The 530,340-nt window shown below is 57.5% G+C and overlaps 8 protein-coding genes and 1 long non-coding RNA gene across 24 annotated transcripts; 6 read left to right on the top strand and 3 right to left on the bottom strand.

Moving 5' to 3' along the window:
* Positions 1-43,083: 43,083 nt before the first annotated feature.
* On the top strand, positions 43,084-99,795 carry LOC133063203 (uncharacterized). The gene is made up of 3 exons (XR_009694375.1): positions 43,084-43,216; positions 79,692-79,843; positions 99,684-99,795. It is a non-coding gene; the product is annotated as an uncharacterized LOC133063203 (long non-coding RNA).
* A 100-nt stretch (positions 99,796-99,895) lies between these two features.
* Positions 99,896-102,953, top strand: ELFN1 (extracellular leucine rich repeat and fibronectin type III domain containing 1). The gene has a single exon (XM_061152328.1). The coding sequence runs from the start codon at positions 99,896-99,898 to the stop codon at positions 102,320-102,322; it is 2,427 nt and encodes an 808-aa protein (XP_061008311.1). The 3' UTR covers positions 102,323-102,953.
* Positions 102,954-133,851: 30,898 nt separating this feature from the next.
* On the bottom strand, positions 133,852-371,571 carry MAD1L1 (mitotic arrest deficient 1 like 1). Of its 3 annotated transcripts, XM_061153797.1 has the most exons (18): positions 370,989-371,551; positions 368,273-368,435; positions 364,994-365,134; positions 362,737-362,916; positions 360,157-360,281; positions 359,120-359,201; positions 357,896-358,026; positions 357,228-357,342; positions 354,882-354,943; positions 321,352-321,438; positions 267,017-267,161; positions 234,556-234,696; positions 224,436-224,492; positions 211,055-211,143; positions 195,019-195,109; positions 180,545-180,752; positions 161,280-161,470; positions 133,861-138,481 (listed from the first exon to the last, which is right to left on the bottom strand). In XM_061153797.1, the coding sequence occupies exons 2-18, from the start codon at positions 368,420-368,422 to the stop codon at positions 138,323-138,325; spliced, it is 2,154 nt and encodes a 717-aa protein (XP_061009780.1). In that variant the 5' UTR covers positions 368,423-368,435; positions 370,989-371,551; the 3' UTR covers positions 133,861-138,322. The 3 variants fall into 3 exon arrangements, with proteins under 3 accessions (XP_061009782.1, XP_061009781.1, XP_061009780.1); XM_061153798.1 differs by lacking the exon at positions 234,556-234,696 and having other exon boundaries at positions 133,858-138,481; positions 370,989-371,571; XM_061153799.1 differs by lacking the exons at positions 321,352-321,438; positions 354,882-354,943; positions 357,228-357,342; ... (5 more) ...; positions 368,273-368,435; positions 370,989-371,551 and adding an exon at positions 288,662-289,215 and having other exon boundaries at positions 133,852-138,481.
* A 744-nt stretch (positions 371,572-372,315) lies between these two features.
* On the bottom strand, positions 372,316-378,445 carry MRM2 (mitochondrial rRNA methyltransferase 2). Its single transcript, XM_061153809.1, has 3 exons — positions 378,395-378,445; positions 376,082-376,371; positions 372,316-373,742 (listed from the first exon to the last, which is right to left on the bottom strand). The coding sequence occupies exons 1-3, from the start codon at positions 378,400-378,402 to the stop codon at positions 373,309-373,311; spliced, it is 732 nt and encodes a 243-aa protein (XP_061009792.1). The 5' UTR covers positions 378,403-378,445; the 3' UTR covers positions 372,316-373,308.
* On the top strand, positions 377,835-384,359 carry NUDT1 (nudix hydrolase 1). 8 transcript variants are annotated; one of them, XR_009694539.1, is made up of 4 exons: positions 377,835-378,242; positions 379,920-380,085; positions 380,683-380,797; positions 383,430-383,549. XR_009694539.1 is itself a non-coding variant. In XM_061153806.1 (4 exons), the coding sequence occupies exons 1-3, from the start codon at positions 377,984-377,986 to the stop codon at positions 380,757-380,759; spliced, it is 543 nt and encodes a 180-aa protein (XP_061009789.1). In that variant the 5' UTR covers positions 377,835-377,983; the 3' UTR covers positions 380,760-380,797; positions 383,430-383,549. The 8 variants fall into 8 exon arrangements, 4 of the variants coding, with proteins under 4 accessions (XP_061009789.1, XP_061009790.1, XP_061009788.1 ...); XR_009694537.1 differs by having other exon boundaries at positions 380,642-382,623; positions 383,384-383,514; XR_009694540.1 differs by having other exon boundaries at positions 383,384-383,473.
* A 64-nt stretch (positions 384,360-384,423) lies between these two features.
* Positions 384,424-425,275, bottom strand: SNX8 (sorting nexin 8). 4 transcript variants are annotated; one of them, XM_061153803.1, is made up of 11 exons: positions 425,257-425,275; positions 398,808-398,998; positions 395,760-395,877; positions 394,014-394,135; positions 392,361-392,441; positions 391,345-391,505; positions 390,641-390,773; positions 388,667-388,735; positions 387,827-387,976; positions 387,464-387,613; positions 384,424-386,330 (listed from the first exon to the last, which is right to left on the bottom strand). In XM_061153803.1, the coding sequence occupies exons 1-11, from the start codon at positions 425,258-425,260 to the stop codon at positions 386,220-386,222; spliced, it is 1,290 nt and encodes a 429-aa protein (XP_061009786.1). In that variant the 5' UTR covers positions 425,261-425,275; the 3' UTR covers positions 384,424-386,219. The 4 variants fall into 4 exon arrangements, with proteins under 4 accessions (XP_061009786.1, XP_061009784.1, XP_061009787.1 ...); XM_061153801.1 differs by lacking the exon at positions 425,257-425,275 and adding an exon at positions 424,777-424,904; XM_061153804.1 differs by lacking the exon at positions 425,257-425,275 and adding an exon at positions 424,191-424,334.
* A 24,200-nt stretch (positions 425,276-449,475) lies between these two features.
* On the top strand, positions 449,476-468,110 carry EIF3B (eukaryotic translation initiation factor 3 subunit B). Its single transcript, XM_061153796.1, has 19 exons — positions 449,476-450,011; positions 453,581-453,773; positions 455,270-455,389; positions 455,683-455,740; positions 455,933-456,061; positions 456,462-456,619; positions 457,351-457,482; positions 457,564-457,630; positions 457,974-458,020; positions 459,060-459,270; positions 460,485-460,557; positions 461,311-461,433; positions 462,289-462,367; positions 463,040-463,178; positions 464,519-464,644; positions 465,169-465,246; positions 465,571-465,679; positions 466,107-466,225; positions 466,818-468,110. The coding sequence occupies exons 1-18, from the start codon at positions 449,591-449,593 to the stop codon at positions 466,208-466,210; spliced, it is 2,367 nt and encodes a 788-aa protein (XP_061009779.1). The 5' UTR covers positions 449,476-449,590; the 3' UTR covers positions 466,211-466,225; positions 466,818-468,110.
* Positions 468,111-469,294: 1,184 nt separating this feature from the next.
* Positions 469,295-497,628, top strand: LOC133063256 (kinesin-like protein KIF19). Its single transcript, XM_061152373.1, is given in 20 exon segments — positions 469,295-469,330; positions 470,350-470,430; positions 472,662-472,772; positions 474,148-474,235; positions 475,144-475,280; positions 475,498-475,623; positions 476,680-476,874; positions 478,658-478,810; positions 479,426-479,548; positions 480,803-480,953; positions 481,494-481,525; positions 483,226-483,377; positions 484,406-484,589; positions 489,125-489,395; positions 490,365-490,486; positions 491,526-491,650; positions 492,227-492,371; positions 493,007-493,396; positions 496,999-497,047; positions 497,480-497,628. Coding segments are annotated over 20 exon segments (2,820 nt in total).
* A 14,057-nt stretch (positions 497,629-511,685) lies between these two features.
* On the top strand, positions 511,686-529,743 carry CHST12 (carbohydrate sulfotransferase 12). 4 transcript variants are annotated; one of them, XM_061153792.1, is made up of 2 exons: positions 511,686-511,755; positions 526,194-529,743. In XM_061153792.1, exon 2 carries the CDS (start codon positions 526,267-526,269, stop codon positions 527,524-527,526), a length of 1,260 nt encoding a protein of 419 aa, XP_061009775.1. In that variant the 5' UTR covers positions 511,686-511,755; positions 526,194-526,266; the 3' UTR covers positions 527,527-529,743. The 4 variants fall into 4 exon arrangements, with proteins under 4 accessions (XP_061009775.1, XP_061009777.1, XP_061009776.1 ...); XM_061153794.1 differs by having other exon boundaries at positions 511,700-511,791; XM_061153793.1 differs by having other exon boundaries at positions 511,725-511,796.
* The last annotated feature ends 597 nt before the right edge of the window (positions 529,744-530,340 follow it).

Below are 530,340 nucleotides of genomic sequence, written 5' to 3'. Positions count from 1 at the left end.
GTGGAGGGCCAGAGCACAGGTTGGGGCTGGGCCGTCCTGGGCAGCCTGTCCGAGCCCCGAGCCCCGAGCCCCGGTCTGGCGGTGGGGGCGGCTCTGCTCGCTGGCACTGTCTGCGGGGAATCTCTGTCGGCCCCTGCTGGGGGGCGAAGGCAGAGCCCCGCCGGCAGCTCCTCATCCAGGATGCCCGCCCCCGAGCAGGCCCGAGTCCTGGGGGGTGGACGCAAAGACACGGACGTGCCTCTGTCCCTCAACAGGAAGCAGCTCCCGCTTCCCGCACACCCTGAGGGGCTGGGTGGTGTGTTTTTAGCCCATTACACGGATTATTATTCCATTAGTGAAGTCACACAGTGGGGACTGCAGGACTCATCTCCAAAAGGCCTTGAGAGCATTGATCACTAAAAATTAATTAAAGCATTCTAATCTCTAAGTGCCTCTAGGCTGCAATATTCCCTTCCTGTGTCAGCTGAGAGAAACACAGCCCTGGTTACGGGAAGCTCCTGGCGGCTGTGTGGGGGGCGGGGACCGTGCAAAGGCAGCCGGGCAGAAACCAGACTCCGAGAAGGGGGAGCTGGGGGCGGCCGTTCCCCTGCCGCCTGTGCGGGGGTGGGGCCGCCTCCTGGGCTGAGGTCCCCGGCCCTCCTGCGAGGAGGCCACTTGCCGACCTTGAGGGCGTCCCTCTGCTTCCAGTGAGTCCCTGGGGGGATGTGAGGAGGAGCAGGCATGACTCTCAATGATCCCCCACCCCAAGCCCCATCTTCTCATCGGTTTCTCAGTCTCCGATACCCCTTCCCACCCTGACTCCCCCAGATCCGAGAGAAGCTTCCGGCACTCTGTGGCCTTGCCAGGCTGGCTCTCGGGTGTAAACGTCACACCAGCCAGAAGGTTGAACTAATAATGAAGGTTCTCCGGGTTCATTATGTTCCCGGCTTTCTCTCCCTGCGGAAGCCCTGGATGTCAGATGAGACAGTTTGGGAAGCAGAGCGGTCTGGCCGAGGGCTGTCCTCGGGGTGGGCCGCGGCGGGCTCAGCGGGCGTCAGATGCAAAGGGCAGGTGTGCTGGGGGGACCCGGGCGCCTTCGGCCTGGGCACTGCGTGCCCAGAGTGTGGACCTGTGTGCGCACGGCGTGTGTGGCCTCCACAGCCCCGACTTCAGAAAGCCAGGGCTGTCCAGGCTCCCAGGGCCTCGGGGGTGCCCAGGGATGGGCATGCCTGGCTGCATGTCCAGGACGTGAGGGTAAATCCAGCTTCCTCGTTAACTTACCGGGGGTGGTCATGCCTGGTCTTGGGACTGCTGGGAGGACGTCGATGAGGCGGGGGTTTGCCGGCCCCCGGGTCGAAGGGCACGGTCCGGGTTAACGCTGACTTAGCAGAGTGTGGGCGTCAGGGTCCCCTCAGCCAGGCCTCCGGCTGGTCCAGCAGCTGGACTGGTGGCAGGGCTGGAGCGGACGTCTGGTGAGCAGGAGGCCAGGGCTGAGGGTCTCCCACGGGAGGCAGGGCGGGCGGTGCTGGCTCAGGGCTGCAGAGAGGGCTCTGAGGAGGGCAGCACCGCTCTGGCGGTCACTGGTGGCCGCTTGTGTCTGGCTAGTGGGCGAGGGGGTAGGAATCCGGGGAGTCGCGATCGGGAAGGAGGCTCTGGACGATGCTGGAAAGGCCACGAGACCAGAGCCCAGTCAGGAGCCGGGGACCAGGGCCTCGGGTAATGCGCCTCAGCGCTGCGTTGGGAGGGAGTCATCCAGCCTCCAGTCCTGGCCTGGCCTCCAGGAGCTGGGCAGCCTCGGGCCAGCCAGTCTCTGAAGGCGGTGTCCTTGCAGGCGCGCTCTGAACTCTGCACTGCTCCAGAGTCGGCAGTTACGGGGGTCGAGCCCCAGCCCGGCCGCCTGGCCCAGTGGGAGCATAGTGCGTCCAGGTCCTTAGTGTCTCTGTTTTTTAGAGAGAGCTTGAAAGTGAAAGAGTTAGCTGCTCAGTTGTGTCTGACTCTTTAGACTATAGCCCGCCAGGCTCCTCTGTTCTTGGGATTCTCCAGGCAAGAATAATGGAGTAGGCAGCCTTTCCCTCCTCCAGGGGATCTTCCCGGCCCAAGGATCAAACCCAGGTCTCCTGCTTTGCAGGCAGATTCTTTACCATCTGAGCCACCAGGGAAGTCCAAAACGAGAGTTTATTTTTATTTATTTATTTGGCTGCACTGAGTCTTGATTATGTGCGGCATGCAAACCCTCTAGTTGCGGAACGTGGGATCTAGTCCCCCGCTGAGGGGTCGAACCCGAGCCGCCTGCATTGGAAGCGTGGAGCCTTAGCCACTGGATCACCAGGGTAGTCTTGGGATAGTTAGTGTCTGACCATTGACCGGCTTAAGGAGTGAGGCTTCTTCCAGGGCGGGGGAGTGTGGGTGGGCAGGGCTGTCTTCAAGGAGCTTGCCTCTTCGCTGCAGGAACAGACGCTCAACAAGCAAGCCCCAGTCTCAGGCGCTCAGGGCTGTGATGGGGAGAGAGGCCCCCAGATTGGGGGCGGGGTTCTCAGGCAAAGTTCTGTGAGGGGCTCTCCCAGCCTCTCACGGTGAAGGGGGGCAGAGCCCTGGGAGGAGGGGCCAGCACTCGCGCAGACCTGGGAGCGGGTGCGCTCAGAGCGGGAGCCGATGGTGCCGGTGAGCGTGATGCTGCTGATGCCGAGCGTGAGGATGCTGGCGGCGATGGTGACCAGCGTAGCAGGGACAGGGAGCGGCCTGATGACGGAGGCGGAGATGGAGGCCCCTGGTGATGCTCCTGGTGGAGCCGGTGACGCTGACGGTGACGTTCATGGCGACGATGACTCAACCGTCGCAGAGCCTCCTCCACCCCGGCCAGGGGTCCGGCTCAGCTGACAGGACTGGAACAGGAGTGCTGGCTCGTCAGGAACCGGCTGACTTTTCTTAAGTCTGAGCTTTGCTCTCTGAGCCCCCTGCCTTTCCCGCGGCCCCATGCAGACTGCAGGCCCTGGGATCCTCCCGTCTGCCTCCACACAGGGCTTTGGTCTGTGCCGTGTCCCATCCAGGGGAAGGACCATCCAGGCTTTGCTGCCCCTTGGCCGCACCCCAGGTCCTCCGCAGACGGCCTCTCCCAGTCTGGATGGCTGGGGGAGCTGAGGTTCCATCTTGGAAGGGCTGGCCACCTCTCGCTGAGTAGCCCTTATTGTGAGGTGACAGCTGGCAGCTGCCAGACCACTGTCTCCAAGGCTGGAGGCTGTCTTATCAGGCAGGACTGACCCCCCTCCCCCCAGCTCCCCCCAACCGTCCTCTTGGACCAGCCGCATCTTCCTTAAGAGCAAGTGATTGTGATTTGAAACTGAGATCACTTCGGAGGTTCTAGAAATCCAGAGAACCTCCCTCCAGGCGGTCCCTGTAGGGACGGCAGGCAGCCACGGCGCGGTTTTATTAGAAGTGAACCAATCTGTGAGCATCTGCCCCTAGCTGGCCCCCAGCCCGAGCGGACACCGATCGCAGAGGCTGAGGAGCGGGCTGACAGCACGGGACAAAGCCTCCTTCTCGGGGCTGCGGCCCATGCTGCTCCTGCTGCCTGGCCTTCTCCAGGCCCTCCAGATTGTCCCTGTCCTGCCCTGGCCCCCTCCCTCACATCCTGCCGGGCACTCAGCGGGTACCAGCGGGTCTCCAACCTCTCCAGCTTTTGAGCCCAGATGCTTAGCGGGGGCCCAGCCCCCTCCCCACCCCTGAGTTCCAGCCGCGCGAGCTCCCCTCAGTCCTGCTCACACTCCAAACAATCTTATCTCCACACTCCCCAGACATCTCCTGTCTCTGGGATTGAGCCCCGAGCCTCGAGGTCCAAGGAGGGGCAGAGGGAGGATCCCCCCCAACCCCGAACAGACAGGGGAGGCGCTGTCCCAGGGCGTGGAGCCAGCTCTCGGCAGGGGGGGGGAGGTTGGGAGGACCAGGCCTGTGAGCGAGAGCATTCTCTCGGTTCTCTGGATGCCCAGCAGGCATTTCTAGGGCCAGGTGGGGCAGTGATGTCCTTGGGTCCTGCCGGGGTGTGGGGGCGAGAGGACCCGGGTGGGGGACACTATGGGGATTGCTGGTCCTGGTGATGGCAGAGAGGCAGGGAGCTGGGGAGGGGGCCGGGGGTAGCCAGGGCCTGCGGTGTCCGAGGGGCTTAGGTGGCATCGGTCTGGGCGTGGGGACGCGTGAGAGCTTGGGGTGGCTGGGGGCTGCCACCCTGGCGCCACGTGGGGAGACCGAGGCCCTTCTGCTGTGTCCTGCCCGCTTCCCAGGACACAGACGGGGAGCAGCCAGCAAGAGGGGCTGCACAGGGTCCTGGCCCCCCGAGCCCTGCATGGGCGTCCCCAGAGGCGGGGTGGAGGGGCCGCAGCCTGCAGGGTGTCGTGACCGGGGCGAACGGCCTTGAGAGAGGACGGTGAAGAGCCGCCCGCGTGACCGCGGCAGCAGCCGCGTGGACGCCAGCCCTCCCCGAGGACGTGCCCGCACAACCCGCGACACTCACGAGCTTGGCAAGCGGCTCCCAGCTTTTAATTTGTGGGGAAGCGACCTTTTATATTTCAGATCACATGAAGTTAATTTGCACTCCAAGTTCAAGAGAGCTTCTGAGAAGGTACAAATGTGATTTCTTAACAGCTGTTCCTGTAGGACTCAACATGACAGAGATGATGAGAAGTGAGGATTCATCTTTAGAGACAGAAAGAGACGCTCCCTCCCCAGGCCGGCCCCGGAGGGCGGCCACCAGGAGTGAGAAGCCCGTGGGAGTGTGGGAGCCAACTGCTCAGCTCGCGTGATGCCCTGACCCACAGCTGTCCTGCTGCGGCTCGAATACCACCGGCAACGGGGAGCTCGCTGTCCCTAGGGCAGCCGCGTCTGACGCTGCCCAGCTTGGCTGTGGGAAGGTCTTGCAAGTGTTGGGTCAAACCTGCTTCTGCTGATGGTGCTCTGCCCTCTGAAGATGCACAGATAACCTCCCTTCCTCCTCCTCCTGCCCTTCTGGTGTCTGAAGGCGGTCAGCTCATCCTGCCCTTCTGCTGACCACCTCCAATTCCTTAACAGCGTGTCCTCAGCTGGCATCTGGGTCTGCCCACACTGTCCCTGAGGATGTTCCGATCCACCCAAGTCCCTACAATCAGGCACTCAGAACCAAACAGAACATGCCTTTTTCTGACCAACCGGCCGAAGTCGCTATCACCTTCCTGCCTCGGAACACCACACCTCCAGCCGGACGGCTGAGGGTCACACTGGGCATGACCTTCAAGGCGCTGCTGGCCCGCCCGGTCAGTATCCAGGGAGAAGCTGCACGGGGCAATTCCACGCCAGTCACCGTGGGCGGTCAGGCAGGGAGGCAGCCGCAGGGGCGGCGGGTCTAGTCTGAGGGCCGAGCTGACGCTGATGGGGGCTGTGGCTTTAGGGTGAACCTGGCCGTCACGCTGTCATCCCTGCTGTCCTCCCAGGCCCACCTGGGCCCTGATGACTGGCCCCGGGCTGGTCACCTGACTTAAGCTAGACCAATCGGACTGGGAGTCGGGATAGTGGGTCAGTCCCTGCAGCTAGCCATGGGGGAGCTCTGTTCCCACGGGGTCTGGGAAATCTGATGTCTGTCTGCAGAGACGGGCTGGAGGGGGGGGCCATGTGGACAGAGGAGTAAAACGGGACACAGATACAGAGAGGTGGGCGCACGTGTCACCTGCCCCCCCCCCCCCCATCCACGTAGACCCAGAAGGTCCCAAGGGAAGGGCTGGTGCTGGGTATCCGGCCCTGGGACTCGGCTCCAGTTCTGACCTGAGCCCCTCCTGGAGGCAGGATTCTCCGACGTCCTCTGCCTTGTGGGAAGGCACCAGCCTCTCAGGCCCACCCTCTTTGCTGCCGGGTGGTTGGGGGGGCGGGGGCGGGCCAGCAGCCCGTTGCCCGAGGTCCCTGGTGGCTGCGTGGTTTTGCTCCTTTTGTGATTTGCTCCTGCCACCCTTGGGGACAGTTCCTGGCTTCTGGTTCTGTACCTGCCCAGGTGTGGAGCCCGCTGCCATTCGGGGCCGGGTGAGGCCTGGAATCAGGGAGAGAGTCCAGGCTGAGCAGATGCTTCTCTGCTTGGCCAAGAGTGGTTGAGACCAGCCTGGGCTCAGTCTTGCTGGGCCCTGCTTGAGCCAGAGCCTCTGGTCTCCCCCTGCAGAATGGGGGACAGTTACGTCCCCCACCTCCTCCCAGGCCAGCTGTGACGGCTCTAGGTAGGACGCTGGCATGGAGTCTGTCCTGGGGAAGGCTGCCTGCAAGGTGGTGCCTTGGGGTGCGGGGCGCAGGGGTGCTGGCAGAGGGCCTCCGGATGGGCCTCCCCACTCCCAGCTGCTCCCTGCCCGCCCCCACCCCCCAGCCTCGTCCTCAGCGTGTGTTAGAGTGGAATTGTGTCCCCTCCAAACTCGTGGAGTCCGGAGTCCTAGCAGCTCAGGCTGCAACTGTGGTGGAGATGGGTCTTTAAAGGGTGAAGTAAGGTAAAATGCGGTCACGTGTGTGGCTCCTAATCCAGTCTGACAGGTGTCCTAATAAGAAGGAGATTAGGACACAGAGGCGCAGAGGGACGACCACGTGGGGCCTGGGAGAAGACGGCCATCTGCACACCCAGCAGAGAGGCCTGGGGAAGCGCGGCCCGGCCCACGCCCAGCTCTGCGGCTCCCAGAGCTGACGGGAAATAGGCGTCTGCCGCTTGCCCCGCCCGGGCGGACGTCTGCAGCTGCGCCGGCCCCTGAGGCCGTCAGAGCCTGTCCAGGCGGAAGGAGGGGTCACAGCTGACCCCACCCCTTGATGGGGGAAGGTTCTGGAAGAGCAGGTGGCCCTGGAATGTCATTGGTGGGGAAGTCCATGTGCTCCAATGACGCTCGAGGGCAGTCCAGGATGGGGTTCAGGCAGGAAGCGCCGGAGGGGCGGGCCGCGAGGGGGCCGACCGCATAGACGCGGCAAGGCGGCGGCGTGGAGCAGGGCGTGGGGGAGCGAACAGTGATGGTTAAGGAGTGGCCCAGCCAGGGCCCAGCGCGCAGACCTGGGGAACACAGCCCTGCGGCCCGGGAGGCAGGAGGTGCCCCGAGACAGCCGGGAGACCCAGAACGGCCCAGCGTCCCGGCCCCGCCCACCCTCCTAGGTCTGCGGGCATCACGATTTGTGGGCCGAGCTGGGCTGCGTCTCAGTGGGTTTTACTCCTCTCATTATTCTGTTTAACAGGCTGTTACAGCCTCTCAGACAGCGCGGGGACGTGTCGTCATGGGAGAGGCTGGAAGACAGTGACTTCGGCCAAGGCAGGGCTCCAAGGAGGTCCGGGGTGGGCGGGGTCTCCTCCAGGGCCCACCCGAGCGCAGGTGGGCTTGACCAGCCTGAGCCAAGCCTGGCCTCAGGACTGCAAAACCAAGACTTCTCCCCTCATTTCTCTGTTCCCTCTTCTCCCCGGCCCCCTTGGGTCACCTCGTTTCATTCATTCGTTCACTCACTCATCCATGAAAAGTCCCGCTGGTGCCAGCAGACACAGTAATGAATGGGTCCCCAGCCACCCCTAGACACAGCACAGCGCCTACCCTCAAGGCCCACTCTTGTTTCCTAGCTTTCATCCTCAGAATCGCTTCCTTTTCAGGGAGTCCAGCTGTTCCGATGGTTAAACACAAAATTAGCCTGTGACCCCGCAATTCCACTCCTTGGTATTCGCCCACGAGAAAGGGAAGCATGTTCCCAGGAAAATCGGCACAAAATGTTCACAGCAGCATATTAACAACAGCCGAAAGGTGAAAAGAACCCCAGTGTCCATCAGCTGATGAATAGATGATGAGATGTGGTCTATTCACACGGGGGAATATTATTATTCATGAGGGGGAATATTATTCAGCCAAAAAAAAAAAAAGACAGGCTTCTCATATGTGCTTCTGCCTGGGTGTATCTGAAAACAGGATGCTCAGTGAAAAACACTTGTCACACCAAAGCCCCAGAGTGTGTGATTCCATTTACGTGAAACCCAGCAGGGCTGGGAAAAGGGGAATGGGGCGATGGCTGAGGGGTGCGGTGTTGTTTTCTGAGGTGAAGACAATGTTCTAAAATTGACCTTTTGTGGTGGGTGCAGACTTCTGTGCAGGTACTGAAGCCTCTAGCTCATGCCTCTGAGTGGGTGATCTGCCTGTGAGTCTTGTCTCAGCAACGCTGTGGAGCATCACCGTGCCTCTCTTCACAGGGGTGACCAGGGGGGGTCACGGTTTTCTGTGAAATAGTTAAAATAGTGCCTGACACATGCTAAATGCTCAATAAATGTGAGCTATTTAAAAATCATACATCCCTTTTAAGGTCTTGAAGTTGCATGTCGCCCCAAAAGCCTGCTTGGCCTGGATAGGCCCACGCCAGCCCCCCACGTCCATGACACTCACCCCTTGATTTTTTTTTCTCTTTTGATTGATTTATTTTTGACGGCACTGGGTCTTCGGGGCTGTGTACGGGTTTTCTCTGGCTGCGGGGCGTGGGTTTGTCACTGCAGTGGCTTCTGGTTGCGGACCGCGGGCTCCAGGGCGAGTGGGCTTCAGGAGTCACGGCGCACGGGCTTAGCTGCTCCGCGGCTTGTGGAATCTCCCCAGACCAGGGCTTGAACTCGTGTCCCTGTGCTGGCAGGTGGGTTCTTATCCAGTGTATGCCACTAGGGGGGTCCCCTTGTATTTCTTTTAACATCCGGGCTTCACAGCCAGCTCTTCGGTCTGTGGTTTCAGCATCACCTTGCAGGGGCCCGGCGTGGCCTCCTCCCACCCTCCCCAGCGCCCCACAGCACCCACACTCTCGGGCCACGTGGCCTGTGTGGCGTTGGCCCCTCCCTGCCCTCACCCACTCACTGGCCTCAGACGCCAGCACCCCTGATATTCTCAAGTGGATGCGGCCAGCAGCCGGCCCCAAAGGCACGCACACGCTTTGGGCTCTCCCCAGGTCGTGCCTGGTCCCTGAGAGGTAGTTTGGGCAGACAGGTGCCCTCGACACTGGCGCTGTGTCCCGCTTCTGGGACCCCGGCTGGAGGCAGCCTCCAGGAAGCTCGTGGATTTCTGACCCAGAGGACAGGCTGGCAAATCCATGGGGGTGAACATTTGCAGATATCATTAAACTGACAGAATGGCTAATAATTTAGATGATATTAAAACCATCCAACTTTGTCTGAGTAAATTAGAAGAATAAAATGAGATTTATTAAGGGCAAAGCCAGAGCAATCCAGCAAGAGAAAGAGTCAGAAATAGAAAAGGCAGGGTTTGGAGCAGTGTTACATGAAGGACCAGGGGGTGGTGTCTGATGAGAAATGACAAGTTAATCACAGTAATGAGCCCCCTGACCCTCCCCCGTCTCCCCGGGGGGCCCAGAGCTGCCGGGCTTTGGCTGAGTCACCTACCCAGCTCTGAGGGCAGAGGGGGCAGCATCTGGGTCTAGTCTGGCAGCTACCCAGGGCCCAGCCCTGGGGCTGGGGCCTCTCCCGGGAACAGGAGTTCCAGGGAACAGGAGACCCAGCCAGATGAGCAGCCCCTTGGGGTGTTGCATTTATTGAGCACCTACTGTGTGCCAGGCAGGGCTGAAAGACTCTAGAAATACAGTGTTGAGCACTCAGGTGTGCCGGGCGCCTTCCAGACAGGGTTCAGTACGTGCTGCAACAATCCTCTAAGTCAGGTGTGGTCCCTCCTACTTTATGGGTGAATAGCCAGGCTCAGAGAGGATCAGCAACTTGCCCAAGGTCACACAGCCAGCAGGGGGCAGAGCCTGGATTCTGGATGCCACGGTCCTCCCAGCTGTCTCACAAGCGTGTGGAACACCTGCTGCACACGATTGGAGGGTGTGGGGTGGGCCAGGGGAAGAGAAGCGTGGGCCAAAGAGAGACCCTGGCCAGACGGCCGTGTAGGGGTCACCCATGGCGGGGAGGTTTTGGGGGGCTCTCTCATGGGAGAGGGCAGGGCTGGGGAGAAGTCTTGAGAAGCTCCACCTTCTGCTGGGCAGGTCGGTGATGGCCTGGGGCCCAGAGCCAAGGGGAGGGAGGGCGTCTACATAGAGAAGGTGGTCGACCAGCTGTCCCGTGTGCCATGTTCTTGCTCAGATGGGGCATGCCTGCCCACTCACCTCCTATCTCAGGATGAGGGCCTCTGGGAGGACAGGGGAGCCTGCTGTGAGTGGGCAGCAGGCCAGCCGAACCGCCTGAGTTCTGAGCAAGCTCACCGGGTGGCTCAGGGGGCCCCAGGCTGAGTCTCCCCAGCGTGGTGGTGGCCCACCCTGGCTCCCAGGGCACAGCCCTGTTCTGCAGGCCTGGTCCCAGCACGCAGACGTGGCTCCGGGCTTCCTCACGGACTCTGCATGCCGGGCTGTCCTGATTGGTCGTCCAGAGCCAGCTGGGCACGTGCGGCCAGCCTGGACACCCCAAGGTGAGGGATGGGAAGCCTAGACCCCTCACACACTCCTGGGCCTTCCACAGGCCTGGCCCTGCGGTGAGTGTGGCCCACCGCCAGCTGGGGGAGAGGCTGGGCCCGCAGCGACGTTATGCCTGTGTGCCTTTGTGGAAAGGGAGGCTCAGACCAGGGTAGGGAGCTGTGTGTGCGCCGAGGATGCCAGGGGAAGCGTCGGCCCCGTGGGTGGGGCCCGGCGGTGCGCTGGTTGGTTTTCCCCACACACTTCACAAGGTCCCGTCAGACTGGCTGAGGCTGGCCCAGAGAGCGGAGAGGCAGTGCTGCTGCTGAGGGAGAGCAGAGACCCCCCAGCACCCCAGGATTCGCCCAGCCTCCCAGGGTGGGGATCTGTGTGGGAACAGGCCTGGGCTTCCCCTGGGAGCCACAGGGAACAGCCGTCTGGGGCCCGGCTGTCAGAGGCCAGGGAGCCGGGGTGGGGTCTGCGGGGCCGTGGCTCCGGGAGGGGCGGGTTGGGGACGGGCCGTGGCGCAGAGCTGCCTGAGGCGCTCTAATGATGCCTCGTGTCAGAGCCGGGCCTCGGCGCTCAGCGTCCTTGGCAGCCCCACGCCAATTAAGGGTGAGCTGAGTGTATCGTTAGTTCCCAAGTCGTCAGGATTCCAATTAGGGGCGTCTTAGATCCGCTCGGGCGGTTCTACCACTCGTGCGGGCTGGAGAAGCTGGGCTGGGTGAGGGGGTGCTCCTGCACGCTGACAAGCTGGAACGGGGCTTTGCCCGGCAGGGGGCTGGCTTAGGTTAAATCGGCACAGAGAGGCCTGAGTGCCAGGGCCTTGGTTTCCTGACCGGTCAGTGTGAGTGTCCTTCTCATGGAGGCGGGGAGTGGGCCAGACAGATTGGATGTCCACTGGGAGACAGTTCAAATGTCACGTTTCCAGCAGACCTTGCCCTGAGGCCATCTGGTCTACCCCTTCACTGACAACAGGAGAAACGGCTGCTAGAGGTGGACCTGATCCAGACTCTGAGGCGGCTGCAAACCCCTCCATCATCCCAGCCGAGTCGCCATGCGTTGGGCCCCTCTTATGATGACGAGACCACTCCTGCTCCCATCAGGGCCTATTTCCTGTGTCCACTGAGGTTCTTCTTGTTTCTTTGCTGCACCGTCTTCATTGCGGCATGTTGGATCGAGTTCCCTGACCAGGAACTGAACCCCAGCCTCCTGCGCTGGAAGCACCAAGTCTTAGCCACTGGACCACCAGGGAAGTCCCTCCACTGGGGTTCTTCATTTGGAAGGAGGAGATTTCAGCTTGAATGGCCAGAGCAGCCTTGTGAAGGCCATGTACACGTCTGGAGGAAGAGCTTCCCAGGCAGAAGAAATCGCAAGTGCAAAGGCCCCGGGGTGGATCAGAAACACAGCCCGTGTGCCCACTGGACCACAAGGAGCCCCCTGGCCAAGGGGGAAGGGACGTGAGAGGCTGTGGGTGAGGGGGGCTGAGCGGCTGGGGGGGCGGGGTTGGACGAGATCTGTGCTGTTGGTGGGAGGGATGTGAGGAGCTTCTGTGAGGAGCTAAGCCGGGGGGTGTGATCTGTGCTCTGAAGGATGGAGCTGCCTCCTTGCTGGGGAGCGAAAGTGGGGAACACCTGGGGATTCTGGGTGTGGCGTCTGGCTGGAGGTGGGGGGATGGGGCTCTTGAACTTGCTCCTGGCCTCAGCAGGGGTAGTGCTGGGAAGTGGGTACGATCAAAAGTTTTGGCCTGAGCCCCTGCAGAGAAGGAGGCGTCTGTTAGGACATGTCCCGTTTGAGCAGGTGGCTTCCCTGGCGGCTCAGAGGGTAAAGCCTCTGCCCGCAACGCGGGAGACCCGGGTTCCATCCCTGGGTCGGGAAGCTCCCCTGGAGAAGGGAATGGCAACCCACTCCAGTACTCTTGCCTGGATAGTCCCATCGACAGAGGAGCCTGGTGGGCTACAGTCCATGGGCTCGCAAAGAGTCGGACACGACTGAGCAACTTCACTTCACTTCACTTAGGGCAAGGGCTGGGAGAGGCTGGGCTGGAGCTGAGGGGCGGCAGAGCCCTGACTGCGAGCAGGAGATCCAGCCCGGGGGGCGGGGGCAGTGGTGGGCCCTGGGTTTGGACCCAGGCTCTGCTCCTCCCGTGCCCTGAATGGGCCTCGTGGGGGCCCCATGTTCTCCCGGAGCCTCAGTTTTCTCACCTGTGAAATGGGCGCACTCTGCAGGCCACCCTGGCCTGCCCACTGGATGTCCCCCTCTCGTTGGGTGTGGCTCCCTCCCTGGTCAGCTCCTCCTGCCCGTGGGTGGCTTCCGCAAGGCAGGTGCCAGAGACCCTTCTTTGCTGGGCATGTGGGTGCTGCCCCAGTTCCCCCTCCTCCTGCTGTTTCTGTCTCCCCAGTTCAGACGAGCCCGGTGGAAGGGCTTCAGAGCCCACGCTGATATCTGACCTCCGGGGTCACTCCCCTGGGACCACCTCTCGTTTGACTTGCTCTGGTTGAGGACGTGTCTCAGGGCCTGTGACCTGTGACTCCTCTCCTGGGTCCCACCCTCACCAGACCTTGGGCGGCTTGAGGTTGCTGCTACTCTGCTGCTTCCAGGGTCAGGAGGGTCTCGATTAAGTAGGGGTGTTGCTGGCCCTGGGGAGGCCAGGTAGTGAGCATGATGGAAAACCAGGTCGGGTGTAGACGGTCCTGAAGGGGGGACGGGGGCATGGTCCGAGGTGAGAAGCCCTCTCCTCACTGTGGGGCTGGAGCAGAGACGGCGTGCCGCTGACCTGAGAGTGAAGGTCAGGCCGCTCTCAGAACGATTAGGAACATTCTCTGCTGGCCGAGAGGCACAGGCGCCTCTGAACCAGCACCCGGGCTGAGCAGCCATGACGTTCCGATACACGCCCTTTTCTCGGACCTTTCTTCGCTCGGCTCGGTCCCACCGTGTCTCCGTGTATTTACTACGCGTGCTTACATCCATGCAGCCCACAGGGTCAGTGTTTGAACCTGATATAAATAGTACCCGGAGTCCCTGACACTCAGCATCACTCTTCCGCTCTGTCTGACCCTCCCGAGGCTCATGTGAGTCAGTCCACTTCTGGGTCACGATTGCCTGTTTATGTTAGCTGTGGTCCAGGGCTCCTGTGTGAATGTCATTCACTCATGCCCCTCTGGGCACACACGGTGCTCTTCCCACGCTTTCCTGTCACACGCCGGTCCCGCACACGCCGGCGCGGAGCTTAGCCGTGCGGCCAGGAGTTCAGCGGCTGGGGCCTGGGCAGGCGCGAGCAGCTCCAGCAGGGTCCCGGACGGCTCCTGAGATGCCGGCACCCTCTGCCCTGCCCTCGCTGGGTGGGTCTCCTGTGCTCCAGAGCCTCACCAACGCTCCCGTCTGTGGAACCTGAATTTCTGCCCACCTGGTGGTTCTGAAGTGGGGTCTCGCTGAGGCTTTATCCTGCGTGTCCTGATGATGGTGGTGCCCGTGGGGGAGTCGGCCGCCAGACTCCGTCTCCTGGGGCCCCTGCTCCCGCCCCCGCCAGCTCCCCGGTTGGCCTTCTCTCTTCACTGTTGTGCAGGAGTGCAGGGGTCCTCCATGTAGCCTGGGTGTTAATCCCCCGCTGGTGACGCGGGCTGTAAACGTCGCCTCTGCGTCTGGTGGCCTTACTGCGGTGTTAATGGTGTGCTCTGTCACACGGAGTTTTCTCATTCTGCTCTGGGTGGATTCATCCGTCTTTCTCTTGGTGATTGGTGCCTTTCGCTTGTTTAAGGAACCTTTCTCCGCCCGAGGATGGTAAAAGAACGTTAGCCCTGCACACTCGGGTCTGTGACCTTCGGGGATGCACCTCATGCTGACATGAGGCAGGGCCGCACCGGGCGGTGTCCACCCAGGGGACCGACTCCCCAGGTCCCCGCACTGCTCGACCATCTGCCCCTCTGCCCCGTGTGACGGCCCTTCCTCGTGATCCATGGGCTGGTCTGTGTTCCTGGAAGCCCCGAGGGAGGGAACAGTGGATGGGAGACAGGGAAGGAGGGCTTGGGGGAGCAAGGAGGCCGCCTGCGAAGGAGGCAGCTGGGATGGACGCTGTGGGAGGTGGGGGGTTCCTGGGGGGGCTCTGGGGAGGCCGGATGGTTAAGTGGGACCAGAGGCCACAGGGCCTAGGGTGGCTTGGCGGCCCTGTGAGGACGGGGCCGCTCCCGAAGGTCAGGGGGCAATGCCTGGGGGCAGCTGGCCTTGAGGGCAGGTGCTCCCGCCCCCCGCCCACCCACACCCATACCCCCACACATGGAAGAACTTAGGCCCTGGTCTGCGGGGGAGGAGGAGGGAGCCCACGTTCCCGCTGCAGGGAGCAGCGCCTCAAGGCCGACCTTCAGCTGAGTTACAGACGCTCGTAAATCTCCTTTGCTCACACCTCAGCTTGGGGCCAGCGTCTGCATCTCATCCCCTCTCCCGGGGGCCACGTGCTCTCCCAGAGCCTGGGATTAAGTACCGAGAAAGATGGGGGACCCCTGGACCAGCTGGAGGGGGTGGGGCCCCAGACTGCCTGTCTCCCCGCTGCCGTCCTGGGCCTGAAGTTGGATCTAGAGCCGGAGAGCTTCGGCTGGGAGCTGGGGAGCAGGCAGGGGAGATGATGGGACCCCAGGTCTCGGACTCTGGGCTAAGCTGTGGCTGGGGAGAGGCAAACGGCAGCCCCAGCGGCTGGCGGAGACCAGGCGGGCACAGAGCGCAGAGGGCCCCCTGTGCGGCCCTCAAGGCCACCTCCAGGCCCTGGTCCCTCCTGCCCATTGCCAGGGAGATTAGGTGTGAGGCGGCCCGACTGCCCTCTGAGGCCGCTGAGCCCCTGGCATTAGGCGTCTCCTTCTGACCTTGGGAGGATTTGGCGCGGCGTCTGGGCTGGCCAGGTGGGAGAGGGTGGGCCAGCACTGGGTCAACCCCCGAGTCACTGCTCCACACGCCCTTTCAGCACAGGCCCCAGACAAGGGCTTCCTCTGAAAAGTGCAGTAGTTAAACAGATAATCACAATCAGCCGCCAAGATTTAAACTGGAGAGGTTTTACATTCAAATCTGATTTCTAGCTTTTTTTTTAGGAAACATAAACTGAAGGCCAGGTAACTCTGGGCTCTGCTGGGGCTCCGCTCAGACCCTCCAGGTCCCAGCCCCCTCGAGGGAGAAACTGCCAAAGCCCCGCTCCCCTGCCCCCAGACCCCCGGCCCTGCTCACACTTCCCGCCCCCGGCCCCCAGACCCCCGGCCCTGCTCACACGTTCCCCCCCCCCCCCGCCCCCAGACCCCCGGCCCTGCTCACACTTCCCGCCCCCAACCCTGGGCCATGGCCCTGCCTCTCCCGCAGTTCCTTCTGCTTCAGCCACGTGGCCCCGCCCCTCCAGCTTCCAGGCAGGCTGCTGCCCCAGGGCCTTTGCACTTGCCGCTGCTCCTACCTTCCTCCCCACCTGCTCACACCCACCTCACTGGGGTCTTCACTGTCACGTCATCCCCTTCCCCTCTATTTGGGATTGCTGTCCCCCACTCCTGTCTCCCTCCCCTCTGCTCCCTCACCCACTGATACGTGGGGTTGAGGGCTGACTGGTGGCTTCTCTGCGGGGTCTGGGCTTTCTTGCAGTGCGGGTGCCGGGCAGCATCTGGAGAGAGTGCCGGGGGCAAGCGGTGTCCTGCTCATGGCCTAGCCCAGGATACGTGCATATGGGCTTCTCCTCTGCACATTCTGGGCTGGTGGAGTCATGGGTCCCTGTCCAGACCCAAGAGGAGGGAGCTCAGAGTCCTGACCACCACCTAGGACCAGGCCCATGACCAGTTTCAGTAAATGCAGTCGAGCGTGTCTTAGACCCGTGGTGCTCAGTGACATATTGACCCGCCTGCTGGGGCCCCTCAGGCCAGAGCTCCCTCTTGCTGTGACCTGCCAGATGCTTGAGCTACCGCGCCCAACTTTAGGGACCCCCCCCAGTCCTTCCCCACTTCTCAGGCCCTCCGCATGCCAGGGCCCTCCTGTCGTCTCTTTGCAGTCAGCCCCCCAGCTTTCCCACTTCTCAGCACCCCCTTTGTTTTTGAGTTTCTTGTTTGTTTGTTTACGTGTGGATATCCAAATGTTCCAATATCATTGGGTGAAATGATTGTCCTTTCTCTTCTAAGTTGCTTTTGTCAAAAATTAGTTGTTTATGTCTGTTTCTGGATTCTATTCTGTGTCTGTTTGTCCACATTATACCAATACCTCACTGTCTTAATCACAGTAGTTTTATAATCCGTCTTGAAATCAGGTCATGTTAGTGCTCCAACTTTGTGCTTTTTCAATCACTTTGCCTCTTCTAGGTCTTTTGCATTCCACATGAATCTTACAAGTAGCCTGTCAATTTCTCAGGACAAAACCAAACCAGACCCGGTGCGGACTTGGGCCTGTGGTCGCTGGCAGTGGTTAAGGCTCATGCTGCCTCCCCGCTGCAGGCCGACCCGGGGCTCCTCCTGCCTCCCCTGGTGTGGTCCCTCCGCACTGCGTCCACTCCCTGAACCTGCTTGCTCACGTTTCTTGACCCCCACACAGAGACCCCAGCCCTCTTGCATCACCCGTGGTGTTTCCTGGTGGGGGAATCATCACATTCTCCACCATCCACAGAGTCTATTGGAGTTGGGTACATGGAAGAGTTTTTCCTAAGGTTTTGATATTTCCAGACAAGTTCATTATTTTATGTACTAAAATAATTAGGATGCTAGTGGGGTGAGTGCCTAATGCTGTGAGTTCCCGTCCACCCACTCATCCGTCTGCCCACCCATTTTTCACCTCCATTGATCCATCCCCCATCTTTTATCTACTTACGTATTCATCCACTTATTTTTCATCCTTTACTCATATATCCTTCCCACCCATCTTTGCATCTGTCCATCTACCCCCCCATTCTTCATCTGTTCACCCATCCTCCTTCCCATCCATCCATCCATGTATCCACACCCCATCTTTGTCTGTTTACATATTCATCCACTCTTATTTATCCTTAACCCATCCATCCTCCCCACCCATCCTCCCATGCATCCATCCTCCCACCCACCCCTCACCCACATCCTTCCCTCTCCCACCCACCTTCATGTTCCCCCAGCCCTCCCTCCCTGATCACACACTCTGCTGGACACTGAGGCTCAGACCTAGTGTCCAGGACCTAAGTTTCTCTCTCTTTAAACAAGCAGGTTGAGTGAACTGATTTTCCGGGGCCCTCCATACTCTATTTTTCTTTGATTCCTATATAAGGATAGCCAAAACTGGAAGCTGAAAGGTTTGCATTATTCCCACAAGAAGGGTGAGGAGCTGGGCCAAGTGAGGGAGGGGGTTTCATGCCCACTGTCTCAGGGACAGTCACAGATGGACGCTCGCCCCGTTTGAGCTGAGACCCCAGGAACGCAGGTCGCCATCCCAGGGCAGGCACAGTGGGTGTGCCTCAGACGGCCGCTCTTGGCTGCAGGTGGCATTACCTGGGCATCCAGGGGTGCCCCACACTGTGTCCGGTGGGAGCCTCCAGGTGCCCTGAGGAGGCAGTGGCTGAGCAGAAAGGACCCGAGAGGCATGCAGAGGGGGCTGCTCGGGCCTGAGGGGCAGGGCAGGGGTCTGGGGAAGCCTCAGGTTTATATTTTTAAATAATTTTACGTGTGTATTTGTGGCTGTGCTGGGACTTCACTGCCGTGCATGGGCTTTCTCTAGTTGCGGCAAGCAGGGGCTACGTTCTAGAGGCGGTGTGAGGGCTGCTCATTGCAGTGGCTCCTCTTGCTGCCGAGCAGGGGCTCTGGGGCACGCAGGCTCAGTACTTGTGGCCTGTGGGCTCAGTAGTTGCTGGTCCTAGGTTCTAGAGCGCAGGCTCAGTACTTGTGGCCCGTGGGCTCAGTAGTTGTGGGTCCCGGGCCCTAGAGCGCAGGCTCAGTACTTGTGGCCCGTGGGCTCAGTAGTTGCTGGTCCTAGGTTCTAGAGCGCAGGCTCAGTACTTGTGGCCCGTGGGCTCAGTAGTTGCTGGTCCTAGGTTCTAGAGCACAGGCTCAGTACTTGTGGCCCGTGGGCTCAGTAGTTGCTGGTCCTAGGTTCTAGAGCGCAGGCTCAGTACTTGTGGCCTGTGGGCTCAGTAGTTGCTGGTCCTAGGTTCTAGAGCGCAGGCTCAGTACTTGTGGCCCGTGGGCTCAGTAGTTGCGGGTCCCGGGCTCTAGAGCGCAGGCTCAGTACTTGTGGCCTGTGGGCTCAGTAGTTGCGGCTCCTGGGCCCTAGAGCACAGGCTCAGTACTTGTGGCCTGTGGGCTCAGTAGTTGCGGCTCCTGGGCCCTAGAGCACAGGCTCAGTACTTGTGGCCTGTGGGCTCAGTAGTTGTAGCTCCCAGGCCCTAGAGTGCAGGCTCAGTACTTGTGGCCTGTGGGCTCAGTAGTTGTAGCTCCCGGCTCCTGGGCCCTAGAGCGCAGGCTCAGTACTTGTGGCCTGTGGGCTCAGTAGTTGTAGCTCCCAGGCCCTAGAGTGCAGGCTCAGTACTTGTGGCCCGTGGGCTCAGTAGTTGCGGCTCCCGGGCCCTAGAGCGCAGGCTCAGTACTTGTGGCCCGTGGGCTCAGTAGTTGCAGGTCCCGGGCCCTAGAGCGCAGGCTCAGTACTTGTGGCCCGTGGGCTCAGTAGCTGCGGCTCCCGGGCCCTAGAGCGCAGGCTCAGTACTTGTGGCCCGTGGGCTCAGTAGTTGTGGGTCCCGGGCCCTAGAGCGCAGGCTCAGTACTTGTGGCCTGTGGGCTCAGTAGTTGTGGGTCCAGGGCCCTAGAGCGCAGGCTCAGTACTTGTGGCCCGTGGGCTCAGTAGTTGCGGGTCCCGGGCCCTAGAGCGCAGGCTCAGTACTTGTGGCCCGTGGGCTCAGTTGCTCCACTGCACGTGAGATCCTCCTGGACCAGGGATCGAACCTGTGTCTCCTGCACTAGCAGGTGGATCCTTTACCACTGAGCAACGAAGCCTCAGGTTTATTTCATCCCGGGGTGGGGTCAAGGCCCGTGGGCCTAAAGCTTCGGTGCTGACGTCACCAGTGACCGGAAGCCCTGTTCTGCCACCGCGCCCTCTGCCTCTGCCCGTGCACGCCCAGGGATGTTTGCACTGGCCCAGGTCTCCCTGGCCAGGTGGGGGGAGGGCTCCCAGCTGGAGGAAACGCTAGGGCCAGGGGCCAGGGGGAGGTAGCTGACCCCCATCCCGTCCACCGTGGCTCCACCTGCCCCCCAGCAGCCTGGGCCCACTTGTGACACCATACACTCTGGAGTTAATAACAGAGGCTTTTTATCTTTTCCGCAGTTTTCTTGTTGCTCTGTGGCCTCTGCCCGTTGAATTGGGGCCCCGGCTGCCTCAGAGGGGAGGCAGACACAACCAAGAACAAGGAAATCAATTGACTTTCTGGATGAATTTTTAAAAACGCACAGCAGAGGCAATATTCTGAAAGCGCAGAGGATTTCTTTTGCAAGAGCAGGGCTTTTCGAGAAAGGAAGCGTTTTTGAGTGAGAACACAGACTTTATTGCATAAGCCACAGATGGGGGAAACTGTGTGAGGGCTTTTTCCTGCTGAAAGGGGCAATAACTGGACAGGGGAAGGCAGAGAAGGGAGACCCGAGCCCCCCTCCCGGCCCCTGCCTGGGTGAAGCCGCGTGGAGGCGGCTGGTGGGAAATTGGGCGAGTCTGGGGACTCTCAGGGCGTGAGGCCTGTGCTTGCTTGCGCCTTCATGGGGAAGCTCCTGCCTGACACCGTCACCAGGGGCTCCCAGGCTGGGGGAGGTCCCGTCCACTACTTGGGCAAAGATGTGTATCGTTATTGCTGTCATTATTTTTGGTTCACAAAACAAATGTGTTGTGTATTTGCTATCTCTTGCTGCATAACAAATCTGCTGCATAACAAATCTGCCCCAGATTTAGTGAACACATGTCACCTCCATAATTTCAGGAGTGAGTCATCTGGGGGTCACTCAGCTGGGTGGGTCCAGCTCAGGGCCTCTCCCGGGGCTGCATCTGGAGGCTTGACCGGGGCCGGAGCACCCATCCATGTGGCTCAGGGTCGGTGCTGGCTGGTGGCTGGGGCTTCGGGTCCTCCATGCGGCCCCTGCACTGGCTGTTGTGTGTCCTCACGGGCCAGCGGCTTGCCTCCTAAAGCCGGTGACCCGGGAGGGTGAGGAGGGAAGTCTAACACCTCCTGGTCCATTCAGCGCAGGAAGAGACAGCAGCGGGTGTGGGTACCGGGAGGGGCGCGTCCTCCAAGGCTGCGGCGAGCGAAGACCTCCTGGATTCCAAAGCGCTCCGCACACACGCACAGTAGCTCGTAGCCCCTCCCTGAGATGTTCCGGTTTTCCTGCGAAGGGACTGGGTGGGGGGCGGCCTTGAGAGTCGATCTGGTCTTACTGGGCCCCGAGCTGGGTCTCCAGAGTTCATGGGGCCAAGGAAGCCATCTTGGAGGAGCGGTCCAACCCCAACCCCGAAGAGCAAGGCCGCAGGTCGGAAGGAGGGGTCGGGTGTGGGTCAGCGAGGAGCAGAGGGCAGAGCACTGAGAAGGGGCAGGGCCATGCAGAGGGTCTGGGACATCCGGCGGAGCTGTCGGCCAGCAGGAGCCTCGGGCCCCCGCGTCCCCGCCTCGGCATCCTCAGGCCCAGCCCAGGGCCTGGCCCCAGAAGGTCCGTGGGTTCGGGGGCACCCCAGGTTTTGCAGTGGGGGCAGGAGCGCTGCTGGGTAGCCAGCTCCTGTGGGGGAGGCCTGGAGGCAGGGAGGCCCGGTGGAGGCTGAGAAGCCCGCTGGCCTGGCGGGTAACCCTGGTGCTGGGCCTGCCTCGCCGTGGTCACCTGTGTGATTCGGGGTCCCCTCCGCTCCTGAGCCATCCGTGAACCACAGTAGATGCCTTCTGGAGGTCTGACCAGCCTGGGGGATCCGTGTTCCAGTCTGACCTTGGGGCCGAGGCAGGGCCTGTGAGGCGAGGGGCTTGGTGGCCGCGAGGAGCCTGTGCTCAGCGCCCCGGGCCCCCCGGCTGGCCCCCAGATGTGCCAGGCTCCTTGTTCCCGGGCAGGGCTCCTCTCCCAAGGCCACCTCCTGCTGCTCCGCGGACTCTGCCAGCCTCTGCTTCCCAGCTTTCCTGGGACTCCTCGCTCCCAAACGCTGCATCCACAGGGCTCACTCTTGCTCTCCCGAGCAGCAGAGCCTCCCCTGGGGCCAGACCCCCGGCCGCAAGATGGGCGCCACCACTCAGCGGCGGGGGTACCCCCCTGGGCCAGCGCTGCGCCCCCACCCCAGCCACCAGCAGGGGCCAGATGCCACCTTGGCTGAGATTCTGAGGCCAGAGAGCTGAGCCGGCAGCCTGTCACCCCGACCCCTCCTCCCTCCCCCTCGCCACGCCCCACCCCGGACTCACCCGGCGGGAAATGGAAATGCGAGATGCTTCAAGCCTCACTCTCCTCACCTTTAACATGGGCACCATCCGGTAACTGCTGATCAAGTCCACTTATTCTACAGTCTGTGCCTTTTCTGTCACGTTTGAGAAATCTCTGCCAAACCCAAGGTCCCTACGATTTTCCCCCATGAAAAGGCAGATGGCAGACCTGGAGGAAATGCTTGTGTTCAGAATGTCTCAAGATCTTTCATAACCCAGTGACAAGAAGACTCTGAGCCCACATTTTGTTTTTTTTTGGCCATGCTGGGTCTTGTCTGCTGCGCGTGGACTTTCTCTAGCTGTGGCAAGCAGGGGCTGCTCCCCAGTTGCAGAGCGGGGGCTGCTCCTTGCAGTGACTTCTCTCGTTGCGGAGCGCAGACTCTAGGGTGCGCGGGCTCAGTAGTCATGGCGTGTGGGCTTAGTTGCCTCGTGGCAGGTGGGATCTTCCTGGACCAGACGTCAAACCCGTGTGCCCTGCATTGGCAGGTGGATTCTTAACCACTGGGCCTCCTGGGAAGCCTGAGCTCACTTTTTAATCGCAGCACGCCAGGCCTCCCGGTCCTTCACCATTTCCCACAGTTTGCTCCAACTCATGTCTGTCGAGTCGGTGATGCCATCCAACCATCTCATCTTCTGCCACTCTCTTCTCCTTCTGCCTTCAATCTTTCCCAGCATCAGGGTCTTTTCCAATGAGTCAGCTCTTTGCATCAGGTGGCCAAAGTATTGGAGCTTCAGCTTCAGCATCAGTCCTTCCAATGGGTATTCAGGGTTCATTTCCTTTAAGATTGACTGGTTTGATCGCCTTGCTGTCCGAGGGACTCTCAAGATTCCTCTCCAACACCACAGTTCGAAGGCATCAATTCTTCAGCACTCAGCTTTTTTTAGGGTCCAGCTCTCACATCCATACATGACTACTGGAAAAACCATAGGTTTGACTGTGTGAACCTTTCTCAGCAAAGGGATGTCTCTGCTTTTTAACGTGCTGTCTAGGTTGTCATAGCTTTCCTTCCAAGGAGCAAGCGTCTCTCAATTTCATGGCTGCAGTCACCATCTGCAGTGATTTTGGTGGTTAGGAAAATGCAAATGAGAACCACAGTGCAATACTTTCTCATGCCTCCTAGAAAGGCAAAGTTGAAAAGACCAACCGCGGCAGGCGCGGGTGAGGACACGGAGCAGCGGACGTGGGGTGGGCGGCACTTTGGGAAGTCTGGCGGTTTCTTAAGGAGTTCAATGCACACCTGCTCTAAAGACCCGGCTGCTCCGCTCCTAGGTTCTCACACACGCCGTCCCAGAAAGGCAGTGCAGGGATGTTCCCAGCAGCTCCTGTGACCGGCAGACCGAGTGCCCTTCCCTGGGCCGTTGGGAGGATTGACTCTGCTGCTGGACGCTGTTACCCGGGGGGCTGCCCAGGTGGTGCTAGTGGTGAAGAACCCGCCTGCCAATGCAGGGGACGTAACAGACACGAGTTCGATCCCTGGGTCGGGACGATCCCCTGGAGGAGGACACAGAGACCTTCTCCAGTACCCTTGCCTGGAGAATCCCAGGCACAGAGGAGCCTGGCGGGCTGCAGTCCCTGGGGTCAGAAGGTCAGACAGGACTGAGCGCACACGCTGACTTGGGCCTGCACCTGGGAAGCCCTGAATCTGTCTCCTTGTTTTGTCTCATCTCGTCCGACTGAGAGTGCAGGTGGGGAAGCTGAGCCCTGGAGAGGGCGGGGTGCTGGCTGGGATCAGCCGATGGCCAACGCCAATGCCAGAGCCGGCAGCCAGGCCTCTTACTGTGGCCAGTGGACGCCCGGCTCCGCTTCTGCCTCCGTCTTGGTGGGGCCTCCATGTCATGGGCACACGAGTGTCTCCAAGCTTCCTCTCGGCTGGACGGCAGCAGCCCGGCCCATGCAGACAGAGCAAGGACCCATCCCTGACCCGCCCAGCTAATAAGCTCCCCATTAAGCCCTAACGGGCAGCACCCGCCCGAGAGCCCTTGCCGATCCGGGCTAAATTAATCCAAAAAGAGCCTCATCTGATGTGAGGCCAGCTCTTCCGGGCAGCCTTGACAGAGGCAGAGGAGAGGGAAGCGGACGGAGGCAGAGCTGTGAGCGTCAGCTTTGAAAATCAGTCCTCAGTCCCGAGTGAGGACAGGAGGGAGGAGAGGCAGCCCAGAGCCGCTGGGCCTGGGGTGAGGGTGGGACATGGGGCCGAGCCGGGCGCTGGGCGCAGCTTGGAGACCCCGAGCCCCATCCGGCTCCCATCCAGAGGTTCTGTCTCCGTGTCACGGAGCGCCCTGGGTGGGGCTGAAGTGCAGTCATTTCTTCTGCTTAGTCAGGGCCCCGTGCGGGCTGCATGCTGGGCTCTGCTGCCCGAGGCGCTGGGGGGGCAGCACCCACCGCCCAGAGGAAGGGACCTCATTTGAGAAGGTGCCATCGGGGGGCAGTCTGTGGGCAGGACAGGGTGTCTGTGCCCCCAGGACAGACCTGGGGGCCATCGCGTTGCTGTTTGTGACCGGCGTCACTCCCTCAGGCTGCCCGCGGGGGCCGTCCAGACACCACCCCTCAGCAGGGGAGCCGAGGGGCCGCCAGGGCCATGGGGCGGGAAGGAAGGGAGGTGACCGTCCTCAGAGCTGCACCTGCGTGGACCCCCACGCTGCAGACTCACCCCGCCCAGAGCTCCCAGGATGCCAGCTCTGCCGACGTCCTGCCCGTGGCCTCTGAGGGCGAATCGGGTTGAGAACCCGGCTTCAGCTCTCCACGCCTGCAAAGGCCAGGGGCTTGCTGACCTGGAGAGCCTGAGGAAGGGGGCCCAGCAGCCCAGGGGACCTGGGCTGGAGGGGGCTCTGCTCAGCTGACCGAGGAGAACCTTTACCTCTAAGGTCTGACTGCCCTTGCGTTAACAGGCCCTCTGCCGCCCCCATTCACCTGGTCCTCAAGTGGGGGGCCTGGGCTGGGCGATGCCGGGAAGCAGAGCAACATGCCCAAGCACTTGTGCTCCCAGCTCCGAGTCACGAGTGTCGTGTGCTATCCCCACACCTGCCCTGGGGCCTCCCCAAAACATCAGGGCCCCCAGGACCCGGCTTCTCCCCGAGGCTCGCTACGGGCAGCGGACGGGCCCATCACAGACACCTCCCGGCCGTACAGCTGGCCCGCACCGGTCGCCCGGCTGTCACCATCCTCGGAGGGACAGGTCCTGGCCTGGGTGGGGCTAGAGCTGCCAGCAGGGGGCTCCTTGGCCGTCGGGGCAGGGGACGCACAGCCTGGCAAAGTGTGGGCTCTGCAGGCGTGCGGACTGGCTGCAGTCCTGAGTACCCGGGGAGAGTCCTGAGTACCCGTCAGGGCCTGGGGCATCTGACGGCCACGACCCAACCCTAGCCTCCACCCGGAGGTCACCCCAGGACTGGAGCCCTGCTGTGGGGGCGCCTCCCCTGGGCCCCAGGCACGTGGCGGCTCCCCTTTCCCCTACCTCCCTCCCCTATAGGGAGGGCCTGCCACCACAAGGCCCCGGGGAGTAAGATGACGACAGCCCCCCACAAGTTCCGGGGAGCCCCAAGTGATGCGTGTTGGTGGGGACCCCAGACTCCCTCCCGGGGAGAAGAGGAGCCCAGGGTCCCTCAGCTGAGCCCCTCTGTACCAGGCCGACGTGGGCCCATCAAAGTCTCCAAGTTAACAAGTTCAGGCCTGATGATTATTAACTAGATTCACAAAGTTGATGAAAAAAATCGGGATATAAATAAATATTCCTGGAGATATTCCACCCCCTGCAGGCATGAACTTTGAATAATTGGAGAGAATTATGCTGAGGACTAATCAGAACTTTTTTTTTTCTTTTGCTAATTACCTCTGGGTTTCATCAGTGTCAGAGTCTAATCAACTCCAGACATCTTAATCGACCCTTGGGAAACGTTAGGGCGGGGAGGGCTTGGTGTCACAGGGAGGGGGAAGGGGCGCTGGGCGTGCGGGGGTCCTGGCTGCAGAGCTGCCCGGCTGGGCGGGGGGCGGGGCGGGAGTGCGGGCGGCTCCCTGCGTTTCTGGGTCAGGTGCACGCTGCCCAGCATGGGGGCCGCCCCGGGGGGCCCCCAGTCCTGGGGGGAGGTGGGTGGGTCATGGTGAGGCCTGGGGGCAGCTCAGGATTCTGGCCGTCTCTGGCTGGAAGGAAGATTTGCTCCCCTTGACCCCCCAAAAGAAGACCATTTGCGTCTGTTGAAAAATTGCTCCAGCACCTGGGAGCAGAGGCCTGGGCCCCCAGTGGCTGACAGCCTGATCACAGTTCTCATCCTGAACGCAGGGACTCCGGAGCTGTGGCAGCCGGGCCTGCGCGGCCGCTCAGCCCCTGAGGGGATGCCCACCCCTCAGCCTCTCAGCCCCGGAGCAGGGCGCCCACCCCACCCCCAGCCTCTCTCTGTCGCTGGGACTGCTTCTGGCCCCTTCCTCATGTCCTCGCTCCCCAAACCCAGGAGCCTTTAACCAGTTTCAGAGGGAAAACTCATCCAAATGGAAATTCAGCTCAACATGGGGACCTTCTCCAGGGTCCTGTCTGGAGAGTCCCGTGGACAGAGGAGCCTGGCGGGTCACACAGAGTCGGGCACGCCATGCGTCCTCAGGAAACCAGAGCCCCCCGAAACCCCCAGGCACTCACGCCCCCTTCCTGTTCCCTCCCTTGCCAGGCTCCTGGGAGACGCCCCCATCAGGTCAGGTCAAGTCAGGTCGGGGTCCTTAGGCCCATGCTGCCGCAGGGAGCAGGCTGGATGGACCGCCCCCGCCCGTCCCTGCAGCCAAAGCCCTCAGACCCCACAGGCCAGCAGGGGGATGGCCCCTCGGAGCTGGGTCCCTGGAGATGACCGCCATGGGAGTCCCCGACCCCGCAAGGGCCCTGGACTCAGGGTCCTGCACCCTCAGCAGGGGGCCGTCGTAGACCCAGGATGACTGAGGGGGTGTGTCTGTCGGCCCCTCTCCTCTTCGGGACCCGCGAGGGTCATGGCTCCCCCAGCAGGCAGGTCCTGGCCTTGGTGATGGGTGGACATTTTGTCCTGTTCTCACAGCCCCAGAGCGGTTGGCTTTGCCCGCATTTCCTGGAGGTGCCCCGGGCTGTGGCTCCAGGGAAGCCCACCCCTCACCCCGTGTCGGCCTGGACCCGGCCCCTGATCCCGACCGTCCCTCTGGCAGCTGACAGGGGGCACTGAGGGTGGGAGCCGGCCCGGGAGCATCACAGCTGGGGCCACTCCCTCCCCTGCAGGCCCAGGGGCACGGCCTCTCCCCGCTCTGACCCGGGGGCTCCAAAGCGGGCTCGCTCCTTTTCCTCCCGAACTTTCCTAAATGGGGGCTGGGGGCTGGGGCACAGGGGCTTTGCAGGGAAAGCACCCTGGGGACCCTGGCTTTGCAGATGGGCACGCGGGGAGGATGCGCTGAGTGGTGTCTGGGAGGCCCCGGGGTTGGGGGAGGACGGCGGTACCTGGGGGCGCCGGGAGGGCAGGGTCCCGGGGGTGGGGTCTGAGCGGGGTCCTCGGTCTCCACCTCTGGCTCGTTCCTGGCCTCTCCAGGCCTGGCCGCCGCCTCCTGTCTTCCCGTCTCTCCCACCGACCTCGCAGGGCTCCCAGCTGTGCCGGTGGCCCAGGGCCCCTGTGGGCACAGGGCGGGGCTGGCTGGGCCCCCCCACTGCCTGTCCCTCCTGGTGCCGCCCAAGCAGCTGCCCCCGCAGCCCCTCCCCACCCCCGTCAGGAGGCTGGTGGTCCGACCGCTGCCTCCCTCTCCTGGGGTCCCGAGGATTAGACACACACAGACACCCCTGAGTCTGAGCCCTGGCCACCCCCATCCTTCCTGCCTCCCTGCCTCCTCAGCCAGACCTTGCAAGTTGATCATTTCCTTTTCTTTCTTCCTTTTTTAAAAATATTTATCTGGCTGTGCCTGGTCTTAGCTGACCTTCCTGGCGCCACGCGGGATCTCTCGTGGCTGCGCCTGGCCCTCTCGTGTGGCCCTCGGGCTCGGGAGCACGGGGGCTCGGTAGTTGCGGCCGCTGAGAACTCAGTTGCTCCGTGGCAGGTGGGATCTTACTTCCCCGACCAGGATCGAACCTGCGTCGCTGGCGTTGCAAGGTGGGGTCTTAACCACCGCACCCCCAGGGAGGTTCCCACACGGGATCTTTGATTTTTGTCGGCATCTTCGGTTGTGCTGCATGCTCTTCACTTGGGCCTGTGGGCTCTAGTTCCCTGACCTGGGATCAGATCCAGGCCCCTGCTTTGGGAACGAAGAGTCTTAGCCTCTGAGCCACCAGGGAAGTCCCGCAAGTGGATTATTTCTGATCCTGCCAAAGACAGGGTAGATGACCACTGACCTGAGAGATTCCTTTCTTGTCTTTAGACAAGTCAGGGGTTGGCACCCCAGTGACACGGGAGACGGGCCCAAGGAAAGCCGCCTGGTGGACAGGGCACCAGACGCTCCAGGGCTAGTCGTGGACGAACAGGGGACCCCGCCCTGGCTCTGGCACTACGCACAGCCCACTATGCACGTCCAGGAGGGACTTGTGTGCTGGGGAACTCTCCCCGGGGGAGTGGTTGACACAGGATTCAAACCCAGATTGGATCCCCAGCCCGCACTCCCGGGGAGGGGCAGAGGCGGGCTGGGGGGTGTTCTGTGGCCCGGCTGCTCGGCCAGAGGTGGTGGGAGACAGAACGGCCTCCCTGACTCCTCCACGGGGGAGCCTGGATCTGGGGGTCTGGGCACTGGTCCCCACGCCCCCGTCCGGATCCTGGATTCCTGTGTGGCTCTGGGACCAGCCTGCTGTCTCTGGGCCTGTTTCCCGTCTCCCATCCAGACTGGGTTCCACACGCCCCAGGCCCAGACACCATGTAACGGGTTGGGCAGGGCCACCAGAGGCCAACCCCGCCCTCGAAGGGACCCTGGCTCCCACTGGGCCCGCAGCAGGCCTGGCCTCCCTGTCCAAGCGGGACCATCCATCACGGCTCCGTGATGGATTGTCTGTCCCTCCTCCTGCCGCCGTGCCTGCTATTTCGGCTGCAGAATAATGTTTATCACTTCACACTACATGACACCCTCCCTCCCCTCCTTCCTTCCCTGCAGCCGCCAGCAGATATCGGAAGATTTTCTTGGGCTATTTTCATGATTTTAATTTTCCATCCCCCTTCTCCTCTCTTCCCCCTTATTACATTTTGGGCTCTTTTTGGGCTTCTGGAATGAGCCTACATTTTCCTGGTGATATTTTTTAATAAAAACCATCATTTATGATTATTTTTCTTCCCCACGAACTGTCAGCCTCCTCCCTGGATTTCCTAACAACACGGCATCCTGCCTTCTCAGTCACCACGCAGATGGGTGTGTGCACCCACCCTCACAGGTCCGGGGTTTGCTCCAGAGGCCCCCACCTTGGCCTGGGGGCCCTCCCGTCCCCCTGCCCTGCCCCACCTCAACCCAGCCCTGGTCTCCCGAGTCTTATCGTTTCCCGAAGTGAGTATCACCCGCAGCTTTCTCAGACCCAACTGTCAGGAGGGACTGAGGTCAGAGAGGAGGTGGGGCTGCCTCCCGGCTCCTGACAGCTCAGGACGACCAAGGACGCTGGTCCTCCACTGAGATTCCCATCTGACCGCAGGCTGTGCCTGGTGAGACGCAGGCTGGTCCGTGACACCCTCCAGCACGGCCTGGGACGGGGCCCTTCCTCTGAGACTCGGTTTCTCCCCTTTAACATACAGAGACATTCATTCAACAACTACGAATTGAAGGCCTACTGTGTGCGGGAAGAACCACGTGCCTGTCCTGGCGTAGGAACCAGCCCAGATGGCATCTTCCTGGTTGCCAGACCCCGCACCCACAGAACAGAGCCCTGGGCTGTCCCAGGTTTCGCTGTGTGACCTCTGGCAAGGTGTTGCCACTCTCTGGGCTGCCCTCGCTTTCCTTCCCTGGACTCCCTCTGCCCCTGACGTGGATTCTGACCTCATCAGCCCCCAGGGGGTCCTGTTTCCAGCAGCTGTAGCCTCCTCCCAGCTCCTCCTGGCTGCTGGCCAGTTACCCAGACCAGCCAGACCAGCCTGAGGCTCCTGGCTGCTCTGCCCTCACCAGCTGCGCCCAGGAGCCCACGTCCACGGCAGGGAGTGGCCACATGGCCCTCCCATCCTGGCCAGGCCCTCGCTAGCCCTGGCTCCTTGGTGACCTTTGCAGAGGGGCTCTGTTGGGTCCTGTGGCAGATGGGCTCAAAGCCCAAGACCGCTGTCTGGGTTCTGGGCAAGCGAGTGGTGGGTTCTTCCTCCCAGCCCCGTGTCTCCCTTATCAGTGGTAGAGATGTTTTATGAATATTCATGGAACTCATGAATATTCACGCTGGTAATGCTGCACTCCCCCACACCCCTCGCCCTTGGGCCCCTCCACAGCTTTCCAGGCTCCTGCACCCTCTCCTCCCCTCAACCTCTGCCTGCGGGCGGCCTCACCTTCATAGCAGGGAGGCCTGGACCCCTCGTCCTGGAAACCTGGGTGGGGAAGAGCCCTGACCTGGCGCCCAGGGGTCCACACTCCCGCCTCCACTCTGACCCCACTCCCCACAAAAGGGCTGGCCTCCCCAGGCCTCAGTTTCCATTCTGACCTCCAGGGGCCCTGAGGGTCGGCTGGGCTGAGGGCACCAGAACAAACATGCCGTCTCTGGTTCCACTCTCCGGGCAAGCGCTCCATTGTGTGGGGACAAAGCTGGGGGCTCGGGTTCTCCGGGGCCAAGCCAGGGGGCCTCAGGTTACCCAGGCAGTAACCAGAGCGGCCTGGGGTTCGGTGTTGTGGGCCAACGGCCAGAGCCTGCTCACCTGGCTGTCCCTCGGGACGGGCGAGGCACAGGTGGGTGCTCACTTTCTGGGGTTGGGGGGGCTGGCTGACGGGACAGCAAGTTCTGGAGGGTGAAGAGCTGCTGAGGCGACTCCGATCCTCCAGCCGAGTTCAGTCCCCAGGTCCACGGGCGGATCCGAGAGTTCACCCCCAAGATGAGGTCTACCTCGGAAGCTTCACTGTCCCAGTGCCATCCAGACACAGAGGGAAACAGGGCAAGAGTGTTAGAGATACCGCCGAGAACTCAGCTCTGGAAGCCAGGGAGGGCGGAGGGACAGGGGCAGGGTGAGCCCGGACCCCCCGACCCGGCTCTCTGGCTGGGGGACTGGCCGCAGGGAGTCGGGCTCCCGGGTCGCCGCGTGCCCTCGGGCAGCAGCACCCCAGGGTCCATCTCTGCCTCTCCTGCTGCGTTCAAGGCCGAGCTGCCCTTGCCCGCTGTGGGACAGCCCCACTCTGAGGGCATTTGGCCATTTGTCCCAGCAGGACCCACTGTGGGGAGCCATGACACGCATGACCCACCACAGAGCCGAACTCCTCGGGCTTCCGAGAGGCCAAACGCTGCCTCAGTGCCCTGCCCACGGCCCCAGGGTACTCAGGGTGAGCTGCCCGCCCACACCAGCCCTCCAGGGGCTCCTCTCTGGGCAGTGTCATGCGTGCCGACCCTAATCCTAACCCTGACCCGTCTTGCTGAGGCTCCCTCTTTGCCGGTCTGACTCTCGCTGGGCTGCAGGCCCTGGGCATCTGAGGTTCCCAGCCCTGTCTCCTGCTGATGGGCCTGCCCCCCAGACAAGAGGTAAGCCTCAGCCTGCAGGCCGTTTCCAGGGGTGAGGGGTCTCCAGCAGGAGCAGAAGAGCAGCCAGAATTGTCAAGAAGAATAAACCCTGACCAGCACTTCTGGAGAATTCCAAGACCCTAGGCCCCCTCGGTCTGTTGGTCACCAACCAGACTCCATGGACGGCGGCCTCCTTTGCACTTGAGCGAGCTGAAGGCTCTGGGGACCCTGTGCTCTCAGCGCACAGTGACCACTGTCCTGGGGCCCTGCCCTGCTCCCTGCGACAGCGTGGAGGCGGAGGCCCGGGGCCGTAGGGTGCCTGCCCAAGGTCACACCGAACGCACGTGGGGCCAGGTGGATGATGGGCACTGGGCGCTGGCCCTGGGGGTCTCGCTCAGGCCGGCCCGCGTGAGCACCGCGGCTGAGACCCAGCCCACTTCATGCTGTTTGCCTAAATTTGTCTGACTCTGTCTTCCCACGGGAGCCACCCCGCCACCGCGACATCTGTGGGGACGCGGCCGAGGAATGCCTAATGAGGGCCCGCGTGGCCGCGCCGCGGAGCGCAGGCCGCACAGATGGCCCATCATCGCCCGTTTTTATTAATTACTGCCTCCGCGTGATATGATTGGCTCGCGTGCCCCGGGCTCCTTGGACGCGCCATGGGCCCAGCTATTCTGGAAGAAGAAACGGGCCTTCATTTACATCAATGCCATTGCCTCCCTGCTTGCTTTGAGCCCCAGACACTGCTGGCTCCGCTCAGCCCCTGGGGTGCTGGGCTGGGCGAGGAGCAGTGGGCGTGCAGCTGCCACCCGCCCAAGGGGCTGGGGGGATCTGGGGGGGGCTTGGAGGGGGTCTGTGCGGGGCAGGCCCAGAGGGCCTGGGGGACCCCAGCATGGGGTGTGGGCGGGCAAGGAGACGCCAGGACCCCAGGGGCCCAGCCCAGGGCTGAGGCCTCCTGGAAGGCCCTCCCTGCTGGCCTCAAGCCTGCAGGCCCGACGGGGCTTGGAAGGAGAGTGTCTTTCATCCCCACCCTCAGACGTGGGCACCTGGCCTTGTGAGGGCCTTGGGGCCCGCGGACCCCTGGCACCGTGAGAAGCCGCGGGTGTTTGAATGCAGCTCCACAGCCTCCCTCCCGTGTGCAGAGGCTCCAGACCCCAGCTGGGGGCTCCCTCAGGCTCGGGGGGTACCACAGCCCAGCACGGCCTCTGGCTGGCAGGGGTGTCGGCTAAGACCCCCGTCCCTGGGCCTCACAGACTCGCCTGCGAGGCGGGGGCACGTCCTCCTGGAGGGCGGGGGGCAGAGGGCGGCCTGCAGCTCTGCTGACGCTGCCGGTCCACCTCCGCCCTGGGCAGGTCCCTCGTTGCCCGCAGCCTCCGCGAGCAGCGATCGTGTCCTGCGGGACCCCCAAGAGAAAGGAAAGAAAGTGCACGGGGGCAGGGACCCCCCCATGCCAGACAGTCCTGCGAAGGGGCTGCTGACGCTGGACAACAACCGTGGCCCCGGGCTCCGTGGGTCATCTCCCCGTGGCCAGGACACCGCATCCCCTCGGGCTGTGTGTGCGGCCTGTTAGCTCGGGAGACAATGGAACGTGAAGCACAAGGTCTCCCGTCAATGAAAAGATGCCACAGAGGCTTTTTGTATCTTGTTTCTGTCGCGCCGGGCCGGAGCCTTTGCTGCCCCCTTGACAGTCACTCATAAAGCTGGGTCCCTGCCCCGCTGGCGTCCATCACAGCCTGTCCAGGGTTGCTCCCCGTAAACCCGCCGAGCCCAGACCCTCGAGAGGTCAGCCCCAGGGGGCGCCGGTGGCTGCAGTCAGGAGAGCTGGGGCCACCTTTGCAGAGATGTGGGGGAGGCGAGGATATTGGGGTGCAGGTCACGTCAGAGGGGGCAGGCAGGGCTGGGCCGTGGGCTGAGCAGAGGCCAGGAGGACTTGGAGGTGGGCCCACCACAGGCTGCCCTGAGACGGCTCGAGGGGCAGGACGGGGTGCTCAGCCCTTGTCAAGACAGAGCCGGGTGGGACTGTAGGTAAATAGAAAGCCAGCAGCTGCCAGGGCTGTGTGGTAGTGAGCTCCCCGACACCGGGGGAAATCAAGCACATCCTGGGTCAGGAAGCTTGAGTGGGAGAAGAAAGGCCAGTATCACCAGGGTGGGGGGTGTCCTTATCAAAAGTAATTGAGGGGAGCCGTGTCCTGGAAAGAAGCAGGGGAGGAACTATCTCCCACACCAGTCAGCGCCTTGATGGTGGCCCAGGGGCTGGGCAGCCTGGTGGGCTCCTGGGGGCAGTTGTGGACTCCAGCTGTGGACTCACCCCGCAGAGTCATCGCCACTGACCCAGAGGCAAGGGCAGAGGAGGGCGGCTGTGAGGGGCCCTGGACGCTCGCTGGCACGCCTATGACCCGCGGAGCAGGCCAGAGGGAGGGCGGCTGGCCAGGAGGAGGCCCTGGCCTCCTTCCCGGGGAAACGCGATCGATCGCTCCTGCGGCAGAGCGCCTCCTGCCCAAGCCTCCCGCTTGGGCCTGGACTGCCGTCCCCGCGGGGCTCAGAGTGCGGCCTGGCCGTGCGGGGCCTCTGGGGGAGGAGGGCAGCCGACACCGCAGAGGGGACGGGTCGGTCGTGCGTGGATACTGTGGGGGGCGGGGTGGGCTCTGTGCCCTGGGCCCTCCTGCCTCCCCCTCCCCTGGGGTCCCACCCCCCAGCCCCAGCCCACCAGGTCAGTTCAAAGCCCTTGAGGGGCACGGGGCTCAGGGGCCCCCTCAACGTGCTCCGTATCCAGAAGCCAGGGCCTCCAGACCAGGTGGCCAGCAGTCACAGGCACCGAACCCGCCCAGGACACCCAGCCGGGCTTGAAGGACAGAGGGCCGGACAGGCCAGCCAGGGTGTGGGAGGGCAGGCCAGGCAGAGGCACCGGTGAGGCCAGGCCTTGAGGGGAGGGGGACCAGCACGCGCCCCCCACCCCCGGGCCCGCCCTCCCGGGATTCTGAGCACGTATGCCCCTGGGCTGGGCCACAGCAGGTCCCTGGGGAGAAGGGTGAGGAGGGGTCCCTCAGCCCTGAAGCACTGCCTGCGTGCGACCGGGTCAGGCTGGTCCTGACCCCGGGGGTCACGTGGGAAGAGGGGGCGGGCCGGCGCTGCGGCCTCTTCCGTCACGTGTTTGGAGGCCACAGGCCCATGTCTGCCTGTGGCCTCTGAGCGCCTTGTCTCGGGGTCTCCGGGGGGAGCCGGGGGGACCCCACGGGCTGTGAGGCCGAAAGCCTCTACCAGTCTTGACACCCTGGGTCTCTCCTTCCAGGAAGGAAATCCTGGTGGCTGATACCATTTTTAAGAAATCAGATACCTCTCAATCCACTTCGACGCTTCTGCATGTCACCTTTGCTATTTTCTGGCCGAGTCCTTCAACAAGCAGGATGAACCTGGGAGGGTCAAGTGGCCGGGGCTGGCGCTGTGGTCCCGGCCTCTCATGATGCAGGAAGGGGTGCGGGGCCCTTGGGGACAGTGAGGGGCGGTTCTCCCAGCCCCACCTCTGAGGCCCCGGGAAAGGTGGCCCCTTAGTTCCCGGCTCCTGGGCCTGACACAGGTGTGGGGCCTGCTCTGCCCGTCTGTCCTTCTGTCCCTCCTGCCGGCATCCAGGCTGCAAACGTCGGTTGGTCATGGATGGTGGCCCCGTGCTGGGTCTGGCAGGGACACAGACCTGACATCTCAGTGTCTCTGAGGGCAGGCTGCCTTGGAGGGGCCCGAGCCCCACTGTCTCTCCTGCACCCCCACCCATCACAATCCACATCCCTAACCGTCAAGAGGGACGATTCTGGGGGGAAAGAAACCACCATCGTTCTGCCAGCTCTTTCTTCTAAGCACATGTACATTTTTGCTTTGCAAAACTGGATTGAATTTATTACTATGCGATTTATAATCTGTTGATTTCTTCACCTAACAGCACATCATGTGATTTAGCCCAGACTCAAGACGCCAGCAAAGACATGTGTTTCTGCAACCTCTGGCTTCCGAGGGGGCAGCATCACTCTCCTTTCCTCTGATCGGCGTGCATCTGGAAGACGGCCCTGAGGATCAGGTGGGGAACGCAGGTGCAAGCAGCGGTCACACCGGTGAGCAGGTGAGAGGCCAGAGCGGAGGCGGTGGGGGGGCAGCGTGGGTGTACGACTCAGCACCGCTCCGCAAAACACAGCAAGCCATGGACACGCACGCCTTGTGCAGAGCGGAAGGGACCAGACACAGACAGGACACTCTCTGTGACCCCATGGACCACAGCACGCGGTCCTTCACTGCAGCAGGGCCTCCCTGTCCTTCACCAGCTCCCGGAGCCTGCTCAAACTCATGTCCACAGAGTCAGTGACGCCATCCAACCATCTCATCCTCTGTCCTGCCCTTGTCCTCCCGCCCTCAGTCTTTCCAGCATCAGGGTCTTTTCCAGAGAGTCAGCTCTTGGCGTCAGCTGGCCAGAAGTATTGGAGCTTCAGCTTCAGCATTAGTCCTTCCAATGAGTATTCAGGGTTGATTTCCTTTAGGATCGACTGGTTTGATGTCTGGGACACAGTGGGAAAAGTCAGAACCAGGGTGGTGTGTGTATGGGGGGTGCTGGGCATGTGGGAACTTTTTTAGTGGATGTTGTGTCTCTCAGCAGGGCTTTGGGCTGCAGAGAGTGCCCACAAGGGCATTCATGGTCCCTCGATAGGTCTCCATTTCATCATGTATCAGTTTTCCTCCAAAGAATTCAAAACTCCGTAACAAACATCGAACTCTAGTTGGTGCTGCATGCGCTGCCTATCTCGGGGTGCCCCGTGCTGGCATCTGCAACCGATCTGGGAAGCAGTTGGTTCCCGCAGGGCTGGGGAGGAAGGTGACAAAGCAAGTGGAGCCGGACGCCGGCTGCGGGCGTCTGGGCGTCACGTAACGCTGTTTCAGCTTTTCTGTATGTCTGAAAACTTTCAAGGTTCCGTGTGAAAAACAATGAGAGTCTGGGCGCTGTAGACAAGCAGCTGATCACTGACCGTGTGTGTGACCTTGGACGAGTCCCCCAGGCTCCTGGTGCCTCAGCGTCGCCGTGGCCTGAAGGAATTAGCGAACATCAAGAGCTTACACGCGGTAGGTGCCGGCATACCGCAGGTGCTTAGAACGTGTGCACTTGGTCAGCTGCATTTCTTTCTTGGTCATCTTGGGTCGTTGGTGCTCCTACATGTGCTGCAGGGGCTCGGGGAGCCTGAGGGACAGCCGAGGCTTTGCACTGAGTTCAAGTGTGTGTGCACGCTCAGCGGCTCAGTTGTGTCTGACTCTTTGTGAGCCCATGGACTGTAAGCCCGCCAGGCTCCTTTGTCCATGGGATTCTCCAGGCAAGAAGACTGGAGTGGGTTGCCATTTCCTCTTCCAGGGGATCTTCCCAACCCAGGGATCAAACTCACATCTCCTGCATCTCCTGCATTGACAGGCAGAGTCTGTACTCCTGGGCCAACAGGGAAGCCTTGAGTTCCAGAGTAAGGAGCCCCAAAGAGCCAAAACGGTCTTGCAAAAGAGGGACAAAGCCAAAGGCTCATAGGTCCTGCTCTCAAGCTTCACACGGTGATCAGACAGAGTGGTCTGGCAGAAGGATAGAGACACACCCACCGATGGGGTAGAGGTGGGGGTGTGGAAATAAATCCTTTCTTGATGGTGACTCTATTTTTGACAAGCGGGTCAAGGCGATTCAGTGAAAAAAGAACAGACTTTGCAACAAATGGTGCTGGGACAACAGCACATGCAAGAGGATGAAACTGGAGCCCTATTTCACACCGTCTGAAAAATAACCCGGCGGATCAAAGAGCTGAAACTGTAAAACTCTTAGAAGAAAATACAGGGGTAAATCTTCACCTTAGGCAAAGGCTTCTCAGACACGACATCAAAAGCATGAGCAACAAAAAGAAAAATTAGACTTCATCAAAATTAAAACCTTTTGTGCTGCCAACAATTCCAACAAGAAAGTGAAGAAAACAACCCATAGAAAGGGAGAAAATATTTTGCAAATTATAAATCTAATTAGGAACTTGTGTCTAGACTATGGAAACAGCTCTTGAAAGTGTAAGTCACTCAGTCGTGTCCGAGTCTTTGCGACCCCATGGTCTGTAGCCCACCAGGCTCCTCTGTCCATGGGATTCTCCAGGCAAGAATCCTGGAGTAAGAAGCCTTTCCCTTCTCCAGGGGATCTTCCCAACCCAGGGGTTTAATCCAGGTCTCCTGCTTAACTCTTACAACTCAATAATAAAAAGATAAATAGCCCAGTGGCCATGTGTAAGGATACAAGGGCCAAGAAGTTTATGAAAAGATGCTCAACGTCATTAGCCATTGGGAAATGCAAATCAAAACCACAGGGAGATACCCTTTCACACCTACCAGGTTGGCTGGAATCAAAGAAATAAAAACAAGTGTCGGTGAGGGTGCAGAGAAATTGAAACACACACACACACTGCTGGTGGGACACAGCTTGGGAATTCTTCAAAACGTTAAACACGGAGCTACCACGCAGCCAGCAATTCTCCTGCCTGGTGTATCTCCAAGAGAAATGAAAGCGCGTGTTCACATGAAAACTATATCAATGTTCACAGCAGCGTATCTGTAATATCCCTAAAGTGGAAACAGCTCGTGTCCATCGACTGATGAATGGATAATAAACGGTGGTCCAGCTCTCCAGTGGAGTAGTATCGGGCAATCAGGATGAAGCAGTGATACATGGTACAACATGTGCGAACCTTGGGCTTCCCTACTGGCTCAGTCAGTACAGAATCAGCCTGCAACGCAAGAGGCCCAGGTTCAATTCCTGGGTTGGGAAGATCCCCTAGAGAAGGAAATGGCAACCCACTCCAGGATTCTTGCCTGGAGAACCCCGTGGACAGAGGAGCCTGGTGGGCTACAGTCCATGGGGTCGCAGAGTCAGACGTGACTTAGCGACTAAACCACCATGAATCTCAGAAACAGATCAGAAAGTGAATGCAGCCGGTCACAGAGGACCACTGAGCAGGTAATTGCTTTGATTTGAAACATCCAGAATCGTCAAAACTCAGAGACAGAAAGCAGGTTGGCGACAAGGTCCTCCTGTCACCGACCTGCTGAGTGTTTCGTGGCAGGCTGGACGGGAAGGGGGTTTGGGAGAGAATGGGTGCATGTGTGTGCGGCTGAGCCTTTGCTGGAACCCAGAAACTGTCACAGGCTAATTCAATGTTATAGTTTATAGTTGTAATTTAAGCAGTTAATTAGCTATATACTCCAGTGAGAAATAAAAAGTTAAAAGACCGAGGGGTAGATGTCATGGTGGAGGGTGGGGGTGACTACTCACGGATACTGGGGTTTCCTTTGGGGGTAAAAAAGTGCTCAAAAAGTTAGATGGTTGCACAACTCTGTGAATATACTAAAAACCATTGACTAGCACACTTGAAACAGTGAACTGAGTAGTTATGTAAATCAACCCTCAATGAGGCTGCTAAAATCAGAGAGAGCCTAGGGTTCCAGTTCTGCCTTGGCTCTCCAGGGCAAGTCTCTGTTCTTCCGCGAAGCTCAGTCTGATCTGTTAAACGGGACTGGGAAGAGTCGCCTTCCCAGGATATTGCAGGGACGAGATGACAGATATGAAACCATCTTTCATTTTAACTTCTGTATTTAAATTTATTACAAAAGAAATGTATGCGCATTGTACAAAATTCAAACAGCAGATGTGGGTACACAGTGGAAAGCCTCATTTTCTGGTGCGCTGGAAATTTCAATATCTTGATTGGGGTGGCGATACAGATGTATACATTTGTCGAAACTCTCGTGGAACTGTATACTCTTAAGAAGGGTGAAATTCACTGTCAACAAGTAATACGTGAAAAATATCTTTAAGTAAAAGTTTCCTCCCCTCCTTCCCTGTCTCCTGGCGCTCCAGTTTTGCCACTGTTTTGCACACACAGGCAAATAAAATGTTACTGTGTTATATCCTTCTTGTAGGAGTCAATAAAAGTCCTACACACACAGTTCCACTCCTCGTTGTGTTCCCCTAAAGGCCGCTCTGGGAGATGGACTCGGATTAGGGCGTGCCTCCCCAGCTGTGCATGCACCTGTGTGGACGCGTCCCTGCGCTCCACCGTCGGCCGGCATTTCAGACGCTTCCAGTCTGCTGCTGTCACAGAGCGTGCGCCGGTGAATGACCTTGCGTGCAGTAATACATCATTTTTCACATTTGTGAGCACTCTCTGGAGGACAGATTCCTAGAAGTAGATGCTGGGCCAAAGGGTGTAAGTGTTTGGAACTTGGACCTTGTTTCAGAGGATCTAAAGTGCCCGCTTCCCACATCATTGCAACACAGTGCATCATTAAACCTTACTCTTTGCCCACTGGATGAATAAATCATCTCTCAGAGTAGTTTTAATTTGCCTTTCTGTTGTTAGGAGTGAGACAGGGCCCTTTTTGTATATATAAGCATTATTTTTATTTCCTTTTCTGTTCATAATCTCTGCCCATTTTTTCCTGCTTTGGGGGTCTTTTTATTATTGATTTGTAAGAGCTTTTTACATGTGGGGGAATAGGCTCTTTGCTTGGATATAAGATGGCCACATTGCTTTTTGTACGGCTCTTGGTTTTTTGGTGTTTGTTGTCATTGCTATGAGGTTCTGGGCACAGGAAGGGACAGTCTCCATCTCCCTCTAGGTACCGTCTCCCAGGATGGGCTTGGGGAGGGCTCTTTTCCACATCCACCCCCGCCACGGTGTCCCTCTGCTCCTTTCCCGTACACCCTCAATGGTCTGACTGACGTGCCTGGGTCAGTTCCTCCCGGCCAGGCCATCCTTAGAGGAGAGAGGAGCCACAATAGGGTGCAGACACGCGAGAGCCCTCCTCTGTCGTGAAACCACACCTGGTCACCCCTCCTGTGCTGGTTGGGCGTTCAGAGGTGAGTCAGACGGTCCTTCTTTGCAGAGTTCACAGTCTGGTGCAGAATCCAGTGTGGTGAGTACTGGGGCAGGGGATCTCAGAGAGGCACAGAGGCGGCCTCTAGCAGCTGGGGAAGGTGGGGGTCCCAGAACCCTGGGCCCAAGGCCCCTCACTGCCTAGCTTGCCTCTCCCCAGGGCACTGGGGTGAGTTTGGATTTAGTGGTTGGTTTGCAGGGGTGAAAACCAGGATCTGCTGACCCAGTTCCTGGAGAGTTCAACCCCGGCCTCCCTGTGAAGTGGGAGATGTTGACAGTGCTCATTTCTAGGTGGCCGTGAGCATGAACTGAATTGATGCAAGCCGCAACCACATGCTTGATGCATGGAGGTGAGTTTAATCATTGCATTCGGGCGAGCGAGCCTGCCCGTGTTAGGTGTGGACTGGGGTGCGTTTGACCTGGGGGTGTTTGTAGCTGGCTGCAGGCTGTACCACCGACAACTCAAGCTGGGCATCTGTGAGGATGGGAAGAGTATCCTGTGTTCCCGCCCAGATAACGCCTGGCAGGGAGATGGGCTGGTGGGTACCACTGGGGCTGTGTGTAGACACGCAGTGTGTGGGCGGAGTGTGTGTGTCTACAAGGCAGGCTGCGTGGGGGTTTGCAGGAGGAGATGAGTGTCTGAGAGGAAAGCGGGAGAGCAAGCGAGCTAGATCTCACAGCAGTGAGACCAGTGAGAGAGCACTTGGGCTTTATTTAGCCCAGAGAAAGAGGGGCCCCTCCTGCCTCCTCCCTCCAGGGCTGTGCTGGGGTCTCCTGTTCTCAGCGTGAGGGGTGTCTGGCCTTTCCAGGGGGCAGCAGCTAGGCTCTGCTTTCAGAGCAAACAAGGGCATATTTCAGCATCTCAAGATGCTAGAGTGTGAAAGTATCCAGCAGGCGCGCTCCCTCAGGCAGAAGAGCCGCTCCTGGCAACCAGGTCACGGCGGACTTGCAAGGCCCTGGCCAATTATGGGGAAGTGGGAACCGGGGGCTGCAGCGGGCCTGGGCTAACAAGCGTCTCCATTAGGGACCTTGGACAAGAGAGACTCCCAAGGCCAGCCTCTGCCCCCACCTCCCGGTCCAGGGGGTCTGAGTGCCCCTCAAGGACAGGACAGCTTGAAGACAGTGGCTCCGACCTTGACCGTCATCCTCCGGGTCCCAGGGTCCACGGGAAAGGCGGTGGGCTCTCCTCCACTCTGGCCCCCTTTGGGGTCTCGGCTCTGCCTCAGGGACATCCAGTCTGGAGGAGATGCGAGTGCGGTTGGGAGGAGCTGGAGGGCGGCAGCTGGCGCCGCAGGCTGGACCCGACCCGACCCAGAACCCCGCGCGCCCTTCCTGGGCCAGGCCGGCCTCTGGCGGCGTGGCTCGCAGCCTCACCCGCCACTGCCACGCCGGTCCCGGTGCCTCCTCCAGAGGGGCGCCCCTCACCCTCCATCAGACCCCTCCTCTTTGCGTGCGCGCCCCCTGGCGCGCAGGTCGACCTCGCTGCCTTTGTCTCCCCTCCCAGTCCCGGGCAGCACGCGGGGCAGGGGCGCCGCGCAGGCGGCGGCGTCCGGAGGGTCGCGCCCCGAGCCCGAGCCCGAGCCGGGCCGGGTCTCTGCTCCGCGGCTCGGACTCAACGGCTCGGGGCGCGGCGCGCACGCTGTGCCGCGCGGGTGCGCCCTTGAGCCTGGTTTGCAGTTCTCGCCCAACGCGCAAGCCGCAGGCTGGGCAGCGGCCGTGGGGAGTGGGAGCCGCCCGGCGAGGCGGGGTGGACGCCGTGCGCGGCGCGGGGCCACCGAGAGGCTGCGGATGTAGAACCCAGCCTATAGGCCGGCCGAGCGGTTGCCGCCCCCCGGGGATTCGGGAGGCGAACGAAGAGAAAGGGATCCGTGGGAGGAAAATCCTCTAAACCGAACCTTCCGGGAGCCTGGCTGGTCCCACATCCCTCGCCGGCCCTGCCCCCCCTCCCCCCCGCCGAAAGTGGGGAGGGCGGCGCTGAGCCCCGGGAGGGTTAGTGGGGGTCAGCGATCTAGGGGAGAGCAAGTCCCTCGGGGGCGACCACCCTCTCGCCCCCACCCCCACCAAGTGCAGCGCCCTCCCCATCTCGGGAACGCGCGCCCCAGTGGGCAGAGCAATTGCACTCGCGGACGCGCGCGCCCACACAGGGTCTGACTTCGGGTCAACTTTCACGCGGTTCCCGGCGTGTGTGCTCACGGCAGTGCCCGCACGCGCGCTCTCGTTTCCGCCCAGGTGCCCACCTCCCATCGCCACCCGGCGTCCCGACTCCTAGACCTTCGGGGGCCTCTATTCTAACGGTGCCCTGGGGCGAGGGCAGGGGCGCGCAGGGCGAGCCAGAAGGAGGGAGGCGAAGACGCCTCGGGGTTGCCCACGCCGCCCCGCAGCCTGCTCGACTCCCCGCCCGCGTCACCCTTCGGACACCCCCCGTCCATCGACGTGCTGGAGCTACACCGCCGCCCGCCCCTCCGGCCGCCCCCGCCCGCGTCCCCCGCCCCTCCTCCAGCCCTCCCCGCTCCGGCTCCTACACGAAATCTTCGATCACGCTCAGAAAGAATGTGCTACAACCTCGGCGCGGCCGCGGCCGCCACCACCGCGCCCGCGCCGGAGCCGGAGGAGCCGGAGCCGGAGCCGCCGCTGCCCCGCCTGTCCGGCCGGCCCCGGGCTCGCCGCGCGCTGTCTCCGCCGTCGCCGCCCCGCGCTCGCCCAGCGCTTGACGCAGTGAGCGCCGCAGCCCGGCTCCCGCCGGCTCCGCTCCGCTCCCCGTCGCAGGCCGAGCCCAGCCCGGCGGGCTCCGGGAGGGGCAGGCAGGGCGCTAGGGGGAGGAGAGCTGTCTGGAGCCAGCGAGGCCGGCGGAGGAAGAGCTGGAGGAAGGAGGGGAAGCCGCCGCCGCCGCCGCCGCGCTCCGGGGACCTGGGCGCGCGCGCTGCGCTCTCCTGTGACGGTGCCTCCAGCCCCGGGCCCACAACCGAGAGCAGGTAGGAAGGGGATGGTGGGGGCGGGGGCTGCGCGGGGCTGCGCTTCGGGGGTCCTTTCTCCCGCGGCTGCAGGGCCAGCAGCTCCCCGCCCCTGGGGGAGGCGGGGAAGAGGCTCTCCCGGGCGGCAGTGGGGGAGTGCGCGGGGTCCCCAGAGGCTCTCGCCGCCCGGGCCGCCCCAGTCCCGGCGCCCTGCCCTGAGCGTCGTCGCCGGGGCCGAGTCTCCCGCCAGCGGGGCTTGGTTATGGAGCGTTGTTTCCGCCGGTCCTCGCCGCCTCGCTCTCGGGTGCCGAGGCGGTCGCACCCGAAGTTAGCAGTCGCCGGGCCCCGGCCGGACAAACTTCCCTCCCCGACGCCGCGACCCGAAGGCCCGGGACTCCGGACCCCTCGGGCTGGGAGGCGCCGCGGGGACCCGAAACTTTCCTGAGCATTGTAAGCAGGAAGGGAGGGATAGGCAGGGATGGGGTAACAGGGTGGTCTTGCTTGCGAGGGAGCAGTGGTATCCGCGGCGCCCCAAGTTCATGCGGAGACCGCCCCCCATCAGGAACCGCCAGGAACCCCATCTAGTAGTCGAGGGCGGGCAGGGAGCGGACCGAGGGTGCCCAGCCCTCTCACGGCCGGCGTGGGGGGAGCCTTGCTCGGAGCGGGCGTTGCAGGACCCCCACCCCCACCTCGCCCCACCGGGTCTCCTGGCTCCGCCGGCCGCGGCCGCTCTCCCGCGAGGGACCCAGCTCCAGGCGATTCCCAGGCGCCTCTGCCCCAGCCTCTCCGCCGGGAAGCCGGCGGCCGGGGTGTGGCGGGACCCCAGCGCGCGCTCTCAGCCAGCTCACCCCGCCGCTCCTGCCTCCACGCCCCCTGCTCGTCCCTCCTTCTTGACGCTCTGGTCTCTGGGTGTCGCCCCCAACTTTCTTCCCAAACTGCACCGTGTGGCCTGTGGCCGCCCAGACCGGCGCGATGCTAGCACCGTCCTCAACGGAGCCCTCCTGGCTGGCGGGGCGTGGGGTCCCCGGGCCCGACTGTCGCCGCTGAGCGGGAATTCCCTCCCGACCCACTGACGCGGGCCCATCCTCCCGCCCCATCTGAGCGGCGGGGGGCGTGCGGTGGTCGCGGCGAGCCGCCGGCTGGACTGTGGAGAGTAAAGGGGACCCGCGAAGCTTCCGAGAGGGTTTTGGGGTGTAGCCACAGCCTCGCGTGCGGGGAAGAGGCGACGCCCCGGTGGGCCCCCCTGCAGCGTCGCCTGCACGCACCCCCAAGGCCCAGGAGGGTTCTGTCCTCCCCCCCACTCCACCCACCCCAACACTCAGGTCCCAGCTTGAGTGGATTTGGGGGACGGAGGACACGGGGTACTTGCTTTTTCTCCCCGTCTGCCGCATCCAGCCCCCAGGCAGCCTGGGGGTCTTTGTCCCCAGGGCGGGCCTCGGGCCCCGCCCCCTCCGTCAACTCGGGGACCCCGACGCCCTCCAGCGCTTCTGCGCCGCGCTCCAGCGGTCTCCCAGCCTCGGTGAGCGAGGAGCCGCATCCGTGTCCACCCCTCACCCGCTCTGGGGCTGGGGGTGGGTCAGGGGGCGTGGAGCGCGGTGTGGGGTCGTTGACAGAAGTCCTCGCCGCGGAGCCGGCGCCTCTGGAACAGAATTAATGACTTACACGCAGGCGGCCATCGGCGCGACCACGGGGGAGGGGCGACCGAGCTGACGCGAGCGGAGAGATCGTAGCCCTAAGGGGCGGCCTCCGCCGGGGCGGGGGGGGGGGGGGGGGGAGGGCGTCAGTGGCCGGGACCTCAAGCTTCCTTTCAGGTCCCACCTGCAATCCCCTGCGCCCGCAACTCTGGGGTTCGCTCTCTGCGCAGCTGGCTCGGGGACCTCCCCCTGTGCGGAGCCTGGACCCTCCCGGCCCCTCCGCAGAGCCCTGACCCTGGGCGGAGTATACTCGCCTGGCAGTGGGGCAGGGCTGGGGCGGGTGCTCTGGCCTCGGCTTGCTCGCCTAAGAAATGGGCTCATAGCCCCCAGGCCTGGGGAGCAGCAAGAGGCTGCTCTGTAGCTCTGACTGGCCCTGGCTCGGTCCCTGGCATTCCGGGGCGGCCCCTCCCAAGCCAGCCCCATCCTTGCTGAGCCACAGCTGCTTGCTGGGCTGGGGGGACCGGCCAGAAACAGGCATCAGTCGCCTCCGGGCCGGGGCTGGCCTGGGGGAGGACATGCTGGAGCCCCGCTCCCATGCATTCACTGCCCAGGACTGGTGAGGCCAGAGGCTGGGAGGCCGATTTCTCAGACCTTCCAGGAGTGACCGGTGTCCCCGGGGAGGCTCTCCCCAGCCCCAGCTGCAGCTGGAGTGGGGGCGGCTCTGAGGCAGGAGGGGAGCCCTCTCCCCAGCCGGCCTGCTCTCTTGTTCCCCAGCTCTGGCTGAGCACATCTGAGGCTTGCTGTGTCTACCGGGAGAGCCCGGAGCCTGGCCTTGGCCTGGGGCCTGCGGGGCGAGGGTCCAGGCAGGGGCTGCCGAAGGAGAAGGGATGCAGCTCAGATGCCCCCGCGGCCCAGCAGCCTCCTTCCGTGGGCCTCACCCTGATCCTCGGGGCTGTGACAGGTTTCTGGACACAGAGCTCCCCAGGGCTCAGTCTCCACCACCGGCCACGCTGGCTTCGCTCTAGCAGCCCCTCTCTAGCCTGGCAGAGCCCGGCCGTGCAGGCAGGAGGGGCCCGCAAAGCACTGCCTCCCTAAGTGCCCACTGGCAGGGGAGGCAGCTTGGCGCCCACTCCGCAGGTCCTGGCTGACCTTCTGCGCCCCAGCGGTGCTGGGGGAGGGGGTCTGTCAGCCCCTATCGGAGTCGCCTGTGCCGTGGGCGTTCATTCACATCCCCTCTCCGGTCCGCACACACTATAGGATTTATCTTGATTTGCTGCCTTTGAATTGAGTCAACTCTTTTGTATGCTCGGTGAATTGCCCAGCTGCTGGCGGGGAGCGGAGAGCGTGCCGGGGGTACTGAGGCCGGGAATCAGAGGCGGGCGGGGGACAGGAAGCGGGGAGGGGGCTGCGGGCGCCTGCGGGGACGGGCCGGGCGGCGTGGGGACACGAGCGGGCCGGGCTGCGGGATGGGCAGCCCCCCGGGCAGTCGAGAGCACCGCCGAGGCCTGCCTGGCCACAACGAGGAGTCCCCGAGGGGCCAGGAGGCTCAGTCCTGGGGGCAAAGCTGACCCTCGGGTTCTGCTTCGGACCGGCTGTGTGGCGGGGGGCATGCCCCCCGGCCTCTCTGGGCCGTTTCCTTGCCTGTAACTTGCGAAAAGGGGGCTTCTGCACGCGCAGGTGTCAGGGGTCAAACTAAGAGGAGAGCTTGCTCAGAGACCTCCCCACCCCGCGTCTCCCCCCCACCCGAATCTCCCCAGAGGCTGGGGGAGTGAGGGAAGGAAGGGGACCGGGGCTGGGAGACGGTGCCGGCCCTCCCCGCCCCTCCCCCAGCTCTCTGCCCCCGGACCCCTGCCTTCTCCCAGGTGGGCCGGGTCGACGGGCCGACCCGAGTCCTGAGAACGCCCGGGCTTTGCTTAAAAGGGAGGGGGTCGTGGGCAGCCCTTCCCAGCCACAGCTGCTGCGCGCTCCGTCACCGGAGGGCGGACGTGGGTGGGAGGCCGGCCAGGGGCCGAGAGGAAACCCTCCTGCGCTTTCTAGTACCTCCCCCTCCCGCTCCCTCCCCCGCGCCCCCACCCCCGGCTCGGCGGCGGGAGAGAACGAGCTAGGCAGCGAGGAGGCCGGGCGGGCGGGGAGAAGGGGGGGCGCGAGACTCCGCGCCGGACTCGGAGGAAGAGGGGGCGGGGGCGCGCAGAGGCGGGGGGGGGGGGGGGGCGCAGGGGCGGCGCGCGGGCTCCGGCGCCCCTGCCCGCGCGCGAGGGGCGGGGCGGCGCGCGGATCGATGGGCGAAGCTGGGGAGGAATTTCAATCCCCGGAGCGAAGTTAGAGCTTGAAGGACGGCGGCGGCGGCGGCGGGCACAGCCCCGGAACGGCGGCCGGGCGAGCAGGTAAGCGCGGAGCCGGCGCGTCCCGAGTCCGCGCGGGGCCGGGGCCGAGCCTGGGGGCGCGGCAGTCCGGCCGCTCGCGGGGGTGGCGCGGCGGGCCCCGCACCCCGCGCCCCCGGCCCCTCGTGCGCCCCGGCCCCGCGCGCCCTCCGAGCGGAGCGGGCAAAGTTGGAAGAACTTGGCGGCGGCGGCGGAGCGGGCGCTCGGCTCAGCGGGGCAGAGGGGGTCCTGGTCGGGGCTCCGCGGCCGCCCCCGGAGCGCCCCTGCCCAGCACCCCTCTCCCCTCGTCGGCCCTCATCCCACCCCTACTCAGAGCTGCTGCTTCCCGTGGTCGACCCAACGCGGCCCTTGCCCTTCCCCGGAACCTCCTCGGCCCGGGGTCCCTGAGCCCCGTCGGTGCGGGCGGGTATCACCCTTCTCGGTCTGCTCGCGCTCCCGACGTTTCGCGCCGTCCAGCCAGGCCCTGGGGAGGGGCGGCAGTCCGCGAAAGGGGAGCCAAACCCTCGGCGTGGGGGCGGGGGCCTTTGCTCAGAACCTGGTGGAAGTTCTCCACCCCTCCCCCCACCTTGGACACGTTCTCTTCGTCATCCTTCGGGGGAGGGGTGCTGAGCCTTCTTACCCTAGCGTGCCTCTAAGGCAGGGGTCCCCTTCCATTCTGTAGAAGCTGCAGGTCACCTGCTTGCTGCTCACGGGGGCTCCCTGCAGGGGTTCCCCCTCCAAAACAGACCGGCAGCCTCGGGCATCAAAACCGGGCTCTTCTCGACAAGAGCTGTGTGACCTTGGGGCAGGTAAGCCTCTCAGAGCCTCAGTTCCCAAATCTGTGAAATGGGGCACAAGGTTAGCCTGTGCGCCATGGAAGGAATACCCCAGGGAAGGGTCAGCACTGGCAGGGCCCCTGGAGGCCTCTCCTCCAGGCTTGGGAGCCTCCAGCCAGGCTTGCAGCCCCAGCGGAGCCTCAGGTGTGAGCCATCCTCTCCTGGCCCTGCGTGTGCCTTGCGGAGCGCTTGCTTGGGTGCAGCTGCGTCTGCCTGGCTCCCTCGCTGTTGGGCTGGGGGCTGGCAAGAAGGCGTTAACAAGATCTAAGGTCTCGTGGGCCCTGCGGGGCAGGGGCTTTCAAGGCTGGGGAGTGAGGGTGGGGAATAGGAAGGTAGGCTCCTCTCCGGCAGCCGTCTCCAGTGGGGCCCCAGCCCCAGAGGAAAGGAGCACGTTGGCCCGTGTTGCCTTGCAGCCGCGAGTACTGCCCTGCTTCCTGCCCGACCAGCCCCCTGGCCTCCTGTGCCCTGGGTCCTTGCAGCTGCCACCTTTTAGCTGAGCCAGCCCTGGGGGACGCTGTCCCAAACCCCACCCCAGGTTTGCATCCCGCTTCATCAGAAAGGGAGACACCCCGAGATGGAGGCACGGATGCCGGGTGGCTGTGTGTCAGAGGGGAAGGCCCCTTGCTCTCTGGGTTCAGGGGTGGCGTCAGTGCCTCACTTTCCTGGGGTCGTGGAGGGCTGCCCCCTCCCCCAGCCCCGCAGGCTCTCCGGGTTTGGAAGGTTGGGAGGCACGCAGTCAGATCCTCTCGGACCCCCTCCCGCAGGCTGGCCGCCCGGGTCTCACTCCGGGTGACACAGCAGCTGGGAGCTGGCGGTCCTGATGGAGGCGGGGTGGGTGTCTTACCTGGCCTGGCAGACGTGAGGGGGTTGGCACAGGGTGTGGCGGTCACCCATACCAGGGCCTGGGGACAAGAAGGACCGAGGTCCCCTCCCCACTGCCCCCCAATTCCCTCTGGACAGCTCAGAGGTTGTTCACAGTGCCTTTGGAAGCTAGCACCCCCCCCCCACCCAAGCTGGGGAGAGGCTGTTGCTCCCCTAATTCCCTACCCCCCAAAAAAACAGGTGATGGGGCCCCCAGGAGAGACGGGGACCCAGCAGCCCCTGTCTCAGACCCTGGGAGTTTGAATCTAAAAGTCTCCTTGTCAGCGTCATCTGCTCCAGGAGAGGAAAAATTAGTGGGGTCTAAATTATGGCAGGGTCTCAGCACAGCAACAGGGGAGTGTCTGCCCAAGTCCCACATCTGTGTCTCTTAGGCGCACACGCACGCACGCACACACACACCCCCCGGGTCCCACTGAAACCAGCTATAGGTTTCAGTGGGGTTTTCTAGGCACTCAGATCGCCTGGGTCAGAGCCCCACCCCTGAGAGGCCCAGGCTGTGAGCCCAGAACCCTCTTTCTGAGGGTGTTCAACAGCAGAAGAAATTTACGAGCAGAGGTGCTAGGACTGGGGTGTCCATATATCTCTGCAGGAAACAGACAGCCCTGGGCGGGTGGTGGAGAATACAGGCCTAGTGGGGGTGCGGTGGGCGCCTTGGGTGAAAGAAGCTAGTGAGTGACAGGCAGGAGATGGATCTCAGGGCCGGGGGACGGGGCCGTAAATCTCCAGGCGTGAACCTGGAGCAGATGGTGGCATTGCCGCGGACACTGGATACATTTGTCATCTCTCCAGCACCCCCATCCCCCCCACACCGCCCTTCCCTCTTTGTCTCCCGACATGGATTCCGATTTCTTCCTGCAGAAGCTCGGGCGTCACCTGGCCCCGGGCAGGTCTTGGCGGGTGGGGGAGCAGGCTGATGGTGGAGCCCATGCAGGGGCTGGTCCCCAGATACATGAAGGACTTTGGTATCATCTGTCCCAGCACCCACTGCACAGATGCGGAGACTGAGGCCGGAGTGGGGCAGGGTGCGGTCTGGGGACGCACGCTGAGTGGGCTGGCTGGTGGCGGGGCTGCCGCGTCCCTGCTGTGTGGGTTCAGGTCTGGTCGCCTGAGCAGGGCAGGCGGCCTCAGCTGCTGGGGGCACCTGCTCCCTGGCCGTCCCCACCCCCGCTGGGTACCCTGTGTCTGTGTGCACCCACGCGGTGAGTGGGAGGGGGTGGCGGGTGTGGACACGGCTGCTCCGTCTGGCCCCAATGCCCGTCACTCACCCTCCCCGCGTGTGTCCAGTTGATTCCCAGCTTTGCCGAGCTCTCCCCGGAGGAGAGGGCGTGGAGAGACCTGGGGCCTCAGCAGCCACGTGGGGGCAGGAGCCGTGGCTTCTGGCCCTCTGAGCTGGAGGGTCCTGATGGTTATTCCCAGGCGGGTTGAGGGTCCACGCGTGTTCTGCTGGAGCCCGAGCGTGTTGAGGCCCCGGCGACTGGGGGGCTTGTGTCCCGGGTGGGGAGACAGCTGGTACATAGCACACAGGCGCGGGCACCCAGGCCTTCCAGGTGATGGGGCCCCCAGGAGACATGGGGACCCAGCAGCCCCTGTCTTAGACCCTGGGAGTTTGAACCTAAAAGTCTCCTTGTCAGCATCATCTGCTCCAGGAGAGGAAAAATTAGTGGGGTCTAAATTACGGCAGGATCTCAGAACGGCAACAGGGGAGTGTCTGCCCAAGTCCCACATCTGTGTGTCTCTTAGGCACACACGCACGCACGCACACACACTTCTCAGGTCCCAAGTCTATGTGTGTCTCTAAGACACACACACACTCCCCCCCCACCCCCGGGTCCCGCATCTGTGTGTGTCTCTGAGATACAGAAGCACACACACACCCCAGGTCCCACATCAGCCCATCTGGCCCCGCCTTTCAGAAGGGTCCAGTATCGCCCACGGTCACACGCAAGCCCGCTGCCAGGCCAAGGCTGGGGTCCTGCTGGGAGCCGGGTCTGGGTCGGCCTCGGAGTTGCAGAAGGAGCTGGAACAGAGGCTGAGGGCAGCGGGGACACCAGGAGGGCCGGACAGCCTCCCTGGGGCCCCCTTGGGGTCAGTAGGGGCTGTGCCTTGCCTCTCTGCTCTGCCCCAGGGGCTGGGGCGGCGCTGTGGGGAAACTGAGTCACGGGCCACCTACACTCGGGCTTTTCGTGACAGCTGTCCCCACACCCAGCGCCGGGGCTCCTGGAGGTTCCATACTGGGTGACCCTGAGCCTCTGCCTCAGCCCCACTGGGCCCTCCCTTCCAGGCCTGACGGGGAGCCTCAGTCCCTGGGAACCTGTGGCCCCCAGGAGGGAGGCCCACTCCTCCTTGGGGGCTGCTGTGCCCCAGGCCTGGGGGCTCCCAGAGGAAGAGTTCGGTGGGCCCTTCAGCATTTAGATTCACTGGACGTGAGCTTGGGCAAACTCTGGGAGACGGTGAGGGACGGGCAGGCCTGGCGTGCTGCGGTCCAGGGGGTCATGGAGTTGGACGTGACCGAGCCACCAACAGCAGTGTAAGCCTCTGGGTGGTCCGGCAGGAGGAGGCTGCCTGAGGGCGGGGCGCAGGGGTGCGGAGGGCAGGGGTCGCCTGGCATCCAGCCCCTCCTGGCCGGCAGCGCAGGGCCTCTGACTCAAGCCCTCCATTAACAGATGGGGAGACTGAGGCCCTGATGTTGCAGCGCCAGCAAGCCAAGCCAAGCCCTCCAGGCTCAGCCCCACCCTGCCCTGGAGAGAGCAGAGGGTCTTTTCAGACCGCCTTGCCTAGCAGCCGGGCCTCAGCTGCACCCCTGCTGCCTCGGGGCCCACGTTGGCCCCCCTCTTTAACAGCGCCACCCCCAAGCACAACTCTGCTGTCCGTCCCCCCACCCCCCCACCGGCTGTGCTGAGCGCTGACCCCAGCCTGGAGATGTGGACGGTGTGACGAACGCCGGGTCTGCCCCCTGGAGTGGCCGGCATGCCCCCTCCCCTGCCGCGGGAAGCCTGGGGTCCTGTCGGAGTCCTCCCGTGGGCTGGAACCCCAGGCTCCCTCGTGTTTGCCGACAGATCCTGGTTTATTTTCGGCAGGACCAGCTCTCCCTCCGCGGCTCACAGACCAGGAGCCTCCCCGCACGTGGGGATGGGGCCGGGCCAGGCTGGCCTTGGGGGACTGAGAGCCCAGTGTGGGAGGGGCTTTCTAGATCCTTCCTGCACACAGCAGGTGCCACAGAGAGATGGCTTGTGACCGCGCAGTGAGGAGGTGCTCCCGCCACTGGCTGTCAGCAGAGAGGTCCAGGGCCCCCACAGGACCCCCACAGAACCTCCCCAGGTTCCGGGAGGAGCAACGTGCGCCCTGCCCTCTCCACGCCCCCACAGGCTCCCACGCGGCCCTGGAGTCCTGTGGGCCGGGGGCTCCCGGTGCTTCTGGAGCCTGCTTCCTGCCCCCTCCCCCGCCACCCCCCATCTCCACGGAGGGGTCGTCTTTACCTCCGGTCGCCCTGTGGAAGTTTCCGGAAGGGCCCAGCAGCTGGTCAGGGGTGACCCAGTGTCTGCTCTGGCCACGCAAGCTGGGACCGGGCCGCCTCTCTGCCTCGCTGCTTCCATCTGTCGAATGGGTTGAGAGCTTGGCCCTCCCCACGTGCTGGGCTGGGGGCAGGGCCCAGGGGCCGGGTCACAGTCTCCGGTCACCCCTCTGAGCCTGTTTTTTGATCGGCAGGGGCAGGGCTGAGGTTGATGGCCAGCCTGATGGTGAGTCTGAACGGGTGACCCGAGTTCTGTGGAAGACAGAGCTGCCCCTGGCGCTCCTGCGGGCCCTGCTCAGCCCCGAGCCCCGCCTCCCCGGAGGCCCAGCCTGGCTCCGTGTCCCCTCGTGCTGTGCTGTGGAAATGGGGGGCTGGGAGAAGGGCTGCCCCCGCAGGGGCCTGAGCTGGCGTCAGGCTTGGCGCGCTGGAAGGGCCGGGCCAGAGGTGCAGGGTCGGTGGGGACAGGGCCCCCCGCGCAGGCTGAGAGGGCCGGGACTTCTGGGGAAGACGTGGATCTCGTTCTCTTTGCCTTGGGACGCTCTTGGGGACTTTGAGACGGTGAGGGGCGCAGTTGGCTTCCTTATCTAGAGGTCCCTGTGGCTGGAGGGGAGGAGGGGTGTCCTGGGGGCCTGTGTGGGCAGGGGTGGCCACCCATGTCTGGTGAGATGGGGCCACCCGTCGGGGCTGACGGCGCCGGTGAGGGAGAGCCCGGAGCATGTTTTGACGTTGCTTTAAAGATTGGAGCCGCGCTCCTGTAGAGAGCTGTTCTGTAAAGCTACCCCACATTCCCATCTGTGTCCATTACCGAGTGAGGAGTGTGTGTGTGTGTAGAGGATAAGATGGTATAAAGCGAACCCTGCTCTCCTCCGACACTCAGCACCAGCTCAGCTACGTGTCTCTAAGGGGAGCGGGGCTGTGCCCCCCGCCGGAGGACGCAGGGTGGCGTGAGAGCCGGTGACTGGCGCCCACCGCGGTGCTCGGTGGGAGTGTGCGGGCCCTTGCTCAGCCGGCGGCAGGTGCTTCCTTTCGAGACACACGTCTCAAGTGTGGGTGTGTGTGTGCTCACACGCGTGTGCTGGTGCACGCCTCCCGGGAGCCGGAGCAGACAGCAGGCACGGCCCCGTGACCGACGCTGCCTGGTGGACGGTGCGTTCCTGTCTCGGGCTCCTGTCTGAGGGTTGAGGTTCTGCAGGACCAGTTTCCCGTCTGTCTGCTTTTGTGGGGCCTCCAGCAGAGTGGACTGCGGTTGCAGAGGGCAGATCTGTGCAGAGCCCCCAGGGGCCCCTGGTGGCGCCCTCGTGGGCGGGGAGCTGGCCAGCGCCGGGTCCTGGGGGACAGGCCGGGGCAGGGAGGAGGCTCCGGCCTCCAAGGGGTCTGCCGTCTGACGGACATTGGGCTTATTTTGGCCTCACCATCGGGGTGTCCCCAGAGAGCAGGAGCATGCCAGGTCTGGAGGACGGGAGTCTCAGGAGATGGCTTTTTAGAAAAACCGCTTCGCAGAAACCCAGGGGTGCCCCCGGCCTCGTCCACACACGTCAGGGCCGAGATGTCCCAGCCGGGCAGCTGCCCCGAGAGCTCTGAGGATGCGCGGCCACGATCCCCACGTCCTGACAGGCACACGCGTGTGCACGCACACGCATGTGTGACCGCGGGGTTCAGTGTACATGCAGCCCCCTCTGGAGGCACAGGAGCGGCCTCTGACACGCCCGTGCACACGCAGAGCGCACGTCACACACGGCAGTCTCTCGTCTGTCAGTGAGCGTCCAGACACCGGGCCCAGGTGTCCCCGCCCCTCCACGGTCCTCTGCCCTGCACGCCCGCGTGCCCTGGCTGGCACCGTGTCCCGCGTGTTCCCTGCACACGGAGGCACAGGGCGGCCGTGATGCTGTTTCTCTCAGGGGTCTGGAGTTGGGAGGCATGCTCCTGGGGGCCATGTGAGTGGCTGGACATCCTTCCCAGAGCCCAGCCCAGCATCCCTCCCAGCTGGCTCGGGGGGCCTGCTCCGTCGTGAGCTCACCCTCGCTGTGCCAGCCCTGCACAGAGCTGGGTGGGGCCCGGGGGCCCAGGTAATGCTCTGCCTGTCCCTGGGGGTCCTTGGGAAGCCAAGCGCCTGGGGGAGCGGGTAAGGTGGGTGGTGGTGGCCGTCGGGGAGGGCAGGTCTGCAGGCCGTGCAGGGCTGTCTGGTTGGTGTAGGTGGTGGAAGGCCGCCGCCCTGGCCGGGACTGGGCTCACACCCCACTGCGGGACACCTGGGTTGTCTGGTGCTTCCCTCAGCGGAAGGTGACGGACCGCGGGGACGCCTGGCTCCTCAATGACATCCGTGCCTCCCGGAGCTGCACGGCCAGAGGGCAGTGGGAGCCAAATTCAGGTCCTTTCGGCCAGAACCCCTTCCATTTCCCTCTGCCCCCTTCCCCTTTGGGGGAAGATGTCTCGAAATTCTAAACTCCAGTAGAAAAGCCCCATCTCTGGGGGCTGGGCGATGGGGCTGTGGGTCCTGGGCAGGAAGGGTGAAGCCAGGTGACGTTCCACACCCAGAGCTCTAGGGCCGTTCCAGCACCCTCTTCCGAAAGGGGAAGCAGGGGCTGGGGGGGCAGGGCCTGGCCCCTGGGCGCGTGGCCTGCTTGCGGCTGTCTGAGCTCATAGGGAAGATGCCCAAGCCTTGTGGAGCTCAGCCCTTCCGCAGACTGGCCTCCTGGCTCCTGTCTCACCTGCCACCATCCTGGCCTCTGAGACTCCTTGACGCGCAGGGCTTAGCGTGCACCTGGGTGTGGTGGTCCAGACCCTGCCGGCCCTGCGCCCGCTGTGGGCGCCCAGCGCACCGGGGAGCCTCTTGCGGCTGAGAGGGAGGGGGCTGGGCCCGGCTCGTATCACGGGCTCCAGAACCCAGACCCACCTGTCTCTGACACCCCTTGCCCCACCCTGCCCCAGCAGCCCCTCTGCCCATTTTATGCTGGGAGAGCTGAATCTCAGGGCAGGAGGCAGAGCTGGGAGCTGGGCCCTCAACTGTAGGGAAGCAGGGGTTGCCCCCAGCAGGCGCCGAGGCGGGAGCCCCCTGGCCGGCTGCAGGCGAGTGGCCCTCAGGTTCCAGGCTGCCCGGGCTCGCCACGTCCCATCCCGTCCCGTCCCGCTCGGGGTTCTGTGTGTGCGGGGCGCTCCTGTTTGAGTGAAATCTCGGACGGGCACAGAGGCTGACGGCCTTGGGGGACGCTCGGTCATCCTGCAGGGGACTCTGGCCTTTAGAATAAAGCTGGTCTCCTGTGAGGCTGGCATCCCGTGGAGGCTGGGGTGTGTGTCTGATCTCGCCAGCCTGCCTGTTTGTCCCCGCTCCCTGCTTTCTGGAGGCTCCTGACAGTGTGACCATGCTTCTGTGCCCTTGGGACAGGACTGCGCAGTGGCGTCCGCACGTTGACAGAGGTGCTCGGCCTCCACCTCGGGTGAGTCTCAGACCCTCCCCGTCACCCTGGAGGGCTCCCTGCCTCCTGGCCAGTCGTGGGTGGTCTCCACTCCCGCAGGCTCAGATCGCCACCTGTCTCTGTAGGCTTCTTGTCAGGCTTCGCAGGAGGGTTGCAGCCCCTCACGTCCCTGCAACACCTGGCAATGTTGGTCTTTTTTATTACAGATGTGCTGGGCGGGGGTCGGGGGCTTGGTTTGAATTAGCATTTTCCTAGTGACCAGTGAAGTTGGACATTTCCTCGTGTGTTTATTGGCGCTCATATTTTGTTTCTGATAAGATGCCTAAATCTTTTGCGCATTTTAATGTGTTTATTTGTCTTACTGAGTTTCAGCATTATTCAAAATTGTTGTGAGAGTTCTTTATATGTTCTGAATACGAGTCCTTTATCTGAAGTATGATTTGCAAATATCTTATCCTGCCTGGTCTGTATCTTGTCTTTAATATTTTTCATGGTGTCTTTTGGAGCACAGAAGTTTTTATGTGTGATGAAGTTTGCTTTATCAATTTTTCTCTTTTATGAATCCTGTTATTAGTGTTACACGTGAGAATTCTGTGCCTCATCCAAGGTCACAGATATTTCTTCTGTGTTTTCTCCTAGGAGTTTACATTCTAATTTTAGCTCTTGGATTTAGGTTTATTGACCATTTTAAGTTAATGTTTGTGAATGCTGTATATGGCTCTTCATTCATTTTTTTTTTGGGTACATGGGTATCTAATTGCCCCAGCATCATTTTTAAAATAAAAATATTTTTAACTGAAAGATGATTGCCTTACAGGATTGAGTTGGTATCTGTCAGACCTCAGCGTGACTCAGCTGTAGGTGCACGTGTGTCCCCATCCCGAGCCTCCCTCCCACCGCCAGCTTTGAGAGCCCTGCTTTCGGCTCCCGCTGGCTGGCCTTTCGCCTTTGTGGCCGTGCTCCCCTCTGCGCCCTCTGCCCTCTGCCTCCTCCCCGCCGTGTCCCCAGGTCTCTTCTCTCCTGTGTGTCCGTGGCCGCCCTGCACATGGCGGCCTCACTGCCCTCGTCTGAGTCCAGCCGTCTTTCCTGTTGAGTTTTCCTGGGACCGCGGGTGGAGGTTTGCTTCTGGACCCTCAGTTCTCCCTCACGGGTGCGTGTCTGATCCTCTGCCAGCACCACGCTCGCTTGGTCACTGTAGGTTTGGGGCCCATTTGGAAAGTGGGTAGTGTAAGTCCTCTAAATTTGTTTCTGTTCAAAATATTTTCTGCTATTCTTAGTCCTTTAGATTTCTGTGCAAATTTTAAGATCACCTTGTTAATTAAAGAAGTGCTTGCTGGCATTTTCATGGGCTTCTGTCTAATGCATAGATCAACTTGGAAATATTAAGTCTTCCTGTCCATGAACATGGACTGTGTGTCTCTGCGAATTAGACCTTTATTTTCTCTGAGCAATTTTTTGGGGTCATTTTCAGTGTGCAAGTCTTGCAAATTAAATTTCTGTTGTTAAATTTATTCCTAAGTGTTTTTTGATGCTATTGTGAATGGAATTATTTTCTTAATTTCATTTTCAGATTGTTTGTTGCTAGTACGTAGGAGTAAAGCTGAGTTTTGTATGTTGATATTTTATCCTGTGACCTTGCTGAATTTAATTATTGGCTCGTTCCACTAGACTTTTGTGGATTCCTTAGGATTTTCTGCATGTCCTCTGCAAATAAGGGGAGTCTTACATCTTCTTTTTCAAACAGTCTGTCTTTCATTAGGATTATTTTTCTTGCCTTATTGCGCTGACCAGAACCTCCAGAGTAATGCTGAACGGCACTGGTGCGTCATGCCTGATCACAGGGGAAAGCATTCAGCCTCTCACCATGAAGTATGTCAGCTGTGACTTTCCTGGATGGTCTTTATCGGTTGAGAAGTTCCCTCGTAGCCCTGGTGTTTGAGTGTCTCCATGGAGAATGTGTGTTGGATTTGGTTATACGCATCTACTAAAATGGTCGTTTGGCTTTTGTCCTTTCACTAGTATGACTTCAGTTGATTTTCAGAGGTTAAACCAGCCTAGCATTGCCGGGTAAATGCCACCTCTACAATCCTTTTTCTTTATTGCTGGGTTTGGTTTGCTACTGTTTTAGGAAGAATTTTTGCACCAGTGTTCATGTGATGTGTGGGTCTGTTATTTCCTTATGATGTCTTTGTCTGGTTTTGGTAGCAGGGAAAATACTGGTCTCATAGAATGAGTGAGGAAGTTTTTTCTCTTTTTTTCCCTGAGTTTGTCTAGATTCAGTATGATTTTTAAAAAATATTTGACAGAATTTGCAATTTAAGCCACCTGGGTTTGGACTTTTCTTTGTGGGAGTGTTTTAAATTAGTCATTCATTTTTGGATAAATGATTATAAGTTGATTCAGGCTTCCTATTTTTGAATCAGTTTTGTTAATTTGTGTCTTTCTGTGAATTTGCCCACTCATCTTCTAAGTTGTGTAGTTTGTTGGTATAAAGTTGTTCACAATATTACTTTTATTACTTTTACATTCCCCTTGATATCTGTAGGGTTGGTAGTGATGTTTTCTTTTTAATAATAACTGATTTTGGTAATTTCTGTTTTTTTTTTTTCTTGGTCAGTCTGGCAAAAGGTTTTGTCAATTTTGTTAATCTTTTCAAATGGATGATTTTTGGTTTTTGTTGATTTATTTTTCTATTTTTTCATCAGCCTTAGTTCTGATTTATTATTTCCTTTATTCTACTTGCTTTGGCTTTTTCTAGTTTCTTAAGGTAGATGCTTCGGTTGTTGAGATTTTTCTTCTTTTCTGATGCACATTGAAAGCTATAAATTTCCATCTAAACCCTGCTTTAACTGCATCTCATAGACTTCGATATGTTCTGTTTTCATTTAATTAAAGACGTTATCTAATGTGCTTTGTGATTTATTTGACTCATGGCTATTTTTAAAATTGTTGTTTACTTTCCAAATATTTGAGGATTTCTCAGATTTATTTCTTTTGTTGATTTTTAATTCTATTCCATTGTGGTTGGTGAACATACTTTCTATGGTTACATTTTAAATTTACGGAAGTTTGTCTTTTGGCCTAAAATATTGTCCATCCTGAAGAGTGTACCTCATGTGTTTGAAAAGAACGTGCATTCTGCAGGGCAGGATGTTCTGCAAATGTCAGTTAGGTCAGGTTGGTGATGGTGTCGTTCAGATTGTATCTTTGCTGATTTCTTCTGTCTAGTTTTCTCAGTTATTGAAAGTGGAATATTAGAATCTTCAACTATTATTGGTGTTATTATCTGTTTGATATTGTCTGCTATTGGTATTATTATCTGTTTCTCCTTTCAATTTTGATTATTTTTGCTTACTGTATTTTGGAGCTCTTATGGGCATATTCGTTTATATTTGTCATCTCTTTCTGAGGTATCAACCTGAATATGATTATGAAATGTGTCTCTTTGCCTCTAGTATGTTTCTTGAAGTCTCTTTTGCCTAATGTTAACTTACCTATTCTGGCTTTTATGTGGTTCCTGTTTTCATGTATTTTTCTGTCCTTTTACTTTCATCACAGTTGTATATTTGAACCTAAAGTGTAAAATTTTGGGGCAACATATATTTGGATCTTGCTCTTTTAGTCCAGTCTGACAACTTCTGCCTTTTAATTGAGCCATTTAGTCTGCTCACATGGAATGCAGTTTTTGATTTGACATGGTTGCCATTTTCTGTGTTATTTTCTGCACGTCTTGTCTTTCTCCTGGTCTGTTTCTCTTTTGATGTCAGGTACATGCTTGCAGTGTGCTGTTCTAGTTCCTTTTTAGTTTCTTAAACTTTATTTCTTTGCATTGTGTTCTTAGTAGTTGCTTGGGGGATTACAGTATGCATCTTAACACAAATGATTTCAGATTAACACTGATTTTTGTCGTTGTTCAGTCATCTCCCACAGCTTGCTCAAACTCCGGTCCATCGAGTCAGTGATGCCGTCCAACCATCTCATCCTCTGTCATCCCTGTCTCCTCCTGCCCTCAATCTTTCCCAGCATCAGGGTCTTTTCCAGTGAGTCAGTTCTTCGCATCAAGTGGCCGAAGTATTGAAGTTTCAGCTTTGGCATCAGTCCTTCCAATGGATATGCAGGACTGATTTCCTTTAGGATGGACTGGTTGGATCTCCTTGCAGTCCAAGGGCCTCTCAAGAGTCTTCTCCAACACCACAGTTCAAGAGCATCAATTCTTGGGTGCTCAGCCTTTTTTATGGTCCAACTCTCACATCCATACATGACTACTAGAAAAGACCATAGTTTTGACTAGACAGACCTTTGTTGGCAAAGTGATGCCTCTGCTTTTTAATACGCGGTCTAGATTTGTCACAGCTGTTAATACAGACTTAACTGTGGTAAAGTGCGGAAGCTTTACTCCAGTATAGCTCCATTTCCCCTCCCTCTTTTGTGCTAAATTGTCTTATAAAGTACATCAGTATATGCTAGTCATAACAGCAATGTAGTGTTATAATTGATGCTGTATGTACTCTTACATTTTTAAAAGAAGTTAAGGGAATGGAAGAGAAGACAATGCATTTATAGAATCTTTTATATTCGTCTGGCACTCATCTCTTTCTGTGGATTTGAATTACCCTGGACGTGACTGCCTTTCAGCCCAAAGTTCTTCCTGTAGTAAATTTCTTCTGAATCAGGGGCTACTGGCACCAAATTCTCTCGGTCTTTGTCTACGCGTGTCTTTAGTTTGCCTTCATCTCTGAAGGACAGTTTCATGGGGTATGGAATTCTCGGTCGACATTCTTTCAGCAAGCTGAGCATGCCTTTCCAGTGCCTTCTCCCCTCCATAGTCGACATTATTTCAGCAAGCTGAGCATGCCTTTCCAGTGCCTTCTCCCCTCCATAGTCTTGGATGGGAAGTCAGCCGTTGACCATGTTGGCTGTGATGGATCGCTTTTCTCCATCATCTCTGTCTCTCAGCACTTCGATTATGATGTATGTAGGTGTGGGTTTTTTTGTTTTCATCCTTGTTGGGGTTTGTTGATCTTGCATCTGCTAGATGAATATTTTTCATCAAATTTGGGGAGTTTTAAGCTCTTATTTCTTGAAATATTTTCTTACCTCTTTCTCTTCTCTTCTCCTAGGACTTCTGTCACATATATGTTGGTACCAAGCCCTTGATGTTGTCGCCCACAGATGTCTTAGGCTCACTTTATTTTCCTTATCTATTTCCTAAAAAAAGATTTATTTATTTGGATGCACCAATAAATATTTATTTATTTAAACATGAGATCTTAGTTGCAACATGCGAGATCTTTATTGCGGCACGCGGGAACTTTAGTTGCGGCACATGGGATCTTGTTCCCTGACCAAGGATCAAACCTGGTCTCCTGCATTGAGAGTGCAGAGTCTTAGCCCCTGGGCCACCAGGGAAGTCCTCCTCTACTTTTTCTCTCTGTTCTTTAGATTGGATACTTTATTTTGATCTATCTTCAGGTTCACTGATTCTTTCTTCTGCCATCTCAGATTGACTGTTGAGCCCTTCATGAGTTTTCCACTTCAGTTATTACACTTTTAAATTCCAAAATTCTGCTGAATAATTCCTCTCTCTTCATTTAGGTTCTCTGTTTTTTGAGTCCATGTCATAATATTTTCCTTTCATCTTTAAACATGATTGTCTTTTGCCCTTTTTAAAAACAGATTTATGATTGCTGCTTTGAAGTCTTTGCTGTACACCACAACATCTTGTGACATTGTGACAGTTTTTATTGACTGCCTTTTATTTGAGTATGAGTTACCTTTTCCTGCTCCTTGGCATATCTTGTAATTTTGTGTTGAAAATGGGCATTTTGGACAACATCCTGTAGCACCTCTGGATTCTGATTCCCACCCCCCACCCCCATTTGCTAGGTTTTTTTGTTTGTTTATTGGGTAATTTGCCTGGACTAAAACTTTGAAATCCATGTCCACTGATGTGTGATGATTGATGCCTTTGCTTAGTCTGTCTTAAAAAACAAACAAACTCCTGGTTTTCTTTTAAATTTTGGCTTCCTAGGGATCCTCTCGGTGTCTGCTTAGCTTAGTGGCCAGTCAGTGATCAGTCAGAGGTTGTGTCAGGCTTTTGCTGTCTGCTGATGGATCTGCATGTGGGTTTAGGGGCACCTTCAAGGACCAGGCGGCTTCGAGTCTGTTCTGCCTTGTACTCTCTGCCAGACTCTCTTGCGTCCCCTCTGCGTGTGTCCCCAGGCTCTTGGTGGGCCAGGGACGTGTGAGTTTCTTGGGCTCCGTCTGCTGTCCCCCAGGCGTGCTGCCCATCAGTCGGGTTTATGTGGAGAGTTTATCGAGCACGTCTACAGCGGTCACATCTCGTGTCTTTCTCGGCCAGATTTCCAGCCAGTCCCCTGGCCTGTGGCCGCCCAAGCCGGGATCGCAGCCTCGGCCTGGCGTCACAGTTGGCTTTCCTCACTCACTCGCCACTGAGGTTGCTGCTCACTATTGACATCTCTGCTGCTGAGCCCGAGTCTTGTGCCTTCTGCTCTAAATCAAATCAGCCTCTGGCAGTGACGCTTCTGGTTTCCGTGGCCTGCACACTGCTGTCCTGTTCACGCGATGTCCCAGCCGAGCCTGGAGTGGGGAGATGGAAGCAGTTCCAGGTAAGAATATCACAGATTTTCCCTGACTTACTCAACGTTTTAATCGTGTTTCCTGGATAAATGCCTTTTGGTCAATTTTGAGGATACTGAAATGGTTATTTTTGATCATTTTTTACTATTTTTACAGTTTGGGGGAAAGGATTTGGCAACCCTCTCCCTCCAGTGTGCTGGAAGACCCATCTTGTGGTGCCACCTTCTAAAAACACAACTTTAAAAAACCGGCAGCTCCGTGAATTGCTGCAAAGGGAAATTCGTTTCAGAACCAACTAGTTCAAGAAGTAAGACATGACTTGCCTCCCAGGATGTCTTCGTGTTCTCATGTGATTGTTACCCCCTCTTTTCTCCTTAAAGGGAAACACTTTTCTGATTTTTAATCCTATAGTTTTTCCTGTTTTTATGCTTTATATGAATGTGTGTGTGTGAGTGTGTGAGAGTCACTCAGTCATGTCTTACTCTTTGCGACCCCGTGGACTGTATCTCGCCTGGCTCCTCTGTCCATGGGATTCTCCAGGCAAGAATACTGGAGTGGGTTGCCATGCCCTCCTCCAGGGGATCTTCCCAGCCCAGGGATTGAAGTCAGGTCTGCATTACGGGCGGATTCTTCACCATCTGAGCCATGAGCTACACAATATGTATTCTTGTGAGGCCAGCTTGTTTTGCTCAGCACATTCTTGTGGGATCCATAATGTCGGTGTTGTACTTGTCGTCTGTGTTGCCTGGTACTCCTTTTCCTTTGGTCTTCCCTACTGCTGACGGACGTTTGGGTTTCCCAGTCTCCAGCGGCTGTGGCCAGTACTGTGATGAGCATTCTTGCACTTGCCTTTTGGTGGGCATGTGCACCATTTCTGTCGGACAGATACTTAGCAGTGGGGTTACGCATGGTGTGTGCTCAGTTTGAGTAGATGTTGCCAAACAGTTTTCAGAAGTGCTTGTTGCAGTTCCTGCTCTCCTGAGGCCTCCCCATCTGTCAGCCCCAGTTCAGTACTGGTTGTTCTGCATCCTTGTCAACATTGGATACTGTCCTTTTCATTTTACCCCTACTAAAAGATGAGCACCTTTTCCTGTGTTTATTGACCAAATATTGTTCAAAACTTTTACCCATTTCTTTCTGTTGAGATTCCTGCCTTCATCTTATACACCTGTAGGAATTCTTTATACTCTTTTCCAATCTTGATTATGTAGGTTTTAAGTATCTCCCCCTACCCTATGTCTTGACATTTCCCTCTTCCATTCATGTCTTTTAATGAGAAGTTCTTCATTTTGATGTAGTCCACGTTTTCCTTCAGAGTTGGTGCTTTTTGTTAGCTTAAAGTAAAATCTTTTTTCACTTCAAGTTTCTGAGGAGGTTCCTCTAGATGGTTTATTGTTTTGCATTTGACCTTGAGACTTTCAGTCCATCTGGAATTAATTTTTATTCTATGGTGTGAGGTAGGGATTCAGTTTCATTTCTTTTCACATAAATCCAGTTGATCTTACACCTTTTATTAAAAACACCCATTTTCAATGCATTATTTCATCCATTTTAACATTTTTATTTTGCGATCTGTTGTAGATCCCATGCATTCATGATAAATAATTCAGAGAGATCCCTGGTACCTTTTATCCATTTCTCCCCAGGAGTAACATCTTGCAAAACTATATGGCAACTGGGATGTTGACAGTGATACAGTCCAGATACAGAACATTTCCATCAATCCAGAAATCCTTATCGCTTTTTTATAGCCACATAGCCACATTCAGCTCCCTCCCCCAAACCTCATCTGTGACCCCTGGAAAACACTAGTCTGTTCTCCATTTCTATGAGTTTTGTCTTTTCAAGTATACTGTATGCATGGAATCACATGGTATGTAACTTCTGGGGCTTGGATTTGTTTTCACTTAGCAAAATTTCCTGGAGGTTCATCCAAGTTTTGTTTATCAAAAGCCCATTGTTTTTTGTAGCTGAGTAATGACATTGTTTCTTAGCCTGGCCTCTCTACAGGGCACCCTGTGTGTGTTCATCATGCACGCGAACGTGCTTGCCAGTGTGTGAGCACAGTTTCAAGGCTGTCCAGGGCCTTGGTCTCTGTTCCGTTGATATAATGTGTCTGGGGTCTGACGGTACAAATGGGCAAGCAAGGGAACTGTAGGATCAAGGGACGCATGGGGAAGAAGACCAGTTCCCAGCGTGGACCCCACAGGTGTGGGCTGCTAAGGGATCACGCATGTGTTTCTGGGTGTTTGGCATAATGTGGGGGTTTCAGATGGTCCTGCTTGCCTGGGGTCTGCCGAGGGCTCCTCTGGGTAGGTTTAGTCCACCTCAGCTGGAACCCCTGGGAAGCTGTGGAATCGGTGGCGAGGGCAGAACGTGTCTTGTCGCTTTATTTTCCCTCATTTTGGTGCACCCTCCCACCACGTTGTCCGTTTACCACCGCTTGTCTCGGTGTGGCCCAGAGTGAAGCCTCTGCAGTCGTGTGTCTGTCGCAGATGGGGGTCTGAGCTTCTTGACCAAGTTCACATGGTCCCTGAAGCAGGGCCAGTGCTGGGGGCTTCTTGGGTCCCTTGGCTATTGGTTGTCTCCAAGAACCCTCAAGTGGAGATGGGAGCCCTTCCCCAAGCTGACAGGGAGCAGAGCCAATGCCAGTGACAGAATGGGGACTCCTGGAGCTGTTTGCGTAGCGAGCATCCTGGAGAGGACACTGGGTCAGGATTCAGGGACTGGGCTCTAGCTCTGGCCCAGACTGTCTGACTTACTCTTCATAAGTGGATGGATAGATGGCTGAGGTGGTGGGTTTGTAGATAGATATGAATGGATGATGAATAAAATGGATGGAGGATAATTGGAAGGGTGGATGGATGACGAGATGGATGGATGGATGGATGATGGATGGACAAACTGCATGGATGATGGGATGGATGGATGAGTGGATGGATGGTGGATGAACAAACTGGATGGATGATGAGATGGATGATGGATGGATGGATGGATAAACTGGATGGATGATGGATGAATCAACTGGATGGTGAGATGCATGGTGGATGAGTGGACAGATGGGTGAGGAATGAAGGAAGGAAGGATGGATGATTGATGAACAGGTGAATGGATGGCTGAAAGATGAGTGAGTGGAGGATGGATGCGTTGCTGATGGTGGGTGAATGGATGACGGGTAGAGGCACCTACAGGGACTAAAGACAGTGTCAGCATGGACAGAGGTTTGGAAGACATGTGAGTGCAGACGGCCCCTGGCTCAGAGACAAATGGCCCCAGAGGGCAGGTGGAGGTCCTGAGGGCCAGGGAGGTGGCTGGGGCGAGCTCACAGCGGTGGGTGCTTACAGAGCTGAGGCTTGAGCCCCAACCTGCAGAGGCCACTTTCAGGCCTCCTGCCAGCCCGTCCCCCTAGCGAGGCAGGGGCTAACCGAGGAGTCCAGCCACCTCATAGAGAGGCTAGCAGTGGTCCTGGCTGACAGGGGTCAGCTGGAGCCCTCCTGGATACACCTGGGGTGTGCCGGGGGTCTGGGGTCTCCACCCACGGCTGCCCCTTGAATGGCCCTGCAGGTCCTTGGCCCTTCCCCCGAGGTGGGTGAGACCTCGAGGCTGCTTCTGGGGGACTCGAGGCCCCTCCGCCAGTCTCCCCTCTGTGAGGTGGGGCAGGGTCAGGGTTCCCCGCGTGAAGTCTGTGCTGGGCTGAGGGCCCGCTGCCCAGCCTTGTCCGCGCCACCTCAGTGCCCCTCGGGCTGGCCGCTGGGGTGGTTTTCCGTGGACCCCAGGGGGGCAGTGAGAGCCAGGGTGCTGTGGAGTCCCCGTGGGCGCTGGCCTCCCTGAGCAGCTGTCTTGGCCCCACACCCAGGATGTCACTAGGCTGCGTCTGGAGGCTGGGCCAGGGAGCCCGGGAAATGTTTAACTTTGAAAAATGGACCTTCACAGCTCATTAGGCGTCCATCGCGTGGCCGGGTGCCTCAGGCGGCTGGGGAGGAGGAGGACGTCGTGGCGTGAAATCACTGGGGTATTTAAAGGCCGCTCTGCATCCCTGACCAGCCTCTAGCTGCCCAGCCCAGCAGTGCCTGGCCGGCCAGGCGTTTGGGATGACTGTGTGACTGGCAGGGTGGCGTCCAGGCTGTGTGTGCAGCGACCTGATCCCGGCCAGACCCTCCTGGCGGCTTCTGTCTCCTGGCAGCCACTTCTGACGCGGGGTCTCAGTTTCTCCCCCTGCCCGGTGACTGGTGGGCTGAGCGGAAGGCAGGGTGGCTGGGAGGATGGTTAGGAGCTGCCATGAGGCCTGGGGGAGGGGCTGCTGGCACCCACGTCCCCCAACTCCCGCCCAGGTGCTGCAGCCAAACCCCACCCCCCAGGGCTGCTCACTGGGGCCGGGACGGCTCTGTCCAGCCTTCCTGCCTGCGGCTGGGCCGTCAGAGGACCCTCATGGGCCCGTCAGAGGCTGCAGGCCAGGCCGGGCTGCTCGGTTTGTGGGGCAGAGGCCCCCTCCTGCCTGGGGGAGGGGCTTGTCTCTCCTCGGCCTGGCCAAGCGGACCTGAGGCCAGCAGGGGCAGCCAGGAGGGGTCCATGCCGTCAGCAGAGGCCGGGCTGCCACGCAATGCTCTCAGTGTGGAGATCTGCTCTCCTGCACCCCGCTGTCTGCGGGAGATGTGGGGTCATAGATGGGAGGCACCAGGTTGGACTGCAGCGGGGTGGGGGGGGTTGGCGGGGGAGAGGCAGGGCTGGGACCTCCCCGCACAACCTCCCGGACTGCCCGAGGGCTCTGTGACCTTGGACGAGCTCCTCCTGTCTCTGGGCCTTGTTTCTAGTCGGAAGTTGAGGGAAGCTTCCCGAATCCCCACCTTGAGAGTTGAATGAAAGGAGACAGTAAAAGAAGGTGCCTGCTTCCCCCCGACCACGTGCTGGGCCATGGGGGTCAGGGGTCAAGGTCCAGGGGAGGCCAAGTTGGGCCGCCCGTGCCCCTGGATAGGCACATGCCATGCACAGCCTGTATCTACCCCGAATGCAGTCCCACCTCTAGGTTAGAACACGCAGGTGTGTGTGCAAGCGTGCACACACGTGTGGGCATGGCGTGGGCACACCTGCAGACCTGCCTGTGTGCCCGGCTTCTGCGGAACCTCGGGGGTGCCCAGGGCCCCACCTGAACACGCTGCCTGCCCCGGCTCGTCCCCATGGCAACCCCAGGCATGGAGCAGGTGTCTGGGAGACCTGGATCGGTGCTGACAGGTGGGTGCATGTGGTGGGGTCCCCAGGGGCGGCTAGAGAGCCAAGAGCATCAGAGCCCCGGGATGGGGGCTCCTGGAAGATGGGGCAGTGCTCCCCTCTGCCCAGGAAATGCCCCCCAGAGCAGGAGCAGGTGGGGGCTCCCGGAAGATAGGGAAGTGCTCCCCTCTGCCCAGGAAACGCCCCCCAGAGCAGGAGCAGGTGGGGGCTCCCGGAAGATGGGGCAGTGCTCCCCTCTGCCCAGGAAATGCCCCCCAGAGCAGGAGCAGGTGGGAAGCTTCCGGAAGCCCCCATCTGGCTGTGATTCACGCAGGATGTGCCAGGGCCTTCACCGCTGAACAGCGCCCTGCCCCCACGGGTGCCTGACGCAGCGGGGAGTCCTCTGAAAGTGCTGGGCTCCTGGACTTGCTCCTGCCTTCTGAGAGGGAAACCGAGGCTGCGGACAGCCTCAGCCACGGCCTGCCCGCCTCCCTGGGCAGACGTGGCCCCGCCGCCCTCTATCGAAGGAGTCGGCCAGGGCAGGTGGCTCCCCTGTGTCCTGTGCTGTGTGGCCGGTCACCCGAGCGCGGCCTTTGCTGCAAGACCAGGCAGGCCCAGCCCCGCTTCTCCCGTCTGCCCGCCCGTGAAGTCATCTGCTCAGCTGGCAGCGTTCCCATGGCAACAGCAGTGATGTCACAAAGGGCCTGGGAGGATGGGGGGGTGAGGACAGAGAAGGGGACTTCTGGCTTCTCAGTCACCCACAGGCATTGCTGCGGGGATGAAAGGGGGCCGGAGTGTCCCCCACCGCCTAGAGAAAGGAAACCCCCTCCCTCAAGGGGGTGACCCCCCAACCCGCTGCCCAGGTGTGGAGATTCTAGCAGGAGTGAGGGCAGAGACACAGGCTCAGAAGGCATCACGGTCGCCGCGTCTGGGCGGCCGGGCTCTGCCGGACTGGCCCTGAGGTCCTCCAGCCGCACACCTTGCCTGGGGCCTGTCTGGCCCCTGAGACCACAGGCAGCTGACCCTGCATGGTGGGGGTGGGAACCAGACTAGAGTTTCTGGGTCTCATAGGAACTAGCCCGAGATGCACTGCAGAAGAAAACAAACGCTTCCTGTGAAAGGGCGGTGGGCGCCCTGGGAGGCCCTGTCCTGACCACCCAGCTGCCCATCAACACGGGGCGAGGCTGCTGCCTGCTGCCTGGCCGCAGGTGTGGGGGCATCCTGCCTACGGGGGCCAGATGCAGCCTCCTGTTCCACCTGGGGCCGTTGGGGGCCCCTCGCCCGCCTTCCTGCCTCTGTGCCCCTCGCCGCTCATGTGGCATCATGAATGACGCAGGGCACACCGCTGCTCAGCTCTGCAGTCCTGCGCTCACTCGGTGCTGGCGGAGGAACCGACCCCCCGACCTGGAACCTGCTCCACCCCCAGCCAGGCCAGGACTGTGACGCCTGCCTCCCCTTGTGACGTCCACTCAATGCTCCTGCTGGCCCGGATGCTGGACACCTTCGTCCCCTCAACACCTGAGAACCAGCCTCAGTCCAGAGTGACAGGGACCCGACTCCCAGTGCCAGCCTGTGCCCTCCCCCTTGCGCCAGCCGTGGGGCCAGGCAGGTGGAGGCAGGAGACCACCGGAGGCAGAGGAGTGGGCACAGCCCCGCCCCGCCCGCACTCTGAAAGCCTGGCTGGTTGAAGGCATCCCTGATTCCCGTTCACTGGTTCAAGGTTCACTCAGTGAGCCTCGTGGGCCCCCCGGCCCCGCACCAGGCCTAGGGGTGGGAGGCCAGTCCTTGTCCTTGTCAGTGAGCCCCTGTGGAGCGCGTCTGCGTGCTTGGCCTGAGCTGGTGTGGCCGCCAGGAAGCGACGCGGGCCCTGCCCACGTGGAGTTGACGTCAGTGGGGGTGGCGTGCAGACGCAGAAGTGAGCGCGGTGCTGGAGGACAGGGCCCAGCGGACGTGGCCTGGGGCGGTCTGCAGGCTCCCTCCATGTCGGCAGGCTGGGGAGGCTTTCTGGAGGAGGCGGCGTTGAGCGCTGGTCCAGGCTGGGGCCCAAGTCCCCCCACTATCTGCCTTGAGATCTGGGAGAAGCCCCTACCCTCTCTGGCTGGGGCTTCCCGGCAGGCGTGTGGACGTCCGGGGAGATGGGGTGTCAGAGGGTTTGCTGTGAGGGGGGTGGGGTCAGAGGACGGGGTGCTGGTGGTCCTGGGGAGGAGGAGCCCCCACCCTCTGGCAGAAGAGATGCTGCTCAGGCCCCGGAGGGAGCTGCCGGCAGGGTCTCCTGCCCGTGTCCACTCATAGAGGTGCAGATGAGAGCCTGGGGCTTCAGCCTGGTGAGGACGACAGCCCCTTCTGCCCATCCGCCCTGCTGGGGGTGTCTGGGTGGTGGGGGGCGGTGCACAGACCAGGAGGCTGTCCCTGGCCTCAGCGAGCCCCCGCTGCCTGTCTCTGCTGGCGCTAAACGTCGGGTCCATGGCCCACGCAGAGGCGAGGCTCTGGCGGGAGTGTTTGGGGTCAGGTTCCTGCCCAACTCCTGCTCACTGGCCGTGGGGCCCCGAGACTATGGTCTCATCTGTCAGAAGAGCTCCCAGCGGGAGGAGGACAGCTCACCGTGGGCACATTTATTTCCCCTTTGATTTCCAGCCCTTTCAAGAATCTGCCCGCCCCCCACCATATTCTTCTGGGAATGTGTCTTTTTTCTGCTTTTATCAGTGTTGCCGTCGTGAACGGGGAAGGTGTGTGTCATCGTCGGCAGATGGGCCTGAGCAGGTGTCGGCCGGGCTGGAGCGCACGGGCCTCCCTGCCGGGGCCCTCGGGGAGGGCGGCACCTGCCCCAGGCTGCCCGGCAGCGGGGATAAAGGGGAATCCTGGTAGGGTGCGCTCAGCCTCGGTGCTCACCTGCCGCCTGGGTCCCCAACCGGGGCCACCTGCCCGGGTCGAGTGAAGAGAGAATGGCCTGGAACACAGCACCCGTGGGTGCTCGCTGTGCCAGCTCAGAGCTCAGCTGGCCGGGTGGACTGGGGGCTGGGGTCCTGGATCGCCTTGAGGAAGGAGCCAGTCACTGGACTGATGGTGGAGGGTGTGGGGGTCCTGCCGCTTTTCTGGCCCGTTTCTAAGGAGGGTTTTCTGGAGCCCCCAGGACAGTGACAGGCTCTTCTGGGGATCTCACTTCTGTCTAAATGTATTTTTTTTTTTTTAACTTTGCACCTACAGTGGAACAGCTTACCACGTTTAGCCAGTGAGAGTCCGAGGGCACCTCAGCCATCATTTCAGGCAGACAGGCACATTTGAAGCCTCATTCTCATATTTCTAATAAGCACTTATCAAATTTACAGCTCTTGCATAGGACTCATCAGGCTCCTGCCTCCCCAGCGTTCCCGCCTCCCCTTCGCTGCGGTTGTCTCTCCTGCTTCGCACCCTCCAAGCTGGCTCTGCCTTTGCTCAGCAGATTAGCACGTCAGCTCCTGTCGGCCGAGGGGTGACGGGGCTGCAGCCGCAGAAGGTGGGGTGAGGGTCCCAGGCACGTTAGCATCAGCCCTGAGTTCTCCCAACATCGAAGAATCAGGCCATCCTGGATTGCAAAATGTTAATTAGCACCAGCACTTTTTTTTTTTTTTTTGCCTGGTATTTTAATATATGTAATAAGTATTATTTCCCAATTATTTTTTTATTTCCAAAGAGAACTATTTCTTCTCTAAAGCAAATTAGGAAAATGCTCAAAGGGGAAATGAACTGTGGTCCCACCTGGAGAATGGCCGCCTGGGCTTTTCTTCATTTGAGGTTAGGGTTTGTTACAGTGTTGGTATCAATCACCCTTAAAAAAAAAACCACACAACAAACTGAAACATAACTTACCTACAGAGACACACACAGACCCCCAAGGTACTGTTTACTGAATTTTTCATCAAGTGTAACCAGCACCTCCGTCAAGAGGCAGAACCCACCAGCTCCTGGAAGTCACCTCTTGGCCTTTTGGGGTCATGTACCGCCCATGGGTGACCACAGTTTTGGCTTCTAGCGGCATCGTTTTGATGGACTTTCCTGCTGGCTCAGTGGTAAAGAACCCGCCTGCCGATGCAGGAGAGGTGGATTTGACCCCTGGGTCAGGAAGATCCCCCGGAGCAGGAAGTGGCAACACACTCCAGTGTTCTTGCCTGGGAAGTCTATGGATAGCAGGGCCTGGCACGCTACAGTCCATGGGGTCACAGAGTCAGACACAACTTGGTGACTCAACAACAACAAGCATAGTTTTGTCTTCTCACGTTGTGTAAACGGAATCACAGATCACACACTCTTCATGTCTGGCTGCTTTTGTCGCACGTTTCACTCGTGAGAATCACATTCCTCTGTTGGACGTGATGGCCCCTCCATCTTCATTGCTGTGTAATATTCCCAGGCGTGTAGACGTCCCCGTCTGTCGGTCCCTTCTGGCACTGAGGAGCTGTTTCCAGCGTGGGCTGCCCTGAATGGTGTTGCTAAGAACACCCTTGCACGTGTGGTTTGCGGGAGTATGTTCCTGTTTCTGTCCATCTGGGAGTGAACTGCTGGCTCTGATCATTCACAGATCTTGAGCAGTTTCCAAGATGCAAAATTTTCATCAGCATTATTAAAATGATGGTGCAGTATTTAGAGAGGGTGTCCTGTAACAGATTCACAGTCCTTCTCCTCATATCAAACACTTAGGTGATTTCCAATTTTTTTCTCTTCTATATTAAGAGGCAGTGGAAGTCTCTGGCCCAGCTCCTCTCTGGGATTATTTCTTTATGATAGGTTCTTGGGAGGAAGACAGTTGGCCCAAGGGCTGAACTTTCCTCCCCCAGTCCCGGGACTTTTTCAAATTGTCAGATGGGCTTTCCAGGTGGCTCATTGGTATAGGGCTTCCCTGGAGCTCAGATGGTAAAGAATCTGCCTGCAGTGTGGGAGACCCAGGTTCGATCCCTGGGTTGGGAAGATCCCCAGGAGAAGGGAATGGCAACCCACTCCAGTATTCTTGCCTGGAGAATCCCATGGACGGAGGAACCTGGTGGGTTACAGTCCATGGGGTCGCAGAGTTGGATACAGCTAAGTGACTGTCTTGGTAAAAGAGTCTGTCTGCTAATGCAGGAGATGGCGGTCCGATCCCTGGGTCAGGAAGATCCCCTTGAGGAGGTCATGGCAACCCACTCCAGTGTGCTTGCGTGGAGAATCCCATGGACAGAGTAGCCTGGCGAGCTACAGTGCATGGGGTTGCAGAGTTGGACAGGCCTGAGTAACTGAGTGTGCACACATACTTGCAGTGAGTAGTATGTACAGAAGAGTGCTGAAATCATGTATGAATGTGGAAAGGATGATCATCGTGTGGACACTGCACAGCCACAGTCAAGGTTGAGAGACTGCGATGGAACTTCGCCAGCCCCTGGGAGCCCTTCCAAGAGCTTTTCTGTGATACAGCCATCTTGTCATTCCCACACACAGCAACCGGCGTCCCCAGATGATACATTCTGGGATGGCCGTGTCTGTACTTTACATAAATGTAACCCCTGCATCCATAGTCTTTTTGACCGTGTTCTTTTGGTCAGCGGTACTTGGGGACGATTTATCCGTTCATCATGGGTGGATTTTCATTGCTGCAGAGCATCCCTATCTAGGCCTGGATCAGAGTGGTTCCCGCTTTGGGGCTGTGATAAGCCTCTGTGTGTGAGTGCCGTAGTCTGAGCTTTCCACCTGGGGTGGGGTCTCTGCGCTCAGAATGTACAGGCGTGCGTCAGTCTCCTCCTCGGCGTGGGGGTGAAGCGGCCCCCGGAGCAGAGGATGTCTTCCTGCCTCTCCACATCCCCGACACAACACTCCTGAGACTTCTGAAGCTTTCCTGTCTCCATAAATAATGAAGTTGAGCATCTTTTATGGTTTGATGTTCTGGAGCCATTTGGATGTCCTCATTTGGGAAATGCCTTTTCAAGACCTCTCTCTATTTTCTGTATTGCTGAGGTGCCTGTATTTTCCCCTTGAATCTGTAGGAGTTGTCCATGGATTCGGGATGGACAACGCAGAGTAGATTGTTGTCCTTGTTGTTCAGTTGCTAAGTCGTGTGTGACTCTTTGCGACCCCGTGGACTGCAGCCCACCAGGCTTCCCTGTCCTTCACTATCTCCCGGAGTTTGCTCAGGTTCATGTCCATTGAGTGGGTGATGCTATCCCACCATGTCATTGTTAGAGTAGATAGAAGGCTGTGTTTGAATATCTGTGGCTTGTGTTTTTATTATGTTATTTTTCAAGAGCAAGAATTCTTCACTTGTTAAATTTCTTCTTGTGGTGAAAACTGTTTTAAGATCTGTTCTTATAGCAACTTTCAAGTATGCATTATGCATGTGTGTGCACTCAGTTGCAGCTCTCTGTGACTTCATGGACTGTAGCCCACCAGGCTCCTCTGTCCATGGGGCTTCCCAGGCAAGAATACTGGAGTGGGTTGCCATGCCCTCCTCCAGGGGATCTTCCTGACCCAGGGGTCAAACCCACATCTCCTGCATTGGCAGGTAGATTCTTTACCACTGAGACACCAGGGAAGCCCCGGGAATTCTTCACTTTTATGGAGTAGAGTTGATCATGTTCTTGTGCGGGTCCAAGGGAAGGAGACCTTCCTTGCTTCCGGGTTGTCCATGTATTTTTCTGCTATCTCCTTAGGTATATGGTTCTTTTCTCATTGAGGTCTGTAATCAGCCTGGAATTGATCTTTCATGCAGTGTGAGGTAGGGGTCTGGTTTCGTTTTCCTCCCGGATGTCTGACTTCCTGAGTTACTGGCCTCCTTGATCATCACAGGGGCTGGGTCCCAGCTTGGTGGGGAGCCTCCGGTTTGATCCGTGGGCTTGTTTTCTGATCTCGTACTGCGAGCAACTGCTTCAGCGCCTTTAGTTGTGTAATAAACGATCTGATGAGTAATTCTGCCGCCCCCCCCCCCCCCCGCCCCTACTCCACCTTGTTCTTATTTAGGACCATTCTAGGCCCTTGGCTCTTCCCTATAAATTTCAGAGTCAGCTCGTCAGGTTCCACAGAAAGAAAAAATTTCCAGGATTTTGATTGTGATTGCGTAGAATCTGTGGATCAATTTGCAGTGTTGAATTTTAATAAGCGTTCATGTTCTGCTTACTACAGATGTAGAGAGATTCACTTGACATTTGAATATGGATTTTATATCTAATGCTCTAAGTTCCGTCATCCATCACTGCATTTATACATTCCTTGGGACTTTTTTTTTATGTAACACCTGTGAATAACTAGAGTTGTTTCTCCCTTTCTGAGTCATATCATTTTAATTTCTTTTTCTGGCCTTATTGCAATGGCTGAGCCCACTAGTACAGTTTTGAGTAGAAGTGGTGGTAGCAGGCATCCGTGTGCTGTCCTTGGTCTCAAAGGGAAAGTTTTAGCTTCCCCATTAAGCCTCTTGTCTGCTATAAGCTGTGCACACTTTAGAAGCTTTTTATCTGTATTGCCAAATGACTTTCCAAAAAAATTGTGCCAGTTTCGCCATAACCTTCGCAGCACTTATCTTTAGTTGCCTTTTTTTTTGGTGGTGGTTTTTAGATCACTGTTTATTTGATGAGCCTATATGGTGTCTCAGTGTAATTTTAAAATTTGCATTTCCCTAATTATGCAAGAAGTTGAACACTGTCTCATATATTTGTTAACCAACTGTGTTTTCTCCTTTGTGTCTGTTTCTCCCATTTGTTTATACGTTGTTAGTGGTTCCCTAATCAATTTGAATTCTTTACATAATGAAGTTATCATTTCTGTCACACTTGCTATAAATAGTTTTCCCTGTATGTTGTACATCTTATTTTTTTTTTTTTTTATGTTCTTTTACCTTATTTTTATATGGTCAGATCTGTCTCTCTCTTGTACAATTTATCCTATCCCTCCAGAGCTTGGAAAGCCTGTCTCCCTCCTGAGGACTGCTAAGTATTGAATTCTGTTTTCATCCAGTTTTTTTTTTTATGGTGTAATATTTCATATTTAACTGTTTACTCCATCTGGAATTTGTGGGGCTGTGGGGTGTGAAGTGAGGAGTTAATTGCCGCTTGCAGTTAAAGGGGGAAGGGGCCTCATTTGCACTTCCAAGCCTGGGGCCCCGGCTTCCCTCCGCGGGGCTGAGTGGGAAGAGATTAAAGGGAGGGGGGGAGGTGGTGTGTCTGCAGCCAGCCTGGGAGCTGTAATTACCTCGTCCCTTGCTGCCGCTGCCTGACTTTAAGTCAGAAGCAAAGAGCTGTCAGGCCGGCTGAGGAGCGTCCTGGGTGATCACAGGCCGCTCTCTCCTGCGTCTGGGACTGAGTCTCCTGTCTGCAGAGGGGTGGCACTGCCCTGTCCTGCAGAAAGCGGGGTGGGGGGAGGGGTGGGGAGGGGGCCAGGCCTGCCGGGCACGGGTCCCGGCCCCGTGTGTGGAGTGACTCCTCTGAGCCTCGGTTTCTCTGGAGACCAGGGTGATAAGACTGAGGTGCCCGCCTGGCGGGGCGGGGTGGGGGCTGCCTGGTCGTGTCTCCGCTGTCGTGGTCACTATTCAGGGGTCCCAGCTCTGATGGGCCGGGGACATCCCATCCCCTTCGTCAGCGCCCCAGACTGAGCTGGGTGTCTGCTTCCTGACCCAGGGAGCGGGCCTGGGGAACGCTGCCGGCAGGGTTCCGCTGCCCCTCGGCCTGTCCTCCTTGCAGGCCTCAGGTGCTACTGGGACCCCTCCCACCCCACTCCCTCCTGACTTCCCTCCACTGGAAACCAGACACTCCACACCGCGGACCCGACAGAGCAGGGAGAAGCCACCTGGTTCCCTTCACGGGTCCCCAGCCTGGGATGAGCCCAGGGACCCCACCCTGAAGGGCCGTATGAGGAGCCTTGAGGCAGGGCGAGGGGGAGTCTGCCGTCTGTCCAGTTCTGCGGGCAGTGGAGGGAGGTGGGGGTGCTGAGGAAGGGAGCGCTCCCCGGAGCCCCCCAGAGGCAGGAGGGAGCTGAGATCGTGTGGGGCACCCCTGCTCTCTGGACGCCCCAGGAGGGCACCGCCCACAGCAGCTGCCAGGGAGAGGCCTGGGCGCTCAGTCCCCGCCCTCCCCCGCCAGTCCCATCCCCCAGCCCACGAGTCCCCTCTGAGTGGGGGGTCCCCGCCCTCTCTGTGGGGTCGGCACCAGGGTGGGGCCTGGGCTGGCAGCGTCCCACGGCTGAGTCTGCTGCGTGCCAGGCCCGGCGAGGCGGAGAGGGTGGCCGGCTGGTGTGGGGCAGTGGGGTCAGGTCGGGGCGGAGGCCTTTGTGAGGGGGAGCGCGCACGCCGGGGGCGGAGAGGCCGTGGAGCGTCTGAGTGAGGAGCCGAGCCTGAGCTCGGCGGGTCGGGGGTGCACCCCGGGTCCCACTTCACAGGCGGGGTCTGGCTCCGGACCCGTGAGGCAGGCCCAGGTGGAGCGGGACGTTTCCTGCCGCCCGGAGTCCCCGCGCCCGCCCCGTGGGGGGTGCGGGGCGGAGGAGAGGGCCTGGGGGGGGCGGCGCAGCTGCGGAGGCGGGCTGCTGGCATCAGCAGGGGCCCCTCCTCCCCTCCCCAACAATCACGGTAGAAAATATGCAAATGGTATAATTACTGGTATTTGTTTTGCTGATATAAGTGCTTGAAATGCAAATGTCAAGTTTGGGCCTTTCCTCTGTCCCACCCTCACCCGGACTGACGTCTTCGGGGGACGCGTTGCTCCCTCCATGGAGGAGGGTTGGGGACCCCCACCCCCACCGCCCACCTCTGCTGCCGGAGGGGCGTCCGGACGCGGTGGGCTGCTGAGCCCCTTCCCGACCGTGTCCACGGCGCTGCTCAGAAGGGAGGCCTCGGGTGTCCCCACCGTGTGGCCTGGGGCCTGTCGGTCGGCCCCCAGCCCCAGGTCACCTGTCCGAGGGGTGGGCCACAGCCGCGAGGCCCCCGGGGCAGCTGAGGGAGGTTTGGGGCCCGCGCTCCCACCTGAGAAGCCCGGCACAGGTCAGTCTCGGTAAATCGGAGACTCAGAGTCCCCGGGAGGCCTTTGGGGTCCCTGGTGAACCCCCAGCATCATGTGCGTGTGCCCGCCTGCCCGGGAGGGGCGGGGATTGTCACCGTCAACCCCTCCAACGCAGGGGGCCTCTGGGGCTTCTGGGGCCGAGCCCTGTGGGTTCAGACCGGCCTGGGCGGTGGCCAGCGAGGGGTGGTCACCGTCATCCCCGTAGTTTGGAGGGGGAGCTGAGGCTTGCCGAGGTCACACGGGTCGGACGCCGGGTTCCCTCTCTAACCGTCTCCGCACCCTGGGTCTCCCGCCCAGGCCACGCCCCCCGAGCCCGCACCCTCAGTCACTGGCTTCACCCGAGCTCCTCCGCGAGGCCAGCATCTCTGGGCTGTTCAGGCCTGTGATTTCCGGTAGCAGCACAAGCGCTGTCTTAAACTGGGATAGGCTCAGCCCCAGAGAGGCTCCCGCTGGGCCCCAGGGTGGTGCTCCGGGCCGCTGGGAGAGGCTGAGTGTGGTCAGAGGCAGGCGGGGTGGTCCACCTCCTCTGGGGTCCGCGTGGTGGGACGCTGGCTGGGGCTGAGTTTCAGTGAAGCGAAGTGAGTGTGTGGGTACACACAGGCCCTGCGCGTGCACCCGTGTGATCCGTGGGTCTGCAAGCGATGCCGGCGGGGCAGTGTGAGCGCAGGACCGGGTGCTGGCCTGCTCCTCCTCCGCCTGCGAGCCGGCCCACTCGGCCCCGGCGCCGCCCGGCGCCGCCCAGGCGGCAGGGTGCGGGGTCCCCGGCCTTCCAAGTCTGCAGTCAGGACTGGGTATAGAGCAGGCAGTCAGCACGCGCGCCTTCCCGTTTCTCCTCTGGGGCCTGGTGGGCGAGGCAGCCCTTCTGCCTGCTCTGGGCCAACCTGGCATAGTCAGGGTCCCCAGGACCTGGGAGAGGAGAGCGGAGGCTGCCCTGGGTGGGCAGAGGCTGTGGGTGGGAGCGGCTTTGGCCTCCCGCCCCTGGTCCCCCAGCTTCCGGCTAGGCCAGGAAGTCTCTTGGGAGCTTCTGAGCCCCCCCCCGCCCCCCCCCCCCGCCCCCCGCGTTCTATTTTTATTCCAATTACCTTTTCCTAGGCAGGTTCGGCCTCATTAGCATATTCAAATGCATTCATTATTATTTCAATTAGCTGTTAAGTAATTAAGTCTAATTGATGAGCATTCCCCCCACTTCCCCACATATTTTTTGGTTATTTACATCCGCTTCTAACCAACAATTTTAGGTAATTACACGCCACTCACTCATCTATTTGCACACACTCTAGCACCACAGGCGCCCTCCCCCCAGCCCCGGAGCCTGGGGGGCTTCCAGTGGGGGTGGGGGCTTCAGGCTGGCAGCCTGGGGACCCCCTCAGGCCCTCCTGAGCGTCACTGCCAGGCTTCCAGGGGCTAAAGGTGTCCCAGGGCCCCCCTTACTCCCAGAAACCACTTGTCCCAAAGACAGCACCTCCTCTGGGCAGGCCCCTAGCCCCCCAGCCAGGTGGGATACACAGGCCTGCAGTCAGAAAGGCTGAGAGCGAGGGGCCCGGCTTCTCACTGTGTCTCTGCTGTGTACCCCCCTCCCTGCAAGAGGCGCCCCCTGCCTCAGTTTCCCTGCCTGCAAAGAGGGATCCAGTGACTGCGGAGTGAGGGCTCACGAGGCTGGGAGGGCGCTCAGGGTCTGCTGCGGTCGGTCTAGGAAGTGATGGATGACGGGTCACAGCTGGTGGGCAGGTGCGGGGGCTCCGGCTGTAAACTTCCTAAGCATCGGCCAGAGCCTGGCGTGGGTCTAGGGCTTCTGTCTGGGGGCCCCTGCACAGCATCTGGGCCACCACACGGTGGAGCGGGCCGGAGCCCCAGCAGCGACCACAGGCCCAGCCAGCCTGAACGCTGAGGTTCTGTGATCTCTGTTTCTGCGTCGGCCCTGCCCTCTGCCCTCCTCGAGTACCGGAAGCCCCGGCCTTTCTCTTCCAACCCATGTGCAGGCGCGCCCAGGGCGGAGGCTTCTGTGTGCCTGGCCGGCGGGGTCTTCCAAATGCCCCCACGTCCTCCTTACCTCCACTCGCTCTATCTCCACACAGCAGGAGCTGCCGGAGACCCTGTGTCCTGCCTGGACCCCCGTCTCCCTGCGTGTCCTGGAATGAGGAGGTGATGCCCGCGACCCCCACAGGGAGGAATCCACCCACCTGGGTTCTGCAGACAGGCCAGCTCACCGGCGGGCCCTGAGCTGAAGGTAAGGGCCACCTCGCCTTGCGGGCCGTCGGGACGAGGCAGGCAGGGCTGCTGGGTCGTGGGTGGGCCTGCAGGCCTCCGTGAGACCCGCTGTCCTACAGAAACGGACGGCCTTCAGCGTCCAGCTCTCATGCAGCGGCGATGCCCACCCCAGGGAGGAGAGATGGCCAAGGCTTCAGGGCCCCCTCAGGCCCGACAGGAGGAGCTCAGGGCTTTAGGAGACCTGGGAATGGTCTCAGTTGGGGCGGCTGTGCTCCGGCCTGTCGGCCTCCTCCCCGATGGGGCACCAGTGCTCTGTGGGTTAAAGGAGGTTTCGTCTTCTCCGCTTTGTGGGAACAGATGCAGCGTCGGGTTGCAGCGTACACCGCCGTGCCCACCGTGAGGCCCGTGCGTGTTGACATGCCTCGTGTCTGCTTGCAGACAGGCTCTTTATCCTGAAGACGGACGCTGGACTGAACGCCCCAGTGAGTGAGGGGGTCGGAGCGGCCCTGCAGTGGCCGGGGGTTTGGTGACCAGCGGTGCCGTGTTTGCTGGCGCCTTGCTCCAGCTGGAGAGTGGCCGGATGGGCTGTCTCCCGTCAGCCCAGAAGTCGCGGACGCGCCCTCTTCGGTTGGTGTCTCGGTTTCCTGGGCCACGGGCACTTCCCGGGCCTCTGACTCGGCAGCTCTGAGTGGGCTCCTGAGCCTGTGCTGTGGGGCATCTGGGCCGACAGCTGGGCTGTCGTCTCACTGAACCGGCAAGGGTGCTGTTGGTCAGCCACGCGGTGCGCTGACCACTGACCGCGGACTTCAGGTTTGGGGTGTCTCTCATAGACCGCTGCCTGCTGTAGAGAGAATTCTGTAAGCTGAGTTTAAAGTGACCGTGACCTTACGCTCTGCTGACGAGGCATTGGGGAGTTCGCGAGGCTTCCTCCTCCATCACACACTCCCCAGGCTTCTCTGTGGCTTTAGACGGAGGCCTCTAGGGGGTGGCTCTGGAGGGGCGCAGACAATGGGGACAACCCACCGCCATAACCGAGGCAGCGGGGATCTGAGCAGGCCTGGCCTGGGTGGGGATCAGCGCGCAGGCGCGGGGGCTGGGCAGAGAGCTGGGCTGGGACCGGATCGTGGGGTTCAGCCACCTGGCCACTGCTCCGTCCCTCATTCTTCAGACGACCATCGAGAGCCTGCTGTTGGCCAGAGCCTGGTCATGCTGGTGGGTGGCGACCCCGCCCCCAGTCCAGGGGGAGGGTGAGTGTGAGGACGCACAGGTGGTGCTGGGCAAGGCCTCGCTGCTTTAGCTGATACCGCCATGGAGGTCGGGTGGGGGGACTGGGCTCTGACCGTCATGGCCACCAGCTGCGTGTGACAGTGGTCAGCACCTGCTCCTCAGGTCCCATCTGAAACGGGATGGGGTCCCCAAGAGCCCTTTGCATCGACTTGTTGAGAAGTCGAGAAGACAGGACCATCTGGGGAGGGGGTCCGCTCTGACCACCTAGGAGCCTAAGACCCGCTGTGGGCGTCCAGACTGACACACGGCACTGGCGCTGTCCACACAGGTGGTGGAGCGTGGACTCCTCGGGCCCGGCGGGGCGCACTCGGGGTGCTGACCCCAGGCCACTGGCACGGCGCCGGGGGGTGCCGAGGCTCCGGCGTCGGCTCAGTCCTTCCTCACCCTGAGCCTCTGCCCTCGGTGGTTCCATCTCCCCAAGGTCCCTGAGTCTCTGGCGCGATCTTGGTGTCGGGCAAAACCCACTCTGCCGAGTTGTGGATGTAAAACGCTGGAAAGGTCGCTCACCACCTCTGATGTCCCATTTTAAAATAAATTCATTGGAGTATATTTGATTTACAATGTATTAGTTTCTGCTGGACAGAAAAGTGATTCAATTACATGTGTGTGTGTGCGCGCGCGCTTTCCCGCTGGGGTTCATCACAGGATATTGAATACACTTCCCCGTGCCGTACGGTAGGACCTTGCTGCCTGTCCATCCTGTGTGCCCTAGTTTGCGTCTGCTAACCGCAAGTTCCCAATCCTTGCCCACCCCTACTCCTTGGCTGCACGAGTCTGCCCTCCATCTGAGTCTGTTTCATAGGTGAATTCATTTGTGGCACATTTTAGATGCCACATACATGGCCTCATACGGCAACTGTCCTCTTTCTGACTTACTTCACTTTTATGACCTCCCGTTTCTTAAACCTGTGAAGTGGCGATAATATCCTTCTCCTCCCACATAAGGAGAGCCTCAGTGGGGACATGTCAACTGCCCCACGTCCGGCAGGCACTCAGGAAACAGAGGTGGGCACCCCCTCCCCTCCCGGCCCCCAGCCCACCCCAAGCATGAAACAGGAGCGTCTCTGGTCCATCACGTTCCATGAACCTAGCTCTTCCCTTCCCCGCAGGCGCCTGCCCGTCCCAGCTCATGGCAGGCTGTTCAGGTTTGGGCTCGCCCGAGCTGGTCTGGGCCTCCCTCTGGCTCTGGCCCTGAGCCCTCCGCTCGCCCAGGCTGCGTGTTCCAGTGAGCCTGGCGGGAGGCAGACCTGAATGAGTGTCTGTGGGATGAATGGATGGGTGTTTCCCAGCCCCGCCCCACCTGGGAAGGCAGGTGGCAAAGCAGATGGCGGGCCCCTGCGGGCCTGGCAGAGGAGCGGGCGCCCTGCCCTCATCTGCTCCTGGAATCTGGGGGTTGGGCGGTTGTTCCCAGATCCCTTCCAGAGAGAACATTTTGTCCTTTAGTGACTTGAACTTTCTCAGTCTATTCTTGCCTCCTTCCTCCTCCGTTTCCGGGTCCAAAGGCCTTGTCCCTAGAAGTTGCTTTTATTGAAGCAGTGACTAAGAGTCCAGGAGGGACCTTCTGAGCGTTCTGATGACCCCAGGTGACCCGTGGGGCAGGGCCCACTCTGGGCTGGCCCCGTGTTCAGCACCAAGGACAGAGCCTCCATGGGCCCCTCTGGGCTGCAGCGGCGGTCTGGGAGCCTGCAGAGCTGGAGCCTGGTGCCCCCCTGTAAGACCCTTCCCCTCTCCAGGCCTTGGTTTTCTTGAGAAATGGGGGTGATGCTCTCCCCAGCAGAGCCAGCATGACATAGGGGTGACTTGCCACCCAGGACGCGCCCCCCTCCTACACGTCCCTGCCCCTCCCCCAGCCAGGCCCCCCCGCGCCCCCGCCCTGCACCTCTCCAAGGAGCAGCTATTTATCTGCCGGAAGGTGACAGGCGGCAGTGGCTGGGGTTGGAGCTGCTGTCCAGAGATCAGTTGGCGGCTGCAGAGCAAACAGCCCGAGCTAATTAGCAAAAGGTCACGCCCGCTCCTGGAGGCCCCGCTTTTGAAGTCAGAGCCTCACACAGACAGGCTGGAAGGAGCTGAGGCTTTGAGTTAGTGGCTTGGTTACCAGAATGGCTTCAAAACCCTGCCCACAGCTCATCACTTGACCACCCAGCCCACAGCGCTGAGCTTCACCTTTTAGAAATTCCCGGCGCCGGGGGTCCAGACACCCACTCCCGGCCCAGGCTGGACGAGCAACGGAGACCAGTCCCCAGTGTGCGTCCAGGGCTGGCCTCAACCCCTGCACCCCCTGGGCATCCAGCCCAGAGCCCAGGGGTGGACCATCCAGAGACCATCCGCAGCAGCCACCCACGTACCGCCCCCCGCCCCCGCCTTCCCGCTGACTGCATGCTTACTGTTTTTCCTCTTAAGTAAATTTACTTTTTAAAAACTTAAATACATTTATTTAAAAGGGAAGTTTTATGGCACTACTACGAATGGAAAACAAGCCTTCTTTTCCATAAATAGAATTGATAATCATAAAAATAAATTCACTGGAAACAAAACAATGTTATTAAATTCTAGTTGGATGCTGGGGCTCAGGGGAGGCTCAGAGCCCAAGGCCTTCTATCGCTTTATTAAAAAGGGAAAACAGCAAGTGTGCAGAGGTGTTCAAGACGTGCTAGCCCTGACCTGAGACTTTCTCTTGATGTAATCAGAAGCGCTGAAAAGAATTAAACTGAGAGTAACTTTCTAATGAAATTGTTCAGCAGTATTTTATGCTGTGTCAGCTCGGGATTGAATTTGGCTGCACAAGACAGAAGCCTGACACTTGTGTGGCTGAACCCCATGAATGCGTTCCTTTTTCTCTCGCGTAACGAGTGCGGGTTGTGCAGAGTCTAAGGAGACCGTCAGCAGGTCAGGTTTCTTGTAGCTTCCCCCTTGGCCAGTCCCAGCATCTGTCCTCATGGCCTCCCAAAGGCTGCTGTGCCTCCAGTCATCATGTCTGCATCTCAGGCGGGAAAAGCAGGAGAGGTGAAGGGAAGGGAGCATGCTGGCCAAGTCTGTTCCTTGTTGCGGGGCAACAACTTGAGCCCATTCTCTTTGCCCGCTGTGGTCCACGATCGCCTGCCTCTGTGGTGTTTGCAAGGCCACGTGCAAGGCACTTGTGAGCTGAGTCACGGAGGGCATCCTTTCCCCGCTCCGCCCACGCCTGGCCCTGCCGCTCACAGGGGGCTCAGCTTAAGGATGGTTCCCCCCCCCCCCCCAGTACCGTTTCCCCTCGCCCAGGGCACCCTTGCCACCTGCAGCGGTGTCCAGGTTCAAGGGGCCAGTCAGCCTGTACAGCGCTGCCAGGGGGGCGGGGCCTGGGTCCCCACCCCCTCCTGCCTCTGGCAAAGCCCCCTTTGGCTTTTGTGTCCCTCCAGCCCGGGGCTGGGCCAGGCCACCGGGGGCCACGTCTCTGCTCCCACACCTTACCCTTTCTTTTCCTCCTGGGAAGCGCCCCTTGTGGCTTCTGAGCTGAACCAGCAGAAGGAGGGTCGGGCTCAGGCAGAGCTGGCCCCGGGGACCCCTTCTCCTGCAGGTCAGGGCTCCGGGGGTCCTGCCTGCTGCTCCTGTGTCCACCCTGCCCCAGGCTTGGTCCTTCGGCCTGAGCTCCTTCTCACCCCTCCCTCTTAGACCCGACCTCTGCCCCTGACCCCTCTCCTTGGTACCAGTGTGGGGACCCCAGGGGGACCCCAGGCCCCAGGTTTGAATATGGGTCGCAGTGCTGGGCAGCCATGCAATCAAGGGTGAGTCGCTTAACCTCTCTGCTCTTCATCTATATGACAGGGTGATGGCGGCTGCTTGGGGTTCTTTGAAGTGAATGAGTCCCCGAGGGGCACCCACCTGTGCCTCCCCGTCCTCCCCTCCCTGGGGATGTCCACATTCTGTACACGTGGGCACACACCACTCTGTGCGGATATGTTCCCCTGATGTGGGGCCTGCGGCCCGCCCTCCCCCCCCCTCCCCAGCTCCGCCTGCTGAGCTGGGACTCCAGCAGATGCCGTGGACCCAGGGCTAGGGCTGCAGGAGGGAAGGGTCCAGGAACCGGAGGCTGCTGCCCAGGCTGGGGTGACGGCAGCTGTGGGGGTGATGGGAGAGAAGGGGAGTCGGGAAGGAGTGGGGTTTGGGGCCGGGGGAGCTTGGGCAGGGCAGCCAGTGTTTTCTCGTGGGGATTTGACAGGGAGGGACGTGGCCCAGAGCTCAGGAGATGTGTCTCTACCAGTCGGATGTGTGGGCAAGAGGACAGGAGCGGGGGATGCGTTCGCTGAGCGCTGACTGTGTGCGGGTCCTCTCTGCACCTGAGGTCAGTTCCCACGGCCCCTGAGTGACCCCCCCAGGGAAAGGCGTGTGGAGAGTGGTTGACAGTCCTGAAAATATGGCGGTTCAAATGAGGTAGAAGTTTGTTTATTGTTCCAACCCAGAGGTCCGTGGCCCAGGGCTGGTTGGGCAGCTCTATAACCTGTGGCTTCTGTGTCTGGAACCAAAGTGGCTGCTCCAGTTCCCACCATCCCATCTGTATCCCGACTGGGCAAGGTGCATGCCCATTCCTTGTAAGGGAGTGATTCAGCAGCGGTGCACTTCAGCCCCACTCACAGCCTACTGGCTAGACCTTAGGCCATGCCTAGCTGCAAGGGAGACTGGCAACCACAGTCTTCACTGGATCCAGTAGCAAAGGAAGAGAAAGATAGAAACTGGTGACCACAGAGAGCGTGGTCACACATTCCTCTTGGCCGTCCTGTGGCCTGTGGAGAGGCTCACCGGCCTGGCTGGTGAGCGGGGGAGGGGCTGGCACGTGACGGATTCACTCCAGGGCCGCACTGGCCTGGGCGGGAAGCTTGCCGTTACTGAAAGTTACGGGTCAAGAGGAGGTCTTGCACATTTTAAATACGGTGGCCGAGGCTGGCACCCCTGCCACCCTAGCGAGAGGGTGACTCTGTAATGTAGCGTCTAGTCGAGAAACACTTCTGAGAGTGAAAAGACGACATTAATAATTACATGGAAACCTGGGTGTGTGGTCACCCTGTGTAGAGACAGATCAACTTGCCTGTTTCCTGTGCAGGGACAGTGAGGCCCCAGCCCTGGGTTGGTGGCAGAGGGTCTCGGCCACGCCCTCGTTTCTGCCCCGCCCCAGGACATCAGCCTCTCTAAGCCTTAGCCCGGGGACGTTGGTCTGACCTCTCCTGTGCCCTTTTGTCTCGCTCTGGACTCTCGCTGGAGCGTGACACACACACAGGAAAGCTCCATAAACTTTTACGAACGAGGCACACTCGTGTCCCCAGGACCCAGATCAAGGGCATCACTGCCCCCTGAGGCGCGCCTCACGTCCCTTCCAGTCACCACCCCGAGGGCGGCCATTCACCGTCTGCGTTCGTAATTCTGGGAATGGCTCCCTGTGCAGCCGCGTGTGGGGACACGCGTCACGCCGTCGGGTCCTCGGGGCCTGCCTGCCCTGGCGCCGTGTTCTCGTCGCTGGGCCCCGGGCGGCGTCCAGTCAGTGCTGCTGTGAGCGTCTGCGTCCCTCTGTACCTGCGGGTGCGCGTTTTTTCGGGGCTCATCTGCGTCTTGTCTGTCTGTTTCCAGAGCCACGCCCTCCCTCTTTCCGTGACTGTTGCAGCTTCCTCTCTGTTCCCTGCACCCACTGTTCCCAGCAGTAGTTCCTTCTCCATCCGCAGCCAGAGTGGTCCTGCCTCCTCCCTTCTGACCCTTCCTTGGCTCCCCAGTGCCCCGGTCTGATCACAGCTCCCAGCAGGTCTGTCCCAATGGGTCCTCTCACCGTACGCCACCCCCTTCCTGGTTTCAGCCTCCTGGCCCCCGCATGTCCTCACAGGCCCTGCCCCTCTCTCCCTTCCACCCACCCAGGACTCTGCAGGAGCAGACTGTCTCCTCAACCTCTGAGGCCCCTGACCAAGACCTGGACCCGGGACTGACCCTCTGCAGTGGGCTCCCCACAGCGCTCTGTCCTGTCTTGCTCAGGCCGGTCAGAGTTCTGTCTTCCCCGCCTCAGTCTGCATCCCAGTTGGCCCAGCATCTGGCCTGTAGAGGGGCGGGGGGCTCACTCGCCCTTTGTCTGGAGGTGGGCGGGCAGGGTGGGAGCAACGGGCCCCATCGAGGGGCAGGGGCCCAGTTGGCTAGGCGCATGCTGAGTGCAGCAGAGCCCGGAGCCCTGCCGTCAACCTGAAAACGGAAGGCACCGCAGGGCCCCGAGGATGCTTCTTAAATGGGGGAGGCGATAAGCAGTGAGATGGGGATGGAGCAGACCCCGGGGTCAGGCGGCACCTGCACCCTCACCCCAGAGGCCTGTTCACCCCGCTCTCCTTCCCAGCACCCCTGTCCCGGCCTGGAGCTGTCCCAGGAGACGTCACTTGTCTCCTTCCTGGTTCCCCTCGTCATGAGGAAGCCCTCACTGGGACGTGGCCTGGGACCACCACGCACCCTCTGCTGGGAGCAGAAGGTGGGGACCAGCCAGGGTTCCAAGTCTCCAGCCTGTACCCACTTTAACTCCTCCAGCTCCCCTTGAGGCCCGCCCAGCCTCGGGAGAGGGGCAGCCAGCCAGACCACCGACCAGCCTCAGGTGCAGAGAGTGCCCTGAGGTCATGGGCGGGGGCGGGCTGGGCAGCCATGCGCTGGGACCCTGCCGGGCCCCTTGGGGCAGCTGGGGACCAGACCGCCCTCTGCCTGGCCTCATGAGCTAGCAGTGTGCCCAGCATGGGTCCGGAGACCCCTGCAGCCCCTCCTGCTCAGCATTGCGGGCCGTGAGACCGCCTCTCCCTTCCTGAGCTGGGTCCGCTCCCCTGCGGGCCCACTCCCCATCTCAGTACTTGGGCCTCCTCTCTCAGAACCAGCTGTCAGGATTTCTGTGTGTTTAGTGAACTGGGGCATCCTTGCATTATTATCTGAAGGACGGACGACTGGATGCTGACACTTGGCTTGGACTTGGGCCCCGCGCGCCCAGACGGTCCAGTGGGCAGCCCACGCCGTCCGCCGGGTCCAGCTCCCAGCCCGGCCGCCTGCTCTTGTGGTGCTTCAGTTTCCTCTTCTCAGAATGAGGCCCGTCATTGCGCTGCTGCGTTTAAGAGCGCTTACATGAACGGGTGTCAGCGCTTGTGATGCCAGACGCCGGGAGCAGTGAGGTGCGGGACTGTAACTGGTTCTCCCAGCCCTGGGGGGCAGCTGCTGGCTTTCTGACACGGAAGCAGTGACGCAGAGATTCCACGGCTTGCCCAGAGCCCTTGTCTGGCGAGCGGCAGCTTGTCTGCAGAGCCCGAGCGCTCAGCCCTTCTGCTCACCCCATTCGGCCAGGAGGTGCAGGCAGAAGGGAACCAGCTCCACGACTGACCCCTCTCTCAACTTCGGCCTGGACTCCCGGCCCTGGGGCTGTGACAGGGCCTGACGTTCGGGGTGGGGGCCCAGAGGAGCCCCCGGGAGAGGGTCAGGACGGCCAGGCCCTTTTCCCGCTTCTGCCGTGACCTTGCCGTGTGACCCGGGGAAAATTCCTCGCCCTCTCTGAGCCTCAGAGAGCAGAGGCCAGAGCAGGGAGGCTCTCTCGGAGAGAATCCTCAGGCTGGCTGGGAGGGCACCTCGCTGGACGGCTCACCCGTGCGCCCCGCCTCCCTGCAGACTGCCTGGCGCGTAGTAGGGGCTTCGCTCTGTCGACCGGGCGGGAGAGGCTGGGGTGTCAGTGCCATCGCCGTGAGGCGAGGACGCGGCCTCTCCCGGGAGCCGCCGCCGGGAGCGTTACGCACCTGTCCACGCGGTCGAGTGTAACCAGCACACGTTAACCAGCGCCTGGTGAGGCCGGGCCTGGCCGGAGAGACCCCCGGGTGGACGCGGGCCTCCGAGAGGCGCGTGCCCCTGCGTCCTCAGGCAGCAGGGTGGCTCCATCCGCCGGGGGTCGTGACGCCTGTGACGCCGGCAGCCCCGGATGGACGGCGGGGACGTTTGGGCTCCAGCCGGCCCTGCGGCCTCGCCTCCCCGTGGTCCTGAGCCCCGACCCTGGGCGGGGGGAGCCCTTGCGTCACACATCGACGGCGTGACGTCAGGACTGACGGCGTGGCGTCACGCATCGACGGTGTGACGTCAGGACTGACGGCGACGTCAGGCGTCGACGGCCTCGCCTGAACTCCAGGGATCAAGCTCAGGGCTGGTGCATCACCCTTGGCTCAACGACCGTGAAGCCGACAGCCTTGTCCTGACTTGAGACTGGCCTGGTCCTTGGGGCCTGGAAACAACGCGCGGAGCAGAGCGAGCCCCCGTGAAGCCAGGAGGCCCTCGGAACAAATACAGACCCTGGGGCCTCGCGCGACTTCCTGAGTGGGGATCAGAGCCCGGCCCTGGGGCGGGGGCGGTGGTCTGCGTGGTTGAAGCTCACCAGTGGCTCCGCCGGGTTTCCCGGTCTGGAGACCGTCGCTCCAGCCGCCCCCTCCAGCCCGAGTGCCCGCGCCGACGCCCGCCTGTCCGAGCACTCCTCAGGTGACGGGGAGCTCAATCTCACACAGCGGTCCATTCCTTTTCAAAACACTTTAAAATCTGTTGTAAAATATTTAAGCTGTCTCAAATATTTAAGAAATCTCTAATAAATATTTCACTAATTATAAAATATTTAACGCCACCCGAGGTATGAAGAATGATAGCGTGAGTGCCTGAAAGGGCTCCTGTCCAGGGTGAAAGTAACCCGGTCCCCTGCCGCGTCCGGGGACACCCTGGAGGGGACAGAGGGCATTCCGGTGCCCCGCCACCCCCACCCCCGAGGCCACAGCCCCCGTGCAGCCCTCTCGGACCCTGCCCCCGTCCGGCTTTCTTCCTGAGGCTCTGGTGGTGGTAGAACACGCAGAACGTGAAGTCACCGTCGCAGCGTGCAGGCCGGGGGCCCTGAGCGTGTTCGTGCCGCGCGCTGTCACCCGCGGACACCCGCCGTCACCCCCAGGACCCATCCTGCCCGCCTCCATCTGAAGCTAAGTCCTTCTCCATGTTCTGTGCTGACAGGCATTTGCTTGCGCTCTTTATGAGCCCCTCGTGACACACGGGGGGTTTTGGAGCCTCAGGTCTGCATCCCCTGTTGTGGGCGACTGCGCCCCACCTCTGGGTCTTGTGTGAGTGGCGTCCTGCGTGTGTGCGGCTGGGCGTGGGCGCACAGAGCACCGAGTGATGGGATCGGGGTGTGAGGTCAGCTCAGGGCTGAGCCATCCTGTGGTCTGCGTCGTTCTCGCAGACTCTGACCCGAGCACAGCTGCTGTGTCCTGCGCCTGTGAAGTACTGAGTGAGCGCCTTGTGCTCGGTAAGTACTGAGTGAGCCAGCGAGTAACTGCGGAAGAGGTCTGTCCCCGCGACGGAGCGGGGAGTCTCCAGGGCTGCCCGCCAGGGTGTCCCCTCCACCTCAGTGGCCGAGGCGTGCAGCCGTGGTCTTCCTCCCTGCAGTAGTGGGGATGACGGAGACAAGGCCTTTTAACCTGGTGGGGGGATCTCCTTAGGCTCAAGGCCAGGTAACTGGGGCTGAGTCTTCCCTACGCCTCTTGCGACCTTCCAGCAGTGACCAAAGGCCTCAGGGCGGCCGTGGGCTGCCCTGGCTCCTCCTGGCGGGAGGCTCTGGCCGTGTCCACGTGCCCTGCCTCTAGCCCCTGGACTTGAGAGGGCCGTGGGTGACCTCTCCCCCTGTCTGTGGGGTCTGCGCTCAGTCCTCCCCACGCTTGGCCGTCGGCAGGAAGCAGCACCCCTCTGCCTGGTCCTCCTCTGGACCACGAGCTGGAGGGCGGGGCAGACTCAGGTGCCAGGCGCCCTGGCCTCCGCCATCTGCACGCCCAGCCCCACGCAGAGGGACAGGCTCACCTCCGGGCACAAACGTGGGTGGCAACGGGAGACCCCGTGCCTGCCTGAGCATCTCTGTGAGCAGCAGTGTCTCCCAGTCCCGGTCTTGGCCCTGCAGCTGTAGGGATGTTTGCTGTGTTAGGGGTTGACGTTTTCATAGATAGCCGAGAACTGACAGAGCCGGCCGGGGGCAGAGGGGCAGCTCTGTCTGCCGCGGACCCTCACACCAGACGCCACCCCCCTCGATCCCTAGCTTCTCCACATGTGCCAGGAGCCGCTGTCAGCTGGCGGCTCCTCCCAGACCAGGCGCGTCCCTGGCGGCCTGGCTGAGGGCCGTGCCCGGGAAGAACACGGCTTCCTTCCACAGGTGCTGTCGCCAGAGCGGAGTCGGGCCCCCTGCTTCAAGGGGTGCGGAGAGACCCCCTGGGGCTGGGGGGCGGTCAGCTCCCAGGGCAGGGAGGTCTGGGGACACTGTCTGCTGCAAGGGCCGCGGCCTCGCCTCCCCCATGAATCGCGATTTCCCCTCAGTCACGGGGCGGGCCGAGAGGGCTTGTGCCTTCCTCTTGCTGGTGTCTCTGGGCCCATGTGACATCCATCTGTCCTCACAGATGGCGCAGAGGCCCGCTAGGGTGTGATCCTGACCTCACCGAGGGGCTGGGTCTCCCAGGCCCCTGCGCAGCCCTCCCCGCACCGCCCTGGGCCCCTGGAGGCCAGGGCAGGACTTCCCCGAGCGAGGCGCCAGTCCTGAACTTTCTCAGCTGAGGTCTCCCGGGCTGCTCACCTGTGCTGAGCAGACCTGACTCCTGCAAACCCGGAATGCACAGAAGACAGGTCAGGTGACGCTTCCCGTGACGAGACGGCCGTGCACCCTGCAAACGGGTCTGTGGGACTTCTCTGCGCGGCTCTCCGGGGCAGCTGGGCTCACAAAACCGGGAGGCTGGAGTGAGATGGGCCCCAGACCGCAAACTGTGAAGATGGCCCCGGAGAGAAGCCCCACAGGGATGTCACCCATGAACAGTAGATCAATAATCCTCGGTAAGTCACAGGCAAATTCAATTCCACAGAATATCAGGCAAAGACTCTGCCATGATTATGTAGGATTTATCGAAAGAATTCAAAGATGGCTTAATAGTAGAGAGAGCTATTAATGTGATACATAGTGCTAGCAGGTAAGTCATAATGCCGTGGGAATAAATGACAAGAGGCCTGTGATAAAACCCAGCACCAGTATTTTAAAGTAACTGCTAAAAATGGAGCCAGAGAGAGAATTTCTTACCACAGTGAAGCGTCTGTGTCTCAGTTCAACAGCCAGTGTCATCCAGGTGATTGAGATTCTTGATTCCAACTCAAAAGCTTTTATTAAAAAATACCCAGCAGTGTGCCCTTTATCATTGTCCAGATATTCTTGATGTAGCAATAAGACATGAAACAGAATTAAATGGGATATGAGAAAGAATTGAAATTATTTGCAGACAATGTGATTTGAGAGCTTAGAAACCCAAGAGAACCAAGTGAAAAAATATGAGAACTTGGCGGAGGTGCTGGGCTGAGCAGAACACAGACGTACACGGATCAATCATTTTCTTCTGTACCAGCGGCACCTGGTTGGGTAACATAACGAAGTAAACAGTTCCCAGTCACAGTGGCAACAAAGAAACCCTCCCCGAATCCCTAGGAACGCGTTTACAAGAAAAAAGTAGGATTATTAGGAAGAACTCTAAAAGTTTTCCTGAGAGATGCCGGGGGAAACTGCAGTAGTGTCGTGAGCCACGCTGGAACACCATCAACCTGGAGGCTCTGCCAGAATCAATTTACGGGTTCCGTGCAGCCCCGTCCGGACCTTGGTGGCGTGTTCTGAAGGGTGGGATGAGATGGTTCTAAAAGATTTACCTCGAAGAGTGTGCACAGGATTCTTCCCCCTGCATGCGGAAGCTGCTGACAGAGGCAGAGTGATTTATGTTGTTTTTCGCTGAAGCCTGGCTGACACGTGCCGTGTTGTGTGGGTCTTTGCCGCAGAGCAGCGATTCACGTACCTGAGTGTGTGCATCTGTGTCTTCCTTTCCGCCGTGGTTTATCACACGGTGTGGGCGCGTCCCAGGTGGCACAGGAGGACCTTGCATTTGCCCGTCCTGTGGATCGGGTGACCGGCCCGAGGCTGCCCGCTAGGAGCTGGCCACGCAGCAGGGGCTGGGCACACGAGCCCACGGAGCTTCATCTGCCGCTCGCATTGCTGCCTGAACCATCACCACCACCCCGCCCCGCCCGTGGAAAACTGTCTGCCCACGAAGCCGGTCACTGTGCCACAGTTTGTGGACCGCCGTGCGCTGCGTGTAGCTTGCGTCCGCTCCCCCAACTCCTGCTCCAGGCCCCCCTGCCAGCCCGCCTCGGCAGCCACTCGCATGTCTGTCCGCTGAGTCTGTTTCACGAACGCTCAGCTGCGTCGCGGGCTCGCGAGCACAGGTGAGGGCTGTCACGCGGTGTTCGTCCTCCCGTCGGGCTGAGCCGCCCGTGTCGCTGCAGACGGCGTTCCCTCCCCCTCCTGTGGTTGAGCAGGACTGCGTTGTGCACGTGTACCCTGTCTTTATCCTCTCCTCTGACGGACGTTTAGGCTGTCCCCACGTCTTGCCTGTTGTGAACACTGGTGCAGTGAACACTGGGGTCTCTGTCTGAACTAGTTTTTCTCTGCATACACCCCCAGGAGCGGGATCGCACGGTAGTTCCGGGTTTCGTTTTTTGAAGAACCTCCAGACTGTTCTCCATAGTGAATGCACCCCGTTTGCATCCTCACCAACCGTGTAGGAGGGGTCCCTTCCCTCCACACCTGTCACTTGTAGACTTTGATGATGGCCGTTCTGACCAGTGGAGAAAGTGATTTAAAGTGTGTTCACGTGTGGGAACAGGAGTCCCCAGAGGCCACCTCAGAGAGTGACCTCGGGACAGCTCACTGCGCAAACAGGGGTAATCTGTAAGTGAAAGGGGCCCCAGAAGAACTCCTCCGGGAGAGAGGAGAGTGGGGGGCGTCCCGGGGCGAGTGGCATGTCCTCTGGTGATGGGGGCTCTCATGGGCTCAGAGCATCGCCCGCTCTGCGCCGGGCAGACACCGGGACCCGGCCCTGCTGGCCACGGGCTTTCTGCCTGGGATCTGACAGGTGGGGAGACGGGGGATCTGGTCCTGGCGGTGTGGGGTCATGGTGGGGCAAGCCCCAGCAACTTTGGGCATTACCCAGGGGAGACCCCAGCCCCAGCCCGGAGTCTGAATGGAGGACGCTTGGCTGCGGAGGGTTGGGGTGGGCGGAGGGGTGTTCCAGGCAGAGGAGACAATGTCTTGGGGAAAGTGTGAGAGATGAGTTGGTCACTGCCTCGTAAGTCACAGGAAGGGTGCAGGGGGCAGGCAGGGCCTGATCGGCTGTGGGGGAGGGGGACGGGCTTGAGCAGCCCCCCGGGATGGGGGCTGAGTCCTGACGCCCCCACTGTGCCTGCAGTGGGGGAAGGGCGGGTGAGGTTTGACCCTTCTGTGTGCCCGAGTCCTTCTCTGCTGCAGGCAAGTTGCATGGACGGATGCAGAGGTAGGGATGCTCAGACAGGTGGGTGTCCGGTCCCAGGAGGGCCCGCGGTCCCCACGGGCGGAGCAGCCCAGCAAGAGCCGTGCCGTGTCTGTGGTGACGCACGCACGCACGTGAGCACAGGTGTCTGTGGTAACACACGCATGTGAGCAGAGTGTGTCTGATGATGCACGCACGTGAGCCGATGACGCATGCACATGACCACTAGTGGGGACACGCACATGAACGTGTGACGCACGAGTGTGTGCACTGGCCCAGGCCCGGCTGTGGGTGGCGTCCCCTCTGGAAGCTGCGGCCACGGGTGCGATGAGACCAGGCAGCTTCCAGGTTTGTTTTCTAAGCTCAGACCTGGCGGGGCTGGTAGCCCCTCAGAGCGGGGCTGGAGCACGGGCCTGATGTGTCTGGGGGGTTTCTTGGCGTGTGCGGGGCAGCTGATGGCGGAAGCCTCCTGGAAGGACACGGCCTCTGGGGAGTCAGTGGCGCAGGTTGCAGGGAAACGCGTCCTCAGATGCCCGTCCGCCTGCTCCCTGGGAGCAGCCTGGGTTGCCGGGCGGTGTGAACAGCTCTTGCGATTCTCACATGGACCCCCCGCTGCCGAGCGCCGTGCGGACCTGTGCCGGCTGCCGAGACCAGCCTGGGCTCTGCAGACGTGTCCTGATTGTGACGCTGCACATGCTCTTAGACCGACTTTATTTCCCATACTAATTTAGCATTTGAGGGCTAATTGTTCACTTATAACCTCTGCTCCAAAACCGTGCCCCAAATCTTTAACACCATTAATCGTGGCCAGGAAGGATGCTCTGATGAATAATCACAGCCCGGCAAAGTGAGGCAGGGCCCGCGTGTGCAGAGGTGTGACTGCATGAACAGGGTCCTGGGGCCGCGGAGCACAGGGGGCCCTGGGCCCTCCCCACGGCTTGAGTGGCAGCCCTGCCCCCTGCCAGGCTGGGCTCAGGGCTCAGGGCATTGGAAGGGCCCTGGTTCAGGGTCCACCAGCAGGAGCAGAAGAGACGATCTCGGCGTCCAGGCTCGGACCGGCCAGCCCTCAGAACGAGAGATTCGGGTCCGACTGAAGACAGAACTTCCTGGCGCCAGGGCCCTGGGGCTGCGAGCGGAAGAGGGCCTGGCGGGCACCCCCACCCTTCCCTGGAGAGGGTCTTGCATCAGCCCCCCCTCCGGAGGCCATCCAGCTACCATCGCCTACGTCCTGCCAGCACCAAGCAGGAAACCATTGCAAAGTGATTTCTCCCTCCAACGATGCCGTACATCATGTTTTTTAATTTAAAAAGATGCCCAGTGGAAGCATAACAGACCATGAAATGTTTGGGTCCCTAATTAACTCCTGAGCCTCCTGAGCGGGGGCCTGGCGGGGCGGGGGGTGATGGAGCGGGCGAGGGGGAGTGGGCAGGACTCCAGCCCCCAGCCTCCTGCTCAGGCACCTCCCCCGTCCCCTGGAGCTGCCGCCCGCCCTGGGCCCCGGGGACCCTGACACAGTGGCCGAGCGCACTGTGCTCCCGCCCCCGCTCTGGGAGGGCCCGCGCCCCTGCGTCCAGTTGTGTGACGCTGACACCTGCCTCCCGCAGACGGGAGAAGCGGGCTGGTACACAGTAGGCACTTGGTGCGTGCAGGGTCCTGGAGGAAGGCCTGCACATGTGCTGGGCGCCACAGCCTCCGCGCGGGCAGGGTGAGGCCTGAGGGCGCCTGGCCCGCCCCGGCTCCATCCCTGAGGGTGGAGGGCAGCCGAGGTCAGGGGCTCACGGGCCCAACCTGTGGCCAGCTCCTGAGGTGCCAGCGCCACTGGGCCACCCGCGCCAGTCTCCGTGGGCACCCAGGGGGCAGGGGGCGGGCGGCTCGCTGACGCGCTGCCCAGGGCTCCTCCCTGTCCGCAGGCGGGCAGCTGCGGGGACACCAGGGCGTAGAGAGCACCCCACGCGGGACACCTCCGGTCACACACAGAGGAGCCAGCAGGCTCAGCGAGGCCGGGTGACCGCCTGGGGTCACCGCCGGAGCGCGGCGCGGCCAGTGTGCCAGTCCCAGCCTGGGGACCTGCGGTCGCTGCTGGCTCCGCGCCCTTTCTCGCGGGCAGGCCCCACGGCTGGTCTGGCTGGTCCGGGTCACGCCGTCTGCCTCGTGCCCCCCACGACCCGTCTCTCTGCGGCAGCGCCAGGCTGCGGAGACTGGCAGACGTCAGCTGTAAACGTGATCTGTCGGCAGAGCCCGGGCACGGCAGGTGGCCGTGGGTGCGTGACTCCCGCGCCTGGCCCTCAGCCTGCGCGGCCCTCCGGCGGCGTCGAGTCCTCGCCTCCTGGGCGCATGCGGCCCGGAGGGGGGACCTGAGGACAGAACTTGGTTCCTGCACAAGGAGCACGGGGCAGGATGCTCCCCATCGGGAGTCTGAGCTCAAGGAGGAGCAGCTGCGTCTGAGTCTGGGGCCCAGGGCAGGGAGGGCAGCAGGTCAGGTACACACAGGTCACAGCACTGTGACTCCTGGGGGGAGAGAGCACCAGAGGGGCTGGGGGACACGCAGGGACAGTGAGGGGTCAGGGCGGGGGGCGGGGCCACTGGGGCTGCCTCCTGCAAGGACAGGGAGGCGCCCCTCTGAGCAGCAGGTGGCCTGGGAGGTGGGGGCCGGATGCTGCCTGGAGGGTTGGGGAGGGATGGAACCGCTGACAGCCCTGGGAAGGAAGGCAGGGGAGGGGGCGCGGGCTGAGGCTGTCCAGTCCTGCTGTCTCCCTGAGGAAGGTCCTAGAACGTGTCCAACAGCATCACTGCCCTGCCGCGTTGCTAGCACCCCGCCCCACCTGAGACCGTGGCCATCTTGTCGGGCGAGGCGCGGGTAGCCCTCTGCCCTGGTGTGGTCGGCGGGCGCTGCGAGGGGCCGCGGTGGGAGGTGGGGGGCCCACGTCAGAGGTGCAGGGGACATGGGGACCCCGGAGAGGCTGAGGGCCGGCCGGGTAGGGTGAGGGTCCTGAGTCAAGGGTGCAGGGCGGGACAGGCCTCTTGGACCCTTGGGCCCGGGGCATGCGCAGAGACATGGGGCGCCCAGGGGGCAGGGGGTGAGCGGGCGGGGGGCTTGGTGGAACTTTCTGAACCTTCCCAGGTGGACGACCAGCTGTTTCCCGAGGGCCCCCGTCCGCAGGGCTCCCAGGCCCTGGGGATGGGGTCCGCCCCCCGCCCGCTGAGGTTCAGGACGACGATGCACACGGTGCCCAAGGGCCCCCGGGGACGAGGCACCGCTGTCCGCTGCTCACAGGCGACCTTGGCCGCAGCCCTCTGCCCCCGGCCCGCCCATGTGCGCGGGCAGCGCTCTGGGGTCCCTCGGAGGCCGCAGTCACGGGGCAGAGGCAGCGCTTGCATGCGGCGGGGGCACGGCCTGCAGGTGACGCCCGCACTCTCACCGAGGCGCCGCCTCCCCAGCCTGGCTCCCGCGCAGCCGAGGCTCTGGGGGCGGGGGGCCCGGGGGCTCAGGGTGGCTGGGCCAGTCACGCCTCCTCGTCACACCTGCCCGCGTGATGGGCGGCCTCCGGGCAGGGGCGCCCGCGGGGCGAGCCTGGCCCCCAGCACAGTCCTTAGACTCTCGCAGCCAGGGCAGGAGGCAGTGCGCCCGCCCGGCTGGATCCCAGCTGCAGGCGTGCCCTCGAGTGCTGGGGTGAGGCTGAGTCCACCTCCAGGCACGCAGGTCCCAGCGTGTGTGTGCGTGCACACACGCACGGCCACCGCACGCCCAGGTGTGCCGAGCATGCGGGTGGCACAGGCTGGGCAGCCCTGAGATAAGGGTTCTTTAGGCCTGTAATCCTCCTTAACTTGACTTTGGGTTATTTTGAGCAAGAGATTAAAAGTGATTATGATCAGGCCACACCTCCTAGCTGGGCCCGGGGAGCCTGGCGCTCCCGCCCACACCTGCTGCCCGGGCACAGACCCTGCTGCCTGGCCCACTCTGGGCCTCTGGCCACCAGTGCAGCCCCCATCTCAGCATCGGGACGATGGGGCAGGTGCGTGGGGGTGGGTTCCAGGTGGCAGCGACGGCCCCGGGATGCCCCATGGGGTATAGATTTCACATCACGGGACGACCACATGGGGACCTGGGGCTGCTCCCTGAGGGAGGGGGACCCAGCCACCCCCAGGCCGCCCCTCTCCCAGATGTTTCTGGTCGGGCCCAGAGAGGCCCCGAACTTTCCTGGGGGTCGCATGGCAGCGCTGGGCCATGCCAGGACCTTCTCCCGTCCCCACCCCTGCTGACCCTTCCCCTCGCTTTAAATCAGAAAGGCTCTTCTGCAGGAGCAAGCTCAGAACTGTTCTTGATGAAGTTTCTGAAGGGAGAGAAACCATTATTTTTTTCTCCTGATTTAAACCCACCTCAGTGCGGACTAGTTGCAAACGTCAATATCAGTGAAATACAGTCAGCTGGCTGCCTGCCAGGCCACAGAGCGGTTACAGAGGCCACTGTAAATCCAAACAGTAACAAGCAAACACACCCCCATCCTTCGGTCCTGAGGGAGAAATACGAGGGGCAGAGGGGAGTCCCGGGTAGCAGGACCAACCCAGCGGCTGTCCGCCCACATCTCCCTGCACACGCGGGCTCTGTGGGGTGGGGGTGAGCGTGCAGTTGGGAGGGCCTGCTCTAGAGCAGCTCAGGGGTTGGGGGAGCAGACAGCAAGGTGTTCACAGCCGAGACCCAGGGCTGGGGGGCGCAGGCGGGAGGCGTCAGGGCCACAGCGGTGTCTTCAGCTGAGCCGGGGGGCACTCTCCTCCCAGTTCTTACTGCTGGGACCCGACTCGGTGGCGACAGCCTCGGGGTCCGTGGTTTGTTGGAGGAAGCAGGCCCAGAGTGCAGCGTCTGCACCTCCCCTGACAGAAGCTCAGGATCCAGGGCGGGGCTCAGAGCCACCCCCCGGGCACCTGTCACCCCCGTCACCCCTGGCTGAGTGACGGCAGCCTCGCTCCTGGCGTGCCCACCTGTCCAGCTTGGCGCTGGATTCTCACGTGTCAAGGTGTCTGCAGAGGAAGGGGTGGGAGGCGGCGGTGGACGCCTGCCCCGGGTCAGGGAACAGCCCCGCTGAGCCCCCCGGGGCCCCTTCCTCATCACTGACACCCTGGACGCGCCTCCACGTCCCGTGGGCTGGGTGCAGGCCTGCACCTGACCTGTGCCCATGGAGAGGCCTGCTGACCCGTCCCCCCTTTCGTCTCCCGCAGGACCGGCTGGACCGATGGGGAAGCAGGCCGGACACGGGTGGACCGAGCGAGGCAGCTGGCCGTGAGGGAGGCGCTCCCCTCGCAGTGCGGGGCCATGCGCCCGGGACGCCGCTGAGCAGGCGGGCGCCCTCCCCTCCCGCGCACCCCGCCTCCCAGGCCCCCACCCCGCGCCCCAGGCAGGCTGAGCGGGCGGCCCCCGCGGGCGGGTCCCGATGGCCGCGTGCGGGCGGGGGGCACCGTGGGTGTGGGCCTGCGTGGCGGCCGCCCTGCTACAGGTGGGCGGGCTGGTGCGCGGCGACTGCTGGCTCATCGAGGGCGACAAGGGCTTCGTGTGGCTGGCCATCTGCAGCCAGAACCAGCCGCCCTACGAGGCCATCCCGCAGCAGATCAACAGCACCATCGTGGACCTGCGGCTCAACGAGAACCGCATCCGCAGCGTGCAGTACGCGGCGCTCAGCCGCTTCGGCAACCTCACGTACCTCAACCTCACCAAGAACGAGATCGGCTACATCGAGGACGGCGCCTTCTCGGGCCAGTTCAACCTGCAGGTGCTGCAGCTTGGCTACAACCGGCTGCGCAACCTGACGGAGGGCGTGCTGCGCGGCCTGGGCAAGCTGGAGTACCTGTACCTGCAGGCCAACCTCATTGAGGCGGTGGCGCCCGGCGCCTTCTGGGAGTGCCCCAACATCGTCAACGTGGACCTGTCCATGAACCGCATCCAGCGCCTGCACAGCGCCACCTTCGCGGGGCTGGCGCGGCTCTCCGTGTGCGAGCTCTACAGCAACCCCTTCTACTGCTCCTGCGAGCTGCTGGGCTTCCTGCGCTGGCTGGCGGCCTTCGCCAACGCCACGCAGGCTCACGACCGCGTGCAGTGCGAGTCCCCGCCCCTCTACTCCGGCTACTTCCTGCTGGGCCAGGGCCGCCACGGCCAGCGCAGCATCCTGGGCAAGCTGCAGTCCGTGTGCACCGACAGCCCGTACGCGGCGGAGACGCGCCCTGTGCCCGGCCGCCCCCCGCCCGGCCGCTCCCCCCCACCGCCCCCGGCGCCGCCCGCGGAGCCCAGCGAGGCCCCCTGCGCCGACGACGAGTGCTTCTCCGGCGACGGCACCACGCCGCTGGTGGCCCTGCCCACGCTGGGCCCGCAGGCCGAGGCCCGCCCCCTCATCAAGGTCAAGCAGCTGACCCAGAACTCGGCCACCATCACGGTGCAGCTGCCCAGCCCGTTCACCCGCATGTACACGCTGGAGCACTTCAACAACAGCAAGTCGTCCACCGTGTCCAGGCTGACGCGGGCCCAGGAGGAGATCCGCCTGACCAACCTGTACGCGCTCACCAACTACACCTACTGCGTGGTGTCCAGCAGCTCGGGCCTGCACCACAACCACACCTGCCTCACCATCTGCCTGCCGCAGCCGCCCAGCCCGCCGGGGCCCGTGCCCAGCCCCTCCACGGCCACCCACTACATCATGACCGTCCTGGGCTGCCTCTTCGGCATGGTGCTGGTGCTGGGCGCCGTTTACTACTGCCTGAGGCGGCGGCGGCGGCGGGAGGGCCAGCAGAAGCAGGCGGCCGCGGCGGCCGGGAGCCTCAAGAAGACCATCATCGAGCTCAAGTACGGGCCCGAGCTGGAGGCGCCCGGCCTGGCGCCGCTGTCCCAGGGCCCGCTGCTGGGCCCCGAGGCGGTGACCCGCATCCCGTACCTGCCCGCTGGCCCCGGCGAGGTGGAGCAGTACCAGCTGGCGGAGGGTGGCGGGACGCCCAAGGGCAGCAAGGGCGGCTACATGGAGGTGCGCGCGGCGGAGCAGGTGGAGCGCAGGGACGGGGAGCCAGGCCGGCCGGGCCCCGACAGCCAGAGCTCGGTGGCTGAGATCTCCACCATCGCCAAGGAGGTGGACAAGGTCAACCAGATCATCAACAACTGCATCGATGCCCTCAAGGCCGAGTCCACCTCCTTCCAGGGCAGCAAGCCGGGGGCCGTGTCCACGGCCGAGCCGCTGGCCAGCAAGCGTGGCTTCCTGGCGCCCACCTACCAGGACACCTGCGGCCTGCAGCGGCACCACAGCCTGGAGGCCGCCCCGGGGGCCCCACGGGCCAGCTCCTCCTCCAGTGGCTCCGCCCGCAGCCCGCGGCCCTACCGCGCCGAGCCCACCGCGCTGCACGAGGCCAAGTACATCGAGAAGGGCTCGCCCGCGGCCGAGGCCATCCTCACCGTGACGCCTGCAGCCGCCGTGCTGCGGGCCGAGCCCGAGAAGGGCCGGCAGTACGGGGAGCACCGGCACTCGTACCCCGGGCCCCACCCCGCCGAGCCCCCCGCGCCGCCCGCGCCCCCTGAGAGCCTGGGCGGCCGCAAGGCCTCCATCCTGGAGCCGCTAACGCGGCCGCGACCCCGCGACCTGGCCTACGCGCCGCTGTCGCCGCAGTACCACCACCTGAGCTACGCCTCCAGCCCCGAGTACGCCTGCCGCGCCTCCCGCAGCCTCTGGGGCCGCTTCAGACTGAGCCGCCGGCGGCACCGGGACGCCGGGGAGTGCGTGGCGGCCGGCCACGCGCTGCGGAGGAAGGTGCAGTTCGCCAAGGACGAGGACCTGCACGACATCCTGGACTACTGGAAGGGCGTGTCGGCGCAGCACAAGTCCTGAGCCGGCCCGCGCGGGCGCGCCCGGGCCGCAGAGCGCAGGAGGCCACCGCAGCGTCCGTAACCCAGAGACTCACGGCGCACGCACGCGCGCACAGAGACCGCAACGGCTGAAGCCCCGGGCTTTGGGGCCAAGTGGGGAGGGGCGCCGGCAGGCCGAACGGGAGGGGCGCGTGGCTGAGCGCGTGCACCTGCCCTGAGACGTTTCCACCGGTGGGAGGGGCCCGTCCACACACACACACACGCGCGCGCGCGCCTACGCGCGCACACACTGTGCACACACACAAGGGACTTCCGAAAACTGTGTCTTAGGGATGGGGGGCGGGGGGGATTTTTTTCATTATCTTTTGATTCTTCTCTGCCTTCTTTCTCTCTCCCTCTCTTTTTTTTTTTAAAGTTCTCTTTAAAAGACGTAAAACGCTCGACGTGGAGGGGTATGGCCGCCTGGCCCTGCGTGACTCCTCTGTCCGTGGCTTTCTGCGGACTCTGTTTAGTCCGTCTCTTTTGTCGCCGCCACCGGCCGGGGCGCCGGGGCAGAGCGAACGCAGGCGGCCTCCGGCATGGTCCCGGAGCCCCGCGGGACTCGGGGGCGGGAGGGCTGTGCCTGCAGATGGCGGGGGCCCCCACTATACACTGTCCTCCTGTTGTATAGAGAAATATTTCTATATTTGCAATGTTTGCTGTAAAATGAGAAAGGAAAAAAAAAAAGACTATGTCTACTAAAAAAAAAAAAATTCTGCAAAGGAAAAAAATTCCAACACTTGTTTGCAGTGGTTTTTCCTCTGGGACTTGGGGCAAGGTGTGCAGTGTGAGTGACCTCTGTTTAGGGGCGGGTGAGGCCCTTGGGAGACGGGGCAGCCAGCCCTGGTCTGGGGTGTGGCTTTGAGAGGCGGTGTGGACGAGGCAGAAGGGGTTGAGGGCGCCGGGCACGGGTGGGTAGGTGTGTGTCCGACCCTGCATGTGGCTGGCAGGGTTCGGTGGGAGTGGGGTGAGCTGAAGAGGGCTGGGGCCCCTCCAGCCGCTGGAGACACAGCTGCAGGGCGGGAGCCCCGAGATCTGGCTGCTGCAGGCCCCTGGAGCCCCTAGCCCCGAAGACCTGCCTCGGCCCCGAATCTGGCAGGAGAGGTGTAAGTGTGTTTATGAACACCAGACTCAAAAGCCTCCACGGAAGCCTGGACCCCAACCTCTAGCTGGCACCAGGTCCGTCCAGGTGGCCAGCTGCCTGCTGCCAAGGTCACAGGTGCCCCCGGGAGCCAGAGCAAGGCTTGGAGGATGAGACACCATCTGGGAGCCCTGTGCACCGCTGGCCGTGTGGGGGGCCCTGCGCCCACCCCATCCTCGGCCCACGGTGGGGGTGGAGCCCCCAGGGACAGCGGACCCCGCTGCGGGACGCGTCAAGCCTTCCAACCTCGCTCTGCCTGCAGGGGCCCGGGCCTCGCCCTCTTCCTAGGCCCGTCCCGCCCCTGCCACCCAGGGCGGACCCACTCGCTCTGCTTCTGACAAAGACGCCCCAAGCACGGAGGCGGTGGGAGCCTCGGAGACACCAGGCGAGGAGGGGAAAGGCAGGGCGGAGTGGTGGGGCTGGGAGCAGTCTGGGTCAGCCGCGCTCCTTGCACGCCCCGAGGACAGGCCGCTCAGTCCCCTCCTCCGTGACTGCCTCACTCAGGGCACCCTGCAGGGCCCAACACTGGGACAGGGCTGGTCTGTCCGTCCTGGCCTCTGCACCCAGGTCCCCACAAGGTCCTGCACGCGGGGCCTCCTAACCGCCCCCTCGAAAAGCCCCCCCAGACTGACCCCCCTCTGAGGACGCCGCCCCACACTGCTTGAGTAGACAGCCCCGGGCTCCCTGGCTCTGGGCAGCTCCTCGCCCTGTCATGGGGCCTGGAGGACAAAGCAAAGAACCCAGAGACGTGAGTGGGCTGGAGACCACGAGGCTGTGCCCAGAGAGGCTGGGCAGGGAGGGGGGCAGGCCCCCGGCTGGCGGTGTGGGGGGTACCTCGCCCAAGGTCACATAGTGAGGGGTCCCCATCCTGGTCAGATGCAGGGCTAGGCCTCTCAGCCTGCTGTTCCCTGCTGCTGCGGAGGGCATCAGACAACAGCGGTCGCCACAGAGCTGCCTGCCCTGGGGAGAGGGCAGCTGACCGCACGGGTCAGGCTGGGGGGGGGGGACACGTCGGCCCCGGGAGCACCCCCCTGAGCAGGGATCCCTGGGAAGGGGAGAGGACCTAGAGACAGACACGGCGGGGGGAGGGGGGTGTGCATCCCGAACAGGACGCCTGTCTCAGAGCGCAGGCCCTCCTGCGAACGCCACGGGCTGGACGGACGTGGCTCTAGCTGCCCGGCCCTGGGCCGGTCCCAGGACACAAACCCGTGCCTCACTGTGCCCCTGCTCGAAGGCGGCCACACGCGGCACACGCACCTACTGGGCGTCGCCTGTGGGCTCTGTGCAGAGCCCTACAAGAGTCCTGCAGGGGTCTGACCCTGCATCCCCACTGCCCGCCCAGGGAAGCTCACCGAAAGCTGGCAGGTGACCGGCTCTGGGTGGCACAGGGTCCAGGGCCCAGGGGAGGGGGAACACTCTTGCCTGTGAAGAGTCTGGAAGGCTTCCTGGAAGAGGTGGTGTCTGGAAAAAGGAGGCCATGCTGAGGAACGAGGGTGGAGGCTACAGGGTGGACAGAGGTCAGCAGCCTGCAGGCTCGGGGCACAGAGCGAGGGTCCGCCCGAGGAGGTCCTACCCTGGTTGGGCTGGCGCCGGGTGCCCGAGGGCAGTTGGCCTGTGAGACGGGGCCGTGCTGCTTGTGACCAGAGACCCAGAAAGCCTGCACTCCCGGCGTGTGGGGGGCTGCCCCGCCGCTCCTCACCGCACTCGCCCCCGGTGCCTTAGATGCAGAGGATACGACCGTCGCCTGCCGGCCCGACCATGCCCTGTAACCAGCCACCACCACACACACAGCTGCTCAGCGACGGGCTGATGTGGGTCAGCCTGGCCCCGTGACTGGGGATGCTGGTGGGGATGATGGGGGGTTCCAGGGGGACTGAGCTCTGCTCTGCACGGCTCTCATCCTCCACAAGCCAGCCCCGGCAACGGCCAAGACAGGAAGCCTCCAGCTCGCAGAGTAAGTCACGTGGCCAGACTCAGAGTCAAGGTGCAGACAGGCAGCCCGTCCACAGGGGCAGAGCGCCGGGAGAACCAGAACCATCTGAGAACAGAGGCCAAGCCCAGCGTGCCCTCCCTCCAGGGGCCACAGCACAGAGAACGGAAAGTCCAAGACCACGGTCCTGGCTCATTCCGTGTGCAGTTACAGAGCCCCGACTCTGTACCAGACATCCCAGAGACACCCACACACCTGTCCCCCCACCAATACCAGTCACCGTCCCAGCAGGGAAGAGGTGATGTCCCATCGGAACAATGTAAGGGGGTCTGCTTGAAAGGGCCACGTCCAGAGAGCGTGGAGGGGCCCAGGGGACAGCGACAGCCGGCTGGCCGCAGGGCTCGGCCCTCGGGGCGTGGGGAGAAGCCGGTGGAGAGGTTGTGCAAAGGAGCCACTAGGGCCCTGGAGGGGGGCTGGCAGTGGGGGACCGCCAGCCCGAGGACCGCCCCCCACCCCCACCCGATGTCCCTGCACCCATCTCCTGGGGGCTGAATGGCTAGGGAAGCAGGAGGCGGAGAGCCCGGCGGCGGAGTTCGTGTCAGGACATGGGGGTAGGGGCCGCGGGCAGACGCGGGCGCTGACCTGATGCCCGGAGGGCGCTGACCAGGCGCGGGGCAGGGCTGGGACGTCCCTCGAGGAGAGCAGGAGGCCCTCGGGGAGGCTGATCTTCAGATCCTGACAGACAAACGGGTCAGCATGCTGGACAGGGTGCGAACAGGGCAGGGCCTGCCTCCCAGAAGGACCCCCGGGGACCAAGGCCGCCCCCCACGCCCAAGGAGCAGGAAGGTGCCCCTGGAGGTCAGCTGGGGCCTGGGGCGGGGCGGGGCTGGGCCCGCTTTGCAAGCGTAAAGGAATTAAGAGTTAGGCTCTGGGTCGTGGGGGCATGGAGGGAATTTTATAGAATAATAACTTGTATTGATTTTCGCCTTATCTCAGAGCAGCCCTTTTATTACAGGAACTTTAGAAAACAGCTAAACATAGAGAAGAAAACACAAGTCGCTGCCTGTGCCACCACGTAACGACGTAACCGGATCGCCCAGCCCCTCTCCGGAGGCGCCCCTCCCCGCACTGACGGCGTGGAGGGTGCGGGGAGACAGGAGAGCGGCAGGATGCTGGTGAGATCTGGGAGGGAAGACGGCACGGCTGGCGCTTGAGAGAGGGAGGAAGGGCCAGAATATGAGCGAGAAGGGCTGAGGTTTACCGGCCCGAGTGGCCGTCGGTAAAATGTCTACCCATATCAGGGGATTCCCGGTGGCTCAGTGGTGAAGGACCTGCCTGCCAGCTGGGAGACACAGGTCCCATCTCTGCTCCAGAGGACCCCACAGGCCCCAGAGCAGCGAAGCCCATGGGCCACAACCACTGGAGGTTGTGCTCTGCAACAGGAGAAGCCCGCACCACATCACTGCAGAGCGGACCCCTCTCTCTGCAACTGGAGGAAAGCCCGCGGGCAGCAACACGGACTCAGCATGGCCAAAAAAAGCCCACAGACAAACGCCGGCGAGAGTGTGGGGGACAGGAACCCGCTCCCACACGGTGGTGGGAAGGTAAGCTGGTGCAGCCGCTGTGCGGAACAGGATGGAGGCTGCTCAGAAAACCACAGACGGAGACCACACGGCCCAGCGGTCCCACTCCCGGGCACAGACCCAGACAGAACTGTGACTCGAAAAGATATACACGTGCACCCCTGTGCTCACAGCAGCAGGGTTTACACCAACCAAGACACGGAAACGACGTGAATGTCCGCTCACAGATGAATGCATAAAGAAGATGTAGCATACGGATGCAAAGGAGTGTTACTCAGCCACAAAAAGGAGTGAGAACGCCATTGTATAGCAACATGAATGGCCTTGGACTGTCACACTAAGCCCGTCAGAAAGACAAACACCGTATGACCTCACATCCATGTGGAATCTAAAATACGACACAGATGAACGTAATCTATGAAACAAGGACTCAGAGAGAACAGGCTGCCGAGGGGGAGGGGAGTGGGGAGGCTGGAGTGAGCGGATGCAAACCATCCCGTAGAGAATGGATGAACAAGGCCCTACCGTACGGCACGGGACCTGTATTCAACGTCCCATGACAGGCCATAGTAGAAAAAACATGGAAAAGAGTGTATGTGTAACTGGGTCACTTTCTGTATGGGAGACACTAACCACACTGTAAAACAACGATACTTCAATAAAAACGTATGTAAAGGACGGACGAGGTTGGCTGCTTGACGGGAAGCGCGGTCTGGGAGAGCACCACGGACGGCTCACCCCCGTGGAGAGCGGACCTACAGGGACCCGAGGCTGGGGCCGCCGGGGCCAGGAGGGGCCTCCTCCGCCCACTGCGGACTCCGCGTCTTTTCCCGCTCCACCGCACTGCCTTCCTGTCCTACTGCCTGGGAGATGTTCAGGGTTTTTTTTCATGTGAAACAATCATACAGCCACACGGAAGTCATAGAAACAGCATACACTCACCCGTCCACGCCAGCGGCACCGTCTCACACACCTGGATTGCGCTCAGTCACTCAGTTGTGTCTGATTCTTTGTGACCCCATGGATTGTAGCCCAGCAAGCCCTCTGTCCATGGGGATTCTCCAGGCCTAGAATACTGGAGTGGGTAGCCTATCCCTTCTCCGAGGGACCTTCCCAGCCTTGGAATTGAACCAGGGTCTCCTGCACTGCAGGTGGGTTCTTCACCAGCTGAGCCACAGGGAAGCCCCATATCCTGGGGGTGCAGCACCGAACCCAGGAAGGCATTTGTCCACCAGTGTGGCCATGTGAACTGCACTACAGGTCACATTGACACGCTACCGCGCTCACCGAGGCCCACCAGCTTTCACAAGCACCTGTGTGTGTGAGGTCTCTGCAGATACACCCTGTGTGCACAGACCTGCGTAACCACCACCCTGATCAAGATACACAGCCAGCCCGCCAGCAGGAAGACCACCGAGTGTCGCCCTGCACGGCCACCCCCACTTCCAGGACCGCCCCTGTCCTTCTGAGAACCTTGTGTAAATGAAGTCACATACTCTGCAACCTTCTGATACTGGCTTTTTTTCCACTCAGCATAATTTCCTTGAGATCCATCCAAGTCGTTACTGTATCAACTGTCTGCCACCCACCTGTTGAAGGACATCTGGGTTGTTTCCAGCTTGGGGTTTTTACAAATGAAGCTGCTATGAAAATCCTCATACAGGCTTTTCATGTGAACTTAAGTTTTCAGTTCTCTGGGATAAATGCTCAGGAGTGCAATTGCTGGACTGGATGGTAAGTATGAGGTTAGGGCTGGATTTTCAGAGCTCCTGCACCTCTTCACATTCCCACCAGCAATGGACGGGAGGTCCAGCGGCTCCACACCCTCACCAGTGTTTGGTGTTGCTGCTGTTTTGAATTCTGGTGTTGGGATGGTGTGTACTGATACTTCTCCACTGTCTAATGTTCAGCCTCTTTTCCCGTGCTGACCTGCCATCAGCCTCTCTTCTCTGAGAGTCCTCATCTTCCACCTGTGTTCTGAACACTTCGTTTTTACCACCAAGTTTTAAGAGTTCTTCACATTTTCTAGATACAAGACCTTTGTCAGGTGTCTGGTTTACAAACATCAAACCTTTTTTTCTAGTCTGTAGCCAGCACAAAGACATAAGTAAAATGAAGAAACAGAAAAACACGTTCCAAATGAAACAAGATAAAACCTCAGAAAAAGACCTTAATGAAGCAGAGAGAAATTATTTACCTAAAAAAGAGTTCAAAGTAAGAGTCACAGAGATGCTCACTAAGCTCAGGAGAGGAATGGATGAACAAAGTGAAAATTTCAGCGGAGAGAGAGGACATAAAAGAAAATACCAAAGAGAGGTCACAGAACCGAAGCAATAATTAAACTGGAAGAGTAGAGAGGTGCAACAACAGACTAGACAAAGCAGAAGGAAGGATCAATGAACCTGAAGACAGAGCAATGAGAAAACGCCGCCAGAGCAGCAAAGAGGGAAACAGAACATGGGGTCCCTGGTGGTCCCCGCGCTCTCAGGCAGCGGCCTGTATGCGATCCCTGGTCAGGGAACTGGACCCCACATGCTGCAACTGAAAGGTCCTGCCTGCTGCAACTGAGACCCAGAACAGCCAAGTAAATGAATATTTTTAACAAGAATAAAAAGAGTGAAGACAGCTTAAGGGACTAATGGGAACCATCAAGCAGACCAGCATCCGATTCCTGGGGTCCCAGAAGGGAGAGGGAGACAGAGAAGCAGAAAACCTACTTGAAGAAATAATACCACAAATTTAATAACCTGGAGCAAGGAACCAGAATCCAAAGCCAGGAATCCCAAAAAGTTCCAAATAAGATGAACCCAAAGAGACCCACACCAAGACACATCATAATTAAAATGTCAAAAGTGAAGGAAGAGAATCTTGAAAACAGCAAGAGAAAAACAGCTTGCGCTGATGATAGTCATATGCCCGTGAGCAGATTTCCTGGCAGAAACTTTGCGGGCAGGAGAGAGCGGCAGGGGACACTCAACGTGCTGAGAGAAAGAATTCTCCAAGGATGCTCCACCTGGAGAAGCTGTCATTCAGAACTGAAGGAGAGAGAGAAAAGCTGAAAACGATGACCACTTCTAGACCAGTCTTCTAAGAAATGTTAAAGGGGCGCTTTGAGCAGAAACAAAAGGGCAGTAATTAGTTAAGAGGAAAACAACTCTCACTGGTAACACTAAATACATGGTTAAATTCAGAATAATACGGCAAAGTCGCAAAGAGTTAGTTGCTCAGTCCTGTCTGACTCTGCGACCCCATAGCCTGCCAGGTTCCTCTGTCCATGAAATTCCCCAGGCAAGAATACTGCAGTGAGTAGCCATTCTCTTCATCAGGGGAGCTTCCCTACCTATCAAACCCACATCTCCTGCACGGCAGGCAGATTCTTTACCATCCGAGTCACTGGGAAGCCCCAGTATTGTTAAAGGTGGTGGGTTAGTCACTTATAAAGCTAGTATGAAGGCTAAAATACAGAAGTCATAAAGAGTTATTAACTACAATAATTTGTTAAGGGATCAGTTCAGTCGTTCAGTCGTGTCTGACTCTTTGCGACCCCGTGAATCGCAGCACGCCAGGCCTCCCTGTCCATCATCAACTCCCAGAGCTTGCTCAAACTCATGTCCATTGAGTCGGTGATGCCATCCAGCCATCTCATCCTCTGTTGTCCCCTTCTACTCCTGTCCCCAATCCCTCCCAGCATCAGGGTCTTTTCAAATGAGTCAACTCTTTGCATGAGGTGGCCACAAGTATTGGAGTTTCAGCTCCAGCATCAGTCCTTCCAATGAACACTCAGGACTGATTTCCTTTAGGATGGACTGGTTGGATCTCCTTGCAGTCCAAGGGACTCTCAAGAGTCTTCTCCAATACCACAGTTCAAAAGCATCATTTTTTCAGTGCTCAGCTTTCTTCACAGTCCAACTCTTGCATCCATACATGACCACTGGAAAAACCATACCCTTGACTAGACGGACCTTTGTTGGCAAAGTAATGTCTCTGCTTTTTAATATGCTATCTAGGTTAGTCATAATTTTCCTGCCAAGGAGTAAGTGTCTTTTAATTTCATGGCTGCAGTCACCATCTGCAGCGATTTTGGAGCCCAAAAAAATAGTCTCTCACTGTTTCCATTGTTTCCCCATCTATTTGCCATGAAGTGATGGGACCAGATGCCATGATCTTAGTTTTCTGAATGTTGAGCTTGAAGCCAAGTTTTTCACTCTCCTCTTTCACTTTCATCAAGAGGCTCTTTAGTTCTTCTTCGCTTTCTGCCGTAAGGGTGGTGTCACCTGCATGTCTGAGGTTAGATGTTGCTATTGTTCAGGGATACACAGGACTAAAGATGTAAACTGTAACATCAAAACTGGAAAGCACAGGACTTCCCTGGTGGTCCAGTGGCTAAGACCAAATGCCCCCAGTGCAGAGGCCTGGGTTCCAGCCCTGCTCAGGGATCTAGAGCCCTTATGCCACAGCTAAGACCTGGCACAGCCACCTCAGCCAACAAATAAGTATTAAAACAAAACAAAATCCCTGCAAATATAAAGCATACTGGTGGGGGGGGGGGAGTAAACATGGAGAGCTTAAGAATGCATCCAAACTTAAGTTGTTATCAACTTAAAATAGGCCATTATAAATGTAAGTTGTCTTATGTAAGCCTCATGGTAACCACAAGCAAAAACCTATAGAGTAGGTAAAGAATGGTGGCTCAGTGGTAAAGGACCCGCCTGCCAATGCAGGAGACACGGGTTCAACCCCGGATCTGCGAGCATCCCACATGCTCTGGAGCAACGAAGCCTGTGTGCACACTGCTGGGCCGATGCTCCATAGCCCGGGAGCCGCACGGGGAGAAGCCGCCGCGACGAGAGGCCCACACGCCATGGAGGGCAGCCCTCACGCCCCGCAACTAGGAAAAGCCCGCGTGCACTCGTGAAGACCCAGCACAGCCAAAGAGAAAGAAACAAAGGCCTACAGCAGATGCACAAGAGGGAAGCCAAAGCCACCTAAGGATGCTCGGCCAGAAGATAAACCCCAGGGAGGCCGAGAGAAGACGCGAGGACAGAGGAGCCGGAGAACAATTAAGGTGTAGTCAGCACAAGCCAATGGACGCTCGCTTCAAATGCAAACAGGCCAGCCGAAGGCCACAGCGGCGGAACAGACAGAAAGTAAGACGCAGCCACATGCTGCCGACAGGACACTCATCTCAGATGTCAGTGCACACACTGAAGGTGAAGGAACGGAAGACGGTATTTCAAAATGGAAATCAAGAGAAGTCTGGAATAGCTCTACTTACAGCAGACAGTAAACTTTGACAAAGGTTGTGCATGAGAAACAGAAAGGGTCGTTACATGATGACAGAAGGGGCAACTCAGCACCTTGACATCTGTGAGTGTTTATGCACCAGGACAGGAGCGCCGAAGTGCACACATCAGTGCTAACAGGCCTAAAGGGGGAAACAGGCACCAGTAAAGGATGTGCAGATGTTAACAACTCACTTTCACCCATGGACAGATTATCCAGACAGAAAATCAGTAAGGAGAACACTGGCCATAAATAACACATTAGACCAGACAGACTTAACAGACAATACGCTGAAAATTCCATCCCAAAGCAATAAAATATATATACTCAAGTGTGCATGGAATGTTCTTCTGGGTAAACTGTATGTTAGACCACAAAACAAGTCTTACTACATTTAAGACAAGAGACTGAATCACATCTAGCATCTTTTCAACCACGATGCTATAAGACGAGAAATCAGTTACAAGAAGAAAACTGGAAAAGTCACAAATACGTGGATCTCAAGTTACTGAACAACCAATGGTTCAAAGAATAATAGTAAAAAATGTAAACATCTTGAAACAAATGAAAATGGAAACACAACATATCAAAACATACTGGGGATATACCAAAAGCAGTTCTGGGAAGGAGTTCATAGAGATAAATGTTTACATCAAGAAACAAGCTATTTCAGCTGCTTAAAACTCAACATTCAAAAAAAGAATATCATGGCATTCTGGTCCCTTCGCTTCATGGCAAATAGATGGGGAAAAAGTGGAAACAGTGACAGATTTTCTTGGGCTCCAAAATCACTGCAGACGGTGACTACAGCCATTAAATTAAGATGCCTGCTCTTTGGAAGAAAAGCAGTGACAAACCTAGACAGCGTATAAAAAAGCAGAGACGTCACTTTGCCAACAAAGGTCCGTATAGTCAAAGCTACAGTTTTTCTAGTAGTCATGTATGGATGTTAGCAGGACCATTAAGAAGGCTGAGCACCCAAGAAATTGATGTTTCCGAACTGTGGGACTGGAGCAGACTCTTGAGAGTCCCTTGGACTGCAAGGAGATCAAATGAGTCAATCCTAAAGGAAATTAACCCTGAATACTCATTGGAAGGACTGATGCTGAAGCTGAAGCTCCGATACGTTGACCACTTGGTGCAAAGAGCCAACTCACTGGAAAAGACCCTGATGCTGGGAAAGGCTGAGGGGTGACAGAAGATTAGATGGTTGGATGGCATCACTGACTCAATGGACATGAGTTTTAGCAAACTCCGGGAGATGGTGAAGAACAGGGAAGCCTGGCGTTCTGCAGTCCACGGCATCACAAAGAGTCAGACACAACTTAGTGACTGAACAACAAATAAACCACCTACCTTTACCCTTCAAGGAACCAGAAAAGAACAAACCAAGCCCAAAGTAAGGAAATAACAGAAATTAGAGCAGAAATAGAGACAACAAAAAAGATCAGTGAAACGAAGAGCTGAACTTCACTGGCAAACTGCTCTCCAGATTCACCGAGAGAGAGAGAGGACTCAAATACAACCAGAAATGAAAAAAGAAAGTTACAGCTGGTGTCACAGGAGCACAAAGGACTGTAAATAACTACGCAAACAGTCATAATGCCAAGCTGGACAACTTACAAAATGGATAAACTCCTAAAAACACACAACCCACAAAGATTGAATCATGAAAAAACAGAATCTGAATGAACTAACATAAGAGGCTGAATCAGTCACCAAAACCTCCCAACAAAAATCCAGCACCAGATGACTTCACTGGTGCATTTTTACTAAATGTTCAAAAAAGATTTAACATTATTCTCAAACTTTCAAAAAACTGAAGATGAGGGAACACTACGACACTCATTTTACAAGACCAAAATTACTCTGATACCAAAACTAGACAAGGATGCCACAAGAAAACTGCAGGCAATATTTCTGATGAAATAGATGCAAACGTCCTCAACAAAATATTAGCAAGCTGGAGTCAACAGCGCATTAAAATGATCCTATGCCACAGTCGAGTGGGATTTATTCCAGGGATGCAAGGATGGTTCATATCTTCAAGTCAATCAACGTAGTACACATTAACAAAATGATGAATAAAAGGCATATGATTATCTCAGCAGATGCATAAGACACACGTGACAAAACTCAACATCCGTTTATGATCAAAGCTCTCAACACAGTGGGTAGAGAAGGAACACATGTCAACAAACCAACGACCATGGATGGCAAGCCCACAACTAACATCACACAACGGTAACAAGCTGAAAGCTTTTCCTTTAGGGTCAGGAGGAAGACAAAGATGCCCACTCCGGCTTCTTTTATTCAACAAGGCATTCAAAGTCCTCCTCAGAGCAATTAGGCAATAAAAAGAAGAAAAGGCACACAGATTGGAAAGGAAGGAGTAAAATTGTCATTGTTTGCGGATGACAGTTTGTACGTACATAAACCCTAGAGACGCCATGAAAGACTGTTAGCACTAATACACAAACTGAGTAAAGCTGCAAGATACAAAAATATACTGTGTCTATACACTAATAACAGAAAAAATTCTATGTATAATTACGTCAAGGAGAATAGAATACCTAAGAATAAATTTATCCAAGGACATAAAAGATGTATACTGAAAGCTTTAAGACACTGATGAAAGAAATGGAAAATAATAAATAAATGGAAAAATATTTCACACTCATGGACTGCAAGAACTAACATTGCAAAAATGTCCATACTAGCCAATCTACAGGTTCAGTGGAATCCCTCTCAGAATTTTAATGGTAGTATTCATAGAAATATAATGAACAATCCAAAATTTGTATGGAACCACAAAAAGACCCCAAACAGCCAAAGCAATCTTAAAAAAGAGGAGCAAAGCTAGAAGCACCACACTTCATGATTTCAAACTATATTACAAAGCTACAGTAATCAAAACAGCATGGTACTGACATAAAGACAGACACACAGATCAACTGAACAGAACCCAGAGCCAAGAAATAAACCCACACACATATGGTCAATTTGTGACAAAAGAGTCAAGAATATACAATGGGGGAAGGATGGTCTCTTCAATAAACAGTGGAAAAACCAAATAACCTTATGCAGAAAATAAAAAGCCAAACCACTGACCGGCACCACGAAGGCCAGCGCAGAGCAGAGGAAAGGCTCGCGTCTAGGACGTGCGGCCGCAGAACGCCTGGAAGAAAGCACAGCACTAAGCTCCTCAACACTTACTGGTGATGAGCTTTTCAGTCTGACACCCAAAGCAAAGGCAATGAAAGAAAAAAAATAAATGCAACTACATCAAACTAAAAAGCTTCTGCACATGTAAGGGAACCATCAACAAAATGAACAGGCAACCTACCAAATGGGAAAAAATACTGCACATCATATCTGATAGGGGGTCAACATTCCCTTATGTACATAAAGAACTCATTTAAAAAATTTAAAAAAAAAAGATTTTTAAGTGGGCAGAGGATATGAATAGATATTTTTCCAAACAAGACACAGATGTCCAAGACGTTCCACATCACTAACCATCAGGGAAACGCAAACCAAGCCCAGAAGCAGCCGCCACCTCACGCCTGTCAGGACGGCTCTAGCAGGGACGGGGATGTGCTGAGATGTGGGTACGAGGGGGCCCGTGCACACTGCTGGTAACATGCAACTGGGGGCGGCCACTGTGGAAAGCAGTATGGTGACAAAAGGACCACCAGGTGACCCAGCAACTCACTTCTGGGCATAAACCCAGATAAAAGGAAAACACTAGAAGGTTCACCCATCAAGGTCGCTGCAGCATTATTTACAGTAGTCAAGATGCGAAAGCAACCCGAGTGTCCACTGATAGATGAATGAATTTAAAAAATTATATATACACACACACACACACAGGAATATTACTCAGCCATTAACAAGAGGGACATCTTGTCATGTGCAACAAAATGGGTGGATCTTGACGTCACTGTGCTAAGTGAGTCCGAGAGAGACAGACACTGCGTGATCTTACACGTGGAATCTGCACAATGAGGCAGACAGCACACACGTGACCTCAGAGACAGAACGGACTGAGGGGGCTGGGAGCGCACAGGGGAGGCGGGCAAAGGGGCTCAGACGGGACAGACTTCCAGGCGCAAACTGCGTGAGTCCTGGGCTGTGACGCGCAGCCCGTGACCGCTGGGACTAGGCCCGCACTGCCCATCTGAAAGCTGCTGAGGGCATCCTCAAGGTTCCCGTCACAAGAGAAATGCCCGTAACTGCGTGGTGCTGGACTTCAGGTGTGATTACTCTGCTATGTATTTAAGTATTGAATCACTATGTTGTACACCTGAAACTAACATAATGCCAATTATATCTTAATAAAAAATATTTTTCAGCCCACACTCTTGTTCTCAGACTCTGCTAACACAAATATTAGATCTTTCTTTATTGTTCCACAGATTCCCAACAGTCAGGATAATTTATTTCCAGCCTGCTACCTCTCTGTTGTTCAGATTGAGTAATTTCATAACAAGTCTTTAAGTTTACTGGTTCTTTTTTTTTTCCCTGTCATTTCCAATCTACTACTCCACTTGTCCAGTGAATTTTAGCTTTTGCTCCTGTATTTTCAGTTCTCTAATTTCTATAACTTGATTCTCTTTCATATCATCTGTGTCTTAGCCGAGACCTTCTTGTCCACTTGTCCCAACGTGTTGCTCTGAAACATCTGTGAGACAATTCCGATGCCTGGGGGGAGCTGCCTGCGTGGGGTCCGAGCTGTGGCGAGGCCTCCTGCTCACACTGCGTGGATCTCAGGCCCCGTCTTCTGCTTGTGGGGAGGACAGTCCCACACGGCTGCCAGAGTGGGAGCCGGACGCGGCTGCGTTAGAAGCCCCTCGATGCTTGCAGCGGAGCCCCCCGACCGCGCCGCGCCGCGCCGGCCCTGTGGCTTCTGTCTGCAGACCTGGTCACCACGCCCGTGCCCGTCCTGCGCCCAGTGAATGCCCACCTCTTCCCCGCGCACCCCGGGCAGCGTCCTGGAGGCCAGCCCTCCTCCTGCGCCCGGGCCAGGCCCACGTCATCTGCCCGGGGTGAGCCAGCTGCAGGACCACGTCTTTCACGTCTGCAGGCCCACCTCCGGATGACAGGTGTTAGACTGGTTTTCTAGAAGCACAGCCTGAAAGGGGAATTCTTGGCAAGGAATCACGGGTGTTCCCAGTAGAAAGAAGTCTGGGGGCGGCAGTGTGGGCAGTGGAGGCAGGATGTGGCTCTCCCGAGGGGTGGCCCGGTCTGGCCCGCGGGGGCCTGGAAGCAAAAACGGTGCTGGAGGCTCCGCCCCGCCCGGGACACGGAGCAGGGAGGCTGAGGCGGCACATGCAGCCGTTACAGGGCCGTGCACTCATTTACTGAGACTCAAGGAAGCTCTGAACACTCACTTGGCAAAAATACATCCATCTTTTCTTCTTTACACATCCTAGTGTTTTTACAAGAACATTCACAACAGCCCAAAGTGGAAACACCCCAAAGGTCCATCGACAGAAGAAGGGATGAGCTGAGGTCAGCGGAGAAGCAGACACGCTCCTTGTGACGCCGGGCCGCGGTTCCGGTCCCGGGACAGTGTGAATGGGCCTGCGGTGCCGCACCGCCAGGAGGAGCGCTGTTTCTACGGAGCTGTGAATCCCAGCCCCGCCAGAACGAAGAACAACCCCGTGTTTCCTTTTAGCTTTTGTTGTCTCTTTTCATCTTAAATATTTAATACTCTGGGGTGTACTTTGGTCTGCCACATAAAGCAGGATCTCAGAAAGTGTCTTCCAAGTGGGTGACCAGCTGTCCCACACTATTATTGACTAATCCATCCGGGGGCTGTGACTGCCCACATGTCTGGTTCAAACCCGGGTCCTTGCCCATCGGTCGGTCTCTGTCCCCTCTGAGTCTCGGGGAGTCAATCAGTGGGGAATGCCGGGTGGGGGGTACTGACAGGCAGCCCCTGCTGATCCCTTCGTGTTTCCACGTTCTTCTTGGCTGTCTTCACACACATTCTCATCCAGACGAACTTGGGAACCGCTATATCATATTCCAGAAGTCGTGCTGGGCTTTTGTATGGAATTGCTTTAAATTTATAGACTATCTTAGAGGAAAATTATATCCTCACAGTGTCAGGTCTTCTAATGCTGCAACACCATAATTCTCTCCTTTAATTCAGGCTTCTTCACACCCTGGTGTCAGAGCCACGTGCACGGACGGGAGCCCGGGGAAGGGGGAGTCTACCTGCGGCCACTCCCACCCCCTCTGGCCTGACGCCCCCCTCCTGAGCGAGACTCAGGGGCGCATCCCCACCAAAGGGGCGGATGCTGTGAGCCAACCTGGCCAGGCAGAGCCCCCCGCTGCAGTGATGGGGCCGCCGGGTCACATGCTGTCCCGGGTCTGCCGAGGAGCGGCTCCTGTGAGGAGCCCTGGGCAACGGACAGGGGCGAAGCCAGGCATTTAGTGACGGGCTGACGAGCCAGGCCGACCTCCTGAGGAGCAGGCACCAGCCTGGCCAGCTCAAGGGCGCAGGGCGTCCACTCAGCTGCTCTGGCCTGCTTGGCGGGGCTGGAATTTCCTCCCGCCTCCGGAGGTCGGGGGGCAGAGGGACGGACTTTAGGGGGGCCAGCTTGAGGATGGCGACGAGCCTGAGGCCACCCAGAGCACGTCGTCCTCACTCTGGGGCGTGGCCATCACTGCTGGGACCCTCAGTGTCCCCTGGCTCCGGGGGGCGGGGGGCTTGCTGTGCAGGGAGGACCCCGCCGAGGCCTGCACCCCCCCAAGCTGCACCCCTGGAGTGAAGACGCGGCGGGCCCCCAGCCAAGGAACTCGGGAGCCTCTAGGAGATCAAAGGCCGGGAAACGGGTTCTCCTGCAGCCTCTGGGGACACAGCCGGGCCCCGTGAGACCCGGTCCAGGAGGACTCCCCGTGGCCCCGGGAGGTGTCTGTCATGTCGAGCCACTGATTTGTGCTGTATGCTGCAGCAGCAATGCCCCGCGCAGCCTCTGTGCTCCCAGGGCTCAGCGCGAACCTGCTGTTTAAAGCCCGCGGGGGAGGAAGTGAACTGTGCCCCACTGTGGACTCGGGGTCTGGGCTCCCAGGAGGGGTTCCCCGAATCCACTTCGGGCAGAAGATGAAGGCAGGAAGCAGAGCAGGGGACCTGCGGGCTGAAGCCGCAGACTCCTTTCTCCACCTGGAGAAACGGCAGAGGAAGCCCCGCCCCGGCCCGCCCATCCCAGCGCAGGTGTCTGCAGCGGGGGTCCCCCCAGGCCGTGAGGGGGTCTGCTCCGGGGCTCCCCTCGTGCTGCTGGGCCGCTGTGACCTGAGGGCTCCCGGGTGGAGGCGCACCCCCCACTCCTGCCCCCATCTTCCCACGGCCCTCTCCCCACACCCTAAGGTCCCCCCGCTGCAGGGACCCCGGTCAGGTTACTTGTGACATCACAGAGAGCCTCATTCTCGACCCCGCACACTCACAGGCAGTGGAGGCAGGACTGCGACCTCCCTGCGGGAAACGGCTCAACCCGCGACACCCTCGCGGTGTTCAGACAGCCGTGGAGGCAGAGACTGTGGAGAACTGAGACCCAGAGTGAGCCCAGCCCCGGGGGCGGAGAGGCTGTCAGGGGTGCTGCTGAAGCGGCCAGGGCCCGGCGGCCACGAAGGCAGACGGACCCTAATCAGCTCTGCTGTCCCCCTGAATTCCTCCGCAGAGCACACGCCGCCCGCCCCGCCGCACCTGGTGCCCGGGTTCCCTGTGCAAGATGGACGCGTGGACCCGCCAGTGCTCCCATGAGGGCTGCCTGCTGCCAGGCGAGGTCGGGGAGAGGGGAGGCCTCCTGGGATGGACCTTGGTGCCGGCCGTGTCCTCCCCGGTGCCGAGGCCGCTCAGCGTGCGGACGCATCCGGCCTGCTCACCTCTTCACCTGCTGACGGTACGGTGCGGCTTTCTGCTTTGTGCGGTTAAGAATGAAGCCTCCCAACAGAGGAACGGATAAAGCAGATGGGGCGCACACAGCGGACTAGTACACAGCCATCAAAAAGGGTGAAAGAGAGCCATCTGCAACAACATGGATGCAACCAGAGATTATCATACTGAGTCAGTCAGGAAGACAAGCATGGTATGACACCACCCATATTTGGGATCTAAAGCAAGACCCAAATGAACCGGTCTACAGAACAGAAAGGGACTCATGGAAACAACAGACTGGTGGTTGCCCAGCAGGGGAAAGGGAGTGGGGGAAGGGCTGGGGGTCTGGGGTCTGCAGAGGCAAACTGCTATACATGTATGGATGCACAGTAAGGTCCTACTGTGTGAACGGGGCAGTATGTTCAATACCCTGTGATAAACCACAATGGAAAAGAATGTGAAAAAGAGGATATGTATGCGTGACGGAGCCACTCCGCTCTACAACAGAAGCTGACACAGCTTTTTAAGTCAACTACGTTCCGATAAGATTAGAAAGAATGACGCCTACCATCTCAGCCTACCGTATCGGTACCCCTGAGACTCTTCGCAGATCTCAGACGGCTGCGTTTCATACACTCTTGGCAATTTTTCATTGCAACTGATGTGAGAGATAAACTGTAGCTGGATCAACAGTTACGGTGACTATTTACTCCACGGTTGGGATTCTGGCACCAGAACTCAGGACACACACTGTTTAACCAGCTACCTTACTGGGGCCTTATGAATTCCCGTATCTTTTCCTTTTTCCTCTAAGACTGACACACACACAACATGTAAGGCATGTGTATCATGTCTGCTAACAGAACACACACCTGGCCACCTGCGACGCCCTGGCATCCACCCCTCCTCCTGTCCTCCGGCCCCCAGGGTGGCCACAGTCTGAGCTAATCTTTATTTTAATCACAATTTCTCTCCTTGGGGTTGTGCTACTTTCGTGTGTACCCTCAGGACAGTATTTAAAATTATTTTTAGACATAAAATGATGTCACAGTACGTCGATTCTTTGACAACTTGCTTTTTTATTCCGCTTTTAAGACGCGCCCATTGGCGTGTGTGGCTGAGTTTCATTTACCCTGACTCCCGTGTTGTGGTCCTCGGCACAGATACACATCAACAAGCCTTCTCACTCTTCTCGCCACCCCCTTCTCCCCAGGACTGCCTGGCTCCTCTCGCCCCATAACTTTCACACAAATTCTGGAACCGGTCTCTCAAGTTCGATGGAAACCCCAGGTGTACCTCTAACGAGCTGCCACTATTAGTGCTGCCAAGGTTTTGGGTGAAGGAAACTCTGTGTTTCTAGGGATTTTGTCATGGATGGCTGTTCCTTTCTGTCTCAAATGCCTTCCCTTCACCTGCTGAGGTGGGCAAAGATTCTTCTCTTTCAGCATCAAGGAGAAAGGCAGAGACCACCTTCCAGGGTCAAAGCTCCCTCTCACTGCAGGGATAAACCAGACTTGGTGATAATGTGCAACAGATTTTTAAAGTTGAGAGTATATTAGAGAGCGTCTTTGGGTTTCCTGTCCCTCACCGTCCTATCCACTTGGGCATAAAGGTTCTCCAGCCTCACACATCTAGCCAGGGAGTGACTGCTTTTCCTCTCTGGTCCCAGAGACCTGGAATCAAGGACTGGAATCATCTGTGCCTTGAAGGTTTTGCTAGAACTTGCCCATAAAAAGAGGCTGAGTCTTGTTCTTATTTTATGGGAAGACTTCTGAAATACTGATTCAATTTTCGTTGTTATTCTAACACAGTTCAGGTGGCAGCTTTTGGATCTGTTTTGGTAATACGCATTTTCCTGGAAACTTGTCATTTCATCTATATTTTAAAATTTATTTGCAGAAAGATATTCATAATGTTCCCTTATTAACTTTTAAATCTCTCCTGTCTTCTGCAGTAATATCCCTTTCCCAAGTCTAATAGTTTTATTGGCGTTTTTCATCTTTTTGAAAGTTGATCAGTCTCATAAGCAGTTATCAGCTGTATTAGTCTTTAAAAAAACAACTTCATCTTTGTCATTTCTGCCCCTTCCATTTTAATTTTCTAGTTCATTAAATTATTTAAAAAAAAAAAAAAATTCCCTTCCATTCTCTTTGGATTTACTTTGTTGTTATTTTCTAACTTTTTTTTTTGGCCATGTCACGCCACTTATGGGATGTTAGTTCCCAGGACTGGCAGTCAAAGTGTGGAGTCGTAACTACTGAAGTGCCAGGGAGTCACCAGTTTGCTAACTTTTCAAGTCAGACACTTAATTCATTAATTTTCAGATTTTTTCTTCCAACATATGCATTTATGACCATAAATCACATTCTAAGCAGCACACAGTACCACATTCATTACCGTCTTGTTTTTTTTTTTATTATTTAGCCCTAAGCATTTTAAAATTTCCATTATGAGACTTTCTTTTTAACCCATGTGCCATTAGAAGTATGCTTTTTAAATTTCCAGATGATTTTCAGGAATGAAAGCCCCCTAATCTTCACTGGTCTCCTGCCTACTTACGCTGTGACCAGAGGACACACTTTCTGCGGTTCACTCCTTCTGTCTGCTGAGACTGGATTTATGACCTAATGCAGCCAATTTTATAATGTTCCTTGTGCACTTAAAAAGAAAGTATATTCTCCAATTACTGCATGCAGAGTTCTATAAAAATCTCGTAGATCAAATTTGTTCCTTTTGTTGTTCACATCTTCTAAATCCTCACTGATGTTTATCTGCTTGTTCTGTCTATTATGCTGGTGGGTTTGTCAATTACGCCATGTGGCTCTGCAACTTGTTTTCTTGATATTAATAAAATAAGTCCTGCTAATAGTACATTCAAGTTCAGAATCTCTGTGTACTTCCAAAACCGAGTTCCCAAACTGCATTCCTCTGCCAAATTTACGATTAACCTCTCCATCCAAAACGTTATCCCCTTCTTGCTCCACACCTGTTCCCTCAGGAATGAGGATTACGAGGGGAAAGGCGGGGCTGGAACCAAGCAGGACGCGATGGGCCCTCCCGGGCCAGCCCCCGGCCCTGTCCTCCGCCTGCCTCTTGCTGGTAGGACAGCTGTGGTCTCCCAGGCCTGCCCAGGCCTCAGACGGCTGGCTGGACAGGAAATGACTGGGGGCTGTACAGATGCAGAAACAAGGCCGGGCTGCTGGGCCCGGAGCCGGCGACAGCTGAGATGAGAAACCAGCCCGAGTCACCTAACCGCCAGTTCCCTGAGAGGTACGGGGAGAAGTCGGACACGTCCCTGAGTTGTCTTTGTAGGAAGCAGACCCGGCCCCCCGCGCGGAAACTGCTGTCCACGAGCACAGAGACCCCAGACCACGTGAGGCTAGAAGCCGGGTGGACGCCAAGCAACCCGAGACTCGTGCGGGAGGCGCCCTCGGGCCGCGGCCCCTGCACCGCGGTCTGGAAACCTGTCCGCTGCCCTCGGACAGCAGGCCTCCGTCTTGTCTTCCCAGGTCACCAGCCTCCGGAAAAAGGCAACGTGTCCCTTCCACCAACACTTGTGTCTTTACGGACCAAGTTCTGTTTGTTATCTGGGGTTTTCCTTTCTTGGATGCTTAGTGACTTTAAAGATCCACACGGTCACCTGCATGTTATATGAACACTCGAACAAGCACACGCTTGGCACCGAGCGTGGAGGTTCTCCGCGGCCTGCCGTGGGGGTGCTCAGGGGGCGTGTTTGCTTCAGGCGGGTCCCCGGGGCTCTACGGGGCCGCTTCAGACCCCACCTGGCACTTTGTCATCTGGGGTCCCGCAGCACGTACCACTCAGGTCCAACGCCACGGCGGAGCCAGCTCCCGGGCCGCTCCCAGGCCTGAGGCTCGGGAGAGGGCAGCCCCGGCGGCATCCTGACCAACCCCACCCGCGTCCCGGGCTCGGTGCCCTGCCCCTCTGGGCCCAGGACAGCCGTGTCCGAGCCTCTCGGCCGCGGGGCCTGCACCCCTCCAGCCCCGCTCCCGTGTCTCCCAGGTCCAGAGCCCGGGTTCTGGACAGGAGTCAGCTCGGGTCTCAAGCAGCACCTCCGGGAGGCTCTCTCCGTCAGAGCCCCAGCGCGGAGCCCGACTCAGAGTGTCCACCATGGGGCCCGAGAGCCCGCAATCCATTTCCACCAGGGCCTCGGCTGAGACCCGCAGCTCCCGCACGGACCCCACCTTGACTGCGGCCCTCCTGGCGGCCCCGGGCCCCGAGACACAGCTCACACCTGCGGGGACGGCAGGGCCCCCGCCGGCGGCTTCCAGCCAGGCCGACGTGCCCACCCCGACGGATGGCAGCGCAGAGACCTGCAGGCCTCGCACGGGCACAGACGCCTGGAGCCCGTCAGAGGCCGGACACCGCCTCCGTGCGGCAGCCTGGGTTCCCAGGACCGGCTTCAGGGTCTACACGTGTCACTAATGATCTTTTTAATATAACATGCTTTCCATTTATTCTTGTTTTTTTAGGCATGTTTTGGTGTCTTTCCAAGTTCTTGGCTTTCATTATTTTTTGTTCAACAATGGAATCCTTTAACCCTATAATGTTTTCTCCCCTCACAGTCTTAGCTGAATCTCACAATTAAACATCTGACATTCCCTTCATCATTATAGAATTTAAGTGCAGTTCTTTATTTCCTTTTTGACTCAAAACTTCTTTAAGAGAATATTTCAAAAGTCTAATTATAAAATGCTTATTAAACAGAAGTTATACTGCATTGCATTTTGAGAATACAGTCGAGATACAAAGACTGATTTTTTTTGTGTGTTTCAACAGACTGTCAATCTTTCTAAATGCTACACAGGACTGAAGGATTCTATTCTCTGCCTGAACGAAAAGTGACAAGAACACACTTGTCTCCTCAGTAAACCCCAGTCATCACAGCATCTCCTAGACTGATCCCCGAGCCCCCAGCTTTCTGCCTCGAGAGGGGGTCCAGCCCGTGACGCTGGGCGGCTGGCCGGTCAGAGTGGGGAAGCGCAGACGCCAAGGGCCCCCGCTGCTCCCGGCTCCCCAGGGCCTGCGCGGCAGCCCAGACCGTCCCCGAGGGGGCAGGCCTGCCCGGCTGCCCACTGCCCAGAAAAACCAGCAAACTCTCCTCCCCCCGTGGGGAACCCCACCTTCCTCAGGGGAGCCTGAGCCCCCAAGTCTGTCCCACTCCCCTGAGCCCTCGGGCCCCTCGAGTTCTTCCCCCACCTTGACGGAGCCTCCCCGACCCACTCTTTACCTTCTCTATGTCACACTTCCCCTGCTTAGACTACGGCGTGGTTTTTGTTTGGTTGGATCCACATCAGAACTTGAAAAATAAAAGCAAATTAACCCCAGAACAGGCAGCAGGAAGCAAAAAAAATTTTTTAAAAGAGCCAAAATGAGCGAACATGAGCAGAGAAAAACAACAGAGAAAAATCAATGGAATGAAGACCTGGTTCTTTGAAAAGGTCAATAAAATGAACAAATCTTCAGCCTAAGGAGGAGGAGAAACAGGAGCAGGAGGAATAATAAACTGCCAACATCACAAAGGAAGGAAGGGACGTCGTCACAGCCCTGCAGACTTCTAAGGGGACACTGCACACGACTTTAGCCTCAGAAATCCCGTAACCGAGACTACCGTGCTTCTCGAGAGATACAAGCCACCAAAGCTCATTCTAGGGAAAATAAACTGGACAGCCCTGTATCTGTTAAAGAAACGCGATTCACACTAAAAGACATGGCAGAAGTGAGACTCCAGGCCTAGATGGCTTCCCTGGTGAATTTCACCAAACATTCAAGGGGGAAATAACCCCAGTCTACAGGCTCGGGTAACGAATCCACCTGCAATGCAGGTGACGTGGGCTTGATCCCTGGGTGGGAAGATCTCCCAGAGGAGGAAACGGCAACCCACTCCAGCATTCTTGCCTGGTGAACCCCATGGACAGAGGAGCCTGGTGGGCTACAGTCCATGGGGTTGCAAAGAGTCAGACACGACTGAGCGTAAAAAGTTTTTCTTTCCACACACTTTCAGAAGCAGGAAGAGCAGGAATCACTTCACACTCATATTATGAGGTCGCTGTTACTCTGATGATAAAATCAAAGACACCCCAGAAAATTTCAGAATATGCCTCATTAAGGTAGACTCAAAAATCCTCTTCAAAAAAATCCAGCAAGCTGAATGCAGGGATGACTAAATATGTCTAGTATATCATGACCAAGTGGGCTGACCCCAGGAATCAAAGGTTGCTTCAACACTTAAAAAAAAAAAGTTATTTACCATATCAACAGAGCAGAAGAGGAAAGCCATATGGTTACCTCAATAGAAATGAAAGAAGAGCAAAAATACCACAACTCTTCATAATAAAAAGCTCCAAAAATCATAGATAGCACAATACTTTCTTAAGTCAAAAAGGGTATCAAAGTAACTTACAGGTAACATCATATCAATGGTGAACTGTTGCCCGCCTTGTAAACAAAGTAAGATCACCCACAACCACTGTTTCTACCTAACACCATGCAGTAGATACCGGCTAATGCAATGAGGCAAAAGATAGCAAAAAGGATGAAAATCAGATATGAGGAAGTGAACTGTCTTTATTTGAGGAGATGACTGTGAGAATAGCAAATCCAAAATAATCCACAAATTATTAGAATCGATAATGAATTTAGCAAAACTTACTAGATACCTTATCTCAAGGCTTAATAGAGACGTACAGTAATTCAGAGTGTGTGGAACCGGTATCCGTGGAGAAGAAGGCAGAGCCCCCAGCCGACCGCACAGGCAGAGGCGGAGGACGCACTTTCCAGGCAAGGGTTCCAGTAATGGGCATTCAACCAAAGAAACGAACCCCGACCCCACACCATACATAAAACTAACTTGAGGTGAGCCATATATCCAAGCATAAAAGCTAAATAACAAAGTCTCTAGAAGAAAATATAGAAGAACATCCCATTCCCTTGGGCTAGACAAAGCTGACTGAAACAAAATGCAAAAAGCACTAACCATTAAAAAATGATAAACGAGATAATTAAAACTGCAAACTTTTGTTCATCAGGAGACATTATTAAGAAAATAAATAGGCAAGCCCAGAGTCTGGGAGACATTATTTGTAACACGTCTGACAAGGAATTCACACTCAGAATGTCCCACAAACCAGCAAGAAAAAGGAAAGCAACCGGATTTAAAAATGGGCAGAAAGACAACTCTTCCTGCCTGGAAGGAGCCTAGAGCTGTCGCTCTGTCCCATGACGAGTGGACACCAGCATCTCCCAGAGAGGAGGCGGCTGGACAGACGCCAGCCCAGCGCAGAGCATCGCAGCTCAGCACAGAGAAAGCCTAACCCTACCCCGGCCGCTGGGCCGGGCACTGAGCCTGGTCTGCGTGTGGGGGTGGGGTGGGAGTGGACCCGGAGTGGGGTGCCCGTGGACCCGTCCATGCGGCGGAGACTCCAGGGTCCTTGTCCCGGGTCCAGCTCCTCGCAGTGAATGTCGGCTAGGATCCCCTCCTGCTTCCTGCCGGGGGGTGGGGGATGGAACCCTCCAGAACCCGTAACAAGGCCATAGTCAGAGATCACTCATCAGGATGGAAGCGGGCAAACAGGCCAGACACCTGGTGTCCAGGAGCTGGACTAAGGCCGAGTCCAGATGCCCAGGGCCTGTAGGCGTCAGTTAAGTCCCAGCGAAGTGGCCAAACCAGAGCGCTGCTGCCGCTGGGGCCGAGGTGGCGGCTGGCCGAGCAGGGGCAGCAGGGATGCTCCGGAACCACGCCAACTCTGCGTGCCCCGGGGCTTCACACGTGTACGCGGCCGTCACTGAAGGGCAACGTCTCGGGGTGAATCTGACTCTGGACAAAAGAAACTGCAGACACGGAGGGAACCCTGGTGAACCTCACAGACGCTGAACTGTCCGGTGAGGAGGGTGCTGAGGTCTGCACTTTACTCTCAAACGCATCAAGGAGCACGGACGGATGGAATGGCGGGCGCACAGAGACGCAGCAGACCAAACACAGTAAAATATTAATGGCAGAATCGCGGCGGTGAGTGTGTGTTCACTGAACAATTCTCTCACGACCGCTAAATGTTTTTCCATAATAAACACCTGGGGAAGAGGAACCCCTGGCAGCAGTGTGGTTGGGTGTGTTAAACACAAGACTGACCAGAAGTCAGACACCGAAGCACACCGCTCGGGTTCAAGAACAGGCAAACCTGCGGCCGGTGTGGGCAGTCTCTCGGGGGGTGGGGGGGCCATGACCGGGAGCCGGCCCGCGATGGTTTCTGACGTCCTGGCAGCGTTTCGTGCGGGCACTGGAAGCCCAGAGAATTCACTGAATTTACTGAGAATTCATTTGTGCATCTTTATTCGTATTTGTTATGCTTCAAGAAAAATGTCCATGACAAAATCTCCCAGGGACAGGGGGAGAGACTGGAACTTTCTCACCCTGAAGAAAGGCTCTGCTGGTAACACGACAGCCTGTGATTGTGGTTGTCCGTGTACAACCCCGTGTCACGTAACGTGTGAATCGGCGTGATTATGTACAGTAATGTACACACGCACAAGTTTATTCAATGTGTAAGAAAAACCACACACGCAGCAAAAAGAAATATCCTCTTTTAAGAAAACAGAAAGCTTACCACAAGCACAGAAGGTCCCCTGTGGCCCCTTCCATCCCCTGACCGTGCTGTGTGAGCAGGTCAGTAATTGAGACACTTTGGCATTAATCCCGAGATAGACTTAGTGACCCAGGAGAAGAGGAGAAGCCCAGGAGCAGACCCACTGGTTCACGGAACCTGATTTATGACGGCGGAGGTGGGGGGGAAGACCCCCGGGAGAGAGGAGACCATTTAACAAATGCTACCAAGACAATTAGTTATTCATGTGGAAAAAATGAAATTGGATTTCTGTCTCAAGCCATAAATAAAAATCAGTTGTAGAAGACAAAGTGGGGGATTATCTTTATGACCTCACCTAGGCGGGAAGCCTGCTTAAACAAGACACAAACACGCCGGGCGTCAAAGAGCAGATTGATAAATGTAACTACACTGACATCAAGAAAACTGTTCATCAAAAAAAACAGAGGGGATAAAAGTCAGTAACGAACGGGGAGGGGATGATGCCAGACATAAAGCAGCAAAGGCACAGTATCAGGGTGTAAACACTGGTGGGAAAAAGAGCCACAGAAAAATGGGTAAGGGATGGAAACCAGCTTCTCAGTAACAGACACGGGCAAAGATGCCCACTCCTCTGCTAGCTGGAGGAGACGCACGTGAAGACCCCCGAGCTGCCACACCCATGGGACCACCGCTGGGGATGTGGTTTTCCTGCTGGTGGAACGCAAATGGCTCCAGGCTCTTTGGAAAATAATTAGGCTTCATCTTGTAAAACAGCGTTTGCAGACGCCATGACCCCGCAGCTCCACTTCTCGTTAAATTCTAAAGAAATGTTTGCTTCTGAGCCCAAGGAGACGAGCCGGGTTGCTCACAGCACGTTGCTTTTGGAAGCAAAACACTGGAAACGGTCCAAACGTCCGTTTGACGGGTGAATGGAAAAGTATATTTTCGGGGTGTATTTATGCAATGGAATTTTACAGACAATGCAGACGAACCTTAGAAACACTGTGTTGAGTGGGGAAAGCTGCGTCGATCACCAACAGGCACGATAGCAAGCAACACCAAACCACAGGTCGTGCAGCGTGAAGTGAGTGGCGGACAGAGCAAGCCGACGGATGCGCTCCAAACCCAGGGTGCACGGGAGGGGGCCAGGGCGCTTCCCAGCACCACCGTGAGCATGTGTGTGGGGGGGGGTCCCTGAGGTGCACGCCCCCCTGACCTATTCCCTGGCCTGTGTCACATACTGCATGGCCAAATCAATTACACACACAAGTGGAACCTTGCTCGCCTCCAAGCATCGTGAAAACCGCGTGCCTCGTGTGTTCACTTTCAAGAGGAACAATTTACGTCCAGTGTAAGGCTGAAGACGGGAGGAGAAGGGGGCGACAGGGGACAAGACGGTTGGGCGGCGTCACCCACTCAATGGACACGAGTCTCAGCAAGCTCTGGGAGTTGGCGATGGACGGGGAAGCCTGGTGGCCGCATTCCATCGGGTCGCAAAGAGTCGGACACGACTGAGCCACTGGACTGAGTGTAATACACAGACTCACAGAAGCAGATGTGGTTCCACTGAAGTCAACTCAAGAGCCTAGTGCCAGGGCCCATTCCCAGCGGACTCGAGTCCAGTCTGCCCCACTACTGGGCCGACTGGGCCGGGCCTCTGAGGATTCTGCAGCTGGGTGGGCTTTCTGAGCGCCAGGTACCTGGGGGTGTCTGCTTTACTGCACGAAACGCCACTCAGTGAACGCGAACTCCCAGCTCAGAACCGTCCTCTCCTCGAACCCTGGCTTTGGTCTGCTGCCTCCTGGCATCAGGATTCCCCTGAGGCCCGCCTTCTGGCCTAGGTACTCCAGGAAACAGTGGGTTTGGGGTCCTCCTGGGAGCCGGCCCTGTGGGAGCTCGGTCTCCTTTACTGCAGACGTGTCCCCAAGACGGCCAGGCCGTCCCCTCCCCCCCAGGGAGCCCTCAGCCGCCCCCTCAGGGCCTCGCTGCCTGTTGCAGGTCTCTGACTGACACCCGCCCCGCTGCGCTCCTTCCAGCCTCCAGCAGCGGCCCTGTCCCGCACCTGCCTTCCCACGTCTGGAATCCCGACCCCTCCCACCCCTTCTGCAGCCCCTCCTGTCCCCCCGTGAGCAGCAAGCTGCCTGTGACTAGAGACCTGAAGCTAGGAGGACACTCCCAGGGGCCCTGGGGGGGCGGGTGGTGGTGGAGGGACTTGTCCTGTCCGGCCCCGCGGCCGCCCTCGGGATGGGGATGCGCGAAGCTGGGCGTGTGCTCGGCCTGTCCCAGCTCCGCCCTTCGTGGGTGGCCAGAGACCACCTCGCTCATCTTACCAATCCATTAAGCATCTTTTCCTAAATATTTAAACACTCGTGCAATTAGTAAATCCCCATTAAAAAATTAACCAAGAAAACCTGCCAGATATTTAGGTATTGATTATAAACTTTAATCAAACGCGTCTAAATGTTTAATGAAAACCAGACGCTAAATATACAGATCAGCTTAGACTGCTTTGTGCGCCTTCCTAACTAGGTAAGCCCTACCGCGGTAGGCTAAACGACCCCAAACGCGGACGTTCCCACAGGCCTTCGGGGGGGTGGCTGAGGTGAACCAGCTCCCGCGGGTGGGGGGCCTGGCCCACGGGACGCGGCCTGGGGGGACATACGGGCCGGGCAGGCCTCAACCAGCCCCGCTGGGGGAAACCGGTGTCTGTTTGAGCCACACCATCTGCGGGGTGTTGTCACGGCGCAAGGGCTTCAGAGCGGGGGATTTGGGGGGCGGGGGGCGCACAGCCGGCGCCGCAAGCCGAGAGGCCGGCGAGCAAACGACACGGGCAGGGAGGGAGCCCGCGGTGCACCCACGCGGCTCCCGGTCCACTCGTGGCTCTGCCCGCGGCCCTGCCCTGCGGTCACTCTCGCCCGTCCCAGTCCTTCGCGCGCCCCCGCGGCCTCGCGGCAGTCAGGGCTCTCAGGCCGCTGCTGCCGCTGTCCACCACTCCCCGAAGCCGGACGCGGGCCCGACTGGACCCCCGTCACCCGGGACTACCTGCTGCCGCTCTGCGCGTTGTCTGCGGGCTGGGCTCCGGCTCCTGTCCGGCGTCATCGGTCCTGAGGGACGCGGGAGCACGCGGCTGTGGCCGAAGCGCTTGGAAGTGCCGCCCGGCGGACTAGGAGGCCGAGGGGCGCGTGCCCTGACGACCCACGCAGCACGCCACGCACACCGCGCCCACGCCACGTACACCAGGCACGCACACGCACACCGCACGCACGCCACGTACACCAGGCGCGCACGCCACGTACACCAGGCACGCACACGCACACTGCGCGCACGCACACTGCACGCACGCACACGTACACCATGCAGACACACGCATATGCACACTGTGCATGAATACGTACACCGTGCGCACGCACGCACACGCACTCCAAGCATGCACACAGCACACACGCACGCCCGTGGGGGCGGGCCGGAAGACAACTGTCAGCATTGTACAGTGACTGCCCGTGGGTGATGGGTAGGGACTTTCACTTTCTCCCCAGACTTTCCCACCTTCTCCAAATATTTGACAATGACCAGTTATGAATGTTACAAAGAAAACGCTCAGATGTGTTTGTTTTTAAGTAAAACCTACCAGCTACGTCTTCGGGGTGGCTGCTGTGAAGGCCGTGGGCCGGACCCACGCGCCGACCTCTGGTCTCAGGACACGTGGCGCCAGGAAGTGGCTCAGCGGCAGGTCTTGGGCCACCTGCCCGGCCAGGTTGGGCCCCTCTGGCCCGCCTGGGCCCTCCCAGCCTCGGGCCAGCTTGGAAGGGGTTAAGATGCTCCACCAATGCAAATTAGGTTTAATTAATCCTTTTCATCAGTTGCAAATATACCTTCTGAACCCTATTAAAAACATGAATATGCAAATGCAGACCTTTTTTAATTCTCATTTTCAAGGACTTGGTGTTGGGGTTTGATTAAGTGAATTCCGTTAACAGCCTGTAAACCTGGTGCAAAGGTAAATTTCCATTTTAAGTTTGAAACAAAGAAAAAAGCCATGAAGGCTGCTGGTAATTGAGCTGATTATAGTGTCACTACAGGCCACACGTGGAGCCCACGGCGGGAGGGGCCCTGGGGCGGCTGTCAGGGGCCCACAGCGGGCTCTGCTTGTCGGGCCATTTTTCCCACGTGGAGACTGAGGCTCAGTTAGGGGCGGAGCCTGGAGTCCGGGCCAGGGAGTGTGCGCTGCCTGGGCCTGGCTCATGGGGAAGCGGGGCGCCCCGGAGGGACCCCCTGAGGGAGCCTGGACCCAGGTGTGCACTGTGTTCGTGGGGGCTGAGCCCCACAGCTCTGCCGTCTCCAGGAGCTCCAGGTGACCTGCTGGGACAGCCACTTCTCTCATCAGTCGGACACCATGGCTCTCCGGCAGTGCCGCCAGATGCCCGGGACCTTCCCACCCGGGCCCCGTCCGCGGGGCTGGAGAGCCGTGGGGGCGGGGAGCCATACTGGTGGCCTTTGCGCATGCGCCACTGAGACCATGGCTGGTTGGAACCCAGATGGGCTGTAAGTGTAAAACGCGAGCTGGGTTTTCAAGACTCGGTGCCTAGAGATGGTCAAGTGACTCTCACTAATTTATATGTATATATATTATTTAGAGAACTCGTATCTTAAAGTTAAGATATAACTGACATATTGGTTTCAACAACACAATGATTCAATGTTTGCCTATACTGCAAAACTAATTTTTATATTGATTCCATGTTGAAATAAAAGTTTGGCTATATTAGGTTAAATATATTCATTAAAATTTCACCTTTTTAAATGTGGTTACTAAGAAGTTCGAATTACATACATATGTGGCTTGCATGTTATCTCTGTCATCAGGGTGGTTCTACAAGTTCTTGAGAAGGCACTGAAGCTGATGAAAACATATATATGTAACATACATATATTGTAAGTGAAACATGCAATAGGAAATATCAGGTGGTGGTATTATTAAGTGCCACAGGAAGGATACAGAGGCTCAGGCACGAGTCGGCTCAGGCCCCCCCCCCCCCGCCCCCCCATAACAAGGAACCACAGCCTGGGTGGCTTCAGCATCAGACGGTTTTCTCATAGTCCTGTGGCTGGGCATCTGAGAGGCAGGTGTGGGCAGGGCTGGTTCCTGCAGACGCCTCTCCTCAGCGTGCAGATGGCCGGCTTCTCCCTGCATCCTCACGTGGCCGTCCCTGCTGCCTCCGTGTCCTGGTCTCCCCTTACAAGGACACCAGTCCTACGGGGCGAGGGCCCAGCCTAGACCCTCGTTTTAACTCAGTCACCTCTTGAAAGGCTGTCTCCAGACAGTCACGCTGTGAGGTACAGAGGTAGGAACTCAACAGATAAATCTGGGGGACAGCTCCATCCACAAGGGAGGACGAGGCGGTGAGATTCTGGGAAGAAACCCCTGCTGGGGGGATGCCGGGGAAGGGGAGACCAAGGCTGGCATGTCTGAGGCTTGCCACGGGGTCCAGTTCTCAGAAATATTAACCAGTTGGGGAAAACCCCAAACCTTCTGCTCACTCTGGAAAATCTGGGGCCATGAACAGGGTGGGGACTGGAACCACAAGAAAAAGGACTACAGGCAAGAGTTGTTAATTTGGACCTGGAAATTAGTTTTTGTTTGTTTTGGCACTTGCTTGTTTTTAAATGACCAACATGGCTCGGAAGTGTGGAAGTTCTGAGAGATGCTGTCGATTTCACTTTAAAATGAGAATCTGGTGTTTCTGTAGGTTATTGCTTTCAATAAAACTCCTTAAGTGTTTTGGAAATAACAACAAAAAAAATCCAGTGAAGTACATCAGTAGATGCTTTTATGGAAAATTTCCAAGACAATTGTTAAGTGAGAAAAAAAAAATCCAAGCTGCAGAACAACCCAGTTATTCTAAAAACACGGAGAAGCCCAGTGAGACTGAACGCCGCACTGCGCGTCAGGTGTGTGCAGCCCCCCCAGGTGGACGAGCTGGGCGGGGCCGGGGGGGCTTCCTCACACTCGACCTTTCTGCTGCCGGGGCGTTTCTTTATGCGCTGAAAGTACGTCAGCGTCGTGCAGCTGAGGATACAGAGAATGGGAGGAAAACGGAGGCCACAAGGAGATGGGCCCCAGGGCATTGGCCCCTCGTGCTGTGTGACTTTGGGTGAGGCCCTGCCCCTCTCTGGGCCCGAAGCAGGAGTTTAAGCAGCTTGGTAAAGCCACCGGTCCTCACTGGTACATGCACATGCATGTACAGACACGTGACACAGCCACCCATGTACACGCGTCCACGCACGCAGTCCTGCACGTGGGCGTGTGCACACACCCCTGCCTGTCCTGCTCTGGACTTCAGGGTCACCCCTCTGAGGCTGCCCGGGGACAGATGCCCGGCCCTTCACTTGGCCCTGGCATCCTGGCGACACCGAACCACGAGGGAAACAGGCCACGTGTGACCCAGAAGCTGGGGTCGTGGGGGCAGCGGACCCTGCCAGGAGGGCCGGGCCTGGGGCGGGCTCAGGCCCTTTCCGAACCTCCGCCTCCTCCTCTGATGAGATCCAGCCTGCAGGATCACCGTGGGATGAGAGTCAGCTCACAGGCGGGACGGAGCTTTGCACGCTGGGATGTTCCCATCAGGGCGGGGAGGGGAGCGCCTACCGGGCTGGAACGGGGTTGTGTCACGTGCTGATTCTGACCCAGCAGGCCCCAGCGTGTCTAACCGCCTCCTGGGTGATGCACTGGTGGTGGTCCACATCAGGGTCGTGTTCATTCCCAGAGCTTGGCAGAGACCACACTGTATGCCGACGAGCTGCCCGATGCAGGGGGAGGCGGGGTCCCGGGGGTCCCCGGGGGCCCGGCAGGCGGCGCCCTCCTCCCTGGGAGCCCAGGGGGACGCTGCAAGGAGCCTGGCGCTCACCAAACCCCATTCCATCCTGGCAATTACGGCTTATCGCCGCAGCACTAATCCCTAAAAATTAGTCATTAGCGGCTTAACAACCCCTTAGCATCGGTGCCCGCTGACGAGCTGGTGGCAGAGGGGGTCTGCCAGAACCAGACCCTTCTGGGGTCCGGCTCCCCACGCGAGTGCGCTCGGAGCCCCCAGTAGGCGGCGGGGCAGGGGCCGGGCAAGCTCGGTGGCCGGTGACCCAGGTGACCGGGAGGAGAGCAGAGGCCTCTGTGCCCGTCCTGCTCAGACGCATCCCTGGGCGGGGGCCAGCCCCTTCTGCCTCTTCAGGGACAGAAATCTCATAACTGAGCACAAGCATTGTCAACCTGGGGCTGGCCCCAAGCCGGCGCTGCGTCGATGGTCCAGGCCTGGGGTGGGTTTCCCACCTGGAAGTGGCCTCAGGGACCTTCTCACTGTGGACCAAGGTGGGGAGCCTGGGGCAGGGGGGAGACCAGGGCCGGGTGCTCACGTGAGGCTAGACTTGGGGGAGGCTTAGCTGCCGGGCACCCGCCCTGTCCTCCTGCGGAGATGCAGCCAGTCCTGGCTCCACCAGGAGAAGCCCCCCCCGGGGGCCGGCTCTCGGGAGGTGACAGCAGGCGGGGATGGGTGGTTCCAGGCGACACAGGGCACGAGGCGCAGGCTGGGGCTGAGCGGGCCCCTGGCCTGGGGGCCGCGTAGCCCATGGCACTCAGGGCCCAGCACGAGCGTGACCCCAGCCTCCCAGCCTGACTCACATGCCCCCAACCTTCCAGCACCTTTTCTGTGGAGACTGCGGGAGCTTAGCTCTGGCCGTGTGACCGAGACCACCACCCTGGGGGTGCCCACCTGGCCTGCGCACCCCCATTGGCCCGTGGTGACCCCCGGGCAGAGGCCCAGTGCCTCAGCCCTGGCCCACATTTCGGGACCGTCTGGCCTGTGTGACCCTCTCCCTGCCCCTGGCCAGCGGACCCCGGGCCCTGGTACGTGCCCCGCCGGGGAGCCGGCCCTAGTGAGCGCCCTCTGCGGGTGGGGGTGTGCTGGTGCGCACGAGGGCCTTTCAGGGCATTTTAGGGGCTAATGATTTTGTGTCAGGTTCTGATCTGAGCATTTTACTACCATTGGCGGCATCTGGTGTCAGCCATTTCACCCAGGAGGGACGTCGGGTCCAGGCCTCAGCCTCCCCCACGCCTGGGCCCAGGCCCAGCTCTCCAGGGGGCTCTCCATGATGGGGGGCTCGCGACGGGGCAGAGTCAGAGCCTGGTCCCTGGACACCCGCCTGCAGGACCTCGCCCCCCGTGAAGCGGCAGGAAGTCACCATCGAGAGTTTGGGGCTCCTGAGGGGAGGCAGGAGGGGGCCCACCTGCCTGAGGAGGCTCGCAGGGCCAAGGAGGGCACCTGGGACTGCGCTGATGCGTGCGGGGCCCCGGGGAGCTGGGGGTGTGGGGAGCGGAAACCCACTGGATGTCCGCCAGCCTCACTAAGCAAGGCCCCCGCCCCCGCCGGCTCAGCAGTGCTGCTTCCGCCCCAGCGCTGTGACGAGTGTCAGGCACAAAGCTGGGCCCCCACCCCCCGAGAGCTGGCGCTGGGCGCCCGGCCGTGCATGAGGCACCCAGAGCATGGGGGGGGGGAGGGGAGCGGCACAGCCCAGCTGGACCAGAGTCCGGTTCGGAGCAGCCGGGCGCCTGGGAAGCCAATCCACACGCCAGGCCTCGGTCTTCTCATCTGGGAGGAGGGAACAGCAACCCCCAGGTTGCAGTGCAGCCCAATGAGCCGGGGGCTCCGGGTTCCAGCAGGAGGGCCTGGGCCGACCTCGCGGTGACCCTGGGCCGGGCCGCGTCCCAAAAGTCAAGGTGTGATACAGTCAAGGTCTGAGCTCCGGAGCTGACAGTGACGACGGGCTTGAGTGCAGAGCAGGGTTTGGGGCGGCCCCGGCTCTGCCGGCCCCGCCTGGTGGTGACATGCAGGCTGCTCCGCCCAGGGCTCTGGGGCTGTGCTCTGGGAGTGGGTGGGCCCAGTCCCAGCCTTGCCCTGCCCGCCTCCCCGGCGGTGACCCGGGAACCTGCCGTGGGCAGTGCCTGGGTGGGTCTGTGGTCAAAGGCTGGCCCCCAGGGCAGGGACAGCAGGACAGTCTGCCCCACGCCTGGGGTGCGCAGGGGCCCTGGGGTTCAGATGCACACACGGAGAGGGGCTGGGGTGCTGAGGGGGCCTTTATTTCATAAGAGCTGGGGGCGTCACAGGCGCCCAGGCTCACCTGCCTGGTCCCAGCACGGCCGGGCTAGAGCAAGCTGCAGTGAGTGGACACTGCGGGGAGGGGCAGGGAGCTGGCCACAGAACACCCCCCACACCTGCCCTGCAGGACGGGGGGTGAGGAGGTGGGCCTGCCCTGCAGAGCGGGCGTGGGCTCAGGGCTCGGGGAGGGGGCCACCCTGAGCTGCTGAACCCCCCTGACCCGACCAGAGGTGCGCCCCTGGGCCCTGAGCTCGGGCGGGGCGCCCGGGCGGGGTGCGGGCGATGCTCAGAGTCCCCACCAGGCTGCAAGGCTTGAGGACCCGTTGGGGCAGAAGCTGGGCTGGGCCCTGGGGGGCCGGCTGGCCCGGGACCCCGAGGAACAGACTGGGGGCTCCCCGCTCCGAGGCTGGGGGCCGGGCTAGGCCAGCGTCTGGCGGCTGAAGAGGTCGAGGGTCAGGGCGCTGAGGAAGGCGGGGATGCTGTCCTGTTGCAGCAGGTGCAGCTCGATGAGCCCCGGCACGGTCCGTGAGAATGCCGTCTCCAGCAGCTGCATCTTGGTGCCCGAGGGGCCCACGGCCTGTGGGGGACACGGACGCGTCAGCAGGTGCGGGTCTGGGCAGACACCTCCCCCCAAGGCCCCAGGTCCAGATGCGGACGAGCAGCCCAGCCATCGCCCATGTCCAGGCGCGTCCCCGCGGGCGAGGCCAAGCCTCGGGCCTCATGGACAGGGTCTCACCCCTTCTCTAGGGTCCAGAAGTAGATGGGGGTGTGGCCTCCAGCTCACCAGCTCCTCCAGGTCAGCCCACCTGGCTCCCCCCGCCCTCAGCCCTCGCCCTCGTGAGCTGGCCACACGAAATCTGAGGCAGGTCTCACCGCCCTCGGGCTGGCTGCAGGGCAAGGGCGGGGCCTCTGTGGGCCGCCTCTGGTGCCCACCTGCCCACCTGTCCACCCGCCCAGGCTCAGATCCCATCCTTTCTGGCTGTGAGGCTTCGGGCAGGAGTGGAGGGGCTCCCCGCTGAGGGCGTGCTGGGGGGCCACCCCCTCCTGGAGGGCTTACTGCAGGCGGCAGGTGGGGGACTACCCTCTCCTGGAGGGCTTACTGCAGGGGCTTACTCCATGCGTCCTGGAGAACCCAAGGGGTTGATTCCTTCCACGCTTCTTTGTCTAAACATCAGCTGAAGTTGGGGAAGTGCCAGGAAGGAAGACGGGCCTCCCTCTAAACACTGGGAGCCACAGGCCCCCAGACTAGCCTCACATGCACGTTTGGAGACGTCTCGGGGCTAGCCGGGCTCACCAGGCAGGTCTGAGCAGAGCCAAGCCCGGGTGCTCGGCCACTGGAGGGGACGGAGGCCCAAAGGTGCCCAACCCTCGGGCAGGGCTCACGTGACCGCTCCGTCCCGCGGGCAGTGCCCAGGGGCAGGTGGAGGCTGCTTGCCAGGGGTCTCCCCTCCAGCCAGCCCGTCCCAGGTGAGAGAGGACCCCAGGGGCTGCCTGCTGGGGTCTGGGAGAGCTGGGGACGCAGGCCTGGGGAGAGGCCGTTGAGCATTGGACAGGAGGCTGTGGCCTGCAGCCCTATACCTCGAGGCGGGAGCGCTGGTGGGGCAGCTCGGGAGGGCGGGAGGGGAGGTGGGTGGGGGCCACCGAGGGCAGGTGGGCCCCCACAACGGAGCGGGTGGCCCCCCCAATGGAGCGGCCACCTGCCCAGCCTGCCCACCTGAGCTGCTCAGCTCCACCCCTGCCCAGAGGACGACAGCTGCCACTCTGTTTAGAGAATCCGGGGCTGGGATACCCCGGTGACGTGCACCCCCCTGGAAACCCCTCCTTCCCAGGCAGCTCCTCTGACCCCCAAACCCGCCCGCCAGCTGAACCCTGAGGCTCTGCCTTGGTCCATGGGCGCCCGCCCCACCAGGATTCCTGTAACGGCCACCAGAAAGCTGCCTGGGGCCCAGGCACAGGGTGGCCTGAGCTCGGGGGCCGGCGGACACGCTTCTCCCAGCCGCGGAGACCCCGCAACACACCCCCACCTAGGCCAGGCGTCTGTTACAGGACCACACGCAGAATGCACCTGCGACCCTTTCAACCAACAGTAAAAAGACAAGTGACCCAATGAAAGAGTAGGGGGAAGAAAAAAAAAAGAGTAGGGGAGCGACCCCCACGGATGTTTCCTCAGCGCAAACGTCCACACGCCGTCTGTCTCCAGGGAAACGCATGTGAAGCCCGTGTGAGACCTGCCCCAGGCCCGCGGGGACGGTCTGCCTCAGGCCGCAAGGACCGCGCTAGTGTGGACGTGGTGCTGACCGCCCAGCGGTTCCTCAGGAGAGAGCCCCGCAACCCGCGACGCCACTCCTGGGCACGTGCCCAAGAGAAGTGAAAGCAGGTCCACATGGGAGCTGGCTCGGGAGCGTCCACGGTAGCAGCATTCAGAACGACAGCAAGACACGGACGACCGCCGACAGGCGACCAGGCCCCCACTGTGGCCACAGACAGGGCGACCCAGCCGCGGGAGGAGCGAGACGCGCCCTGTGCACACAGCGCCACGGGCAGCTCACGTGGGGGGTGCTGCGGGAGCCACCGCCGTGAGGCGTGCAGAGCAGGAGACGGGGGAGCTGGGGGGTTCAGGGTGCGGGCACAGCCTCTGCGGGGGAGGAGAGCCCCTGGCGTCGGCGACGGACGCTCGGAGAGGACCTGAGCTGCACATGCGGGTGGGCGCTTGCGGGGGCGAGGGCCACCCCTCTGCGGGCCTGCCCAGCAGAGGCCGAGGCAGTCCAGGCCCACATGGGCCATGGTGGGGGCCTGGGACCCCAGGGAGGGTGCGGCGTCTCGGGAGGAGCTGGGCGCTGCCGGGCCGGCCCCCTGACCCGCAGACCACGGCCTCCTACCGGGCCCTCGAGCTCCGACTCGGCCGCGGGCACCTCCTCCCGCCACGTGACCCCTCCGGGCAGCTGGCCCCATTCTCCTGCTCACTTAGCCCTGTCAGAGCTCAACACAGACTGTTTTTACACAAAAATACAAGAAACCACTCTGACCTTTACTGAGAAAATCCTTTCATTTCTGCCTTCTGCTCTTGATTCCGAGTCTCCCCTAAATGTCAGAGGGGCTGGTTCTCCTGTAGCTGTGGGCCCCGCGCAGGCTGGGTGTGGGCGGGGGCTGAAGGGCAGCTGCGTCTGTCTGGCCGGGGGGCAGGGCACAGACCCCATCTCCCGGCCCCGGGGGGCGGCCCTTCCGCTCTAACTGAACCGGGGCTCCTCCGGGCGCCTCCCCAGGCCCTGACTGCCCTTCACGGGCAGACGTGCCTCGCGGTATCCACAGCGGGGCCATGTGGGGCCGCTCGCCCAGCCACCAGGCGCTCCCTCTGTGTCCGGGGACCTCGGGACAGGTCAGCCGATCCAGGGGTGGCCCGCCCCAGGCCCAGCCTGCTGCCCGCCCTCCGAGGTGATGGCTGCCATGGACACCGTTCTGTGCCAGGGTCAGGCTTCCAGACGCTCCCGTCCGCAGAACAGAACCAGGGCTCCTTCAGCTAGGATCTCACATGCTCCAGGGGCTTTCATGCGCTCCCAGGCTAATCTGGGGGGGCTGCCCCAGGGTCCCCCCGCCTCCACGCCTGCATGGCACTCCCACCGACAGGGAGGAAGAGGCTGTCAGAAAGGGCGGCGGAGCAGGATGCCGGCCGGCCGCTCACAGGGCCAGGAGGAAAGGGGGGTCATTACAGTTTCCTGCGTTCTCCAGGGTTTTCACTGAGACTGCACGTAGTATTTATGATCAGAAAAAACAATACTTAAATTATATCCACGAGAGCTGAATGGCTCAGAGAACAGGCAAACAGACCCACCCACACACACCCCATCCCTGCTACAGACATGCACTGACGTCTGTGTCAGCAGCCCCCAGGCCGGGGCCAGGCAGGACCTGCGGTGGGGCCACAGGGCATCAGGAGCCAGGCCTCGCAGGACAGCCTGCCCGGGGGCCTGTCCCCACCAGTCAGCCTCCAGGGCTGTGTGAGCTCGGCCGGGGGTTGGGGGCGACACCTGGCTGGTTCCCCCAGATCTGAGCTGCCCTCCACTGTGGGAGGGCGCCTCCAGGGATGCCCGTCTGTCCCAGGTGTCCACACTGCCTGCCCACGAGTGTTCCACGGGGAGAGACGCGCACACAGCCCCCTGGCTCCCCGAGAGCCTGGCTGTGTGGAGCATCCCCTGCCCAGTCCACGCCCGGCTGCTATCCCCTCGCCTCGGAGCCCAGGCCCGAGGCCCACATGGACTGCCCAGCCCTCGGAGGACCTGCGGGCACGTTCCGCCACCCCCGGGGCCCGGCGCCTTCCCCTGTCAGCAGGAGATGCTGTCAACCCTGCGAGGCCGCCGGGCGTGGCTGCCTGGACCAGGGCACCTGGGGGCTGGCTGCATTTCTGGGTCCCGGAGACCCCTGGGAGCCCCAGGCAGACGCTGCTGTGCGTGGACAGAGAGGCCGCGGAGGCAAGTGGGTCAGGACAGCGTGGCCAGGAGCTGAGCGCTGTCCCCGCACCAAGTTCCAGGGAACGGACGGAAGCTGGCGAGGAAGCATGTCCAGCACGCGGAAAATAGCTCACCCAATTATCCCCACTTAATTGTACTGAAAAGCATCTAAATACTGCATGTTCTAATTATACCAGCGTTATTGGAATTCACCGTCCCCGGCGAGGGGTGACCTTTCCCAAGAGCAATTGTTGGGGGGGGCAAGGCCAGGCACCCCAACAGTTGCAGACCGATCTCAAACCCACAATTATTATTATTATTCTATTTATACAGCCCTCCATCTCTCAGATGCGCCGTTTTAGATCCACACGCAGCTGTTTCTGCAGCCTCACGAGGGGGCGGGTGCAGGCTGAGCGGCGAGGCCCCGGGAGGTCACGTCCAGGAGCCCCGCCCCGCACAGGCAGGTGCCCAGGCCGCCTCCCGGTCCCAGTGGCAGAGGCCCGTGGTCGGGGGCAGAGGTGGGTAAGGGGGCAGGCAGGGAGAGGGGAGTGGGGTGGGCACCTCAGGGCTGACCGGGTCCTTCCCCTGCTCTCAACGGGCAGAGAGGACCCTGCGGGCCCGGCCGCCCTGACCCGGGCCCCAGGTCCGGGCGAGCCTGGGTCCCTCTCTCTCCTCCGTCAGGTGGGCTGGACCACCTGTCCCCCCAGCCCTTGTCCGGCAGGCCTCCCCCTCCTCGCCTCCCCGTTCACAGACAGCCTGGGAGTGACTGAAGAGCCCGCGGGCCGTCTGAGGGAAGGGATGCTTGGGGGGATGGCTCTGACGGAGAGGCGGGAGCTGGGGTCCGTGCAGGCCGCTCTCCTAGGTGCTGCATGGCCGCGGGCTCCTCGCTTCGCTGCTCTGAGCTGGACTTGCCTCAGTTTTAGGGGAGGGCTGTGGGTGGGCTCAGATGATAACACCCGTCCACACACTCGGCTCTGGGAGAAAGAGGGAGATTTACTCGCCTGTCTGAAACAACCGGAAAAACGAGACACAAAAACTCAAGGGTGCTTTTAGGTCCTGGGCGGTGAGGGAGTGGGGCAGCGGCCCTGGCAGACGGGAGGTGAGCCCGGGACAGCCCCGTCTCCCCCAGAGGCTTTTCTGGGCACGGGGGGAGACACTGAGCAGAGGTTCAGCTGAGAGCTGGGGAGACCCGGGGGCCAGAGGGTACAGGGCAGAGCGCCTAAGACGGGAGCCAGGCCTCGAAGACGGCTCGAGCAGAGAGTCCCTGAGCAGCCCCCAGGGAGCCAATCAGTCCATGAGCAGGAAAGCACCCGAGACCGGGAAAAGTCCCCACAGTGGTTCAGAGTGAGATCACCACCACAGACGCTCATACCGCCGGGTCCCTGCCCGCCCCCGGCCACGCCAGGAAAGTGTCGCAGGGCACAGGGCGGTCTCCCCTCGGGACGAGCAGCCACCCGCGGCTTCCTGCTGCTCTGGTCCGCTCAGAAGGCTTTTTCTGCTGTGCCACTTGCATGCAGGATCTTAATTTCCCTGACCAGGGATTGACCCCGCATGCCCTGTGGTGGAAGCACGGAATCTTAACCACTGGATCAGCAGGGACGTCCCTGGCTCACATTTCTTAAGCCAAGATCTGAAAGAATCTGCTTCCAAGTAAGTAACAGTACTTCTGAACCAAGCCTGGGCAGGAGTCGTCACAGGAAGACAGAAACACCTAGCCCCCAACAGGGGGAAGTTCACCGCCCATCGAAGATGACAGGCCGTGCAAAACCCAGGAGAATGTGGTCACCGTGAAGAGAACCTGCAGCAATGGACACTCACCCTCATCCAGAACCGACAGTGATGCTAGAATCAGCAGATGACGCAAACCTCACTCCACACGTTCAGAAAGCTGCCGACACAGCAGGGACTAACTGAGCTTCTGCAGGTGAATCCACAGCGCTCGGGACGAGTGTCCGGGGGTGTTAACGGCAGACTGGATGTTGTGGGAAAATGTCCAGTGAACTTAAAAACGTAGCAACAGAGGCCGATCAGAATGAAAAGAAAAGTACACGCGTGAGCGGGCCGTGGGGCCCTCGAGGGACGCACCACCCACGACTGCGCCCCTGGGGAGGCCGAAACGAGTGCTGGGTGGCTTCTGAAAGGCCTCCCAGTGACCCCGCCTCCAGGCATTTGCATCCCATGCAACCCAAAAAAGAATGAAAAAAAGATACGCCACGCTACCAGAAGCTGAAAGCTGGAGTGACCGTGTTACTACCAAACAAAGCAGATTTCAGAGAATATGACCAAGGAAAATGGTCATTTGAAAACAATAAAGGGATTCATTTACACATGAAATAAAAGCCACGGGAAATGCAAGAAGGGACAGACAAATCTGTAACTACAGTCAGAGATTTCAATATCTCTCTGTCCACTGACAGAAAAGGAAGATAGGAAATGAGCACAGATTCAGATTTGACAAGCCTACCAAAAAACTACCTCACTTATTTATAGCATTCCTGAAGAATACAAATTATTTTTTTAAACATTTATTTAATTTTGGCTGCATTGTGTCTTAGCTGCAGAGCACGGGCTCAGTTACTGCAGCCTGCGGCCTTAGTTGCCCATTGGCATGTGGGATCTTAGTTCCCTGACCAGGGATTGAACCTGTGTCCCCTGCATTGCAAGGCAGATTGTTAACCACTGGACCACCAGGGAGGTTCCCAATACAAATTATTTTTAAGTATTATTTACTTAGACAACATTCTGGACCTTAACACAAATTTCAACAAATTTAAAAACAAGAATCAGAATTTATAGAGTACTGGTAAAGCAAGCCTCAGGGGAAGATGCAGAGCACTAAGAGTCTACATCAGAGAAGAGAAAGGAGTCAAATCGCGACTTTAGCTTCACAGGAAGTTCAGTGGATAAGACTCCATGCTTCCACTGCAGGGGGCAGGCGTTTGATTCCTGGTTGGGGAGCTAAGATCCTGCAAGCCGTGGGGCACAGCCAAGAAGAAATTTTTTTAAAAAAAATGATAAACTAAAATAAAAAGGGCAAAGTCGACACAAAGTAAGCAGAAGAAAGGAAATAAAGATCAAAGCAGAAATCAGTGAAGTAGAAAAAGCACTAGAAATAAATGAAACCAAAAGTGACTTTTTCCAGAACATTTAATAAAGTTGATAAACTGGTCAGATGAATCAGGAATAAAAGACACAAATTACTATTAATAGTATCATGAATAAGCGAGATGACAGCACTAGGAATTCTACAGATTTTCAAAAGGACAGTAAGAAAACATTATAAACACCTTTTTGCCAATAAATACGACAACTTACATCAAATGGACAAAATTTTCGGAAAGATACCAAACGACCAAAGCTCATCACAAAGGAAGGAGATACGCTGAACGTCCTGCATCTTCTCAGGGAAACGAGATCATAGTGAAAAACCTCTCACAGAGAAACCTCCAAGGCTGGATGGCTCTCCTGCTAAATCCTGTCAAATGTTTAAGGAACAAACTATACCAGCTCTACATAAAGTGTTCACAGCAATGGGAGAGGAGAAAGGCTCTCCAGCTCATCCTGAGTCAGGTTTCACCAGGATACCACGGTCGGATGACGGCATCACAAGGAAGAAAAGCGCAGTCTGAGAATCCTCGGGAACACAGACGCAGAAATTCTGAGCAAAGCAGTAAGCAATACACGTCCCACAACATAGGCAATAAGGGTAACACGGTTCTACCCCAGGAGGGCTTCCCGGGGGACTCAGACGGTAAAGAATTCACCTGCCAAGCAGGAGACCTGGGCTCAATCCCTGGGTCAGGAAGATCTCCTGGAGAAGGAAATGGCAACTCACTCCAGTATTCTTGCCTGGGAAATCCCACGGACAAAGGAGCCTGGTGGGCTACAGCCCATGGAGTCGGACAGGCTGAGCACATGCATCACATCGCTCTTCCGGGAATGCAAGGCTGGTGTGCTGCTAGAAAGAGTAATTCAACATATTAACAAAGTAAAGGAGAAAAACCACAGCATCTCAATAGATGCAGAGAAAGCATCTGACCACACCCGACATTGGTTCCTGAAAAACACTCCTCCGTGGACGAGATCAGGCCAGCACGTCCTCAGCCTGGAAATGGGCATCCCCGACTGCCCCATGGCTGATGCTACCCGCAGTGGCTCCAGCTGAATGCGTCCCTTCAGGGTGAACGCGGGACAGGAAAGCTCCCGCTCCCGCTCCGGCCAGGGAAGCGAGGCGAGGAAAAGAGACGAGACCCTCCAGCCTGGAGGCAGAAGCAGCTGTCATTGCCTACAGATCCCACCACCGTCTCTGCAGAAAATACCACACAACAGGTTAAAAGACTACTAGAGCTCATCATGAGGTCAGCAAGGCTGCAAAATAAAAGGTCCCTTTTATAAAAACAAACTATTTGTATATACTGGCAACAAAACGAAATTAAGAGTAAAAAGCAGTTTACAATAGCAGCAGACACACGGAACACTTGGAGTTAAGTCTGACAGAAAGAAACGGGAAGCCAGAGGAGAGAGACCATTCTCGGGTGAAGACGACACTGCTGAGGGCGGCTCTCCCCAGGGGACCCCGCTGCAGGGCGGTCCCAACCGAACCTCAGCAGGCTTCTGGGGAGGTCGACAAGCTGGGTCCAAAATGAATATGGAAATGCCGAGAACCAGAACCCCCCAAACTGAAGAGGAACAAAACTGGAGGCCAAGACGGAGCCTGGAAGATGGCAGAGGAGAGAGGGGCTGGCTCACCACCATGGCCCCAGGCCTCTCCTAAGCCCGCTCCTCCCAGCCACACACACACAGACACAGGCACTCACTCTTGTACATAAACACACACTCACACCACTCATACACACACTTTTGCACACACACGCTCTTGTACACACACACACTTTCGCACACTCTCGTATACAAACACACATGCTCTCACACACTCACACACAATACTTGTACACTCGTATACAAACACACATGCTCTCACACACCCTCGCACACTCACAATACTTGTACACTCTCGTATACAAACACATGCTCTCACACACCCTCGCACACTCACTCACACACACAATACTTGTACATACACTCTCGTATACAAACACATGCTCTCATACACCCTCGCACACTCACTCACACACACAATACTTGTACATACACTCTTGTATACACACATGCTCTCACACACCCTCGCACACTCACTCACACACACAATACTTGTACACACACTCGTATACACACACACATGCTCTCACCCTCGCACACTCACTCACACACACAATACTTGTACATACACTCGTATACAAACACACATGCTCTCACACCCTCGCACACTCACACACATTGTACATACACTCTCGTATACAAACACACATGCTCTTGCCCCCACACACGCTCTCTCTCGTGCGCACACACACACCCTGCAGTCCTACTGCAGACATGCCATCTCCCAGGAGCCTCCTTGCCACCGCTGCGTGGACCCTGACACTTGTGCGACACTCTCCTGTTTTCATGCTGGGCTGTACAAGCGTGTCAGGCACAGACGTCTGACGTGATGACCCAGCAGCCTCGGTCTCCCTCCATCAACAGAGCGGCGTGGACAGGAGGAGAAGGCTCTCTCCTCTCACCCGAGCTGCCTCCTCTGCCGCTACTGCTGGACGCGGGCACATGGATGGTGGGAGCAGGCCTGACTGTGAGGGCACACGCCCATTGCAGGACGCGGCCTCTGTGGTTCGAACAGGTGACCAGCCCCGGAAGCCTGCCTGGCGGCGCTGGGGGAACCACAGGTGCAGCAGTGGTGTCCGGAGGCCCAGCCAAGCCCATGTGCGCGGGCCGGAGCTGACCACCCCTCACCCCGCACCAGGCTGTCTGCACTGGCCTTGTTTTCCATCTCTGGCAGGGATGAGGATCTGATCTCCAGACAGAATTTTCTCTCTTCCTTTTTAATTAGTACTTGGTAACATCACCAAGCTGTGAGCTTATGGCTTTGTAGATCTTGTGTTTTTGACACTAATTACTCACAAAGGCTTTTTAAGCTCCATTTCAACTCTGCAACTGACATGCTGGTAATTAAACGAGAGAGGAAGTGGCAACAGACTTTACCCCCGGCCATTCCCACCTGAGCGCTGGGCTTCCATGTGGCTGCGGCCCCTGTGGCCCCGAGGCTTCAGCCCGGAGGCCAGAGGTGGTCCACCCAGGGTTCCGCCCTAGCCTTCCCTGCTCAGGGTCTGGCCCTGCTGTCCATTCTGGAGCTAGACCGCACGTCCTTGACGTGGGAAAGGAGCCGGAAGTAGAGGTTTCCCCAAGGATCCTGAGGGTCCAAACCCATGGGGTGCCCGGTGCCCCCGGGACAGGTCGGCCCCCTCCTCAGGGCTCCCGTGCCCACACAGCCCCTCAGCCAGTCCTCAGTCGGACGTGGGCCGGGCCCTGGTGCATGCAGCCGCAGAACTGACGCTTCCTCCCCATCTCCCCCTGCAGAGCAGCGGAGTCAGGAGCCGGGAGGGCAGGGCAGGGTGTGTGCGGGTTATGAGGCGTGGCCACCCCTGTTCTCCCTCTCAGGATGGAGGCGAACTGGGGGACCAGGACCAGTGTGCCTGAGCCCCAGGCTGGAGGCTGGGCTGCAGCGGCGGGGGCTAGGGTAAGACGTCACCGGGCTGGCCAATCTCGGGGCTTCTGCAGCCGACGTGGCCCCCCTGGAGCCCCCAGGGGGCAGGGTGGCTGCAAGGGGGACCTGCTCACTCCTCAGGACCACGCAGGAGCTCCAGGGACCGCCCAGATCCACTGCAGCCAGGGCCGGCTCCCCGCCATTCCCCACAGCCCTGTACAGGCGGTCCGCCCCCGTGTCCCGACGGGGAGGCGGCCTCCTCTCTTCCTGGTAGAACCCAGAGGTTCTCTGAGGGACGATAAACCAACCAACAGGGTCCGGCCCTCCCCTCGGTGCCCACCCGGCGTGACGCAGCTGGGCCTGGGAAAGGGACAGGGTGGCCAGGCGGGTCGAGGTCCTGGTGCCCTTCTGAGGGCTGGCGCTCGGGGAGTGGGCCGGCTTCACTAGTCTGCCTGCCACTGACCGTGCCGGGACTCCCTTAAATACAATTGGTTAGCCACAGTTTAAGGTTCTTTATTGCAATTCTATTTTAAGATGCAATTAAAACATCTCATTGCTGAAGTGCACGGTTCCTACTGGGCTTTTCTGCTAACACAGAGTCAAAGCCAAAGGTGGGGGTGGAGACCAGGCCAAGACTCATGTTAGAGACAGCGGGTTTGGTTCAGGACTCATCTACCATAGAGAAGCCCCCCACCCTATGAGCCGCCTTTCCTGGCACAAGCCAGGGCCCGAGACGCCCTCGCACACCGCACCCACGCCCTGTCCAGGCCCTGCCGCCCCGCTGGCCCAGGGCCCGAGAACCCCCCGAGCTCCGCACCGCGCCCTGTCCAGGCCCTGCCGCCCCGCTGGCCCAGGCAGGTCCCGGGGTCCGGCCGTGCTGAAGGCACATCCTCTGCGCCCTCTCCCAGGGGCTCCATGCTGACGCCAAGCGGCACGCCCTCACCCGGAGGCAGCTTCTCACGCTGCCGTGCCGCCCAGCTCCACCAAGGCTTGCGACGTCCAGGCAGCTCAGAGCACAGGTGGGGCGGGGGCGTCCTTGGTTCTGGCTGGACCGCGCCCTGCTGTCAGGATGGATCACATGGACGCTACCAACAGAGGCCCACCCCGAGGGCGCCCATCTGACGAGTCACCCAGGGCATCTGCCCACTGCTAGGACCCACGGGGTGTCGGGCATAGGATGAGTGCCAGCCAGTGACCACCCAGACCGGCGGGGTGGGGGCAGAGGGTCCCGGCTCCCCAGCCCCCAGCCGGAGATGCTGCGTGTGCACCTGCATTCGCTCGCGGATGCCCCGCCCGCCCGCGGACAATGGGCGCAAAAGGGAGGAAGGGCTTCGTTCTCTGCAGAGAATGCGGGGATGAAGTCTGCGTACGCACAGCGTGTGAAGTGCATTTTCCGTTTCATCAGCACCTCAGCCCGCATGCGGCCACACTCGGCTTCCAGACGCGCTTTGCGGGGCCTCAATCGTATGACGGGCTTTCCTCATCCTGCTGACAGCGCTGCATTTGCATTGACCACATTCATTTAAAAAAGAAATTTCCAAACACGTTCTGCAGCTGAATTTGCTCCTTGGCCCCAAGAATGGAATACAGATAATGTCCTCACTTCTTGCAGCTATCTTCCTCTGATTTAATTTCAGAAATGACTTTTGCAAAGGCCCCTCATGTTCACGTCTGTCCGGGGAGAGGAAATTACTCTCTTTGGGGAGTTGGAAGACCACAGATTGTTCCCAACTTTGCCAGCCTTTTCTGCCGAGTAAGCACCAGCTTTGTGTCAGGACACGGGACCCAGGACTCGCATGCTGCAGCCTTCGGACAGAGAGCCGGGCATGGGTGGGGGGCAGCGGGGCACAGCGGCAGAGGCCAAGTTCGGTCGAGCCCAGAGGGCGCGCGGAGGTTCAGGGTGACCCTGCAGAGCCCCCGCCTCGGCCTCCCTGAGCCGACATGACTCCGGGGAGCCAGTCGGGGCTCTGACGCCCGCTGCTCCCACGAGGTGGAGGGTTCCCGTCCAGTGCCTTCCCCACAGCCTGCTCACGGCCGAGGGGGCTCCTGGGGCTCGCCTCCACCAGGGGTGGAAGGGCGTGCGAGGGAGGGGTCGCCGACCCTTCTGCACTCTGGGAGCAGGAGAGCATGAGGGCCGGGCCCATGCGGGGAGACGGGAGCCCACGTGATCCTGGGCCACGACGAGCCACACAATGCTATCCTTCCCTCTAGGAAGGACGGCCACCCGGATTAGGAAAACACTGCTTCGTTTCCCGGAAGAGCGTGACCTTAAGGGGGAATCTCATCTCCCACGTAGCCTGGCAGGGCCTCTGTCTGAACACAGCCCACGCTCGCCCGTCTGAGTGGCTTCCCTGGGCCTCGCTCCCGGGCCAAAGCTCCTGGGGCTGCGACGCCCCCTCGGGTTTCCAGGCTCCTCGGTGCCGGGCAGGGGAGCGGGGCACATGGCCACTGCAGCAGAGCCGGGACTTCAGGCCACAGTGAGGAGCCCGAATCCTGTCTGAGAGGCACGGGGGCCTCGCCAGGGCGGGCCTGTCGGGCGGCTCACAGTCACCAGCCCAGCCCAGAGAGCCAACATCTGAGAGCGGTCCGGTGACATCATGTGATTTAAAAGTTAATTAAACGGAGGGGGATAAAGTATAACAGCCCTAGGTGTTTATTTCCAAGCAGTGTTTGGAAGGAAAGGGGGAAATCTAATAAGCAGCTCTGTGAGGTATTGCGTTAGGAGTAATCATGTCGCTAAATCACCCGGTGTCCACGGTGGGGCTCCCCGCCGCTCAGGCGCCCCTCCTGGCCTGACACCCACGGCGGGGCCCTGTGGGACGCGGAGGGCGGGGAAGCGGGGCCCTGGCCCTCCTGAAGCTGCACCCCAGATGCAGGCGGGCCACTCACTCCCAGCGTGGGCACCCCTGGGACGGAAGGAGGAGAGGCCTGGGGCCAGGGCCTGGCCGTGGCTGGGACCCGCTGGACGGACAGTCACTGGGGTCACCCCTCTGGGGGGCTCCCTCAGGGTCTGGTAGGGGGAGTGCGGCAGGAGCTCAGTGGGGCTGGGGGCCTCAGTCCTTCCCGGCCCCTGCGACCTCCTTCAGGCTGAACCAAGCGAGCCCCCTTCATCCTCTGCAATCCCTGGGCATCGTGCCGTCCAGGGACCCGTGCACAGCCCTCCTGCTGGCCTCTGGGCACCATGTGGCCGGGCAGGTGGGGGGGCAGGTGGGGGGGCAGGCAGGTGTGGGGGCAGCCCTGGAGCCTGGGTCTAGCCCCTGAAAGGTCTGCTTGGAGCTGGCTGAGCCGTTCCTGTGAGTCACCAGGTAACAAACGGCCTCCCCAGCTCCCGCGGGGGTGCTTTGGCGAGGGCTGCGATTGATGGCCCTCATGGTGAAGTGTAATTACCAGCTCATTCCCCGAGCACCAGGCACACTCATTCACGTGCCCGCTGAGGCCCTCGTCACTGAGCGGGCGGCCCCGCCGCACCTCTGCGCCTGCACAGCCTCCGCGTCCCCCAGTCCTGACGCCCCCAAGCTCCTCTGCAGGCCTCAGGCCCCACAAGCCGGCTCTGAACCCGTGGGGCCCACTCTGTGCCCCACCCACAGCTGCCCACGGCCCCTTCTGCTCACAGGGCAGCCCAGGGGGCACCCCTAACCCCTCAGCAGGCCCAGAGGGATGGAGTCACAGATGAGCCCCCGCCTGACGACGGCCCACAGGACCCGGAGGGACCCGGGCCCTGCCCCCGGACCGTCCTGGAGGGCCTGGCGTCCTCCTGGGAGACGGCTGGCACTGCCCGGGGCGGGGGAGCTCACCCGAGGGAACCCCCATCAGCAATGTCGCCAGCCCCCCGCCAGAGGCCAGTGCAGTGGCCCCACCCGGGCAGGCAGGGTGGGGGCGAGGGGAGACCCAGCCCCCCGCGCCGGAGGGACACCGTCAGGGCCGGGCTGACCACTGCGCCTCCCCGCGGCTGCCCAGGACGTGTGGGATCTCTCGGATCAGGGATTGAGCCTGTGTCTCCTGTGCTGGCAGGCAGATTCCTCACCGCTGGGCCACCAGGGAAGCCCCGTGATTTACAGCCTTGTCTGGATACAGGCCCCGGGGTGGGGCTGGAGGGTCACCGCGCGGCTCTGTCTTCAGTTTTTTGAGGAATCTCCAGACAGCTGTGCACAGCCGCTGCGCCAGTTCACACTCCTGCTGACGGTGTAGGGGGGCCCCCTTGTCTCCACGCTCATTGTCCCCGCTGCTCATTACTGCTGGCTTTCTGACGACAGTGATTCTGACCCGTGTGAGGTGACGCCTCCTTGCAGCTCTGATCTGCGTTTCTCTAAGACATCGAGCGTCTTCTCTGGAGAAAGGTCTGCTTAGGCCTTCTGTCCATTTCTCGTTTGGGTTGCTTGCTTTTTCGTTATCGCGTTGTATGAGCTGTTTGCGTATTTTGGAAAGGAAGCCCTTGTTGATAATGTCATTCACAAATGTTCTCTCCCAGCCTGTAGGCTGTCATTTCATTCTGTTTACGATTTCCATTACTGTGAAAAGCTTTTAAGTTTGATTAGGTCCCATTTATTTATTTTTGTTTTCATTTCTATTACCTTGGGAGACTGATATAAGAAAACCCTGCTGTAATTTATGCCAGAGAACGCTTTGCCTGTCCTCTCTTCTAGGAGTTCAGAGTTTGATGGTGTCCTAATCTATACTTAGGTCTTTAAGCCATTTTATGTTTATTTTCGTGTATGGCGAGAGGCTCCGTTGTAACTTCATTGATTTACATGCGGCTGTACAACTTTCCCAGTGCTGCTTGCTGAAGGAACTATCTTTCCTCCACTGTATGTTCTTGCCTTCTTATTCGTGGATTCATTGACTGTAGGTGTGTGGGTTTATTGCTGGGCTCTCTAGTCCGTTCCACTGATCCATCTGTCTGTTTTTGTGCCAGTACCACGCTGCTTTGATTACTGTAGCTTTGTAGCATTGTCTGAAGTCTGGGAGGGTCATGCCTCCAGCTTTGTTCTTTTTGCTCAGGATTGCTTTGGCGATTCTGGGTCTTCTGTGGTTGCATGTAAGTTTGAGAGTTATCTGTTCTGGCTCTGCGAGAAGTATCAGGAGTAACGGACAGCACTGAGTCTGCAGGCAGCGTTGGGCAGTAGCGGCTGAACCGTTCTCACTCCTCACCAGCCCCTGACCCGTGGACACAGCCTGTCCTGCATGAACATGGGCTCCAGTGCTGATCTCAAGTGCAGAACTGGCCCAGGACGCCAGGGAGAGGAGAGGAGGGGGAGACCGGCCAGAGAAGTGCTGGAGGGGAGCACCACGGGGGAGCACCAGAGGGGAGCACCCAAGGGGGAGAAGTGCTGGAGGGGAGCACCTGAGGGGAGCACTGAGGGGGAGAAGTGCTGGAGGGGAGCACCTGAGGGGAGCACTGAGGGGGAGAAGTGCTGGAGGGGAGCACCTGAGGGGAGCACCCGAAGGGGAGAAGTGCTGGAGGGGAGCACCTGAGGGGAGCACCAAGGGGGAGAAGTGCTGGAGGGGAGCACCTGAGGGGAGCACTGAGGGGGAGAAGTGCTGGAGGGGAGCACCTGAGGGGAGCATCCGAGGGGGAGAAGTGCTGGAGGGGAGCACCTGAGGGGAGCACCCGAGGGGGAGAAGTGCTGGAGGGGAGCACCTGAGGGGAGCACCCGAGGGGGAGAAGGGCTAGAGGGGAGCACCTGAGGGGAGCACCGAGGGGGAGAAGTGCTGGAGGGGAGCACCTGAGGGGAGCACCCGAGGGGGAGAAGTGCTGGAGGGGAGCATCTGAGGGGAGCACCCGAGGGGGAGAAGGGCTAGAGGGGAGCATCTGAGGGGAGCACTGAGGGGGAGAAGGGCTGGAGGGGAGCACCGGAGGGGAGCACCTGAGGGGAGCACCCGAGGGGGAGAAGTGCTGGAGGGGAGCACCTGAGGGGAGCACCCAAGGGGGAGAAGTGCTGGAGGGGAGCACCTGAGGGGAGCACTGAGGGGGAGAAGTGCTGGAGGGGAGCACCTGAGGGGGAGAAGTGCTGGAGGGGAGCACCTGAGGGGAGCACTGAGGGGGAGAAGTGCTGGAGGGGAGCACCTGAGGGGAGCACCCGAGGGGGAGAAGTGCTGGAGGGGAGCACCTGAGGGGAGCACTGAGGGGGAGACCGAGCAGGAGAGCACCCGAGGGGAGCACCGCAAGCAGACAATGCCTCCAGGGGTGACAGCCAGGCCGGGCCTCACTAGGGGGCTGGAGATGTCTTGCCCCAGGACACTGGTGCCCATTCAGAGGTGCACTTGGCACGTTCTTAGACTCCCAGCCAGAGGTACAGGTGGGGGCCGGGGCCTGCGGGTCTGGGCTCCGCCCTGGCCCTGCACCCACCAGGGACAGGTCCCGGGGACAGTGTCAGCGCTGGACTCGATGCCCCGCAGCCCAGACTTCCTTCCTGCACGCATTAATTAGGGCAGAGTAAACAACAGTGTTTTTGAAAAACGTGTTTCTATGTGATTGCTTTTATAATTGGTTAGCTTAACATTTGAAATTTGATTTAATTTCAGCTTGATTTTCCTCACCACGGGGTCAGGCTGAGAGCCGGGGAAATTGCTGCAGGAGCTCTGTCGTTAACGGCGGGGGTCTGGGGGCACGTGTGCCAGAGCCTGCAGGCTGGCATCGGGGCTGCATCTCAGCTGAGTCGGGGGAGCGGGGTGGGGACCCGGCAGCCCCCAGTTCAGAGGCTGCCTGTGTCGGGCGCCACAAGCTGGGCGCTCCCTGCGAACCCTCCGTGTGGTGAGGAGTCAGGGTTGCTGTGGGCCAAGTGGGCGGCCGGTGAGCAGGCGCTCAGCGGGTCTGAGCAGCAGCTGTCTGCACACGCCGCCGGCCAGATCTGTCATTTACTTAATGTTTTTCTTTAAATCAACTATCCTTATCAACTTAAATAGGCCCAGCTTGGAAGGAAGCTCTGTATCACCAGCGTAACGTGAAAACAAACACGCCTCCCACAGGGTGACCCTGACAATGAGTTCACAAAGCATCGCACGGAGCCTCATCCGCGTCTGGGGGGGAGGGGGGGAGCCCACCGCGGGTGGGGGAGGGCCGGCCAACCCCCGAGAAGCGCCCCCCTCCACTGCAGGAAGAAGGCAGCGGGGCAGGAACTGCCCTGGCAACGTCTGAGAGAACCATCACCGTCACAGCTGGGGGTCGGCAAAGGAGCACGGGCCGGGAGCACTGTCCTGGGGGGGGGGCACCCCACTCCCCACAGCTCCCCCCTCAGCTCCAAGCCTGCCCCAGACATGCCCTGACCCTGGGACTCTGAACGTCCATCCTGACCTGAGGATTTCTGACCCGAAACCAAGCTACCTCCCCCGTGTAAGGGGAAACCCGGCCCCCAACCTGGGCTGGCTGCGGGAAGGCTGGTGCGTGCCGGGCCCCTGCCTGTGGGGCCAGCACCCCCCAGGCTCCTGGCTCCTCAGACCCTGGGGTCCTGGTTCCCAGGTGAGTTAAAGCTACAGGGCTGGGTGCGGGGTGGGATGGGGTTCAATGGGCCTTGCACCCCAGCCTGGTCACCTCGCTTGTCCAGCCCCAGGGTCCACCGGGCCCTTAGGCTGGAGGGCGAGCTGAGGACCGGGACAGGCGGGGCTGAGGGGCGGGACGGGGGGGCAGCTCCCTTCGGCCCCCACCCTGGGCCCAGCATGGGGCCTTCTGACCCAGCGTGTGTGGGGCAGCAAACAGATAGTGAACGTGAGGCTGCCCCACGGCAGGGTCACCGTCAGAGTGCCCAGCCTGCCCAGCGGCCCACAAGACTCCAGCTCCCTGAGGGGCTCTGCCGGGCGCCTGTGCCATGGCTGTGCCCCCAGGACAGACACCAGGGTCCGGCCCGGCCCCAGCTCCACCGGGACCACACCGGACGCTGGGCCATGCAGGTCTCCAGACCCCCTGCTCCCTTCCGTCTCCTGGAAAAACTGCTTAAATATTCACGGCATCCGCACCTCGGAGGAGGGGCAGACAGACCGCAGCGCCCGGGCGGGTGGGGCTGAGAGCCGAGGTGGGCCGCTCCTTGGAAAGCAGAGGCTGCTCACACGGCCCCTGGAGGAGTACCTTCCACAGACTTTGATGTGAACTAATGAGGTTTGCACAGTTAATCAGGACTGGCGGCCCTGGAGACTCAGCATCCGCCCAGGGCCAGTTCGCCACCAGACGAGCACTCCTGCCCAGCCCTGCGGCACCAGCTCGAGGGGAGGCCTGGCTCCCCGGAGAGCAGGTGGTCCTGCACCGGGACTCTTGGCTCCATGAGCTGGACAAGGGCACCGTGTGACCCACTAGGCCTTGGGACTGCAGTCCAGCCCAGCGGTGAATGGCACCAGCCCTGGGGTCCTCTGGCGGGCCCTTCCCAGGCCGACAGCACCCGAACCAGGTGCCCCATGACCGGGAAGGACGCCTGTGCCAGGCGGGGGCGCGAGTGGGTATGAGGGCCCCGAGCCAAGTGCTGGGTGAGGCTGGGGGGCAGCGAGGCCCGGGCCTGCAGGGAAGGGCGGGCGGGGCAGGAGTCGGGCCCACGAGCTCAGAGGCAAAGCCCCTTGGGGATGGTCTTTGAGAACAAGGGCCTACTGGCTCTTGGGATGGGGATGGGGGCGTTCTTGGGTGGGTCCCCCAAGTTGCTGAGGGGCTTCTTCTTTGAGACAGTTACTAGCCGTCTGCTGGTTCTTGGGTGGGCCCCCCAAGTTGCTGAGGGGCTTCTTCTTTGAGGCAGTTACTAGCCATCTGCTGGCCTTGGGACCCCCAGGGCAGCACCCAGTGGGCGCTCAGTCACCCACACCCGCACCTCACACGCCTGCTCCTTGGACCCATCTCGGGTGAACCATGTTCAACTACAAACTGTCACCAGGTCCAAACATGTAGGGAGACAGCGTGGGCGCCTCAGAGCCCTGCCCCCGCCTCCAGCTGAGAGCTGTCACTGGGGCAACCCCAGGCACCTTCCCAAGAGCCTGCTGGCTCCAGCCCCGAGCCCTGAGCCCCGGCCGCTCAGAGCCCCCCCACGGCCTGGCTCCAGCCTAGTCCGTTCTCTTCTCCAGCCCCACCCCTGGCTCGGGCAGCTCTCTCCAGGGAGGCAGGAGCGATGGGCATAGAACACGCAGGATGGGGGTGGGGGGCTTCCTGGCCCTTCCCGCCTCCATGGGGGCGGCCCTCTCCACGCTCCCGCCCCCAGGAACGCAGCAGGCTGCTGGCCTGTGTCTGTGCCAGGGCAGGGTGGGCCTGGGAGCCAGGGTGGTGAGGGGCCTGCTCCCCCCACGAGGTTGGGGTGGGGGCGGCTGCAAACGCGCTCTGCTCATCCCAGCCGTTTTCCAGGGACACAGCGGGCAGCTGGAGGCGCACACCCACCCCCGGGGCAGCGGGGCCGGCAGGAGCCGGGACGCTCCCAGGCGCCTGCACACCAGATCCTCCGGGGCCACAGGGGCCTCGACCTGAGTCTCTGACCCCTGACAACGGGCGCCCTGGGGTGGACCCTGCTCTGCCCGTCCGCAGGGCCCAACAAGCGGGACAGGCCGTGAGGGGGCAGGGCGTCCGGTCGGTGGGGACCGCACAGCCTGGAGACTGCAGGGACCCGTCCCACTGCACTGCCCACCGTGGATTTCTCAGGGGCGGGGCCGTGGGCCCCCGGGAGGTGCGCTGTCCCGGCCCGAGGGGACAGAGGCAGGCGGGGCCCCCCGCACATCCCCGTGCCCTGCCAGGGCACGCACGGAGCCACGAGAAGGCGCCCCGCTCACGGGCGCCGGGGACAGTCTCACCTCCGAGGCTCTGGCCCACAGTCCAGCACCGCCCCCCCGGCTGACAGCAATGCCTAGGGAGTCACCTCCATCCCGCAGACGCCGACCCAGCGCCGGCCCTGGGCCACAGCTGACACCGGAGGGCCACGGGGAGGACCAGATGCCCCCAGGACACCCCCCAGGGAGCGTGGGCGGGCCCCACGCGCAGGCTCTGCTCGCCCTGCCGCCAGACTCCGCTCCCTGCTTCCGACCCTCAGGGACCTGCCACCCTCTCTGGGCCCGAGGCCAGGCCCAGAACAAGGCCAGCTCCCCGGCCGGACTCGCCTCAGGGCAGGGCTGGGAGGACAGAGCAGGTGAGGGTGGACCCTGCTTCCGCCGGAGGCCGCGCCTGAGCTGGGCCGGCTCGGCTGACCTGGACGCACGGGCGCAGGGAAGGCACGCTGGGTGCAGAAGCGGGGAGGCATCCCCGGCCCACGGCCCGCCCAGCTGCTCTCCGGCTTCCACGCCGCCCACGGGCTAAGGCTGCGTTTACATGTTCACGCAGCCGCAAAGGTTTACACCTGTTTACAGCAGCTTCATCTGTAACTGCTGAAGCCTGGGAACAACCACGTCCTTCAGGAGGTGATGGACAAGCCGACTGTGGGTGGTCCAGACGGGAAGACGGCTCAGAGCAAAAGAGGAACCAGCCGGCAAGTCAGGAGGAGGAGAGCTGGGGCCTCAGTCAGGTCAGCAAGTAAGGAAGCCGACCTATGAGTCCAGTGCCTCTGGGAAAGGCAAAGCCACGGAGCCAGTGACGACAGGGGTGCCAGGCGGTGGTGAGCACAGGGCTGCTCAGGGCACGAAGCTGTTCTGTGGGACGCGACAGCTCGCATTCGTCAAAACCCACAGCCCGGACCACACACGGGGGACCCACGGACTCCACAGTTAAAACAACATGCGAGTCCTGGTTCATCACTCCTAACAAAGAGTCAGCCCTTGCGCAGGGCCCAGGGACGCAGCTCCGCCCCCACGGCGCCTCCACACGCGGGTGCACACGTGCACACGCCACGGCCCTGGCGTGTGAGAAGCAGCCACCTCCCGCTGGATCCCTGGGCCCTGTTCCCTCGGGTCTCAGACAGCAGGGCCGCCGTGACGCTGCTGACACGGCCGTGACGCTGATGACAGGGCCCGCTGGAAGGCTCAGGCTGCGGGGCCTCCAGACACCACACCCGTCTGCACTACTTACGGGTCTGGGCAGTGGACGGACGCGGTGCCTGGTTTAGAACATGGTGGTCAGCGGGGCCTGGATGGGGGCTCAGAGCCGCAGGCGAGCACCGCAGGGCCCAGGGGCACTGATGCCCACAGGGAAGAGAAGCAGCTGCCCGCACGCGGGGCGTCCGGAAACCCCCACCTCCTCCCAGCTCAAAGGAACCCTGGCTGTCAGCTCCCGGGACAGACCTCCTGGGCGCGCCTGAGGGCTCCCGGCCCGCTCCCGGCCCACTCCCGGGGGACAGGCCTCCCGGGCGCGCCTGAGGGCTCCCGGCCCACTCCCGGGGGACAGGCCTCCCGGGCGCGCCTGAGGGCTCCTGGCCCTCTCCCGGGGGGCAGGCCTCCCGGGCGCGCCTGAGGGCTCCCGGCCCTCTCCCGGGGGGCAGGCCTCCCGGGCGCGCCTGAGGGCTCCCGGCCCTCTCCCGGGGGACAGACCTCCTGGGCGCGTCTGAGGGCTCCGGACCCACTCCTGGGGGCAGGCGGGCCGGGGGCCAGGCCCTGCAGGGAGACGCGGGGCTGAGCTCTGGCAGGCGGCTCCCCTCCCCCGGGGCCGCCCAGGCCCGCCCGCCCCTCTGCACACCTGTGGCCCCCACCTGCGATGGAGCAGCTGTTTCTAACTCTGCCTCCAGCACCCCTGCTGCCTGCGAAACCACCTCTGGGAAAACAGTCAATCACGGAGGCTGCTGTCGCCTGTGGTCATTCCTCAGCCGGACCCATGGCCCCGGAAGCCTGTGTCTGCCCCAGGCAGCAGGGCCGGCCTCTGCTCTCGCCAGCTTCCCCGAGACCCTTCCCTGGAGCTCGGCTGGCTGGGAATCTTTCTGACCCCTGGGGGCCAGGCCAGAAGGGCCCTGAGTCCAAGCCCAGTGAGACAGGTGCTCCACGCAGGGCGCCTGGAGGGGAGACCCCGCCGGCCACCATCTCTCTGGGTCCCTCCTGCCCTCAGCCCACACTCTGCACGTGCTCTGAGCCGGCAGGCAGGGGGCCGTGCTGGACACGGGGCTCCCGCCCTGACTCAGCGCCCTGGGGTCCAGCAAGAGGGCAGAAGGGCGCTGAGCTGCTTAGATTCCCACCATCGGGTGCGGCAGAGCCCCAGCCACACTGTTGGCCCCCAAAAGCCCTCCCTGGGGCCCCGGCCTGGTGGCCCCCGACCACGGGAGCAGCTCGGGTTCAGGGCTCTCTCACTGGTCCCGCCCACCACCGTCCAGCTGCACCCGCAGCCGCGCTGAGGGCCCCTCCCTGACTTTCCCCCTGTTCCTCAGCCCCCAGAGAACACTGTGACGCGGAGTCCTGGGGCGGGTGGGGGGGGTGGACACTGAGGGAGGAGGGCAGGGTGGGGCCCGGGGCGCGCTGCGTCCCACCTTGAAGATGAGGCAGTCGGCCTTCTGCTCGGCATACATGGACGTCAGCCGGTACTGGTTCTCCGTGGTGATGTCCACCTGGTAGCCAGTCAGCGTGTAGCACACTTTCCGGAACTCTTGGATCTTGGTCTGGAAGACCTCCTTCAGCCGCTGGTTCTTCAGCTCCGCGCTCTCCACCTGCTTCTTCAGCTCTGCGGGGAGGGACAGGGGGGTCAGCTCCCTGGGGTCTCAGGAGGACAGTCAAGGGCGGCAGGGCGTCGACTGAGGGGTGAGGGGGGTGCATGCCACGCCCGGGGGCCAGGCAGCCACATGCGGCTCCCCATGAGGACAGCGAGCCGGGCAGCAGGCAGGCTCACCCCTCCTCTGGGTGCGGACGGGGACCCCCACCCCGGACTCCAGCCCCGGGTCTGTCCCGTTAGCCGGGGGAGTGGCAAACACTCCCCAGGCTGCCGCCGAGAAGCACGGGGATGGGGGCCGTGGGAGCGGAGGTCATCTGGAGACTTTGGATCACTCTGCTCGTGGTTCCCCGGCCGGCCTCCCAGAGACCAGCCCCTGGGAGAAGACCGGCTCCCTGGGTGTGGGGTGGGGCAGGGCCCCCGGGCCCCGTCCTAACTGGAGAGCTCAGGGCGGGTCCGCATGGGGAGGAAGCAGCTGTGTGAAGCCACCAGGAGCACACAGCAGTTACACACGTCCTCCCCCCGAGACGCCGTCCCGGCAATTAAACCTCGGCTCAGCCCCGTGATTAGCGAGCCGGCTCCACTCAGCGCAGAGTCGCCTGTGAGGCCCGACGCTGCCCGGGGGGTGCGGGACCCCCAGGCCTCCAGCCTCAGCCTAGTGTGCGGCCTGCCCTCCCCGAGGACCACCCCCTCACTGTGACGGGGACGCGAGTGCCCCCGCCGCAGGCTGACCCTCAGGACCCAGGGCGTCTGGTGCAGGTGTGAGCGCCCTGGCGGGGCTGCTTTAAGATGAGCGGATGTCGTCAGGGTGTCTTTCAGAGGGGGCGACAGGGCGGGCAGGAAGCCCGCACTCCGGGGAGAGAGACCCCCCACCTCTCTCCCCACACTGGTTCCAGGGGTCGTCGGGGATGCAGCCGTCTTGAGAATTAGGCTAGACTGAGTGGGGCCCGGGGCCGGGCGCTGCTGGGGGGACGGGGGTGGCAGCCACCGCGGCCGCGAGGTGTGTGCAGGGTCCCCCGCCTCATAAGCGTGGACTCGGGCGGCCGACCATTGACTGCAGATCCGCGTCAGAGGTGGGGCCCTCTGACCCCGGACCTCACGACCCTCACAGGCTCCACAACACGCCAGGATTCTAGCACACTTCCCGAGTCTTGTCTACACGGCCTGCAGCGCTGGGGCAGCCCGGCCCCGAACCAGGGACCCCAACGCCAGGCCTCTCCACGGCCCCTGCGCTCCTGGATGGCCTCCTGCCCCGAAGGCCGGAGGGGCGCCCTCACTCCAGAGCCGAGCCTGGGGATGGGGCCCTTGATCAACCCAGTAATCAGACTTCAAAGTCAGAAAGGCAGCCGGCCACTCTGACCCCAGGTTCTCCCCGTGTCCCTTAGCCAAGCCACCGAGGACGGGCCGTTAACGGGGGTAAAACCTGTTCTGGAGGAAGCGCTCCCGGCCGAGCGTGTGGGGGCATCTCACCCCAGACACAGGCCACACCACCCATGAACTTCGGACGCCCGATGGGGACGGGAGCGTTCGGGTGACGCACGCAGCCCGGCCGTGAGAGGGGACGCCTGCTGTGTGCAGACGCGGCCTGCTCCCCCGCCGACAGACCCCATAGCAGGTGAGTGACCCGAGCTGCCTGCTGCTCGTGGACCTGCCGGGAAGGCCCCAGGACCCCGGGGGGCAGGTCTTGCCCCGGGCCCAGAGCAGCCCTCTCAGCCCACAAGGCGAGGCCCACACGCAGGGCTTGGGGGCAGCGTCCTCCAGGCCTCGCGGGCAGCCGCCGGCCGAGGGTACCTGGCCCTGGGCGGCCTGGTCCATGGGGGCAGGCCTGGGGCAGCAGAGCCCGCTGAACGGGCGAGTCCAGGGAGGACCCTGGGGGCAGCCCCTTTGATTCGGGGCAGAGTCAGTGCCTTGACCTGCCCCCACGATCCATGTAGCTCAATCGCTTACATAAATGTGAATGAATAATTCACAGAATGGCTTGGATTAAATAAATAAAAGATAGGCCTTCCTCCGTGGAAACAGCAGCGCTCTGGCGCGGCCTCTCCCAGAGCAAGCAGAGGCCTCCCCGGGCGGGGCCAGGGGCCCAAGACCCGGAGCCTGCAGCAGTCACAGCTGTCCCGCCGGGGCCCGGGCCGGCCTCGGGCCTGACCTGCTAGCGATGGCCACTCTTGGCCGACAGCAGCCAGCAGCCAGCAGCTGCCCGGCTTGCTAAGCTCCCAGCCCCAGACTTCACCCCCACGAGCTCTCCCAGGCCGCTCCACTGTGCTAGGCACGAAAGCCTCACCCCTGGGCCCTACGCAGGGCCCCTGGCCTCCCTGCCAGCCCGTGCAGCAGGCGCAGCTGAGAGGGCCCTAAGCCGCGGTGCGGGACCCGCCGGCCATCCCTTGCCCGTCCTGCCCTCCAGCCTGCGGGCAGTCCCTTCTGAGCTGAGCCTTCCTCCCCACCCCACCAGCAGGCCTGAGCTGTGGCCACGGGCGGCCTGCGCCCAGTCTGGGCAGCCAGGGGTCTGAGGGTCCGGGTGAGGGTGTCACCCCGCTCCTCCTGCCCCAGGGGACCCGCCTCCCTGGGAGGAGAGAGAGTCCAGCCTCAGGCCCAAAGGCCCATTTCAGACACTCCCTTCCCGAGACGCCCGCAAGATGCTCCCGGGACTCACACCTGTGGCAGGGATGGTCTCCCCCAGCCCTGCTGACTAGCACAGCTGGAGAGGGTCTCCCTAGCTCTCTCTGCATCTGGGGGGGAGTGAGGGGGTCTCTGTCTAGTTGTAGGGGGAGTGAGGGGGTCTCTCTGTGTCTGGGGGGAGTGAGGGGGGTCTCTCTGTCTGGGGGGACTGAGGGTCTCTCTGTGTCTGGGGGGGGGAGTGAGGGTCTCTGTGTGTCTGGGGGGAAGTAAGGGTCTCTCTCTGGGTCGTGGGGTGACTGAGGGTCTCTCTGTATCTGGGGGGGGACTGAGAGGCCTGGCAGCTGAGCTCCCTGTTGAGCCCTCAACCCCAGCAGCTGGGCAGCGGCCGTTCCGGAAAGGGGGCTGGGGCCACACGGGTGTCCGGCAGACAAGCCCCAGAGGGAGGCCCCGGCCAGCCTCTGCTCCCCGCCCACCCAGAGAAGCATCCACAGAAGACATCAGGGTCACGGGACTCGCAGGAGCTTCTAACGTACAGACGGGAACAAGACAACCTGGAAGGACAGACACCGGCAACGTCCAGCCTCGTCCAAGAGGCCGCCCCACGGCGGGGGTGAGGCTCCCATGGACGTCGGAGAGGGGCTGAGACAGCAGAGGATGCCTTCCAGACATAGAAGACAAATGGTAAAGACCAAAGACAGGATGAAACCAGCGGCCCTGGGCGCCCCAATACCGAGCTGGCGGGAATTTTACAGAAAGAGATTTCGGAAGGCGGGCAGGAGAAATGTCAAGGACACCACACAGAAGCCTCCGGAAGCAGAGGCCGAGTCTCCCAGGCCAGACGGGCTCACACACCACCTCCTGCAGGGAGCAGGAGCCGGATCCACATGGGCATCCGATCCCAGGGCCACCAGCACGACCAACCACCAACCCAACAAGGCGGGCCGCAAAGCTCCATGCAAACCGGCTCCCACCTGGGGCCTGAGGGCAGCCGAAGTTCTCTGAGAAGCCCCTGCCCCGCCGTCCACAGCCCCCCCCCCCGCACACACAGCGGGGCGGGAACTGCAGAGGAAGGGCAGCGTGGACGGCGGGGCAGGGGGCTGACAACAGGGGGACGCCGCCTGGGGAGGCCAGCCCGCGGTGACGGGCTGCGGTCTAAGCGCCAGGCAGTGTGCAGAGGCCAGAGAGGCAAGAGGAGCCCCGGAGGGGGTGGGATTCATGTGTCCCCAGAGGATGGCGCGTGTTTCTGGCCGTGAGGAACGCGGCCAGTCACGGGAGGGCCCACGCCCTTCCCAGAGGGCTGCTCACGCCCTTCCCAGGACGCCACCCATGGCCACCATGGCAACACGAGGCTCCCACAGGTGCTCCAAAAGGCCTTCTGTCCCCAGACGATGGTGATGCAAGCCCAGGGCGGCTGGGGGCCCCGGATGGGAGGGGGCGCTGACAGCACCACGGGGGGCTGGTGCTGGGACCGGCACCCCGGCGGCCTCCCCGCGCCCACTCCATGGAGGGGCCCAGCGCGGGCGCCCCGAGCCGGCCGTGGACAGGCCCCTGCGGGCTGCCTGTGCAGGCTGCGCTCCTGCAAGGACGCTGTCTGGGAGTTGGAAGCAGCTTCTGAAATTGTCCTTTGGGGACTCAGGACAGAGTCATTTTTCTTTCTGAAAAGTGAATAAAAAACACTTAGGTAATGCTGAGATCTTCAGGCTTTATAAAAGCAACAAAAGGTTGAATTCTTCATCGTTATAAAGAGCATCTCTCTGCAAAAGGGTCCACTCCCAGGACACCTGAGAAACGGCAAGAGAAAGGCCTTCGGGACTGCTCGGCGGGGGTGGGGGGAGTGGCGGGGAGCAGGACGCAGGCTGGGGGGCACCATTTGCTTTTCTAAGAGCGGGACCGCCAGCTCCCACATTCACACACAGCCTGCCCCCCCGGGCACAGCAGGGGCAGCCACGGCGGGAGTGAAGGCTGCCTAGCTCCACACTGCTCACCAGAAGCAGCCTCCGTGGCCGACTCCGCGACGGGGAGGCCGAGGCTGGGGACAGGGGTGGACCGGCTCTCTCGACTGCCCCAGCCAGTGGCTTGGACGGAGGCTGGTCCACCCGGGGAGCAGGGCTCCCTGCGGCCTCTGGACGCTCGGCCTCGGGCCTCGGCAGGCCGTGAGCACCGCTGGCTCTGCTCAGGCCCTGTGCAGGGCCCCTGCTAGGGCTGAATTATTCATGTCTGGGAACGCCTAAACTAGCTCAGTTTTACATTTTTAAATATTTAATAATTAGGCATCAAATATTGATGCAACTTTATTAGCCACCATGGGAGCTGGCACTGCAGGGCTGGGGCTGTGAGTGCCCCGGCCCCGAGGGCCACCTGGACTGGGGAGACGGTGGGGCGTCTGTGGGCGCCGAGCTCCACGAGTGGGACTCCATCACAGCGGAGCGAGGCTGCCCCCCGACACGGCAGAGCCTCCTGCTGGGGGAGGAGGGGAGGGGAGATGGCAGAGAAGCCCGCGTGGTCCACAGGTGCTGAGGGGCTCGCGGCCAGCCTGGCAGCTCCGCGGTCCCGCGCTCCCCTCCCGACTCAGCACCCAGGCCGGATGCCTCTCCAGGAAGGGCACGCCAGGCACATCAGCCCCACTGCTGGCTGCAGCGACAGGAGGCCGGGACCCAGACTCGCTGGCCAGAGTCTCCTGCCGCCAGAGGGTCCAGAACAGTCTCTCTGCCATGAGCCCGGGCCCCCCGTGGGGCAGGAAATTGCACGTTTCACGCGAGAGAGGAGACGTGGCCCTGGAATTACATGCAGATGAGCAGCACGCGTGCCCACCGCCAGGCTGCCTGGCAGATGCCCGCCCTGGTGAGCGCGGCGCCGGCTTTCAAACGGGCCTCGCTGTGTGGTTAACTGCTCACTCGGCAAGCAGCTTGTCACCTTGCACAGAAATGATCTGAAAAGACACCAGCAATTACAGCCCACCAGATTACGGGGTGGGAGAGTCCCGGGGTGACAGGCGGGCGCGGGTGCGGATGCCGTACCACGCTCTCGGGAAGCTGCCCTCCCCCAGCGCCAAGACGCTGCAGCAGGGGCCCAGGGGGCGGCCTGTACCCTGGCCCGAGCCACGCCAAGTGCTAACCCACTGGCTCCTTTGGGAACAGACGGCCAGTTGAGCCTGGACGAACAGCCACAGCCTGCTGCCCCCCGGACCCAGACAGCCCTGGGCAGGGTAGATGTGAGGTCAGGCCCAGAGAAGGTCAGTGCCCTGCTCAGCATCACCCAGAGAGCAGGGGAGCCGGGTGGGCCCCCAGAGGCCCCCGGGCAGAGCCAGCCCTGCGGTGAGGACCCACCCTGCCTCTAGGCCGCCTTGGGCACAAGGCTGACCCCCTGCCCAGGCCCCAGCACGGCCTCTGGGCCCCACGCTTGGTGCCCTCGTGGAACTTGCTGCCCTATGATGACTTATTAACCTGCTTGGTTGCTGACCACCCACGTCTCCCAACTAAAGCCCCCACGGGGGGTACCTGGGTGCACAGCTCGTGACTGCCTCTCATCCAGCCAGCTGAGGCTCCCTCTGCACACGCCGGCTGGTCTCACACTCTGGAAGCACCCCACGAAGCATCACCACGCGCACCCCCACTTCAGGACAGGGAAATGGGCTCTGGCAGTCACAAGCAAAGCACCTGGAGATACATTCATGTGCTGACGGGTGCACACACACACACACGTGCACATTCTTTCGCACACATTCACACACTCGCCAGGGCCAGAGACCCCCCAGAGAAGAAGCGCCTTCGACCGCCGAGACGGATCGTGAGAACACCGCTGGCTGACGTGGGTTTCCTGCAGGCTGCCTGCCAGAGGAGGAGACTCTGGGGAGCAGAGGATGATGGGGCTCTGGCCTGCAGGCTTGGGTGGGGAGGAGCCCGGGGTGGTGGCTGTGAGCTGCTGGCCGGCGGGCACTCTCCCGAGTTGGGGGGCGGTTCCAGGAGGCTCTGGCTCTGTCCATCCCACGCTGCGTGCATTATTAATTCCTGGTGGTGGGCTCGCAGAACACGAACTCCCTGGAAGGCGAGCTCCCTCTCAGAGAGGGAAGGCTTCCAGAGCTCATTTATTGACTGAGTCGTTCGTGAGTCAATCTGTCTGCTTTGGGCGAGACAAGAGTTTAAATTGTCTCTCTCTTCCTCCTTTGGAGGCAAAGCGGTCTATTAAAGCTGCCGACGTCTGCAGCGAGGCCTCACGGCTGAACTGCAGGGACCTCCTCAGATGGCACGGGAGCAGAGAGAGAGCCTTCAAACCAGCTGGGCTGCAGGCTTGGGAAGCAGCGGATGGGGCGAGGGCAGCCTGCGGGGTCTGCAGGGCCAGGACACAGGCTTCCCAGCGGAGCCAGGCCCGGGCGAGCACCTCTGGGAAGATGGGTCCAGCCTGGGGGTGACCACACGGAGAGTGTCCTGGCTCCGCCTGTGAGATGGAGCGAGCCCGATGCACATGCCCACTGGTGGGGGGTGGGGGAAGGAGGCGGCGCGGGCGGTCCTGTAGAACCTCTCAGCCTGGACGGCCCTGCTGTCCCGGCACACAGGGCCCCGGTCAGGGACAGCCTCTGCCCGGGAAGGAAGTGGAGGCTCAGAGGGGCCAAGGGACTCGCCTGAGGACACACAGCAGTCAGTGGCCATCAGGACCAGAATCTAGGCTGCGTGAAATCTGCTCCTGGCCCAGGCAGTGGGGCTTGGGCTGACCACCAACAACGTGACGGCACGTGGCCCCCTGCAGAGTCCAGACGTGACAGCATGTGGCTCCCCCACCGCAGAGTCCAGAAGATGCCACTGACGCCCCCCCGGCCGCGGGAAAGCCTTCTCCCCCATCCTCCGCCTGGCTCCCACCTCTCCAGAGGCCCCCGACCATGAAGAGCCGCAGTGCCAGCAGCACAGGCTCTGCCCAGCGAGGGCGGGGAGGGAGGTCGTCCGGGGCCCCCGAGGCAGCGGCGATTTTGGAGCACCCCCTGCTGTGGACCCCCAGCAGCGGCAGGAGAGCACCCCCCTGGAGCCCCCCGAGGAACCCGGGAGGCCCTCTGGCCGTTTCTTGAACAGAAACGTACCGCAGAGCATGACAACCCCCTTCTCACCGAGGGCAATGCAAACCTTCGTCCACACGGGGCTCAGACCCAGGTGCTCACAGCAACCAGGGCGTGCGAAGAGCCCGTGGGCGCAAGCTGACGGGGGGCCCGCCACGGAGCGCGTGCAGAGGGGGTCACCCAAGACACAGCGATGAGACGCCCATGGGCTGGGGGACCCCCTTCCTGCGAGGTGTCCAGAGGGGACCCACCGGCAGAGCCAGCGGCCGATGGGGCTGCGGGGGGCACAGACACTGACTGCAAACGGGAGCGAAACCCTTCGGGGAGTCCTAACGTCCTGGAGCCAGACTGTCGGGACGGGCGCTCAGTGGAAACACCTGCTCAAGTAGAACGGCAGACAACTGGGCGTCTAGGTTGCTGTTCTTTCTAAAGACTATCAGAAGAGCATCAGGTTCATAGCAAAACTGGAGGCAACAAGGACTGCCTCAAAACCCAGCCACAGCGCCCACCCCCATCAACACACCCACCAGCGGGGAGCCCTCGCTCACGAGCCTGCCCAGAAGCCACCGCTGCCGTGACGCTCACTTGGGGGCCGTGCCGCCTGTGGGTCTGACCGAACGTGGAACGGCCAGCATTCAGCCTCCCAGAGGCACAGAGGACAGCTTCCTCGCCCTGAACGTTCCCAGGGCTCCACCCCGCTCCCCAGCACCCCCCGACACTCCTCATCCCCTGTCTCCACCGATCTGCCCTCTCCAGACGGTCGTGCTGCCAGTTACATGGTCTGTGGTCTTTCCAGGCCGGCTCCTTTCGCTCAGTCATGGGCATGGAAGCTTCCTGTGTGTCTTCCTCCTGACTCGACGGCTCATCTGTTCTCAGCGCTGAATGACGGGCCGCTATCTGGACGGAGCGCAGTTTACTCATCCGCTCGCCTCCTGAAGGCCCCACTTGCCACCAGGTTGTGGCACTTGCAGGTTTTCGTGTGGACATACGCATGTGGGGCTCCTTCGGGAAAATGCTGACGGGCGCGACGGCTGCATCATCCAGTCGCTTTGTAAGAAAACACCAAACTGGCTTCCAGACTGGCTGCGCCATCCTGCGCCCCCAACAGCCACGGACGGAGTTCCTGCGGCTCTGCTGCTTGCCAGTGTTCGGTGACGGCAGCGAGGGGCCTGGGCCATTCTCACAGGCTTGGGACTCTCACTGTAGCCCGGGGAGGCCAGTTCTGAGCCCGCTAATCCCGCGATGCCCAGGAGACAGCTCGTGGAGGAGTCCCGTCAGGAGCCGGGAGCCGGGGAGAGGGGGGCGCGGGGACCCCAGAGACGCTGCAGACACCGGCCCTGTGGGGCCGCTCCTGCCCAGACAGCCTGATTGCCCAGGAACACCCCGCCACCCGTGTTCTGAGCAGGCGGCCTCGCCTGGCCGTGGGTGTTTCCAACGTGGAGAACAGGGTTGGCTGGGGGTGCTGGGTGGGGGCACGGGCGGGGGCGCCGGGTCGGGGCGCCAGCTGGGGGCGCTGGGCTGGTGCTGATGCTGGGGTCCGGCCCCTGGACGGCGTCAGGTCTGCCCGCGGCCTGGGACACGGCAGGGCCACCGGGGACTTGCTCACAGGCAGCAGGAGGCAGAGGGGCCCGCAGCCGCCGCGGTGGGGGCTGGCACGCCCCTTCCTCAGCCTGTCTGCCTGCAAACCCGGAGATTAAATTACACGACTCCCTTACAACTCCAATTAAACGCCTAATTGATGGTGTTGCCCTTTATTACCTGACACCAAGAGCAAACAAACAGTGCAGAGAGAGCAGCCCGGGACACACAGTGATTAAAGTGCCAGGCGGTTTCCACACAGAGCCTGCCTGGGCACGGCTGACGCGGGGGCCCTCCACACCCCAGCGGCCGACGAGGGGGCCCTCCGCACACCCCAGCAGCCAACGAGGGGGCCCTCCGCACCCCAGCGGCCGACGAGGGGGCCCTCCGCACCCCAGCGGCCGACGAGGGGGCCCTCCGCACCCCAGCGGCCGACGAGACGGACTCTCTGCACACCCCAGCAGCCGACGAGGGGGGCCCTCCGCACACCCCAGCAGCCAACGAGGGGGCCCTCCGCACCCCAGCGGCCGACGAGGGGGCCCTCCGCACCCCAGCGGCCGACGAGACGGACTCTCTGCACACCCCAGCAGCCGACGAGGGGGGCCCTCCGCACACCCCAGTGGCCGACGAGACGGGCTCACTGCACACCCCAGCGGGCAGACCCGGTGCCACCCCCGCTGGGTGCGCCTGGGCTCAGGGGCTCTGCTGATGTCCAGGCTCCTGCAGGGGTCATCTTGGGCTCTGGGGAAGCCACGCTGGAGGTGCTGAGAATGGCCCAGCAGCTCCAGGCAGCAGCCAGGGCAGCAGTGCCCACTGTCGGGCCCACGTGGCCCTGCCTGACCCCGGCAGCAAGCACGGTGACCTCCCCACGCCTCCAGGCCCCTGGCTCGTGGGCCCGCGTCCCTGAGAAGGTGCGCGCCCTGCCAGGAGCTTCTGGTTCTTCTCTGGGGCTCGGGTCCTGCCTCCAAAGTAGATGCCTCACCAGAGCCATAGGTTACCTGCTGTGACTGTCAGGGGAGCCGCCGGGCAAAGGGTTCTAGAGCTGTTTCTGTTTTTCCAGCAAAGGTGACCCCAGGAGAACCCCGAGAATGGGAGGAGAAGCAGGCAGGCTTGGGGCCTGGGGCTGGGGGCGCAGGGAGATGCACGGGCCCCCGTCGGAGGAAGGCGGCCTGGACCCACGTTTCCAGACACGGCCCGGCAGCAGACGGAGGCCAGGAGCGGGGCGGGGGTAGAGGCACACATTCGGGACCCGCGCCTACAGAGGGGCTCCCAGCACGCGGGGTGCCCTGATCCGGCCCCTCTTGGTCCCATGGGCCTGGTGCTCCCCCACCCATCCAGAGACACGGGATGCAACGAAGCTGAAAACTCGCCGACCAAAGTAATTTATGTCTTTAAAGCAGTGTCAATAAAAACCAAAAGCTCAATGGCTTTTTCTTGAACTTGACAAAACATTTCTGAAATTCATTTAGAATAATAAACAAGCTAAGGAAATCTAAATGAAGGGAAAGAAAAGGGAAAAGCCGTGCTCTACACCAGATATGCAAACATACTTTCAGTTATAATTACTAAAGATGTGGAACAGAAAAATGAAATAAACGCCCAGAAGCCATGGAATAAAGACAAAGAAAAATAAAGACACATTATAAACCTACAGGGCAAGGAACGATTATCTCATAGATGCCACCAGGGCAGCTGTCTGTGATCAGGAAAGAGATCAATTGAGGCCTTCACCTTATGCCACATCCCAAAATACGTTCCAAGCAGATTAGATCTTTAAATATAAAATACAAGCCAAAAAGTCACAGAAGAAAATAGAATTTATCAAGTCAATAAAGAACTTTCTAAGCTTAAATGGAATAGACCGATGAAGCTCCAAAATAAGTTAACACTTTCTATACAAAATAATCATAAAGAAAAGCAAGAAGTTAAACTTCTGTACAGAGTGAGCAGAAGAAGAGATAAAGGCGCTCTGGTTGTGATGAGACCATTGGGAAAAGAGGGGGTAAAAAAATGCTTCCTTATTAGTAATCAAGTGAGATGCCGTTTCTATTAAAAAGTCTTAAGTATGCAGTAAAGCCGACCCTCTGGGTGTACACGTGCGGGGTCTGACCAGGTGCAGGCGTCTGTGGGCCCATCGTCGGGGCCCCGGCCCAGCACTGCGGCCCGTGCTCTGCCTCTCCCTGGCTCCCCGGCCCCTCCCGGCATGTCCCCCACAGGGCCTGGCGCCCTGCGGACCTCAAGGCCTCTCCCGCACGCGGCCCCTCAGACCCTTTACGGAGCCCCGGACGCCGGTCGTCGGCCGTCTCCATGCTGAGCGGCAGGGCGGCGGCTGACCAGGGGTCTGTCCGCTCACCAGTTCAAGGTCGCCTGCCTGGTTATTAACAGCTCTGGTGACCATGAGTTACCCTCACTGGATTCGGGCCACAGGTTCACAAGTTCCAGGCCTGGGAAAGATGAATGTACGAAACCCACCGGCCCTTCACGAAGGCGCTGACCTGCAAGGAGGGAACGGCTGATCGCCAGCCAGAAGCACCTCGTGGGCAGAGGGGGAAGAAGCCACTGACGCAGAGCTGACCTCCCGCGGAAACCGTGGCTCGGGACCCGCCCGGGCCTCAGGGACAGCTTCCCGAGAGGGAGGCTCTCACCCTGAACGCGGTCTGGCTCTTCTTTTATTAGAAGTCCTCTGACTCCTTGCTCAATGCGCGGTCGTTTTCAGCACACAGACCTTTTATGCGCTTTGTTAGAATTATACGCAGGAATTTCATTCTTGGAGAGTGAGCAGGGATGGTATAATGTCTTAAGATTTCAGCTTCCCTAACTGCTCACAGATGTCATATTCGTATTATACACACGTATCATGGAAAGTGAATTCAGCAAGGTTGCGGGATATATGGGATTCCCAGGTGGTGCTAATGGTCAAGAACCCGTCTGCCAATGTAGGAGACGAAAGAGACACGGGTTTGGGTTTGACCCCTGGGTCGGGAAGATCCCATGGAGGAGGGCATGGCAATCCTCTCCAGTATTCTTGCCTGGAGAAGCCCACAGACAGAGGCGCCTGGCAGGCGATGGTCCACAGGGTCACAAAGAGCGGGACACGACTGAAGTGGCTGAGCACGCAGGATGTAAGAGCAACACAGAATCAACAATGAACTCACTGCATTCGTTTTTTTAAAAAACTTCTTGGGCTCGTCTGTGTAGACAAAGACGTCATCTGCAAAGAGGAAAAGTTGTGCATTGCCTTTCCTTACTGCTCTGTTGGATCAGACAACAAAAGAACAGAAGTTCAGACCAAGGTGAGCAGAGACACCAGAACCACAGACGAAACAGCAAGCTGAATTCAGTAACGTGTGGAAAGAAAAATATACCACAGATGAGGGTGATTTACAGCAGGAATGCAAGGCTGGTTCAACATATTCGTAAAAAATTTTCACAGTAACCTACCACACCGACAGTGTAAGGAAGAAAAACCAGATGAGCCTATAAGTGATGCAGAAAAGCATTTGAAAAAACTCAACACCTAACCTGACAAACGCTCTCGGCGGGCTCAGACTGGACGGGAACGAGCAGGGGCATCTGCAAAGAGCCCAGAGCTGACCGCGCGCCCCCTGGACCGGGACGAGAGCCAGTGCCCACGCTGACCACCAGTGCCCGGCACACCTCAAGTCCCAGCCGCACGGCAACAGGGGGAGAATGTGTGACACAAGGCGTCAGATCCACAGGAACAAACGCAGCAGGCCCTGCTCACAGACGACACGACTGCAAGAGTGAAAACCAAACCCTCCCAGAGCTGACTGGCCTCGCGAGGCCACGGGCTGCAAGCCCGACACAAACCAGCCACATCTCGGCGTCACTGTCGTCACTCGGTCGCGTCCCGCGCCTTGGGCCCCCGGAATGCAGTCCGCCAGGCTCCCCGGTCCGTGGGATTTCCTGGGCAAGAATGCTGGGGAGGGCTGCCATTTCCTTTTCCATACACAAGCACAGAACAATGGAGACAATAAAGAAAAACACGCACAGAGGAGAACTAAAAATTAACAAAATTAAAGACACAAAAGTCTTTCTAACAAAACATGTTACTGGTGTGTATGCTGAAAACCACAAGATGCAGATGAACGAACTCGAAGAAGGCCTGAGTAAGTGGAGAGACACGCTGGTTCTGAACTGGGAAGACTCAGCACATTAATGATACAGAATCTCCTCAAACTGATCTACAGATTCAATGGATTCCCTGCGTAAAGGTCACCAGGATTTCTGCAGATACAGACGCGCTGAACCTAAAGCTAAACAGAAAGGCAACAGAAACAGGGTTGCCAGACGATGTTGAAAAAAGAGCGTAAAGTGGGAGGGATTACGCTGCTGACCTTAAGACTTGCCGTCCAGCTACCAAGACACTGCGGGGACGCTCGGAGCTGCAAGCAGGAGGGCCGGTGAGGGGACAGGACCACGGCGTCAGTCAGCTGACGTGACAAACGAACAGAGGTGACCGACGGAGGCACAACACCATTTCAACACATGATGCTGGAGTAACAGGACATTTACAGGAGAAAGTCCCCCAGACAAAGAAGTCCCCCACCGCAACCTTAATCTCACACGACAGGAAAAATTAACAAAATGGGTCACAGATTTCAATGCAGAAATAAAAGACTTTGAGAGATAAAACATGAGGAAAAAGGGTTTTGACCTTGGGTTTCCCAGTCCCTAGATCTGACTCCTAGAAGAGAAGAACTGATCACTAGAGCACATCCAAGTTATAGGTGTTTGCTCTGAGAAAGCCTCTGCTAGGAAACGCAACCCCCAAACTCAAGCCAAAGACAAAGAATGGACAAAAGCTTGGGCCTCCACTCACCCAAGGGGATACAGGAAGGGCTAACGTGAAACAAATGAGGCTCAACATCTTTACCCGTCAGGGAAACGCCAATCACAGCACGGTGGGCCTCCACTGTGCCTACCTGGGAATGATTGAAGGGCCCAGAGCTGGTGGGACATGCAGCCACCGACCCCCGTGGGGCCAGCGTGGGTGCGGAACCACAGCCAGCCTCGAGGCTCACAGTGCACGAACCACGTGACCCAGTGATCCAACGCCGGCGTCACCCAAAGAAACCAAGAACGCTCACAGGAACCGGCACAGTTACGTCCTGCCTTCACTTTCCAGGTTTGGTCACGGTCTGGGCGTGTCTGACCCACCCTCTGTGGCTCGGGTTCCACATCAGCTCCGCCCGAAGCCACCACAGTGCTTTTCAGGTCCACCCACGTGCTGCTCAGGCATTCGAAGACCCCAGCAGGCCTCCCTCCCACCTGCTGCAAGGCCGGGGATGCCAGTGAGAAGGACAACGCAGTTCTGCTGGGGGGGGGGGGGGGGGAGGGACACGACCCCTGCCTCCGCTTCCCACTTCCCTGCGGTCTTCCTGGCTGTTCAGAGGCGGCCCCTCCAGCCGAGAACCAGCAGCGGGGAAAGTGCAGGCAAGGCCCTTCTTGCTGCACGCTGGGGGCTCTCCCTGCCCCCCGAAGGCTAGGTGCTCAGAGGCCAGTTCCTGTTGAGTACGGCTCTCTGATCCAGGCTACGCCCACCTCTACGCCTCAGGTAGCCAGACCAGTGGTCACATGCAGCCCTAAACCCACCACCTTGTGCCGGATGCCGAGCCATGTGGAGCCTCAGCGTCCTCATGGGTGACCCGCGGCGGCCCAGACTCTGCGCTCAGCACTGTGACGTCCCGGCCAGTGCTGACCCAGGCCGGCGGCTCCGGCCAGGGGCCCCCAGTGCCTCCCCCACCCCCTGGCAGCCCCGTCCTCCCTCTACAGGGCGGGCGCTGGCTGAAGTGGGCAAGGGGGTGAGCCTCAGTCTGCAGAGAGACGGAGCAGACGGCGCAGCTGCTGCGGGCCGGTCCACGGCCGCCTCCCCATGGTGGCCTCTTCCCCGGGCAGAGCGAGCCGGGCTCCAGGCAGGGGCCCAGGCACAGCCCTCTCCAGGGACCCTGGGGATCGGCGGCACAGTCAGGCAGGGAAAAATCTGATCACCTCCTGTATGTTGCTCTGACAAGATTAGGTATTTTAATATTAATGCATTACCTAATTAACCCCCAATTAGTAATCTCTCTGGCCCAGGCTAGGTGGGTGGGGAGCCATGCGCGGAGCTGAGCCAGCTCAGGAGGGGGCAGGGGCGGGGAGACGAGGTGCAGGCTCCCACCAACCGAGGGCCGAGGTCCCGGAGCACCTGTCGTGGTGTGGTCACCTGCGGCCGGGCGGCTGCCCCGCACTGTCCCTCCCGGCCCCCAGAACAGCTCCCGGCATGAGGGCAGCGAGGCTGACACCTCCAGGGAGCCGGGGCACCTCCACTGCTGGGCTGCCCCCATCCTGGCCGCCAGCTGTCACGGTGAAGACCACGCCCACCTACACGACCGCCAGGGCATCTGCAGGCCGAGAGCCAAGGCCACCCCGTATACACAGCAGATGAGCCCATCCGGGGTGCGGGGCTGGCCCGCAGGCCACGGGGTAAGGCGGGGAGGGCCCCTCTCTCCATGACGAGACTCTGGAGGTTACGGCGCCCGTGTGCTGAGATTTCTACGGCTGGAGGGAGGTCACAGGTCACAGCCCGGCTGCCTGGCCCCGTTGCTGGAGTCCTGGGTGCTGAGGCAGACGTGGACGGCCTGGGAGGGCGTTTGCTGAGCTGTGACTCTGCTGACCATGCGAAGCCTGGCCAGACAGAAACACAGCAACAGAGGCCAGGCTTTGACGGCACGCTCCGTGCACAGGCGGCCACCCATTCAGCTATTCAGTGCCCTCGCCATCTGTCCTCTGGGAGCTTAGGAGCCACCAACGAGGCACCGGGCATTCTCACGGCTCCCGGGGACCTGGAAAAGCGCCCGAGGTCCCAGCACCAGAGTTGCTGCTGAGAAGGGACGTCTTGTGATCCCTGGCCTTTGACCCACTTTTCCAGTGTGTGGGGGGGCTTTCTGCCACCACGGGCCCTGCCCAGCACCCCCACATGTAAAGGCAACCCCTCCGTGCTATGAAAGGTCCCTGAGACAGCACGGGTGTGGTCTGTCCTCCCAGCCTCTGCGGAGCAGCTAGGACTCAGACAGTGGCCCCCTCGGGCTGCCGACTCCTCGACTTGCCTCATATTTTCCTCCTGTTTCCCATCTCACTGTCTTGTTTCTCTGCTTTTCAGATTAACTTTCTCAGTTTTATCTTAAAAATCCACTATTTAGATCATCATTTAACTCTTTTATATTCTTAACTTCCAGAAGTTCGTTGTCTTTCATTTTGGAGAAATTTGAAGTCTGTCGTCCGTGTGCTGCTGTTGAAAGCCCCTCCCTGTCTCCAAGGACAAGCTTTCCAGAGGTCTCCACCCCTCTGATGGCCTGTGTCCTCCGGGCGCACTTTCCCACTTGCTTGCTCTGCACCCCCGCACACGTCAGCCAACCCTGGTCAGAGCCAGCACTGGGCTCTCCCAGCCAGTCAGCTCAGCTCAAGGGCCACTGAGCAGTAACCGAGCGTCTGAGGGGGCCTCCAGGTTCAGCACCTTCATGTCTCCTCGGGTTCATCAGGCTCCAGGGGGTGAAAGGGGCAGGGGTGAGGGCCCCTGGGATTCTGACCCAGCAGGTCTGAGATGGGGTCCGGGGACCTGGATCTCCACACACACCGGGGGAAGCGCTATGATCCGACTTTGCTGGGAGAGAGGCCGCAGCCCACAGATGGAGCTGGGTCAAGCCTGGGGTCAGTGGGCCTCTCGGTTATGCCTCGGGCGCGCATCCTTCGTGCTCCTGAGCTTGGCAGTCACGCCCCTCCCCCAGCATGACTTGCTGCCAATTCCTGGCCTTTGGGGAGAGTCGTGGCATCACTCAGCCTGGTTCAGGCCACGACCACAGCTGCCTGGAGTCCTTCTTCCTAAGTCACTCACCATTAAACCACCCGCCCACCGGCTGTCCCGACTGCAGAGGTGCCACGGTCCCACTCTCCGTGGGGCCTCAGGGAACATGGCAGAGCTGGGGCCCAGGTTCAGCCAGCCGTCTGTCCGGACGCCCACAGTGTCCTTGGGCACGTGTCGGGCGCCCCAGGAGGCTCCGAGCAGCTGCGTCCCCACAGCTGAGCCCGCAGCCTGCCGGTCGGAGGAGTGGCAGACTTGAGGAGTAAACGGTCTGTCACGTCAGATGGTGTGAATGCTTGTGCAGAACGAAGAGACACCTTGAGCGCCCGAGTCTGCATTCCCAGCTCCTGAACTCGTCAAGGACACAGGCGACTCGCGAAGCGGGGCTGCAGGAGCCCGGGGAGAGAACAGGAGTGCGGGCCTGGAGACCACGCTTGGCCGCCCCCCTGCTGAGGGCCCTGCGGGAGGCCTCTCACAGCTCTGCGGGCCGGGAAGCCCACCCCGGGCTGCAGGGACCCCCTCACGGCGGCCTTGGTGGCTCAGCCGTGGTTTGGCCACAGAACCACCTGGGTGGCACCGGGCAGCCAATGCCAGGCTCCTGAAGACAAGACGGGAGAGGCGGGTGGGGGCAGGAAAGGGCGTGCACGTGTCTGCAGCAGGGTGTGCACCTCACACGGCACCTCGGTCACCGTCCACCAGCCCCACACTCGGTCACAGCAAAGCAGCTGGAGAGCAGGTGCGGCCTGCGGAGCCAGGGCTTCGGGAGGGGCCGGCAGACCTGCACTTTGGGGTCCCTGCTGAGCCTGGCGGCACACAGACCCCCGCCTCACAGACGACTCTGGGCCGACAGGCGTGGGACCAGGACCGCTCGGAACGCCCTGGGGACGGGGAGCAGGCAGAACGCGGCCCCGCAGGACGGCCGGGCTCGCTCCGGTCAAGGCCACGGCTGACCGAGGCCTCCAGGCCCGCGGGCCGGTGCTGGGCCTGCCTCCCGCCTCCACAGGCTCGCAGGTCAGTGACCGCTGACCAGGCGCCCCGAGAAAGGCTGGCTCCACGCGGAGGTCGACGTGGGAGCTCACGGGCTGGAGGGGCTGCATCCACGACCCGGGGATGGGGCAATGGCAGAGCCCGGCTCCAGACGAGACGACGCCTGCGCTCCCTCTCCAAGCCTGACTCGGCAGACACGGGCGGAGGAAGCGGAAAGGGCTTCCCGGGGGAAAAGCTGCTTGGAAACGCAGGCAGCAAATGTCAGGAAAACAGCAGCCGTGTCCTCCCGACGCAGACGCCCCGCAGACATCGCGGGGGTGGGGGGTGAGCAGAGCCAGCAGCAGACACGGGAGCAGGGGCCATGCTCCAGGGGCACCAGGGAGGGCACCCACCCCCCCCACCAGCCACTCGAGGCCCAGGGCAGGCAGCCGCGCCTGGCACCTTCTGACAAAGGAGAGAGGCTGCAGGCGGCCCCCAGCCCCCAGGCTCCCCCTGGGCCTGAACTGGCTGGCCCCTGGGAAAATGGAGCCCCCAGACGATGCCCTCCCTGCGTGGCGGTGATGGACTTGCCTCTGCCTGAGGGCCGGCCTCGGGGACCTCGGCGTGCAGCAGGCACTGTACTGCCTGGAGACAGAGATGAGCTGTGAGGTCAGAGACTGCGGCCCCGAGGTAGAGCTGCAGAGCGGGTGAGACCCTCGAGGTGGAAGAGGCAGCTCCAACCCCGCCTGCCTGTCACAGGCCCCTGCAGAGGGCTCGCTGGGTCCGGAAACGTACTCAGACTGTGAGAGACGGCCCCTGCTTCCCGGAGCACTGGTGTCCCTGTGATTAATGGACACACACGCACTGATACATGGTATTAACTTGTTCCCGGGTTGGAGAGATGCCACCTCGGGTCCTCACCGCGCTCACTCTGCAGACCAGGGCCCCCACCCCCCAGAGGCCCGTGGCCCAGCTCCTGCACAGGCTGGACGGAGGGATGGATGGAAGGACGGGGGCCTACCTGCCACCTCCCGGGACGAGGGCAGCCCCGCGGCGGCCTCCAGGTGGGCAGGGATGGGGCCGCCGGCCTCCAGGGCGCGGACGAGCTCCTGCAGCCGCGCACACTCCTCCTGCAGCTGCTGCTGGCCCTCTCGGAGTCGCTGCCGTGCCGCGCCAGCTGGGTTCAGGCTCAGGTGCAGCACCTTGGTCTTGCTCTGGTCGTAGTCACCCTGCAGGAGGACCACAGGCAGGCGGTCAGAGCCCCCAAGGGTGAGCGCGAAGAGAAGCCAGCCCACAGGGTGCCCCCCATCTCTGGGGCATCGGCAGGAGGCAGCGCGCGAGCCCCCCGCTCTGATCCATGTCCCCCTGAGCATCGGCATCCAGTGCGTGCTTTCAGACACTATCTGCGAACGTCTGGGTCCTCACCAGCCTCGCAGGGACCCTCCTGCCCCAGGCTTTCACACTGAGACCTGGCTTCTAAAATTCAAACACTTAAGAAAGCCGTGACACTAAAGTGGAGTCCCCGCACGCCTCACTGTCACGGCTCCTGTTACTGACACACGACGCCAGCCCTGAGCGCAGAAGGGGACGGCTGCGGGCAGAGCTGCTCTGGGGCCTGGTCGCCAGGAGTAGATGGTCAGTGAACGTCCACGCTGGATGGGTGCACATCCCTGCAGGCATGTTACCCGGTGCACACGCCCAGGCCGTGCCCTGGAGGAGGCCTGGGCCAGCCCAGCCTCAGCTTCCTGCCACGCGCATCAGGGAGCCCTTACCCCCATGAGGCTCGCCCCCGCCCCTGTGAAGCTCACCCCTCACCCCCGTCAGGCTCATCCCCCACCCCCGTCAAGCTCACCCTCACCCTCGTCAGGCTCGCCCCTCACCCCCGTCAGGCTCATCCCCCACCCCCATCAGGCTCGCCCCTCACCCCCGTCAGGCTCGCCCCCCACCCCCGTCAGGCTCATCCCCCACCCCCGTCAAGCTCACTGGCACCAGGTGAGGTCACCGAGAGTCACCCCAACAGCCAAGCACAGGCGGGGAGCAGACAGACCGCTGCTGAGTAAACCCCACCCTCAGTTCTGTCCCTGCCGTTTGGCCCAGAGTCCCCAGGAGAGGCAGCTCGGCTCTGAGGCCCCGGAAGTCAAAGGAGGAGCGCGTGTCTCTGGCTGTCACTCCCCGAGCCCCTCTGACGAGCAGGAGCCCTGTAGGGCAGGTGCGGGGGGAAGGCCTGGGCCTCGGCGAGGGGGGCCCAAGGGTCTCCCCCAGGCGCGGGGAGAGAGGCACGCTGTGTCCCTGGCCGAGGGGCCGTGGGCCAGCCGGCCGGGCCCACCTGCCTCCCAGGGAGGGCCGCTGGGCCAGCTGAGCAGTCGTCTTCCTCCACTCCAACACCGAGACTCCCTCTTGGAACACCCAACCTCCGCCTGGGACCTCTGCCCACGGCTCCGTCCTCCACGGGCAGCAGCGGGAACAGCACCGTTACTCAGATCACCAAACCCGCGGGAGGTGGGGCAGGCCGGCAACATGGCTGTGCAGCAGAGCAGCCGCCCCAGCACGGGAATGAAGCTGCGAGGACGCCAGCCCTCCAAGGCATCAGAGGCTTGTGTGGCCACTGCCGGCCAGCCCTCGCCAGCCTGCTAACTGTGGCGCTAAAAGAGAGGGGGCGTGTGGAGACGCTGCCAGCCCTTCTGCCCCAGGCACGGAGAGGGCCAGCAGAGGGCGGGGGGGTGGGGGGGCGGCTGACGGCTGGCTCCCCGTGCATTTCTGAAAACCTTGTAAGAGCCTCAAAGAGACACGGTGTAACTCCGGTGAGTCACAGGCTGTCAGGCCGGAAGGGATCTTATTTCGTCTGATTCTCACAGCCTGGGAGACACAGCCAGGCATGGAGTCCGTCCACCCCGCATGCTCGGGCAAAGGCCCCGCGGCCAACAGGGGGCGCCCAGGGACCCGCATGTCCCAGGGCGCCGGGTCGGGGGTGCAGGGAGAAGACGAGCACAGACATGTTCTGCAAAGGGCCATGTTGGCACAGACGTGCCAGGCGGTGCTGGTGACACCGTCTGTCCCCGCGGGGCAGCAACAGGGAAGGCAGGAAGGAGGGCAGGAAGCGCCGTGCAGACCTTGAAGCTCTGCACAGGCAGCACAGGCGGGCACCGGGTGGGGGAGCGGCTGACCTGACGGCGGGTCAGGGCCAGGCCAGCACCTCCAGGCGGGACCACTGCCAGGAAGAGGTGCTGGACGGGGGACACCCCCGTGCAGGAGCGTCGGACTGAGTCCTCACCTCACACTGCACGAAAGTGACCCCAGAGTGGATAAAGACCTAAGCATGAGAGCCAGTGTTGGCAGGAAACACAGGCACTGGGTTTGGTCTTGGATTCTTCCACATGACACTAAAAACAAGGAACACGACACTAAAAACAAGAAAAACATACATTTTTCTTTTGAAAAATGTAGACACACTGGACTTCAAAATGAAAAACTTCTGTGCTTCAAAGCACACCACCAAGGAAGCGAAAAAACACCCAGAGCAGGAGGAGGTACTTGTAAATCACTTCTCTGGTAAGAGACTTGATCCAGAACACATGAAGAGTTCCTGCAACTCGGTAACAACGGGGAAAAAACAAAAGAAAACAAACTTATGTAAAAACGGGCAAGGGTCTGAACCAATCCTTCTCCAAGGAAGATATACAAACAGCCAATGAGCACAGGAAAAGATGCTGGACACCAATGTCATCAGCGATCAGGGACACCAGAATCGGAACCAGAAAGAAACATCACTTTGCACCTGCCAGGCAGGAATGACGAAGGCAGTCTCTGTGAGGACAGAGAAACCGAGCCCTGCTGCTGCTGGGGCAGAAAATGGTGCTTCCTCCACGGAAACCAGTTCCTCAAACAACCAGACAGTGACCACATGGTCTGGGCTTCCCAGGGGGCTCAGGGGTGAAGAATCCACCTGCCAATGCAGGAGACGTGGGCTGGATCCCTGGGTCGGGAAGGTCCCCCGGAGAAGGAAATGGCAACCCATTCCAGTGTCCTTGCCCGGGCAATACCATGGACAGAGGAGCCTGGTGGGCTACAGTCCACGGGGTCACAGAGAGTCAGACACGATTGAGTGACAAAACCACCACCACCAGCACCACACGATCCAGCGAGTCTACACCCAGGGACACACCCGAGAGGAATAAAAACACACGGCCACAGAGAAACTTGCACACAGATGTTCACAGCAGCACCGTCCACGTGTCCACCCACACCAGGGAGTATGATGCAGCCGTGAAAAGGAGCAGAGCGCCGACACGGCTGCCACGCGAACGATCCCGGAAAACACTGCCCGGGGACTTCCCGCGCAGGGGCTCGCCGGGAACTAAGATCTCACACGCCCCGGGGCGGCAAAACGGGAAAGAGAAAAAACCGCGCTCGGGGGGTGAAGCCAGTCACAGACCACACACACGCCGCCACGCGCATGACTGTCCCGGTAAGGACAGCTCCAGGCGCAGAGAGCACAGCAGCGGCTGCTGGAGGCGGGAGGGGGCGGGGCGCGCAGGGCGACGGCCAAGGGCGTGCAGGGTTCCCTCCTGAGCGGATAGGATCGTTCGGAATCTGTGTGGTGATGGCTGCTCGCTACCTGTGAAAGTATGAAACCCACCGAACCGCACGCTTCACACGGGCGAGCTCTGTGGTATGTAAATCGTATCTCAATTAAGCTGTTTTTAAGAAAGAAATGAAAGAAGAGAGGAAGAACACACAGCAGGATGCGTGCGGGCGCTCCATCCGCCCTGAGAGCCTGCCGGGCACCAGCTCCTCCTCCACGCGCCTGCCTGGCCTGTGGGCAGCATGAACGGGGCGGAGCCCTCGGGGGGCGCTGGGCCGGAGGGAAGCGGTGCTGGGCTGGGGCTGGGGCTTGGCCCAGGGTGGGGATTGGGGGACGCGGGTCCACAGCAGGGCTGACCCTGGCTGGCACGGCCCAGGACCTCGGGTGTGGACACGGCCCTGCCTGCGGGTCTCCTCGCGCCTGCATGACCCACGGCCCCCGCAGGTCAGGGCGGAGGTCTTTAGCGCTGCCCCTGACTGAGGCTGTCCCGGCTTCCTCTCAAACCACCTCCGAGTCAAAGGCCCCCACGCAGCCAGGACTCCAGCCTCAGCGACACGCTCTCCAAACCCTGGTCCTCAGGGCAGGTCTGCGCGTCTGGCTTGGCAGGAGGCAGGCCAGTCCACCCAGCTCAGGCCCATACCATCTGGGTCCAGCTGGACTTTCGGGGGGCTTCCTGAGGTGCCTCTGGGGGGCCAGGCACTCGTGACAAGGTTATGACAGCGACTCGGGGCTGGGGTCGGCCACAGGCCCTGACGCCTGCACCCTCCCACAGGGCGCTCAGAAGTCAAGGAAAGTCACTCTGCTCAGAGGACGGGGGCTGCGGCAGCTGTTCCCCCAGGAGTCTGACCCGCCTGGGGACGGAGGAGCACCACAGACCATGGGGCCACTGTTCCCAGGTGCCCGGGAGGACTGGCCCAAGGCCCAACTGGACTGCACACAAGCTGCTACCCAGTCAGCCTCCCTCACAGGCCCGACGAGGCCGCCACAGGTCAAAGGCCCACAGGACTGGGTGGCCAGGCTGGGGGAGGAGGCATCAGGGCTCAGGGCACCTGGGCTCTGCTTTGCACCCTCTCCGGGAGCAAGGAGGCCCTCCCCTCCCTCTTGTCTGTCCCTCCTTCCTTCCCTGTGGGCTGCACGGTGCCTGGGAGAGGAGGTGCTCACAGCCAGCCAGGGGCAGGGGTGCCACCCTTCACCCTGGGCGTGGTTGGAGGCACAGGGGCCCCGTGGGACCGTTAGGGGCATCGGGGCCTCGTGGCACCCTGATGGGCATTGGGGCATCGTGGGACCGTGACGGGCACTGGGGCCTGGTGGCACTGTGAGGGGCATCGGGGGCTGGCACCACTAAAGCAGATGGGAGGGTGTGAACAAATCTGCTGATATCTGCGACTAGATGACGGCTCTGAGGAAGAAAGGGGAGAAACGGCTGTAATCTTCTGCTAAAAATTTGTTGCCTTGTTTGATTCACAGCTGAGGAAACTGTTGAGACGCTGACGGGAATCTCAAAAGGAAAAGTTCTGAGCCTCTCTTTGATGCGTGGGTGCAATTACCGGCAAACAAAAACTCCCCCTCGCCGGGAGCGGAGGCCTGTTCCCGTCCAAGACCGCAGGTGGGCTCAGGGCAGGCTGCAGAGGAGCTCCAGCCCCACCAGGGTCCTCGGGGGACTGAGAGTTTCTCAGGATACAGGTGGGGTCTCAAGTCCGCAGAGGACCGGGCCTGCCCGACAACCACAGGCCCGGGCAGCAGGGCTGGGCCTGAGCAGGGCTCCTCCCGGGGGCCCCGCAACCCACTTGCAGCCTGCAGGTCACGGGGGTTTCCTTCTCATGCTCAGATTCTGGGCAAGCTGTGACGGACAGCCAGGGCCCCTGCGTCAGAGCCTTGGAGCTGGCCTCCTGAGCCCCATGCACCTGCCTCGTTGCCGTCAGCGGTCACGTTCTACCCTGCCCTGCGGGCTGCCCAGGGCGTCTGTCCTCCGGGGCCTCGGCTTCCATCCGAGGAAGTGGGAGGGCAGTGAACCTGACCTCTAAGGGCCTTCTCAGCCTAGCGCCCGGGAGACCAGGATGGGGGGGCAGACCCCCGGGACCCCTGTGGGCCGTGAAGGACTGCGACAGCCGGGGAGGGGGCCTGCTGTGCCTGCTAAGAGACCCTGCTGGCAGGAGGTAGGGATGCGCTGAGAATTAAAAAGCACAGTTAAGTAACCACCGATTCTCATGCATATTTATGAATCACCCGACTTGAAAACTGAATCAATACCTCTCCCCGCTGCAGGAAGCTCAGCTCAGGGAGAAGGGCGGGAGCTTCAGGGTCCCGCTGAAGCTGAGGGGCAGGGTGAGCCAGACCTCAAGGACAGGGACGCTCAGCCCTCCAGGCCCCGCCAGCCTGCACGCCCGCCTCCGTGAGCCCAGGACCCGCGCGCCCTGCCGCCCGTGGGCTCCGTGACCTTGGGCGGGTCCCTCGGGCGCTGGCTTCACGTCCGACATGCCGTGTGGGCCGGTTTCCTTGGCGCTTGGTGGCTCACCAGACGCTGCCCAGCTCTGAAGCTGGGGGCACCCAGCAGGCCAAGCCTCGAGACGGAGTGCTGGCCGAGGGTGGAGAGCCTGAGGCGTCAGCTGTGGGCCACGTGACTGCAGGCCAGACCCTACAGACCCCCGGCACCAAGCGCCAGAGACTCTCGCGGCCACCGAGCAGGTCACGAGAGGGGTGAAGAGAGAGGGCCTGGGCTGGAGGCAGGAGAGCCGCGGGCAAGGAGATGGCCTGCCGTCTGGGGACCAGCCTCCTGCCGTGGGCCAAGAGAAGCGGGCGCTCTCAAACCCCTGCTCTGGGGCACCACAAGCCAGGGGCCACAGGGGCCGAGGCCCCGCCCCCCACTTGCTCCATTTCCCGAGGCCCCGCCCCCACGCCCTCCGTTCCCGGAGGCCCCGCCCCCCAGGGCTCCCCAGGACCAGGCACTCCCACTCCTGTGGCCGAGGCTCCTCACAAAGAAGCCGGCTGTGGGGTCGCCATCCAGGGGCGTGTGCTCGCCGCTGCCCAGACCCGGGGACCGGCCGCTGGAGCCGAGGGGCGGGCTGGGAGCGGGCCGCCAGGCCCCAGGTTCGGTGTGAGCTGGGGCGCAGGCAGGATGGGCCGTGGGAGCGGCGTCACCAGGCCGACGCCCGTGGACGGCCCTTCTCACGTCATCCTCCCCGGACAGTCCCGCCAGCGCCAGGGAGCCTTGCAGGGAGTTTATCTGCCACTGGCCACGAGGCGCCGCGTGTGCATGAGACACGGGTGAGCTTGCAGGCTGCCTGTGGCTGCGGCCAGAGTCCCCTCGGGGGCTGTGGAGCCTGAGGAGGGGCATTCCCGTCAGGGCCACTACTCGTCCTGTGGACAGCAGCCCCTCTGCTCACACGGACCCCCGGTGAGAGGGTGCAGCCCCTCGGCTGGCATTCTGTTGCAAGAAACACAGACATCCCTGCTCTGGTTCTGAGATGACCAGGCTGCTCGGAGACTCCATTTGCTCATCTGTAAAATGGGGACTCTGCTCACCTTCCCAGGTATGGAAAGATCAGAAAGTCAGTGGATGTGAAGACAGTCATAAAGGCAACGCAGCTTTGCTGAGTGTGCCGTTGTTACCTGTGATGACTGTGGAGCAAAAGCCAGGGTTAATCCTGACGGGCGTGTATCACACCTGCCGGATGTGGCCAGTGTGCCCCTATCTGAGGACCCAGGCCTTTCTGGAGTTACGAGAATACGGCGCAGGAAAGCACCCATGCAAATCTGACCCCCAAGGAAGGCAGAGCGGGGACAAGGCCCGGCCCAAGGCTGCAGCGCACAGGTGGGGAGCACTGCCTCCCATCTCAAGTCACCCCCACGTTTGCCCCACCCAGGTGCTGGACGCGGGACAGAAGACGGAGGTGTCCAGGGACCTGAGAGGGGACACCAGGTCACTTCTGCGTGGGTGCAGCAAGGTCCCCACCCAGCGGGCGGACACCGAGTCCGAGCCAGGCCACAGGGACTCGAGATGCTCGGTCCTTAGTCTCATCAACCTGCCCCAGATCCTGGCTCTTTCGGGTCCAGCAGTGTGGCTCCACAAGCTCACGGGACCTCTGACCCAGCTGTGCTGTAGAGAGCCGAGGACTGCCCAGGTCTCGCTGGGCAGGTGAGGACCAGGAAAAGTGAGGACAGAGCAGGGGTGCTGCAGAGGCCGGAAGCCCTGGCACACGCGGTGCGCTGCCCCTGTGGCCCCGTGCTGCCCACGCGCAAGATCACAGCCCCGATCCCTGGCTCCAAGCAGCAGACACAGGGCGGTTGGCGGAGCCAGTTACAGGATGCTAATTGCCCACGACCCCCATGCGGAGTCCTTCAGAAGGTGACCTGCTGTGAGAGAGGCTTGTAAACAGCCTGCAGGGAAGCCACGAAAGACAACCCTCACCGTCGGGAGGCAGCCACTCCGGTTGAAGGCCAGCTGTAGGCCCTGGGCCCTCCCAGCGCCCCCCACCCCGATCACCCTCCCAGGCCACCCTGCAGGGAGACTCAGGGCTGCAGTGCAGCAGATGCAAGGCTGGGGAGGTACGGCACAGTGGGTAAGATGGCCAAGCTGCCCCCCAGCTAACAAGGCCCCACACTCCTGTCCACAGACTGGGCTGCCCCCTAAGCTGCTACTGCATCAGGGCAGTGCTCACGGCTGGGACACTGGCCACCCACTTGGGCACCCAGGGCCACGGCTCTCGGGGGAGGGATGGGGGAGGCCGGGGGAGGAGAAGAAGGTGGGACACGCCTGCGGCAGCCCCTGCCCTTCCACAGTGATGGCCCTCCGAGCCCGCTGACCAAGTGACCTGTGTCCCAGCTGGAAATCAGGCACCTGGGCTGCCAGATCTCCCAGTCACAGACAGCAAGCGGCAGCAGGTGCCCCAAATCCGCCCTGAGACACGGGAACTGGCAGTGGGGGTGTCCGGTCAGGCCGGCGGCTGCAGGACCAGCTGGGGAATGGGAGGGCCTGGCTGCGGGGCAGAAGAGGGCAGGGTGTCCAGCACCCACGCCCCTCACCACAGACACGGGCTGTGCTCCTCCCGCCAGGCCTCTGAGCTATGACAGAAGATGTTCAGCAAAGCCAGTAAGAAGTTTTCGGAATTGTGATAAAATTCGCCGCCTTAATCATTTTTAAGTGTGTTGTTCGGTTTAAGTACATTCAAGCTGCTGTGCAGTCGTCACCACTGTCCACCCACAGACCTTCCCAAGCTGAGGCCCTGTCCCCAGGGCTCTGCCCCTCAGCCCCTGGCCCCCACTCTCTGCCTTCTGTTTCTGTGACCCTGACTCCTCCAGGGACCCCACACAGGTGGAATCACACAGTGTCTGTCCTTCTGTGTGAGCTTCCCGGTGGGGTGGACATAGACCCTAACAGAGTCTCAGCGACATCCTCCTGGAGGAGGGCGAGACCAGGAGACCCGACCCCTAGACCCTCACGCTCTCGGTTCACGACATCCAGCAAGTTCTAAGCTGGCTGGGGGAGAGGGAGCTGGATATGCTGATCCCAAAGTTCATATAAAAGTGAACAAGAGAAAACCCTGATAAACAAAGAGTTGGGAGCAGCAGGACACTGAGCCCCAGCCTCGACCTGACCCGGGGCATCAGGTGCACGAGGGGGCTGACCTCACGCCAACGAGGAAAAGACAGGCTTTCAGAAAGTGGTCCAGGGGTACCAGGAGGAGCCCCTCCCAAAACCATGCCTCCCACCTAATAAAAAACCCAAACCAGATTCCAAATCCATCAGATTTAAATGTAAAAAATGAAACTGCCCCAGAAAACCAGAAGATACCACGAGAGAATTCTTTACTATCTGGACATGAGAAACGTAAAGATATGAACAAAAACCCAAAAGCTAAAAAGGAAAAGGTGATAAATGCATCTGTAATAAATCTAAAAGCCAAAAACTTCTGCTTGATTAAAAAAAAAAAAGGGAAAACAGCACAAACATAAAAGTCAAAAGACAAATGATAATTAGAAAAACATATTCACAACTTAAAACGTCCTTAATATACAAAGAGCTCCAAGAAACCAACAAGAAAAGGACCAACAGGCCATTTGAAAAATGAACCAAGGACATCAACACACACGAACACATTTAAAAATCCTCACTCAGGTGATAAAGGGACTGACAGCTCCAACTACACTGTTTTCACCCACTGGGCCAGAGAAGTCCGGAGGTCTGCTGTCTGGGGCAGGGGGTCCGCACCCTCACGGCGCAGCCGTCATATGACCGTCGGTGCTGCTGTCGCCATCCACGCAGGTTCCTGCCGACCCTCTCTTCTGGGAGTCTCTCCCACACACAGACACACGCATGGCAGAGGCGTGAGCAAAAGGATGCATGCCATGGCAAGGTCGTGATCACGTTCCTGGTAACCGGCAGGATTAAAACGTCATAACACACGCAAGCAGACGTGCCACGTGTTGTGTAAAAACTAACAGGACACCACGTATCTGTGGGGAGAACCCCCCAAACGCACAGAGGGACGAAAGCATCAGGAAGTGTGAAGACGGGCTGAGTTTACAGGGGGTGGGGGTGGGGGGTGGGGTGGGCAGTACAGACTCACATTAGGGGGAGCAAACCCACCAGCTCCAAGAAGCTACATGGGAGAGGAGCCGGACGAGAGCCTCACGTGCACCTGGCCTGATGCTCGCAGCCCTGGGCGCTGGCTCCCCCGACACAAAGGAGCCAGGACCCGGGAAGGGAAGCATCCGCCCAGGGCCCCGGTCTGCAGGTCAGGAGCTCACACCTGGACGTGCGTCCTCCGGAGCCCACCTCCGGGGCGCCCTGCCCACCTCACCATGTGCGCCCTGGAGTTCCTGTGCCCCAGGAACACTGGCTGCAGTCAGGCCGGGTCGCTGCACTCGGCTCAGTGCCCGGGGGAGGGGTGATGCCAGAGCTGCCCGCCCGGGACCCCCTACCACAGGCAGGCAGGGCGCACGGCACACGGCTGCTCACAGCCCAGGGAGGGCAGCTGGCTGGAGGGCAGCCTGGTCTTGACACCACAGAGCTCCGGCTTGGCCAGGACGGGGGGTGGGGCGGCAGGATGCAGCCGGCCCGGTGGTCCTCATACAGACGACCCAGGCTTTCAGGGCAGACCAGGGCTGCTGGCCAGGGAGGTCTGGACCTCCGCTGGGGCAGTGCAGCCGGCTCGGGGTGGGGGGCATGATCGTGTCACCTCCCGCCATGCGGCAGATGGGTGGCTTCTGCGTGCCAGGCTGCCTCTGCTCGGGGGGAACAGCATGCCCACCTCAGTGCCCGTGAGTGTTGAGTGAGAGCAGGAGCAGGTCAGGCCAGTGGTGCTCCCGGGTGCGGCCAGGAAGGGGCCAGGGCCACAGCTGAGGGAGGGGCTGGCGTGTGCAGAGCCATGGATGCACCATCACCAGTCCACACCCAGCGTCGAGGAACCAGACGTGCAGAGCAACAGCAGCCTGCAGGGCTGGGGGTGGGGTGAGCCTGGGCCGCGAGGGACACAGCTGGCCCCGCCAGGGACAGCCTCGGGGGCTCACCCCACCCGGCACCAGGCCCCATGGCCTGTAGGGTCCTGCCCCCGCCAGGGAGCAACGCCCAGAGAGCATTCCAGAAGCACGGGCAGCAGACCGTCAGGAAATAACCTATCTAGTCGGGGACAGGACACGCTCAAGGCCCAGGAGGACCCAAAGGTGAGACAGGCTCCGAGAAGCAGAGCCTGGACTGGCTGTAGGTTCAGGGCTCTTGGCCAGTGAGAACCGGTGAGGGAGGGACCTCGGGTCCAAGGACTGACCCTGGGGGGGGGGGGGGGGGAGGGCAGGCGGAACCTGCAGTCGAGGGGCCAGCGGGGCTCGGGTCTGCTGCATGGGGAGTGGGTGGGAGCCAGGGGCAGCGAGGCGTGAAGGCTGTCCCCCTTGCAGCCCGCCCCCGATACAGCCCCGTCCCCCTGCCTGCCCTCCGTATCCCGGAGAGGAGGCCAGGCTGGGGGCCGCTGTGATCAGATGGGGTCAGAGGCGAGGGCAGCGAGGCGTGAAGAGCAGTGAAGGCTGCCCCTCCCGCAGCCGCCCCCACCCCGGCCCCCGTATCCCAGAGCAGGAGGAGGCCAGGCCAGGAGCCGCTATGATTAGACGGGGTGGGAGCCGGGCAGTTTCCTCCACACGTTCTCCACTCACAGGGAACCCGGCAATTTTCTACCCACTCCATTTCCAAAAAAGACACAGTCAGTGTAAATGTCACCGGGCTGCAGTCAGGCCCCTTCCTGAGCACAGCTTCCCCCACCCCCCACCACGACCGGAAGCAGGTGGGGCGGGGACGTGAGGGGACGCTCCCGCTAGGGGGGCTTCTCCCGCCCCCTCTGAGCGACGGTGGGACGGGGGCTCAAACCCCAAAGATGAATTCTGCCTAATTACGCGCGTGCTGAGGCATTTAGAGGTACAGATGTTTGCAATTTGCTTTAAAATGCGTCAAGAAAAGAGACAGGACTAACGGAAGGAAGGGGCGGACAGGTGCGTCATGGCGGCCGAGGGAGAGTGTCCCCAGCAGGGGGGACACGGGGTGCTCACGGAGAAACTCTTGCAACTTTGCTGTATGTCTGACCATGTCTGCAACGTCGGGAAACTGGTAGGGCTGCGTCAGCACGCTGGCTCCACTCCCGGGACCCAGGGGAGCCACAGGGCCCGAGGCCTCCCGCCCGCCTGTGGCAGGCTTGCTCCTCACCGGAAGGGGCCCTGCTGGGGGACCAGTGGCCATCAGGCCCAGAGCTGCAGTGTGTCTGACCCTCGGGCTGCTCCCCAGAGCGCCAGGCAGCTCGCTGGCTGACAGCCCCAGACGTGGCCCACGATGTGGACACACAGGGCACCATCGAGGTGACGCTGTCAGGAAGAGCAGTGACCTCGGCGGGGCAGTGCTCCTGGCTGGAGGTCACCATGCTCTGCACCACAGCCAGCAGGAGGTGGGGTCAGCTCCATGTCCCGACCAGCAGACCGAGACCAGGGCCACCACCATGGAGGGGCAGGACCAACAGCAGGCCCCGGGCCCACTGCTGAGGAGGGCGCTGGGCACAGCCAGGTGGGGGCAGGGCGGGGCGCCGCAGGCCTGGGGCACCGGGAGTGTGACCCGCAGAGTCTGGTTCCCAGAGGACTCCCGCAGCTTCAGGCCCAGAGTTTCAGGGGGTCTGCTCGAGAGCAGCCTGTATCAGAACATCCCGCCTTCACAAAACGGCCAGGCGTGTCTGGCTCCTGGGGCCTCAGTCCCGCCGTCGCTAAGCAGGGCTCGTCTCCCTGATGGCTGCCTACTTTAGGGACACGCGGGTCACCCCAGACACAGTGGGAAGAGCCGACAGCCCCAGAAGACCGGGACAGGCCACATGGCACAGAATGAGTGGCCAGGAGCCCGCCCGGCACCGTCGCCCGGCCCCGCCGGGCACCAGCGGGCAGACGGGCAGCCACGCACTCGGCTGTGAGCAGTAACTGGAGCGCGTGCCTCACCAACCAGCTGTGAACTAATTACAAGAAGTTCTAACTAGTCGACTCCCTCTCCAAGCATATGTTCCCAATTAAGTCAAACTGCAGCTGATTTTAATCAATCTTCCTTGAAGCAGCCCGCCGTGAAGACTCTTCCAGGGGAGAGGGGAGAGGGGAGGGGGGCTGCATCAGGAGCAGGCCGGCAGCGCCGCAGACAGACACAAGCTGGGGGGCCGTGTGCCGAGCCACCCCCAGCCTGCATCCCCCGCCCTGACCCGGACTCTGGTCCGCAACGCTGCGGTCACATGGACTAAGCCTGGGGCCAGCCAGGCCACCTGCAGGGCGCCTGCCTCTCCTGCGGCCTCCATGGCCCAGGGACCAGGTCTCTGCCCTCACAATGGTGTGGCCACACATGGCCCCTGAGCCCTTGTCAGCCGCTCCTGTTATCCCCCACGGGGGCTCATCGCCCCCCATTTTATAAATGACGTGCTGGAGACTCAGATGGCAAAGCACGACACGCCTGAGACCACCCAGCCAAGGAGGAGGGCTCCAGCTGAGGTCTGCAGACGCAGATGCCCCAGCCCACGGGGGCCCGCCTGGGGCCCAGGAGGCTGGACGTGCTCGACATCGCGGACCCCAGCCCCCGCACCCACTGACTGACTGTGCTCACTGCACCTCTGACCTGGTCTGACCCCTGACACCCGCAGCGGGGCCGCGGCGGCACCTCGTGACTGTCGGCTTCAGCAGGACTGGCTAAGCCCTGTCCCGAGGCCCGGGAGCTGTCAGCCGTGACCTCGGGCGCGCTCGATCCACCGCGGCCGCTGACGGGCGGCCGGGGATTCACCTGCCAGCAGCCGCCTCGCGTCAGGACTGCGGCCCAATTAAAACCGAGCGAGATGACAGGTCCGGAGCTGAACACCGACCAGCGCGGCTCCCGGTGCCATGCTCCATCAAGGATGTCACGTCTCCCGTCTCCAGGAATTGGGAATAAAAAAGAGATTTGATTTGCCTCTAATAGGTGTCAAGACAAAAATCAATGGCCTGTCCAGAATCTGGGTAATCACAGACCTGCAGGTTTCTTGCCTGAGAACAATTTAGACAGAAGGATAAAAATGAAAAAGTAACACTGCAACAGTGTACTACGGGCCCTCACAGCTGCAGGCCGACCAGGACCCTCTGCTGGGCCTCTGCCCCCGGGAGCACGGCCAGCATACCCGCCACGGGCGCCGCAGGGGCTCTGCGGGGAGCAGTCGGGAAAACAGGCTGCGCATCAACGAAGCATACGGGGCTGGAGGTGCTGGGGGGCGGCAGCGTGGCCCGAGGCAGGGGGTGCCCACCACGGGCTCGGGACCCGAGCTCTCAGCCAGCAAGGGCGTCTGGAGGGGACAGGCCCCCGGGTCAGTCTGGCCCGTTCACCGGGAAGTGGACGGCTGTGGCGCGGGAGCCTCGCAGGAGGGTGGGCGCGCCTCGGACAAACTCACCTGCAGGGTGAGCCGCTCCAGCTGCGCCTCCAGCGCCTTCTTCTCCTCCTCCAGGCGACTCCGCTCCGCTTCCAGCTCCTCAACCTTCAACCTGCAAGGGGAGCAGACCATGACGGAGGCCCACTGCAGCACGGCCTCTGGGCAGGGAACAGGGAAGGGCCATGACACGGTTAAATAGGCACTTGTGAAAATATGACACAGGGAGGGGACAGGCAGGAACAGCCCTGAAAACACAGCAGGGGGTGGGGGTGAGCACAGTGTCTATGGGGGGCGCTGACCGCGACGCTGGGGGGCAGGGGGGCTAGTGGGGGGCGAGGGGGGCGCTGACTGCGACGCCGGGGGGCAGGGGGACTCATGGGGGGCGGAGGGGGTGCTGACCACAACGCCAAGCGGACAGGGAGACTAACAGGGGGCAGGTGGGGTCTGTGTGCCCTATGCCCACTGGTCCACCCCACACGTGGGACCACACCCTGGGGAGGACTCAAGAGTCAAGAAAAGGACCAAACTCCATGAAAACACAGAAAAGACACACAACATGGGCTGTGGATGTGGCTGGGGCTGGGGGCCACCAGGGCAGGGTGCGGACACAGGCGCTCTCGTCCCGAGGGCCCAGAGGCCACGCAAGCCCGGGGCGGCGGCAGGCGCGCAGGTAGGCCTTCGCTGTTGTGAGAAGGTGGCTGTTTCTGTCTTCATGTTTTACAGAAACTGCGCTGATATAGTTTAAAATAAACAAGTGCCTGGGGGCTCCCTGCTGGTTCAGTGGTGAAGACTCCGGCTGCCAACGCAGGAGACGTAGGTTCGATCCCTGATCCGGAAGGATCCCACGGGCCGTGGAGCAACGAAGCCCGTGTGGCCACGGCTCCTGAGCTTGCGCTCTAGGGCCCGTGTGCGGCAGCTACTGAAGTCCGCACTCCACAGAGCCCGTGCCCTGCACAGGAGAGGCCACGGTGACAAGAGGCCGTGCGTGCGACAACAGAGAGACCCGCCGCTCGTCACAACTAGAGGAGAGCTGGTGTGCAGCAATTAGACCCAGCACAGCCAAATGTAAATAAATAAAATGAAAAATAAAAAAGTGCCCAGGAAGCAGGGCCAAGCGTTGACACAGGGCGAGGGACACAGCCTCTCCCACCAGCAGGATGGAGGACTCACGCCCCATGGGTCATTCAGGAAGGTCGACTCGGGAGTGGGAGGGTGATTTTCTTCAGACAGAACTGCTCCAGAATGGCCTCACAAATCAACAAAAGTGAGATTGGAAGGGACCAAACTCTTTCCAAGAGGCCTAACTGTACCTCTGAAAAAAGCACCAAGATTTATAGGGACACAGAAACGTTCAGAACCCAACAAGCTGACACACACGGTCTGCCGTCAGTCAAAGGTTACCGGGCATTGAAAGAACTAGGAAAACATGACCCACAATGAGGAGCATAACCAAGAAAGAACTACACAGGCATTAAATCAACATCCACGGACATGAAAAGTTATTAAAAGCTCCTGGAATAAAGGCACGTTCCATTGGGTGAGAGCTGCAGTGTCTGAGATGAAAAACACTGGATGGGATTCATGATGGATGAGACTCTGCAGGACAAAAGTTTAGTGCACTTGAAGACAGGGTGATAAAAACTACCATGGTGGCACAGGGAGGAAAATCAATCTTCAAAACCGGAGAGAGCAGCGTGAGCAGTGGGGCAGCTTCATGAAGCAGGATTTATGTGTAACTGGAGTCCCTGTGGGTCGGGGTACAGAAAAATACTGCAGAAGGGTCCAAATGTGATCAAAGTATAAAGCCACTGACTCCAGAAGCCACACAAATCCCAGCACAAGAAAGATAAGCAAACAGCCCCAATGCATGGAACAATGTGGGTGCTTAAAACCAGTGCTAATAAGGAGACCCTACAAGCAGCCACAGGAAGGAAATGCTACCCACGGAGCAACACAGCAGATTTCTCAGCCGAGAAACGCAAGTGAGAAAGAGGAGAAAAATCTATCAAATGCTGGAAGAAATGAAAAATGTCAACCTAGAATTCTATTCCCAGTAAAAATATCTTTCAAAAAACAAAAGCAAAATAAAGATGTTCTCAGGCACACAGAAGCAGAGGGTTTATCCCGGGCCGGCCTGCCCTACAGGGATGTGCTGGGAAAGCCTCCAGCGGAAGGGGGAGGACCCACCCGAGGCGGGGGCAGGAAAACTGGCCTCATGCTATTTAAATCTTTAGAAAATACCTAAATCACTGTTTCAAAAAGAGATTAAACAAAACCAATAAAAACATACTGGGGTTTAAGTCTAGATAAAATGTGTGACAGCCAGAACACAGGGCTGCATGACAGAGGCAAGCAGCTGTAGATTGCATGCTGCGTGTGAAGAGGCATCTGTCACTGGGAGGTAGACGGGGATAAGTGAAGGGTGAGCATTAAAAACCCAGGCAGCCACTAAGAAAAGACAAAGTGACAACTAATAGGCCGAAAAGGGAAATAAATGGTATCATAAAAAAACATGCAAATAGTTCAAAGGAAGTCAGAAATACAGGAAAACGGGAATGGAGATAGGATAAACAGAAAAGAAAATAAGACAAGGTCAAAGGTAACCACACAATGATCACATTAAATGTAAACGCTCTAAACACCCCCAATTAAAAGGCAGAGAGAGGGACTGCCCTGGTCCAGAGGCTAGGCCTCTGTGCTCCCAATGCAGGGGCCCAGGCTTGATCCGTGGTCAGGGAACGAGATGCCACGCGTCACAACTAAAGACCCCACACGCCACAGCTGAGACCTGGCGTGGCCACATATATAAATGAGTATTTTAAAAACAATATTAAAATAAAAAAAGGTAGAGAGAGGATCCAGTGGACGGAAAGGCAGCCCCCAGTTACACGCCCCGGACAAAGCAGCAGAGAGTGGGCGGCGGCAATGCTGGGGGCGGGGCTGGAAGGCAGGAGACGACGTCATTAGCTCTCAGGGGGCGTGGCCGAGTGCTTAGGACGGGGCGCTGTGGAGTCCAGGGGGCCGATGAGCGCAGTGTTCAAAGGGCTTCCTGCTCCCTCCTGTTCATAATGGAAGTGAAGCAGGAACTGTGCACAGCGTGTCACCCCTGACCTGATGCCCAAAACTCAGGCATCGTCCCCAGAGCCAGCCCATCAGCCCATCAAGGGATTCGCCAGACACACGTGGGCTGGGACTGTGCAACGGGCCACCTGCAGGCCCTGCAAAGTGGCGGAAAATAAAACCAAGAAATGGAGGTGCTGATAACGAGGGACAGGGACGAGCTATGTGGCCCACTCGGTGCTACCCACGCAACCCTCCTGTAAACCAACAGTCATCCCAAATCACCGCCACCAGCTGGACAAAGGGAAGCAAGTGAAGAAAGGGGCAAGGAGGGAAGGATGGACGCTGGGGTGGCTGGACAAGAGAGACTTCAGAGGAGATATCTAGACAGTGGCTGCCCAAAAAAGAGGCATTTCAAAAATGTAAAACCGTTTATTCACCAAGAAGACACAATAACCATAAATGAACATGCTCCTAAAAGCAGAGCTTCAAAACACATGAAACAGAAAATGACAACTGGAAGGAAAAACAGACAAATCCACAAGTATGTTTGGAGATGTCAGAGCTCCTTGCCAAGGAGTTAAACCTGTGGACAGATGCTGAGCAAGGACCCACAGTCCACCAGGACTTCACAGAACGTTCCACCTGACACCGTGCAACACACGCTTTTCTCGAGTACAGACAGAACGTTCTCCAAGATGGAGCATATTCCTGGGACATTAATAAACACTGGCAAATTAAAAAATGAAAACTATACAAACTAATTCACAGACTATAATGGAATTTAAACCAGGCATCCATAACAGAAGGGCTTCCCTGGTGGCTCAGTGGTAAAGAACCTGCCTGCCAATGCAGGAGACACGGGTTCAATCCTTGGGTTGGGAAGATAAATCTCCTGGAGAAGCAAGTGGCAACCTATTCCAGTATTCTTTCCTGGGAAATCCCATGGACAGAGGAGTCTGGTGGGCTACAGTCCATGGGGATGCAAAAGAGTTGGACACGACTTAGTGGCGGAACAACAAAAACAGAAAGACAAGAGGCAAATATCGACGTCCTGGAAAACGCAGCAGCACATCAGAATAACACTGTTAAAGGGAGATGGCGAAATCAGAAAACATCTGTAATGAACGAAAGTGAGAACACGACAGACCTCAGGTGCGGGGTCAGGTGTGGGGTGCAGCTGAAGCAGTGCTTAGGGAGAAATCTGTAGCCTTAAACACTTATATTATAAACAAGAAAAACCTCAAATCAACAATCCAAGTTCCCACCTTAAGAAACTAAAAAAAGAAAAAAGGGAAAAGTACACCCAAAGCAAGAAGAACTAATAAAGCGCAGAAATCAATGAAACAGGAAAACAATGAGAAAAATGAAAGAAATCTGACACTGTTCCTCTGGAAAGACCAATTAAATTGTGAGGCTCCGGCGGAAGAAGCCAGGCAGCAGCGCCAGGAACGGGGGAGCCCACCCTGGGCCCTGCAGACACACACGGGAGCCACGCGGGCATCCACACGGACAACTGCCTGTGGCCCAGCCACATCGCCCACACAAAACCCACAACCCAGCCTTCAGAGGCCTTCCACAACAGAAATATCCAGGCCTACGTGGTTTCACAGGGTGCAAACATTTAATGAAGAAATAATGCTAATTCTACACAATCTCATCCAGAAAAAAGAAGGAATAATTCCCAGCTTGGCACAGGAGGCCAGCATTACGCTCGAAGAGAAACAGATGAGGACAGAAAATAAACAAAACCCACACACCCGTATCCCTCATCAACGAAAACATCATCAACAAAACATAAGCAAGTTGAGTCCAGCAATACGAAAGAACAGTGACAGCCAAGGAGACTTATCTTGTGATGTCAGACTGGTTCAATATTGAAAAATAAATCAATATAAACTACCATATTGGCAGCTCAAAGAAGAAAAAACAGAATTGTATCAATCCATGGAAAAAGAAAGGATTTGACAAAGTTCAACATCTGTTCATGACAAACCAAGAATAAAAGACCGATCAAGAATGGAAGAGAACTCCTACATCCTGATACGCGTACAAAAACCTACGACTAACATCATTCTCGATGGCGAAAGACTAGGAGCTCCCTCAAGACCAGAACAAGGCAGACACTCCAACACCAGCCTGGAAGTCTTAACCTTTGGTTAACCTCCGGCGCACTGCTCGGAGAAGACTTGAAACTGATACAGACAATTTATGAAAGTCGCTCAGTTGTGTCTGACTCTTTATGACCCCGTGGACTGTAGCCCGCCAGGCTCCTCTGTCCATGGAATTCTCCAGGCAAGAACACTGGAGTGGGTAGCCATTCCCTTCTCCAGGGGATCTTCTCGACCCAGGGGTCGAACCTGGGTCTCCCGCACTGCTGGCGGATTCTTCACCATCTGAGCCATCAGGGAAGCTCAGATAATTTAGAGACAGAAGTATCTGCGCAGTGAGACCCCAAGGAATCAACCAAAAATAAACACCAAAAACCCTCACAGGACTGAAAAGTGAATTTGGTAAATTGAAAAATGAATTTGGTAAATTTGAAAAGTGAATCTTATACAGGATATAAGATGAACAACTCAAGAATCAGTCACTTCTATGCAGTCATAGTACATAACAGTAAGGCAAAGTAAAACAAAATTTACGACTGATATAAAAGACACACTTAGGCATAAATCTAACAAAACATGCAGAATCTGTATAATGAAAAGACAAAATGCTGATGAAAAAAATCAAAGATGTAAATAAACAGACACTATGTTCATGGAATGGGAGACCCAACACAATGAGAATGTCAGTTCTTCCCAAATGACATACAGATTTAACACAAAGCCAATAAAACTCCAGCAGGACTTTTTTTTTGGGGGGGGGGGGGGCGGGTGAAGATCTAGACAACCAACTCTAAAATTTATACACAAAGTCAAAGGAACTAGAACAGCTAAAACAACTCTGAAGAAGAATTAAATCAGAGGAGTCACTCTAGTAGATTTTAACTTACCCCAAGGCTACAAGTAATCAAGACAGTGGTGATGAGATAAACACCGAGATCAATACAGCAAGGCAGAGAGGCCAGAAAAGAGAGATGCCCAACTGATCTGTGACAATGGCACAAAGGCAATTCCACCAAGGAAGGGCGGCCTTTGCCATGAATTGTCCGGAAGGAATTAAACATCTTCAGGCAAAAATAAACCTTCACCTAAACCTCATGTCTTACACCGACTGCAACTGAACATGGGTCAGAAGTTTAAATGTAAAATGTGATATCATAAAATTTTAAGAAATAAACAAAGGAGAACATCTTTGATATGCAAGGCTAAGCAAAAAGTTTTCAGACTCAATATCTAAAAATTGATAAATTGGACTTTTTCAAAATTTAAAACTATTGTTAAAGACATTGGTAAGATAATGAAAAAAACAGGCTACCGAGTAAAAGAAAATATTTGCAAATCACGTATTTGACAAGCACATATCCACTATAAAGAACTTGCAAAATTCAACAATAAGTAAAAAAAAACAACAGAACAGCAACAAGAAAAAAACAACTAAATATTTAAACAGATATCTCACCAAAAGGCTAAACAGGTTGCAACTAATGAAAATACGCTCAACATCACTAGCCGTCTGGGCAGACACTCCAGCCGCCGAGTTCTCATTTCCACTCATTGCAGCTGTTTTCTCACGTCGTTTGTCTCTTCCTTTAAAGTGCGTCGTTTGGATGTGCTGCTACCATTTCCCAGGGTGGATATTTCCCTCTCGTCTTTCTGTTTCTGTTGTTCAGTCACTAAGTCGTGTCCAACTCTTTTGCAACCCCACGCACTGTGGCCCACCAGACTCCTCTGTCCATGGGATTTCTCAGGCAACACGTGAAAAGCCATGGTGAGACAGCCATGGTGTGTGGTATCACACACCCAGCAGAAGGGCTAGATAAAATAAGAATACTGACAATACCAAGTGCCGACACAGAAGAACCCAAACTCTCACGCAGTTCTGTTTAAATAACCACCAAACTACTTTCCAAAGCCAAACACACACTGAACACATTACTTATAAATTCCACTCTGGGGTATCTACCCTGGAGAAATGGAAATCATTGCCCCTACACAACCTGCACACAAATGTTTATAACAGTTCTAGTCGTAACTGCCCCAAGCTGAAAAGAACACAAATATGCTTCAGGAAGTGACCAGATACACTTTTTTAAGTTGTGGTATATCCATCAGTGGAATATGACCCAGTTATAAAAAGGAACAAGTACAGCACGGAAGCAGGACGCTTGGGAACCTGTGACTCAGTTAGACCAACAGCAGAGGACGTTCCGGCCAAGTGCACATGGATATTCTCCAGAAAAGACCGCGTGTCAGGCTACAAAACAAGTCTCAGTAAGCTAAGTTTATTGATCTAACGGAATTAACTCAATAAGATGAAAGTAAAGCCCAGTAATAGGAAAAAAACTGGAAAACAAGTATGTGAAAACTAAAACAACAGACTCAAGCAATAGATCAGAGAAGAAATCACAAGGAAATTAGGAAATACTTTGAGAAAATAACGTGAACACAAAACACAGGATACCAATGAAAGCAAGGCTCTTGGGGAATTTATAGCCTTAAATGCCTACATTTTAAAAGAAAGCAAAGTAGTGAGTCACTCAGTCATGTCCTACTCTTTGCAACCCCATGGACTGTAGACCAGGCTCCTCTGTCCACCGAATTCTCCAGGCCAGAATACTGGAGTGGGTAGCCACTCCCTTCTCCAGGGGATCTTCCCGACCCTGGGATTGAACCCAGGTTTCCCACATTGCAGGCAGATTCTTTACCAGCTGAGCCACCAGGAAAGAGGAGGATCTCAAATCAATAACATGAGTATACATCTTAAGAAACTAGAAAAGGAAGAGCAAATTGAGCTCAAAGCTAGAAGGAAGAAAGTAATAAAGACTAGAACAGAGATAAATGACACAGAAAACAGAAAAACAGTAAGAAAATTAACAAAACCAAAAGCTGGTTATTTGAAAAGATCAACAAAATCAACAAATCTTTGGCTGAAATGACTAATATGTTTCAATATAGATAAAAATCAGCTACATTTCTAAACAACAGCAATGAAAAATCTGAATAAAAAAGGAATTTAACAAAATCAGTCCATTTACAAGAGCGTCAAAGAGAACAAACTACTTAGGTTTTAATTTACCCAGGGAGGTAAAAGATTTGTATACTGAAAACTGCAAAAGATTGCTGGAAGAAATTAAAGAAAAACTAAATAGATGGGGAGATATACCATGTTCATGGATAGGAAGACTTTAAATGGTTAAGACGTCAGAGGAGTTGAAATCACCTTGGAAAAGAACAAATTGGGAAAATTCATACTTTCTGATTTCCAAGCTTGATAGAAAGATACAGTAATCAGAAAATAAAGGACTTCATGGTGACAACATCATGGAGGAATTTCACTTCTGAGAGAAAGACACTGGTCTCAAAAGATTAAAATTGTAGGACTCCATTTATAGGACATTACTGAGAAAGAAACGAAACTGTGGGGAAGAGAGCAGATCAGAGGCTGCAGTAGGACCACGGGTGTGCGGGGCGATCACCAGCTGACAGCAGGAGGGGGCTCTGAAGTGACGGCCTTAGTTTGTGCTCTGATTAAGGGGCAAGTAGTTAAAATGCCTGGGACTGTACACCAAGAAAAAGACAATTTGGAAAGACTGATGCTGACATTGAAGCTGCCAACACTTTGGCCACCTGAGGAGAAGAGCCAACTCACTGGAAAAGACCCTGATGCTGAGAAAGATTGAGGGCAGGAGGAGAAGGGGGTGACAGAGGACGAGATGGCTGGATGGCATCACAGACTCGATGGACAAGAGTTTGAGCAAACTCCAGGAGACAGTGAAGGACGGGGAAGCCTGGCGTGCTGCAGTTCATGGGTTGCAAAGAGTCAGACACAGTTAAGCAACTGAACAACAACAGCTATATAACAATTCTAGAAGTCAAAGGTAACAAGCCTCCTGGTATACGTTCTGTAGCTTATCGTGATGGTGATTACAAGCAGGGGCACATATCTGTCAAGTGTGACTGTGGTGTCTGGTGGGGTGGGTGGGTGGAAGAGGAGTGTTTGACCACTGACATTCTTCAGATCTGGAGGAACATGGTGATAAGCAAAAGCAGACGGGCTTTCACTTCACTCACTGTTTTCACGCATGCATGCTCAGTCATGTCCGACTACACAACTCCATGGACTGTAGCCCATTAGGCTCCTCTGTCTGTGGGACTTTTCCAGGCAAGATACTGGAGTGGGTTGCCATTCCCTTCTCCAGAGGATCTTCCCAACTCAGGGATCGAACCCGTGTCTCCTGCATTGGCTGGAGGGCTCTTCACCACTGAGCAACCAGGGAAGTCCAATCATTGTTTTAAGCTTCTCCAAGGCAACATGCTGTCTGAGATCTGCTCTCTGGGGGACAACTCCCACGGCCCCACCCTCGGTGCCCCACGACACTGGGCATTAGAAGGAACACATCCTGTTGTATGTGGAGTATTCCCCGATGACATGGGCGTTTAAAATCCCTCAGGGCTGGCACTGAAGGGGAAGCTTGGGGTGCAGAGTCTGACCCACAGGAAGCACTGGGTGAACGTCAGCTGTTTTGGCGCAAAGATTACGACAGCTGCTGATGGGGGCACGGAGGGTGTCTTAGTTTCACAACCATAATGCATCGGAATCCTACATGCAAGTACCATCGGATGTCTGGGACCCAGAAAACACGCATGTGTGTATGTAAAAACATGGGCAACAGTTCATGCAGAAATATTCATCACAGCTTGTTCTCAGCAGCTGAAAACATGAAATAATTCAAGTTACAAAAGGGGAGTAGTCAACTTTAGTATGAGACAAACTAAGGGTTAATGTTTACATGAAGACTGCAGAAACACAGAAAAGTGTTACAAGACAAAGTGGAGGGTCAGGGTTTAAATGGTGTCGGTCTCACTGCACACAACGGTTATCAACAGAAAAATCGCTAGAGACTTCAGCTGAAGATGGTGGCTTCTACATTTACAATTAAGTGCAACCTCTCTCAAAGTTCCTTTAAAATGAGAGCATGGGTCTTCCTGACTTCTTGTGAGGCCTACTTCTGAATAGACAAAGAAAATAGAAGTCACAGTGTCCAAAAAACCTTAGAAGTTGGAAAACAGAAGTATCGTGGTAAATGACACAACAGAGCTAAGCCCTGGACCAGCCGTGGACATGCCGAGAAGTTTCCACCACTAACAGCCCCGAAGGTCTGGGAAACGGCGTCACGGGGAGCTCACTTCTGAAAGCAGCTTGGAGTCTCTCTCTTTCCCCCACTTCTCAGGGAGGAACTGCAGGAGCCGGCACAAACCGAGGAGGAGGCGCGCGTCCTATTCACGCAGCCTGTCGACGGCGGCAAGCACCACAGCCCCACGGGTGCCGCCACGCGGGCAGCCACCACCTCCAGGAGCTCACCAGCGTCCCTCTGGAGACCCCCCACAAGCCCGGACACCTCCTCCCGCGCTGTCTAAACAGACTGTGCAAAGCTGATGTCACCGATCCTCTCAGCGTTTACAGTTCTCCAGAGACAACACACAGACCTGGCAACATCCTCTGGGGGAAGCACTGCAATCGTGAACTCAAGTTTTCAACGTTTGTAGGACGAGGCGGGGGGCCTCCCCAGGTGGCTCGGTGGTGAAGAATCCTCCTGCCAACACAGGAGACGCGGGTTCAGTCCCTGAGTCGGGAAGAGCCTCTGGAGGAGGAAATGGCAACCCACTCCAGTATCCTTCTCTGGAAAATCCCATGGACAGAGGGGCCTGGAGGGCGACAGCCCTCGGGGTCCCAGAGAGTCAGACACGACTGAGTGACTCAGCACACACACGCACACAAATTGATGCAGATTATCTAGTTCGTCTTGGCTGAGGTGTGGGAGTCCTTGGTTTTTGAGGAAGTGGTCCATCATCCCCGAGTTGACGATTCTGTGAGCATAAATTGCTCATGACATCCCCACATGCTCTCAACGGCTGGAGGATCTGTAGAGGCGTCCCCGGTCCTCCTAGGTACTGATGCTCTGGGTCTCCTCTTTTTCTACTTGTCACCTTTGCTGGAGGCTCACTAATTTTCAGAGAACTGGCTTTCTGCTTCAGTAATTTTCTGTTTTTCTCCTTTCATTATATTTGCTCTTTACGAGTACATCCTTTCTGCTTGCTTTGGGTTCCCTTTGCCCTTCTTTTTCCAAGGTCTGGAGACTGGATTATAAACCAGACATCCGCCTGCTCTCCTAGAGCAGACAGCCAGGGCCGGGCACTTCTGCCCGAACCGCAGACTCTCACAGGTATGTCTTCACCATCTCTTGGCTGTATATCCCTCTCCTTCGAGACGTCCTCTTTCACACTCGGGCTGTTTAACAGTGTGTTTAATCTCCAAATGCCAGGAGACTCCCCTGGGTTCCCCTGGCACTGACTTCTGGATCGAGCTCCTTCTGGACACAGAACACACGGGGGGGAGAAGCTGACGCCCCAGGACGTGCCGTTCCGCGACCGGGTGTGGTCCGTCCCGCTGTGCCTCTGCGGCCGTCGACGGGGTCCTGCTCACTCCTTCCGCGTCTCTGCTGCCTTTCGCTTCAGTCCTGCTGCTCCTGCGAGCACTGTGCCGGGTCCTGACCGCACAGCTGGATCTGCCCACGCCTCCTCCCAGGCCACCACTCGGCTTCGTGAGTGGAAGTTACGCTTCTGTGCAGAGAGCCTCACGCAGGGTCCCTTTTGGCCCGCCGTATTTTACCTGACATTATTCCATCGGCACAAGCCACACCTACTTTAAAAACATTCATGCGTGCCCGGCATGTCATTTCTCATTCTTTTGCTTTCTACCTTCCTGTGTTGTCATGGCTGAAGTGGGTCTTGTAGATAAAATATAACTGGGTTGTGTTTGTACCCACGCTGCCAGTCTGTTTCCTAATTAGTGCGTTTACATTACACGTGACTTGATTTCCTGGTGACTACATCTGCCACTTCACTCATGTTCCCTGTTCGTTCCCTCTGTCTCCCTTCTCTTGCCTTCCTGTGGGTTCCTTGGCCACTTTCTAGAATCTCATTCTGCAGCGTTTTGGATACACGGCATTGTACGCATTTCTTACTGTTGCTGGAAGCGTGGAGATGCACACACGGAACACGGCCTCCCGGCGCGGACAGACTCCCCTGCCCGCTGTCAAATCAGGGGGGCTCGAGGCTCCCACCTCGTGTGCTGAGCACCAGCATCGCGGGACGCTCCAGGCTTCCACCCTCGGGGATGAGTCACAGAAACGCGAGGACACCCTGCCATCCTGACGAGTCTCCCTGTTTTTCCCTGTGCTGCTATCCTTTCCCCATGGAGGTTCCAGGCTTTCCCCTCTCACCGTGCCCCTTGTGCCCAGGAGCTTCCTCTGACGTTCATCAAGGGCAGGTCTGCTGGTGACAGATTCTCTGAGCTCTGCTTCGGCAGAGGGTGTCTTGATTTTTCTTTCATCCCTGAGGATGTTTTTGCTGGCTGACAGCTCTTTTCTCTCAGAACTTGAGAAATGTTGTGCATTTCCTCTGGCTTCTGCAGTGTCAGATGAAAAACTCGCTGCCGCTCAGATCCATGTCCCCACAGATAATAGTGTTTCTCTCCAGCTCCTTTCAAGACTTTTCCTTTGTGATTAATTTTCAGGAGGTTGATCAGCACGTGTCACGGTACAGGTTTCTTCGGTTTTATGATGTAAGGGCTCCACTGAGCTTCTGAAATCTGTAGTTCCATGCCCTTCACCAGATCTGGGAAACTGCCAGTCATTACTTCCTAGGGTGTCTTCTCAGCCTCAACGCCCTTCTCCCCTCTGGGACCCCAGCTAAGCGAGGTCCCCCTCTGTCTCCTGACCGCGGGTCCCCGAGGCTCTGCTCCTGTTTGCTCCCAGTCTGTCTCCCTGCTCTCTGCTGAGGGGTTTCTGCTGACCTGGCAGTCTACTGTGGGGCGTACCTGCTGAGTTTTCTATTTTGGTTATTGTATTTTTCTGGTGTATAATTTATATTTGGTTCTTTTTTTTAAAACAATTTTTATTTATTTGTTGAAATTTGTTATTTGTTTAGAGAGGATATGTAACTGTTTGCAGAAGCACTCTCACGATGCTGCTGTAAAGTCCTCATCAGGCAGTTCCCCGTCTGAGTCACCGTGGCGCTGTGTCTGTCGACGGTCTTGTCTTGTCCCAACTCCAGGTAGGATGGGTTTTACTGCATCCTGGACACGCCAAGCACCATGCTGCAAGACCTCACCCCCCACTGAAGACCAGACATTTTCTTGAGAGAGAAGAGAGCAGGTCTCGCAGCAGAGGCACAGCAGGTGGAGGGCAAAGCTGCCCCAGGCGGCAGGGCAACGGACGGCCGTGTCCACGAACGCCAACTCCTGGTCCTGCCCCAGCTCTGCACCCGGAAGCTGGCAGCCCAACTCCAGACGGGGCTCTTCCCCAAAGACACTAGGGTTCACGGTGAAACATCCATGGTAGACCTAGAGAAGCCACCAGCACAGGCCCACCAGGCCCAGGCAGGACCGGGAGGGGCTGGTGCCCCCTCCTCGTGAGCGGACGCCAGGGCTGCAAGGGCAGCATCAGCAGGAAGCCTCCCCCAGCCTCCACACTGACAGAGAAAGCAGTGTGACGAGAAGGGGGCATGGGCTGAAGGAGACCTCGGAAAGTCCTATCACTGACATCAAAGAGCTAGTGAACATATCTCACACGAGGGAATACTCAAAGAACAACAACGCTACCAAAAAACACAAAAACCTCAGGAAATTAAGAGTATGACAGCAGAAATAAAGTAAGAATGGGCTGATAGATTTGAGAACATTTTATAGAAAGTAAAGACAAATGACAGAAGGTAGGATCAAAAGTGTTTTTATAACAGAAAGCATCCAGAAAGTTCAACATCTAAGTAACAGCTTCAGAAAGAAACAACAGAGAAAACACAAGAGGAAAAATGACCAACGAAAAATCGAAGGGACTTTCCAAGAGCTGGAGGGTGTGAGAGGCCACGGGCCACCCAGCCCGAGACACGACAGCGTGGCCGTGACATTTCAGGACCCTGGACAGCAGACGGCCCGCGGTCCTCCAGAGAGCAGCACGGGGCAGGCCGGGACTGCGGGCCCAGAGGCTCTGCTCCGGGGGAGGCCGCCCCTCCCGCCCGCCACAGGGTCCGTGCAGGAGTGGAGGCTGGGCACAGCCCCGGCTGGGACGCCCCCTGGTTCCTGCAGCAGGGCAGCGGGGAGCCGGGGCCCAAGCGTGCTGCAGGAGCTGTGCTCACGGGGGCGTCTGCAGGCAGGCAAAGCAGGCCTGCCGACCGGAGAGTGGGCTTCCTCCCGACGGAGCGGCCCTGGTCGGGAGGGGCGTGGGGCCGCAGAGGCCCCGACAGTGGCTCCCCCCCAGACCGAGCCCTCCGCCCGGGGGCGCCGGGGTCCGGGGCCGCCTCACCCTCCTCAGCCCGGGGGCGCCGGGGTCCGGGGCAGCCGCACGCTCGCCGTGGTTCACAGGCCAGGCCCAGGCCCACGGGGACGGGTTCTGCTTCTGCCTGGGCCGTGGGTGGTGGCCGTGTGGCCACATCCCTCTGTAGCTGTGCCCTCCTCTGAGGCAGGGCCTGTCTCCTGACCACAGTACCACAAGGGTACTCAAGACCACACACAGGGGGCTCGGCGGGGATCCGCTCACAGCCGAGCCCCAGCGGCCTGGAAGGGTGTGGGCGTGTCCCAGGGCACAGCCATCCTGGGAGGGGGCATCTCCAGGGTCAGGGTCCCCCAGCCCTGAGGCAGGGGGCTGCTCCCGCTGGAATGGGCCTGGGGCTGGGTGGGCGGGGCCCAGAGGGGAGTGAGGGCCCTGGGGGGTCCGGGGATGAGCCAGCCCCCACACAGATGCCCGTTCTCAGGAAGACGAGCCTGTCCAGCCCCTGAAACACAGACAGCGCCTGGGGTTTGCCGGAGCTGAGCGTGATGGCAGGGAGCAAGAGCCAGCTCTGTTCCAGCTGAGGGGCCCCTGAGCTGCCGCCGCTCAAGTCTTTACTCAAGTTCCACGCAGCTTTCTTCAGTAACAGAGTCGTGCTTCAAAATGTCACGCGTGCACACTTGCTGTGTCACACGTGTTGCGTGTATCATGTATGTTTCACACATGTGTGATCTACCCGCAGCGTCTCTCCCTGCACGAGTGACACAGCGTGGCTGAGCCCACCCCGCCTGGCCCACCAGGCTCGTGGGAAGGCTGCAGGTCATGCAAAGGCGGCGGGTGGGCGGTGGCCAGCCGGCCTTCGGGTGCACCGACCCTGTGGGAGCCGGGCTCCTGGCTTAGCGGTTTCAGGAAAAGACTCACGGCAGCACTCCTGCTGCGCGGGGGGCGGGGAGGACTAGAGGGGAAGCTGCCGGGGTTCACTCAGAGCGAGCCCTCCCGAGCACCGGGGTGGATGGTGGTGGTGGGCTTCCCGGCCCCTGTCCTCCGGCCGAGCAGTTTCCCGGGAAAGCCAGGAAGCCCTCAGCCACGTGGAGGACGCTGACCCCGTGGTTACGGCTGTGAGATGCTGGGGGCAGAGGGCACAGGCTCCTGAACAGTGAGCGGGGCAGGGGTGCCCGGGGACCCTCACCCTCACAGCCTGGAGGAAGGACATACAGGCCCAGCGGGCAGTGGCCAGCCCCTCCCATCAGCCCACCTGCTGCTCCTGGGAACACAGCCGAGCCTCCCCAGAGCTGCCCCGCTGGCCAGCGAGCACGTCCTCAGGAGCCCCCCCAGTCCCGCGGGGGCACCCCCACCGCACTGCCCACCGCCTGTCGTCACACACGCACGCCCGCGGGTGAAACAGAGTCAGGTCCCTGCAGACAGCACCATGCCAGGCTCTGGGCAGGAGGAGGCCGCTGAGCAACAGTCAACCCGGTGCGGGGGCGGAGAGTAGAAACGTGTGAAGACAACACGGCGGGGGTGGGCACAAAGGAGCCAGGGGTAGGGTAGGGCAGGACGTACCTGAGCGAGCTCACCTCCTCCCTGGAGAACAGGAAGCTCTGCTCAGCTGGGCCCGCCTGCGACTTCAGTATCTTCAGCTCCATCTCCAGCTGTGAGGAGACACGGGCAAGAGGTCAGCCTGGACCACGGGAGACACGGGCGAGAGGTCAGCCTGGGGACGGCCCCGGGACACACCGGCGAGAAGTCAGCCTGGACCAGGGCCCCGGGAGACACGGGAGAGAGGTCAGCCTGGACCACGGGAGACACGGGCGAGAGGCCAGCCTGGACCACAGGAGACACAGGAGAGAGGTCAGCCTGGACCATGGGAGACACGGGTGAGAGGTCAGCCTGGACCACGGCCCCGGGAGACACAGGAGAGAGGTCAGCCTGGACCACGGCCCCGGGAGACACAGGCGAGAGGTCAGCCTGGACCACGGCCCCGGGAGACACAGGCGAGAGGTCAGCCTGGACCACGGGAGACACGGGCGAGAGGTCAGCCTGGACCATGGGAGACACGGGCGAGAGGTCAGCCTGGACTACAGGAGACACGGGCGAGAGGTCAGCCTGGGACACGGCCCCGGGAGACACAGGAGAGAGGTCAGCCTGGACCACGGGAGACACGGGTGAGAGGTCAGCCTGGACCACGGGAGACACGGGAGAGAAGTCAGCCTGGACCACGGGAGACACGGGAGAGAGGTCAGCCTAGGACACGGCCCCGGGAGACACGGGAGAGAGGTCAGCCTGGACCACGGGAGACACGGGCGAGAGGTCAGCCTGGACCACGGGAGACACGGAGAAAGGTCAGCCTGGACCACGGCCCCGGGAGACACGGGCGAGAGGTCAGCCTGGACCACGGGAGACACAGGAGAGAGGTCAGCCTAGGACACGGCCCCGGGAGACACGGGCGAGAGGTCAGCCTGGACCACGGAAGACACGGGAGAGAGGTCAGCCTAGGACACGGCCCCGGGAGACACGGGCGAGAGGTCAGCCTGGACCACGGGAGACACGGGAGAAAGGTCAGCCTGGACCACGGCCCCGGGAGACACGGGAGAGAGGTCAGCCTGGACCACGGGAGACACAGGCGAGAGGTCAGCCTGGACCACGGGAGACACGGGAGAAAGGTCAGCCTGGACCACGGCCCCGGGAGACACGGGAGAGAGGTCAGCCTAGGACACGGCCCCGGGAGACACGGGAGAGAGGTCAGCCTGGACCACGGGAGACACGGGCGAGAGGTCAGCCTGGACCACGGGAGACACGGGAGAAAGGTCAGCCTGGACCACGGGAGACACGGGAGAGAGGTCAGCCTGGACCACGGGAGACACGGGAGAGAGGTCAGCCTGGACCACGGGAGACACGGGCGAGAGGTCAGCCTGGACCAGGGCCCTGGGAGACATGGGCGAGAGGTCAGCCTGGACCACGGGAGACACGGGAGAAAGGTCAGCCTGGACCACGGGAGACACGGGCGAGAGGTCAGCCTGGACCACGGGAGACACGGGAGAGAGGTCAGCCTGGACCACGGGAGACATGGGCGAGAGGTCAGCCTGGACCACGGGAGACACGGGAGACATGGGCGAGAGGTCAGCCTGGACCACGGCCCCGGGAGACATGGGCGAGAGGTCAGCCTGGACCAGGGCCCTGGGAGACACGGGAGAGAGGTCAGCCTGGACCACGGGAGACACAGATGAGAGGTCAGCCTGGACCACGGGAGACACGGGCGAGAGGTCAGCCTGGACCAGGGCCCTGGGAGACATGGGCGAGAGGTCAGCCTGGACCAGGGGAGACACAGGCGAGAGGTCAGCCTGGACCATGGGAGACACGGGCGAGAGGTCAGCCTGGACCAGGGCCCTGGGAGACATGGGCGAGAGGTCAGCCTGGACCACGGGAGACACGGGTGAGAGGTCAGCCTGGACCATGGGAGACACGGGCGAGAGGTCAGCCTGGACCACGGGAGACACGGGCGAGAGGTCAGCCTGGACCAGGGCCCTGGGAGACATGGGCGAGAGGTCAGCCTGGACCACGGGAGACACGGGCGAGAGGTCAGCCTGGACCAGGGCCCTGGGAGACATGGGCGAGAGGTCAGCCTGGACCACGGGAGACACGGGCGAGAGGTCAGCCTGGACCAGGGCCCTGGGAGACATGGGCGAGAGGTCAGCCTGGACCATGGGAGACACGGGTGAGAGATCAGCCTGGACCACGGGAGACAAGGGCGAGAGGTCAGCCTGGACCAGGGCCCTGGGAGATACAGGGCGAGAGGTCAGCCTGGACCAGGGCCCTGGGAGATACAGGGCGAGAGGTCAGCCTGGACCATGGGCCCCAGGAGCCCGGGGGTGCAGCCACTTCCCTGTGGGGGGCAGGTGAGGAGACCCTCCTCGTTGGGCTCTCGTCTGCCGCCAGGCCTGCTGCAAACAGAGCTTCGGTGTTTTAGTTCTTATCTCCACAACAGCCATGGAGGGAGACACAGTCACATGGGCACGTTGATGGGAAACGTCAGAATCTGGGGCGAGGGGACCCAGCAGCCGGAAAGAACATATTCCAGCGCTGCAGCACTTTGATCGGTTCTAATAGTCCTGATCCATTATTTATTTTGGGCGTCAGAGTCCTCTACAGGATGTCAAGTCGCATAGACTGTCCGGAAGGCAACGAGGAAGTGAGCTGCCGTAACACTTGGGGTTGGGGTGGGAGGGGGCGTGACAAGGCCTGGAGAAGAGCAGGGAGCACACCCAGCTGCGGACCCGAGGGCGACAGGGACGGGGCGGGTGGTCCCGTGGGGTGGGGCGGACCCCAGCCGTGGGCAGCGCGCTCGGCCCTAGCTGCCCTGGGCTCCGAGGGCCCCGAAGGGACATGGCGGGCGGAAGGACAGGCCAGGTGGCCAGCCGCGGGTGCAGGACCACTGTCCCCACACTGGCCTCCAGCCATCCCCCAGCCCACCCTCAGGGCGTGCCACCCCCGCCCCCCAGCCAGCCCTGTCCCCTGCGTGCGGGTCACTGACACTCAGCTCGGCTGTTCCTGGCCCGCTGCCCCACCCGGGACTCCTGCTGGTCTGGCTGTCCTGATGCCCAGGGAGGACTTTAACCCCGGTGAGTTCCCCACCGAGCCCCCGAGGGAACAGGGGAAGCCAGGAAGGCTCCTCATGGGTTCCACGCCAGCTGCAGGCCCTGGCTGGGAGTGGGGCGGAGTCGCTGAGGTGGGGTCTGTGGCCAGGCTGACGCCTGAACCGAGCCCTCCAGGCCAGTCCTGCGAGGGCCTCCTTGGGCGACCTGACTGGAGAGATTCCTGGGCCCCAAACACTCAGTCTTGTGACTCCCCGACTGGCCGTCAGGTCCCTGGAGGAGACCCCGCCCCTAAATGGGCCAGCGGGCCTGGGAGACCTGAGCCTGCCTGCCGGAGCACAGACCAAACACAAGCACCCTGGGGACCAGCTCCCAGAACAACCTCGCGGAGCTGAGTTACATGCGGGCCCACAGCCAACTCCTCCGCCTCTCCCAGTGCTGAAGGACAGGGTCCAGCGCCCGCCACGCTAGCTGCACCACCCAGAGGTGGCAGGGGCCCTCGGCGTGGCCCCGTTGTCAGGGCGATGGCCCGATTCACTGGCCGGCATCAATGATGCCCGCACCACGTGGCGTGGCGAGCAGAGCAGAACCCGGTCGTGTTCAGGACCAGCAGCGTCCACGTGTCCAGAGGCCCCCAGACCTCTGCTCGGAAGCTGGGGCTTGACAAAGCTCCTCCTGGGAACGAAGCTGTCCGTGTGCTGCTGACCCTGAGTGCCCAGTCCCTCCTCTGATGCCATCCGCACCTCCTACCTGGCGGCTGGTGGTGGTCACCCAGGAGCCCCCCATCTCACTGTCTCCACCTTCACGGTCATGATCAAACACACCGGCAGACACGAACTTCCCTGGATCAGGGTTAGGATTAGGGTTCCCCTGGGGGAACGTGGGCCCAGCAGTCGATCCGAATTGGTCCCTGTTCCGTGCAGGCGGGGGCTGATCTGACAGCAGGGCACAGGGGTGGTCTCTCCTGGAGACCCACAGCCCCGTGCCAGGCCCTGCCGGAGGCCCACACACCTCGTCCTGGAACCCGCGGGCACTCTGCAGCCTCCAGAATCGCACTCAGACGGATGAAGTGGAGAAGCCTCTCTCCAGCTTTGCCCGGTTCCTCGCCCAGCCTGCAGTCCCCAGGCTCGGCTCACGCGTTTACCAGCTAAGAGGCTGATGTTCTTCCCTTCTTTAAAATGTATTTATTGTTTATAAAAACGGAACATTTCCTACACATTGTTCTGTACGTTAATTTTTTTCACGTAGTACCTCTGGAGGCATTTGCAGATCCGCACACAGAGAGCGCCCAGTTCGCAGTCATGGGTCCAGGAACCGCCCCCGACGGCCAACCTCCTGCCGACCAACATCTGACCTGCTTCCTGTCCTGCGGCTCAGACACGCCAGTCCCCTGGGCACGAGCCGACCTGCAGGCCGAGTCCCAGAGCTGCATGTCTGCCTGCAGTCCCACCTGACGTCATCACCACACAATGCACGGTGGAGTCAGCCAGCTCACAGGCTGCAGTGACCGCAAGTGTTCACTGCAGGGCGCCCAGCCTGGGGCGAGCGAGGAGCTTGGGCTGCTCACGCTAAAGGCCCTGAGCCCCTGGCGGCTTTCAGGGAGGGCTTTTAAGGACAAGATCGGGGCAAGGGCTGTGGGTGTCTGAGCGGCCTGAAGGCATTCTTCTGCTCTGTTGTGGGGAGGTAACTGGGGGGTATTTTGGGCGTCAACACCATCAACCTTCTGGATCCAACTGGCCTTGGGCCCACATGCGGGGGGTCAGCACCTAGGAACGTCTGAGCTGGCAGGGGTCTTAGTGTCTGCAGACAATGAAGCACACCGGCCAGGAAGCTACCTACTGCCTCGAGGAACTGAAGGCCCTGGACGTCCTGCTAGAGCTGAACTCATCACTGCTCTGTCTCGTTGACCGTTTCCCTCTGTTTCTGCGTCTCCTTGCTTTTCTCATTAAACGTGCTCTTTGGCACTGGGGGACAGCCTGGGAGGTAAAGGTCTTTCACAGACGAGAGGCGGGGACCCGGGAAGGCCCCACAGGTCCTGCTGGGCTTCAGGGCGGGGCCCAGCTGGCCTCGCGGTGGCAAAGAAAGGCTCCTCGCCCCCTAGGGGCGTGCGTGGCTTCCTGTCTGTAACCAGGTCATCTTCGGACATCCGGTCGACAAGAATCCTGGGGCCTTCTCTCTCCTGCCTCACCCACCCCATATTTTAAAAAGTACCCAAACCACCTATTCTCGGAACCTGGGGCTCGGGGAGGGTGAAGCCGCACGTCCAGGGCCCGGCCATGGGCGGAGCCAGCTTGTCCGTCAGGACCCGCGGCTCCCGCGTCCGCCCACCTCTTACTGCTGCTGGAGCAGGAGGGAGAATTTTCCTCATCGTCTGACTCGTCTCTGTAGACACAGGCTCCGTCAACTTTCTGTGCGTCGGCTCTGCCGCCCGCCCCCTCGCGGGGTCTCAGGTGGGCTGCGGGGCCTGCTCCTCCCCAGCACCGGTCCCGCATCTCTTCCTGTCCAACAGTGACGGCTGCGAGCTCCAGAACACCAAGGTATGGTTCTAACACCAGACGCTGCTGCCCGCATTCTGGCTTCGGTGGGACTAATCTAGCATCTTCCTATTTACAGCATGTCGTTTTTCACTTGAAATGAAAACACTCATGCTGAGAAATTACCCGTATGTTATTAAGGGATCTTAAGACTGACTGTTGGACTTTGTCAAGCGGGTTTTTAGGAAATACAGAGCAGAGATCCTGTGAGCTGACAGCCCAGGGTCGGAGCGGCAGCCTGGCGTGGAGAAGCCCTGCACACATCCCGCCCCGATGCGTGTGGACGCACGCGGCACCTCCGAGCACCTGCGCACGTCCCGTGACACGCGTGGATGCACGCGGCACCTCCGAACATCCCGTCCCGACATGCGTGGACACACGCGGCACAGATGGGCCCCTGCAGAGTTGGCGTCCGTACAACCCAAGCTTCCCTCCCCTGCGCCCAGGCAGCCTGGGCAGTGTGGATGGCGCTGGACCTGCAGCGGGATTTCCCTGGGACTCACACTGGGATGCTGCTCCGTCTCTTCCTTTTTGCTGGCGGGGTGACAGAGGTGGCTGGTTTTTTTTACAAGTCGGTAGTAACTGGTCTGTTTGAAATTTCTCTCTCTTCTGGAGTCAGTGTTCATAGGTTATATTTTCGTAGAAGATGATTCATCTCATTCAGGTTTTCACTTTAAACAGAGTTGCGACATAATTCCTAACTTTTTACATAACTCACAGAGGCCTTGTGATTGTCTCTGGGGTTCTCTCTAACGCGTGTTCTCAGCGGTCCTCACCGCAGAGGGGAAGCCTGTGTGCGGGGCAGTGCTCGCCCTGTGAGTGTCCACCTCCACGAATCTGCGCAGGGGCACATGGGGAGCCTCGTCCAGGGCAGACTGGAGCCTTCGGGGCCTGGGACACGCGCTCCTCACCCGCCCCCGCCCGGCCAGCAACTCCAAGCGAACAACTCTTATTTCTTCGTTTGGGTAGTGATGCTTTCTATTAATTTTTTACTAGGATTGTGAATAATTAATATGTTTTACTAGTTTGTTTTCAAAGCACGGGCATTTGGATTTATTTGTTATTTCTACCATTTTTCACTTTCTCATTAACTTCTGCTTTGATCTTTACAAATTCCTACTTCTCCTTTACTAAGGTTAATTCTGTCTTCCTTTTCCAAGTTCTTGGATTGGGTGTTTAATCCATACATATTCACTCTTTCTTGTTCAATAACATAAATATTTAAACCTGTGATTTTTTCTTCTCAGCGCTGGTCTGGCTGTTTCCCACAGGCTCTGAAGGGAAGAGTTCCCATTAAGACTATTTTCTCAATTTTATGACCCAAGAATGAGAGCGAGTCTCTTGTTCTATTACTTTTTTTCTTTCAAGAATTAGGTGCTATTTCTTTTTTTGGTTGTGCTCTTAAATTCAAATTTCATCACAGTGTGATCAGAGAAAAGCTATTTGTTCTATTGGAATTTTTTTTAAGTTTTAAAAAGTTTTATTTTTTATTTTTGGCTGTGCCGGGTCTCCACTGTCATGTGCAAGCTTCCTCCGGTCGCGGTGCATGCGGGTTCCTTACTGCGGAGGCCCCTCTCGTCGCGGGGTACACGCCCCAGGGAACAAGGGCTCAGCAGCTGTGGCTCCGGACTCGAGGCTCCACGGTCTGTGAGCTCGCCCCAGGCCAGGATGGGACCCGTGTTCCCTGCACTGCAGGGCGGTTCTCAACCAGGGGACCACCAGGGAAGCCCGTGCTACCCGAGGGCACTGGGTCTCGCAAGCCAGCGTCACCTGGCGGTCTGGTGAAACCGCCAGGGCTGGACTCACCGTCTCGCTCAGCTCCATCCTGAGGAAGACCCCGGGGACAGCACCTGCTAAGCCCCCAGGCTGGCCGAGGCGACAGCCTTCCTGCTGCTCAGGACGCCTGCCACAGTGGCCCTCCAGCCAACTTCGCCTCCTCTGCAGCAGGGTCGGGTCACAGGCGGCTCCAGGGGAGGTCAGAGTGGGCGTGCCGGGAGAGGTTCTGACAGAGGAGGGCCAGTACAGTGGACCCGGGGAGCCAAGGCACAGAGCATGGAAACCCGAATGCAGGAAACAGGCAAGGGATCCTCAGTTCTGGTCTCAGTCACTGGTAGTCAAGTCTCTGCTGGGGGCGACTCTAAAGCAACACACTGCCCGGTACCTTCTGGAAGAGGGTCCTGGCACTCCAGGGAGGTCGGGGGAAAGCAGGGCCAGGACAGACCTTTCTGGAAGGACCTGGGGAGGGACAGGGCCCCAGAAGGCCAGGCTGTCTGGCAGGGACTGCCTGCAACTTCAGCTCCAAGCTGGTCCCTGGAGACCCACCCGCGCCTCACCCCGCGCTCCAGCCAGGGACAGGGAGTGGGCCGCTGAGGGCACAGAGTCTGTTTCTCTCCACCTGACCCAGCGTCGCCCCGAGGCCCAGAGCCTGAGGGCAGCCCTGCCCTCCACGCCTCCTCCCACAAAAGCCGGAGAGGGTGCTTCTGTCACAGATCGAGGGCCTGGGTGGGACTGAGCCTCCCCAGGAAAAAACACTGACCCGCGGGCAGCAACGCACAGGATCCCAGAGAGGTGGGCCCTGAGGGAGGCCCAGCACATGGTCTGGGAGCATCTAGGATGCGGCAGAAGCCGGAGCGTGGGGAGGTCGGGAGACCAGAGCCCACGGGGTGCGCGGGGGGCAGGGAGGAGCAGCACCTGAGGACCCAGCAAACCGACCGGCCCCCGGGGCTGAGGACGGACATGAGGAGGATGGGGGAGACCAGGCCTGCTCCCAGCGGCCAGGCTGGCATCTCTGGGTCCGCAGGCACCGGGCAGGCACTCAGCAGGCATCAACTCCCCAGCAGAGCGCTGCCCGCCCTGGGCCCACTGGTGACACGACCCCTCCCTCTCCGCGAGGAGACTGGATGCTAATGGTCCTCAAGGCGAGCTTGCTAGTACAGCACGACCTTTAGACAGAGCCCATGAACGTCAGTTTAATTCGCTGGGCCGGTACCCAACCCCACAACGCGCTTCCCCTCCCCCAACAGCAAGTCTAACTAGTGTGGCCGCTGGTGAGCACCAGCGTGAGGGGTCACACACGTCTCATCACAGGAGCCCGGCCTCTGTCCAGCCCCACGGACGGTCACGACGGGGCTGAGGGCCTGGGTTTCCAGAGCTGCCCACCCAGGGCCCTCATCGCAGACGTCCAGGCTGCTGCCTTCTCTTCTGGAGCCCCACTGGGCGGGGCCCCAGGCCTCCTGGAGACGGGAGGACAGGTCTGAGACCAGAGGGGACCCCGGCCAAAGGGCCTGCTCAGCCTGGACCCTTCGAGCACCCAGGAAGGTCTCGGGGGGTGGGGGTGCTGCGTCCTGGGAGGGCCTGAAACGGCCCCCTTGTCGATTCCACCTCAGCCTGAGGGCCACTCCAGGTGCAACAGGCCACAGGTGGTCACCACCGGCTCAGCCAGCTGCTGACCTGAGCTCGGACACACTGTCGCCTCGGATAAAAAGAAGCCCCGCTGGAGAACGTGTCCAGGCTGCATTTTGCCCTGGAAGGCCATTTCTTGAGTGGGCACATTTGCTGAGAGCGCTCACAGCACCGAGCTGCAGGGCGCCGCCAGCTCTCAGGGGAGCCCGTCCGCCAGCTGGAGTCCAACGGGAGGCCCGCCCGAAAGCTGGTGAGCGAGCGCCAGGCCTCACCTGGGGCAGAAGACGGGAGGACGGCTACGAAAGTGCAGAGACAGGATCCAAGGTCGCGCTGTGTCTGCTGTGGGAGCCACGCAGGCCCCGTGAGTGCGGCCCCCCTGTGCCCGTGCAGAGACGGGGGCGCTCCGCCAGGCCTGGCCAGCGGGACCCCGGCCCTCTGCCCCCTGTCACAGCCTGGCTCTCAGAGATGCGGGGCCCTCGCATGGCCACAGGGTCAGTCACCGTCTGGCTCCACCTACATGAGCCTAAGCGGCGTGGGCCTTCACACATGGACTCACGCCTCCGGGCCAGGCCCCTGAGAAAGTAGTGTTTCCCAGCGGGCGCTGAGGCTCGGGGCAGGGGCCAGGGCTGGGGAGGCCAGCTCCTCACGGTCTCCGTGGTCACCTCCGAGCCCAACCGACACACCCGCCTAGGACAGACGTTTCCCAGTCACAGGAGGACAGATCCAGAACGTGAAATGACTCACCACCAGTCAGAACCAGGAGGTGCTTTTAATAATAATTTATGGAAAGGCAGCTGGCCCCGCTGGAGGACTGTGATAAGGCCGGATGTTTGGGTGGGGGGGCGCACATGGGTGGTGCTGCCAATGGTGAACAATGGAGGCTCACCCCCCCTCCCGGTGATTCACTGGCCTGAGCACTGCGGTCGACAGTGACGCAGCATCAGCAAGATCTGTGGGGCTGGGCACCGCCTGGCAGGGCTACGAACCATCCCCCACCATCCGTGTGATCTGTGCTTGAGCCCTGGGACTCAGAGAGCACCGCTGGTCCCCCGTGCAGGGGAAGCCCCGGAGGCCCGCGAGCCCCTGGAACCTGCCTGGCTGCGCTGTCCACGGGCAACGGAGGCGGCTGTAAAGCACATGTCACTGGGCGGCACACGAAGCCTGGACGCTCACTGCCTGGACCACTGTGCCCACTTGGAGACGGAGCGGAGGAGGAGGGCGGTGGGAGGCAGAGGGGGTCGCCAGGCCGCCCGTGCTCACTGCCCGTCTGGACCGGTCTTTCCGGGAGGAGCCCAGGGAGGCTGGCCAAGGACCCCAGCACAGGTGTCCAGCCCAGTCCCTGAGGTCAAGTGACAGCAAGGGGACAGTTAGAACCAAAACCTCCCGTCCAGCCACAGCCCGCCCAACCTAATGAGGGCCGGGCGTGTCAAAGACACAACTACAGTGGGGGACGTCTTTCCTTGGGATGTTAATTGCATTTAAAGAAAAAAACATGAATGGTACTCACACATACTAATTGGCATGAATTTGCTAATTATTAACAAAAAGTCAAACTGTCTTTGTGCTGTCATCTGCAATTACCTACAGATGCTTAATTATTATTAATTTTTTTTTAAACGTCTCTTCTTGCCTAGCGAGCTGACTTTGGGCCAGACAACAGCAGGTCAAGGAGCTGGGGCTGGGAAAGAAAGAGCAGGAACCTTCCTGGACAGAGGCCCTGGGGTGGTCAGGGACCCTGGATGCAGGCTGCTCGCCGCCCAGACCCAGAGGAGCCCCACCCTCTTAGCGGCAGCAACACACACCGGGAGGACCAAGGCCTTGGGCACTGGTGTGGGAGGGCGGGCTGACTGTGGCCTCCAAGCCTCAGCATGTGGGGGTCACTGCCCCCGCTCCAGTCTCTTACTCCTCCACCCCTCGGGGGTTTACATCAGAGCAGAAAGCCCCCTGTAAGCAAACAGAAGCACTTCCTGGGCGATCCCACTTCCTGAGGACTGGCCCATGGGCATCAGCCTGGGTCCTCGAGGGCTGCAGGGCCCTCTGGACCCAGTCGGGAGCAAGAACAGAGGCTCGCATGCTCCCGCCCTCGGGTCCCTGCACTGCCACTTCTCATTTTCCCTTCAACAAGGAAAGAGAAGAGAGAAGTGAAATAAACAACACAAAATAAGCTAAAGATGGGAGAATCAAAGGCAGAGATTAAAAGCCTCTCTGAGGAGACAGCAACAGCCCAGATCCAACAACAAGCCTGAAAGGACCAGTGCGAGGAGTCTGCAGTGCCCTGGGCGTGCACGCAGGGGCCACCGGCACCGCACCTCTGGGTTCAGACGAGAGACAGGCCATGCACTCCGGCCCTCTGCAGGGTCAGCACCACTGGGACAAGCTGCCTCATGCAGAGCGGTCCCCAAAGGTCCCCCGGTGGCCAGGGGAGGCCCTGGCACTGAGTTTGGGGCACCAGGCCCACAGGAGGCTCTCCACAGTGGCAGACACCAGACTTGCCCCAGGAGACATGCAATAACACCCCCGCCTGGCTGCCCGCCCCCTACAAGCTCCAGTGTAACTGGTCTGGAGGAGGGACTTCAAAGCCCCTGGAGGCTTCACATGAAGAGCAGAAACTGCAGGAGCTGCAAGTAGGAGGAAGCACACAGCCCTGCAGCCCCCGTGAGCAGGGGCAGCTGCCCCAGTGGCCCAGTGTCCACTGGGCCAAGGGCCAGGAGCCAGTGGGCAAGCGCAGCAGGCCTATCCCCCCTCCTCCTGAGAGGGCACCCAGCTCGTCCAAAAGCCCCGGGACTGGGGAAGCTCCTGCAGGTTTCCCAGCCTGGTGCCGTGGGCGTGTGGACCTCACCGACTCAGGGTTTCTAGGGGCAACTGTGCCCTCAGGCACTCTCCAGCTCAAACCCAACAAGGAAGTCATGCAGGAGACACACAACGTCCTGTCCCCAGGGCCTCGTAGGAGGGGCCATCCATCTTCAAGGACACCCCCCGACCCCCACCCGGTGGCCCCAGAGTCAAGGTCCGTGGACAAGGACACGGAGGAGGGGAAGCCCAGGGACGCCCCACCCCATCACCAGAGCCCACCCTCCCAGCTCCCGGAGGCTGTGATCAGGGGCTTCCGCGGGTCCAGCTGTGCCCTCTGCCTCCTCAGGTAATGCTCCCCTAGGCCCCAGGCCACCCTGGCCTGTCCCACGGTGTCCATCACACACAGGACTGGGGCCCTCACTGGCCACAGCCTCTCCACCCCAGGTGGGGCTGACCCCGACTCCCCACAGGCATCTAAGATGGAGCAGCCAGGCGGGGTTGGCCTCGGGCTCTGCCCCATGGGCACTGACGCCCACCTTCGAGGGGTAAGCACACAGGGTGCTTCCCAGCCGGGACTCGGTGCTCTGGACCCCAAGCCCGCTGCATCTCTGACGCTGCATCCTCCTCTGAACCCAGCTCCCTGATCCCCCTTGCCTCCCCACCCCCGACTCCTCGCCTGGCACCGCCCCCCCCGCCACGCCCCCTGGGCCCCACGGGTGGAGCCCTCCCGACAGGAAGGGTCAGCAGTGATGGAGACACCTGGGGGGCCGCCCGCGGGGCAACAAGGAGTGTTCAAGGACACCTCACCCCCACATGCATCTGCCCCACCGGCGGCGCCAACACGGAGACAGGAGCCCGACTCCAGGCAGGAGCCGCAGCGCCCACAGCAGCTCCCGGCGCCCCGCCCCCAGAGCCTCCAGTGCCCCGCCCACAGCAGCTCCCGGCGCCCCGCCCCCAAAGCCTCCGGTGCCCCGCCCCCAGAGTCTCCGGTGCCCTGCCCACAGAGCCTCCGGTGCCCCGCCCACAGCAGTCCCGGCGCCCCGCCCACAGAGCCTCTGGGTGCCCCGGCCAGCGGACTAGCGGCCTGGGCAGGGCAACCGGACAACACATGCCAATCCCCCCACACAGCCTGCCTGTGCCCAGGTGTGTCGTCCTCCAAGCCGCCAGACCAGGCGCCAGAGCGGCTCACAGCTTGCACTGGATGAGGACGCTCGCGGCCACGCTGTCCGTCTCCCATGGGCACCGAGGGCCAGCGGGGTCATGTGGCCGCGTCTGCACGCGCCCAGGTGAGGGCTACCAGGCCGTGAGGACGGCAGGGCAGACGTGGTCTGACGTCAGGAGTCGGCCCGCAGCCGGGGCAACACAGAAGCAAAGGGGACGCATGAGGCTGGAGGGCTCAGGGCGCCCCGCAGGGTCAGGGTGCGGTCCGCGCTGCTGGGAGGCATGGACTCGGGCAGGCGGCACTCTGGCGCCCAAGCCTGGAGCAGGCGGGGAGCCCGCAGTCCCTGCCTGGGGGGTCTGGTCTCGACTGTGAAGCCCCCTCCACACTGGTAGACACGTCTCTGACAAGGACCCTGCCGCTGTGCCACAAAGGCCTCCACCGGGCGCGGCCTCGAGACTCACCATGTCGGCTCTTTGCTTCTGGCCTCCCAGCTCCTCCAGCGCCTGTGACAGCTGAGCCTTCAAGACAAAACAGAAGCACGGTCAGCGGGCTTTCTCCTCCCAGGGCACGAGGGACCACCCCTCCCCCGTCTCTGCGCACTCGCCACTGCCCAGGGAGCCCCGAATCCCCTGTTTGGAAGGAGGGGCAGTTTGCTTGCCAAGGCCACCCCCCAAGCAGCTGCCTGAAGGAGAGAGACGTTCGGGGTGGAGTTTCAGTGCCCAGGTAAGAGGCCAGGGGACTGGCCATGCACAAGGAGGGAGACACCGACCAGCACAGCATTCGCCGAGGTGACAGGACGGGGGTGTGGGGATGGGGCACAGCCGTGGGGCTGCCAAGGGCTGGCAGGGGCCCCCTCCATCTTTCCGGGGGCCTGGAGTACCAGGTAACGGGGGCCCCTGGGGGCTCCGCCTGGGTGATGCTCATCAAGCAGACAGTGCCGACATGTGCATCTGTGTGTGTGCATGCGTCATACTTCAACGAGAAAGTAGGTTTAAAATATACAGGCACCAGCACTCTGGAGGACAAATCAGGGAGAAAGGGAGGCGGTTCTGCTCCAAGTGGAGGGTTCTAAGCAGGATGCGCACCATCGCTGCAGGCGATCAGACAGCCCATCACGGGCCCCAGGAAGGGCAGAGTGGACGCACAGCACGGCGTCCGCCCGCGCTGGAGATCCTACGGGTGCCGCGGGCCCTCAGCTGGAGGAGGAAGGCCTCTGACAAAGCCCAGCAGGACGGAGGCTGGGCAGGGGGCAGGTAGTGGCGAGGAAGCCCCTCAGCAGCACCCGGGCTGCAGCCCTTCCTCAGAGCAGCCCAGGGGCCCGGGGAGATGTCAGGACGGCCTCCGCGTGGAGCCGGGGAGGCAGGATCAGGCCGCCACGGCCCCCAGGCTCCAGGGCAAGGGGGCAGAATGAAAACACAGGTGTCAGGTCTACCCTCCTTCCTCAACGAAACCCTGCCAACAGCGGTTTCCTGGCATCAATGGGCAGGTCCCCCAGAACTCGGGTGTGAGGGATGGAAACGCAGGAGACGGGCACCGCACCGGCTCCCTCGGCCCGGGCAGGGCCCTGGACGCGCAGGACAGAGCGCAGGAGGGGACGCTGTGCACACAGGCCGCAGCGGGGAGGGGGGGCCACACGACCCCCCCCCGGCCACTCGGGAGACCGGGGCTGCAGGACAAGGGGTGGCCGCAGGCCACACGCAGCCCCAACGCCCAGGTCTGGACGCAGGCACAGAGGCCGGCGGAGCCGTCACTGCCCCGGGCCGGCTCCTCGCCAGGGAGAGGAGGAGCAGTGCTGGCGGTCGCCCAGCTGGCGCGCTCTGCACCCAGGGGGGACCCCGAGGTGGTGCCGAGAGGGGGGACCCTGCAGGGTAAGCCTTACACGGGGGCGCGGCGCCGTGAGGACACGGGGAGACAGCAGGCCGCCCAGGAGCTTCTGGCCAGTGACTCCTCACAGCAGCTCGTGGGGCCCAGGCCAGAGCGCTTCCTGATGGGAACAGCCACCCTGAGGACTCGGGGACACGCTCCCTCCGGCTGCTGCGCTGTGTGGAGCGGAGCGGGCGGGGCAGGCGTGCAGACAGAGGAGCCAGCGGCTCAGGGGCCGCCGGGAGGTTACTGGGAGGTCACTGCCTGCCGCAGGTGAGGTCTGCACCCAGACTGCGAGGGGCTGCTTTTATCTCCGACCTTGCACCGGACGCCACCCTAGGGCAGGCAGGACAGGCGATGCCCAAGGTCATAGGGACAGGAGGAGACTGGAGCCTCAGGCCCCTGCCTTCCGGCTCACTGCACACACAGGACGGTGACAAAGTGCAAAGACAGACGCTAGTCGATCGAGGAGCGCATCTCAGCAGCACCCCCAGATGCGCCTTCACCAGGGAGCGAGCGTGGGGCAGATGGGGCCCCTGCCTGGCCCCTGTCCCGGCTCAGTCCACCCCTGCTTACCCTGCGGGCAGTGGGCCTGGGACCACAGCTGCAGCACCCTGGAACTTGCGGGAGTGCCAGGCTTCAGCCCCCGCCCCTCAGAGCTCTCTCCTCACCAGCCCTCCAACCCCAGGTCTGGGCATCCCAGCCGCCTGACCTGGAAGAGCGTCCAGGCGGAGGGCGTCGCAAGGGGAAGGCACAGCTCTCAGTGGTTATCCCCTCAGAGGACGCGGGTTCAGACAATCACCCAGGGGCCAGACGGAAAAGGTCAACAAAATGAGGAGCTGTCTTTTTAACAGATAAACAAAACTGACAAACTTCTTGCTGAACTAAGGAAAAAGATAAAGCTCAAGAAAATAAAATCAGAGATGAAAGCAAAGACATCACAAAGGATGCCATAGAAACACAAAGACTGAAGAACTGCTGTGATCAACATCCGACACCAGAAAACTGGACAATGTAAAAAATAAAACTCCTACAAACATACAGTCAAGAAAAACCTTAAAAAAAAGGTCTGAGCAGACCAATAATGAGTAAGAAGAATTAATGGAAAAAAAAAAAAAACTCTCCCTACAAAGAAAGGCCCAGGATTACATGGCTTCACTGGTGGATTTTACCAAACATTTAAAAAACTATTAATACCAATCCTCCTTGAACTCTTCCAAAAAATCAAAGAGAAGGGAACACATTCAAATTCATTTTACAAGGCCAACATTACCAATATCAAAGCCAGACAAGGGTGCCAAGAGAAGACAAACAAAACGAAACAACTGCCAATAACCCTGATGAACACAGATGCAAAAATCCTCAGCAAAACACTAGCAAACTCAATTCAACAGCATGTTTCGCAGATCGTACACCGTGATCTAGTGGGACTTATCCATGGAATGCAAGGGTGGCTCAACATCCATGGATCAGTCACGGCGAAACACCACATCAGCAGAATGAAGGATAAAAATAACATAAGCATCTCAACAGAGGCAGGGAAAACATCTGATAAAATTTAATATCTTTTCACAAAAAAAATTAATTAGGTAGCAAAGGAATGTTTTTCAGCATAATAAAGCCCACAGCTAACATATTCAACAGTGAAAAGCTGAAAGCTTTTCTTCTAAGATCAGGAACAAGGCAAGGACACCCACTCTCACTGGAAGCCCGAGCTAAAGCAATCAGACAAGAAAAAGAAATAAAAGGCATCTAACAGGAAAGGAAGCATTAAAACTGTCTCCTTGCAGATGATATGGTCTTATGTATAGAAAATCCTAAAACTTCACTAGAAAACCATTAGAACTAATGAACAAATTCAGTGAATACATAGAAATCAATATACAAAAGTAAGTTGCAGGTTTCCCTGGCTGTCCAGCGGTAAAGAATCTGCCTGCCAATGCAGGGGACATGGGTTTGATGCCTGGTCCGGAAAGATTCCACATGCCTCGGGGCAGCTAAGCTGGTGCCGCCACAACTACTGAAGGCCTCGTGCCCTTAAGCCCAGGCTCTGAGACAAGAAGCTACCACGAGAAGCCCACAGAGCAATCGAGAGGGGCCCCTGCTCACCGCAACGAGAGGAAGTCTCCACACAGCAACGAAGACCAGCACAGCCCCGACCTCCAAAAGCCGTTTCTGTGCGCCGACAGTGCACCACCTGACAAAGAAACTAGACAGTTCCATTCACAACAGCCTCAGGTCAGGTTAGGTCAGTTCAGTCGCTCAGTCGAGTCCGACTCTCTGCAACCCCATGAGCCACAGCATACGAGGCGTCCCTGTCCATCACCAAGTCCCGGAGTCCACCCAAACCCAAGTCCATTGTGTCGGTGATGCCATCAACCATCTCATCCTGTGTCGTCCCCTTCTCCTCCTGCCCTCAATCTTTCCCAGCGTCAGGGTCTTTTCAAATGAGTCAGCTCTCTGCATCAGGTGACCAAAGTACTGGATTTTTCAGCTTCAACATCAGTCCCTCCAGTGAACACCCAAGACAACAGCATCAAACAACGATAAAATAGGACTCCACTGGTGGCTCAGCGGTAAAGAATCTACCTGCTAATGCAGGAGAGAAAAGCCAGATCTCTGATCTGGGAAGATCCAGTACGCCCGTGTGCCACAGCTAGTAAGCCTGCGCTCCAGAGCCCGGGAGCTGCAGCTATGAGGCCCACACACCACGGCTCCTGAAGCCCTCTCGCCCTGGAGCCCGTGCTCTGCAACGGGAGAAGCCGTGGCCATGAGAAGCCCACATACAACCAGAGAACAAGCCCAGGCAGCAGCTGAGACCCGGCAAAGTCGAAAATTAATTAATAAAAACAATAAATTTAACCAAGGAGGTAAAAGAGCTATGCACTGGAAAATATAAGACTCTGATGATAGAAACTGAATACAATGTAAATAAATGGAAAGATATTCTGTGTTTGTGGATTGGAAGAATACTGTTAAATAGTGCATACTTTCCAAAGCAAGCTACAGATTCAAAGTCAACTCAATCAACAGTCCACTGACATTTTTGACAGAAACAGAAAACACAAAATATAAAGCTTCTGTACAGCAAAGGAAACAAAAGGAAGGGCGGCCCGCCGAACGGGAGAGCGTGCGTGTGAACGGCGTACCAGAGGAGGAGGTAATATCCGACGTATGTCAGGGACTCATAAGATTGAATGTATATATAAAAAAAATACCAATTTAAAAATGGTGAAAGGATCTGAACAGACGTTCTTCCAAAGAAGAATAAAAATGGCCAACAGAAAAGATGCTTGGCGTCGCCCGCCGTCCGGGAGCTGCGAAGCAGGAGCAGGGAGGGATCCCCGCGCACCTGTTGCGGGGGTGTCACCAAGACACAACAGGGAGTGAGTGTGCAAGGACGTGTCCTGCACTGCCGGAGCGGGGCAGGGGGGATGCAAAGTGGCACAGCGACGACTGGAAACAGCCCAGAGGGTCCTCGGGAAACTAAAAGCAGCACAGGCCGCCGCCCATCACCCTGGCCTCTGCCCTCGGGTCCCTGCGGCCAGAGAGGCAGCCCGGGCGTGGTGCTGTGCCCTCTCCGCGCACCTCCTTCCTCCCCGCCGCTTCTCTTTAGCTCTTGCTCATCCTGGAATTCTGTCTCAATATTTTCCAGTTTGTTTCAGCTGCGCTTTTTACAGGAGTCAGCTCAAGCTCCTTATACAAGGAGAGCACCAAACACATACTTTCACAAGTAAGAAAAAGCCTGGACCTGGTGAACACCCTAGGGTTCAAAACCTGCTTCTCCTCCTAGGGCCAAGCCCCCCAGGCCGGGAGGTGAGCACAGAAACTCTGACATAAGCCCGGGTATAAGTCACGGGAGGAGCAGAGCGGTGTCCAACTCTTCCTAAACTGGAGCCAAAATTACCTGCTACATTATGAAACTGGGATTTTCCACAGACCTCCATGCAGCCCACAGCACAGTAATCTGCTTAATTAAATAAATTGGAGACACAACTCAGGCTAATATCTCGAATCACGGTGGCGTGAGCTGCATGTTTATGGCTCTATTGACAGAAGAGGACTCACGACATATGCCACCAACTTCTGCAGCCACTTTATTAAATGGAATAAACAAAAGCCGTGCAAGGCAGCAGCAGACATGGGCTACTGGGATTCTCCCAATCTCAACACTTCCGGCGAGTCGCACTGAGATGTTTCTGCCAGAATCAAAACACGTTTCCCATTAGAACTGGCTGATTAAGCTAAATGGGTGAAATGCGATGGCTCTGTCAGAAGTGGATGTTTTCAAGTTCCCTGTGCTCACACCCGTGGTTCCCACTCTGTCCCAGCGAGTCAAAGCCAGGGGAGTGCCCGCCCCCCACCTGTGGGTGGGTGCCCGCCCTGGGTGCGGGGGGGCTGGCCGGGCCCCGTGGAGCCGGCGTGGCAGCTCCCACAGAGGCAGCAGGGTCCTCGGGGTCCCAGAAGGGAGGCGCTGAGACAGACGGCCGACAACTGCAGCCTGCGTCCAAACCCAGCCCCTCCCGGGTCTGCCAGTGAAGTTTTATTAACAGAGAGCCTCACCCACCATCTACCGAGGGCCCGTGGCTGCTTCCACACGACGGCCCCCGAGCTGAGCGTCCAGACCCCGTGGTCACACAGCCCACAGGCCTCACTGTGGGTCCTTCATGGACGCAGCCTGCTGAGGAGGAGCAGGAACTTGGGGCGAGCAACGGGCCGCAGAAAGGCCGAGGAGAAGCAGAGGCAGAGGAAGGTGAGGGGGAGGACGGGGGAGAGGGGCGAAGGCAGAGAGAGACGGAGCCAAGACAGAGCAGAAAGAAGCCAAGAAGAGGGACGACGCCGGAAGAGAGAAGCGAGGAGCGGAGGGCGGGGAGAAGGAGCCCCACCTGCCACCAGGCCTGCCGGACCCCGGGCGCCCCCCGCCCCAGACCGGGTCTCGCTCCGCGCACGCCATGAGGCCCGGTGCGCGTGGGGCTGTGCTCCCTGCAGGCACCGCTGCGCGCTGCAGCTCCTGAGACAGCGGGCAGGACGGGGCTCCTCCCCGCCAAAGCCCAACAGTGCTCACAGCGGGCAGGACGGGGCTCCTCCCCGCCAAAGCCCAACAGTGCTCACAGCGGGCAGGACGGGGCTCCTCCCCGCCAGCACCCAACAGTGCTCACAGCGGGCAGGACAGGGCTCCTCCCCGCCAAAGCCCAACAGTGCTCACAGCGGGCAGGACGGGGCTCCTCCCCACCAAAGCCCAACAGTGCTCACAGCGGGCAGGACGGGGCTCCTCCCCGCCAAAGCCCAACAGTGCTCACAGCGGGCAGGACGGGGCTCCTCCCCGCCAAAGCCCAACAGTGCTCACAGCGGGCAGGACGGGGCTCCTCCCCGCCAAAGCCCAACAGTGCTCACAGGAGGCAGGATGGGGCTCCTCCCCGCCAAAGCCCAACAGTGCTCACAGCGGGCAGGACGGGGCTCCTCCCCACCAAAGCCCAACAGTGCTCACAGCGGGCAGGACAGGGCTCCTCCCCGCCAGCACCCAACAGTGCTCACAGGAGGCAGGATGGGGCTCCTCCTCACCAAAGCCCAACAGTGCTCATAGCAGGCAGGACGGGGCTCCTCCCCGCCAGCACCCAACAGTGCTCACAGCGGGCAGGATGGGGCTCCTCCCCACCGAAGCCCAACAGTGCTCACAGCGGGCAGGACGGGGCTCCTCCCCACCAAAGCCCAACAGTGCTCACAGCGGGCAGGACGGGGCTCCTCCCCACCAGCACCCAACAGTGCTCACAGCGGGCAGGACGGGGCTCCTCCCTGCCAAAGCCTAATAGTGCTCACAGCACGCAGGATGGGGCTCCTCCCCGCCAGCACCCAACAGTGCTCACAGCGGGCAGGACAGGGCTCCTCCCCGCCAGCACCCAACAGTGCTCACAGGAGGCAGGATGGGGCTCCTCCTCACCAAAGCCCAACAGTGCTCATAGCAGGCAGGACGGGGCTCCTCCCCGCCAGCACCCAACAGTGCTCACAGCGGGCAGGATGGGGCTCCTCCCCACCGAAGCCCAACAGTGCTCACAGCGGGCAGGACGGGGCTCCTCCCCGCCAAAGCCCAACAGTGCTCACAGCGGGCAGGACGGGGCTCCTCCCCGCCAAAGCCCAACAGTGCTCACAGCGGGCAGGACGGGGCTCCTCCCCACCAAAGCCCAACAGTGCTCACAGCGGGCAGGACGGGGCTCCTCCCCGCCAGCACCCAACAGTGCTCACAGCTGGCAGGACGGGGCTCCTCCCTGCCAAAGCCTAATAGTGCTCACAGCACGCAGGATGGGGCTCCTCCCCGCCAGCACCCAACAGTGCTCACAGCGGGCAGGACAGGGCTCCTCCCCGCCAGCACCCAACAGTGCTCACAGGAGGCAGGATGGGGCTCCTCCTCACCAAAGCCCAACAGTGCTCATAGCAGGCAGGATGGGGCTCCTCCCCGCCAGCACCCAACAGTGCTCACAGCGGGCAGGACGGGGCTCCTCCCCACCAAAGCCCAACAGTGCTCACAGCGGGCAGGACGGGGCTCTCCCCACCAAGCCCCAATAGTGCTTACAGTGGGCAGGACGGGGCTCCTCCCCGCCAAGCCCCAACAGTGCTCACAGTGGGCAGGATGGGGCTCCTCCCCACCAGCACCCAACAGTGCTCACAGCGGGCAGGACGGGGCTCCTCCCTGCCAAAGCCCAACAGTGCTCACAGCTCAGCGTTGAGTGACAGAGGACTCGCCTGGAGTCTCCAAACAACCACTAACTAACAGGTTCTATAAAGTTACGTAAGTTTCTACCGTCTGTCAATATGTGATGTGAAAGAAAGAAAGTCAACTCGCTCAGTTGTGTCCGAATCTTTGTGACCCCATGGACTGTAGCCTACCAGGCTCCTCCGTCCATGGGATTTTCCAGGCAAGAGTACTGGAATGGGTTGCCATTTCCTTCTCCAGAGTATCTTCCTGACCCAGAGATCAAACCCAGGTCACCCGCATTGTAAGCAAGACTCTTTACCGTCTGAGCCACCAGGGAAGTGTCAATATGTGATGCTCAACTAATAGACATCTGGCAGCAGCTTGAAGCAGCTTCTAAAGCCTCCAAGTGTGGGTAGCTTTCCAGCTTCTTAGACAGGAGATGTTACTGTTACTAACACAAGAACAGGAGCCGCCAGGAGGACCCCAGGCCCGCTTGCAGGTCCCGGGGCCAGGTGGGGCCGCTGGCCTGGGGGGGCGGGGGTCAGTCAGACACCTCGGGGCCTGTCCTGCCGGGGGCCTGGTGCCCGGGGGCTCCTACCAGGCGGGCTCCAGGGCCCACGGAGGCGGTGCCCGGCACAGGGGTCAGCAGACGGCCGGGGCGGTGGGGGGAAGCAGGGAGGAGGCGGCTCTGAGATAAGGGGGGAGAGCCGAGCAGGAGGCGCGCCCAGGCTGAGAAGCCTGTCCTGTGTGTCCTGCGTGCCATGCGGGCCCCTCGGCACAGCCCCCGACTTGCCCCCGTCCCGCCAACCCGGAGCAGGGCGCCCGGCTCCATCTGCTGCCACCTGCTGGTGCCGGGGGCAAACGCTCCCAGCAGGGTGGGCCCAGTCCTGACTTCCACCGCGGAGGAGGGCAGCCGCCCTTCACCTGCCTGCTGACCTCCCGTCCACCTGCCCAGGATGCCCCGCTGAGCCCCTCTGAACCTGATCCTCTCCAGGGATGGCGGCTCAGGCCCAGGCGGGGCTCTCGTGGGGCTCGGGGGTCTCCCTGTCATACAGGGTCCGCAGTGCAGGATACGCAGAAGGCGAGTCCACCGCCGCCGACAGCCTTGCCGGGCAGGCGGGGCCTGGCAGAGCCCGTGTCCAGAGCACGCGGTGGGTCCCAGGAGTGCCCAGCCTCGCAGGTGGGGACGTCCGTCCTGACGTGGCCCTGGGGTCAGCGTGGCCTGGGTGAAGGGCAGGAAGCCATCTCACAGCTGCGTCCGGAGGACACGAGGCTGGGCTGGGAGGCCCGATGCGGACAGGGGCGGGGTGCTGCCGCGGCCAGAGCCCGCTCCCCTGCCCTCCTCTGCCCGGGGCTGCCTGCCCACCTGGACCGGCTGTGTGGGCTCCCGGGTGACAACGATGACAGAGGGAATCGGGCGGTGACGCGGTTGCACTGTGACGCCCGCCACCCCAAGCTCCCGGAAGGCTGAGCCGGACGGGGAGGCAGAGGGACCGCCCGCGGCCCTGCTGACCACAGGAAGGGCGGGGTCACGGCCTTCTCTGCCCAAAGCCAACAGTCTCAGGGGACCCGGGGGAGTCGGGGCTCACAGGGGACGGGGCTGAGAGGCGGCCGGGTATCCCCCAGCCTGCGGCTGTGAGGACAAGGTGAGGCGGTGACCACGCTGCCAACGCGCTCTGAGGGCATGGACAGCCCCCAGCTCTGACACAGGGGAAGCCTGGACGGACGGCCGCGAGGTCAGCACGGCCAGCTGGCGATGACCTGACCGAGTGTGCGTGGGGCACAGCGGGGCTTGGGGTACAGAGAGCTGGGGCCTCGGGGCACAGGCCCTCCCTGCCATCGCTCTTCGTCAGCGTCTCGGGGGGCACAGCCAGGGGCTTGGGGCACAGGCCCCCCCATCACTCTTCATCAGCGTCTCGGGGGGCACAGCCGGGCCTCGGGGTGCAGGCCCCCCGTGCGTGGCTCTCGTCAGCGTCTCGGGGGCACAGCCGGGGCCTCGGGGTGCGGGCCCGCCGCCCGGCACTCACCTCCACCTCCGAGCTGTGCGCATGCACCTTCTGCACCAGGTCCTCAGCCTCGCGCATGCGGCGGGTCAGCTGGGGTGAGTGTTCGGCCGGGGTCAGCTCGCTGTCGTAGGAGCCCAGGATGGCCCGCATGCCGTCACGCTCCTGTGGGCGAGAGGGCAGAGGTCAGGCCGGGGGAGGGAGCGAGGCGATATCAGAAACAGAGCGGCATGGGGGGCACGGGGTCAAGTCCGGGGACAGGCTGCCAGACTTCTCGAAGACCTTGAGCTGAACCGAGCCCAGCAGAGGACTGAGGCCAGGCCGGGCCCTGGCTGATCTGAACCCCGGCGGAGCTTGGCCTGTGGCAGTGGGCCCGAGTGCCATCCTCGGGCGGGGCGCACGCCGACCACCCAGCCCCGAGTGGCACCATCGGGCCTACAGTGCTTGGAGACTCACAGGCGAGGGGTGGGGGGCTCTCCTTCCCCTGGAGCTCGTGGGACGCAAGAGGCCAGAGTTCAAGGCGTCAGTGTGCCCCAGCCACGCCTGGCCCCCCTCCTCCGTGTCTGGGACAAAAGATGGTGCCCGGTAAAGACACAGCTCAGATTTCCTGGGACACTGATCACACACCCCGAGAACACCCCTAAAAGTCAACAGGAGTCAGGTCACCGCTCAGCAATGTGCAGGCCGACAGCCTGAGCCAGGAAGGAGGCCAGGGCCTGGGGGAGACGGCGCCATGCCCAAGCGTGTGACCTTCCCAAGATGCTGTGACAGGGGGACCCGGGAAGTCCTGGGAGACTGCGGGCCACCCTGCGTCCAGGAGTGGAGCCGCTCTGACTCCGGGAAAGGTCTCTGCCCACTGAGGGCCTGACGCCAGGGCGAGCGTGGAGGGGGCACCTCTTCCCGGGCAGGAGCTGGGCATGGGCGCCTGCCCTCCTCCCGCCCTGCGCCCCCAGCTGTCGCCGACGAGGCCCACATGGGTGACATAATTAAAGAGAATCAGCTCCCTGCACGCAGCCAGGCTCACAGGGCACCAATGCACAACGCTCCCGCCTCCAGTGAAAGATCCTGAGAGCTCCAGCAGGTCTGGGGGGGGCCCGAGAGCCTGGGTTTCTGGTGGGTGAAGCTGTGGTGTGCCAGCCGCGCTGGGGAGCAGGACGCACAGCTGGGTGGCCTCCGCCTGGGCTGGCAGAACCCAGAAGACGTGCCCACGAGACCACAGCCAAGTCCCAGCTCTGATCCTCGCCCCCCGAGCCTCCGTCCTTCCTCATCAGCGGCTCTCACAGGCTGCCCGGGACGACCGACACTGTCCTGGACCAAGCGACCAGCCGCGGCCCTGGGGCCGGTGAGGCTCACAGTGACAGCAGCAATCCAGTCCACATGGGCAAACAGACCCATGTGTTCACGGGTGCAGCGTCCCGGTGCAGCCGCTGGAGAGGGTCACACAACCTCGCTCCACACCCTCCTGGTGCCCCCGCAGCCCCCACACCCGCCAGGGCAGCGACCAGGCGAGCTGCAGGGTCAGCCCACATCGGCACTGGCTCCGAGGCACATTCTCAGACCTGGAACAGACTGGGGGGCGAGGCCATGGGCCCTCTGCCTACGTCCTCTCAGCTGGTGCTTCCGTGAGCGGAGGCCTGCCTGCCCAGGACAGATGCACCCCAACCGCTCCTGACCCTGAGCACCACGCGGCCCCTGGGCCAGCCTGGGCCCCTCCTCAGGTGAGACTGGAGAAGCTGGGGGCTCACAGGACCACACTGTCTCCCTGGGGAGCCCACGGTCCCTTGCCTGCCGAGTTCAGTGGTCTCGCGAGCCTCCGGCTGGGCCATCACCCTAGCACAGACTTCATCATTAGGTGATGACAAAAAATTCAATAAGTGAGAAATTAAAGTTACAAGTCCAACTGCAACTGGTCACACACCCGTGGAAAATTTGTTTCCAACAGGACAGTTTATCGAGTGTCATAATTTTATTGAAATCCTATATCTTCCCATTGACTTTTATGGTTCCGAGCTGGTTACAGAGGCATCAGCATGGAGCAGTGGGGCGCATGGGGCCGGGAGGGCCTTCCTTTCATAAACAAGCGGTAATCGTCGCCTTTATTGACCCGTAAATCTCCACAATGCCGCCTCTCACTACGGTTCTCTTGTGTTACGTCTCCAGGCTATCAAAGAAGACACAAAGTTGAAAGTTTGCTGTCTGTACCTTTTACAGAAACTGTTTTCTCATTAGTCACGAAGTCACGAGAACTGTGCTGGCTGGATCCAATAATGACTTTTGAAGGACAGAGTCCACTTGCGGTGAAGCGCTCTGGTTTCCACTTGAACGAGCGTGGCCACTCACCCCTGAACAGACAGGTCGGCAGAGACGGGCCAGAACCGGACCCTGCAGGGCGTCTCTACCTGGGGCCCCACAATCCTGTGTCCCCGCCACCCTTGCTGGTCACGTGATCAGCGCAACCCAATCTCGGGAGAGACGAGCTGAGGGTGCGGGGGAGGGCAGGGATGGCCGAGGCCCCCAAGCCCAGGCCCGGCCCCACACTCCTAACAGACGCGGTGGTTGGGGTAACACCATGGCCTCATGTTACCCCAGGTATCAAGGACCAGACTCAGAACTTGCTGAGGGGTGAGTGGGCCTGGCTGCGGGGGACAGAGGGAGAGGCCCTGGGTGAACAAGCAGAGGGTCTGCACACATCATGTGGACCACACCGCGTGGGCATTGCCCTGCGGCTACGACGCCTGTGTCCATCGGGGTGCACGCCCATGTCCACCGGGGACGAGGCTGAGGCAGCTCCACGTAGGCAGCTCAGAGTCCAGCCTTGCAGCCCCGGACCAGTCCTGGAGGACGCCAGGAGGACGCCAGGACAGACGGTTCAGACGGGAAAGGGAGGCGAGGTCAGCCATCAGCGTCAGAGGGCAGCGCATTTCTGAACAGAGTCCGTGAGAGTCGACAGACAGAGAAGGGGCCGTCAGAGGGCACAGGCGGGAGGCTGCCCACCTTGTCTGCACCCAGCAGGAAAGTCCTCCAAAAGTAAGTTTAATAAAAACATTTCCAAACCAAGAAAAACTCAGACAGGTCCTCAGCACACAGCCACACCAAGGGGAAGCACTAAAGGATATCCTTCCAGAAGGAAAAGGGTCCCATGGACGTGTAGAGACGTCAGTGGTAACAGGTACGTATAAGCGCAGTCACACTGGAAACTGGTAAGTATTTCAAACTAAATAGCAAAACTACAATATATCAATCCTGAACTCTGCATCTAAATTTACATCCTTAAATGAATATATCAGAAGAGAAAGATAAAACCAATCAACTACCTATACCACTGAGAAAGTCAGAACGAGAAAAACAAAGAAAGGTAACAGTAGATTTAAAAATAGGAATTAATAAAATAGAATAGAGTATAGAATCAACAATACCAAAAGCTGGTTCATCCAAATGATTAATAAAATTGATGAACCTTGATGAGATACTTCAAGAGAGAGATTAAAAAACCAAATAATGAGACAGAAAAGGAAGACATAACTACAGACCACAGAAATATTTTAAAATCTAACAAGATACACTGAACTTCACACAAATTTAAAATTTTACATAAAATAGACAATCCTTTTTTTGTTTTGTTTTGTTTTTAAGGCTTATCACCACTGAATCAAGAAGAAAAAGAAAATCTGAATAGTTCCCAAGCTATTAAAAGAAATCAAAGCCCCAATACAGAATCTTCCCAACATAAAAATTCCAGGTCTGGACCCCTTTCTTGGTAACTCCACCAAACTTTAAAGAAAGAAATATCACTGATCTCACCAAACTCTTACAAAGAAGGGAAAGGAGAACCTTCTAACGCATTTCATAAAGCCAGAAAAACCATGACACCAAAACCTGCTAAAGAAACTTTGTAAGAAATAAAAACTGTCAAGATCTCTCATAAACACAGATGCAAAATCCCTGAACTGCTTATTAGCAAACCAAATAAAGCATTACTTACAAAGGACAATCCACAGACAAGTTTGTTTAATTCCTGGAATACATTTTTGCTTTAACATTTGAAAACCAATTAATTAAATTCTCCAAGTTAACAGAATAAAGAAAAAAATCATGATCGGCTCAATATATGCAGTAAAAGCATCTGATTAAAATTCAACAGCTATTCAGGATTAAAACCATAGGATGGAAAAGCCCCTCAGCAGAGGAGGAAGAAAGGGGACCCTCTCTGATCTGACAGATGCCCGCACCGAGTCCTTGGCTGTGGTGGGGGTGGGAGGGAAGGGTCTGAAACAGAGTTGTTGACGTTCCTGCTCCATCCGGCACCGGGATCCTAAGCAGTGGAACAAGGCGTGAAGATCAGAAGGAAACGAAAAACTACTAATAGTAGCTGACACAACTGCGAAGGTGGAAAACCCAATAAAGTTTACAGATAAATTATTAAAACAAGTAAGCTTAGTCATGTTGCTGGATCAAAGTCAACATCCAACATTCAGTTACATTTATACATGCTGGCAAAAAGAGTTCCAAGAGGAAACCCTGGAAAAGATGCCATTTATAACATCATCATTAAAAAAAAACCAAAAACCCTACGAGATGAGATGTCTACCCAGAAAACTTTGCAAACATTACTGAGAGAAATTAATGACCTAAAAACGTGGAGACAAAAACACGTTCGTGGATCAGAAGATTTCACGTTATAAAGATGTTAGTTAATCGCTGTATCCACAGTAAAACTCGGCAGGTTTACCGGTGGAAGCTGACAGGCTGAGCTCTAAGCTCGACATGCAGATACAGAGGGTGGTCGTCGGCGCACAGCGCCAGCAGTTGGCTGGCGGGGAGGGTGGGCTCCCTGCCAGACCGCAGTCTCAGGGATGACAGCGGTGTGGTTCCCGCGCGAGAGAGGGGCAGGGACAGCTCGCACAGAGGGGCAATTAGCTGCACGTAAGGAGCGCGAGAGGCCCATCTTCTCAAAAAATGCTGTCGAGTCAACTGAATATTCCTGCGGGCAGAAAACCAAGCTTGCCAGATACCATAAAGCTTTGTGTTGTGAAGTTATGTGTGAAAAAGCAAAACGTTACAGAAAATACCATGAAAAGACACCTCAGTGTCCTGGGGCAAGCAAAGCTTTCTTGAACAGAAGATACACAAAAAGTAACTGTAAAGGAACGTTCTACCTTGTTACGAGTAAGAGCTCTGTTAAGTTGGAGCGAAAAGCTAGGAGAAGATACTTGCAAACGAATACCTGGTAAAAGCCTAGGATCCAGAATATACAAAGAGTTCTTACAAATCAGGGAGAAAAAGGCCAGAAAGAAAAAAAAAGGGAGGGCAGCAAACCTGGAAGGGGCTTCACCAAAGCGGATCTCCAAACGGCCCATCAACACAGGAGGGGTGTCCCCCCCACCCTCCCCTGGGAGGCACAACACACGGCAAACACGGGAGGGGCCGGCTCTCCGGGAACGGCAGGGTGTGAGGCAGCGTGGACGACGCGCAGTGCGGGCAAGACTCTGAAGCCACAGGAATGCCTGTGCCCTGCCGCAGGCCTGCGGCCATCACAGCCCCCCGGCCAGCTCTGCAGGCGAGCACGTGATGGAGCCTCCCAGCGATGTGCACAGATGTCGTGCGTGTGCGTGACCGAAACACAAGTGAGAAGACGCCACGGCGGCATTACTCACCATCGCCGAGAAAGCAACCCCAACACCCGTCAGCAGGAGGATGGAAAGCTCTAGGATGGCACATCCGTCACACAGAAATGAATCTGAGCAGCTCAAACAGGCACCAGCGGGCACGCGCTGCACAGTCCATTGAGACTAAGCTCCAAACCCGCGGAAACCGTCTTCCGCAAGCATGTCACACACTGATAGAAAGCAGACGAAAGTATTAAAGATAGAAGATACTGTGCAGTTTCAGGAGCAAGGCTCTGGTTGTACAGTTAACACTCACAGCTTCTCAGAAAAAAACCCCAGCCCACGACCAACTCCACCCCCCCAACGCCTGCCGAGCAGGAAGAACTCGCAGGGAGGCCAAGGTGTCCCGCAGTCGAAGGTGCGGCGCGGCAGAGGGTGGGCCTTCCGGCCAGGCTCCCCAGAGTCCCGCCGCTCAGTGAAGGAGAGCCGGGAGGGGAGGGCCTGAGGGTCAAGCTGCGTGTCTGGAGCAGGGAGGGACAGTGGAGACCAGAGGAGGTTCTGTGGGAGCCGTGATTATCGCGGTGAGAGCGGGGCTGGGAGGAAGCATGGAGCAGAAGCGGACCCACACCGCCATGGAACGGAGCCGGGGCCGGCCCACACCCACCGCGCTCTGGGAAAGGGCTGGCACTTCTTGCCCAAGGTCCCCAGGTCTTCCTCCCAAGAAAATCCAGCTCCCGGGGCCTGAGGTCACCCGGACGGTGCTAGCCCTGGCATTGCCTGGGGACACACCGGGAGCCAAGGATCCAGTCCTGACCCTCCAGGCCGCCGCGGCCAAGAGGGAGGGCCCGGAACAGCAGGCAGAGAGGTGGCCATGGGCACCCACACGCCCCGCCACTGCAAGAGGGGTCACACCTCAGGACCCGCACAGGAGAGGTCCCCGGAGACGCGGCTCAACCCAGGCTGGAGGGGAAAATGGCTCTCACGGCAAATGTTTTCAGAGAAGTCAAAACTCAGCAATTCCAGCTACCTGGGTGAAAAGGCCGTCCAGTGGATGACGAGTGGCTTAGAGGGCAATTTTAACAGAAGGCAGTTCTGTTCACCTCCTGGACTGGCCTGAAAGAAGTGTCCCTGCGTGCGTGTCTCGCTGGCTTCTCCCAAAGCCGCCAAGGCTCATGCAGCACACGCACCGCCCAACATGCTTCCCCAGGATGGGCTGGAGGAGCCGGGCTTCAGCAAGAGGCAGCGGAATCCCTTTAAAAGTGGCAAAAACTATTCATCTGCGCTTGATGGAAATGCTTCCTAAACAAGTAAGACATCGACCCGGTCACAGCAAATGGAGGACACGCGTTTTTAACCTTCCCTTAATGGGCTGGTTCGCTGGCATGGGCTCTGATTTCTACGCCCTCACAGCTGGGCTCCTGGGGCAGCCAGAGCAGGCAGACCCTGACCTCGGCGCTCAGCAGCTTCCTGGGCCCCTGCCATCCACACCCGCTGCTCAACACGGGACCTGAGCGTGTTCCTCCCTGGTTCTCCAGCCTACCTCCAGGGGCCTCTCCTTCACCGCTGTGTCCATCAGCCTCATTACACGAAGGTCTTATCACTCGCAGCTCATCAGATGCAGAGCAGGCCCCTGGAGGCGAGGGCTGCCCGACTGGAAAGAGAGCTCAGACCCGGGTTCAGCGTGCGTGCAGCCTGGCGGCACCTCCAAGTGCGCTTGCAGAGACCACTCTGGGAAGGACTGTGGTCCCGGTTTCACGGCGCCGCCAGGCACAGCCACCTGAGGTCTGAGTCACGGTCCAGGGCACCTCTGCCCTAGCCCACACTAGCCGGTGGGGAACGAGCCTCGGCTCATCTGTGCGTCTCTGTACTTCTCACCAGCGGCCCTGTTCCTGCAACTTCAACCTCCTGATGAAAAGATCCACAACACCTACTGGAGGTGGGAGAGGGAATCAGTCGTGAGCCCTCTGACTCAGATTTCACACTGCTCTCTTACCAATTCCATTTCATTTATCTCAGCTGATAAGGCCTCCCCGGCCCCCGCCTGACCAGCTTGCAGCTTCCCAGAGCAGGGCCCCACCCGGCGCGGGCGCCTTTCAAGGGAGGTGGGGCCAGGGCTGCCAGCACCTCCCCACCCGGGCCCCAGCCAGGGAGGGGGCCGCAGCCCCCGCAAGCCCGCTCAGCACAGCAGCCGCGCAGAGGCTGCCCGCCACGGGTTAGGCGGGACTGACAGGCTGGAGACGGAGGGCGGGTGAGGCAGGCAGAGGCTGCCTCGTGGACCAGGCCAGCTCGGCTGCAGGGGGGACAGCCCACCTGCTCCACCCGCCGCTTCCTTCCCTGCGGAACGGAGGCTGGGTTGTGGACCCAGGGCGCGGCCGCCCACCCCTGCACGATGCGCCGAGCCTCGGGGACCCTTCTCGGGGGCGGGGACACAGGCGGCTCTCACCACGCCTCGCCCGGCGTCCCCTCCGCTGGACGCCCAGCCCCGCGCGGCCCGCAGCGCAGTGAGACTCGGCGAGCCCTGCTCAGGGGGAGCCGGGCAAGAGACACGGCCCAGCTCCAGAACAGCCGCAGGCGCCAGGCCCCCTCTCGGAAGAGGGCAAGAGCCTGCCCGGGTCACCAACACGAGCGACGGCGCGGAGCTCGGAGCCCAGGGCTGCAGGGAGCGGGCCAGCAGGGACCGGCGGGGCCCGAGGCGGGAACGCGTCCTGGGGGCGTCACCGCCCAGCACAGCCCTGGGCTCAGGACGCGCTGCTCCGGGCAGCGACCCCGCCGCTCCAGCGGTCACTGCGCTCTGAGTCCCAGGCACTCATGGAACAACCCTAACAGCTCGCGCTGATTTAAAGTGAGACAGGGACTCCCACCCCAGCTGCTCTGCAGGCCGCGCAGAAGCCGCGAGCTGCCTCCATCCCAGGCTGCAACGTGAGGCAGCCTCACCGACGGCTCAAGTCCAGGGCCATGGACACCCAGGCAGGGTCAGGCTGGCTGACTACTGACGTGGGTGCGCCGGGTCTCAGCTGGCACGCGGGACAGCACGTGGGATCCTGGTGGCTCAGATGGTAAAGAATCCGCCTGCAATTCAGGAGACCCAGGTTCAACCCCTGGGTCAGGGAGATCCCCTGGAGAAGGCAATAGCAATATTCTTGCCTGGAGAATCCCAGGGACAGAGGAGCCTGGTGGGCTACAGTCCACGGGGTCACAAAGAGCCGGGGACACGACTGAGGGATTTTCCCTTTCCCTTTCTTTCATATGGATCCTAGTTCCTTGACCAGGCTGGAACCCGGGCCCCTGCAGTGAGCGTGCGGTCTTAACCACTGGACCCTGGGGAAGGCCTCAGCCCGTTTTCTAACTGGTGTTTATATACGACTCAGAGCTGAGAGCGCTTCTCTGGTCAGGTCCACGGTCTGCAAATGTTCTCTCGGTCTCTATCTGTCTTTGCATCTCTTAACAGGATTTTCCACAGAGGAGAAGTTTGTAGTCTAACTAAATCTCTCTTTCACAGACTGTATTTTGGTGCCAAGTCTAAGAACTCTTTGCCGAGATCCTGAAGATTTTATCTCCCTTTTGAATAAAAATTTCCTACTTTTATGTTCTACATTTAAGTCTGTGATTAACCTTAAGTTAATTTTTGTACAAAAGGTTCACTTTTTTGCTTTATGAACGTCTAACTTCTCCAGCACGACTTATGGAAAAGGTTATCTTTCTCCCACTGAACTGCTTTTGCAGTTAACCCAAAGCAAGCAGAGAAAGGAATTAATAAAGACAAGAGTAGAAATAAGTTAAATGGAAAGTAGAAAATAAAAGCCAAATGCTGGTTCTTTGAGAAGATCAATAAAATTGATAAAGCTTTAGCTGTAGCTGATTGGCTGAGCCAGGAAAAGAGACGAGATTCCAGTTACTGCAGTGAGGAATGAAAGGTGAGGCGGCGCCACAGACCTTACAGGAGCGAAAAGGATCAAAGATCAGAGATCAGAGATCAAAGATCAGCAACTGGACTCCCAGAGTTACACAGCCTGCGTGAAACGGACAGACTCCCAGCAGACACACACCACCGCAACTGCCTGCAGAAGAAGCAAAAAGCCTGAAGGGACCCACCATTAGTAAAAGACTCCCTGCAGCCTGGCCCTGCTCTGCCCTCTGCTGGGACGCTGGGCAGGACGGGCACGCTCTCCTTGGGATTCCCTATCACACACGGGGTTGTTTCTGCCACTCCATCTCCCGGCTGGCTGATCTTTCCCTCCTTTCTACCATGGACTCATCTGTCACACTTCAACTTCAGTTCCTGTGTTTCTGGTATCACGGAAGACGTCTGCTCTCCCCAGCCACCGCCTGCCCACGCTCTGGCTGGGTGGGGACAGTGGGCTTCTGTGGTCGCACCCTCTGGCCGATCCAGGCAGCTGACCTCAAATGGAGCCCAGCAGAGCCCATCACGAGCTGCTCCTCGAGTCCCGAGGCCGGCCTCCACCTTTCTCACCTCATACACAATGTCCAGGGTTTGGGTATTATTCAGCAAAAGATATGGGGAAGTGATCTGATTTCATTCTTTTACATGTAGCTGTCCAGTTTTCCCAGCACCATTTGTTGAAGAGGCTGTCTTTGCCCCATTGTATATTCTTGCCTCCTTTGTCAAAAATAAGGTACCCAAGGTGCATGGTTTTATTTCTGAGCTTTTTGTTTTATTCCATTGGTCTGTATTTGTTTTTGAGCCAGTACCATACTGTCCCAATGACTGTAGCTTTGTAATATAATCTGAAGTCAGGAAGGTTGATTCCTCCAGTTCCATTCTTCTTTCTCAAGACTGCTTTGGCCATTCGGGGTCTTTTGTGTTTCCATGTGAATTGTGAAATTTTTTGTTCTAGTTCTGTGACAAAAGGCATTACTAATCTGATAGGGATAACACTGAATCTGTAGATTGCGTTCAGCAGTATAGTCATTTTCACAATATTGATTCTTCCTGCCCAGGAACATGGAACATCTCTCCATCTGTTTATGTCGTCTTTGATTTCTTTCATTCAGTTCCGTTCAGTTCAATCGCTCAGTCGTGTCTGACTCTGCGACCCCATGAATCGCAGCACGCCAGGCCTCCCTGTCCATCACCAACTCTGGAGTTTACTCAAACTCATGTCCATCGAGTCGGTAATGCCATCCAGCCATCTCATCCTCTGTCGTCCCCTTCTCCTCCTGCCCCCAATCCCTCCCAGCATCAGGGTCTTTTCCAGTGAGTCAACTCTTCGCATCAGGTGGCCAAAGTATTGGAGTTTCAGCTTCAACATCAGTCCTACCAATGAACACCCAGGACTGATCTCCTTTAGGATGGACTGGTTGGATCTCCTTGCAGTCCAAGGGACTCTCAAGAGTCTTCTCCAACACCACAGTTCAGAAGCATCAATTCTTCGGTGCTCAGCTTTCTTTATAGTCCAACTCTCACATCCATACATGACTACTGGAAAAACCATATCCTTGACTAGACAGACGTTTGTTGGCAAAGTAATGTCTCTGCTTTTTAACATGCTATCTAGGTTGGTCATAACTTTCCTTCCAAGGAGTAAATGTCTTTTCATTTCATGGCTGCAATCACCATCTGCAGTGATTTTGGAACCCCCAAAAATGAAGTCTGGCACTGTTTCCACTGTTTCCCCATCTACTTCCCATGAAGTGATGGGACCAGATGCCATGATCTTAGTTTTCTGAATGTTGAGCTTTAAGCCAACTTTTTCACTCTCCTCTTTCACTTTCATCAAGAGGCTTTTTAGTACCTCTTCACTTTCTGCCATAAGGCTGGTGTCATCTGCATATCTGAGGTTATTGGTATTTCTCCCGGCAATCTTGATTCCAGCTTGTGCTTCTTCCAGCCCAGTGTTTCTCATGAGGTACTCTGCATATAAGTTAAATAAGCAGGGTGACAATATACAGCCTTTCTTTCATTAGGGTCTTATAATTTTCTGTGTACAGTTCTTTTGTCTCCTTAGGTAAGTTTATTCCTAGATATTTAATGCTTTTTGTTGCAATGGTGAATGGGATTGAGTCCTTAATTTCTCTTTCTGATTTTTCATTGTTAGTATATAGAAATGCAAGTGATTTCTGTATACTGATTTTGTATCACCATACACAAAGGTAAACTCAACATGGATTAAAGACCTAAAGAAAGACCAGAAACTATAAAACTCTTGGAGGAAAACATAGGAAGAACACTCGATGACATAAGTCAAAGCAAGATCCTCTATGACCCACCTCCTAGAGTAATGGAAGTAAAAACAAAAGTAAACAGGTGGGACCTGATTAAACTGAAAAGCTTTTGCAGAGCAAAAGCAAGGTGAAAAGACAACCCTCAGAATGGGAGAAAATAATAGCTAATCAAACAACTGACAGAGGATTAGTTTCCAAAATATACAAGCAGCTCATACAACTCAATGCCAGAAAAACAAACAACCCAATGAAAAAGTGGGAAAAACACCTGAACAGACATTTCAGCAAAGAAGGCATACAGATGTCTAACAAACACATGAAAAGATGCTCAACGTCACTCATTATTAAAGAAATACAAATCAAAACCACAATGAGATATCACCTCACACGGGTCAGAATGGCCCTCATCAAAAAGTCCACAAACAATAAATGCTGGAGAGGGTGTGGAGAAAAGGGAACGGTCTTGCACTGTTGGTGGGAATGTAAATTGATACAGACACCATGGAAGACGGTACAGAGACGCCTTAAAAAACTAAGAATAAAACAACCATATAACCCAGCAATCCCACTCCTAGGCATGTACCCTGAGGAAACCAAAACTGAAAAAGACACATGTATCCCACTGTTCATTGCAGCACCATTTACAATAGCTAGAAGATGGAAGCAACCTAGATGTCCATTGACAGAAGAATGGATAAAAAAGTTGTGGTACATATACACAATGGAATATTACTCAGCCATGAAAAGGAACACCTTTGAGTCAGTTCTAATGAGGTGGATGAACCTAGAACCTGTTATACAGAGTAAAGTGCGTCAGAAAGAGAAAGATAAATATCGTATTCTAACACATGTATACAGAATCTAGAAGAATGGTGAAGAACTTATTTTCAGGGCAGCAGTGGAGAAACAGACATAGAGAACAGACTTATGGACATGGGGAGAGGGGAGGAGAGGGTGAGATGTAGGAAAGAGTAACATGGAAACTTAATTACCATATGTAAAATAGAAAGCCAACGGGAATTTGCTGCGTGGCTCGGGAAACTCACAGGGGCTCTGTGTCAACCTAGAGGGGTGGGGTGGGGAGGGAGATGGGAGGGAGGTTCAGAAGGGAGGGGATGTAAGTATACCTGTGGCTGATTCATGTTGAGGTTTGACAGCAAACAGCAAAATTCTGTATAGCAATTACCCTTCAGTAAAAAATATATTAAAAGAAAAAAGAAATGGGGAAAGCATGTCTACTCCATCTTCCCGGAAACAAATCACTCACACAGCAAATGCTGAGTGCCTCGGGGTGCTGGCGCTGCAGCAGACGCCATCAGGAGCGACTCAGTGGCAGCGGGCGTCTGCTCGCCTCCCGGCTCCCAGGTGACAGTCACGCCTGCAGGATTAAACCAGACAAAGAGGCGCCGCGGGCGCAGACTTGGGTCACAGAACCCCCTCTGCCCAAGGAATGCAGGACTCCAACAGAAGGGTGTGACTTCTGAGGTGCAGAAACACTGTCACCAACGTGGTCCCTGAGGCTGGGGGGAGGCCGGGGGAGACCACGGCCCCGGCGCCCACTCTCCAGGCCCCCGGCCACCAAAGCCCCCCGCAGGCATCCAGCTCTGTGCCAGCAGGACCACCACACCCAGAGCTCAGAGACAACCCTGGCCAAGTGGCCGGCAGTCATCTCTACTGCCCGAGAAAAGGACGCCCGCCCACACACACACCTGCCATCCACCGCGGGTAAACGCGTCTCACACAAACACTCCCTCTGTCCGCACTCCACCTTTTCTCCCTCCAGTTGATGGAGTTAACAGCCAGCGGACACAGTACCGGCTGATCCCTGAGCTGAAAGCTCCCATCACCATCAAGTCAGGCTCCCGGAGGAGACAGCGCTGGACTTTAACAAGTTTGGTCCCTACTTTCCGCATTCTTTTTATTTATAAAATTGCTTATGTAAAGGTATTACCATGCATAATACATTCAATTATGCAGTGTAAGATGTAGCCTTAATGGAGAAAGCTCGAGTCAGCCACATAGACAGTTCAGAAGATATTTTTTAAGAAAAGACTAAGTCAGTGACTTTCAAACGTGTCTGAATCCGCACACCTCTCACAACCCAGGGGGACACAATATAAATACATAAACTAGGGCTCTGCTCTCTCCAAGGATAATAGCCTGGAGCTGACACCTCTCTCCTCCCCCTGGCAGGCCCTGCATTAGCATGTAAATAGCTGGCAGATACAAGGAAATGAAAGCAGGAAGAGCTCTTTAATTAACTTTAATCCTCGGAAAATCCAGGCAGCGATCTGCCCTGGCAGCCCTCCTCAGAAGGCCCTCACCACAGCCTGGAGGCCCATCCTCGCAGCCCCCCATGGAGAGCGTGGCCAATGAGGCCCATTTGGGGAGGGGACATCTGGGTACCCAGCCCAGAAACAGCCATGCCGCGCCTGCCATGGAGTCTGGAGGTGGTCCCCGGACGGAAGCCTGGGCCGGTGCACAGGGCCTGCCAGCCGGGGAGATGGAGGCGGTCAACTGCGGGGCACAGGTCTGAGAGGGTACAACCGCAGCCCCGCCCACAGGGACGGGACCACAGCTTGGGCACCGTGCTGAGGACGCCCCGCCGCCCGCCCAGGTTCCCCACAGTGACCGCGGGCTGTGGGCCCAGTAAGGCCACGACCCAACGACGAGGCCACCGCCCGCAGAGCCGACCAGGAGCACACAGACATGCTCTGCAGCCAGTCCCCACAGGCACTCAGGGCTGCTCCCAGAGGTGAGGTGCCAGAGAGAGCCATGGTGGCCTCTGCTGGAAGGAGGCGGCTGGGCCACAGACACACCAGGAACGGTGCTTTCAACACCCAAGACAGGCCCAGAAGAGACGGGCACGCACACCCACACCGGGTTATCACTCACAAAGCCGGGAGGGTGGGGCGGCAGTGCAGACGGCCTGGGGGGCAGTGCCGGGCCCCGCGGGATGGGGGGGTTCCCTCGAAGCAAGGCGGGGGGAAGCAGGCACGAATCTCACTGCTCCAGGGAACCGGGAGGACACGCGTAAGGGAGGCCTGCAAACACCCCCTCCACGTGAAGGGCACGACCTGCGCCCGCCGCAGGGGTGAGGAAAGCCAGGCTGGGGTGGCACGGACGCTGAGCTGGGCCAGCACCGCCCAAAGGGAGCATCTGCCCTGGCCCCACGGCTGGGAGAGTCCAAACTCGAACCCAGGCGTCTGACGGCGCCTGTGCACGTCGTCACTGGCAGAGTGGCCGGGAGCAGCGGTCACAAGGAAACGCTGCCGCCCCTCCGCAGTCCCTGCTCCCAGCACAGCCGTCCACAGAGCTTGCCCCCTGGTCTGCACCGGGGAGGTGCAGACAGGCCCTGCAGAGCAGACAGGCCCTATCTGCTCGTCTACGGCCAAGGAGGCGAGGCTGCAGGCGGCCCCTGAGCACGGAGCTCCCCACCAGCGGGGCCGCGGGAGGCAAGGTCACGGGCCAGCCCTGAGCCACTGACTCCCTGCACCGCAGGGGAGCCCCACGGACGCCAGAGTCACAGCCCCTCCCCCAAAGCCTCTCCTCACTCAGCGGCTCACCAGCAGCGAGTGTTGTGCGCTCAGCATGGCCAGCTTACCAGGAATAAACCTGGCTTCTATAACTAGCGATGCTCCTTCAACCAGAGGTTAGTAAGTCACCGGTGAAGGCTAACCAGTGGCTCTAATTTATTTAGAGACGTTCGTAAAGCTGCAGAAAAGAGCCCCAAGGGAGCCCTGAGACAGGCCTGTTGCAGGTGGGATGAGCAGGCCCAGGGCGCGGCTGCCCGGGGTCCAGCGGGTCCCTCCAAGGACCGGCTCCATCCCTGTGGACGCCTCACGGAGGCCAGTTCCTGGCGACACCGGGCGGCCCCAGGCCTGTCCCGGCCTCAGGCTCTCGGCGCGGGGATCTGTGACGGACACAGAGCAGCAAGCGCACGCCGTTCTCTGGGGTCCCGACCCACCCCTGCAGCACGGGGGGGCTGAGAGAGGGAGGGCTGCTCGCCACGCAACTCCCAGGCCCTCGGCCTCAGGCACCCCCTTCACAGGCGGGGACACTGAGCCTCGGCCACGCTGAGTGACACTGTCAGGAGGGTCCCCAACCCCGGGGGCAGCGGCGGCGCTTCTCCGCACACCGCCCTCCTGGGCGGGCAGCCCGCTGCCAACCCCTCCTCGGGCCTCCTCGGGCCCCAGGCCCCCCATTCTCCAGACCCCGTGCAAAACTGGAAATGACCCCCAGCACAGCACACACCAGAGCTCCGGAAAGGGACCCAGAGGCGCGCCCACCCCGGCCACAGCCACAGGAGCCCGCGCAGGGTGCACCCCGCGTGTGTTCACACCACGAACACGCTGGCCACCTCGCGATGACGAACTCTGAGGGAGGAGCCCCGCAATCCTGCTGTGGGCGGCTCTGCTCGGGAGGCACTTCCTCCCCTGCCCCGCAGCATTTCATGGGCGGCAGTTTGGGTCTTTGTGGGAGAAATTAACCAAGAGAATATGGACTCCAAGCCACGCTCCCTGCATGTGACTGTTCTCCACTTGATGATGGATGGTATTTAACGCCTCTGCGCTGAGCACACCCCGGGTCTGTGAACGCAGAGTCTATCTCACTGCAGTAACCATCACAATGGCCAGGGTGGCCTCGTGTTCCAGGAGGTCTCACGGGAAAAGCAGCCTAACTGCACTCAACCACCGGCTTTCCAGAATGAAAACTCACACGTGCAGTCACACGCACACGTACACGCCTGCACACACGCACAAGCTCACGTGTGCACGAGGCTCAGGCCCACCTTCCCAGACACTCGGGGGCTGCGACCTGCTGGGCGGGGGCAGGGGCTCTGGGTGGAGCCAGTCATGCCTGCCTGGACACGACCCGCCCCCCCGCCCCACTGCAACTCCTCAGCCTTCCCCAGCTAAGACTCCTCCTCCACAAGAAGGGAGCCTGCAAATCCTAGCTCGCAGAGTTTTCACGACTCTCAAAGATGATTCTTAGACGATAAAAGTCAATGAAAACAAGGTAGCAAGATGATTCAGCAGGTACTGAACGCCTGCTCGCCCCAAGGCCCGCACCAGGTCAGGAAAGACCTTCCCGGGAAGATAAACACGACACGGGGGCAGACGCCTGCCTCTCAGCACGGGTGTGCATCAGCGGGCCAGCCGGGGTGTGGGGGGAGACTGGAAGGCGCGGACTCCTCCAGCACTGCGGGTGAACCGGCAGGGGCTGGCCTGCGGGGCGCAGCCCCCAGGCGAGAATCCGGCCCAGCGGTGCGGGACCCCCACCCACAGCCACAGGCACCCCACACCCGGGGTCTAGTCTAGGCCAAGTGCTGTGTTCACTGTGGTCTTTGCCTGTTTCTCAACCACTGGTCACGTGTGAAACTGTGCCACCGTTTCTACCAGGTTCTTCTCGCCCTTGCACTGCGTCACCAATGAGGTTTCTGAGTGGTTTGGGCAACTGGTAGCTGTGTAATTTTCAGGAACCCAAAGGTCACATGATAGCGACTGTCAATGTTTGTTCAACTCACTACCACGCTTTTGTGAATATCAGTTTACAGATAAAACATACTCCCATAATCAGTCTCTGGGGCGGGCCCCCCTGCCTCGGCCTCCAGGAGAGGAAGAGAAGGTTAAAGGTGGGGAGTCCTGCCGTGGGAAGCGGAGGGGACAGAACAACAGAGGTCAGGCTCATGCCGCCTCCCCTCCCAGGCACACAGGGAGGCCCCCGCTGCAGGCACAGCTGCTGGCTCTCCCAGCCCCTCGCGAGCCGGGTGAGGGAAAGCAGGCTTCCGGGGCAGCATTCCAGGGCCTCCTGCAGAAGGGTCGCCGCAGAGCCCAGCACAGACCGGACCGGGCGCGGCGGGGCCCTGAAAGGACCAGGCACACCCCCCTCGCTGGACACCCTGTGGACCGCCCCCTCCTGCCCTGCTACAGCCCTCAGTGAGCTGCGCGGCCAGGCCCACGCGGGGGATGAGCCCAGAGAGAACCGGGGCCAGCGCCCTGCCTGATGGGGGCAGCCTGGAGCCAGAGACAGTGACGGGAGGGCCCAGGCCCAGACGGAGGACCCCAGGACCCTCCCCGGGGGGAAGGCGGTACGGGGTCCCTCCACATTCACAACCTGGCCGCGAAACCCGGACGACCCAGCGGGGGCAGGGGGCAGGGAAGCAGCTGCCCGTCAGGCCTCCACAAGCCGAGGGCGGACACGCCTGGGCCGGAAAGGCCGAGGCTGCTGCGGGCACCTGCAGCACCTGCGATAATCACCAGGAGCGGCCTGGCGACAAGTCAGACGCCCCCGGCGAGGCACCGCAGCTATTTTTAGCAACAGCCTCAAGAGGCTGCCTGGCAGGGAACCATGTCTTTGAGCATGACCATCAATTTTCACCTGCAGCCAACTTCCTTTCCTTTCAGGATGAAGGTTATTCAAAGATTTGGATTTCTTCGAAATTGAATTAAAGGGAGAACAGGGCTCCACAACAAGGGAGATCTGCGGTGTACACAGGACGCTCGTGGCCAGGGCAGCCGCGCCCTCCCAGGCCCAGACCCTCCTGACCCGGACGGACGCCCAGGCCGCATGGTGGGCGACTGTGGCAGGCAGACCCCGGCCTGGCGGGCCCGGCCTCCCTGGCAGTCAGAGCTCCGCCCTGCAGACGCACCCCCCGCCAAGGGCCGGAGCTGGGGCGCCCGGGAGGCAGAGCAAGGAACAGGGCCTGCTGGCTGGTGAGGAAACGGAGACAGAGGCACCATGCTCGGGGTCACATTTAAGAAAGTGCCAGAGGTTCAATAAACGAGACAGCGTATTTTACCGCAGTAGGTTAGAAACACAAAGTCCACACGAAGGCCCCGTGAACAAACAGAAAGCCCGGGGTGGCAGGGCCTGTCCAGCACTGGCAGGCTCACCTCTACAGGGCTGGCCGTGGGGCACCCCTCGGCCCGTGGGATCTCCCAGCGCCGCGAACAGGCCGACCGGCGCACTGACGCGGTGAGCGGTGACGGGGCTCCACAGAAAACTCACCGCAGGAAACTGTCCTCAGGAACCTCAAAGACGGGGTTCTCGGGGAACCGGAGCGTCGCAGGCTGCACAGAGGCACGGGGAGCGAAGCCGGCCTGCTGAGCACCCTGGTTCCTGACCGGCCCCGCGTGCCCCGCGGGCCGTGTGAGCAGAGCCACAGGCCAAGCCCCGTGCCCCACGGGGCCCCGAGCTCAGCGAGGGCCTGGCCCAGGGGACGGGAGTGCAGACCCGGCCGACGCCTGTGGCTCCGCCGTCCCGCCCGTGAGCAGTCCAAGCAGGAGCGGCAAGGCCCGCAGCCCCCGGGCCTGCCTGCCGCCCGGCCGTGCACCTCCACCAGCCGGGAGCATCCTCCCATGTGACCACAGGGGCCGGGACCCAGGGGCACACAGGACAACTCAGGGTGGGGGAAACCGCGGAAATTTTACTTGTGCTAGTTTTTATGTAACCTTATTTTTTAATTTAAAAATGAACGTACTGATACTTGATTACTGAACACTGCATCGCTGACAATGGGTCACATACATGCTTTTAATATGGACTTGGCGCGCAGACTGTGATGGTTTTACAAAGGCTGCAAGCCAGCCAGGAGCGGGCCGGGGGAGGAGCCCCGGGGGAGGACGGGCGCCCTCCCGGAGTGCGGGGAGGGGCAGGGCTCACACAGTCAGAGGGACGCCGCCCACGCACTGACACCCTCAGAGCTCTGGCCTCCAGCCCCGGGACACCTGCCCGGCCACGCTCACCTCCCCGTCTGCCGGGAGCGGCTCTGCTCACTCTCACTGCTGGAGGAGCAATTAGCACCGGGGCTTTTAAGTCACAGCATCAAACAGACACATGTGTATGGCGATCTCGCGGCACGCACTTAGGCAGTCCCACTCCCTGCTCAAAGGCAGCCGGGAGGGGTGTGGGGGCTGCCTGGGGGGTGTGGGGGGGCGACAGAGGGCCCCCCTCGCACAGTGAGAAGTGGGAGGAGGCGACGGCCGGCTGCAACACTGCCCCTCGTCCCCTGGGGCTCCGGGTGAGTGGCCTCCTCGTCTGTCACACGAGGGACTTTACGCTGAGCCGAGATTCCAGGCGCCGGCCAGGTTCCACGTGCCCGCTGTGTGCCCACTGCTGGGGATCCCAAGGGAAGAGGCCCCGCCCTCCCGGGAGGGACAGAGATGGACATGGAGGCGGCAGAAGACCAGGGAGGCGGGAGGGCATTTTCCCAACACCCCGCCCGCACGGCACCACCGGCCAGACCAGAGCAGCGGCCGGGGACTGCAAGGCCTCCTAGTTTCATGAATAGATGGGGAGGGGGGTGGGGGGGTGTGACCAAAGCCAATGTGACCTGAGTCCCGCTTAAGGACATCCTGGCTCAGACAGACAGAGGTCCTTCTCGCGGCACGGGGTCACAGGTCAGCACTCCTGCACACCAAGCCACTCGCCCTCTCCCGGGCAGCGGGGTGGGGCAGGCGGCACCGGGCTGGGAGCGTCCGTGGGGAGGCCAGCATGGCTTCGGGCCGCACCCGCCAGGGTTGCCACCGGGCGCCACTCGAGCCCAGGCCTGCGGTCCCCCGGGACCACGCCCCCCGCAGAGCCCAGGGCGCCTGGGCCGGCAGGCTGGGGCCGGGGGCCGCGCTCCCTCTGGGCAGGGACGTGGAGGCGAGCGGCCCGCATCCCGCATCCCACAGGGGACGGCTCTCTAAGCGAGGGCACGGCGGCCCCCCGCCCACCCAGAGCACCCCTTTCCCACGCGACCACAAGCCTATCTTAATAAACATCTTCAAACTGGAGAGAGATGAAAGGCATTTTGTTTTGATTTCATTTTATTTCCCCAAATTGCTTTTCTCTCTGGAGTTTTTTTCCTGCCACGACCCAGTCCAGCTGCCCCCTAGGTGTGATAATATAATGATGCTGGCGACAGGATGGCTTTCTAATAACTCTGCAAACAGCATTTTCCATAACAAAACAGGTGGTTAGCCGGGAGGGGTAACCTGAAAGGACAAATCTTAACACGTGAAATTAAATTCTGGAGCCGAGAGGGTCCTGCTCAGCTGGGGCAGGGGGCACCAGGCTGAGCAGCAGGCGCTCACGGCCCTCCTCGGGGCTCGTCTAGGGGCCAGGAAGAGGTCCCCAGGGGAACAACTTTCAGGGGGCGGCACTCAGAGGAGAGCAGAGGCTGAACCCGAGCCGGGGAGCAGAGCGGCCTTCAGACACCTAGGCAGGACAGCTGGACCCCAGTACCGGGACTCCCCCTAACCAAGGGTAGGGTCAAGGGCAGAGGGCAGGGGAGGGGGGTCCAGAGGAGCCCCACCCTGCAGCAGCCACCAACCCAAGCCACCACCTCCATCCCGCCAGCATCCCGGCCCCACTCGGACTGCAGTTTCCTGAGGGGGAAACGGGGAGGGGCCACGGTGCCCCTGATCCGAGCCTCGGTGGGTGGCAAAGAGCACGCCACAGACACACAAAGAGGATTCTGCTTCTCAGAAGACCGAGCAGGTTCTGAGCTTCTTAAGTATTTCCTCCTGTGCTCCCCAAACCAAGAATTCCCAGCATTAAAAGAGGCGGCACAGGAGAGAAACCCTTCTAATAAGATTAGGAAGCTGGTCGAGGCCGAGGACGGTGTGAGAAGAGCATGGAGACGCGTGATCAGAAGCAGTTGGTGGCCTTTCTGCTCCTTGCAAGAGAAACAGATGTGCTCAGATCTTCTCCCAGGCGGGAGGCCTCGGCGTGGACCAAGGGCGGCAGCCACAGGCGGTGCTCAGGCCCGGCCGGTCGGGGTGGCTGCGGGGCAGGTTCCCACCTCAGGGGTGCGAGGGCAACAGGGCGGCTGCTGCTGAGGGGGCCCCGCAGACCCCCAGGGGGCTGGGCGGTGTTCATCAAACCTGGTCACACCACACAGGCCCCCAGGCCTCGCTGCCTGCCCTACCAGTCACAGGAAAGTGGACGGGGCCGCTGAACGCCACAGCCAGGCCCCCAGTGGTTCCACTCACGAGTGTGATGAAAATAAAACCTGAGATGCTGAAGGTGCCAGCAGCCACCGCCGAGGGACGGCCAGGCCGACCAACCAGAGACCAGGGCAGAACCCGCCCGCTTCCAAGTGCAACGTCGCCCACCGGCTCCGCGTCTCAGGTCCTCAACAGTAATGAGGAAACACCCCTGCCTCCAGGGCTTCCACAGAAAAGGGAGAAGACGCGACGTGTGAAAGCCGCGCGGCAGGGGCCCACGACGCCCACAGGATGTGCTGGGGTCAAACGCGTTCACAGCTAAACACTCTCCATGCAGCTCCGGTACTGACGGTGAAAACTCACGTCCACACGAAAGCCTTCAGAAACGCAAGGGAGGCGTCCAGTAGGTGAGGGGTAAACAAGCAGACCCATCCAGATAATGGATTTTCCCCAGTGATAAAAAGAAGGGAGAGCTATCAAGCCAAGAAAAGATACAGAGGCCCCTGCAACACATACCACTGATGACAGAGGCCAGTCGGAAAGGCGACACTGCGGGACTCCAGCTGCACAAACTTCGGGAAAAAGCGACGACGGAGACAGAGAAAGGGCCAGGGTCCAGGGGAGCAGGGAGCAGAGCGGGGTGCCCTGTGGCGGGCACCCGACAACAAGCACCATTCAGAGCCACAGGGCCCAACACAGGTGACCCAGGTGTGGGCTGCGGGCTTCAGGCCACGGAGCAACACAGCTTCTCAGCTGGACAACGGGCCACTCACTGCACATGGACTCATCAGGAGGGCCGCCTTGGGCGGGGGAAGACACGGAACTGTTTCCTACCTCACTTTTTAAAGACCTAAGCCACTCTAAAAAATAAAGTTACGCCATGTAAATCATCAACATTTTAAATGTCACAGACTCTGTGACTGTATCTACACAATGTCCTTGGAATGCCAAAATTTCCGGAGATGGGCACTAGATTAGGGCTAGGGGAAGGGAGGCTGCGGGAGCCAAGGTGTGGCCCAAGGAGGGCTTCATGCTGGCCGCAAGTCCTGAGCGGCACTCCTGTGAGGACGATGGCATCTCACACACTCACCTACACACACGTGGTCAGTCGCACACATGCATGCACACTCATGCACACAGATGCAGGCATTCTCACACACACCCAACACATGCATGCACACACACTCATGCACACAGACGTGGGCATTCTCACACACACACTCAACACATGCACAGACACACACACTCATGCACACAGACGCGGGCATTCTCACACACACACTCAACACATACACGCACACACATTCATGCACACAGACGCGGGCATTCTCACACACACACCCAACACATGCACGCACACACACTCATGCACACAGACGCGGGCATTCTCTCACACACACTGAACACATGCATGCACACACACGTGCAGGCACACTCATGCACACAGACGTGGGCATTCTCACACACACACCCAACACATGCACGCACACACACTCATGCACACAGACGCGGGCATTCTCACACACACACCCAACACATGCACAGACACACACACTCATGCACACAGACGCGGGCATTCTCACACACACACCCAACACATGCACGCACACACACTCATGCACACAGACGTGGGCATTCTCACACACACACCCAACACATGCACGCACACACACTCATGCACACAGACGTGGGCATTCTCACACACACACACTCAACACATGCACAGACACACACTCATGCACACAGATGCAGGCATTCTCACACACACACCCAACACATGCACGCACACACACTCATGCACACAGACGCGGGCATTCTCACACACACACCCAACACATGCACGCACACACATTCATGCACACAGACGCGGGCATTCTCACACACATTCTCAACACATACACGCACACACACTCATGCACACAGACGTGGGCATTCTCACACACACACTCAACACATGCATGCACACACACTCATGCACACAGACGCAGGCATTCTCACACACACACCCAACACATGCACGCACACACACTCATGCACACAGACGCGGGCATTCTCACACACACACCCAACACATGCACGCACACACATTCATGCACACAGACGCGGGCATTCTCACACACACACTCAACACATGCACACACACACACACTCATGCACACAGACATGGACATTCTCACACACACTCAACACATGCACGCACACACACACTCATGCACACAGACGCGGGCATTCTCACACACACACCCAACACATGCACGCACACACACTCATGCACACAGACGCGGGCATTGTCACACACACTCAACACATGCACGCACACACACTCATGCACACAGACGCGGGCATTCTCACACACACACTCAAGACATGCACGCACACACACTCATGCACACAGACGCGGGCATTCTCACACACACACTCAACACATGCACGCACACACACTCATGCACACAGACGCGGGCATTCTCACACACACACCCAACACATGCACGCACACACATTCATGCACACAGACGCGGGCATTCTCACACACACACCCAACACATGCACGCACACACACTCATGCACACAGACGTGGGCATTCTCACACACAGACTCAACACATGCACAGACACACACACTCATGCACACAGACGCGGGCATTCTCACACACACACACTCAATACATGCACACACACACACACTCATGTACACAGACGCGGGCATTCTCACACACACACTCAACACATGCACACACACACACACACTCATGCACACAGACGTGGACATTCTCACACACACTCAACACATGCACGCACACACATACTCATGCACACAGACGCGGGCATTCTCACACACACACACTCAACACATGCACACACACACACACTCATGCACACAGACGCGGGCATTCTCACACACACACACTCAACACATGCACGCACACATTCATGCACACAGAAGCGGGCATTCTCACACACACACTCAACACATGCACGCACACACATTCATGCACACAGACGCGGGCATTCTCACACACACACACTCAACACATGCACGCACACACATTCATGCACACAGAAGCGGGCATTCTCACACACACACACTCAACACATGCACGCACACACATTCATGCACACAGACGCAGGCATTCTTACACACACACCCAACACATGCACACACACACACTCATGAACACAGACACGGGCATTCTCACACACATGAAACACATGCACACACACATGCATACACACTCATGCACGCTCATATGCACACAGACCTGCATTCTCATACATACTCTCAACACATTCATGCACACTCACACACTCATGCACACACACACATTCTTGTACACATACATACACTCTCACACTTACTAATGCACATATGCACAAACTCACCTATACACACATGGTCAATCACACACATGTGTGCGCTCATATGCGCACAGACGTGTCCATTCTCTCACACACACGCACTCACACTCATGCACACACACACACACACTTTCACACCATCACACATACTACATGAACATCAGTCCTGGTCCTGACGCTGCACTGGAACCATCTAGGATGGCACCCCCCGGCCCTGGGAAGCTGGCTGAGATGCACCTCCCACCGTTGTCACAACTTCCTGTGGGTCTAAACTGTGTTCTTTCTGAAGGCCGTAAAGCTGAGCCGCCCCCAGGCCCCAGCGCGTCTCCTCCTGGGTGCTACCCCCTGGCTTCTTCGAGCCTTGTCCGTCTGCTCTACCCCAACCCGAGGGAGACCCCGGCGCTGAACCTGCCTGCCCAGCCGCTGCCGCAGCACAGACCACAGAGTGTGGCTCACAGCAGACGCCCCTGAGAACCTGTGCTTCAGCAAAGGGAAGGACACAGTGAGTGAGTCTGGGCTCTTTCTTTCGATTCCCTTCCAGCCTTCCCATCTGCTATGGTGTGAGCTTGGAACGTGCAAACCTCGCCTGAAGGTCGGCCTTTACAGATTGAGAGAGGATGTGAGAAAATATTTTGAACAGGAAAATAAAAATAACCCACATCAAAATTCACGGGGTAGGCACTGATGATAAAAGCCCTCAGAAAACTCCTGCTCGACGTGGACTTCTGTGATCCAACAAAGACTGCCCACAAAGACAGACAGCATGCAGGGCGGCGTGTGCCAGTGAGTTACCGGGGCTCCCTGAGACCCGACGGAGACCCGGGCGCCGGGAGCCCCGCGTCCCGACATGCTCCCGAGTCTGCAGTGCCAGATGGGGCGGGGGGGGAGGGGGCTGCTCCCACCATGGGGGGCCTGGGGGACCGCACTTCCCCAGACTGGACCACACACAGTGGAGGACCACCCCTGAAAGGCAGCATTACTGTACAGAAAATACGTGGCGGGGGGCGGGGTACCCAATAGTGTGCAAGACCTCCAACTAGAAACGCAAATACCACTGAGAGAATGAGCGAAGACCTATGTAAGTGACGGGATACCCAGTGCTCTGGTTGAGAAGATGAAATGATGCTAAGAGGCCGTTCATCCCCAAACTGACGTACAAATTCTTGGTAAATTCGCTGTAATCCCTACCTTTCCCCAGCAGACTGTGTGTGTGTCAACTGACAAAATGACTCTGAGCGAAGGGCCAGGATGAGCCGGAGACTCCTGAAGAGCGGTAATCCCTCTGGAGCTTACCGCCAAGTATCACCACCGAGTCGCCTCGGTGAAGACGGTGGACAGGTGGGACCAGCGCGCAGAAGCTCAGCCGCCCATCGGCAGCCACAGGCCGGCAACTCAGGCAACCAGACCGCACACGGGGGACGAAGGGTCTTTCCAGAAACGGTGCTGGATTAACGACACTTTCAATGGGGAAAACCGTCTTGTTGCCTGCTTTGCTCACACCCAAAATCAAGTCTTGGTGCACGTTACAGCCACATGTAAGAGGTTAGAACACGGAAGCAGGGGCATGTCTCTGCGGCTCTGATAGGCAAAGATCGGCCCATCACCACCCACAAAGCGCCAACATCAAGGTGACAAGATGGAAGCAGGTAGCCCACAGGAGGACGACAACCCCTGCTCACTCGGGAGTCAGCAGGCGGCCAGGCCCAGGAGAGGAGCTGCCACACGTTTCCCACCAAAGATCCCCCTAGACTTGGCACAGACACAACCCTCGAAAACCTCAAAACAGGGCGGGCAAGGCAGGAGCAGGCCCTTCACTGACAGGACACCGAGGCCCCACCTCCCGAGGCTGCAGGGTCTCACGAACGAGGTGGCGCCTCTGTACCCAGCGTGACTCAGCCAGAGTCACCGGGCCAGGATTCCCCCATCACTGGCAGGGTGTCCGCAGAGAAGGGGCCAGCCCTCAGCCTGCCCTCGCCGGGCACACAGCTGTTAGGACCACCTGCCTGGATCGCCTCCAGGAAACTCCAGAAAAACCCAGAACTCCCCGCGGTCTCCCTGCTTCTGACCTGACGCACACACGCCGAGACTGCGCAGACGGAGCCGGAGCTGCGCCCACGCCCGCGGGGCTGAGCCGCCTGAAATCAGGAAGGCGTGCAGACTCCACGCCAGCAGGATACTCTCCGGCGTTGTGAGCGAGTGCCAGCGGGCCCTGGGGGGCACTGGGCTTCCACGGGGAACCGCGGGGTCGTGCCCTCCCTCTGCGGAGCCGCTGCCCGCGGACCCGTAGCCGCCGCGGGACAAGCCCCGCCTCACACGGTTCCTACGTAACGACCGCTCTTCTCTAAGCTGCCCAGTGAATACGAGGAATAGAAAGAGCTGCGTTTACACAAAATAAATAATCTTATACAAATTCCGATACCCAAGCAGAGCCCCTCGGTCGGAAAAGGACCGGGAGACTGGACAGAGCCCTCTGGGCACAGCGTGGACCCCTGGGCGAAGGGGGGGTCCCATCCTCAGGGACCCCCAGTGACACGGCTCCCCCAGCCCAGGCAGGGCACCCACCTTGCTCCCAGACCTCCTCCAGCACAACCTCGTCTGCACAAGAGGTGAGAGGAGCCCCGGCCTCTCCTGGGGGGCCCCCAGCACTTCCTGCCTCCCCTTCTGCCCTCACATCTGCTTCTTAAGCAGCAACAGTGGGGGCCCGCAAGGCGGACGTCATCACCCCCAGACCATGCCCTGGGAAAGCCAGCTGGCAACGACTGCTGTCCTCCAAAGGCTGCACCCCAGGGATCTGGGGGAGGAGAAGGGGGAATTTTACTTTCATTTTTAAAATTTCATGCTATAAGTTAGCTTTCACTGCTTAAGAGTCTATAAATAGAATTCTGTAACCATATTGTGGAATATTAGGGGCACACTGGAAATAGCGCATTTCAAATAGGAAAATGGTTTGTGTTCACCCAGTTCTGGAAGCCAGTTTTCAATTGCTTAAAATAGTCACGGTATTTCACCAAGGTAATTACACTCTTAGCTATCAGTAACAATTAAACCCTTAGACTGGAGATACTTAATAGGGTCTCAAAATAAAATCGCACATTCCAAGCACTGTACTCTGAAATGTCAAGCAGGCAAGCAGGGCCCTTGATGGCTTGCGGGAGCGGGCGCCCCCTTGGCGGGCCTGGCTCAGTGCCCAGTGGAGGGCGGGACAGTGCACTCACCACACCCGCCCAGGGCCGGGCTGGGGGCCCCCAGAGGGTGGGGGCGCCTCCCCAGGAAGAACAGAGCAAGATGAGCAGCCCACACCTCCTCGAGGCCAGACAGCTGCCACGCTGGAGGTGCCTCGAGGAGGAAGCTCGCAGACCACGAGGGAGCCGGGTGCGAACCCACAGGGCCATGTGGGTGGGGGCCACATGCTCGGCTTCGAGCAGGAAGCGGCAGGCTGGCCGCCCTCTGCAGACTGGCCGGACAAACGGCTCAATCACGCGGCTGGCAGGACAGATCCTGCATGCTGGAGCCGGGCCACGCGGGCGACCGTTATCGACCCCTCGCAAACACACCTCCGAGTGACAGGCGGCGTAAGCCATCCATCAGTACCAGGCAATCAATACCCTTCTCACAGCTACGCCTGTGAGCGCAGCGGGCCAGTCCAGGGTGAATTAGGCCAGAAAGCACCACTGCCTTCCAACCTGCTGAGCCGGGGGAAGAGAGGAGTGGAAATTTCCTGCCTTGGGAGCTGGGAGCAGTGACTCTCAAGGGCAGAAAGTGCCCAAGATGGAAGCCAAGCACAAGCGCACAAATGTGGAGGCGCCGTGGACGCTGAGGGTGCGGGCTCCACGGCAGTGGACACGCGGCCCCGCCGAGCAGGTGGCCCTGCCCCCGCGCCCCGAGCAGGGGTCCACGCCCGGGACCGAGGCAGCACTGACGGAGGCCAGCAGGGGCCAGGCCTCCAGGCCACCGAGCCAGCCCCAGGACACTCACTCGCCGGGCAGCACGGGCACCCGCGGTGGACGCCACGGACGGGGCGGGTGGGCCCTGCGCGGGGACGGCTTGTGAGCTTGCCAAGGGGCCAGGCTGTGTCACCTGCGGACAGTCAGGGGCTACACCCTCCCAGAGCGCCTCACTCGCTGTGCCTCCGAGGATGAGCCGGAACCTCCGAGCACCACTGGAGGGCACGCACTGGCCCACGGGATTACTCCTCCGAAAGCCTGAAGGGGCTCCTCCGGGGCCACAGGCAGCTGAGGCCGGAGGCCGCCCACCCGGAGGCACGCGCCCTCTGCCCCACGGCACCACGTCCTGCTCTGGGCTGCCGGCGGCCCCGTGGGCCCCTGAGTCACAGCCCCCAGGCCACCCTCGCCCTCAGACACCCCAGGAACGCGGAGGCAAAGGGGATTTCAGCAGATGAAGTGCAACTCCTAGACTTTTAAACGAGCGCGCTCACCCTGGACTGTCTGGTGGGCAAGCGGATCAGGTGACCTTTCAGAGGCAAGGACTTCCTCCCGTGCGGCCAGAGGAAGGCGAGAGAGACAGCCACCAGCACGCCTCGGTCGACGAGGGGGAGCCTGTCCCCACACAGAGAGGAGGGCCAGAAACCGGCCCCCAGGCTTCCCTGGGGCCTCTCCCCAGCAAGCCTGGCCCCACACAGAGAGGAGGGCCAGAAACCGGCCCCCAGGCTTCCCTGGGGCCTCTCCCCAGCAACCGGGGCCCCTGGTGAAAGGTCCCAGCGGTCACAGTTCCGGGCGTCCATTCCAGACAGACTGGAACCTGTTCCTGGCCCTCCCACCCGCCGAGCCCCTTCCTCGTGAGAGCAGAACCCGGAAAGGACAAGAGTGCCTCCGGCTGGGGCGCCTGCCCGGGCACACAGGGAGTCCTGCGGGGCGTCCTGCACCCTCCACTCCCGCAACCTCCCCGACATGGCAGTGCGTGAGGCTGCATCACGTCACCGCACATGTAGCCGCGTGTAACCGCCTCCACCGGGACGCAGCACGAGCGTGGCGTCACCCGCACGCCAGGCCCGACCGTCCCACACGGGCCCGACACGACCGCGGCCCGCCCCACGGCCCCGGTTCCCAAACCCTGCCCAGAGCCGGGCAGCGGCAGCCCCGCGGGGGAACAGGACGGGGGGCCTTGCCCGTTCCCACCCCCCCATTTATCTTGTAACAAAGTCTGCACCTTCTGACCACTTTCACCTAGTCATCCCACCCCTGACCCCCGCCTCTGGCAGCCTCCAACCTGGTCCCTTTTATAAGCTCAGTTTTCTTAGATCCCACCCACAGGCAAGCCCGTCTCTGTCTGAGTCGTCTCATCAGAGGACGACTCCAGGTCCAGCCACACTGTCGCAGACGCAGGATCTCCTTCCTGACGGCTGAGCAGTGTCCACGGCACACACTCCACTGCTTCACCGCCCATCCCTCGAGGGGTCCTCCAGGCTTCAGGAATAGCGCTGCGACAAACGAGGGGCTGCAGAGGTCTCTGCAAGACGGTGCTGCTGTCTCCGCTGGACAAACGCCCGGAGCCGGGACCGCTGGCCGCACGGTGGTTCCATTTCCGAACCTTCAGAACCTCCATCCGGTCCTTCTGGAGTCTTCCCAGCGCCCGGCGAGCACCGTCCAGGTGAGAACCACCAGGCCAGCTGAGCGACTTCCGTGTGGGGCAGTGCGGAGCACTCGGAGAAGGCGGGGTGATCCGGCCTAAACCTCTGGCTGAGGACGGACACCCAGCCAGCAAGCAGTGCTCCCGCGGTCACAGGGACGGGCTCCCTGCACGTCAGCAGGGCAGACTCCGTGCTTCCCGCGTCAGGGACCACACACAGCCTCCCGCCCACATGTCAGGCCCCGGCGTCCGTCCCGCCCGTCGGAGCCCTGGCCCTGAGCTGCTACATCTGCCTCCCCACCAGGCCCTGCGCCGGCCTGCGCCCGCGGGTGGGGCGCGGGTCAGTGGTGTCTAGTGGACCTCGGTCGCCCTGTTCTTTCCAGCATCTTGTCCGGAACCGCAGCGGCTCCCTGCCGTCCATGCTGGGGTGCCGCCCGGGAGGACTGGTTCTCCACGCTCCTTCCACCAACGTCAAAGTCCTGGTCTCAGCTCCACCCTCAGCACCTTTAAAACTCCTCTGGAACCAAGCCGAGCTCTGCGTCTGTCACGTTTGCAGGCACAAGGGTGTGGAGCCCCGCCGGCCTGTCCCCCGGGCTGTAGCCTCTGTAGGGCTGACCACACGCCTGACCACACGGGGGCGTGTCCCACACAGCTGACCCCAGGACACACCAGAGACACGGGAGGCGCAGGGGAGGGGCCTAAGGGGCCAGCCCCGGGTCACTGAGCACGGCCGCCCCACCGGGGGGCCGCGTCCGCTTCGCTCCGGGGCAGCGGGTGAGGGTCTCCCCTGTGGGGCACCTGCCAGGTCGCTGGTGGGACAGGCCGAGCCCGCCAGGGAAGCCTGCGTGGCCGACACACGGCAGGGCACACCATGGGGAACACCGTGGGACAGCAGGCCTCCTCCAGCAGACTCACGACCCGGAGCTCCCGGGTTTTGTCAAACCGTCAGGAACACAGTCGTCACGCGTAGCACCAGCCCCTGGTGCGTCCCGGGAGAACGGCCCCCTCCCAGGCGGGGGCCCGCCCAGCCCCTCAGCATCAGCCTGGGGGGGCTGGGGGGCGCGGGAGGAGCCTGCCCGCAGCTGGACGCCCCCACTCGCCCCCCACAAGAGCATCTCGGGACAGATTCTGGCTTTTTCCTGCCTCGTCTTCTGAAACCTCAGCATCCACGGCAACGTTTTAAATTATGCTCTCTCACACAGAAACCTTAATTCACACTCCAGCGAGCTCTGCTTCTTGAGGCAGACTTCAGAAGCCCCGGGCTCAGCACAGCTGGAGACCCCGGCCCACAGCCAGAGCCGGGGGCGCAGTGCATGCCAGCCTCTGCTCATTAAGCTCTGAAGGAAGGAGAGGCTGGGCCTGCCCGGAGCCCGAGGGAGGCCGACCCGCGTGAGGAGCCAGGGGCTCAGGGCCAACGCCCGACACCCCACACCCCGGTCAGCAGGCGAGGCCCTCAGGGGGAGGAGAGGCGCAGCGGGGATTCCGGGTCAGCATCTCAGAGCCTCCTGGAGAGGCAGGGTGAAGACAAGGCGGCCACACTGCCAAGATGCCCTCCTAGTGACGGGGAGCTGGCCCGACCTGAGCCCTGACTCCTAGACGGCTCCATGGGAAGGCTAACCGCTCCAGCAGAGAGACACGTTGCTGGGGGCTGGGAGTGCACGTGTGTGGTAGACACGAGGCCAGCGTAGGCCTGGAGAGACGACTGAGCGTGGACGCGGGGGCCGGCTGGGGGCTGCTGGGCTGGGACTGAGGACGCGGGGGGCTGGGGGTCCGCTGGCTGGGAGGGTGGACGGGGTCCGGCCCCGGGAGCCACTCGTACCTTCGTCAGCAGCAGGACGCGCTTCTGCAGCCGCCGCGCCAGGGCCTCGTGCGTCTCGCGCCGCTTCCTCTCCTCCAGCAGCTGGCTGCCGAGCTGGCGGACCTCGTCCTGGAGCTGCAGCCGGGCCTTCTCCAGCTCCCGAGCGCTGCAGGGGCAGAAGGGCAGAGGGGTGAGGCCCAGCACCCACGTGTCACTCAGCCCCCAAGACGGAGCTGCACGTGCGCCCAGCCCGCCCTCACTGCCCCCATCCCCCACTTCTGAGCAGCTACTCGGAGCCTTTCGGGAGACTCCGGATTCAAACGGGGCCCAGGGTGACCCCAGAACTCGCCTCGCACAGTGGGGAAGATTGCCAGCCGTGGGCTCGGAGGCACCTCTGGAGAGCCAGGCCAGGCTGGAGCACTTCCCACAGGCCCACAGGGGCCCCTTCCCACCCCCAGATCATGCAGAGCTCCAGGGGGCGGACCTGGGCACCCAGCCGCCCCCAACCACAGACCAGGTGGGCGGCCACAGGCCCGAAGCCCAGCACTCCCCTCAAAATGCCCCCCGTCCTTCACAGTCTGCGGGACCGTCCTCTGCCCTGGCCTGTTCCCACACGGACTTTTGGAGCCCTGTCCCACACAGGACACGTGTCTGTGTCCACACAGACAAGCCCTGTACTTAGTGAGGGGACAACTGCCAGGAGAGCTCCTGGGAGGGAAGACATCCTGGGGAAAGGAGGCGCTAGCCCCAGGGGCATCGGGAGTGGGGCGGGAGCACCGTGAGGTGTGGACATCAGACACCATGCTCACGCTATTCCAACTAGAGAAAACCTCCTTCCAAAAAAATCTTTAATATTCTCCTTCTGTTTTTTTTTTAATTTGGCCACGCCATGCGGCATGAGGGGGCTTACTGCCCTGACCAGGGATCAAACCCCTGGCCTTCACACCACAGGCATGGAGTCTTAACCACTGAACCACCAGAGAGTCCCTGTTCTTCCCTTTGGAGGTTTTATCAGGATCACATCATAAGGTGTGACTTATAATGTTTACCTGGGCTAATGCCCAGTGGCTGCACCGAGACGACTTTGGAAACATTAATAGTGGGGCTGAGGCCTACAGAGGACACCGGCATCTTGCATCATTCTTGGGTGTCCAATTACGTTTTTGCTTTGATTACACGGTTTTCAAGAAAACCTTAATTCACAGGGATGGCAGGCAATGCTTTCTTTGGGGGTGGTCTCCACCATGCTAACTTTTCCTATTTCACATCTGAGTGAGTATGTGGTTTTTTATTATAATTTACTGCAATTCTTTAAACAGCTAATTTGAGAGTAAACGTGAAACACGCCTCTACAGAATGCTGTAGGGAAACTCCTGGTCTGGGCTACCTGAACAGGGCTCAGCGCCTGTGGGAGCTGGGACGTTCTCCCCCAAGGGATCTGCCCTGCCCTGCCGCCTGACCCCGGGCAGCCCCCCAAAAGCCTCACCCTAAGACAGCCCCCCACCCTGCCACACAGCTGGCCGACGGCACCTACCACCTTGAGATGATGCATAACTAAAAGCAAAAAACGATATTAAAAAACAAGTGCATAAATATTCATTTGGAACAGACTTGTTAAGAGGCTATTTTGAGTTCCAGTTCAATTTGGAACTATTCAAAGGCCGATTTAATAATCAAGGACTGTGAAATCGACTCTGGAATCACTGACTTCAGGTGGGGACGTTCGGAGCGCTTGAATCACTGCTCTACCTCGTGATTTAATCAGAGGAGCTCAGGGTCCCTTGTCCTAGCAGGCTGAGGGCAGGTGAGGGGAGCAGGGGGGCCCCCTTCAGAGGAGGGCCAGCAGGCCTCCTGCCGAGGTGTGTGGCTCCCTCCCCCCAGCGCCTCCTGCATCGCCTGGCAGAGCAGAGCCGGAGAAGAGGCTGGAGCGGAGGGCAGTGGTGCAGGAGCCACGGTGCAGAGCGACAGGAAGCGGGCACGCAGTCTCCTCAGGAGCGACGGAGCCAGAAGCGAGGGCAGGCAGGGCGGAGGTTCCATCTACAGGACAGCACGCCCGCCCACAGAGGGCAGCCCCAGGGGGTCTGAGGCCAGCGGGTGTGCGTGAGGGGCCCGCAGGGGTCAGAGGGCAGAGACAGGAAGAGGATGAAGAGCAACCCAGGAGGGCTGCATGGAAGTGGCAGCAGAGAGCTAACGGGGCCAAGACCACAGCTCCCAGAACAAAGCAGCGGAGATGCCGGGTGGGGGACGGAGGAGGGGGCGCTGGCTTCTGCACCTTCTCGGGGAAGCGGCTAGGAGCACAGGGTGTGCCCACGGGAGTGACCTCGCAGGGTGGGGACGCCCCCACGAGCAGGAGAGGAGGGACTGAATAGCTGGGCCTCGGGGGACAAGGGCTGCACGAACTGGCACAAATGTGCTGCTTCGCCCAGGAGCATGCTTTCCTGATGTTTCCAAGATCTTACCCCGCAACGCCACAGATCGGCCTGCCCCGCCTGCCCACAGGCAGCGCCCCCCTCCTGGAGCACCCGGGGTGGGGGGGAGAGTGGCCTCGGCAGAGCGGGACTCCTGCAGCCTGGCGCATGGCCCGCGGCGCCTCTGGGCAGGACACAGGCATCCGCTCACCGGGCCCACAGCCCCTCCTGTCTGCGGGAACCTTCTCTCTCTCCATCGCGGCCCTTCTGCTGAAGCGGAGGACAAAACTCATAAAAAATTAAACTCCTGGCTCTCTGCTCACGCTGAGCCCTGAGGTCAGTGGCATTTTCGTGCACCCCTGGGGGCTCAAAGCGAAGCCCTCAGTTCTCAGGAGTGGCCGTCCAGCACGTCCATCCATTGCCGCCTTTCTGAGCCGGCATCCGCAGGAGGAGGTCAGGCCTGAGCGTCAGAGCCCGCTCTGCGGGCCGGGTCGCGTGGCCCACTGTGAGGCCGTCATCATCAGAACACCCTACACAGGGAGGCCAGTCTTCAAGGAGCGGTGAAGGGCGCCACGCGCTGTGAAGCTGCAGGAGCCGCTGCGTGACCTTCTCACGGCGGCGGGGGCCTTGTCCGCACCCCGCCCTCCACATCCTCCCCCTGCAGCCGCCGCCGCGGCATCAGATACCGGTCAGGGCTGGCACGCACGTCCACGCAGCAGCAGGCCCCGAGGCCTGGCCAGCAGCGCTGGGAGGCAGGAGGCAGCACAGGGCAGCCCACGCAGGAAGGACACCGGCCCTGTTGGAGCCCCGCTCTGAGCTGCGTCTGGGGTGGTGGCTTCGCACCCAGGCCTGCCTGGCAGGTCAGATCAGAGGGCGTAAACGGTGCGCCTGTGGCTGGACCCGAGTTCCCAGCAAGAACAGCCCCGAAGTGCGTGATCCCTCTGGGCAGTAACACGGTCCAGACGCTCGCTGGGACGGCGGGACGAGGCACAGCTTTATCTGTGACTGCCCGGGAGCGTTCCCCAGGCAGAGGCGCCCGCCGAGGCCTGCAGGCGGGCGCAGCTCACGCGCACAGATACCCTGTGGTCACACGGCCGCAAACAGGCCACTGCCAGTGACCATCCCCAGCTGCTCAGAGTCCTCAGCGCGTCCTTGCCCCGGGCTCCGAGGAGCAGAGAGCGGACCCGGCCGACACGCGCCCCCCCAGCGCCTCCGGCCCACCGGTGGGGACCCAGCAGAGGGCCGTGCACCTCTGCCGACCGGGACACGGCCCGCCACCAGCTGCTCCAGCATGGTGCCCGCGCACCCCGGGCCACCGGGGGCACAAGCAGGCGGCGGTGTGTCTGTCGGGAAGGACGGGACTGCCAGGCCAGTTGCAGGGCTCAGAGGCCCTCTCCACACCCCTGGGCCAGCCGCAGAGCCACCTGAGGACGACCATGGGGCTTGGGGCCGCCACAGCGCCTCAGGGAATCCTCGAACGCTGAAAACCCTCCAAGGCTGCCTGTGCAGAGCGAAGAAGGCCGTGGAGAGGGCGGGGTGGAGCCGAGGTCCCAGAGGCAGACAAGGGAGGAGAGAGCGGGCTGACGCCATGAGGGGTGAGGCTGGCAGGCAGGACCCAGCAGGACTCGGGGACACACGGGAGCCACGTACCCAGGAGGTCCAGGATTCGGCTGGGAGCAAGGTCACCAGCAGCCCGAAGGGCGGGGCCGCCACGATGCCGCAAGGCGGCAGGTGAGATGGGCGAAGCCGGCAGGCATGAGACCCAGAGAGGGAGCCCCAGTGCAGGGTGTGTGTATGTGTACATATGCTGAGTGGTCCAGGGGCACAGCTGGCCTTGGGGACCCCCAGCTGGGAAGTGGGCGGGCAGGAGCCTGGCAGTCAGGGGGCGGACGCCAGCCAGGCTCCCCGCCGGCAGAGCCCACCTACACATGCGGGCAGGGCTCAGGGCTTGGGGGCAGCAGGGCCCAGGGCACCCCGAGTCTCGCCAAGGGGCAGCTCTGGCGTGTGTGGGGAGCCAAGGGCGGGAGGGAGGTGCCCCTCGGGCCCGGGTCCTGCTCGGACTCGAGAAGGGCTGCCTGGGAGGGTAGCCCAGGAAGCCCAGGACGGTGGCACATAGCCGTCTTCACGTACAGCATCTAATTCCAATCCTTAAGTGCCTCCAAAGGTCAGCACACATTTCACAGAAAAAAATTTTAAAAATCCAAACAGCGGAAACAGACCCAGAGAACGAGGAAAACAAAGGCTGAAGGAGCCGCGATCACAGGGCCCGCCCGGCCACCGCTCCCCTCATCAACCCGAACCACCAAATTCAATTTGCATTCCCAGATAAACAGAGGCCACACAGTAAATACCCTCATCTGACCTTGAAATGTGAGAAGGAAAATTACTCTCTGCAATTTCAATTCAAGCCCAACCATAATGAATAAAACCCAATTTAGCCGATCCATTACCAGCCTGTAACTGCAGGGGTGGCAGAGCTCCAAACTTCAGGGAGGGGGCCCGAGGCTGGCTTGGTGCAGCCCCCCCGGGCAACGGGGGTGCAGGGCCAGACGCGGCGGGGCCTTCAGACCCTACAGAGCAACTGCCGGAATCCTCACGCCCAGCTCAGGAGCACCCGCGGAAGGAGATGGCGGCCGGGTAACGGGGTGACCCTGCCTCGGGCCCGCGGAGGTGGCCTGACCGCTCGTGTGCACCCGCCTCTCCAAGCCCCACGGTGTCCCGGGAGTGCCGGTCAACGCAGGCTCAGGCCTTTGCTCTCTGAGCACCCTGCCCACCCAGCCTCAGGGTGAGTGCTACAAAAGCTAAAAAATGACAAAAAAGGAATGGTTTTTACAAGGTCACACCTCCTGTCCTCAGGGAGCTCACAGTCCAGCCCAGGAGACGGGATAAAAACCGGGACCCAGCAGAAGCAGGACCAAGGGGTGGCGGGCGGAGCACAGCTGCCCGAGGACGACAGCCAGGCCAGGGGGACACAGGGCTGGGGGGTGGGGGCCCGACGCCTCCCCGCCGTCCCGGCCGGGGCAGCCGGTCAGAGGCTTGGAGGGCACCTTGAGCTCGGGCCAGCCGTGAAACTGAGACAGCAGCGTCTCCCCCTGTCTGCCCCGAGTCGCTGAAGGACCCCAGCAGCCACTGTGACTCAAGGCTCCCGCCTGCAGACCGGCGCCGGCAGTGCCCTCCACACCTGCAACAACCCCGAGCCCGCGACCGTGCTTCCGGCTGCCTGGGCGCCTCCTGGGCAGCAGCCTGTTACAACCATTCATTCTCCCACGGACACCGTGTCCTGACAACCCGCCGGCCAGGAGCCCTCCCGGGAGGCTGGAGTCCACCGCATTCACCAGGCATGCAGCACGCGGCCTGCCGGGCTCCTCTAGTCACCGCCTAATCAACACCTCCAGGGCGCCCCCGGGCTGGAAGGACGAGCGGGCAGGAGACATCAAGACTTAAACGCAACCAGGTCCTCCCTCTGCTCTCAGGGAGGCGCCCACCCAGCCCTGCTGTGTCCACAGAGCCGCTCACTTGCCTGTCCCACGTCCATCCCAGGCGCGGGGTCCGGGGGTCTGACACGTGCCTGGAGAAAGGCCAGTGTTACTCAGTGTTACTTCATCGGAAGGAGCCGATGAAGACAGAAACGCCCTTTACAAGATAGGCCCTGTTGGGGAAGTGGGAACTCCCCTCCACTCACCCACAGGACTTGGGCCGGGAGCCCCCAAGACCACGCCGGGGGGCAGGACTCCTGACCTCACCTTGCAGATGCCACCCAGAGCCAGGGAGAAAAAGTGCCAAGTGGATCTGGGTGGGGGCAGCTGGTGGGGGCGGCGGCCGGGGCTGCGGGGTCCTGGGTGGTCAGCCCCACGCCCACCACTCACGAGTGCAGGATAGGGACCCGGGGACACCACTGTTCACCCCTCAAGATTCCTCAGAAGAAACTCAATGTGTTCAGAGGCTGACGGACGCCCCAACGCACAGCAGGCGCTCTGCTTCCAACCGTCCACGTAATCCTTGTGATCGCCTTGCACGTGGGCTTAGGGAGCCCTGTCCTGCTGCAGGGGCTGCGGTGACAAGGAAGGCCGCGGCCCACGAGCGGGAAGACAGCGAGTCCCAGCCAAGGCCTGGGGTGCCCCCTGGAAGAGGTGTCACCGGAGGCCCGGGGCGAGCACGTCTGAGGGGAGCACAGCACAAGCGGGTGCGTGGTGAGGGGCACCTCCCTGCTGGGACGGCCGGTTTACCGCTCGAGGGAGACAGCACATGCAGCTCAAGAAGAGGCAACAGCAGAGCCATGAAGACGCTCCGCCCCAGCAGAGGGCGGAGTCCACCACCCACAGGAGGCTGTGGGGGCCTGGACCCGGGAGTGCACAGGGTGGGGTTGGGGTCGGGAGTGGGCGGGCCCCCAGGCTCGGAGTCGGGAGTGGGCCGGCCCCCAGGCTCGGAGTCGGGAGTGGGTGGCTGCCGCATCACCCGCTGAATGACTCCAGTAGGACGCCCCCCCAGCCAAGGTCTAGTTCTCCACACAGATCAACGAGGGGAAAAAAAACACTTCAGGGACATGCACGCAGTGATTCCATTTTCACTGGTGAATCTACACCCAGCAGGGCGTCTTGAGTGAGCGGTGCTGGGCAGGGTGGGCGGGGAAGAGCTGAGCGGCTGCGATAATTCAACAGTATTCAGGAGACGCCGGTCGACAATTCAGAGAACAAGCCTGGAAGCGTGTGAATAGAAGGCAGAGAAAAACGAAGGTCTGGCGTGATTGTGAACACTCATTGAATTTCCTGAAACTCCTGGAGGAGAGAAGGAGCCTCAGCCTCCTTCTGCACGGACCTCCAGCACAGAGCCCGGCTGTCACGTGGCCCCACCGCCGGGTGTCAAGGAACAGCCGGGACCTTGAGGCCCGGGAGCAGCCCCGGGGCCCCATGCAAGCCACACGGTGACGAGCAGGAAGTCAGAGCCCTCCGGAGATGCTCTGGGGGCAGCGGCATCCCTGGAACAGAGCCTGGGTGGGGGCGGGGGGTGGTGCGTGTGGACGGCTGTCAAGGCGCTGATACCGCACAGCCGTCCACCGGGAGCGGGGTTAGACTGGAAAACGCAACGCCAATGACAGCAGACAGTACGGAGGCCCAGCGCACCCTCCCGCATCCCAGGGGACACCTGAGAGCAAGACACGGAATGCACCCCATCCCCCCGCCAGCTCCATGACGTCTGCTCCCCCCCTGCCCTGTCTCTGCCGTCTGTGACCCTCTGCTCCACACCCCCCACCCCGGCTCCCTGTCATCCGCCCCCAGGTGACACAGGAGCCCGCCAGAGCTGTCACCAGAAACAGACATGCAGGGCCCGGTGGGCGCAGGTTGCTCCCCGGGGAGACAGGACGAGAGCTCACTGCGGGGCCAGCACCCCCATCCTCCACGCACGCCCGCTGGACACGCTGCGGCCCGCCCCGGTGCCCAGGCACGCGGGCTCTGGAGGCCGGTCGTGGGTCTCTGTGTCCGGACCCCACGCTGCTCATGGCCGCCGGCTCATGCTCCCAGCCGCAGGTCCCTGCTTACACAGGCCATCAGTCAAGGCAAACTCCTGTCAAGGAGCACCTCCTGTGCGTCCGCATCGATGCAGAAAAGAAGTGACTGGCTCCATGGAGTGCCCGGCGTCCCGGGACGAGCTGCGGGGCGTGGGCCACCTGGGCCCCTTGCTTGGGTCTGCCAGCTGCCCCACTCTCCATAAGCATGCACAGGTCACGAAGCCCCAGCCCCTCTGCCTGCTGCTCCAGGCCCGGGAAGGGCAGGCCAGCACCACCCGGGGTGCACAGGTCCAGCCCTGCTCCATCCAGGGAGCACTGAGGAAGCACCTGCTTCCCAGCCAGGGACCCGCCACCACCCAAGACGGCTCCCCGCATGGCCCTGGGTATCATCATGAACATGGCCCCGTGGAGCAGACGCTAAGAACAAGTGACGGAAAGACCCCTTTCTCTGAAGTGGCCGTTTTACAGCAAATTGCTCAAATGGGAGGCTGTGGGCAGACACGGTGATTGACAGCCTGGCTCATGGGGGCTAGGGGCCTCCGGGAGCCCAAGTGGGTGGCCCAGGTCCTCCCCGAGGAGCTCAGACTGGCCGTCAATGCCGGCCAGGCGGCTGGGCCAGAGGACCTGCTGCACCACGCACCAGGGTCCCCACCCACCACCCACCAAGTCACGGCAGAAGCCTCGGTTACTTTGGGGGCATCTTCTCAATGAGCCTCACGTGGTTCTCAGGCATTAATGCTAGAAAACCATTTTTTGAGGAATTGACTCGTTTTTTAGACAAAATTTACATAAAATCTACCATCACACCATTTTAACGTGAACAATTCAGTAGTTATAGTATATTTGCAATGTGAGAGTTGGACCATAAAGCCAGCTGAGCAGCGAAGAATTGATGCTTCTGAGCTGTGGTGTTGGAAAAGACTCTTGGGAATCCCCTGGACTGCAAGGAGATCCAACCAGTCCACGCTAAAGGAAATGGACCTGAATATTCTTTGGAAAGACTGATGCTGAAGCTCCAATACTTCGGCCACCTGATGCAAAGAGCCAACTCACTGGAAGAGCCTGATGCTGGGAAAAACTGAAGGCAGGAGGAGACGGGGACAAGATGGTTGGATGGCATCACTGACTCAACTGACAGACTTTGAGAAAGCTCCGGGAGACAGTGAGGACAGAGGAGCCTGGCGTGCTGCAGCCCGTGGGGTCGCAGAGTCGGGCACACCTGAGCGACGGACCAGCACCAGCACCAACGGTAGAAGCTCTCCGTCACCCGACACCGGCGTCTGCCCACCAGCGGCCGCCTCCACCCTCCTCCCCGCCACTGCCCCAGCCCAGACGGGCCCTCCGACCCACGTGAGTTTGCTTACAGGGGACACTGTCCGCCTGGATTCTGACACCGCAGCGCCCTCTCTGACTGGCTTCTTCCAATGAGCGTCATGGTTTCAAGGTCCAGCGCACCTCACCACGCGGCCCTGCTTCGCCTCCTTGGTGGACAGACCACAGTTCGCCTCCCCACACAGCCTGCATGGACGCCGGGCAGCTTCCAGCTCCGAGACTGTGCGCGCAGGTGTGCAAACACCTGTCCCAGCCGCCACAGCACCACGCTTCACGTCCCACCAGCGGTGCCCAAGGGGGCAGCCTCCCTCCCGCCTCACCGACACCCGCTTTCCGCCGTTTCAAAGGAGCCGCCCTCCGGGGCGAAAGGAGACATCTCCCGGCTTCGGCCCCATTCCCCTAGTGATTAGTGATACCGAGCGCCTCTTCACGTCCTTATGGGCCGTTTATTTACCTCCTTCCGAGAAATGTGTATTCAAGTACTTTGCCCATGTTTTCAATCAGATTGTTTTCTTGATGGCTGAGTTGTGAGAAGTCTTCATATATTCTAGATATCAGACCATGATCAGATACTTGGCAAATATTTCCTTTCTTACATGGGTTCACTTTTTTCAGTATCTGGACGGTGTCCTTTGATAAATTTAATTTTATTTCAGTGAAGATGATTTTACTTTATTTTTTTTTTTTTGCTTTTGCATAAAGACACTTGTGTATGTTTTTGCTTGGTATTCAAGAAACCATTACCACCTGACCCAAGGTCACAGAAATTTACACCAACAGTGTTCTAGGAGTTTTATAGTTTTAATTCTCGCATCTGGGTCTCTGATCCATTTGAGTTACTTTTTGCACTCGGTTTGAGGCAGGGGTCCAAAATTTACTCTTCTGAAGTTATCTCAGCACCATAAAATTCATTAGAAAGAGACCCCTCCTCTTCTATTTTTTGGTGTTAATTACTTCTATAAATGTAGGTAAAATTCACCAGTGAAGCTTTGTTGGAAATTCTTTGCTTGTTAATTACTTACTATGGGTCGGTTCAGATTTCCCATTTCTTTTGAGTCAGTTTTGGTACTCACTGCATTTCTGGGAATTTGTCCATGCCATCCAGATGAACTCTATATTCTCTTACATGGGTCTTCACATTTATTGAAGGTCACTTCCACTTCCATTCCCGGTTTTACTAATAAGAGACGCCTCTCACGTTTGCTCGGTCACTCCAGCTAAAACTCTGTCCGTTTCATTCATCTTTTCAAACAACTAACGTCCTGTTTGCAGTTTTCCTCTGCTGTTTCTCTTATTCATCTCGTCATCATTTCCTTCCTCTGGCTTTGGGTTTGTTTTGTTTGCTTTTCTTTTTCCAGCCTGTTGAGGCAGCTCTGACTCCAGGCCCTCCGTCTCCTTTGGCACGGGCGCTCACAGCTACACATTTTCCTCCGGGCACTGCTTTTGCTGCACTCATTAGTCTCAATATGCTGCTGTTTGATTCTGGTTCTTTACAAAGTATTTTCTAATTTCCCCTGTGACTTCTTCTTTGACTGATTGGTTATTAAGAAATACGTTCTTTAATTTCCACCTTTTGTGAATTTTCCAAGTTTCCTTTTTGAAACTGATTTCTAACTTCATTCCACCGTGGCAGGACATACTCTGCATGGTTCTGAACGTTCTGAATAAGGCATATTTCATGGCCTGACATGCGCTTGGTCCCGACAGCATCCCGTGTGCCCTTGAGAAGAACGTGTGTCCTGCCATCGAGTGGACTGTCCTACAACCGTGTCCGTGCCTAGACGTCCTCGCCGACAGACGGGGACAGACACCCCTACCGCCTGAGGAGGGGAGGGACACACAGGAACCATCGCAGCCCTGCACCCAGAACCTCCCCCGGGCGTGGAGGACAGGGCAGTGCTCCAGAGAACCCAGGGAGGAGTCCCTCCTCGGCGGCAGGCTGGCCTCACCAAGCACTCAGTCCTGCGACCTCTGGGCTACACTTTGATTTCCCAGAAAAGTGTGACTGGGAAAGAGGATCCACCTTTAGTAGCCACTGGTTGGGGGAGAGAGGGAAAGGAAGCAAAGACCCAGAGGCCTGTGCGGGGGCCCGGAGACGCAGCCCCGCAGTGGGGACAGGCAGGGCTTCTTTCCTGCATTTCTGGGAGGACGGAGGAGGCGGGCGCCACCCGGCTTATCCTGTGGGCGTCCGGCAAGCTCTGAGGAAGAGCCGCCGAGCTGGAAGCGGTGAGTCACCCGCTTCCCCGGGAGCGCTCCCTGCACCGAGCCCCGCAGCCTTTCAGGGGGAGCCACCGCCCCGCTCAGCAATCCCAAAGGCAAGAGGAGGGAACAGGCTGGGGACAAAGAAAAGCGCTTCTCTCCACACAAACTCTTCATAGGAAGTGGATTTCAAAGTGGCCATCTGTCTGAGATTAGCATCCCAAAGCTGCACCACCTCACCACAAGGATGGCTCGCCTGAGCCCAAACCATCACAGTAGCAGAAAGAGTCCTATTTAAATGATAATAACACCAAGTGCTTAGGAAGCATTTTACTGAAAGAAGAGCCCAACTGTGCCCCAGCTCCAGGCAGGCTGGACCAGACCCACCCTCCATGCAGGCCGGTCCCGGCCGCCCGCCTGGACCTTCCCAGACTGAGTCCAGAGGAGAGGGACGCGAGCTGGGGGCCCAGCAGCCGGGGCGCAGGCCGGCGGCAGCACCCTCCTCCGGGGCCCCTCCTCCTCTGCGCTGGCCCCGCCCCACGTCCCCTCCTGCGGCTCTGAGAGACTCCCCGCGGGCCCCTGCCAACGGCGGACGCTTCCGCGGCACCACGTCCGGTCTCTGCGGGGACGACACGGGCGCTCGCAGTCCGGGCAGAGCCCCCAGCACCTCCGAGGGCCAGCAGACACGTTTTGAACACCCGAGCGGCCGGAGCGCCCGAGGGCCTGGAGACGCCCAGCACACCTCGGGCAGCTGTGGGCGGGGGGACACTGGAGAGGGCCCAGGGCTGGCCTGTGGACGGGCGAGGCCTCCCCAGCCCCGCAGAGGGACACCGCTGAGCTCGCACACAGCGTGCACCGCGGGCTCCTCAGGGTGGGTGGGGGCCCTGGGAGGGCCCGGGAGGCCAGGACGTGGCCCCGCACCCAGCAGCCCACGTCTGACACCACACCCACCGCTCCCAGCACGGCGCCCACGCACGGACAGGCCTGTCCGCGGGGAACGGCCCGAGGAGAAGGGGGCACAGAGACGGGGCCGCCGGCCGACGGAGCGGGGCCTGCTCCTCAGAGCGCTCTCGGCCTTCACGTGAAGCCCAAGGAAAGGAGGCGAGGGAGCTGGGCCTGCCCGCCCGCCTGGTCAGCCCAGGGCTGCCCTCGGCTCTTCAAGGAGGGGGTCCTGCGGCCCAGGCTCAGGGTCGACCATCCAGCTCCGCGTAAATATGTGAAAAAATACAGAAGGAGCTGGGACCTGGGTATTTAAAACTCAGCGTGCAGCTGCAATAGCTACGGAGTGGTGGTGGTTATCACCTGTCAGAACGGTGCCACGTAACTGAGATTCTAACGCAGAACCCAGTCCAAGTAGGAAATGGGCTGGGAAGGGAGCCGTGTTATTTGTAAAACCCCTTTAGGACAACCGGGAAGCTCTGTGGAGAAAACAAAGTGAAACCTTACTTCATAGCTCCTATCAAAAGACAGGCTCTGTGGAGAAAACAAAGTGAAACCTTACTTCATAGCTCCTATCAAAAGACAGGCTCAGTGGATGAAAGGTTTTAGACATAAAACATAAGCTCATGAAAGAGGACAACACGGGAAAAATTTTTGATGACTTAGGAAACAGAGAAAATCTTTTCCACACTCATACAAAAACAAAATAGAAGCACCAGAGGAAAAGGCTCATGGATTCAACTAGAAAAAACCTGAAAATGAACGTCTGGAGGAAAAATTGTTTAACCAAACAGAAAGGAGATGTCAAACTGGGAAGCTGTATTTTCAGACAAAGGGCTAATTTCCGTAAGCTATTAAAAGCTCCTCTAAAAAATTAATTTTTAAAAAGGCAGACTAAACGGATAAAAGATTATGAACAGACAGAAAACTATGTAGTTCACAGCTACACTAAGAGCATGTCACAAAAGCCATGATCTGAGCGGCCAGCAAGCACAGAGAAAGCGCTGAGCGTGACCCGTTGATAGAAAAGCACAGGGGGAGCCGCAAGGAAACTCGGGACAGGCGGCCAGGCCGGAGACCGACAGCCCTGAGTGCCGGGTCCCTCCGGCCAGCGGTCAGGAAACCGGCCGTTTATCACCAGATGGGCGGGTGGGCGGCCATCCTGCACCCGGGTGTGCGTGAGACGGGAGCGTTGTGTCCGCGTGTGTCCGCACAGACCTGCAGGTTCTTGGCTTTCTCGTGGCGGTCAGACGGGGCCCCGCCCTAACAGGACAAATGCACCGCGTAAGAACCCCGGCCCCGCTCCGCAGGGGAAGGCGCACCACAGACAGATGGCGAGTCCCCTGCTCAGCACCCCTGCTCCACATTCCTAAGTCCACGCGGGCGGCTGTGGCATCGGGACCTGTGGTGTGCCGTGTTGCTGAGGGCAGAGGTAACCAGGAGCCTAACCCCAAGCGGGCGCACTCCTGTCTGACAAGAGGTCTGAACGGTGGTCTCCTCCGTCTGATGGGGGTGCTGATGGGGCTGGGGGCCCGGGGCTCCACTTCTCCTGACTGGAGGGGTTGTAGCTCCCATCCCTGAGCTGTGCCCTGAGGGGTCACCGAACAAGACCGCAGGGCCAGGCCTGAGCCAAGCGGGGCCCTCCTCCCGGGGGAACTGAGCCCCGGGCCGGCGGGCCCAGCGCGCCCAGCTTCAGACCCTCCTGCTTGACGAGCAGGCCAGCTGCACAGGCTGAGCAAGCTTCCCAAGTCTGGGCCTTTATGAACTGTGCTTCCGGTGTTATATCTAAAAAAATTATTGCCAAGCCTAAGATCACACAGATTTTCTCCGATACTTCTTCCTAGAAGATCAGAGGGCCTTTATAAGTGTTAAGCCAGATAACGTGTATAGAAAGGCAGGTGGCCCAAGATAAATGTTCAAAACTGGCTGGCTTCTAAAATGTGTGTACTTTCTAAAGAGTTCTGCTTCTAAATATCTCTCCTAAGGGAATGATAAGAAATGCAAACAGATTTGGGGACACGTGTGTTAACGTGTATTATTTAGAATAAGAAACACAAGGATGAAAACAGGTATCTATTGAGAGCTTGGCTACATAAAGTGTTCATAAAGAAGCAGCCCACAGCCCAGAGGTTACGTTTTAAAAGAACACTTACACGGAAAAAGTTCACAGAAGTTTAAACAACACAGGAAGACCCAAACCAAACAGTGTGAAGGTGTAAATTCCCCCTAAAAGTGCATCAGGAGAGTGCGCATTTTACACACACACGTCGCTGTCGGGAAGAACCTGAGCCGGCACGCACGCGCAGGGCTGTCAGGGTGGGGGTGGCAGGAGGCCGTCCTGCTCCCCTGCCCTGGTTTTCTCTGCTACTCTGTCGAACACTGTAAATGAAGCCCTTTCTTAAAGCTAACCAAATAAAACACCGACATCTCCTTCGCCGCCACCCCCATCCTCCTCTCAGGAGTGCGAGCGCCTCGCCTAGCACATGGGGGCGTGCACCGCCGGCCACGGGGAGAAGGGCTCCCAGGGGCCACACCTCTGGCCTCCCCCGCACACAGGTCAGTGAGCCAATCACGCGAAGGGGTGCCGGCCCTCCCCGCGAGGTTCAGGGGGCGGGAGGTATTTGGATCCCCTGGGAACGTCAGGTCACCACTGAGGCACCCAGAGACGGGGACAGAACCTGCAGACACACGGTACTGACGGAACCACCACAAAACCAAGTGCCCCATCAGAAAAGACGGCACAGATGTTCCCCAGAGGGATGGACAAGAACGGCCACAGCTGCCCTGCCCAAACAGGCCCAGACTGAGAGCAACCGGATAACCAACCAGAATGGTTTACAAAGCTACGGCATTTACACGAAACAACAGTGCCGCGACAATGAGCAGCTGGCAACCACACACGACACACGTGACTCTCGGAGTACACAGGAGCAGACGGCACCCGGGAGCGGCAGCTGAGACAGGGGCAGGGCAGGGCGGGGTCCCCAGAGGGACTGTGGTCCTTCGAGGAGGAAGAGGAGGACGCGTCGCTGGGAGAGGTCTGGGACAGTCGGCAGAGCTGTGACAGGTGAGACAGGATCCCCCTCGAGGGTCTCGGGGAGCTAATGCCCCTGAGATCAGCAAGGCTCTGACCGTGTACCACTGTCTCTGAGGCCACAGAACTGTCAGCCAAGCGGGTGGTGAGGGGCCCAGCATCGTGGGCAGGTCCCAGGCCCTGCTCAAGGAAGGACTGCAAGGATCAGCCTCCAAGAGAGCAGACCAGAAGGCTGTCCCCGTCGGCCAAAACCTGGGTTCCCACGGAGAACAGGGCAGGTCCCCGTGTGCAGTCTGGTCTCCTTCAGCCACCACGGCTTCTGCCGATGGGCATGGCGGACCAGTAGGGACCAGGCCGAGCACGTAACGCCCGTGTGGAGGAGAGCAGGAGGCCTGGGTCCGTCTCGTCTCTGCCAAGAGGAGGCAGGTCCAGCTGCTTGCGAAGGACAGCTCAGCCCACAGGGCTCCGTCTCTTGGGTCCAAAAGGCAAGTCAGGAATGCCCCCTTCCCCGCAGACAGCACCCTGGCTGTGCCGAGAGGCTCCGGCGTGACCGCGTGGGCTGGGTGCTGCACAGAGAAGACACAGCACGCATGGGGGCAGCGGCGGCACCATGGCCTCCGCCCAGGGGTGAAGGCCAGCGGAGAACAGGGAGGCTCAGAGCCTCCGGAACCCGCGTGCGAACTAGGCTGGCGACGGAGGTGGGGGGCGCCCTGACGGTGCCCAGGGTGGGGGGCCAAGGCACACGCCCAGCAGAGAACGTGAGGCCATCCCACGGCACCCCAGGGAGCTCTGTGTGTGTGTGTGCACGCGGGCGTGTCCCGAGCAGCACTGAGGAGGCCCACCCTCGGGGGGACCGCAGGCTGGGGCTCGCCGCAGAGCCCTGGGCGGGGGCAGAGGACAGGGAGCCTGGCCGTCGGGAGCTCCCGACGGTGCCGCGTGGGCAGCGAGCACGGGCACGTGGGCCAGCGCGGCCGGCGGAGGAAGGGGTGATGAGAGCTCAACCCGCAGGGTGCTGACCTCAAGGAGGCCACGGCCTGGAGGCTCGGCAGGCGCCCAGCCGCAGCTGCAGTCACCTTCCACCCTGGACGGGGCATGGCCTCCCCTTGGTCACGTGGGGGCTCCGAACAGTGAGGGCTCCCCAGGGTGACTCAGGCCGCCTGTGTGCCATCAGTATTCAGCGGCAATGGATTCCTCTCGTTTGCCTGCTTTTGTGCTGCAGAGATAAGTAACATTTCTAATCTCTGCTATCTCCCAGCTGCAAATGTTCAAGCACTTTTTTCCTCCTTATTTAAAAAGCAAAATCTCATTTTAGATTTGCAAGTGAGACAGCTACTCCTCCTCACCCAGAGGCCAGGCAGGCCCTGTGGACGGGAGGAACATGTCAGGCTGGAGACATCAAAGCCCCAGAAACTTGAACCAGGAGATCCAAGTCCCTTCGAAACTCCTCCAGACACGGTCCGAGGAGGCCTCCCACTCCGCCGTCACTTCCTGCTGACGATCCGCAGGCATGAGCTGCCAGCGCTGACAGAGCAACCTCTGCAGACCACGCCAGCCACATAAACACCCCCAACAAAACGGGCCGCTCCCCTCATGGAGCCCCCAGGAAGCCAACACGGCTGGGAGAACCAAGTACGCAGGGGAGGGAGGGGGCCCAGGCTCGAGGCAGCGAGGGGCCTGGTGCCGCAGCCTCCCTGCAGGCGGGCCCCCACCTCCCTTCTGCCACACGACAGCTAGGCCAGATGGGGGGCACGGGCATCCAGTTACGACCCATCGCCAGCCGGGACGCAGGGATGGGCAGGGCATGCAGCTGCTGCAGATTCAGTGACACCCCGAGTCCCCAGGCTCAGCAAGCTCCCGAGCAGCTTCCAGCCCCAAGGCGGGCGGGGGGTCCGGGCAGAGGACAACCGCGTGAGCCTCCTCCACACACTCACGGACCACTGCACTCCTGTCTGGTCCTGCAACCTGAGAGCGGAAGAGGCGGCCTTCTGGATTCCAGCTTTCAAGACGAGAACAAGAGACTTAAATGAACGTCACACCGGGCGCTTCTGAGAATGAAAACCCTGCTTCCCCGTGGGTGGCGACAATGTCACCTGGACTTGACAATGCTGGGGGCCTGCTCAGGCCTGCCCGGCAGAGGGCAAGGCTGGGCAGCTGCCCACCCACCCGCCTACAGCGCAGCGGGACCCAGGGCGCTGTCCGTGGTCCTGACGCTGGCTCCCACCAGGGAGTCTCGGAACCAGAGTCCTGACCAGCAAAGACGGAAGGGGCGAGACCCGGACACCAGCCCTGGGTCACACCCTCACCCTGGCAACCGGTTCTGGCTTCACTGCCACCTTCCATCATCGTTCCGGCCCTGGAGGCGTTCGGGCAGGACAGGAACGGCCCAGACACCTGCCCCCAGCATCGCCGCCGAGATCCCGGGAGGGCCTAGCCCCTGCGGACTCAGGGCCGGAGCTCACGGGCAGCTCACCCTCAGGTTCACCCTCAGTCTCCAGACATGCCTGAGAGGTTGACGTCGGTGTTAAACCTTATCAATTATGGGGCAGCTCAGTTATTAGCGCTGTCTCACTTGCACATGTCAGAGGAAGAGAAAATCACCTCATTAACCACTTCCCCGTCAGCAGAGAAGGGGCTGTGCTGCCGATTTCTCCTCAGCTCCTGTCTCCCACCCTCTGAAACCCGCGGCCCTCTCCTCAGAGACTGCGTCTAATCCTTGTCACGAGGGGCTGGGAATGCTCTCCCCCCAACGACAGGGGCTGCGAGCAGACCACACGCGGCCCTCAGCACCCCGCCTGCCACCAGGGGCGGCCCGGCCCAGTCTCCACCTTGGAGGCGCTCCGCCACCAAAAGCCCAGGAGGGATGCACATGCGTCCCCAACACCGAGGCTGTCAGAAAGTGAGCTGCTGTGACCAGGCCTGCCCGCCGGTGTGTGGACACAGGCGATCACAGTGAGCAGGCCCGGGGCTCCCGGGAGCACCACATCCCGTTCTGACAGAGCGGCAATACCCTCCAGCCCAGCTGCCTGGCAGGCCGGTCCTGAGAGCCGCCAAGGTGACGACACGCCAGCAGGGCCTCGTGGGCCGGCTCCAAGCCGACCTGGCCCTCTGACGGTCAGCCAGCACCACAGCTCCAGGGCAGCCTGGGCTTGCGTGCATGGCCGCGTTGACATCACACTCCCCGGGGAGACGGGCTGCTGCTGGCAGGAGGAAGATCGAAACGATGGCAGCACCGCACTTTTACGGAGAAGTTCCCCACAAGGCAGCTCTGGGCTCAGTGAGCTCACTCCTTGTTAAATCTTCCTGAGAAACCTGTACGCAATCAGGAAGCAACAGTTAGAACTGGACATGGAACAACAGACTGGTTCCAAATGGGAAAAGGAGTACGTCAAGGCTGTATATTGTCACCCTGCTTATTTAACTTATATGCAGAGTACATCACAAGAAACGTTGGGCTGGAAGAAGCACAAGCTGGAATCAAGATTGCCAGGAGAAATATCAATAATCTCAGATATGCAGACGACAGCACCCTAATGGCAGAAAGTGAGGAAGAACCAAAGAGCCTCTTGATGAAAGTGAAAGAGGAGAGTGAAGAAGTTGGCTTAAAGCTCAACATTCAGAAAACTAAGATCATGGCATCCGGTCCCATCACTCCATGGCAAATAGATGGGGAAACAGTGGAAACAGTGTCAGACTTTATTTTTTTGGGCTCCAAAATCACCATAGATGGTGACTGCAGCCATGAAATGAAAAGATGCTTACTCCTTGGAAGAAAAGTTATAACCAACCTAGACAGCATATTAAAAAGCAGAGACAAACAAAGGTCTGTCTAGTCAAGGCTATGGTTTTTCCAGTGGTCATGTATGGATGGGATAGTTGGACCATAAAGAAAGCTGAGCACCGAAGAATTGATGCTTTTGAACTGTGGTGTTGGAGAAGACTCTTGAGAGTCCCTTGGACTGCAAGGAGATCCAACCAGTCCATCCTAAAGGATATCAGTCCTGAATATCCATTGGAAAGACTGATGTTGAAGCTGAAACTCCAATACTTTGGCCACCTGATGCAAAGAACTGACTCACTGGAAAAGACCCTAATGCTGGGAAAGATTGAGGGCAGGAGGAAAAGGGGACAACAGAGGATGAGATGGTTTGATGTCATCACCGACTGGATGGACATGAGTTTGAGTAAACTCCAGAGTCAGTGATGGACAGGGAGGCCTGGCCTGCTGCAGTCCATGGGGTCGCAAAGAGTCAGACATGACTGAGTGACTGAATTGAAATTCTTAACCTGAAAACCAACTGTCTCATTCTGATGCCCCAAAGCCCATTCTGGGGAAGCCGGAGCTGCTGTGTCCCACCATGATGCCCCAGCACAGGAGAGTCCGACCTGGCCGGGAGGTAAACCACCATCCCAGCCCCGACCCGGGCCTCTCACCACCCCTTCCTGCTGTGGTGCATGCCACAAGATCACAAGCCCCCCCAAGCCCCAGCAGCTGAGGACTCTTCCTGCAAACACTGAAATAGACACAGCCTGTCCCCCTGAGGACAGAGTCCTGCCTCTCCTGGGATCCCTGCCTGACCTGGGGGGTCCTGCCCTCAGCTCCCCAGCGGCCAGCAGCTCACGTCCCAGCCAGATCAATGTCCAAGGTGGGTGCAAGACCACCCCAAGCCTCCCCACCTACAAGCCCTACAACTGGTCCCCAGAAAACACCCGTTCCCTTGCCCCACCCCGCCCCACGCGGCGGGCTCACCTCTCTAGCACTGTGCTCGCATCTTCACGCACCTGCCTTTAACCCTCAAGAACACGTGCCCCCGGATCACCTGCCAAGCATTCTGCTCAGACCTAGTTTAAGCGCTGCGGAAGCACACGCTGTTTTTGCCAGGGAAGGAGAACCCCGTCCACCTTCTGGGTCCCAGCCCTCTGAGCTGGTGTCCGGGCACACTCAGAGACACCTGACCGGCGGCCTGCCACCGGGTCAGGGAGCGGGAAGCGCCTGCCTGCAGCCCCAGGACTTCATTCGGAGCTGGATGAGAACGAGCGGCCCTCTGACTGCACCTTAGCAATCTTCCCACGCTGCCAGCACAGACCCGGACCGGCTCCGATTCGGTCGCAGACTGAGTCAACCCCCAAACATCAGGAGAGCCTGCTGCGGCGCTCCCCCATTGCAGGGTCCCATGGAGACTCGCTCATATGACCCCGGATAACCCCGGGGGACCCGGGATGAATCTGCCCGGTCCCCCACTTTCATCAGGTGAGCGCCGGTGGGGAGGGAGGCGAGTTCTCGCGGGGGTCCCACAGGGAGCTCCCAGGAGGTGAACACGGCCACGCCACGCACGGACCACCCGCCCAAAGCCTGGCAACCTCCTCTTCACTCCTGCAGGTGGCTCCCACTGCCGGGAGACCCCCCCTGCTGGGCGGGCGCCGTGGCTAGGCCACAGCAGAGAAGGCGGGGCCAGGACAGCGGGAGGGCTGAGAAGCAGCTGCCAGGAGGGGCGGGCCCTTCAGAGCCTCCCAGGCCCCATCACTCAGCAAGCCGCACCCCTCCCGCACACTCAGCCCCTCCCACCCTATACTCAACCCCGCCCCCACGCAGCCCCGCCCCGCTCAGCCCCTCCCCCAGATGCAGTCACGCCCCCCCCGATGCAGCCCCGCCCCCACACACAGCCCCTCCCACACTCAGCCCCTCCCCCAACACAGCCAGCCCCTCCCACACTCAGCCCCCCACACCCATCCCCTCCCACACACAATCAGCCCCTCCGACACACACTCAGCCCCTTGCAGGAACCGTGGCCACGCTTCGTCCTCCAGGAGCACCCTCTGAACGCGCAGGTGAACCACACTGCCCTGCTCCTTTCATCCTTACGTGGCGACCGCGGTCACCGACAACCCCACCTTCAAGACTCTGGCTGGCAGCACGCATGGACCCTGCAGCCTCCCCCAGCCTCCGACTCAGGGCCTTAAGCCAGCCGCTCTCTCACCCACCGGCCCAGCTCGCGGGGCCTGCCGCCCCACTTTGCAAGGGCTTCCACCTGCTGCTCCGAGGCCCTCCCCTTGCACTGTCCACGAGCAGAGCCTTTCCCGCCACCGCTCCGCTCCTCCCGGCATGACGGCAGGCCCGAGGGCAGGCGCCGGGCCCACCTCGCTGGACAGCGGCCCAGGGCGCAGGAAGGACGCCCCGTCACCGAATAAATGTGTTTAAGGCGGCGGAAAACCAAACAACCCTCATCCTCAGGATGAAGTTAAGAGTTCACCTGGGATCTGGCTTAGGTCAGAAGAACACGATTTCACAAGACTTCAGGATTTCAACGTCGGGAAGGGCACCAACATTCCGGGTCTCGTTTCCTCACACTCAAACCACCAGAGAAGGTGCCGCTGTCCCCACTGGACAGGTGAGGACACTGAGGCACCGGCCCTGCTAGAACCACCCAGCATTCTGCCCCCAAGCTCTCAACCCGACAAGTCCACCCCGGTCGCCTGCAGGGAACAGCTGGCAGACGGAAGGAAACAGGGCTGGGTGAAGACCTGGAGCCAGTGTGCTGGGGTGGGGAGGCCTGGCCTTGCTGTCTCTGGGCCGCACCCACCCGGCCCCACAGCGCACACACCTCCAGGAGGCCCTGTCTGACTCACCTGCCACAGGCGGGGCACCATGCCCAAGCAGGTGCTCAGAAAAAAACTATTTTAAAACTTGCTGACCGAAAAACCCCAAAATGGATCATTTTGAAATTAAAGAGAAAGATGGAGATTTTCATTATGTTTAACACTTCTATTAAAACAGAAGAAACTCGGGAGTTATATCACACCAGTTCCGGGGAGGTGGGGGGGGGGGGGGGGGTTGGGTTGTGTCCGCTATAACCTACTATTCAGGCACCGTCTCATTAACATCGAGGCTTAATTGGCGTTTCATGCCTGCATTGTGTCTCAGGAATGAGCGAGGTGCAATTATGGTATAAAGAGCACTCCAGCAGCGTCAGTTCAATTCATGTCATTCATCGCGTCAGAATAAGCACAGATGTTCCATTGGAGGACAGAGAGGAAGATGAGCGGCTTGCAAATGACACTTTTTTAGTTTAAAACTTTATTTAAAATAAAGTTATTTAAGTGAAATTTACAACACACTGTTTTTCTCCCTTTGTTTTACTTGCTATAGGGCATTAACTTTCAAAGGCTGGTTCCGCTTAATTTGATTTTTCATTTTCAAATGAACATCTGTGTTTAGGTTTAAAAAGCTCTTTGTGGAAACATACAGAGCCCTGAAAGGGTCTGAACAAAGCCTGCCTCAGTAAACACTTGCTCGCCAGGAAGGCCTGCCTTTCACGGGGTCCCAGGGTCGTGGGGGGTGGGGGCTGCTCTGGCTCCTCCCTCCCTCCGGAGTTGTGGAGAAACTGTCTTCTGTGCAGAGTGGAAATGAGGCGGGCAGCCCCATAGGGCCACTGCTCAGCCTCAAGGCTTCCTCCTCAGGCAGAGACGCAGGCAGGAGCCGCAGCCAGGAGCGGCCCGCATGGTCTCCAGGACCATGTGTGTGTTCACAGCCACGCACATAACGATGCAGGACCACGAGGGCCAGCCAGGCAGGCGGCCCCCTCCCCACGCCCGCCACTCGGCTGAGAACCCCGCATGCAGTGCTACCGCCCGGGTCCCACGGGGACAGGACCGGCTCTGGGGCCCCCACGGCCGCACAGGCCACCGTGAGAGAACCCGTGGAGGCAGGACGTACCGCCTCTGTTCCTGAACTGGCCCTCGGACGACAGAGGCGCAACCTCCCCGCACCTGCTTCCCCCTCCGTTCACATGGGTGATGCCTGAGCTGAGCTGCCCACAAAGCCACTGGAGACAAACCCAGAATCAGGCACAAAAAATGGTTTCATGAGCACGCACGCAGCAAGAACAAAGCGTGCCTTCAGGCCCAAGCCCAGCAAGGACGCTCAGAAATGCGCGTGGCAGAACTCCCAGCCTCGAGAGGCAGGGGGCGATGGGCCCTGGGCACAGCCTGACAGCGTCTCTGCCGTCCCCACACCCAGGAGCCACGCGGGTCTTCTCTGCGTGTACCTCCCAGCTAACACAGGAGTCCAGAGCTCACTGCGGCAGTGCGGGGCTAAACAGTTGGGAACACTTCTATGTTTTTATGATGCTATATTTAGAAACCTCTAAATAAAACCCATGGAGCGTGTTTGCAATAATATACATTTTTTAAACTCACTAATTGAATGTTGCCATTACAAGTGCTATTTTGGACCATCTGCTAAATATGTAATTTAGGAATTAAGATTCATATCTTAGAGGATACGCTAATTATTCCTTTGAATCCATTTGGGTCCTTTCTGAACACACACAAGAAGTCCTGCAGTTAGCAACAATGACCACCCTGCTGTTTCACGGTGCATGGGCAGGGCTGTGACAGAGGGGACAAGTGGGAGCCGAGATCAGGCCCAACGCTGCCGAAGCCCATGGGCGGAAGGGCAGGGGGGTCACAAGGCCACACCTTCCCAGGCTGAGGGTCCACTCAGGCCATTTAAAGCAACAGGGATTTCTGTGGGTCAGAGCAAAGTGTTTTGTCAAAGGCTTCCACTGGCTGACTGTGCAGTTCATCCAGTTCCAAAGCCTGCCCTCCGAGGTTCCCTGACAGTGCCTCTAATGCCCTTTCCGGTGGGATAGTGACAGGCCTACAGCACCGGAGACTGGCCTGTTCCTGTCGCCCACGTCCCGACGTCCCAGACCTCCGCATCAAGCGGACCACGGAGGGCTGCGTGAGTCAGGGCTCACCCCCTTCTGTGACAGGCTGCTTCTGTTAATAGGACCCGGGGAAGAATTTACTTCCACTTCCACACCACGGGCGATTCGCTCTGAACCTCGCTGACCCTGGTGCCTGAGGTCAGGCATCCACACGGCAGACGCAGCACCTCTCCGCCCTGGGTGCAGACAGTGGTTCTGGGCTTGTGTTTCTTCTGCCCCAAGTGAAATTCACCACGTCAAAGGACTCACAGCTTCAGACTATCAAGTGCCCAGACACACCCACACTCGTGCTGTGTCAGCCGACACAGAGCCCGCGGCCTCTGAGCCGCACCCGAGCGGGCACGCCTGTCTCCTCGTGGCCAGGGCACGGCCGGCGGGGAGGCTCGCGAGAGAGGGCGGGCGGTGGGCCAGGGCTGGGGGCTCCAGCCATGCGTACTTCCGCCTGGGCCGGGCTTCTCAGAGACTGAACTCGGGGATGGCAGCCCACCCGAGGCTGGGCAGGGCGCTGGACCGCCGCCCCGGGGGACAAGGGAGGCAGAGCGGCTCAGGCAGTGGTGTCTCCCTGCACCTTCCTGCTACCGGCCAGCCCGGCACGCGGCCCAAAGGACGCGGGCTGGGGAGGGGCCGGCCCGGCAGCTGGGAGGCGTGTGGGGCGGCCGTGCTGCTGGGAGGAGGTGCCGAGGGGGCCGGTGGCTCCTGGGCAGCCTGGCGGGTGGGTGGGACTGCGCGGCGAGCGCTCTTCTCAGCTGAGGCTGCAGGGGGAGAACCAGCGGGGCAGGGCACCTGGCGCACGCTGAGCACGTCCAGGGTCCTCACCCGGCTGCCTCAGTCCCTGAAGAGCAATGCACCCGAGATCGATGGCAGGACAGGGAGGGGCGAGTGGAGGACCCGGGTCGGTGCTGGCGCCTGCCCTGCCCTGACCTCTGCAGCTGCCCACAAGGGCGAGGTGTCAGCGTGCTGAGCCCGAGGGCCCCTGAGCTGCCCCTGAACACGGAGAGGAGGACACAGGGACGCCCAGCCCTGCATGGGGAGCTCAGGGCGAGCCAGGGTGGGACTCAGTCCCGAAGACAGGGGCGGCTGGTGAGAGAGTGGTGTCGACTGGAGGGCTTGCCCTGGCTCTGCTCTGCCATGGGGAAGGATGCTGAGGACGTGGGGTGGGGGCGTAGCTCTGACTCGGGCTCTGGGCTCTGTGCGCAGGACGAGCGGGCCCTTCAGGGGACCTGGGGCGAGGCAGGCAGGGTGGGGAGGGGGAGACTGTCGTCGTCTGACATGCAGCTCTCTGTGAGGAGTACGGACTAACTCCCGAGACTGAACAGCGATGAAGATGAGGTTCAGTGGTGAGGTCCCTCGATCAGCGTCAAGGCGGAAGAACACACACCAGGGTCCCCGAGAAGCAGGCGGCCTGGTGGGACCTCAGCTGCCAGCAGCTGGGAGCCTCCGCCCTGGGCCTGTGCAGCGCTGGGCGGGGCAGTGGGCAGGACCCAGGAGTTCAGGCAGGAGCGGGCCGAGCACCCAGGCCTGTGCAGAGGGGTCGGATGCAGCCCCCCCCCCCTCCCCGCACAGCTACAGGCCCCGCTCACTGCCCCGCTCTGGCTGAATTCGGGTGGAGGGGGGTGTTCAGTCCTCATAGACGAGCATGGCCCCAACCGTGTGAGGCGTGGTGAGGGGCTGCCCCCCAGGGCAGGCTGGGCCCCGTCCTTCCCCCACTGCTGCTCACTGGCCGCCCCAGGGGAAGTCCAGCTACCCTCCTCTCCAGGAGCCCCGTCACCCCTGGGGGCAGCCGAGGGGCCGGGACGCCAGGGGCACCCTCAAGTTCTGGTCCCCATTTCCTGGCCTTTGGTCACATGTGGGGGCGTCTCTGCACTCGCAGGGGCAGCACAGACCTTCCGTCGGGAGGACTCCTCAGCCCTGGACGGCTCAGGGCCGCTGCACTAGGGGTCAGCCCAGGTGGGCGGGACACCGGCTCCCCGTCACTGGCACGAGCCGCGGCCAGCAGGGCCAGCGGGTGGGGGTGGCAGGCCTGCTGAGGGGGGCTGCCTGGCGCCTTTGCCCCGAGTGGCTCAGTCCCAGCCCGTGTCAGTGTTTCCTCATGTGCCAACAGTGGGGCTCTGGTGCTGACCCTTGGCCTCTGGGCTCCCACCGGGGAGACCACGGACTTTGGAGATGTGAACCAGCAACGCGCCCTGGGTGCAGGGCTTGTGCCTCAAGGCCTACGCCGGCCCTGCCAAGCCCACTGCCCGAGTCCACGGGTGGAGCGGGGCCTTGGAGGGTCCAGTTTCTCGGGGCAGGGGTCCTGGCCAGGGTCGTGGCCCCAAAGCGCGCTCTCACTGTGCTCCTGGAGCACTCGGGGCTGGCCGCGGAGCGCCGTGACCGTCTGAGGCCGCGTCCCGTCCTCCATGTGTGGCCAGAGCCCAGCAGGGGAGGGAGCTGGCGGCCCACAGGGGGCCTGTGGGTCTCAGGGGCCGGAGCCCGGGTGGACACGGCAGTTGGCCGGCAGAAGCAGAGAGGAGTGGGCTGTGGTCTCCCCGGGGCCCTGGCTGGCCTGGCCAGCGGGGGGGCCCTGACTAGCAGCCTGCAGCACTTCCGCTCCAAGAGCAGCGGGCAGCCCCAGGACCTGGGTTGGGGGGGGCCATGTGCAGACTCAGGGAAAACGGGGCTCCACCAACAGGAGAGGCAGGAGGGCGCCCAGGGACCTCAGGGCTCAGGCTGCGGTGCTGCAAATGCCGCCACCTCAGCAGCCAGACGGGCCAGCGTGGGGAGCCGTGGTTCTGATCAGCGGGTGGGCAAGTTTACCCACACACACACGAAGGGGGGCTGTCCAAGCCACTGCCCTCTGGCCCCTAGGCCTGGTTCCCTCAGGCGCTAGGGGCGGAACGACCCCTCCCCCAAGGTGGGCAGGCAGGACGCTGGCTTTGCTCCTGGTGGTCTGGAGTCGGAAGCCAGGGTCCCAGACGCCGCCCGCTTGGAGGAGACATGCCCTATGCAGCAGGTGAGTTGGGGTGGACCCGGGACCCCGCGCAGCGCCCTCTGCTGGTGGGAGCAGGGCCTGCTGCCCCGGTGGCGGCTATCCAGCCGCCTAGGGCGCGGTTGCGCTCAGGCTGGGCGCCCGCTGAGAAGGGGACTCAGGGCCAGGGGCCTGGGGGTGAGTGGAGGCCCAAGGTGCCTCCCCTGCTGCACTTGGAGGAGGGGGCTCCGGGCAGGCTGCCCGCAGTGCCCAGAGGCCGGGCCGGGGCCCAGAGTCAGGCGGCAGCTCTGGAGGCGGAGGGCAGTGCCCTGGTGTGAGCAGGGGCTAGTGGCCGCCTGCCTCCTGACTGTACCCGGCCTGGCCCCAGGACAGCTTGCGGGGATCCGGCTCTCCACAGATCCTAGGGAGGGGAGGGGGGGACGGAGGGGCGCCAGGCGGCAGGGGGCGCGGGGGGCCTGGGAGGTCTCCAGGGCTGGAGGGGCCCCGGCCCGCTTGCAGAGCCCACGTGCGCTGCGTCAGGGCGCCACTGCCCTCTATCATGCCTCCAACAAGCACAGGCCCTGGGCGTCCACAGCTATAGTGCCATGTGAGGGCGGGGGCAGGCGCACTGCGGGAGGCCCCGGGCGTCCACGGCTATAGTGCCGTGTGGGGGCGGGGCGGGCACACTGCGGGAGGCCCCGGGCAGCGGACGCCTCCCTGACAGCAGCGGACTGCTGGGGCCGGGCTGGGGGCTGGGGTTGCTTGCCCAGCTGGGGCTCGGACCCCAGCACAGAGCCGCGGGCTTGGAGTGACTCCTCTCGGGGTCAGGGGCCTGGTGCACGCGGGCCTGGGTCCTGGGGCGGGTCTGGGGAGGGGTCCACAGGGCGAAGACTGAGGGCAGCTGGCTGGGGGCTGGGGTGGGGCCCCTCTCCAGGGCACGGTGGCCCCCACCCCACCCGGCTCTGCTGCCCGCCCACCTGCAGGCTCGGCTCTGAGCTCCCGCCTGGCCGTGTGCTCCACCGCTGGGAGGCACTGGCAGGCAGCTTCCACCCACGGCGGCCTTGGCTTCACTGCCCTCAGCAGCCCCCATGGAGGGCCAGGCCCCTACCCTGGGCAGTGCCCCCTCCACCCCGAGCCTCTGTGTGAGCCCCCGGTGCCAGCCAGCTCGTGGAGGGCCTCGTGGAGGACACGGGGCAGCGTCAGTGGTGACCTGAGGTACCCAGGGAGCACAGGCCCAGCGCCAGCAGGTGCACCTCCTGGGGCTGGGTGTGCAGATGCCATCAGGGGCCGCGCTGACCACGAGGCCCGCCCAGGGGTCTCAGCAGCTGGCCCAGCGCTGACCTGCGGCCCAGGCCCCGGGTTCTCCTGCAGCCAGCGAGCCAGATGCGTGGCGCGTGGCACTGCACTGCCCCTGGTCACGGGCCGGACACAGCCCTGCCGTCCTGGCCGCGCACCGCCAGCTTGTCCTGAGGCTCAGGGTGGGACAGGACCCCCCGTGTGACTGGCCCACCTGCCGTGACCTGCGTCCATCCTGCAGAAAGGGAGCTCCTGACCGAGCCGCCAGCAGATGCTGCCGCGGACAGGCATCCCAGGTGACCCCAGGGACAGCCGGACTCAGATCTTCGGGGACCCCACTTCTGTGACACCCCGGCCTGGTCCAATGGAACTGCTGGGGGCTCTCGGAATCCTCCCTGGGGGCATTGGCTCTCGGTGAGAGGCCGAGACCCCGAGTCTGCAGCCTCCTCAGGGAGGCAGTAGGGAGAAGGCCACGCTGGCCAGCGGGCGGCCCCAGAGCACCGAGTGCCCCGCAGGGTCGCTGGGGACGGGGTGTCACAGGGCGCAGAGGTGGAGGCTTCCTGGGAGCTAGGGTGGCGCCGCCCAGGGCCCCAGGCCGTCTCTGCGCTGAGGGTCTCCCCAGGCCTCCTGTGGTCTCCCAGCCCTGTGGGCACTGGTGGGCGGGGAGGGAAGGGCCCTCGCCCTAACCTTGCCTCGCACATGGCTTCAGACGTGCTGGTGACCCCATGAAAGGCCAGGACGGACTCTGCAGGGTCACCACGTCCCTTCTGATGCTGAGAGAACAGCTTATGAACACAGCACACGGCCGCCCTGCCGAATGGCCTCCGCGTCCCGACGGCTCAGCCTGGCTTTGCAGCTGCTCTGCCGGTTTCCAGGAGGATGTGGGGGAGCCCTGAGCTCCACTTAAGAGGAGGCCTTGAGTGTGGCCGGCCTGGACAGGCAGGGGCGACAGTGCTGGGAGGCGGGGGCTGTCCAGCCAGCCGAGTCCCGGGCAGCCCGTTGCTCTCCAGCTTCCTCGGGCACCGACCCTGCCGGTGGCCCTCGCTGGGTGCCACCTTGCCCCCTGGGTGCCACCCTCCCCGTCTCGGCCTGACTGGAGGCGGGAGGGGTGACCCCGCTAAAGACAAGGACAGGTCGGGCAGGCCTATCCCTTGCCCGTGGTCAGGATAGCTAGTGAGACATCGAGCCCGGTCAAGACGGGCAGCTGTCAGGACCCCGCTGCCCCTGTCCTCCGCACACGGTCCGCTTCCAACCTCAACCCCGCCCGTCACCCAGGGCAGGACAGCCCTCAGCACCAGGCCCTCAGCGAGGCAGGTGCTCTGGTGCAGGAGCAACCCCCAAGCGCAGCACGTCCGTCCAGTGCAGAGACCTGGGAGAGACCAGCAGGCTGGGGGCGAGAAGAGCGGGGAGGGCCAGCCGACGGGAGGGCCCCACACAGGCCTGGGAGGCCGCGCAGAGCGGGGCGGTGGGAGCGCACCCCTGCTGTGGGGCCTCTGTCCAGAGACGAGTCCAGGGGCAGTGGGGGGGACGGGTGGCGGCCTGGGGGGCAGCGCGCTGATGGGGGCTGTGGACAGACGCACCCCGGTCGGCACAGCCCCAGCGGGCAGCCGTGCAGAGCCCGTGTCCACGGGCTGACCAAGCAGGCACGGGGGTGGGAGCACAGCATGGACAGCCTATAGGAGGTTAGGACCCACAGGAGGTTAGGACCGTCCCAGCAGGAGCCGGGCTCCCTGGAAAAGTGGGCGGCTCTGTGACGGGCAGGAAAAACACACGTTCAGAGAGAGGAACGTGCTCAACGCAGGACAGCGGCAAACAAGAAGCGCGTGAGAGCCAGTTCCAAAGACTCCCCCAGCCTAAGGCACAAATCACCTGAGCAAATCAGGTCAGCACACACGTCCACTCCAACACAAACCACCAACCAAACAGACGGAGGAAGGGACAAGTCCTCCTCTGAGAAGCCCAAGGAACAAACGCAGAAGAAATGCGGGAGCTGGGAAACCGCCACGGCGATGCAGGCTGCAGAGGAGCGGGTGAAGCTCGAGGACACGGGGTACCCGCACGGCCGCGGGAGGCGCCCCAGGACATTTGTCAGTCAGAAGGGGGCACCCGGCCTTCACTGGGGGAGCCAGTGACCGAGGCCGGCAGCACCCACGTCTGACATGCCGACACCATGCACCCGACGCCTCGCCTGAGAAGTCACAGCACCACTTCTGCGGTTTCACACCTCAACCTGACGGTGATGAAAAAACTCACACCCTGGTGTGAGTCCTACCAACACCTGGCCAGGGCGCTTCAGAAGAGCCAAGGTCGTGAAAGACCAGAGAAGGACAAGCCGCCCCTGATGTTGGAAACCCAGGAGACGCAGCGCGCTAACACAACATGGGATCCTGGCTTGGAAAACCAGCAAGATCCCAGGGAAGTGTAAAGGGAAGGGGCCTCCTCGCTGCCGGTCGCGTTTCTGCAGACCGTGCTGCGGCTGCGCAGCGCGCGGAGCTCGGGCAGGCTGCAGAGTGTCCCTGAGGCCGCCCACCGTGCCCGAGGGCCCCGGGCACACCCTCGTCAGGCCTGCGCTGCTGGCCACCCGGCCCTGGGGGGTGGAGCTGGCCACCCACAGGCTGGCCTGAGCACCGGCCCCAGTCTGACCTGCACATAGACACTGCCCCCTCGGTGTGCACCGAGGACCCTCAGCCCGAACACGACGGGCGTGTCGCGCGTGCACACACATGAACACACCTGAGTGTGCACGGGGCATCGGCGGGGAGGGCTTGGGGACGGCACACACCCCTCAGTGCTCCCGACGGGGCCTTCTCCCAGCCGGCACCAGAGACATGGTCACTGCCTGCGACCTGGAGCCGAGCGGTGGCAGGCGACTCCCCAGGCCCTGCCCGGGCCCCCGGCGCCCAGGAGGCCTGGCTGGGCGGTTCAGGGTGTGCACGCCGTCACTCCTGTCCCCCCGCCCCCCAGAGATGGACCGGTGGACAGCCCGCCCCCGGAGAAGCGCTGTCGCTGGCCTCACATGCCTCCAAGCCGGCGGCAACTCCACAGGTTACAGGGAGCCTGCAGATGGACTGTCTGGCGTTCTGCCGCCGTGGGGACCGCAGCTTATTTTTAGCAACGAGAGCATCTCCTTGGTGCACGCTTCCTCTCCTCCTGTGTCCTCTGTGCAGACTGGGGCGGGGAGTCCTTGGTAGGGACTCCAGACTCCTCTCATCGAGGGCTCCCCTCGGCGACGGGCCCCTGGGAAGTGCCCCCAGCCTGCCGTGCTGCTCTATGAACCACGCAGGGCCCAGGGTCAGTGGGAGAGCCACGGGCATGGGACACTCAGCCAGGCAGGGCTTTACGGAGGCTGGACCACCGGCGGTGCCCTTCTGCCTGGGGTTCCATGGCCCGCCACCTCCCTCTGCACACCCGCCCTCCCCACTCCTCTGTGGGGGAATGACGCCCGCCTCCACCCACCCCTCCTACCGGGCGGAGCCGCGGGCAGCCGGACGGCACACCTGCACTTCAGCTGGGGCCAAGCTGGAAGACAACCCCCCAAGGGGCCCTCGGTCACGACCCTGGGCCCTGCCAGGGTTGCCCTGAGCCCGCTGCCTCAGGAACAGGGCGTCCCTGGAGCCGCCCCCACGCCACGCCCCTCCCAGCAGCACCAGCACCACAGCCAACGCCCAGGGAGCCCGGATCGCTCTGCCTGCCTGGGCCGGCGGCCAGCCCGGATCACCCCGTTCCCCCGCGGGCCCCTCCTGGGGGCCTCAGACTCCGTGCCCCACACGTGCAGGGACGCCCGGCGTCTGGACACTCCCGGCCTCCGCCCGCTGCCCACCCAAGAGCCACTTCCTTCCAGACAACGACCACTCCTCCCCACTGGCTGCGCCCGCCCCAACGACCCATCCTAAACATCACACCAGGTGACATACCTTGTAATGAAGCAGAGGCCCAGTCACATCACACCCCGCCCCACCTCCCGCTTTAGAAACCCTCACCGTCCCCCCAGCCCTGGGGCCGCCCTCCCCAGCTGAGCCTGTCTGAGGCCCGGGGGACCCTGGGGTGCCAAGTCCTCCTCCACGAGGCGGAAGCTCTCTGAGCCTCTGACAAGGACAGTTCTCAGAAGCTGCCTTAACACCAGGAGCTGTGTCTTACATCGCTTTGTTTCCCCAACACACAAAGAGAAGGGGTTTTTTTAACACATAAAACATTATAATTATTTTGGTTCACCATTCCAAGATGGGTCTGCAAACAGGAGCAACACGCGAGGAAAGGCAAGCGTGTGGAGGGGAGAGAGGAGGAGCTCGGGCTCAAAGCCACCCCGCGGTGTCGGGGCCCAGAAAGGCCGCCCTGCGAGGCCCCGGGGCGGACATGGACACGCCCCCAGGCTGGCACAGCTCCGGGCCAGGGGCCCGGCCGAGAGCAGGGCTGAGCTCAGCCCAGGGGCGGCCTCCTTGGCGTCGGGACGCGCTCACAGACGCGTGCGGCCGCACAGGCAGGGTCTGGCTGGGTGCACACACCCAGCCCGGGGGCGTCACAGGGGCCAGCGGCGAGGGCGGCCGTGCCAGGACGGTGCTGACGGGCAGCTGCAGGCAGCCGCTCCTGACAGGGGCGCTGCCCGGGGGGCCGGGGAGCAGCACTCGTCCTGGAGCCGGGGGAGCCCTGGCTGGCCAGAATGGGCTTCGTGAGTCCCCCCTGCACAGACGGGGTCCCTGACGGTCAGGGCTGGTAAAGGGCAGGGCGGGCCAGGCCTCTCACTCAGCTGCACCGGCTCCAGACCCAGACCAGTGAAGCACAGGCTGGCCCGGGGACGGTCCCTGCACGGCATGCCTCCAGCTCTCCTCCCTGACGGGGAACCGGGCCTCGGGGCTCCCCCCAGCTCTCATGGGACGCATCCGCCCCACCCCGGGCACAGGGGAAGCACAGGAAACACAGCGGACGCCAGGACTCACATCCTCGCATGTGGGCAGCAGCCCCAGGGAAGCAGGGGCGGCGCGGCCTGAGGGCTGGGATGAAATCAGTAACCGCCCCGCAGAGGCTCCGGGCACCAGCAGGAACCCGGCCAGCGGGGGACCCTGAGAGCAGGGGACGCGGGGACCCCAGGGCCGCTCTCAGCCCGCTCTGTCTGTGGCTGAGGCCAGCAGCAGCCTCCCGACCGCGAGCAGGGGAGCCGTCCCCGCGTTCGCTGGGTCAGCAACAGCGGGGCCTCCTCCCCCCACGACCGAAGCCCCTGGCCGTCCTGGGGTCTCCTAGGCTGGCAGGAGCCTCGCTGCCTCAAGGACACACCCTGGGGAGAGACTTCAGTCCCAGGGGACCAGCAGCCTGAGCAGAGCGACATCTCCAACCAAGATTTATGGGAACACTCGGTGCTAGAGAGCGGGGCTGGAGGCAATTAAGCCCATTTCAGAGCAGGTTTGGCAGGAGGCGCCAAATCGATCGGCTCCCCCCAGCCGTGCAGCCCCGCAGGTAAGGAATCAATCAGGCAAAGGCGCCCATCTGTTCCCGCTGAGCCAAGAGGCAGAGCTGTTTACCGTTCACGCCCAGAGACGAATAAATAAGCCAACAACTAGTCAGCACCCTGCTTCTCTGGCAAAGCTTTTACGTTTCTTCAAGAGAGCCAGCACAGCCCTGCCTGGCCCCCCATTAAGGCATGGACCGTCAGAGCCAGCCAGGAGCTGTGCTCACAACTCTGGGAGGGGGGGCGGTGCAGCTCAGCTCCGGCTCTGAGAGCCAGGGGGCCCTGGGGTGCAGCCTGCAGCCAGCCCGGCCACCCTGTCTGAACTGGAAACAGAGACACCACCGGGTGCAGCCGGAGGTCCACGCTGCCCGGACGCAGACGCTGCAGATCTGGGCCCAGGCAAGCAGAACGGGAGCAGTGACGCCTCGGAAGGAGCTGGGGCCGCTCCCAGGTCACCACGCACGGCTGCCCCAGAGCCCAGGCAAGACCCAGGGCCCTGAGGACCAGCGGACGCTGCAGGCGGCCTGGGCGCGGCCCCCTCCTAACCCCCGGGGGGTGAGTCAACCACAGCCCGTCCGGCCACCCTGCAGCCACCCAGCCACTGGCACCAGGGGTCCATCTGCTGGCAGGGCCTTCCTCAAGGCAGCTGAGAGGCCCTGTATCTTCAGGACAAGATTTCTGACACAGAGTCTAAAACATCCTCTGCATATTTACGAGCTCTCACCCACCCAAGGGAGCCAGGGGCGGGTCCGGCTGACTGAGCTACTGACAAACCCCTCCAGGGTACGGGGTTCCTAACTGGGAGAAGACAGCTGCGGGGCTCGGCAGCTCCCACACAGGAGCCGGGGACTGACGGCCAGCCGCTCACCCCGGCGGGAGAGAAGCTTCCTCAGGAGGCGGGCAGAGCAACGCGAGGTCCAGGTGCTGTCGGAGCACTGGCTCGGGCGTCTGCCCCAGTTTCTATCCAATGGTTCCCAGGATCTTCCGGGCGATCATATCAAGAGACAGTCCTGACATCTGTCCAGCCTTAAATCTCAATAAAACAGACGACCTGAAAAGCCAGCTCAGAGCACCTATTGAAAAGCAAGCGCGCATCCGGCTTCTGGAAGCAGCCGATTAGCCCCGGCCGCTGCCCCTCTCCCCCTGCTGATACGGGTGGTCCTGCAGACAGGTAATGAGGGACGAGGCTCCCGAGCTACTTCCTGCCTAGCACTGCTCCGGCCAGGGGACAGAGGGTGACCTGGCAGAGGAGACCCAGGCAGCTCCACTGGACTTCCGTGTGGACTGCGGCCAAGTCACTGCCTCGGCCTCTCACCTGTGAAGTGGGGTTCAGCACCCCCACACAGGCCCCTGGAGCTGCAGAGCTGCAGCGAGATGATTAAAGTGAGAGTGGGCGAGGAGAAGGGCCCCAGAGAAAAAGCAAGGGCATTCCAAAAAACCTACTTCAGCTTCAGTGACTACGCTAAGGCCTCTGACTATGTGGATCACAACAAACTGGAAAATTCTGAAAGAGACGGAAATACCAGACCACCTTGCCTGTCTCAAAGAGCCTCTTGATGAAAGTGAAAGAGGAGAGTGAAAAAGTTGGCTTAAAACTGAGCATTCAAAAAACTAAGATCATGACATCCGGTCCCATCACTTCATGGCGAATAGATGGGGAGACAGTGGAGTCAGTGAGAGACTTTATTTTTTTGGGCCCCCAAATCACTGCAGATGGTGACCACAGCCATGAAATTAAAAGACGCTTGCTCCGTGAAGGAAAAGCAATGACCAACCTAGACAGCATATTGAAAAGCAAGTACATTAAAGGTCCGTCTAGTCAAAGGTCCGTCTGCTTCTTCCAGTGGTCATATACAGTTGTGGGAGCAGGACCATAAGGAAGGCTGTTGCTATTCAGTCACTCAGTTATGTCCGACTCTTTGCGACCCCATGAACTGCAGCATGTCAGGCTTTCCTGTCCTTCACTATCTCCTGGAGTTTGCTCTAATTCATGTCCATTGAGTCAGTGAACCCATCCAACCGTCTCATCCTCTGTCGTCCCCTTCTCCTCCTGCCCTCAATCTTTCCCAGCATCAGGGTCTTTCCAATGAGCTGGCTCTTGGCATCAGGTGGCCAAAGTATTGGAGCTGAAGACTTGAGTGCCAAAGAATTGATGCTTTCAAATTGTGGTGCTGGAGAAGACTCTTGAGAGTCCTTTGGACAGCAAGGAGATCCAAGCAGTCCATCCTAAGAGAAAACAACCCTGAATATTCATTGGAAGGACCGATGCTGAAGCTGAAACTCCAATACTTTGGCCACCTGATGGGAAGAACTGACACTGGAAAAGGCCCTGATGCTGGGAAAGACTGAAGGCAGGAGAAGAAGGGGACGACAGAGGATGAGAAGGTTGAATGGCATCACCGACTCAATGGACATGAATTTGAGCAAGCTCTGGAGACTGAGAAAAGGGGCTCCTTTTTTCTGAAGAAAAAGTTCAGAGTTAACGAATGAACATCAACAACTGACCCAAAGTTCCTGCTAAAAACAACTCACGGGCTCCCAGTTCACTGATCCAAATATTCAAAAGACTAGACACAAAAGAGGATCAAGAAACAGGCAGTTTCAAATCTCACTTTTGAAAAACATGGAGACTCAGGCACTCACAAACACATGGCAGGGTGGAGGATACACAGGCGGGGCCTGGGCGGGTCTGGGGGCAGCAGGGGTCCCGAGGCTGGTCGTGAACAGGGGGAAGGCAGGGCTAGGGGCAGCACGGAGCCATTGCCGCACCAGGGGCCCGTGGACCTGTCAAGGCGCCCAGTGCACGGCCGCACCAGGCACCTTCTCCTCCGAACACCCAGCGCGAGAAGGCCCAGGAGGGCTTCTGAGGACCGCCTGCTGCGACCAGTCTCAGCTCTTAAAGCCTGGCTTCAGCGAGTCGCTTCACCGAGGAGGTGGTGACAGCCCAAGGGGCAGAGATTAGCACAGAGACACCACTGTTCCCTGCCAGGTGGGGCAATAACTGCACTGCCCGCCTTCGGCAGGGGGGCCTTCATTAGAAACCACAGACCTCAACATAGATAACCCCAGTTCCACAAGGTCAGGCATATCAGCTGATAAACGGTGCTACCGTACCTCTAACAGGGCGTCTCGAATGAACAGCGGATGGAAACGGACGCTCTGCAGTAACGCAGCCTGCATGAGGAACGCTGTGGGCCTCAAGAGCAACCCAAAGGCCACGTGTCCAGGGAGGCGTGCACACGATAGCGGCCAGGACTCTGAACCCCGGCTTCAGGGTCTCCCGGACAGGAGGGCATCATTGTGAACTAGGAAATGACAACCCACATCAGTATTACTGCCTGGATAATCCCATGGACAGAAGCAGCTGGGGGGCTAAAGCCCATGGGGTCACCAGAGTTGGATGTGACTGAGTGTGCACGCACGCCCCTCATGCAACAGAGCAGGGAGGTAGGGCTGGAGTGCACAGGTGGAGTGGGCCCGCTCAGGAGGACGCAGGCGGCTGGGAGAGGCGCCCGGCTGCCAGCCCGCAGCACTCATGGAGACGCCTGGACAACCACCATGGCTCTCGGGGACTAATTCCCTCAGAGCTGGACCCAGAAAAATGCCCAGTGGGGACAGCAAGGACTGAAGGGTGCTGGGTGCCCACCAGCCCCACCGTCCTCGGGGACTCGCTGGCCTGAGAGCATCGTCTGGGGCAGCAGGACGGGGGGATAGGCGACCTCAGCTCTGCCCTGCATCTCCCAGCACTGGCCTCGGCCTCAGCTCTCTGCCTCCCCCGAAGCCTGAGGATGGACGGGTCCAGGTCCTGGCACTGCTGGGGCCATCACAGCAACGCCTGTCAAGTTCCTGACTCACAAGGGCACCCAACAAATACAATGTATTTTTAATCATATTCATTAGCTATAAGAGTGTACTGAGGCTACTTCAATTCACAATAAATTCAGTATCTGGTTTGGACCAAAGAACTGACTCCTCTCCACAGAGAGCTCCAGGAGCTGCTGAAGCGTCCTCCAGACTGTTTCCAAATCAATTAGGTTTCCTGAAGCCAGATGATGACTCCGCTCTGCCCATACTCTCCACAGTTCTCTGGTCCCAGACGGACGGCTTCAGGTCTCTGGGCCCAAACGGCACATGTCACCCACTGGCTCCACACCCACTGCAGCAGGAGGTCTGCCGTCTCCCCTCACCGCTCCACCTGAGCACCGCGGCTCTGCGGCTGGGCAGCCCGAGGGCCAGGCCAGAGCCGGGGTGTGAGGGAGAGGCCGCCGGCCGCTGGCCGGGTCCTGGACACTCGGCTCTCACAGAACAGTCGCTCCTCAGGAGGACTCTTGAAGCCGAAACTCGAGCAGCCGTTTTGAGAGAGTGACAGTCAGGAGCAGCTCTGGATGACCTCTCTGACGGGAGCTGTTTAATCAAGAGTCCTTAGCACAGGCGGGCGGCCTCTCGGGTGGCGTGTGACGTGGGGCTCGCTGTAGACAGCAGACACAGTTAACCTCCATCACAGGGAGGCCGAGGGCTTGGCCTCGAGCCTCCGCCATCCCAGGTCAGTGGCCCACAGGGGCCCCGGCAGTCACTCCAATGAAGGCCCCGGGCCGCCAGTTGGGCTGTCTGCAGGCATTGCGCCCCCGCGCCCCGGAGCTCGGGAGTGGCCCAGGCACTGCTCCTCCAGAAGCACCCCCTTCGCCCGAGGGCCACCTCGTTCTGCGGGCTGGGAGCGCGAGGACCGTCCACCGCGGCCGCAGGAGGAGGCAGCTGCTCTGCCTGCCCCTGCTCCCCACTTCTCTCCCCACGGACGCAAGTCCCCGGGGGGCGGGAGGAAGCCCCGGTGGCCAGCGGGGGCAGCACACCACCCTCTCGTGGCCAGCTCCAAAGGGCGTCTGGGGCCGCGGGGAGGGAAAAGCGCTGCGGGAACTGACCCACCCGCAGAGCAAAGGCAACAGCTGCCACCCCTGCTGGCTCCAGGGACACAGACAGGAGAGGCCCCGCGGGGCCAGCGGGGACCCAGGACGGGCAGCATTCTGACCGTCTTTCCAGGCCCAGAGCCAGAGGGAACTCCGCGCGAGAGCTGAGAAGAACAGGCCAGAGGGCAGCAGCCCCAGGGCAGGCCTGCAGGACCCTCAGAAGCAGCAGCGGCAGGGACCCCAGCCCGGCCAGGTGGCGAGGGCAAGGACACACGCACGGGGCCGGACAGGAGCGGGACGGGCCTGCCCTCGGGGTCTGCAGAGTTTCCCCAGGGGCGGAAAGCTTCAGGGCTTGATCGGTAGGAGTGTGCGCTGTGACTGAGGGGTGCCGGAGGGCGCCTGTCGAGACCCACTCCTGTCTGGTAACACCCCTCCCCACCATGAAATCTGGTTTCTCAAGGTCAAGTTACAGGAAACCCCAGCTGTTCCCCGCCGCCACCGGCGGGGAGAAAAGCAGACAGTCACCCCACACCTCCAGAGGTCCCACCTGCACATGGACGGACGGGCAGACACGCTGCCCCAGGACAAGAGGAGACCGCACGGCAGACCACAGGACCCGCGGCTCACAATGGGAGAAGCAGTGGAGTTCCTCGGTTCCCCCCCCAGGGTCCTGTCTGCAGCCACCAAGGTCACACGAGCAGAGAGGCGGGCACAAGGGGCCCACAGCGTGCCAGCGCCTCGGGCTCGACCTCCCCGGGCCCCTGGGCCAGCAGAGAACACACCCCTTCTCCATGAGGCTGCGCCCAGGGCTTCTGACGGAAGAGCAGGCCACGGGGGCCCAGGACACCGCCACCTCGTAGTGACCTCCCTCCACCGTGACAGCCTCCCAAGGGCCACGCAGGCTGTCTGCGGTCCGCCCATCACAGAGGGCGACGGCACGGACAGGGCTGAGGCGCCCCGCCCCAGGGCACCCGCAATGAAGAAGTGAGCCTCTGCGTGCGGATGGGCCGTCCAGGGGAGGAGGAGCTGGTCCCCGCCGGCAGGCACACGCAGCGGCGTCTCTGAGAGCGGGCGAGCGGCGAGGCAGGAGGCTCCCTGGGAGACGCGGGTGCAGCCTCTCGTCCTGCCAGGCTCGCTCCCAGCACGGCGGGCCCAGCCCTCCCCTGACCCTCTCCTGGGGCACAGCGGCACCAGGCGCTCCGCACACTGGGCAGCACAGGCCCTGCTGCCCCCCGTGCCCCCCTGCCTGCCGAGCCCAGGCCGCCACAGAGAGGGTGGCACACGGCCGGGAGGGCCGAGGCCTCGGGAGCCGCAGGTGCCTCGAGGACCAGTCGCGTGTGAGATGCAGCTCAATCTCAGAGGACAAGCCTAACTTGCTGGAAACTCATTCGTGAAGGTATTTTACAATTAATAATAAGACACATTACGGAGTAATTACCCAAAAGGTCATGGATATTTAAACAGATCCCAAAACTGCTCCAGAACACCCCCTCCAGGGCAGCTTTCCTGGGTGGCGCCCCCTCAGACCGTGCGCCACCCGCAGGCCCAGGACACCCTCCTGGGCACCCCGAGTCCCGGGCCGAGACAGCTGGGGACCCGGGCGGCTCCAAGCCAGAGTCTTCTTCCAGCCTCACGCGGGAGGGGAGGGGCGGGCGACCGCGCAGAAGAGCTGAGAGACACCGAGCCCCGCCCTGGGGCATCTGCAATGAAGAAGCCAGTCTCCACGTGTGGGCGGCGCCCAGGAAAGGACCTTGTCCTTCTGCGCCCCCCCTTGGAAGGCCGGGCAAGGGGCATGTCAGGAAGGCTCCATGGAGGCCTGACCTGGAGGCTTAAAAATGGAAGGACAAGCGTACGTTCTGAGGGCTGCCAAGGCATAATCCCCCTCGTTCCTCCAGCTTTATGAGAGGCTATATTAAAAATGGTTTATACATAATAAAATCTGTTACATTTATGGCAAGAAAATATGGAAAGACAATAAAATTAGCAGAGCATAGAAATGAGAGAATACTAAATATCCTTGGCTCTCCAACAGGAACAGAGAAGGAACAGTCAAGATTTTAAATTGAAAGGAATTTAACCCAATTTGAAATTCAAAGTTCCATTTCTCCCTCCCTGCTGAGCCCGGTTCCAGAGGGCCCTGCTCAGCTGTGGGCGGCCCCGCTGGGGTCTCCCGGCTCACGCTCACAAAGGGGGCCTGGAACACCCTGATGGCACCAGCAGGACCCTGGGTTTTGGTCTGGGCAAAGGCAGAGCAGCTCAGGGGTGTCCCCGCCCCAACCCTCATCCCAGCCTCTCTCTACTGTGACCCCAGACCCCCGCCCCGGGTCCCAGGGTGACAGCACACCAGGCCGGAAGCGCAGCAAGGCGGGACAGCCCTGCCCACCCCTCCGTCCTGGCCCAGCGGGTCTGCGTCCACGGAGACAGGTCCGACACCCCTGCCGACACAGGCCTGAGGAGCCTCTGCACCCGACGCTCCACCTGGAACAGCTGCCCACGGCGCCAGGCTGAGCTGGAGCCCACGCCTCCCGACTCAGGGGAGCCTCTCCTCATGTCGCCAGGTCGCCAGGGAAGCTGGACAAACTATCCGCACTTGCCTCAAGACCCTGACCGCCAGGACAGCTTTCTCTAGGCCCATCTCTCTTGGTTTGTTGTAAATTGAAAGGCATTATTTTTAAAGCAGTGTTCGCTTTACAGGCCCCGACCCAGTCTCCCCTAACATCCTGCTTCAGGGCATTGGTTACAACAATGAACTGACGTACTCTGTGTCACATTAGGGTTCATCTGTGGGGCTGCCCGTCCAACAGGTTCAGAGAAATGCACGATGTTACGCAGCCCCCACTCCTGGGTCATGCAGAGTAGTTTCACTGCGCCAAAGACTTCTCCAGCCCTCCGTCCCCCAGCCCCCGGTAACCTCCACTCCTCCTGCGTCTCCAGTTCTGCCTTCTCCAATCGCCACGTGCTTGGACTCGGGCACTACGAGCCTCTTCCTTTGGCTTCTTCACTTATATGCATTTACGGTTCCTCCACGTCTTTTCATGACCTGATAGCTCAGTTCTCCCTAATCTTTGGATGTATCAGGTTACCCATTCACTTGCTGAAGGACATCTTGGTTGCGCCTACGTTTTGGTATTTATCAACAAAGCTGACAGAAACACCTGCGTGCAGGTTTTTATGTGGACCTAAGTTTTCACATGTCCTGGGTAAACACCGGGCACCCTGAGTACTAGATTGCAGGTGAGCACGTCCGCTTTTGTAAGAAACCACCACACTCACCCCAGGCGGCGATGACGCTTCCGTTGCTCCAGAGCCTCAAAGTGCTGGGTGTCGTCTTTGTCCATTCTAACAGGTGTGTGCTGGTGTCTTGTGTTGTTTTAACTGGCCTTTCCCTGATGACCCAACGTAGGAACCTCTCATATGCTTATTTGCCTCTGTTTATCTTCTTTAGTGAAGTGTCTGTTCGGATCTTTTGCTCATTTTTTAACTGGGTTGGCTTTTACTTTTGGATTTTAAGAGTTCTTTTTATATTTTGGTTGCCAGTCCTTTATCACATATAGGTTTTGCAGATACAGGTGACCCGTGAACAATGCAGGTTTGAACGGCACAGTTGCACTTACACATGGGTGTTCTCAACAGTAAGTACCACAGTACTCTATGGTCTGTGGCTGGCTGAACTGTAGGACGCAGACTACACAGGGTTAACTCCCGCACTGTTCAAGGGTCGGCTGTGCTTTCCCCCACTCTGTGTTTGTCTTTTCATTCTCTGAACAGCATCTTTCATGGAGCTGAATTCATGGTTTTAACGAGGTCCTGCTCACCAACCTTTTCTTTCACAGACTGTGGCTCTGACGCTGCTTTTGCAAAGCCACGGCCCGACTGAGAATCAGCGACACCCACTCCTCCACCCTGCAGGACAGTCCTGGTTCCGCGTGTCACACTTAGGTCTGCAGTGCGTTTTGAGCTAATCTGTGTGAGAGCGAGAGGTCTGCATCTGGATCCACGTGCCTGTGCAGCGTGTGGACGTGCGGCGGCCCCAGCACCTTTGCTCTCGCGCCGAAGCACAGCGGCCCTCCTCCAGGGACGCTCCAGGCCTCACTGACCCAGAGGCGGCTGGCTGCTCCTCCGCAGCACTGCGCTGTCCTGGCTTCTGCAGTCTTGAAGGCTAGGAAGGCCAGTCCTTCAACCTTGTTCTTCTCCTTCGATACTGCATTGGCTCTTCCCGGGCTCTTGCTCTGCACACAAACTTAGAATCAGTTTACCCACGTTTTGATTAGGACTGTATTCAGTACACATACCATGCTGAGAAGCACTGAGAAGATGACAGATCGAGTCTCCTGTCCATGAACATGGAGCGCCTCTGCATATACTCAGATCTTTGATGTCTCTCATCAGACGTGTATAATTCTCCTTGTTGGATCTTTGCACAAAAATTTTGTTTGGTTTCTGTGTTTTGATGCTAATGTAAGTGACATAATGTTTTAAATTTCACACTAAATGTTCACTGACTTAAATAGATTAACCTATGGCCTGCAACCTTGCTATAATCGCTTATTAGTTCTAAGAGATTTTTGCTTGAGTCTCTGGGATTTCTATATAAACAATCATATCATCTGCAAACAGTTTTATTTCATCCTTCCTCCCACTGTGCACATTTTATTTCCTATTTCTGGTCTTACTGCATTAGCTAGGACTTCCAGTATGAAGTTAAATTGGACATCCTTGACTTGTTCCTAAATCTTGGCACGAAAGCCTCTAGTTTCTTACTTGGTTGAAAGATGGGAATATTTGACAAGAAATCAGCCTCTCTATCCACCATAGGATAAAGAAAACTCTGCCCACATAGATAGCAGCCACCACCACTGAGTGAGCCCAGCAAGTGTAAGAGCTCTGGGGAGGCCCCGTCCTCTCTCATTAAGAGCTATTCCTGGACCCCAGAGTCTTACTCTATCCGAGCACATGGTAGCCTCCTGCACTCCAGACAGCCTCGTGAGGCCGCCCCAGTTCTAAATGTCACCAGGAATCAGGTGGGAAGCAACCCTGAGCCAGGCAGCCTCCCACACTGACCGTCGGGAACAACAACAGCTGGAAGACAAACCAGCTCCGCTGCTGAGGGCCCGAGACACACCCCTGCCACTCTGACACAGGGCAAAACCAGCCCTGCTGCTGAGGGCCTGAGACACACCCCTGCCACTCTGACACAGGGCAAAACCAGCCCTGCTGCTGAGGGCCCAAGACACACCCCTGCCACTCTGACACAGGGCAAAACCAGCCCTGCTGCTGAGGGCCCGAGACACACCCCTGCCACTCTGACACAGGGCAAAACCAGCTCTGCTCTGAGACAGGAACAACCCCCTTCCAGGAAACACCACAACTGGGGAAGGCTTCTCAGACATTTAATGGCTGGGATCCTTGAGTTTCAGGTGCAGGAACATGACAAATGCCCACGTGCTGAGAGAGCGCCCTCCTCCACACGCTCCCCCCCATCTCTGTCCTGCCTCCCCTGGGCGAGGGGAGGGGGTCCCGCAGCCACTGAGAGCCGGAGGACCAGCCTGCAGAGGTTTGCCAAGTGAGGTAGGAGAGGGCGCCAAGACTGCCTGGGGCACCGGGGAATGAGGTACCGCCCTGCACGCTGAGGATCAGCGTGCGCTTCCCTGGGCTTGTTCTCCGAAACAAGCCAGTGCCAGCGGGGCCTAGCGGCTGAGTAGGAAGTTCTCCGGCTCAGGGCTCCCGAAGTTCACACAAAGTGTCAGGAAACTTTTTGAGAGCAGCATCAGAAAGAGGCTGTGACCCCTCCTGCATGGAAGTCAAGGGGCGCAGAAAACCCGAGCCTCAGGCCCGAGGACCCCACCTTCTACCTCCACAGACAGCTGATCGAGGCGGTGACCGTCTGCACGGGTCCCTGCCACAAGGGAGCCTCTGCTCTCCCCGGCGGGCCTCCCCCCGTCCCTTCCAGTGAGACAAGGTAGCGGAAGTTCCGAAGCACCCAGAGTCAGGAGGGACCAACCACGGGATCTCGTCAGCGTCTCCTCATGCAACAGCAAACAGCCTTCAAGGATTCCTCACTTCTGCTTTCATCCCAGTGTTTGTGGAAACCTAAATTCTAATGCATTTTGGAGGGAGCCAGTAAAGACGACTCTGTCTGCTTCCCCAGGGTGGAGGCGACCCAGGCACCTCTTCAACCGCAGTGGTCTTTGCCAGATGGTATTCTCTTACTGGAGGGCACTGACCCCAGATCTGTTCTCTAACAGAACCGTCACAAAGTAGATTAAGGACCCCTGAGCCACCTGCCCGCTGGCTGAGCCTGGCTGAGGACCGCCACCTCCCTCTGCTGCGGTCACAGCCCCGCTGCCCTCCGCCAGGGCTGCACGCAGGACAGCTTCCCCTCCCCCACGCCCTGGGCCTGCGGTCCAAGGGAGGTGGTGCCCAGGGGTCCCCTCTGCCTTCAGCCAATGGGGCCAATCAATGCCCCTTGGCCCACAGGATCAGGTAATCTGGCCTGGAAGTGTGACCTGGCCCTGCGGCCAGGCCTGCCTCTGGGCTCTGGAGGAACCTGCCTCTGGCAACTGCCCGGAGTGTGCCCAGTGTGGGGCAAAGAACACAGGTGCTGGAAGAAGTTGTCATTCAAACAGTTCCAGAGGCTGGGCGATGGCAAAGGACATGTCCTGTGAGCCCCACCAGCCACAAGAAGTCCAGCTGGGACGTCCCAGTCCGTGCCGCCTGAGGTCTCCACGTGGAGGGAGGCGACACCCACAGCTGTGGAGCCGCGCCTCGGACACCAGTGTCCACAACACCCTGGTCTCCAGAGGCCAGGCCTCCACTTGGCCACACAGACGGGAGCTGACAGCACCTCGGCTCACCTGAGGGCTGCCACCAGCGCCCTCACCAAGTGACCTTCACTCACCCCGTCTCCAAGAAAGCCAAGAGAGAGGGCGATGCTGCAGGTCTATGATGCGGGGAGGCGGCCTTCAGGCCGCGATCTCGTGGCCAGAAGTTTATAAAGATAAAACAGACTATAACATGTGACTTTGACTTTGTCTACCACTTAGAAAGGCCTCTCTGAAATAATACAATTTCAGTTGAAGCTCAGGAGCCCTGCGGTCTGGGTCTAAACAAGCCTCCGTCTCCCTGCGTCTCCAAGGACTGTCTGGGCTGCTGCTCCATTATTCAGATTCTCAAGAGCCCTCGAGAGGCTCCTCTACACACATAAGCCACATGGCTACAGCCCTGAAGCACCTGGTCACTCCCAGGAGCCATGCCTGGCTTAGGATCAGACCCACCCGGCCCCTTCAGATGCCCTTCGAGGGCTTCCCATCCCAATCAGTGCTCGGGGTCTCCAGCTGGCTCCCCGCCACCCACACACTGGAAGCAAAGGCGCGCCCAACCTCACTAGTGTCCCAACATGAAGAAACAGTTAGACCGTCCAGCCAGCCGCAGGCCAGCCCCTCACACGTCCTCAGTGACCTGGAAACGACCCAGCACAGGGCAGGGCAGGGGCCGCCCCCGCAGACAGAGACCCGGGCACGGCCGGGCCACCCTGCCCAGCCCCTGCACCGTGGCAGCAGGGACAGGCCACACCCTCACCGAGGGCGGGCGCTCTCCCCGCACTGAGCCGCCTCAAAGGTGCGGCCCAGCTGGAGCCAGGGGCAGGCACTTCTGACGGTGGGCACGAGGCGGCGGCAGGGTAGGGTCCGTCGCACACTCAGGAACAGCCCAGATCCGTCCACCAGAGCCCGCCTGGGACAGCGCGGGGAGAGGCCCGGCCACATCCACACCAAGCATCCTGACTCCGGAGGGAAGCCGCTGAGGCCGTCGGTGCTCAGGCGGGCCCCCGGACACAGGAGGCGGACGAGGAGGCAGGTCCCGGCACACGCTGCCCCTGTGGCAATCCTCCTACAGCAACCACCACAGAGCTCATCGCTCAAACGGATGTCATTTCGGGGATGAACATTTTTTCCAGTGCTTGAATAAAAGGGGGAGTTTCACATTTTATCCACTTCCACATCTCTTAACAATAAAAACTTATTTAAAAGGCCCATGAATATGTAAATGACATTTTAAATATGGAAATGCAAAACATGCAAGAAAACAGTCTGGGTGTGAAATATTAACGGCATCTCATCTTGCTGAGAAGACAACACAAGCTGGCTGAAGCAAGACAAGGAGCCCCAGCCTCTGCTCGGCGGGGGGTGGCCCGGGGGAGGAGGGCTGCCCAGGGCAGGGGGCGCAGCCTTGTCCCAGGAGAGTCTCTGCCAGCAGGCCCTGCCCCCGGGGCCACCCCCACTGCCTCCCGGCCCCCCACTCTGCCCTCTCCCGTCCAAAGCCACCAGACAAAACCGAGTGTCTCTGCCAGCACAAGCTCACACTGCACACTCTCCCCTGCAGCGTCCACACTGCCTGCCGGGTGGACGGCAGGGAGGGGCGCCCCAGTGAGGGCCACATCCTCCACCCCGAGCAGGGCCGGAGAGCAGATGACGACAGGGTCATCCTTGGGCCGTGCGTGCAGGGCCCCCTCCAGGGTCAGAGACAGGGCATCGACTACCGGCCACGCTGAGCACAGACTCGCTACAGGCCCACCCGAGGCCCAGAGCCTTCAGGCCCGTGTATGGAGCAGAGGGCCTGGAGGTTGGCCCGAGTCCTCAGCCAGTGATGCCAGGGCCTCTGTGGGCCACAGCCCCCGGGGGGTAGCACCCCAGTATGTGTCCACAGGACGTGAGCACCCCAAAAGCAAGAGGCTGACGACCCCTAACAGAACAGAGCCTCCCTCCCTCCAGGGAGCTCATGGAATTTAGGGGACTTTTCGCAAGATGCTGAGGGGAAAGGAGTGAGCAGGCCTCTCTCTGTGCGACGGGAACCCGAGGAGAACGAGCTGTTGCTGCTCCAAGTGCAGTCCCTGGACCAGCAGCTCCGGCTCCACAGGCGCCTGCAGGGAACACAGAGCGTGGCCGCCCCTGCAGACCTGCCGAGCCAGAGCCTGTGGGAAGCCCAACGTGCGGTCTTTGCTCTCACTGACCTGAGAAGAGCTGGGCGCACAGCGCTGACCCCACAGGAACGAGGCAGCAGGGGAGCCACCGTGCCCAGCCCCCCGGGGAAGCCTCAGGGAATTACGTCACCCAAGTGCCAACTGCAGCCACGGGCTTCCACACACAGCCCTGCCCCATCCTCACACAGCCTGGGCAAGGCCACCGGCGCTGCCAGGGGGCTCCTTCGTGGGCCTGGCACCGCCAGGACCCCAGATGGACTAGGCTCTCCCCCAGGGTGATGGGGCTTGGTCTCAGGGACAGAAGCCAGGCGGCCACAGTCTGGAAAGTGAGACCAGCTCCTGAGGCTAGGGGCCAAGCCAGAACAGCCATCAGTGCTGGAGGTCCATGCCCACCCTAAGGGGGATGGCGCGGGGCCTTGCCTCCACGCACCACCCAAGGGCCTGGCCCACTCTGACAGGGAAGCAGCGGGAGGCCCGGAATCCACCGCTCAAGGAGAGGAGACACACACGGTTCCTGGGAAGCATCTGCAGAGGGCCCTCACCCGAGGCGCCTCCAGGCACCGCCCTCCCGCGCCCACCCTCTCTAATTGGCCGCAGAATTTATAGCCTGGAACGCCCTCCCTCCAGGGAGGCCACAGAGGAGGTTCTGAGGAGTCAGAGCAAGTGGGGTGAGGGCTGCAGGTACCACCTGACGTCCAAACACGGCACTGCAGGCGGGCGCAGACCGAGGCCCGCGCCCCCACTGCACAGCGACTCTTCCTGCCACGAGTCCCGAGCAAGGAGGGCAGTCTGAGGAATAAAGGGACGAGCAGACGTGGGCAGACAGCCAGGAGAGATCTGTTTGTCACCTCCTGGGTACCAACTAGGCCAGGAAACAGTTCTTAGAGGGAGTAACTCTTGCCTTGTTAGATCTGACCAGAGTTGCAGAAAACATCATCCGAGATGATGCGGAGCTGGGGCAGGTATAGGAGGACTGCTGCCTGCATCTCCAAGTGCACACCTCAGACCCGGGTGCCAGGGTCCCCTGGCCACGTGAGCGACCGGCCAAGGGCGCGCGGCCTGAGCAAGAGGCTTCCTGCTCTGCCGCCATCGAGCCCACAGCCAGCGCCTCACAGGGCCGTGGAACCTACACGTGCACGACCACCAGGAAGAACGCGTGGAGACAAGCTGTCAGACGCCTCTGGTTCCACACCTCCTGCCAAAGGCCATTAGGTCGCCTGGCACCAAGAGCCGAGCAGACAGGCGACGCCTCCGTCTCCATCACTGAGAACCCCGGGGCCACCGCTGCAGAGACAGTGACGGCCAGGACGGCCTCCGGCGGCTCCCGCGTGGGACAGGGGCACAGCCCTCCCAACGGCCTGGGGCTCCCGTGCCCTCTCTGCCCGGCCCTGCCCCCTCCAGTGGGGACAGAGGGTCGGGACGGTGCCCAGAGGGCGCATACAAGCCATCCTGGCAGGAAGCTGCAGCGGGCTGTCCGGGACGTGCGGCAGCACCACAGCACCCCATCTCCCAGTCGAAGACCCGGGAGATCACGGAGTCAGGGCAAGTCCACGAAGCTGGAGCATGATGCACGGCGGACGGAGCACAGAGGGACAAGGCAAAGCCTGGGCCCCTCGATGGCACCCTGCCCGCCCGGCTGGACGGCAACGTCAGAGGCCAGCTGACCTGTGCAGAGCCTGAGCTGGGCTCCTGCCAGCCTGACTTCCGGCCTGGTGCCCCAGGACGGGCCGAGCACAGGCTCCCAGGCCGCAGGCCTCACTCTGTCCGCCTGGCACATCCCCGTGCAGTCAGCTGAACCACTCATCCATTCCCTCGCTCAGCCAGAGCGCGGCGGGCAGCCCTCCTCTGGGTCCAGGGAGCACGGCTGGAGGCGGGGACAGAGCACGCAGGGAGCGAAGTGAGGGCAGGCGGGCACAGAGCCATTTCAGGCAGAGGCACCAGGAACCAGGCAGGCTTGAGCCCTGGAGGGAGGGGCTGCCCGCGACACCTGGGGGACGGAGCTGGCTCGCGCCCGCCTGCCCCACAAACACCCACGTCCAGGGCGAGGAGGACCACAGAGCGGCTCTCTGGCGTCCCCGCCCGCCTGGCCAGCCGCAGGCTATGGTGGACTCGCAACCTCACCCTCCTGGAAGGGGCGCCCCAGTCTAGACGGCTACCCTGGCCTAAGCCCGCCAGCCAAGCACCCTCTCCACGCTCCATGCACTTGTCTAACAGGCCTCAGTGGCCAAAGCTGCATTTCCAGCCCCCGCTGCCTTCACCTGCTCTTCTGCTAAGTTCTCCAGTGACATGAGAAGTAAGACCACCATCCACATGCTCTTACCAAAAGCCTCACCCTGTCCTTCTGTCTCACCTGTCACACTGGGTCCACAGTAAACCCTGGACCCCCATCGTTCAGGTGTGCCCACGTGTGCAAACTTGCAGTCTCTGTCCGCCCCGCTCCCCGACCCCGCCACACACACACACACACACACACACACACACACACGCACACACACACACGAGCTATCCTGCTCACTCCTATCTGCCTGCTGGGAACTCGCCACTGCCTGCCCTCCACTACCCTGAAGTCACACTCTCCCCAGGACTCTGGGGGCTGCGTGCTAAGCTGCTTCAGCCATGTCCGGCTCTTTGTGACCCCATGGACTGCAGCCCGCCAGGCTCCTCAGTCCATGAGATTTCCCAGGCAAGAACACCAGAGTGGGGTGCCATGCCCTTGTCCAGGAGCTTTTCCTACCCAGGTACTGAACCTGCGTCTGCTCGGTCTCCTGCGCTGGTAAGCGGGGTCTTTACCACGAGCGCCCCCCGGGAAGCCCCAGGCACTGCAGGGCCCCTCAAACACTAACAGCCTGAGGCCACGGGCTCTTCTGAGACATGTACAGCCCAGAGCAGGGAAGACCGATCTTCAGAACAACCTGCAGGCGTCAGAGCAGCCCAGAGCTGGAGCGTGCGTCAGGTGTGAACAGGCTGAGTGTGCAGAGGGACCGGCCGCCCCAGAGAGCCGGGCTCGGTGGGCGTGCATGGCGCGTGGCAGGCAGAGCCCCCGAGGCTGCTCGGCTTCCCCTCCCCCACCCCCACAGCAGGTCCCCGGGACCTGCACCGAGGGCCTGGCCCGACACGCCACACCTGCAGGCCCACGCCACACGGCCCCACTGCGCAGAGAAACGCGTGACAGAGGGTTCTCTGCAGCCACACCTAGCACCTCTCCAGGACCTGGCTCCAGCCTCACAGAAGGACGTGGAGCTCCCAGGACGCGCAGACCAGGATTCAGATCCGGCTTTCTAGGTGTCTGACATGGTCAGCGCCCTGCTGGGAGACAGACAGCACCATCATGCAGGGCTCAGGGGAGACGCCACGTGCGAGGCACTCAGCACGCAGCCTGGCACCGGAACACTCTCACCGCCGCCACGCCACGCGCACAGTGGGAGCCTCCACCCTCAGCACGCCCCACGGGGACCAAGACCAATGCCGGGCAGCCACGTGTGAGAGGCAAGGTTCCCTGGGCTGTGACTGAACTCCAGTCCAGAGGCAAGGCAGCGACAGCGTTCTCACCAGCGACCAGCAGCGCCTCTGGGGCTGTCCCAGGAGGGCCACGGTGCGGAAGAGAGACCAGCCCACGGGCCAGGGCACCCTGCCCACAGAAAGGCCCACCAACATCAGCTCTCCCCAAGGCCGCCTGGCAGGACGTCAACTGGAACTCAAGACCACCCGTCCTACGGCCACGGAGGACTGCCCAGTGACACCTTACACCACTCAGTGCTTCCTGAGCGCGGATGAAGATGAGGCTCCTCCCGCCACCTCGCCTCATCCTCAGAAGAGCCCCCAAGCCCTCCAGCCAGAACCCTGCCTGCCTGGGGCTGGGCAGAGCCCAGACTTCCGCTCTCCTGCAAAGGTGCCTCTCCTCGTCTTGCTTGCATTTCTGCCCAGCTGCCTTCAAAGACTTGAGGAAGTGACATTAGCCCTTCCAGCCTCACGAGGTCTCCTGGCCTCCACGCAGAACACACCCAGCACGGCAACGCTGGTTTGCCGCCTGTGAGCACGGCACTGCCCACGGCCCTTCGTTCTGCTTAGCCAGGGCCTCGGGGGCACAGGACCCAGCCTGGCACCTCCCTACAGGGGCCTGCACGTGACTCCACCACCAGCAGACGGGGTAGGAGCCTCACCTGCTCCCACGGCCCGAGGCCCTGAGAACATCCCTGGGCTTCTCCCATGCTTTCTGTCAGCGGACAAGGGGGACCTCCCTGACAGGAAGGGGACGATGCTCAGTGCCGGTACATGAGACGTGCTCCTGGGGGGGGCGCGCGGTCAAGACTGTCCGTCCGCGGAGTGAGGACAGGGCCGAGGGCACCCCACCCAGCCCTGGCCACCAGTCCAGCCCAGGCCCCACGGCCCGAGGCGCCACACCTCCCCTCCCCTCACCTCGTGGGACCCGTCAGGCAGGCTGGCCCCCTGCCGAAGAGGCAAAGCTCTTTCTCGGGAAGCCCCTGACCCCTTGCTCCCGGGGCGGCTGCACTGGCTCAGAGGGAACCCAAGGGTCCTGAGAGGTGGACAAGGGGCCACAAATCCCCCAGACCACCTCCCCGCCGTGGTGGGCCACTCCCTGCAACACAAGTCCATTTCTAAACCCACCCCACAGAAGAGATGGGACGACTGACTCACCATCTAGGACCACAGACCAGAGCGACACTCACAGCTCTGAGAGGCTGACTTTCCTGCTGCTGCTCAAGCACGTAACTTTAGAAAGTGCCTCACAGTTTGGCAGGAGAAAGATGCAGACAAGTTCCCTTTCCTCTAACAGTCCATTCTGTTTCAAATTCAAAGTAAAATAAAAAGGATCACCTGGAAAAATGTTACAGCTTTAATTTCAAATCACTTTTAATGCCCGTTTTATCTGACAGCAACTTTGAAAGCAAAAGGCAATCTTTATCATTTGAGGTTTTTAAAGTAAATTGATGTGATTATGTCCAACATAACTAGATGCTTCTAAAAGCAAATTTTCAAAGTGACATCAGCCCGCAAAATAAGAAAGGCTTCCTTTGGTTATTAATAAACTATTAACATGCAGTCTGCACCGGGGGTGAGGCAGCGGGGGTGACCACGACCCGCAGGCTGACCTCACAGACCCCTCCCCTCCAGCCCATCAGGGCGAGCGTGAGCTCCCAAGGTCCCTCTTGGTCAGCATCCTTTCAGCCTCCCCAAGCCCTTCACTCACTTCACTCACCGGCAGAGCTGACCTCACGCAGCTGTCCACCCTCAAGTGACTCTAAGTGGGAACCGGCTAGTTTAACCCCATCCTCCGTGGGTGACCTGGTCTGGGGCAGGGAGAGTGACCAGGGCGAGTCTGCCAACAGTGAGGGTCCTAGCAAAGGTTTCCTGGTTCCAAAAAGGAAGAGGCCTCTTCTCCTGCCTCTGACTCGACAGCCAGGACACCAGCAGCCACCCTCCACACACGAGGGAAGCCTGCCCTGGGCCCCGGGGCACGGAGGCAGACAGCAGTGGGCAGGCCCGCGCATTTGTCAGTGAGGAGCAGGCCGACATGTGGGCATGCTCCCCTTTCCCGGCACAGAGCTCTGCAAATCCCTGGAATTTCCTCAACAGTGAATGATGTCAGTGCGCCTTCGGCCAGACCCCTGGGCTGCGTGGGGCTGGGGGGCGGGGGGTGCCAGAGGAACCAACCCCGGGAAGAGAGGCAGGAAGTTCCAGCTGCCCCTCACCTCCAGGGAGGGGAGTGGGCTGGAGACACAGGAAGTCACCAACAGCCAAGACTTAACCAAGCAGGAAACTCACAGAAACCCTGAAAGGCGGACTCCAAGACGGCGGACACAGGAGGAGCTGGGAGGGCAGCACGCCCGGAGAGGACGGGGCGGCTCTGCCCCCCACCCCACATGAGCCCGGGGCAGCTCTTCCCGGCCAGCTGAGCTGACCTGCACGCTTCATAACAAACCCGTAATCCAAGACACAGTGCTCTCCTGAGCTCCGGCCCTCATTCTAGCACCTTATCAGAGGCTGGAGGACCCCGCACTTCCGGTCAGACAGACGTGTGGGCGCACCTTGTAGGCCCGAGCCTCACCGTGGGGTCCGGCCAACCCGGGAGGTCACAGCGGAGCTGAACTGAATCCCAGGACACCAGCAGGCGTCAGAGTGAGAGCAGGTGTGGGACACACCGCACCGCCGGGCGTGGAGGAAACCCCGGCCCTGCAGGAGGCAGAGCTGCCTGCCCTGGAGCCCCGGGCGCAGGACACACGAGCGTCCCGGCTGTGCGGCTACGCGTGCCTTCCTGAGGGCACGAGTCTGCACACACACGAGCACCAGAGGCGTCAGCCCGGGCGCCAGGGCCGCTCAGAGCCCAGGTAGCCACAAAGACGCACAGGCTCCTGGAGGGGAGCACGGCCTCCCACCCAGACCCCGGAGCCGCAGGAGCCACCCCAGGGCCCCCGGCTGATGGGTCACAGCGTCTGGAAGACCGCACGCCCACCCGCCCGCCGCCTTGGCCTCCGTGCGGCGGGGCAGGACGAGGGACCCCGCACACCCGCCGTGCCTGCCCTGCTCCGTGAAGCCAGGGACGGGAGGCACGGCCGCCCCAGCCGGGGGCGCACTCACCGGCAAGCCCTCTCCAAAGCAAGTATGTTGTTGGACAAGCGCAGCTGCCAGGCCTACCTGCTGGTGATGGAGCTGTTCCTGTCCTTGAGGGCGAGCTCGCGCTGCTGCAGCTCCACGATGAACCTAGACAGGTCCTCTGGGGTCCTGGGGGAACAAAAACACAGGGGGTCAGTGGGGTTGCACCTGCAGGAGACGGGGCTCTGACCCTCGCGGCGGCCCAAAGCGAGGCAAGCCGCTGGCGGATTCCAGAGCAGGGTGAGTCAGGGCCTGTCAGGCTCCGGACCGCGGGTGTGGGGCTCACAGCACAGCTGGCCGCTGGCCAGGTAACACTGGGGACGTCATTCGTGCCAGCCCTCGCCTGTAAAAACCGAGTCGGCACATCACACCACAGCCACGCAGAGGCTGTGAATGAGGGGGAAGAGTGCCTGCCGGCGGCCGCAGAGAGAGTGCCCAGGGCACGCGGGCTTCCTCTCCTCCTCGCAGGCCCCAGGCGTGCGGACGGCAGCAGTGGAACAACAGTGTGAAAACTATTCCAGGTGAGCTGTCAGCGGGTGCTCGCGGCGGCCCCGCTGCGCACTTCCCATTTCACAGACAGGGACCTGGGGCTACAGGCCACCCCGAGCCCACTCCCCCAGCCCAACGCCAGGCTCAGGACAGCACACACAAAACGCCTTTGACATTCAGATGCCAACAGGCACATGAAAGATGCTCAGCATCACTATTTCTTAGAGAAACGCAAATCAAAACTATAATCAGGCACCACTTCACATCGGTAAGAACAGTCACTATCAAAAAGTCTACAAATAACAAATGCTGGAGAGGGTGTGCAGAGAAGGGAACCCTCCACACTGCTAATGGAAATGCAAAAAAACTGAAATAGAGCTGCCATATGATTCTGAAAACCTACTCCTGGGACTGGGATTAGAGAAAACTCGTAATTTGAAAAATTACATATATACAATGGGTCATTGTAGCATATTTACAATAGCCAAGACATGGAAACAATCTAAATGTCCATCAACAGACAAATGGATAAAGAAGATGTGGTACATATATATACACAAAGGAATATTACTCAGCCATAAAAAATGATGAAAGGCTTCCCTTGTGGCTCCAAGGTAAAGAATCTACCTGCAATGCAAGGGCCATGGGTTCGATCCCTGGGCTGAAATGGCAACCCACTTCAGTATTCTTGCCTGGGAAATCCCACGGACAAGAGGAGCCTGCAGGCTACAGTGCTCATTGAAGTATCAAGAGTTAGGCACAACTTAGCAACTACACCACCACCACCAAGAATGAGTGAAATAATGCCATCTGCAACAAAATGGGTGGGCCTAGAGCTTATCATGCTAACTGAAGCATATCAGACACAAAAGACAAGTACTATATATATGATGTCACTATAACTGGGATCTAAAAAGTGACAGAGGATTCCCTGGGGGCCCAGTGGTTTAAGAGTGTACTTTGAAGTGCAAGGGATGCCAGTCTGATCCTTGGTCCCAGAGGATCACCTGCCACGGAGCAACTGGGTTGGTGTGCCACAACTATTGAGCCAGTACTCTAAGCCCGAGAGCTGCAACTACTGAAGCCCACACGCCTAGAGCCTGTGCTCCACAGTAAGAGAAGCCACAGCAATGAGGAGCTCACACACCACAGCCAACAGTGAGGCTCACACACCACAGCCAACAGTGAGGAGCTCACACACCACAGCCAACAGGGAGGATCTCCCACACCACAGCCAACAGTGAGGATCTCCCACGCCACAGCCAAGAGTGAGGGGCTCACACACCACAGCCAACAGTGAGGAGCTCACACACCACACCGAACAGCGAGGAGCTCACACGCCACAGCCAACAGCGAGGGGCTCACACGCCACAGCCAACAGTGAGGACCTCACACGCCACAGCCAACAGTGAGGACCTCACACACCATACCTAACAGTGAGCGGCTCACACGCCACAGCCAACAGTGAGGAGCTCACACGCCACAGCCAACAGTGAGCGGCTCACACGCCACAGCCAACATTGAGGGGCTCACACGCCACAGCCAACAGTGAGGAGCACACACGCACAGCCAACAGTGAGGAGCTCACACGCCACAGCCAACAGTGAGGAGCTCACACGCACAGCCAACAGTGAGGAGCTCACACGCCACAGCCAACAGTGAGGGGCTCACAGGCCACAGCCAACAGTGAGGGGCTCACAGGCCACACCCAACAGTGAGGGGCTCACACGCCACACCCAACAGTGAGGAGCTCACACGCCACAGCGAAGAGTGAGGGGCTCACATGCCACAGCCAACAGTGAGGGGCTCACACGCCACACCCAACAGTGAGCAGCTCACACGCCACAGCAAGAGAGTCATCCCCACTCACAGCAACTAGATAAAGCCCATATGCACTGCAACAAAGACCCAGTGCAAGGAAAAAATAAAGATAAATAAAATAAATCTTTAGAAAAATTAAATAAAAAATGATAGAAATATACTTATTTACAAAACAGAAATAAGACTCATAGACATACCAAAAAAACCACTTATGATTACCAAAGGGCAGAGGCGGAAAGAGGGATAAGTTTGGGATTAATGGATACATGAAGTGAAGTCAAGTGAACTGGCTCAGTTGTGTCCAACTCTTTGCGACCCAATGGACTGTAGCCTGCCAGGCTCCTCCATCCGTGGAATTTTCTGGTCAAGAATACTGGAGTGGGTTGCCATTTCCTTCTCCAAGGAATTTTCCCAAGCCAGGGATCAAACCCAGGTCTCCATCATTGCAGGCAGACCCTTTACCATCTGAGCCACCAGGGAAGCCAATGGATACATACTACTATGAATAAAACAGACAACAAGAACGTACTGTATGGCAGAGGCAACTGCATTCGGTACCTTGTAATAACCTATGATGGGAAAGAATCTGAAAAGGACAGAGACATATAAATGAACCACTGTGCTGGACACTGTGTCAGCACGGTCCTGAAATAACAATGCTGTAAATTAGCTACACATCAATGTCAGAAAACCGGGTTTTTGTTTTTAATGTCTTCAAAGAGGAAGGGAGGCGAGAGACAGAAATGGAACATGAAATGGAGAGCAAAGACTACTGACCCCCTGCATGGAGCTAACATGGCATTAAGAAAAAAAAGAAAGACGCTCAACATCACTAATTCTTCAGTTCAGTTCAGTTGCTCAGTCGTGTCCGACTCTTTGCAACCACATGAATCGCAGCACACCAGGCCTCCCTGTCCATCACCAACTCCTGGAGTTCACTCAAACTCATGTCCATCGAGTGGGTGATGCCATCCAGCGATTTCAACCTCTGTCGTCCCCTTCTCCTCCTGCCCCCAGTCCCTCCCAGCATCACGGTCTTTTCCAATGAGTCAACTCTTCGCATCAGGTGGCCAAAGTATTGGAGTTTCAGCTTCAGCATCAGTCCTTCCAATGAACACCCAGGACTGATCTCCTTTACAATGGACAGGCTGGATCTCCTTGCAGTCCAAGGGCCTCTAACTCTTAGAGCAACACAAATCAAAACTATAATCAGGCATCACATGGAGGAGAGCGCAGGCCCGGGGCTCAAGCCCAGGGCTCCATAGGGGCGACAGCTCAGGACCTACAGGCCGCCTTCCCAGCCCCCAGAGCCAGCACAGCACCCAGTCCGAGAGCACTCTCTGGCCTCCCCACTCCTGCTGAAGTTGCCCCTGCAGTCCCGCCTGCCCGAGGGCCACTCACAGAAACCTGCTGAGCTGAGCCCCATGTCCAGAGCCCACAGACCCCAAGCCACCCAGCCTGGCGGGCCTCTCCGCCTCCCGCTGGACTTTCCTCTGCTGCCTGGACACGCCAACCCATCCACTCCCCGCTTATCTGGGATGGTTAACCCTGGGCCTGCAGAGCGCCTCCCTCAGCCTCCCCAGGCCTCTGTCATCCTCACAGGAGAGGTCTCAGGACAGCTGTCACTTCCTCCAAGAAGCCCCCAAGCCTCTCCACACCTCATCACGAGGCTGCTCAGGACCATCTCCCCTGTGACCAGCTGGGGCCTCCTGGGTCTGCCATCACTAGAGCGTGAAGCCTAAGGCTCCCACGTGCCGGCAATACATCCTGAAAGCCCATCGCAGCCCCTGCACGGAGCATAGCCCACAGCCCTTCCCTACATGGGCCTCTGTCCTCCACACTCCCCCCGGCAGGGAGGTCTAGGCACTCTCCCTTTCACACCGCCTCATGCAGGCCCTCCCCTGGCCACCAGAAGAAACACCCTTTCCTGCACATTTTGTGAGGACACGGCCTTGATGTGTGAGGAACAAGAGGCAAGATGCCAAGATTTCTACCCTTACTCTGCCCTAAATGCAAGCCAGCTCTGTGGATGAGATAACACACTGAAAAATGCTCACCAGCAGAAGACCTTTGAAAAACTGAAATCTAAGAGGGGAGAGGTTGAACCAGCCTTGAATGCCAGATCCCCATTCTTCTCAGAGCTTCCTCATGCCTTCCGACCTTGGATAGTAAGCAAGTAAGCAAGCAAAACAAGTAAACCCCTTTAAGCCAAGGGATTTTTTTTTTTAAACATTTTGAAGAGATTTAAGTTGTCTTCTATTTTTCTATGTTAGTCAAAGGAGGATGCAAACTATTATTAAATCAAACTGGTCCCACAAAGCCAGGAACTAGAGTGACACAGAAAGCTGACTCTCAACCAAGGACCTCCATTCTCCTTTGAAGTAAGGATAATTTGAAATGTAACTATTTAAATAATGAGGGGAAATTGGGAATGGTCAAATGAAGAGAAAAACGAACTTAACATGCTCTCCTTCAGACACGCTCTATTCCCATGATGGCTCTGGCACCTACATCTTCCCGTGACACCTGCGGGCTGGGGCCACCCACACGCGGCCACGCCAACCAGGCGGCCGAGCCTCACTCCCTCCAGCTAAACCTCGTGGCAGCTACTTCCGCAAACCATCAGGGGCCCGGCTCCACGTCTGAATAAACTAAGCAGCAGCAGGCTTTCTTCCACCCCCAAGCCACTCCTCCCCCTTGACCAGCCATGCAGACAACAGCCCCCGCAGCTTATCCCCAGAGGGGGTGCAGCTCACCCAGCAGGCAGGGAGCTGCTCCCACTGAGACCACACGGCTGGGAGGCTGTGCAGGGGCGCCGCCTAAGGCCACGGCAGACTCTCCAGGCAGCCTCCAGCCACGCCTCAGCCCCAGGTGCGATGTTGTCATCCAGAGCCAGTGGCCAGCCCCGTCAGGGGAGCCCAAACATCACTCACAAAGCATCTTCCTGTCTGTTCCAAAGAGCCCCCAGCCATCTCAGCCCAGCGGCGCAGGGACATCCCGTGACAACATCCTGTGAGAGCCTGGACCGCTGCGCTCGCTCTGGCTCCACTCCTGTTCACCAAGTCAGGGGTCGGGGGCTGGTTCCACACAGCGCAGGGAGCCAACGGGCTGCACGCCCTTCCCAGGGCCCAGGCCTCTGCCCCTGTGCCCTGACCCGGGCAGAGGGCAAGCAGACCTGCTCAGTGTCACAATCGCGAGCGCCTCCCTCCATTCTGGCTCGCCAAGCTCTGCAGGGCCGAGAGCGGAGCAGAGAGGAGGAGGAACAGCATCCTCTGTGTGGACCACACAGCGGGAAGGAGGGGAGAGGGAAGGACGGGGTGACACTGATTCCTGGGCCTCGGGGAGGGGGCGCTCATTTGTTCAGACCCTAGTGACCACACGGCCTGCGGGCAGGGTCTCAGCCAGCACTGCAAGCGGGAGGCGTGCCAAGACCCCATGCTCCTGAAGTGCACCTGCCCCTCTTAGGGCAGCCCGAGTCAGCAGGCCCGAAGGCACTCAGAGAAAGAGCTCAAATGTAGAGTGTCCACTTCTACACCCAAAACTGCACCTCCACTTCTTATTTCTAAAGAAAGGCACCAATATGCACGCATATTTATAGAACATAACCTAGCCAGGTCAGGGCTGAGAGGGGTGTTTGAAATCAAAGGGATCTTAAACTTCATGTGCCTTATTTGAATTTCTTTCGATGAGCATTTATATATTATGCACATAAATAAAAACTATGGAAAAAGCCACACAGACGCTCCCCATGCAGCAATGCCATTGGCGACGCCCAGCCGGACAAGCAGAGGTGTTGACAGGAGACGGGGCTCCTCCGGGCAGGCTCAGCACAGCCTGGGGACACAGCCAGGGCACCTGGGGACACAGCAGAGGGCCACACCTGGGGACGCTGCCACCATCTGCCCATCAGGAGCGCCAAGTGCGGACGGAGGGAGGTTCCTGAAGGGTTATTGAATCAAGAAGGATTATTAAACCACCGCAGCCTTCACCACACATCAAATCAAAGGCCAGAGGCCAAAGTGCCCCCCACTGGCAGGAGGAGTGTTGATTTTTCAGAGCCTCCTGACCTGGAGTACTCAGAGATGCTCCCTGAGGGTGCCCTGGGGACTGGCCATGTGCCTGTAACCAGCAGGAGTCAGGCCAAGTGCCATCGCAGCCCGAAACAGCACAGGCGCACTCAGCAGGAAGAGCCAACCACCCCCAAACTGCCACTTCAAAAGCTCGAAAGTGGAGGCCTTCAGAGGGCCCTGGGATCCTCCAACTCAGAGATGACAGGAGCGCGACAGTCCCAACTGCAGCCCAAGCTGTGGCATCTGCTGTTTAAACTCTGGGTTCAGCTGCAAAGCCTTTTAACTCTAACTGGTGGGCTTTGAAGGAGCAAAGTCTTTGTTCAATCTGCAGCTGAATTTTGACTCGAACTCAGCTGCGAGCAAAACAGGAGGCCTGGGGAGTGGAGCCCAGTGGTTTATTTTCGAGGCAGAGGCATTCCAGCTCCAGCAGAGCTATTCTGAGGTTCCTGACAGCAGACGCCAGGACTCTCGCTGAAGCTCAAAGTGCTGCTTCAATGGGTCTGAAAGACACGAGATCCAGAGGACTCCCATTTCTAAAATGAATCAAACAGCGACAACCACAAAACTAGTTAACAAGCAAGAAACCTCAAGCTCTCTTCCAAGGTGCTGCTTTCCAGAAGAGAAGCCCACTGGACCCAGAGCCCCAGCCCGGAGAGTGGGTCAGAGGGCCTGTCAGAGGGGTGCCCAGCGGGTGCACTCCCTCCAGGTGGGCTTCTGCAGAAAACACGCACAAGCGGGGACAGGAGACATCACAGAGAAAAGCCAAAGCCCAAACGGAGCACCACTTTCAACGGCTGCAAAGTCACAAGACGTGGTGAGTCAGGGGGTTCTGATAATGTGACCCAGTCACGTAGGGAGGTTGGGGAGGATTCATGTCACTGAAGACTGGCAAAGCCTGGCCCACAGCCCGGGGTGGGGAGAAGCAGCACTCAGCCCTGAGGTCACGCAGGGTGCTGGATACTCCAGAGAAGGAAGCCTGTGACCACTGACCGGTTTTGAGGCCGCAGGAACCAAACTTTAGGGGAAGAAGGCCATCGGTCTCTCAGCACCAAGCCCGCAGCCAGTCCACGCCATCCTGGCCACGTGGTGGACAGTGGCCATCAGACTGCTTCTAAAGTTGCTGTGTCCCAGATGGATGGAGAGCAAGTCACTCTTTCCCCAAGAGGTGGCCCAGAACAGATGCGGGCTCAGGCACACACCCAAAGGGCACACGTCTGAAGGCCCACGTGGGGCACTCAGCACAGGGGACCCTCATAAGCCGCAGCCCGCCCCCGTGACCAACGGCGGTTTCCACATGAGACCAGGTCCTCTGCCCAGCAGCCAGCCTGCCTGCCTGCCTGCTGGGACGAGAGGCCCTAAGGCCTGGGATGCTCTAGGTCGCTGCACATCCACAGGCCTTCCCAGCTCCCAAGACCACATGGGTCCTGTCTCCCCACAGTCACAGGGAGACCAGCAAGACTAACCGCTGTACTCGCAGCCCCCGAACCCCACGTCCCCTGGGCCCCTCGCCCTGAGCTACTCTCTCAGCCCCAGGCCTCCGCCGCTGACGGCACTCCCACACTCCTGCCAACAGCCCTCTACCTTGGGCCTTCAATAAATGTGAGCTGAAAGAATAAAAAAAGGCAGTATGCCTTTGCAGAACAGTAACTATTCAAATAAATTCTACCAGAGTTTGAACTCAGAGCACTGGATCAGAAATTTAGTGTTACTGGTTAAATAAATTACAGTCCCCCTATAAAATATATTAAAAAGGTCTAATATATACCAAGGAAATATAATAACTATTTGGAAAATAACTTTTCTAAAACTTAGCATTACAAACATACACTTTATCTTTCTTTTTTTTTTTTATTAGTTGGAGGCCAATCACTTCACAACATTTCAGTGGGTTTTGTCATACATTGATATGAATCAGCCATGGATTTACACGTATTCCCCATCCCGATCCCCGCTCCCACCTCCCTCTCCACCCGATTCCCCCGGGTCCTGCCAGTGCACCAGGTTGGAGCACTTGTCTCATGCATCCCACCTGGGCTGGTGATCTGTTTCACCATAGATAGTATACATGCTGTTCTTTTGAAACATCCCACCCTCACCTTCTCCCACAGAGTTCAAAAGTCTGTTCTGTACTTCTGTGTCTCTTTTTCTGTTTTGCATATAGGGTTATCGTTACCATCTTTCTAAATTCCATATATATGTGTTAGTATGCTGTAATGTTCTTTATCTTTCTTTTTTTTTTTTTTATTAGAAACATACACTTTAGAATCATATATTATACAAAATTCTTCAAAAGAGAAAATAATTCATGATGAATTAATGCATTAGAAACTAATTATAACCACTTATAATGAAATAATCATATATCATTTCTAAATGATGTTTAGCTAAGTATAACAATAAGAATAATTTGCATTGTAAGTCTGGCAAAAATATATTAATAAAAAACTTCCCATCTGAAGTAATCAAGCCTGGTCACTATTCCCAAAAGTTGGCTAAAGCAGGTAATCAATATCCGTATCTCAAACATTTTAACTTAAAATATTACACGTACACAATCATTCTCCAAGCTGCAAACTTTTTCTTCAAATATGGGTCCACTAAACTGAAGTTTCATGTTATATTTTTGTATAAACCACAAATCATAATTCATGATTTTAGCTGTTTCTTTCAAAACATGTTCCTAAATCTTGTAACTTTTCTCCTAGTTTTCTATAGTCAGTTCACTGTACTCTACAGCTTCTTTTTAGCAATTTTCCTTTGAGACTTTCCAAAACATTCAACTTTGCTTTCACAAAAACACTGCTTTCTTCACACATTTTTCACCAGACTCTTACAGTATTTAATTAAACTGTGTGATTACAATAACATGTGAAACTGGCAGAGAAGCAGACTCATCTCGGAGAGCCCAGCAACATTCAGGGGGCAGCCCTTCCCAAGCAAGGAAGGGCTGCGACCCCTGGGCAATCTGCCAGGATGAACACATACACAGGGCTGGCTCTGGAGGTGGGAGGAGGGGAGGGGTAGGGTTTTTAACCTAAGGGTGGGTCCAGAGGAGGCCGTGTCTCTACTCTTTAAAGACATTTCTGTCTGTGGATAATGCCCTTCCAAATGTCCTTTTAAAAAAGTGAGCCTATGTCCCAAGCATTTGCTGTGCTGCAGAACTCTATCAGGACATTTCAGGGAAAGAATGAGGGGTGCTGGTCAGTTTCGGCAGAGGCACTTAGGTGCACAGCTCTTCCAAGAGCTGTTACCCTACTTTCTGAAAGAATCAGACGCAGCATAGATGGGAGGCCAAGTACAAAAAGCAGATTCCACAAACCACCAAAGCACAGGGAGAAACAGCAAGCAGTTAACACCTCAAATTCCAACTCCATTCCCTCCTCGTTATGCGACCTCTGACGATCATTCACCTCTCCAAACTTCAGGTCCCTCATCAGGAAAATGACTGCAATAATAGTATCCACCACACGCGGCTGTCATGAGAATACTGCATATAAAGCACGTAATGTGGAAGAGCATTATACTGTTATGAATTACAGGCATTATAGAACACATAGCCAAAGTGATATCTGTGTCCAATTAGAAAGCAAAGTGGCAGTTACTGGTTACCAGTATGAATTCACTAAGAATAAGATTTACATAAATTAACATTTCCACCTCTGATTTGCTTATTGTAGCGCAGACTGATGTAGAAATACGTGACACATTATGATAACATTTATCTATTCCCGGCCTCACTCCAGAGCAGACATGAGGAGATTCTGAACATCTCCGGGCACAGCTCCAAAAGTGCAGACTAACAAGAAGAGCCCAGAGTGCAGAGGGCAAGGGCCCTGCTCTAGTCACCAGGTCCTGTCCAGGTCCAGCTCTGCCCCTCCCGGGACACAAAACGGGGTGACCTACAGAGCCCCGGCAGGGGCCTCAGCAGGCATCTGGGACGCCGGCTGGACCCTTCGGGGGCTCCTGTCTCTGCTGGCGGTGAAGCCCTCCAGGACGAGGCCCAACCCCGACCCCACCCAAACTTCACTGACCATCCCAACAGACAACACCCATTAATCTCCAGGTAACATAAAACGAAGCCAGCACCTGCTCAGTCACCGCCAGAGTCCAGACAGCCACTCAGGGGCAGGGGAGAAGGGGCGGAAGTGGGGGGAGCCGGGAGCCTGGCTGTGCGCCCCACCCGAGGAGGGAGGGGACAGGGCCCCTGCAGCCAGCCAGGACCTGCAGACACGGCCAAGGCGCGCCCGCGACCAGCCCGGTGTCTCAGCAGCGAGCTTCTCCGTGGCCGAGGAGGTCCTGGAGCCGGCCCCCAGCGGCAGCACGCACAGGTCCGGCTTCACCCGGCCGGCCGCTAGCAGCAACTTGGCGGAACTGCTTCAGGGAAGTGAATTACACGGCTCCCCAGACACGTGTAAATAAAATGAAGAAATTTCAAATTTACAGTTGCTGCCTTCGAATTCTTCCTCCCAGCTCAGGCAGGATTAAAAGGACTTCAAAGCAGCCTGGGTTCCAATTAAGCCAGTGTGACCACCCCAGGGACGCTGGAATATTCCTCTGATTAACAAGAGGCGCTCTTTGAACTGTTTGAGCTAAAAAAAGCGCTCAGAACCTTTCAAACAAATGCCATAATTTTCTCTCCCTGTTCCCTCACTCTCTGGAAAAGGTGATCTTTTGCATGCTTTAAACACTGAAAAGGAAAGCCAGATAACGGCCCCAAACACAACTTGAGCCACGAGCTCAGAACAGGGCGGCGGGCAGCGAGCTCAGGGTGCCGTGGCAGGCCGGCCTGCATCACCACAGGCACGTCCACGCCGCCAAGCCGGGGGAGAGGGCAGCAGAAGTGGCTGGTGCGAGCCGACCCAGGGGCCTTCGGCCGGAGCCACAGGCCCACCGTTGCACTCCGTGACGAGGGCGTCGACAGAAAGGGGCCCCTGCGGAGCCCCCGGGCACAGGGCAGAACTGCTGCGGTGAGAACCACCGTCACACACTGTAGCCTGCCAAAGAGGGGGACACGCAGGCCACGTGCCGGGTGACGCAGGACACGGCCGCGTGAGCCCGGAGCGCGCGGCAGCCCCGCGGGGGCCAAAGAGGGGGACCCAAGACCGCGTGCCGGGTGACGCAGGACACGGCCGCGTGAGCCCGGAGCGCGCAGCAGCCCCGCGGGGGCCAAAGAGGGGGACGCGCAGGCCGCGTGCCAGGTGACGCAGGACACGGCCGCATGAGCCCGGAGCGTGGGCAGCCCCGCGGGGGCCAAAGAGGGGGACGTGCAGGCCGCGTGCCGGGTGACACAGGACACGGCCACGTGAGCCTGGTGCGTGCAGCAGCCCCGCGAGGGCCAGGGCAGCCCAGGACTTGAGGTGGAAGGTGCACGAGGAGGTGACAGGCTGCCCGTGGACGCACGGACTGAGGGGAAACCAAGTCCCGTCTCCCCCAGCCCACGCTGGGCCTCCAGAGGTGTGCAGTCCCTGATACTAATACGTCTGCTGCACACACATCAACGGTTGGGTCAAACCTATCGAGACCATCCATGTTTTATGATCAAGAATAATCTTTGAGATTGTTATAATCAAGAAGGCAAAGCGAAAACCTTGAATGGGCAGAAAAAGATGATTTGGTGCCCTATCTAGCTACCTCTGAAGCATACTTGTCTCCTAATCTCTGAACTATTTTACAAGTTAGTGAGTAGGAAAAAGCAGTTTCCAGGTGGCTCAGTGGTGAAGAATCCACCTGCTAATGAAGGAGCTGTGGGTTCGATCCCTGGGTCAGGAAGAACCTCTGCAGGAGAAAATGGCAACCTACTCCAGTATTCTTGCCTGGAGAATCCCATGCACAGAGGAGCCTGGCGGTCACATGGGGCTGCAAAGAGGAGGACCCAACTGAGCACAGAAGCACAAGTAGCAGAAAACCAACAGAGATGCAAATAACCCACGCTCCCAGGAACACCAGCCCCAGCCTGGGGAGCACCGATGCGGCCTGCCCTGTGGAGACTGACAGCCTCCCCACTTTGGCCTCTGAAAATCGATTCTGGTGGTCACTCTTTGATGATAAATACATGGTACTTTGAAATCTCCTTTGGACCAGCTTACTAGTCCTTCATTAATTCTTGAGTTAAATAAAACACGTAACACCTCTAGATGACTAGATAAATATAACCAACAAGACTACTATATTTAAAACTACAAACCATTGCTATGAAAATGAAAGAGAGATACATACCATGAACTGAAAAAGTCATTATCATTAAGATGTCAATCCTCTCCAAACTGACCTATAAATTCAATGAAAAAATCAATACAAATCACAACAAGGTTTTTTTTTGCAGATATTGATGATGTATTTATAAAACATATATAGAAAAACAAAAGAACCTTTAAGAGCTTAATGTTAACAAAGGAAAAATTTAGAAGACTTGCAATACCTTATTTAAGACTTACTATAAACATACAGCAATTGAGAAAGCATAGCACTGGCATGAAGATAGATATGTATCAACATAAGAAAACAGAATGCAGAAACAGACCGCCACATATACACCACATTTACTGACAAAAACAACAGTTCAAAGGGAGTGGGGTAACTTCACCAAATAAACTACTGAAACCTGGCAAAAGCAGGGGGAAGGGGAACCTTAACTCCAGCCTCAGGCTTCACGTGACGTGAACCACACACCAGTACATGAAGAATTAAAGCAAAAAGCTTCTAGAAGAAAACATGAGAAAGTTCATTTCCAACCATGAAATGTGAGAAGACTCCTTAAAGCACAAAAACCACTAACCATAAAAGACAAAAACTGATAAATGGATTTCATCAAAGTTGAGAAGCACCGTTGAGACTTAACGGCTACAGTTAACTTATTACTGATAATTTCCTAATGTGAAAGGTCTGGTGAGGTTTTGTAATAAGAATAACGGGACTGGAGAAGAAACTGTGTTGCTTCTGTGGCACGCAAAACAGAGATATAAAGGCAATCAGAACACTGGACCCCAACCTCTCTGTGGATCACCACTTTCATCAGACTGTTCACAGCCAGGGTGAAGACCTCCCATGCTCGGCAGCTTCTGACTCTGCAGCTCTGCCCACGTCTCCAATAACCGCGTGTCCCCCAGCCCCCTGGGCGCGAACCCACGCCACCTGCACACAGGTCCTTCTTCCTCCCCAGTCCAGAGGTCTGGGGGAGAGACCACATCACACCCACCGGAACAACCATGATTTCTTTTTAAACAGTCCAAATTTGGTGAAGTTATGATGCAACAGGAACTCCCATACGACGTGGGCAGGCAAGTAAAGTCATGCAGCCATGCTGGGAGACAGCTGGCATACCAGTGTGCTCTCGGGAACCGAGCCAAGAGAAGTAACAGCACACACAGGCACGCACAGACCTGGCCATGAGAGTGCACAGCAGCTGTATTCACAACAGCCAGCAGCTGGAAACAACCCAAACGTCCACAGACAGGGGATGGATACATGAACTTGGAGACGGTCACACAATGGACTTCCAGCACCGAAACAGAAGGGACACGGCTGGGACTCAAACGTCAGGTGTCAAGCAGGGGCGGGGGTCGGGGTGAAGCAGCGGAGTGCCGGAGGGGCTCACTCTGAGCCTTACTCGAGGGGCCAGGCAGCCCCCAGCCCCTGCTGCCTCAGTCTCATCTCAGCCCCGGGAGCCCCGGGCGGAACAAGACAGCAATTAAGCAATACACACACATGCCGTTCCATTTGTTTACAACTGAAGAACAGACAAAACCAATCTACAGTTACAGAACCGAGAACAGTGGTTGTCCCTGGGGTAGGAACCGACTGGAAGAGAGAGGAAAATTTCTGAGGCTATGGAAACTTCGTAAACTTCACTGAGGAGCTGACTGACAGGAGACACAATTTCAAAACTTAAAGTCAATCCTTTCATTGTATTATCCTCAATTAAACATTTTTAAAGGAATTGAAAAAAAAAGTCCTTTTTTTTAAAGCCACACTGAATGCCACTGTCAAAGGAAGTAAACGAGATGTAGCGACACACAGGTTTCTCTGACATCATCCACTTTTAGATTTCTGGGAACAGAGACCGCCTTTAATCCCAGGAAGCTGGTAGGACGGGGGACTCCTGCCCTAACCTGGATCAAGGCAAGAATGTGTCCTCCCACCACTGGCAGGGATCTCCGCTACCACGAGGCCGCCACTCTCTCTCAGCAAGCCCATGGCCAGGCGGCAGCAGGTGGGAGACCCAGGTCCCAGGTGGAAAGAGTAGCCGAGCGCCTGGAAGACTCGGGCAGCAAGAAGATTCGGAGAAGGCAGCACTGTCATCTAAAATAGTCTATCCTGGGCTTCCCTCGCAGCTCAGTGGTGGAGAGTCCGCCAGCCAATGCAGGAGACGTGGGTTCGATTGCTGATCTGGGAAGACCCCACAGATGCCACGGAGCAACCGGGTCCGTGCGCCACAGCCGCTGAGCCTGTGCTCTGGGGCCCGTGAGCAGCGCCTTCTGAGCCCACGTGCTCCAACTACTGCGGTCCAAGAGCCCTAAAGCCCGGGGTCTGTAACAAGAGAAGCCCCCACAGTGAGAGGCCCACGCTCTGCACCTGGAGGGTGGGCCCCGCTCTCCGCAGCTAGAGAAAAGCCCATGCGGCAACAAAGGCCCAGCACAGACAAAAATAAGTTAGTTTTTTAATAATTTTTAAAAAAATAAATAAAATAGTCTATACTGAATAGCACCATGATTTAAGATCCACTTTTTATGGGGGAAAAAATATTTTACATGAAAAAAATGACTGACAAATAAAAATTATTCTAACTCGGGTATTTGGTAGCCATCTTCTCAAAAATGAGTTGAATTAAGTTTCTCCCTTCAAAGAAAACTAGAGTCCACACAATCCCTTTCAAACCACAGTCACACTTTTGCCGAGACAGAAAAATCCACCCTAAAATTCATATAAAATCTCAAGGGATCCAGAAGAGCCAAAACAATCTTGAAGAAAAAAACAAAGATCAGGTTGGAGACTGATATTGCTGATTTCAAAACTTATTACAAAGCCACAGTAATCAAAACAGAGCGGTCCTGGCATAAAGACAGAACGTAAACCAGTGGAATCGAACAGAAAACCCAGAAATGAACCCCAGCACACATAGTCAAATGATTTCTGCCAAGAGAGGCAAGACTATTAAATGAGGGAAAGGACAGTTTTCAACAAATGCCAGGAAAACTGAGATGAAATCTGGACCCTTACCTAAGACCACAAAAAAAAAAAAAAAACCTCAAAACAGACCAAAGAGCTAAAACCATAAAGCTCGTAGCAGACGACACAGGGGGAAACTTCCCTGACACTCGATGAGGTGATGATTTCTTGGCTGTGACACCAAAAACACAGACAACAAATGGAAGAACAGATGAGTTGGGCTTCAATCAATGTTAGAAACTTTTATACAAAGAACACTGTCGGGGGAGTGAAAAGTCAACCCACAGATCAGAGAAAACATCACACCTCTAGTAAGGATCTAGTTAATATCCAGAATATGTCAAGAATCCTCACAAAGCAACGTAAGAAAACAACGCAATTTCAAAAGTAGCTTAGGACGTGAATAGACATTTCTCCAAAGAAGACAGACACGTGGCCAAGAAGCCCACGGAAAGATGCTCAACCCTGACTGAAATGGGGACCAGACCCACAGTGGGTAAAAACTTCACATCCGTGAAAATGTCAATGATCAAAACACAACCAAAAAAAAGAAACTGTTGGCAAGAAATTGGAGCCCCTGTGCGCTACTGGGGAATGCAAAATGGTACAGGGAGGGGGGAGGGAAAGGAGGGAGCTCACCCTGAAAAAACAGTTAACAGGACAGTCTACACCTATTAAAGAAACTACGTTTGTAGCAAAAACCTTGCTACAAAGAGAAGTACAGGCCCAGAGATGGCTTTACTGGTAAATCCCATCAAACATTTAATTAAGAAATAATGCCTATTATATATAAACTCTTCTAAGAAAAGAGGAAATCCTTACCAACTCATTTCATGTAGCCAAAATTACCCTGATGCCAAAACCAGATAAAGATATCGTAAGAAAACTATAAAGCAATACTCAAGAAGAGAGAAGCAAAAAAACTTAATGAAATACCAGCATATCAAAAGAACAATATACCATGATCAAGGAGGGGGGGTTTTATCCCTGGAATGCAAGGCTGGTTAAGCACTGGAAAAATCAATTGATATACCAACTACATTAACAGAACACTGAATAAAAACCTCATCATCATCCCCACAGATGTATAAAAAGCATCTGTTAATATTCAAAACTCATTCATAATTCTAAAACAAAAACTCTCAGCAAAGAATAAAATAAAACATCCTTACCCTGAGAAGCAGCATCCCAAGAACCTAAAAGCAACATCACACTTGACGACCAAGTACCAAAGGCTTTCCCTCTAAGATCAGCCACCAGGTGAGGCTCCAGCCTCATCACTTCTATTTAGAAGTGCACTGGAGGAGTCAGCGAGTGCAGCGGGGCAGGAAAGAAGACGCGCAAGATGACTGAGTAGGAGAGTGAATGCGATGGAGCAGATGGAAAGAGGAGACCTGAGCCGCCAGCCTCCCCTCAAGAGGCGGGGAGCGGGGGTCCAGGCCTCTGCCGGGGCCTCTGCAGGCTGGGTGCTCTGCAGCGGCTGTCACGGTCCGATAACCCTCCCTGGGAAAAGAGCCCAGAGACTGAATCAGGGGCCACAGTAAGACTCTCCCAAGCTTCGGAGTGCACACATTAAACGCTTTCATTCAGAATTTTAGGCTAAAGCATTTGTAAAATTGCTTTCTATAAACACATGAATTTTTCTGTGCCATCACAACTAAAATTGCTCTTTTTAACCATTAGTATAATCCCTTTCTAACTTGGTCCTCCAAATAAACATGCAGTGGAACGCAGCTTCTGACGCAGCTCGCAAGGACCCCACCTCCTGGACTTCACCCTCTGCAGCCCTCTCCCGCGGCGTGGACTGGGCTGACGGGCTTGCTTCTGGTGACGTGAATGCGGCAGAAGCGGGGCAGCTCCTCTGTGACCAGGACACAAGCACGGCTGCCCGCTCCGCGCCGATCAGGCAAGGCCAGCCGCCACACGGTCCTGGTGAAGATGCTCCCTGGAGGGTGCCCGCGGCCGGGGAGGGGAGGCCTCAGGCGGACAGCCACCAGGCCCTGAGTCCCGCCCACGTGCGAGTGAGTGAGGAGGCGGAGCCTTGCCTTGGAGCCTCGAGGTGCGTGTGGCCTCGTGAGGGATCCAGAGTCCCACCCAGACTCATGACCCACAGAGACTTGAGACCAGGCCTTAGGGCAGAGTCTGCTGCACGGCAACAGGTGCGTTACCTCCCACCTCCTCCAAGACCCAGGGAGGTGGGCAGAACCAGCTCCATCCTGCAGACAGGAGCTCAGTGCAGGAAGTGGCTTCACCAGGGACAGCCTGTAATCTGTCTCCTCCCCACACACTGCCACCCTCTCCATGATCACCTGAAGCAGTTTCTAAGAGGTCAAGTTGAAAACAGACCAGCAAATGTGATCCTGGTGTTTATCAGGGGGTCTCCGGAGGGCCACTCCTCATCCTTTGAGAGACACCGCCTTCCGGGAGGAACATTTCCCGTGCCACGTCTGGAGCCACACCGCCTCTGTGGACTTCCTAACGACTGTGTGGCCGGCAGACCCCCTAGCCATCCTGACCTTCAGGTGCTCCGTCCACGAGGGAGACTGTCACTCCTGCTGCCTCGTGGCCTTGCCCCTTGCAGCCCCATATAGAAAGCCTTTAATGCCCAGCCCATTACCAAGACAGAGTGCAAAGCCCCAAGCCTCTGCTCCTAATGGATTCACTCATAAAGCGCCTACAGGACAAGTTCTCCCACTAGGAACCACAGCAAAAAATGAAACACAAGTTCTTTAAAAAGCCTGGACCTTCCCCCACCCCTCCCTGTCGTGTCCAGCCTGGGCCTCCTGCTCAGCTCGGAATCAGTGAGAAACGTGCCCCCCAAGCCCCCGGGGCTTGACTGTAATTCAGACACAGAGACAAGACTGAAGACTATTCCCGACGCCCCAGCGTGTAGAAGAGCCTGGGGACAGGAGGGCCCAGGACACACAGGAGGCCAGAGCAGAGAGCGTGGCGAGGATGGGAGCAGCGGGAGGCTGACAGACAGTGTGGCTGAGACGCAGGCCGCCCGTGCTCCCTCACGCACGGGCACACGCATCGCCTTCAAATACGGCTCCCCGGGCCCAGGCGGTGCTTTTAAAAACTCCATGTTCTCAGTTTCTCTTAAAGCTCTGGACACACACCCTTGCAGGGGGGTCGGCAGCTGGGCCACGGCAGGACTGGCCCAGCAGCAGCTCAGTCACCCTGGCTCATGCCTTCCGCCCCGTCACAGGACCGCTCACGCAGTCACCTTCCCGGTACCCACGAAGCACGGACCGCCAATGGAAACAGAACCGAGGGAGAGGCAAGGCCACGAGGCAGCAGGAGTGACAGTCTCCCTCGTGGACGGAGCACCTGAAGGTCAGGATGGCTAGGGGGTCTGCCGGCCACACAGTCGTTAGGAAGTCCACAGAGGCGGTGTGGCTCCAGACGTGGCACGGGAAATGTTCCTCCCGGAAGGCGGTGTCTCTCAAAGGATGAGGAGTGGCCCTCCGGAGACCCCATGTCTATTCCAGGTGGTCACAGAGAGCAGTTTATTCTCACTTTATTAATAACACCCCTGTAACACAGAATTAGGATGAAGGCAGCTTATTAATTACAAATCCATACTTGGGGCTGAAAGGGGGGCCCCCTGAGACTACAATCATTATCCCCTCCTCCCACGCTTCTCCTCGAAGATAACAGCTTTGAATCCAAGAGCCACAGAAAGGCTATCAACTATGAAACTGGTAGATTAGTAAAGGGCGGAATGAAAATGAGACTGAGTGCAGAGTCATTGGGCACTGATTCTCCAAGGCATAAAGTTGAAAACAAATCCCTCCTGAGGAAGTGGGGAAGAAAGGTAGCTTTTCTCCCCACCTGCCTCTACTCCGACACTAACGTCATGCCCCAAGGAAACGACAGAAAGGATGTCATTAATAAATTTATTTCAACTTTCTTTTCAATGGTGCTGAGAAGTATATGCAAATCCATCCATAATTAGGTTTAAAAATTCCATTTCATGGAATAATCAGACTTCAAAAAACTCAATTTTAGTTTTAATCAGATTTTAACAAGGATATTAAGTCCATTTCGTTTAGAAAAAGGAAAACTGTGAATTTAACACAAAATGTATTCAAGCTTAGCCCTGGGAGATAATTAAATAAAATTAATTTGGCAAGGGTTGTCAGTAAATGGAAGTACTCGGAGCCGTGTTCACGCTCTTGATGGAAACAAAAGCAACTCCTTCCTGTCCAGACAGAGGGAGCGGCGGCCGGCTCCACGGTCAGGGTCAGGGCCCAGGGGGCCTAGGAAGGTGTTGACGGGAGAGCCCCGGACGCCACTGCAGGGCCTGGGTCTGTCCTTTCCCTCCCGAAGCTGGACTCCAGGTCCACCAAACAGGCTCACCCGCCCAGCCACCGAGGAGTGAGACGAAGTCTGGTCCAAGTCTGACAGGACGGCTTCCCCACCCCAGGCCAGGCAGGGCCAATCCCCCTTGGCCCCCACAACAAGGCAAAACCGAGCTGAGTGCTAGAGCAGGGATGGCGCTTGGCGGTCTCGGCTACCTCTCCGGCTGGGCATCTGCCCCACCCAACTGCTCAATAAGCGTCTGCTGGACGGAGCGGACACGACCCGGGAACTCGGCTACCAGGAAGAGGGAAGACAGGAAGGAGGCCCCCCGCACCCTGCCATGGGCCCTGGGAGTGAACCGACCAGGCTTGCTCCAGAGCTCTGACCTGGAGGCGCCCCATCCTGTAGGCATCTCCCGCCCTGAGCGAGAGCTCGGGCCCTGGGTCAGAGGCCGGCAGGGCAGGTGCTGCCCCCGGGACGCAGGAGCCCGAACCTGCACCAGGTCCTCTTGCAATAACTGCCCCAAACAAGGTCACCTTGGGGCCAGAGTCTCCCAAACCAGAGAAGAGGAAAGAAAGTCCTCCCACGCCGCTGCATGAGCAGGAAGCCATGCGGAAAACAGAAGCTGCAGGAAAGCAGCAAGCAGGACTCTGGGCCAGTTCTTCAAACCCAACGGCCCGGACTGGACCTTAAGGCAGCGCCCAGCACTCTGTGGCCTTCGGGTCAAACCCAGCCGCCACCAGATTAAACAAGAGCTCTCCTAGAACAGGGCCACACCCACTCACTAACAGACCATGCAGCAGCTTTCCCACTGGATAACCCAGAGTTATGTTTTGTCCTGGACCACCTTAGTTTAAGCATGAAGAGTCCCACATCCCAGGCCAAAACGGAGGGCTCGTCACCCTATCCTGTGCTGCAAAGACAGAGCTAAATACTTACTACAGAGACTTCACAGACCACAAAGCCTTACATGTTTACTACTTGGCCCTTTACAGAAAGAAAGAAAAAAATTGCCAGCCACTGCTATAAATCCACCATCACAGTTACTGACTGTATAATTGTGAAAACTCTAGTCTACTAACTGGATAAGACAAGAGAAAGTATATTCTCTGTTACCACGTCTGCATTTGAAGATTCACACTTTGATAACTTAGTAGTGACCCCTAGGAGACATCTCCAGCGCTGCAACCAAGCTCTAGTAAACAATAAAAAACGCCCCAACTGAGGGAAACACCAGAGGCAGCTTCCGGTGACTCTCTTCCCAACTAAGTCCAGCAGGAAAAGCCCAACCTCCCACGGGCAGACCCGGAGAGACTGTGGCTCTAGTTCCAGACAGGTACAGTAACTCGAATGCTGCAAAAAGCACGTCCCGTGAGCTCCTTGGTTCCCAGTGAGTGTCAGTCATATTCAGACCACGGTGCAGTCTATTAAGGGTGCATTACATCTAGAACCAGTGCACCTGCCTCCATGAAAAATAATGTTGTTGGATAAATGGTGCCAAAAGACTTGCTTGACACAGGGTTTCCACAAACCTTCAACTTGTAAAAACGCAGTACCTGCAACGCACAGTGAAGCGATGCACGATAAAATGAGGTGCGCCCGTCAGAGAAGGCAGGAAATGAGCTCTGAGGACAGGAGCCTGTGCCAAACCCACACGCAGCTTACCCAGCCCAAACAAGCGTGACGTGACTTCTGTCACGACGGCCTAACAGGAGGCTCCTGAGTGCAGTCAACTCTAGTGACACAGAACAGGCAGAGCCAGGAAGAGCCAGTGGGAGACGGAATGCTGTCTCAATGTCCTCCACACAGACCCACAAGCTGTCGAGAAGCAAACCTCAGCACTCTGAAGAGACTGAATGAGGGAGAAGCTTCCGGCCCTGCTGTGGGAGGGCTGTCTGGTTCCAGGAAACTGAAGAGCAGTTTGCACATAATAAAAAATGGCCACCCTTCTAACTCAGCCACCTTCACGAGCAAGACAGGACTGTGCTGCGGCCTCAGAAGTTAACCACTCCTCTCCCAAGCGACCACCGTCTTCCTTCACCCCGCGCCCCAGAGGGGTCAGCCTGAGCAAAGGCAGAGGTCGGTCATCCCCATCCCCACCCCAGCTCGCAGGCTGGCAGGACGTCCGAGCCCAAGTGCACTGGGAGCTGTCAGGTCTGAAAGAGCTGCTATCAGCCATGGGCTTCCTGCCCGCTATGGGCTGAGCACCACCTGGGCCAAACGGGTGGGCAGCTCCCCAACAGAAGCCTGAGTGCCAGCAGCAGGCAGACAGGCTCACAAAGGCACAGGCTCCAGCTGCAGGCACCATGTGGCCAGCCAGATGGGCCGAGGTCAGGCAGGCCGAGCCCCCCCGCCAGGCCAGGCCCAGCCAAGCAGCCCCACAAAGGCACCACAGACACGGGGCGACCTTGGCCAGCGAGCCCTCCCGTCGCCTGGCCCTCCTCTGCCGAGCGGAGGGAGTAGCAGCCGCCTCGTCCACACCACTGGGTGAAGGGCGAGCAGGGGGCGCGTGCACGGGCGTGGAGAGCCCCCAGCAGCTCTCCTTGGAGGAGCCGCTGTCAGCACGGGTGAGGCCCCGCTCTAAAGACCCTCTTCAGAGCGAAGACTATCTTCAAACAGACAAGCTTCGGGGCCTCGTCAGCCTCCAACTTCCAGACCAGAGAAAATGCCTGGTCTCCTACCCACCAGTATCGTGAAAGTCCAGCAAAGCTACAGCTGAGGTTCGTCTCCAACTCGGCTGAATGCTCCCTGAAAATGCTGCCGTCTCTGCGTCCTCTACACAGACCCAGCTTCAGCTCACCGGGTCCAGAGGCTCCCCTCCAGTGTCTCTGTTACAAGTCTCTGTCCATCCTGTGAGCACAGAGCTGCAGCATGAGACTCAGACCCGCGATGAGCAGCAAACAGCAGGTCCTCAACTTAGAGTGCAAGAAAGGAACACCAGCCTGCCTTTCCCCAGAATCACCACTCTCTCAACAGATGACAGACGGGTCAGGAGGACGGGCACCGACCCAAAGGAAAACCAGAAGGACAGATGGAGAGAAACTGGCCTTGGCCAGGAGACACCTTCACGAGTTCCCAGACCTCCAGGCAGGAGAGCTGCCCCCTCAAGTGTCCACTACAACAGGACTAACAGAATCCTCTGCTTGGGGGTAGACGTCTCAGCAAACCCTATGGGGTGCCCTCACCCGGTGGGAAACACCCCCGCCCTCCTGGCGCGGCGGGGCTCGGGAGGCTGCTGTGCCTCAGACAGCAGCCGAGACCTCCCCTGGGGGGGCCCAGCCAAGGACTGAGGCCGCTCTTGGTGACAGTGGGGAGGAGAGGGGCCCACCTGTCAACGGCAGGAGGAAGCCCAAACTCCACGGTGTGACCCAAACCCCTTCAGGATGCGATCCCTGCCACCCCCACACACCCACGCTAGAACCGCCTAGGACGAGCGACTCCTGAGCGCCCCCAGTCTCCGGCTGTACGCGGGTGCACACACCACTTCCCAGAGCAGGCTGGGGACGTCCCGTATCGGCTGTAACAGACCCCAGGCTGCCCACAAGCCCGCTCCTGCAGCCACAGCCCAGGGTCAGGAAGGAAGGAAGCCGACTACGAGGCTGGGCAGGCCGTGCCGCCAGACTGAGCCCAGCACTGCCTCTCGGGAGCCTCGGCTCGGGCCCCTCTCCTCCCCTCCCCACAGGAAGCCTCAGGTTTTCAACCAAGCCAAGCACCTCAGGCACCAGCTGCCAGCAGCCCCCCGAGGTCGCGGGAAGCACTGGCCCACAGGCCCCGCCCCGTCAGGGACCGAGCACACAGGGGTCTGCCCGCCCCTCTGGTCAGCTGGACACCCGCCCCCAGGTCGCTGAGGACAACGTGGGCGGAGGAGGGGTGCTGTTTCGGGGTTTCGTTCGTTTAGCTCCAACTCCTCGGAGCCTTGCAGGAAAGGGGAGTTTTCAGCAGAGACCCCTGTGGCGCCCACCCCGCAGCTCCCCACAGGACCTGCATGGGCTCAGAGGCGCTCATGTGTGTGCAGGGGGCTCCCCTCATTGGTGAGGCAGAGGGGGCCAGGCCACACTCTCCCTGCAGCCCCGGGGATGCCACCCGTGAGGTCAGGGACACAGGGATGCGTCAAGGTCTGCTCATCAAACTGCAGGGGCGGGGAGGTCAGGGCAGGGTGAAAGAAAGAAGTTGACAGCTACTTCCAACAACTTTTATTGGAGAAACCTCCAAACCCGTCCAGGGCCCACCTGGCAGTGTGAAGACCCTCCCGGGCCGCCCAGGTCCTGCCGTCTGGTTTCGTTCGACCCTCCGCCCCAACCTCATTTCCGCTCACCTGCTTTACAGCGTGCGTTTCCCCTCAGAACTTGCCCTGAACACCACCCCCCCCCCGACAGCGGGCTGGCCCCACCAGGGACACACGACGTCCCACCTCCCTAGCAGGTGCCCCCAGTCCCCTCCCAAACAGCCTTCAACGTCAACTTCAGGCAACTGCCAGGCTGGGTGTTCTCGTTTTCTGTGGGGTGTTTTCCAGGCTTAAGATTAGTTCCGCGTGTCCGGGAACAACTCTAAACCGCCAGCAGCCTGCCTTCCTCCACTGGTGTCGCTCCCCTGCGCACGTCTCGGATGAAGCCTCGTGAGAGAGGACCAGCTGAAAGCCAGCCCCACCCGACTCAGCTCAGCCCAGCGCCCTGGGCCCCTCTCGCCCCGACAGCCTCCGTGTGGTAGGCTGCACTCAGGACACGCAGAGGCCCCAACGCCTGTGGTCACGGCCGCTGTGAGGCCGGGGGTCAGCACGCACCCGTGAGGGCGCCAGCGCCAGCATGAGCACACGCCGAGCGTCCCATCCCCTGACGCAGGGTCGTGGCGAACCTCCCGGACGCGGGGTGGTGGAGAACCCCCCAGGCACCGCCAGGGGCCCCAGGCCACCAAGCAGCCACCTGGGGCGAGTGGCGGGACCCAGGCATCACTCGGACGCGTCCCACCCTCCTGCTGATCGCGGCCTCTACTGACAGGTCCGCACACAGGAACACCTCTGCGCGTTCATGCAGCCGACCTGAGTCCCCTGTCGGGCTGGAGAGGGAAGATGCCCCACAGGACAGTGACTGCTCTCCACGCGGCTCCACATGAGCCAAGTGAGGAGGGGATGGTATCTCCCAAGTCTCTCTGGCGTCTTCTACTCCCAGTCAGAGTGAAAACGGAACAGGAAGGAAGCCTGCCAGGCACATCTGTGCCCTCTCCCCCCGAGCCCCAGGGGGCGCCGGGGTCTGTGCCAAGACAGCGGGGCCTGCTGCTCTCTCCTCAGAGCGCCCCCCCCCACCAGGCAGCTGAGCGCTCCACCGTCTGACGGCCAGGCCCGCCCTCCAGGCGAGCCCCATTGCTGCCTGAGTGACAGCCTGCTCTCAGACCCTGAGGCCCAGACCAGAAGCTGGCCACCCTGCACCCCCAAACTTCAGTATCCCCAAAAGCACAATACAGAAACGCCTTCCAAAGGCACACCGCAGCACTGAGGTCTGGAGTGCGTGGTCTTCAGAGGGGGCAACACTCGGAGTCTGGAGTGCTGGACACAAACCATGGGCCACAGCCCCAGCCCCACGCCAGGGACAGTCCCCGAGACAAACACTCTGCCGCCTGCGCTCGGCAGCCACCTCCTGCCAGACCCTAGAGCAGGAGCCCAGACACAGTCCCGGGGCAAGAGCCCAGCTCCCCCCGAGGACACCGTGCCACAGTCTGCAGACAGTCAGCCCTCGACGGCCCACGAGCTGGGGAGGACAGCCAGTCTCCCTCTCGGTCCCCCAAGCCGAGGGGCTGCCCGGAGTCCTGCCTGGGGCTGCCTCACTGGTGACCGTCTCAGGGGCCAAGAAGGGAAGGAAGACACAGCCGTTCCTTCTCGGATGCCCCGGTCACGGCACCGTGAAGAGCAAGCCTCCACGTGCCCCCTACAGGCGTGGGCCCATCACAGCACAGCCCGCGGCACCCAGGGGGGCTGCCCACTGCCCCCAGGCCGGCTGCACCCCAGCTCCCTGGGATGGAGACATGAGGACAGATGATCAGCCCACGGGCCAGCCCGGGCCAGGAGAGGGGCCAACACGGGACGTGCCTGACAGGCCCAGAAACACAAAGGACCTTAGAGCAGAGGTCCCCCCAAAGGGGACAGAGAGACTCATCTCCACAGCACCAAACCCCCAAGACACACAGGCAGAGGGAGCCAGGGACCAGAGCCCTGCCCGGGGCCAAGGGCCCCCAGGGAGGGCCGCCCGCTCAGGACAACCACCACCCACCGCCCGGGCACACCCAAGACAGGCCAGGAAAGGACCTTGCGGTCCCGCCACCGGGAGACTCGGGGCAGTGACTGCAACTCCAGAGGGTGCTACCCGCCTCCACCCCCGACTCCCCAGCAGCACCCGCACTGGTTCCACCGCCGCCCGCGCCCAGGACACTTTCTGTTGCTCCACCTCCCTCCTGATCCTCAGGACACTCCCATCGCCAAGGGACACGTCCCCTCAGAGAGTTCACCCAAGGCAACAGCCAGAGCCTGCGTGCTGCTGCGGCTGGCACACAGTGGGTCCAGCACCCAGCACGTGCGGAGCTGGCCGGATGCCATCCACCCCCCGGTGGGGCCCAGACAGTATGTCCCAGCTCCACGTGCGGCCTCAGCTGGAACAAGAACAGGACTCCTGATGACGTGGAGCTTGGGAGCCTGCAGGACTTCAGAGGACAGGAGGAGGCAGCGCTGGAGAAAAATCAGGGAGCAGGTCCATCAGCAGCCCCCCAGGAGCCCTGGGCTCAGGGGCCTCTTGTTTAAACCATCATTTCACTTCCCTTCTACGGTCGTGAACCTGTTCTCTGCATGCAACTCAGGAGCAAGGGCCCTGCCTCAAAGCCTGCCTGCTTCAGGGGCTCAAGAGCCACCACCTGGATCCCTCACCACTGACAAAGGCCAGGCCACTCCTAGAGCCCATCCCTGGCCTCCAGCTGGTCTTGGAGAATCCGAGCCAGGTCCCCAGGCGGCCAGCCACCCATGGGAAGGGGGCACCAGGCTCCAGGCGGAGAAGGCTGGGCACTGCCTGACCCTGGACTTGGGCCTGAGGCGGAGCTGCACGGGAGGAGACTTCCAGCTTCTGACACAAACAACAGCGGCCGTGGGAGAGGTCGACGGGGCACGTGGCTGCCTGCAGCTGACCCCCAGGAGGCCCCGGACGACTGCACAGGCCTGTCCTCACTCAGAGCTGACAAGCCAAGGTTCTTGGGGAAAGCCCAGGTGCACATGCCAACTGAAATACCTCTCACTGTTCCCAGATGCTCCCCCGCCCCGCCCCGCCCAGAGGTACAGGCCTTGCGAAGGTGGCTTTCTAAGGCGGGCAGGCCCTCGGGGATGCTCCAGAGGGAGTGGGCAGCCCCCAGCCCCTCCTCACGTTCTGTCCTCTCAGGACACCCCCACTCTGCCCAGGGACCTTGGTTCCCATGGCGGGGGGGTGGGGGGGGGCCTGGGTCCTCCCGCAGCCCCAGGAAGCCCGCGGGCGTGACTGGCCCTCAGCAAGCCTCTGCCAGGGCCGAGCCCCAGGGACCCCTCAGCTGCCTCCGCTCCCCCAGAGCTGGTTCCTGGGAACCCGGCACAGCCCGACCTGGTCTGAACCCGCTCACTGCCCGGCTTTAGAGCGTCGCTTCACGTGAATTTAAAGGAGGCACAGGAGGGGAAGAGCCGTCATCTACAAAGCCCCCAGAGTGCTTCAAGAGCCAAGTGAGAGGCAGAGAAGCACAGGTCCGCTTGCTCCCCCGAGCAAGGCTGCTGCTCAGCCTGGGGGAGCACACACAGGGACGACCCCCCAGAAGAGCCAGGAAGAGCTGCCTCTGGAGAGCACTCCTCTCCCACGTTCCCTGCGGCGCGGCAGAGCCCAGAGCCAGGGAGATGGGGCCGTGCCCGGCTGGGTCTCCATCAGAGCTTCCCGGCTGGCCCAGACCCCACGGGAACAGAGCAGCTTCTCTTCCCGCTGGGGCTGAGCGACTTGTCAGGGTCTGTCCACACCTTGCTGCACAAGCCCGGCAGGCGGACGCTGGGCCAGACGCTGCCGGCTCGCATGTGAAGGCCTCAGCAGGGAGCGGGAGGCCCCCCTGGGCTGCGGCTGAGAGGATGAGCGCTGTCAGGACGCTCTCTGCTACACTTGTTCTCCGGGTCCTGCCGGGCGCGCAGCGCACAGCGCCAGGGCCCTGCCACAGCAGCCAAGCGCCAAAGGACGCCCCACCCAAGTCACAGCAAGCCGCAGAGCTGCCGAACAAGGCTGTCGCGATGTCAGCAGTCATCACCAAACATTCACGAAACGCGCTGCCGATCTGGAAACGGAGGCTCCAAAGGCGGAGGCTCCTGGGTCACAAGTCTGAAGCCTGGGGATGACCAGAACAGAAAACTCAACTTCCAAGGCTGACAGAGGCTGAGAACTCAGCCACCCACAGTGAGTAAACCCACGGGAACAGCTGCTGTCGGCCTCCACAGGCAGGTGAGGCTCTGGGATCGGTTCTGAAGCTCCCGGCCTCTGCTTGCACCCTCTCAGGAAGGAAGCCCACAGCTCTGGGGCTGCAAGGGCCTGAGAGCTAACACCTCACAGATGCACAGGCCTGAGGGCGAATCAAACGTGGTTCAACACCCTCTGCAGACTAGGATTCTTGAGAACAGTTGGGAACGCGTCAGAGAATGAATGAACCAAGAATAAATAGGAACTCGGCAGAGACTAGGGAGGCATCAGTTTTCAAGACCAGAAGGGGCCCAGCTCACAAGCACCCAGAAGGCCTAAGCTTTCTCTTTCCATCTTCTCTCCAACTTCTAAAGAAAGCCACAGCAAGAGCAATTAAAACAACCAAGACAGCCGACAATTCAGCCACGTCCCCAGGCGCCCACAGCACTTCCTGTATTGATCAGCCCAGCACCCAGGTAATTAGAAATCAGGAACACAGTCACCAGGGTAATAACAGTGTCCAAGCTGGTCAATAGGATCCGTTCTCAGGAGGAGATTATGCACGCCCCGTGCCGTCCTCCTAATTGGCCTCACACATCAGGGGAACGGTACCCAGGCCTTGTCACCTGGCCAGCCTACAAATGCTTCTGGGAAACGTCCAGATCAGCACTCGTCAGCTCCCAGCCTCGCTCCAGATGATGGGTCAGCAGTTTCGGGGCCGCAGCTGCCAGGCTTCAGAGCCAACAAGCCCGCCCAGCCTTCTGTGTCCCTGGTGCCAGCATCCCCCGTGCCCGCCGCCCGGAACACCTGCGCTGACACGGGCAGGTACTGTGCCCTGCCCGCCTGACTGAAACCGGGCCAGACTCGGGCACAGAGGGTGCAGGCGGAGCCACAGCGCGGCGGCTCCCGGCCACAGGCAAGCTGCGTCCTCTGTGAAACGAGAGGGGCTCACAGGCGTTCCGCGCCTGTTCAGTGAGGATCCCCCACGAGAGGCCCCCGGGCCTTCTAAAAGCCCGGCCGCTGCACTCCTGCTCCCCTCCACTGTGCCTCCACTTTCCATCTCTGTCAGAACCTTTGAACACACGCGGCCCCGGGCGACCGACGACGCTCTCACGCTGTGACAGAAAGGTCAGGTACACGCTCGGAGGGCGATTCGGTCAAACACATGTATCTTTTAAGGTAAAAAACTACTGCTAAGAATTTGTCCAACCAAAATAACACTGCTTACTGGTGGGGAAAACAACCCCACTGGAGAGAACCTGACGGCCATCAGCAGGGGAACCAGGCCCATCAGAATCCACCCACACCATGGACACCACGGAGATCCTGACAATTCGGGGGGCCATCTGTGTCGGTGCACAAATACTGTCAGAAATTGACTGAAAAAAAGCAAGCCTGCAGGGTGACGGTACAGAGTGAGCACCTCTTGGGAGCGGAGCAGGGAATACAGAAAGAGCTTATATGACAAAGGAAGCATTTTTCCCCTACTTTTTACATCCTGCGCCCACTACACTCGCGTGGTGATCACTCCACGAGAGGGACAGGCCCATTACGCCGCCTTTAACTCGTGTGGCGCTGTTTGTTGGTGATACTGAAATAAAACTGGAGGAAAAATAAGCTCATGCGCACACACAGCATTTCTAGAAAATCGCATAGGAATTTACCAGCTTTTGCCCAGAAAGACAGACGAGGGTGAGAGCCATGTCACCCAGCTGCGCTGCGCTGGGGCAGCCCTCAATCCTGCTCCGAGAACGGCAGCCCTGGGCGCAACCAGAGCACCAGGTGCCGGCCCCAGGAAGCCACACAGGGCAAGCCTGGAGGGCCGCCTGGAGGAGGTGGGGGGGGGGGGGGGCGGAACCACGTCCACCTGCCTCCTCCGGGGTTTACATGAAGCTGCCTGACCTTCTGCAGCCCACACCTGGCTTCATGGCGACACTCCTGCAGCACTGGCTCCAAGTCCCCAGGACCCAGACAAACAGAGAGCAGCTGCTCCCAGCTGCCCGTGGGCCTCGGACAGACCCAAGGAATGGGCTCGCTCCCAGAATGAAGGCTTTACACAGCACCCCATGCACTCCTGGCTCCGGGTCAGGCAGGCGCCCGCTGCACCACCCCGTCCCCCGGCTGGGAGCGGGCTTTCGCTGGGACCTGGACTTGCGCTCTGTGCTAACGACATCGAGCAGTTTTCATGTCTTTATTCACCACACATCTTCTCAAAGTTATCTGTTCAAAGCCTTTCACCCATTCTTTAAAATCTGGTTATCTTATCAATTTCAAACAATTTTACTCTGCATTTTGGATAAAAGTCCTCAGTCAGACACACATATCACAAATATTTTCCCACACTCCACGTTTTGCCTTATTTTTTTTCTTAATAGTGTTTTTTGAAAGCAAAAGTTTTTAATTTTGATGAAGTCTAACTTACCAATTTTTTTCCATGTATGTCTTGCTTTTTGTGTCCTAAGAACTCTTTACCAAACCCATGTTCCAGGAGTCTGTCTTTACCCTTAAGTCCATGCCCCGCTGAACTATTCTGTGGACAGTCTGAGGTGCGCATGTATGTGGAGACTCCCTGCTGTCCCAGCACCATCTGCTGAAAGACTCTCTCCCACTGAATTACCTTATCACCTTTGACCGAAACCAACTGACTCTGAGCTTTTAGAGTATTCCTGAGCATTCTATCCTGCCCCACTGATTTACTCCACACTGTGACCACCCCTCCTGATTAACGCTGCTCACAGGGAGCTTGCAGTCAACCTCTGGAGGCCCTCTGACACGTTCTTCTCCCAAAGCTTGACAGCTAGTCCAGAGAAATTTTAGAATCAGCTTGTCAATTTCTCCCAGAAAAGCCTCCTGGGGCTGACTGGGATTGCGCGGAACCTATGAATCCCTCCACAATACGGAGGAAGACGGTATCTGCCTGCGCCGACCTGCACTGCGACCAGTCTGCGTTCTCTCAGCCACTTCTGTTTCCAGCGCGCAGATCCCACAAACACCGCTTGTTAAATGAATCCGAGTGCTTCACAGACACTTCACAGGGTGTCCCCGTTCAGCACCTTCAAATCACCGGCCAGCCCAGACTGCTGAGCAAAGAGGCTCAGCGCCTCGCAGACCTTCAGCGCCTTCACTCCCTCCGGCCAACCCGCAAGGCCCTGGGACAAGGACGCCAGAGGCGCCCGCCCTCCTCACCCCGGCGGCCCCAGTGCACAGGCCCCACCGCCCCATGCATGGCATTCCCTCACACCCTCCAAGTCCTGAGGCCAACCTGCCCCCGGCTCACATGACCCGTGTGCTGGAGACGAGGGTCAGACAAGGCCAAAAGTGGACGAGCTTGTCTGGTGGATAAGGACACTCAGCTCGACAGGCTTCCCAACAGGTCTGCACTGGCGGGCCCACCAGCCCACTCTACTCCTCCCAGCCGCTATCTCTGGGTCCTCAGGATTGAACAAATCTCAAAACAGGAAGAGGGTGGCCAGTGTCATGCTGGGTGGTCCCTTCGCCGTTCCTAACCTCTGCGAGGCCGCGGAGGACCTGAGAGAAGCCACATCCCACCCAGAGGAGAGCCCACGGGGAGGACGCTCGGCCTGAAGCAGCAGGAGCTCAGACTCCAGGCTGAGCGCGCCTTGCAGAGGCGAGCTGACAGCAGGGTGGCTGTGGGACGGTCAGCAGTGGCCGCCTGGCCACCCAAAGGCAGGCCAGAGCTGACAGACTGCAGGCCCTGGTCTCGGCAGCCGGCCCAGGCTGGCAGAGCACGAGCCGGCGGAGCCGCAGGCAGCAGGTGCCAAGGCCGCAGGGAGCCAGGATCACGGGGGGCAGTGCCACCTAGTGGTGGCAGCTCTCAGAAGCCCAAGGAGCCTGGGCAGTGGCCAGAGGCCGGGGTCATGGCAGACCCCAAAGGAGCAGACTGTGCCTGTGCTGTGACCTAAAGACCCAAATGCCTCCCAGGCCCTCAAACTGCTGCTACCAGCACGGCTGCTGGACTCCAGCATCAACCGTCCACCAGAGCCAGCTGACCAGGCTTCAGAGACGTGGGTCCCCGGACCAGTCTGCAGAATCTCACGTCTCCACACACCCTCTCGCAAACCTGCGCTTTTGAGCGGGAGATAACAAGTTTTGTCAGATTCTCAAGAGCATGACCCTGTGGTGAGAAGCCCACATTCCAGAAAACTCTTCCATTTACAGATGTGAAAACAAAGGCATAAGAGACCCCACATGGGGTCAGACAGATGACTAGACAGTTTAACAGGGTCAGGCGCTCAAACCCAGCAGCTGGTATCCCAGGCACGAGAGGGCACAAGAAAGCAGCCACGAACTTCCTCCTCTGACGAGAGCCTCCCTGGGAGCGGGCGGGAAGCTCACGAGCCCAGAGAACAGCAGAAATTGCAGACAGGAGGCCCCAGTGGGCCAGCCCACGTGAGCGGGCTCTGCAGGTGGAGGTCCAGACGGAACCGCAGCCTGGCCTGTCCTCTGAGACTCAGCGAGGCAGAGAGAAGAGACGGGGCATTTCAAGTGACAAGCACCTGGACCCCACAGCGCGGTGGAACTGGCAGGTCCCGGAGCAGCAGTCAGAGGGTGTGACTACAGGACAGCCCCTCACAGTCTTGGCTCAGTTTCCAAGAGCAACAGGAGAGGCAGAGAGAAGAACCCGTCTTCAGCTCACACAAGCAAACAAACGGAAGGCTCCTTAACCACCGCAGGACCCGGGAGCCAAGGACTGATCCTAAACCATCAACCTCCCAGCCCTGCGCCTGGCGCAGAGTCAGTCTGTGTGGGCCGAGACGGGGCCCAGGGCCTGAGGGCCAGCGGCAGAGCAACCCCAGAAGGGGCGGGGGGGCCCCAGCAGGCCGGGTGGAGGGGTGTGGGAAGACGCCCGCCAAGAGCCAGCCCTCAGCATCCGGCAGCCCCGCCCACTGCTCACCGCTCACCTGTGGGGTCAGGCTGCTGCAGAGGCCTGATGGCAAACAACCCACCGTTATCGCTTTCCTATTCCGCCCCTGAAGACTCAGTGTGTTTCAATTGCTACAACCACCTAAAAGAAATTACTTCTCAACAAAACAACTACTTCCTCAGTAAAAACAAACATGGTCCTTTCAGAAAGGCCAATACCGCTGGGCCAGTACCTGCTGGCCCTCAAGAGCATCCTCGGCAGGGAGCGTCGCCCAGCTCCATCCCTTTGAGCCTCAGCAGCCGCAGGCAGGGCCTCTGCCAGAGGTACCTGGGGTGCAGGCTCGCTCACCAAGGGTGCTGCCCGTGAAGACAGAAGGCAGTGATCGCAGCTCTGGCACCCTCCGCCTACCTGATGCTCAAGCCGGTGGCCTGGTCCAGCCTCTCCCAGCTCTGCAGCTTCGTCAAGAGCCTCTGAAAAGACAGGGAGGGAGACCCCTCAGAGCTCTGTGCCAGCGCCTCCACCCAGGGGCGCATGGGCCTACTGTCCCACCACGCACACGCGACCCAGACAGGACAGCGTCACAGGAAACGGACAGTCACGGTGACATCACGGCCCCAGTCCTCCACAACCACCTGCCCTCATCTCCAAAACACGACGTGCTCCCAGGCTGCCTCCCAATTGCTGAAGCCACACTGAGTGCTCAGCACTTCATTCACACTGGCCCGTAACTGGGGAGGCTCCCGGCAGGCTGGAAGGACTGTGGGCTGGATGCCGAGAGGACCTCACAGGTCCTGCAGTAAAACAGCCTGTGCCCCAGGAAGCAGACCCCAGCCCCCACGGCCTCCTCTGTCCTCCCGGTGCTCCTCAGGATGCTCAGCCCCAATCCTGCCCCCAAAATACACACACACAGAGCAGGCTGCGGCCATCAGTTCAGTCCAGTCACTCAGTCGTGTTCGACTCTTTGCAACCCTACAGACTGCAGCACACCAGGCTTCCCATCAACAACTCCTGAAGCTTACTCAAACTCATGTCCATCGAGTCGGTGATGCCATCCAACCATCTCATCCTCTGTCATCCCCTTCTCCTCCCACCCTCAATCTTTCCCAGCATGAGGGTCTCTTCCAATGAGTCAGCTCTTCGCATCAGGTGGCCAAAATACTGGAGTTTCAGCTTCAGCATCAGTTCTTTCAATGAATATTCAGGACTGATATCCTTTAGGATGGACTGCTTGGATTTTCTTGCAGTCCAAGGGATTCTCAAGAGTCTTCTCCAACACCACAGTTCAAAAGCATCGATTCTTCATGGCTGGGGCCATGGCTGCTGGGAAGAACAGGAGGACACGCCCCCTCGGCCTGAACATGAGGTCTCACGCCTGTATTCTCACAGCGGTGGCACACTGACCCGCATGTCACGGTCTCGCTCCCTCTCCAGGCCGCCTGCCTCCGCCGGGCTCCCCCGGGCTCCATGGTGCTGCTCCACATGCTCACGCGGCCGCTGGAGCCCGCCCTGAGCCCTCTCACATGCTGGGCACGAGCCTGGTTCACAAGCCTGTGAGTACAGCTGACACTCAGTCAACATCTACCACTGTTCAAGCACTTCACGTGAACTCATTCAACCCTCACAACCCTACAGGAAGACACTTACTCCTCGTCACACAGGGGGACAGAGAAGCTAAGTAACTGCCAGGGTCACACGGCCAGCGAGCACACACGGGAGGGTCTGAAACCAGGCAGGGTGATTCCCTACAAAGAAGCTCAACCAACTTTAAAATAACCTACATCCAAAGTAAAACTACCTGTCTCCAGAACTGCTTCTGCCAGCTGAGCTTCCAGATGAGCACGTGTCTGAGAGGATATGTGCTCTGGCCCCAGGATGCCCCTGGTGAGAACTGCTGGAAGTAGGCAGACCAGACTGGAAGTCATGAAAAGGGGTGCCAGGGCTTATCCAGGCAAGCCAGAAAGGGAGGTGACGGAGTGTGACCACAGGGACCCAGTGTGGAAGGACAGAGGACCCTGGGCCTGGAGGCCTCGCACTGGTCTGCCCAGGAGAACTCGGGTGCTTCGGCACCAACGTGCACAGCCATCTCCACAACGTCCCACAGAATGGCGCAGTGAGTTCCAGCAGCAGACCCGAGGAGAGGAATCTCAGCACAGGAGTCTGCTCCTTCTGTGGGGGAACAATGTCTGTCCCAGGCACCAGAAGAGTCCTCTCCTCTCCTCGACTCAACAGCTGGTTAAATATTCCAAAGGCTACTGAAACCAACCACCACGCACTTAGTAGCTGAGGACACACATTTACTGTCCTGAGCCTCGCAGGTCAGCAGTCCAGTGAGGACCTCCCTGGGCTAGATCCAGGGGTCAGAGGATCACGCTCCACAGGACACTCCAGCTTCTAGAAGGCCCCAAGTTCCCTGACTCACGGCCCCTCCATCTTCAACACCACCAAGAGCAGCACGCCAAGTCCTCCTCGCTCCACACGGCTCTGCCCTCCTCTACGCGCTCCTGCACCCGCCAGGACCTGGGAGCACACTGGTCCCCCCGGGGGCCAGCAGGAGCCCCAGGGGCGCCTCCTACCGCAGGCTAGTGCTCAGCACCCGCATGTCCCCTTTCTCCATAGTTCTGGGGGCTAGGACGGGGCTGACTTCAGGGACCACCATTCCACCCACCATACGAGCCCAATAGCCGCCATTCTAGTGATCAGCTGGGACGTAGGGTCCCCTTGGCAACTGGAGGACCCCAGAGACGGCTGGCTCACCTCCTTCTCCAGCTCGAGGTCCACCAGCGTCTCCTGCATCTTCTCCTGCTGCCCCAGCCTACGCTGCAGCCCTTCCAGCTCCTTCCGCAGCAGCCCGTTGGCGTCCCGCGTCTCCCTGGCAGAGTCAGAAGCAGAGTCGTTCAAACAGCCACACACCCCAGGGACGGGTACAGAGGCCCTGACCCCGGAAGGCTGCGTGCCCGTGTGTGTGCACACGTGTGTACATGTACATGTGTGTGCACACACACTGGCACACGTCCCAGCCCCTCACCACAGGCAGGCGTTCTTCACGCACACACACACATGCACACACACACACAGGCACACGTCCCTGGCCCCTCACCACAGGAAGGCGTTCTACACATCATTCTACACACACACACATGCATGCACACATATGCACAACCCCCCCGCCGGCCACTCACCGCAGGCAAGCGTTCTCCACACACACGCGCGCACAAACAGGTACACGTCCCTGGTCCCTCACCACAGGCAGACATTCACACACACACACAGGCAGACATTCACACACACACACACACACACACGCGCGCGCGCGCGCGCACATACCCCCCCCCCCCCCCGGCCCCTCACCGCAGGCAGGAGTTCTCCATGCACACACACATGTGCACACACACACGCGTGCACACACACCCCCGGCCCCTCACCGCAGGCAGGCGTTCTCTTCCCGCAGCTGCCGCAGCTCCCTCTCCATCGTCGGCAGCCGCACCAGCTCAGACCTCATGTTCTTCACGATCGCAGCGTCCTGCTCCTGCAGGGATAGCTTTTGCTCCAAATCCTGATCGAGGTGGGAGACAGAGAGGAGGGAGACAGTCAGACACCACGCACTCCCAGGCCCTCAACAGCCTGCGGGGCCCCAGCCCTGCGAGTCACGTGCAGAGCTGCCCGCGGGGCGGGAGCCCAGCACACACGGCACAAGGAGACGCAGCGAAGCCTCCAAGGAGAGATGCCTGCCCGTCCGCGGGGCTCTGCCTGCCGGCCCCGTGTGCAGCGTGATGACCAAGTCCTTGCACAGTGAGGCCTTTCCTTCCTACATGGAGTCCCCGGGGACGCGTGGGGATGCCGGTGAGACTCCAGGACAAGTCACAGAGCAGGTTAAGAACACGGGCCCAGGGCTAAACTGGGCGGTTGTTCAGCCAACACTCAGGGGCCAGGCACTGGGTCAAGCAGTGAGACCAGTGGCCCAGAGGAGACAAGGTCCCTGCAGGGAAAGACAGACGCCAGCCCAGCGATGGGGCAGTACTGAGGGGCCGCCAAGGGGTGGGCAGATGGGGCAGGCAAAGCCGGTGGCGGGAAGCAGTGCGGACCGGGAGGGGAGGTGGACGGACACTGTGACCACTGAGGACAGCACATGAAGACCCAGGCGAGAGCCCAGGAGGCCTGGCCCTGACGGCTGGAGCTGGGGGCGGCGTGGGGCCAGCACACGCCGGAGGAGGGGGAGCCGAGAGGGAACGGGGCTCTGAGGGCAGCACGCGGTGTCACAGGGCGTGGGTGTCCCCAGCTCCCCCAGGCCCTCCCGCAGTGAGGCAGCACAGCCGGAACTGCAGAGTCCGCCCGAGCGGGCCGTGCACCCCAGGCAGTCTGATCTCCCCCCAGTCCTGCACGGTCATCACAGCAATCCCGGCACTGGAAGCGCCGCATGCTGACTTTCCACTCTGTGTGCATGACTCTGATTTCACGCAGAGTGTGAGCTTCCTGGGAGCAGCACAGGCCTCCTACTTCCTGTGGCACCCCAGCACCTGGCTCGGGGCAAGGAGGTGACCGGCACCCCGGCACAGGCGGCTAACTTCCCCGGACGCCGCTGAGCACGCCCTGCGGGTCACAGGAGGCCGAGCCAGCACCGTGAGGCCCGCCGGACATGAGCCGCTCACCTTAATCCTCTGCCCCTGGTCTGCCAGCCCTTCTTGGCTGGCCTGGAGCTCCTGGACCTTCTGGTTAGCTTCCTGCCATTTCCTGTTGAGAGAAGAGTATAACACGTGAGAAACGGGCAGGTGGTAAAGCCAGCAACTGCCCTCCGGCAGAAACACGCACACACTCATACACACATGAGCACACACTCCCACACACTCCCTGCTACAAGGAGGCCCCAGGGTCCGGGCCTCTGTGGCCTGAGTCTCAGGGCAGGTGGTTAAGTCCAGACCACCTGCGAGTTCTCTTCCTTGCAGAAAAGGCTCTCTTTTCTCTCCATAGTTCTCTCAACACAAGCTGCTGCTGGCCCAGGAACAGCCAAAGCCCAGGACCTGCTTAGGACTGCACCCCCACGTCCCACCAAGTGGCCAGACCTCCAAGACAACACCTGATATAAGGCAGAGGCCGCCAGCTGCAGGAGAGCGTGTCTCCACCGCACCTCCAGGCGAGCGCAGCCACACTGCCGTGCCTGTGAGCAGAAGGCTCCCTCCCCCAAAACGTCCTTTCCCACTCACGTCCCCCCAGGCCCAGGCATGTCCCACACAGCCTTCAAAACCCAGCTCAAATCTAATACCTTCTCTGGAGACTCCTGCCAAGCAGGCACCCCCAGAGAAGAGGGAAGAAAGGACTGTTCCCACTTCTTGTTCCTGGAATACGTCAAACACTGTTCCGCTCCGGCACTTACAGTCCTGGCTTCAAGGTCTCAGTGTGTGCCCCCCAGCCTGCGGACGGGGAGGACAGCATGTGTGGGGCGTTCACGGGCCCGCCGAGCTTCAGTGCACATGACGCTCGTGGGCGCTGGGTGCTCAGGCCGTGAGGACACACACAGGACAGCGAGCCTGGGTCTTGTACACAGATAACAAATGGGCGTCCAGTCCAGTGCACGCCCCAGCAAGCTTCAGGCCGACGGCATCCAGGAAGACAGATGGCCAGGCTCGCCTAGCACGGGGGGAAAGACGCCTGCCCTGGACGTTGGCAGCCCTGCCCGCCCTCCACTCACTGGTGCTGCAGGTCCAGCTGCTCCTTCAGCTCCTGCTTCTCAGACTCCAGGCGTTTCACCTGCATCTCCTGGTTCATCACGCTCCACTGCAGGTCCGAGAGCCTCCCCTTTAACGCGGTGATGGTCTGAAAGCGAGACGCAAGCCACTCACCCGGGTCTCCGGCACAGGCACGGAGGGGAGCCTCTCACACAGAAACTCACGGGCCAACGCTCTCCCGAGAGCCAGTTCCCATCCAGCCCACTCCTGAGGGCAAGGACAGAGCCGGCTCCTCCTTCAGAGCCTGTGACCGCCCCTCGAGCCGAGCCTCGATGACAGACAGCCTCAGGCATGAGGACACTGCTGGCCACGACGGGCTGGACTGCACCCGGGCGGCCCTGCACCCCCGGTCACCCCTCCCGCCGTGTGCATGCAGCCCCCCGTCCTCGGCAGCTCCGCATGGCTCTCCCCTCACACCTGCTCTGTCTCTCAGCCTGGATTCCTTCTCCAGCTGCCCCATCCCAGCTCTGCAGGAGATGCTACCTGTGAACCAGCCAGGCGCCCGCCAAGAACGCAGGAGCGGGTGCAGAGGCTGTCCTTAGAATGGACAGGAGTGGCCCGAGTGCCGCAGAGCCTGCCGCGTGCCCAGGCCAGACACAGTCACTGAGGAAGGCAGGGGTGGGCCGGCCCATGGCCCAGCCCCACGCCAGCGAGCCCACCGGGTGGACACGGGCGCAGACCGCAGCCTCCCCAGACAACCTTCTGGTGATGGGGCTCCACTGTGGCTGTCTCGGGGCAAGAGACCACACCTCCAACAGCAAAGCCAGCCCGCAGGCGCGCCACTCTAAATGGACAAGCGGAAACATCACCCCGTCAGCCAGAGAGCCAGACAGCAACCTACTGGCCGAGGGCAAGAGGATGGACCAACGAGCTCACCACATGAGCAACACCTGCATGGGGTGCCCCGTGTAAACACGGCGGCCACAGCACGCCCTCACCTGCCCAGCCCAGGGCAGTGTAAGTTCACCCACACGGCCCCCCACAGGCCCCGGAGAGGCTGACCACAGTGGGCGGGGGCTCCGGGCCCTTCCCTCTTAACATCCTGCATGGTTCCCTTTATTACAACAACCAACCTGGGACTCAGAAGAATGAACGTACTAACACTATGTAACAGTAAACACAGCCTCTGACAACCCTTCCTGAATTAGACAGACAGGCACTATGCTGAATATTGCCATCAGACGCCCGCCCCACGAGGACAAAGCTGTGGGGAAGCCCAGCCGTCAGCAAGACGGCCTCAGAGTGCAAGTGCCTAAACCAGGGCACCATGACAAGAAAACACTGTCGGCCGGCAGGGTGCGCGTGGGATTTACAGCCCTGGATTCAGACTGAGGGGGGCTTCTCCAAGGGAGTGAAAAGTAAGGAATACAGCAGGGCTCCATCCCAACTCGCCACCACCTTTGCCCTGCCAGGGCCCACCGCTGTCTGCTCTGCAACCTCTGCCCTTCATGAAGCTGTGTGCAGAACACACCCGCCCCCGTGACTCCCGCCCCCGCCTCCGGAACAGCCTGCAGTGGGGCACAGGCAGGCACACACCAGGGCAGGAGGAGGGCTTGTCTTGAGGCCGCTCACGGCGCCCCTCCTGCCAACATCCACATCAAAGGACAGATGTGGGAACAACCTTAACAGGCTCTCCAGTGTTGCCAAGGCAAAAATAACCTGGAGCCCGCTCCCAAGATCTATCAAGGAGAGAAAACTACGCAGAGACAGAATACCAATGATCCCCAGGCTCCCCCCGGCAGCGCTTCATCCGTTTCCTCACGGCACCTGTGACCTTGAGCGGCTCAGGGAAGGGACAGGAAAGGTCAGGAGTCCAACCTGCGCCTGCAGCAGCGTTCGGGCCCCGTTTCTAAAATGCACACAGCCTCAGCTGGTGGAGACAGGACCACAGTTCACCCACGTTCTGGCTCCACAGAGATTCTCAGATGCTAATAACCAAAGACGTGGAAATCCAGAGGCACCTACTTACATCTTCTTGGGCGGCGGAGGGAGGGGAATCACAAGTATTTCCATCCATAACAGGGAACAGGGAAGGTTACAGTGAAAGTAGAATCCTCAACAATGGCTACTAGCAGAGCATGGCAACTGATAGCAAAAGCCATACAGAGTCCTGTATCTGGTGATCAGATAACACTATCCCACAAACCCCGAGGGGTTTGTCCAAATAAAATCATTCCACAGAAACAAAAAGAGGACCTGCATGAAGCTCTGCGCCCCGCATGTATCCATACCAGGATGTGTGTGTGGAAAAAGAACACTTGAAGGTGACTGAAAATGGATTAATCAACCACTAAAAATCATAATTACAAAGACTAAAAAACCATTCAACTTATTAACAGAAAACCACAAAATGGAAAATTAATATTTTTGCTATGATCACATCTCTGCAAAAAATGCAGGCAGAGCAGAATCAACCAGGGACACTAGCCTGCGGCTACAGGCTGGGAGTGGGACCGCGTCCACTCCCCCGAGAAGCAGCACCTCGGCGCGGCCCCTCACCTCCCTGGCCGCGGCCCCTCACCTCCCCGGCCGCGGCCCCTCACCTCCCCGGCCTCGGCCAGGCTGTCCTCCTTCTCCCGCAGCCTCCTGCCGGCCGCGTCCAGGCTCTGCTGGCACAACCTGTGGCGCTCCAGCTGCTGCTTCATCTTCTCCTCCGCCTCCGCCTCCCGCTCCTGAAGCTGCCGAATGCGCGCCAGGAGATCCTGGTTGCGGTCCATCTCGCGCTGCCAAGAAGGATGGGCCTGGTGAGGGGAGTCTGAGCAGGCAGGCCCCCAGCTCCACCCTCAGGACAGGACTGAGACCCAGAGCAGAGCCGCCAAGAGGCTGGTCATCAAGTCCTCAGCCGCCCCAGGGCTGTAGCCGGGACCCCTCCAAGGGGCGCGCGTGGCCCCGCAGCACACAGGCATGTCTCACAGAGGCCCACCGGGAGGGCACGTGGCACGTACCACCCCCGTCACTGACCACTGCTCATGGGAGGGGACGGAGCACAGAAACCTCACTCAGGCTCCACCCTGGGAAGGAGCCTCTGAGCTTGGCAGCTCCAGCAGCTTCCTGATCACACACAGGCTCCCATCAGGACGAGCTGACTGCCCCCAGAGAGCGGGTGGCCAGGCAGCGACAGGTGGCAGGGACAGGCGCCCGCAAACAGGAACACTTGACCCTGGGCCTCAGCTCCACAAAGCTTCAGAGCCACCCTGCACCGGTCCCCGCCGGGGACCACATGGCTTGCCCTGGAAGGCAGGCACAGAACTCAGACTCCCCACTCCAATGACCCCCCCGAGGCCCCAAGGTTCCAGTGTCGGCCACTGGGGTGACCCTCAGCCCAAGCAGCTCAGGGGCCACAGAGTGGGAGCCAGAGTCCCAGCGGCAAAGGCACCAAGTCCTGGCTACCCGGAGCCCGACGCTTGGCTGACCTCTGACCTCAGAAGGCTGAGCCACAGAAGCTCCCACCCAGACAACGGGGAGGCCCTGAAGCCAGGGGACCCGCCGCGCCGCAGGAGCCGGGGCTGGGGCCATGCAGGGACCCAATCAGCGAGTCACAGGGCAGGGCGGGGCCCCTTTGCTCGGGCTGCGGTCCCAAGTGCACCCCGACAGTCCAGGCAGGTCCCCAGACCTTGGACACCAAAGTCTCACCATCTAATAGGTCTCTCCAGGGGAGAGGCTGACCCCCCCACCAAACTGCATTCCCCGAAGAACCATCGCAGACCCTGGAGACAAAGGACAACATGAAAACCACGGCTCAGATGGCTCCAAGCCATCTTCCGCCAGGCCTGGGGCCGACAAGGGAAGGCCTCGCAGAGGGAGGCCCAGGTTCAGCGACGGGCCCCAGGGAGAAGTTCCATCAGTCCTATACCCTTCCATTTCCCCAGTGACTCACTCCAGTACTTGTAAGAGTCCCATGGCCTCTCCCTTCTCCTCTTCCCAGAGGTTCCCCAGAACGGTCCTTCCCAGGAGAACCCAGACCATCAGCCAAAGGCCCACGTCACAGAGAAGCACCACTCGGAAGAGGACCAGGGGCAGCGCTGAGGCAGCAGGACCCTACCTGCAGGATACCGCGCTCCTGAGCCCCGACAAGGCACCACAACCAGCTACCTGCACAGCGGGGTCAAACACATCCAATCAGCATCCCTCCCTCAAAGGCATCAGCTGTTTCTACAAGGACCGGGAAAGTGCGGGAATGTGCCACGGGAGGCAAGCATGGCGCCAGATACCCACCCAGGAAAAGCACGGGGCCAGAGGCTTTCTGGTCCAGTGCTCTGCCCAAATTTTGGCGGCATGTCCGTAAGTCACCAGCACTTATTGAAAACCCCGGAGAAGTGCTGTTATCAGAGCAAAGCACGCATGGAATTTATGCACTGAGTAAAAGACTTAGCACCTCCTCTGGCTAACGGCGGTGGGGTGGGGGCAAGCCAAGGCCACCGCAAGGCAGCCCGAGACCGGGTGACCAGGTGTGCAAGACCCAGCCTGGACCTCAGGCTCTTATGCGAGCTGGTGACTTTCCAGCCACACCCAGGCCACCTGGCACTCCTGCCAGACCTGTATGCCAACTCTAACAGAGAGGGCAACCAGGCGTCCAGCAGAGCGCACCCACCAGCACCTCCTCAGGCATCGTGGCTCGGCAGCCAGCCCTTCGTGATGCCTTCCCTGGGGACCCAGGACACCCCCGAGAGCCGACCCGAAGCCTCAGGGGGCCCAGGAAGGCAGGGGGTGCACCTGAGCTCCGGCTGGGGGCTTACTTCCCACGGGCTGGCAGGCACAACACACACCCGCATGCTCGGGAGCAGCCTCTCCTGCACCCACCTCGTAACTTCTGGCGCTGGCGCTGGCCGCTCGCTCCAGCTCCACGCGAGCCCGCTTGTGACTGAGCTCCATCTGCATCTTCTCCCGCTCCACCTGGATGAGGTGAGACTTAGACCGGATCTGCTCGGCTCGCTCCTCCAACTGACCAGGGCCCATGCAAAGGAAAAACAGATCCTCAGCAGCTGTGTCTCACTCGAGCAAGGCGAGGGGCTCACTCGCCACTTCCTCACAGAGCACCTGCCCCCCACAAGGCCCTCAGTCAGCCCCGCAGAAGAAAGAGCACCAGGCCCCCAGGTGGGAGACAGGAGCCGGGAGCAGCAAGGGAAGGGAAGGTGATGAAGGACAGAAGAGGAAGGTGCGTTTTCAGATGACTGTGTGCCGGCTTATTCATTTTCTGTGCGGTTTAACAAACTACCACCAATGCAGCAGCTTGGGCGCCATGAACTGGCTATCAGTTCCATGGGTCAGACAGCTGGGGGCACACGGCCAGCTTCTCCGATCAGGGATGCTGATCAACAGGCTCAAGTCCACACAGTCGGCAGCAATGTTCTCTGTAACTCAGGAGCCTCTTCCTATTTCCTGTTGGCTGGCAGACCCAAGCGGCTGTCTAGAAGCTGTGACGTTCCCTGCCACATGGGCCTTTCCACCCACAAAGCCGAGAGAATCTCGCACGTGTGGAACCCTTTTCCTGCCTGCATCTCTGACTTCTGTCTGATCTCTGGACCCGGATGTAAAAGATTCACCTGACTCGGCCAGGCCCACCCAGGTACTCTCCCACCTTGAGGTCGGCTGACTGGAGCTATTCAGTCTAACTGCAGAACACCATGGCCTCAACACCTACTTAAGTGTTTAATTCAGTGGGAGAAGCTGCCAGGGCCTGGCAGCCTGGGGCCCATCAGAAGTCTTCCTCTCACAGAGGGTAAGTAAATAAGGGGAGGACGGAAGCTCTGAAGGGCCTCAGAAGACACAGCCAACAGTACCACAGAATCACCAACTGCCAGGGCCTTGTCTTCAGGTGGGTTAGGGCCCAACCATTCTAAGACTGGCCTGCAGTCTGGCAATACGGCATCTCCGGGGCACCTAACAGAAACACAGAATCTCAGGCCGCGCCACTGATACCAAATCAGAATCTTCCTTTTAAAGTTATCCAACACTACTGATCATCACAAGAAGGGGCAGCAGTCTGTGTTTGCTCCTGGCATCTGGCAGAGAGAAGCCAGGGATGTTGCTAAACATCCCACCATGCACAGGAAAGTCCTGCAAAACAAAAAGTTACCCAGCCCAAAATGTCAGTCATGCCACAGGTGTGAAATCCCAGGTGGAGAAAAGACATCTTTTCCACCCTCCCCCAACTTCCTTTGGGAGCTAAAGCCCACCCTTTCTTTACCCCTGTGATGTATTCTCTCATTTCAACTGCCACCTGCTGACATTTGGGAATTCCTAACTTAACCCTCCATCAAACTCAGTCTTTCTGTCTCACTCTGAGTCTGAAGCTAAGGCCCAGCTTCTTCAGAGGATGGTGGGACCCCAGCCCCAGGTATGAAGGTGCCACACAGGGGTCCCGGAGACCCAGATGTGTTGGCCACATCTTCCTGGAGCAGTGACAGGAAGTCCCGTTTTCATGTTTAAGCCAGCAGGGACACACAGCCAGAAACAGGAACTTTACCATGAAGCAGGGGTGGGGCCAGCGGACAAGAGCCTGCTCCGTTTCCAGACTCGCAGACCTGCAGCTGCTCTGTCCTCTGACCTGCCAGGCTTGGCAGGAAAGAGAGGGAACGCTGACTGGACTCCTGAGACAGGACACGTCTGAGGTCGGGCCTCCCAGGCAGGTCCTGCGCCTCACGGCTCTAATCAGCTCACTCTGGCTACAGCTCTCATTTACTGACGCCCCCCCCCCCGCCCCGGGAAGCTGTTCCAGTCAGAGCCGAGTGAGAATTGGGACCGTGGAAATCCCAGACTCTAGTTCCGACAGGCTGAAAGTTACCAGAGAGCTGCATCAACAAAGTTATAACACTTCTTTAAACCAAAGTTGCCAACTTCATATTTTGCCAGTGAGCAAAGATAAAGGAAAAAAAAAAAAGAAAACTACAGTCTATTTCCACCACTATTTCCAAAAAGGTGTTTTAACACCAAAAACAAACATAAATGACCTAATTTTAGAATAAACAACAGTCCATGCCAAAAAGGGGCAGTGAGCAACTTAGCTTACCAACAAACACAGAGTAAGTACAATTCAACTATTCAGTCAGTGAATGCGTACACACACCAGCCTCTGTCGTACCACACCAGACATGGGCTCATCAGGACTCCCGGAGCAACAGAAACTCCTGGCTCATCTGACATAGGGCCCCAGGGCAGGTCACCGGCAGAAAGGCGGCGGCAGCACAGCCAACATGGACCAGAGACGGGACTCAAGCAAAGAAGCCAGGGGTCGCCTGACGCAGCCCCTACGGAGGGCCAGGGGCCGGGCCAAGGCTCAGACACCACACTCCCTCCCTGTGTGAACCCTGCAATCCCTGCCCCAGCGAGCACTGACCCCACAGCGCACCAGAACCTAAAGTCCTTCAGAAGACCTGAGCCTTTACAGCCATGTTCAGGGAGCACTGCCGAGCACTTGAACTAAAGTGAGATGAGACGATAATCAAAGCCAAAGTGTAAAGATGACCCCTTGGCAGACCGAAGCCAAGATGTGCAAATGGCCTCCCTAGGCTGAGACCATCTCCTGCCCAAGGCTTCTCTCACTGCCCTGCCCTTCCTGCCCAGCTGGCCAAGACCTATCCTTACAACACAGCTTTCCTATGTGTTACACCATCAAGGAAGCCAGCAGCTGGCTGCACAATTCCAGTGGTCGCAATCCCAGGCAGTTTAGGATTTTATTCCTCAATGAAATGAGCTGGCCTTCCAATCCTATCTCTAGTGTCTGTGAGCTCACAGTGTGAGTGCAATACTAAACACTAGGCCCACTCTGGGGTGCTGTGATCTCAGGCTTTTGAGTCAGGACATCTCAGGGCCAGACCATGACCTCTAGCTATCCTCCAAAACTATGAATATCCATGTTGGAGATGCGGAAGATGGCCAGCTGGCCTCCAGGCTGAGAAAACACTGACCTGCCTCAACTACGTAGAACTTGATCCAGTCCTACCTAAGGACAGGTGTCTGTACATAGAGGCCCCTATCCCAACACACACCGCTCACCTGAGCCTTCTGGAACTTGATTCAGTCGTACCTAAGGGCAGGCGTCTGTACCTGAAGGCCCCTACCCCAACACATACCACTCACCTGCATGCTCTGTTGGTACTGCATCTGCAGAGAGCCTTGGGCAGAGGCAGAAACATCCAGTCCAGATCCTCCCTCCACTCGCTGAGAAATGAAATTGTTCAAAGACCTCAGGGTGGACAGGACGGTGGTATTCTCCCCCAGGTCTTCCATGATTACTTCCCTTCTGGAAAAAAACAAGGGAAGAGTCACAGGGAGCCTTCTGATGCACCATCACCATGGCCAGCTGCCCGGTCAGAGGTTACCTTTGGGCAGTCCCACTCCCCTAATGCTCTCTCAGAACCCTTAAAATATTCCAGCGTCTGTAACCACATTCTTCGGGGTTAACTGGGAGCCCATACCTCCAGTTTCTCAGAGAAGAAATGGAGGCATAAAAAGACAATATGCCACCAAGCTGCTGACCATCAGAGTGCTGACCGGCAGACCAGCAGGACAGATAGATGGCTCCCAAGACGAGGTGCTCAGCAGTCAGGTGGCACACCTCCCACAGAAGCACTCACAAAAAGCCTGGCTTCCCGGAATCAGAAACAAAGCACCCAACAGTGGCAGTGAGGATGACAACCACCACAATGCTAATTATACAATGATATCGCTGCCATTTTCAGCCAGGTACCACAGAGAGAGGCACCTGACATTTAGTAAGCACCAAGGCCTCTGGGGCCCATCTCCTCATCTGAAAACTGAGGGCCCCACTTCTCAAGGCTCGGAGGATTACAGGGCCCAAGAGAAGGCTCCAAACGCAGATGGCACAGCCATCCCCACAGAGTGTAACTGTCACTCTGCTTGCAATTTCACATACGTCATTGTAATCCTCAGACTGGGCAGATGAACCAGGTCTTCTTGAATATTATCTGAGAGGTGAGGCTTCCAGAGTTACAGAACTGAGATCTGTCTGGCCCTAAGGTCGACCGTGCTCCACAGGCCAAGGTGTGAAGGCCAAGGACAAGCAGCAGCAAAGAACCTGCATCCCTACACCTGTGCTAATCCCAGCCTCGCACCAGGCCGTCTACCGGTCAGAAAGGGTGGAAGTGTCCCAGCACAGTGAACAGCCAAAAGGTGTTCTTCCAGGTGCATACCGTGTTCCTCTAAGGCAAGCAGCCAGCTCTCACTGATGACCCCTAAGTATCAGATGGAAAACACCTGCCCTCAACCCACTCCCCACCTCCAAAAAAGTGAAGAGTCTTGATTTGATGCTGAATTTCCCATTTAACAAGAACATTGACCTTGTGCACTGGGATTCCCTGGTGGCTCAGTGGTAAAGAGCCCACCTGTCATTGCAGGAGACCTGAATTTGATCCCTAGGTCAGGAAGATCCCCTGGTGGAGGAAACAGCAACCCACTCCAGTATTCTTGCATGGGAAATCCCATGGACGGAGGAGCCTGGTGGGCTGCAGTCCATGGGGTCGCAGAGTCAGACGTGGCTTAGCAACTAAACAACAACTGTTCTTGTGCACGCAGAGCCCTTGTTTTCTGCAGTCTGTCCTTTCCACTCTCACCCAACACAGCTGTTCTCGCCACCTCTCCTTCATACAAATGGAAAATGAACTGGCAGAGAGACCCGGGAGGAGCCCTCAAGAGAACTGTGGGCCTGGTAGAGCGACACGGCCCGCGTGGAGCCAAGCAGCAGCACTCTGCTCCGCAGGGCAAATCACTGTTTGACCGGGGCCACAATACTTTCCGGGAGCTGGTGGTGGACAGGGAGGCCTGGCGTGCTGCCGTCCGTGTGTTGCAGAGAGTTAAGACACGACTGATCGACTGAACTGAACTAATACTTTCCCGCAATGGGAAATTTAGCCAATATACCCTCTTCTCAAGACAGCGTCCCCTGTGAGAGCTGATGCACCTTATACACAAGAATGAAAAGAACACACGCATTTTCACCTGCCTGGAACCAAGCCGCTCCATAAGGCAAGGGAAAAGGTGGGAGCTCAAACGCCATCCTCTGTATCCAGGAGACTCAGGTCTTCCAGAAGCCTCACCACTGGATGTCAGCTGCTCTGGACGGAACCCAGAGCTGGAGTGCAGAGCACTCTGACTCTCTAGTGCCCTCCCCGTCCAGAGGGAACCTACAGACATTACAAGGATCCTCACCACCTGCAGCACCACTTCTCAGCGCCCCGGGCGCTTTCGCTGGCCTGCTGAGTTCACCGCTCCTCTACCTGCTTTCTCCTACTTCCACGGGTAGAGGAAATCCAAGTGCCCCTCCCACTACCTGCCAGGAGTGCGACTGTGGGCAAGGCGCTTCCTATCTTCCCACCGGGTTCCCCAGGTGGAAAACGAAGTAGTGGCACCCCACACTGACCGCTCAGGTGCAGAGGTGCAGGCGACAGTGCGGTCAACTCGCAAGGAACTGAGGAAGAGCCCCTCAGAGTGCACCGCGCCGTCTCGGGACGGGGGCGGCGGTGGGGGGATCGCTGAAGCCCCTCTCCTCCGAGGCCGCCTCTGCCCCGGCCGTTTCCAGCTCCTCTCCGTCTTGGGGCGGGGGGGGGGGGGGGGGGGGGGGCGCGCACTGGACGCCAAGGCTCAGAGGACAGAGCACGGAGCGCAGCAGGGACCCCGGCCCGGTGAGCGAGCGGACACGCCGAGAGGCGCCGGCTCACAGCCACCAGAGGAGGCCCGGAGGGCGGCCCCAGCCTCTTCCCTGCCCGACTCCCGCCGGCTCTGCTGGGCACCCGCCTCCGGCTCAGTCAGGCCCCCGCCCGGGACCCTGGCCGCTCACCTCACCGCCTCAGTCAGCTTGCAGCCGTCACCGCCGCGGCTCAGATCTCCCTCTTTTACACCCGAGCCCGCGTATCGCGAGACGTGCGCTTGCGCTCTCGCGAGATCTGGGCGAGACTGCCTGTAAAGCTCCGGGTCGGCGGATGCCGGGGGCTCAGTATCCGTCCCACGCCCGGGATGCCGCGGCTCGGAGCACGCTCGGAACCAAGGCCGGCCCGCGGTTCTCCCTTGGTGCCCCTGTCCGCCGCTGGCCAGGCTTCCACTGGACGGCTGTCTTGCACTATCTTGTGTGGAATAGCACCGCCCAACGGTGGCCTCCTGGGGCCAAACTTTCTTGCACTCCTGACTAGTCCGCAGCTTTTGACACTACGGTGTTTGCTTGAGTTAATTAATGCGTTTTTACTTTTCTCTAAGAAAAACAGGAAGTACTATGCTACTAAGCTGTCCTCCAAGCGCCCTGGGAGCTGTTGGGGTGCGGAGCCGCCGTTTGGGTCCCGTTCTCCAGGGAGCAAGGGCGGGGCGCAGTCAGCACACAGCCAGCAGGTCCTTTCTGGAATCCCTCCAGCCTGCATCTACTAAGGGGTCTCTCAAGTCCCTTCTTCCTCCTCGGCAACCCCAGCGAAGCGCCCGAGGGTCTGCACCGCATTTCCAGAGAGTAAACCATGAATCTGTGTAGCCAGAAGGAAAAAGGATGTGGAGGTAGGACACGGGGCAAGTGAAAATAAGATGAAAAAAAATTTTATAAGGCCGGCCTGCAGACTACTTCGCGGATGTGGACTTCCCTAAGACCCCATTTCTTCCCCAGCTATCCTTGGGATTTGTGGACTAAAAACGCTGCCTGCCATATCAGTAAATAATGTTGCAGCCCTCAGCCACTCCTAAGGATGAGCTCAGGGTGAAAACAGATCAGTTGCTCAGTCATGTCTCACTTTGTGACCCCATAGGCTGTAGTCGACCAAGCTCCCCTGTCCATGGGATTCTTCAGGCAATATTGGAGTCAGTAGCCATCCCCTTCTCCAGGGAATCTTCCCCACCCAGGGATTGAACATGGGTCTGCTGCACTGCAGGCAGATTCTTTACCATCTGAGCCACCAGGGAAGCCCAAAAACGTAATGCCGGCCACCAAATCATCAGACTCTGCAGCTGCCACCACCCCACACCACCCCACCTCCAGCCCCGACAGTGCACCCTGAGGAGACTCAGGGTGAGAAAGCCCAGCACACTGGCCCAGGCAGCTGAGGTACACATCAAAGGAAGAATTTCAGTGAGCCTGAGACTCCTGCATCTTCCTACACATAGGAAAGCACTCAATTCTTAGAGACATCTAGTTTTTTATTAACCAGAAATCTTTTGCTGTTCCAAGCAGCTGGTCTTTGTTCCGAAAACTCCTATATACTCCAGCTCCTCCTCTACCTCTTCGGGGCAGTCCCTCAGAGTTACCTGAGATACTGTGTCCCAGGCTTAAGTCCCCAGTTTTAGCTGCCAAATAAAAATAACTCCCAGCTTTTTAGGTTGTGTGTTTGTTTTCAGTCGACAAGATTTAATCATCATCACAGTCAATATACGCTTAAGGGATGAGCACTCCTCCAGAAAATGGTTTCAAAGAAATCAATTTTTTTTTAAGTATGGAAATTCCAGAAAATATTACACCCTATGTTATTTTATAGCCTTGAGTTCCTGGAAGAGAGTAAAAGGAAATAAACACACCATGTGTCTGCTTGCTTTGGTTATTACCTTTAAGTTTCTGGAGCCTGGCGTGTTATAGAAACATTTCCAGTTTCACACTGCCCCCCCGTCCCCCCACCCACCCCGTACATAATTCATACCAAATGTCTTCCCTAAGGAGCTCTCACTGCTTGAAGTATTTTCGGATCATTCACCACAAAGATGGAAACAAACCGACTGAAGGTTCAGATTTTTCTACATTACACTGTATAGCCAAAATAACACCTGGAAACCTGGGGATCGTTTTGCAGCAATAATGGAAGCCAGTTCCCCTGTAACATACTAACCATGGTGAGAAAATTCCATAAAGCTATGTGTTTCTCTGCCTCAGTGTTTTTATGCATCCCAGTCTTTTCATCCTTTTATCTTTGTCTCTTTCTCATGGTAACTCTTCACAAATCATGTTATAGCGACCATTTTTTTATATCATCATATATCGTGAACACTGAATATAGTTTTGTCTTAAAAAAAGGTCCCCCATCTGTCCTGCCTGCTGCATCCCAGATCCAGCTCGGATCTCCCCAGCCACACTTCAGATAGAGCTCAAGCTACATCTGCAGTGAAAAAGCCAAACAGCAGAGCAAGCACTCAGCCCTTCAGACCTCCCGGCTTCCTCGGTACTGTGTGGCCATGAGGTACACCTCTGATGATTCTTTCCTGCTGGCCTCAGGCTTTACAGTCCTTGTGTTCTGGAATTCCTCACTCAGTCTCTTCTGTAACCGATGGCTCTGACTTCCAGCCCAGGTTTTACAAAGGAATGTCCCCCCGGGGTGCAGGACATCTGGAACCATGTCCAGAAGGGACAAGCACAAGCTAATGAGTGTGTCGTGGTCGAGGCCACGGATCCCTGTGGCGTTGGGTGCCATGTCACTCAGGATCACGTCTGCTCTCCCACCAGGAAGCAGCTCTTGGATTTTCCGGAAGGTTCTAGGGTCAGTCACATCAGCAGGGCACAGAAACGTTGCTCCTTCCAGGGGGAATATGTGGAGAAGATCTACCCCAAGCACAAAGCCAACAGGAGCACTGGGGTCTAAGGAAGAAATGGTGAAGGTACTTACTCATTGACACCCCGAAATCATCCCACAAAAAGTAAATGTAACAAAATAATAAAACAGAGATAAAGGGGACTTTCTCTAGCGGTCCAGTGGTTAAGAGTGTGTGCCTCAAATGCAGGGGGTACAGATTCGATCCCTAGTTGGGGAATAAGATCCCACATGGCACAGACTAAAGAAAAAAAAAAAAAATATATATATATATATATATAAGTCAGGACCAAGAAAAAGAACTAATGTGCAAAAATGGGTACACAGGGTTTTCCTCCTAGAAAAACATGTGGCGGGAGGGGAGTGGTGGTCTTCCCTCTACATCTGAGGAAACTGAGGTTGGGAGAGGCAACATGACTGTCCCGGGGGACAGGCAGACATGGGGCCACATCCTGGCCTTGATACCCCACCTCTGACTCCATTTCACTCTCTGAGCCTTGCTCTCTGTTAAAAGGGTTCTTATCTCTGAGGAGTCTTTTTGATAAACTAAAACAGAGAAGGACATATTATTATATAAAGAGCCTCTGGGTTAAATCAACAAATCCATTCTGAAGTTTAACCCAATTTCTTTCAATGTAGAAACTATTGGAATCAAGCCAAGAAACAGGGAAAGTGGACAGATGCTAAATAAGGTAAAAAACATACCCTGCCCATGTCTGAGTGATACCAGCTGTGAAATAAAAAGATGTCAGTTTCACTTCACCTGAAAGGGGATTTCCTGCCTGCAAGGCCACTGCCCCCGCCGCCCCCCCGCCCCCTTCAACCTCCCCCCAGCCCCTCCCAGCACCACTCCCTACACACCAGGGTGGATCCATGAAGGAACAGTCACAGACTCAGAGCTCTCTGCTTAGTAAAAAGGCTGCTCTGCGGGTGAGGGGCAGGGTATTTGATCTTTATCTAAAGATGAGAAGTCCAGCTATTCTGCAGGGCGCCTCATTTTTGAAAGGCGAAAACTCTCTGCTTTCAGCCTTGGAGAGTGGGACAGCTCTCCTCCCACCTTACGCACTTGTGCTCGTTCCTTTAACGTCCCACGTACTGTAGCCCCAGGAAGTGCCTTCTAAAAGCAAATGGCAAAAAAAAAAAAAGAGAAAAAATAAAGAAAGAAAGAAAGAAAAGCAAATGGCTTTGGTTGCATTTTTGCAACTTCTTTTGGGAGTAAAAGAACCCAAGCCATTTTATGTACCCAGTCTCTGCTTCTCCCACCTCTTCCTACAGGTTAAACTTAGCTGTTTTCCTGCTTCTCCTGAGGAGCAATTAGGGGGACCGGACCCTCTAAAATCAGTCATTAGGAAGTCTGTGGATAGACTCAGTGGTGGGAAAATGAACTGAAGTTTTTGACACAGATTCATTCACTTGAACGATAAACATTTACTGAGCTTGTAAGAAATGTTTTTAAACTGTTCTAAACCCCCTTGAGGCATCCTACCCAGATTAGAGACTGATGACAAAACCCAGGGAGTGGCATGCCTGGTTCTGCAGGTCACTAAACTCCTGTAGATCTCAATTTTCTCATCAGGAAGATGGGCACACACACCCATTTTAAGGTGTATGGGAGAGATCTCTGTGACCTGCCCGTGCAGGTGGTACCCTCAGAAGTTACAGTAGGAAATACAAGTGGTAAGGATTGCTACCTTAGCACTGCTCACCTACAAAAGACTCAAAGGCAATCTTGATGCCCATGATGAGGAAACTGGCTGAATACCAACAGTATAATCATTATCTGGGATAGTATGCAGCTGTTTAAACGGACAGCATCATTTTCTACCTTGTATGGATAGTTGGTTGATCTATTAGTCAGAGGCAACTTTTTTATATATATGTTCTTAGTTAAAACCCCCAAATATAAAAGAGATAAGAACTAAGTCCCTCGAGTTGGGCCAAAGTGGAGAATCCAGAACCACGAGGGCTCCCTGGGCAGCCCCAGGAGCAACTCCAGGAAACCCCCAGGTTGATTCAGTTCTCCTGTCAAGGGAAGATGTCGCTATATCAGCAAGCAAAAAGAAATCACTCTGCGATTTCTTTGCTGAGGAAAGAGACTTGACTTACAGACAGCTGTCTGATTTCATTGCTGAGGCCACACATCAGCAGCACAGGCCCAGGACACACACCAGCGTGTCGGCCTATTTTCACCTTCACTCCCCCTTTCTACCTCCCTCTTTCATTTTGAAAATGTCAGTGTTGTTTGTATCATTCCTACTAAACCAGCACGCAGAAGCATGTGCTTTCACAAGGCGACCTGGCTGCTCTGTGCGCCCTGAAGAGGGCGGCCAGCCTGCATCCAAACCACAGTGGTCGGAAGGCCCCTGAGACAGTGCGGAGGCCCCACCTGTGCCCGCAGCGTTGACTCTCTGCACAGCCACCTGGCTCCACGCGCCAGGAGCAGCCCCACAGTCTAACACCCGGAGGCCAGGCCGTAGGATCTGGTGCCTCTCGTTCATTTCCAGGAGCTTGAAGGCGCTTCGACACCGGTAACTTTCCACCTTCGCAGCTTTCACAAACGGGTCCCTCAAATGCCGCGTCAGCCACAGGTGCTCAGCGCCAGTCCGGCCCTTGTAGCAACTGCCAGTGGTGTGGAACCTTTGACGCTGAAGGGAAGCCCACACCAGTTTCAAGGTCCTGGTGAGGAAAAGGGAGCAAGCAGGTTGGCATCCCATAGGCCAGTGGGGCCCCAAGTTCAACCCGCACATTTTTAGAGATGGGTCTCTATGGCCCAAGTGGAAGAGGTGACTTGACAAGGCTACAGCCGGAAAGGTTTTATGGGCTGACCCACATCCCCCAGAGTCTGCATGTGTGCTCAGCCACGTCCAACTCTGAGACCCCATGGACTGTAGCCCACCAGGCTCCTCTGTCCACGGAATTTTCCAGGCAGGAATACTGGAGTGGGTTGCCATTTCCTTCCTGCCATTTCCAGGGGATCTTCCCAACCCAGGGATCCAACCCTGTCTCTTATGTCTCCAGCATTGGCAGGTGGATTCTTTACCACTAGCACCACATAGGAAGCCCAAAGTCTATATGAGAAAGTCCTAACCCCCAGTACCTCAAGATGTGACTTGTCTTTAATGAGGTAATTAAGGTAAAATAAAGTCGTATGTGTGTGTGCTAAGACGCTTTAGTCGTGTCCGACTCTCTGCGACCTATGGACTGTAGCCTGTCAGGGTTCTCTATCCATGGGCATCTCCAGGCAGGAATACTAGAGTGTGTCGCCATTTCCTTCTCCAGGGGATCTTCCCAACCCAGGGATTGAACTCGCATTTCTTATGTCTCCTGCACTGGCATGTGGGTTCTTTACCACTACCTTAAATGGTAAATGGGTGGGCTCTATCCAATACTGGTGTCCTTATAAGAAAAAAATCAAGACACAGACACACACAGGACAAAGACCACATGAAGACACAGGGAGAAGACAGCCGTCTGTAAGTCAAGGGGAGAGGCTTCAGAGACTGATCCTGCTGACAACTTGATTTCAGTTTTCCAGATTCCAGACACTCAGCCAGTAAATTTCTGCTCTTTCAGTCGCCCATCCTGGGGTGCCTGGTTACAGGAACCTGAGCAAACTAATCCAGCAGGCCTCTCCTCTGTGGTCAAAAGATGTTTTTCTCTCCGGAGTTTTCTTCACAAGAAAATCTCAAATGGTAATGATAGTCACTTTGTACCAACCAAAGATTTCCCAGTACTGGTTGAAAACACTGATAAATTTCATGAAACGAACATTCTTTCTCACGGGATACAAATTTTCATTGGGCTTTAAGAGATTTAAAAAAAAACACAGGAGGACAGGTCCTTTGCCTTACTTACTTCCACCGCTTTGGCGGGCAGCACAGGGTCTGACCAACCTGTCACATTTCTTAATAAAATTGAACTTGCCCTGTGTATAACTCAGAAGGGCAATTTTCAAGCCTCTTTGGAAAGTGGGGCTTTTAAGTTTATTGACTGCCATGGGTTATCTACGCCTCCCTTTATTTAACTCTCAGAACAACCCTACAAAGTATCTACATTCTTTTCTTCTGAGGCAAAAAAAAGAACTATTATTAGTCCCATGGCTCCCAGGCGAAGTTCCCTCAGAATGAAAACATGTTGACAAAGATCTGGAGACAATACTTTTGAACTGCTGCCTTCAGAAGGCGTAAGGAGCCTCAGGGAAAGAGGGCATAGTGGTCCTGGGCGCCGAGTTAACTCCAACCGTCAGCGGAACGGTGGAGAGGGGAGTTGCACACCCCAGGTCCACCTGATGTGGGCAGCTGACCGCCAGCCCCACCCCATGACCAGGGTCCAGCCACACGGGGCTCTCGTTTCCGTGACACACGCTTCAGGCCTGCGGTGCTCTGCAAGAGCGACACCTCCAACAGCAGCGCCCCCTCCTCTCCCTAAAGGCCTCTCCAGCCCTAGGCCCGCCGTCGCTCCTAGGGAGCCCTGGCCGGTCCGAGCACAGACGGTCCGCTCTAGTCATCTCGCTGGGGCTGACCCGACCCCTTTCCGGGCAGGACGAGGTAAGTTCTGAGCCCCTTTTCGGACACGAAAAATGGGGCCGGCGTCTAGCCACTCCGCCTCCCGCACGCATGCAGTAGGTGCTCCATTAATTCCCACTGATCGCCAGCCGCCGCGCCCACCGACCGCCCGCCTCAGCCGCCTCACCGCTCACCCGGCCATGGACGCAGACCAGCTCCCGCAGCCGCCACCGGAAGTGCCGGTCTCACTTCCGGCCAGAGGCCACGCCCCCGGAAGCGGCGCGTGGGTTCGAAAGGCGCGCTCAGTGCCGGGGCCTGGGTGAGCGCGGGTGCGAGAGCACAGGTGAGCAGGGTATATGCGGCCGCCGGGGTTGGGCCTGGGACCCGCCGGAGGGCAGCTGGAGGCCCTACACGGGCGGCCAGATACAGGAGCCGAGCCTGGCGCTCGACGGCGTGTTGTCTCTTTAAGCCCTAGTCACGGGCCTCAGTGGACCGGTGATCCCGTTCAGAGGACACCCTGCTGAGAAAGGGGGCCAACTGGCCCCTGACGTCAAGTGGGCACCCTGGGGACCCGCCTGACGGTAGTGCCAAGGCTGTGGCCAACTGGACTTCAACAGCAGGTAGACCCAGAGTCCGGTACTGGCTCTGGAGTTTGATTTTCTGTCAGACTTAGCTTTTCTGAGCTTCAGTTTCCTTGGCTGAAAACAGAAGCCAAGTCTCAGCTCACAGGGTTGTTGGGTCTGTTAAGTGGGATACGTTTTGGAAAGTATATGATCCGTGCCTAATAACTGACAGCTGAGATTCCTAACTAATTTAGGAAGTCAGGGCTTTGCGCAGTAACAGGTCAGCAACATGACAAAGTTCACAGGTTAAAGGGAAGCTGGACCCAGAGACCCACTTCTGCACAACCAGCCACCAGCACCGGGACCTAGGCCTCAGTCCCTGTTCTCGGACACCGTAACTTCCCAGGAGCATCCCTGGTCCCTAATCTGCCTCTCGTCCAGTGTGGGCCCCAGACCAGGATGAGGATGGGTGGACAGGGAGCACGGTCCTGGACCTCCAGCATGTCTCCAGCAGTGACCAGATGTCCCCTGCAGGTCTTTCTCTGGACCCCACACACACACACACATTCAGGCAGGAGCGGCGTTCCAGGCCCTGAGCACCAGGTCCCAGAGCAGCAGTGGTTGTGAGCAGAACCTGAAAACCTGTCATAGCAGGGGAGACAGACCAGGCCTCGCTGGGTGGGCTCTCCACGATCAGAGCTGTACCTTTCTTGGGAATCTGGGGGTATGCTGCTGCAGGGAGGCAGAAACCAGAACCCAATAACCAGAAGGCCTCATAATGAAAAGGCCAAGACCAAAAGCCAGACGCAAGAACCATTGGGTAAAAAGCATGGTTCATTTCATGCCAGGTGGGCTTAGATGTGGACGCAGGAGCAAGAACAGCCCTGCGCTAAGGAGAGAGGCAGGGTCGACCTGGCCACTGCCTGACCTGCATCACCCCAGCAAGCAAAGGGCCCAGGGCTGATGCCACTGGGTCGGGGGGCCAGGTCTCCATCTGCCCCAGAAAATCTGCCACATCGGGCAGAACTTGGCCGTCACCTCTCCCTGCTCTCCAGGACACATTTCCAGTCCACCTGGCCACCAAAATGCCCATGCTTCCATCCACACCCTGTCCACACCCAAATCAAGCTGACCCAGCCCCTTGCCTTCCTCACAGAACCCACGGGCACCATGCGGACCTCAAGGCTCTACACGTTGGTCCTGGTGCTGCAGCCTCAGCGAGTCCTCCTGGGCATGAAGAAACGAGGCTTCGGGGCCGGCCGGTGGAACGGCTTTGGGGGCAAAGTTCAAGAAGGAGAGACCATCGAGGACGGGGCCAAGAGGTGAGGGGAGGGGCAGGCCCGACTGCAGAGCCAGCTTCCACAGGGAACAAGGATTCAGGCTGTAGAGCCAGACCCCTGACCACTCAGAGCCATGTGACCTGGAGCACAGGCTGAATCCTTGAGCCTCAGTGTCTTCATCTGCAAAGTGGGGATAATAGTATCTATGACCTCTTGGTTTCCCTGGTGGCTCAGTCAGCAAAGAATCCACCTGCAATGCAGGAGAGCGCCTACAATACAGGAGACCTGAGTTCCATCCCTGGGTCAGGAATATTCCCTGGAGAAGGAAATGGCAACCCACGCCAGTATTCTTGCCTGGAGAATCCCATGGACAAAAGAGCCTGCCGGGCTAAAGTTCATGGGGTCACAGGAGTCATACACAACTTAGCAACTAAACCACCACCACCACAACTACCTCTTAGGATTATTGTGAGGATTTAGTGAGAAAATAAGCGTGAGGACTGAACAGGGCCTGGCACGTGGTCCAGGCCGAGTACACCTTGGCTTGCTGCTATGTGGTGGTGGTTTGGGTGGAAAAGTCATGGTTTCTTCTTTCTAGCCAAGGGGCTGGCCAGTCACTTGGCTTCTTCATTGATTCAGGGGAGCTGATGATGAGCTATCTGGGACCTTTCACTGACAGTCTCCGTTCTTCCTCGACACCAACTACATTCCCATGAGCAAGAACTGAAGCCCAGAGACACGGAGCAGGCCCGAGGTCACACAGCCCTCCAGACTTTAGCCTCTTTGCCTTCTTGCCCCTCAGGCTCGTGGGGATAAATTCAACACCCTGTGTCATCCATTGAGCCCACACGGTCTGGTCCAACGCCTCCCCATCCCTGCCCCCCGCATCAGGACACCCCCTGACAAAGGACTGCGGAGCCCCTGCAGGTGGGAGGTCAGACGGGTGGCACGTCCCCATGCCCAAGGCAGAGGCTGAGACCCGCTCCACGAGGCCACAGTGCCGTGCACCCAGCTCTGCAGTCAGCCCCCTGGCCCCTGGGGCGCCTCTGGCTCCTTTCCTGGCCCGTGCGTGTAGCTGCTCCTCAGTGGCGGCCCCGCTCTGACGGGCAAGGTCTTGGCAGCCTTGGTGTCAGGTGCCCTGCCCTTTTGGGTTCCAGGGTGGGCCCCACTTCAGGGCCTGGGTTAACATGCACTCCTCACTCATCTGCAGACTCAGGTGGCATGTGGGGCTGGCTCTGTCTTCCTGTGTGCAGGACATACTTGGGGGGGCCACTTGAGCCCCAAGGAAGATGCATTCTCCTCCTGGGGGGACCAGTTGCTGGCACTTGGGGGCCAGCGGCGCCTTGCAGCCAGGTTCGGGCTCTGGGTGTGGAGCAGGCCCGCCGTCCTGGCCAGCGTTCCCAGAGCTGGTGAGGACGCAGAGCGTGGTGTTCAGAGAACTCACGCAGGCTGGGCTGGAGGAGGGAGAGCAGGCGGGCTCTCAAGCTCCGCAGCGGGCTCCGGACCACAGGGTCCCGCACCTCCGCCCCGCTCCCACCGGGGCGCTCGGCTGTCCACGGCTTGGTTTAAAGTGTCACTCGAAAAAAAAAATAAAGTGTCACTCGTCCTATTCCCTGCCTGCCATCTGGGGAACATCCCAGAGATGCAATCAGACACGTTAGCAGAACTGGAACAGTATCATCTCCGGCTGCCTGATTATCCAGGCCTGAAACGGAGCCTTGGCTCTGACACCGAGGAGATGACTGATATTTCATGCCCCGCCATGGACTCGGGGAAGATGAACCCAAATTAGTCAAAACAGTGAATCAGTCGGTGACGTTTTTAAAAACAAGCTCCGCCAGCCTGCTGCCAGAGGTGGGGAGGCCCCGCTCAGTGCTTCTATTACGTCTAATTGGGGAGCCATTTGCACCCCCACTAGCAAAAACACACTCATTTTTTTAGGTCATGTCTAGTTTTGATTAATCATCGCAGTGAGTACGTTCTGGCTTTCGGAACATCACTCGGGCCGTACTGAATAGCAGCAGGTGGACCCAGTTCCTCTCCCGGCCTCACGGGGAGGTTAGGGCAGAGTCTAGGCTCAGGACGGCGACTGTTTAAATAAGACCGTTTAACCCAACGTGCGTGTTTAATGAACACATTGGTTTCCCTGACTCCTAGTCGTGGGCACAGGAAGTAATTATGCACTGTGTTCCTAACAGAACTCCGAGATCAGAGCTTAAAGAGACCTTTTTATAACCTACAGCTCTAAAAGGTCAGACATAATTAGAACGGTTTTACAGCCACAGAAATAAATTCAGAGCAGTGGGGAAGTGAGAGTCGCTAACAGGAGACACAGGCGCTGAGCTTCACGGCTGCAGGGCTCCTGGGGCCCCCAGAGCCCACAGCAGACCCTCCAGAAAGCGCGGTCCCAGATGGCGAGAAGCAGGCCAGGGGAGGGGCTGGGGCAGAGGCTGTGCCTAAGGGCGCTAGGCAGGAAGGTTTCGCGATGCGCCGGTGGGGTGCTTATCCTCTGATACACCACGGCAGAGAAACTGGTTGGATTCCTGCAGGTGTGGATTGTGTGAGAAGCACAGGTCCCAGGTACAGGTGCTGTCTGCAGTTTTCGAAGGACAGAGACCCGAAGGGAAGATGCCAGTGGTCACGAGGGTTCTTGTGGGCGACCAGGCCATGTGTGTTCGCTGAAATGCCTACAGCACGTATACAGCTTGGGGAAGTGTTGTTAAACAGGCACGCGTGTTTAGGGGGGCATGCTCGTTTCCTTGTGAATCAGCTGACTTGTGAGCTCAGGTGGGGCAACCAGCCCCCGGCCCCTCTTCCAGCACAGGTAGGGGGCAGGGAGAGAACTGGGGGGGAGGGGGGGGGGTCCTGAGAAGGATGGCACAGCGAGGAAGGCCCGAAGCTCCTCCCCCGCAATCAAGTTCAGATGAGGCATGAGGTCTCGGCGGGAGGGCAGGGATGTCTGCTTGGTGAAGAGGTAAAACCACCACTGCTCTGGAAACAAGGCTAGAGGAACCTGCGGGCTGATGGGGAGCTCCGCGCAGGGCAGGCCAGAGCGGGACTCTGGGCAGGAAGGCTTTGGCTCGGGACCCGGCGGCTGCAGGAGGAGCTGAGTGGGCAGGTGGGGGCTCCCGGCTCTAGCGCGGCCCTCCCCCCCATGGGACCACCGAGCGGCCATGCAGGGCCAGGCCAGGGCTGCCCCTCGGTGCCCCCGGGTGCTCAGCTGGTGGGGGGCGCATCTGAGCGCCCGAGAGAGCAGTCCCAAACCCGACCCCTTGGCCACACACATGCACTCTCCACGCCTCCATCCACTCATCTCCACTCTGGTTCCACGTGGACACAGGCACCTCGACTTCACTGTCGCCTCCCACCCGCCCGCCTGCCCGCAGGGAGCTGCAGGAGGAGAGCGGGCTGACCGTGGACAGGCTGCACAAGGTGGGCCAGATCACGTTTGAGTTCACGGGAGACCCCGAGCTGATGGACGTGCACGTCTTCTGCACGGACAGCGTCCAGGGCACGCCTGTGGAGAGCGACGGTGAGTGCAGGCCCAGAGAGGCGGCCCCATGCCCCCCGCTCCCTCCTCTGCTGTAAAAAGTCCCATCGCCCGGGTGAAATAGCACAGGATGCCAAGCCCCTCGCACGGAGCAACTCAGCGAAGCCCTCGCAGAAAGTCAGTCTGAGATCCAGGCTGGCGTCGGTGACTGCCATTTCGTCCCCTGCAGAGATGCGCCCGCAGTGGTTCCGGCTGGACCAGATCCCCTTCAGGGACATGTGGCCGGACGACAGCTACTGGTTCCCACTGCTGCTTCAGAGGAAGAAGTTCCGCGGCTACTTCAAGTTCCAGGGGCAGGACACCATCCTGGACTACACACTCCGCGAGGTGGACGCTGTCTAGGGTGGCGCCGGCTCGCCCCCTCAGACCCCGAGACCCCTGCCTGGCCATGCTCTGGCCTCCAGTCTGTCTGGAGCAGGGCTGGATGGAAACGCAAATAAAACTTTTTTGACACTTCCCACCAGGCCTCACCGTGACCCGCCCAGTCTGTCCTCGGGAAGCCTCCAGACGTGCCAGGCTGTGACCTGCATCGTCAGACAAGGATGGGCAGAGACACGGGCCCAAAAGGCAAGGGGCCGGCTGGCTTGGGAGGCCCGCGGGGATGTGTGAGGGGTCCCAGGGTGTGCTAGGGGCCGTCTCCTCCACCCCCACCCACCCCAGATAAGGGGAAGCCGAGGGGCAGTCAGCGCCCAGGGCTCACACCCGTCTCATCTGCCATCAGCTGGTTGCCCTCCCGCCCCCGAGGCAGGCTGTTCCCATCCTGGCTTCAGACCCCTAGGGGGGGCGCGGGAGGGTCATCAATCTGTCACACACAGACTCACAGCCTGACGCAGCTTTTATAAATATGTTTAATGATAGTTGTTCCTGTAAGTTCACTGATAAAAATCTCGGAATGTAGCTCATTTGTAAACAATTCCAGTTAACTGGATGTGGTGGTCATTGACTCCTGCAGCCTCATAAAGTGCTTCATACATAAACCGACTTGCACAAAGCAAGAAAAAAGGCCTCAGATGCAGGGCCGCCCTGAGCTCCGGCGGCCAGGGCTCGGCCGCGTCCCCCTCCACGGCTTCACCCAGCGACTAGGCCGCGGCTGAGTCACACCGAGTCCGCGGGACACAGGCTGTAGGGACGTGGCCTGAGGGTACACCCCACGAGGCCACGCTTAGTCCTCCCGGTCCGCGGAGGGACCGGGGCTCCCGCTGGGGTCACAGAACCGGTGTCCTTTCCCGGGCGTGGCCAGGCTCTCCCTGGGGGCGAGGAAAGCCTGGGAGCAAGAAGGACGCAGAGGGTGTGGGGACCCCAGTCCAGGAGCAGCCTCTTCTCGCTCTCCCCCAGCAAACACTCATCAGAAAGCCCGCATCCAGCAGCCCAGGGTGGGGAGGGGGGGCGGGGGTTCCGGGGAAAAGGCGCCTTCGTCCCCAGCTGCCGGCAGGGGGACAGAGCATGCCCCCATCACCCCCAGCCTCCTGATGCCACCTCTCCTGGGGTGAGGAGGATGCAGATTAGGAAGCGCCCCCCCCCCACCCCCGCAGCCCCTAAAGAAGTGCGTGCTCCCGGGGTCCACGTGGGAGCCAGTCCTCCAGGGGCGGTCACCCCGGAACAGGATCTCGAGTCTTTGGTGCCAGAACTCGCCCGGAGACCCGTGTGGGGAGATGCACCCCCCGACCTGTGCTGCTGGCCCAGGGCCTCGGGGCCGTTGGCTCACACCAAGGTTGCTCTGGGGGCACCGGCAGGACCCATGTGTGGCGGGCCCAGGCCGGGGCGGGACACGCTGCATCCTGCATCAGACATGCGTCAACTCGTCAGGGATGCCTGCCCGTCCTCCAGAGCCTCCAGGCCCTACATGTGGACCTCAGATGGAGGGCAGACCCCAAACCAGGCGCGTGTTCCCGAGAAACCCTCGGGAGCCCTCCCCTGCAGTCACCCTGCTCCAACCACCCCCCCACCCCCGAGCAGAGAGCCGTGAGGGCTTGGGGCAGGCGGGTTCCAGGCCTGGCTTCCACGTCGAGGGTCCAGAGCAGAAACACCCGGCCCCAGGCAGACACAACCCCACTGGGCTCAGACGCCCAGCCGGAGCAAGCGGAAGGGAGGCTGGAAGGGGGTCCCGTTGCTCCGAAGAGGAGAGGTCACCAGCAGACATGCCCGCGCCCACTGCGCGGCCAGCCTTGGCCCGCCCAAGGCGGGACGGCAGCCGTCTGAACCTGGACAGACCCAAGGCGGAGGCACCAGCTCCCGAGCCTCCAGACACCGCGGTCCCTCTGTCTCCCCCGCCCCAGCCCGGCGGGCACATGGATGTGAGCGTGGAGGCAGGCACACACACACCAGGGCCGCCAGGGCGCTCCCCGGGGTACATGGGGGAACCCGCTCCAGGGACCAACCCACTCCCACCACCAGGCTGCCGGCCACCGCGCACACCCCAGGCAGCCCCGGCCTTGCTCCCCGAGAGGGAGGGGAGCCACCGCTACCTGGACCCCCGGCCCCGCCGTCGGCCCCCTGCAGGGGGCGTCAGCCCAACACACGGACCCTTGGGGTGGGGGCGGGCACCGACTGAGGGAATCAAACAGGGACACACCATTCGGAAAGAGGTTTTAGTGAGGGCGCCGAGCTGTCCCCGAGCCCCCGGGCACTAGTGAGCAGACAGGCCGTCCTGGGGGGGCCGCGGGGGGGCCGGGGCGCCGGGCGGTCCCACGAAGAGGCAGCGAAGCTTGGGCTGCAGGTCGTTCCACACCTTGCTCATCTGCGGGAGGAGGGGGCGGGCCAGCTGAGGGGCAGCTGGGGGACAAGCAGCACAGACACCCCACGTCCCCGGCCCCAGAGCGGCTTCCCACCCCTGCCCTGCAGTCCCCCCACCGCCAGGGGCCACGGGGGCTGCTCCCTCTGTCCCGCACACGGACAGACGCGTGCAGGACGCCCCATAAGGGACTTCAGGGAACTTCAGCACCGGGTCGCTCCCACCAAAGGCTCTGCAGCGAGGCCGCAAGAACGTCCAGGGAAGGAAGGCAGAAACAAGGCACGAGCCGGGCGCCGCGCCGTGGCTCCCGGGCCCTGCGGCGGCCTGCAGGCGGGGGCCGTGGGCACGGGCAGGAGGGGAGCCGGGCGGCGAGGGGCCGTCCGAGACGGGCGCGGGGGCGGAACGGCCCAGGGGCGGCTGAGGGCAGGGCGGCCTGGGGCACGTGCGGCGAGCCCAGCCGCCGAGTTTGGAGACGGGGGACCGAGTCGCCCGCGGAGGAGAAACAGCGCTGCGGCCCCGGACCCGCCTGTGAGCGCTGACCACCGTACAGCCCTGCCCCCGGCCGAGCGCCCTGCTGCTGCCTCAGCCGCACGTGCAGTTCCCAAACTGTGCCCGAGGGCGCCCCAGGGGCACCAGGAACTCCAGGAAACATGCAGAGGAAGCTCTGCGCTCGTCACAGGCCACGCAGACCGCCGCCGTGAGCCCGCCCGGAGCCAAGAGCTGACACCCAGGACGGGTGGGCAGGGACTCTGCCCTCGGACCGCTGTGAGCACCAACGTGCTGAGAAAGCCGAGAACCGGCTGCAGACAGCGCGGGCCGGGCTGCCTCAGGCTGCAGGGTCCCCTCATGGGCACAGCTCCCCAGCCCCTCACACCAACACCCCACCTCTCTGCTCTTATCCCGGGATCTGTGTGCCCCACCGCTGACCTTCCCTGCAGCTCCTCCTGAGGCCGGGGACCCGACCCCCCACCCCGCGCCCCCCAACCACGAGGGGCCTCACGGTCTCCCCGGCTACAGGAGACCACAGAATCCGCCAGGAGCCGGGTCAGGTCCTGCCGCCCGCCGCCCGCCCAGGTCCGTCGTCAAGGTCAGCCGGGCAGCCGCTTCAGGAAGGAGGGCGCCCGCCGGCCCGGACCCACCTCCTTGTGCCCTTGGATCTGGGAGTTGACGAAGGCCCCGAGGATGTGGGAGGTGAGCGGCAGGTAGACGTGGACCAGCTGCGTCTCCTGGTGCAGGCAGTACAGCGAGAAGTAGTTGCGGAGCTCCATGGTCTGGATCACGTTCTCCTGCTGCAGAGCAGAAAGGCCCTGGCGCCCGGCCCAGCACAGCGGGGAGTGGGCCCCCTGGGCCGGCCCGAGCCCCGTCACCGGGGCACAGGCGTCAGGGTCCGGCAGCTCACGGAGCCCCCCAACACACACACACAGACCGGCAGGGAGGATGGCGGGCCCCGCCGGCAGGGCGGAGGGGCCCCGCCAGCCCGCCCCCACCCGGTGGGGACGCACCTCCACGATGCGGGACTCCAGCTGCTCCACGGACTCGGGCTCGCGGCTCTGCGCAGCAGCGCTCATCATCTGCCTCTTCATCAGGCTGTATTTGTGCAGCGCCCGTTGGTGCTTGTGCAACACGCCCTTCTCGTGCCGCTCGCACAGGTCCTGGGGGCGGGGGCGGTCAGGGCTCCGGCCTCCGGGGGGCCCTCCCCCTCGGATGCCCCACCTGCACCCCGCTCTGCACCCTCAGTAGTCGCAGGAGGGACAGCCCAGGGGAGCTGCCCAGGGCCAAGCTGCGAGGGGCTCACAGTGCACATCAGCCCAGCCCGGGACCCACGGGGACGCGTGCACGCCAGGCCGGCTCCAGACCACACACCGTGAACTGAGCGTCCCCAGAAAGCTGGCATGCCGCCAGCAGCAAGACCAGACAGGCTCCCGAGGGAAGATGCTCCGCATCTCCCTGGGGCCTCAGGATAAGCCGGTCAGAGGCCTTGTGGGAACAGGAGCCACGGAATCACAGGCTGCAGCTGCAGAGGCCACCCGGCCGCCACCCCAGGATTCCCTTCTAGAACCTTCCGCACCAGGGCCGGGGCAGCACCCTGAGGTCAGCACCAAGGCCTCACAGGGAGTAGTCAGCCCGCCACCAAAGATCAGCAAGGCGCCCCAGCCCCGAGCTGAGGTCTGACTTCCAGCAACCTCCTCCTGCCTGTCTGCACACTGGAGCCACACCCCCCGAGGGCAGCCTGCAGGAGACCCCTCCACCCTCAGCAGCCCTGACCTCAGGCTCTTGCCCCACCCCCCAGAGCCACGCCCTTGAAAGGTCACAGGATATTTTCAAGCAGCTGCGAGACTCACTTTGTAGGACTGCAGCAAGTCCAGGAAGAGGTTCAGCTTCTCCACCACATCGTTCTCCTCCTGTTTGCCCTGGAAAACACGGGGCGGGTGGGCCAACACTGCCCGAGCACATGGCCGGAGTCATGGGCTTGGCCACGCAGGTATCCTGCCCTCCTGACTGGCAGGGGACACGGAGAATGGAGGCTCCTCCCCGCATGTGTGGCGGGGGTGCCTCCTACACGCGACAGTCGCTACCAAGTCCCGGTTCTGGTACCGATGCTTTGCAAGACCCTAAACCACCAGCACACGTGCCTTTAAAAAAAAACCGGTCACTGCGGAAGAAACGCCCCCTTGAGTCTCACCTATCTGGCTGGGACACAGTTATCAGGCCTCCCAGCTGGTCTGGGGAGAATAAAACCAGGACACATTAAAACAGAATTGAGAACGAGCCCTCCAGGGTCTTCACTTGCACAGCAAGCGTGAGATGGAACCCTGGCCCTGACGGTGACAGTCCTAATGGGCCACTTCTCCAATCTAATACAGTTAACACTGAACTGATTTTATTCCAACACAGAAACCACCAAAGACACTGAGGAATGTTCAGGAAACTGCACCTGTGCAGACACGATGGTGTGTGTGAGGAATCCGAGAAGCTCAGAGGCAGACTACAAACCACACCCCATCAGAGGCCACACGCCCCCTCTCCTCGGGGCAGAAACCGCATCCACTTCCGGGTCAGAGGAGACCCTGAGTCAGGGGCCCCCACCTGCTGTGTGCACCCCCTCCCAGGTAACCTGTCCGAGAGGGGCTGTGGGCCAGGGCCTGGGTCCTAGCTCCCCTCGCAGGCTTTACAGACTGAGCTCTCAGTAGAGGGTCGAAGCTTAAATGAAAAGCTGTCCCCAGCTGGTCCAGCCCTCTCGTTTCTAATCATGGAGAAAGGACCTGGGGACGAGTGCAGGGTGAGGTCCCTGCGTGAGACTCGGGCCAGTGCAGAGAGCAGGTTGCCTGGGCTCACCCCGTCTATACCCGGCCAGCCCTCTGACACCACGCTCTCCGTTCCCCCTCAGACCCAGAGATGGGCCAGCCCAGCGCCAACTCCAGGAGACTCGGACTTCGCCCGTCACTCAGTTTCCAAAGAGAACCCACGGGCAAGGCGACCGCGGAGGAAGAAAACCGAGGACTTTCCACACCAGGAACGCAGTTAGATTCCCGTTCCAACACTCAAGAGCTGTGTGGGCCGCTGAGCACGCACCTGGAGCCTGAAAACCCCCGCATCTGCCCATCGCTGACTCACTACTAAGGCGCTTCGGGCCTCTGCCCGGCAGCAAGGCCTCCACGGGGACAGCATTTCAGTGCATTGAAAACCGCCCACCAGCAGCCTAAAGCCCATTTCCCCAAGAGCCAGGAAGCACGCTCTTACCCCTAAACTTATGTAACAGTTTTATAGCCTAAGAGCACCCAGATGGACCTCTCTTTTCCCTCTGACTGAAAATTAGTCCCCAGCAACAAGATTGTCTGCAGACTTCTATTATACAAGTAACACTGCCCGCAGAACAGAAGTGTTTCTTGAGGTTAACTGGGCGTCCAGGGTGAGACCTGGGTGGGGCCTCTGGGGTGCTGGGAGCCCAGTTGCTCTGATGAGTTATCAAGTGGCCGAATGCTACCTGACCAGGAGAGCAAAACAGGGCTGCCTGTGCACTCAGGGCGCCCTGGCAAGTGCCAGGTTACAGCTTCAAGGTCAGGGCAGACCTCACAGCCTCAGCAAAGTCGGCTCTCCGCAACGAGGACTCAGTGTGTCCCTGGCATCAGCAAGCCTCAAGAGCGTGAAGATCTCCCGGGAGCCACGCGGGACAGACGGGGACGTGCAGAGCCGGCCGGCAGCCGCGGCGCCCTCACGCAGGACTCACAGTCCTGACGTCCCCCCAGGAGGGGATGCCCGCGCACCACGGCTCAGAGGTCCTTGGGGACAGGCACCCGGGGGCCACGCCCACTCACCTGCTGCGCGGCCTTGTCAGCCAGCAGCGCGAACTCCACCGACAGGCCTTTCAGCGCCTGTTTGAGGGACCCCCACGTGCCGCTGTTCAGTGAGGCCCAGGAGGGGAGCGGGGTCGTGTCGGACCCCAGAGCACTGAGGGAAGAGGAGACACTCAGACCCGGAAGCCGGGCAGGCAGCCAACGCGACACCCACTTCCCGACACCATGCCCACCCCCAGGGCGCCCTGCGCATCTCCTAACCCAGACCCCCACTGCTCAAAGAGCAGCCACCTGGGGCGTCTGTGAGAAAGGTGGGACTTCTGCCCTCCAAGATCTGAACCACGTCGGTGAGACCCAGGCTGGAGGCACACGGTTCCGGCGAGAGCCACGGGGGGGGGGGGCGCACGGGGTGGCAGCGCTGGCTGGAGGCCCAGCCCCTCCTCCAGGGGAGACGAAGGCCTCTTCTCAGGTCTGATCCGGACAATGGATGGGGGCGGAGGGGAGGGAGCCTACGTCTAGGACCGGACGTTCTGCCCACACTCTCCACCGTTGTTCTTTCTTCTGAGTACGATGTCCCGTCTCCCCAGCCCTTTCCTTCCCTCTTGGGGTGAACGGGTCAGAATGAGGGTCATCACAGTAAACGCGCTTGCTCCTCCAAGCCTGCCACCCAAGTCTAAGGCCCCTCCCCACAAAAGCGACCCCAAGGAGCCCACCAGGGCACCTGCCTCAGCTCCTTCCCGAATATGAGAAGGTCAGCAGCGTTGTCGATGGCCCGCGACACCATCCGCTCAGCCCGATCACGGAGCTTGTGAAAGCTGTTGTAGATGTTTCGAATCAGCTCCCGGCTCATGGCGAACTGCGTCTGGATGTCGGCCGGGAGGAAGTCCTGACGGGGCGGGAGGCGGGGACAGTCGTCACCAGACAGGACAACTGTCCAGGAGACGAGCGACGGGAGAGCAAGCAGCTCCGTCCGCCCAGCAGGTGGCCAAGCCCAGACCCCAGGCCCAGGTCACCCAGCAGTCAGCCCAGGAACCCACCCCAGACCTCCCCTCTAGTCCAGAAGGAAAACAGAAGCCAGCACCGCGTGCCCACTGCAAAAAACAGTCCTCAGGCCCAACACGACGAGCGTGCTTCCTGACTGCACCAGGCAGGCCTCCAGGTTCCCTCATTTATTCCCCAAGACTGATTTCTCACCAACTTTAACATTAACTACCCATTAACACTAACTAATATTAACTACGCAGTGCTTGGAAAACAAAAAGTTTAGGGAATAAAATGAAGGTAATGTCTGGAGAAGTGGCTTAAGAAAGAATCATGAAAAAAGCTACCAAATAGCTACTGTCATCCTTTTGAGAAAAGGATGAACTAAATTTAAAAGTAAACCAGTGCAACCATCAATTCCCTTCTTTCCAAAGAGCAGACGACCAAGGGCACGTCCACCTGAGTCACGGAATGCCCGGGGATACGGTGCGAGGGCCTGCGGCCGGGCCCTGTGGTCAGAGGGAGCTGAGTCACACACAGGCTCAGCTGCCGAGACATCTGGGACCTTGGCCAACGGCAGCCTCCATTTCCCCATCTGTAAAATGGGCCTGGCACCCACTGTGCTGCAGATCAACTGAAACAAGGGTTAGGTGAGGAAAACACGCGACACAGCTCAGAATGAGGTCTGGCGCTCAGAGAACTGACTAACTGTGAGCCCTGCTGCTGCTCGGGGGAGTGAGCATCACAATCAGGTAAGTACCTTGGCCCGAGCCGCCAGCTTGCAGTTCATGAACTCGTCTCCCACGCACTGAGCAGATTCCTTCAACTTGTTCTGCACGTCCTGCAAGGGGGGAGAGAGAAACCCTTGACCCTCAGCCAGCCGCAGAGAGGTGGGCAGGAGACCATCCGAGTCGCTGGAAGGCAGGACCCAGTCCCTCTGAGACAGCAGTGTCTCTCTGCCTGTCTCCTGCTCCACTGTTTCCCCCATTGGCCTTGACCTTTGGGAAGGCTGGTCTTCCAGACGTGGCAAAGCCCGACTTCACAACAGCACTGCAAACGGCAGCTCTGGAGAGGAGCCCTCTCTCCAGAAAAACAAAGTGCACCCGCGGACCAGGGGCCGGAGCGCGGAGACAGACGCGAGACCACCAGGCCCGGGAAGGCCCCGCGTGGGGCTCAGACACTGAACCTTCTTCCTCCTCTGAGCAGACCCACAGGACCAGGCCCAGAGCCTGAGCAGAGCTGACGGGCAGAGAAAGGACAGCCCTGGGCGTCCCACGCCCTGGCTCCGCGCTCTGCCCGCGGAAGGGGGGCTCCCTGGTAACGCCCAGCCTTCAGACGAGCCCCCACGAAGAGCCACAGAACAAACACAGGCAGAGACCCCAACACACGACGGTGCGGGTGCAGGAAGCAGAGCGTTTCAGAGCAGAGCGTCTGCCCCAGTGCGCTCCTTCACCGAAGACGCACACGGTGCCACGGAGGTCCGGGGGACACCCGTCTGTAGGAGCAAGGGTCGCCTGACCTCCCGGCTCCCCCTCCCTCTGCCCTGAGCCACGTGGCTCCCGACTCCCAGCACTTTCCTCCTGGCAATCAAGACCCCCGCTCCAGCCCCAGGGTTCAAGATCACAGCAAACACTCCCTGAACCTCTGGAATAGGTCCCACAAGAGGGGCTGAGCGACAGGCACCCCAGAGGGGAGGCCGCGGGATCTCTAAGGTCAAAGGCCCCTCTGGCCTCCGGGGAGGGTGTGCTAATATGGGAGGCCAGGCGCGTGGGGAATCCGCCTCTGCGGCTCTGGGTCCGCGGCCCTGCCGTCCACTCCAGAGCGGGGAGTCCTCCGCGGGCCCCCTCTGCCCATACCCACGAGGAGAGGGTCCATGGCGAACCCCCGGTGCTGGAGAAGCACTCGGGCCTGGCCCGCGAGGCCGTCAAGGCAGCGCCTCCTCCAGCAGGGGTGTGGCCTGGCTTCCTGCTGGACCAGACAGGCCGACGGCACCTGGAGGGAGACACGGCCATCCCGACGCCTCCCCAGAGTCGCGGGCACGCAGAGCCCACGCCGCCCGGGACACACGTCCACCCGCAGCTCTGCGGACCGAACCGAGTCCACCCCGGCCTTTCCTAAGTGCACACACCTCCACGGCGGGAGCCCCTCAACCGCGGAGCCCCCTCCGGAGCAGCTTCAAACCTCGGGGGCGTGCCGAGAAGCCTGGGCTCCTCCCCCGGCCCGCCCACAGGCCGGAGCAGACACCTCCCACGCGCCCGGGAGATAGCCCTGCCCATGGCTGCCCCTGCAAATAGAACGCATCGGGCCGAACCAGGGGAGTGAGCGGGGAGAACGAAAGGAAACCACTGGACAACGAAAGCCGGGCCGCCTCAGAATCCCTCCCCAGACCGCCCCCCCCCACCCCCGTACTCACGGGGCCGCTGAAGGACAGGAACAGCTTGAGGATCACGTCCTCGGAGAAGGGCGGGTGCCGGGCCACCAGGTTGATGAAGCGCTTCAGCGCTCGCCTCCGGGCCTCGATGAACTCCCTGTCGGCTGGGGGCAGGACGCGGGTGACTGCGGGCCCGGAGCACGGCCCCCCAGGCTGGCGCTCAGGGCCCAGCGCCTCCGGCACAGAGGGCCCCCAGCCACACTTCCAGCCGGGGGCACCAGACACAGACCACAGGCTGCGGGAGAAGGCCCGGGGGCCCCCCCCCGGACCCCACGCCCTGCCCCCAGGGACATACCTGGGCCAGGTATCTGCGAGGAAACCCAGGAAAACCAGAGCCTGCCGGCATTAGCCAGCAGTGTCTGACCCCTCACCACAGGGCCTACAGACGCTGCTGCAACCCCCTCCTGCTGTCTCCATGAACAATATCTCATGGATCCAAGCGCAAGCTGCCTCATTTGGGTTGTGTTTTCACTTTGAGGGAGGGGAAAAAAGTAAAAGCGTATGACCACACACTGAGGGTATTTCAACCTGACCACAAATGAAAACGGTGTTTTTTTTTTTTACTTTCAACTCAGTTCAGTTCAGTCGCTCAGTCGTGTCCGACTCTTTGCGACCCCGTGAATCGCAGCACACCAGGCCTCCCTGTCCATCACCAACTCCCAGAGTTTACTCAAACTCATGTCCATCGAGTCGGTAATGCCATCTAACCATCTCATCCTCTGTCGTCCTCTTCTCCTCCTGCCCCCAATCCCTCCCAGCATCAGGGTCTTTTCCAAGGAGTCAGCTCTTCGCATGAGGTGGCCAAAGTATTGGAGTTTCAGCTTCAGCATCAGTCCTTCCAATGAACACCCAGGACTGATCTCCTTCAGGATGGACTGGTTGGATCTCCTTGCAGTCCAAGGGACTCTCAAGAGTCTTCTCCAACACCACAGTTCAAAAGCATCAATTCTGCAGTGCTCAGCTTTCTTCACAATCCAACTCTCACATCCATACATGACCACTGGAAAACTCATAGCCTTGACCAGATGGACCTTTGTTGGCAAAGTAATGTCCCTGCTTTTTAATATGCTATCTAGGTTGGTCATAACTTTCCTTCCAAGGAGTAACTGTCTTTTAATTTCATGGCTGCAGTCACCATCTGCAGTGATTTTGGAGCCCAAAAAAATAAAGTCTGACACTGTTTCCACTGTTTCCCCATCTATTTCCCATGAAGTGATGGGACCAGATGCCATGATCTTAGTTATAACATTTTGAAAAAGATCTTTGCTTCACACAGCAGTATAAATTATATATTACGTAATGTGTGCATGCATGCCCAGTCGTGTCTGACTCTTTGTGACTCCGTGAACTGTAGCCCGCCAGGCTCCTCTGTCCATGCAATTTTCCGGGCAAGAATACTGGAGTGGGTTGCCATTTCCTCCTCCATGAAAACGGTATTTAAAGTATTACTTGGGGTAATTCCCTGGCAATCCAGTGGTTAAGATCCCAAGTTTCCACTTCAGGGCCATGGTTCGATCCCTGGTGAGAGAGCTAAGATGCCACATGCCACACAGCATGGCCAAACAGTAAAATTCTAAATCGCTGGAAAACACTGGATTAGGATATCCCCATGAAGGCCCCCGGGGCCCCATCTGCTGAAGGCTGCATGTTCACAAAGGCTGAGCACGACCCAGCCTTCGAGGTCCCCGCACGCTCCGCGGCCCCGGGCCCCAGCACACCCAGTGTTACCTCCCAGCATCCTCTTGGGCGGCAGGGCAGGCACCATGCGATACGGGAACTTGTGCAGCAGCGTCTCGTGGAAGACCACGAAATCGTTGTAGCGGCGGTACACGCAGGACTTGAAGCGCTGCGGGAAGAGGGTGCAGAGCTCAGAGTCCTCACCAGACACCCTCAACTTCACCACTTCCCCTGGCCTGCTCTTCCCGCCACTGAACAGGACCCAGGGAAATAACACGATGAAAGGCCCTAAGTTCTCACCAGGCCTTCCCTAAGGGGGGAATCCCACACGTCCTCAATGGACGGAGACACAACCTTTACACGCCGCACAGCTCTGACTGCGCCCTTAATTAGCCACCTATTGCTCTGGATCTTCCGTAAGACATGAGCCTCTTTACAGGCGTTTTCAGCCACACGGCAGTATCTCCCATCTGTGGGTTTCAAGTGAGGGTAGCGTTCAGGGTCTGTCCTCAGCATGCACTCTCAAACAGTGCTAATACAAGCAGCCTCCTGAAAGAGACCCGACTGCCTGAAAGCAGCTCAAACGCTGAGCACCAAGACCGAGACACGGGAGACTCGTGCCTCAGACGGAACCGCCAACACACTCCACTGGGAGCCTGCTCGTGAAAAACCCGCAGGCTCCACAGGACAAGCACCGCGACCCGAGTAACCTCGTCGGGGTCGAGAGTAAGCGCTCACACGAGACCCAGGCGAGAGCAGCAACCACTAAGACTCAGTACATTACTGCAATTACTGATTAACATCACCGAGAGGGGAAGAAGTATGAGACGGTGACACGCCGTGTGAGGCCAGGAAGGGACAAAGCTGTGGGACCAGTGAGAGGCCAGCGGTGTCCGGGGTCGGGGCGGGGCTGGAGCTCGAAGGACGGAACACAGGGGCCTTCAGGGCAGACAGGCGACAGCAGTGGGCCACGCCCTGAGGACGCCCAACAGCAGGAGTGACTCTCGGGTGAACCGGGGACTCTGTGACAAGCACACGTCCACGCGGGTTCACCAGCTGGAACAAACGCTCCATCTGGTGCGGGCGCTCACTGGGGGTGGGGAACACGGGAAATCTGTTCCTTCCCCTCAATCCTGCTGTGAACCGAAAAACACATTCAACTTTTTGAACCCTTAACAGAAGGGGAAAAGTGAAGCGGTGATGGATTTTATTTTCTTGGGCTTCAAAATCACTGCAGATGGTGACTGCAGCCATGAAATTAAAAGACACTTGCTCTTTGGAAGGAAAACTATGACCAACCTAGACAGCATATTAAAAAGCAGACATCACTTTGCCAACAAAAGTCCATCTGGTCAAAGCTATGGTTTTTCCAGTAGTCATGTATGGATGTGAGAGCTGGACCATAATGAAGGCTGAGCGCTGAAGAACTGATGTTTTTGAACTGTGGTGTTGGAGAAGACTCTTTGAGAGTCCCCTTGAACTGCAGGGAGATCAAATCCATCAATCCTAAAAGAAATCAACCCTGAATATTCATCGGAAGAACTGATGCTGAAGCTGAAGCTCCAATACTTGGGTCACCTAATGAGAAGAGACGACTCATTGGAAAAGACCCTGATGCTGGGAAAGACTGAAGGCGGGAGGAGAAGGAGACGACAGAGGATGAGATGGTTGGATGGCATCACCAACTCAATGGACATGAGTTTGACTAAGCTCCGGGAGAGAGTGAAGGACAAGGAAGCCTGGCGTACTGCAGGCCAGGGGGTCACGAAGAGCCGGACACGACTGAGCGACTGAACGATGAGAACCCTTAGGCTGTAAAGCACACAGAGGTGACCAGGCAGCTGCCTGTGCCACCTGCCGGGCCCAGTGCCGCGTCTGCACTGACCACGACTCCACCAGGTGTGCAAGCAGGGGGCGCAGCCTGGTGAGCCCCCCAGCTCCAGCCCCGAGGCCCCATCCTCAGCAGGCTCACCCCCTCGCCCACACTTCAGGAGGCAACCTGGGCAGATCGGCCTCCTCCTGAAAATGCTCACCGTGAGGTCATCGGCTGACTTAGGAAACAGGCCGTTAAGTGAGACTGAAGACAAGGCCGCTGTCAGTAGGGCAGTGAGTCACGCACGCGGGTGCCCGGCCCCCGGGTGACGCGGCCCCCGAGGCGGCACTGGAGCCTCCAGCCCTGCTGCGGCCGCAGATGCCAGGCGGCGGTGGTGCCCGCCAGCGACGCTGTCCTCGAAACAAGGGAGGGCCTCCTTCCCTCACTGACCTCAGCCGCCTCCCTCGGCAGTGGCACTGACCAGTGTCAGAGCAAAGTTTAGTTCCAGGCTCCCCTCATCGTGGCTTCAAAACACAGTGAGGCAAAATGCTGCAATCCTTAACTTCCACAGAACAGCCGTCCACCCTGGGGAACTTGCTCCCGCATGCCCACGTGCCTTTCTGCCTGGATGATGATTGTGACACTCCCCTGGCCTGAGCCCTCCAGGGCTGCGACCCAAGTCTGTAACCCGGCTGGCTCTCAGCGCTGGGGGGGCGGTCACTCTGACCCTACGAGATCCCCCCTGCTCCCCCCACTACACACACACACACACACACACACACACACACACACGTGCTCTTAGTTCACCAATGACTTCATCTCCAGGATAAAGAATAAAAGCTCCTATCAAAACACGTCCCAACTGAACTCGATGACAGGCAAAGGACAAAAGATCAACACTGCTGACGCCATCGGACAGCCCGCACACGGCCACCCCGGGGCCAGGTGTCCAGCACCCGACTCGCTCTGACCTTGGGGCACCCCTGACGGGGACGCAGCACCCTCTGGGGATGAGCTCCCCATACCAGTCCCGCCCGCACACTTGATCTGCGGTGCGGGGTCCAAACTCTACTTCCCAGGGGCTGCCCAGCACTGCAGGACCACCCAGGGCCAGCTTGTCTGGGCCAGAGCCCAACCGAGCGTTCCGAGAGGCAGGATCCCAGGGCCCAGGGATGAGAAGGGCGGGCAGGTGCCTGAGCGAGGGGCAGTGAGCCAGAGCCGGACGCAGGGGCATGCGCTGGGGGGTCTTCCCTGCACCGCCCCCCCACCCCCACGCCCGCAGGTACCTGGCTGGACACCTCATACTCCACGTGCTTCAGGAACAGGCCCTTCTTCTCTGGGACGAGCTCCACCTGCACGGCGTCCCTGGCCAGCAGCTCCTGCAGCGTCAGCGACAGCAGCAGCGGGTTCCCCGGTGGCACCTGCATCCGACCGGCGTCCAGGGCCCTGGGCTCGCTGACCGGGGGCACTGGCGAGTCTGCGGAGAGAAGGTGAGCACCGCGGCTCAGCCTGGAGGCCGCCCCGCCGCCCCCGCCTGCTGGCTCAGCACGTGGACCCCAGCCACGTCACCCGACCAAGCCTGGTCCTGGCCCAGGTCTGGCTCATTCATTCGAGCCGGGCGTCCACTCGGGGCCACGTCCTCCCCTCATGAACCAGCAGGCCGTGACTCAGCACGTACACCCCCACATCCAGGACCAGGCAGGTCTAGTTTTCCACCTGGGCAGAGGAAAAGGAGTGCCATGTTTGCAAGCTACATGCAAAAAACAAGGTTTTTCCTTTTCTCCGGGGTCAAGTAAAGGGTTAAAAGATAAGAAACAGGGCCCATTTCTCCATGAGCAGGCGCTTCCACAATCAATGCACTCTGCCTTCTTGCCAACCCAGTCACCCTAATGTGTAAAAACCGGCATGTCTGCTTTAGCCCGGTGCCCGCTGAGTTGGGCTCCTGCTCATACAAACCAAAGCACTGAGCCCTAACACTCCGCCTTCCTTAGACACGAGAAGTCACCCACGTGTCATTCATAGGACAGGCAAAGACAAATCAGAGGTTTTATGTCCAACAAGCTGCCAGCAAACAAACAAGAAAATCCTGTTAGAAGGTCAGTTTGGTTTTTAGTACAAAGAGTTTAGAACTTTAAGAGAAAAACATTCTTTTCAGTTAAGAAAAAAGAATAAAGGTTAAGGTGTCCCTCGGGGGGAAAGCTCTTTTTCCAGGAAACACTGCTGTAAATAAGCAGAACAAACTGTCTTTCTCCATCTCCTCAATCTTCAGCAGCGCGGCTGTATCACTTTACAGGACTGACTTTTTCGATGCAAGATTCTGGTTTACATTCTCATACAGAATTATTAGGGTCATTTCCATCTGTGAAATCACTTAGCATTATTCTAGGATTCAAAATACAGCAGCCTTGAGTTGACCTTAAAGATTAAGAAAGAAAACAAGGGCTTAATGTGTACGCAGGAACCCCCAAGGGCCTCAAAACTCCGCACAAAAGCTCAATACTGCGTGCTCTAAGGCGCGGAGCTCCCCAGGGAGGGCAGAGACTCCAGGGACCCAATAACCCACCAGGAGCAGGAAGACAGTGTTAGCAACTCACTCATATTTTCTATCTCTTCCTCTTTAGATTACACTATAATGCACATAGGCGGCGTCCCTGGTGGCTCAGTAGTAAAGAATCTGCCTACAATGCAGGAGACACAGGTTCGATCCCTGGGTCAGGAAGATCTCCTAGAGGAGGAATAAAGTCCCCAGTATGCTTACCTGGAGAACCCCATGGACAGAGGAGCCTGGTGGGCTATAGACCATGGGGTTGCAGAGAGTCAGACGCGACTGAGAGATCAAACTGCAGCAGCAGCAGCATGCATATAACAGAAGAGCACACACGCAACTCACTTAAATATTCATGTGCAGGTGTGTGTGTGAGTGTGCAAGTGTGTGTGCGAGTGTGCAAATGTGTGTAAAAGTGTGTCAGTGTGTGAGAGTGTGCAAATGTGTGTACGAGTGTGCACACATATGCAATGCATGTGGGTGTCTGGGTGTGTATATGTACGAGTGAGTATATGTGCAAGAGTGTGTGTACATGAGTGCATGTGGTGTACATAGGAATACAAGGAGTGTGTGCATACGCATGTGTTATGTGTTTGAATATACATGAACATGTGCACATACGTGTATGGCTGTGTGCAAGAATGCATGTGTGTGTGCATGTGAATATGAGGGGTGTGTGTTTATTAAGTATATACGTACATGTGTGCACACGCATGTACAACTGTGTGCGTGAGTGCATGTATACGCACATATGAATATAGGCGTGTGTGTGTATAGGTGTGTGAGTAAATATGTGCACATGTGTGCATGACTATGTGTGCATGAGTGCATGTATATGCACATGTGAATACAGGAGTGTGAATACAGTACACACAGTATGTGTGTACTTGTGTGTATACGTATATGTATGAGTAAATATGTGCGCATGCATATATGACTGTGTATACATGAGTGTGTGTACATGAAGTATATATATGGGGGGCTGTCCCCAACAATGAATCCCCAGTGCCTTAATGGTTAAAAACATGTGGAGACCACAGCTATAGAAGGCACCTGTTCTCCCACGTCATCTCAGGAGCCCAGCCCCTTTCCAAGGAAAAACACTCTGATGGCCTTAAAACTGTGTTTACACAGTCTCCTTGAGGACCACAAGAACTCTCAAGGAGCCAACAAGCATTTCCTAAGCACCAGCTCAAGGGAACATGGTGATGAATAAGACAGGGCCCCTGAGCTCATTAATTCGTCCACACAGCAAACCGCTATGAGTGTCCACCACTGCCAGGCACAACCTATAAACATCCAAACTCAAGGGAGAATGGAAATCAGGCCGTGATTACCCTAAAAGTGCCCCGGGAACAAGATACAGCCAGGACGCAAACCCAGGAGAGCGGGGATTGCCTCGCTCTGTACTCAGGTGCTTCTGGGCACAAGGGGGTCGGGGGGTCTGGCACACAACAGGGGCTCAAGGAACGTTTGCTGAGTGACTCTCTACTGATATTTACTGTATTTCTAGGAGGGAAAACCAACACTCTGAAACAAAGCAAAATCTTCAACTAGAGCAAAGAATGTGTGGGAAAACAGTAAACAATAAAGCTAAAAAAGTAATGGGGGAGAATCTTTTTATCAGAGAAAATACCTGCAAATAATATATCTAATAAAGGGCTTGGATCTGGAATATACAAAAAAAAAAAAAAACTTACAACTCAGTTAAAGCACAAATAACGCAATTTAAAAACCAGCAAAGGGTCTGCAATAGACATTTCTCCAAAGATGTACAAATGGCCAGGACATGCACAAGAGCCTCAGCACCGTGAACCATCACAGCCCGACGCCCTACGCCACCTCTAATTTACAAAGAAAAACAAGCTTACAATGAGTGTTGGGAAGGATGTGGAGACCCCTCACGCACGCTGCAAGTGTGTGAATGGTGAGCTGCCTTCAAAAGCGGCCTGGCAGCTCCTCAGAATGTTAGCAAAAGTTACTATACGACCCTGCAATTTCACTCCTAGGTACACACTCAGGGTAAACAAAAATGTGTGACCACAAGAAGACCTGTAGACAAATGTCCACAGCGGCACTGTTCATAAGAGCCAAAGAGGAAGAATCCAAATGTCCATCAACTGAATGGATAAACAAAAGTGGTGCATACACACAATGGAGGAGGAGGAAGTAACAACCCAGCCCAGGACTCCTGTCTGGAGAATCCCACGCACCGAGGAGCCTGGCCGGCTACAGTCCATAATAGGGTCACAGAGTCAGACACGACTAATGGATGAACCTTGAACAAAGGATAGATAGCAAGTGAAAAGAAGCCAGTCATGAAAGACCACATGTGAGATGATTCCATCTACATGAAACACCAAAACACGTAAATGTGCAGAAACAGACAGCAGCGTGGTGCTTCCGTAGGGCTGAGGGCTGGGGGGCTGGGGGGCTGGGGGGCTGGGGGGTGGGGGTGGGGGGTGGGGATGGCTGATGAGGAAGAATGGGTGTCTTCCGGGGCTGAGGAAATGCTCTGAAACCGACTGTGCTGATGGCTGCACGGCGGGAAATACACTAAAGACCACTGTGTTACACACTTTAAATGAGCAAACTGCTGGGATGTAAACAGTAACTGTATAAAGTCTTTATGTATAAGAGGCAGGTGACATCAGCAGGAGAGGCAGAGTGTGCGTGTGTCCCTCGGTCGTGTCCGACTCCTCTGTGACCCCATGGACTGCGGCCCACCAGACTCCTCTGTCCGTGGGACTCTCCAGGCAAGAATACTGCAGTGGGAAGCCCTTCCCTCCTCCAGGGCATCTTCCCGACCCAAGTCTCCTGCACTGCAGGCCAATTCTTTACCATCTGAGCCACCAGGGAAGCCCATAAAATGCAGGTGACATCGGCAAGAAAGGCAGAGTCAGGATCTCCAAAAACCCTCTGCTCCACAAAAGCAATGAGGACAAAGGCAAAAATCATCAGAAATTGCTTTCTCGGAACACTGGAAAGTGACCAAAGGCTTGCGACAACCCAGAGCACATCTACTGACGCAATAATGAGTTAAGTCACAGTGAGGTCACAGAGCAGTAGGCTGGGCCTTCGCCCAGTGACCACAGCTCCTGAAAGATGGAGAGACTACGAAGCCACAGACACACAGCCAGGAGGCCACGTGGCAACACAGGCAGGGCGGCTGCAGGCCCAGGGACACCCCGCTGGCCGGCCACCCCCGGGAGCCAGACGGGCAGAGAAGGATCCTCCCCAGGAGGGCTCAGAGCAGAAGACCTGGCCAACATCCTGACCTCCAGCTTCCGGCCTCCAGAGCTGTTTCAGGCCACCCGGTCTGCGGCACTGTCTCATGGCAGCCGCAGGACGCTCACACCAGAGATGCTCTGTTATTTAAAGTGTCCAGTTTTCAACGAGAGCTTCTAAGACACGCAAAGAAACAAGAAAGTAGGGCCAAACACAGGGAGAGGAGATGGGACACACAATCGACAGAAACTGTCCTTGAAAAACCCAGGTGCTGGAACTATTAAAGACCTTACATCTGCTATTTAAAATATGTTCAGAGGACTAAGGGAACCACCTCTAAAGAGCTAAAGAAAAGCATGAGAACAACACCTCACTAATAGGGAATATAAAAAAAAAAAAAAATCAGAAATTATAGAAGAGAAGAAGATAAAAATTCTGGAGCTGAAAAGTTCAATAAGAAATAAAAAATTCACTAGAGGCTTAACAGCAGATATGAGTGGAAAGGAGGAAGAATCAGCAATCGGGAAGACATGTCAACTGACATCTCCAGTCTGATGGACAGGAAGAGAAAAGGACGTAGAAAAATTAATAGCTCCTCAGAGACCCAAGGGATACAGCAAGCATACCAACATAATCCTAGCAAGAATCCCAAAAGGAGGAAGGTTTAGAAAAGATGCTTGAATAAATAATGGCTCAATTTGATTTAAACATCCAAGAACTCAAAAAAATTCCAACTTGGATAAATTTAAAGGGCTTCACGCTTAGACGCATCATAAACTGTTCACAGTGGACAAAGAGAAAATCTTGAGAACACCAGGAGGGAAATGACTTGCCAAATACGAAGGATTCCTTTCAAGATTCACAGCTCACTCCTCACCAGAAACCACGCAGGACAAAGGGAGGTGGGAGATCAGAGTCAAAGTGCCAGAAATTCCACACCCGGCACGACTATCCCGCAAAACAGCAAAGGACATCCTGAGACACTCCCGGTGCCTGAAACTGGTAAGGTTCCTCACCAGCAGCTCTTCCCTACAAGAAACGAATGTGGAGATTCCTTAAAAAACTGGAAATAGAACTGCCATGTGACCCAGCAATCCCACTCCTGGGCATACACACCGAGGAAACCAGATCTGAAAGAGACACGTGCACCCCAATGTTCATCGCAGCTCTGTTTATAATAGCCAGGACATGGAAGCAACCTAGATGCCCACCAGCAGACGAACGGATAAGGAAGCTGTGGTACATATACACCATGGAATATTACTCAGCCGTTAAAAAGAATTCATTTGAATCAGTTCTGATGAGACGGATAAACCTGGAACCCATTATACAGAGTGAAGCAAGCCAGAAAGATAAACACCAATACAGTATACTAACGCATATATAAGGAATTTTAAAAGATGGTAACGACAACCCTATATGCAAGACAGAAAAAGAGACAAGAAGTACAGAACAGACTTTGGGACTCTGTGGGAGAAGGCGAGGGTGGGATGTTCTGAGAGAATAGCATTGAAACAAATATACTATCAAGGGTGAAACAGATCAACAGCCCAGGTTGGATGCATGAGACAAGTGCTCAGGGCTGGTGCACTGGGAAGACCCAGAGGGATGGGATGGGGAGGGAGGCGGGAGGGGGGATCGGGATGGGGAACACATGTAAATCCATGGCTGATTCATGTCAATGTATGGCAAAAACCACTACAATATTGGAAAGTAATTAGCCTCCAACTAATAAAAATAAATGGGAAAAAAAAGAAAAGAAAAGAAACGAATCCCCAGGAACTAATGAGGCACACCAGTAACCATATCAGTAAGGATAAAAGACAGCACTCATATATTTCTTTATTTGCAATTCTTTTTCCTGGCTGATTTCAAAGACAACTGTATAAAAGCAACGAGTGTAAGTCTGTTTTGATAGGGAACAACTTATACAGATGTAATCTGTGAGACAGGAAAGACCCCGATGCTGTGAGAAATGGAAGGCACCAGGAGAAGGGGGCGGCAGAGGATGAGACGGTGAGATGGCATCACTGACTCAACGGACACGAATCTGAGCAAACTCTGGGATTAATGGAGGACAGAGGAGCCTGGCGTGCTGCGGTCCGTGGGGTTGCAGAGTCAGACAGGACTTAGCGGCTGAACAAAAGCAACGATTCGTAAAAAAAAAAAAAAAAAAAAAAAAGCAACGATTCATATGACGGCAGCACAGGAAGGGGAGAGGGCGCAGAAGCGAGGGGTCTCTATATTACTGAAATCAAATCTTATTAATCCAAGGCAGCCTATTACAAACACAGAAGCTATAACTCACATGGCAATCACCAAGAAAATAACCCCCCAAAAGTATAATACCCGAAACAATGTAGGGAGGTAAATGGAACACTGGAAAAAAAAAAAAAAAACAACTTATTTAATGTAAAAGAAAGCTGTAACGAAAGAACAGGAAAAAATTAAATTAATGGGGGGAAAGATCATTGAAAGAGCACCAGGAGGTCTCTATTTAAAACTTTATATGATAAAAACACACGCTTAATAGAGAAAACTTCATGATTTTCCTGATGATTAAAATAAAACAATGTCCTGAGACGGAAGGTAAGCTCAGTAATGATTACCAAATGACCACATGCTGAAGAACCCAAACTTTGATCGCTGAAGGATTTAAAACACAAAGACACATTTTAAATCAAAGACATTACTCTCAACCGCCTTGAGAACAACCCCTTCCTTATGTTTGAATCATAAGAAAGCCACGATTCCGAACATCAATTTGCTAAACTAGGACAGCCATATATTCCAAGAAAAAACATTTAAGAACAAAAAAGAAGAGAAAGGTGCCATTTCCAACAGGCTCGCTGTCATGTGACGGACCACACGCTGCAGACGGGGCAGAGGGCAGCGCAAAGATTCCGGTCTCCCCCAGGGGTCAGCGTTACGTTCACCAGGAGGCCTCTCCTCAAACAGAGCCTCCGAAGCCAGTCTGAGCCGCCCCACAAGACCAGCTGAGATGGAGGGAAGGACATGAACCCCATAAGAGCAGCTGAGATGGCTGGAAGGACATGAGTCTGAGCAAACTCCCCAAGACAGCGAAGAGACGTCTGGCATGCTTCAGCCCGTGGGGGTCACAAAGAGTCAGACGTGACTTAGCGACTGAACAACAAGAAGACCGACGTCTGGAAGAGGCACCACCCGCCGACCCAGCCCCCACAGGCGGAACAGCCCAGACGAGAGGGGCCGGCCAGGCCCGGGCTCACGGCGGTGGACAGAGCCTGGCTGTGACCACAGGCGGACAGCGGCTCAATTCCAGCCTCCAAGCCCGCAGTATGTGGCTGGCGAGTGACTGCCTCTGAGCCTTCTGTTCACAGTAAAAGGCAGCAGAGACACCCACACTGGGCCCTGCGTCCCCACTGGGGCCTTAGGGACCGCAGCATCCTGACGGGCCCTTCCAAGACCGTCCCCCACCCTCCCCACTCCGACCCTTCCACACAGAACTGCTCCACGTGGGGTCCCCTGGCGGCGGAAGCCCTGACCTTGAACAGCCTGGAGCCCGGGCCTGACGCCGGCCGGGTGGGAGCGCGTGCTACACTCACTCAGCAGACTAGGAACTCTCGGGAGTGGAGCCCCTGCACTCTGGGCGGGGCCGGCGTCCAAAGTGCCTCCGGGAGCCGTGTCTGAGCTGTGCTGTCTCGTTCCATTCTCATAAGGGCCAACCGAGCGGGCAGGTGTCAGCCCGAGGCACTTGGCCTGTGGGCCTGAGAGCCGCTTCCCGGCCCTGCATCAGGACAGTGGGCGGCTTCGTCTCCGCACTGGACGTCTTGCCTCTGCTGGCCCAGGGGTGACACTGATGGGAGCTGAGCCACTCCCAGGCCAGCCACCCACACCGCGTGCCCTCCTGCCGCTCGCCGAGGGACCGCCTCCGGGGAGGACGCAACTCCATCCAGACCCGCGCTCCCGGGACGCTCCAGGTCTGACGATGCTCCTGCTCAGTCGTGTCCGACTCTTTGCAACCCCACGGACCGCAGCCCACCAGTAGCCTGCCAGCCTCCTCTGTCCACGGGATTCTCCAGGCAGGAACACTGGGTTGCCACACCCTCCTCCAGCGGTTCTCCCTGACCCAGGGATCGAACGCACATCTCCCGCATTGCAGGCAGATTCTTCACCACTGAGCCACCTGGGAAGCCCAGCAAGCGCCAGGTCGTTTAGCCACAAATCAGAGCAATGGAACTCGAGACCCACGCCCGGACCAACGATCTGCCCAACACACCGCCGGAATCTTCAGGCAGTAACTCTGACACTGGGAGGCACCCCGAGAGGCCAGCCCCGCAGGTCCTATGAGCAGCTAAGAGCTGGGGGCCCTGACTCCCACACAAAGCTCTGGGAGGCCAGCGAGGTCTGTCCCACACGCACCTCTGCTTTATCTGGCAGACCTCAGCAAACGCTGAGGACTCGGGGCCACCAGCGGGAGAGCCTCTCACGGGGTGGCGGGGGCAGCCAGCCTGCCGCCCCACACCCTTCACGCTGGCTCTGGGGAGTGGCTCTGAGCACCCCAGAACCGCCTAAGCCCGCTCAGCCCCGCCTCCCCCAGGAGTCTCCCCATGGGTAGACAGCCCCTCAGTGTACAGTGGCAGCCACTGGGGGGTCACATGGCCCCCAAAGGCAGCCGGTGGCGGGAGGTCCCCACCGTCTCCACTGGGCGGCAGGGGGACGTGTCCTCTGATGGACTCCAGGTTCGGGGTTCCCCTCCTCTGTCCGCCGCGGCCGCGGTCCAGCAGGACACAGCTCGGTGACAGCAGAAGCCTCCAGAGTGAGCGCCGGGCGTCAGGGTTATCTTTGGGCCTGGCCGCGCTCAGGTGCGGAATGAATGGTTAAGATCACTACTGTTGAAAGAAACAGACAAAATCCGGGGCGAGGACGTGGAGGACTGGCCGGTGGGACTGTAAAACTCGGTGCTGCTGCAACAGAGAACGGAGCAGCAGTTCCTCATAAAGTTACACAGAGACTCGCCAGAGAATCCAGCAATTCCACGTCTGGGTCTATACCCAAAAGAACTGAAAGCAGGAACGAGAAGCCGTGGTCGCACAGCCAGGATCACGGCAGCCGAAAGGGGGAACTGCCCAGTGTCCGGGCTTCCCCAGAGGCTCAGTGGTGAAGAACCCATCTGCAATGCACGAGCCGTGGGTTCAACCCCTGGGTCGGGAAGACCCCCTGGAAGAGGAAATGGCAACCTGCTCCAGTATTCTTGCCTGGAGAATCCTGTGGACAGAGGAGCCTGGTGGGCTACAGTCCATAGAGCAGCAAAGAGTCAGACACAACTGAAGTGACTTAGCACCCAAGTGACCACTGACGGATGATGGATCAGCCAAGTGCAACCTGTCCACACAATGGAACAGTGCTCAGCCTTAAGAAGTAACCAACTACTGAACCCGCTACATCACGGAGGAACCTGGAGGATGTCACGCTCAGTGAGATGAGCCAGACGCAAAGACAAGTGGAGTGTGATTCCACCCTCACGAGGTTCCCAGAACGAAGTCACAGAAAAAGAAAGCAAAAGTGGGGGGTGTTATCGGGGGCTGGGGGAGAAGAGGCTGGGAGTGAGTGCTCGGAGGGCAGTTTCAGCTATGTGGGATGAACCTGTAGACTCGGACAGTATCCACAGACACAGCAGAACAAACGTGCTCACCACCGCGGAAGGCACACCCAGCAACGGCTAAAGCTGCATGCTACGCGTATTTCACACGTGAAAACACTCAGAGTGCTGCCCGCCCCCGAGAGTCTAGGGTGGGGCCTGAGGGTCTGAGTTTCTCACGATTTCCCAGGTGACGCTGCTGGTCACAGGGCCTCTGTGGAGAACCGCGGTCACGGGGCCTGGGGTCCAGACCCTCACCTAAAACAAGCGGATGCTCATGGGATGAAGGACATTCCGGACGACAACATTTCCACCAAAACAGCATGAAACGGGATCAGCAGACACCTTCCGTGTTCAACCTGAATGTTCCTTCTCAGACTCATGAAACTGCTTCAACCTTTGGGAAAGCTGAGCTATTCTGCTGTTCTGAAATTAACAAACTGTTCTCAGGAAATGGAAGCAGAAGTCTCCGCATCCTTATCACGGCCACGGCCTCAGAAATGAGAATTCAGCAGCTCTGTGGCCAGGGAACGTCAGGAATGCACCCCCCCCCCAATGCCAGGAAACAGAGCCCCCCGCCCCCGCCCCGTCTGTGGTCAGCTCGCCTCAAAAAGTGATGTCACCACTCAGCTCTTCATTATCCATAACTCAGGAGCTCCAACAAACTGTGCATGGCCTCAATTTCATTAAATTCAAGGTTCACTTTTCTTTCAGTGACTTATTTTATTAACATCACAATATATTAACATAAAGAAAACCCTCCAACCCAACAATCTATGAATATCCAGTCACTGTGTGCATTCTTCTCCACATGTACAGAGTTGTAATATGACACAATTTTCAAGTATGTTTCCAAGTTCCCATGACCACATTTCTCTTTGAACTTTTCTGTAAAAGCAAAAACCTTCCTAATTCCTAGCCACTCATATAATCACCATGAACAGGTTCACTTCCACGGTGCCCTGTTGTTGCAACGCCCGTGCTCAGCTGTGTCCTCCTCTGCGACCCCAAAGACTGTAGCCCACCAGGCTCCTCTGTCCATGGGACTCTCCAGGAAAGAACCTGGAGTGGGCTGCCTTGCCCTCCTCCAGGGGATCTTCCCTGCCCAGGGATCAAACCCATGTCTCAGGTGTCTCCTGCATGCATTACACACAAATTCTTCACCCCTTGAGCCATTGGAGGAATGTTATGTAACTTTTAAATGGACACATTTTTGTTGTGAAGAAATACTTCAAACAAACTTGAAAATATAGAAAATATCAGAACCCGTGTATCCACCGAGATTTCACTCAAGAGGACACGGTGCCATATTCTTTGCTGAAAAAAAATTTAAATAAAACATTACAGATGCACACACCATCCTCCCAACCCTGTTTCCTATTCCAAAGTCACCGCCATCCCAGAGTGGATGGGCGAGGTTTGTGCACTTTCTCTATATAAGTGTCCGGAAAGTACCTGTACATCCTGTACTTCATTACGGAGAATAAACACACAGCTAGTTTCTTTTCCCAATGGCTGTGAAAACCTTTTCAGCTGAAACAGGGCGTGCTGACAGAGAAGAGAACGTCTCACACCGTTCACTGCAGGGAGCTTTCACAGCGCAGTAGCGCCCGGACAGACACCCCTCACGTGGCTCCTCCCCCGGGCAGAGAACGCTAGAGCCTCCGGGCAGCTCCGCCGGGCTTACACCACACTCGGGGCTGCGGGTCGGCCAGAGCCCCGCTCACTCTGCGCCCACCGGGTGCCTGGGCGGTTCCACACGCCGCTGCCAAGGACAGGCCAGCACCCTCGTGTGGGCGGCACACGTGTGCGTTCCTGCTGGGTCCATTCCCAAGAGTGAGATCACTGCGTCCTGGGGCTCCATGTGCGCCGCTCAGCAAATAACCCCCGTTCTCCCAGCGGCTGAGCCAGCTGCACCGGGGGTCCCGGCCGCCTCAGGCGCTGGCCCATGCTCACTACTTCCCAAGCGCCTGAACCCACCCTTCCAGAAGGCCCCTGACTCTCTAACGCCGTCCGCAGCCCACCTGCCGTTTTCTCTTGGTTTCCCTCCTTGTACGTTCTGTCTCTCTGAAGTTATTAAGACTGCTGCCTGCAGACACTGCGTAATGACCTAGGGACAGAACTAAAGGCCACTTAGCCGTACCCTGGCTAACTGCTCTCTGCTGTTAAAAGCAGCATGAAGAACACTGCCGTGCACAGAGTACTCTGCTCTGTTTTTCATTCTCTCCATTACAATCAGTTCCTGGAGAATTCTACACTTTTTCCTGCTAACAGACACTTCCCCGAATGGCTTTTATCCGCCCACATGAGCCACACCGCATCGCTCACACGCCTCTTCAGACATCACAGTCATCTGAGCCATCTGTGTGTGTCTCCTAGCAGCATCGAAGAAAAAAAGAGAGAGGGCTTTCCTGGGGGCTCACGGGTTAGGAAACTGCCTGCCCATGCAGGGGACACGGGTTTGATCCCCGATCCGGGAGGATCTCACGTGCTGTGGAACAACTAAGCCCGTGGGCCACGACTACCGCGCCCGTGTCGAGAGCCCAGGAGCCCCACCCATCGCGCCCGTGTGCCCGAGAGCGCGAGCTGCCCAGCTAGAGGAGCCCGAGCACCCCCACGCAGAGGAGGCCCCACTCCCGCAACTAGAGAGAAGTCCGCACGGCAACGCAGACCCCGCACAGCCATAAATAAGCAAAGGAAATGACTTTTAGAAAAAGAAGAAAGAACTAAAGCTTCCTAAGTGAGGATCATAATGACAGCCCATCAGCAGAACAGCTCTTAGCGGGAAGTTTCCTCACCTCCAGCACCGCCCGCCCCGAACATTCACTTCTTCAGCCGGGAAAGGCTCCTGCCCTCCTGTGCCGCCTCTCCGGCCACACTGGCTTCTTCCCGCGCCGCCCCTGAACGCAGCTCACGCCTGCTGCCTCTTTGGCCAGGGTCCCCTTCCCCAGAAACCCACCAGACCACCTCCTGGAAACTCGGTCCCACGTCGCTCTCAATGATGCCTCCTCGGTGACAGCAAGCTGCACCCTAACCGCCCCCCAGCCAGAGCGCCCACCGGCATCCCACTCGCCTCGTCCACCAAATACCGTCCACCTCCACGGCGGGAACAGAGCCCACGAGCGCAGCCTGTGTTTACTCTGCTCCCAGCTGGCAGCCCGGTGATGAAGAACAGGGTCCAGCAGAGAGGAACGGCCCAGGAAGCATCTGTCAGCGCAAAGCAGGAATCCAACTCCCAGGAGCAAGGCCGCGCGGAGCAGTCAAGGCCTGCTGTGTCTGGGGACAGGTGGGACGCCCCCCGCCCCCCCCCTACACCCCACCCCCCCACCGCACTCAGGCCTCCCTGGCGGCAGGAACCCTGCCTCGGTGAGCTGCAGCGAGAGGAAGAGCTGCTCACACAGGGCGGCTGTCACCGCGTACGGCCACAGAGAGCCCCGAGCAGCGACAGCCTCACCCTGGCGGGTCTGCACCCCACCACGGCCTCTCTGCCAACCTGCGTCTTAGCTGTTTATCTGCCCCAAAGAATATAAGACAAAAACCCTGATTCTATAAAGCTCCATTGGCCCTGTGGATAACCAATCTCCACCACAAGAAAAGGATGTTTTCCACCTTCCTGCAAAGGTTTAAGTGCTTTTGTGTGTGCAAGCTCAGTCACTCGGTCGTGTCCGGCTCTCTGTGACCCCAGGGACTGTACCCCGCCAGGCTCCTCTGTCCCTGGGATTTCCCAGGCAGGAACACTGGAGTGGGCTGCACTTCCTTCTCCAGGGGTCTTCCCGACCCAGGGCTCAATCGCATTGCAGGCAGATTCCTTACCTTCTGAGACACCTGAGAAGCCATTAGGCGTTTGTATATTTTGCTTCACATATTTGTTTATAACAACCAACCTCTCAAGGTCCCTCCAAGCCCTCTGTACTTACTAGCTGGGAATTTCCGAATCGAGTCCCCTCCAGCCTCAGGAGCTGGACGCAGACGTGCTTCACCAGGGATGCGCCCCGAGCGCCCGCTGGAGTGTCTGGTCTTCGAGCTCTCGGGCTGGCCTGAGCGTCCTGGCCGAGCTCCTCCTAACCCACCTGGCTCACAGGCTTTCCACGCACACCACGCAAGCCCCTCAGGGGGCTCACTCCCTGACCCTGCCCAGCACAGGAGGGGCACACACCACGTGAATCCCAGGAGCTCTGCACGATGACGGACAGCCAGGTTCCCAGAGAACACCAGCAGGCGCCGTCCCCACACCAAACACAACTCACCCAAGACGGATCACGGCCCCAAACGTCAGAGCTAAAACTATAAAACTCTCAGCAGAAAGCACAGGAGCAAATCCCTGTGACCTTGGGTCACACAAAGCCTTCCTAGATATGACCCCAGAAGCACCAGCAAAAGAAAACAGACCAACTGGACTTCATGAAAATCAGAAACTGCTGGGAATTTCCTGGTGGTCCAGTGGTAAGGACGCAGCACTTTCTCTGCCAGGGCCAGGTCGATCTCTGGTTGGGGAACTAAGATCCAGCAAGCCACACAGCACAGCCAAACAACAACAACAACAAAAAAGAACAAAAACCAAAAACCTATTGTGCTATAAAAAATCATCAAGAAAGTGAAAAGACTGCATCCAATAAGGGACTTGCGCCTAAAATACATAAAGAAGACATAACTCAAGCTTTTAAAAAAGACAAATTAATTTTAAAGGTTGGCAAGTGATCTGAATAGACATTTCACCAAAGGAGACGTACAGAAGGCCAACAGGCACGTGAAAAGAGGTCCAACCCCTCGGGACCTGACCCACTGGGGTGGCTGGAGTCAGAAAGGCAGGCAGTGACAAGCGCTGGCAAGGTCGTGGAGAACCTGGAACCCACATACTCGGCAGTGAAAGAGCCCGGCAGCCAACCTCAGAAGGTCAAACACGGGCTGTGAGCCGATGACTCCACTCCTAGGTGGATGCCCACGAGAAGTGAAACACCAGGTCCACCCAGCGGGCGGAGGGACGCTGGCGTCAGCACCAGTCACAGCAGCCAAGACATGGGAACATCCCAGACGTCCGTGGACTGACGCACGAATCAGTAAACCGTGAATTATCCACACGATGGAGTATTAGTCAGCCATAAAAAGAAATACTGATTCAAGCTACAACACAGATGAACTCTGAAAACACTGCTGAGTAAAAGGAGTCGTCACTAAGGCCTACGATGTTCTAATGCACGGTTCTATTTATATGACGTCTCAAGAAGACACAAGTCCATAGAGACAGAAAGACTAGTGGTTATTAGTCTGGGTGATGAGGGGTCTGGAAGAAAAGGGGGGTGACTACTGATGGGAACCGGATGAGGAGAATGTTCTAGAATCAACCATGGTGAGGCTGCATCACTCTCAGGGTACACTAAAAACCATTGAACTGCAGGCTTGACGTGGGTGAGTTATGTGGTACGTGAATTACACCTCAACAAAGCCTTTAAAAATGCCTGAGAAATTCCTTCTCTTCTCTGCAGTTCTTGTGAACACGGACTAAGTATCCTCCTAGCCCAGGACGGAGCCTGGAATACAGACGGCTCGCACTCTGAGAGAAGGTGTCTGCTAAGAGGAAAAGACCATCCACATGCAAAACCCTCCGGTGGGTTCCAGGCACAAGTGAGAGAAGCTGAGCTGGGGAGGCCGCCCCAGAAACGCCCCGTGGCCACACTCAGGGCCCCGGGGACCTCCCGTGTCCGCGCGGCTGTGAAGCTGCAGGTCAGTCGGAGCAGACGCAGCTGCTGAGCACGGAGAAACCCCTTAATAAAGCGTCTCCCCCTTCCTCCTCCCGCCACGGACCCAAAAGCGGGATGAAGGTGGTCACTCGGACAGCTGTGTGCAGGGTCAGCCACCACTGAAGAGGCATGACCAGTGTCTGAAACTTCTGGATGCTTATGTATCGTCTCCTTAACCCTGCAGACGCTCCAAGTAAACACTCTGACCTCATCTTACAGACGTGAAAGCTAGAGGCCCCCCAGCAGCAAGGCCGGCCGGACGTCAGGGTGAGCCAGGTGACTCGTGGGGCCAGAGCCCACTCCAGGTGAGGGGACTCACGGGGCCTCATGCGACGCCCTCAACATGCAGGGGACCGGGGCCACGCCACACTCCAGGGCCAGAGGTCGGGGAGCCTCGGTGCAAACGCCTGTCTCCCCTGGGGCTGTGAGCGAGCAGCTCAGCTCTCCGCACTGTTTCCTCCTCTCCGAAACGGGGACACCAGGCACATTACTGGTTGACGGCAAGAACTTTAAAAACACGTTTCTATGTGAAAGCTTACAGCACCGTGCCCAGTTTTTACAGGACGTGCGCCCAGACAGAACCGCAGACTGAAACCAACTGCTGGCCAGGGCACGCCGGTCACTCCAGAGCTGGTCCCACGGTGACGTGACTCCCTAAATCCCACGAGAACCCCTAGAGCACAGACAGCCCGGCCCTCCAGTCCGGGCACATGAACGACTGACGCTCACGCCAACGGGGCTTCTCTGGCTGCGAGTGGCTGTTCCTCCCTGCGGTAGATGCAAGGGGCCAAACCACACAGAGAGGGGAAATCGCCCGTTTGTTTCCTTAGGACATCACAAAATGGAAGGAGTCCCGAAAGGAGTCACCTGTCAGATGGTCTCCCCAACCCGACGCCCAGCAAGAGGAACCCGCCCGCCCGCGGGGACCCCTGCTTCTTCAGGAACCTGACTAACCTGCTTCTGGAAGGACTCGTGGAATCTGTTCATCAAAGTCTCCTTGGGTATCTCACTTCTGGAATGCTTTCATGTGGGGAGGCCCAGGGACTTTTTCCAGAGTTTAAAAAAAAAACAAAACTATTTTAGCTAACTCGGGAATCTTGGAATTACTGACAAAGCAGAAGTTCAAAGTTCCAAAAAGAATACTCATCTCTGTTCAATTCAATCTGGTTTTGGTTTTGTTCTTTTTAAAAAAAAAAAAAAAAACCCTCCTCCCAGGCCTGGATGGTTTCGTCTAAAAGTGACTCAGGTTTTCTAGGATCTCTGGATGGGAAAACGAACATATTCCAAAATACCTGGCAGGCTCCATCTCTGGATTCCAGCGGAGGCGACGCAGAGAACCTGCGTTTGCAGCCTAATTCAGTCCCTCCAATAAAATCCCAAGCAATCACCCAATATTAGAAGCCAAGTGACATACAAGTAAACCCACTTAAACAGGTATTTATTGATCACAGAGAGTGAGACAGGGCCCCTGCCTGCCGGCTGCCTTGCAGTAGACAACTAGGAACGCAGTTAATCAACCAGAACACGGAACGCCTCGGAAACTGGCAGGGACCAACTAGGAACTATGAAAAATGTCACAGAAAGGAAAGTATTGAGTCAGTTCTCGCCCACAGCTAAGTCTGCACAGAAGGTGGAGAGCCAGGTCTCCAGGCAGGGAAGGCTGAGCGCCCGTCTAGTCCCGCCCGCCCGGAGCCCCAGAACTGGAGGATGCGGCTGATCCGAGCCATGCACACGTGACGGGACTCAGCCCGGGCTCCACGCACGCGGGCCGGGGCCTGCTACTCCTGAGTTTCCACACCCACCGCCGCGGGAAGCGAGCCCCCTGCGACACCCCCCCAAGGCTGATCGCGGGCTTCTCGGAGGGGCGGGGGCAGGGCCGGGCCCCCTCACGGCCCTCCTGCGCTCGGGGAACACACCCTCTGGGCAGACGCCCCCTTTCTGGACAGAGAAGACGGCAACCCTCACGAGGGTCTCGGGTGATCTCCACAAGAACGGGATCCTGGAACCTCCTTCCCCTCAGAAAAACCCTCTGAGGACAAAGGGTCTGTGTCTAGGAGTGGCTGGTTACTCAGTCAGAAGCCGATTCTCCAGACAGGCTCCTAAAGGGGCCGGCAGTGTGAGGAGGTCAGACCCGACGCATCGCCGGAGCCGGGCGCCGGGGGACCCCAGCTCGGCCACCAGCAGCAGGTGCGGGCGAGTCTCAGTCTCTGGGTGCCTCGGTTTCCCCATCTGTAAGATGGGGCGGGTGAGACCCCTCACTGCACAGCATTACTGCAGGAATAAGCTAGTTCACGCGTCAGGCACAAGGAAGGCCCTGGTCACCACTGGGCACACGCAGCACCACCCTGCACCACGCCCCCGCCAAGCCCCCCACCAGGGAGGTGGCGGGCGGGACACGCTCTCCCCCAGCAGAGCCCCTCTCAGGGGACAGAACCCCCACAGCGCACGGGGAACCCTGAACCTCTTGCGGAGACTTCACGAGACCCCGACTTGACCGTCCCTCCCACAAGGACGCGCGGGGGGCAGAAGCCACCCCGAGATAAGGACACGCGCAGACCGGCCTTGGGCCCTGAAGAGCTGACAACGCAATTTCAAACCTCCCTTCGGTGTGAAACCCCACCTGTGAGTGGTCAGTTCCCGGAAGCCCCATCCACCCCGCCGCCTGGACTGGAACTTCTTGGGAGCTGGGAGGTGAAATTACGGTTCTGCAGATAATGAACTGTGCAGAGTCAGGAGTGTCGCCCGCCTCCGTCCCAGCACAGGACCTCTGCACTTCCAACAGAGGTGACATCCCCAGACGTCCCACCTCCCAACACACGATGCCAGAGGCCCTGGGGCCCTTCCTGCTGGTCCCAGGGGCCACGGGGACACTGGGCTCGCCAGCGGGCTGGGCCAGCACCAGCATAACCAGACACAGACATCGGAAACAGCGGAGCCAGGAATCTCCTGCTGATGAGCTGCATCAGCAGCTTTGGGGGTGGGTGTTGACACAACAAAGCATGCTTTTCGTTATAAATACATCTGCAATATTAACGAGAGTGGAAGCTGAGAGGCCAAAGCTCCTACAAAACCATTTTCAAACAAGATCCCCGGCGCCCACCTCTGCCTGTCAAGCTGTGTTATTAGCAAATCCACTTAATGTCACAGAATCTGGGACACGCTGGGATTTCCCTGACACTTTTCTCCTGGGAAACAGACACAGACACACAGGCATGTAAAATGTCTACGGACAATTTTATGTATCAACACACGTGGTCTGACCTATCCAGGTCAAAAACGGAAAAGAGAACTGGGGGGACTTCCCTGGTGGCCCAGCGGCTAAGACTCTGCACTCCCAACGCAGGGGTGCCCCGTTCCATCCCTGGTCAGGGAACTGGACCCCAGAGGCCACAGTGAAAGAGTTCACACGCCACAACCAAGACCCGGTCAGTCAAATGAACACAAAGATTAAAAGGCCAACAGCACTGGGGTCCTGGAAGCCCCCGGCCTGCGCCCTCACAGGCCCTCCCTCCCCGACCAGAGGCAAGCACAGCCCCACTCTCAGGGTCTCTCCCTCGCTCCTCACCTGCCGCCTCTCCACCTGCGTAAGCGCCCCCCACTGCAGAGTCTAACTGCACGGCGTGCACTTTAGATGAACAGGGGTCACACGGGGTCTTTTCTCTGGCTTCTCTCAAACACCCCCAGGAGAGGGCACACGGGCTCAGGACTCGTATTTGCAGACGGTCACTAAGCAGGACACGACCAAGGTCATCTGAGGACACCTCCCCAGCTTCAAAGTCTAACAGCGAGCTTAGTAAACCGTGGTTCCACACGCATAGCTGACAGCAGCCATCACCTCTAGGTTGGGGAACTAGTTTAGCAGAAGAGAGGCCTTGTTTACCAAGTGCAACCATCAGGACAATTTTTAATGTTGACTCCAGGTGAAGGATCACATTTTACCACCTTCGTATTCTACAAGCACACATGATTCACTGTCATGCAGACCTCAAACAGAAAAGCATGAAAACTCCTTAGCAGCGTAGAATAACGTTAAGGGAACCGAGCAGACAAGATGTAAATACACCCTGAGGTTAACCGTGTCCAACACATGCACAGGGGCAGGAAACGGGCTAAAACCAGCGGTTATGGGCTCACGGGTGATTTCTCTTTTATAAGACGTTCGTATTTGTGGTTGTCTTACTTGTGCAACCTTCTCCTCAGAGTGCGGAATCACACACCACGTGAAATCTTACTGGTCCAGTTACGACTCATTCATAAGACTTGTAGGCAAGAAGGTCACTAGCACAAAGCGGGTTAGAGTCTCAGAAAGGCGTGTCTCAATGCTTCCAGAGTTGCCTCCAGACCTTACACCAACTGCCCTGGAACTCATCAGTCATGAATCTTCACCTCACACGTGCTTAGTACGCATACTTCAAAGTGGGTAAGAGAGCTGATGGACCCTGAACACACCCATCCCCACACCCCAAGGGCACGAGTGTCCTCCCCCAACCAGGCCAGCCGTAAACAGCACCAAGGGTGGCCTCAGCTTTTCCTGGAGCTCCACTCGCGGAGCACGCCCACCCCGTCCACACGAGGTTTTAACACTGATCCCTCGTTGTGGTCAGTCGCTCAGTCGTGTCCAACTCTTTGTGACCCCACGGACTGCAGCATGCCAGGCCTCCCTGTCCATCACCAACCTCCAGAGTTTAGTCAAATGTCCATCGAGTCGGTGATGCCATCCAACCATCTCATCCTGTGTCGCCCCCTTCTCCTCCAGCCCTCAATCTTTCCCAGCATCAGGGTCTTTTCCAGTGAGTCAGCTCTTCACATCGGGCGGCCAAAGTACTGGAGATTCAGCTTCAGCATCAGTCCTCCCAGTGAACGTTCAGGCCTGATCTCCTTTAGAATGGACTGGCTGGATCTCCTGCTGACACTTTTCCCCAAGAATCTCTCCCTCGAGTCCGGTTATGATTTCTTACCTATTCTACAACGAACACATTCAAAGGATGAAAACACTACTGTTCTTCAGAGGGTAACACGGTCAGGGGGTGCACTCTTTGAATCCCCGAGGGTCCAGGCCGCCAGCCTGCTCACTGGGTCTGGGTTCTAATCACCGGGGCAGCTCCTCTTAACACGAATTGCAGGCCCCGGGGAGGCCACTCCCATCTCTCCAGCACCTCACCACTCCAGCCTCTCCCATCAGCCTGCACGCTGCAGGCCAAACATCTCTTTTTCCGGTGCATTTTTCTTGGGAAGGAAAAAAATAAACCAAAACAGAATTCCCCTACCAGAACACATCACTTTCTTGCTAACCACAAATTCTGGCAAAATCTGCCCTACGTAGGAGAGATTCAGTTCCTCTTTCCTCAGATGGACACATTTTACCTTGCAAATTGTGTATGTGTGAGAGAGACAGAGGAACAGAGTTCAAAGAGCATTAACACCAATTTAAGTAACACTCACACAGCTACCACTGTCACCAAACTAAAATGTGACGCTATCCTAAACACACTTGGGATAAAAACGTAATTCTAGGGAATTTCCTGTGGTGCAGCGTATCAGGACTCTGTGCTTCTACTGCAGGGGGCCCAGGTTCCATCGCTGGTTGGGGAACTAAGATCCTGCATGCCACCGAAAAAAAAAAAACCACATGTGATTCTATTCTAGCGGAGCCCTGTCTCCATTAGCAGATGCTGAGATATAAAGAAAAATAATGGTTTCTGCCCCTCAGGAGCTGACAACAGAAATGTGTGTGATGGAGGGAAAGAGATAGATGGACAGGAAGGTATTTTTTTGGCCCAAAGCAGGTGATACTTTAAGGTATAATTTAATCCGTCAAATGCATACATCTCAAGCAACAGGTCAGTGAACTGCCTGACAAATGTGTCCAGGCAGAGCAGCGGCAGCGGGGTGGTGGCGGGAGCGTGGGGGGCGTGCAGACCACGCAGGTGCGCAGGCAGTGGGGTCGCTCGGAGGAGGAGCAGAGTTCAGGTCTGACCCCACAGAAAGCCCGGAGGCCCCCGCCCCCACCCCCGAGGCTTGGGAAGACAAACAGCTCAGAGCTTCCTAACCGAGCAGCAGGTATGGCGCACGTTCAGCGAGGGGCTACAGCAGAACTGAAACCGATCACTTAGGACATGGCGCTTTCACTGTCAAGGTCTAGAGTTCAATCCCTAGTCAGGAAACTAAGATCCCAGGAGCTTTGAGGCGCAGGGAAGAAGGAAAGAAGGAAGGGAAGACTAAGTTTAGGTCTGCAGGGTTGTAGGAAAGCAGGGCTGGGACCCAGTGGTAATCTGTATTCTTATCCAGTATGATGCAATTCCCAAAATCAGATTAGACAAGCAAGCACCTATCACACTCATTCTTAGGCACTCCAGGGCATCCTCACTGAGCTTTATAACCTCTGAACAGACCCTGAAATAAACTCTGATGCTGCAATCAGAAAAGAGTGTTCCAGTCAATCAGATATTTTGATGGTTATTTTAATATGAAATCCACAACAGGTCTAAGTCCAAAATACAAAAAGAACTGCTACAAAGCGAAAAAAAAAAAAAAAATCCCATAAGAAAATGGGCCAAAGATAAGAACAGTCAGCTCAGGAAGGTCATACAAGATCAAAGCATCACAAGAAACTAAACCTCACCAATAAGTGAAGAAACAGACATTAAAACAAAAATAAAACATGTTCTTAATTTCTCTAATGCTGAAGGAATCTTTTTTAAAACATGGCATTTAGTGGTGGTGAGGTGACGGGGAAAAGAGGCGTTGCTGTTACAGGTATAAACGGGTAACAGCCACCAGAGAGGATAATTTGTCAGAATTTGTTAAAACAAAAAACATGCAACTGGGCTTCCCTGGTGGCTCAGGGGTAAAGAATCCGCCTGCCAATGCAGGTGACATGGGATTGATGTCTGATCCAGGAGGACCCCACATGCCGCGGAGCAACTAAGCCCAGGAGTCACGATATTGAGCCCGTGCTCTAGAGCCCAGGACCCACAACTACTGAACTCTGCGCCAGAGAGCCTGTGCTCCGCAACGAGAGAACCCACCCCAGGGAGAAGCCCACACACCACCACTAGAGAGTAACCCCTCGTTAGCTGCAACTAGAGAAAAGCCCAGGCAGCAAGAAAGACCCAGCACAGCCAAAAATAATTTTTTTTTTAAAAGTATGTAACGCTACGACCCAGCAATTCCACTCCTTAGGGTGTTTACGGCAGAATGTGGGTGGGTGCTCAGTCGTGTCTGACTCTTGCAAGGCCAAGGACTACAGCCCACCAGGTTCCTCTGTCCAGGGGATTTCCCAGGCAACAATACTGTGGGGTGGGCTGCCATTTCCTCCTCCAGGGGATCTTCCCGACCTGGGGATCAAGCCCAAGTCGTCTGCATCTCCTGCACTGGCAACTGGGTTCCTTCCCGATGAGCCACCTTGGGCAGCCATTATGGCAGACTAATGACCTCTAAAGGTACCCACACCCTAATCCCAGAAAATCCCAGAAAGACCCTAAAGTCTGTTAGATTACACAGTAAAGGAGAACTACAGGTGCAGATAAAATTCAGGTTGCTAATAAGCGACATTAAAATTGGGAGAATCCTATCAGATTACCAGGTGGGCCCAATGTAATCCGAGGGGTCCTTAAAAGTAGAAGTGGACAGAAGAAAGAGTCGGAGACAGGACAGGGCAAGAAAGGCGTGGCCTGGGGCACCTGGAGCAAGGGGGTTATCAGTTAAGGAATGTGGAAGGCATCTGGGAGCCGGGAAAGACCAAGAAACGGCTTCTCCCCCAGGGCCTCCGGATGGAACGCAGATCTGCCCACAGCTAGATTTCAGCTCAGGGAAACCCGTTCTGGACTGCAGACCTTCTGAACTGTAAAATGATAAATTTCTGCTGGTTAAGCCACTTTGTGGTCACTTTGTGTGGTCATTTTTGTTTCAGCAGCAGCGGAAAACCAATACACGACCCTAGGGAAAAACAGGCACAGAGGCACAAGGAGGTGTACACTGTCTGAGCACACGTGAGTATAAACACAGAAACGGGGTGAGAGGATCCATCCCAAACTGGTGAGCGGGGGTGAGTGCCGATCTATAGTGTTCTCAGTTGTGTTTGCCTTTTTTTTTTTTTTTTGGAAAGGAAATGTAGTTGTCTACGTATTGCAAAATTGAAAGTTAAATTTTTAGGAAGGGAGTTATCACTCACAGCTTAAGCTTCCAGGGATTAGAATATATTATGATTCTTGGGACTCCCCTGATGGTACAGTGGAAAAGAATCTGCCTGCCAATGCAGTGAACATAGGCTGGATCCCTGGTCTGGGAGGATTCCACAGGCTGTGGAGAAAATGAAGTCCGTGCGCAACAACTACCAAGCCTCCTGCTGCAACGGCTGAAGCCCACTCTCCCTAAGCCTGTGCTCCACTGCAAGAGAAGCCCCCGCAAGGAGAGGCCCACACACAGCAAGGAAGAGCAGCCCGTGTTCCACGCAACTGGAGAAAGCCCTCTCACAGCAACAAAGACCCAGAGCAGCCAAAAAAAAATTCACCTAAAAAAAATTTTTTTTTAAACATTAAGACTGAAAACTACAGTGAACATCATTTTTTCTGAGAATCCCAAAGGCATTACAAAGACCTAGACCCCCCCATGGTCCCCACAGTTAATACTAATAGTGAGCTACGGCTGTGTGGACAGAACACCAGAGAAAATGAAATTCGCTGTATATCCATAAGTCACAACTTCAACAGTCAAAACAAACCTTTGCTCAAGCATGAGACACATATAACATGTTTGGATAAAATTCACTCTCAAAAACGTATTTTCTGATTGCAGTCCATCTAACCACCATCCCCACCACAACATACCCTCTTAACATTGCCCACTGTGGGCAGGCCACTTACCTCTGGGTTTTCGCTTTCCCAGTTTTAAAATAAAAAATTTGTTTTTTTTGCTGTTGTGTTTTTCCTCTACCATGCCACCTCCTTCAAGTGGATGCCTAATGTTAACACAATCACCATGGCCCCTAACAAGGCCAGCTGCCAGTCTCAGAGAGCAGGGGTGGCTGACACCATCCATAATGGCAGCCAGTGGGTGAGTCCTGCAGGAGACATTCAGGCTGCCCTTGACCTGCAAAGAGAGCCCAGAACGACCACCACATCCAGCACCTCTGAACTGCTTTACAACCCCCAGGGGAAGCAGCGATCCTGCTCAAACACTGTCTCACATTTCCAAATGTGACCTGGATAAGGAGTCCAGTGTGGGCACCTGATAGAGGCAGGCTGGACTGGCCCACGCTGGGCTCAAACGTGTGACCTCCTGAACACAATGTTCTAACCATGAGCACGAGCCATCACATGCTACTCCTTACAAAGCTACAAGTGAAAGAAAAAATAAAGACCAAGGGTGGGGAGCGGCGGGTCCGGTGTTTAAAGGTAGACTCACCCAGGGTCTTCAAAGCACTTAGGCCAATCCAGAGCACTGTTCACCCCCACCCCGGCCCCCAGCAGCTTCACTCCACTCCTACCTCCTTTTCTCCCTAATAAATCAACCGTCTCACCAGCCCTCCAGGACTCACTTTAAGCATGACCTCCTCAGGGACACCTTGCCAGGCCCTCCAAACGGAGTTTCCAACTTCGTGCCGCCGCCGCCGCCGCCACCACCACGAAGCTGCAGTAACTCACACCCACATGTATTCTCCCGTTGGAAGGCTAGAGGGGGTACCATCTAAATGGGGCCATCCTAGAAAAGCCAAGCCTCACGCAGTAAGAAAAGCACTTACGGAGAAAGACGACGGGCTGGCAGAAGAAACGCCCAAGTCCTGGGCCGCCACAGTACGTGCAAGGCCCGGCAAGTCCAGGGACACGCGGCGGGCAGGTGGGCACGCAGGAAGCGCGGGGCGGGCGGGTCCTGCGGCCCCGAGGGACCCGGACAGTCCCGGGGAGACGCAGGCAGAGACGCGCGGAGAAGCGCAAACCCGGACAGGTGCTGGGGTTCTGAGCCGCGGAGCCACGCGCCCTCCTGGGCGTGGACCGGGAGGGGCCGTGAGAGGGGAGGACCCAGCAGGCGCGGGGAGTCCGGAGCCAGGAAGAGAACCGAAGGCCGCAGGGCCTCAGGGGGCGCGGGCCGGAGCCACGCGGGGCCTGGGGTGATGCCTGCCATACCTGCCGCTGGCGGGTCCGCCTCCTCGTCCGCCTGCGCCTCAGCAGCTGCAGCTCCGGGCGCGGTGGGCAGCGGGTCCATCGCGCCGCCGGTCATGTGAGCGCTCGCCACGTGACTTCCTCCGCGCCCGCCGGCCAGGGCCCGGGCTCGCCCCGCCCACGCCCAGGGTTTGACCACGCCCACTCCGGGCCTATCCCCGCCCGCCCCGGGCCTGCCCCGCCCATCCTCGGCATCGCCCCGCCCACACGCCGGGCCTGTCCCGCCCATCTCGGCCTCGCCACGCCCACGCGCCTGGTCCGGCACGCCCACTCCCCCGCCTCTTCCCGACCAGCCCAGGCTCAGCTGCCACGCGGAGGGCAGGTGGCGCGGTGCGGGCGCGAGCTCAGCGTCCGGCGTCCGCCGCTCCCCCGCTGCAGGTTCTCTGGCCGCTCCCCCGCCCGCCCAGTCAGCCCCCACCTGCCCTCTCTCAGGCCCCCACTCACTCATTCATCCATTTATTCTCACTCTCAGCCTCTGGTCCGCTCTCTCGCTCACTTCCTCGTTCGTCCGCCCGCTGGTCCCTCCGCCCGTTCGTTCACCGACTCGATCACCCTCTCACTCAGCCGCCTGGTCGTTCAGTCGTTCACTCACTCACTCGGGTCTCCAGATGCCCCCTGGGGGCCAGGCGGGCCTGTGCATCTGGTACCCTCCCCTCTCCGGAGGACGGACAGGCCACCGGAGTGGAGCGAGTGTCCGGACTTCCAGAACAAGACTGTGGGAGCGCCGCGCAAGAGCGCTCCCCCGGCCCTGGCCGGGTGAAGGGATCCCGGGATGCGGGGAGCCCCAGCTGAAGCTGGGGGAATGAGGAATTCGGCGGGAGGAAGGACCGGATACCCACAGGCCCCGAGGCATAGCACAGCTGCAAATGCTGTGGTCTTCCTGGAGCTAAAAGCGGAGGCCAAAGAGGAAGCTGGAGCGACCGGTAGGGCTCCGTTAGGGAGGGCCTTGTTCCCAAGGTAAGGGCCGCGGGCCTCCTAATACCGGGACAACTGTCAACGCCCGGCGAGCCGGTGACGGCAGTCAAGAGCCCAGAGCCCCAGTCAGGGTCCTAGGAAGGAGTCCCCTCCGCAGGGAGCTAGTTCCCCTTGCTACAGCCACCGGATATCTTTGTGAGCCCGACCAACAACGAAGCTGAGGAGCTGGTGTGCCTCTTCCAGAGACCGGCGTGCAGAAGCTTCCCCAAGTCCCAGCGGGCTGCTGTTTCCTTCCGCCACTGCAGGCTTCCTTTAAGCTGGTTTTGCATCAAACGATGTGCTCAGCACTTTCTCCCGTCCCAAGGGCGCGCGCGCGCGCGCACACACACACACACACACACACACACACACACACACACACACACACACACACACACACACACTGTCATTCTCTTGTCTCCCACTCCCTCCCTCTCTCGCCGCCTCTCCAACTTCCTGGAAGAATTTGCTACATATCTGTGTCCCCCTCCCCCCACTAGATCATAACATCCTTATTCAATGCTTAAACTAGACTCACTGCACCTTGAAAACTGTAAGGCATTGAACAAGTATAAAGCTAGCCATTACACAAGAATAAAAGCATGCATATGCTAAGTCGCTTCAGTCGTGTCCGACTCTTTGCGACCCTATGAACTGCAGCCTGACAGGCTCCTCTGTGCATGGGATTCTCCAGCAAGAATACTGGAATGGCTAAGTAATATTCCATGGTGTATATGTACCACAGCTTCCTTATCCATTTGTCTGCTGATGGGCATCTAGGTTCCTTCCATGTCCTGGCTATTATAAACAGTGCTGCGATGAACATTGGGGTGCACGTGTCTCTTTCAGATCTGGTTTCCTCGGTGTGTATGCCCAGGAGTGGGATTGCTGGGTCACATGGCACATCGAAACATGTATATTATCTAGGGTGAAACAGATCACCAGCCCAGGCTGGATGCCTGAGACAAGTGCTCGGGCCTGGTGCACTGGGAAGACCCAGAGGAATCAGGTGGAGAGGGAGGTGGGAGCGGGGATCAGGATGGGGAATACTTGTAAATCCATGGCTGATTCATGTCAATGTATGACAAAAATCACTACAATATTGTAAAGTACTTAGCCTCCAACTAATAAAAATTAAAAAAAAAAAAATACTGGAATGGGATATAGTGCCTTCCTCCAAGGGGATCTTCCAACCTAGGGATCAAACCTGCATCTCTTGCATCTCCTGCATTGGCAGGTAGGTTCTTTACCACTAGTGCCACCTGGGAAGCCGCACGAATAACAGCACATTAAATTTATTATTTTACTTGAACACCCCTGACATGGTCAGCCGGCCTCTGTTGTAGTTCAGTGGTCCTGCACCTTGGCTGCAGTAATCACCTGGGAGCATTTAAATATACTCCGCCTGAAGCCCACCCTCAGAAGTTCTGATTTAATTGGTCTCAGGTATGATCTGGAGAAGGCAATGGCACCCCACTCCAGTACCCTTGCCTGGAAAATTGCATGGACGGAGGAGCCTCGTAGGCTGCAGTCCATGGGGTCGCAAAGAGTCAGACACGACTGAGCGACTTCACTCTCACTTTTGACTTTCATGCATTGGAGAAGGAAATGGCAACCCACTCCAGTGTTCTTGACGGCGGAGCCTGGTGGGCTGCCATCTATGGGGTCACACAGAGTCGGACACGACTGAAGCAAGTTAGCAGCAGCAGCAGCAGGTATGATCCAAACTCGGGATTTTTTTTTTTTAAAGCTCCCTGGATGATGCTAAGGTGCAGCCCAGGTGGAACACCACTGCTCTAAGTTGAAAGTTTGTTTTATCCTTGCAAATTTCTTGAGCATCTGCTCAGTTGGGAATTGTTTATCATGGGAGAGGAGAGTGAGGAACCCCACATAGGGATAATCAGGAGAGGTCCCCGCCTTCCAAATTTTCTGATGGAATTGATCAGAGCAGCAGAACACAGCAGGATTCCCACACCACACAGAGCACAGTGGGAGCCAAGGGCTGCAAACATGGGCACTGTGGGAGGAAAGATGAATGGTTGGTTCCGATGTGACAGGCTGTGAATGCCTCCAGGGGAAGGGAACTCAGCCCTCACGAGCTGTGGGCTCCACTGCCAGATACCGCTAACAGTGAGAGCATGCTTGGGAAACACGCATCGAAATATGTCTGCCTGTCATGTCTTTAGATCCTCGCCAAAGAAGCCTAATCCTTATGCTATTTCTGTTTCATTCAGGAAATGGTAAATAGAAAATGGAATGTCTGCTTTTTCAGACCCTTTGATTAGTGGCACAAATTCAAGTACATGAAGACTGTTAATGTGTTTCGAGTCACTTTTATCACTTTCCCTTCAGGAAAAGGAGAACTGTGTAAGCGAACTGACAGAACTTGGGACGCAGAACACTGAAGCTGGGACTCCTATGCAGGCGGATGTGCAGAAGGGGGCTCTTACTGGTCATCCTACCGATGCAAGCACCTCCAAGTCCTACTAAAGACCTTTCCAGAGAGTCACTAAAATGCCTCGAGGAGGATACCCTCCTCGAGGTTATTAATAATTGTACACGTGTTTGTGAGCACAGGCTCGATCACACTGCAGTAACAATCTCAAATCTCAGAGGCCAGAAACAACAAAGGGGTTGTATTCACCATCAACCCTCAGAAACCCAGAGTAAGAGGGCAGCCACCACTTTGAATTTCTGCCCTCCTGACAAAGGGAAAGCACTCGGAGCATTTAACTGCTCTGGCTCAGAATCACCACAAGGCTTCTACTCACGACTCATTGGCCAGAACTAGTCATGGCTATACCCAACCACAAGTGGAACACATTACCATGCCCTTGGAAGAGAGCCAGCCAGAAACGCCTGATAAACAGCAGTAAATGCTAACCACACTAACCAAACGAACATTTACTGAACATGCCTATTATGTACTGAGCACTCTTACATATGCCTTTTACTTAGAAACTCGTCGACTTCTCACAATAAATCTAGAAAATAGTAGTATGATTATCTCCATTTTGTTCAGAAAAGTTCAACCCTCTAAGACCCCACAGCTAGTCGATAAAAGATCTGGGGTTCAAATCCACACTGTCTGGGGCCAGAGACCGTCCCCAGAGCCCCTGCGGCATCTCCCCTGTGCTGTAAAGCCAGCAATTTATCTTCCAATTTCCTAACCCCCAAATTCTGCTCCACCCATAACCCCTTGTTTCAGGAGGCTGGTAGGGAAGCTGCATATGGCTCTGTAAAGCAAAAAGTAGGGAAGAGAAATAACTCTAAAAGTAGAGAAAATTATAATTTCATTAATAATATCAATCATCCCAAACTTTTAAAAAAAATATGTACTAGGTTTCAGGCACTATGCTAATTGATGAACCAGTATCATCTCATTTAATACTGCGACAATCATGAAATCAAATCCTCTTCTGACACTATGGGTTACCTGCTCAAGCAGTGCCTCTCCAGTATCCATTCTGAAATTCCTGCCTGGGGCAGTTCAGCAGTTAAGACTCTGTGCTTCCATTGCAGGGGTGCAGGTTTAATCCTAAACTAAACTAAAGTTTCCATCCCTGGTGGAGGAACTAAGATTGTCAGAGAACTAAGATCCCACATGTGTCGCAGCATGGCCAAATAATAATAAAGATAAATAAATAAACATTTAAAAAATAAAATTTCTGCCTGGAGGAAAGGGGGTTGCTCACATCCTCCATGAGCCCCAGAAAGCTTTAAATATCTCAAACAAGCTGGCTGTCCTAGTCAAACTTTATTTTTTGGGTTTCTATTTTTTTATTTGGCTTCGTGAGATCTTGGCTCTGACACCAAGGCTTCAACCCGCATCCTCTGAATTGGGCTTCCCAAGTGGCGCTAGTGGTAAAGAAGCTGCCTGTGGTGCAGAAAATATAAGAGACTAATGTTCGATCCCTGGGTCAGGAAGATCCCCTGGAGAAGGAAATGTCAACCACCCCGGCATTCTTGCCTGGGAAATCCCACGGACAGAGCCTGGCGGGCTCCAGTCCATGGCATCGCAAAGAGACGGACACAGCTGAGCACACACATACACATTCTTAACCACTGGACCACCAGGGAAGTCCCTGTCCTAATTCGACTTTGGACAAGCTGCTTAACTTGCTTCAGTTTGCTCACATGCAAAATGGATATATCAAGATTACTTGCTCCAACACGTTGCCCTGGGTCAAAGGTAAAGTTTTAAATAAAAGACTTCTTGAGACGGTCTGAACCAATGCAGAAGTACATTCACTGTGTTCCCCAAACAGAAATGCTAGCTAACATTTTACCCCCAAACTATTTTTTATTACATAGCTGGATTCAAAAGCAATAAAGAGTGCCCCATAGGGGGAACTTTAAGTTACAGGAACGGACAAAAACTGAAGAAAACAACTCACAGAGCTTTCAGAAATAAGATAAGGTCCTAGGAACTTGGGTTAAGGCAATAGGAAGGCTTCGGTCTCAGCAAGCACGGGAAACAGACCTGAACTTCCTAGACATAATCAGGATTGATGAAGGGATGACCTACCAGCCTCCCGAAGCAGCATGGGAGCTGGCTGTCCACAGTGGACGAAGAGTAGAAAAGGAATAATCCTTGAAGCAATCCCACTCCAAGATATTTACCCACAAGAAATAAAAGCATATGTCCACCAAAAAAAGGCTCATTCCTAGAAGCCACATGCAAAAAGCTGAAAATTGGAGATAACCCAAATGTCTATTAACAACAGACTGGATGAACATATTGCTGTGGAGTCATACAATAGATTGCCACACTGCAATTAAAAAAAAAAGTACAAAATACTAATACAAGTACTGGGAAGTGGGGTATTGCTATGACAAATACCTAAAAACGTGAAGCTGACTTCAGAATTAGGTGATGGGTAGAGACTGGAAGAATTTTAAGAAGCACAATAGAAGACACCTTGGTTGCCTTGAATAGACTGTTAGTAGGCATATGGATGTTAACAATTCTGCTAACTGTGGTAAAGAAAATCTGTATCATCTGAGATGATGATACTTAAATTGTCATAAACAGACTGTTGGTAGCAATAAGGACACTTCAGCCAAGGGCTCAGAGGAAATGAGGAACATGTTGTTGGAAACTGGATGTAAAAGGGAACGTGTTCTACAGTGACAGAGAGTTTAGCTCAACTGTATCCTATAGTTATATGGAAAAGAACTTATCCAGGTTGCAAAGTGAAAGTCACTCAGTCATGTCCAACTCTTTGCGACCCCATGGACTACATGGTCCGTGGAATTCTCCAGACCCGAATACTGGAGTGGGTAGCCTTTCCCTTCTCCAGGGGGTCTTCCCAATCCAGGGATTGAACCCAGGTCTCCCACATTGCAGGCAGATTCTTCACCAGCTGAGCCGCCAGGGAATCCCAAGAATATTGGACTGGGTAGCCTAGGAGGCTCACTGTTGGGAAAGTGTGCTTTGGAGAGAAAACCAAGGCTGAACAGAACTTTTTTAGTGCCGAGAAAGGTACGGAACGTCACAGTATCTGGCGACACAGAGGGCTCTTGGAAGACATTAGGTCTCTTTGAAGTGAAAATAGAAATAGAATTATCTATCCACAGGAAAGACCTGTGGATGAGCCCCTTTTCCAGTGACGTCCATGGGAGAGCCATAGGTTCCTTCGCGTGTTATGTCAGTAGAAATACTGCCAGGTAGGACAGACAGGGACAAAGAAACAAGAAATGAAAGAAGGCTGCCTGACCCTCAGAATTCTACAGGCAGGAAACAGCCTCACAAGACCACTCAGCTGCAAACCTGTGCTAACCCCTGATGAGAAAGCAAGAAGACTGAGGGTGGGGCCGTGGGCCCAGAGGGCAGAGCAGGAAGCCACAGAGGATAATTCCTAGGCCTTGAAACCTGAGTGTGCTACACTGGATTTCAAAAAATTAGTATTTATTTATTTACTTGGTACAACAGGTCTTAGTTACAACACGAAAGATCTTTTTAATTTTTTAAATTATTTACTCTTTTGGCTGCATAGGTCTTCCTTGCTTTGTACAGACTTTCTCCAGTTGCAGCGAGCGGGGGCAGCTCCTCACTGCAGGGCGCGGGCTTCTCCTTGTGGGGGCTTCTCCCGCCGCAGAGCCTGGGCTCCAGGCGCAGGCTCCAGTAGCTGCGGCTCATGGGCTCAGCACTTGTGGTGCACAGGCTGAGTTGCTCCCTGGTATGTGGACTCTTGAGAGTCCCTTGGACTGCAAGGAGATCAAACATCAATCCTAAAGGAAGTCAACCCTGGCTATTCATTGGAAGGACTGAAGTTGAAGCTCCAATACTTTGGCCACCTGATGGAAGAGCTAACTCCAGTGGACATGAGTTTGGGCAAACTCCAGGAGACAGTGAAAGACAGGGAAGTCTGGTGCACTGCAGTCCACGGGGTCACAAAGAGCTGGACACGACGTAACGACTGAACAACAACCATGTGGAGTCTTCCCGGACAAGGGATCAAACCTGTGTCCCCTGCATTGGCAAATGGATCCCTACCCACTGTGCCAGCAGCAAAGTCCACAGGATCTTTTTAGTTGTGGCATGTGAACTCTTAGCTGTGGCATATGGGATCTAGTTCCCTAACCATGGATTGAACCTAGGCCCCCTTCACTGGGAGCACAGAATATTAGCCACTGGACCAGCAACAAATTACGTGGATTTCAAAATTGCTTGGGACTGCAATTCCTTTTCCATTCCTTCTCCCATTTTGAATGGGAATGTCTGTAACTGTTCAGTTCAGTCGCTCAGTTATGTCCGACTCTTTGCGACCCCATGAATCGCAGCACACCAGGCCTCCCTGTCCATCACCAACTCCCAGAGATTACCCAAACTCATGTCCATCGAGTCGGTGATGCCATCCAACCATCCCATCCTCTGTCGTCCCCTTCTCCTCCTGCCCCCAAACCCTCCCAGCATCAGGGTCTTTTCCAATGAGTCAACTCTGCATGAGGTGGCCAAAGTATTGGAGTTTCAGCTTCAGCATCAGTCCTTCCAGTGAACACCCAGGACTGATCTTCTTTAGGATGGACTGGTTGGATCTCCTTGCAGTCCAAGGGACTCTCAAGAGTCTTCTCCAACACCACAGTTCAAAAGCATCAATTCTTCGGCGCTCAGCTTTCTTTATGGTCCAACTCTCACGTCCCTACATGACCACTGGAAAAACCAGAGCCTTGACTAGATGGACGTTTGTTGGCAAAGTAATGTCTCTGCTTTTTAATATGCTGTCTAGGCTGGTCATAACTTTCCTTCCAAGGAGTAAGCATCTTTTAATTTCATGGCTGCAATCACCATCTGCAGTGATTTTGAAGCCCCCAAAGATAAAGTCTGACACTGTCTCCACTGTTTCCCCATCTATTTCCCATGAAGTGATGGGACCAGATGCCATGATCTTAGTTTTCTGAATGTTGAGCTTTAAGCCAACTTTTTCACTCTCCTCCTTCACTTTCATCAAGAGGCTTTTTAGTTCTTCTTCATTTTGTGCCATAAGGGTGGTGGTGTCTGCATATCTGAGGTTATTGATATTTCTCCCGGCAATCTTGAGTCCAGCTTGTGCTTCTTCCAGCCCAGAGTTTCTCATGATGTACTCTGCATATAAGTTAAATAAGCAGGGTGACAATTTACAGTCTTGATGTACTCCTTTTCCTATTTGGAACCAGTCTGTTTTTCCATGTCCAGTTCTAACTGTTGCTTCCTGACCTGCATATAGGTTTCTCAAGAGGCAGGTCAGATGGTCTGGTATTGCCATCTCTTTCAGAATTTTCCACAGTTTATTGTGATCCACACAGTCAAAGGTTTTGGCATAGTCAATAAAGCAGAGATAGATGTTTTTCTGGAACTCTCTTCCTTTTTCAATGATCCAGTGGATGTTGGCAATTTGATCTCTGGTTCCTCTGCCTTTTCTAAACCCAGCTTGAACATCTGGAAGTTCACGGTTCACGTATTGCTGAAGCCTGGCTTGGAGAATTTTGAGCATTACTTTACTAGCGTGTGAGATGAGTGCAATCGTGTGGTAGTTTGAGCATTCTTTGGCGTTGCCTTTCTTTGAGATTGGAATGAAAACTGACCTTTTCCAGTCCTGTGGCCACTGCTGAGTTTTCCACATTTGCTGGCATATTGAGTGCAGCACTTTCACAGCATCATCTTTCAGGATTTGAAATAGCTCAACTGGAATTCCATCACCTCCACTAGCTTTGTTTGTAGTGATCCTTTCTAAGGCCTGCTTGACTTCACATTCTAGGATGTCAGGCTCTAGGTGAGTGGTCACACCATCGTGATTATCTGGGTCGTGAAGATCTTTTTTGTACAGTTCTTCTATGTATTCTTGACACCTCTTCTTCATATCTTCTGCTTCTGTTAGGTCCAACTGTAACTGTTACCCTATACCTATCAGTATTGTATTTGGGGATTAGATCACTTATTCTCTAAGTGCACAGATGGAAAGGAATTTTGCCTCAGGATGAATCACACACTCAGTCCCACCCATAGCGATTTATATTATTCAAATAAGGAGTCTTGCGACTTTTGAGCTGATGAGATTTCAATAAGATTCTGGACTGAGTTGATGCTATAAAGGGTTGAGACTTCAGAGGATGTTGAGATGGGATGAATGTATTTTTTTTAATGTTTATTTATTTGGCTGTGCCAGGTCTTAAGTGCAGTACGCAGGATCTCTGATCTTCATTATGGGGATCTTCAGTTGCATGCACACTCTTCCTTGCGGCACATGGAATCCAGTTCCCTGACCAGGGACGGCCCGGGCCCCCGGCATTGGGAGTGTGGAGCCTTTGACCCTGGACCGCCAAGGAAGTTCCAAGGACTATCCTGAATTACCTGGGCGGGTTCAACGTCATTATGAGAGTGCCGTACAAAAGGAATCGTCGAAGACTGTCAAAGCTGGGCAGAAGGCCATGTGACGTTAGAGACTGCAGTCATGAGCCAAGGAATGCCAGGAGCTTCTAGAAGCGGGAGGAGGCAAGGAAGGCGTTCTCTACTGGAGCCTCCAAAAGCAACAGTCATGCCAACACCTCGATTTTAACCCTATGAGCCTTATTTCAGACTTGTGACCTCCAGATCTGTAAGACGACATTTCTGTTGTTTCAAGCCATTAAACTTGTGGTCCTTTGTGCCACTGAACTGTACACTTTTAAAATGGTTGATGTTATGTATATTTTACAATTTAAAAAGAAAAAAATTGAAAATTCCCTGGTGGTCCAGTGGTTAAGACTCCGAGCTCCCAGTGCGGGGGCTTGGGTTTCGATCCCCGGTCGGGGAAATAAGATCCCATCTGCCTCGAGGTGCGGCCAAAAAGAAAAGGAAAAAAACCTTCCTTGTGAAGAAAACTCCTAGTCCATATGGCTCCTCTAGTGAATTCTGTCAAACTTCTAAAGGAAAAAAATAATAGCAATCTAAGGCAAGCAGGGCATATGCCAGGAATGCACTGTTGGTTTCAGTATCTAAAAAATCAGTGTAATTCATCATATTAACAGAAGACTCATATGAGTATCTCATATGCAGAAAGTATAAATTGCAAAAAAAAAAAAAAAATGCAGATAAATTCTGACAAAATTTAACACCCGTTCACAATTATAACTCTGCAAACTAGGATGATAAGGAAAGTTCTTCCTGGTAAAGAGCATCTCTGAGAGCCTAGCGCTACCATCATACATCAAGTGGAAGACTAAACAGTCTCCCCCAGGACTGGCAATAAAGCAAGACGCTCGCTCTCCTACTCAGCGTTGACTGGAGGCCCCCGCCTGTGAAGTAGGCAGGAAAAAAGGCACAGAGATTGGAGGAAGGTGCATATGGAAGCATATTTTTAAAATGCTAAGGAATCTTAAAAACAAAAACCCAAGTTGAATGAGAATAACTGAATTTACCAGGAATGTAGGACACAACACCAACACACAGAATTCTACTGTACTTCTTCTTTTTTTTAATATTTATTTTTATTATTTACTTGGCTGTGCCGGGTCTTAGTTGCAGCATGCAGAATCTTCGATCTTTGTTGCAGCACGAGAGATCTTTAGTTGCGGCCTTCCAACTCTTAGCTGAAGCATGTGGGATCTAGTTCCCTGACCAGGGATTGAACCCAGGCGCCCTGCATTGGCAGCATGGAGTCTTAGCCACTGGACCACCAGGGAAGTACCAATTGTATTTCTGCACAGTATCAACAAGGGCTTCCCTGGTGGCCCAGTGGTAAAGAATCTGCCTGCCAAGGATTCCTAAGCGGGGAAGATCCCCGGGAGAAGGAAATGGCAACCCACTCCAGTATTCTAGCCCATGAGATCCTATGGACAGAGCCTGGGTGGACGCCAGTCCGTGGGATCAAAAAACAGTCAGACACGACTTAGTGACTAAACAACAACATAATAGCAACAAACAAATGGAAAATTAAGAAACAAAACCATTTCCCCAACTCATCTAAACTCGCTGAGTGAAGAACATCAAGAGTGAACCCTAAGGTGAAACACTGACTTTGAGTGATTATGATGTGTCAGTGTAGATTCGTTCTTGGTAATAAACCCACCATTCTGGAGACTGGTGCCGATGAAATGGGGGAAGTAATGCCTGTGGGGGCAGGGTGCACATGGGGATTCTCTGTATCTCCCCCTCAATTTTGTTGTGAACCTAAACTTCCCTTAACAAAATAGTCTTAAAGAAACTATTCCCCCAAACTCTTTCTGTAAGAGTCTGACACCAAAGTAAGACAAAGACATTAAAAGAAAATCACCTTAATACCAAAATCAAACAAATACGTCACAAGAAGACTACAGATAACATTCTTCATGAACACAGACATGGAAGTCCTTAGCAAAATAATAGAAGAAAAGAAAACAAAATATAAGCAAGTCCAATCCAGCAACACATAAAAAGTACTTCGACCAAGTGAAATGCAAGTTTGGCGTAACGTTTTAAATCCATCAAGGTAATTCGCCACATGGATTCCTCTCCTGCGGCTGCCCTAACAAAGCGCGGCAATCCGTGTGCCTCATCAGAACCGCAGAGCTGTGTTGCCCACAGTTCTGGAGGCCTGAAGTCTGAAAGCACGTTGGTGGCCACAGTCCCTCTGAAACCTCAGACGAGAAGCCCTCCTTGCCTTTCCGAGCTTCCCGCGTTCGCCGCAGTCCTCGGTGCTGCTGGGCTTGTAGACACATCGTGCGGCTGCCTTCTCCCTGTGCATCTGTCTTCACAGGGCGTTCTCATCTTCTTACAGGGCCGTGCCCGTCTCCGCTGTGCTGCAAAGCGACTCAGTCACACACACACATACATTCCTCGTTCTCTTCCTGAGAAGGAAGTCTGAGTGGCCAATAAACATAAAAGATGTTCAGCCTCACTCTTGAGTCAGGTCTGCTGACACCTGTCACTTTTTGGTCATACCGCATGTGAACCTGCTTTTCCATGTTGGAAGAATTCCTTCCTTTTCGAGTCCCCTGACACTCCTAGAGGCGGAATGTCAGACACTCAGTCCCAGCGGCGCCCAGCCAGGCTGAAGTGAAGCTGGGGTCCGGAGGCAGAGCGGCCTCCGCGACGGTGATAACTCACGGCAGCCACGCGCCTGCACCCCACATCTAGGGGGGTGGGGGCTGGGGGCTTCCACCAGCATCAGGGGCTGGGGTGCAGCTCTGACATCTGGGACCCAGCGTTGTCTTCACCGCCCATTCTTGGCCGGGTCCGCACATTTCTGGGCTGCTCAGCTTTGAGCCTGGTTTCCCAGCCCTCCTGGAGATTTTATCTACTTTTAATAACTTCCTTTTCTGCTTAAATCAGAAATCCATTTACATCAGGGAAATGCAAATTCGAACAGCAGTGAGGTAGATACCCTTTCATGAACAGGAGATGAAGAGAAACAGAAATACTCCTACACTGCTGGAGGGAGTGCGAATGCTGTGGAGGACAAGCTGCTAATGTCTAATAAATGGGAGTGCAGATGTCTCGTGACTCGGAAATCCCCCTTCTGGTCGTGTCCTCTGATCTACGGCCGGGGGCGAAAAGTACAAGTCTCGTCACTGCAGCACAGTGCGTGACACAGACAGCAGCCTGCTTGGAGATCAGTGTGGCGCGAGTGATATGCCGCAGCGCATTCACACAGTGGGTGGGCCAGGACAGCGCGTACCAAGGTGAGCACGGCTCTCAAACACCGTTCTGGCTGAAACAGTACCTTGCAGGAGATGCATAGCCTGCCACTGGTGTACCTTTAAAGACACAGTAGGCAAACTCGGACTAAGGTGGGTAAAACAGGAAACCTGCATAGGACAGGTGAATTGTATCACAGTCTTTGTGACCCCATGGACTACACAGTCCATGAATTCTCCAGGCCAGAATACTGGACTGGGTAGCCTTCCCTTCTCCGGGGGATCTTCCCCACCTAGGGATGGAACCCAGGTCTCCTGCATTACAGACGGATTCTCTACCAGTTGAGCCACCAGGGAAGTCCAAGAATACTGGAGCGGGTGGCCGATCCCTTCTCCAGGGGATTTGCCAATGCAGGAATCAAACCGGGGTCCCTTGCACTGCAGGCGGATTCTTTACCAACTGAACTCCCAGGGAAGCCCTTTCACTTCACTACTGCCTGGTTGGGATGCTATGTGGTAATTTTGCATCATTAAGGGAAACTAGGCAAATTGTTTTATTTCTTACAACTGTCTGTGAATCTACAATTAAATAAGTAAAAATTTTGTTGAAAGATACCAAACAATTGTATGTATTACTTATAGATACATGATGGCTTCTTCTGGGCAGGGTAGGGGTATGTGGAGAAGATGCAGTTTAGGAGGGATAGAAAGGGGCTCTGAATCTTTTTCTTTCCCCCTTAGAAAGAAAACCCTTCAGGCAAATATGGCAAAATGTTAACATTTAAAAATCTGGATGTAAGTGAATGAGTGTGTATATGTTACTCTGTACTTTGAGTTAAAAAATGCTGAAAAGATTAAATGAGACAGTGTTTATAAAGTATCTAAGGCAGTGCCTGGCTCCTAGTGGGTGCTCAATAAATCCTAGTCCTCTAGGTAACTGGATACCAGGAGCTAGGGAGGGGAAGGTTTGGCCTGGCTCCAGAGAAGTATCATTTCCTTCTGCTCTCTGCTCATCCCTCCACTCTTCCCTCCTGCTGAGGGATACAGCATCACAAGCTCCGCTTGTCTTCATGAAGGACCCCGGTGAAGGCATCTGTCTCTGAAACAGGGAGGCTCTTCTCATCCGCTGTTTGGTCGCTAAGTCGTGTCTGACTCTGCCACCCCACAGACGGCAGCACGGCAGACAGCCGAGTGGAGCACAGCCTCTGAGACGGGGAGGCTGGCTGGACCACTCCCACGCCCGTGGGGACGCCAGCATCCCCGCCTGGGGGCTGTCCCAGGGACCAAGTGAGCACCCACGACAGTGCCTGGCAGCTGGCGTCAGCTACCCCAGGACCAACCAGGACCCAGGCAGAGGCACTGCCCACTCCAGGGACCCCACGACCTTGTTTCAAAGTTGGGGTTTTTGACCCAGGTCACAGCTAGGAAGTGGCTCGGATGCGATGAATAACTCGCCCAGCGTCTCCAGAGCTAAAGGAGGATTCTGACTGAGCTCCCTTTGAAGAAGCTGAATTAGCCTTGGGTGAAGGCAGAGATAGGTTGGGTCAGGGGAGAAGGGGAGAGGTCTGGGGGAATTTGGTCCAGATTAGACCCTCCTGTTCCATCTTACAGCCCTGTTCGGATACAACATCCTAGAGAAACGACTGCAAAACTCATCTTTGGGCTTTCCACGCGGTGAGAGAGTAAGGGAAGAGAGAGAAGGGCAGTCCCATTTCATGGACCGAAAAGGGCGGGCTGAGGGCGCCACCTGCAGGCGACTTGTTTCTCTGCCGACTCACGTTTTTCCCGAGATCCTAGGAATCACTTCCTCCGGTGGGAGCATCAATAGCGCCACTCCTTCCCACGCAGCCCCAGCTTTTGGCTTCCCAGGTCTCAGCACAAAAGCGTCCTCTTCCGAGGCGGCCCCAGTCTAGTGCTGCCTTCACCCTGCCCCACCAGCTTCTGTTTCTCTCCACGGCCACTCTCCACTCTCCAGCTTTCCACTGTCTCCCAGCCAGAGCAGCTGCTCCGTCAGAGCGGAGGCCTTAACTTGGCGACTCCAGCAGGCCTGGCTCTCAGCCAACACGCACTGAATTCATTGCATACAGTCTGATATTTATTCTTCCTATGCATATACTAACATTTACTTAATGTTTTTCAATTTTTATTTTTTGGTTGCACCTCATGGCGTGTGGGATCTTAGTCATCCCAACCAAGGATCAAACTAGCGCCCCCTGCATTGAAAGCACAGACTCTGAACCACTGGACTGCCAGGGACATCCCTACTTATTTAATATTTTAAAAAACAGAAATGGAATATTGCACATACAATTTTGCTACTTGATGTTTTCCTTTAACATGCTGTTGATTGACTTTAAAACCCTTATGAGAGGGTGGTCTAACCAGCCTAGCTCCACTCACTCATTCATTCCTCCACCCATATTTAGGGAGCATGTACCCCCACCCTGTCCAACACAGCACTCAGGGGACTGTTGAGCACTTGACAGGCAGCTAGTGTGCCTGGCATCATCGACTCAATGGACACGAATGTGAGCAAACCCCAGGAAATCGTGGAGGATGGAGTGCTAGAGTCCACGGGGTCCCAAAGAATCAGACACGACTTAGCAACTGAACAAAAACAACATGAGTACCTAGGGAACCAAATTTTTCATTTTATTTCCTTTAAATTAATTGAAATTTAAAAGCCATCCTCATTCAGCTCTGGGAAAACTTTCAAGTGTGTTTGGAACAATTTGGGTGTATGGATCTACTTTTTCTTTTTTTTTTTGGATCTACTTTTTCTATTGTGAATTTTATGAAATCAAAATACAGATCAAGTATTTTGCTGAAAATTTAGTGATCAGATTGAGAAGTGCTATAAGTAAAGTATGTGTTGGACTGCCAGGACTTCAAATGGGAAAGAAAGAAAGAAAGTGAAGTCACTCAGTTGTGTCCGACTCTTTGCCACCCCATGAATTGTAGCCTACCAGGCTCCCCTGTCCATGGGATCCTCCAGGCAAGAGTACTGGAGTGGGTTGCCATTTCCTTCTCCAGGGGACCTTCCCAACCTAGGGATCGTGGGTCTCCCGCATTGCAGGCAATCGCTTTACCCTCTGAGCCACCAGGGAAGCTGGAAAATGGAAAAATGAATGTAAAAAGTCTCAATGATTTTAATATTGATTATATATTAAAGAAATAATATTTTAATACATTGGGTTAAATGAAACACATTATTAAAATTGACTTTACCTATTCTTTTTACACTGAAGAATTGATGCTTTTAAACTGTGGTGCTGGAGGAGACTCTTGAAGTCCCTTGGACTGCAAGGAGATCAAACCAGTCCATCCTAAAGGAAATCAGTCCTGAATATCCACTGGAAGGACTGATGTTGAAGCTGAAGCTCCAATAATTTGGCCACCTGATGTGAAGAACTGACTCATTGGAAAAGATCCTGATGCTGGGAAAGATTGAAGGCAGAGGAGAAGGGGATGGGAGAGGATGAGATGGTTGGATGGCATCACTGACTCCATGGACATGAGTTTGAGCAAGCTCCAGGAGTTGGTGATGGACAGGAAAGCCTGGTGTGCTGCAGTCCATGGGGTCGCAAAGATTTGGACACGACTGAGCGACTGAGCAACTGAACGGATTCTTTTTACACCTCTCAGGTGGTCACTGGACAGTTCTAAAATTACATACATGGTTCACATTATACTTTTGCTGGACAGTGTGCTGGCCACTACTGTGCACTGGGAGTGTTGCTCAAAATGAAGCTTCACAGAAAGGTCAATGTTACTATTAAGATTTCTCTACATCAGGGGTCCCCAACCTCTAGGATCTAATACCTGATGATCTGAGGTGGAGCCTATGTAATAATAGAAAGAAAGTGCACAATAAATGTAATGCACTTGAATCATCCTGAAACCATCCCCATGTCCTCCCCAGTCTGTGGGAAAACTGTCTTCCATGAAACCAGTCCCAGGTGCCAAAAAGGTTGAGGACCGCAGCCCTATATCTATGTCCAGCCAAGATTCAGTTCAGCCAGGTCCAGTCGCTCAGTCGTGTCCAACTCATTGTAACCCTATGGACTGCAGCACGCCAGGCTTCCCTGTCCATCACCAACTCCCGGAGCCTGCTCAAACTCATGTTCATCACGTCAGTAATGCCATCCAACCATCTCATGCTCTGTCGTCCCATTCTCCTCCCACCTTCAATCTTTTCCAGCATCAGGTCTTTTCCAATGAGTTGGTTCTTCACATCAGGTGGCCAAAGGATTGGAGTTTCAGCTTCAGCATCAGTCCTTCCAATGCATATTCAGGACTGATCTCCTTTAGGATGGACTGGTTGGATCTCCTTACAGTCCAGGGGACTCTAAAGAGTCTTCTCCAACACCACAGCTCAAAGCATCAATTCTTCGGCACTCAGCTTTCTTTATAGTCCAACTCTCACATCCATACATGACCACTGGAAAAACCATAGCTTTGACTAGACGGACCTTTGTTAGTAAAGTAACATCTCTGCTTTTAAATATGCTGTCTAGGTTGGTCATAGCTTTTCTTCCAAGGAGCAAGCATCTTTCAATTTCAGCCAATATTATCACATTATTTATTAACTCATTCGTTCCTTCATTTATTCAATCATTCATTCACTCAACAGACATTTGCAAATGCTGTGTCAAGCCCTAGAGCGCCTAGAAAAAACTCGCTATGCCTGTTCCCAATCTTCCCCAAGTTTAGGAGGTTTCCCACCTCTTGTTCACTGCTGTTCACATCTTACTGACATGCTCCATAACTTGCAATCCTTTATATGTTTGAGAGTAAGTTGCACGCATCACAGCCTTTTACCTTGAAATACTTCTGGGAGTATTTCCCGGGAACAAGGCTGTTCTCTTACATTACCTTAGTACAGCACCCTGAGAACCACAATTTGAGAACCACAGGGGTGGCAGCCATCTGAGATTCTGCCCACTGAGGTTCTGTTCCTTCTAACTCAATAGAAAAATCACAAAGAAAATGCAAATCTGTTCTCAAAGCCCAGCTTCTCTCCCAAATGTATATATACACACAGAGCAATTTTGCAAATAGAAACTTGGATGGCATCCTGCTGTTTCTCAATTTCCCCTCCTCAGTCACTAGCTTTGTTTTTATTTGCTTTTCCCAGCACTTAGATTCCTTCTCCCCCAAATCAGTGGTGCCTGGGTTGGGGGCGGAGGGGGGCTGACCTGCAGAGGGGCGAGAGGAAACTTTGAAGGATGAAAAGCTCTGTGTCCTGACCGGCCCACGGTTTCCTGGATACGAAGCGCCTCCAACCATGCACCTGAAGCAGTGTGCACATTCAGGGTTCGGCCAGCACACAGCACGTCCTCGTCATCGGGGCTCCCTGCCTTGAAGCACTTCAAACACAGCAGTGGGGCTGCCGTCCACACGAGACCAATGAGCAGACCCCTCCTTGCCTCGCCTCCCCTTTTTCTAAAAAAATTTATTTTATAGAGTATTTATTTTTATTCCAGGCACACCCACGTGGCATGCAGGATCTTAGTTCCCTGACCAGGGATTGTACCCAGGCCCCCTGAGTTGGGAGCACAGAGTCTTAACTACTGGACCACCAGGGAAGTCCTTTCATTTCCCTTTTTTATTTGTCTCCCTTCCACCTCATGTCAGAGGAACAAGGCATCAGTCATTCCCCACGTGGGCCACCGACAGGAATAACCACGACGGGTGCCATCCCTCGTGTTCCCTAAGGCCTCGTCGTCTGAGTGCGTCTGGTTTCCTCAGGTCAGCTTTCCGCGGCCCGGAGCAGGGGTGCCTCTCACCTGGGCCCCCTGGTCATGTGAGAGCAGGCTGGCTGGACAAGTGTGTGCGAAGTCAGGCCATCAGAGCTAATCACCACCATCGCTTCCCAGGCACTTACCGTGTGCTGCACACAGTACCTTACATGGTGAGAGAGCGAATCTGATGTGCAACTGTCTCGTATTTTCCTTTTTCTCAACCCCAAGACGTCTGACAACTAGCCGAAATTCAGTTTCACATTTTTCTAATGGTTTGTTTTTCTGGGGCGGTCCTTCAGGCTGTCAAGTTTGGGCCACAGAGCTGGCAAAGCCGCCCAGGCTGGCCAATGGCTGGGAGGTGAGGTGGGCAGTCTAGGCCTCGGGTCACACCACTACCAGCCAATCCCTCCAGCCCAACAGGGTTCTTGAAATTCGGCTCAGGCTGCGGGTGGCAACAAAGATGTCCAAAACCCACAAACCTCCCTGCTGGGGATCCTGCCACCCTGAGACCTCCAGCAGGCATCTGGAGTCTCTGCCGCCTCATCCACTGCCCTCCAGCCTCAGGAGCCGGGCATGACCCAGCTCTGAGCCTCCTGCTGAAAACCAGAGGGGACCTCCACCTTTCAGAACCAGGGTGCGGTTGTTCAGCCACTCAGCTGTGGCCAACTCTTCCTGACCCCATGGACCGCAGCACGCTAGGCTCCTCTGTCTTCCACTACCTCCTGGAGTCTGCTCAAGTTCATGTCCCTTGAGTTGGTGATGCTGTCTAACCATCTCATCCTCTGCCACCCCCTTCTCTTTTTGTCTTCAATCTTTCCCAGCATCTGAGTCTTTTCCAGTGAGAAAGAGGTTAGCCCTCTTGAAAATACTTCTCACTGTTTTAAGATAAACCTACAGATAAATAAGGAAGACAGAGGGCAAAGGAGCCTGTCATGCAGTCCGTGGGGTTGCCAAGAGTCAGACAAACTTAGGGACTGAAGAACAATAACAGATAAATAAAGGCATAAGTTATCCACCTAATCTCACTGGAACTTCTCCCAAGCCTACGAGGCAAATATTATTGTTATTCCCACTTCTAAGATAAGGAAACTGAAGCTTAGAAATGATGAATAAATGGCCTAAGGTCATCTAACAAGGGAGGCAGCTTAGACCTAGCCCAGGTCTCTCCTTCTCTCTCAAGCCCCAGGCTTCCCAAAGTGGGTGAGAACATGGCAGAACATTTTCCCTTTTGATAGTTACCTAGTCAGGTTCAGTTCAGTCACTCAGTCGTGTCCGACTCTTTGCGACCCGATGGACTGCAGCACGCCAGGCCTCCCTATACATAATCAACTCCCGGAGTTCAGCCAAACTCATCTCCATTGAGTCGGTGATGTCATCCAACCATCTCATCCTCTGTCATCCCCTTCTCCTAATGTAATTGAAATAAAACTAGCTGTCCAACTCATGATTTCAATGGGAACTCTAAATTTGACCTTAAAATGCTTTTAAGTTTAAAAAATAGGTTTTTGATGTGTTGAAATAACATTCTAGGCCCAACTGGAGCTGCTCTGGTCAAAAGTGCCATGATGGTAAACCAAAGGTGGATAAGCGGTCACTGTAATTGCTCTGCTGGCCAGAAACACAATGTATACAGTTGGTTGACACCCTGCCCCCCAAAATACACTTGGCTCACATACCCCCACCCCGCTCTAGACTTATTTCCTTATTCCTTCTCACCCTAAACAACAAAGCAACAAAGACACAGCACAGTCAAAACTAAATAAATATGATTTTAAAAGAGGAAAAAGAAAAAAGCTGGAAGTTTGTTATATTAGTACCAGACAAAGTAAACTAGAGAGCAGGGGATATTATCAGGAATAAAAAGAAGTATTTAAAAAGGCAAGGTGGCCAATTCATTAAGAAGACAAAGCAGCCCTAAACGGACATGTACATGATACAGACCCTCAAGGTACATGAAAGCAGCAAAAAAATGGAAAGAGACAAATCCATCATTAGAGCTGGAAGTTTCCAACATGTGCCTCTCAGCAACTGACAGGACACAGGGACAGAAAATCAGAAAAGTTTTCAAAGATTGGAGCAATGCCCGGGACCCACCGGATCTCAGTGATGTTTCCTAAACACTCACCCACAGCAGCAGTTCAAGGAACATGCACCAAGGGAGTCCACATTCTTGGCCATAGACCTCAACAAGTTTTCAAAAGGTCTGAAATCATACAAAGTATGTTTTCTGGGGGATTCCCCCGGTTAGGGAATTCCAGGGGTTAGGACTCAGCGCTCTCCCTGCAGAGGGCCCGAGTTTGATCCCTGGTTAGGAAACCTAGATCACACAAGCAGCATGGCCAAAATAAAAACCAAAAAGCAAAGTCTGTTCTCTGCTCACAACATAATTAAACCAGAAGCCAATTTTGGAGACATATCTGAAAACTTCTCAAATAGTTGCACAATAAGACCACATTTCCAAACAAACTACAGATCGGAGAAGAAATAATGGAAATTAGAAAACATTTTCAACAGAGAACACAACATATTATAATTTGTGGGATGTAACTAAAATAGTGCTTAGAGGGAAAATTACAGCTTTAAATTCAGATGCTATCATCCTGGTCCCTCAAATTCACAGTCCCCCACCAACCTCTCACGAACGTTTCAGGATCACTCCTTGGATGGTTATTTCATAAGGTTTGCAAGCTGTTGCTTCTCTAATTTTATTGAACCTTCTGCATGTATTGGCTAGAATTATTTTATAAGTAAGAGCTTTCCCTCATCAACTGTTTGCTTACCTTGAAATATAAAGATAAAATTTAAAAGACAAGATTAACTGTATTGCTTCAGTCTTTTATCTATTTTCAGAATGAGACAATGCCCCAGCAATATTCACCTGTGAGCAACGGGATTTTTAAAACAAAGCATTACGAACAAATGAACTTAAACATGTCAAACATATTTTTATTCCTTTTGAGGCTCCAACTGTTCCAGCAGGGGGCCTCTTGAAGTCCTCCCCACCCCTTCCCAACCACTTATTATAAAAATTTTCCAGCATACAGAAATGCGGAAAGAATGTCCCAGTGAGCAGTTATGTGTCTGCCACCCAGACGTCACGGCCAACACTCTTCTCTGACCACCACCGCCGCTACCACTCAGTTTCATCAAACTCTTTGCAGGTGGACGTGTATCCTTCCAGGCTTTTTTCTACGTGTTTCACATGTTTATCTAATGTATTAGTCAGTGCAGGCTGCCATAACAAAATACCACAGCCCGGAAGGCTTAACACATTCATTTCTCACCGTTCCGGAGGCTGGACGTCCAAGATCAAGGTGCTGGCAGGTCTGGAGTCTCCTGAGCCCTCTCTCAAGAGCTGGTCTGGGGCTGCAGCCAGCGAGGCTGGACTGGGGACGGAGGGCCGGTTCCATCTCAGGGGTCTGGCAACTGGGTGCTGATGGTGGCCAGGGACCGAAATTCCTCCACCCGGGGGCCTCCACAGAGCGGGCTCCTCCACAGGCTGCTTGGGTGTCCTGAGGGAAAGGTGGCTAGCTTCTTTCAGATCCAGAGACCCGAGAGAGAGCGAGCCAGGTGGAAGCTTATCATTTTCAGGACCTACACTTGGCAGTCACATGGCGCCACTTCTGCCACGTCGTGTTTGTCAGAACTGAGCGATTAGGGGCACCCACACTTAAGGAGAGCAGGGTTTGGCTCCTCCTTCTTAAAAACTTTCTGGCTGCACTTCATGGCATGTAGGACTTAGCTCCCCAACCAGGGATCGAACCCGCACACCCAGCAGTTGAAGTGTTGAGTCTTAACAATTGGACGGCCAGGGAGATTCCCTAGCTTCCCCTTTTGAAAGGGGTGCCAAAGGATTTCTGACTCTATGACAGATGTACTTTTAGCTTCACTCCTGTGGTGTCTGACTCCTGACTGTTGCCCCCCATGGCACTGGGACTCTGAGACAAGAACCGCAATGCCTCCTCCCTGCTGTACCCCCACACAGAGTGCCTCCCACTCTGGCCCTAATACACGCTGAACTTTCCCCTCAGCACTCCTCAAACTCTGGAGGGTGGAGGAACTACAGATGGTCTTGCTGCTCTTCTTGCTAGAACACTGTGGGATGTACTTTGAAAATACACTTTTTTTTTTTTTGCATTATGAGCACATTCAAAATTTTACCTGCAGGATAAGCTATGAGTCCCTCCCCTGGAAAATAGTAATGAGTGGCTACTATTTACAATACCTGCACACCAGAGAAGTCTTCCCTAAGAATCATGTAGCTGCCCAGCTAAGGTCAGCTGTTTTCAAGCGCTCTGTGACTATCCCCTTATTAAGGGGCTTCCCAGGTGGCTCAGTGGTAAAGAATCTGCCTGCCAATGCAGAAGATGCAAGAGAGGAGGGTTCCATCTCTGGGTGGGGTAGATCCCCTGGAGGAGGAAATGGCAACCCACTCCAGTATTCTTGCCTGAAAAATCGTACGGACAGAGGAGCCTGGTGGGCTACAGTCCATGGGGTAACAAAGAGCTGGACACGACTGAGCACACACACATTCACTTATTCATTGCTTTGTCACCCATAGCACATTCTAGAAGAAAAGCACTGGCAGAGCCCAGCAACCCGTGAAAACTGTGGAAGAAACCAGAAATTAGGAGGGTAACTCTGACGGCCAGGAAAAGTTAGTTTGCCTTTTGAAACCCGTCCCTGGGCCTGCACCTCATTTCACAGGTGAGGAAACCGAGGCAGAGAGGCCGTGGGGCCTGCCCACAGCTACAAAAGCTGAAAGGAAGACAGGGAGCGTTCGAACGCACAAGTAGGCAATCTGAGAACGCTGCTTCTTTTCTCTTTTCCTGTCAGCTGAGGTAAAGTACACCCAGCACTCCGTTTACAGTGTTATCCATTTTTCAGAGCAGAGTTCAGAGGCATGAAGCGCGTTCGGCAGCCGGCACCCTATCCGTCTTCACCGTCCTAAACTCCCGTCCCGCCTGCCGCCGTAGCACCGCCTTCTTTCTTAGAAGAACTAAAACATTTACACTGAGCGGAGGCCCGCGCGCTCCGCAAAATCGAAAAGACAGAGATGCAAACACGGTATACCTGCCAGAGTCTCCGCGCCCCTGCGCCTCAGGTAACTCAGTACCTGGCCGCCCAGGCCCCGCCCTCTAGCCCCGCCCCGCGGAGACCCCGCCCATCACGATATGGCCCCGCCCCTTCCACGCCTGGTCCCGCCCCGCCCCGTGGCCGCGCTCTCGCGCGCGTCAGGGGGCGGAGGCCCGCGTGGGTCGAACCATGGTGACCATCAGAACGGGGAAAGGCGGAATTACAGCCGCTGCGGTGAACGTGGGTGTGAGGGTTCAAAGCAGCGCTCGTTCGTTTTTGTGTTGCGCCAGGCGGTCGTCCCTGTAGCAGGCCGGGCCTTCTCTGGCTCGCCAAGTATTCCTTCTATCTTTTGGAACCGCCCATTCTTTTGCCCAGTCAGTAGACGAGTCTAAAAGCCGAAGTGTAGAGGTGGAACTTGGTAATGTAAGTTGAACTGTTTGGCGAAAGGCCAAGATATCCCAACCAAAGTACTTTGTGTTAGCGTTCCTGCTGGCAACAGTGTCTAGGCGAAGGGCCCTTTCGCGCTCCGCGCGCTGGGCGGACGCCTGATGCCTCCCTGCGGCGTCACAGGTGGTCTCTCCCCACCGCACGGCCTGATGGGAGGAGGACGCGGTGCTGCCATGTTGGACGGAACCACCCGCTTTCTGAGGTGGGGTAGCCTGGTTCTCAAGCCGCGTGTAGACTGACCGACACAAGGGTGCTGCTCAGCCTGGGACCGGCGCTTGTGGCGGGGGAGCCGCCGCAATCCCCGGCGGACACAGTCCCACCCTGTGAGCTCGTCCGGGCGCGCGGGACGGCGTCAGGCCGCGGCCGCCCCCCCGTGCCCGTGGGCGGCCCCGCCGCACGCACATGGCCGGGAGGTAGGCGCGCGGTGCGGCCTGGGAGAGTCGGAAGCGCGGCGAGACCCGGCGAGGCGGCAGCGGAGGGCCATGCAGGACGCGGAGAACGTGGCGGCGCCTGAGGCGGCCGAGCAGCGCGCCGAGCCCGGGCCGGAGCAGCCGGCCGCCGAGCCATCGCCGGGGGCGGAGGTGGCGCGGCCCGGCGTGCAGGAGGCGGCGGGCGGCGAGGACGCGGAGGCGGAGGCCGGGCCGGGGCCTGAGGGGCCGGCCGAGCCTGCGGCCGACGGGGAGGAGAAGGCTGACGCGACCCCCGGCGCCACCCCGCCGCCGCCCGAGGAGTTCCCTGCCCCGCTCGCAGGCGAAGGCCCGGCGGAGCAGGCGCAGGACGCGGCGGCCGAGGCCGGGTCCGAGGGGGCGGGCGGGGAGCCGGACGGTGCGGCGGAGGACGGCGGCGCGGACGAGCCCTCCTTCAGCGACCCCGAGGACTTCGTGGACGACGTGAGCGAGGAAGGTGAGGCGGCGGGCCCGCGCCACACCGAGGTTCCCGGCCCCACGCCTGACTCCCCGCACCTGGGGAAGGCTTCCGTGAGCGCCTGGATCGCCGTCTTTTCTCCGAAAGAAGGAGGGGCGCAGGGGGAGACAATTTGGCGAGCCAGACACTGGCACTGCAGCCGGGAATTTGCAGGGCGGCGAGGGTCGGCGGCGGGCCCGCAGGAGCTGTGGCCGAGTGTGCGGCGGTGTGGTCATCAGGGCCCGGCAGGACGCTCCACGTGCTGCACGGTCCTGGGTGACAGCGCTTCCTCCGAGGTCTGGGTGCCCCGAGTGAGCCGCCAGGCCTGCCTGTCAGAGGCCTCAAACTGACTCGGTGCCGTGTCCGTAGGGGTGGACGGACGCTGTCTCAGGAGTGGGCAGAGCGGAGTGGTCAGACTGGGTTCTTTGGCCCCGGCTGCCCCACAGGAGCGTCTGTCCTCAGAGAGGTCCTCAGTGGGACAGTCCCAGGCAGGCTTGCCAGATACCTGTTCCCATCTCTTTTCCTAAATCTGTAGGCATGCTACCGTCCTTCTGTTAGCAATGATATGCTTGAATTGTAGTATATTATAGCTTTGGTTCTGCCTTGGTTCCGACTAACAGTCATTTTTTCTGCTTTTTGCCTGAGAGAGCCTGTTTCCTAAGGTGACTTCTGATGATGCCTGATCTCATTTGTTTTTGTTTTTGCGTTGTTTGTTGTTAAGCCATTGTGACTCTTCAGGCTGGGAGCACATCAATGGATTCCTCTGCATATTGGCCACGTTATTAAAATGGAATAATGAGTAAAACACCATTGAAAAAGCTGATGAAACACCAGAAAAATAAGATGTTACCACGTAGAGATAGAAAGATTGGCGGGGGAACATGTCTCATCACTGAGATTGAGTCAGAATCATAAAGAATCTCACATAAAATGAGAAAGTTTAGAGAACATAGAGTTGTTTGACTTAGAAACATAGTTTATTTTAAAATTCTTTATCAAGTGCTTCTTTTTTTTCATCCAGTTTTATTGAGAGGTAACTGATACTGTATAGGTTTGGGATGTACCCCATAATGACTTATTTGAAACAGAAGTTTAAAGGTTATTGTCAGCATTGTCTTACACTTTGTTTCATGGGGCAAAAGACATTTCAGCAGGAAAAGCAGGAAAGGCTGCACTTTCCTGTTCGTGAGGACTTGGGAGCCGCTGACCCAGTCAAAGCCCCTCAGCCATTCACCTCTAACAGAGTGTGTTTCCTGGGGAGTTGGTTGCTGAGAATCCACAGAGGCAGTGTTGCTTGGTAGCCCACCCCTCCTCATTACGTCCCCCCAGCTTAGACCACTGTTGTTTACTGCCCCAGTTTTTCTTATATTTTAAAATCTTAAGTTGTGGTTTTAAAGCTCATTTTGAGTCCTTCGGTATTCACTTTTTTTTTTTAAGTATTATTTGAACACACCTAATCAGACAGGATTTCTGGATTGTGACTTATGGTGTGACAGAGGATGCTGACGTGAGCACAGGCCAGCCAAGCCAGGTGGCTGCTGGGAGGGCCTCTGGAAGCCCTTGTGATCCTGATACTTCTTCAGAGGGACCTGTGAGGCTCCTGGTCCTAAGAAGCTAAAATCGAGCAAGCTGTCGGTCTTCTTGAGGCCAGTGGTTGTAGTCAGTAGCTCATGTGTTTTCTGTTTGGTGAGAACTGTCCTATAGGGTCAGAGTGATGCTCAAGGTACTGGTTCTTGTGAAAATGGACTGAGTGTCATGACAAACCCTCCTGCGAGCTCCACAGCTCTGGTGCCTGTGTCTGCCCCCTCCCTGATACTGTCGCACAGTTGCATCTTAATCACAGCGTCTTTCGTCCTTGGTGCTCAACGAGGCAAACGTGGTAGAGGTTCTGAGCAAATGTCTTTGGTACTTAAGTCTTGAGACGTGCATTTTTTGTATTTCTTCTGGAGTCAGATTGGAAATCCATGAGCCAAGAGTAACCAGATGCGTGGGCCGTGATGAGAAGGAAGTGTGTTCGTGTAGTTACTATGCTCATTCCCTTACTGTGTATGGGCGGGTTCTTGTAAAGCTAGACACTTCAAGATTGTGGGAAGGAGTCCACGGTTTGTATAAAAGCTGAGCTTCTTACTGTAAACCTTGTAAATTCAGATCAGGCTTAACAGGTGATGTAAAAGTTTGGTAAGTCAGCTTTAAAAGTCACCCAAGCATCTGAGTCCAGTCTCTGTAGGGAAGATACCCTAATCTGCCTCTTTCCTTCTGTTTCCTCTTTGTTTGGTCACGATTTTAGCTTCATTGAAATTTAAATGGAAGTTCTTTTATCTAAGGCAACATTTCCAATATCATTCATAAAGGTGTTAAATTCATCAGAGGTAGTTTATAACAGGACTTGCCTCTGGAAATTACTTTTTCCTTTTTTAAAGACTTTTTATTATTGAAAATTTCAAGCACTAAAGTGGAGAAAATTCACCTCAACTTTTTTTTTTCCACCTCAACTTTTGAAAATAAAATACAACAAAGAATATTTTCTGACATGTGTCCTATATAATGTTGAAATACTTAAAAAACTAGTCATAATTAGGTTCTAGAACACATAGATACACAGATAATAAGCCCTTGTTCTTCAGCTGTTGTTTAAAAATTACCTTGGACATTCATTTTGCCTGTACAGACAGTCCTGAAATTGTGATGGTTTGAATTACAATAGTTCAAAAATGGGTTTATTGGGAAGTAACCCCATTATAAGTCGAGGAAGATCTGTGTTACTGAGAGCACTTAAGATTTGGGTTCTGTGATTTTAATTTCTGTTCTGTCACGTGAACAGAATGCATTTTGAGCTTTTGCATGAAGTTATGAAAATACTAGTTGACGTTTCTTGCTATGTTCCAAGCACTGTTCTAAGTGTTTACAATCTAATGTCTAAATGGCTGGTGTCTCCCGGTGGTAATACCGCCAGGTATTTTGTCCAGCTGGAGACACCGCAACCTATAGGACGCATCACTTGCGTGCTTTCATGAGCTTCTGTAGTCTCTAGTTGCCTGGTTTAAGTGCCAGTCTCTGTCCCATGCTGTCTTCAAACAAGGTTGCTTTACGTGAAGAACCTTGGGTGATGAGTTTGTAAGAGAGATGGGTCGGAGAAGGCTTACCACAAGTGTTCCTCAGCTCACTTTGTTTTTGTTTTTTTTTCTGGTAAAAGTCCATCCTCTTTGCCTCTTCATTGTTAAAGGCTTTTTTAAAAAATTCATTTGGGAAAAAAATAAAAAAGTAAATAAAAAAAAAATTCATTTGGGGATAGAGGGAAAAGTTTTTTTAAAATTTTTTAAAAATTCATTTAATATTGCCTATTAATTGACATATTTTGACTGTTAGGAGGAGTGCAAAGAGTTACAGTCCTCCCAATTATTTCAAGTTTAAATTTTTAGTCAAGCCAGGGCTGTAATATCTTAATGTTCGGAGCAAAAGCATTCAGATTAATTATGCATTTTTTACTTTTTGGAGATTTGTTCAGTGTGCTAACCTGGTGCATTAACTTGGTGAGAGAAAATCACTCGGCACACCTTCCCCTCCTGCAGAGTTGCTGGGGGACGTGCTCAAAGACCGGCCGCAGGAAGCAGACGGGATCGACTCGGTGATTGTGGTAGACAACGTGCCTCAGGTGGGGCCCGACCGCCTGGAGAAACTCAAAAACGTCATCCATAAGATCTTCTCCAAGTTTGGGAAAATCACAAACGATTTTTATCCAGAGGAGGACGGAAGGACAAAAGGGTGAGTGATGTCCTCCAGCACGGACGTGTGGTTTGTGTTTTCTTGGCAGCTGACGCCGTGAAGGCGATGGTGCGATGGTGCGCTGCGGACTCCGGTGGATGGGCTAGTGCGGACTCCGGTGGATGGGCTAGTGCAGCGCAGCGCTGAGCCGGCCTTGTGTGCTGAGGCGGGCCTCGGGGCAGGGACCGTCAATGGGAGGGAGAAGGACACGGGCCTCTGGTTCTGAGTTGGGTTTTGTGAGTCGGCTGCTGAGCTGCTGGGACATCGGAGCTCGGTCTCTTCTGTCCTTGAACAGTGATTGATGCGAGGTAAATCCAGGCAAATCTGGGGGTTGGCAGGACTTCAGGAACATCTGACGTATGGTATTTTGATTCTAAAATATGCTTTTCTCCCACATTTTAACATCTGAAATGGGGGTACTTGTTAGAGTCTAAAGGAAAGCATTGTGTCATTGTTCAGTTGGTAACTTTTTTGTGGTGTTACCTGAAATATCGTGTCTTTTAAAAACAATAGCATGAGGTATGTGTCCTACAGTTTGCTTTTTAAATTCAATATTAGATTTTCTGTGTTGGTAAATGTAATTCTGATTGCTTCCTTGTAAACACTGTGGTGCTCTGTCATGGGACAGTTTATCTGTTTTCCTGTTTTGAGCAGCAGTTGGGAAGCCTGTCCTCTTCTGGGTACAGGAGAGAGTGCGCCTGCATAGTGGCCGTCTGCAGCGCCTCTGGGCGATCCCCAGAGACACCCGCGTGGTCGTTCCCAGCTTGTGCTCAGCCGGCAGTAATCAAAGTTCTGTTGGTTGCGCCACACACTTGTCAGACTTTCTCCATTAAAATTTCATAAAAACATCAGCCTCTGAGTATGGGCAAAATCATCTTTTATGGGACAGGAATGAGAAAGTAGTATAAACTTCATTTTTTAATTTCAGATTTTAGATACTGCCTAGAATAGATTTAATTTCTTGCAAAATTGATCACACACAAGTAATATTTCTTACATTTTCTGCTTCAGAAAGGTGGGAGGATAACCTTTTTTGGAGCAGTTGCATGTGTGATTTTTACGAAAATGAAACATTCTCTGAGAGCCTTTGTGATTTTGCCTGTAATACACAGTATCAGAATATTCTTGTTTTTTTTTTATTCTTGTTTTTTATAGACAGCTTTGTTGAAAGATATTTGACACACAGTCAAGTCAGAGAGTTTTAAAGTGTACAATTTCATAAGTTTTGATGAACATGTACATCCATAAAACGGTTACCATAGTCAGGGTAGTGAGCATTTTTTGGTTAATTTTAGAGGCATTGGCTCTTGTGTTGGGATTCTGTTCATGTTTATAGCTGCTCTGCTAGGGACCTGACTGCTTCCAGGACGTGGTGGGCAAACGGGTCATGGATGCTCGTGGTGCGTACAAGTCCTGCGGGGGCCTGGGTGTGTGGAGCATGACCTGCCTGTTCTTTGGGTCTGCATTCTTGTGAGTTGCCCTCTCCCTCGATTCAGGTATATTTTCCTGGAATACGCATCCCCTGCCCACGCGTTGGACGCTGTGAAAAATGCTGATGGCTACAAGCTCGACAAGCAGCACACGTTCAGAGTCAACCTCTTCACTGATTTTGACAAGTAAGTTCTGACTCAGCCCAGGAGATCCTAGACATCTTCCTGAGCATGCATGGTCAGGCCTTTCTGCCCCAGGAGGCCGGTGGGTACTTAGTGGCCTTTCAGGAGGCTGCACTCTCCCATCAGACAGTGCAGGGTCGTTTGACATCCCCGGCCAGCTGCTCCGCCTCCCCCCGCCCCGCACCCCCTCACCAATAATGACCAAGCAAAGCCAGTCCTTTTCGGGGAGGGGTGGGTGACTACCTGGCCGAGAACCACTCACCCTTGTGGTCATCTGAGTGTCACTGATCTTCTAGGTACATGACCATCAGTGATGAATGGGATATTCCAGAGAAACAACCTTTCAAAGACCTGGTATGTTGCATAAAATCTGTATGTAATTACAAGAAATGGTGGCTAGCCTCTTGGCTTGAAGCAGTGACTTCCTTAGGAATTAATGGTGCTGAGTGAATTCGTCATATTGCTAAGTGTGACAGTTATGAATATAATTTTTCTTTGGCTAAAATTAAGGAAACGTATTCCATCCCTTGCACTTGGCTCCTTTAGGGAAACCTGCGCTACTGGCTTGAAGAGGCAGAGTGCAGAGATCAGTACAGTGTGATCTTCGAGAGCGGGGACCGCACGTCCATATTCTGGAATGATGTGAAGGACCCGGTCTCCATCGAGGAGAGAGCGGTGGGTATTTGCTGCCAGGCAGGGACTCACTGCTGGGTTTCCTTAACAAAGAAGGGTGTGGTGGGAATTCCCTGGCGGTCCAATGGTTAGGACTCCGCACTTTCACTGCCACGGGCCTGAGTTTGATCCCTGATTAGGGAACCGAGATCCCACAAGCCACGTGGCATGGCCAGAAAGAAAAAGAGGAGCTTGGTACATGAGCAGGTGAAGTATCATGTGCTTTAAGGTTACCCCTCTTGACAGCAACTTTTATTCTTCCAGCTTTGAAACAAATCCTAGGAAGTGAATAGGCTTCTTGTATTTTTAGTTAAAAGTTTGGGAACTAAATTCATTATAGACTTTGGAGTCTTTGTGTTTGGTTTTTTTGTTGTGTTAACGTTGGCACTGGCTTTTTCCACAGCGATGGACAGAGACATATGTGCGTTGGTCTCCTAAGGGAACCTACCTGGCCACCTTTCACCAGCGAGGCATTGCTCTGTGGGGGGGAGAGAAATTCAAACAGATTCAGAGATTCAGCCACCAAGGGGTTCAGCTTATCGATTTCTCACCTTGTGAAAGGTAAGCCGTTATAAAATGGCAAATGGGGTACTGCCAGCCCTCTGTAGGTGATTTTCTAAAGCTTTATTTTGCAATAATTGCCACTGTAAAGTAGAATCGTCATAAGAGAGCACAGAGGATTCCTGTGTGCTCTTTACCGTGATGGGTCATATTTTGTTGCACGTGCTTTATCACTTCCTCTCTCCACACGTGTGTAAACCCTGTCGTCTAACAAGGGCCTTGAGCACCCACTGCCATCGGTGTCCACTGCAGGGCCCAGACCAGTCCCCTTTGGGTGCTGCTCACGACCATTGGTGCTCTTTACCTGATGAGTCCAAGGAAAAGAAAGTGTGAGCATTCCACACCACCCCTTCCGCTAGTGCACATAGCGGACTTTTGTTGGGAACCCACTGGATCTTTCCTTGTTTCGATTTTATCAGAGGAACACCTTAAGGTGACCCTTGGAGCACGCTGCTGTGCCGGGCAGGCCTGAGTGGCGTGTGCCACAGTGCTTCTGCTCTGTATCTGGAGTGGGCTCTCTGGACGGGATGACGTTTTTGGGGAGCCTGGAGGGCTGGAGAAGGTGCTGGTTGCACGAGTCTTGAATGCTTGTCCCAGGAGTCTCCCTCCCTTGTGCCTGGAGTCACGTTTGGGAGCAGAAGCCCGTCACGCCCCCTGTGGCTGGTTCTTGGCGTATCCTCACAGGAGGGGAGGCGGGGCTGCAGGGGCTGATGCTGTGCCCTCTGCTGCAGGTACCTGGTGACCTTCAGCCCCCTGATGGACACTCAGGATGACCCCCAGGCCATCATCATCTGGGACATCCTCACCGGGCAGAAGAAGAGAGGCTTCCACTGTGAGAGCTCAGCCCACTGGCCCATCTTTAAGTAAGTGGCCCTGGGTAGCCACGGTGGCCTCTGTGCCCCCATCTTCATCGGCCAGCTTGGCACTTCTTTTTTCTTCCTCAGGTGGAGCCACGATGGTAAATTTTTTGCCAGAATGACGCTTGATACTCTCAGTATCTATGAAACTCCTGTAAGTGGCTTATTTGGTTACCTGACTTGACCTGCCCTGTCAGGAGCTGTTGCGGGCGCAGAGCTTTCCTTAGTGTGTGGTAGCCGAGAGGAGAGAGGGTGGTCTTCCGGTGTCTGCCTTTCGGGTTCTCGGGCCCTGGTTCGGGTCTTCTGCTGCCACGGGGAGCTGGGATGGGAGTGGTTGGAACGGCCCTGGGAGGGTGTGCTGTGGGTGATCGTGTCCCAGTTGGTCTGTCGCCCTGTGCCGACACTGCTCCCTCAGCAAGCTCACGCTGTGAAGAACTGTATGTGCTGTTGAGACAGTGGTCTGATTTGACGCCGTTGTGACCTCGTTTTTTCCACAGTCTATGGGTCTATTGGACAAGAAGAGCTTGAAGATCTCTGGCATAAAGTAAGTGACTCTCTCAGCACAGGCTGGGGTGGGAGTGGGGATTAACTCCCTCCTTTAGCACCTGGCTCCTATACCCTTGGAGAAAATGCTGGTGCCAATCACAAGGCATAGGGATGCCACCGCAGGCTCGTGCCTGCTGCCATGGGCTGCTCGTTGGTGGCCACGTCAGCGTTCTCCGCTCCTGCTCGTAGGGACCTCTCGAGGGCTGCTTCCTTTCACGTTCCCGCCTGGGGACGGGAGACTCGGGGGCACAGTCTTTGAGGAAGAGGAGTCTCCTCTTTGTCGGGAGTCTCCATGTCAGTCTGATGGTGTGTGCCATGGGTTTGCTTGGCCTCTGAGCTGTGACTGGTTTGGTCTGTCAGAGAGTAGGCACGTCTTTATCCACCTGAAATCTCTGGGGGCAGTGAAATATCAGCAGTGCAGGGGATGTGCACATTTCTTACTGTTTTATTATATTTATGTATTGGGCAAAATTATGGCTTATAATTAAAACTGGGTGTTAATTCTCAGTAAAAGCAAAAGTGAATATGCTCTGCATGGACAGGAACTCGTGAATTGTTTGTTAATGGCACTTTTAAAATGTTGCAGTGAAGAGAATTGCCCCTACTTCTTCCTTCACTTACATTTTTTAATCTGGGGTTTTCTCCCTTTGACCTCTTAATGAATGTTCAGAAATCACATAGATGGTCCATCAATCTAAAGTTTATTTTACTTGGCTCGTGGTTAAGAGTGTGAGTGGAGTTTCAGAGCTGGGGCTTCAGTCCGCATGTTGGTGGGTGGTGTTATCATCGCCTCTCTGCTCACTGACCCAGTGAGTCTGCCAAAACCCCCGGTGGTCCTGGGGACAGAACGGGCTGCCCAGGAAGCCCAGAGCAGGCCTCTGGAGGTGGGCACTCGGTGGTATTGGCTCCCATGCTGTCCTGGGAGGTGAATGTGCCAGGGCCCCGCTTTACACAGTGAGTGAGCTCTTTCGTTCTCTGTGCCTTCCTCATCACGGCTCAGCCGGTCCTGGTAAACATTTTATTTTCTTCTTCTGCAGAGATTTTTCTTGGTCCCCCGGTGGTAACATAATAGCCTTTTGGGTACCTGAAGATAAAGATATTCCAGCCAGGGTAACCCTGATGCAGCTGCCTACCAGACAAGAGATCAGAGTTAGAAACCTATTTAACGTTGTGGATTGCAAGCTGCATTGGCAGAAAAATGGAGATTACTTGTGTGTTAAAGTAGACAGGACTCCAAAAGGCACCCAGGTAAGTGGACATCAGTGGGCGGGGTCATTCCGCCTACTCAGTGCTGTTTGGGGGTGGGGGGAAGTGTGGCAGTGTTCGTGGATTTTTGGTTCGAACTTCAGACTTTTTTTCAGGCCCACCTGGCACCAAAAGTTAGCTGTTGCATCATGGCTAGCTAGAACTGTCATCATATTCCAGCAGAAGAGTGTAATTCTTTCCTATAAACTGGGTGATGCGTCACTTAGTTGAGATAGGTCAGAGCTCATAAGAGAAGACAGGGAGATCTCCGCCAGGCATCCACCTTCCTTCTCTGTAGGTGTTAAAACAATACACTGTTTTCTTTAGGTTTTTCTTTGGAAACACAGAGTAGCATGCTTGACACAGTTCTGCATCCAGACTTTGTTTGTTTGTATCATTTAACATTTGTTTATACACAAACTCCTGGTTTTTTTTTCCTTCTAACAGAAATATTTTTTTCACAAAAAGTTTCTGAGGTATGCAGTCACGTAGCAGTCATGCAGCAGTCACCACTGTCTTAACTCCAAAACATTTCCATCACCCCCGAAAGAAACTCCTCACGCAGCAGCCGTCACCCCGTTCCTGACACCCTCTCACCTGCTTTCCCGCTTCCTGTCTCTGGGCATCCCTGTTCTGGACGTTTCTCAGGAACGGAGTCATGCTCTGTGGCCTTCCGTATCTGGCTTCCTTCACTGAGCCAGGGGTGCAGGCTTGTCCCTCATCGTTTTTTATGGTTGAGCAGTGTGTACTGTGTTGTATCGTGTTTGCCCATTTATCCTTTGGTGGGCCTGTGGGTTGTCTCCATCTTTTGGCTATTACGGATAATGCAGCTTTTTACATGAACCTGTATGTTCCATTGTTTTGAAATAATAGTTGGATCAGTCCCAGTTGGTGGGCCTTTGGGGTGCTACAGAAGGTTTGCAGAGAAGCCACAGTACAGATCCCTAGGCCTGTCTGCTGGAGGTGACCTTAGGGCAGGCCTTGAAGTAGGGTCTGGGTTGGGGCCGTGGGGTCCGTTTCTTCTCCAGACATTGTACCAGTCTCTGCCTTCATCAGTGTTTGAGAGCTCTTGTTTTCACCATTTCAGTCACTGCCGAGTTTCATGTCTCTACCAGGTGTATACGTTTAATCCTTCATTAAATTCTTAAGTTGTCCTTTAAGTCTGCCTCATGCTTTCAGTTTTCAGAATGTCGCCCCTTCTTTTTTCTTTTAAACAGGGTGTTGTCACAAATTTTGAAATATTCCGAATGAGAGAAAAACAGGTGCCTGTTGATGTGGTCGAGATGAAAGGCAAGTGCCACTGTCCTGTTCTTTGGTTGAGTGGCTCCCGAGCCATCACACCTACTCATACGCTTCCCTGGGAGTTCACGGCCCGGGCAGGCTGGCGGAGGTCAGGCGTCTGTCTATATGTTACAAAGCATAGGTTGGTTCACGGGTTCTTTGTCCTTCCCAGCTTCAGTCTCTTAGCCTTCCCAGCTGCCAAGTGAAGAGACGCCCCCTTTTTTTTCATTCATACCACGTGATCCGCTTACATAGCAGAGGGACACAAGTTCAACCCGTTTCACGCTTAGGAGAGTGAAGAGCAGGTTTTCACCACACACCCAGCAACGCAGCTGAAGGGCTTGTCCTCTTACCTCTTACTTATGAAAGTGCTCAGTTTAGTAGTGGTGTTTTGGTTTTTTGGACTCCTGAAAACTTGAGACACTGTTCCCGCCGTTAGGTGGACCGTTTAGCCTGTATATCCTGTTTCACTGGGGTGAGGAGGATGGGAAGGCACTGCCTGGTAGAGCGCGTGACCCTGTCCAGTGCTGTGAGGAGAGTGGGGGGCTCACCCCCAGCCGCCCTGCCCCTGTGGCAGGGGTCGGGGTACAGGGGGCCCCTGCCGGCCGTGGCGGCTCCACAGGGCTCAGCTTGCTGTCTTTGTGCTGTGCTGCTTGTGGGCCTTTTAATGAACCGAAGAATCTGGGGTGTCTCTGTTTGAACAGCCTTAACTGAAAATGATGTTCTGTGACCAAGGAGCTCACCGTTTTTTCCTGGCCTTAGAAACCATCATCGCCTTCGCCTGGGAACCGAACGGAAGTAAGTTTGCTGTGCTGCATGGGGAGGCGCCCCGGATATCCGTTTCCTTCTACCACGTGAAGAGCAACGGGAAGATTGAGCTTATTAGTAAGTGCCGCCTGTGCCTGTCTCAGAGTAGCTGAACGGGAGCCCGGGGCAGAGCTTGGTTATTGCTCCTGGGAGAGTGCTTGGCTGGACAGAGGGTCGTGTGGGCTGGTGCTGATGGTGGTGCCGAGGGAGTTTGTTGCAAAGGACGGGCCTTCTGCGCACTCCTGAGCAGCGGTGTCTGTGGGAGCATCCCTTTGTGGTGTCGTCAACTGGTGGTCACAAGACTGAGTGTTATTAGTTTCTTTGTCATGAAAGGAAATTTGGACAACTGAAGACTTCATGGCCTCCTGTTGTAAAGTCGGTTATGATACAGCAAGCATCCAAGTGCCTCTGCTTTCCAGGCCCCCTGCAACCCTGCCTGCCCTTGCAGGGTCAGCCTGCAGATCACTGTGCTGGTTTTGGTCTGAGAATCCTGCCCCTCCCTGTTAGGGTGGTGCTGTCCCCCTCCCCACCCTGCTCCTCCCTCCTGAGTAAAGAGATGAGGACCAGGCTTCACCCCTTCAGGACTGAGCAGTTAGCATTGGGAGAGATGGTGGGATTAGCTTCTTTCAGTTAAAAAATGTTTGAGTCACTAGAATGGATTTCTAGGCTTTTGGGGTCATGCATCTCTGTGAGAATCTGATGGAAGCTGGACTCCTTCCCCTGGTGTCCAGTCCCCACGGTAGCACGGCCTGAGTGGGGAGCTTCGTCTGATTGCTCTGTCAGGCCCAGTGTTGTGTCATTTAAAGGAGCACTGCAGTTTGAGAACCCCTCCAGGCCCCCTAACGGTGCAGGCGCGCACCTCAGAGTCCGGTGTGCACATCCATGGGGTGTCCCCACTCGGCTGCACGCTGACCTCTGACCCTCTCCTTTCAGAGATGTTCGACAAGCAGCAGGCCAACACCATCTTCTGGAGCCCCCAAGGACAGTTCGTTGTGCTGGCTGGCCTGCGGAGGTGGGTTTTGCTGCCTGCGGAGGTGGGTTTGCCCTGTGCGGGGCTGCGGGCTGGGGGAGACCGTGACCCAGGCCTGGACTCCGGCCCCGAAGGTTGCTCTGCTGCCTCCCTGAGAGCGTGGGGACAGGTCCTCCCACACGGCGTCCCAACCTGGGTGAATCGTGCGGTGTCTCCATCCTGCTGCCCAGACGTGGCCAGGACCAGGCCCCTTGCAGACGCTTCTACCGGGGACTGAGGACACAGACCCTCCTCTTGGTGACCCAGTTCCCCGATGTGCGCGCCTCGTGTCTGTGTGGGAAGGGTGTTTGGTCAGGCTGGGAGCCCACGAGCACCTGGATGTTCACCCCCTTGCTCCCCACCTGGTTGTTCGGCAGGCCATGCAGAACCTGTGACAAGCGTGCGGTGCCTCCTGTGGGCCCGCGGGGCTCCCCGCCTCACTGGGCGCCTCTTGCTGTGGTTTGGCGGCTTGGCCTCTGCCAGCCTTTCCTCCGGGAGCAATCACAGCAGACACTGCGGTGCTTGTGCACTCTGGGCCTCGTCTGTGTCACTGTGATCACTTCCGTGTCCGCGATCAGGCGGGACACCCGGCTTCCCAGTCCAAGCCTGCTCACCCTGAGCCAAGGGCGGGCGCAGACGCTGCTCTCGGTGACTCCAGCCGTGCTGTCTCCCCAGTATGAACGGCGCCTTGGCGTTTGTTGACACTTCAGACTGCACAGTCATGAACATCGCAGAGCACTACATGGCCTCCGACGTGGAGTGGGACCCCACTGGGCGCTATGTCGTCACCTCCGTGTCATGGTGGAGCCACAAGGTACGGGGACCCGAGCACCCTGCCCTGCTTGTTCCTGCCTCAGGGCCCGTGCACTCACGCCAGGGCTGTAGCTCTGTGGGTGGTGGAGCATCTTGCCGTTATGGGTCCCCAGCCCTCGTCCACAGAGGTTCCCCCAGCCTGGTCCCTGCATCCTCTCTGCCTCCCCTGTGTTCTCATGGTGCCCCCGCTCAACAGCACGAACTCGCCTTAGCCATTGTTAGCCATTCATTGTCCTCTCTTCCTGCTGGCTTGAGACATTACGAGGACAGGGGCCATTTCTCCTGAACTACATCCCTGGCATCTGAAACTGCCGCACATTGTCAGCCTTCAGTCAGGATTTGCTGACTGAATTGGCATGTGAGAAAATATGTCATTTCTGTTTTTAACTTCCTGAAAAGATCATCCTGTCTGTCTTCAGCGAAAGATCCAAGGGTGTATTGGTGGGGGCAGATGCAGGACTCAGCGCTTGCTGAACTGCTGTGAAGTCTGCCAGGCAGGGGGCTTCTCGGGCTGGGGCCCCCCTGGAAGGGTGGGAGCCGTGTGTGCACTGGCACTTTCTTGGGAGAGGACCTGCTTTCTCTGGGTCTTGGGAGAGTCAGGGCCTGAGAAGTTTGTGTCTGTACAAGTCACAGTCTATACTGTCTTTTTCATAAGCACAGTATTCCCATTGCTGGTAAAATTTGCTGAAGATCCTTCTTTATATTTAATGACTATTTTTACTGATTGAGGTATTCACAGTTGAACCAGCTCACACACGTTTACCAGTCGAGACAGAGTGATTGTGTTTAGTGAAGTTTTAGGAGCAAGAGCTTTGCAAATGTTGCTGGAAGCAGTGTCTTGAATGCTGTCCTTGTGTTCAGGTCAGGGTATGTTGGCCGTGCCCGGGCCTGTTGTTTAGAGGTCCCCTCACCAAGGCCCGCCCTGACACTAAATCCTCTGAGTGTGCTGACCACTCTGTTTACTGCCCCCCGAGTAGTAGTGGGAGTCCACCAGGGTGTAGGCACCGCTTCCTTCGTCAAGAAGGTCTTGGTACAGAAGAGATGTGTGCTGAGCGGTGGTGGCGGGCTGTCATCTGTGTTCCGGCACAAGTGCTCTGCTGGTGCTGTTCTGGCTGCTGCACGCACTGCACTGTCCCGCCAAGTGCCTCCTCTTAGCTGTCTTCACCACGGTCCTCCCCTGCTCACGGTGTCCCCCAGTGCCAACAACACTGGCAAATGATTGGTTCTCAGACATTTATTGAGTGACATGGTAAATTTTGCCAGGTCTGTTGACAGGATTCAGGGTCTGTCCTGGGGTCATCTGGTGGGGTGGGCAGGTAGCGAGGCTCTGCTCTCTTCCAGGTGGACAATGCCTACTGGCTGTGGACCTTCCAAGGCCGCCTTCTGCAGAAGAACAGCAAGGACCGCTTCTGCCAGCTGCTCTGGAGGCCTCGGCCCCCCACGCTCCTGAGCCAGGATCAGATCAAGGTCTGGTTTTCCTCATCAGCTGCAGGGACGTGGCAGTGACTGGCGTGAAGAGAAGAAGGTTTTCCTTCCTGATACTGTCAGGGTGATAATGAGTGAGGAATGGAGGTGTGGCTTTCACAGCAGACCTTTTGAGGAGATGCAGAGCAGTGAGAACCAAAAGGAAGAGGGTAGTTTCAGCAGAGGAAACAGATTTGGGTTGTGAGACCACATCAGAACCGTTGTAGGAAGTTTCTGGAGATGGAGGGGCGGGTGAAGGGTGATGGGCTGCTAGAAAGTCCTGGTGAGACTGTAAGACCTGGGATTTACCTGACTGGTGGGACACGCGGTGTTTATCAGGGCTCTTCTGAGGGGTGAGTGTATATCCCGGGGAAGGAAGGCTGCCGGCGGGAAACTTGGAGGCCGGCGCCGTGTTGAGCACTCAGGTGGCCGTGCTCTGCTGACCATTGATGCTGCAGCCGTGAGGAGCGTGTCTGTGGCTCTTGGCTTTGAATATGCTGATCCTGAGGGACTTGTCTTTGTTTCAGCAAATTAAAAAGGATCTGAAGAAATACTCCAAGATCTTTGAACAGAAGGATCGTTTGAGCCAGTCCAAAGCCTCAAAGGTTAGCCCTGTCCCCAGGCATGAGGGAAGCGCCCAGATAGTCCCTGTCGCCTCATGGCAGAGGCCAACACCAGGCGGAGGGACAGACTCCAGGGCTGGCTTCCGTCCACGGGAGGGTGTGGTGGAGGGGCCGCTAGAGGAAGCTGAGGGCAAGCAGATATGGCCGGTGTGCCCACCCCACCGTCTCTAGTGGAGCCCTACGCCATCCTGTCCGTCAGGCTGGGCACCCCTGACCATGTTTCAGTCCCACTTGATTGAGCAAAGTGAAGACAATGGTGTGAGGTAAGTGTTCGTCCTGTAAGTTGTTTCCCAATTTTGCACACAGGAATTAGTGGAGAGAAGACGAACCATGATGGAAGATTTCCGGAAATACCGGAAAATGGCTCAAGAGCTCTATATGGAGCAGAAAAATGCACGGCTAGAATTACGAGGAGGTAACTTTGTTAACCCAGGACACACCTTTTATAGCATATAGTTAAAATATTTTTCCCCTTTTGGATCTTTTCCCAGATTTTTCGGAAAACATCAAGTGTTGCCTGAATTAAAAAGAACCTTTTTTTTTGGCCGCAGCTTGTGGCTTGTGGGGTCTTAGCACTCTGACAAGGGATTGCCCCTGGGCTCCATTGGTCCTAACCACTGGACCCCCAGGGAAGTCCTCTTAAAACGATCATAAACAGAGTCTTTAAGAGATTCCTGACAGAACTGAGTTTCCTGCTGCCAGCAGGTCAAGGCCATGGACCTTCCTTTGCAGGGACCTTGCGGTTTTTCACACTGGCCTGTGGTGGCAGGGGTGGGGGTGGTGGCGTCTTTCACAGATTTGTGCCGCACACATACACGGCGTGACCGGCAAACTCCCCACAGGTGTGGACACTGACGAGCTGGACAGCAACGTGGACGACTGGGAGGAGGAGACCATCGAGTTTTTTGTCACTGAGGAGATTATTCCCCTTGGAAATCAGGAGTGATCCGAGAGCACTGTGGTAAGACGGGATGGGGAGCTGTTGGCGTCCTGTTTAGTAAGCAAGGAGGTGGCGAGTGAAGCCCAGTTTCCTGTATCCAGCGTTAGCCACATCCTTGCCTGTGAGCCATGAGGAGTCTGGGGAGACCCTGGTGTCCGCACTCTGGGCCTTGAACTCCACATTTAGGGAGCAATGTTCCTCTGAAACCCAGTAGGGCTTGGCCGTGGGCATGAAGAGGGCCAAGGGAGGCTTTGCTGGGAGAAGACAGGGGTGCCCATCAGACGGGCGGCCACACCAGCCGCAGCGCCTGTTCAGTCAGTCCCCGCTTGGTCTGGACAAGAGCCTCCAAAACCCTGTCAGCTGTGGCTTGAACGTCGACTTCAGTGACAGAGGACCTGGGGCGCTGCCCTCAGAGCTCGCCGTGTGTCTGGGGGGGGACAGGGCTGTCTGGCCGTGTGGTCCCCGTGGCAGGAGCGCGGGCGTGGAGGCTACCCTGTCCAGGCGGCCCCCGTCCGCAGGCATCGGGCTGGAGCGTCCCTCCACCTGCTGCTCCCAGGGTCGGGGCCGCCGCCCCTCGTCCGGGACGGAGGGTGAGCCGTGTTCCTTGTTGCAGTGTCGCCGTGTGCTGTGCTGGAACCAAGCTCATCCTTTTGCAGAAAGCCTGCACATCCTGAATTTCTTCCTGTGCTTCTGTCGCTCGGACCGAGGCCACGCCTGGAAGTCGCCATCTCCACACGTCGCTGTGCCTTTCAGCCCCCAGCGCCCGCCGCGGCGGAGGCGTGACGGCGCTGCCCCTCGGGGATCTCTCGCACTGCAGACGGCGCCCTGCCTCCCGCGGTCGGCGCCTGCACAGCCGCGCGGGCCCCTCGGGCTCCCTGGCCGCCGGCAGGGGAGCCGCTCGGGATGGTGCGCCCCCTGCCATTCAGGTTGTGACAGGTTCTCTCAACAGGCTGAACGCGGAAATAAAGCAAACGTGTATGAAAAAGCTGTCTTTCTCCTCTTTGAATGTAGATAGCGGCCTTGACCTCGGTGCCTCTTCCGTCTGCCGCAGTAGCAGCCACCTTGGGCTCGTGTCCAGCACTGCACTCGAGAGGCGCGGAGGGGTCGTCAGCCTCCCTCGGGGTCCCCTCCTTTTCAGCTGAGCTCTGAGAAGTGATGCGTCAGCCCAGACACAGTTTCTTCTTTCTGTTTTGTTTCCTGCACTTGCCAGTTCACCTGATGAGAAAGAACCCTTTAGCCTTTTGCTCAGTCACACAGGTTTGAAGACTTACACTGACAGTTGTCACCTGCCTGAATATTTAACCCTCCCCTCCCGGGAGGGACTGAGCAAACCCATGTACCTCGGCCCGTCTTCACCGCAGCGTCGCGCTGTCCTCCGTGCCTTGTGAAACGGCAGTTCTTCCACGTCTGTCTTTCTCCCAGAACCTGAAGTTTAGTGTAAAAGGCAGTGACGCCTGGAGTTCACAGCCATGACCCGTACTGTGTACAGACCTAAGACACCCTGTGGGGCGAGGCACAGGCAGCCGTCGGCCCCGTGGCTCAGCTGGCTGGCGCGGAGTGGTCCCTGACCCGCCGGCTCCCCCGGGACCGCTGGGCCTCCCCGCGCGGGCCAGGCGCTCCAGGCTCCTCCTCTCTCCGGAGCCGTGCTTTCTCTGCAGCGCCGCCGCCTCCAGCTCCTCCTCACCCCCTCAGAATCACGGCAGTTCTGGTTCCTGTCCTATTCCTCAGACTTCACTGTGTCGAGACCCACGTTTTCTAATTTCATGGCCCTAGGAAGGAACAAGCACATGGTTCTATCATATTAACAGATTTTTAACAGAGCTTTTAAAAAACTTAACTTTTCACTGTCTTAAACTGGCTAGTTGTAACTTTTGCATAGTTTGTGAATAAAAATTTCTTAAGCACTTGTCCTTGCATTCTTTCTTTTGTAGAACTAACTGGGTGTCCTGGGGCTGGCCCTTCGTGGAGCAATTTCCTGACCCACCTGGTGGGGTCGGTGGGGAGGGCAGGGTCCCCAGCGTGTAGCTTGGGCCCCAGGTAGGCTCTGGGCTCGTGGCCACCTGCGCAGGCCTTGTCTCTGTCGTGCTGCGGGGCAGTCGGGGTGTGAGGGATTTGCCTTCATGGGGGAACCCAGTGACGTGGACTACAGCAAGTTCCCAGGGGGTCAGAGGCTGGACCTTCGTGGGGGGTGGAGGTGGGGAGGGGGCAGGGGAGCATGGATGTTAGGGGGGCTCGTTCACATGGCCAAGAAGTCCTGGAGCCCAGCGTTGACGTGGATGCGACCAGCACAGCCCTGCCCGTAGACAGCAGATGGTCCATGCTGCTGGGCCAGCCAAATGGAGCCAGGCAACCCTGCGGTCATCCAACCCCAGGCCCAGCCCCGCACCTGGAGGGGCCCTGGGCCCTTCCCAGCCTGAAGTCAGAGTTCTCAGACCTCGGCTTTGCGGATCTGGCCCCCGCGGTCTGTATGGAAATGCAGCAGTTGTTGAACCAGCGCGCACTCTCCACTGCTGCCGTCGCCTGGCACGCTGCCAAGCAGCGCCACCTGACAGGCACGGTTCACGGCGCAGTGACTTCCCTGGAGACCGCAGTGGAAAAGTTGGGCGCGGCATTTAAGGAGTAAATACGCCTGAGGGTTAAGGGGAGCGGGGGCCCTGGGTGTGTGCAGACAAGCAGTGTGGGAAAGGGGCTTAAAAACCACATCCTAATAAAAGCTGCAGGTACGTTTCAAGGTTGCCGTGGACATGCCTTTGGCAGGAAGTATTCCTAGGGGACTATTTCATCGAGCGTGTGCCCCTTTGGTGGAACAGCTCCGGTGCTAAGCCTGGTGCGGCTCTCAGGCAGGCACACCACAGGAAGCTCATGGTGTCCGACACAGGGGCGCCCCCCCGAAGAACCACGTAGGCGGTCCCCCGAGCTGCTGAGACACTCAGGGACGAGCTGGGCCCCAGGGACCCCGGTGACGTCACGTGTGGGGCGGGGCTAACAGGTCTCCCGCCAGGATAGCAGGGAGCAGGCAGCTCCTGTCCGCAGCCAGCCATGCCCTCCCACCCTGCTGCCGGCCCCTCCCCGGCCCGGGGCAGCCCAGCCATGAGGGAGATGGAGCCGAAGGACCAGCAGCTCATGGTGAGCATTCCCCGCGTGCCGGGACAGCCCTCGGGCTGCCTCCTCCTGACCCGCTGCCCCGGTGACCTGCTGTCATCAGCCCGGGCCCCCATCTGCTCAGCCCTGCTCTGTCCCTGCTCTGCTTAGCCATCCCTCATGAGGACCTGGTGACCCTCCTGCTCCTCAGCCCGAGTCTCCAGCATCCCTTCACCCTTGCCCTCTGAACCTCACTCCCCAGGGAGCTCAGGGCCTGGACCATGACCCCCAGATGGAGTGGGGTGGATACCCCCTACACCTGGCCCCATCAGGGCCCCAGGGGCCTGACCAGACCCGTCCCCTAGGTGACGTGCAGGCTCAGTCCATTAGACAGTGGGGTGAGTGGAGGCCAGGGGTGCGCCCTGACCTGCAGGCTCAGTGCAGAGGAACCCTGTCATGTCCCGGTCCCGGGTCTGGGAGAAGCACAGCTCCCATTTCTACCAGGAGGGACTTTCCCATCTCACAGACGAGAAAGCAGAGGCCCAGGAGCAAGGCGCTGGCTTGCTGGGGGCCCACTGCTCATATGACCAAGGAAGATCTGGGGCCTGGGTCAGCAAGATCCCAGGGGGTCTCCTGTAGGACCCCGTCACAGCCCAGCTGGAGGGTGGTGGGGGGCAGAGAAAGGTGGGAGGCAGAGCCCAGGGCTTTTCTACTTAGAAAACCAATTCTTGCTCTGAAAATGCTCACAGCCTGCAAGAAGGTTCGGGTCCCTTGGGTAGTGGGTGAAGAAGCCAGGGTGAGGTGTGAGACTGTCTGTGCCTCAGTCTCCCCAGTTCAGACTAAGGAGGGTCACCTGACCACAGTGCTCCTCTGGGCACCATCGTGAGCCGTGGACGAGGAAGTCAGTGCCTGGTTGGGTTCTGCGGCCTTAACTGCTTCACCGGGAGTGGGAGGCTCACCCGAGGTGGCGGTGGGTGCTGGGCCGGGGCCTCTGTGGCCTGGAAGGACAGGGCGCTCCCTCCCTGGGTCCCTGGAAGGCAGCTGAAGCGGCGTCCTGCCCACAGGTGGCTCTTCGGATCCGCCCGCTCAACGACACAGAACTGGAGGAAGGGGCCGCCGTCATCGCCCACAAGGTGGGGGACCAGGTGAGGCTGTCGCAGGGCTGCAGAGCGCGACCCCCACCCCCGCACGTGGTCGCCCACCTTGGGCCCCCTCTCCCATCCACTCACTCACTCCTTCCACCCTCCCTCCCAGAAAAGTTCACATCAGAGCTCACAGTGGCCCCGGGTGCTCCACACACGGGTGGAGCCAAGGGGGACTCGAGGGCCTGTTTCCCCCACCCTCTGCCCCGCTGACCCCACCAACTCAACTCCCTTCCTACCTGGGAGGGGGGAACAGAGCAGGGCGTCAAGCAAGAGAAAAAAATCCAAGGTCGGGGAGCTGAGTGCACAGAGAACAAAGCAGCCAGAGGCGGCCGCGAGCAGCCTCTCTGAGCGGCGTGGAGGTGGGAGAGGCCGGTGGTCCAGGGAGGGGCGGTCCAGAGGCCGCTCCAGGCCCAAACACGGGAGCACGCAGAGACAGGCGGGCGGCGCCAGGACAGGGCAGCAGGGCCTGCGGTTTAGCAGAGGGGCTGCCCGTGCAGCTGTGACGGGGCCGGGTGACTGACCCCCGCACTGTAGGACGGGTGGCTCACTGGCTGCCACGTCATCAAGGATTCCCGCTCCTTGGAGACCGGCTCAGAAGACAAGCTCTCAGCACGGTTTCGAAGTGCGGGGCGCATGGTTGCCACTAGCCGGAATAAATGCCAAATCTGGGGGAAGAGCAGACTTGGTGCCTAAACTGCATTCCCCCGTCTGCCTTCAGCGGGCAGCTGTTCCAGGACGTTCCCAGGATGAGTTTGCAAAGGAGCCTGCGGGCGGGGCGCGGCACCCGGCTGAGGCTGCCCCCCAGGTTGGGGCGCCCAGTCCCGGCAGCAGGGAGACGCTGGGGTGACACCGTGGGGAGGAGGCCGGGACGGACGTCTGGGTGTGTAAAGGTGCTGGGGCGGTCCGCAGAGAGGCTGGGGTGGCTAGTGCTGAGTTCACAGAGACCTGACGAGACCGATGTTAGACTGAGGGGTACACAGTCTTGTAGGAAAGGTTTTGGCTGAGCCGTGAAGAGCATGTACACAGTCTTAACAAGGAGACAGTGCAAATGTAACTAAGCTTATGACGGGACCACCCTGGGAGGCGGGATGTGGCGGCCCACTCCCCAGGATGTGGCAGAGATGGACAGATTCCCAGGGCCCCCGCTCTGCAGAGACAGGGCTATTGTGGCCCCAAAGTCAGCCGAGAGCCGGGGCAGTGGGGCTGTGGGTCCACAGGCTGACAAGTCCTTACGCTTAAACTGTGCACACCTCACTGATTAAACCAACGCGAGTGAGGAGGCAGGTGCGGCCCTCGGAATAATTGGAAAGCAAACAATTGGCAGAACCCATAGTAGCTGTCGACGTGGTCCCCCCAGTCCCCAGATCTTGGCACGTCGCCCATCTTGGGGACGGACTGATCTCCTCCCAGAGAGCTCTGGCCGTCTCTGGGTGAGATGGGCAGGTGGCCAGGGGGCGGGGCTCTCGGTCCCCATGGTCATGCCCCTAAGACTCCCTGGGTACCCCAGGCCCCGCGCCAGAGTAAACAGCTCATGGGTCTCTAGATGCCCTGCCCCCAGTGCCCAGGGAAGGGCTCTTTTGAACCTCCCTGTCCCCAGGGGCCTCGTACACCTTGCTTTATAATTACGTATTTATGTGAGAAAGGAGGGGCCCTGGGGAGGGGGCACCGAGGAGCTCAGAGGGACAGGCGGGCTCCAGAGCTTGGTGGGCCCCGTCCTCCTCCTCTGTGGCACACTCCTCTGTCTCCCCTCTCCTCTGGGGGGTGCAGCCCCCTGAGCAAGAGGTAAATGGGCAGGTAAACATCCCCAGGGTTGTGCGCAACGCCACTGGCTCTAAGCTCCACCGTCCATAAAGCCGGTCCCCCACCTGCAGGGCGCGACTGGGGGCGCTGGGGCTGGCGGGACTCTTCCCTAACCCTCAGCACCCAGTCTGGCTGATCGCCGGTGTCCGGGTGCCATCCGGGTAGGGCCTGGCAGACAGGCACTGGGGGGGCGCTGGTGTGTGAGGACTGGAGGCAGAACCTGGGAGGCCTGGGGGGCTCACGGCCATGGCCTTGGGGTCGCTGCACCCTCACCGGTGGATGGAAGCGGGGAGACTGCCTATGGGTGAGCACAGGCACCTGCAGCCCGTCCCAGCCACGGGCCGAGCCCTGGATGCCGTCAAGGGAGAGAGCCAGGCCTGGGCTCCTCTGCCCTGATCCGGGAGCTGACCCCCACCCCTCACGGTTCCTAGATGGTGGTGCTCATGGACCCCAGTGAGGACCCTGAGGACCCGCTGCGCACACACCGGTCCCGGGAGAAGACCTTCATCTTCGACGTTGTGTTCGACCAGCACGCGTCCCAGGTGCCCGCCCCCCACCCCCACCCCCTGCTGGCCCAGGCCCACCGAGATGTCCTCGCGCGGGAGGACTTGGCCAGGTGGCCTCACCTGTGACGTCTCACAGGGCCTCCCTGATGGACAGAGAGGTTGGTTCCTGGGTCACCCCAGGGGCAGGGGGCAGGAGGCCCCTCCCACAGACGCGGGGCCACCAGGTGCCCCAGCTCTACCGCGTTCTCACTCACCCCTCCATGTCCACGTGCCCATCTCTCCACCCGTGCAACCATCCAACAAAGCCGTGTCCGGTCGACACCAGGCTAGAACACATGCCCTACCCACAGTGGCTCACACCCCAGCCAGCGAGGCAGGCCCAGCTCTGAGCAGACAGGCTTCTTCTGCTCCCAAGACCTTCACAGCATCGAAAGTAGAAGTGACCTGGTGGTTGTCATTTATTGAGCAGCTGTTTCATGTCAAGTGTTGTGCTTAAGTGCTTGACATGCCTTGTCTTACAAGCGTCAGGGCAACCCTATAAAGTACATGGTGAAAGTATCCCCATTTTTCAGGGAAGGAAGGTAAAGCTTAAGGAGGTCAGCAACTGGCCTGAGGTCACATGGCTAGAGACCCGTAGAGCCGGGACAAAGTCCTGGACTGTGTAAGTCCAAGGATGGAGGGAAGCGGCACCTTTTGTTTTGGCCTCTGTCCTACCAGGGCTCAGATGCTCTGAGCTGGGTCACTGGCCAAGGATGTTGGGACAGAGATGCAGAGTGGAGTATGGGCGGAGGCGGCACTCAGGGAAGACAGAAGGGGGACTGTCCTTTTTATCCAGTCCAGCCCAACCCCCACACCCCCAAACACCAGCCCCAAAGGTGTCCTTCCTTGAATACCTCTGTGGACAGAGCGCTTACTACCCACACACTCCTATATCTATGCACTGCTGCCCTGAATTAAATTCCGCCAGCCTGAAACTCACTGCTTGGTCCTGGTTCTGTCCCACAAGAGGAACCATAATTCTCTTCCCAGATTTCCAGCCCCATCAGTGCTTCCCAGTCCTTGGCATGCTCTGATTTCTCTCAGTTCATACAGAAACCCTGGGAAGGACTTACACCTGTTTGGAACCAAACCCAGCAGGCCTCGTGGCGCGCACTATCACTCACGTTCTCATGCTCTGCTCCCTGACCGTGGTCTCCTCCCGGGGGCTCGGTGTGGCCAGGCAGTATGTCTGTGGTCATGCAGCTGCAGGACTGGGGTGGGGCTCAGGCCCCGTCTGAACTGGCCTCCTCCTCCATGGGGTGCCTGTCCGTGTCCAGGGGGAGCAGGGCCTTTGAGGCACCACACACCCCACCTCTCCAAACAGCCAGGTGCCTGACTGTGTGTTGACTGTCTTCTGTCTGTCTGTCTGCAGGAGGATGTGTACCTGGCCACCACCCAGCAACTAGTGGAAGGCGTGGTTTCTGGATACAATGCAACGGTGTTCGCCTACGGCCCCTCAGGTACCGCCAGGGCAGTGTCCTGGGAGGGAGGCAGGTCGGTGGCGGTGGGACTCCTCACAGCGTCACAGAGTGCCTCCTTCTTGAGGGCTGGCCGCATGTTGGCCCCTCTGCACCTGGCTCTTTGGTCCTTGCAGCAGCCCCGAAAGGCAGGTAGAATGAGCCCCCTGTCCCTGATGAGAAAACTGAGCCTCAGACAGGTAGGGATTTGCCTGCGGTCACACAGCAGGTAGGACTGAATCTGAAATTCAGCCCAAGACGACACTTTGCTGCCTGTGAGAACCATAGGTTCCTTCTCTGCAGTTACCAGTTGGGGTTGGCAAATGCTCATAGAGCTAAGCTGCCTCTCCTCCTGGAAACTAGGTTCATGGAGGGTCAGAGTTGGACAGGCCTTAACCCCCTCCCTGTGCAGGTGGGGAAACTGAGGCACTGAGAAGCCTTGGTCTGAAATCACAGCTTGTTTATTTCATTCATTCATTCAACAAACATTAGGGGGCACCTGCTATTTGCTGGGCTCCAGGGAAGGGAAAGTGCCAACTGGCCCTCTCCCATAGAGCCAACAGGTAAGGGGAGGTGACACATCCTCTGAAGGTTAACTGCTTAGAGTTTAACACACACTTTAATGCTCCCGTCATGAGAACAACACAAACATCTTCAAGTGCATTTGAGAAGGCCATCTCTCAGGCCTGCTCCTCTGACACTGTCTGCATTTTTGCTTCATGTCCTCCGCTTTCCCCACCCAGGTCTTCTTCCCCAGAGCAGCCATTAATTTTGTTCTTGTTTCCAAAATGGAAACCAAGCATGTCAGAGTGGCCGAGGCGGTTTGCAAGATAAAGGTGTGACCAGGCTCTGGGAGGGGCTGAGTCCAGCTCAGGAGCCCTGCCTAGGTGGGCATTCCCCTCCTCTTGAAGGTGCTGGCAAGACCCACACGATGCTAGGCATGGACACGGAGCCCGGGATCTATCTGCAGATGCTCAGTGACCTCTTCCAGGCCATCGAGGAGACCCGGGACAACACAGACTGCAGCGTGTCCATGTCTTATCTTGAGGTGAGCTGCCTACCCCCTCGACTGCCCTGTCTGCGAAACAGACCTGATTGATTGTGATTGCAAACCCCCGTGTGTCACCCCAAAATCCCCCTGGCCTGTGGGAAACTTCAGGGCATCTGAGACTTCTCTGGAGATGCAAAGTCCCAGGGATAGGTGAAAACCCCGGCGCCTCCTTTGCACCAAACCTACTGCTGCCAGCGCTTCTGTCTCATCCCAGATTTATAACGAAGTGATCCGGGACCTCCTGAGCCCGTCCTCGGGGTTTCTGGACCTGCGGGAAGATTCTAGGGGCAGTATCCAGATTGCAGGCATCACAGAGGTCTCCACCTCCAACGCCCAGGAGGTGAGGGTCACGGGGCCCACAGAGGGACATGTGGCTCCTCCATGGCAGCCACGCTCACCAGGCCTCGCAGAGCAGAGCCAGACACACAGCTCCAAGGCGGCTTCTGAGCTAAGGGCGCAGCAAACTTCTGTGCCATGTCCCCGCTCTGCTAATCTGTGCTCAGGGCAGACTTCACCAATGGATCTCGCACTCTTCCCTCTGCCTTCAGATGGAGGTGGGGGACCCCTTTTCTATACCACTGCAGGCAGTCACAGCCAATCAAGTCTGAAATCCATTCGCCACCCTGATATCAAGGGTTGCTCCCATAAGGAGGGTGAGCTGGAAAGACTTCTCCAGCCCTCTGTCTTTCTCTCTCCTCCAGTGTCTCTGGGCAGTCCTTGAGGTGGGTCTGCCACCCATTCAGACCCTTCAGTGGCTCCCAATTGCCTGCAAACAGCACAGACTCCTCGTCCCCCAGTCTTCACATGTCCTGGCTTAGGTCTGAGGCCACCCACCTTTAGCACAGTCCCGCATGGGCTCCAGGAACAGGAGAGGAGCCTGCTCACCTATTTGTTAAGCACAGTGGCCATGTCAGCCTCTCTCTACAATGCTCTGTGGTCCTAGCATGCCTGGCACACAGTAGGTACACAGCAGAGGCTCACTAGCTTAATTTCCACAGCTACTTGTGCACAAGTGGGTTTCAGTCCATCTGCCAGCTCCAGCAAATCCTACAACTGCCCAGAGCTCGGTATGGAAGAGGGCTCAGTGGGGAAGAGTTGGGTGATCCACTAGTGATGTCTGCCATGGGCAGAGGCTGTGGACGGGGTGATAAACGTGTGAGCGATCTGACACGTGCCCTTTATGCTGGACTTGCTGACTCGGTTAATTAATCACTTCATGCCGCAAGCCAGAAATGGCCTCTGCTGGACGCGGTTCTGCCACCATCAGCAAACCAGCTGGGGAAAAGCCTCCCGAAGGAGCTCGAGGGGTGCACGCACCCCCGCTTCTCTTGCTCTGGAGGGAGCCTGTGGCCGCCCAGGGTCCCCTGACCGTCTGCCCTCTCCTGACTGTCCTCAGATCATGCAGCTCCTCACCAAAGGTAACCGGCAGCGCACGCAGGAGCCCACGGCCACCAACAAGACGTCGTCCCGCTCGCACGCGGTGCTGCAGGTCACCGTGCGCCGGCGCGGTCGCGGCGCACACCTGGCGGAGGAAGTGCGCGTCGGCAGGCTCTTCATGGTGGACCTGGCGGGCTCAGAGCGGGCGTCCCAGGTTCGCGTCCTCTCCGTCCCCGTCAGGCAGCCCCTCAGGCCGCGGCGTCTCCAGCACCTAGAACAGCGCCCGGCCCAGGGGAGGCGCCCGCCGAGCGTGTGCAGAGCGAATGCGTCCTCGGCAGGCGCAGGGGGCCAGGCCGTCTCGGAGGGTTCCCGCGCGGCAGGGCCTGAGGGCACCAGAGACAAAGATGGGCGACACCCCGGCCCGCCCTCGGGGAGCTCACGGCCCCTGGGGGCGGCCGGGAGACAGACGTGTGAGCTGATAATGAAGCACCGGGAGGCCCGAGCTTTGAGATTCGGGGTTACACGGAGGCTGTGGAGCCCAGAGGAAGGGGGTCCTCAGGGCCGAGCCCGAAAGGTCACCAGGAGTTCGGTGGGTGAGAGGAAGCCCCTCAGGCGGAGAGAGCGGTGCCTGCGCGGGGGCTGTCGGGATGTCCGCCGGGGCCCCGCCCACCACAGAGGCCCCGCCCGCCCCGCCCCGAGCCCCGCCCACCCGCTGCGGTCACGCCCAGCACCCGCGCCCCACTCGCCGCACCGCGGTACCTGTGGTGGGAAGTCAGGACTGTTCCAGCCGCTGCCCCAGGGCGGAGCGTTCTTTGAAGGCAGATCCTAGCCCAGCGCCAGGAACAGAGACGACGCTTGACGGCGGCCAAGTCAGAACAACAGTAATGTTACCAACAAAGGACATTTTATGTCCTTCTAACGCACCAGTCTTTCATGGTGGCTCAGTGGTAAAAGAATCCGCCTACCAGTGCAGGAGACGCGGTTCGATCCCTGGGTCGGGAAGATCCACTGGAGAAGGAAATGGCAGCCCACTCCAGTATGCTTGCCTGGGGAATCCCATGGACGGAGAAACCTGGTGGGCTACAGTCCATGAGGTCGCAAAACAGACACAACTCAGCAACTATACAACAACGTACTTAGCACTCATCACCCACATAATCCTCCAACGCCTAGAGGGCAGAAAGCCTCATGCCCGGTTTACAAATGCAAGGCTGAGACCTGAGGTGGTGTGACTTCACCTACACAAAGGTACTAGATGGATCTGGGCTTTGGGCCTGGAGGAGTCTGGCCCCAATCCTTGCCTTTCACTACTGATATTTGTAGTCCAGTTTGCGGGTCACCTGGGTAAGTTCGATCCCTGGGTCGGGAAGATCCCCTGGAGAAGGGAATGGCAACCCACTCCAGTATTCTTGCCTGGAAAATCCCATGGATGGAGGAGCCTGGTGGGTTACAGTCCATGGGGTTGCAAAGAGTCGGGCACGACTGAGCAACTTTACTTCACTTCACTTTGCAGTCTATGCTCTGAGTCTTCAGGGCTTATTGACCGTTACATTGCTTCACTCATTCATTCATTCATCTGCTCGTCACCTGGCCCGGCCCTGGTGCCTGGGTTGCTGAAAGGAGCAGAGCCTGGCCAGCTGGCCCAGAGGCCAACAGAGTCAGTGTATTGTGTTAATACAGAATGGAATTCGAGATCCAGTAAGGCCAAACAGTCAGAAGAGAGCTACCACTGAGAAAATAGTCTGTTACTCACAGTTCCCAAGAGGAGAGGGCATGAGAAGACATGAGTGCCCCACAGGGAGGCACCAGGATCGGCCAGGAGGCAGAGAGAACAAGGGGAAAACGTGGACCAGATCTTTCTCGTGGTTTCCATGGAGACAGGCTGAGCATGGGCAAGGAGTGGGCTCTGGAGCACAGGGATGCCCTGGCTGACTGGTACCTGCCCTGGGTGATGAGGGTGAGCACCACCTCCCCACCAGCGGCCTCTCTTCATGCAGACCCAGAACCAAGGCAAGAGGATGAAGGAGGGTGCCCACATCAACCGCTCCCTGCTGGCACTGGGCAACTGCATCAACGCACTCAGCGAAAAGGGTGGTAGCCGGGCGCAGTATGTGAACTTCCGGGACAGCAAACTGACACGTCTGCTGAAGGTACGAAGGCATGGCTGCAGCATCTGACTGCATCTTTCAGAATTTACCTGGGCCAAAGGGCCCTTCCAGGAATCCCTGAGGGCAGGAAGGAGCCCCTGAGGGCAGGAAAACACTGTAGAAACCACCTCTGCTCTCTGCTCGACTCCCCTCCATCTCTGTGAGTGTAGTCTAGCCCATGCTTGCATACTCCCAGGGACATGGAGCTCACTACCTCACTGAGGCTGCCTGTCCCATGGCAGACAGTCTGACCATGAAAAACTTCATACCACTCATACCAAGCTGAATGCTGTCACCTCCATTCTACGGAAGGCAGGGTGGAGATAGGCAGATAGGCAAAGCAATACATAAGTGGCCCTGTAAGTGTGGCCTCTTGGTCTAATGTGCTCACATCTGAGTGAAAGGCAGATGGGGAGGCCTGCCCCAGGTCCTGTCTCATCTTGAGTGTCACCTCCCTGAACACTGACTCCTGGTCCAGCTCAGCTGCCCTTCTCGGGCTTTGGAGCGGGAAGCCCAGATGGTCCGGCAGAGCTTGGTACAGGTCGGGGAGGGGTGGCATCACCAGGCAGGTGGGGGCCCCCGTCCCGTCACCCCCAGCTGGCACCTTGCCCCGAGCAGGATGCCCTGGGAGGGAATAGCCGGACCGTGATGATCGCCCACATCAGCCCGGCCAGCACACACTTCGAGGAGTCGCGGACCACCCTGCTGTATGCCTACCGAGCCAAGAACATCAAGACAAGGGTGAGCCGCTCGCCCCCACTCCCCTCGCCCCCTCCCTGCCCCATCCCTCTCTTTCACTCTCCCACCTGCTCACTGACTCTACAGCTCTCCCTCTAAGGCTCTGGGGGAGGCGCCCTGATAAAACCATCATCATCATCACCGGAGCTTCTGCTCCCACACAAACCCTGAGCCCAGCAGAGGGGAGGCAGCTACAAAACATGAACCCGCACAGACAAATGTACCATTTCCAGTTGTGGCGGGCGCTCTATAAGAGAGCCTCAGGGCACTGCAAGGAAGAATAACAGAGAAGGCGGGATTCAGAGGGGTCTTCACCAAAGAGGACTGGGTCAGGCAGGGGAGCTGAGCTACGGGTGATAGAGTGTGTCTGTGCAGAGTGGGGGCCATTGAGCACGTCTGGTTAAAGTGCATGTGCGTGTGCCCCGTGTGCCCGGGAAGAGGTCAGGACAGCTACCTGTGTCCCCCGGCTCCAGCCCATTCTGCAACTGCTACAGAGCACGGGGTGGAGCCCATGTGGACAGACAGCCTCTAAGACACATCATTGGACCAGAAAAGCAAGTTAAAGAATAGCAGCTGCAGTCTGATATAACTCACGTAAACGCCCCAAAGCAGAACGTACACCCGCACATTCACCATGTGCGTCTCTCTAGGTATGTGAACACATATACATAGAACACCACACAGAAAAGGATCTAGAAGGGGCACGCCAAAATGGTAGCAGGGGCTACCCACGGAGAGGGCTTTCAAAAACCTCTTGTTGGACTGGATGTTTTTTAAATTATGACAAAATGTACGTAACATAAAATCCACCACTTTAACCATTTTAAACAGCACAGTTTGGTGGCATTAGGTACATCAGTTTGTTGTACACCCATCACCACCGTCATCTCCAGAACTCATTTCATCTCCCCAAACTGAGGCTCTGTTCCCATTAAATAGTAACCCCCTCTCCCCTCCCCCAACCCGTGACCCCCACCCTCCCCCTTCCTGTGAACCCGACTCCTCCGAGGACCTCACACGTGGGTCCTGCAGTGTCTCCCTTCTGGGTCTGGCTTATTTCATTTTTCATCATGTCCTCAGGGTCCACCCATGCAGGTGTCGGAGCCTTCCCTTTTAAGCCTCCAGCCTTCCCTTTTAAGGCTGAAGGGTGCTGATTTGAGTTTTCCTTGCGAAACGTGCTTGCGTGTTCCCATCGCGTGAAAGGAGTCTCTCCCAGGGCAGCCGCGGGCCCTGACCTTGGTCGCGTCTGGCCACCAGGTCAAGCGTAACCTGCTGAGCGTGTCCTACCACATCGCGCAGTACACAGATGTCATCTCTGACCTGCGCGGGCAGATCCAGCGCCTCAAGGCCAAGGTGGAGAGACAGGAGAGGGAGCGAAGGGGCGGGCCTAGCGGCCGGGATGCTCAAGGTAGGGCCAGCACGCCTGCGCCCCCTGCGTGGGGCTGCCCCGGGCCCACGGCCTCCTCCTGCCTGGCGCGAGGTCCTTGCTGAGCGTCCCACCCCTTAAATCAAATGCTTCATCCACTGGCATTCGGCACGCCCACTGTGTGGGGCAGCCTCCCCCTCTTGTCTTACTCTGGATTGTTTCTGCCCCAAAGTGGAACCCACACGCACCAGGCAGCTGCTGACCAGTCCTTCCTTCTCCCCAAACCGGTTTGATCTCGGAGGCCTCCTTTTGGAGGAGAGCATACCATCGTTTTACTCTAAGATTCATCAGTAAGTTTGAAAGATGCCCTTAAAAAAAAATTTGTGATGAAGTTAAGTAGACGGGTGTGTACACACACACTTCTTTTCACTTATTAAGATAAGTTTTGCCATAGTAAATAGAGGACTTTTGAAAATCAATAAGAACAATAATGAAGGGCTTCCCAGGTGGTGGAGTGGTAAAGAATCTGCCTGCCCATGCAGGAGATGCAAGAGACTCAGGTTTGATCCCTGGGTCGGGAAGATCTGGAGTAGGAAATGGCAACCCACTCCAGTGTCTTGCCTGGAAAATTCCGTTGGGTGGAGGAGCTTGGCAGGCTACAGTCCCTGAGTCATAAAGAGGTGGACATAACTGAGCACACACACACAAGAAAGAACAAACAGCCCAGTTTACAAATACAGGTGAGGAAATGAACAGGCACTGGAGAGAGTCTCTAGTGGCTGTAAACATAGGAAAAAGTTCTCAATTGCATTAAGAAACAGACGCAGATTGGAACTGTTTTCACTTATTGGACTGTCTAACATTAAAATGTCAAGTAGTATTAAATGGATGATAAAGGGCAAGGATGTCCATACTAGAGTCTGCCTGTCCTGCCCCTTCTGATGGGCACTTTGGGCTCTCTAGTCACATAACCCCCTTGCCCACATGGGTGCCTTTTTCTCTTTGGTAGATTTGGGGCTTTGAGTTTCTGTTGGAGCGAGACAGTGAAGGAAGATTTCAAAGAAGAGGGGCTGTTGTTGACGAGACAGAGTCCCATGGGGCCAGCTGAGGGCTTCAGGGACTGGTGGCAGTGGTCAATGGGTTGTTGTAGAGAATCTATAAAACCAGGTGATGACTGGGAAACTTGGGCTTGTCTGGAGTCAGGGGTCAACAGGGAGACATGCTGTAAAATAGTTCTCATCCTGCTGGTCTGTTAGTTACTGGGACTTGGCCTGGTGGTCTGAGGAGGTGGGCAGCGTCACAGAGAGGGTGGGGGGATCTCATGGTGAGGGCATGAGGGGCTTCCCTTGGGTCCTGCTCTGGCGAGCCTAGGGCAGCAGTGGGATGCTGATGTCCACGCTTTCCCAGGATCCTTCCTTTACGAGCGTCTCCTAAGATTCTGTGTGCTTTGTTTTAATGACTGCAATGATTTGGTCATCTGAGTGCATCACAATTTATTTCACCAATTCCAGATTGCTTGATGTTCAGGGAAAAGCTACCCCCTGACCACTGCCCTCAAGGTCAGGGGAACCGACCACATATGACCAGGGTAGAGCTAACTGCTGGAACAGGCAGAGAAAACCGTGGATTAACCACTGCACAACTGCTCGGTAGGAACTGACCACGAGAAACAGAAATAGTTTTGTTCTGTGGAACTCACATTCTAGCAGGAAAGGCAGGTGTTGAACATACCACCAAATTATGGATACACAGAAGACTGCCAAGGAGAAGGCAGGATGTTATCAGAGCAAGTGGCAGACAGACCCAGATTGAGAGTCTGGGAGCATTTCCTGGAGAAAGAGAGGTCAAAGCTGAGATGGATAACCTAGCCCCACTCCTGGGATTCCTGAGACTCAAATCCATGCAACCCGAGCCCAAAACAGGCAAATGGAGAGTCTAAATCACTCTAAGTTATCCATCCAAGTATCCATCCATCCATCCATCCATTCATCACCCATCCATCCATCTGTCATCCATCCATCATCCACCCGTCCACCTATCGTCTACCCATCCACCCATCCATTAATCCATCCATCCGTCATCTACCCATCCATGCTTCCATCCATCTATCCAAGCATTCAGCCATCCATTCACCAGCCCATCCACCCATTCAGCCTCCCTGCTTTGTCTACCCTCCATACGCACTGTGTTTAAAGCCCCTCTTTGGGCCAGATACTACACTGCTGGGCAAGCATGGATTTGACCCTGGCCTGGATGACCAGGTACAGCTGGCTCTCTTCCTGCCCCAGCCACCATCCCTGCCCCCGACGCAGAGGAGGACAGCCGCCTACAGATGAACAGGATCCGGGCGCAGCTCATCGGGGCCTTCAAGGAGCAGCTGGAGATGCGGCGCAGCCTGGTGGAGCTGGAGAACACCAACATTGAGCTGCATGTGGACACGTCCCGCCACCTGCTGACCATCGCTGAGTGAGCCAGCCCCAGGGGGACTTCTGCCACGGGCATCCTCCCTTCCTTCATCTCCCTCCCTGTGGCTAAGCTGGGCCAGTGGGAGAGCCTCCCAGGCCGCTTTGGCTTCCTGCTGCAGACCCAGTCCCAACAGGTTAGGGTCAACCCCATTTTACACCAAGGATGCTGAGGTCAGACGGAATGTGGAGGCTGTGTCCCCTTGCTGGGGTCTTTCTACCGTTCCAGTCTCACTTGCGGTTCACACCTACTGTGAGAGACTGACTGGCTGTGTGGAAAGGGACTGGCCGTGCAGGTTTTCATCCAGACCAGGGTCACTGGAGGGCGAGGAGGTGCTGTATTAGCCATCCCGCCGGGGCAGTGGTGTCAGCGGGACTGCCCTGGACAACTGGACACATGTCCACTCGCTGACGGGCCCCGGCGCCGTGCCCTGAGTCCGCTTCTTCTCCAGTCCTCCCCATTTCTCCTCCTCGTCCTCCCTTTCTGTGCAGTTTCTTAATTAGGCAAACAGCAGGGCACCTGCACTGGACGGATTCCTCTGTCTCTGCCCTCGCCCCCTCCGCGTCCTCCTTCCTCGCAGTTTCCACTCGATCCTCCTTGTAGTTTAGGTTCCGTTTCTGGCGCCCTGTGCGCACTTTCGGAGGTGTTGCCTGAGTCGGGTCATTCCAGTCCATCCTCACAGAGCCCTGGGGGTGCTGTAGTCTCCAAGGTTTACAGCTGAGGAGCTGTGGCAGGGGGCCCATGGTCACCCTGACGGCCCTGGGGTTGGAGGCACGCTGGGCTGGCTGCTGAGTTCTGCACTTGGCGGTCCTGCCACGAATGTTGACTGCTTCTTTCCTTCCTTCCGACGTTTCTTAAGACTTCTTGTTTTCCATATGTGTAGAAGGCATCAGATAGCAGACCCAATTCTGCCCCATTTTCACGCCCACGCCTGCCAGCTGGGACTCACAGGGACTCCAGGGCCAGATGCCAGGGCCCCCAGCTCGGGCGTGGCCTGCACTCTGACCCCTGACCCCTCTGTGTGGCTGCAGCTGGGAGCGGGAGAAGACCCACCATGTGACGCGCAGGGTCGGGACGCCCGAGAAGGACGAGGAGGTGCTGGAGGCCGGCCCAGAAGGGGACGAGGGCCAGCCCGCAGAGCCGCACGAGGTGGCCCTGGCCAGGGAGGAGGTCAACATGCTCCTGGCCGAGCAGCGGAAAACCGCCGCCCTCAAGGTGCGGGAGAGACGGCGCGTCCGCGGGCTCAGCCGGGGTGCTGAGAGTCGCTAACGCTCTTTGATCGCAGCTGATGCATTACGCCCTCCTGGGATAGTGGTTCAGAGTAGGGCTGATCACGACCATCCTACAGGTGGGGAAACTGAGGCTCGGAGATGCGCAGGATTGTCCCCCAGCCCCAGAGAGCAGGACCTGACCTGAGTCTGACGCCACGGTCCATGCCCTTTCGATTTATGGTTGTGGCTACACTGGGGGTCACGGGGGGCTGTGGAAGCAAGGCCTGAGTGGCGGTGTGATGTCTCCTGAGCCCTCTGCCTGCCCGTCTGTGGCGCTGTCCATCGGCGTCCCCTCAGGCTCCCCTGAGGCTGGTCTCAAGCCCGTGGCTCGGGGACGAGGAGTGTGGTCAGAGGAAGCCCAGACTCCAGGCTCCTCTCCGGAGAGAGAACTCTTCTCACATTCCTCTTTTCTGAGAAGAGCCGGCTATTTATATGAGCTATTTATATAATAGCTGGTTATCTAATAGTCTCACTTCAGAAAAATGACAGAACTGGCGCCTGATGGAGACTTTGGGGAAAATGCCAGTGAAGCTGGCTACTATTTCAGCCCATTAGTTAAATGTTAGCAGGTGTATTTTCAGGCAAGCGGAGAAGGCATCTGATGATGTCATGTTGCTAAAAGCAGGCAGCATTTATTTCACTTAAAAGCTATTTGCCAAACCAAGAACCTCTTAATATTATTGCATCTGCCTGTTGCAATTTGGAGATTACATGATCTCACTGCAAAAGTTCTCTAACATTTAAAAATAAGAAAAACGCCTTCTTCTTAAACAGATAACGTGCCTCAGCAGGGAACATGGCCTCCGAGAGCCAAGTATAGACGCTGAGCTGTGCTGTGTACATGTGGGCCTACTGATGAATTAATTAATTGGTCGATCAGTCAATAACAAATCAATGTTTTAAGTGTCCAGCTCCGTGCCAGGCCCCGAGGCCATAAAGATGAACAAGATACTAAGACTTAAGCTGTCGGTCTACTGGGAAGAGACACAACCATGTATACTTCAGTATGGTAGCAGGATAATAGATGTAGGAGCAGGGTGCCGGGGAGCTGGCGGAGGGGCTGTTGATTCGGGGGGCATGGGTCTGGAAGGAAGAGAGGAGGATCTTTCTAGGGCAGCTGAGCCAGCTTCTCCCAAAGAGGTCCCTTCTCGGCCCCTGAGGATGAAGACACAGAAGGCTGGTGCAGGGCCTCATGGGCTGCACTAGGGGCTGGTGTCCCACCTGCCCCTAGGGACCATGAGTTTGAGGATGGGATGCAGGCAGCTTCGGCCTGAGCGTTACTATCTGGGGGACTGAATGGAGCTATGAGGTGTGGTGATGGTTTCAGGTGTCAGCGTCGCCAGGCTGCCATACCCAGGGATCCGATCGAATAAATGCTCATATAGGTGCTGCTGTGAAGGTTTTTGGGCTTCCCTGGTGGCTCAGATGGTAAAGAACCCACCTGCAATGCAGGAGACCCAGGTTTGATCCCTGGGTCGGGAAGATCCCTGGAAGGGATTGGCTGCCCACCCTAGTGTTTGTGCCTGGAGAACAGCATGGTTGGAGGAGCCTGGCAGGTTATACTGTAACAGGGTCGAAAAGGAGTCGGACACGACTGAGTGAAGGTGTTTGGTAGGTGAGGTGAACATCTGCAGTCAGTTGACTGTAAGTAAAGATTACCCCGGATAGAGTGGCTGGGCCTCATGCAGTCCGCTGAAAGGTCTTACCAGCAAAACACAGGATTCTAGAGAAGAAAAGATTCTGCCTCAAGACTGCACCACTGGCTCCCGACTGAGTTCCCAGCCAGTTGGCCTGCCTGATGGGTTTTGGACACACCAGTCCCAGTTTTTTAAAATAAATCCCTGTGGGAACTTTCCTGGCGGCCCAGTGGTTAAGATTCCATGCTTCCATTTCGGGGGGCATGGATTCAATCCCTGGTCGGAAAACTAAGATCCCATATGCTTTGCAGCTTGGCCAAAAAAAAAAATCTCTGTGTGAGTCTGTGTGTGTATATATATATGTGCGTGCTGTGTGCTAAGTTGCTTTAGTTCAGTTCAGTCACTCAGTAAATGTCTGACTCTTTGCGATCCCATGGACTGCAGCATGCCAGGCCTCCCTGTCCATCACCAACTCCTGGAGTTTACCCAAACCCATGTCCATTGAGTCAGTGATGCCATCCAACTATCTCATCTAAGTTGCTTCAGTTGTGTCCAACTTTGTGACCCTGTAGACTGTAGCCCGCCAGCCTCTGTCCATGGGATTCTCCAGGCAAGGCTAATGGAGTGGGTTGCCGTGCCCCTCTATGTAAGTGTGTGCATGTATATATGTGTGTGTGTGCGTATACATATACATACAAACATGTACATAAATGTGTATATATGTATTTATATACCCGCAAACATGTAACACATATATATATACACACAAACGTGTATAAATATTGTTCTGTTTCTCTGGAGCCCTGACTCACCCACAGAGTAAGATCAAGGGTCTCGGGCAGACCTCACAGTCCCCCCACCCGCCACCCTCCGCTGACTTTCTGCAAGAGGGCAGTAGTGCCCGGGGCTGCAGTGGACGAGCCAGGCCTCCCGTCTTTCTGCTCCTTCTTAAGTCTGGCTTTGGCCCAAGAGAACCAGGGCCTCACTTTCAGATAAAGTGAAGTCACTCAGTCATGTTCAACTCTTTGCGACCCCGTGGACAGTAGCTCGCCAGGCTCCGCCGTCCATGGGATTTTCCAGGCAAGAGTACTGGAGTGGGTTGCCATTTCCTTCTACAGAGGATCTTCCTGACCCAGGGATTGAACCCAGGTCTACCTGCATTATAGGCAGACGCTTTACCCTCTGAGCCACCGGGGAAGTGAAATTTCAGATAAGAGGTCTCTAATACAGAGGCTGTAGAGGCATCCCTGCAGAGCCTTCTATGTGACGACCAGGGCCAGCTTACAACAGCGTCACAGCGTGAAAACAGGCAGCCTTGGTGTCCCACAGCAGACGCTGTGGTGAGGGCTAAGCCCTGGGTCTCTTCTAAAGTGCCAGGCAAGGGACTTCCCTGGTGGACTAGTGGCTAAGAAGCCACACTCCCAATGCAGTGGGCTGGGGTTCAATTCCCTGGTCGGGGAACTAGATCCCGCACGTGGCAACCAAGAACCTGGAGCATCCAAATACATAAATCAATAAAAATAATTATTTCTTAAAATGCCTTGCATTAATAGAATGTTCAAGAACGTTCAAGATGAGGCCAACAGATCAGGAGACAACTGCCTTGGAAAGATCGTTTGTTACTCACAGTTCCCAAGAAGGGGCACGTGATGCCAGGCAGGGTCACACAGGGAGACCCCAGGGTGGCTGGAGGCAGAGGAAGGGAGGGTCAGTGCGGACCAGAGAAATCACTGAGGTTTCTGCGGAAGGAGTGGACAAGGCGGGGTGGGCAGCTGAGGACTGGCTGGTTTAGATCGTTCCCGCAGGCTCCAGGGCACAGGGCCCGTCCCGGGTTGTCTGGTACTGATAACTTATGGTGAACGATGTCGAATTTGTGCTCTCCAAAGAAGATTTAGTTTCGGGACCAGAGACCAGGCATGATCACTCAAGAGCGTTGCAGAGTTTTATCAAAGTAAGAAAAGGGACAGGGAAAGCTTCTGACACAGACTCAGAAGGGGACTGAGAGTGCCCGCCTCGCTAGTGTTAGCAAGGGAGTTAAATACTTTTTTTAATTGGTTATTACAATTAATCAAAAGAATGTCTCAAGTTTGTGAAAGTTTTACCAGACCCACTCCCAACATTTACATTTTAGGATAACAGGATGAGAATTTAACAATAGAAAGATCCTACCAGACCCACTCCCATAATATACATTCTAAAATATCAGGATTAGTCAGAAGGCTTTTAGGAAGAAGAAACTGTCCTCAAGCAGGTTACATTGTTGTTACATGATCCCTAGTACAGAGTTTAAACTGAGTTGTTTGTTGTGTAATTGTCAGTTCGAGGCTTAAAGAAAAAAACGTTTTATGTGACTAAAATGTAGAGGAAAAAAAAAAGTTTGTCCTTTCCTCCTCCTTGAGAGCCCCAGACCCCTTTCTCCTCCTCAGGGACCCCGGACTTCTTTTCAACCTCCCTAGGAATGGACTCTCTCAGTACCTGCCCTGGGTGATGAGGGCAGGTGGACAGTGGCCCAGACTGTGGAACCCCGTGGAGGAGAGGGAAGGGTTTGGGCTCTGGGTTGGCTGGTTTGCATATGAACGATGTGCCTGAGGGCAAGTTTTTTGCTGTCTGTCGGACTTGGCTGTTCTGGGGGAGCTGTCCCTGCAGGGTCAGCAGGGTCCCCAGATGCGATAGCATCAGAACGGGAAATGAAGGACACGCTTAATGCGGGGCACGTCCTCGTAGTCAATCCCGCGTGTTTCTGTGAGCGCGACTGCAAACCAGAGTCTGTAAGGACGAGCGAGACCCCGCTTGGCAGCAGAGACCCCGGGCGTCTGCCCTGAACCCTCGGTCTCTCCGCCAGGCGGGCCTGGAGCAGCGTCTGGCCAACGCCAAGAAGAAGGCCTCAGAGATGGAGGAGCTGCTGCCCTCGCAGGCCGTCAGCGAGGACCAGCGGGAGGTGCTGCGGCTGCTCTGCCGGGCGCACGAGCTGGAGGTGGAGAACGCGGAGCTGCAGGCCCGCCGCCTGCGCGGGGGGAGCCTGCTGTGCCAGAAGGACCTCCTGATCCAGCGCTGCCAGCAGCACCGGCTGCTATGCGAGCGGATCATCCGGGAGCAGCGGCGGCTGATCCGGGGTGAGGGCCCGCCCGCCGCCCCCTCCTCGGGGCCCCGTCTCTGTCAGGGTTACCTTCTGGGAAGAGCAGCCCCCGGGTGCTTCAATCCCTGCGTCCTGGGTCGGGAAGTTCCCCTGGAGAAGGAAATGGCAACCCACTCCCATGTTCTTGCCTGGAGAATCCCATGGACAGAGGAGCCTGGTGGGCTGCAGTCCTTGGGCTTGCACAGAGCTGGGCACGACTGAGCGACTAACACTTTTCTGGAAAGAGTGGGCAGTGCATGTGGTCCCCAGAAAGTCGCACCCTGCACGGCAGGCTGGGAGGCCCCGGTCTCCAGCCCTGTCCCCGCCCTCCACTCCCTGTTCTCAGTCCTGGGTGGACACCTTACGAGTGGCTCTTTTGTTGTTGTTGTTGTTATTTATTTGCTTCTGACTGCTGGGTCCTTGTTGCCGCAAGGGCTTTTCTCTAGTTGCGGTGAGGGGGCTTCTCACTGTGGCGGCTTCTCTCGTTTCAGAGCCTGGGTGGGCTCTAGGGCACGTGGACTTCAGTACTTATGGCGCACGGGCTTAGTTGTTCCATGGCACGTGGGATCTATCCAGATCAGGGATCAAACCCACATTTCCTGCATTGGCAGACCGATTCTTTACCACTGAGCCACCAGAGAAGCCCTAGGGATGTTCTTTAATGTTTTTTCTTTTTGGCCTCGCTGCACTAGACCACCGGGGAACTCCTGCTCTTTAACTTTTAAATTGAAGTTTATTTATCCTTTAGAATTGCTAATGATATGATTTTATGATTGGAAGGCAATACATGAACATAACAGAAAACTTTAAAAATAGGAACGCAAAGAAGACGACCTACAGAAACCGCGCTCTGTAGAAAAATCTTTTTATCAGATTGGAGCATTGCCTTCAAACTTCCAAAAAGGAAACTGTCTTTCTAACAAGTGATGGATGTTTCGCCCCATCTCTGCTTCCCTGACTCCTGCAGACAGCGGCCTGGTGGTGCCGGAAGCCCTGGAGCAGCGGTACCGTCTGTTCTCCCGGGAGCTGGGCGCGGGCACGCTGAACCGCCTGCTGCTGCTGCACGCCGTGATGGCCAGCTCCCTGCGCGTGAGTCGGCTTCGGGTTCGGGCTGTGCTTGGCACGGTCCCCTCCTGCCTGGCCTGTGCGCTAGCCCTGGGGGGCACTGGCCCCAGTAGAGAGAAGAGGGAACTCAGAAACCCCACGAACCAGGCTGCCTAGAGCCAGAGGCACCTGGGGCTGGGCTGGATGGGGCCGTGCCACCCGCCAGGATCCAGGCAGGTTTCAGACGAGGCGTCCCTGGGGGAGGGGGCCTGTGTGTTGCTCCCACGGCAGGTCTGTCCCCTGGGCTGTTGTGAGGATCCCTTGTGGGATCCTAGGGTAAGTGTCAGGGTCCCCTAGAGCGCCCCACCTCAGGCTCAGTTCACTGAAAGGACTCGCAGAACTCAGAAAGGCCGTTGTACCACCTAGACTCGACAAACACTGATTCCCCATCCTCCCAGGCACTGGCACCCACTCTGTTTCCTGTCTCCGTGACCCTGACTCCCCCAGGGACCTCACAGAAGTGGAGTCGCCCAGTGTCTGTCCTTCAGCGTCCACTTATCCCTCTGAGCATCACGTCCTCAGTCCATCCGTGCTGCGGCAGCTGTCAGCATTCCCTTCTGTGTTGAGGCTGAATCACAGCCCGTGTGTGGATGGAGCACACTGTGCTTACCCATCGCCCATCGCCGGGCACTCTGGTTGTTCCACCTTTTGGTTGTTGTGAATAGGGCTGCTCTCAAAGTGGGTGCACATGCATCTGTTTGTGTCCTGCTTGCAGTACTTTTGGTGATGCCCCCGGGAGTGGGATTGCTGGATCCTGTGTATGGTGATTCTGTCTGACTTTCTGAGGCCCTGCCGGCTATCAGGAGTGCTGGTAACAGTATCTCCTTTATGCACCGATTTGCTCAGGGTCAAGGCTGTGCCCGGTGCTTCCTGGGCTCTGGCCCTTTCTGCCTGTGATGGGAGGCGCAGTGGAGGAGCCCATGATTCCTTCCAGAGGTGCTGGCTCCTTGGGCCCTGCTTGACGACACAGCCCGCTCGTGTCTATGGTCCCTGCCACCTCACCCCGCCCTCTGTCTGGTCCCAGGACGGCTCTGTTCTGAACATCTCTCCCCCACCAGAGGAGCCCAGCCGAGACCAGCTGGACGACAGGGAGGACCTCCCGTGGGGCGCCCAGTTTGAGCTGCCCCCCATGCTGCTGGATCCAGACAGGTGACAGGGCCCCCCTCTCCAGGCCGTGGGCATCACCTGGTTCCCAGGGTGAGGTGGAGCCCAGATGGGGAACCGGAGGCTGGCAGGTGGATATCCAGCCAGAGCCGCTGACTTGTGACCCTGGGCGCATCTTGTGAAGCAAGGCTAATGCCTAGTCCTTGCAGAGTTGTTTAAGGGGAATAAGTGTGGGTACGCACCACACGGAGCGATTGTGAAATTAGGTTCCTTGATGCTAGAAAGACCAGCTGCACTTCACATGTGGTTTCTTTTCACCATCAGCCAGCTGCTCCCAACCTCAGTGCTTTCCTCCTCTTTTCTGTTCTTCTTTCTTTTCCTCCAGTGTCTCCCACACACCCAGACTCAGACTTGTAGACTGAAGACTACATACTCACCACCTGGTTTAATAGCTAATATTCCCCGTGTGTGTATCCCACCTCAGCTTGGGCTGCAATAACCAGACACCACACACCAGGGCACTTGAACAACAGAAATTATTTTCTCACAGCCCTGGAGACTGGATGAAGGACCCGGGGCCCCAGCCCCAGCCCTACTGAGACCTCTGTGTTTTATCCACAGTGATGGTTACAAGTCATCGAAAGCCACGCCGTCGAAAAAGCTGGACAAGAAAGACTCCCTCCTCCCCCACTCCTCGCTCCACATCCTGCTGAGCCCAGTGGCTCACGAGGTTGGTGTGTGCGGTGCTAACGGGCCCAAAGCTCTAGTGAGGCTCCCCAGCCTGAGTGGGTGCTTGGGGGCCTGTCAGTGCTGGCCCAGGGCGAGTGCGAGAGAAGCTTCTGGAATGCAGATTGTCCTGAAGTAGTGTCACCACATTAGGGTTTGAAGCGTCTAGGCCAAAACACTACAGATCAGGAGGCTTAAAGCTCAGACGTTCATTCTCTCCCACTTCTGGGGCTGGAAGTCCAAGGTCAGGTGTCCCAGGACTGCGCTCCCTCCACAGGCTCCAGGGGAGGGTCCCTCCGGCCTCGTCCAGCCCCTGGGGGCCCCAGGCTCCTGGGCAGCCTCCCCCACGTCTGCCTCTGTCTTTACGGCCTCCTCCCTCTGTGGCTCTGTGTCTCCCTTCTTGTAAGGACACCCCTCTGGGGATCCAAGACCCACACTCAATCCAGAGGTCACACTCAGGGGTCCAAGGTGGACATGGACTTGGGGTCACCATTGACCAACCCACTACAGACACTCCCCCAGCCGTGCACGGCAGGAGTGGGCGTCACCCTCACTTTATAAACAGGAAATGAGACCCAGAGAAGCCAGGTGACCACTTGTGACCCCTGTCGCTGGGTCTGCTGCTGGGCCCAACCTGGGGCCGTTGACAGTCCGCTGCTGCAATGTTACCCACAGAAGCCAAGCTCCCAGAGCATGAAGACACTGGTCTCCAAGCTGTGCTCCCCGGCCGGCCGGGAGCCAGGCACCCCCACCCCGAGGACGGCGGCGGAGGCCGGGCTGAGCGCCCAGGCCCTCAAGGAGATGGCCGTAGGCACCAAGAGCATTGCCCTCATCGCGGCCACCCGGCGCTCCAGGGCGCAGGACCGCGAGGGCGGCAGTGGCCGCTCCTCCCTCCACCCTGCAGAGGAGGTGGCTCCAGATCCCAAGGATCCCAAGCCCAGCGTCACCCCGGAGACAACCCTGGCCAACAGGAAGTGGCCACAAGCCAGCCCGGGCAGGGCCCTCTCTGCAGAGAGGAAGGCCAGGGGGAAGCCGTCACCCCTCCTCACCAGGAGCGTCCAGCTGGTAGGTGGACAGGGGCCTGGGGGTGTTGGTCCCAGGGGTTCACCCAGAGCAGAGGAGGGGGACAGCAGGACTGACCTCAACAAAATCACGGTGGGGGCGGGAGTGCCTAGCACACCAGGGAGAGAAGAGAGCCAGACCGCTCCCCCCATCACTGTGACCTTGTCCCTTCCTCCTGATCTGAAGCCACATGTGCGCACATCGCGTGTGGTCATCGTCCTAGGGAAACACAGTTTTGTGATCTGGGTCTTTTTCCCTAACATTATTTCATGAATTTTCATGTGCCTACCTAGTATTTGCACTTTATAAAAGGCACATGATGATTCTTGTGGATTCCCTGGTGGCTTAGATGGTAAAGAATCCACCTGCAATGCAGGAGACCTGGGTTGGTTCCCTGGGTCGGGAAGATTCTTTGGAGAAGGAAGTGGCTACCCACTCCAGTATTCTGACATGGAGAATTCAATGGACAGAGGAGCCTGGTGGGCTACAGTCTGTGGGATTGTAAAGAGTCGGACACAACTGAGCGACTAATACTTAGTTGATTCTAAACCACGTCAGATAAATAACAGTTGGTGAGAGGTGAGTTGCTATGCAGTAATGACCAGGCGATGTCTTTCTTCCCCAAACCTGGCAACCGGCCCTCTGTCATGTCTGCAGAGGGATGACCGGACACACATGATTCCGTTTGTGGCCACTTTGTGGGTTTCTGCTCCCCATTAAATGGCCACGCAGGTTGTCTTTCTTTCTTTTTTTTTTTTGGCCATGCTGCACAGCATGTGGGATGTTAGCTCCCCAACCAGGGATTGAACCTGTGACTCCCACATTGGGAGCATGGAGTCTTAACCACTGGATCACCAGGGAAGTCCCTGTCTTTCATTTTTGACCATCATGCACGATGCTTATGCATCTCTATGGGAACAGATTTCTTCATGTTGAGTTACTTTCTTGGGATATTAGGCAGTGAACACCTGTGGCAAAGCCTCAACAAATAGCATTAAGCAAAAGCAGAGAGCATGTGGAAGAGTTCAAGTGACCACAATGGCGTGGAATGACATTTGCATGGGGGGTGGGGGTGCGGATTCCCTGAGTGCAAATGAAGCTCATCTTCACCGGGAGGGGCTTGTCTCTCACCATCCACTTGGTTAAGTAAACCGAGTGACCCTAAGGGAGCAGGCTACTCCTGGGGGCGTTGCTGGTGCCAGAGGGCTGCCAGAGCTCCACTCTGCCCCTGCGGGTGAGACCCTGAGTCCTGCTGGACACACAGTGGGCATTTGCTAATTCAAATATAAATGGCTCTGGTGACTCTTCAGTGGAACAAAAGTGAGACAGTAGCAAGGAGCAGAAGGTGGGTGTAGTGGTCAGGGTTATCCTGAGAAATAGGACCAAAAAAATGTATGTGTGTGTATGTTCACCCCACCCCCACCACCATACAAACACACATGCCAGCTACCAGAGCCAAAGTTTCTGTTCAAGTGCAAAAGCAGGAAAACGCTGATGTCCCAGCTAAAGGTTGTCAGAGAGGGCATCTCTCTGGCTCATGGGAGAGTCAGTCCTTTTGTTCTATGCAGGCTGTCAACTGATTAGATGAAGCCCACCCCATTAGAGAGAGCCATCTGCTTTACTTGGTTGATGGGTTTAATTGGTAACCATCACAGTGGTTTAGATGAGAACCCCTTCCATGGGGGCATGTGGTTGAGAAGGGAAAAGCCCGGAGACAAAAACCCAGGACAGCATCAATCATTCATTCATTCTTGTTGGTGGTTGAAAGTGAATGTTAGCAGTGATTCTGCCCATTGTGTTCACTAAGATACCCACATAGCTGGTGCACAGTAGGTGTTTAATCAGTGCATGGCTGCAGCTCAAAGTGACCTTGACATTTCATTCCTTCTCTACCTGCTCCCCATACTTGGTCATATTTCCCCCCACAGGCAACAGAAAAACTTCAGCCACCCTCCACGGATCACATAGCCGAGAGCCAGTCTCTCCCTGCACTCCCTCAGCTGTCAAAGTCTCTGGGAAAGAGCTTTCTCCCTGCTGTCCCTACAGCCTCTAAGATGAAACCCAGCCTCAGTTTTCATGCAGGTATGTGATCGAAAAAGGAAAATAGCAAGTTGGGTTCTTTTCTGCATCTCTGCCCCCCCTCTCAAATGTTTGGCAGGTGTGACAGTCTGGGCTGTTATCAGTTGTCTGCTCCTTGGTGTGAGTGAGTTTCAGGTTTTCTTAGGCAGCAGGTCAGCCACAGCCACTGGCTCTTTGAAAAGATGTATTTGGGGGTGTGCTCAGTTTTGCTGCTGGCCTGCCTGATGTCCCAGTAGAGTTTGAGGCAATGATTGAATTTGTGTGCATATGGCTGATTGCCTTTACTCAGTCTGCACCCCGGACCCCTGTGGGTTCTCTCAGTGCTGGTTTGAGTCCCACCTTCTGCAGTGGTTGTTACTACAAAAATAATAAGTACTCATCATGAAAACTTTGGAATATAGATAACATCATAAATAAAGGAGAAGCCACTTGTAAACCCCACCACCCAGGAATGATCTCTGTAAGATGTCTTCCTCATGGGGTGCTCAGGGACATGAACATATGTCCCCTATTATGGGATGTTAGGATTGTGTCCAGTTTATCACAGTTGTGGGAACAGATTGGTGGATGACAGCCCTCCTCAGAGGGGTCACCAGCTGTTACTGACCTGCCATCAGAGGAGCACGGAAGTTGAGGTCAAGGGTTTAGAAAAGAACATGGCAGTCAGATCCGACGGAACCACAGCTTGTCATCAATGGCTTAGATTCCGTCTTTAAGAAATTTTTCATTTAATCTTCCTAGTAATTTGCTTTGGTTATATTTGCAAAATTCTCAGTCCCATATAGGCTGAGAAGCAGACAAGCAAGCTAGTCCTCACCATGGATGGTTGGGAGCACTGGCCTGTATCGCTACATAACAAGCGTTCACATTTATTGAGCTCAGCCTATGTGTTAGGCTCCGTGAGCACAGGGATGATGGTGGATCTCAATCACTGCTTTGTGCCCAATAATTACAACAGGTTCTCAATAAATAGCAGCAAAATGGACAGATGAATGAACGAGTGAGTGGGGGTAACCATGAGCAGAGACCTGGGGAAGTGGGCACCTGACTCGACCCTAGGAGAGACCCCTTATCTCCCCACCACACCTTCCTTGCTTCTTTCCTGTTTGATGATGATATCTGATTAAACCTTTCAATGAACCCAGAGAATCCTCTCACAGCCAAGTCAAGGTCAGCTAAGAGCAAGGAGGGACCAGAAAGAGGAAGGAAGAGTGTGGTTGAGAAGAATAGGGAGGAGCCACTAGCCAGAGGGGAAAATTCCAGAAAGTCTTGAGCTCAGGAGCTCATGGAAAACACAACCCCTCACAGAGCTGTGGGAGAAAAAAAATGAGGTAACTTCAGTGAACAGCCAGCACATAGTGAGTCTGAATACAGTGTATCAGACCCTCCTTATTTAGTTTATTCCCAGGATTCACTGGGTGGTCCCTGAAAATAATGATATTCTCTCCTCTCTGGTTCATTGGTTAGATGAAAGCACACTGCCCGTGCCGGAGGTCAGCTTCACCTTTTCCAGCGCCACCTGGCAGAGCAGCCCAGGCCCGAGCAGGGCGCCCCTCCTGCCCCGGGACATCCGAGGTCAGTGCCTACCTCTCCCAGACACACATGCTCTCATCTGTCAGAGCGTGAGTACCTCAGACATGACTGCTCATCACACACCCTGTCACTGGTGGGGCTGTGGCATCACTGCGCCTGAACTTCAGATCTGACCTAACCTGTCAACACACGGCACTCAACTGTGACAGCTGGGACACCAAGACACTTATACTTAAGATGTGAGCACTCACCTCAGCCGCTCACGCGAGGAGGTGGAGACCATAGTGCACGTGTACCTCAGACATGACCGATACCACAGGTACCTTCCCCTGAGAAGGTGTGACCGCGTCGCAGCTGTACCTCAGATGTGACAGCTCACCACACACCCCCTCGTCTGAGGAGGCTGAGAAAGGGTGCACATGTGCCTCCGCTTCTTCACCTGAGGAGGCCGTGGGAGTGTGCTGTGTCCCTCAGACGTGGTCGGTCACCATGCCATGGCCTATACTATACACCCCCTCACCAGTGGAGCTGTGACGTCGGTACATGACTACCTCCAACATGACAGCTCCCTGACGCCCCCTCACCTGAACTGCTGTGACAGCGTGAACGTGTACCTCACGTGACCTATATCACACACAGCTTCAATGCAGGAGGCTATGATAGCAGCACACCTGTCTCTTAGACGTGACCAGTCACCTTGTCTCTTAACATGAGGAGGCTGTGACAGTTAGCATGTGTACCTAAGATGTGAGTGATCACCACACATCCCGTCACCAGGAGAGCAGTGACAGGGGTGCATGAGTACCTCCAACAGGGCAGCTCAGACAAGTCCTCTCAGCTGAGCTGGTGTGACACTGCACACCCATCCATCAGATATGATGGATATGACATGCCCCTTCGCCTGTGAAGGTTGTGACAACAGTGAGTGTGTCCACAGATGTGACCACTTAATAAAAGTCCTCTCACCTGACGAGGCTGTGACAGAGTACAGTTGTAGCTCAGACGTGACGGATACCACAGGGCCCATCACTTAAGGAGGCTGTGACAGCGTGTGTGTGTCCTTCAGAAGTGACCAGTGACCACACGTCTCATTTCAGAAGGGTGTGACAGAAGGCGTGGGAACCTCGAATGTGACTGATATCAAGAGCTTTCTTCACCTGAGGAGGCTCAGAGCATTGCACGTGACTCTCAGACAGGACCAGCTGCCAGCTCTCCTCACCTGAGCAGTATTTCATGAGTAGCTCACATCTGATGAGTCACATGGAGGCTGTCACAGCATGCACATTTACCTCAGACCAGATGAATATAAAAGGTTATTTCCCCTGAGGAGACTATGACAGCATGCACACCTTTACTTAGACCTGACCAATATAAAAGGCTTTTCACCTGAGCAGGCTGTGAGAACAGTGCAAATAATCCTCAAAGGTGCCAAGTCACATGTCTCCCCACTTGAGGAGGCTGTGAACAGCAATCACATTTACCTCAGAAGTGACGGGTATGAAAATCTTCCTTACATGATGAGACTGTTACAGCATTGCACATAATTCTCAGACATGATCAGTCACCATGACTGTCCTCACGCAAGGAGGTCGTTACAGCATTACACGTGCAGTTAACATGTGATGAGTCACCAGTGTCTCCTCACCTAAGGGGGTCATGGCAGCATGCACGCTTTACCTCAGAAAAAATGATATAGAAAGCTTTTCACCTCAGGAGGCTGTGAGAGCAGTGCACGTATCTCACATGTGCCCAGTCACCACGTGTCTCCTCACCTGAGGAGTCTGTGACAGTATGTACATTTAGCTCAAGCAGGAATCATACCACAGTTTCTCTCAGCAGAGGAGGCTATTAATGAATGGGATGTGTTCCTCAAACAGGACCAGTCACAACGTGTTCTCTTCACTTGAGGAGGGTGAGAGAACATGCACGTTAACCTGAGAAGTGACTCATATAAAAATATTCCTTACCTGCTAAGGCTGTGTGACAGCATTGCATGTAGGTCACATGTGACGAGTCACCACAGGTCTCCCCCCTTAAGAGACAACGACAGTATGGGCATTTCCCTCAGATTTGACCAACACCACAGGTCTCCTCACCGGTGGAAGCCATTACTGAATTGGATGTGTTCCTGAAATGTGACCAGTCAACACCTATCTCCTCACCTGAGGAGACTCTGACAGAACCGAATGTGTTCTTCCAAAGTGCATGCGTGCATGTGTCCGTGCGTGCGTGCTGAGTCGCTTCAGTAGTGTCCAACCCTTTGTGACGCTATAGCCTGTAGCCCACCAGGCTCCTCTGTCCATGCGATTCTCCAGGCAAGAACAACTGGAGTGGGTTGCTGTGCCCGCCTCTGGGGGATCTTTCTGACCCAGGGATTGAACTTGCATCTTCTGTGACTCCGTATTGTAAGCAGATTCTTTACCACTGAGCCACCAGGGAAGGCCTCTTCAAACGTGACCAGTCATTAAACTGCTCCTCACTTGAGGAGTCTGAGAGAGCAGGTACATATACCTCATTGGAGCAGTACTGCAGGCCCCTCCCCTGAGGAGACTATTACTGAACTGCGCATGTTCTTCCAGTGTCACCGGTTACTGTGAGTCTCCTCACCTGAGGAGGCTGGGACAGAATTGCCTATGCTTCTCAAATGTGACCAGTCACCATGTGTCTCCTCACCTGAGCAGGTTTAGAGAATACGCATGTTTACCTCAGACATGGCCCATATCAGAAGATTCCTCACCTAAGAAGGCAATCACAGCATTGCACATAGCTCACACACGATGAGTCACCATGTCTTTCCTTATTTAAGGAGGCTGTGACAGTGTGCACATTTACCTCAGACCTGTTGGATATAAAAGGCTTCTTCACCCAGTGAGTCTGTTACAGCATGTACATTATTTACCTCATAGCTAACCAAACACCACATGTCTTCTCACCTGACAAGGCTGTGAGAAAACTGCACGTGTTCTCCATGCGTGACCAGTCAGCACGTGTCTCCTCACTTGAGGAGGCAGAGAGAACTTGCACATTTACCTTAGTCAGACCAATATCACAGATTTCCTCACCTGAGGAGGCTGTGACATATGCACATTTACTTCAGACCTGACCAATCTCCACACTTCTCACCTGAGGAAGCTTTCGAAGAATCGCACATTTTCCTCAGATATGATGAGTCACTGCATGTCTCCTCCCTTGAGGCTGACAGAGCTTGTACATTCACCTCAGGTGGACTAACACCACAGGCCCCTTCGCCTGTGGAGGCTGTGGCAACAGTGCACATATCCCTCAAATATGACCAGTCATCATGTGTCTCCCCACCTGAGGAGTCTGTTACAGCATGTACATTTACTTCAAGGTTGTCTGATACCATCCTCCCCTTAAAGTGCTAGTCTGTGATAATCAATGCACATATCCCTTTGTCATGACCAGTCACCACATGTCTCCTCTTTGAGGAGGCCATACAGTATGTACATGTACCTCACAGGTACCTCCTGTCAACTGTGGAACTCTGACAGCAGTGCGAGTAACTCAGACTTGACCACTCATGACACCTCCCCTCGCCTGAGGAGGCTCAGCATTGCACGTGAACCACACACATGACCTTTTACCACATGCCCCCTCACCAGGACAGCAGTGCGTGTGTACTTTAGACATGAGAGTTCACCATACTTCTGCTCACCTGAGGTGGCGTACAGAATGCACCTGTAACTCAGAGTTGACCAATATCACGCACGCCTTCAACTGAGGAGGCTGTGACAGCAGTCCCCACTCTTCTCAGACATGAGTGTTCACTGCACATCCCCTCATCCTGGAAGGGCAGCAGTGCACGCACCTTCCACATGACTCGTCTCACCTCAGTAGCCTTTTTGGCCCCTGACAACTTACGTGGACTTAAGGGCTTCCCATGTGGCTCAGTGGTAAAGAATTCGCCCACCAAGCAGAAGACATGAGTTTGATCCCTGGGTCAGAAAGATCCCCTGGAGAAGGAAATGGCAACTCATGCCAGTATTCTTGCTTGGGAAGTCCCACGGACAGAGGACCCTGGTGGGCTACAGTCCATGGGGTCGCAGAGTCCAACACAACTTAGCAACTAAATAGCTAGAACCTGCCTCAAATCATGCATCCTTATTCTTTCACTCACTCAAAAGCCGGTTTATTTAACTTCTAGCCAAACCTCTTCCCAGAATATTTGTAATTTTCCACATTTACTAGCCCTATTATGAAATTACGAGTTTACTATAATATTGCATGTTCTGTGTATTAACCATAAAACACAAGACACATATTTGTCACTGTACTAATGGCCCTCCACTTCTTCCTCTCCTCCTTCCTTTATTGTTTTGTTTTTATATCTTGAGCAAGAACGCCCATGTGTCGGGGTATCTCATCAATCCCAGAGATGGTTTAAGTCACATTAGCACTCATCTTCTTGTCATCCTTGTGCCAGCTTGTGAGGCCCGTGTGACCTGAATCCTTTCTGGGAACAGGAAACTACCTCTGACATCCTGGCACTGTTTTCTCACCACTGACCCAACACACAACCAGGTTGTCTGTAAGGATGTGTATAAATCAACATTCAGCTTAAAGACCACCAGGAGCTGCTGGTCCTAGGCAGGAAGTTCCTCATGGCTAACCCTGGTCTTCTTCCTGTACCTTTACGTTAGTGATTCAGAAAAGATTAACGACCGCTCCTCTCATGCCCTTCTGTTTAAGTGTTCTGGGGGAAATGGTGTCAAAGGTGTTTACTGGCCACAAACTTGGAGCCAAAAGCTCTCAGACCAGAGCAGGCCGAGTAACAGCCAGTTGTTCATAGTGGATTTAAACAACGTTTCTTTAAATATGAGGGATGGGAAATAGTCCACAAGGATTCCCTTGTCCTAATGGCGTGAGTTCACCATAGTGGAGAATTTGGCTGAAGGGGTTCTAGGGACAGGCCTGGGTTATGGGAGGAGCGGAGGCCAGGACAGACTCGGAAACGAGGCCCCAGGTCCAGGAGGTGACGTCCACAGGGCCCAGAGGTTGTCTGGGGCGTGGGCAGGGCTGGAGGGGGAGTAAGGTCCACACTGGTCTTGAACTGAGTCTGGCAAGAGACTGAGGCCAGGGCCAGGGCGTCCACCCCAGCAGGGACCAGTCAGCCACCCTAGCTGGGACTCTGACTTTGCTCTAAAGTCTTCCTACTCCCTACCTTCGTTTTTTGGACCTGCACATTTAGGTGTTTTGGAGCACGTTGTTTCCTCCTTGAGCTTCAAATATGACTACTATAGTCACTTGACAATATTGAGAGGTACCATCTTGTTTGTTACTGTCATTCCCATTCCTTTTCATTTAGAATCAGAATAAAGTTGTATTTCAAATAAAACAATAATGAAGTCTTCCCCCTCCTCCCCCACCCAGGGTCTATGGACAGCGGAGGCCGACATCATAGCCCACTGCCTCCCAGCCACCCCTGCAAGCGCCAGGGCGGCAGCGCAAAGAGGCCAAGAAGACCAAAGTGAAGACGGTGGCAGGCAGAGCAGGTGGGGAGAATGTCTTGGGTACCGGGGTATCTCTGCCCCGAAGCTGGACTTGAGAGACGGGGACTCTGCCAGGGACACTTCAGGGGGCAGCCCGCCCCATGTATGTTTCCTGCAGCCCTATGCATAGGTCTGGTGGCTGCCTCACCAACCATCTCACCAACCATCTTCAGAAAAGGGCTGTCTAGGGAGCATCAGATCCCTTCCCAGAGACCTCAAGCCTTTTGGGGCCATTCCCACTCATGGGTGCTCTTCCCTGGATCACCCCACTCTGTGGCTCCTGCTCTGGGAGCACCTTCTGTAGGGGCTGGGACACTAGGGTCACACCCCCAGGTCAGTGACTTCTTACCTGAACAGCTCCTGGCAAGAGGCAGGAAAGAATGTGTCTCCAACACCCATGTACTAGCTGAGATTCTCCAGAGAAAGAGAACCAGAAGGGGGTGTATGTGTATATATGTGACTGTGTAAATGCGTCTGTATGGGAGTCTATACAAAACAGGGAGTCTACACAAAATAGAGAGACTGAGATTTACTGGAAGAAATTGGCTCATGTGGTTGTGGGAGCCTGCAAGTCTGCAGGGCTGGCTGGAGACCCAGGGGGTATAGTCGATGCTTCAGCCTGGAGTGTGAAGGGCATCTGGAGCCGAGTTCCCTCTTCAGAGGTTCCTTCCTGGGACCTCAGTTTGTTTAATCTGCCTTCAACTGATTGGACAGGGCCCACCCACATTATGGAGGCTCATCTGCTTTACTCAAAGTCTATTTACCGATTTAAAAGTTAATCTCATCTAAAAAATACCTCCCTTGCAATACTGAGATTGGTGTTTGACCAGACATCCGGATTCTGTGGGTCAGGCCGGTTTGATACACAATTAACCTTCTTGTCCCACAAGCCTTGGCCAGACTCCAGAGTGCCACTGGTCACTGCAATCATGGGCTCCCAGGGAAACACAAGAATGCGCTCCCACTTCCATGACCCACCCATCTCCCACTGCGTTCTCTGGTCCCTCTCAACATCCCAACAATGCAGAGAGGAAAACATTGCTAACTCTTGAGAACAAGACAGAATTGTCAGGGTGAATGAAACCAGCCATGTAAACTGGAAATCCAAAAGCTGAGGTTCCATTTGCATTAGGATTGCATAAGCGTCAGTCATTCTTCTCATCAAGACAGAAAAAAAAAGAAGAAAACAGAAAAACGGAAGAGCATCCCATGTGAGCTGGATCATCAGCCCTCACTTCCAGGGTTCCCCTATTGGGAGTCCTGGGGATTGACCACGCCCCCTGGTGGCAGGAGTTGGTGTGGGTCAGGCACGACGGGCCTGGAGGTGGAGGTGATGTCCTGGTCTCCTGGCCCTAGTGGGAGGCGGGGCATCTTTGCCCTTGTGTGTTCCTGGCATGTGCTTGGCACCCCACAAGTGTTGTGTAAGTGGCACACAGCGTGCTGTGGCCTGGCCGCCTCCTCGTAATGCCTGCCATCAAGGAAGACATGCTAGGGGCTTCCTCAAAGCCATGTTTTCCTATCTGGAGGAGTGTCGGAGTGTGTGGAGGTGGGGAAGTGGGTCCCCTTTATCCTCAGGGGCTCTGCTGCCTGCTTCCTGCAGATCTGCTGTGTGGGCACTGGAAACTGCCCACTTCCCTTGCCTGGGAGGGAAGTGCTGGGGCCACAGTGGGGAGGGATGCCGTCTGCTTTCCTGTCCTGGCCCCAGATCCCAGGAAGGGCAAAAATTGCTGACTGCCCCTTTCATCTGCTCTCTTTCTTCCATGATAATGGAAACCAACTTCTAACTGGCCACAGCTCCCAACATACTCTGTTTCCCAGCCTCCTTTGCTGTGATATATGGCTCCATGACTAAGTTCTGACCAATGGGATAAAAGCAGAAGCTGCTTCCAGAACTCTTTATCATAAAGGATAATTGGTTTGTCCCTCTTGCCTCTTTTCTTCTTCACTTACTCAATCCTGCTGCCTGGAATTAGAATATGATGGGTGGAACTCTAGCAACCATCTTGGGGGCATGAGGGCAAAGGCCGCACCCTACAGAGGATGGAGGAGAAAGCCAGAAGGAGCCTGAGTCCTTGGGGAGCAGAGGTGTCCCCCATTGTTATTACATCCTACCTCCAGACTTAACCTGAGAGAGAAAGAAACACTGTGGTTGGTGCCTCTCCTTCCAAGTGACACATGAGGGGAAGCTCAGGCAGTTGGCGAGTCATGACTAGAGGAGATCCTGGTGCTTTTGTGGAGTGACAGTGGGGGATCAGAGATGGAAGCATGGTGGTAGAGACCTGGGGTTTGGGTACCACCCCTAAGTTGTCCTGGGGTGGTGTGAAAGGACAGCAGGAACCTCTGGTCTTTCAACACCCTGTCTTGTTGGCTAAGAAAGAGAGCTGGTGTATCTCAGGGGTGGGGGTCTTCAGCGTGAGGCTGTGGAGTGGCCCATGCATTAGAAGCTGCAAATGTGTCTTTCCTAAACTACCAACACATGCAAACCTGGGCTCACCATACACGCATTTTGGAACTGTTAATCCTCTTGACCAAACTTGTGGCATCAAACTGCCCTTCAACGGCCCCATGCAGAGCCGCCTCCTCCCTCAACTAGTGCATAGGGGGGTGCCTGGGTGGGCACCCTCCTTGGTGTGGCCACCCTGCTCTGCACTGGGGGCTGTGGCCAAGGCTGCAGCTCCGGAGTCCCTGGCATTGCTGAGTTTCAGGTTCTTTTCACCTGTACATCAGGGATGTGGTTGAGACTAAGCCCTGCAAGGTAGCAGAGCTGCGTTCCATGCTTGCCTTACACCCAGGCAAAGCCAGGGAGGCTCAACATTACACTTGAGAACCTCTCATGTCGCCTACACGGCGCTGCACTCATTTTGTTGGAAAGGCTGGCCCTTTAAGATAATGCAGCAAACATGACTCAGGAAGGTGGCAGAGGAGATGCACTGGTCCAGCAACCTGGAGACAGCCAGCGGGTGCGGTGGGGACTGGCGCTTGGACCGAGGTTGTGGGAGGACCCTGAACTGCCCCAGCTGCCTGCCGTGTGGACCCTGTGCTGGGACCTCACCAGTGTCCAGGCATCGTGTATGCGGTACAGTCTGAAAGTGCAAACCAGATGACCGCACTGGGAACATCCTGTGATGATTACGGTGGTTGTTCTGAGGCTTCGTTGCAGGAGGGGAGGGAGGGGCAAGGAAGAAGAGCCGTTCCGCAAACAGGAGCTAGTGGGGCTTCCTGGGGAGGAGAGACAGGAAGTCTGTCTGGGCGACCCGAGTACAGGGAGCGAGCTCCTCAACTTGGAGGTGAGCAAGCAGGGGGCGCCCCCTTGCCAAGGACGTCTTGGTCACAGAGGCCACCAGGCGGCAGGAAGTCTGACATCTCACAGGCTGCTTCCAGAGAGCAGGTCGTTCTAATCCCACGAGGAGCTTGTCCTTTCCGGTTTCGCGCAGAGCATCGGGCTCAGCCAGTGACTTCCTCCCCAGGGGTCCCCAGCCTTCCTGTCCCTACCCCCAGGGTGGCCCTGAGCATGTGGATCTGGGGGAACTGGGTTTTGCTCTTTTAGCTTCTCAAGCCAGACCAGGGTCCCCTCTTCCTTCCCTTTGTGGGTTCCTGCTGCCCCCAGAATAAAATGTGACCTCCACGGCATGTGACCTCTCACTCCAGTGGCCAGGAGGGGTAAAGCAGAAGGTGGCAGAGAGGGTTGGCCAGGATTAAGGTGTGGGGGGAGGTGCACGGACTGGGCTGGGTGGACCCCTGGGGTGACAGCACCCACTTACAACATTTCTAATGCTCACATCTCCAGCCTGCTCCCCTTTCCCTCAGTCCCAGATGCAAACACACCACCGTCACTCTGCACACAGAAAGCCAAGTTCACAAAGCTTGTTCCCCAAACCGCTCTCCTCTGCAAACAGCGGCACCGTCACCCACTCAAACGCCAACCTGGAAATCAGGCGTCACCGCGACCCCTCTCTCCCCATCTCCACTCTGTCCACCTGTTCCTACATCTCTCCCAGTCATCCTCTTCCCCCCACCTCCTTAAGGCACCATCATCCACATCAGGACCACCACAGGGCTTCCCAGCTGCTCTCCCAGCAGAAATGCTGTTAGGGGCCAGCACTGGGCACACACCATCTCCCCTTTTACATGTAACCGCGATAGCAGGCAGGGGCCATTACATCAAGCGTTATACAGATGAGGAAACTGAAGCTCAGAGAGCCTGGGAGACACGGCATGGTCACACCACGGCTTTGTGATTGCCTCAGCGTCCAGTGGGTCCCGACCACACCTGCATTGCTCCACCACCCACAAGATGTCTGAAATAGAAACACGGCGGTGAGATTGGGGTGGGGCTGAGGGTGCAGGAGCTCAGATCGTTCAGGGAGGTTCGTGTGTCCATTCTCCTGAATTTCCTTGTCACCTGCAAAGACGGTGAGTTGAATTTACAATTCTGATACCTCTATCCTCCCCAGCCTCTACCCTCTTGATGTTCACAAGAATTCAGCACCCAGAAGTAATCAGTATCTCCTAGCTGCTCTAACAGGGGCAGTTGACATTTTCTGAACCAATCCACAGTTACTTCTGTCTTCTTTCTGTTGCAACACAGGTTATGAAAGCAGAAATAGTCGTGGTAGGGACAACATGATTAAAACATGGAAACTATGGCAAGCCCAGGGGAGAACACTAAATCCTTTGCACAGGGGTCCTGAAGGTGGGTCTCAGCCAACAATGTTGCTGTAGGGAAAGATGATCAGCCGGGGTCCAGCAGCTTGAAGAAGCTCGGGGACTGGAAGAGGGGGAGCTGAAAGTCACAATGGACTGGAGCCAGGCATCTCCAGGCTGGAACTGGTCTGCTCACAGATCCCTCATAGCCGGTGCCCTTCCAGTCAAGGAGGTCACTGGGGTGTCGTAGAGCTTTGCCTCTGGAGCCCCAGATTTGGCTTCCCGTTCCAACTCTGTCACTTAGACAGCTTGTGTCTTTGGCTAGTTGGTCAACTTCTCTGAGCCTCTGCTACCCTGTATATAAATGAGGAGGTAAATCTGTGAAAGGGATAGCTGCTCAGTCCTGTCTAACTGCAGCTCCATGGACTGGAGCCCACCAGGCCCCTCTGTCCGTGGGATTCTCCAGGCAAGAATACTGGACTGAGTTGCCATGCCCTTCTCCAGGGGAATCTTCCTGACCCCAGGATGGAACCTTGGTCTCCTGCATTGCAGGCAGATTCTTTACCAGCTAAGCCACCAGGGAAGCCCAAAATGAGGAGGTAACATGTAGCTGTTTCAGAGAGGGTGAGTAAAAGTGTAGGTTGCTAATGTAAGAACTGTTTTTTCTTTTAATTGAGATGAAGCTACAGAAGATAAAATCCCCCCTGTTAAAGTGCACACTTGTGTGGGATTCAGCACATTCACTATGTTGTGCAACCAGCACTTCTATCCAGTTCCAAAACCTTCCAGCTCCCCTAAAGGGGGCCTGCTCCCATTCTGAATTTGCTCCTCCCCACAACCCAGGGACGGGAGGTCCTAATCTCAGCTCCAGGTCCAGTCGGCAGAGACCCTCGCCCTGTTCCTAAGCCTGAGCCCCTCACACCCACCCAGCAGCCCTGCTGCCCTGCTCGCCTTCCCAGGAAGGCTTTGTCAGTGTGAGATTCTGGCTCCTGGGCCCTGAACATCTACTCAGTTCAAACAAACCTTTACCAACACCCCCTGGGGCTAGGCCTGGGGAATTAGTGGGAAAATTCTCTACAATTCACAACAGCTTTATCCTGGCAAAGGCTCTGAGAAATCTGCCTGTAATTAAACATTTAAAACTGTATCCCATTCTTCTCTGGCCAGAGGCCCTTTAATCTTATCAAAGGGGCACCCAGTCCCTCTCTGCAGGCCCCCATTTCAGGGGATACGTTGGGAATCCCTGGCCTTGTAGAAACATCAATTGAGCGCCTCCAAATGCAGGTCCTCTGGATAAACGATTTCATCTCCATTATGCACCACTTCTTCATAACTAGCAAGATCTTGGCTGCAGGGAAATTACATTTTAAAAGTTTTTTGTTTTTTTTTTTAATGGAGGTATAATTTATGTGTAAGACAAGATGCCTCCTTTCTAGTGTAGAGTTTTGGGAGCTTTAACAAGTGCATTTGGTCAAGTAACCACCTCTAACATCTCCAACACTCAAGACACAGAACAGTTCTAACGCCCCTTACATTTCCTCATGGCCCTTCGCAGCCCTCTTCTGACCCCAGACTCCACACAGCACCTGTCGCTCTAGCCTTGCCTTTTCAGAGTGTCATCTAGACGGACTCATACCACAGGCTTCTTTCGCTCAGCATGAAGCACCTGAGGTCGTCTGTGTGGCTGCAGACACTTTGTTCCTTTCATTGCTGAATCGCGTTCCAGCATGAGGAACTGAGCCCCACTTTGTTCACCCGCCCGTCAAAGGTTTGGGGGTCGTTCCCAGTTTGGGGCAATGATGAATAAAGCCACAAAAAGACACTAGCATACAGGTTTTTGGACAAATATAAGCCTTCATTTTTCTTAGATAAATACCTAGGAGTGGGGTTTGCTGGGTTGTATGGTAGATTCATGTTTAACTTTTTAAGAAACCGCCAAACTTGGAGAAGGCAATGGCACCCCACTCCAGTACTCTTGCCTGGAAAATCCCATGAACGGAGGAGCCTGGTAGGCTGCAGTCCATGGGGTTGCTACAAGTCGGACATGACTGAGTGACTTCACTTTCACTTTTCACTTTCACACATCGGAGAAGGAAATGGCAACCCACTCCAGTGTTCTTGCCTGGAGAATCCCAGAGATGGGGGAGCCTGGTGGGCTGCCGTCTATGTGGTCGCACAGGGTCGGACACGACTGAAGCGACTTAGCAGCAGCAGCAGCAACAGTAAGTCATGTGTTCACCCTAGTACGCAGCCATCCGAGTGTTAATTCCAGGCTGGAAAACATAGACCAAAAGCCATGTAGATAGAGGCCAACCTCAGAGATATTGTGGGCTGGGTTCCAGACCAGGGCAATAAAGTGAATTTCACAATAAGGGGAATCACACAAATTTTTTCATTTCCACTGCACATAATATTATGTTGACATGGAAGTCTGTTAAGTGTGCAATACCTTTATGTCTAAATAAACGATGTACAGACTTTAATACACAACACTGTTTGTAAAATAAAATATGTTGGGCATCAAAAAAAAAAAAAAAAAGAAACCGCCAAACTGGTTTTCAACGCAGTCGAGCCATTTTGCATTCCCAGCAGCAATGCAGGGGAGTTCTAGCCGCTCTGCATCCTGGCCAGCATGGAGTATTGTAATGTTTTAAAAATTTGCTTTAATCATTCTATAGATATTCTATATTATGTATTCTAATAGGTACATAACAGGAAACAGCATTTTAAGCCAGCTCACTCTGTAATTTTTGACAAATTCTGGTATGGGCTAAATTGTGTCCCTCTCAACAAAAGGTACCTAAAAGTCCTAACTAACCCCTCGTATCTATAAGAAGTCTAGTTAAAATTAAGTCGTTAGGACGGTGCTAATTCAATGTGACTGTCCTTATTAAAAGGGGAAATTTAAATGCAGAGACTGACACACATAGAGGGAAGTTAATGTGAAGAGACACAGAGAAGACAGCGTGCATGAGGCAAGGAACTCAGCCTGTCGACATCTTGATCTCCGACTTCCAGCTTCCAGACCGAGAGAGATTAAATCTCAGTTTTCTTTTAAGTCACCCAGTCTGTGGTACTTTGTTACGGCAACCACAGGAAGCTAACACACAGACAAGATGACATGGGTGACATATCTAAGTTTTGAACCCTGTTGATAAAAAGACCTACCCGTCACCTCCTGACTGACTGCAGAAATGCAACTTAACCAGCATCTCTGCATCTCCCTGGGTGCTCCCGTCTTTGCTTGGCTGGCGCCTGCCTCCTGGAGGAAACCTTCTTCCAGGGAGTAGGATGAGGGGAAATGGAGGGTGTGCAGAGACCCCTGCTTTGAGAGCTGAGCTGAGAAGGGGCTGGCTGCAGGAGTAGAAGTCTCAGTCTGGTTTTTGTTTTTCAAACAGGGCAGGCCTGGGCTTCCCTGGTGGCTCAGTGGTAAAGAATCCTCCTGCCAAAGCAGGAGACACCGGTTCCACCCCCAATCTGGGAAGATCCCGCAGGCTGTGGAGCCACTAAACCGGTGAGCCACCACTCAGGGGCTTATAGCCCGTGCTCTAGAGTCCAGGAGCCACAACTACTGAGCCCAACGTGCTGCAACTGCTTAAGTCCTCTCCCCTAAAGCCAGGGCTCCGCAACACAAGAAGCCACCGCAATGACATGCCCACGCACTGCATTGAAGAGTAGTGCTCCCCTGGCCCGCAGCCGGAGAAAAACCCTCACAGCAAGGAAGATCCAGCACAGCCAAAAATAAATAAATAAATAAATATGTAAATAAGATAATTTCCTGTCTCCTTCACTCCCCCGCTTCCAGGGCCCGGCAGCGGGACCTCACCGCCGAGTGACTGAATGAGACATGGCTTCATCAGAAGGCAACTCATTCACCCGGAGGAACCATGAACAGCTGACCGTAAAAGTCTCGGGGACAAACACTGGAAACGGTTGCACGAAATATGAATGCACTTACTGCCCCGTGATACACTAAACATGGTTAGAGGCAATATGTCATGTGTATTTTTACCCCAACTAAAAAAAAAAACAAAAACAGTAAGAACCACGAGGGGAGTGCTGACGATGCGTCGGGAACCTCGCTCAGCACCATACATTTGAGTCTCGCTAGCTCCCTGCAGGACGAAGTCATGGCCCTACTGATGGACGTAGAGACAACCGCAGAGAGAGGTTCAGTCACTTGCTCAAGGCCACACAGGGCCTGCCATAAGGATGCTCTGCAGGCAGTCGCTGCTAGCGAGCCAGCACAGGAGACAGCAGGTGCTGGCCGGGAGGTCCGGAGCGGCTGCAGCAGCGCGCTGGCCTCGAGCGCCCGGCCGCACAGGATTGGCTGCTGGGAAGGGGGCGGGGCTCCCGGCGGCCGGGGGCGGGGTCGCTCCGAGCCGTAAATACGGCGCCACATGGCAGGGGCTGGGGAGGCCCGGGGGCGGTGCGGAAGGCGCAGGCGCATTGCGTGGGGGTGCGATTCAGACTCCCCGGCCCTTCCGCGGCCGTGACTTCTCGCGAGAGGAGGAGCAGGGGGCGGGGCCGGTGGAGAGGCGGTGTCGAGAGGCGCCGCCGGTCGCGAGGCGTTGGAGGCGCGAGCTGCGGCGCGAGGTGAGGTGATGCGAGGGGACGTGAGGGGCACGCGAGGTGAGGTGAGCGGCGAAATGAGGGGTGCAGGGTGAGGTGAGGCGAGGGGCGCGGGGCCTGGGTGGCGCCGGCGAGCCGGGGCTGGTCCTGCCCCCTCAGCCACCGGGGCAGGTCCAGCGCAGCCCCGGGCCGAGCCCCCGCGCCGTCGCTGTGTGACCTTGGCCGGGCTCGCACCGTCTCTGAGCCCCAGTCCTGCGGGGGTGAAAGAGACCTGGACCGGGCGCTGGAGCTCGCGGCCGGTCAACTCCTGCCGTCGGGGCTGGCCCCCGCCCGTTTTGGCTGCTGGGCATCGATCCTGAATGGGGCCGGCGGCGGCGGCGGCAGCGGCCGCCGGAGAGTCTTCGGCTTCCCCCATCGGGCTGGTCGGGAGCTTGGAGCGGGAGCAGGCGCTCGGAGCTCCGGCGCGGGGCCGGGCGCCCCGGGCGCACGCGTCCCTCCACCAGCCTCTTGCAGGGGGGGCCCGCCCAATGCCCTGGGCCATCCGAGGCCGCGGGCATTCCCCCGTCCCGCTGACCGCCAGCCTGAACTGCAGCCCTGGCGGAGGCGGGCGCGTCCTGGAAGAGCACCACTCAGATGAGCCTTTGCTCCAGAAACAGCGCGAGGAAGCCATGTATTAGTCGCGAACAGTAGGACTTATATCTTCCACTTGGGCTCGCAGCCACCAAGACATCTCCGGCGAGCCTTTGGCTGGAGCCGAGGTGCCGTCTGGCGCGGAGCACAACAAGCCATAGTGTTCCTGTGATTATTGAATTATTTATTTTATGATTCGACGCCGGAGAGACTCGGGAGACCTGGGATGAATGAGAATGTGGATTGGGGGAGAGTGGATGCAAGCGCATCTCTAAGGATACTGTCCCCTAATGTGTGGGTCCAGGCAGGGGGCAGCTGAGAAGCCGCTCAGCTGGTCCTCACCTGCCCCCAAACCAGGACACAGTCTAGCCCTTCTCTGTGAACATCTGGTGTTGGGAATGTAAGACAGGGCTGGTGTCAGGATCAGAAAGGAGATACTAGGAAGATTTTTTAAAATTGAAGTATAATTGATGTAGCATTGTGTAAGTTTAAGATGTGCAGAGTGTTGATTTGATGCACTTATATATTGCAACACGAGTACCACAGACGTGTCAGCTAACACCCAGGAAATTGTTGCCTGAAGGTAGCACTGCTGAGAATATAGAGAGTGCCTGCATGGAAACGCATGGATGTTTCGTTTTCTTGCCAGATGGTTTCTAAGACTTTGGGCTGGTGTTTTCAAGCCAGCAGGGCTGTTCGCTGTCACTCGGTGTGCACCTCCTTCATCATCTGAGCAAACAGTGAGCCTCTCATCCTTTGTAAGATGCCAAGTAGGGCTAGAAGCTGGTAATATGGCTAGCCTGACTGTAACACCCTGCGATTAATGTTGTCATCTAGGTGTTTACAAAGTGTGAAGAAAGAGGGAGCAGCTAAACTCGTTGTTAGGTGTTGCAGAAGTTTTCCATAGTGGAGATGACAGGAGTTGGGCCTTGAGAGATGAGTGAAGTTTGGGGAGAACATTCCAGGGTGTGTGAAAACGAGGAAGTGAATGGAATGTTTGACGGGAGGGAGCAGTGAGCCCCCTGTGTTGATTGGAGGATGGGGTTTGAGGATTGAAATGCAAGCTAAGGCCAGAAAGAGGTTTCTGATCGAAGGGCCTTGAATGCTTTGCCAGGGAGCTTGGACTTTATCCTCTTGGTGAGGGATAGTCAAGGTTTGGGGTGGGCTGTGAAAGATGTGTTTTAGAGAAGTAACCCTAGTGAGAACAGAGAAATGGGTCCAGGGTATCAGGAGATGGAGACTAAATTGGGTACAGTTGTAGGGGGCGTGGGTCAGAACGGTGGCTGAGAGTCAAGAAGGGCGTCAGCTTGAAAGAAGCAGGAGAGTCGACACTACGACAGCACTCTGTGGGATGTGGTGAGAGGGAAAGGAAAAAGGCAGAAGTAACCAGGATGTCTCATGTGGGTGCTGAGGAGGGGCCGGTACCTGAGCTAGGGAATACTGGAGCACATGTGGAGAAGGAAGGGGCTAAAATGCATTTGATTTTTGGACTTGTGAAATTTACGGTATTTGTGGGCCGTCCTGGGTGAGATGTGCTCTTGGAGAGAAAGAATGTGCCCCGGGAGGGAATCCTGGGGGATGGCAGAAGAGGAGCACGTTGGATGGTTGCCAGAGGAAATGCAGCTTACTGTCATTACTGCATGGTCACTAAGGCTAGTGGGTGGTTCTCTTCCAGAAAGGTCTCAGGTTAAAGTGCCATTCCTGGATAAGAGACAGGATATTGATAATACTGAAACAAATGCTGCTAGTTTGTAGTTTTTTAAAACTAACATCTTCAGTTTCAGTTTTTAGATTGTTTCTTTTTCTTTTTCTTCAGAGAGGAGTGACTAGTTTCAGAGTACTTAGTGGGTCTGTGGCTGCAGCCAAGCTCATCCTTCACCAGTCATTTGCCAGCAGATGTGCTTAATGATAACTGACTCAGTAACTCAGCACTTCCTGGACTTAACCAAGGTGGTGGTTTCTGTAACTGTTTAGAGAACTGCATTTCAGAGAGGAATAGGAAAAAGTGGGTGTAGTTGAATGGGGAAGAAGGGGTGGACAGAACACAAGAGGATGAAGTGAATGGAGCCTGTGTGGCTCCCAGAATACTATCAATTGGTACTTCTTCCAGGTAGGAGAATGGAAGAATCTTTGGGGAAAGTGAGTAGCCTGAGAAAGGATCTAAAAATAATGACATCAGGGGCCCACAGTAAGGAGGCCCAATTGGATCACTCACTAACAAAGTTCATAGTTAATAAAAATAACTCCCTTCTAGAGTCCAAAGCTTCCAGGTTCTTTTAATCCCCTTCCCCTTAAATAGGACTGGATAACCAGGGACAAGTGAAGAAACCTCTGATTGGGAAGACAGAGATCATAACACACACTTGGAAGCAGTAGAGAGTATGCCGGAAGAAAACTTAGAAAGCATACTGCCACTAATACACACATGGAGATGGAAAACATTTCATCAGTAGGCAAGAACAGGATGCTCTCTTTTTGTGTATGTTATTGGAGTCTGGTTGCTTTACTGTCTTGTGTTTCTGCTGTGCAGCAAAGTGAATCAGCCACACTTATGCATCTATCCCCTTTTTACTTGGGTTTCCTTTCCATTTAGGAAGAGGTCACCACAGAGGATTTAGGATTTTTTTTGTTTTAAAAGAGCATTCAGAAATCCAAAAAGATGACTCATGTGTATAAATACAGTGGAAGAAATAAAAAGCTCAGTTAAGTGAAGAAGAAGTTGACAGCTCAGGAAATAGAACAACAGCAAAAAGAGAAGGAAAATGAGAGAAAAAAGAAAATTAAATGGTCATATTAGGCGGTTTACATAGTAAGAGTTTCAGCAAGAAATAAAATGGGATAAAATCATCCACAAAAGTATAAGGTAAATCCTAAAACCAAAACTTCCTCCTTCGAAGGGGCCCACTGAGTGACCAGCACCACAGATGAAAATGCAGGTTCACTCACCTCGTCTGTTCAGTTCCCAATTTGGATATTCAGAGTGTGGGGAGCAAGTTTGTATAGGGAGGAATACTGAATTTCTGGTAGTGACTAGTGAGAGTTTGGAAGCAAGGAGTTTATTTGAAAGTGCATCTGAAAAAAAAAAAAAAAGAAAGTGCATCTGAAGGTGTGTGTTGCAGAATTTCCATGGTGAGAGTTCACATGGAGAGAAACCATGCACACTCTCTCCAAGGCACACTGCTGTGAAATCTCAGAACTCTGGACTAAGGAGATTGTGTTGACTTCTAGAGAAAGAACAAAGACAGGCCACCAACGGGTCAACATAGGATGGAGCAGAATGGCTTGGGAACCATCTACAGGAGCATTGGAAGCTAGGAGGCAAGAGAGCATTGCTTTCAAAATTCTGAAGGGAAGTATTTTACCTTGAATTCTAAAATCAGGCAAAGAAGGGTAGAATAAAGATATTTTCACACTTGCTCCAAAAATTTGTCTCTCATGTATTTTAAAGAAATGACTGGCAAGCATACTTTCCCAGAATAAGGTGGGGAATCTGGAAAGTCAGAACTAGAGGAGACAGAATTATCCTCAGAGAAAAGGTGAAAAGAATCTGCTGGGTAGGTGGAGAAGCTGGGATACCAGCCAAGCCAGGCACTGGGTAGGGAGAGCAGGTATCTCATGACTTGAGCCTCTATGTTTCCTCAAAGGGATTTTGTGGGGAAGATGAAAGACCGGGTCCCTGGTGCTCTGAAACATCTGGAGAGGAGATTTAGACAGTTGGCAGAGTTGGGGTTGTAGTAGTGATAAGTACATAGAAAACAAAGCAAATGAAAGCATGAGACTATTAACAAGTTCCAGGGAAAATAAGCTGTTGTGCAGGAAAGAAAAATAATTATGGTGTACTGCAAGGCTTTGCTGTGAATAGCCTTTGCGCAACGGTAATACTTTATGTAAACATTGAATATCGCTCTCATTAAAATGATGATATGCCTGTATGGAGGAGGCGTGGAGATGAGCGTGGCATGGTTGTTTGAAGGGCTGATGGAGGAAAGAAAGACTACATTTCTGCCTGCCGCCTGCCACTATTTGGGGAAGTCAGTGGATGATGCCCAAGCTGAACTATTCGATTATCGCCCAGGGCAATTACTTAGAGGCAGGTGGTAACACCAAAAGAGACAGCTAAGAATGAGGGAGGGACTTCCCTGGCAGTCCAGTGGTTAAGACTCTGTGCTTCCACTGCAGGGGTACGGGTTTGATTCCTGGCCAAGGAACTATGATCGCACATGCTGCGTGGCCAAAAACAAATAAGAAAGATGGAGGTGGGTAACAGGAAAGCAGGGACTGGGGGCTGTGTTTATAGTTAACTCTGGTGATGATGTAATCCTTTAACATACAGACATAATGTTGATCAAAATAAAGACAAAGCAGTAAGCTTCCTACTCCAATGAAAGAAGAGGCCAGACTCTGGGTGTTCTGTGTGCAGCTGGATCACTCACCAGGCTCTTTCTTATGGGGAGAGTTTACTTGTTCTTATTTCCTCTCCATTATTGTTATTGTTCTCAGTATCCTGTCTCTTGGCTGTGGTCCCATATCAGAGATTTGGTGCTATCTTTAGCTTTTTTCTTTTAACTTGTTAAGGAATTTGATTCATGGGGTTCTTGTGGCAAGAATACTGGAGTGGTTTGCCATTCCCTCCTCCAGTGGATCATGTTTTGGCAGAACTCTTCACTATCACCTGTTGGGTGGACTTGCACAGCATGGCTCATTGCTTCATTGAGTTATGCAAGCCCCTTCGCCATGACAAGGCTGTGATCCAAGAATCTGAGCAAACTCTGGGAGACAGTGAAGGACAGGCAAGCCTGGCATGCTGCAGTCAACAGTCAGATACCACTTAGTGACTGAAAAATTAACAACAAAAGGAATTTAAAACATATCCAAAAGTAGAAATGATAATATTATTATCTCTTCTTTACCTATCACTGAGTTTCAGAAATTATGAAATCAGAAGTCAGTCATGTTTATCTGTTTTTGTTAGCATAATAACTCTTTATTGAGCATCTAGCTCAATATTCCAAGCACTATTCATAGCCTTGAAACTACAACTATGACAAACTTTGAAGGGTTAAGTACCTCCCTTCTAAAGTTTATATTCTAGTCCAGATAGACAGTAAGCAAATATACTAGTGACTATTTAATATGCAGTTCAGTAGGTGATGACAAATGACACGGAGAAGAAACAGGTATGGAGGATGGACTGGCAGGGTGGGGAGTGATCAGGGAAGCCCTCGCTAATGCGGTGAGGTGCCGAGGTGAGCCACAGGATTCCTGGGTGTGAGCCGTCCAGGCAGTGGGAGCCTGGCTGGTGCAGGGCGTGGACAGTGAGGAGGCCACTGTGGCTTGAGTGGGGCCAGTGACGGGGAGTGAGAGGCATGGGGGTGTGGGACCCCAGTCTTGCAGGGCTTGTCACAGGCCATTGTAAGGACTGGAAATGGGAGACATTGGACCCCAGTGATTGAGTTTTGAGCAGAGCCATGACGTGATCTCACTTTTGGCAGAATAACCATGGCTACATTATATGGACACGAGAGCAGAGGTGGGGAGACCAGGTCGGAGGCTGTTGGAGTAACGCAGGTGAGAACTGGCTGAGAAAGGTTAGGGTCTGCGTATATTAAGAAAGTAAAGCCCTTAGTCAGGTTTTTCAGCTAATCATAGTGAAATTTATTATCTATTTTCCCTTGAAGTAATTTCTTTGAATTGACTTAACTCTGGGAAATGAGTTATTTTTTGGATTCCAAAGTCAAGTACCTTGCAACAAGTATTTGAGTCCTGTGAGGAATACAGAAGAAATGGTAAACATGATCCCTGTCTCCCAAGAACCTGAAATCTAATTTGGGAATATGGGACCGGAGTGCCTACCTTAATAACCTGACTACTTGTGAGGCTCTCCCTGGGCTCAGACTCCAGGGATGAAGACATCAATGTCAGCAGATGGCCGTCTGTGCTGTGGCCAGCTCTGTGGGAAGTTACTTTATTTCAAAGGCCAAGTTTGGCTCAGTGTTCGTTCAGGTCTTCTGGGATGAACATCAACCTTTGGTTCTCATCAATGTGACCATTTATTACTTATTTTTATTTGGATACGCTGTCAGATTTAGTTCTCAGGGTTAACTGAATACAAGTGAAGTAAATGTTACAAGCAAATAAACCCCCAGTGCTGGTGGCATGAAGTGGAAATATACCTTTCAGTAGACGTTTTAATCCAGCACCAGAGCATCAGGTGTAGGGCTGGGTGATAGAGGGTGCAGAGAGTAAATGTTGATTCCACTAACAAACTTTCCAGATTTCTGTTGACTGCAGTGATGAGAACCATGGCGAATTATTTGCCTTATATAGTGTTTGCAAAGCTGTATAAGAAGTAGATAGTTTCTGGTCTCTTTGCTAGTAGCAGAAATAAATAAAATTTGAAACATTCTTGGACTTCTTAATGAAGGTCATGTCATTTGATTTAAGGCTCAGAAGTTGGTTATTTGGACAAGGAGAAGCGAATTCTCTCAGAAATAAAAGTGATAAAAATTTGAGTGCATAGAAAAACCAACTAATTCCACATTAAGTATTTCCTGAGAGGCTGGTAGAGTGTAGTAGTTGGGAATGTAGGCCCTAAAATCAGTTGTCAAATGCCAGCTTTGAGCAGTGGTAGCTGTTCACAGTTGGGCAACTTGCCTGGCTATTTTGCCCTAACTCTTATCAAAATTACAGTGAAGATCAAATAACTTCAGATATGCAGACCTTATATCAACACTTTGGAAAGCATATTAGCTACTGTTTTTTTATTATAAAATTAATTAAAATCATACATTCTTCTCTGCTAATAACTGGATATTGATAGATAGCATGACTAATAATAAAAATAATGTTATATTTGAGAGCCAGATGAAACAGAAAGATAAGTAGGGCCAGTGGTATAGTCTAAAGAACATGCTTTACTGGTTTACAAAACATTTAGCTGATCTTTTCTCATTTTCTTTTTTTTTTAATTTTTTATTTATTTATTTTTTATTTTCTCATTGTCATCCTCTCAGTAGCTCTGAGTAGCAGAAAGACCTTGATTATTCTTGTTTTATAGGTAAAGAAGTAAAACTCAGACTTAAAGAAATATCCCAGGCCACTCAGCAGAGACTGGACTGGGCCTCAGAATTCTTGTCCTTTTCTTCCCAATATCTAAATGTGTGTGTAGGACTTCAGTGCTGGTGTTTTTATCCTGTATGGTAGAAGTAAGTGACAGCTGGTTAGTTGCAGAGAGTTTATGCTGAAAAGTTTTAACTCTTGGAGATTGAATTAATAAGACCGCTCACATTTTTCCCCCTTGCAGTCAAATGCATTGAGGTATAATTTACGTGCAATAAAAGGCACGCATTTTAAGTGTAAACTTCCATGACAGATATACCCACCTGTGTAACCACCCTTACAGACAATGGAATAGAAAACTTCCCTCACCCACATCTCCCCCTGTCCCTTGGCAGTTGATGATTTCTGTTACTAATTTTGCCTTTTATAAACTTGATAAGTGAAATCATGTGGTATGTACTCTTGTGTCTGGGTTCTTTTGTTTAGTGTAATATCTGCAGGATTCATCTGTGTGGTTGCATGTGTTGATGTGTGAATCAGTGGTTCATTCTTTATTATTGTTAGTTTTCTCCTGAATGAGTATACCAGTTTGTTGATTCACTCACTTGTTGGTGGACCTCTGGGTTGTTTTCAATTTGTAGTAATTTTTAATAAAGTCACAATGAACATTCTTGTACAGATCTTTGTGTGGACAGTAATTTCATTCATGTCTTTGGTGTTATATCTAAAAAGGTATCACCATATGCAAGGTCGTTTAGGTTTTCTTCTAGGAGCTTTAATAGTTTTGCATTTTACATTTAGGTCTATTAATCCATTTTGAGTTAATTTTTGTGAGGGGTGTAAAGTCTGTGTCTAGATTCCTTTTTTTTTTTTTTAACATGTGGATGTCCAGTTGTTCCAGCACCATTTGTTGCAGACTGTCTTGTTCCGTTGTATTGCCTTTGCTCCTTTGTTAAAAATAAGTTAGCTATATGGGGGTCTGTTTCTGGCTCTCTGTGCTGTTCCACTGATCTATTTCTCTATTCTTTGCCAATCTACACCATTTTGATTACTGTAGCTTGGTGGTAAATCTTGAAGTCTCATAGCATCAATCTTCCAGCTTTATTCTTCTCCTTCAGTATTGTGTTGGCTACTCTGGGTCTTTTGCCTCCACCTACAAACTTTAGGAAGAGTTTGTTGATGTCCACAAAGAACTTGCTGGGATTTTGGTTGGGATTAATCTGTAGGTGGAGCTGGGAAGAACTGACATCTTGACAATATTGAGTCTTCTTATCCTTAGCAGTTTGCACATAGAATATCTCTTCATTTATTTAGTTCTTCTGATGATTTCATTCATCAGAATTTTTCAGTTTTCCTCATAGAGACCTTGTACATATTAAATTTAAACCTATGTATTTTATTTTGGGAAGGTGCTAATAAATGGGATTGTGTTTTTAATTTCAAATTCCACTTGTTCATTGCCGATATATAGGAAAATGGTTAACTTTTGTATATTAACCTTGTGTCCCACAAACTTGCTCTAATCACTTGAGCCTGTAAAATTTTATAATTGAAAAATGATAATCTAAGATTCATATATCATATTTTGATGGTCAGTTTGATTCATCTTTAAATAGAATCCCTAAGCTTAATTCTAGAACATCTGCTGTTATGGATCTTATAGAACCTTCCAGGAAGTGAAAAATCGGCTTGATATTTTTAAATACAATCTTTTTGACTTTTTTTTAATGTTTCAGCATAAAAAAAAACTGGTCTGTATACAAAAAAAGTTGGTATCAATTTTTTTCATAATAACCAAAATAGAGAACTAACTCCAAAGTTCGTTGGTTGGTAAATGGATAAACAGGTAGTGGTTTATCCATATAGCAGGTACTATTCAGCCATGACACAAGCAACATCTTAGACAAGTCTCAGAAGCATCTTGTTAAGTGAAGGAAACCAAATCCAAGCACCTGCTTCCTGTGTAATTCCATTTCTGTGACATTCTAAGAAGAGGCAGGACTACAGGGAAGATAACAGATTGGCAACTGCCTGGAGCTGGATATTGGGGAGGGTGCAGGAACTTTGGGGGATGATGGGAATGTTCTGTGTCTTTAACACTGTTCATTTGCCCAGACTCATCAGACTGTGCAGTTTAAAAGAGTGCATTTTATTGTGTATAAATCATACCTCAGTAATCTTCACTTAGGGAAAAAAAAGCAGAGGTGCTAATGTGATTTAACCAGGAAAGAACAGTCTTTTTAAACAAATCAGGTGCTGGAACAGCAAGATATCTATAGGGGGAAAAAAACAATCTCAGCGTCTCCCTCTGGAATACTTGTATTGGATATTCTACACTGGCTGAAATTCTCTGCATTTAACATTCCTTTCCACAACACCAGATCCATTAATTTCCACTTATTACCACTCACTGTTTAATTCTCACTGGTTTGATCATTTGTGTCTATAATATGTAGTAAATACACAAACACACAGAGACCCACAAACCCCAGTCCAAATGACAAAATAAATATTCATATATCAGTGAGGGCTCTCCAGAGAAACAGAACCCCAGTAAGGGGTGTGTGTGTGTCTGCGTGTGTATTTATCACAAGGAATTGGCTCCCATGGCATGGAGGCTGAGGAGTTCAGACCCAGGGAGCCGCTGGTGTGTTCCAGTCTGAGTCTGAAGACCTGAGAACCAGGAATGCCAGTGGTGAGGGTTCCCGCATTTGTCCGAGTCTGGAAGCAGGAAACCAATGCTCCAACTCAAAGACAGTCAGGTGGAGAGAGAGAGTTCTCTCTTCCCTTGCCTTTTTGTTTTATTCAGGCTTTCACCAAAGTGGGTGAAGCTAACCTACGCTGGGGAGGGCCATCTGCCTTACTCAGCCTACCGATGCAAACATGAATCTCATGCAGTCACCCTCACAGACACGCCAGCATGTGGGACCAACTACCTGTGCAGCCATAGCTCAGTCAAGTTGACGTGTGAAATTAGCACACACCGCTGGATCTTCCTGTATTGTTCTGCCATTAAATTGTGGGAAACGCCCTTACATGCATCTGAATGTGGGTCTGGCCACGTGGCCCTTGCTTTCAGAGGTTTTGGGGTGACATGCTCCTGAGTGTGAGGGAGGTCGGCCCTCAGCTCTGTGCCATGGACTGCCCCATCTTCCTGGACTCCTGTCTGTCGTTGGCATGACGGCTTCTTCAGACCAGCAGCCGTAGGTGGGCAGCCAGCTTGCTTGGGGTGCTTGCCTCCAGGGGTGACCACGTCTGCTCTGGCATCATACCCTGGCCTGTGTGAGCAGAAATGTTCAGCAGCCCCTCCTTGGGCCCAGAAACTCTCTACCTCGCCACAGTGTTCTGCTTTAGTAGAAAACCAGCCCTCCAGGGATGAGACTTCTAGCTCAAGTTTGCTGTTGGTCCTGTTGCTGGAGGCAAAAGCTGGAGACCGACGTGGAGCCTTTCCTCTGTGAAGGCTCTTCTTGCTCCGCTTCTTCAAAACTGGTGGGGCTTTTTGTTGACTGCTTTTTGAAATACTGGCAGGTTTATGTTCAGAAATAATGCCCTTATTTTATGAATGAGAAATTACTTTATGTGGTCACTGTTGTTCTCTGACATGTTTTTGAAGCAGTCCCTGGTTCTCAGCGGGCTTCCCCAGTGGCTCAGCAAATCCTCCTACAATGCAGGAGATACAGGAGATGCGGGTTTGATCCCTGGGTCAGGAACATCCCCTGGAGGAGGGCATGGCAACCCACTCCAGTGTTCTTGCCGGGAGAGTCCCGTGGACAGAAGAGCCTGGCAGACTGCAGTCCATGGGGTCGCCCAGAGTCGGACACGACAGAAGTGACTGAGCACGCACGTCGGTTCTCAGCCTGGCTTTCCCCGTCATTCTGCTCTCTCCCCCAGAGGATGGGGATGTGTTACCTGGATTATCCGGCTTGAGCTGCCCAGGCCACTGGGCCAGGAGTTCCCAGATGTCCTGCTCCCTTTTGAAAAGTAAAGCTTGTTGCTGGCAGTGCTATGTGATAGTCTTGACTCAGTTTGCTTCTCTGCTCTCTCGTCGCAGTTCTAAGAGGCTGTGTACTTGTCTCCGTGCATGTTTTGAGGCAGCCACAGTCCTTCCTCCCAGAGGACTGCTCTCACAGGCCATTTAATGCGCACAGCCCGGCGGGTTTCCACCACCGCTGCTTTTGTGGCTTGTTTGAGGTTAGCGATGACAACACAAGGGATTGCCCTTGTTCTGTGATGTTAAAAATGAACTGTGGCCTCAGCCTCATGGGTCAGCACTGCCTCACTTGGTGTATAGGCACGCAGCCCTGTGGTGTAGAAGGGCTGCAAGGGGCTGTGACGTGGCAGGACTCCGGGGCGAGACAGGGCTTCTGGACCAGTCTCCCCAGTGAGTAACCAGGTGCAGGGTTTCCGCTGTCCCAAGGAGAAGACCTGTCCTGTTTTTGTGCAGTAACCCCCAATTATAAATTTCTAGAACTTTAGTGTTCGCTTAATAAACAGGTTGCAGGTAGAGTCGCCTGTGGAGCTTTTGCACTGTGCAAGTAACTTGTGGCCCCAGCAGCAGGCTCCGCGGTCAGCTTCTGACAGCTCACTGCTACAGTTAGGCCTTGCTTTAGTTTTTACCCACTGTCCGACATTTGCCTTATTCATGCAGCATTGCCTCTTGGAAATTCCTCCACAAGTCGACTGTTACAGCTCTAATTCATTTTTCTTCCTCCAGTGTTTTCTTTGTGGTAAAATACACATAACATGAAACTTACCACCTTGGCCATGTTTAAGTGCACAGCTCGGTGACATTAGCACATTCATGTTCTTGTGCAGCCATCACCACCATCCGTTGTGAGCACTGACTTCATCATCCGAGACTCAGACTGTGCCCACTGAACACTGACTCCCCACCCCCGGCCCTGCCCCTGGCCCTGGCTCTTCTACTTTCTGTCTCTATGAATCTGAGTCCTTTAGGAACCTCATGTAAGTGCAAATACAGAATTTGTCTTGTCTGTGACTGTGACCGTGTCTTTTCCTTGCAATTATTAGTAAAGAGAGTCAGGGTTTAGGCACTGGCATTTATTAATGTGCATATACTACTTCTTGGTTGAAAAATAAAGCATTTAGGTCATCAGGCCAGGTGGTTCTTTGCATTATAAACATGCGGCTGATCTGTGCCTGTGTCCACAAGATGTGCCCGTGGCTCAGCATCACCTCTATTCTGTTTGTTGGTCTTAATATTAAAAGTGAAAACTGGTCTCTTAAATCACCTGACATCTTAAGTTACTTTTTCCCTTTGCTGCTTTCTCAGGCTGTAGCAAACTTTTTTTTTTAATATGGTTTCATCTTCATCTTTATAAACTGTTCATCCTGGCACATCCTTGAGAAGGGATGGTCTTGAAAACTTCAGTGACATGGGTACTTATGATCTAGTTTTAAAAATAGGCTGTAAAAGTGTGTGATTATAACCATTACCACTAAAAGGGTATTGAAAGCTATTGCAGTATTGCTGCTTCTTGTCTCACTCACACCCACTCGCCAGGAGCCAGCTAAAGTCCCAGCGGCAGTTGCGCAGGAGACAGCACGATGCCTCACCTGCAGCCCTGTTTCATGGTTTTTGTGGTGTGCTTGTTACCTGTATAATGTGTGGTCATTATATGTTGCTGCTCAGTCGCCAAGTTGTGTCCAACTCTTTGCAACCCCATGGGCTGCAGCATGCCAGGCTTCCCTGTCCTTCACTGTATCCCAGAGTTTGCTCAGATTCATGTCCATTGAGTCAGTGATGCCATCCAACCATCTCATCCTGCGTCACCCCCTCCTCTTCCTGCCCTCAGTCTTTCCCAGCATCAGTGTATTTTCCAGTGCTTCAGTTCTTCGCATCAGGTGGCCAAAGTATTGGAGCTTTAGCTTCAGCATCAGTCCTTCTGATGAATATTCAGGGTTGATTTCCTTTAGGATGGACTGGTTGGATCTCCTTGCTGTCTAAGGGACTCTTGAGCGTCTTTTCCAGCCCCACAGTCTGCTGCTGTCTTTACCATGAGTATGTATCACTTTTCCATTTAAAAAAAAAAGTGAATTAAGAGTAAACAAAAGCTGCAAAGGTGAATAGAGATTGTCCTCAAATTTCTGCCTAATGAAAATGTGTTGGATACCAGGTGCGTAGTCTACTAGAAATGTAGACTCAGGTGCACACTGGGAGTTGTCCCAGAGTGTGCTCAGCACGGGACTCTGCTTTGGACTTCCCAGGATGAGCTCCATCCCTCTGTGCCCGGTGTCCGCAGTGAGAGAAGCCCTGGACAGCTTAGAAAGCCGCCCGCTCTGGGTCTGGGCCCACGTACGGTTGTTAGGGTACTCCGTCCTTGGGCTTGACTCGGTTTCTGGTTTCCTCTTCTGAAGTTGCTCCCTCTGCCATGTGACAGCCCTCCACAGGGCTGAAGCCGCAGCACACACCTGGCTTCCCTCCTGAGCAGCCCTGCTCCCGGTGGCCCCGGCGTCCACCGGTGCTGTGGGGGTGAAGGCTGAGCCCTGGCAGAAGCCTGCCCAGGTCACGCACTCTGTCGGCCTCTCACAGGGCCCAGCTCATGTGTCCGTTTGGATGATGTGACCGCAGCAGAAGGGGCTTGGGGTGGGGCAAGGGGGTCACATCACATGGGGAAGCTGACACCCCCCACCGGGCCCCCCACAAAACTCAGCTCACAGAGGGTGAAGAGGTGGAGAAGCAGACCCATCCTATCTGGGCTGCAGGCTGGGAGAGGACCTTAATCATTCACTTGGCCTCTGTTGTCTTCCAGCTTCTTCAGAGCACGGCGTCGCGTCTCTACTGGAAGTGGAAGTGAAAGGGTCCAGGGAAAGGCCCCTGCATCCATGGACACGATGACCAAAAGCCGGCTCTTCCGCCTGTGGCTGGTCCTGGGGTCTGTGTTCATGATCCTCCTGATCATCGTGTACTGGGACAACATGGGCTCCACCCACTTCAACCTGCACAAGTCCCTCTCCAGGCCGCACGTGCTGAAGCCCTTCCCCAGCCCCAATTCAGCGCCTGGGGACGTCTTCACCTCCAGCCTCGAGATTTGGGAGAGCTTCGTCAGGGAGAAGCAGCGCCCCCTTTTGGGTAAAAGGGTGGAGCAGCCCTCCCTGCCGGCCTCCAGCAAGCCTGTGCTCGGCAACCTGGAGGAGAGCGTGAGGGGCTACGACTGGTCCAGCCACACTGCCCAGCAGAGTCCGGACCCGGATGGGCGGCAGGCCGAGCGGAGGAGCGTGCTGAGGGAGTTCTGTGCCAACGCCAGCTTCGTGTTCCCCACCAAGGAGCGCTCCTTCGATGACATCCCCAACTACGAGCTGAACCACCTCATCGTGGACGACCGCCACGGGGTCATCTACTGCTACGTGCCCAAGGTGGCCTGCACCAACTGGAAACGCGTGATGATCGTCCTGAGCCAGAGCCTCTCAGACCAGGGCACGCCCTACCGCGACCCCCTGGACATCCCCCGGGAGTACGTCCACAACTCCAGCACCCACCTGACCTTCAACAAGTTCTGGCGCCGCTACGGGAAGTTCTCCAGGCACCTCATGAAGATTAAGCTGAAGAAGTACACCAAGTTCCTGTTCGTACGCGACCCCTTCGTGCGCCTCATCTCGGCTTTCCGCAGCAAGTTCGAGCTGGAGAACGAGGAGTTCTACCAGAAGTTCGCCGTCCCCATGCTGAGGATGTACTCCAACCACAGCAGCCTGCCCGCCTCGGTCAGCGAGGCCTTCAGCGCCGGGCTCAGGGTGTCCTTCGCCAACTTCATCCAGTACCTGCTGGACCCACACACGGAGGAGCTGGCGCCCTTCAACGAGCACTGGCGGCAGGTGCACCGCCTCTGCCACCCCTGCCAGATCGACTACGACTTCGTGGGCAAGCTGGAGACGCTGGACCAGGACGCCGCCCAGCTGCTGCGGCTCCTCAAGGTGGACCGGCTGCTCCAGTTCCCCCCGAGTTACCGCAACAGGACTGCCAGCAGCTGGGAGGAAGGCTGGTTTGCCAACATCCCCCTGGCCTGGAGGCAGCAGCTATACAAACTCTACGAAGCAGACTTTGTTCTCTTCGGCTACCCCAAACCTGAAAATCTGCTTAGAGACTGAAGGCGCTGGGGGAGATCCTGAACACCAAAAAAAAAGTGCTTGTGTTGTTCCTTTCAACCTGAAGGAAGGGCCGGTGGTACCGCGACCATCTTCCAGAGGATGGAGCACTGGCCTGCCACATATATTTTTTTACGGCTTCGTTTCTCTCCTGGTGTGAATTCCACAGTGCTCGGTTGATGAGCCCGCTGGAAACACCTGGAACTGATCACACCCACACTCCAGTTTGTAAAATAACCTATGGTTTTGCAGTCTAGACTTACTGTTTACTGCTTCCCTGTATTCATTGAGTACTGTGTTAATATTGTTTTTTTAAGATTAATATATTTCAGATATTTAATATGAAAAGTGGAGAAGGAAGTGGTGGAGTAAAAGGTTATACCTGCTCCTGCCGCCTGCACTGTGGTTCTTCCGGTGGGGCAACACGCTCACGAGGGGCCCTGAGCAATGCTGTGGCCCACGCTTAGGCCTCAGGGCCTCGATTTCAGGAAGGGAGGGTTCCTGGTTGTCTTCAGCAAAAAGGAGGACCTTAAGTTTACCATCAGGCCTTCCTGTATTTGTGCAAGGGCAGCACATCCTCCAAAAGTGAAAGCTCTTTTGTTGTTTAGTCGTTCAGTCGTGTCCGACTCTTTGTGAACTCATGGACTGCCAGGCTCCTCTGTCCATAGAATTCTCTAGGCAAGAACACTGGAGTGGGTTGCCATTCCCTTCTCCATGGGATCTTCCCTACCCAGGGATCAAACTCGGGTCTCCTGCTTGGCGAGTGGGTTCTTTACCACTGAGGCAGTGGGGAAGCTCCGGGATTAGGTGATCCATGAGAAAAAGGAGGGCTGGGGTGTTTTCTTTGGGGAATTATTTCGTCTTGCATCATCCGGAGGTGATGTTAATGAAGACCCCTGGTTTGCACTTGTCCCTGCCTTTGCTTGAGTGCTTTAGATGAGAACCAGATTTCACCCGTCAGGCCTGCCGGAGGTGATTCCACTTGGCTGTCTTGGTCACCACCCGGAGGGCATCTGCTCTTGGTGATGGCACCATCATGCCCGCGGACCAGGATCTGCTGGGTGACTTTTGTCGGTGATGGGCAAACACGGCCTGTCTTCCTGCGTCTGCACTTGGCGGATTTTGAGTGTGAGAGCTTGCAGTCCTGGTGGGAGGCTGGCAGGACTGTCAGCACGTGTGCTGTGCCTGGAGTGTATAGCTGAGAAGTACAGCTTAGGTCTCCAGGCCTTCAGAACGTCCCTGCTGCGGTGGGGACTGCGCACACTTCAGCCGGGTGCGGGCTTGAGTGGGGCGGCGCCGACCTCTGAAGGGAAGAAAGCTCCCTCGGAGGGGCAGGGGCACAGTGCCGGCCCGACGGTCAGCAGCGGTGCGCGGAGCAAGAGGATCTACAGACTGGGAACACGGAGGGTCAGCTCCAGCCCCATCCAAAACAGGGGAAGAGTGAAGTTCAAACCCCAGCCCACACACCTCCACCCTCGCCAGCACGGCCTCCACGTGGCCCCGTGCTCCCTGCAGCGCCCCTCACCAGGAGTGGGGGCAGTGGGGGCGGCAGGGAGTGGAAGGCACACCCCCCCAGACCCAGGGCACAGCAGTGTCCACTGGGCCTGTCGGAGAAGTGAAAACGGTGAAGAGAAGTCCAGCGAGAGATTGGAGGATGGGGAGATGGGATTTCAAAGCACTCATCCGTGCACAGTCCCCACCTTGCCCACCTGGGCCCCACGGTCACTGGCTGCCGGTACTTTGTGTCCCTTCATCCAGCTCTGAGGCCGAACAGCCCCCTGGACACCAGAAGGGAAAAGCTGCGGGCTGGAGGAGACATGGGCTGAGCCATGATTCGGGGATGGATTTTTCCACCCCAGTCGCTGGAGGGCAGCGGCATCAGGCAGCAGACTGCTGGGTGGAGAGTTTGAGAAAGAAGTGTATGAAGTGAGGGATCCAAGACTCCTCCCGAGATCTGGACACCACCCCTGTTTACAGCGAGATGAGTGTCCTTAAGGAACAAGCAAGCACTTCTGTGGGCTCAGTTCAAACATCTGAGCTTCTTCCCAGGAAAATTCTAGCGGAAACTCTGGCTTTGACAAAACCACTCTTACTTCAAAGCCCTTTACAGAAATTGGGGGCTTAAAAACAATCCAGATGAAACAGTTTTGCCATTTCAGTTGGTTTTCTCCCAGAGTATCTTGCTTCCAGGAGGTTTCCAGAATACTTTGGTTTCAAAACTTTGGGGCACAAATTCGAAAAGTGGATTTAAAGTGTCAGGTTTCAAAGTCAGTCAGCTTTGGAAGTGGTCTGGATTTCTAAAAGGTTTGGTTGAAAAATGTTTGGGTTCTAAATTCTTCCAGAAATGTTTCCCAGAGCATGGAGTTCCCACAGCACTTCGGGAGACGCGCCGGGCTGTCGTGGGGCGTTGTGGGGGGTAGACCAGCCTGAGCAGGGCCGTCCTGCCCTGGGCAGGGTCTGCTGCCCAGCCCGCAGTTAGGCAGGGGAAGGATCTGGGCACAGCCGGTCTGGCTCCGGCAAACGTGTCTTCAGAAATCCCCTCCTGTGCGTCACTTCTCCTCCAGCCGTCCCCACCGGGCACTCTGCTAGTGGGTGCCAGTCTCTTTGCCAGAGGGCCCCTTTCATTCCTGACCTGGGGTGGTCCATGGGTGTCATACTCCAAGGAGGAAAGTTGCCGTGAGACTAGACTTTCCAAAGAAGGAGGTCTAATTTGGGAAAAGGCATATTGATGGAAGCGCCAGGGCTTCCTGGAAGGTTCTTGTGAAGTCACAGGCTGGACCAGAATCCATAGTTATACGGATTATTGGCCCCACTTTG

This window comes from Dama dama, chromosome 10, assembly GCF_033118175.1.
Source record: "Dama dama isolate Ldn47 chromosome 10, ASM3311817v1, whole genome shotgun sequence".
Lineage (NCBI taxonomy): Eukaryota > Metazoa > Chordata > Mammalia > Artiodactyla > Cervidae > Dama > Dama dama.
This window is presented reverse-complemented; position numbering and strand designations above follow the sequence as displayed.

Excerpts from the sequence above, each read along its gene's own strand:
- ELFN1 (XM_061152328.1), top strand. The coding sequence starts at position 99,896 with ATGGCCGCGTGCGGGCGGGGGGCACCGTGGGTGTGGGCCTGCGTGGCG.
- MAD1L1 (XM_061153797.1), bottom strand. The coding sequence starts at position 368,422 with ATGGAAGACCTGGGGGAGAATACCACCGTCCTGTCCACCCTGAGGTCT. Across the intron at positions 362,917-364,993 it reads CCAGCGCCAGAAGTTACGAG|CGCGAGATGGACCGCAACCA; the intron begins GTGGGTGCAGGA and ends CCTTCTTGGCAG. Across the intron at positions 360,282-362,736 it reads GCCTGGCCGAGGCCGGGGAG|ACCATCACCGCGTTAAAGGG; the intron begins GTGAGGGGCCGC and ends TCTCGCTTTCAG.
- NUDT1 (XM_061153805.1), top strand. The coding sequence starts at position 377,984 with ATGTGGGCAGCTGACCGCCAGCCCCACCCCATGACCAGGGTCCAGCCA. Across the intron at positions 378,243-379,919 it reads CCCTTTCCGGGCAGGACGAG|AACCCACGGGCACCATGCGG; the intron begins GTAAGTTCTGAG and ends CCTTCCTCACAG. Across the intron at positions 383,576-383,762 it reads CACGCCTGTGGAGAGCGACG|AGATGCGCCCGCAGTGGTTC; the intron begins GTGAGTGCAGGC and ends CGTCCCCTGCAG.
- MRM2 (XM_061153809.1), bottom strand. Across the intron at positions 373,743-376,081 it reads AGTCAACGCTGCGGGCACAG|ACCCCAGTGCTCCTGTTGGC; the intron begins GTGGGGCCTCCG and ends TTTCTTCCTTAG.
- SNX8 (XM_061153801.1), bottom strand. The coding sequence starts at position 424,870 with ATGACCGGCGGCGCGATGGACCCGCTGCCCACCGCGCCCGGAGCTGCA. Across the intron at positions 394,136-395,759 it reads GCCCAAGAGGATGCTGGGAG|CCGACAGGGAGTTCATCGAG; the intron begins GTAACACTGGGT and ends TCCTGCCCCCAG. Across the intron at positions 387,977-388,666 it reads ACTTGCTGCAGTCCTACAAA|GACCTGTGCGAGCGGCACGA; the intron begins GTGAGTCTCGCA and ends CCCCGCCCCCAG.
- EIF3B (XM_061153796.1), top strand. The coding sequence starts at position 449,591 with ATGCAGGACGCGGAGAACGTGGCGGCGCCTGAGGCGGCCGAGCAGCGC. Across the intron at positions 450,012-453,580 it reads GGACGACGTGAGCGAGGAAG|AGTTGCTGGGGGACGTGCTC; the intron begins GTGAGGCGGCGG and ends CCCCTCCTGCAG. Across the intron at positions 456,620-457,350 it reads GATTTCTCACCTTGTGAAAG|GTACCTGGTGACCTTCAGCC; the intron begins GTAAGCCGTTAT and ends CCTCTGCTGCAG.
- CHST12 (XM_061153792.1), top strand. The coding sequence starts at position 526,267 with ATGGACACGATGACCAAAAGCCGGCTCTTCCGCCTGTGGCTGGTCCTG.